The following is a 514,802-nucleotide window of genomic DNA, read 5'->3' as shown; positions in this document are numbered from 1 at the left end:
ACCTGCTGACTTGTAGATTCTTCAGGGTCACCTTCAAATCCCCTTTATGACAACAATGTCCATGCCCTTTCTGCACTGCTTGGTTTTGGGGTTTGTTTTTTCTTCCTCCAACCCCCTTGCCTCGTGCTTGGAGTTGCAGCTGTTCCCTGTGCCTGGAAATCCTCTCATTTTTGGGAAGGGAAGCAAGACACCCTTCCTGTGGCTTTCTGAGGTGAAGGACCAGGAGGATATTGGATGAAGGTGAGAAATGAACTTGTGTAGGTGTCCTCTGTTTGGCCAAATGTGCTGTCCCCCTTGCCACAAGCTACTGTGAAAACTGATGATGATTTCCAAATGTGCGGGACCTCCCACCCCCCTCTGCTCCTTGAACAGTGTTCACAGAGGAGGAAAGAAGTCGGATTAGCTGGATGTACCTGGTAAGCTGGCATTTTGCCTTGGCAGTTGTTTCCTGATGCTGTCTCTCTGATGAGATACATGACCTTCATCCTCTGTCCCGCAAGCTCCTGTGGTGTGGCCGCCTTGCTGAGTCACGGCATGAGCTGCGGTGCTGGCAGCCTTTGGTCCTTTCCTCCCGTGGAGGTGAGGAACCAGGCTGCTGTGAACAAAAAACCAAAACCTGCCCTGCTCAGAGCTCTTGGGTTTCATCCTGTTCACTGAGCAGACTCCAGTCTCCATGGCCTTTAAGTGTCTGACACCTTCCATTGCAGCATTTGTGTGCATGGAGCTACATCCTCAAGCAGCCCAGCTCTGTGCTGGAGACCAGATGTCAAAACAGAGAGGAGACATGTATTAAGAGTAATAAATGAACATGCTCCAGATGGCCAGATGTCAGGCCACTTGATCCCACCTGCCAGTCCTGTGCTGCTGAGGCAGTGCAGTGAAGTGCAGGGGAAGAGAAAATGAGGAGAAAAACAAAATGTCACCGTTGCAGCTTGGGTCATTTATTGTGACTGACCTCAGTGTCCCGGGGGGCTCAGGTGGAACGCCCGCAGGAGCAGGGTGCGGGCTGGCAGCCACCTGTCCCTCATTCCCAGGAAAACTGTTGTCCCTTCCCAGCCAGGCTGGATGGGGCTCTGAGCAACCTAGGCTGGTGAAGATGTCCCTGCTCATGGCAGGGGTGGCACTGGGTGACTTTTGAAGGTCCCTTCCAACCCAAACTGTTCTATGATAATGCACCCTGAAGTGGGTCGGGCACAGGTGGGGGAATGGTCAAATTCCCCCCTGTAGCCAGCTCAGCTTCTCCCTCCCTTCATAGGGCGATGGTGAGAGGTTTTAATGTGAACAGGAGGATCAGAAACCATCTGATCTGTGGTTTCGGCTTTGCAGGGGCTTCTGCTCTCCCCTGGCTCTTCTGCCTGGCCACAGTCTCTGTTAAATCACCACCTTTGCATCCGCTGCTCTTGATTTACTAAAACACCCACTAGCTCTCGCTTTCCTCCTGGGTGCCTCAAACCAGATCTGGAGCGCGGCGCTGAGCGGGGAGGGTTTGTTTACATTTACAGGGAAACCTGTTAATAAAGGAGACCAAAGGGACTGCTCTTTTCCTGGCTGTGGGAACAGATGGCTGGATAACGCAGTGCAGTTAATATGCAGGGACTCCTGCCGGGGTGAGGATTTGATTGCCTGTTTGGAGAGGGTAGCGCGCCCGAGCTGAGCTCTGACCCTGCTCTGCCTGGCCCTGGCACCTGCTGCCCATGGGGGGGTCCTTGGGGACATTGGGACAGAGTGGATGGTGTCATGGAGGAGATTGTGGGAGCTGGTGGTGGGGAAAGATGCAGTGGGGGACTTATAGCCAGCAGCCGGTCTCTGCTTCTCCTGCGCTGGGTGATCCTCTGTGAGGGCGGCCTTTTGGGTGTGTGAAAGCAAAAGCTGGCTCTGGTGATGAACGACTGCTTGCAGGTTCTTTTGGGCTAGAAGGGAAGCAGTGGCTTCTTTGCTCCTGTGCTTTTCTCTCCTCTGATTCAGGAGGTGCCAAAGGAGAGGGGGGCGGGTGCCAGGACAGAGGGGTCTTCCCACTGTGACGTGGCATAGGTGCAAAATGTTTCTCAGCGGTTCAAATTGTGGCCAAAAAAATCCACAGGGAAGAAAAATCCCTATCAAGGGTCAGGAGGCTTAGGGAGCCCTGGGGGAAGAGGATGAGTTCCTGCAACCACCCCCAGCACTGAGTAGGGGTTGAGCCCCAATTGATGGGAGCCTCCAGCCACTGGGCCACGACCGAATGGCCCAAGGTCACCCCGATCCCCATCACACCCCGTGCTCCTGCAGGATAACGGTGCCCCCAGCCCATTCCTCTTCGCGCCTTTGCTTTGCTCCCCGTTTGCTGGTGTTTCCTTCCTCCCTGCTCCCTCGCCAGCTCAGGCGGGGCTGCTGCACATCAGGAACGTCAGCGCTGGGCTTTGATCAGGGTTATTGCCAGTGCCCCCCTGGCAGCACGGCAGACCCGCTCCCAGCCACCCTTTCTTCTGCATCAGGAGGCGGCTGGTGGAGATGTCAAACCTCAGTACGAATCCTTGCAATTAGGCCTGTTCTGCTGCCTGCCTCGTTTGATCTCCTTTAATTATTTATCTCCTTTCTGTTTTTTATTCTTTTTTTCTCCTTCCCAAATCCTCGGTTTCTTTCATGTGATTATTTTCTTCCTCTCCCCCCAGCTGTGCCTGGCTCTGCCTGTTTGCTTGCAATTACCGTCCTTTTTCCCGGTCCTTCCATCTCTCCCCTTTTGTTCTCCACCAGATCATCCCTTCATGCAGCTCTCCCGGCAGCAGCCACAAAGCTCCCTGCCTGCCTGCCAGGTCCCACTTCCCCCCTGTGCTGGGGTCTCCCTGTGCTGCTTTGCTGCTGTCGAGGGGGCCTGACCGCATCCCCCCCACTCTCTTTGTTTCCCAGGGCCTGATGCATTATTCAGTGCTGCGGATGCTGCAGGTGTTGGAAAGATAACAGTGGTACAAAGGGCACGGACTCACCCTGGGGATGCTGGATTTTCCCTGTCATGGGCTGTTTTCCCCTCCCCAACATTAAACCAGGAGAGGCCCTGACCACCAGGAGGCTTCTCCTAGGAGGTGACATCTGCTCTTGCCCGGGGCGGGGACATGGCAGGGACAAAGGCAGGGGGAGGCAACAGCTGCCCTGGGGATGCTCCAGGGGCTGCGCAACAGCAGAGCGGGTCCAATGCACGGCCAAGCCCTTTGTTTATGTAGTCCCTACAATAACATCCTGGTGAAGCTGCAGTCTGCGCTTAGTCCCTCTCGCACCCCCTGGGGCTGGTTTAGGTGGGGCTGGGACAGGCTACCCTGGAGCTGGGGGTTGCAGAGTGTGGGGAGTACACATGTGTGTGAGTGTGTGCGTATGTGAGTGTGCGTGCGTACATGTGCACACTCAGGCAGCCCTGCCAGGGGAGGACAGGGACACCTCACACCCGTGGGTGGCTGCAAGCGGGGGGTGGATGGTGCCGGCATGGAGCAGCTCTCTGGGAAGTCTCTGTGTCCCCAGGGCACTGGCTGCTGGTGGGTGTCCCCACTTGCCTGAAGGTGTTGTGGCTGCAGAAAGACACACCAGTGGCTTTGATCCACCCATGGCTTCCATCTGCTCACTCCCCTCCATACTGGCTGCTTGAGGGGGCATCTTGGGGAGCAGGGTGTCACCCAGCTGCCACCCATTGTGAGGACATCTCTGCCCTGCCTGGACAAGTGTTTCCAGCCTGGGCTGCCCCCAAGAGCTCCCCTTAGACCCTAGCTCTGGCTCTCCATCTCCATTCTTGCTGCAGCTTGGCAAATGAGAATTAATTATGGGCTTGTTAACAGCAACTCATCACCTGTGCTACAGTGCTGGGAAACATACCTGGTGGGGGCTTGGCATGTCCCACGTCACCCTGCCCCCTCCAGCCAGCCTGAATCCCCCTGCACCCGCTGGGATGGGGGTGCCCAGGTGGTCCCAGGCAGCTCTGGTGAATCGGCTGGGAACCGGGAGGAGTGGGCAGCACTGGGCGAGGTGGGACATCATGGTGAGGAGGTAGTTGTGTGATGGGATATACAGTGGGACGTGGGATGGGGTGAGATTCAGGGTGGGATATGGAATGGGCTTGGATACAGAGTGAGGTATGGAATGGGATTAGGGTGGGATGAGATAAAGGATGCGGTACAGGATGGGTGTTTTCTCGCAATTGCATCCCCCAGGTGTGAGCAGCTTGACCGGGACTGGGGTCTCAGTGGCTGGTGTTTGGTACTGTACCCCAAGGTGAAGCTTTGTGGATTGGGGTGGTGGGTTGTTTGTGGGAGATTCGGGGACTTGGAGGTGCAGGTGGATGTTGAAATGTGGTGAGAAGGGTGGAGGGTCACTGAGCAGAGTTACGAGGTGCTGGGGGGGTGTGGGGCAGAGGTTTGTGTGATACGATATGGGGTGTGGGTGACCATCGCGGGGGGCTCTGAGCGGGGGAGGGACTCGAGGGGGTGCGGGTAGCTCCGCGGGTGCAGACGCACCCTCCGCGCGGCAGGCGGCGCTGCGCGGCGCGGGCGGCGCTCTGTCGCTGCGGGGCGGCTCTGTGTCGCGGAGCTGTCCAGCACTTCAGGAGGGGCCGCACTCGCCGCGCCGGGAGCCGCGCCGGGAGGGGCCGGGCCCGACCGGGCCGAGCGGGGCCGGGCCCAGCGGGGCCCAGCGGGGTGGCGCAGGCGGTGGCCGGTGACTCCGGACCGGGCCCGGCGGGGCGGTGGGGCCAGGTGAGGAGCGGAGCGGCCGGGCCCGGGCCTGGCTGGCGGGCCGGCACCGGGCGGGAGGACGGGTAGGGCCCGGCGTGGTGGGGAGAGGGTGTCTTGGGGGGGCAGTGGGACCCCCCAGGGCACGGGTGACGGGACCCCCAGGACACGGGTGACGGGGTGCGGGGGCTGAGAGGTGCGGGGGGCTGGGGAATCCCGAGGTACAGGGGTGGGGGGGTGGCTGGGGTGTTGCCTGGGAGCAGGGTGGGCTTGAGACCCCACAGCGATGGGGATTGGGGGTTACGGTGCCCCTCGCGGGGGGCAGGGGATTGGGGTCCCCAAAGGGACTCGGGCGGCAGGGCTCAGCAAGGGGTGCAGCGCTTGGTGGGTGCTGGGGGCTGGGGTGATGGGTGGCAGGGGGATGCCCGGGGTGTGATACTGCTGTGGGGTGAGATGCTTTTGGGAGTGTGGTGGGTCCCTCGGGGGACGTGGATGTGTCAGGCTCTCCCTGGTGCAGGGGGGCTGGCTGGGGGGACTCCCCATGTCCCTCTGCCCCATGCTGTGGGGTGGACAGGCCAGGACAAGGCAGTGAGTGGCCCCCCAGCAGTGGGTTTTCAGCTCCCGGGAAGGACGGGCCGGTGATGAACCCCCAGTAGATGCTGATGCCTTGTGGGGTGCGAATGGGGGACAAGGCTGAGGTAACAGCCCCAAAGCCCCTCTCTCTGCTGCGGCAACCCCCAGGCTGTGCCACGGAGGAGCCCTTCAGCTCTGGGTTTGGCTGGTGGGATTTTCAAACCCTACGGGTGTTGTGGGGGGAAGGAGAGCTGCAAGGCTTGGTACCCAAGCTCAATGGCTGGTCTTTCAGTAGCGTTTTGTACTTCTCCTTCCCAGGCTTGGCAGGTTTGTCCCCAGGGACACCCGGGCTGTGCCACAGGTGGGGCTGGTGACAAGAGGTCAGGTCCTGACTGGGGGGAGCAGGTGGCTCTCGGGGGACACGGGATTCGTTCATCCCCACCGGAGCAGAGATTTCAGGCTGTGAATGTTTCTTGGCTTTCCTGTGCTCCTGCTGCTGCAAGGAGGTCACCTGGGGGCAGCCAGAATTTGGGGGTGTCCCAGGTGAATGGCAAATGCCAAGAACCATCTCATAGGATGCAGATGCTCACGTCCCAGCTGGTCTCTCTGCCATGGCATCCGAGTTTCTCTCTGGCAGGAGCACAGTGACACCCCCAATAGGGGCAGTTTTGGGGACAGGAGCATGTAGTGCTTGTGTCCAAACACACAAAATGCTCACCCCGTCCCTGTCTGTTCATGTAGCCTCACACGATGCCTCCCCCCTGCATTCTCCCACACGCCCCCTTCATCCCCCTGCATCCCACCTTCACCCCTGTGCCCCAGGGACTTGTCCTGGCAACACATTCAGGGAGGAGCAGGGGCTTTTGGAGCCAGAATTTGGGCAGTTTTAGGGGACCTTTGGTCCTTGGTGGCTGCTGGGGATAGAAAGCGGGAGCTTTACTGGGCAGGTTGAGGGGCATAGGGGTCTTGGTTGGTTTTGTCCCTGGTACCAAGGAAATGGTGCTTCCCCCCTGGGCACAGGGGGCACAGGGTTTCCTGCCGTGAGTGTTGGATCTGTCTGTGGGTCAACGTGTGGCAGTGGGTCCCAGGGGCTGCTGGAGGGGAAGCAGAGTCTGCTCACCCCATATCTCCAGGCAGGGGGGGCCTGTGGGGTGTAGGTCGCCCCAGGGGTTTAGTCGGGGCTGCTGGGCAGTCCTCGATCCCCAAAACCCTTCGTCCTCCTCCTCCTCCTCTCTGTCTCTGAGATCCCGTTTTCCCTGGCCAGGTGGCCTGTGGCTTATATAATGTGCTCAAACCCCGGAATAGCTCCTCCCGTTACACAACCGCACAGCCAGCCACAGTAGGGGGGGATCCCCGGCTGGACGCTCACCCTACATTGGCCATGACCCCCCCAGACCTGCAGCACTTGGCCCTGGGGGCCATTCACTGGGTTTGTGTCCCTTTTGGGGAAGGTGACCCCATTGTGACAGTCATCTCTGCTGCTCCTCCGTGTGCTCAAAACTTGTTTTTATTATTATTATTTGCCCCCCTCAGAAGTGTTGAAGGGCTGGGGGGCTGCCTGTGCCTCCTTCTGACTCCTTGCCCGACAAAGCAAATGGCCCCAAGGATGCAAAACTGGGGGGGGCTGCCAGTCTGCCCACCCGCCCTCGCCTGTTATTAAAGCACCTGCTGGCTGGGGAAGGTCTGTCAGGGCAGCGAGCGCCTGGCCCTGGTCCTGGGGTTGCCCGTGGGTCCCTTGGCCAGCAGCAAGAGCTGCTGGTGGCCCCAAGGGCTTGGGAGGGCACAGGGCTTGGGGTCCCCGTCACCTGGACTTGCTGCCTCTCTGCCCAGCACAGGAGGGTTTACTGCAATCACTTGAGTCTGTTTCTCCTCTTTTTCCCTCATCCCTGGCTGGGGAGTGGGATCAGTGGGGGTCCTGGGGCTGGTCCCCATCATGGTGTGACCCCCTTCCCATCAGCTCTCCTCCAGCTGGAACTGGGAATGCTTGGTGTTCCCTGGCAGCCCAAGGTGTTCAAACTGAGGGGGTTTTGACCACGGCGTTTTGGGGACAGGAGCAAAGCTGGCTCCTCGCCCTCCATCCGGCCCTTTTCTCTGGAGCATCTCCCAGGGGATCCCATGGATCTCTGCTGCCCACAGCCCTGTGTGGTGCTCATCCAGCAGGGGGGACCCATTCCCACCCCTGGTTCCCCCATTCCTGCATCCCCAAGCCAGGAAGGAGCTCTGTTGCTTAGCAACTGTTTAGCTTCTCCACCAACCTCCTCATCTATTTTAAAAAAAAAGATATATATATATATATTTATATATATATATGCACAGATGTAGGTATGCACAAGCAGCAGTGAGCCCTCACCCAGCTCATGACCCACCCCAGCCAGCATCTGTATATTCTTTATTAATTACATTAAAGTCTGCGAAGCGTCAAATTTTGGTGGAGCAGCTTGAGGAAAGGATACTCTGGGAAATTGGGATGGAGGGGCTGGGATGGGTGTAACCAGCCCCTTCTCATGGGCAGGATCCCTGCCTGCTTGGGCCTGGGGGACAGAGCTAACAAGCCACAGACCGGTTACGCTTCTAAAGACAGATTTGCCTTTTTTTTCTCATTCTCGGAGGTCTGACTCATGGTTTTTGGCACCCAGAGCCTGGTGGAAAGCAGCTCCAGAGAAGGCTGGCCCAATTAATGGCAGCAACCCTGGACTCTTCCTCCTCGTAATGCTGGCCAGGTGTTGAGAGGAGGCTGGCTGTGATGTTCTGGCATTTTTTTGTGTGAAAAAAAGCCCTTTTCCCAGCTGTCCCCCCCCAGCACAGGCAGGGAGCATCCTGGATGGGGCTGTAAATGCTTCAGGGACAGGGTTATGTTTTCAGTAGGTGGTTATGTGCCCTGATGAGACCCCAGTGGGCAGGGGAACCACAAGGGCCACCTCTCTCACCCACTGTGCTGGGGATGGAGGGTCCTGGCCTGAGCTGGCTTGTCCCCAGCATGTTGGGACTGAGCTCTGACACACTCGGCGCACAAGTGGTCCAGGCAGCCACCGTCCTGGGCTCGCCGCCTGCATCCCGTGCCTGCATCCCCGGCGCACAGTCGCTCACCATCACCCTGGCTGGTGCAGCTGGATGTGGCGAGAATTAATTGAGCACCGGCCGGAGGCGGCTTTAATTAGCACCGAGGCAGTGGGGGGAGGACGCCCAAGCACCACTGTCGCTTCCCCCCACTGAGGGGGAGATACCGAGAGAGCATCCAGGCACTGCAGCCCCCGCTGCCGTCCCCACTCCCACCAGGAAAGCGGCTCCATCTGCATTACAGTGCGGCTGGGCCCTGCGGCGGCCGCGGACAGGAGCGATGGGCAGGGGTGACGGGCAGGAATGACAGGCAGCTGCCTGCAGCACAGCCCCATTGCCCAGAGTGCTGCGGACACAGCCAGGGCGTGAGCGGCACCCGCGGGGGGATTTGATAAAAACGGGGAAAAAAGCGCCTTGTAATTAAGCAGTCAGCTGCTGTCCTCCCCAGGCAGGCTCGTCAGGAGATAAATGAGTGTGTGGGGCAGCCACTGTCAATGGGAAAGCCGAGGATGTCCCTTGGGGATGCCACGGGGTGGGAGATGCCTTCCCACCGGGCTGGGACCCCCGCCAACCTGGAGAGGGCTCCGAGGCTTTTTCTAGGGTTGCCAAAATGGGGTTGTGTCTGTTTGGGTGATCCAGAAGATTTGGGAGCATCTCCTCTCCCAGGCTCGGGGAGCATCAGTGCGGCAGTGCCGCTCGGGGAAAGCTGTCCTCTGCCAAGGGGTTATTTTTGGAGCTAAGCGGGGACACATTGGCTGTGGTGGCAGGAGAAGGAGACAGGGACATGTGAAGGTGCAAGAGCAGGGAGAAGGCAGGCGGGCAGCCACTGATGGGGAACCTCATGTCGCCTTGCAGCCGGCACTGGGACATTGCCAGGGAGTACAAGACCATGGCCAAAGGATGCCAGACCATGGCCAGAGGGTGCCATGCCATTGCTGGAGGGTGCCAGGCCACAGCCACCCAGATGTCTCAGTTGCCATCCCCACCAACCTGTGTGCCCACACCTCTATTGAGACAAATTTTGCCTTCAGGTCCTGGCGGGGTCCCCTTGCTGTCACAGGGTGAGAGGGAAACCAGAATAGGAACTGACCCCTGACTCTTTCCTTCCCTGGCAGGTGCTGCTGGTGGCGAGGCCACCCACACCAGCATGGCTCTCTACAACAATGGGGCTGACGTACCTTCGTCCCAGGAAGCCTCCAATGGCCTCTCGCAGCCCGGCGCCTCGGGGACGTGGCACAAAGGCGAGGAGGAGGCGCGTCTGGTGGAGCCCAGCCTGGTGAAGAAGGCTCACCGGGAAATCCTGGACCATGAGCGCAAGCGACGGGTGGAGCTGAAGTGCATGGAGCTGCAGGAGATGATGGAGGAGCAGGGGTGAGTGGCAGGGTCTTGGGGCTGGGTTGGACATGGACCCCGTGGCTTGGGATCCTTTTGACCCACTTGCATCTTGTTGCCACGTTTTTCTGCTCTAAAAAAGCACCTTGATGTGGCAAATGTCCCCGCTGGAAGTAAATTCACTTTTGGGTGTATTGGGCAGCTTTAGGGTGTACTGGTGGGTTGGTTTATGAAGCTAAGTGCCTCCAAGAAATGCAGACCCAGGAGTGCACACACACACACACTCTGGGAACTCCTTCTGGCCCTTCTGCTTGGAAACTGGGGTCCAGCTCAATGTGCTAGGACAACCGAGGCTGAACAAAGCAGCTGTCAGTGCTGCCTGGCCCATGCCCATGTGCCTGGAATGGGAGATGGTTCTTCTCTGGCTCTCGTGTTGGGAAGATGAAGGAGAGCTGAGATTTAACCCCACCTGATGCTGTTTTTGTTCTTCAGTTTGTCCCACCCTCCTTCTCTCTCTTCAGTTTTGGGGTGCGAGGATCCACCCCATCCTACCGTGCCCCTTGTCATGCACTATGAGCAGCCCCTCAGCCTTTGCTGTGCCCTGGGGAAGCCAAGGGCTGGGGAAAAACCTGAGAACATCCCTGCCTGGGGGTCAGAGGGGCTGTGACCCCACGAGGAGACCCCCATCCCCTCCCCATAGCTCCAGCACCAGCTGAACAGCCTGATCCCCCTGACAGCTCACTAAAACCTGATGGATGGAGCACATTCTTTGGCACACGTGAGTAGACGGGGACTGGAATCGGCTGGGGAGAAGGAAAATGGATTGAGGGAAGGCTTCGCCAAGGCTTTCATTAAGAGCACAAACGTGACCCAGAATTAAATTGTCTCACACAGACTGGAATAATGATTATGCCTAATTTGTCGTTATGGAAATAAATAAGGCTGACCTGGTGCCTTGGGGAGCCCAGAGCCTCCTGTTGGGTTCCCGCACACTACTAGGGATCTTACTACTAGTAGTACCATTACTGCAATGGGTAATAGCAATATTACAACCAGTATTGTTGTTATTGCTATAATTGCCTTTGCTATTATTAAGTCTATTAATAATGATGATGACAGTGATACACCAAAATGATAATATAATTACAGTCATGATCTTGGTCAACCTGGTTAATCCTCCACCAGCTCTTCCCCTCTGCACAGGGGCTCTCTGGGGGGGGTGACACACAAACAGCTTTGCACCCCTGAGGTTTCTACTGTAGCCTCGGGGGCATCATTGCCAAGGGTGACAGCAGAGGGGGTTTTGTGGGATTTAGGGGTTCCCTTAAACACGAGTGGTTCCTCCTGCTTGTGCTGCACCCTCCTGCTGCTCACTCTGGGCTGCCCGTGTCGCTATTCCCTGCCTGCAGGCTGCGTTTCCTGGCTGGAAAAGAAGCATCAGCATATTTTTTTTTTGCTTCCCCAAACCCATTCTGTGTGTTAAATGCAAAACCAAAATCCCTCCAGCGGGGTTATGAGCAGCGCCGGGGGGTGCAGGAGGGAAGGGGCTAGCGGGTGCTCCTGTCCCCATCACAGGGTTCCTCACCTTGGCCTTGCCCCTCACAGATTTGCTAATGGCCCAGCCACAGTGACCCATCTGTCACCTCCCGTTTGGCCTCATGTCCCCTCTCCAAGAGCATCAGCCACATTCATAACACACTGCAGCAGGGCCGGCCAGGCTGTGACACCCAGATTTCTGGGCTCGTTAGCAGCAATGCTGATGGGAGGTGATGGTGAGGAGGGGCCACAAGCAGCCCCTGGAGATGGTGTGGATGAGGACAGGGTCACACACAGAGCCTGACCACTTCCCTCCCAGGGTCGGGGAGACATGGGGTCCCTCTCCCTTCGCCCTGTCCCCAAGGACAGTGCATGACTCCACCGTGGGTCCCTCAGCCACATCCTTCTGTTGGGATGTTTTTGGGCGAGAGGGATGCTCGGGTGTCCTTGTGCCACCCACTCGGGGCTGTCACCCATTCCTCTCCAGGAATGGCTGGAGCACTGTGGTTTACCGCAGCTGTTCTCAGATGCCAGGGACAAAGTGATTAGTGTCTCTCATTAATAACCCTGCAGCGGCCTGAGTCAGCGTTCGGCGTTAGCGCAGAGCTGGCTCAGCTGCCGGGCCCCAGCGCAGGGCAATGCTCACACTGGGATGGAGGAGCCGGTGTGAACCCCAGCATTGCTGGCTGCAACACTGGTGCTGCCGAGGGGATTTGGCAGAGATGTGCCCCAAAACCTGGGGCAGTGGTGGGGAATGGCAACTTCATGGTCATCCTCTTCTTTTACCCTTCCCTGATGTCCCTTCCTCTGCTGGGAGGGGCAGGCAGGAGAGAGGAGGGATGGAGGGTAGTGGCAGGGGACCAAGCAGATGGACCTGCTCTCCTCTGGTCCCTGACAACCATCACCATGCCACCTCTCCTTCTGACCGACCTCTCAGGCCACCTGTCACTCCTGAAGGTACGGAGGTCCTCAGGAGGTCCCTGGGGAGCCCACGCTCCAGCCATGGCAGCCCTGACCATGTCTTTACCCATCCAGGTACTCTGAAGAGGAGATCCGGCAGAAAGTCGGGACCTTTCGGCAAATGCTGATGGAGAAGGAGGGTGTGCTCACCAGGGAGGACCAGCATGGGCGCCAAATGTAAGTGAGGCAGCTCTGCGTCGGCCCATCTGTGCGTCTGTCTCTCATCCCTGAGAAACGCATCCCAGATTGCTTTTGAGTATCAATAGATGGATGGATTGATATGGAGAGGGCATGTAGGGGTGGTTGGATAGATGGATGGATATAGAGAGGGCATATGGAGATGGATGGATAGATGGATGGTTAGTTGGATGATTGATTGTTTGGTTGGTTGAATGGTAGTATGGGTCTAGAGAACAAGTTCTGTGTGACCTCATCATCTGGGGTTGTTCAGCCTGGGGAAAAGGAGGCTGCAGGTAAGCCTTCTCACTCTCTACAACTATCTGAAAGGAGGTTGTAGCATGGAGGATGTTGATCTCTTTTCCCAAGTACCAAGTGATAGAATGAGAGGCAACGCCCTCAAGTTGTGCCAGGGGAGGTTCAGATTGGATATTAGGAAAAATCAGACTGGATATTAGGAAGATTTTCTTCCTGGAAAGGGCTGTCGGGCATTGGAACAGGCTGCCCAGGGCAGTGGTGGAGTCACCAAGCCTGGAGGGGTTGAACAGACACAAAGATGAGGCTCTCAGGGACTTGGTTTAGAGGTGGACTTGGCAGTGCTTGGTTAACAGTTGGACTCAGTGATCTTAAAAGTCTTTTCCAACCAAAATGATTTTATGATTCTATGGTTGGATGATTGGTTGGTTGTCTGGTTATTTGGGTCATTAGTTAGCTGGTTGGTTGACTGGAGGTAAGGTTTGCCTCTCTGAGGCAGGATCCTACCTCTGGAGAGGTTAGATATTATCCTGCACTGGTCTTTTGGAGATCTCAGAGTGCTGTATAGAGAGGCCAGCATTGCAACGCTGCTCTCACAGGTGATGAAACCGAAGCACAGAATGTCTCCATGTCTGGCTCACCCCACCAGCCAGTGGCTGAGACCGAGCTGCAGGTTTACTGTGCCTCACCTCCACCTGCCCCTGCTGCTCTGGGTCACCTCTCCTGCTCTCTCCGGGGCTGAAATCACAACTTCTGCCTCCGGACAGGCAAGGACAACAAGTTACAGCCCTTGCTCTTCATTTTGTAATGCAGAAATGTCCTCCTGTCTCCGGTGTGAAGCTGGGGCAACTCAGCTTGGCTGACGATGGTTTGGCAGGTTGGCTGCTGTTCTGGAACTCTAGTAATATTAATGTCAGCAAGAATAATCATTAATAATAGTAATAAGAAGTTCTGTTGCAAGGGGTCCAGGTTGGATAGGCAGGGTATGAGCTGCTTTTCACCTGGGTAGACCCAGGGCTTGTGTCTCTGTCAGTCTGGTGTAACCCTGAGGAGCTCCATGGAAGGAGCTTCTCCAAGGAGCTCCAGCCCCATGCATCTCCTGTCTGGTCCCTGGGGGCTGCTTCTGCCCCAAAACTGGGGTCGTGGCTTAGGTTGGGTGTCCAAAGCAGCCCAGCTCCTGCTGGGGATGTGCCACTCGCTCCTCGTGCCCTGCACAGGACTGTCCCCAGCCTGGCGAGGGTTCGCCCTGGCTCGGTGATGATTTATCTGCGCAATGCTTAATGGCGCGGGTGGCGTGGCTGGCCCGGCGTGCACCATCCATCAGCCTGGAAACCAGGTCACTTGGGACAGGAATAGATGCCGCAGGTTCACTGAATATTAATGCTTCATTAGGGGCAGGAAATCAGGGCGACGGGGGAGGCAGGGAAGCCGCAGCAGCAGGGACAGCCTTCCTGCTGGCACCCCAGGCAGGGGGACACGGCTCGGCTGTCCCCAGCCCGGGTGGGGTATGTGGCCCTGGGACAGCCTGGAGCATCCAAGGTGCAGGAAAAAGCAAGGCATGAGGGAAAAAAATCCCAACCTACACAGGTCACCGAGCATGAGGGCGAGGTGTTAACAAGTGGCCTTTGCACATGGGGACATGAGGCATCTCCAGGGCATCTTCCCAGGCAGGCTCGTTAGGGCTGGCGCTGTAACAAGCACCGAGGAAAGGCAATGGTGTGTTCAGGTTACCCAAGTAGCCCTAGCTGTCACCTCTGCAGGCTTGCTTTTGCAATCCAAAGGGTAGTCATTAAAGATTAGCCCTGGGGGCTATAAATAATAATGCTGAGCTGGAAGGAGCAGGCTCAAAGCGAAGGATTGTGTGGAGAACAAAGCCAGAGGCACCTGGAGGAGGCTGGTAGGAGCCAGGGCCAGGTTGTTCTTCATGCAGCAGGGACCTGAGCTACTGAACTCCCTGCCAAAGGATGTCCTGGGTGCACTAGGTCCGTGCTGGTTGAAGAGGCTGGACAAGGGAGTTAAATAAACTTTAAATCAAGGTCCCCAGCACTTGCAGTGGCTGGGAGAGTGCTCAGTGAAACATCACCTGGGCTGGTCCTGCTCCAGCATCTCTCTGGACTTTTCCACCTCTGTTTTTGGCTGCCCAGACCGTGAGTCTGAACCGGCTGCTCTTGTTTCAAAGCAGATGCAAAAGCTCAGCATTGTCTGCAAAACTCCCCAGGGGACACTGAGGCACCGAGCAGAGCCGTGACCACCTGAGTCCCTGCTTTGCTCTCTGTGCGTGCACAGCCTGGCAATGCAGCCGGGTCTCCAAGGAGTAACTGCTTGATGGACAGGCTGGTGGGATGGAAAACAAGCGTGAGCATGAGGGATAATTGGGGCAGCACAAGCCTGTCCTGGGCTGCTGAGCGCGGCTAAAGGGAGAGACACTGGTAGCGGCAGATTCCAGCAGGGAATTATCCCTCCTTGCTCCTCTCCCTCCCTCTTTTCTCCCCCTTCCCATGATTTGGTGGTGGTGGAATGGCCATTCCTGCCCTTGGCATGGCCAGGACCCAGAAAGCCGTGGCTGCAGTGCAGAAGGTAGCCTGAGACCCTCTTGAGCGATCGTCCGTGCTCAGGAGGATGCCTCACTTGTCATTTTGTTCCAAACCATTTTTAATTGGGTTAAACAGCCCAGGGCCTGCCTGCGGCCAGAGATGCCAACACGTGTGGCTCTTGGATCTGCTGTCTGAGGCTGGAGCATCTCTGTGCGTGGCCAGAGATGCTGGCAGGGCTGCTGAGGGACCGGTCCTATGGGTGCTGCACTTCACTGGCATCCCTGCCATGCATCTCTTAGCTGGGGAGCCCACACTAGGTATCTGAGGGTGAATCTCCCTTGGGAAGGAAACGCCAGGGCTGGTGTGACACCAGGCACCCTCCTGACATGGCCACATCCACCACGGTCCCCTCCAGGTCATCTGGGTGACCACGTCGATCCCAGGGTGAGATGTCATACATCCCTCAAGAACAAATGAGAGGCTTCTGGGGTGGGGTTAATGCCGCTCCTGGGGCTGATGGCAGAGGAGGATTGGGGAGGTGGGGGCTCCGGGGTCCCTCCTGCCCCCTCAGTCCAGCTGCCCGGCCTCTGCCCAGCCCTGCCCACAGCCTCTGTAGTCAATGGCAACCTCCTGCTGGTTTCCATGGCAGCGGGAAAAATTAATGCTGACAAAGTCACTCAGGAGGGAGAGGAAACCCTGGTGGCCTCAGGCTTGATGTTCCCCCTACCCCATCTGACCTGACCTGAGGGGAATTTCACCCATCACCTGCTCAGAGCTCCGGTGCCAAACCGGCAGCACACTGGTGTGCCAGCTGTTCTGGTGGGAGATGGGGAGCCCCAAATTAATCCTGAGCTTCTTCCTTTGGCAGTGTGATAGAAAACCACCACAATGAGGACGGGGAGGAGTATGCGGTGGAGTACCCTGAGTACGGCGAGGGCTGCCTGTTGCAGTGTGACTGCTCGGCCGAGTGCTACCGTGAGGACAGGTCTGGTCGGCAGCGCTGCGGGGATTTTGGGAAGAGGGTGTGCACAGGGAGGGACACTGAGGCCAGGAGAGCCCTGGGTGGCTGTCCTCTCTACCCCTGACCCTGTCTGCCTTCTCCTTGCAGGCTGAAGAGGCGCTCGAGCAGCTCTACTTCTCCTCCGCCCAAGAAGAAAAAGAAAAAGAAATCAGGTCACCGCCGGAGCCGGTGAGTCCCCTGTTGTCCCCGTGCTGTCCTGAGAGGGCAGCTCTCCTCACCGCTCACCCCTTCCCCAGGCGCTGGTGAGGCAAGTCCCCCCATTTTGAGGGGCAGTGGACCCCCAAATGTGCATCCTCATGCTGCACCAATGGTGCAGCACGCACATGCGTGTGCACATGCAGACACACGCATGGCACTGGGGGACATGCCAACAGCCCACCCAACCAGTGGGACCTTGTCCCTTCTGTGCTGGGAAGGACCAGGCAGGATTTGGATCCCTGTAGGGTCTGGCTGCATCTACCCACTGGTCCCCTCCCTGGTTAGCGCTGGCTGGGCAGGATGGTGTCCCTAATGTCCCTTTCTTCTCTACCTTCCCCACGGCAGCAAAAAGAGGAAACCCGGCTCGGAGCGCAGGTGAGTGCCTCTCGGGTTTGGGGGCTGCAGGGTCCTCACCAGACATGGGCAAAGCTCTGCCACCCACTGTCCCCCTCCCAAATCCCAGCAGGAGCTGGCAGCTTGTGCTGGAGGCTGCAGAGCCCACGAGGTGGCAATGGGACACAGCAGGATCCAGGTGTCCCAGCATCAAAGGCAGCCAGAGCCCTTCTGCTAAAAGCCCCTTTCTATCCCACTCCCTGCCCTCCCGCCACGCCAAATCCTCCCAGGAAACAACCTCTGTGCGATGTTCATGGAGGGAAATTGGGGTGCCAGGGGCGGTGGAACGGTGTTATCCCGGGCCACAGGAATGGGGCTAGGAGGTCCCTTGCCCCCTGCTCAAGGGCACCCATGTCCCCTGCTCCCTGCAGCTGTGACAGCTCTTCACCCATCCGCAAGGAGAAGAAAAAGAAGACTGGAAAGAAACACAGACGCGACAGGTAAGATGGACAGCAGGGCTTGTTGGGGACAGCAGGGCTGATTTGGGACAGCAGGACTGATTTGGGACAGCGAGGTTGGTTGGGGACAGTGGGGCTGGTTGACGGCTGCTCAGGCCCTTGTGCCAGGATGGGATGGAGGTGAGGACAGGGATGGATGCTGATGGCTCTTCCTGAGGCCGTCACCTCCTCACAGCAGCTGTCACCTGCCCCATCCAGCAGTCCATCTCAGGGCCACCTCACTGTCCTTGTCCCCATGCCCTGGGGCTGTCCAGCCTTCACTCCCTACTGGCAGCTCAGCTTGTTGCCTTCATCTCTGCCTCCTCTTCCTCCCTCAGGTCTGAGTCGGGGTCACGGAAGAAGAGAAGACACAGGTGAGAGTGACAGCTTCTGGGAGCCACCCCACTTCCACCAGTGCTGGCTTGCCCTGCCAGGGCTCCTCTGTCCCCTGTGCTCCCACTGTCCCCATCCCCTCTGCCCATGGGGACAGACCCTGTGACACCATGTGGGGAAAGACCTGTTTGGCACAGTGGGTGAGTGTGGGTTCCATTTGTCCCTTGCCTGGTGAGTGTCCCCCTCACCCCACATCCAGGCACTCCTGGGTGTCCCCCACCGTTGGAAGTGGCACAGGACCACTCTGGGTATGGGACCCCCACAGTCCCCCCAAAGCCAACCAGGACCCCCAGCATGGTTTGCAGCTCGGCAGAGCCCAGCTCCAGGCAGGCCCTCCCCATTGCTCCTCCCGCAGCATCAGTGTCTCTGGGGTGGCCAGAAAACCCCCTCTGGGTGCTCCCACCACTCCTGTCCCTGCAGCTTTCTGCTCTTCCTGCAGGTCCCGTAGCCCCAAGAACAAACGGAAAGAGAAAAACAAAGAGCGCAAGAGGTGAGGGGCCAGGATGGTGGGGGGAGCAGGGCACTGTGCCCCCCTGTGTGCCCCCCACAGCAGCTCACCCTTCCCCTTGGCCCCCTGGCTGCCCTCTCCGCAGGTCCCGCAGTGAATCCCCGGCCTGGCGCTCGCACCGGCGCAGCTCCTGCAGCTCCCACAGCGCTTCACTCTCCTCTGACAACAGCGGCTCCAAATCCCCGGGCAGGTAGGAGCAGCCCAGGACCCACAACCCCACCACCAGTGTTCCCCCCCTCCATCCTCCATGATGGGGACTCTTGAGGACAGAGAGGCAGGTGGCACAGATGTCCCTGTGGTGGGTACCCTTATGGAATGGAGGGTGGGATGGCAGAGATGTCCCTGTGATGGGGACTTTTATGGGATGGAGGACAAGAAGGCAAGTGGCAGAGGTGTCCCCAGGGTTGGGACCCTTGGAGGATGCAGGATGTGGAGGCAGGTGGCAGAGATGTCACTGCGATGGGGACCTTTATGGGATGGAGGGCAGGAAAGTGGGTGGCAGAGGTGTCCCCAGGATGGGAACCCTTTGCGTGGCAGGAAAGGAGTGGGATGGTGCTGAAGCACCTCTGGGGAGTTTGAGAACACAATGGTCAGATGAGGTTTCAATTTTGAACTAGAGAGAGCACAAAATGCCACTTTTCACCGCATTTCTTGCACTGGCAAAGCCTGCCTGGTTATCTCCTCCCAGGCCCGTGGCCACCAACCCTGCTGGAGCCAAGCAAAGGGCAATGTCGTGCTGGGCTCGGGGCTGGGGGATGCTGGTTTCTGACAGTGCGATATCCCCCAGGTTAAGCCCCAAGCGCCGGCAGGACGGTCCCAAGGGCAGCAGCGCCCGCTCCAGCCGCAGCCCGTCCTCCCCCTCGCCCTCCCGCTCAGCCTCGCCGCACCAGAACGGGCACAAGGGCAGCACCCAGAATGGCCGGCACAGCCACGGCACCCCGCTGCCGGAGCCTGTGGATGTACGTAGGCTTTTCTTGGATCACCCTTCGCTTCCCTCCCCTCCTCCCTCCGCAGGACCCCCCCACCCCAGTTCTCCCCTCCCCTCCTTCCCCGCTCGCTCGGCTGCCCCCTCGCCCAGCCAGGGCATGGGGGGAATATGGGGTACAGGCTGCACCCCCGGCAACCACCAACCTTCCGCTGGGTGCCAGCCCATCACCTCAGGGCAGCCAACAGGTCACCCCTCCCTCCAAAAGCCACACATCGCTCTGCAAATGTCAGCCCCCAGGGATGATGGCTCGGCAGGGCAGTGTCACCTGCCAGGGTCACCACCAGGCTCAGCACCTCCCTGGGAGTGGATTTGAGCTCAAACAGCCAAGAAATGGGTAAAACTGGAAAATTCTTGTTTCCCTGCGAGCCCCAACCCTCCCCAGCACCAAGGTACCAGCGCTCAGGACCCCAGAACCCAGTTTGGGGACTGGGGTGAGGCCAGGCTGGGGTTTGGAGGGGGTTTGGTGCAGGTGCTCAGATTTTAGGAACTCAGGGTCCCCATGTCGGGTGACATCGGAGACAAGTGTCCCCAGCTCTGCCTCAGTGCCCCAGGGAGCTGGTGCTGCACTGAGTGGGGCAAAGCCCCAACCCTGTGGGACCAGGGGCCAGCCCCAATTTAACCAGTGCCGGGGTGGTGAGGAGCATCCTTCGGCTACTGGAGGCAGGGCTGAATGAGGGTAGCGCACTGGGGGACCCTACTTTTGGGGACTTTATTACTGCAGGTGAGGTGCTATGGGGATGCTCCCAGGCTGGCAGCACCCAGCGCTGCCCCCCCAACGCATGTGGGGCTGAGGACACCCCAGAAAATGCTGCCAGGGGCACCTCAGAAAATGAGGACCCCCCACCCCAAACACATCCCCAGCCCAGCACCCTGCCCATCTCTCAGGGCACCTCTCTTGCTTTCTTCTTTCCTGTGGTTTTGGGCGCGGGAGGGGTTTGGGTGCCGAGCACCCACCCAGGTGCCCGGCTCACCCCACTCCCCCTGCCCAGCACCCCCAGCATCGCCCAGGCCACCGAGCTCCTTGGTACCAGCGGGACTTTGCTCCGACAACTTTCTCTCTCTTTCTCTCTCTCTCTCTTCTTTCTCTCTCTGGTTTCTATTTTGTTTTTTTCTTTTTAATCCCATCTGTGTTTTTCTTTAGCCTCCCATTTGAAAAAAACCCAAACGGTAATATACACTTCCATTTCTTGCTCAGCAGAAGCAGGGACGAGGGGGAGGGAAGGGCAATGAAACGTGCTTTTTTTTTCCCCACCCCTCTTGTTTTAGTTTCCTTTCTCATGGTTTCTTTTCTTTTCCCTCGTGATGTACAGAAATGCAAACGATATATATATCTCTCGCATTTTTTTCCACCCCCCCGTCGTCGTCGTGTTGTTCTAGAATTTTTTTGCTTTTGTGTGTGTTAATGTGGAGAAGAAAAAAAAAAGGCAAGCAGATGTGTTTTCTGAATATTTATGATCACTGAACATTATATTTCGGTTTTCTATATTTTGAAGAAGGAATTTAAAAGGGAAGATAACCCAGCAGCTCTCCACCGCAGAGGTAGCGGGCTCGCTTTGATATGGCCCTTTTCTTCCTCAAATTGACTACTGGCCCATTGCCTGGGCCAGTGGCCACATCCTGCTTCTGGGGGGGTGATTTTCCCCTCCCAGTTTCAGGATGAGGCCGCTGGGTGCTGGGTTACTCACCCCCCCAAGCCAAGTACCATGCAGCCGTCCCGTACCTGGGTATCTGCATCCTGCATCCCGGCACAGCGGGCACTGAGCATCCTTGGTACCCGGCCTCCCCCCATCTCCTCCAGCTCCCCAAAAGTGCCAAATTCAGTCCCTGTCCCCCGCCCAGCACCCCCAGAGCCACTGGGAGGACAGGGCGCTGCACGGCGTTGCCTTCCCTTTTAAATACCCGGTCCCGTCTCCATCCATCCCTGCTGCCTTTCCCAACCTTCCTCCCCGGTCTCTCCTCCTCCTCCTCGCCCACACACACCCCCCGGCCCCTCTTTCTCTCCGGTTTTCTTTGGGCCAACACAACCCACCCACCCTCGCCGGGTCCCACCTCCATCCATCGCCTTCCCTGCATGTTATCCGGGACTTTGCCATGGGATATAGTGATTTTTTCTAAGACGCCAGCCAACCAAACCCCGCCACAGCCGCCCTGCTCTGTGGCCGCAGCCTTTCCGTTAAAAAAAAGAGAAGAATTTTGAATAAAAAAGCGCTAATGAGACCAGTTTTTAAAATAATTTTTAAAAAAAATCTAAGCAAAGCAAACGGGATTAGCCGAGGGGTCTGGATCGCCGTACTAAAGAGTCCTTGTCTTTTTCCCATTCTGCCCTCCAAATGTGGAGATTATTGTTTTCTTTTTTTATTATCGCATTCCTGTCACTGCCAATTTGAAGGTAGGTATTTTGTCCACCTCTGCACGTTCACTTCTGCAGATGAGCCTGTTGAAAAGCACCGTAGCTTGATTTAATGTTATTTTCTCTTTCTTTCTGACTTTCTTTCTCTTTCTTTCTCGCTCTCCTTCTCTGTCTCTTTTTCATTTTGTCTCTTTTTGGTGGCTATATATATATATATATTTATTATTTGTATGGTTTTCCCCAGTTAGCTGCAAAGCCATGCTCTTCTCTTACATTCTTTATTTTATTTTATTTATTTTTTGCCCTGTCCACGTAAGATTTATTTTCTTTCTTCCCTTTTTTCTCCCCCATCTCCTCGTGCCGTCGGTAGAATGCATTTCTGTGTCTTTCAGCCCTTCGACTTTGTGTTCGTTTCCATCCAGGCGCCGAGTACGGCTGCTCCTTTTGAGTCCCTCATTAGGGGACGGGTAATGAAGGCGATCGTAATTAGTGAGATTAGGAGCCTGCGGGTGGGAGTGTCAGCAGATTCTGGGCACAGGGGACTTTTGGGGTGGAAATGAGAGATTTGGGGAGATGTGTGGGTTTAGCCCCTCCTTGGGCTGAGGCGGATGAAAATGCCCAAGCCAGGGAAAATATTGGGGGGCTGCAGCGGGGAAAGGTTGGAACCTTCCTCCGTGGAGAGAGGCAGGTCTGGGACATCTCTGTCCCCAAGGGGCAGGAGACAATGCCACAACCCCGGCCGTCCCATCCCCACAACCCCCGGAGTGTGTTTTCCCTTCTGGATCGGGCTAATTTGGATTTATTTGGGATGTTTTTCCTTTTGTTACCTTCCTGCATGCATGGGCAGGAGACCCCTGCACCCTGGCTTTGGGTGGGAACCCCAAATCTCAAGCCCATGGTGTGGTGAGCCCCCTGAAATGCCACCCTGGGAGAGAGGAAACCCCTCTCTTTCTCTCTTCTTCCTCCTCTTCTTCTTCATCTCTACTTTTATTTTTCCCTCCCTGGGCATTGCTCAGCTGAACCCAAGGCTGTTGTCACTGTGTCCCCCATGGGCACATTGCCGCCAGCTCCCCCCTCCCTGCAGCGATTGCAACAGCAGCAGATTGTTAAAAAAAACACCCTGAAATCCCCCTATTTTGCCTCCAGCGGGCTGGTGCCTGGCTGGAGGGGTTGGCGTATCCACAGGGACAAGGAGGTGACAGGGGACGTGCCACCAGTGGGGTGTGGAGTGGTTTGTGCAACCCCCCGTCCGCGTCGGGATGCTCGGGGACACGGTGGCCTCGCGTCTTTTTCGCAGCGTGTTCCGGGTGGTCCCCAGGCTCTCACCCCATATCTCACCTGCTTCTCTTTTGGGGTAGAAATGCGGCGTTTAGGAGGTGGCAGGGTGGGCAGAGAGAACCTTGTCCGCGGGGATTAACTGAGTATATTTCGGGTGAAGGGTCAGTGGAGAATTGGGGTCACTGACCACCAGTTTAACCCTGGGTGCGGTGACACAATCCCGGCATCACCCCAATTCCCCTGCACCCCCTTAGATCCCTCAGCGCAGATTTACCCCAGGGATACTCAGGGACCCGCGCAGAGGGAAGGAGCCCCCAAAAACCCTCTGAGATGGGGTTTTTCCAGCTCACTTGTGGCCGGCAGCGCAAGAGCCATTTCCACCCATCCTTTTGGTCCAGTGATATTTGCAAAAATAAGGGAAAATAACCCAGACAGTGACTGCAGCTCAGAGATTTGGGGACCGCTGCGTGCTGGACCCCAGGGCCAGAAAACACCCCCAATGGTGGCCCAGGGTTTGTGTCCCCCCATAGGAGAAGTGAGTTGGTTTGGTTTATTTCTCCTCTCTCTGGCTCTGTCTCTGTCTCTCTCTCTCCTCCTTCTCTCGCTCTTTCTTTTTCTCTCTTGCATTTTTGTGAATCTAATGATGCACTTATATTGCCCCGCTTTTCCCTTCTCTTCATACCTTACCTACTAAAGGAGGAAATGCCACTTTTTTGGTAAGTGGATGTTAACCAAGAGGGACTTAAAAAAAAAACATAAAAAGCATATAATGGAAAAAAAGAATAAAAAAAAGGAAGCAGAAAGCAAAGTCTGTGTTGAGTGCTGAGGAGGACTCAGCAGTTCCCTGCAGAGTCACAGCTCCATGCGTGTCCCAGGACGAGCTCAGAGACATTCGTTTAATCTCAGTAACGAGGACATTTGTGAAGTTTCGCTTTGTTCTTTTGTTTTTTGTTTTCTGTTTTTGGTTTCTTTTTTCTTTCTTTATTTTATTTTATTTTATTTTATTTTATTTGGATGGTTTTTATTTTTTTCTTTATTTTAAATTTCTTTCGGCCATCTCGCCCCTGGCCCCCCTGCCCCCTGCCTTGCCCTCCATTGTCGCTCTGTGCCGTCCTCCTCGTTTCTTGATTTAAGTCGAAAGCCAAACTATCTATAAAAAACCGACACATAGCTGAACATATATCTCTATATATGTGCATGCCTCTGTGTGAGCAGACCCCCCATCACCTCCAACCCTCTTTAGTTCGACCCCTTCCCCTCGGCTCAGTCTGATTTACTCCCTCCCCCCTGCTTCCCTCCTCTCATATTTTCTTTTTTCCCCCATTTTCTTCCCTTCGTTTGGGTTTTACCCCCTTTTCCCTTCCCCTTTCTTGGTTGGGATGGGTGGGTGCTGGGATTTGCTTTCTCTCCGCTCCAGGTTTTTCTTTTGGGGGTGGGTTATTTCTTTCCCTTTGAGCTCTCCCTTCCTGACAACTTGGGGATTTCTTGGATTTGTTTTTATCTTTATTTTTTTTCTCCCATCCCACCCCCTTCCTTGGGTTTAAAAAAAAACAACAAACAATGTTATTTTCATTCCTTTTTTTTGGCGTTTTGCATGCAGAGGTTTGCATGACCCACGTTGTTGAGGGTGAGAGGAAGGTGCAGGGTAGCGTCTGTGTAGCCTGCCTTATGCGATGTGCGTTGACGTTGTGAACCGTGCCCCCCCCCCGGCGCCCCCTGTTAAAATCCCCTTTCTCCTTCTTTCTTCTCTTCTTCCCCCCCCTCCTCTGCCCTTTCCCCCCATTCTCTCTCTCTCTCCCCCCTTGCCAGAGGCCGGCCTCGGTGTCCCCCTCTCCACGGGCTCACAGGACAGACCCACCGTCCCCCCGTGCCCGGGGGGGCCGACACGCTGCCCGCAGCCCCCGCTCGCCCACGCCGGAGCGAGCCAAGCACGGCCACCGGCATCGCTCCCGCAGCGCCTCACCGCCGCCCCGACACCGCAGCCAGGGCAAGGGGGGCGCCCCGGCACCCCGGGAACCCCCGCCGGCACCGCTCAGCCCCCCTGGCTACAGCAGCGACTCAGAGGGCTCGGGGGGGTCCCACCCACCGCTCGGCACCGACAGGAACCACAGTGCCCACGCCAAGAAGTGAGTCCCGGGGATGGGGTCACGCTGCGCTGGCTGGTCGGTGGTATTTGGGGTGCAGAGCCATGTGGGCACCCTGGTTCTGTGTGTGCAAAGCTCTGGGGGCCGAGCTGGGGAGTGGGGTGGGGTTGGGATGGAGATGGGGTTGGAGATGGGGATGGGGGTGGATGGGGATGGTTTTGGGAACAGGGAGAGGGATAGGGATGGAGATGGATGGGAAGGGGTTTGAGGACAAGATGGGGAATGGGGTTGGAGATGGAGATGGCAATAGGTTTTCGACAGGGATGGGGACAAGGATGGGAATGGTTTTGAGGACGGGGATGGGGATGGCTCTGAGGACAAGGACAGGGATGGAGATGGGAATGGAGCTGGGGATGGGTTTTGGGACAGGAATGGGGATAGGAATGGGAACAGGGATGGAGATGGTGAGAGGGATAGGGATGGGGATGATTTTGGGGACAGGGATGGGGATGATTCTCAGAACAGGGGTAGGGATGGGGATGGAGACGGGGCTGGGGAATGGCCACAGTGGGTCGATGCCAGCACACTGTGGGAAGGATCATCCCTACAAGGGATTATCCCAGGACGAAGCGCAGGGCCTGGGTGGCTGCATGGGGTCACAGCATCCCACGGGGTGCAGGGTCCCAAGTGGGGCAGCACCCCATACTTTATAATCGAGAATGCAGCCCAGCCAATAATCAGGGTCATGTTGATGCGCCTGCTGCTCCCCCATGGGAACCTGGGGTCCTCTGCTCCCACGGGGACACCCCGCCAGCCCTGGTAGGCGAGATGCGAGGGGGTGCCGGGCTCTGTCTTCGCAGAGTGAAGGAGAAGCACCAGCGGGGCCGGCCCAACAGCAGCTCGGAGTCGTCGACCAAGCACTCCCGGCACACCTCGGAGCGGAGGAAGAGCCCGTCGCCCAGCCCCGGCCAGCGCAGCAGCTCCTGGAGCTCCAGCGCGTCCCTCTCCAAATCCCGCTCCCGCTCCCGGGAGAAGAGAGCGGGACGCAGCTGCTCCCGCTCACCCTCACCCAAAAAACCAGCCAGCAGGTCAGTCCCTGGGGAGCTTCATCACGGTGGGGCAGGCACCGGAGACCATCTGCTGCTCAGGGTGGTCCTGGCTCCCCTGGGGCTTGGGGACGCAGCCAGGACCCCGACCTGCAGCCCTGACCCTCCTCCTCCTCCTCATGGTGCAGAGAGAAGGACAACGAGCCCCGAACACGCCATGGTGACCCTGATCCCGCTCGTGCCCGGCGCCGCTCCCGGAGCTACTCCCCCATCAGGAAGAGGAGACGCGACTCCCCCAGCTTCATGGAGCCCAGGAGGATCACCAGGTGGGTCCTGGCATGTGGTGACACCTCTGCCATGGACAATGGCACAGCCCTGATGGATGGACAGACGGATGGACGGATGGACAGATGGATGGATGGGGAGATGGATGGGTGAGTGGATGGATGGACAAATGGATGGATGTGTGGATGGATGGATGGATGGATGGATGGATGGATGGATGGATGAATGGATGGATGGATGAATGGATGATTGGATGGATGGACAGACAAACAGATGAGCAGCTCTGTGGACAGATAGATAACCCTGAAGATGACAAACTGGACAAATCAGCTGACTCAGACAGATAACCAGACTGCACTTTATTCAAACCAATATTACAATGTTCTCGTCTCTTTGCGTTTCGAGTCATGAAAACAGGAATTCGTTTTCATCCCAGGGCATATCCTGGCAACACATATGGCCACCAGCCTGTATCTCCCCTGCCCTCCAAAAGCTGGTTTCTCCTCCTTGAGATCCTCTTGCCTCAGGATCCCGGGCTGTACGACAGGCGATATTAGTACCAGCCGGAACATCAGGTGCATGCACAGCACCTCGTTAGCACACAGGGCTGGCGGCGGCACCGCTGCCAAACTCAGATCACCCTGACCTGTCCATCTCTCCTGCTGTCGGCTGGGAGATTGGGGCTGGGGGTGTGGAGGGGCTGGATTTTCAGAAATCAGTTCTGGATCACTGTTGGAAGGGTTTTTATTGTGCCTGGGCTGGGCTGAAGCTGTAAGGAGGGAGGACAGGAGACATCCTGCCCAGCCGGGGTTCCATGAAAAACAGGGGCTGGGAAAGCTGCTCCCAGCCCAGAGGGAGGTTTCCCAGCCCAGGTACCACCAGCTGGTTTGCATCCCTCCTGCTCCATCCCCGAGCTGGGTTTTTCTGGAGTGTCCTCAGGAAGGTGGCAGGAGGGCTCGGCTGGAGGGCACAGCCCTGTGGGGACAGTCCCCCGTCCCTGTCACCCATCCCTGGGGTGGATGAGGATGCAGACCCCGCTCTGCTTGAGGTTCAGGACAGGCAAAGCTGTTTCTGTGAGGCTTGGAGGATGCTGTGGGGAGGGAAACACCTCCAGCTCCCCCTCACCTGCCTCATAACCCAGCCAGAAACCCCAGGGCTTTTCCTTGTCCCCCTGCCCTGTCCCTGTCAACCCCACCTGGTCACCATGCTGTGTGGTCCTGCCTCAGTGATACCAACTTTTCCTTTTCCATTTCATCCCAAGGTCCCTCTCGGAGAGCATCGCCGCCAGCCTGGCTCCCAGGGTAACCTCCCCCCTTCCTCCTCCTCCTCCTCTTCCTCCCAGACCCCTCTGTGTCCCCTCACCCCCCAGGATGCCCTTGGCACCCCCCCTGCCTCTGGGCCAGGCCTGGGTCTCTCTCCAGTCCCACTAACACCAACTGGGAGAAGGGGACAACAGCACCAAATGTCGTTGTCCCCTGTGTCCCCCCATCCCCACGTCCCTCCTCATCCTCAGGCGCCGGTGGGCCGCAGCTCGCCTCCCACTAATCCCTAACGTCTCTTTTTTTTCAGCAGCTTTCAATCTTTGGTGTCTGGGCAACACAAAAGCCACATTAACCTGCTCACTTTCTGCCCTTCGTTGCTGCCTAATCCAGGACTAACACCCTGGGGGGGGCTGGGGAGGAGGAACAGGATGGGGGGGGGTGATGCCAGGTGGCTGCACCCTGACACTCAGCAGCGGCTCTGAGCCCTGCGGGGATGCTCGGCCAGACCCCCCCCATCCCTGAGCTGCCACCGGGGTCCTGACTCAGTTTCCCTTTTCCATTTACAGCGCTCGCAAGCGTCCCATCCCCTACTACCGCCCCAGCCCCTCGTCCTCCAGCTCGCTGAGCACCTACTCCTACAGCCGCAGCCGCAGCCGCAGCTACGACAGCTACAGCACCAGCCGCAGCCGCAGCCGGACTCGCAGCCCCCCCAGCCGCTCCCGCAGCCCCCCCAGCCGCAGCCCCAGCTACAACAGCCGCAGCAGCTCGGAGAGTGCCGGCTTCTGAGCCTCCCCCACCGCCCAGCACCCGGCCGCAGCCCCCCACCATCCTGGCGGTGTGTCCCCAACACCCGGTGCCACCTGCACCCCCAGGAGGGAGAGGTGGAGAAGAGTCGGGGGCTGCTGAGGATGGACGTGGTGGTGGAGGAAAGCAGGAGCCGAAAATTCAAATGGATCCTTGCATCACCTGGGAGGGGGGAGATCCACCCCCGGGGTGTTTTGGGGGTCGGGATGGGGTAGGGGGAGGATTTCTTCTTATTTCTGCGAGTGCCGGGTGGGTGGGATGGGGTGGGTGACCACAGAGCGAGGGAACAAATTACTCAGCAGAGACCTTGGGGAGAGCAGCTGGGGGCAGCTGGGGACCCCCCAGGAGCGCCCCATGTTTTTTTGGGTTGGTTTGACTACTTTAGCACAAGTGTATCTGTGGGGGTGGGGAGGGGGCTTCTCCAGCCTGTGCTTAGCCAGAGAACACAATGGCTCCAGCAGAGGAGTCACCACATCCCCACGGTGTCCTGAGGGACAGGGTCAACACAAACCATTTTGGGCCACCCCCAGACCCAAGCACACACCGAGCCATGGATGAACAAAACCCGGCACCCAGCAGCCCACCCCAAATCTCTTCCTGAGCAGGGAGATCTCAGGGGGCCACCCCTGTGGGTTAACGCTGCTCATCCCAGCTCAAGAGCCAGCGCTGGCTCCCAGAAACCTCACCCAGTTTGGGGGGGACCAAGCCGTCACCCCCAGGACAAGAGAGCTGCAAGGAGGAGGGGTGGGTTGGGGATTTTCCACCCCTGTGGCTGCATCCAGCCATCCTCTGGCTTTGCCATGTCATACCCCACCTTTGGGAGGTCATACCCCATATTTGGGATGTCCTACCCCACCTTTGGGCTCACAGCCCTCAGCCACCTCCCGCTTTGGGGCCAAGCGGTGACTTTAAAACTTAGTTACAAAAAGCAAGAGGCAGGAGGGTCCCCGGTTTTTCCAGCAGCCCCGCTTTTGCAGGACTTCGCTGATTTAAAAAAGAAAACCTCCTCCCTGGACACGGATGACAGTCCTGACCCCCGGGGCAGTTGGTGTTTAATCCTCTTGGGCCCCATGTTTTCCGTTCGGCTGGAGCAGGACGATGGGGATGAGCCTCCGGTGGTGGGACAGCAGCTGCCTGGATTAACCCACTGCCCCTGGATGAAAAGCCAGGCTTTGGCAGTCCCGCTTGACACTGATTTCCAGACAGCTGGGACTGGGGAGGGTCCTTTGGACCCCAGCTTGGCTGGTAACGCGACAGCCTCATCAGTTATTGGCCTGATGAGGTCCTGGGAGGGCAGAGATGTGGGGCACTGTGGGGTCGTCACCCAAACCCAGCACGTCAAGAAACCGGGCTGAGGAGTCACCAGCCCTTGGAGAAACATCTCCAGGAGCTGGGTCATGCTGGGTGCCAGCCCCTGCGTATCCTGCTGGCAAAAAAAACCCTGCTCTGCTGGCAAAGCCACCAGGACAAGCTGAGCTGTTAGAAACAGGGTGACCAGGTAAGCAGGGGACATGCTGGTGGCTCTTCCTGGCTCAATTTGTCCCTGCGTGCCAGCCCTGGGCAGGGTGGCATCTCTGGATGTGACCATGGCAGGAGGAGGAGATGAAGATGCTCCCCCGAGCATGGGGAGATGAAGGGCATAAGTGTCCCCAGTGTCCCTACAAACTCCGGAGCCACGCGTTCCAAAAACCATCCCCCCAACTCCAGCAGCATCCCCATGGCCCATGGCGCCCCATCGCCCCCTGGAGAAGCTCAGATTGGCCGTGGGAGCCCCAAAACCCTGCTGGGAGAGGGGCTGGTTCCCTGAAAACATCCCCATTCAAGCCACCGGCCAGTGGGGGATATTTTGCCAGTGGCCCCAGCCCTGCAGCCCCCGGGGCTGCGGCTCCTGAAATCTCGAGACCCGACTGCAGCGCGGACCAGCCAGCACATCAGGGAAAATGTCCAGTCTTCCTCTTTTACAGTCTCTGTCTCCTGCCGCGGAGGGAGCCAACTGGAACAAATACTCTGTAGAAATACTTCAGTATTTTCCTGTCGCGCGTGCGCCCTCTCTCTTTTTTTCTTTTTTTCTTTTTTTTTCTTTTTTTTTTTTTCTCTGGGTTGTGAGTACAGCTGTAGATTCAGTGAGCTGGTTCAATTATAATAAATTATACAGTATATATTGTAAATGACTCTGCCGGGCACAGAGCGGTTTCTTCACGGGGATGTTAACCTGCTCCCTCAATGCAGGTTGGGTGTCTCGCCAGCTCCCCATGGACCCATCCTGCTCCCCCCGCCACCCCCACCTCGCTCCTCAGCGCATCAGCCTCTGGCTCGGTGCAGAGCAGTGCTGGGCACCGGTTGTGTGCCTGACCCCCAGGATCCTGCTACGGGGTGCGGGAAACCCTCTGGGGACGCCCCACTGCTGGGGCAGAGAACTCCCCTTGCATCCTTCCCATCTCCCTGCAACCCTCCCTGCATTCTTCCTGTTTGCCTGCATCCCTGCATCCCTCCCTGCATCCTTGTATCCCTCCCATCCCTCCCTGCATCCCTTCCATCCCTCCCTGCATACCTGCATCCCTCCCTGCATCCCTTCATGGACATGAGGTCAAAGGATTGCGGGAGGGAGCCGTCTCCCCTGCCCCAGGGGAGTCCATGACCCCTCCAGCCCCATCAGCTGTATCAGCCCCCCCCGTCCCCATCAGCCCCCACAGGGTCCCATCAGCCTCATCTGCCTCCCAGGGGCTGGAGCAGCTTCTCCCCAACTTCGTGCTGGGGGGTCCCCACCGTGATGTGGAGCCCACAGGGTGCCAGGCGGTTCTAGAAGCTTCTGGCTGGTGGGTGAGGCAGCAGCAGAGGCTCCTCCACTGAGTCACCCCCCAGGCGCTGGCCCGGCCCCAGCCCCCTCCCCACGGCTGCGCATCCCTGGGATGGTTTTACGGGTGAGGATTGCAGGCGGGGGGGTGAGGCCGGGAGCTGCTCCAGGGAACATCCATCACTCCCAACCAGCCAAACCTCCCACGGCGAGAGGCAGGCGGACATTTCCCTGGCAGGGGGTTCGGGGGGGCTGTCAGCCCCCTCCCCGCACCACCCACCCAATGCGGCTGCGTGCGGCCGCCCCAGTGCTGGGAAAGTTTCTCGGCCCTTCTCGGCCCTGCTGCAATTTCCATTAATAGCCAGCTGAGCCACCCGGCTAAAAATAACCACCGGCCCTCTTCATAAGTCCCCGGCGGCCGCCCCCCCGGCAGCACCACGGACCATGGCCGAGCGCCGCGTCCCCTTCACCTTCCTGCGCAGCCCCAGCTGGGATCCCTTTCGCGACTGGTACCATGGCAGCCGCCTCTTCGACCAGTCCTTCGGGATGCCCCACATCCCCGAGGACTGGTACAAATGGCCGAGCGGCAGCTCCTGGCCAGGATATTTCCGACTTTTGCCTCGGGAAAGCGCATTGATGCCCTATGGGCAGGCCCTGAGCCGCCAGCTCAGCAGCGGCATCTCCGAGATCCGCCAGACCCCCGACAGCTGGAAGGTCACCTTGGACGTCAACCACTTCGCACCCGAGGAGCTGGTGGTCAAGACCAAGGATAATATCGTGGAGATCACCGGTGGGTGATGGGGATGGGGGTTTGTTGGGGGTTCCTGGGTTGGGGTAGCTGCCCCTGGTGTTTACTGGGGGAAAAAAGGATGGAAAGGGAAAGCTGAGTGGGTAAATGATGGGGAGCAAGAAGAGGAAAAGTAAAAGGAGGAGATGGTGGGGGAGGGAGGAGAGGAGTGGAAAAGGGAAGATCGAGGTAAAAAGGGAAGGGAAAATCAAGGCAAAGAGGAGTGTCCAGCATTACAGGTTCAGTCTGGGGGTCCATTCACACTGCAGGGGTTGCACAGGGTGCAGAGTCCCCCAGCCCCATATATTGACCCCTTGCTGCTGTCCCAGCTGGGACGTGGGGAGGGACCCCTGGCTGTGAGCCACAGGGGTCTTGGGGGGTGACAGTGCCTTAGGGAGGGACGCCCTGGCCCATGAGGGGACAGTGGGTGTCACGAGCCCCATAGCCCCCCCGCAGCGCCCTGGGAGGCGCCGGCTGGGCCGCGGTGACAAAGGCCAGGGACATGGTGACGAAGGCCAGGGGTGCGGCACAGGGCCAGCAGCACCCAGTGCTGGCGAGGGGCTGCCAGCAGCGTCCTGGGGGGGGTCTGAATGGGGTGGGGCAATTCTCCGGTCAGCAGGATTTTTGGGTGCAGCCCCAGGGAGTTGCAGGTGCTCCATCTCCAGCCCTGCCGGGTTGGGGATGCAAAATGGTATTAAGGGAACAGAAACCAGGACAGGGGGGATCAGCCTCCCTGGTGTGGGGTGATCTCGGGGTATGGGGGGCAGGGTAGGGTGGATCCCAGGCACAGAGACCCCCCCCAAGCTCCCTGCACACCCAGAACTCCCCATCCAACCACCCCATGGATGTTTTTCCTTCCAGGCAAACACGAGGAGAAGCAGGATGAACACGGCTTCATCTCCAGGTGCTTCACCCGAAAATATACGTAAGTACCAGGGAATAGGGGAGACCAGATCCTGGCAGCACCCCCCGATGTCTTTGGGGACCTCTGCCCACCCACCCATTCCCTCCAGTGCCCACTGGGTAAACTGGGGATGCCACTTGTCCAAACTGGGAGCGGGGGGAGGCGGCAGTTTGGGGCTGAGCATCTGTCACCGCTCACAGCATTGTGCCCACTGGGCTGCAGGTTGGGACAGGGGGTGTCACAGCCCTGACCCCTCTCTTCCCCTGCAGCCTCCCTCCCGGTGTTGAAGCCACAGCCGTGCGGTCCTCGCTGTCCCCTGACGGCATGCTGACGGTGGAGGCCCCCCTGCCCAAACCGGCCATCCAGTCTGCCGAAATCACCATCCCCGTCACCGTCGAGAGCCAAGCCAAGGAGCCAGCCAAGAAGTAGGCGGCAGCGAGGAGGAGGAGGAGGAGGAGAAAGAGGAGAAGCTGTTGCCAAAGCCACCCCCCCCTAAAGTGCATCCTCACCCCCAGCCCCATCTCGCATCCCCCTTTTTATTGTTCATTTTCTACTCGCCCCATCACTGAGTGCCTTGAATAAATGTGAAGGAACCGATAGGATCAGCCGGAATAAAAAGCGGTGAAAGAAGCGTGTCCCCGCGCCCTGTGTCTGTGCCCAGGGCCCCGGCAGCGCCGGTGCACCCTGGTCATGCCATGCCGGGGGAACCGCGTCACGGGCATCGTTTCCTGACTGGACCACCCTGACAGGGCTGACTGGGGCCAGTGTGGCCACCAGGAGGGCCACCAAGCCCTGCTCAACATCCTGGGCTCAGCATCCCAGGTCTTAACATCCCCAGTCTCCCTATCCTGGATATCCCACACCCCAGGTCTCCTACATCCCGGCCTCCAGCATCCTGTGTCTTGACATCCCAGGTCTCCAAAAACTCTGGTCTCCATATACTAGGTCTACAACATCTCAGGCTCAATATCCCAGTTTTCCACATCCCAGGTCTCAAAAATTATGGATCTCAACAGCCCAGGTCTCCTACATCTCAGGTCTCAACATCCCAGGCCTCCAAAGTCCTCTGTGTCTGATACCCCGAGTCTCTGACATGCCTGGCCTCCAAAATGCTGGGCTTTCCACATCTTGGGTCTCAGTATCCTGGGTTTCTACATCCCAGGTCTCTAAAATCCCAGGTCTCAGCACCCCAGGTCCCACCATCCCTGGGTCTCAACATTCTGGATCTGAACAGTTAGGGTCTCAACACCCTGGTGTCACCCCCCTGGGTCCCTACATTCCTGAAAAACAAGCACAATCCACAGGTCACAGGGCAAACAGGGGCTTCAAGGGCAGAAGCTCTGGCCAGGAACCACCCCAGTCCCCAGCATGTGGCCCCTCCAGTCCCAACCCAGCCCCCTCAGCATGCCCCTTTCCTTTTACCCCATTGCCGTGGGCCAGGCAGGTTTTGGGGGTCAGCTGGGCACCTGCAGCCATGCTGGGGGGCTGGATGCAGTGCAGGGGGTTGTGGTCCCGATGCCTTTCAGCCTCAGCCAGCCCCGTGCCCCCCCACACCTCCATTCCTCCAGGCAGGACTGGCCCTACATGGCCGGGTCCCGGCTGCCGTGTTCCCGCTCTGACAAATCCCACTAATCCCCCCTGAGTCATCCCGGAGGCAGACAGTGACCTGGGAGGAATCCTGCAGCTGCGAGGCCCCTTTTCCGAGCCTGGGGGGGCTCCGTGTGCCCCCCAAACCCTCCTCCATGAGCCCCAAACCACCCACCCCAGCAGCCTCAGGTGAGATGAGTTTGGTGGGCCCCAGGCATGACGCCTGGGGTGGGGTTGGGGTTGGCTCATGCTGCTTGGGGTCACACTTGTGCGTGGGGAACCCCCCCTCCACGTGTGCAATTTTGGGGATGGGTGCCCATGGCAACCAGAGTGATGGAACGGTTGCCATGGCGAGCAGCAGCTGCTGGCAGCCCAGCCTGGCGGTGGGGAGGGATGAACACCAACCCCCCCGCTCCAGGCCCTGTAGAGCTGGAGTGGAGCTCAGTGTAATGAGTTTGCAAGGTCTCGTGTGCCCTGGGGACATCCATCTGTCCGGCTGCAGCGTCGGGGAGGGGGCGAGCAAGATGTCCCACCCCCCCAGCCCCTCTGCCTGCGGCTGTGCTGCCCCAGGCACACCCAACACCCCATTCTAGGGCTAAATCCTGCACGGCAAGCAGTGAGGAGGCCCCTGCCCGCCAGGCCATGCTGTTTTGTTCTCGCTCTGCTCCTCCAGTGCATCCCTGGGGGGCACAGACACTGCTACTGCCCAAGAGATCCATTCCCCCTCCAGGTGGGGAAACTGACACCCGAGCAGCAAGGGATGGGGGCTCAGGATGGGGGTGATGTGGGCATAAGCCAGGCTCAGGAAGGTGTTAGGCCAGGATTAGCTGGGCAGGATTGGGTCCTGCTCCCGCCTGGGCAGCCCAGGACTATTGGCCAGATTTATCAGCCCCATTGTGTCCCCAGGCCCCCGCTCCCCTGGGGCCGTGCTGGAGGGGGACACAGGTGCCTCCCAAATGCCCCCCCAGCCTCAGCAAGGGGGGTTGTCAGTGAGTGATGGTGGGGGGTGTCCCTCCCTGTGCGGGGCGGCTCGGTGACCCCCCGGCCCCTCTTTGCCATCAGCCGGGGGTGTCCCCAGCCCCTTCCCGGGGGTGTCTGTGCCACCCCCCAGGTCCCTCGCAGGGTGCATGAGTCAAGACACATTTTGAGCTTAGGGTTTCCGAGGGAGGGGAGTATTTTTACAGCGTGAGTCACCATGAGCGGCTTCGAGTGGAAAAACCATGTGGGATGGAGGTGGGGGAGCACCCACCTCACACCCCTTTTCTCCCTGGGAGCACCCAGTGACCATCGCCACAGCCCCCCAACCCCATGGGGGGGTTCGCCTCTGCCCCAGGTACCTGGTGAACCATCACCCCACAGGATCTCTGCTTCCCCCCTCGGTGGGACAGAGATGCCCCCCAGGAGCAAAACTAAGACTGTTCACCCCCATCCCCTGCTCCCAAACCCAATGGAGAGGGGGACCCCCCAAATCCCACAGAGCCCCCCAGAAACTCGACAGAGGCGACAACAATTAAGCAGCGCTGACGTCAGATCTGTAAGTTTATTTGCTCAAATGTACAACGGCTACATAATGACTCACATTCATGATATTCCATCACTGAGGAAAAACTGCTAAGAATGGTCCGTGTGTGAAATAATTCCTTACAGAAACACGGAGTTGGAAAAATAATCACTGATTAGACCTTAAAAATAGTTCACTGCATAACATGACAAAAAGCACAAACAAAGGCTCATTCAAAGAACACAGTCATTGTTCTCCTACACTGTAATAGTTATAATTTCACCATGACGAACACCAGACATTAAGATTAAGCTAACACTGGTGTTTTCTTTTGCTTTTTTTTTTTTTCCTTTTTAAAAACAAAATCATATATAATTGCATGTCACTATAGCAACATCCATAACAGATCAGTTTGTTACGATCACTATTTGGTAGAGCAAACTTTACCCCCGAAAGAAAACGAAAAATAAATTAAAAAACCTTAAAAAATTTTTGAAGACTATTTTGTCATAGGAATACATAACATCTACAGTATAAGTTAATAAATTTCAAGCTACTGTATAGAAATACGACACTAGCATGCACAATATTGTATCAATAGAGTAATGGAGCAGTAATCATTTCACTGGAGAGACAGTATCATAGGCAAGTGCATCTCTTAGAAAACAAAAGAAACCATTCAAGCTGCTTAAAAATCACATCCCTGACCCCCACTCCGTTTTTAGCCCTCTCGTGCCATCTCTCCCACTTAAGTTTCCTAAAGCAGCCAGAGCAAAAGCCGAAAAGGAAGGGAGGAAAAGGAAGGGAAAGGAAGGGAGGAAAAGGAAGGGAAAGGAAGGGAGGAAAAGGAAGGGAAAGGAAGGGAGGAAAAGGAAGGAAAAGGAAGGGAGGAAAAGACAGGTTTTGTAATTCCAGTAAATCGCTTCCAAATTCTACAGCTGGGCCAGCACTGCTCACGGGACACGAGGGTCGGTCGGAGGAAGGTGAGAAGCCTAAAGCGATTTCACGGCACGTACCGGCACCGGCGGATGCGCCGGCGAGTGAGGCTGGGCAGGACTCTGCGTGCGAAGGCATCCCGGTCAAAAAATAAAACCAATGAAAGCTTTGCCGGCGTCGCCGGGGCAATATCCGGAGGCCGAGCGCCGGCCTGGGCTCCACTCGCTCCCCGAGGAGTCGGGGTAGCGGATTTTTGGACTGCGGGGAGGGAGCTGGAGCAACGTCCCCCCGTGTGACCCGGCCGTACCGTGTGTGCAACACCACGACGCGCTGCTTGCGGACTGACTCTCGAAAGGGACAATGAAAGCCTGTTTCCAAAACAAACCAAAAACAACAACAAAAATAATGCAAGAGAGCGATTTTTCCTTACTGCGCAGCTTGAGGTGGAAAGCTACGTGGCACGGCACTCCGTGAGCCAGAGAACAGCAGTGAACTTCCAACAACGATGGAAAAACAAAAATTAAAGAGAAATTTACTCAAAATGGGGTAAATATTACCTGCTAAAGCAACTCAGATGCCCCGTCTCCCACCCCCAGCCGGATCAGACAGAAAAGATTTTGCTAAGAAGAGAACTAAGTTCCTGGGCTCCCGATGGTCGATAGAAATGTTCTATGATTGTAGCTCTTCCCTTGAGGATTTCTCTACCAAATGAAGTTTCTAAGCTCCTGAAGTTCACTCATTACACCACAAGCTTCCCCAGGAGAAAGGAAAAAGACGCACCCGGCGTCCCTGGTGACAAACAAGGGAGCCTGGGTGGCAGAGATCTGCTGACAAACCTCATGGTACAGTGGGAGAAAGTCAGGCAGAGTGAAATGGCAGTGCAATCCCTGAGGAAGCAGCTGTGGCACCTTAAATCAGGATGGTCTTTTGAAATACCAAACACAGTACATGACATACAGACCTGAATACTCTTTTTTTTATTTTTTTTTTTTATTTTTAATTTTTATTTTTTATTTAAGTGGCATTTTAAGTTTAAACACTTCCCCCTTGTCTAATTAAGTTCTTAAACCTTTTGCTGTGGACTTAAAATAGTTGAAACAGCCGCTAGCCAAGCACCTGTTAAGCTGTTGACCAAAAAACTAGAGCAGCTTTGATGTTCCTCGGGCGGGCAGTCTTCTTGCCTTGGGCGACACAGAATAGCTAAAGCCAGTCCACAGGCGAGGACTGATCAGGAAGGCAAGCCAAAAGAACTAGCAAGAGAAAACAAAACAAAAACCGACAATCAAAGGCTTGATGTCATCATATGGCTGTAATGTAGAAAGACTGTAAACTGCAATTTAGTGTTAATACTGTAAGCTACCCTAATAAATATCTTAACAACAACAACAACAACAGAAGATTGGATGGCCTAAATCCCAGGGCTGTATAAGCCCTGAATTATATATTTTTTTAAATTCCTTCTCAATTTGGGGATTGTAAGCTACGCGCTGCCAGGCAGAGCGCTGCAGAGAGACGCCCCGCGACGTGGTACGGACACACGGCACTTGGACCGAAGAAACAAACGCACGAAGCCTTACTGGAACCACAGAACTCCCTTTTTTTTTTTGCCTTGCTTTCCTTAAAAACGAGGGCCATTCCATCCACGCAAATTCATCTTAAAACCCTTTTATTTCTAGCGATAAAGTTAAATTAAAGACAGCTCCACTTGTATTAATGATCTACAGAACAGTCCATATGCCAGTGAGGCTGCTATTCCATACCAGCACAGCCAGCCTGACTTCCACTAGTGGTATTTTGGCAAAAATGTCAACGAGGCAATCAAAGACAGGTTGTGGGGGGCCTCCCTGGGAAGGTGTCCCCTCCCTTTCCCTCCCCCACCCCTGACCCCCCCCCACTCGTGGGAAAAAAATAAAGACTGCAGTAGTTAGCATCAGCGTGCGGCTGCCAGTCCATCGAGGGGGGTCTAGTTGTTGCCTTCTCCGCCGTCGTCGTCTTGCTGATCGCTCGTCCAGAGCGTTAGGTTGTCGCGGAGGAGCTGCATGATGAGCGTTGAGTCCTTGTAGGAGTCCTCGTTGAGGGTGTCGAGCTCGGCGATGGCGTCATCGAAGGCCGTCTTGGCCAGGTGGCAGGCCTGCTCCGGCGCGTTCTGGATCTCGTAGTAGAAAACCGAGTAGTTAAGCGCCAGCCCGAGCCGGATGGGGTGGGTGGGCTGCATGTGCTCCTTGCTGATCTCATGGGCTTCGCTATAGGCTTTCTCCGAGGATTCCACCACGGTCGCCCTCTTCTCGCCGGTGGCCACTTCGGCCAGGTAGCGGTAATAGTCCCCTTTCATCTTCAGGTAGAAGACTTTGCTCTCGTACTGCGTCTCGCTGCAGTTCTTGATCAGGTAGTTGTCCAGCAGGCTCAGCACATCCTGGCACACGGCTTCCAGCTCCTTCTCGATCTTCTCGCGGTAAGCCCGGACCATTTCTATCTTCTTTTCATTTCCATCAGCAGAGGTCTTCTGCTCAATGCTGCTAATGACCCGCCAAGAGGAGCGCCGCGCCCCCACCACGTTTTTGTAGGCGACAGACAACAGGTTCCTCTCTTCGTTGGAAAGAGGCTCATTCAGCTCTGTCACCTGCATTGAGAGAGGGAGAGAGAGAAGAGAGACACTTGGGTTAAGCCCCAGTCACTTGGCGTTCCCATCACACGTTCGGGTGTTCACACACATCTCTAGCGAGGTAAGACAAGGCAGCCGGCTCGCAAAGCCCTTGTCCATCATCCAGCATCTGCTCCCATCCCTGAAGGAGCTAGCTGGGAAATCACACCGTAGTCCAGTCCCTCAGCAAAACGGGCAGGTTGTTTTTTATTCAAGGTATTATCCAGCTCTCAAAAGCTCAGTGGTTTCCAGAATGAGAAAAATCTTCTAGGAGAGAGATGCCTTTAACCTGTGGGACGAGAGTGGGACTTTGTGCTGCAGGTGACAGGGACAGTTGAAGCAAGAGGGTGGGGATGTCTGGGGTTACGAGCCAGCCACACAGATCAACAACGCCACAGCTACGGCGTGCTCCTCTTTTCCGTTTCCCATAAGCACAACTCACGCTTCGGAGATGCCTGAAGTACACATTAGACATTAAAATTACAGCTGCCTAAGGCATCTGCACAGATAAGGACTTAAAAGCTCACATGGTAAGAGTATGTTCTTCCCACACAGGATTTTCTTCATTGAGGATAAGTGTATTAACGCACAGCACCGCTTCCACCTGCCTCACGCGCCGCCACAACAGAGGGATTAAGGAGACAATGGAGCAGAGACCCATCTCGCAAGCGAACTGCCCAACACTGCCTCAGCCGGTTCAGTGACTGGGAAGCATCACACTGGATATTGCAATAATCCTAATTCCAGCTCCCAGGCAGCCTGGGAAGGGCTAGCACCCCCTTGACCCCATGCTGTGCCCCATAGGTGGGTCTCTGCACCCTTGGGGTGGGCCCAGCAGCCCAGGACGCTGCCGCAGGGGCTGCTCCATACAGCAGGGGTAGTCACAGCTGCCAAGCAGCACATGGAGCCTGGCTGTCCCCTTCCCCAGGGTCACATCGCCACATACACACCCTGGGTTTGGCTCAGCAGAGCAGGAACTCATAAGCCTCTTCTCGGCAGTCACAAACCATTACTTTTAAATAATGGTTCAGATGTGAAAAGCTTCTGCAAATACTGAGTCATTTTCACAAGCGTTTGCAAGGACAAGGTTTGTTCTGGGCCTAAATAACCACGTTTATAGTGGGGATGAGGAGGACAGGGTCTCATGATGGAAGGTGTAGGATGGTCCAGTGCAGGACCTCATTTGTGTGGCCTGGAATGACTCACCCTCACTAATACCACATTGATCTGCTTGTTCCAGCACCATCACCCCTGCCTGCAGCTCTCCTTGCTGTCCTGGCTGCACTCTGGCTAATGTCCTCTCCCAAAACCCAGCTACAGCTAAGCCTTAGTTACCCACACAGCAAGAAAAGCACTGTGGTCTCTGGTCCAGACTCCTCTACCCCTTCCCTCAAGGCACAGGCATCCTTGGAGATATTCAAAACCTGATAAGGTAACTCAGGGTCTTGTCCATCTAAGTCACCCTGCTTTAAGTAAAGGAATGGGGACTAGAAACGTCCAGAAATCGCAGCCTGACCTATTCTCTTAACCTTCCAGCTGCAAATGGAATGTCCAACACGGACAGCCATCCCACCAACTCTCACAGTTTCTGTCCAGGTCCTCGTTATGAAGGTTGAAAACCGCATGAGGTCTTGCTTTAGCAAGGCACTCCCTGAGCAGAGATACCAGTTCCAAGTGTGGACCAGGCAGGTGACTTTAAAGCTGCCCCACAGTCGAGTCTGCAGATATTTATCACTGCAGAAAGCAGATTTACCTCCTCTCACCAGAAGAGTCTTGCTGGAGGACAGATTTATTAAAACTACAGGGAGTTTCATTGGATTAGCTTTGCCATAAACATTTTAAATTCAAAGCTACTAAGGATTACGGAAGAAAGTTGCCTGTCAAAAATCCTTTCAACAAACTCGCTGACAGATGGAAGGTACCACCTGTGGAGAAAGCAGATTCCTCCAGGGAGCTGGCAGGGAACCTAACAAGGCTCTATTTCTGCTTTGATAACCACGTAACTCCTTTCTAGCAGCAGCTGGGCTCCAATAAGAGAACACTGGAGAGAAACACAAAGGTGCAACATGGCCTGAGACAGAGACCATGTCCCCCAGCACTGGGAGCAGGGTGGGAAGAGGCTGCAGCCCCATACGTATTTCAGTTTGCAACTGAACTGAGAGAGGAAGAAAGGGAAAACCACCTGACACTTGCATTCCCAGCAGGAAGAAAACACAAGATGCTCATGACACCAGATATTGGACAGTAAGGGTGCATTTAGCTGTGCCTTCACTGATTTTTCCTTACACTGGAAGATATCAACACAAAGTTGATATCAGTCAAGCCAGAGGCTAAACAGCAAGCTCTGATATACTTAATGTATAGCATTTCACTGAATGCCTCTGATGCAACATCAATAAGGCAATATCCTGCATCAGGCCTGGATTAGATTGCAGCAGACATCTTACAAGCCCTTTTGGAGAATTTTTGCTAATGTTTGTTTTAGAGACTTCAAATACCCAAAGAAAATTTGGTATTAAGAGGGCTTGGCAGGAACACAAAGGCATCAGCCTCTGGCTGGCAGACAACCTGCTCCCTGGGAACCTCAGTCATTTTGGAGCTTTACTTCCCTGGTTGACAAAAAAAAAGGCAGAACTTGTACCACAAATCCCAGTATCTGTCAAGCCTCTTTTCACCCTTGTGCCCCTGCAGATCAGAGCTGTGGGGGGTGGGCAGGAGATGCTGAAATGGAGTCAAACCTTGCATGTGGTATAAGAACCCAAGTGCAGGGAGCTAGTCCACACGCTCACATAGCTGGAAACTTGAGAGATGTAAGTCTTCGAGCTAGGCTAGAAAAAAAAAGGCCTTTTTCACCACCCTTTTTGCTTCTTCCCCTTAAACAAGCCCAGCCTGCACGCCCAGCTCTTTATTGATGCAGAGCAGCAGCAGATCTCAGTTGTGGCACCTCTCATTTCCCCACCCGTCTGCAGGCAATGCTCTTGCTTGCAAGAGCTTCCCCTGCGCCCTGTCACAGCAGGCGACACATGTGCCAGGAGCCAGACCCTTGGTGTGCTGCAGGCAGCCCTGTGCTGGGCAGAAGCCCTGCCCGAGAGCAGGAGCACAGGAGAAGACACCTGGCCAGAGAATGCAGGTGTACATGGGCTCGGCATGGAGCAGGCTTTGCCTTGGAGGCATGATCCATCACCAGGCTTGAGGATGCTGTCAAATTCCAGTCTCACCAGTTCCTGCAGCCTTTGAGGGCGCAGCGTCTGGGCCACGGAGACTCGAGTGCCCTAAAGCCACAGGGAGAGTCCAACAGTTCCCGTTGGACAAAAACTACTGGAAGTTTAGGGTTTCTACTGCTTGAGAGACCAGAGGTTTGTACAAATCAAAGCCCTCTGATTTGCAACAAAGCTCCTCAGAGGCAGCACTATATTGGAGAAGGTCCCCCCGATTTCTCTGCTACAGCTGCGAGCTCTGGCTCAGCACCCCGTCCAAAACCTGGCAGGCTCACAGTGTGCCCGAGTATCACGTTGCAGGGGAAGGTTCAGCCACACACAAGCCAGGCAGCATGAAAAACTTTACCTTGCCCCTCTCCATAAGCTCAAGGGTTGGTCCTACTTCACCTTCTTTACAGAAGCCTCCTAATTAGCAAGGGTTTTTTTGAGACTCACAGGGGACTTTGCTCCCAGCCAGCAGCGGGTTAGTTTGTTTACAGGGCTTATTCCAGGACTCTTATTTTCCACCTCTCACCTTTCACTAGTAGGTTTGAAGTCATCGCTCCCGAGTACATAACGAAATAATAATTTTGAGTACTCTCCAGTAGCTGCAATGGAGATCCATCACAGGATTTAGTTTTACCTGTTTATCCATATACACATGATTTTCACTTAGTTTTATAACCAAGTGCCCACCCATTTATGGCTGCTATCTAGCTGTGATATCTTTTCTTAAAGCATACAGCAGAAGAAGCTGAGCAGACCCAGAGATTCTCCCCTGGGGAACAGCATCAGCATTTGACAGCTTAATCCACATTATAAGCCTCAACACTTTTTCTTTTCTGATTGCCCAGAAGAGATCCCGAGCCCCTGAAGATGTATCCACAAAGGAGCCAAGCTCTCCTGGAGAGAGACAACCATGAGAACATCAAACTGTCCGCTGAGAACAGGTTCTAAACATCCCCAGAGCTCTTCCACCAGGACACACAACAGCCATCTCCTCCTCAGCACTTGTGTTTCCTCTGTTCTATCTACAGCTCCTCCACCACGTAATTATGTTATCTCGCAACAGAAACCCTAGCAATTGCCTTGTTTTCCTTCACACACAGCTTGTTAGTCACACTGAGGTCTGGCCTTTTCTGTTCCATTTTTTAAAAGGCAAATGTGCTTTTGAAACAACGTTCTGGCCAGAAGTCCCACTGCTGAAATTCTTACTTGGTCTGAAGCCACTGGTGAGGGGAGCAACCAGCACAAAAACACTTTGGGCTCAAGGAGCTGATAAATGCTCAGGACCACCTGCAGCCGGGCCACCTTCTCTCCTCCATCTCCAACAGCTGTCTTGTGGTGGGACCCCATCACCCCTGGGCAAGCACCAGATCATCTTCAGCAGCCCAAGAACTGTCATTCTGAAGGTGACATGCCAGAGGGACCATCTGTTTTTTCTGTCCCCAGCTCACTCTATATCTAGCTTCTGAAGAACTGGGTGCCCTCAAGCACCTTAAATTGTCACCAGTGGCTTGACTACAGGTCTGACTAGATGTCATACAACCCAGTCAAGAACAGCTTCTCCTTGCGTGCTCCAGAGCGAGCTGTCCTATGACACCATCATAGCAGTCGGGAAGATGCTCTTCTTAAGCACTGTCCTACTTCAACACAGAGTAGGCGTGTGTTAAACTAGACCTAGATCTAAAAATCTTACCAGATTTCGCTGGTTCATGTGTTTTTCCTCTGTACTCTAGCCTTCTCCCCCATGTCATACTTCCAAAATGGAAACCACACCACAGCTACTTCCCTCCTTGCCAACCCCCTTCCCTGTCCTCTCTGCTCATTTCTTATCTCAGCATGGTCAGGGGATTTTCAGCTGCAGGTCGAGCCCTTCCTCTCATCTCAGACAAGACCAGAAAAGCTCCTGCAGGCTGTGGGCAGAAGTTGGTTCCCCACTGCTACGTCCTTTGACTGTTTCAGTATGAATAACCATATGTGAGTTCCCATTTTTAAGCTGCCGGGGCCGGCTCTCATCGCAGGACAGCGGCTGAAGGCACATGGGATGGTTCTGCCATTACATTTCAAATTGCTCTGACTGTATCAACGACCAGTGTCTAAAAAGTAAGATCATTTATTGCTTGCAGAACAACTGGATCTCAGAGGCTGCTTAGGTACTCCAGATACTGATTAGGATTTCAGCATGCTCCTAGAGTTAACAGCGGCTTTCATCCCACTCCGCAGCCTTTATTATTTGAGGTAACTTTGAACCACCCAAGACAGTCTACAAATTGGGAGATGAGAAAACCAAGAGTTCATTTATTTGACTGGCCTCTGTTGCTTAACAACTCCTTAAGTTGAAGTGAATTTCATCGCAGCACATGCAGGTTTGATCAGTCCTCAGAGCCTGCAGACAGACTCCAGTTTCAGTCTGGCTCTGATGGGTTTCAGCTAAAGAAAAAGCAAGTTTCAACTGCTTGGGTCATTCTTGCATGTAAAAGGTCATAAGGGAGCCAAGGTGAGAAAGCCGGTGACAACAGCACAGCTCTGAGCTGCTCCTATTCTGCATTTGGTAGCAACGTTTCATGTACCGCCTCTTATCTGCAGCGCTGCAGTCCCAGTGTTTGGTCTAACGGCTCAAGTGTTTCCTGCTGCAGAGCACCCGGGTGCCATTGATTTGCTCTACCAGCTCCTTCTGTGGCATTTGAGATAAGGCAAGTATAGGAGAGCATCCGTCTGCCTCCGGTACAGGGCTTCCAGGCACGTTATTAGCCCTTGCAACCTGCCACAGACATGGAGTTGAGAGAGGGCAGCCCAGACACATCACAATAACCAGCTGGAAGGAACAATCCAGCTTCCCAGCATGGGCATCATGTTTGCTCTTTCAGTGCATCAGTGTAGAGCTATAAACCACTTTTGAATCAGCACTGCACAGTCTTGTAGCAGGGAGCTGCTCATACAGCTCATATGTGCTTTTTGAGTCATTAGGGATTTATGCCCAAGTTCTTCTTGTCTTCCTTATTAACACACTGATTCTTGTTAGCCTTACCAAAGGACAGGCTATTAAACAAGATAAAAACTGGTCATAGGACAACTTGTTTCACTGTCTTGCTGCCACTAACAGTTTCATACCTATTAAAAAAAACTCTTGAGGGGAGAAATAATCAGTTTCTGCTGGTCTAGTGCCTTCCCGCCACCAGATGGAGAAAGCAGCAAGTCGAACCACATCAGCCCCACCATTTAAGAGGACTGTCACTCAGGGCTCATCACACTGACTCCAGCAGATGGGATACCAGCACCTTTGCCTGCTAACGGCAAAGCAACAGAAGGGATGCCAAACTATTCCCTTCTCGAGACATGGCAGGCTGGCGAGCATCATCTGCCCACTTTTTGCATTTCTGCAGCTCAAGATCAGCACCCTGCTCCATCAACCACCAGCTTGGGGAGCTCTCCTTGCATTAGCCGGTCTGTTCCCTGCTGATACAGAATCACAGAATAACTTAGGTTGGACATGCCTCTTCTCCAGGCTTTCTGGAAAGTGTGTGGAAGACCAGTGCCACAGCACGGCACTGCTGTGGGAGCTCAGATGTGCTCCTGAAGCACACCAAAAGGTTTAGGAGCTCTAAGTAGATGCTTTTGAAAGGAGAACACAAATTCGGTGGTTTCTGTAGGCTCTTCTAGGGCGCATTCAACTTCTTCAGGTGTGAATTTAAAAGGTCTTGAAGAGAAACTGCAGCTCTTTCCTCAGCAGCATTTCTGTATGAGTTTAAAGACTTGATTTTCTTTTTTTTCCTATTTGAGCATTACTCTTCTTCAGAAAAGTCTGTCCACTCACAGACCTTTTAGCTGAAGCAGCCACCCATGGGATGACCACTGGTCATTTCTCTAGACAGTCCTAAGACTTGGTCACCATAAGGGAAGAAAGACCTTTTTTCCTCCCTACCTCCAATTTATGTCAAAATAAAACCAAGAGAGATAGCCTTCAGGGACTCCAGCACATAAGCAGGGACACACTAGCTAAACTAACCAAGTTTCACGTTGGGATGGTGTTCAGCACTGCCAGGAGCATTAGCTACTTAAAGACTTACCTCACAGCTTCTAAGACTACTAATCTGGTTCAGATATTAGTGCTTCCCTGCTCACCTCCAGCAGATCATCAAATCCTCCTGGAGCTTCAAGTGCCAGGCCAACACGAGACGCTCGTCCTTAATCAGGGGCTCAAAAAACAACGTTACGCTGTACCCATGACCTTTACTCAGTTAAACCAAGTAGAGAGAGGAGGGACGATGTGACACAGGCAGGACAACCCAGGAAAGGCTGAGAGCAAGTTCTGGCTGCTGCACGAGCCCGCTCCTGGGTCTGGAGAGGGATGAACCAGGCAATTCTTGGCTTCCTGCACGGCAGAACCATGGCTGCCCCGGCAGCTGGCGGGCTGCTGCTCCAGTGGGGTGAAACAGGAGAAGCTGCAACCATGCAAACAACTCCCCGCAGCCGGCATGTAAGTTTTTAACCACTTCTTGTCATTATCCCAAACGCTTTGGGAAAGCCTGCTCGTTACACATCAAGGCAAGGTTCTGGAAATATTAAAAAAAAACCCAACAAAACAAAAAAAAGAACCAACCCAAGATTTTTGCTCTAGGTCTTTTGGTCTGCAGAACCAGCAGGTCCTTGCAATGTCTGAAACGTGTTTTACTAGATTAAGCAAGAGACTTTCCAGAACACCCAGGTGGACTCCAGCATGCCAGCTCCGTGATAGGTTTAATTTCCACATCAGCGAGTAAGGTGATTATCCCTCCAGATGTACTTTACCCTCCCACTGCTTCAGGGATTTCAGGCTTGATCTTACACACCTCTAGCAAAGCCAATTTTATTTAATTTCTTAAATGAACTTGCAGAACAGAAAGTCAAGTTTTTGCTCTGGCAGCTTTCTAGAGCACTGCAGCCAATTTCACATTACCAGGAGGGTCACTTTACTGTTCTAGCTCTGACTGGATTTAACCACCCTCACCCGGCTCCAGCTATCTCCTCCCAGTCCTCTTTTGAAGCCCAAGGGACTTCTACCAGATTTGATTTTGGCCCATCACAAGTGACAGGGCCCCTCAGGCACCGACGTCTTGACACCACCAAACACAAGAAGCCAAGTGCCCAACTCCGAGGTAATGAAATATTCATCTCACGTTAACAAAGCCCAGCAGCATAAACAGGCAAAGCTTCAGTGCCTTCCTCAGCCGGGTGTTAATCAAAGGCTGTTAATCTTCCCCAAGTTCTTGTTCGCCGCTGAATACTCAGCATTAGTGGTTTACAGGCGCAGATCTCCTACAGCCGTTCTCGAGCATATCTGTTAGTGTACAGCACGGCAACAGCTTCTCCAACTACTATTAATAAACCTTATGCTGCAGAGCACCACAACTGTCCAAACAACGTGTCCATCAGCAGCCTTGTTAAGGCTGAAGCTGGGACTTCTTGCTGGTGTTTTTCTACAGCCTCGCTGAAACCATCTTAGAGAGGAATCAGAAGCCAAGTAGTTTGGCCTGGTATGTAAGCAAAGATCCATCCCAAGCAAGGCAACACATCCAGTAAGATGAGAGGGAATTTGCAAACAATTAAGGAACGTTTTGTACTTAAGAGTCCCTTGTGTACATCCAAGTGCAGCTGCCTCAAACACCCATAGCCTGACTCAATTCTAACATCTCCTTTATGGAAGAAAAACATTAAGTACTTTAATCCCTAATCTGGGGATCGCTTTAAGGGAATCTCATGCCATCATCAGTGACTTGTTCTCTAGTTACTCTCCTACTGCTATTAACTAATGCAATGCCCTTGGTCACTAAATCACTAGTTTTGGGCCAAAAATCAGGTTTGTTTAATACCTAACTGATCATGTGCTGGGTCATTCCTGAGATGTGACTAAATCTGGTTTAGCACAGAAAAACCTGAGACTGGGGAACATTCATACTTAAGCAGGCAAAGGCTTCTGTTTCACCAGCTACACAAAGGTGTTGCTTTTGAGAAACAGCCTTGTCAGTGTTTCCTGCAGCCCAAGGATTGCTGCCTCATCACTTCAGCTCCATTTTCCAGAATTTACCGTTTCTGAGCATTTCCAGACCACACCAATGAAAGCAGCACTGCAACCAGGGTGAGACTCCAGGGTAAACGTAAAGCTCTGTGCTCTACCAGCTCCAAGAGCTCTGGTCCACCAAAGGGGCTGCAGAAATGCAGCAGCTCGGGCTCACCATCGTTGTGCACTTGGAGAAGCCAGACAAAGCCACTGCTGATCTCCACCAAGGCAGGCTTCTCACCCAGAGCCACAGGTAGGAATCCAATGCGTGGACATCTGGACTTTGGAGAGACAAGTCGGGCCTCTTGCTTCAAAAATTTTTTTTAAAAAAAAAAAAAGCGGAATGGAAGTCCTTTTGTTACCACAAAGCCATTTTGTTTCCACGGGGAAAGAACAGTTCCCCCATCTGCAAAGACACAGAGCCTGGCAGCCATGGTAGAGCATTTTATCTAACTACCAGCAACATAAAACCAGTTGGTGGCTATTTATCTGAACAGCATCCTGATGTCAAGCTGAAGGTTTCAGAGATCGAAAAACAAAACCACCATATCTTCACCAGTACAGTGACAAATTCACAGCTACCTTCCCTTCATTTTGGCAGGCGCTAAAATGGTTTTCCAAGCTATTGCTTTCCAGAGGTAACCATCGCTTGCAGAAACTAATCGAGTAAATACTTGCTATCATTTTAATGAAATTTTTGCTTTGCAGACCCCCGGTTGCTATTTCTCTGCAGTCACAAAAATACTCATAAACAGCATTAGCTTTGGAAAAAGTTATCTTGAGCTGCAGAGCAACAAGGCACAGAAGAGTGCCTGAAAGCATCAAGGGTGCACCTGCTATCCGGAGACAACCAAAGCCCTGCATCACAGATTTGCCATGGTGAAGTGGAAGATGATGCCTGTATCCTATCAAGATCGTCAATAGAGAAATGCTTGGGAAGCCAGTCAAATCCTGTTTCACTGTGCTTTGTACCACAGTTATTCCAACATGCGTTCATGTTTTGCTGTCAGACACAGGTCAGGAGGTAGAACTGGGCAGAAAAGCAGAAGACAGTTTCAGATCTGCAGAGTCCTAAATGTCCCAGACACCGATCCTACTGAGGAAAGGCTCCCTCGGGTCAGACTGTGAGCATTTTCCAGCCTCCTCTTCCCGTGTACCTGCCTGGGAGCTGTCGGTGTGTCTGGCTGGGACACACTGAGCAGGTAGCTCCAGTCTGAACTGGTCTGACAGCCCTTTTCACTCTTCCCTGGCAGACTGGTATTGAGCTCCCAACATACCACTCACCTCCACCAAGGGAGAAAAGCAGCACCAGCGAGTCCAGCAGTGCTCCATGTCCAAGGACATGTCTGAGCTCAAAGCCACTTCCCAAGAAGCAGCTGGTTACCCAAGCATTGGCAGTTGGACACACAAAAGCTTGGATTGCTTATTTTTCCTAAATATGCATGCTTGCACATGACTTTCTAGGTATTTGTTTGCTTACTTGGCATGAAGCTGCTCAAAATGGAAGCCGAAGAGTTCAGCTGTAGAATTTGGGCGTTATACATTGCCAGATGCGTCACTGTCCATGGAGGTTTCTCCAGATGTAGAGTCAGGGCTACCACCCTTGTCTCCCAGCCCCTGCTCCACCAGCTGCACCCCGAGACATGTTTCTTCTTGTATCCTTAAGAGTCACTGCTAGTAGGGGACTGATCCCTAACTACAGGTATGCATCCATCAAAATGATAGACCTGACAAGCACGTTTCATCTTCCCTGATGAAGATCTGCACACTCAATGGCTCACCCTGCCCAAATCTGCAGTTCCACAATGCCCAGACAGGCCAACTGGCACATGCTTGCTCCCGTTGTCCCAGAGCAGTCACTGAACCCAAGGGAACACATTTTTGTTAGAGGTTTAATGCATTTTGCCCCTGCCAAATCCTTTCACCAGCATGGCTTAAACCCAGCCAAATGGCATGAACCATCCCATCCCTGCACTTCAGCAGGAGGCAGAAGAACAGCTTGCTGGTACAGCTGGAGTCCTCCACCTATGTACCATCATGTGCACACTGATGTCTTTCTCCTTCTCAGCCTTATCTTTGCTTCTTCCAGGCATGTCATGGCCCAATATAGAGTGGTGCAGTCAAATATGAGGCTCTGAAAATCCTTGACCCTATAACTGTGAAGGGCCTTTGGGGTCACCCACCAGCCTGGAAACAAAATCCTGGTCCAGCCCAGGCCTCCCTATGGGCTACTGGGGACCATCAAGCTGCTTGATCTGATGCTCAGACCTTTAATTCCTTCCCAGAAGGACAAGCTGACCATGCTCCTAACCAGCTCTAATGCTGTCGGCCCAGGCACAAGAATGAAAACAGCTTAAAATGAAGTGGTCCAGCAATACACAGTGCAGAAGAGATGGGATGGAGGAACAAGAAAAGATGATGGGGATCCTCAAATTAAGGAAAATCTTCCTGCTACCAGCCGTAGAAAGCCAGGAAGCAGCATGTTCCCCCCTCTCCCTTGATCACATATCCCAAGGAATGCCCATGGGTAGGAAGCAGAAGAGGCAGAAGGATACAACACAATTATCTCGATAGCTCTCACTTCTCTTGCAAGTGCCACCCAGCACACTCACAAGAACTAGTAAGAGGATGCCAAGTGAGAACATCCAGTTCAAATAAGACAAGCCAAGACCAGAGTGCACACGCTCCAGAGGTGCAGGAGTTTTCAATCTGGAAAACACTTCTGGAGCTGAACTGCTGTGGTTGCCCTGAAATGGCTGTTCCTATGGCTTCTATTATAGCAACCCTGAATTCACATCATCAGTGGCCAAAAAGCTTCTCCCAGAGAGCAGCTTTGGGATCAGCTGGTGAGTAAAGGCTGGGTAGATAGGGCTCATACGTACGTATTATGAAGCTTATTTGGTGTTCCAAAAAAAAAAAAAAGAGTCTCCTGCGAGCCAGCTATCTTTAACCACAAAAAGCAGCGCAAGAAAGAAGAAAAAGCAAGACAACTCCCACCAGCCTTTCTGCACTTCCATGGCTAGCCACCATCCAAAAGATCTACTTGGCTAAGCTCCAGTAATCTAAGGGCTCTTGGAGAGCCCTTGCCCAAGAGCCTTGCTGTTTCCATGTACCCTAGACATCTGCAGAGGATTCGACAGCTATATTATCCACCACAGCCTCAATATCACTTTTGTTTAATTCAAAAAGAGCTATGTCTAAACAAATCCACACCTGGCTGTTACACTTGGCCAACTGAGAGAAACCCAGCATGGTCTCATAAGTCAGTGGCTTTTCCTCAAGCTCATAAAGACTTATCAGTAGCTTAAAGGGACATTCTTAAGAGCTTGAGCTGCTGAAGCCTCACCAGTTAACATAGCTAATGTGTGCAGTGGGTACAGTGCTACCTGCCTTTGGCTTAAGTGCAAATGTGCGATGCAGGCTACAAGGTCCTGAGGCTGATTTGGGCTGAGATAACCCACAACATGATCCATTACAAGGTCGCAAGTGCGGCAGGACCTTGCAGAACTCCAGGAAGGAAGTCCTGCTCCCTGCTCTAGAGTCACCCAGTCTCAGACTCCCATCCCCATCACCATCCATAAGGTGTGATCAAGCCCCTGCTACTGAAGGGTGAGAGGACCCCTCTACATGTAAGAGTGGTCAGGACACACGGTGACAGCCGTGCAGTCCCACACTGCAGTGGTCCAGGAGGCACCACGAGGCTGAGCAGCATTCAAGACATCTGGACAAGGGTGGCAGCAAGAGCATCAACGCAGTCATTAAATGCCAATGTACCCTCTCTCCACCTTGGCACGGAGAATGGTTTCTCCAAAGCCTTCCCCAGCCCCCTGGGAAGTGCTACTACAGCAGCTCACACTCCTTGCTCCCTTCCCACCATCACAGATGGCCTGCCCAGCACTCCTCCAGGAGAAGCCTTTCCACCTCACCCTTTTGTCTCATCTACACCGCAAAACAGAAAGCAGATAATCACCCCTGTTCTGCTCCCCTGGGACTCCTCAAATAGCAGCGATTTATATTTGTGTTACTCCCTTTCCAAGGGTGGGTCTGCTGTCTGTGTGAAGCCCCACTATTGGCACTAACCTGGTCACAGGATGTGGAGGACAATAACTTGCCAGGCTGGTCACCAACATGGCAAAACCCACATATCCCGTATCAGGGAAGGCCTGCCAGTTCCCCACACTCGCTCTCCTCCCCCACCCACAATCACAGTATCACAGTATGTTTGGGATTGGAAGGGACCTCAAAAGATCATCTAGTCCAATCCCCCTGCTGGAGCAGGAACGCCTAGGTGAGGTCACACAGGAATGTGTCCAGGTGGGCTTTGAATGTCTCCAGGGAAGGAGACTCCACAACCTCCCTGGGTAGCCTGTTCCAGTGCTCTGTTACCCTCACTGAGAAGTTCTTTCTCAAATTTAAGTGGAATCTCTTGTGTTCCAGCTTGATCCCATTGCCCCTTGTCCTATCATTGTTTGCCACTGAGAAGAGCCTGACTCCATCCTCGTGGCACTCACCCTTTATATATTTATAAACATTAATAAGGTCACCCCTCAGTCTCCTCTTCTCCAAACTAAAGAGCCCCAGCTCCTTCAGCCTTTCTTCATAAGGGAGGTGCTCCACTCCCTTAATCATCTTTGTTGTCCTACGCTGGACCCTCTCCAGCAGTTCCCTGTCCTTCTTGAACTGAGGGGTCCAGAACTGGACACAATATTCCAGATGGGGTCTCACCAGGGCGGAGTAGAGGGGAAGGAGGACCTCTCTCGATCTACTGACCACCCCCCTTGTAATACACCCAAGGATGCCATTAGCCTTCCTGGCCACAAGGGCCCAGTGCTGGCTCATGGTCATCCTGTTGTCCACCAGGACCCCCAGGTCCCTTTCCCCTACACTGCTCTCTAATAGGTCATTCCCCAACCACGGCAACAATGGCCATTTACTGCACCAAGAGCCAGTTGTGTCTCAAGCTTGGGCAGCAGCCATTGGCTTTCCAGCATCTCCAACATTCACCCCTCTGCACCCACCACCATCACAGCTGATGGTTCTCATATTGCACAGCCACCAAAGGTGTGCACACCCAAAGGTGTTCCCCTCACAGGGAACCTTTAGGTAGGCTCAAGGACTCTGCCATATGGTCCCACAGATACATGGTACATAGGTGCAATGTAATAATCCATGCCTCACCCTTTTTAGATAACTTATTTCCTATAAATGTTATTGCAATCATCTCACTTCTTCACCTGTGCATCCCCCCGACACAAAAGGTCTATGGGGAAGCATGTGCTCTGCTCCCCAGGCAGCACCCACCACGGCCTCAGCAGGGATTCACCTCCAAAAACCCTCCAGCGGCACTGCCGCTCCTCAGCTAATGGATATTGATCACAGCCCTGGTGCTGAGTTGGGCAGTAAACTCTTTGTGGAGCTGCACCAGACAAAAAGGCGACTCACTTCAACCACGAGCAGCAAAACCCGGTGAGGGCAGCGAGCCAGTAAGGAAAATGGTGATGCTGCGTGGGTGCAGCATCGGGTAGGATAGCAAGGCCAATGCCACCACCCTGGGGACCTGCAAGGAGCTTTCTTGCTCTTCAACACATTGTAGGGCTGTCTGCACCCCCAGACAGTGCTGGGGTGTCCAGGGACACGACCAAGGTCACACAGCCATACACTGGACTGACTGGCCTGGTCCCATCACCCTTCCTGGGTGCTGCATCACCTTCTGCTCCCTCCAGCAGAGGAGGGGACCATCTGCTGTGTTCTACCAGGACATACAAGTAAATGTCACATTCAGGGCTGAAGGAGCATTCCTGCTCCTGCAGCAACAATGCGACTGCACATACCAATTAGGGGCACCGGCGGCTGGCACTTGCAGCATGGAAAGAGCTAGAACTCACATTATTTGGAAGAAATTATTGTGATCCAGTACATCCCTGTGGCAAACAGCACTGGATGAATCAGCATTCAGAGCCCTAGTACACAGTTTCTGTTTTAGACTATTAAAATGGCCATTCAGCACAGGCTCCCAAGCAGGCAGGGTCTGGCTGCCATGTCATCACCTATGGGGTGACCACCAAAAAACATACAAAGGTGAGATCGAGCTGCAAGAAAACAAATCTCTTTTATGCACATCATTGCCACACCAGGTTTTAAAGACATTTTTCAGCACGGTGTTAAGGAAGCCAGCGGACAGCCAGCTTTAGAGGGCAGGAGACAAAACAGCGATGAGCACGGGAACGCTTCTGCATCACCTTAGCTAGACACAGCCTGCATGCTCTCTGCTACCACCTGGGTGCATTGCAGCTTGGACCATCGCATATGACATCACTAGGCGTTGCTACAGAAATGAGTGCGAGGTCATCAGCCTCCCGCACAACCCGGGCTGGGGGATGGGCAGTACACAGGATGGTGACAGGGATAACCGAGTGTGACATGCCCATCACCGCCAGACCGGCCGCGCTGGAGTTCGGGCAGTATCGCCCAGAATAAAGAACAAAGCTCTGCCTTTTGTTTGCTGTCGCGGGAGGCGTCAGCACTCCCACTGTGAATCATTTTCGTATGGCCAAACTACACGGCAACTGATAAGCGGCATTAGCCCGGGTTACTGTTTCACCAGGACTAAAAGGAAAAAAAAAAAAAAGAACGTATATATAATCTCTAACAACACCTTTGGTTTAAACACCGAGCCTGGGTAAGCAGGTTAGGGAAATTCACTGCAACACAGCTGAGCATCCCAGGCATATCCCTGTCGGCTTTGTCATAGTGGCTGTATTATCCGTAGGAAATGAGCTGTAGGATCTGCTCACGCAGCAGACTTTGCTTTAAAATGAATAGATGCCGTTAACAGAAAATGGTATAAAAGCCACAGTGCAGCAGAGGAATAGCCCAGTTGGTTTAATATGATAATATCTTGTTCTGATCATCCGTATTTCATTTCTTGATAAGACATCTCCTCCCTCCCTCTGTTCTTGGGCTGTGACAGTTTTGTCTGTTTGATAAATGCAAGGTTATTGACAAAATGGTGCAATATGGGCAAACAGAGCTGCACCCACGGCAGACTGCGACATTCCTAGATCAGCATTCACTTTTCATCAGCCAGGGAGGACACCCCAGCTGCTCGCAAAGGTTCAGACCTGACTAAGAAGACAAACATAAAGAACAGTTTTCCCCTTTAAAGCACCCCCTCCCTCCCTCCACCCAGTCTAGCCTCTCTGCAATATGACAAATGCAGAATCTTCTGGAATGACTTGATCCTGCCTCCCACGATTGCTTTGTTTGCAAGATCAGATCAGAGATATGTTTTTTTTTCCCTTCTTATATTGTCAAAATGTCAGTATTGAAGGGGAGCGTTCAGTGTCACAAATCAGATCAGCCTGCTATATGCAGAGTCTTTATTTTAAGAGCGTGAAATGAATACAACATGACTCAATTCATAAATCTCCAACCAAGTGCAGTAAAAATAAGAGCTTTGGCAGTGAAAGGGCTCCTGATCTTTGGGGTCACAAGCACACACCAGCCTCACCGATCGCACGCGGGAAGGGATGCACAGGAGCGATGGATGGGGGGGTATTTCAGCAGCAGGGAGAGGGGTGCACGCAAACACCCCCCAACCCGCAGGGTTCCCCACGGGGCTGGGCAGCCCCCCAAGCCAGCATGACCCCCAGGGAGTGCCGCACCCCAGGGCTTGCTCCTGTGTCCCCCAGGCTGGGAAGCAGCAGTGGGGACATGGCAGGGAATGTGTGGGGCAGGCAAGGGGGCCTGGTGTGGGGGGAGAGAAGGGATGGGGAGGGGAGGCGATGCAGGGAGAGAGGGTGTGAGGGGCAGCAAGGTATGGGAAGAGGGTTGGGGGGCAGCAGAGGCGACGTGTGGGGGCTCCAAGGGAGGGGAGAAGGTGCGTGGGGTTCGCTGGGGGCTCCAGAACGGGGGAGAGGATGCGTGGGGAGCTCCGAGACAGGGGATGGGGGTTGGGAGAGAGCAGGGTGTCCCCAGGCGAAGGGAACAGGACCCGGCGGGGGGTGTCGCGAGCAGAATAAGGATCGGAGCCGGACGGAGGAACGGCGACAGGTTGATAAGGGAGAGGGGCCGGGGCCCGCACACCCCCCGGCGCGGCTCCCCCAGCCCAGTCCGGCCGAGCCCACCACCCACCGATAGCACATCACGGGGAGGGCGAGGGGAGCGCGGACCCGAACCCCCGGGTGTGTGTGGGGCAGGGGGGGGAGGACGGCGGACACGGGCCGGCACTCACGTTCTTCATGGCGGCCGCCATGTCGTCGTATCGCTCGGCTTGTTCGGCCAGCCGGGCCTTCTGCACCAGCTGCTCGCGGTCCACCATCTTCGCGGGGCCGGGGGAAAGGGCGAGGAGGCTCCGGGAGGAGGAGAAGGAGGAGGATGAGGAGGAAGGGCGGCGACGGGAGGAGGAGAAGGAGGAAGGCGAGCGGGCGGGCGGCGGCTCCTGGCGCTGCTGAGGCGACGGCGGCGGCTGCACCCGGTGCTGTGCGCGCGCCGCGGGCCACCACAACCCCCCTGCGCCCGCCCCGCCCCGCCCCGCCCCGCCGCCCGACACCCCCGCGCGGGGCACGACGGGAGATGGAGTCCTCGGGGGGGGTGCGGCGGGAACCTTTGGTTCCCGCCGCACCCCCCCCGAGGACTCCATCTCCCGTCGTGCCCCGCGCGTCGGCGCCGCAACGCCATCCCCCGGCCCCGCCCCCGGCCTCTGCCCCGCCGGGGTCCCGCCCCGCCCCGCCCGCGGGGTCCCGCCGGCTTCCCGTGCTGATTCACCTGGGGACACGAAGCGCGGGTGTGGGCACGCTCAGCCTCACAGAATTAATGTCAGGGACCTCGAAAACTCATCCAGTCCAGTCCCCCTGCCGGAGCAGGAACACCCAGCTGAGGTTCCACAGGAAGGTGTCCAGGCGGGTTTGAATGTCTGCAGAGAAGGAGACTCCACAACCTCCCTGGGCAGCCTGGGCCAGGCTCTGTCACCCTCACAGGGAAGAACTTTCTTCTCAAATTTAAATGGAACTTCCTGTGTTCCAGTTTGCACCCTTTGCCCCTGGTCCTGTCATTGGTTGTCACTGAGAAGCACCTGGCTCCATCCTCCTGACACCCTTTACATATTGATCACCATCAATGAGGTCACCCCTCAGTCTCCTCCAAGCTCCAGAGCCCCAGCTCCCTCAGCCTTTCCTCACACGGGAGATGCTCCACTCCCTTCAGCATCTTTGTTGCCCTGCGCTGGACTCTCTCCAGCAGTTCCCTGTCCTTTTGGAGCTGAGGGCCCAGAACTGGACACAATATTCCAGGTGTGGTCTCCCCAGGGCAGAGTAGAGGGGCAGGAGAACCTCTCTGACCTACTGACCACCCCCTCCTAACCCACCCCAGGCACCATTGGCCTTCCTGGCCACAAGGGCCCAGTGCTGGTTCATGGTCACCCACTCATGTTCCAGAATCACTCTCAGACCAGGCAGGGATATGAGGAAACATTTATTCCCAGAAAGGGCTATTGGGCATTGGAACAGGCTGCCCAGGGCGGTGGTGGAGTTGCCGTCGCTGGAAAGGTTTAAAAGATGCATAAATGAGGCTCTTATGGTCTTGTGCCAGATTTAGGTTCTGGTTAGACTTGATCTTAAGGGTCTCTTCCAACCAAAATTATTCTATGAGTTAGGCCCCACAGCCCAGCTGGGTGGCTTCCCTGGGTCTGTGACACTGTGATGGTTCCAAGCCAGATTGTGGTGACACATCTTGGAGCAAACACCCCCATTTTGCCCCCATCCCCTTTCCCACCCCATGGGATGTGGTTCCCCCAGTCAACCCACAGAGGGGAACAGCCCCAGACGAGAGCAACACTGGATAATTTATGAGTGGGCAGCTTGGGAGTGCGGTGTCCTCGCTCATCAATAACACATGAAATAATGTCCGCTCGGTCTTCTGCTACACATTAGGAACTCCATTAGGAGCTGTCGGAGATCCCATCTTCCTAAAAAGCCCGTGGATAAAATGGAGCTGGGAGGACTCCCCAGCACTGGGAGAAAGGAAAGGTCTGATGAATGGACAGAAGCACTTGATCCTGGTTGGTGCTGACACACAGCTCTGCATGGGCAAACACCATTGTCCCCCTTGGGCTGTGCTCCGGTGCACAGGCCACATGTCCCCAGACCTTCCCAGTGCCACCGACCCCATGCAGGCGCTTTGGGAGGTATGAGGATGATCTTGGAGGACATGGCTGCCCTGCTTGCCAATCCACATGCCCTGCGGTTTTCTTCTGAAACACCCCAGGAAACCTTGGTGGCACCGGGACGTGCCAGTTTCCGCAGGGCAATACCATGGCCACAGCCCGCTGCAGCTCTTCAAAGCCCGTGGCTGTGGTGTCACCTACGTGGGTGGGGACAAATTGGTTTGGAAATGCTGACAGTGCTTTCCGACAGCAAGCAACACCATTTTGGGCTGAGATCTCCATCTTTATTGTGGTTTTCGCACTGCTTTAGATGTAACAAAGAACTGGATTGAATGGATTTGTTTTACACAAAACACTTCTTTGTTTCCAGCTTCCGAAAGCAGCAGAAAACATGCCCTCTGAGGAATGAAACTAGGAGTATGCCCAGATCCTCTCCTTTTCCTCCATAAAACAAACCGCTGTCCCCTTGCTCGCATCCCCGGGCTCACACACGTGGTAGCGACGTGAGAACGGCCTTTGTGCCCGGCCCGTGTTTACCGCCCGAGGAGAGCGCCCGCAGACAAGGGCAGTTTATTCCTCTTTTTGGATAACGGCTCATTCATTCTGCTGAGGAGGCTCATCCTCAGCTCTGGAGAGCTCAGCGTCGGGTTTTTGCGTTGTTTTCTGTACGACGCCAGCTTGGGGGAGAGAATTTGAGCTTAAAAAGTGCAAAATGCAGAATGTCCGAGTACATTGTGGGTCCCAAAGTGGGTTTTTTTGGCTATTGCTACCATTTATTATCAATACTCTGGAAAATCACCCAAGCCAAGCAGGACCATCAGATCTCGAGGCACAGATCGGAGCGGAGCTGCCTGCTCTTCCCACGCGCCTTTTGAGTGATGCTCCTACATTTGGGTTGGATGTGCATTTTCTCTAACTTGGAAAAAAATATTAGCCCTTGGGTACGACTCTGGAATCCTCACGGGCAATATTGAACACAAGCCTGGACCTGAGGAATTGCTCATCTGCCTGGGAACTCATTTGGTTTCTCCAAATATATCAGCTGGCCTAATAAAAAATATCACCTCTCCATACAAACTTTATGACACTTATTGAGTAATTTACATAAATAAGGCAGGTTTTCGGCTCGTCCAAATCGCTGCAGCTCTGCCGATTTATGGTGACCGCACATTTGCCCCAAACTGAGCAAATACTGATTTATTTCTGTCAAAGCACCATAGCAATAAATACATTTCACACGGCAAATGATTTCCTTTCCCATCACAGGTCAGAACATGACATTCATAAAGCTGTAAATTCTTCAGAGTAGCGATCTGGCTGTAATATTTATCTGCAGTGTAACCAGCCCCCTCTTTGGGTTCCTATGTTCCTTCTGTTCTACAGACCAGGGAGTGGTGGGATGGAGTTAGAAGCCGAGCGTGGTTCTGATGGGCACCCCAGGCAGCCAGAGGTGTCACCTGGCCGCCTGTCACTGAATGTTCTCCTGCCACCTCTGCCTGGGACCTACAGACACCCCTGAGCGAGAGCTGGATGGCTGCCGGGTTGGGAAATCACAAAGACCCAAAGGATGCGGGTCTGTTCTGCAGATGTCCCAGAAAAACCTAATAACCCCAATTCCACCTACAGTATTAAAAATACTCCAGTGTGTTCAAATGTGCCACTTTGTTAATTCCTGTGGCCTGGAAGATGAGTCCTTCTCTTCGCATTTTCTTGCATTCCCCAGTACCTCTTGTCAATGCCTTGTGACACCGCAAGGGACGGCAGTAAATTCTCTTTGACTGGGAGGCTGGCTTGGCTTTGCTGCTGACTGCTCCAAAAACACAGCCAGAAATCCTCCCCCGTCGCTTGCTGCGGATGGTCAGGCACTCCTTCCCTCCGTGTTTGTGGAGTTTGGGGGAGAGGCAGGGTGAGGGGTTGCACGGTGAAGGTGTCCCAGCCTGTCCCCACGCCAAGGACGAGGCAGGTAGCCATTGGTACAGAGGGATGCCTGTGACACCTCGGTGTCCCCAGCACCCTGGTGCTTGGGGTCCTGTGTGTCCCCAGCCGGTGGGTGGTGGAGATGCGGCTGGCAAAGCTGGACAGAGCAGGGGACACGGTGGCTCCCCAGCGTGGGTGCGTGGAGCTGGGTGGGGTGACATCCCTGGGACACTGCCCTGGGTGACATCCTTGGGACACTGCCCTGGCTCCAGCCCCACTGCCCAGGCACCTGCTGCTCCAGTTGCCCTGAGGAAGGTGCTGCCTGCCCAGGGGAGCAATTTTCAGCTTTTGCAGTTGGGCTGGTGAAAAACAAGCTGAGGTTCCCTCTGTTTTCAGCGACCCCTTCCCCTCAGGCTGCAGGACAACAGCGTCCCCATGTCCTCCCCTTGCTGGGCCAGACTGTCTAGCCCCAGAACCCCAAAACTCTGGCACCCTGGACCCTTTTGCACCCAACTCCCCCAAGCCTGACTGCAACACAGCAAGAGAAGTACCCCAGGAGCAGGCCAAGGGTGTCCCTCCCCGCATCCACCAGCAGTGCTCCCCAGCCCGCCATGGTGCAGACTGGAAGTTGCAGCACCCACCACCTGAAGCTGGAGGATCCCACCAGCCCCAAGGAAGGACCCTGCACCCAACACCTGAGCGAGCTTGGGGGTTCACCAACCCTTCCCCAAACACCCCAGAGCCAGGACACTGCCTCACCTGTGGCAGGAGGTGATGGAGGGTCCGCGACCAATGGGGCGGCCGGCGATGAGCCCAGCAGATGAACGGTGCTTTGGGGGAGAATTTCCTTCCACCCGCCTGCGGATTCACAGCGCTTTGTGCTCAGCCCTTGCCTTTCATCTCAGACTCCCCAGGCACTTCCCAAGCTCAAATTAATTCTGCTGCAGCAGCTGTTTAGGATCAGCCCTGCGTTGTGGCCCATACCCCTTGGGGTACGCAACCCCCAGGGATGGTTTTCCCTGAGACCACCTCAAGCCACCAAAATGGAATGGGGGCTCAGCTGGTGGAGCCTCCTACCCTCCCTGTACCCCTAATTCCCGCACAAGTTGCAAAGTGCAGTGATGCCCATGCACCTTCCACTCAGAAAATGCCCCCCAGCATTTCTCCCAGCCCCAGGGAGATGCTCCCACGCAGGACAGATGCCCATGGCAAGCCGGGGTGTCGTAGGGTGGCCAGAGTGGCTGTCGGGAAGCTGGGGGGACCAGGGTGTGGGTCTCCACAAGGGACCCAGCGGGAGGGTGGGCCATGGCCAGCCAGGCAGGCCACCTCCCTGCGGGGCGTTAATAATTAAGCAGGCGTGTCGGGCTCAGATGGCAGCTCTTATTTAAGGAGCCGATATAAATACCGCCCAGATGGCACTTATGGAGCACCTAAAAAAAGCCCTGGCTGTCTCAGTCCCTCCACAAGCAGCTCTGAGCTCTGTGGGGCTGGTGGGCAGCACTGGGCAGGGTGGTCACCAGTGTTTTGTGGGGCCGAGGCTGCCCTGGGCTCTGAACCTGAGAGGTGGCAGCATCTGGGACAATCCTCCGAGCACCCGCTTGTGCCTCAGTTTCCCTCTGCAGTGGGGACCTGCCTCGGCCCTTTGTCTCACACAGTGGCAGGGGTGTCAGGGACCTGGCGCAGGGCTGGGTGCTCAGCCCCATACTCTGCGTTGCTGGCATTGGGGGAGAGCTCTGGGGGTCTCTGCCAACCTGCCCCTTAAGTGCCAGGGGAAAGCTTCCCTGTGTTCCAGCGGCTGCCAAGGGCCTTTTTGTGTTTGTGCTGGTGGCCCCACTGTTCCCCTGTTCACAGCTACCCGAGGACACCCCTCCCACACTGGTCTTGGGGACACTCATCCTCCAAACACAGCTCAGCCCTCCCCACTCCCTGCCTGGGGTCCTGGCACCCCCATCCCATCCCCATTGAAGAGGAGGGGGCCAGGGAGGCACAAGAAGGACCAGGAGCACCAAGAAAGCCACAAGCTGGGGTGCAGTATGAACCCCCCCCAACCCGGGCATCACCCCCCATCAGCACCCCAGATCCCCAGGAGCAGGCGAGGAGCTGGAGCAGGCAGTGGGCAGGGGGAACGGGGCTGTCACATCGTCCCCATTGCAGGCGGGCGGCAGTGAGCCGCTTGCTGCAGTCCTGCTCGCCAGCGCTGCAGCGTGACTCAGCACAGCTTCACCCAGCTCCCAGCCCCCCCTGCCCTGGCTCCGGGCGGGGACACACGCTCCCCACTTTGCCACTGCCCTCCCATGGCCCCCGTCACCCCCAGAGGTCCCCCCTGCACCCGTGTTCCCACCCAGCCCCGGCCATCCCCACTCCAGGACCACCGGCTGCTCCTCCAGCCCTGGTACAGGCGAGGACCCCTATGCAAGGCAAAATTGGGGCTCCAAGCGATAGGAGAGGGGGTGCCAGCCTGTTGGCACCCAAACAACTCTGCCCAGCCCTGGGCAGGGGATGAGCAGCATGTCGGATCAGGCCCCAGGGGTCACCGTGCCCAAAGCTCAGGGTTTGGGGAGCTGAACACCAACTCCTGCTATGGCACCTCCACAGGCGTCAGTAGAAAAGATTTGGGGTTTTGTTCCTGGGGGATGGGACTGAACGTACTGCCAGGGTCACACAGGAAAGTCTTGGGATTTTAAAGGGATTTTTTGAGCCTTATTTTTGGGGTGTTTGTAGCCTGCCAGGATCAGCTTCTTACAGCGTTTCTGTGCACACCCCCTCTGGCCGTGAACTGAAGGTTACTGGGAGGCAAGGAGGGAGGCCAGAGAAAGCCACCAGCACTTCGGGATGAGAGCTGAGCACCCCAACTGTCCCTTCAAACTGGCCTCTTATCCCCAGCCATGAAGCCACTTGCAGGGCAGGACCCCGCTGTCTGCTTGTGCTGTGCCCCATGGGGGACAGTCATCCCTCCACCATGACAGCACCATGTGGCATGTCCCCATCCCCAGGATGGGTGACAACAGGGCAGTCAGGGTCATACAGCCGGGAGTACCCATCCTGCACCCTGATGGCTGCATCTGAAAAGATATGAACTGGGTTAAACCAAAGGCAGATCCAGAGGCAGAACGCATAGAAATGGCCAGATCCCAAGTCCCCCCCAGGCACCCCATCACTCGTGGGGCTATCGGTGGCATTGCCATGGGGAGCACGTTGCTGGTTTTGCTGCCAGCTAATTGCTTTCCTACCTCTCTGGAAATGCAGGCGCAGGCAGCGAGGTGGCTTTTGCCAGCGCTCGGCAGCCCATGTGGGGCGGCGCCTGCCAAGGGAATGAAATAAAATTAACAAAAAAAAAAAAAAGCAGCCAGAGAGGAGAAGATGATGGATGGGAGGATTTGCAACCGTGGCCGTTTACCCAGGCTCAGGGAGCCCCTGACCTGCGGGCGTAAGCGGAGGCACAGACCTGCCGATGCCTGTGGGCCACAGCCACCAGCCCCCGGCATGGTGGGGTCACAGCAGGGAGAGCGGCGTCCCCACAGCCCCCCTTGCCGCCCCGCTCCTGTTGCCAGCAGACTAATTGCGCCAGTGACTTTGCAGTTCCCAAAATAGCTGCTGGCTCCGGCGGGGTGACGTCAGCCGCAGCCGCGGTGGCAGGAGCGGGGAAGGACAATGCTGCCCGGCGTGGGGTGCGACGAACGGCTCCTGCACCCCACCATGGGTGACCTTGGCACGTTGGGCCACACTCCCAAGGGAGCAAGACCTGCTGTGGATGCTGCAGGGAGACCTCGTCCTCATCTAGCCCATCGGAGGAGGAGCTGGTCCAAGGCTGTCTGTGTCCTGTATCTGCAGGACCCCCCACCACAGGCTGCTCTGGTGGGGGTAAATCTGCCCCACAGGGAAAGTTGTGCCCCCTACTCCCAGCTGGGTCCCTGCAGTCCTCTGAGAGTGCCAAAGGGTGAGGCAGGGCCACTATCCTGGGTGGCCCTGGGGAAACTGAGGCACGCAGGGGGGGATGCAGAGGCAGCATGGGGGGCATGGCAAGGCGGGGAGTGGAACACAACTCAAGGTCACCCAGGTGGTGCTGGGCACAGCAGAGCCAGGGATGCTCTCCGGGCCAGGGCTGCCTCCGGCAGTGACTCACCCTGCGCCCATGCCCAGCTCCTCCAGTTACAGCAGGGACAGGATCGCCTTAGCGGGGCACAATGGGGATGGCCAGCCCAGGAAGGGGACCCCTGGGATCAGGGACCAACCCGTGCAACCCTCCAGCGCTCTGCAGCCTGTGCCCACAAGCTGTGCATCCTCTACACCATGTCCCAGCCAGCAGTGCTGCTTGCACTGGTCTTACACCGGCCCCAGAATGGGACCCCCATCCTTCCCAGCACAGCTGGGGGAATATTTAACTGCAAGTGGCCCCTCGCCCGCCTCAGTCCCAGGGATCAAAGCTTCCCAGCCCCACACCGGCGCTAGGCCAGAGGGCTGGCTTATTATTCTGGAACACAGTGAAATAATTAAAGCCTCCTCCATTTCCCCTTGCTCATTTGTGCTCCTTCAGCCTGGATTAATGGGTCTCCTCTCCCCAGCACAGACTCATTCCTTTTTCCTAATAGCCCATAAATCCCAGCCCCAAAATAACCCCAGCTTTTGCCTGGACCTGCTGAAATATTTATCCTCTCCCCCTGCTGCCCACCACGCCATCCCCTCTCTAGGGATGGGGAGAGGAACTAATCGATGGCATCGACTGGTGAGGAGCTGCAGCTGCTCCGGATGCAGGGAAACAGCTGACGTCGGCAAGAGAAGAGCCGGGTGGGCATTGTGGCTTCTCCCAGCTCCCACACAGCTGCCACAGCCTGGCTGTTGTCCCACAGTGGGATGCTGTTGTGTCACCAGCGTCCCCTGTGCTGGTACCCTGCTCCAGATCATCCCTTGTGCTGGTATGCTGCTCCAGAGCATCCCCCGTGCTGGTACCCTGCTCCCACCCTGTCACTCTCTTCTCCCATGGAGATGATTCCCAGATTGGGCATGGGGTGTCTGTGGGGATCCCTGTGGATCTCAGAGCATCCCAAGCTGGCTGAGGAAGAAAAGGCTGGAAGCCAGCGGAGGAGGCTGCTGGCTCTCCTGGCTGGAAACCCTTTGCTTGCTGGATTGCAGGTTGTGGAAGGGAGAAGCCCAGGGGGAGCAGGAGAGGAGCAGGGTGAGGGGTAACACTGAAAACCGGCCTGGCTTTGCCATCTTGAGGCACAGTCCCCAAGGAAAACAGGGAAAACCCAGCAAGCTTTTCTCATCACCCCCACCGGGACACCCCAAGAGGCAGCAGCCTCCAGAGCAACTCCTGGTCACCAGCCCCCTCCTCACCTTCCATAGACATGGGGACAGCATGGGGGACAAAGCTGGGGGAGCCCACAGCACCTTCTGACTCATCCCCAGCTGGTGTGGGCTGTGGGGGAGCCACGAGGCTGCTGGGGACAGCCCTGTCCCCGTCCCACTCCCAGCAAGACACAGGCATCACCCAGATGTCACAGCGGCCAGGCGGGAGGTGGTGGTGGCAGCAGGGGGCAAGGGGTCAGTGGGGGGAAAGCTGAGTGTGCAGGACTTGGGAATCTAGGAGAAGGAGAGGTTTTATTCACACACCACCTCCCTGCCCTCTCCCAGGGTCCCAGCAAGCTCACAGCCTGTCTGGAAGATGCTTCTGTGACTCAGTTTCCCCACTGGTGGAAGCTGAACTGGAGCAAAGTGCTAATGAAGCCCTGCCCATGGGAAGGGGTGACAAGTGGCCAATGGCAACCTGGTGCTGGCTGCCAAAGCATGAGGCCAAGGCCACCCCAGGGGACGCGCAGCAGCCTGGGACCTGCTTGGGGACATGTCCCTGATGTCCGCAGAGGTCCGGCAGCTGGGACATATCATCTGACAGCAGATCGCTGCCCAGGCCACTGGCAATGGGGAGTGGAAAAGCCTCATCAAGTCAGGGAGCCCTCTCTTGTGGTCCCCACGGTGACAGCCCCTGCCTGCAGGCAGCAGCAGGGGCTGCAGCTCCCCGGGTGGTCTCTCTTCCCATCTGCTCCATCCATCGTTAGCCAGCAGCACCAAATTCACTGCTGTCAGCACTGCAGAGCCCGTGCAGCCACACAGTGGCATTGCACCCACTCCAGCAGCATCTGGGGCTGCCAAATCCTTTTGGGAACGAACCCAGAACTGGAGACAGCCGAGCCGAGTGGAGGCCATGGGTGTACCCTCAGAGCTGGACTGGGGAAGGGGCCAGGCTCCTAGCAGGACGCAAATCGAGGGCTGCTCAGGTGCCACTGAGGGATTTGCTCCAAATTTTGGCATTAAGAGCTGAGCCCTCACCCTTGAGCCTGTTACTCAGCTCCTGCCTGGGCTTCGAGGGGGTGGCAGGGAAGCAAGTCAGGTCTCAGCACACTTTCAAAGGCTTTTCTTTATTCACAAAACAACCCCAAACACATCTAAGAAAAAATGAGGGGAAGAAAAAAAAACACCCAGGAATGTGCACAATCTATTATTAACAAATAATTGCACAAATACAGGAGTGGGTGCGGTGGAGGGAGCAGCCGGGACCTGCTCTGCATCTCTCCACGGTCACTGTCACCAGCTGTCCCCCTGTACCTGCACGAGGGTCCCGGCAGGTGGGCGGTCATAGGATGCCACAGGCAGCACCAGCATCTTCGGAGTGGTCACAGTTGTGGACATCCCAGCGGATGTGGGAGCAGCGCAGCAGTGAGGGCTCGTGGCCCTTGCACTTGAGGTTGTCGAGGAAGATGTAGCCGGTGCCCCGGCCGTACCGCGCCTCCCCCCAGGCTGCCACAGCGTGTCCACAGCCCAGTTGCCTGCACACCACCTTGGCGTCCCGCAGGTCCCAGGCGTCGTCACACACGGTCCCCCATTGTGACAGGTAGAACATCTCCACGCGCCCCTCGCAGCGGTGGCTGCCGTTCACCAGGCGCAGGGACCCTGTGGAGGGGACGGAGTGAGGCAGAACCTGCCTGTGCCCACCCCAGCGCTGCATCCCCCCTCCCTACCTGCATCATCAAATCACAGGATAGTTTGAGTTGGAAGGGACCTTCCAAGCTCACCCAGTGCCACCCCTGCCATGAGCAGGGACATCTTCACCAGCTCAGGTTGCCCCCATCCAGCTTGGCCTGGGATGTCTCCAGGGATGGTTCATCCACCACCTCTCTGGGCAATCTGGGCCAGGCTCTCACCACTCTCAGTATAAAAATTTCTTCCTCATATGCAACCTGAATCTCCCCTCTTCCAGTTCAAAACCGTTACCCCTTGTCCCTGCTCAAAAGTCTGTCCCCATCTTTCCTATCGGCTCCTTTTCAGTACAGAGAGGTTGCAATAAGGTCTCCCCGGAACCTTCTCGTCTCCAGGCTGAACAACCTCAACTCTCAGCCTGTCCTCCCAGCAGAGCTGTTCCAGTCCCTGAGCATTTCTGTGGCTCTCTGTTTCCACCCTGTGCTGGTACAGAGTGTCCCCAGGGCTGGCACCACATCCCCGGTGACACCTCAATACTTACCGTCCTTGGGACGGGTCAGGGTTAACGTGGTGGTTGTAGCGGTGGCTTCCTGGAAATGGTCTCCTGATTCGTCAGCACCTAGTGGGACAAGTGACTCTCAGGGGACACCTCTGCCCCCCAGGGCCAGGACAGAGCCCCCCAGCAGTGGCATGGGGGTAGATACAGGGATGTATGGGCTGAGATGTGCAGCTACATACACAAGTGAAGACCAGAGCTGGTACCCCAAGTTCTGGTCATCACCAGACACCATGGCACCCAACCATCGCTGCTGTCCCCCCGTAGGCAGAGGAAGCCCCTGGTTTTGGGGCTCACATTCACCCAACCCCCATTTCAGGGACCCCCTTTTCTACAGTCAGCCTGCACATGGTCAAAATCCTCCCCATGCCTGTTATGTGGTGGGATCTCCATGCCCCTGAGCCAGGCTTCAGCAGGGATGTGGGCACCACTGAAAACAGTCTGGTCCATCCTCTTGACACCCACCCTTGAGATATTTATCAGCATAAATAAGATCCCTCTCAGCCTTCTCCAGGCATCCATCCTCTCAATCCTGCCCAGACAGTGACTGCAGACCCTCAGGTGGGACCTGGTGGCCACTGGGCTCGCTCTTGCTCTCACCTCGACAAATGACCCCGGCGTCCTCATGGTGGCCGCAGTTATGCTGTCCCCAGCCCAGGTGAAAGCAGTCGGCCAGGCGAGCCTCGCCGCCACCACAGCCCACGTTATCCAGCAGGACGGGCCCGCGGCCGTAGCCAAAGGAGCCCAGGACGGTGGCGGCAAGGGCAGCACCACAGCCCAGCTGCCGACACACCACCTGGGCATCGGGGAAGTCCCAGTCGTCGTCGCAGACGGTGCCCCAGGTGCCACGGTGCTGCACCTCCACCCGCCCGCGGCAGCTCCCGTTCCCGTTCGCCAGCCTCACGCCGCCACCTGCGTGGGGAGGACCCTGGCACAGGCACGATGCTGGGGATACCAGGGCTCTGCAGGGGTCTGATGTCCCCTGCTGACATCTTGGGGCAGGGGGTGAGTCCCCAGGGAGCATAGGGTGAGCCCCTGGGGATGTGGGGTGAGACCTTGAGACATGGGGTGAGACCTGGGGACACAGGGTAACTCTTGGGGACATAGGTGAACCTTGGGGATGGGGGGTAACTCCTTGGGTATGGGGTGAGTACTGGGAATATGGGGTAACCTGTGGGGATATGAAACGAGCCCTGAGGGTATGGGGTGAGTCCTGGGGGTATGGGATGACCCCCCGGGATAGAGGGTGACCCCCAGGGATGTGGATCCCAGAGGGCACTGTGCCGGACCCCGTGTGGGACAAGAAGCAGCTGTACACTTACTTTCCTGCTCGACAGTGGGGAGAGCGGTGGTGACCACCTCGGTGGCCTGGGAGGGCTGGTCCCTGATGTCTGTCACTGCTGGGACAAGCATGGGGACACATGGGCATTGGGGTGGTCCAGGTCCACCACCCACTGCCCCTGATCCAGTCTATGCCAGGGGACTCTAGCACCACAGTGGCCCCATGGCAAGATTTTGCCATGGGCCATGTCCCCCCCAAGCCTCACCTACACGTGGTAGGACCCCAGGGTGACCATGCTGGGGTCACAGGAGGACACAGAGGACACGGTCTCCCCCATTGAGCCCCCAGCCCTGGCTATGGCACAAAGTGAACCCTCCTACCTGTGACAGTGGCAGTGAGTGTCTCTTCATAGTCCAGGGACACTGAGGTGGTGAAAGATGTGATGGTGGATGTGTCCAGCCCTGCAAGGTGACATGACAGAGGTGACATGTGAGAAGAAGCCCTAGAGCCGTGAACTTACTAACACTGGGCAGCAGGCTGTGATCATCTGGGTGTTGCAGCGTGATGAAGATGGAGGTCAATGTCCACCTGCACATCCCTGCTGCCCACATGCTGGAGATGGTGCTGCTCCACCTCAACCTCCACCAAGGTCCCAACTGCAGCGCTGAGGGGTCCCTGGCTTCTGTGTGTACCTGGGAGGTTTATCAGGCAGGGCTCATTAGCTCTAAAACTTCATTTTTACCCCTGTTCCACCAAGCCAGGGCTGTGTGTAGCGGTGCCATCAGCTCGGAGACTGGCCAAGGTACCAGAGGGGACAGGGATGTTTAGGGAGCAAAGGACCAGCCTGAGAAAATTGTCCCTTTTCTCCTACATGAACTTCTTTGTTCATTCATAGTGGGAAAGAGAAAGCACCAGCATTTAATGCTCCCATCATTAGCCATGATAACGAGGGAATTCAGGGGGATTATTAACATTATAAATGGTAATCAGTGGAGAACGGCAGAAATCCATCATTTAGGGAGCCGAAGGAGAGGCAGGATGGACCTGGGATCCTGCCCAGCCACTGGCAGCCACTCGCTCCTTTGGGACACGGGCAGCTCGATTTCCAGCCAGCAGAGCAGGGACATGGCCGAGCGGCAGCTGCATTTCCCTTGCCAATTGCTGCTCTGGCCGTGTCCCTGCTCTGGAGCACCAGGATCAGGGTGGATGAGGAGAAATGCTGTTCCTGCAGCACATTGCCCGGGTCTCTGCCTGACGTTGAGCACATCAGCATCTCTCTGAGGTCATTTAATAGAACCACAGGATCACAGAATAGTTTGGGTTGGAAGGGACCTTCCAGGTTCATCCAGTGCCACCCCTGCCATGAGCAGGGACATCTTCACCAGCTCAGGTTGCTCAGAGCCCCGTCCAGCCTGGCCTGGGATGTCTCCAGGGATGGTTCATCCACCCCCTCTCTGGCCAACCTGGGCCAGGGTTTCACCACCCTCAGCATTAAAAATTTCTTCCCCATGTCCAGCCTGAATCTCCCTCCCATCACCCCTTGACCTATTTGCAACAGGCCCTGCTCAAAAGTCTGTCCCTATCTTTCTTATCAGCCCCTTTTAAGTACAGAAAGGCCACAATAAGGTCTCCCTGGAGCTTCTCTTCTCCAGCTGAACACCCCAACTCTCTCAGCCTGTCCTCCCAGCAGAGCTGTTCCAGCTTCAGATCTGTGGCTCCTCTGCCCTCTCTCCAGCAGGTCCATGTGTGTCCTGTGCTGGGAACCCCAGAGCTGGACCAGCACTGCAGGGGAGGTCTCACCAGAGCGGAGCAGAGGGGCAGAATCCCCTCCCTCCACCTGCTGCCCATACTCCTTTTGACACAGCACAAGATAGAGTTTTTGTTCCCCAGGGGACAGCCCTGCAGGTGATACTCTCCCCTGGTACCTGTGCAGATGACCCCAGCGTCCTCATGGTGGCCGCAGTTGTGGATACCCCAGCCGAGACTGTAGCAGGCAGCGAGGAAGGGCTCGCTGCCCTCGCAGTTGACGTTGTCCAGGAGGATGCGCCCCGTGCCATAGCCAAAATAGGCATTGCTCTTGTAATCCAGGGCCTGGCCGCAGCCCACCTGCTTGCAGACCACGCTGGCGTCACTCAGCCCCCAGTCGTCATCACAGACGGTGCCCCAGCTCCCGCGGTAGAAGATCTCCACGCGGCCTTGGCAGGTGTCACTCCCGCTCACAAGACGGATGCTGCCGTCACCTGGCGGGTGACAACACATGGTGAGAAGGACATTGCTTCCCTCCAGGATGTCAACACGTGCACCGTGTCTCAGCGATGCCATGGAGACCGGATGCGGCAGTGCCCATGATGACAAAGGAACTGCGGGGAAGGGGCGATGCTGTAGGGCAGCACAGCTGATGGGAGCTCTGGTGGACCTCTGGGTTGGGGTTTGGCCATGTCTAGGACAACAACAGGGTTCCTGGGGCTCTGCCCCTTGGAACTGGAGAGTTGGGGTGATTCATAAAGGGGCAGTGGGTGATGGGGGGGCAACTGGGAGGGTAGGGGATGCTGGTCTCTACCAGCCCCCAGTCAGGACAGGCTGCCTGCAAGTGACAGCTGAGCATCTTACTTTCCCCATCCTGTACCGAGGCTGTGAGGGTCCTGCTGGTCGGTCCTTCACTGGCTTGAGTGGGCGAAAACTCTGCAAAGGGAAGCAGAGGCATGGCACCCATGCTGCCCACAGCAAGAGAGGGGTGACACCCCCAACAAGCTGTCCAGCAGATGACTGTGAGAGATATCCCTGCACTAAATCATAGAACCATAGAATCATTTTGGCTGGAAGAGACCTTCAAGATAGTTGAGTCCAATCATAACCCAACTCTGACACTAACATATGTCCCTAAGAGCCTCATCTATATGCCTTTTAAAACCCTCCAGGGATGGTGACTCCACCACTGCCCTCAGCAGCCTGTTGCAATTCCCAACAACCCTTTTAGGAAAGAAATTTTCTCCTTCTTCAGTCCTTCCCCATCTCCTCTCCAGCAGCTCCTTGAATTGGGGTTCGTGCTCAATCCACAACCTCCTTCCTCTGGCTACTGCTGGTCCAACCCACCAGCCAGCCCAGCATCCTGCCCTTTCCAAGCCCCACTTCTGCAGAACACAGGGATTCACTGTGGCCAAGCTCTGGGTTTGCACAGCCTCACGTTTATTGGTTGTCAATGCACAGCTGGTGAGCAAACCCTACATAGTGATGCAGGAGGAACGTGTAGGGTACATAGGGGTAAGCACGGAGCTGTTCCACTTTCACATGCCAAGTTCAAACGCTTTCCGCTGCTTTTCTTGCCCTTAGGAACATTGACTGCTGAAAAGCTCAGCGATTTAAAGAAAGGGAAGTCAAAAGGGGAAAGAACAGTTGGGCAGTGGCTGACTCAGAGGCAGGAACGTGGGTGGGATCATGCTCTTTCCCCAAGGAGCAAGCTGGAGAGGTTGCAAAGTCCCTGAGTTGGGAGTGATGGGGAACACAAACCAGGCTGGTCACCCTATGGAACACCAGCATGTTGAGCTGGGAGGTGACCTGGATTGAGGAAAAGGGTGGAGGAAGGAGGCAGAGTAGGTGTGGTTGAGCCAGGCTCGGAGGAATAGGCTCTGGTATATGGCTCTTGGGCTCCACCAGGGTGTCTGCAAACACCAGGGCTTCCAGCTCTTCAGTAACCTCCCTTCTCTCCTTGTCCCCGAGGAGCCCAGCCTTATTACCATTGCACACGACAGCCACGTCCTCATAGTGATAGCAGTTGTGGATGCCCCAGCCATGGCTCCAGCACTCGCTCAAGGCCGCCTCCCAGCCTTTGCAGTCCACATTGTCCAAGAAGATGGGTCCACTCCCTTGGCCAAAGGTCATGGCGGCTGGGAGAGTGATGGCATGGCCACAGCCCAGCTGGCGACACACCACGTTGGCATCCACGATGTCCCAGTCGTCATCGCAGACTGTCCCCCAGGAGCCATTGTAGAGGATCTCCACACGCCCCTGGCACCGGCTGGGCCCATTGGTGAGTCGAATCTCTGGAAGGATGGACACAGATAAGTCCCTCAGCAGACAATGAGTCCACTCTGGGGCCAAGGAGGTGACAAACACTTGGTGGGTGTCACAGAGAGGGTGGGAGCCCTCTCTGCACCAAATCTCTGCTCTTTAAAGAAAATGATAACCCTTTGCTGTGGGACAAAGCAGCTGTTGACTTGCTGCTGCCCATCTCATGGTGGGACATGGGCTTCTCTTCATCTACTGGGAGCAGTGGACATGAAGACTCAACACATCTCAGTACATAACTAAGGTGGGCAATCACCCTGTCATCTTGCCTACTGATGGCCTGGGCCAAAAATGCAACGTGAGAAGAGGAAAGCGGACACGTGGCATCACATGGTGACATACGATGGGTGACAAGTGACAAAATGCAATTAGCAAATTCTTATTAGCCTCAACGAACGTGTCCAGAGCTGGTCCCACGTGGGAGCTGGTGGGATGCAGATGATCTCAAGCTGCTGGTGATGGGGATGGGCATGCAGGAGCCCCCCGCCTGTCACGTCAAGGGAATTACTCGCTGGGATGTGATGAGTGGCACAGGGACAGGGACTCAGCCATAGGTGGCAAAATTCCCCTCCCAGGATAATAAGCAAAATAGGGATAATAAAGAATCTCTATTTCCTTTCTGTAAAAGAAGTTTAACTTTTTGTTGCTGCTTTTGGTTCCAAACCAAAATGCTTCATTTTTTAAATTCCCCAAGCCCTGTTTTTAACCAAAGCAATGGATTTTTCAACTACAAAGCTTCCTAGAGAAAAGCAACTTTAAGAGAAGGATCTCACCTGGGAATGGCAACAGCGCGGACTCAGAAATGGCACCTACAAGGGAGAAGAAAAGAGATCAGATCTCCCCAGCGTCCTCGCAGCGAGCAGAGGAGGGATGCAGCTCAAAGGACAACGGCAGCAGGGATGCGGGTGGACATGGTTGGGACCAGCAGGACCCAGCAAACCCCCGGGCCCTTCCCTTTCCTGCAAAGACCTGAGGTTTGTAGGGAAAAAGAAAAAACACCCTAACCCAGGGCATCATTTCATCTGCTTCACAGGTGAGGAAACTGAGGCAGCAGCATGTGGGGTGAGTGATTTGGCTCTGTGGTGGGACTGCGCTTTAAGGACCAGGTCTCAGGGATTAAATAAGCAACACCAAAGGAAGAGAGAGGCTGGTTTGCCGATGGAGAGGACAGGGAAGGACATGGCAGTGCCGTGGGCTGGGCCAACAGGAGAGAAGTGATTCAGATCACCCCTGTACCAAAAACGTGGAGACGCGAGGTTTTTGAGGAAGAGCTTTTGATCCTGGTTTGTGTTGATTTTTAGCACCTAGTCCACTCCAGTGCTGAAAAAGCGGCAGATAAAAAGGACATTGTTAAATATTCAATATTCATCTCACTTTAAGTCAAAATCAAAACTCTGAAATATTCATTTGAAAGCATCCTCTGGCAAAGTCAAGAGAGACCTAAAAAAATATGCCTGGTGTGTCTACATTAATGAGGAATGAGTAAACCAGCAGTTTTGGAGAAGAGAGTGAGCCCTCCACCTTTCTCTGATCCAGCTTCACAAAGCCAAGAGAAAAGCAGGAACTAGTTCAGAGTAAACACCATCCCTTTCAGGGCACAGTGCTAAATTAAACCCCGAAATGGGAGGACGAATTACCCTTTATTTGTGACTTAGCTTTGCCCATTAATGAAGAGAACTGGGAGAGCCCAGTGGTGCAGGGAACAGTGGCAGAGCCATCAGGGTCCTCCCGGGGTCCCCATGCCCTGGAGGTCACCAGCAGGTCGGAGAGGACAGGAAGCACCAGTTGAGGGGGTAGGAACTGTAAAAATTGATTAAATCCAATTACGGTGTCTGACTACACCTTAATTGCCTGGTTTTGGGCTGACTTTGTCTTGACAGGGCTTTGCTGAGGCAGGGAGGTTTTACCAACCGACTGGCTATAATTACACTGATAAAGTCACACCAGGATAATTACGCTGTTCTTGTGTGGACCCTCATTTGAGAGCAAATGGCTTTTTCCAGTTTGGATTTACATGTTTCCCAGCCGGGCCAGACAGTTCCTGCCAGGAGTGACTTCGGACCAGTGTGAAAGAATCAGAGAATCACAGAATGGTTTGGGTTGAAGGGACCTTCCCAGCTCCCCCAGTGCCACCCCTTTCATGAGCAGGGACATCTTCACCAGCTCAGGTTGCTCAGAGCCCTGTCCAACCTGGCCTGGGATGTCTCCAGGGATGGTTCATCCACCACCTCTCTGGCCAACCTGGGCCAGGCTCTCACCACGCTCAGTGTCAACAATTTCTTCCTTGTGTCTGGCCTGAATCTCCCTCCTTTAGTTTAAAACCATCAACCCTTGTTCTACCAGACAAGATAAGAGCTGAATTTGCTCCCTCCATCCCTGTGCATGCTCAGTGCTGTTGGAGATGTCAAGACACTCTTCGTTTTCCCCTGCCCACCACACCATACAAGAGCTCACCAGTGGGGCCAAGGAGGAGGAAGAAGAGGAGCGCGGCTGGCATCAAGGAGAGCGGCAGCACCCCGATGTCTGGTGTCCCTGCACTGTGCCGGCTGACCAGGTGGGGACCAAATCCCATTGCTGCTCCTACAGACGGGTGTCCAGAGGAGGTTGTCCCTGAAACACGCAGACAGCAGCATTGTGATGGCCAGGAGAGCCTTTGCCCCACCATGGGCCATGCAGGACCTGCAGACAAGTCCCTCCTTGGCACTTGCTGGAGCGGTGGCCAGGAACAACATGAAAAATAGCCCAGGTTGTATTTATTGAGAACAAGAGATTTTTTTTTGAGTGGTAAGAGAAAGCTGCAGGGCCACATCCTACCCATGAGACAAAACTGGAAGCAGCAAGAGCCTCGGGGCTGGGCTACTGTATAGGCAGAAGTTTGGACGTCAGACCCACCAGGACACCTGGATGCTGTGCCTTGGTGGTCTCACCCAGGATCTTCAGCTCTCAGGATGTTCAGGGAACCATCCTGTTTGCATCTAAATGGAGGTTGTCCTCCTGTTACTTCTGCATGAGGTTACAAGCCAACCCCATAGCACAAATATGCCATATACCCCCTACTACACGTGAGCAAAGTGGGACACGCATTAAATCCAGGCAGAATTGGGAAGGAGCAGAAACCTGAAAGGCACTTCCTAAACCATCCTGGGGGCTTTACCCACAGACGCCCCTGGTCTCCACTCTGTCATCCTGTGGGAAAAAGCGGGGAAAGGCATTTCTGCAGGAAGACAGAAATTTCTGGGGTCTGCTGGGACAACCTCATTCGCCTGGGGGATGGAGATGCAAACGCCACGGGGACAAGATGGAAAGCAAACGGGAATGTCAGGCAGAAAGTGATGAGGAGATTAAATATCACAAGATGCCATTTCCCCTTAGTTTACTGTTCCCTTCAGGAATTACTGCCAAAGCAGTGGATTTCCAGCTCTGTTTTCCTCCCACCCTGTTGGGGAGTGGGATGGGGGCTGATCCTGCTCCCCGTTACACCTCTGAGAACCCAGAGCAGCACCCCAGTGCTCCCAGCAGCCGACCTGCCAGCAGCACTGGGACAGCAGTGTGCGCTGGGGAGGAGTGCCATCGTGAGGATGCTTTCACACGCTGGCTCTAAAACCAGGCTGTAAATCTCAGCTAAGCAGAGCCCTAAAATTAATCCCTCCAGCCTACACCAGGCACATGTCTTGGAGGGATGGGCACCATCTGCTGCTGCTTGAGGCACCTACTGATGGTCAGAAACTGGGGAAAGGGCGGTGAACTATGGGGTACTGGTGACCAAACACCCCACCGAGGAAACGCCTCATCCAGCTTTTCATTGCTCCTGGTTTTCTGATGCAGAGGCACAGGGTGGGAACAGCACCCAGGTGGGGCCATGTGCCAGTGCTGTGTCCACCCAGTCCCTCAAGACCATTGACTGGGTGGGCTTCCAAGTGCCCAGACAAAGCCTTTGATTTTTATAGAATCATTGAATGGTTTGGGTTGGAAGGGACCTTCCAAGCTCAACCAGTGCCACCCCTGCCATGAGCAGGGACATCTTCACCAGCTCAGGTTGCTCAGAGCCCTGTCCAGCCTGGCCTGGGATGTCTCCAGGGATGGTTCATCCACCACCTCTCTGGCCAGCCTGGGTCAGGATTTTACCACCTTCAGTGTCAAAAATTTCTTCCTCGTTTCTGGCCTTTATTGCCTGCACCAGGAAGAGATGATGGTAGACCGATGCTTTTTGTGTGCACCAGCAAGACAGTGGTAGCACAGCACTGCAGGTGCAGGATAGAACCACCTGGATGGGGGACAGCCCTGTCACACCTCCTGCTCTCCCGCTCAGCTCCTGCTGCCAGACAGCTCAGTGACAGGGCATGAAAACCAATCTACTCTCTGAGGTGGTGGTTTTCAATACTCCATTCATCCCTCCTGCAGCACCGAATAAAGTCGCCTTTTGTCCCCCTGTCCCTCCCTGCTCTCCGGTGGGGCAGGGCTGACAGACGGCCCCTCCGCCGCCCTGCCCCGGCCAGGCCCCCGCACCGTGTCCTGCTCTTGGGGACATTGTCATCGCAGGCCACTTTTGTGCCGGAGCCAGCGCGTTCCTGCAGCCTGGCAGAGTGGCAGCGAGCGTTAACCACTGCAGTGCTGTCCACAAAAAGGTAAAACACGATTTTCCTTCTCGTTCACTGCCTTTCCCCCTGGTCCTCCATCCTCATCTAAATGCTTGGGGTTTGGCAGCAAACTGACCCCCCTTTCCTTGCACCCAGGGGGGTTGGGGCCGTTTGAGAATGCCTGTAGATTAAAAACTGGTTTTAAGCCATTGTGGCATGATAGCAAAGCACAGCACCCTGTCTAGGGGGTTGTAGAATGTGAGTTTCTGCAAGTGCCTTCAAACGAAAGTCTTTCAAGCTGTGCAACACACACAGGGCAGGAGCAGGGCGCTTACAGGGGCACAGAAAGCCCCTGCTTTCACCCCAAAAAACACACACCACAGCAGACACACTGTGCCCAACCAGTACCCCTGGTGATAACTCCCTCCTTCCACCTGGACACGAGACCCCACAGGTCCTTTGGTCCTCCTCGGTCCTCTTTTGGTCCCCTTTGGTCCCCCTTGCCCACAGCTGGATCGCTTTTCAACCATTCAAGCAACTTCATGATAAAATACAGTCTTTCAGCCGCCACCATCCCATCAGATTGCTATTTGTAATTGCCACACTGACCTAAAAAAAAAGCACCATAAATCCACATACCTGCTTGGTATTTTCTTTCCTGTATAAAGATGGGTATATTGAATTCCAGAAATAAATATTCTCTTTTGAAGTAAAGAGCTGGCTAGTTAGTTACAAAAATGTAAAAATCATTGTTGAAATGAATATTCCCAGGAGAGAGGCGATGGGGATAAGGCAGGAATTTTTAATTTAGGTGAGGTTTTGTTTAGTAAAGTAGGAAAAAAAATAAAAAGGAAGGAAGAGAAAAAGGATCTCATCCATCAACTGAACAGCTCCAGCCCATCATCTCTTTGCACCTTTGGGGCTGTCAGCTGGGTCACAGCTCTAGCGCAGGATCGCAGCCCTGCATCCCATCCTGGGGCAGATCATCCTGAACGCAAAGGAGAAAGAAAGAGAGAAGGAGGAGGAAGAGGGGGGAAGAAGAAGAAGGAGGGATGGAGGAAGAGAGGGAAGACCTCTAAGGGGACATGGCGTGGAGGGAATGGCTCGGGTTTCAGGAAGGCAGGCAGGGACACATCCTTAAATTGGTGCCTGCAGAGCCTGGGTTACGCCTCGGGTGAAGGCAGAGAAGCTGTTTCAGAGGATTTGGGCTTTTCAGCTCCTTCCCACCTCTCTCCCCGGCTCTCCCAGTGCCCACCTGGTGAGGAAGGCAGCCATCCAAGGCAGCTCTGCTAAAGACATTGGAGAGACCCGTGGTGAGGGACACCCGTACACCAGCGCTGGAAACCTTCCCCATCCACCTCCATCACCTCGTGTGCCCTTCAGCACCCAACCGGGGCATCACTTTTCATTTTAAAAGGAAGTGCGTATTTAACCATTTTTAACTGTTGGAGCCTTTTAACCATTTTAACCATCACTGCAAGCTAAAGCCCGACAATACGAGACTCTTGGTTTTCAACAGCCTTGACAGCTACAGAACAAGGACCCCCAAACACACCTGGTTTCCTAGTTATGTGAATTCTTAAGCTTCCCAGCAATTTTAGGAGTCAGGCATACTTTCGGCTTTGAAGAAGTCAGTCCCATGATGAACAGGATTCCTGTCCTCATGTTCATGGGAGGCAGCAGTTCCCTAGTCGCTCTTGCTGCTGCATTGTTCATTTGCTCCTACACAAATCCCAGACCCTCAGATGCCCTTAAATGCCTGAGCTTCATGTTTTAACTCAGTGCAAAGCAGGCTCCGGCTACAATTGTCACTAACTGCATGGTTACCCATCTGCCATTACTTTATGTAGGGATTCAGCAACTAGCAATTAGACATTGACTTTTTATTTCCCAGTAGCAGCAAAGCTCTAATTAGCCAGTTTGCAAATGCAAGTTTCAAAGGTGCCTTTTAAGTCTGTTTTGCCTAAACTTTGACAAACTCTCCATCATCCTGGCTAGTTGCCAGGTTGGAAATCGTCAGCTTGAGCATCGATCCATATCCAGACTTTGAACACTAGGGATGCAAAACTCCTTAAATGCAAACACACAGGGGTAAGGTCAGCAGCCTGAAGATGCTCTCCCCCCATCCACCATTTCTTGGGCCATTTGAGCAGCATTGCAGATGTTTTCTGTGTCTACATCATTACTGCATGTTCTTTGAGTGGCTTAGCAGTATCAGGCTACGGGCTTATGCTGCTCTGAGGAAGAGAAAACACAGCCAGCCTTATTCAGGGAAGAGCCACAACATAAGAAAGGCTAATTATAAAATTCCACAGGGCAGCAAAGCTGTTCTCTTGTTTGCCAGGAAGAAAAGCTCTTTTTGTCCTTCATGATGGTCCTGCTGCCTCGTCACTTGGGGACATCAGTGATGTTCTGGGGAGAGCGGATTTTGGCGGGTCAGGGCTGAGCAGGGCCATGCCCATGTCCACGCAGCATCTGCCACGTGCCACCAGCCGCATCTGCTACAGCTTCTTATGGTGGCGGGTGGATGGCAGCTACAGCGGCTGTCACTGGATCTTTATGGCAACAGCTCGGTCATGGGAGGGAGCTGGGGAAAACTAGCAGCTCACAAATCTGCAGGGAAAAAAGAATAAAAAAATAAGGCTTCCCTTTTCAATTAGCTGGGAAAATACAGCGAGGAGACATAAACTCATTTGTATGTACTACACCATTGCTAGGAAATACATCAGTGATTTAGAGGAAGAGCCTGGTGAGATATAAAAAAGCCACAAGCTAAAACAAAAGGCACCTTTTTGCTGGCAGGAGGAAAGGACAGGGCTGAGCTGTTCCTCAGGACATTGGTTGCTGTTGTGAGCTTGTAATGAATGACAGGTTTCCCTTGCTGATTGCTTATCTGAATCACTGAGTATTTAGGGGTTTCCTTCCTACTACCACCTGTGCTTTGGGGATCACTGGCATGAAGGATGCTGTGCCTACTGGAGATGGAGCATCCATCCATCCGTGCCTTGCTCTGCTCCTTCTGCTGCTCCAGGGCACAGGCAGTGGGGAACCCTGTGATGTGGGGTCCCAGGAAAGGAGCTCTCACAGCCCAAACCAGCCAGTGTCCAGCAGCCTGGGGAAAGCGAAAGAGATACGTGCAGTACAAGAGCATTTGGATTCCCCTGTCCTGGCATCAAGCCCCGTCTTAGTGCAGCTGGAGCTGTGGTCCCAGCACACCTCTGGGCTATTTGGTAACCCAAGTGCTAATTTTAATGTATTTTCTGGCAGCTGGTAAGTGCTGAAGTAAGGGCAGGGCTGCGGAAAGGGCAGCTGCACCCCCAGAAAGGCTCAGCATTGCCCTCAGCTGCAGCACGCTGGAGCTGGGAGAGAGGAACCCATCCCCTCCCCAAACAAAATCACCTTTGTTCCTTCCAATAATCCGCTTCCTGACCAACGTGCAGCAGAAACCACCCCAGCCAGGTGAGAAGGAGCAGCCCAAGGACACGGTGCTGACAGGCAGCTCTGCAGAGGGCAACCGGCCCATGCTACAGGCTCTGACCTGCACCCAGAGCTGCGGCAGAGCAGCTGTGGTCTGTAGGGTGAGAGAGGGGATGGGGAAAGGGGAGCTGGGTACTCTCGGTTGCAGCAAAGGCACTTGCAGTGGACCCTTAGCTATGGGGTGCACCCTCCTTTTTCTGTGTTCCCTCTCATGACACGGGGTAAAACCTCACCCTGAACTGGGTTCCTATGGGACGACAACCCATAAACGATGTGCCCGTTGGGACTAGCGCTCGCTGGCTTCTCAGCCCATATCTGCTCGAGCAGAAATCACCGGCGTTAGACGTGACTGCTGCAGGTACAGCTTAAGTGCTTTTAAATAAATTCCAGAGAGCTTGAACCATGCCGAAGCGTGTGATTGAGAAATGGTGACGGGCATGTGGACAGACAAACGAGGGGGACATCACTGCCTGCCGGTGCAGGAACCTGCGTGGGATGGAGATGCCGCATCCAAGCCTGACACTTAAAATCCGCAGCAGAGTTCAGGTTGGAAGGGACCTCTAGGCGTCTGGCTAGTCCAGGATGACACACAAAACCCCCGGAGGACCGGATGACACTCTCGGCTGCCACACGGCCGGGTGGGCACTAGGTGGCACGCATTTTCAGGAAGAATCGCTGGAAGCAGCTTGGAGCCGGGCTGGGTTCAGGCAGGGAGCTCCACCAGTGTCACCCCCGGGGAACCATCCGCTCTGGGGGGCACGGCGATGAGCACAGTGGGGAGAGCACGGAGAGGCTGGATGGGGAAAGTGCTGTCTGTAATTAGCACTGATGGGAAGGTGAGGATGGCCAGAGCGGGCAAGACAAGCACACGGCCCAGAGGAGCCATCACTGGTGGTTTCTTGGCTGGATTTTGCAAAGGTAGTGATCATAGAATCATAGAACAGTGTGGGTTGGAAGAGGCGTTCAAAGCTCATCCAGTGCCACCCCTGCCATGAGCAGGGACATCTTCACCAGCTCAGGTTGCTCAGAGCCCCATCCACCCTGGCCTGGGATGTCCCCAGGGATGGGGCATCCACCACCTCTCTGGGCAACCTGGGCCAGGGTCTCATCACCCACATTTACTGGGGTTTTAAACTGAAACAGGGTAAATATAAGTTGGACATAAGTAAGAAATGCTTTACACTGAGGGTGATGAGACTCTGGCTCTGGTTGCCCAGAGAATCTGTGAATGCACCATCATTGGAGGTGTTCAGGGTCAGGTTGGACAGGGCTCTGAGCAACCTGATCCTTGCAGTCCTAACCACAGCAGGGTAGGACTAGACGGTCTTCAAAAGTCTCTTCCAACCTAAACCATGCATGATTCCATGATATCCCTGGAGAAGGCAAGCAGGGAGGTTAGCAGAGGTCACGGAGCATCTCCCACCATCAGCAGGGACTGGGGACACATCCCTTTCAGCAACCAAATCCCAGGTGTCAGAGACTAAGGTCACCCAATAAGAGCTGGGTGGCCTTAACAGATCCCATCTCTGCTTTGTCTCATCAGTCCCTGGCAGGGACCAGCAGCAGCTGCTGCAGAGGAAAATGAAACAAAATTTCACCTATTATCCTCTGACTGCAGAGGAATTTCTTCCTAATTCCTGTCACTTCAGGTTTGTCTGCGAGGGGAAATTAATCTGAAATCAAGCGGGCTGTGAATTCAGAGCGCCGCAGCGATCCCAGCAGAGCTTGGACAGGGAGTCTGATGAGTGGCCAAGGTATCCCCCAGAGCATCAGGCTAATGCTGGCAATTTAACAGCGCCTGGAGCTCCAGGTTTGCTGTACACTTGTGCAGGACCTTGAATCAGAAACACACGAGATGGAGCAGCCATGGAGAAATTAATTCAGCTGCCTTCCAGCCTCACTGCAAGAAAAGAAGCTGGGAGAAGACAAATATTTGGCTGGGTACACCGGTGTGGGGATGGCCCAGACAGAAGGTGACCCTGTGTTGGAGGACTTGCTGCTTTGCATGTGGATTCGGGGACCATGCAGAGAAGGTTGTTTCAGTGTGTGAGTGCAGGAAACAGGGATTCTGCTGGAAAAAAACAAACAACAACAACAACAACAAACAAACATAAGGGACTGTGTTAAACTCTGTGGATTGTTAGGGTAAAAACAGTGTCACACTCACAGTGTCACACACACACAGTGTCACACTCAGTGTCACACACTCAGTGTCACAGACACAGTGTCACACACACAGTGTCACGCACTCACAGTATCACGCACTCACACAGTGTCACGCACTCACAGTGTCACACTCACAGTGTCACACTCACAGTGTCACTCACACACACACAGTGTCACACTCACAGTGTCACACACACAGTGTCACTCACACACACACAGTCACGCACTCACAGTGTCACACACATAGTGTCACACACACAGTGTCACACACTCAGTGCCACACACAGAGTGTCACACACACAGAGTGTCACTCACAGTGTCACACACACACGCAGTGTCACACACACACTGTCACACCCGGTATCACGCGAACCCCCCGTGTCACACTCGCGCTGTCACGCCCACTTGCACGCACTCGCCTCGTCCCCGCCCACTCCGCGCGCCCCGGCCCCGCCCCCGCACTACATCCCCCAGGCGGCCGCGCGCGCGCATGCGCGGTGTCGGTCGCGGTGTCTCATGGCGGCGCCGGGACGCGCCCGCCCCGCAGCAACCGCCGCCGGGACTCGGGTAGGGACCGGGGGGGACGGGACTGAATGGGACGGGACGGGACGGGCTGGGCAGGGCAGCGCAGCGCAGCGCAGCGCAGCGCAGCGCAGCAACCCCTTCCCTGTGGTTCGGAGGGTCCGGGCCGTCCGTGAGTGTTCCCTCTCCGGGGCCATCACGGCTACGAGCGACCGGTACCGACGCGCGGCCGCCGCGGGCCCGACCTGCCGCTGCCCGGGACGCTCCAGCCCGCTTGGAGCCGGGCGGCCGTTCCCCCGTCGGCCTGCGCACGGTTGCCCCGCACCAGGCCGCAGCACCCCGGCGGAGTCGGTGCCGCCCGGACACCCCACAGCCCCTGCAGAGCCCGGGGCGGGTTTCCTCCGGGGTGCCCGGGTGTCGGGAGCGGGGGTGCCGTGCTGAAGCCGGGGGGCGGCTGCCTGTGCTGCGGTGGGGCTGTGGGTGCTGCCGGGGGTCCCGGGGCCGGGCTGAGCTCTCCGGTGGCCCCGGTTCCACGGCTGCCCTGGGCAGGACGTGGCTTTGCCTTTCCCGACGCTGCCGTCCTAGTGGGAGCCGAAGCTTTCAGGAAGCTGGAGGAGCCCTCCAGACTTTGCCAGGTTTGCAGCCTCACGCGTGAACAGTCTCCCCACAAATAAATAACCTGTTCCAGTGCACAGAAGGGCCCTGGAGCGAGGGATTGGGATGGGGGGTTCGGTGTGACCCTGTGTTCAGGTGTATGTACCTGCCCTCCTCTCACTGCCTCTGCTTTCCTATTCACTTGTGCCTGAAATAAGCTCTCTGCCTAGCTGTGAGGCAAACGCTTCGTTCTCTTTCAGTTGCAATCTTTATTTTCTCCTCCCAAGGGAACCCTCTTGAAGCTTGTTTTGAATGGAAGAAGTCCAGGTTCGGAGCATTCGGGGGGTTTATTTCTTCTGTTCTTTTGGCTGTCAACCCAGCCATCTTGTGGCGTGAGGGTCAGCAAAGGCAGGACTGTGTTGAGGACAAATCGATCTGTGCCACGGGAGTTATTGATTCGACCTCCACTCTTCCATCTTGCTCCGTTCCTGCTCCTGGGTTGCTGCTGGCTGTGTGCTGGTCAGCATTGGGTGCTTTTGTACGCAAAGGTGTGTTTGGATACCAGTTACCTGGCGAGAGTTTCAAGCCCTGTTGCATGGCTGTGTTCACAGCTCAGGTTGCGCAGAAGTGCAAGTCGGATGATTGGGGGGGCCCTGGCTGGGTGGTTTGGGGTCAAGGTCGCCTAGGGCCACTGTAATGCTGCTCTGGTCTTGCACCCTGTGTAGGGTCATGGGCTTATTACAGCCCGCCCTGCCTCCCTGAGCTTCATGTACTCTCCTAATCCTTGTGTTAATCTTCTACACGGGCTCTTTGTAGCACTTGAGTCCCATCTCTCATGTGGTGCTTAACAAATCCTTCTTGGATACCCTCTTTTCTCAGCAACCTGCTGAATAGTCTCTGTTTTGCCAACCTGGTGATTTTTATTTTTCGAATGCAGCCCAGTTCAAGGGCCCCTGAGGCCTTTTCTTTGCCAGGTACAAACTGGCATATCGTTGAAACTTTATCAGCACTGGCCATTTCAGTTCAGAAACTTAAAAACGGACTTGGCATTTTGAGAAATCATCTCAGACCCATGAATTTTAAGATCGTACATTTAAAATGAAAGAAAATTCTCCTTCCTGGAAGTAGAACAGGATTGACAATTAAACATGTCTTTCAAATGCTTTAATTCCCACCTGCCCCTCTGCAGCTTTCTCACCACTGTTTGCTGGAGCTTGAGGAGCAGGGAGTGAATCTGCTGGGAAACACAACTGACATGCACCAAATTATCTTCCTGTCCAAGTCTTCGATTAAAGCCACATGGGCAAATGTTGCTGAAGTCATGCTGAGGCATAAAGGGCCAGCCAAACAAATCCAAATTCAAGATTTGAGCCCAAGTTACAAATTACCTTTGGAATAGAGAGCAGTTGGATGGAATGTTGAAGTTTGTACTTCAAGTAGTCAGAAGCTTTGTTTTCATCTGGGGCAAGGTGGTCCACAGGATTACTGATTGAAGCCAGGACTGGATAAACATAGCTTTTAGGGATTGGTACAACTTTGAGCTTTTCAGGGCACTTTTAAAGCTCAAGGTGAAGTGTTAGTCTGTGGGATTTTAGCAAAGACGTGTTGTTACTCCCTCGGCACTGCTGATCTTCCCAGGATGGAATCAGCATGAGGGAGCTGCTGCAGCAGGACTGCTCTGGCGTCTATGACACAGTGGGATGTATAACACATCCCGAGCCACAGCCAGACATCTCAGCTCTGCTGCCCCAGACCCTCTCTGCATTGCTGTGACACACGGCAGCCCCTGGGAGTAGGCTGAAAACTGCACCAGCAGTTCTGGTATTTAATTTCACAGCTTTTAATATTTGTGTGCCCCTGAATTCATGGAGCAGGGAAAGAACTGCAACTTCAGGACTTTTTTTTTCCCCCCTCTTGTTTGCCTTAGCTCAGGGACTCATGTAATTTTGGCTTACTGAAGCGTTCCTGCATTCCTCGCTTCCCAATCCCTGCAAACAGCTGCTGGCTCGAGCAGCGTTTAGCAGCGAGAACTGCCAGGAGGCTGAAATCCGCCCCTTGCCGCTCCTTTGGACTGGCAGTCCCAGCGCAGGAAATGTTTTTCCGTTCTGATGGAGAAGCGAATGTCAGAGCACGCGACACTCGCGTGTGGCTGGTCCAGGGACCTTTAATGCATGTGGTCCAGGATTCAGCTGCCACTGCCGTCCAAGGGGCTTTTGTCACCTGGCCAGTGTCACAGCAAATGCAAAGTTGTACGTGAAGGAGGCAGCTTTTCTGCTGGGATATATCCTCTTTTTTCCATTTCCTGCTACTGTATTTTGAGAAGGAAGGAACACGAATCACTGACTCTCCAAACAGCCTCCCTCTGCTCTCCTGCTCTGCTCGTGGCTGTAGGATGTGCCGATGAATATTTGGTAACAGCTTTGGAGGGTAAAAGGTGTTGGCTGTCAATATGGGGTTCAGAGCACCTGATGCAGGTGGGTAGGACAGAAAACCCTGCGTCAGCTCACACTGGTCCAAGCTGAGCATGGACGTGCTGGTGGTCCCTGAGGAGCAGACGTGTTGGTGTGAAACCTGCCATAAAAAGAGCTGGCAGAGGCAGGTGTCAGGTTTGATACCTCAAGTTTTAAGTTGCTGTGTTGAGCAGTAAAGGAGCCATCCTTGGTGCATTAGGGGAGAAGGAATTGGATCAAAAGATCGTTTGCTGAGACCAGGGTCGTCTTTTGGTGATCTAGAGTGGTTTGTCACTGACAGCAGTTGAGATGGGGGTGTTCTGTAAAAATCTCAGAGCAGCCCATAAGCTAATTTACAGTGAAGCCATGGAGAAAGTGTTGCTTTCCTCTTATAAATGCAGACGTGTGGGTGTGTCTGTTCTTTGCTCTCTCTTTTTCTATTTCTTTTTTTAAGCTAGCAAGGCACACGAGCATGATGGATGGGACACTCTATGGAGCGTGGGATCTTCCCCCCTCCATCAGGGATGTCATTCTCTGCGCAGATGGCATCCTCTGGTGGAAGCCACCCACTGCTGCTCTGCCTCTTGGGAGAGATGAACTTTTCCGTTTGACGGGAAGGAAGCTCACAGCTCCCTGCTGATGGCTAGGAGTTAAGCGAGCAATCAATGACGTGAGACCTTAGGAGGGAGAAAGCGACTTTATTTTACAACAAAACCAATTTAACTCGTTTGTAGTCATACCCACCTGCTCATGAGCACCAACACGGGATCTCCAAGTGGTGTGTCTGGCATTTGGGCATCAAGAGACATGTGTCCAGATGGTCTGGACAGGATTCGTTGTGATGACACAGCAGATAAGGAATGCCAGATTTCAGACCTCTGGTGTCTCTTGAATGGCTTGGTGACCATACGATGGTTGAGTCTGCTTTTTTACATCCCTTGTGGGCTAAGAGTGGTGGTGATCTTATGTCTCTGCTTTCTGCAAGGATTTACTCACTGCCCTTTGTGTCTTTATCTGGATGTCTTAAGGCTCCTACCCCATTCTCTTCTCTTCCCCAAGTCATCTTTTAATGGCTTGAGTCTTTGGTGATGCAGATTGTCCTTTGTTTCAAGATGTTCCTTGTTTTCCAACGCGAGAAGCTGCAGTCAGGTGTGCCACAAACCACAGGAAGTAGAGTCTCTATTCTACTTCTTGCTCTAAATTAGCAAGAAAAGGTCCTAGCATTGGCAAGGTCTGAGTGCTGGTACCTCATTTGCCCTTGATCAGAGGTTTTGAGGCCAATTCACTTCTCTGTAGTCTCCTAAGTGTATAGTGAGCATCTCATGTGAAACACCAAGCTTGTTTCCCTCTCTTAAATGGCTTATGTGGGATGGATGCGGAGTGGGCTGAATTTGGGGTATCATTCTCAGCTCCGTGTGCTCTCTTTGTTTCTTGCTGCAGGTCCCCCAGAAGAAAATGGTGTAAGGCCAGCCAGCGCAGCTGCCACTTGGAACTGCGGCGTGCCCAGACCTCAGGAAGGAACATGGCAGCAGCTCAGGGAGCGGGAAGCAGTTTGGCTGGGCCATCCGGACTCCCCAGTTCTTCCCCGGGGCACAGCAGCAACTCCACGGCAGTGGCGGTGTGGGAATGGCAGGATGAATTTGGCAGGTGGAGGCCTTACCGAGGGAACGTCTGCAGCTACATCGAACAGGTTTTTCAGGCCTCGCAGCAGAAGGGCCGGCGTTCAGGGTCAGCGCTTGTCAGCAGCATCGCTTTGGGACATGCGGATCCTGTCTTGGCGCCCTACGTCATTGACATCCCAAGCTTGACGCAGTTTCGACAGGACACAGGTAAGGGAGCTTCCCCGCCCGTGCTGGGTTTTTGATGAGATAAGCAGGACCTTGTTCTGCACAGGAGAGCCTTGCAAAGCTCTGCTGGGCAGTTCTCTGGTGGGTGGCATGTCTGTGTCTCTGCTAATGCTGTCTGCTGTCCAGCGTATTAGCATGTGAGCAAATTGGTGTTGGCTGGTGTGAATCTGTGGTGATCTCTTGAGATGCCTCATCACAGGACCTCTGGAGCTCAGAGCTTGTGAGCCAGAGCCCTCAGAGCTGGAAACCCACATCCATTCAAGACCACTTGCATAAAAAGGCATTTTTTTGATTCAGACCCTCCCGTTTGAATCCCTTGTTCCCTCCGCGACTGGAGTGCCAGCTGCTTTACCTTGGCATGCAGCCCTGCGCAATCTGCTTTGTGAGAGCCTGCAGCCCCCGCAGAACGCCGTAACACTGCAGCAGAATATTCCCCGCGCTTGTGCTGCACGGGGCTGGCTTGTTTCCCCCCAGGGAGGAAGAGCGGGCTGGTCTTAATAGCAGGATTGAGACCTAATTTTCGTTCTCATCTCGTTTCTGTTTGGGGTCACTGAGGCTAGCAGCTCAGAATTTGCCGAGGTGACTCCTACCCTCTTTTGTTCCAGATGTGCTGAGCAGCTGTAGCTTAGAAAAGGGGCAGGGCTGGAATGCATGCTCTTGATCTCTGGAAAATCCAGGAACATCCCAAATTACCCCAAATGAATGGCTGCTTTGGAAAATTCTCTGTGCATCAGTTTCCCCTTTGCCAGCATCTCTCCCATCACCCTGGGATGCAGTCAAGCATCACCCCAAGCTTTAGAGATGGGCAGCGTGCTGGTTTCTTGCCAATTGAAGCAATAACTGAGCAATATCTTGTATCAACTGCACGATTGGGTAATTCCTGCAGGAAATGGAAGTGGTTAGAGCAAATGCGAGTGGTTATCACAGCTGCATCCGTGTTTTTGTTCTGACTTGATGACTTTAGGATTAGTTTTTCTAGCAGTGTACTGAGTGAGGAGCTTTCTTAGCTGGATGCCTTGGCAGGGCTGCTTATGCTCAGCGTGGCCTGTTTGAGCTCTGGGAAGCGCTGCTGAGGCTGAGCCTTCAAGAAATACCGCACGGACCATCATAGATGGCACCAGCAGCTGTTTCTTTCTTGTTTACTTCACACCAAACTTGTGAAGGAGCCTTCCAGCCTCTTGTCCTTTCAGGCTGTGCTCCAACACGTGGACAAGAGCTCTTGTCAGGGAATGGCCTGGTTTGGTGAGGGTGGGGAGGGTGAAAGAGGCATCCTTCTCCATGAGTGGAGCTGTCACTCCGCAAAGGTCTGTGTCTCTTTAGACCCTTGGGATAGATCTCAAAGCACCTAGTGAATGTTGTCGTTTGGAGTTGTTCATCTCTGGGGAACAGCCTGACACAATTTTGGAAATGACGCTGGCTGACGTGATCTCAGCTTTCCTCGGATGAGATCTGTGGTTGAGTCGTTACTAGCCAAAAAGCTGATTCCGCTTCACAGCTCTCCTGCTGCGTTTCCCATCGATTTGGAGGGATGCTGAGCAGAACGGCCAGGTCTGTGAGCCTCCCTCCGCAAGTACCTGTGTGCTCTACAACGTGACGATTGGAAACACTCTCATATCCCCTTTTCAACAGCCCAGTTCTAAGCAAAGCTTTTTCTCTCTGCAGGGCTCTGCCTTAAAACGTGAACCTTTCTGAGCGAGCAGCCAGCTGACCTTTGTCATGTGCTGGAGAAAAGAATCTCCGCAGGAAACATCCCCATGAAAAATCTTTAAACAGAGCAAAAAATAGGCTGTTGTATTCTGCTCATTAGCTATTAGACAGACAAATAGGCTCTTCAAAGGAAGCCAGGGAGAATAACAGGAAGCCAGTGTTAATGGGACCAGTATCCCCACCAACGGGGAATGACAGCTGTGCTGGGGGATCTTGTGGGCAGGATTAGCTGTGGGTTTCAGCTGCTGGTTGAGGCAGATTAGCTGGGAGCGAATGCAAGGGAGCAGCAGGAGTTGTCCTCTTGCCACAGCTGTTTGCCCACCCGGGGAGGAATGGATGTTTCCCTGCCAGCCTGGGGGCAGGGGAATGTTTTCCAAGTGCGTGGCGTTGGTCTTGTTATTGACTCCTAAAAGCTCTTCTCCCTGCTGCTGTTTTGGGATGTTAAAAATACAGGTTGCTTACAGACTCCTCAAATCCTTTCTCTGCTGCTTTTAGCTTCTGACCTGCCAATGGGTATCCTGGGACAGTTCTCCACAGGCTTTAGGTGCAAATACTTGTAAACGTGCCTGTTTTCACCTGGGGTCCTAGAGCACAGTGTCATAACTCTCATGACCTCTTAGGAGGCTTTATCTTGATTTTTTTTTTTTCTCTTCTTGGTGCTGTTCTCTGAACTCCTCCTGCATCCCCAGACTTGCTTGCCCTGTGGCGTTTCCTGCTCCTCATTCTCAGTGCGGAGCGTTGCTGAGGATTTTCCCAACACCAGCAGTTTTGACCCTGCTTCAAGAACCTGTTTTTGCAGAGGTTGCAGAGCTTCTGTCCTGTAGGGTGGCTTACCTCCCTCTCATTAGGCTTTTTCTTTTATAAAGAAAAGAATAAATTCACCAGGAGTGAAGTCATCCTGGAGAGCCAGGCTGCCAGGGGGTTTTGAGCTCCCGCTGTTGCTGTCGAGCAGCCTTGCAAGAGCAGCATCTCTGCTTTCATTTATCTTTCTTTGTCTGAACAGCTGCTCTCTCCGGTTTCCAAATTACTTCATTTTCTTCTCCTCTCTAGTTTCGCGGTGTCTCCCAGCAGCCAGGAGCCGCTGGCCCTGTCTGTCCCCTCTCCAAAGTCATCCTCCTCCTTGTGGGACTTCACCCGCTTCCCGAAGAGCAAAGTTGCCCAGACCCCTTGTAGCAAAGTGGGTGTTAAGCCCCTTAAGCACTTCTGCAAAGCACTTCCCGATGGTGTCATGTCTCTATAGTTACTCTGTTGTCAAGGCTGTGGGAGTTGTTTCTTTTCTTTAACCAGATCTGTGCCTCAGCCTGATTTATTTTAACTTATTTTAGCGTCAGGGAGGCATATGTGATCGCTGTGCCTTTGTGCTCGGGTGTGTCTGTCCTCCGCATCCTCTCTCCTTCCCTTCTTTCCCACCCTTCCTCCCAGCAGCTTTTGAACCTGCTGCCAGCTCGCTATCAGATTTGGCAAAGGGACGGGGATCTTGGGGGTATTACGTTTCTCTGAGCTTCATGACCAATCCCAGCCCTGTCCGGAAGAGAAAGTCTGTTAGTGCCCCTGCCAAGGAAGAGGTGAGGAAGACCACTGTGATGTAGAGACTGCGGATCTGTGCGGAAGCAAGTTCCCGAAATCAGATCCCACTTATTTCGCTGCTCACAAGATGATTTCACGTTTTTTCCCCTCTCCCCACGCAGGGACGATGCGGGCTGTCCGCAGGCACCTCTTCCCCGGGGACTCGGCCGCTGGCCAGGGCATCGTCTGGGAGTGGCAGAACGACGAAGGCGGGTGGTCCCCCTATGAGATGAACGTCTGCGTGTTCCTGGAGCAAGCCCATGCCATGAACCAGCACCAAGTAGATCTCGGACCCTTGGGCTACAACTACGAAGTGGACCTTGTGGCTCAAGTCCAGACCAATAAGACCACGAGGTTCCGCCGCAGCATTCAGAGACGTTTGGATGCCCCGTACCCGGTGATGGCATCCCCAGCACCTCTTCACACAGGGGTGGCTTGTTCTTGCCAGCAGTGCTGGCTGAACAGTGGGACTGGTCCCATCACCACACGCTACCGCCACTCTATGACAAACTTTCCCAACTCTTCCACTTCTCATCAGGTTCCTGGTAGGACAGCGTCAGTCAGTTCTTCCAGCGTCGGCTTCGTGCCCTATAACAAACCGACTTTGTCTGGAGCAAGGTCAACACCAAGACTCAATGCACAGAGCACCTGGGCTTTGCCTCAAGCTGGGGGCCCCAGCACAGGACTGTCTGCATCTAACGGAGTCAGGTACAGACCCAAATTCACCTTTAATACTGTACGTGTGTCCAAGAGACCTGCTGTGCTCAGGTCTTTGTTATCTAGGAGCCTCTCTGTCCCAGAGGACTTTACAAGGGTCTTCTCCCTAGAAGGAGAGAGAGGTTTGTGCCTTTGTGTCCAGTACAGTGGATGAAAAGGCTTCTGCTCTGCTTTCCTCTTCTTTTCTCCCACTTGAAATACAGTGCTGGTCTACTGATCTTCCTGAACCGTTGGAGAAAGCAGTCAGGTTGAAATTCTGCAGGCCTTAGAAAATTAATAGGGATTGGTGATATTTTGGGTTACACTTAAAAATAACTTTGAGAGGGACCAAGTGAATGAAAAGGGGACTTCTGAATACCTTTAGTTAATTCAAAATATACGGGAAACATAGAGTGGAAAATTCAAAGCTCTTCCCCTGCAAGGAGGGACCACAGGACTCGCTGCATGTGGCTGAGACCTCATGAATTCTCTGATGAAATCAGGAAGTTCATGTTGGACGTTTTTAAGGTGAACAAGCAGAGGAAAAAAACAACAACAACAACAACAAAAAAAACCCCACAAAGACACAGATTTAATCAAGGATTTTTTAAAATCCACTGTGAAGATGTTAAGAAAACCAAATCAGTAATTTACTCCCCCTTCCTTTGACACCTGGAACCATATTGGTCCCTCTGTATCCAAGATCAATGGGGTGACACTAACACTCTGAATGGTGTCCAGGCTATTCATCAGGGTAGATGCTGATGCAGAGCAGAGGTGCCACTGGATAATCGCTGAAGAGGTTCATTTCACACATGTTGAGGTGCCGTGGTGCTTCACTGTTACGATGTTGGGGGACTGGAAGCACAAGCAGGACTCTAAGTGATTTAAAATCCAGCTAAGTCCTGCCTTGCAAGGTTTGTTTGCCGTGTCCTTGCCTTCATCTTTCCTCAGTGACCCTCTGCTGGCTGGGTGACAATACTTGCACTGTCTGTCACCCTAAATCGAGGACCGAGGAAGGGCTGTCTGACTGCTCCCTCTGTAAAGGGCTGGAGGTGTACAGAGCAGTATATGCATTTCACCATAAATAATCCAGGTGCTGAACCACTGTGTGAGCACCCAGAAAACGAAAGGAGAACTTACCAGGGCTGATTTACCTGTCCAAGCTCCCCTGAGTAAATAGAGAGATAAGAGATCTAGAAGAGTGTTGAAAGCACACTCTGCTAATTACACAAGGCACAGGGGTTTGAGGTTTATTTTGAATCTCATTTGTATTTTAAGCAAGACGGTGAATCTTGAGATATTTTCTGTATTGTCGTATCAGGACTTTCCCTCTTCGAGGTCACCTGAGTGAAGTAACTTCCTGCATCCTGTTCTTCTTTCTCACGGTCTTTTTCTGGTGCTTTCTTTGCACCTGCTGATTTTTTTTGTGACATCTTAAGCATCCGCAATGCTTCTCTGTTCCAGTCACCTTCAAATAGGGCTGAAACACCCAGATGGACCCCAGGAAAGGGCACAACAAAGATGTGCGTTGGTGGCTTTTCATGGGTGATGCACAATGGCTGGATCTCCAGCCCTTTGGGATTGGTTTTGCTAGGGGTGCTCCCCTTCCTCCCTGCCAGACAGACAAAATCAGGCAGCGGGACAATCTCCACCTTCCAGTATTAGTGCTGTATGTGAAAGGGAGTTTTTCAGCACCAGCTGACAGCTCGATGTCTTTTCCTCTGTCGCCTTGTGCTGGGTTTGAGTTGGAAATGCTGCTGGGCGGGTGTAATTGTATTTTATCCCGTAGGTTCCCCATCTTTCCCACTTGGTGTTTGTTCCCCTTCCCTTGCAGTCGCTGCCCTCTCTCCTCCTGCATCACTGAATAGCTTGGCCTTTGTGAAGGTGAAGTGCTAATTATCGCGCACTAATTATCCCACCAAGTTTTTCTGTCTGCATGCAGCATTGCTCATTTCTCTAAGCTGTGCTGTGCAGTTCCTGTGCTGTCCTGTGCTTGGAGGCTGAAGGGAGCAGCGGGCCACGGTGGATCCTCTGGTGTCTAATAAAAGTTGTGCTGTGTTCACCCCACAGCCTTTAGCTCCAAAGCAAATTACCTGCATGTACAAAACTGCTTATCTTCACAAAGCTTACAGAGATGACCCAGCTCTTTCCTCTCAGAGCTGAGCTGCAACTGGCAGAAGGGCTCAGAAGCTATTAGGGAGAGGCTGAAAGACAGTGCAGTTGTGTACACCCCGTTTCACTAGGAAACGCAGCTAAAAATGGGAGCACTGAAGCAAACAGCTCTCCTGCAGGGCTGAGAAAGAGGTGCCGCTCATCCTGGAAAGCTGCCTAAGTCCCTCTGTGGCTGTGACAATTATTTCTTCCTTCACATCTAATACCCAGGCAGGAATACCCCCCAGTGTGGGCTGTTAGCACAGGCATGCCTGAGTGTTTGTGGCATTGGCGGTGATTAAATATATTTCCTGCTTGCTGGGTGAGAGAGGGTGGAGCTTGGGCACTTCAAAACACAGGTTTAATTTCCTTGTGCTATCAAGAGGGTCAAAGTCACTGGAAAACCCAGAGAGGAGTGCCAAGGCTTAAACAGACGCTAATATCCTTGGCTCTGCTGCTAATGTATTAAATATATGTGGGCAAGTTATTTTGCTTCTTGGTGCATTAGTTTCCTCCTGTGCATTAAACACAGTTAACAAATCCGGCACTGAAATCTGCAGATGGAATGTGCCACAGCAAGGGCCATGTCCTTCTCTCAGCGCCGTTACCCAGATCTGTGAAGCAGGGACCAACTTGCCCCAGCTCCCAGCCACCTCCTGGCATCGTCCTTCCCCCCGGTGGAAAAGCATCCATCCCTGCGGCAAGAGCTGCCCCACTCCCTGCGCTGTGCGGGATAATTACAGAGACGGGCACTCCTGAAGCACAGTAAGGAGTGCCCGGTTGTAATATGAGCAATTAAAGCTGCAGGAAGCAATCTGCCAGGGGATGTATTAATTAGTGCCCCAGGCAGGTAGATCCCCGCTGTGGCTCCACTGGCCTCTCTGGGCTTGTGTGGCTCTGGGTGCTGGTCTAGGTGGTGCCTACAAATAAAGCAAGCAGCTTGGGAGGTGAAATTTTGTTTAAAAGCATGGGGAATAGGGGCCTTGGGGACTGAAGAAGGATGTTTATAGTATCATGGTATTCCTTGGAAGGGTCTGGTGCTGTGTTCCCCAGATCTCCCATGGGGAGTGCCCGTGCTTTGTAGAACCAGGAGGTATAACCAAGGGACCAGAACCTGAGCAGGGCCTTTCACTTCTCCCTCCTCTTTGGCATCTTCCAGCTGCTTTGTCTGTAGGTGCAGCCATGAATTCCTTGGGTGGCAAGGAGGGGTTTGGCTCAGTTCTGGTTCCGCTTGAACCCATTGTGACTGGTTCCACGCTCATAGCCAGTGTGGTTCTGCTGCCAGGTACTCTTCCCAAGGAGCACCAGGGGAATCTCCTCTGGCTGATGCCAGGAGCAAAACCACAGGTCCACGTGGCTGTGTGCAGCACACCAAAAAGCCTTCCTTTAGAGAGATTCGGTCTGGGTTTTGGCATCATCTTGAGAAGAAAGGTAGGGGAGCAACTGCTGGATGGTCAGTAGTGTTGTGTATTCAGTTGGCCCTGGGAACGGGGTTAGATCTTTGTGTATATGCAGCTTAGGTGATGTTCAGCTCAAACTCATCCACCCAGTGTTTGAAGCGGCAGCATCATGGGCAGCACACTTCCTCTCCAGTCTTGTGCTTTGCTCTCTCACCCATGTTGCAGTATCTTGAAATTCTGGAGAAGCGACTGATTTTGTCATGCTGAAATACCAGTCCGCCCTGTCTGCCTCTTCTAGTGGATTTCTGTGCTCTCCTTAGGGAACCAAGGATGGCAGATCTGATCAGGATCTTCTTCCTGACTCTTAGAGGACAGGGTCTTACTTTGTGTCCCTTTCTTCACAACCCGGTGACCCCTGCTGCACTTGGTCACCTCTGTGTACAGAGCAGCAGGAGAGCAGGAGCTGCAGAGAACAGCAGGACAGAATTGCAGGACCCTGCTCCAGCCTGGCTCCAGCTCTGTCCCAGAAGCCAGCACCAGTACAGTGATCCTGGAGTAGCTCAAATCTGATCTGATGGACTAAATACGTCTGTTCTGCTGCTGGCAAACCTGCTTTCAAGACACAGCTCATCTTATACTGCAATAGCAATACTCTTCCTTGTTACCTCTTCATCTTCCTTCTCCAAATAAACCCACCTCAGACCCAGGGTAGGCTCCAAGTAGTGTTTCTGCACCCTTTTTGGCGTGGCAATACATCCTCCCACGTTCTACGGCTAAAAATCTACCCAGGCAGAGTTGTGGTAGAGCTGCCTCAAAGCAGCATGAGTTGCCCTTGATTTCACGAGTTCCAGCTCTGGGCTTTCTGTAGATGTAAAAGAAATCACTGTACAAGCACATCCTACAACGTTGTTAGCTGAGATGCTGCTAACAGAATGTGCCTGTGTTTAGCCTGTGTGAAATAAGAAGTGTTTGATTCCTCCATCATCACATCAGTTGGTATAAAGCCTCCCAGCAGTCAAAGCCAACACACTTTGCCTTTACACCAGGGGTGCAGCTGATCAGCAGCTGTTTCCTGGCTGATGGGCAGTGATCTATCTGCGGTGCACGCAGAGCTTCCAAAACTTGATTGCTTGCAAAATGCATCAATTGCTCATCCTTTTCCCTCTGCAAATCTCAAGGGCTCTTCTCACTGCATAGAAGCTCTAGTTCCTGGGTGACTTGGGCTTGAGCCTTGCAATGCAGAGTGAGGAATTTCTCTGCCGGTTGTCTCAAAGAGTTGTTACCAGTGGTCCCTCCCCAGAGCAACTCTGGGTTTGCTTTCTTCAGCCTCAGGTGTAATGACTCTGGGATCTCCTGGCTGCTTTTCTGGCAGAGCAGAAGGTTCCACTTTGTGATCTGTTGTATTTTTACCTTCCACGGGGAAGCGAAAGTACCCAAGGTGGCTGCTGTGCTTCATGATATGACGATGAAACCCAAGCTCTTCAGTATCACTCACCAGCAGGGTCACAGACCAGGCTGGAGGGGGTGCCAGGAGGAGACCTCACTGATTTTTGGGAGCAGGTCTCTCAAGTTCCTTGTCGTTATCTGGTCCTCAGATACCCTCCCTGTCTGTAGCTGAAGGGGAAGCAGCCCTGCTACTGCCCATCATCTGAAGAGCATCATATGCTGGAGCAGAATTGAAGCAAAGACATGAGACAGAGGAGGGAAATACCTGAGAAAGAGTTGTGACAAAGAGGCTGAATCAGGAAAGAAAAAAAAGTCATAAAATGACGTCACAGCATCTGATTCAAAGCCCTTTGAAATTGAGGGGAGGATTTCCACTGTGTTCAATGGGTTTGAATTGAGCTGTAGCAAGAACAGTCTGTTGCATCATTTGAAGACATTGCAAAATCAGGGGCAGCAGAGGGGAAAACACAGTCTTTGAAAGAGGCAGAAGGGAAACCTCTGCGGTCTGGAGAGATTTTTAAGGGTCTGGAAGAGCCAGTCTCGCTTGTCCAGGCTGTCAGCGCAGCGCCAAGCACTAGGTCCTGCCTGGGGGATTCTCCAGGGAGCTCAGCACACGTGTGGGAACCTATTTCAAACCGTGACAGGTAGGAGAAGAGGGAGGTGGGTGTGCGTCCCTGTCATCAGGGTGAAAGACATGTCACTCACACATCTGTTTGGCTCTGGTCTTTGTCGTGAAGAGGTGGACAAAGATTTTAGCAAGGCTGAAGAGGGTGACCTCTGTCCGTGATGCTGTTTTGGGCACAGTGACAGCTTTTGCATCCCAGCTGGAGGGAATTAGGTTTCCTCCCTAGAATAGCGGGTCGCATTTGGGCACTTGGCCGCCTTAGTCTGCTCTGTGAATGCCCAAGGAGCTGGCCAGGTTTGATGGAATTTGGGGTGTTTTGGGCAGTCCTTTGAGACAAAGTCCATGGGTGATATCTGTGCCAGCACGTTGGATTTCAAATGTTCCTGCTCTGCTTGTGTGCATCCAGCTTGCTTTCTCCTCTCGTGACCCCATCGTATTGCTGCTCACCAATTCCTTCCTAACCGCTGCCATCAGCTCATTGCATGACCCTGGCTGCCCCTGTGTCCCAAACGAGCTTGAGGTGCAGCTACCAGTGCTGGGTAACAATGCCAGAACAAGTAGGTTACAAATCCGAAAGGGATGCTTGGTGTCCAGATCCTCTTGTTTTCCAAAGGTGGGTGGGTGCCAAACTCAGTTCTAAGTCTCCTTCAGCCTTTCCTCCCTTGTTCCCACATCTTGCAGTAACCCTTGGGATGAACAGGTAGAGTCAAGGCTTGATTCTGTTCAACCCAGGGCTGCAGCTGTGTGTGCTCAAGTACTTGTCTTGCCCTTTCCCTGCCTCAGTTTCCCCATTGGGAAAGCAGCAGGGGCTGGTAATGCTTCCTTTGATCTGTACAGCTGCAACTTCTCCTAAGCATGGGGGTTCATGCTCTGGTGAGTTTGTTTCTCTGGCTAGAGACCAAGTCACCCGGAAAGTTTAAGATGAACTTTGCCGCATCTCGGTGGTTCCTGGCTGCGTGTTGGTGCCATGGACCTGCTGGTGCAACAGTCTGTTGTAACACAGCTCAGCTGCTCGTGGGAAGCTCTGTGGTGGAGCAGCAAGAGCAGGGATGCATCCCAGGATCAGAGGAGGCAGGATAACAACATGGTCCACCAGCAGGTCCCAGCAAGAGGGAAGGATGAGTCAGGCCCAGCAGCCAGCCAGGAAAAGATGGAACTAGAGACAGCTACCTACAACATAGATCTAAGGTCCACCTTGGAGATAAATAAACCTACTAGATAACTCTGGCAAGGACTGGGCTTCTTAAATGCAGCTGCTGGACCATTGGGCAGAGGGTGCTTGGGTGGGCATCCCAGGTGGGACTTGTTAGGGCAATTAATCCCTGTTAATATATCCAGGCCTTTGGCACTTAGGAGAAAATAGTGTGCTGCTGAATTGTCTGTTCTGTTAGTGATTGTCTGTGCTGTTGAACTGGTCCCTTTTTTCTTTTCTCTCTTTAGTGCCCCAAACCTGCCGGTCAAGATGCCCAAACCCAGCAAGGTGAACCAGGCACTGGCAGGTAAGGATCTTACTCTGTCCCCATGGTTACAGGAGCACGCACTTTACCTTTTACACTTACTTTCCTTTGTTAGTTTTTAGTAAGAGTCTAAAATGTTGCTGGCATTTAGATTTTAGGCCCAAAAATTTTTCAGAAAGGGCCAATTTGGGAGAGAATGGGATGGTCAAACCTTAGTAACTGTTTTTTTCTCATCAGTGCTGGTCCTGAGGCTCTCAAAATGAGTGGGTTTATTTGGGATTTGGGTATTCATCTTCTCCTGTATGTGTGGATGAGCAAGTAGCAGTGGGGAAGCACACAGATCAAGCTCAGTGTTTGCTGTTACTTGCTATTTCAAGTCAAGGGGAAAAAGTGGTGTAAGATGATTTTTTTAATCTGTTTTTTAAAGTGATTTTTTTAATGTGGTTTTATTATAAAAGCTCAGGTGGTCTTTAGCTTAAAAAATGATTGTGGTGCTTTGTCATGGGGAAAGGAGGAGACAGAAGTTGAATCAGACATTGTCTCCTGTGGCAGCAGGATACAGGCTTGCTTGTTATCATCTAGACCTGTGAATACAAAACCAAATATACCCAAGGAGTGTGTCTGGGAGGGATGAAAGTGCCAATTTTCAATGCTCCTTTTCAGAGTAAATTTGCCTGTGAAACATGAAATGCTGTTGCCTTGAAAATGACAACGCGTGCGTGCAGCTTTCAGTGGCAGCGTTTCCATGCCAAAAACCATCAGCACATTTGCTCTGGTTTGTCTCAGCCAGCACCAAACCACAGGCCCTGGTGTGGTGGTACCTGGGGAGATGGGAGTTCTGCCGAGGGCAGGTGTCCTCTCCATACCAACACCGACTCCAAACTGTGTCATAACGTGGTAACCTAGGGGCAGAGAAGTGGAAAAGACCTGGTGTATGATATTTTCTGAGGTTTTCTGTACCTATTTCAGGCATTACAGAATATCTGTTAACCCTCTCCTTCCTCTGGCTCTTGTCCATGCATGGTCTGTTGAGGTTAGTAGCTTCTTGGACACCAAACTTTGCTCCTGAGCATCTACAGACAGTTGTGTTCTTGCTTTTAAAGACAATGGTTACCACCTCATCCCAGGAAAGGTGATGCTGTTTGGTCTCCTCTTGTGTATCAGACCTTACCCTTCCCAAAATTGATCCCCAGGATTTATGTTTCTGGTTGTGTACTGTTAGGACCTTTGTGTAAACCGTGCCTTGCATGTCTCTATAGCCAAACTTTTTTTAAAAAAAACCTAATACTGGCTGTCCTCTGCCAGTGAGCAGCCCATCTATCTGCACATTAGCAAATCGATCTTTGTGGAAATGGGGTATAAAGTCAAGCTCAGACCTCACCTAGGTGGGTGACCTCAGTAGAACAACTCCCTTTACTTATAAAATCTCTGAATTTCGTCCCCTGGCTATTAGCACTGTCTGTGTAATTAGGTACTTAATCACATGAAGGTAAATACAGCAAAGAACTGAAGAGCCCTGGTGAATCCAGGCTGTGTTAATGCTGATCTCATCCTACATGTGTAAGTCATCCCTGGTTAGTCTGGAAGAGGTGAATTCACATGCTCTATTTATACCTTGTAGTGCAACGCTTAGATATAAAAGGCTGCAGGAGAGCTCAGTAGAATTAAGCTGTTTACCACCATTTAATAAACTAAAATGGTTACATTTTTAATTGGTATCTCTGTTGTTGGAGATTGAGGGTTCAAAAGAGGGAATAATTATTCATTTCTAAAAGCTTTAGCTCTGCACAAGGCAGCTAGCGAGAAGCATACAGAGTTGTATGGGCTGGGCTGAGCATGGTCTGTGCAGAAGCAATTCCCCGGGCAAGTGTCTTCATCTGATCCGGGTCTTGGTAGGACACGGCTCTGATGGGCGCTGTGCTGCCTTGTGACAAGTGTGACGAGCCTCAGAGGTGCAAGGGGGCAGAAGAATCTGAATTCGAGTCCTTAAAAGTTGTATTGAAAGGTTAATAGGCTGCGTCTTTCGGGAGATCTTCCCCTCTGTGCTCTGCTCTTCTGTTTTTAGGACCTCTTCTGGGAAGTGGTATTTTGTTCATATTTAAGGTGCATGTGGAAACTTGTCTTTTAAGGTTTTTCTTTCCCCCTGAGTATTTGGTTAGTGCAGTGAAATACCACAACAGAGGCCTGAGCAAAATGTTGAACCGCGGCGTTGGTGTTTAAGGTTCAACTGGACTAACATCTCTTGGGAATAAAGGAGTTTAGGTGCTGTGCCTCAGGGCTGGGGAGGAATAGGTGGTTATGTGAAGGCCATTTTAGTGCTTTTTTTAAGAAGAAGGCTGGAAATGAGCTTTTTGTTAGATGAAACCAAGTGTTTTTCATTTGCACGATTCCTAGAGCTGGGGTGGTTGGGAACACACTAACCATGATAATTTTGCTGGCGGCTATAATTATACAGATGAGCAGTGTTTTTTCTGAGGTCTCATGTTATTTGAAGGCAATTTCTGCCCTTTCCCCTCTACCTGCCGAAGTCCAGGACTGGAACCAATCCCAGTCTAAACTCTGTGCAAATCCAGAGCAGTACCGGAGCGGAATGTTGGGCTGGGTTTGTGAAGGAAGCGTGTGGTTGGCACTCATTACATTATGTAGGGTGTTTTTCCCGTGCTCAGCTTTTGCACAGGATGTTATGAAAGTCCTTTATTTGCATGGCAGGCTGAGAAAAGCTGGTGGATGTTGTCATAGCTCTAGTGAAAATTACTTTACCCCAAGGAGTCAGTAATATTATACTTTTAGCTAAATAGATGCTTTGAGCAAGAGAGAAGAGGCAATTCTCATGGAAAGCTGTGAACATATTAATATTATTCCAGCTCGTGGGTTGACTGGGGAGCAGCAGGAACACAGGAGCATCCAAAAGCAGTTTTGGTCTGGGCAAGCTTATCTTGTTGCAGCTTGGCCCTTCCATCTTCAGGTGAGAATTTGCCCAGGGTCACATTTGCTCCTGACGTAACTCCACAGATATCTGACGAGTTCTGGATGGAAACAGCTGTGTCCGTGGGTCAGAATTGCTCTGCAGATGTGCTGTGTGTCTCTGTGGTTTTTGACACTTTTTGTGAACGCATACTCCCACACAAGGCTTGGATCAGAGGAGATCCCTCACTGGGGACTTGTCACTAAACTTGTGGGAGGATTGTTAGATGCTGAGATTTCTAGTATTGTATTAGAGCTGTAGAGGAGGTATCGCTGCTGGGGTTCGAGATGAGCCAGAAGAGCAGCGCAACACCAGAACAGCTCCTTTTTGAATGCTCTCTTGATTTGAATCTGCAGAAGGTGATTCTTTGTGTGTCTCTCCAAAGGCAGCAGAAGGTAAAAGTGGAAAATTACGTTTTTTTTGGATGGTTTAAGATTGTCCGTGGGAGAACATTTGGTTGGGGGTAGTTGTCCTGGTTCCATGGTTGCCCTGTGCTGTATGTCTGTGTGGAGTTGTAGATGCATTTGCAGCTCATAAAACCAAAGAGAGAAGGTTCCTGGAATAAACGTTTATTTTCTTTGCGATGATTCATGATGCTGGCAGGCAGTTTTGGACGTGTTGTTCCAGGTATGGGGGGGAGCTGTGTTAGAGGGTAACTGAACTCAGCTGAGGTTTTGTGGTCTTTGCTGCGTCTGAATTTTTGAAGCAACGTTTTGTCCTCTGACTTTAAGAGTCTGAAGCTGGTTGCTCAGACTCTGTTATGTTCTTTTTATTTTAAATGGGCTCTGCATTTTAATGTTAGCAAGACAGTATTGATCTCTTAAGAAGAAAGCATTAATTTTGCATTTGCCTATCAGTCAGCTGTGCGTAGGTGGTGATAATCCCCGTTAGTCTTTGGACTTGCTTTTCAAATGTCAGTTTGCAATCAGTGTGATCGCGTCGCTTAGAAGCAGGTTTTTTTGGAGATGACTTTACAGTTTCCTTTTCTGCACCATTTCTGGGGAACTGCTTTTTGCAACCTCGGTGGGTCTGGGCTGTCTGAGACATCAGATCTACATTGACCGTGGTGCTACCTGGTGAGAGTGATGCAGGGCAGCCTGGTTTGCTGTTACCCGCTTCCATCTGGAAGCGTGCGGTTTCACCACAAATCAGGCAGCATGGTCTTCTGGCCAGACCAGCTCTACCAAAGGTAACCCTGGGGAAAATACTTCATCCATCTGTACCCATTTACCCGTCTTGTGAAACCCCTTCTGTCTGCCTTTGGTCCTTAGGTGAGAAAGTCTTAGTAAGAGCATCCAACTTTCTGTATCCAGAAAGGACTTGAACAGGTTCTGGAATATTTATTGTTCTTGCACCTTAAGGAGGTGTAAAACACAATCAGTGCTGCATAGGGTTAATTCTGCTTGTCGGGCACTGACACAGGGTTTGTGCAGGGGATTTCTAGTCACAAGGTGCAGGTACTTGACTTGTTGCATGTTTGAGGCAGAAAATAGTCATCGCTTGCACGCAAAGCTGGTTGATGCTTCCCATCATAACTTGATTTTTCAGTCACATGTGGGCAAGTTACCTCCTTTCTGTCCCGAACAAACGTGCTCTTCTATCTTCTTTTCCCAACCTGACTGAATAGAGGCCTGAAAAAAGAAAATCCTTGGAAATCTCTGCTTTGGCCATGAACCACTGTGCAGGATACGGCAAGAATTTCCATAGTGTTAGGATGTGGGTTTGCATGGTCTACTGTAAGAGGTAAATTTTGGGGCAATGTTGGCTTTTAGGTTGTCTGCTGTCGGTCTGCACCCATGAGCTTTTTTTTCCCCAGTTTTGGCGATGGCCGTGGCAGGTGGGGAAGTCACTTCTTGGGAAAGCAAAGGCAGGTGTTGTCTCAAATAGAAGTTTAACAGCAATACGCTGCCTTAGGAATGTTATGACTTGTAACCGGCCTGTATTTCATGGGCAAACATCGTATTAGATCAGCATGATCAGTCCTGTAGCTCTGTGTGTGCCAATTTTACCTTCAGGGAACGGTTGTCCTTTTGAATGATTCATGAGCTTGAGCAAACTGCATCCCATGAATACAGCTGGCTGGGGGGGCAGGGTGAGAACGGTATTTTAGCTGGGGGTGGTAAGAAAAGCTGGGGTGCCAAGGAGGGGATGGTGGGGGTGAGTGGGGCGCTACCGCCATGGGGCTCCTCTGGTGGGGGATTGAGTAGAGCAGCTCCAGTTTGTGGTCAGTTCTGCACTTGGACACAGTCTGTGGGCAGTTAAGCTGCTCTCTGGGGATCAATTTGGTGCGATGCCTTTGAAATACATAATTTTAGGGGGGGCAGTAGCTGAGTGGGATGTTTAGGAATTGCTTTCAGGGCTCCAAGAGCTGGAGGACTTTGAACCACAGCGGGTGCAAAGTGCCCTAAAGGCAAGACGAAGAGGAAGGTCCTGTTCCCACACTGGCTCAGGGGGTCACAGCCGAGATTTGTACCTGTATTTCCCTGCTTTAATTTGTTTCTTGGACTCCCTTCTTGGAAAGCCTCTGGATCCTGGCCTTGTGCTGACTGCAACCCCATTGCCTCTTGGATGTTTTATTTCTTCTGAATCAAGGGTTTGGGTTTTGTTTTATTTTATCTTTTTAAAAATTTTTCTTTGAAAGGTTTTTTTTTTTAATGAATATGTTTCCCCATTGTTTCCTTCCTGCATGTCGATCTCGTACCCGCTGTAGGCATGACGGCTATTCTGATGTCAGCCGCTGGACTCCCCGTGCACCTCACCTGTGTGCCGCAAGCTGCCAGCACCCATAAAGCCACTAAAAAACACAGCTCAGTTAAGGAGGGGAGGAAAGTGTCCAAGAAAGGTAGTTCCTGCTCAAACTCTGATATTTGCTTCCATCTCCTTCTCTTTATCTCTTTGCGATTGTTCTGCCTCTTTCTCTCTTGTCTCTCCCCACCACCCTCTTGGCTCTTCTGGTTTGACTGATGATGTTTGTCCCACCAAGGGGAGAAGCCGGGCACATCTCCTGGCCTGCATGGTCCCTGACAGGCTGTAGAATATGATGGTAAAATAGAACCTGTCCTGTGGTAGCTCTGCTCGTTTCCATCGAGCTGGAACAGCCCAGTTGTTCTCTGTGCATGTCAGAGACTTATTCAGCCTCCCACATGGTCCCTCTACACTCTCTTGGGCACCCACCTACCAGGGCCTGCTCTGATGCATTGGTGGGACAAGTCTGGGTGCTGAGGGACCATCAAGGAGAGCATTTAATCCATACACTCTCTCAAGAGAAGGTTTTCTTGTGAGCCGTGCTTGTCATCGTTGAGTCATGGAGTGAGAAGGATCTTCCAGACAAGCAGGCCCCTGAATCATAATAGAGCTTTCAGGGTCAAAGTGTAGAGGATTTGTTCTCTCTGTCTGGAGTGTAAGGAGCTGAGCCACCTCCAAGGCAGGGCCTTCATTTCTCCTCTTTGTGTCTCACTGGATATCCCTCACCCTTGCAGAGCTGGTGGGCTCCCAGTTTAGAGCCTGGGTCCCACCTGTGTGGGGATAGGTGGGAATCCAGGCTGGTGTAGCTGTGGAGGTTGTTCATCAACCCCAGCACAGATGTCCTGGTGTGTTCAACCACCACCAAACCTAAGATACGTGAGCTGGGACTGGAAGTGAGTGGTTGTTTGACATGAGGATGCTAGTGTTTAAGAAGGAGGGAAGAGCCCTGAGGTCGAGGGGAAGAGGTATCTGGCGGTCTTGAAGTTTGTTGGTACCAGTGTCTCTATTCTCAAAGTCTGTGCATGCAGTGAAGAGGCTTGATGGGGAAGTGAGGTCCAAACCTGGCTGAAGGAGACAGGAAGGGTGGTAGAAGGAAAGTATAAATTAAACGTGGAGGAGGCATCTTGTGGAAATGCATTATGAGAGGAGGAGATGTGAACGAGAGAGAGCAAATGTGGAGTAGGATGTGTGATGGAGGGGGAGGAGAAAACAGGGGGTGGTGGAAAAAGCAGTGATGAACAGGAGGAGCAATGGAAAATGGGAGGTGAAGGACAGGAGCAGAGTGGAGGTGGGTGGCAGAGGGCCTGGATGAGGATATTGATCCGGAGCCAGCTGATGAGGTGCTGGGGTGACACTGGCACCTGGTGCAGCATCCGTGCGACCCTCTGTGGCTAAGGGTGCAGGCTGAGTGCTGGGGACACCCTGGAAATGGGACTGCAGAGCAACTGGGAGCAGCTCTTGTCACTGGAGGAGCCTGAAAAACAGAGCCAGGCCTGCCACTGGTGTTGGTCACCTGCTGCTGGTTAGTGACACAAAACTGGGTGTATTTAGGGCAAAGTGTGGCCTCCCGTGCGTAGCTCTGCTCCTCTGCAGTCCCCCACGCTGCAGCACCACTGGCTGCTCCTCAGTGGGGTCTCTTGGTAGCAGCACATTTGCAGCATCCAGATCCCCCCCAGCATGGAGGAGATTCAGGTGCAGGTGTCCAGGATGCTTGCAAGAGTGTGATGCTAATAGGAGAATATGTCTTGTAACTTCTGAGCAGGGTGGGGAGAGCAACAATGCAGAGTGTGAAGTGGGGCAGGTGGGGAGGATGGGACGTGGACTAGGGGTGCTGGGGGTGTCTGAGCAGCCAGCTCAGCCCAGGGCTGTGCGCACTGCCAGGCCTGGGGACCTACCTGATGCCACCTCCCTGCCAGCCCACCATTGCCACCTGCTGGGCCTGGACACCTCCAACCCAGGGAGGGGACACCAGCCTGAGGGGTGGGACAGGGGCACTGAGCAGCTCCTTCTCCCTTCTGCTACAAGATTTGTCCTGGATGTCCTTGTGCTGCTCGGGATGTGCTGCAGAGGAGATGCTTTGCCGGTTCTGTTGTTCCCAACGCTGAGCTGTGGGAAAGGGTGCCTTTCTCTGGTTTAGAAAATGAGATTCCCCTTTGCTGGGGCAGGACAGCTAGTCCTGCAGAGTGCATGACTCCGGGATTAAGAGAGGGCTCAGTCCCTTTTAGGAATAAGCTGCATGTATACAACACCCTCCCAGCTTAGAATGCTGTTCTGCAGTGGCAGTCGTGATCCTGACTTTCAGCCAGACTGTTCTTTATGCCTTTATAGACCCTGCAGCTGCCAACAGGCAGAGATGGGCCTGTTTTGTGCCCTGAATTTCTGCATCGTGTGCCCTTTCCCTTCCCACACCCCTCCAGGTTTTTCCATCACAGTTCTAGGAAGAACTGTGAGCCCAGGAGGCCACCAGTGAGCTGCCTACACCAAACTGGTGCCGAAATAGCTGGTGGTGGGTGCAGTGTACCCCTGCTTGCTCCTTCCTGCCCCTGCAAACACTGGCCGCGGGCAGGCTGAGGCAGTGTTGGTGGAATTGCAGCCAGCATGGTGACTAGCTGGGTTATATTAAACAAAGGCACTAATTAGTCGGGACTCATTAACGTTGTTGCTGTTCTGGTAGTGATGTCTGTGGTGCAGATCAGTATCCAGTTTTCCCCTGGCTTGGAGGTTTCCCTGCGTGTGTTCTCTGGGGTGGGCAGTCATGTGCAGAATGCTGTGGTCATGGAGATGAGGATGCTTTTCCTGCCCTGCTGAGCAGGATGGGGTCTGGCTGGATGGGAGGTGTAATCCCAGCCAACTTTGACTGCTCCCGTATGTCCTGTCCATCTGCAGACCCATGGGATGGGTGGGACTGGGGAGCCCAGTGGAAGTGGGGGTGCTCTCTGTTCCCATGAGAAACCGCTGCTGAAGGAGACAGGCTGTAATAACTGGAATGCTCTTTAATGCTAAATGTGAAGAAACCTGTTTTTAACACCAAATCTCCTCTCACCTTCCCAATCTCTGGACAGCCCTCTTGGGGACTGAGGACAGGAGGTCCAACCTTTGCAGGTCCAGAGGTGACGAGACATGGGTGTCCATAGCAATAACTAGAAACAACCTGTGTCTGGTATGCATAGGGTATCAAAAAAAGAGTCTGCTGCGAACCATATGGCTCATTTTGGGGTACAGAAGGAGGCATGTTACTGCTGCAAGGATTTGAAACACATCTGTCAGATGTTGCCCGTGGAAAGCCCTTGCTTCAGCAGGCAACTTATTATGTACAGGGAGGAAGGGGAAGCATTAAAAAAAATCGTTATTCCTCTCTTTGTAAATGAAAGAATGGTAAACATTCCTTCACATCCCAGCTAAATCAATAGCACAGCATTAGGCCAGACGGTGATAAAAAGCATCAGTCGATTCTGTTGTTGCATTTTCAATTCACTATTGAATCCTGAAAACTGTTGGATCATCAAACCAGGCTTTGATCCCAAGGGATGGCTAGAACAAAGATTTGGAGGCAAACACTTTTATGGAGCAAATGGTCCAGTAAGGAAGCGATTAATGTGCTGGAGCATATGTGGCTGGTGGCGGGTGCTGTGTCTCCCAGCTGCCTTCCAGCTGTGGTCTGGCCTGCCAGATGTGCTGCTCTGCCCGCAGAAGAGCCTCCCTTCAGAGACAAGGAAGGCTGTGTGGGCTTCGCTACCATTGCTGAAACCAAGTTCTGCGCATCAGAAGGCTTCCTTGGGACTGGACAATGAAGCACTTGCAGCTGGGGACAGATTTGCTAAAGTGTCTGGGCTCCCCAGACAGCCTTGGTGGATCTAAATGCATCAGAGCGTTATCACAGCAAAGTGACAGGAACAGACCAGAGATGCCACAATGCAAACCTGTCAGGTCTGGGTTTCCCAAGGATGGCTGAGAACTGCATCGCCCTTTCCTGCCTGATTGTCCCCAGCTCCAGCCCAATGCCAACTGCTGAGGTGGTGTAATGCCGTTTGCTTTGCCTGAAATCCATGCTGTACCCCACAGACCCTGTGAGAGCTTTCTCATTCTCACTCTTATCCAGCTCTGCACTGGGATTTTTGTCTCCCTTCATTGATTTGATTCAAATGAGCCTGGCCAGTTCTTGGGCAAGTCGTCTCTTTGTTCCTCTGAGCTGCTACAAAGGAAAGTCAACAGCAAGGGAAATGAAAGAGCGTCCTCTGCTGTCATAAACAAGGCAAATAGTTCTAAAGCTGCTCAGATCTGCAGTGCAGGTGGGAGCAGGTGAGCTGGGATGTTCTGCCAAGTCCTGGGCAGGTGGTGCTGCTGGTGTAACACACCTTCTCGCTTCCCTCTTTTGTCTTCACCACCTTGTCTGCGCATCTTTTTGGCATTGCTTTCTCCAGCCCGTAGCCAGAGGAGACAAGAAGGAGGGTCACTTCAGAAAGAGCCACCTGGAAAACACGGTCTAGAAGGATTTGGTGCTCAGCCTGGCAGGCAGCACGGGATCCTCAGGAATGAGAACGTGGTGGCCATCACAATCGGATACTCGTGGAAGTAGATGGAGTCACGGCGGGTAACGGCAAGTCCTGCTCACACGGGGTTCTCCAAAACCTGCAGAGCAGAAGAAGCTGAAGCCTCTCTCTCCTGTGTGACCGCAAAGGTCTTTGGTGGTTGCAAACCAGAGCCTGCTTCCAACTGTCCTGCATGGGAAGTGCCAGGCTGGAGCAGGGACATCGTGGAGCACACAGCCAGCAGACCTTCGGGCACAGTGAGCACTGAGCTGAGACAGTTCAGACCCATCGCATGCCCTCGCAGCTCTGTGCTGGCGGCAGATCGTGATCCGCTGCGTACGAGCAAGGTCCCAGCTGAGGATTCCCGGAGCTGTTTTTCACCTCTGGAAAAGGCAAGGAGCTGCATCCCCTGCGGGGTCTGCTGATGAGCCCCTGGAACAGCTCCTGAGCTCTTGGCCTGGGAGCTGGAAGGCTGGGGCTTGCCCAGGCTCCTGTTTCTCCTGCTCCTCTTGTGGCAGTTCTTGGAAATGCTTTTCCAGGGGATTTTGACACGCCCCTGATGTGGGAAGTGCCTGCCTTCATGTTGCTCTTTGGCCTAATGCTTATTTTATCCTGTTACCTTCCTGGTTAATGGTCTACAGAGGGTGATCCTCACAGCCCTGCTCTGCCTGAGATGTTGGGCATCTCTCCTCCTGCCCACACTGGCACTCGGAGGGAGCATCACTGGTCTGTGTGCTCAGTTTACCCCTTCTTCCTGCTACCAGAAATCATGTGTTTCAGGATGGCCAGGAGTCCCCTTCTGAAAATAACTCATCTTAATGACTGTGTCTTCAGTCAGAGTCCAGCTCCCAGTTCAGGGATCTCCTCCCTGTCCAGGTGCCCCCATAGCCCAAGCAGCCCGCGGAGCTGGTGTTTGCAGGAACAAGTGGCTCCTGTGTGGTACATGGCCTGTGCCATCCAGGCCTTTGCCTGTTCAACAACACCTTTGGTGTGTGAGCAGTCCTTCCCTTCCACTTCACCACGTTTGCCTCTCCTGTGACAAGTGGTTCTCCACAAAATAGCACCAGCCACTTCATCCTGATGACAGAAACTGTGTTTTGGGGCAGCAGAACAGTTCGGTGCTACCTCCAGTGTGACTGTCTCTTGATGCGCAGCTTTCTCAACCACAGAGCTAACACTTGTGAACCCTTCATCTTCCTGGAAGGCACCGAAGTGGATGGGGAGAGCCGAAGATGCGCTGTGCAGGTGCCCCCATTGCTCTGATGCACAGGTGTTGCACGTGGCGATGCCCTGTGTCCACCCGGGTGTGTGGAGTTTGGAGCAGCAATACTTTGTGCTGAAATACAGCTGATGTCCTACAATGGCTCAGAAATGAGCTCAGGAGTGGAGCTCTTTGGAGTACAACTCCCTTGCGAGGCCCTGGGGTGTTTGGCATGGATGCTTGTGGCCTCTCCAGCCGTTGGTGGTGTTTTCCTTGCTCCCTGAACCACTGGCAGCTTGGCTGGCCAGGATGGAGGAGGACAGAGAAGGAAGAGCTACAGCTTCACTGGCCTGTTCACCACAGCACTGCTTTACCCCAAAAAGTAGATTCAGGAAGGAAAGGTGTGGTTTCCTCTAAGCCAAGTGACAGGTCGGTCTTTTGCCTCCTGACAGGTGGGGTCATAATGTCACTTGTGCAAATGTTTCCTTTCCTAGGCTGGTGGAAGAGCCTGGCAGCCTCGGTGACGGGCCTGATGACTGGTAAGGAGCTCATCTCCTCTACCCCGGGGCTGGGCGCCCTGCAGACACATACGATGCTCGTGGGCTTAAGCCAAGCCTTGCTGGGCTGGGAGTTATGGTTACTGCTGATGCTGCGGGCAGTAACTTGCTTCAGATGTTGTGTGATGTTTGTTGCTTTGTGCCGTGACACCTCTGAGGGGACCAGGCTGCCGGTGGGCTGCTGGGGTGCCCGTGCCTGGGTGGATGGGGAGCAGGGACTATATTTAGAAAAATGCAAAAATATCACTGTCGTGTGCTGCAAATAACGTGTACCTGTTAGAGAGCTGGTTTGTTTTGTGTACCCTGTGACTTGTGTTGTGTCTTGCTGGATTTGAGTATGCGGAAGCTCAGGAGAAAGGCTGCTGTTTCATACTAGGGATGTGAGGCTCGTGCTGCCGTACTTGAAATGGGGCCTGAGGCTTCATGCATTGCTGGGACTCCTGGTCAGGTGCCAGCTGGGGCAAAGGGGGAATGCCTCTTCTCCTTTGGCAACACAGAAGATGTAATCCTCTATCCCACTGAGGCCATAGCATCCTTGGGTTGGTTTGATCCTGGTTGGCCTCTGGTCTGCACAAAGTCCAGCTGGGACCTGGCTGGTGTCAATGGGGTATGTGGGGAGGACAGGAGCACAGCAGGTACAGGCAGAGCCCTGGGTGCACAGCACAGGGCACCCACATCTACCAGGGGGTTTTCCCATCTGCAGTGTTCACGGTGCTCCTGGCAGCCATTTCTGACAGCAAAGCCTCTGAAGGGCTTGTAGGGACAAGTTGGAGCAGCCTCTTCTCCCCCTCTAACCCTGCCCTGTCTCCTTGGCGTCCTGGCCAGCGACTTGCTTGTCTCCCTTCTCTCCGGCTCACCTGCACGTGTCCATCGTGTCTCGCAGCATGTCTGATTCCTTCTCCTCTCTTTGTCTCGCCTCTCTCCTTGTGCAGCGACGCCAACCGAGCCCGAAGCCGTGGTGAGGAAGTACCTGGAAGAGGTGAAGGGCTCTCTTGCCGATGAGGTGAGAGGACAGTGACGTGACTCCAGATTGCCCGGTGGCGTCTTCACTGGGTGCTGTGACAACCATGGCGATGCCTGAGGACCACCCCTCCTTGGGCATCCCATCTGGTCGATAGTCCTGCTTGCAGTGGCACTGCTGACGCTAGATGGAGAGGCCTCAGTGCTGCCTGAAGCCCACACGCGGTAACTGGTGACTTGTCCTCGTCAGCAGACTGATGGAGAAGGCATGGTGTGGGTTGTGTAGCTAATCCTGGCAGTGCCTCCTCATTTCCCTTGGAGCTGGCTGCAGGGCCTGGGCTGGGGCAGGGAGTTTGGCTTCAGCCTTTTCTCTGTGCCCAGAGATGTCAAAACTACAGAGATGAAAACTCTGCACTGTAGAGGAACAGGACATAACCCCACTCGATTGCCACTCATCCCTTCTGACGGATGGCAGGTCTCCTCCTGTGTTGTGGAGGTGATACCAGCCAGATAATGAAACCTGACTGTGCCCTTAAACCACAAAGGGAAAGATCAAAGTTGAAGGCAAATCTTGCAGAAGCATCTCTTTGCTTCCTTGGTGGGTCAGTCATTACGATCAGCTTGTGCTTGCAGTACATGGTGGTTTTCTCCTTTCTGTCTTGGCCTCTAGGACTGCATCATCTGCATGGAGAAGCTGTCCTACCCCTCAGGTTATGGTGACGTGTGCGAGTGCAGCACTATCAAACCGGAGGCGGTGGGTCGGCTGAGGAGCTGCCAGCACCCCTTCCACATGCTCTGCGTGCTGGCCATGTACTCCAATGGGAACAAGGTACCGAGCTGGCCCGTCCCCACCAGGTCCCCTGTGCCCGGTGACTCATCTGTGGAGCTCTGACGTCTGCTCCTCTCTCCCTGCAGGACGGGAGTTTGCAGTGCCCCTCCTGTAAAACTATCTACGGAGAGAAAACCGGTACTCAGCCCAAAGGGAAGATGGAGGTCTCCACGTTCCCCCAGTCCCTCCCTGGCCACAAAGACTGCGGGACAATCGAGATTGTCTATCACATCAGCAGAGGCATCCAGGTGAGCACACAGCACGCTCGCAGGAGCGGCTGCTGCCAGGTAGCACAAGCCGGGAGAGCCTCGCAGAGAAGTCCTGGTATCTGGTACAACACCTGCTGGCAAGCCCACTGCTGAGCAGAGCCATGCTCCCAGCTCATCTGTCTTCCTTAATGATTTTCCACCCATGTTTACTCTCTGCCTTGCTCTCTTCTGTTGCCCTGAGCAGCTCGTCTGTGGTGAAGAGGCGTCTTTCCCCTGGCTGCATCTGCTCTGTGCCACAGGGCAACCTTCTGCTCTCAGTCGAGCTGCCTCCATAGTACAAACAGCCTGCAGAGCTGGTGTTCATGGGAACAAGGGGCTCCTGTGTGATACAGGATCTGTGTTAAATTCTGCTACTGGTGCTAAATCCTGTTGCTGAGGGATTGTCCGACTCATGTGAAGATGGACATTTCCATGCCAAATGTGTATTCTCTATTGCAGGGCCCTGAGCACCCCAACCCTGGGATGCCATACACAGCAAGAGGCTTTCCTCGCCGTTGTTACCTGCCCGACAACGAGAAGGGGAGGAAGGTAAGGTGTCACACACTGATAATGTGACCCTTCTCAGGTTGTCTCTTGGCCCTGTGTTGCTGAGAGTTCTGGGAATATTTTTCAAGTCCTGGAAGACCAGCAAGTGGTTCTTCCCATCAGGGTCACCACATGGGTAACTAGGACATGAGGGAGATCCCTTCTGATGGTGTGATCTTTGCTTTCCTTCTGCTACAGCAGAGATTTAGGCTGTTAAGCTTCTGGCAAGCTGCTTTCATGGTTCAAATCTCCAGTTCTTTTTTTCTTTCCTTCTATCTCTAGGTCCTGGAGCTCCTGAGGGTGGCCTGGAAGAGACGCCTGATTTTCACCGTGGGCACCTCCAGCACCACCGGCGAGAGCAACACAGTGGTGTGGAATGAGATCCACCACAAGACAGAGATGGACACAAACCTGAGTGGCCATGGTTACCCTGACCCTAACTACCTGGACAATGTGCTGGCGGAGCTGGCCGCGCAGGGCGTCACCGAGGACTGCCTGGGACAATGAGCTGTGCACACCTCGGGCACCTACCTAGTGCACTTACTCCTGTTGCCTTAAGTTCCTGCGTCCGACCGCCTGTCACACTGAGCAATAACACAGTCCCGTGGGAGCCCTGCCCACTCTCTACAGTTTTGTTTGTTTGTTTGTTTTTCCAGAGGGAGGGCTATTTTTGTAGAAACTGCACTTGCATCTCTGGGTAGGGTTGATGGCCACACGGGCAACTAGCTGGGACAGTGGTCCCATGGTGACAGACCCACTTGTGAAGGCAGAAGCTTTCCTTGTTAGTGCTTGGGAACAGGATGGGGGGAGGGTGTCTCACTACAACTGGACCAGGTGGAAAGCAAATGAGGGTCTCCCTGCCCCTGGGGCACCTCTTGCAGCAAAGCCTCCTCCTCCTGCCCCTCTCTCTGCTTGGTCATAATAAACTCTTCATTTCCACTGCAAGTTGTAGTGCTGCCTCATGGCTTGGGGTGCCTCCCTGTTTGGTGGCCCCCTCTGGGGACCAGCCTGCTCTGCAGAGCTGGGGACACTTGATCCAGCTGGGGGAAAGGAGGAGAAAGCTCAGCTTTGCTGGAGGATGTGACTCTGCAGGTGCAGTCCCAGGCACTGGGGATTGCAGGCTGTCCGTGCTTCACCTGGCAGAGGGGACCCAGCAGTGTCCCTCCTGGGGAAAGTCACAGCCCCCTGCTCTTTCTGTGGGCCACCATCCCTGCTCCTCTTGTCCTGAAGCCCTTCTGGCTGGACCTGCCCTCCTTTATCCCCCTCTCTGGGGCGAAACGGCAGCAGTTTGGGGCTGTTCGTGCCCCAGGGAAGCCTCTGCAGGGCGGAGGCTGTTTGGCAGCTTTGTGCTGCTGCTGCAGGGAGTGCTGGTGCCACCAGCTGGTGACAGGCCACCAAGGCGAGCAGCCTGGCAGCCACACAAGGCTCCCAGCAGAGATGCTCTCCAGAGCACCCTCCTGCACCATGAGCTCTGCCTCTTGGCCTTGCCCCAATCCTGGTGGCCTTGCTTTGCATTGTCCCTCTTCTTGTCACCTGGCAGCTGAAACCTTTCTGTTTCTGGCTGTTCCCTGTGGCCACTCAGCCGCAGCTGCATGTCCTGAGAGCTCTGCCCAAGCTAAATCCCTTTGACACATCAGCAGTCCTGGTGCCATCTGCCATGTCACCTCGTTCCCAGGAGATCTGGGACATGGCCGTGCTCTGCTGGCTCTGCATCCTGCTGTGACCAGCATGTCCTGGACCAGCAGAGAGGGGCAAATTTCTGTCATGCCAATATAAAAGTGAAAGGGTTTTCAGAGCTGTGGAGGGCTGGAACTTTCCCCAGCGCCCATCCTGTGCTTGCAGCCTCCTGGTTCCCCTTGGCTGCAGGTTCTGGGGATGCTGCAAAACCAGGAGCTCCTTGGGAGCAGCAGGTACGTGTATTTGGGTTGCTGAGCTCTACAGAAGCGGGCTGTGTCTGCCTCTCGTCTGGTTGTGAAAGATAGAGGTTTTGTGTTTAAACCTCAGCTGTCCATCCCCAGATGATGTCCTCCCAGCAATCAAAATGGTGAATTGAAGTGACAATTAAGCAGAGTTCACCCAGCCCTGTACAAAGCAAGAATTTCCTGCTGAGCGTGGCCCAAGGCATCTTCAGGAGATGCTCCCCAGGGTGAATCAGATGGAGCCTCCCTGTTTCGGGGCTGGTCCATGGCCGGGGCACTGTGGCATGAGCTGGTGAGGCACAGCGACTTGTCCATGTCACATCTTCCACCACAAGGACATGAGGCGTCTCCTAAAACCCTTTTGCTACCTGGGTTCTGAGCCCTGAGATGGCTTAGCTGCTGTGGCAGGGGATGTGGGTGGCGAAAGGGTGAAAGCAGCAGATGCAGGTGCTCAGTCCCAAAGTGGGTCCCCTCTGTGCCCAGGGGCAGCAACCGGCAGAGGGGAAAGGCACGCCTGGGATGCTGTGGTGCTGGGAGGGGACAGAGCACCAAATAATTGCTGATAATGCCACCAGACAGGTCTGACCGAAACCTTGGGCCCCCTGGCCCTGGCTAGAGACCCATGTGGGGGTTTCTCCCTTCCCCCCAGAAGGTTCCCAGCTCTCTTGCAGCAGAGTGGTTATTATTAGCCCAGCCGTGGCCCCCCAGGTATGCAGGGCCTGCGTCTCAGTAGCAGGTACCGGCAGCTGAAACTGTGACTCAGTGTCCCCCTGCGTCACCCTACCGCCCTCGCCCCGCCGCTGGCACCCCCTGGGAGCACAGAGGAGGGCTCTGAGGTGGCAGAGGGGGGGCTGGCGTGTCCCCATGTGTATCTGGGTATGCTGGGGCAGGTATTGCTGGGCAGGAGGAGGGATGGAGGCTGCAGCTGTGCCTGGTTTTCCCCTCGGCAGCTGGACTGTGTAATCTCCCAATGCCCCATTTGCACTTAATCTGAGGGCACGGTCCCAGCCCCCTGGGGGAGGGGAGGAATCCTCTCCCACGCAGGAGTGGGCAGGCACAGCCCTGGGCAAACACTAGAGAAGGGGCACTTGAACCTTCTGCCTGGAGAGCAGCAAGGGGGGCCCCTTCCAGGGTCACTGTCCCTGTCCCAAGGGCTTGGAGACCATTTCCCCAGGGAGAGGGGCCATGATTGTCCCTGCTGCCAATGAGGGGAAAGGATTGACAGGGAAATACCAGTATGGGGTGGCCCTGGAGCTTGGGTGCCTCTGCACCCCCGGCACTGGGTGGGACCGTTTGCCTTGAACACTTGGGGTTGTGGGTGAGTTTTGGGTGTGATAATTCTGGAGTGCTTACCCCTCCTCCGGGCAAGGCTGGCTGTGCCAAAAACAGCTGGGGACAGGCCCACCCCTCACCCTGGCTCTGGGACACCCGTGGGGAATCAGGTCCTGGTGGGGCACATGGGGGTGCAGGACCACTCACCTGGCTGCCCCCATAGTCCTGACCAAACCTCCAGCTCCTGCTAACTCATCCTTGAATGTGGCTCCTCTGTGCCTCAGTTTCCCCTTTCACATCGCAGACTTGTGCTTTGCATCCTCACACCCTGTGCCTGCCCCTCAGGGTGGGGGTTTGGGACCAGCGGGTGACCCGGGTGGTGCAACTGTTCCCTTTGCCCACAGGGTCCTGCGGGGCCGGCAGAGCCAGTGCAGGAATGTGGGTCTGGGAGGGTCCAGGACCCAGGACAGGCGGTCCCCGCCGCGGGGGCTCGCGAGCTGGTTCGTCCCCTCGGCAGTGGGACGGGATGAGCAGAGCGGGGTGACGCTGCCATGGAGCTGCCGTGGGTGCTGCTGGCGCTGGCCGGGACGGGCGCAGTCACAGGCCTGGGTGACTCCCCCAATGGGTTCGGGCAGGGGGGCTGTGGGCTCAGAGGGGCTGTGAGGCGGTTTCCCCAAGGTGTTGGTGCTGGGGAGGGGGTTATAGGGCTGGGTATGGCTGGGGGGTCCTCACATTGGTACTATCCTCCTGCTGCTGGCACTGCCAGCACCCGCTGAGCTCCCCCTGTGCCGGCACCGGTGCTCGCAGACCCTGGCATGGGCTGAGGTCCAGCAATTACCAGTGGGTGAGTAAGGGTGGGATGGGTGAGGTGGGCACAGGATCCCCCCTCTCACCCCCTGTCCCCCAGCCCTGCTGCCTTACGTGCCCCGCGTGCCCCCCACACCGCTGCTGGGGAAGCTCACGGCCACCACCTTCACGCTGGAGAGACCCCGCGGCATCTTCACCCCGCTCGCCAACGCCTCCGACACTGTCTGGCTGGTGGTGGCTCTGGCCAACGGTGGGTGCTCGCTGCTCCGGCACACGTCCCTGCCGTGGCAGGACCCTCACCCCAGCCACTCACCGCTGCTCTGTGCTGCACAGCCTCGGACGCCTTCAGGAACCCCCCGTCGCGGGATACTGTGCCCCCGTACGAACAGCTGCCCACCGCCCATGCCTACATGACGCTGGAGGCGTCAGTGGCCGCGTACGCCTGCTCAGCACCCAGCTCGGCCGTCCTGCGGGTCGGGGGGGACACGGCATGTGGGAGACAGGGTGACCGGGACCCCTGCAATGGGCCCCTGCCCTCCCCAGGGCCCTACAGGTGAGGTTGGGGTGATGGACCCCCCCCAGGTCCCCCACGCGGCAATTCCCCAGGGAGCGCGGGCTCATCCCCCTCGCTGTCACCATCCCACAGGGTGAAGTTCCTGGTGATGGGCTGTCATGGCCCCAAAGCAGAGACGAGGTGGTCGGACCCCATCCTCCTGCGGAGAGGTACTGGCGGCACTGTTGTCCCCCCCGGGTCCCCTGCACCTGCCCTGTTGGGGTGCTGGCATGTGGTGTTGCATCAGCCCTGTGCCATCACCCCAAAACCCGAAGGGGAGGAACAGTCCCCGCTGTCCCCCAGCCACCCTGTCCCACCCCTCTCCATCGCACCATCCCTGAGCCCCCCGTGTCATCCCATGTCCCTCATCCTGTCTCCTTCCAGCCGGCAGCCCCAGCACCATTGACCCCAGGCCTGGGCACCGCGGCAGTGACATGGTGGTCATGGCCGCCCTCCTCACCAGCCTGGGGGCCGCACTGGTCATGGCAGCAATTGGCATCATAGGGTACGGGGGATATGGGGGTGCGGGGAGCCATGCTCAGGGGACATGTCCATAGGGGCACCAGGAGAACACCGTCCCCTCGGCCCCATCAGCAAAGAGATGGAGTGACTGAGACGTGTTTAAGATTTAAAAAGCCTTTTTTTTTTTTTCTTAAATTGGGGGTTTCCTGTAGTTGGGTAGTGAGAAAGGGCCCCTTGGCAGCAGTTGACACGGGGGGGTGACAGAGCTCTGGGGACCCCGCTTGACATCTCTGCTTGTCTCTCCCCGTAGTGCCCAGGTGTGGAGTTCCCTGTGCTGCCGGGATTCGGGGAGCAGCACCTTCACCCGCAGCTCCTACAGGACCCATCACATCCCCCCGGCCCTGCCCCGAACCCTGCCCCCCGGCTGCAGGTGCAGCCCCCCAGGGCTGGGCTGCTTTGTCCCCCAGCCTCCCGCTCCATGTCCTGCCAAGTAAATTCTCACTTTACACCTTCTACTGCCTCCTCCGTGCTTGGCCGTGGGACATCCCCCTCTCCACCCACCACCCCTTGGGGCTCTGTTCACCAGCTGGGGCTGGGGAGAATGGGGGTACTGGGACGCCCCAAAACCACTCGGGGCCTCGGCTTGGTGGTGCTTGGTGTCAGGGTGGGCACATGCTGACACCGATGGGGTCTGGTGGCCTCAAGGGTGACATCACCCTGGGGTGGCATTGCCCTGCTGCCCCATTGCCAGGGCGAGGGCTGTTGCCGTGGCAGTTCTCAGCACAATTCACCGGTGGGCGCTCAGCCATAGCAAATGATGCCCGGGGAAACGAGCCCGACCTGTTTGCCGTGGGGCTGCGGCCAGCGCAGGAATGTGGGCGCTGGCGGCCGCGGGCGGGTTCCGTGGGGACGCAGAGCCCGGCCGGCCCCACTCCTGCCCTCGGCATCCGGGCGCCCGCACGATGCTCCCGCTGCTGCTCCTGCTCCTGGCGACGGCCCACGGGCTGAGTGAGTCTGCGATGCCATCGGGCTGGGGTCCCCGCTGTCCCCTGCTTGAGAGGCTCCACTGTGCACAGGGACACCCCAGAGCCTGGGGGTGCAGGGGAGCTGATGCCACCGCTATTCTGGGTGCCACTCCTGGTGTCACCTTCCTGGGTCTGCTGGCACCGCGCGGGGTCCTCTGGGGGTCTTGCAGGGGTGTCCGTCCCCGAGTGGGGGCACAGGGTGTCTATGCTTCCACTTTTCATGAAACATGTTGTGTCTGAGCCTAAAATGGGGGGCGGGAGGCAAGCAGGACCCCTGCAGCTGGGATCGTTGGGGTCAGCTCCCTCTTGTCCCCCCTCCAAGCCCCCGGAGCTGCCGGTCACGGGCTGCAGCGGGGGAACCGCGCCCCCTGCCGCACCCCCCTTGGTTTCTCACCACAGAGACGATCGGGTACACCCCGACACTGGCCAGCTCCTCCCTGGGGGGCCTGATCACCGCCTCCACCTTCACGCTGGAGCAGCCCCGCTGCGTGTTCTCTGAAGATCCAGGCAACCCCGTCATCTGGCTGGTGGTGGCCGTTCCCGAGGGTAGGTGGGGTGCGGTGGGGAGCAGCCCTGGGCAGGGGTGTGCGCAGGGCTCCCCGTGTTCCCCCCGGGGTTCCATCCTCACCCCTGTCTCCATTCCTGCAGCCGTAGGCACCTTCAATGACAGCGTGGAACCGGGGTCCCCTGAGCGGGCGTTCCAGAGCTTCCCCAGGAACGCCTCCGCCTACATGACCCTCAACACCACCCTCCTCAACTACCCCTGCCCCAAGCGCCCCGGGGACATCACGGTGCTGCGCGTCGGCAGCGAGACGAACTGCGCCAAGGATGATACCAGACCCACCTGCAACGGGCCCCTGCCCAACCCGGGGCCGTACCGGTGAGCCTGCACATGGGGACGTGTCCCCCATCCTGCCGGCAGCCCCAGCTCGGGGGAGCACGGCCAACCTGCCCTCCCATCCCAGGGTGAAGTTCCTCTCCCTGAACGGCTCCGTGCCCGTGGCGCAGACAAAGTGGTCAGAGCCCATCACCCTGAGGACAGGTACCGCTGCTGGGGTGCTTGTCCTGCTCCTCACACCCATCCCACAGCCACAGGGTGCGGGGGGGACATGGGGTGGTCCTGGGGGGCTGCATGCTGAGCTTCAGTGACATGGGGTGCAGTGCTGCTGTGAGCAGCTGGGTAAACAGAGGCAGGGTGCTGCTTTGGGTCCTGCTGGGATACGATGGCCTCATGTGATGGTACATGGTGTTTGCACAGTGTGATTGTCCACGGTGTTTGCACAGTGCAGTTGTACATAGTGTTTCGATGCTGCATTTGCACAGTACCATTGCACATTGCATTTGCACACTGCAATTGCACAGCGTGTTTGCACGCTGCATTTTCACGGTGCAGTTGCACATTGTGATTGCCCACGTACACACGGTGCCCTGGCCGGGCCACCCACACTGTCCCGGGGTGCTTGTCCCTCTCTCTCCCCTCTTGCTCTCTCCCCAGCTCAGCCACCCGGTGACATCCCTGCAATGGGCAGCGGGCACAGCGCCAGCATGATCGCCCTCACCTCCATCCTCTCCATCCTCTTCGCCATCCTGCTGGCCGGCCTGGTGGCCATGTTGGTCTTCTGGGGGTGAGTTTCACCCCCGCATCCCACCGCACTGTCCAGGAACCGTGATGGGTGCTGGGCACATGGGACTAGTGCCACAGGGTGACACCAGCACCCCGTGGCCCCCACCCTTGTCTCTCACTCCCCCTTCCCTCCCCAGCTCGGACACCTACAGTGGCAGCAGCACCTTCAGCAAGCCGGAGGCGGTGACGGTCCGGCGGTACAACACCCACCACGTGTACGACCAGCCGGCTGCCCGGCTCTGAGCCCCCACCACAGCCCCCCGCTGCCTCCCCATCACCCCCCGGCACCGCATCGGCTCCCCGCCTGCTCCCGCACCAGCCACCACTGACCTGCGCACCCTTGGGTGCCCTCACGACTGCACCACCAGTGTCGGTGGCACCGTGTCCACTGCTGCGGGGGCACAGCCGGAGCTGCCACAGGGAGCCGTGATGGAGTGGGGGATTAAAGACCCTTCCATGTGCTTTGCACCCACCTTTGCCTCCTGTTTGTGCCCCCCAGGGAATGGCACCCACTGGAACCTCGCCAGATCCCACAGCCCCCGAGAAAAGCCCCCGTCCCTGTGTCCCCATGCAGGGCTCTGACCCCTATCGCTGGGTTGGTGACGGCTGCTGGACTGGGGCAGGATGTGGCCAGAGATGCTCGGGAGTGGAAGAATTATTTTCACACCCAGCTCAGGACACACGGTGCCAATTGCACCTGCTTTGAATGGGGAAAAGTCTCCTGGGTAAGAGGGAGCGAGAGGCACCTGACCCCCCAGACAGCCCCGGCACTGGGGTGAGGGGCACAGAAATGCCCCCAGGAGTGGGTGGGGGGTAGAGGGGGGCTATTTGTCCCCATTTCCCTTCATCCCACAGCAATTTCTCCCTGCCCCAAACTCGGAGGAGGGTCACCCACCCAGAGCTGGCCCAATCCTGTCTGGGTGCTGCTGGTGTTCCCCTGGTAGCCATGAGATGGCAAGAGGGGACCAGCAGCTGGGGCCTGATCCTGCACTGGGGTGTGGGTTCCTGATCCTGCACTGGGATGTGGGTCCTCAATCCTGCACTGGACTGTGGGTCCCTGATCCTGCACTGGGGCGTGGGTCCCTGATCCTGCATCAGGATGTGGGTCCCCGATCCTGCACTGGGATGTGGGTCCCTGATCCTGCAGCCTGGGCAGGATGAGACCCCTGATGCTGAGGACAAGAGGCCAGAGAGCACTGGGGGGGAGTTGTGCCCCCCCTTTGAGCAGAGTCAGGGCAGGCATGCATGTATGTCACATATACATATATTACAAAAACCTGGTTTTTTTTCATAAGTGCCATGCAAAGGGCAGCATCACATTTATACCTGATCCATAGTCACAGCACCCTTACCAGGGTGTCCTTATGCTGCCGGGGAAAGGCACGCCTGGGATGCTGTGGTGCTGGGGGGGGTATTAGCAACTTGCCCCCCCGCGCTGCCGCTGCCAGGAGTGGCCTCCATGGAGCCCAGCCAAAGAAAATCGAGCAAATCTGGTGATTAAGCCCCGGGAAGATCAGCCCAGCTGCAGCGAAGGGACGGTGTTTTCCAGCAAACGTGGGTTCCCTCCATCCTATCCCATCCTGGGTGTGAAACACCTGTTTCACCTGCAAAGCGGCTCCAAGCAGCTGGGGGTTTATCCCCTGTCACACAGGTGGCCCTGACTGTGTGTGGGGCTGGAACTGACACATGGAGAGCCAGGGGTGATGGCGGCAGGGACTGCACCTCGTTGCCTCTGTGGGGGAGGCAGAGGGGCAGAGCTGCAGGACGGGGCAGTGTGTCCCCAGCATGTCCCTGCCATGTTCCTATCATGTCCCCGCCATGTCCCCACGGCAGTCAGGCACAAATGCCAAGGACCGCTGGTGTCTGCCAGCACAGCCCTGAGCCCCAGCTTTGGGTGCTGGGAAAGTCCTTGAGCCCGGGTCCCGCAGGAGGGGTCCGTTGCCTCCCCTCCCCTGTATTTATGGTACCAAGTCCCCCAGAAATGCCACCACTCCCTTCGGGGGGGCTGCAGTGCTTAAAAAAATGAAAAAAGGTACAAACGCCAAACAAAAGGTGGGGTTTGAGGCACAGGGCAGTGAGGAACAGACAGTGCTGGGCCGGGGGCTGCAACCCCCAGGTTCGGGGGGGACGGAGGGCAGGAGGTGGGTCCGGTTCTTAATTACCTTAATTACCAACCCAGGCGGGGGGCCGGGCTGAGAACCCCGGGCTGCACCGCCCTGGGGCCGCGGCCGGTCCCCGGGGCTGAGCCGGACCGAGAGGGCGACCCCCACCGCCGCGGGGGGAGTCCCCGTCCCCCGGCGGGACCCGCTCCGGAGCGACTCCGCCTCGGCCCCGCCCAATTCCGCCTCGGCCCCGCCCCATTCCGCTCCGGCCCCGCCCACTCTCGCTCAGGCTCCACCCCTTAGAAAACGGCATATATAATCACCCAATCGCCGTCGGGGAAGGAATTCAGGCCCCGCCCCTTTCCCCGCCCAGCGCGCTGATTGACGTCCGGCGGCGCCGGTCCGCACATGGGCGAGGGGTCGGCAGGACGCCGGTTCGAGGCTCAGCGGCTGCGCTCCGTTACCTCCCCGGTATTTCCCCCCACCATGGCTCGGCGGAGTGCGCTCTCCATCCGCATCGTGGAGGGCAGGAACCTGCCCGCTAAGGACATGTGAGTGTCCCCGGGGGACCGGGAGGGGTCGAGGGGGGGACACTCTGGAGGGAGTCCCCTGGCCTCAGGAGTGCTGTGGGCTGCGTCCACAACAGGTCACTGTGCTTTGAGGACACCACCCCCAGTGTGACTTTGGGGTGTCCCACCTGCTTTGGAGGCTCCTTCAGAATGGCCTGAGGTCCCCCCAGCAGTACTTGTGCTTTGGGGGTTCCCTCCAGGCTGGCTTTGGGGTCCCCTTGCATTGGGGGTTCTTCCCAGGGTGGGTTTGGGCGTCCCCCCAGCAGTGCCTATACTTTGGGGGTTCTCCCCAGGGTGCCTTTGGGATGCCCTTTACTTTGGAGGTTGCCTCCGGGGTGACTTCAGGTGCCCCCAGCAGTTCTCAGTGCTTTGGGGACTCTCTCAGGAGTGCTGTGGTGTCCCTCCTGATTTGGGGACACCCCCCATGATGGCTTTGAGGTTCCCTCCCAGGTGCACCCAGTGCTGTGTGATGTCCCCAGCAGTTCTTTGGGGTACCCCAAGAAGTGCTCCCACTTTGGGGAGCTCCTTCTATGCTGCCATGGGGCAGGGCTGGCCCCACCATGCACCCCCTCACTCCTGCAGCTGGGTCCTTTGCAGGGACCAGACATGAAGCAGCACCCCCTGGCACAGCCATCCTGTCCCCGCTCCACTCCCAGCCCTGGCTCAAGCCCACCTGGCTGCGGTCCAGGGAGCTCGGCTGGCAGCCCCTCTGGTTGGGCTTTCCCTCCCTGGCAGCCCCCCAAGGGCTGCCCGCGTGTCTCGGCATTTTCCTCATGGCTCTGATCCTTATGGGGTGGGATGTGGGGACAGTGTTGGGGTGGGACAAGGGGACGGCAGCTGGGGGCTGTTGAGGAGCGCTCCGCAGCCAGGCAGAGCCAGGGCTGCCGGAAAACCAGCAAAAATCCCCACAGCCGTCATGGAAAAAGAGGATAAGCAAGGAAAGAAACATGACTTTTTTTTTTTTCTTTTTAAATCCCATGCTTCGGGGCCTGATTTTTAAATCCCTCGGCATAACTCCCTGCGGGAGCTCGAACCAGCGTGGGGAGGCTCTGTTTTTTTTAGGAAGCTCTGCTTTTTGGGAGTCTCTATTTTTTTCAGGAGAACGTGTTGCTGCACAGCAGGTCCCTGCAACACCTTCCAGATCGGAGGCTTTGGGACGTGGCTGTGGGCGGGGGGGCGGCTGCCCCGGCGGGGAGGGAAACCCGAGCGCTGGATCCTGCCCCTGACCTTGACCGCGTCTGACCGCCGCCCCCCTCCCCTGCGGCCGGGGGCTTGTGAGGTTCGATTCCTCCGCCTTGCCCTGGCACCGCCTTGGGATCGTCACCGTCTTCCCCCGCGGAGAAACCCATCTGCGGGGTGTCAGTGGTGACCCCGGCTGTGTTCGCAGGTTCGACTCTGCTTGCAGCCACCCATGGCTGATGGGGCTCCCCAAACCCCCGTGGAGCCCCCGGGTTTGGCCGATGTTGCTGTGGTTTGTGACTCCCCTGGTACCAGCAGCAGCCCCCACCGCTGTGCCCGGGGTTCTCCCACCTCTTCCCAGTGCAGAAAAGCCGTTGTTTTGTTTTGCCTTCCCCGCCAGCGCCCGCCCCGCGCGGGGTTTGGCACCGAGCAGCCACCAAACCATGAAACTGCCCATAAAGAGGCAGGAAACCTGCTCCTGCTTTCGCCCTCCGGCACGTCACTGCCTGACACCGGGGACAAAACCCGTGCAGAAGGGAAGAGCTACAGCAGCTCCAGCTCTGCCCTGGGTGGGCTTTGCCCCTGTGTTCCCCCTCCAGGACACGGTGGGAGTGTGAGCTGCCCCCCAGCTGAGCGCTGCAAAATCCTCCTGTGCATCTTCATTACAGGAAAACAAGGAAAATGAGCTGCTTTATTTTCTTGTATTGCCCCCACCCCGGCTCCCTAGGGCTGGGCAAAGGGGCGCCACCATCTCCACCAGTGAATTTTTAATTGCTAAACTCAGTGCCTCAGCCCCCAGTGCTGCCTGCTGGGATGGGTAGCAGCAGGGAACACACATTTTTATTTCCTCCTAACCTAAACATTTATACTGTTCTATCAATCTTTAAAGCTTCAGTCTTCATTTCCTCTTTCGAAAGCCCAGCCTTCCCCTTTCCTAGCTCCTTCCCCTGCACCAAACCCCCAGCCACGCTCAGCGTAGGCGGCAGCAGGATGCCCAGTGCCCGCTGGAAGCCGTGGAGCTTTATAAAACTCTTCCCCTGATGCCTCCCAGGCTGTGCGCAGGGACGGCAATGCCGTGCAGACAATGTCACCCCCTGCAGTGCTGCGTTCCCTTCAGCCTTTGCTGTGGGGATTTGTCCCCACTGACACAGATCACAGGGTCCCCAGCAGCTAAGGCACCGCTGCAGCTGCTCCTGCAGCCTGTGGGGGATGGATTTTGCCCATCCTGTATTTTAATCCCCAGAGCACGCGATGCTCCAGTGCTGCGAGGGTGGCTTTGTGGTACTCTGCATCCCAGGGGACATGGAGCAGCCCGTGCGCTCAAAACGTCCCCGTATTGGGGATGGGGATTTTTATGCTGCTGGTGTCAAGTCAGCTCCCATCTCAGACTTGAGTTCAGCTTGCCCAGGGTTGCTGGGCACGGCTCAGGTGGGCAGATGTTCTCTTTCTGCCTGTGTGCTCCCTGCCTGCTTGATGGTTTGCGTAAGGCAGGAAATGTCAGCAGCAAGCTCTGGTTAATGATGCTTCATCCACTGCTTGCATTAAAAACCTCTCTGGAGACTGGGAGCAGGCAGAGAGCTGCTCTTAGCAACCCGCCTGCGCTGCCCGCACTGCGTGTGGCTGGGGTGCCAGTGCAGTGCCTGGGATGCACAGCCTGGAGAACACCCCCCTGAGCTTTGTTTTGCAGAGCAGAGGGCCCCCAATCCTGTATAACCCCTCCAAACCCTTTTAATCCCCCCAAGAATTGGCTCTCAGCCTCCCCAGTTTTGAGAAGGGCAATTGTTCTGTGCTTGGGGACCCCAAACCCCCATCCATGTGCTCCCACATTTTTCTGGGGGACTCGCATCTGGTTGATGAATGCTGCCGGGACCGGTGTTAAGGACAAACTGCTCAGAGCAGGACAGGAACCATAACCTCCCACCCTCTTGGCACCTGGGTCCTGCCTCTGGCCAGAGCCCCCACTCCTGCCTGCAGCTGAGTCACCTCTGTTCTAATGACCTGGGGCAATAAACTGTAAAATGGTGATTTGTGTTTTTTTGGCAGCAGCGCACCAGAGCAATAACTCGAGTTGTCCCCGGGGAGGAAGCAGAGTCAGAGCATTGTGGCAGCTGCCAACAGCCCATGGCTGCTGTGACACGTGCTTCACACCCTCTGCATCACCAGGGGTGTCCCCAGGGATGTCCCTGTCCCTATGGAGGTGTCAGGTGTAGAGGCTCTGGGTGCACCCCAGGAGCTGCTGTGGCCCTGCTCCTGGTGTGTGCAATGGGGCTGTGGGTGGCTGGAGCCGTTTTGGGGAATGGGTGGCTTTTGTTTGTTCTTTGTCTTCCTATTTGGAAGAGAAAAGCCACTTTAAGCTGCCAGCAGGATCCGGTGGCCGGACACACTCAGGGATGTGTTTCCCCAGGCTGGGAGCAAAGCTGGGGTCACCAGGCGCCTGCAGCCGTGGCCAAATCCACCCACCACAGCTGCTGGCATCTGGGGGTGTCCCTGTACCCCCATAGCCCTGGGGTGTCCCTACAAGCGGCACCTGCAAGGTCCCCCTTCTGTGTGGGGGTTTTCCAGGGCTGAAGGCTTTGGTCACCATGACAGCCCTGTGGGGTTGGGACAGGGGCCCGGGGGGGCAGCTGGCAGTGCTGACAGAACCATGCCGTGTCCTTCCAGCACAGGGAGCAGCGACCCGTACTGCATTGTGAAGATCGACGATGAGGCCATCATCAGGTCAGTGACACCGTGTCCCTGGCTGGTCCCCAAACCTGCCGGCACACCTGGTTCCTGACGTATTCCTCCATCCACACTGCTGCACACTTATTATTCTTATTATTCTTATTATTCTTATTATTCTTATTATTCTTATTATTCTTATTATTCTTATTCGTTCTTATTATTCTTATTCGTTCTTATTATTCTTATTATTCTTATTCGTTCTTATTATTCTTATTATTCTTATTCGTTCTTATTCGTTCTTATTCTTTATTCTTTCTTTATTCGTATTCTTTTATTACTATTGCTCTTGTTGTTGTTATTACTGTTATTCCCTGCTTTGGGCTGAGCTGCTCCTCCAGACACAGACCATGATGTCTAACAGCTCATGACTGCCCCAACCCTGTAAGCCACCCCCAGGTCCTGCCAGCCCAGAGCCACAAGATGGCACAGAGACCCATTCACTGCCCCAGCTGAAGGTTCAAAACCACGGGTGCTGCCCCCAGCCATGTGTCACCGAACGCTGGGGAGCTCCCAGGGCTGGGGAGTGCCTGTGTCCCTTGTCACCAGTACCACTGGCCCCACAGGACTACCACTGTGTGGAAGACGCTGTCCCCATTCTGGGGGGAGGAGTATGAGGTGCATCTCCAGCCCACCTTCCACAGCGTCTCCATCTACGTCATGGATGAGGACGCGCTCAGGTATTGGCAGCTCGGCCGTGGGGTGGTGGGGATGGGCGTGGGGGTCGCAGGTTGGTGGCGTTGGCTGCCCGCATATCCGACCCCATGGTAGACACCAGTGAATCCACACCTGGCTATGCTGGCTTGAGCTTTGGGACATAAATGGGTGAAGTGCTTTCCCAAGGTTATTTTCCAACTTCTCCTTGGGGACAGACATACTGTGGTGGCCCCACCCCAGGACACTTGGGTGCTGTGTCTACTCCCGCAACACATAGCAGGGGGGTGTCCTCCCTGGGGTGCGGCAGAACCGGGAGTCTCCAACCCCACCCCGTGTCCCACTCCCAGCTTTTGTTTTCCAGCCGCGATGACGTTATCGGGAAGGTCTGCATCACCCGGGACATGCTGGTGGAGCATCCCGAGGGTAAGGGATGGGTGGCTGGGAGCCGGTCTCAAGGGCCCCTCAGTGACCCCCCCATGAGGGTTCCCCCTTTTCCCACAGGCTACAGTGGCTGGGTGAGCCTCAGCGAGGTGGACCCCGATGAGGAGGTGCAGGGGGAGATCCATCTGCGGGTGGAGGTCCAGGGGAGCCAGGGCGGCCGGCGGCTGCTGCGCTGCACTGTGCTGGAAGCCAGGTGAGGGGGGGACACGGGGGTGGCAGGGGGCTGTGTGTGCAACTGGGACACATACGGCGAGTCCTGGCTGCTCTGTGACTCAGTTTCCCCATTGCATCAGAGTCTTCTCCATTATCTGCCTGTGGGTTCAGAGCATCTTCCCCACCACCCAACTGGTGGGGGTCCTGGGGCAGGGTCCACCTCCTCTGCTGGGCTTTAGGGCTTGCACCTTGAGATGTTGGGGAACCGAGGGGTGCCATGGGTGCCTGTAGGTATTTTGGGAGGTTCCTGGCAAATTCCCCCTCTTCTCCACAGGGATTTGGCCAGGAAGGATCGCAATGGTGCCTCCGACCCCTTTGTTCGCCTGCGCTACAATGGGAAGGCACAGGAGAGTGCTGTGAGTATCACCTGGTGTCCCCAGGGAGGGTGGGATCCACTCAGCGAGGTGGGGGATGAAGCTGTTGCCGTCACAGGTGGTCAAGAAATCCTGCTACCCCCGCTGGAACGAGACCTTCGAGTTCGAGCTGGCCGAGCCCACTGAGGAGAAGCTGTGCGTGGAGGTCTGGGACTGGGACCTTGTTGGCAGGAACGATTTCCTGGGCAAGGTGAGTCCCAGATCCCATCACCGCTGCCGGGGGTCTGCCCGGCTGCCTACCCGACCCCTCCTGCCCTCCCATCACAGGTGGTGTTCAGCGTCCAGGGGCTGGAGGCGGCTGGGCAGGAGGAGGGCTGGTTCAGGCTGTGGCCGGACAAGTCCAAGCCAAGGGAGGACGAGTGAGTGTTGGCACCAGAGTGTGCTGGGGGTGGATGTCCAGGGTCTCTCCAGTGCCCTTGGGGAGGGGGATTTGGGAAGCATCAGCCCTTTGGAGGGGCAGCTCCTGGAAATGCCCTTGTCTGGGGCGGGGGGCAAGTGCAGGGCAGCCCCTCCTGCCCACTCAGGCTCTCCCTGGCTGTTGAGCCACCTTTTGCTTGGTGGAGCACTTCACCCATCCATTCATTCATGCACCCACACCCACCCTCCCCTCCCCATGCTCCTGCAGGCACCGAGGCAGCCTGGGCTCGCTGCAGCTGCAGGTGAGGCTGCGGGATGAGACGGTGCTGCCCTCCCCCTGCTACCAGCCCCTGGTCCAGCTCCTGTGCCAGGAGGTGAAGTTGGGGCGCCAGGTGAGGGGTCCACATGAAACCCTGATGGGGCACCCACCTTCCTCTGGCTCTCTGCCAGGGTCACATCGTGGTGCTTCTCCCCACCAGGATGGCCAAGTTCACCTGGTCACCCTCCTGGATGAAACCATCACAGCCGAGTGCCGGCAGGAGGTCGCCGTCAACTTGGTCAAACTCTTCCTGGGCCAAGGGCTGGTCAAGGAGTACCTGGACTTGCTCTTTGAGCTGGAGCTGGCCAAGCCCTGTAAGGCTGGAGTGGAGCTGGAGGCTTCCAACCATCTCCTGGGGCTGCAAAACCTCCAGGACCTTGTGTGGTGATTTTTTGGGGTGATAGCTGAGGTTCGGCTGTCACACTGTGCTCTGGCTGAGAACCTGTTGGGTTCATCCCAAGCAACTCGCGGGCGGAGTTTGGGGGAGGGGCGGGTGGTTTGAGGTTTGGAAATCCCCACAGCTCTCATGGATGTGGATGGGGGTGGAGGGCAGAGCCCCTGTAGACCCCCCCATGGTGGCAGCTGCCTGGTGGGTGAGCTGGGGCCATCCTGCAGCCACAGACCTTTTCCCGTTTTGCAGGCGAGCCCAACACTTTGTTCCGGAGCAACTCCCTGGCCTCGAAATCGATGGAGTCGTTCCTCAAGGTGCTGTGCTGACCAAAACCTGCTCTTACAAGGTCACCCTGGCTCTGGGCTGTCCCCAGTGGGGCTGGTTCCCCAGGGGGAGCGCTGGTGGGGCCGCATCTTCCCCTGGGGCTGGGGGGTTGGAGAAAATCCTTCATCAAGGAGTCTGGGGGTGTTTGGTGCCAAACCTGTGGCTGTGCCCCCTGTCATGGTCCCTCGGCAGGTGACAGGAATGCCATACCTGCACGCCGTCCTGGGACCCACCATCACCCGTGTGTTTGAGGAGAAGAAGTACGTGGAGCTGGACCCCAGCAAGGTGGAGATCAAAGATGTCGGGTAAGGGGCGTGTGGGGCGGTGGGGCAGGGGGGCTCTGGCTGTAGGGCTGATGGAGCCGGTGCCCGCAGGTGCTCAGGGCTGCACCGGGTGCAGACGGAGGGTGAGGTGATCGAGCAGGGCCGGCAGTACCTCCAGTCCTACTTGGATGAGCTGCTGGACGCCATTAGCAGATCAGCCCCCGCATGTCCGCCCGTCATCCGCGCCGTGTTCCGGCAGCTCTTCCACCGCGTCGGGGAGCGCTTCCCACAGCACCAGGTCGGGCTGCGGTGGGGGATGGACTGTGGGTCAAATGGGGACATCCCCAGGAGACAGGGGTGTAATCCCCAGCTTTGGGTTCCCCTCTTGGGTATGGGGGAAGCCCCCCAGGGATGGGTGCAGGGGGACAGCAGGGCCATGCTGCACCCAAACAGCATCCCTGGTGCTGAAACCAGCCCCCCATCCCATCAATGTATGAGGGATGTCCTGCGTTGGGACAGACGCTCACACATCTCCCCCCACCTCTGTTGGCTGCAGCACACCAAGTTCGTGGCCATCACCAGCTTCCTCTGCCTCCGGTTCTTCTCGCCAGCCATCATGACCCCCAAGCTCTTCCACCTGCGGGAGACACACGCCGACGCACGTACCAGCCGCACGCTGCTGCTGCTGGCCAAGGTGGGATGGGGAGGACGTGGGGAGAGAGGTGGTGTCACCCACGTGGGGTTTTTGGGGTGCTTCCCATTGGGGAAGGCTGGTGACACTGTTGTCTCCGGGGGTCTCCAGGCCGTCCAGCTGGTGGGCAACATGGAGCCGGCGGCCGGACGGGCCAAGGAGACCTGGCTGGCCCCGCTGCTGCCTGCCCTGCAGCAGGGCATCGCCCTCATGAAGGACTTCATCACCCGGCTGGTGGGCATGGAACAAGAGGAGAAGGAGGAAGGTGAGGGGCAGCCACCAGTCCCCCCCACCACGGTGGTGAAGGAGGGGCTGCTCTTCGTCCACAAGACGCGGGGCAAGGGGCCAGTGCTGGCCACCGCCGCCAAGAAGCTGCACTTCTGCCTCAGTGGGGACACCCTCAGCTTCGGCAAGAGCCCCGGTGCAGAGGTAAGGGGGTGCTGGGGGGCGGTGGGGGTGGCAGCGAGGTGGCACTGACCCCCTGTGTGTGTGTCCCCACCAGCGTAGTGGTGCCATTGCCCTGGGTGACATCCTGGCCGCTGAGAAGGTGGAGGAGAAGAGCTTTGGGAGCGCCCATGTCATGCAGGTGGTCTATGTTGACGCGGGCGGGCAGCAGGAGACGGCGTACCTCCAGTGCAAGGTGGGACGGGGACCGGGGACAGACACCCCCCGCAGGGGTGTCACAGGCTGTGACACCCCTCACCGCTGTCCCCAGTGCGTCAATGAGCTGAACCAGTGGCTGTCGGCGCTGCGCAAGGTGTGCGTCAACAACCCCCGTGTGCTCCGCGCCTACCACCCCGGTGTGTTCCGTGGGGACAAGTGGAGCTGCTGCCACCAAAGGGAAAGGACAGGTACCGGGAGGGGCACCCGGGACTCCCGTGGGGGTGCCCCTGTGGTCCCCCCTGCCACTGTGAGCCCCGTTGTCCTGCAGGGCCGGGCTGTGACCGGACCCACCATGGTGTCACGCTGCAGGAATGGAGTGACCCCCTGGACCCTGCCACGGAGGCTCAGCGCCTCTTCCACCACCTCCTCGGCCTCCGGGGGACCCTCAGGTGAGACCCCACCCTGTGGTAACCCCACTGCACCCCCCTCCACCCCCCTTCCACCTGCTGAGGACCTCCCTATTGCCTCCCCCAGGGAAAAGTACTGGGAGCTGCTGGAACCCGAAGATGCCCAAAATGGCCCCATGGGTGAAGGTAGGAGTGGGGTGGGGGGGATTCGGGGGACCCCATTGGGAATGCTCTGGTTAGGACACATCCCCAGGGTGTTGGGGGCCACTGTGGTGGTTGGGTGCCCCCTCCTTGGGGGATATTGCGGTCTCACTGTTCCCCCTCGACAGGTGTCCCCCTGCCCGAGGGGCTGAGCCGGCTCTTGGGCGTGCTGGGGGACCTGGAGCAATGTCACCGCCTGGCACAGCCCCCGGCCCCCCCGGCCCCTGCCCTGCTGCAGCTGCAGACATGAGGGGCCCAGTGTCCTTCTGGGGGGTCAGGGTTCCCATGTCTTGAGGACCACAGTGGTGGCAATAAAAGCACTTTGTATCCTGCAGCCCTGTCCTGTCCATCTCTGGTGGGGACACTGCTGGACATGGGGATGGGCACTGGTGGCTTGGGGGGCAGTGCTGGGTTGGGGACTGGCCAAAGCTCTGCTGGTGGCACTGGTGGTTCTGCTGGTGGTGGCACTGGTGGCAGCATTGGTGATGGTGCATGGTGGCAAATGGTCATGGTAGCATTAGTGACACTGATGGCTCTCCTGGTGCCATTTCTGATGGTGGTGTTGCTGGTGGCAGCACTGGTGGTGGCACCGATGGTGACACTGGTGACATCACTGATGGTTCTGCTGGGGGTCTTGCTGATGGTGTCACTAGTGTTGGTGCTCCTCACATCACTGGTGGCAGCAACAGGGTGGTAGAAACATTGACGGTTTTGGTGCTGATCCCACTGGTGCTGCCACATGGTGTCACTGGTGACACCACTGGTGGCCCTGCTGGCGGCGTCACTGGCGGTTGGGCTGGCGCCCGCCTCTGGTGGCTCTAGTCCTCATGGTGTCACCGGTCCTCATGGCGTCACCGGTGACATCACCGATGACATCACCGGTAGCCCCGCTGGTGACGTTCCTGGGGAGCGACCCTGCGCCGAGCCCTCCCGCTCGCCAGGGGGCGCTGTCGCCGCAGGAAGCGAGCGGAAGTGACGCGACGGGCGCCATAGCAACGGCGGGGCGAGCGGCGGCGGCGGGATGAACGCGCCTCCGGCCTTCGAGTCGTTCCTGCTCTTCGAGGGCGAGAAGAAGTGAGCGGCGGCGGGGGGCGGGACACAGACCCTGCTGGGGCCGGGAGGGGGACACCGGGAACCCCGTATGGTGCCCCCGCGGCTCCCCCGCGGCCTCCGGGCTGTGTGGGTCGGGGCAGCCGCTCCCTGAGGCGCTGCGGTAACGACCTGTCTGTATCCGCCCAGGATCACCATCAACAAGGACACGAAGGTGCCCAACGCCTGCCTGTTCACCATCAACAAGGAGGACCACACGCTGGGGAACATCATCAAGTCGTGAGTACATTTAGTACATTTTGAGGGGGCTTGGGGCTTTTTAAAAATTCTTTTTTGCCTGAAAAACTTGTGGTAGCTGTCAGAGCAAAGCAACTCCGCCCCTGAAAATGAGGAAACAGGCTCCACACATTCATAGAGCCCAGTTTGAAATTATGATGACAAAGCCTATGGGAAACATGGCTTTTAAATTATTTTATAACATAATCCCCATTTTCATTTGCGCTATGTGGTCATTCTTCACTGCTCTTCTATTCCAGGCAGTTACTGAAAGACCCCCAGGTGTTATTTGCAGGGTACAAGGTCCCGCACCCGCTGGAACACAAAATCATCATCCGCGTCCAGACCACCCCTGATTACAGCCCCCAGGAAGCTTTCACCAACGCCATCACCGACCTCATCAGCGAGCTCTCCCTCCTCGAGGAGAGGTTCAGGGTATGCTGGCTTCTTTTTTTCTTTAAAATATTTGAGATCCTTGCAATTAAAAGTTAAAAAGTAAAAGTTAAGTGAAGGGAGATGTAGTATTATCTTAAAGCTGCTATTTCAGGTCAATAAATTAATCAAAGCCAAGCAGCACCAGGTCACTCAGCTCCTGTCCAGGCACAGGGCAGTCTGGCTGTGCTGAAGGATTATTTGTGTGCCCAGGGTGCTCTGTAATTCCCTAGATGGTCAGCATTGGTTTCTTTACAGCCTTAATAGTGTAGAAAACAATTTGCTATTCTTACAACCTCTTCTCCCACCAAAACTCTGGGACCATATTTTTCTTTTTTTTTGGACCACTTCTCATCGCTTTTGCTCAACTGTGCAATTGTAGTTATTTAGCCTCCGATTTTTGAAACTTAAATGTGGCCTGAAAGGTTATTCAGACAAAACTGGGGGGTCTATGAGTATGATACTGCCTGTGTGCTGGTAAAAGGTAATAGGGCACCACTTTTACAAATACTTTTTGACTTTAATGTTAGTGTTACTTCTTTTGGACGGTGTAGATATTTCCACTGATGATTTGTGGTGGTTCTTGCGTTTAAACTGACCTCCTCCAGCTCAGCAACAGTTCTTAGCACATGTATTTTTGTTTGTGTTTTCCAGGTTGCCATCAAAGACAAGCAAGAAGGAATTGAGTAAAATCACCCCATTTGGAGCAGACTGTACTTCTGATGCAGAATGATATGTCTGTTAGTTAAATGCTGTATTTAAACCTCCATTCATGGCAAATATTTTCCTCCTCCTTGTCCCACTTATGTCAAATTTTTGATAGCAGCAGTAATCTTTTGATTTTTTAATTTTTCTTGTCTCAGAGAGGCACTTTGCCAGGAGGATTTATGTCTTGTTTACTTTGATGGATCAGTCATTAAAATGATTTCTGCTTTTCTAATTGGAGCCTTCAGGCAAATATTTGTACTGGGCTGTTGGCAAGTTTATTGTGAGCGCAATTCCAGAATGTGATGCTGCTGCGTGCGAGTGGTAGATGAACCCTCTGCTCTTCCTTTTCAAGAAGTCTAAGCACTGCCAACTGAACTGGTAGTTTGTTTTATTAAGTGTCATTTCTATAAAACAAATGCACAAATTGTGAAAACTTACAGTAAAAGAAACCGGATGTTTACAATGACTTGGTAAGTTTAACAAACTCTCACCTTTTTTTTTTCTCTTGCATGTAATAGTGGGTTTAGAAAACGTCATGGTTACATGGGTAACAGTCACTAATACTGCACTATTGCAAAGCACGGGAATGAAACTCTTACAAAGAACTATGACTTCTTCCAAATTGCTGTTATGTTTACACCAGTTAGAACAACAAGGTAAGTGAATGTGGGGTCTGATACCACATTGTTTATTAGGATTTCAGTCAGCTGCTCCCCGTTCACTCGAAGCTCTGGCCACTTGAGAATCTGTGAGGAGAACAGAGTTTGGGTAGGAAACAAAAGGTGGTTTTGTCTCCGAAAGTGGGAGGTTATTGATTATTGCAAGGCCTGGTTTGACAGTTGGGTTTGTGTGGAATCCACTTCCCAAACAACCCGGAGAAGCTGAACCAAAGGGTCTTTGCCTGCCTGAGGGAGATGGTGCAACTGTATGATGCTGCTAAAGGAGCAGGGTTTAATGTAGAGGGTCTTGATCAGAAAGGGAAAAGTGAAAGCAGCTGCCCCTCAGTCCTGGAGGAACCGACTGTTGACTTGGGCAATATGTTTCCGAAAAGTTTATGGGACACGAGGTCACCTCATACCTCTGTATAAGGGCAGCTCAAAACCAGGCTCTGGAGTGGGAGCCTTTGAGTGTGTCACCGTCCTTTCAGAGCTCTCATCATCAGGGGAACAGTACTTGCCCAAAGGGGAACTATCTCTGGAAGCCAGGCAAATACTAAGCCAAGAAAAAGGTGGTGTGAGTATAGGGAAGTGGTGAAACCCATCAGAGAAGTGGTGTCTGCATGCTTGTAGTGGTGGGCTCTCCAGTTTAACCCACAGTTTTTCAGAGGGCCCTTCTGCTGGGAAAAGCTGCCGAGCTGCAGAACACAGGAACAAATAGACTTGCTTTACAGCTCCTAATTCCTGTCACAGTTGTGTTTGTGGGAGATTTGAAATATGGGCTTGGTCACGCACTGGAGATTGCTTTTAATTGCTTGTGTGCGTCAGGTAGAGGAACCATGAGGTGTGTTCTGGTGTAAACGTGCTCAGGAGCCTGGGGTCAGCTCCACACAAACAGTAAAAGAGACCAACCTGTGCAGGCGGGATCCTCTTGTCTGAGCGTTTGCCCTTTGCAGAGTTCCACGCTGTGGTGTAGTTTGAGAGGCTGTACATCCACACACTTCCATTCTCATCACCACAAAACACGTATTCTTTTGCTGGAAGACCAGAAGAAGCAGCTGGAAAACGAGTGTGGAACCGAGAGTCCATTCTGCTGTAAAGCAGAGCTCAAGAAAGTGCTATAGGGTTCCAGGGGAGGATGTTACATTTCAGCAAAATTCTGTTTCCAGCAAAAACATATTAATCTACCTCACCCTGAAAAGGTAAATTAATTTAGAGATAAATTGGCTATCTTACTCCAGCACAGAAAAGCTAGTGGTAAATGTTTTAGGATTTCTTCCGACTTCTTGGTTTTGCAAAGTGGTGATTAAATCCAATTTATTTATTTATTGTTAGTTTTAAAAGCCAGCTGGCCTGTGCATGGAATTCCTGCTTTACTTCAGATGCACTAAGGGTTCAAACGGCTCTAGAAAAACTACATGGCCAAAGCCATCAGCTCTTTGTGCTCTGAAAACCTGTACAGGACTATGGTTGGTGTAACATTGTAAGCCTGAGTTGTTCCCCCATTATAAGGCAGAATATATCTGCATTTATGTGTTACTTATATTATTTATATACCACTAGGCTGTTGCTGCACTGTATTGGAGTGCAGGGGGTTGAGGGCTCTTGTTGCTCGCAGAGTGCAGACTAGTCTGAAATCCTGCTCCTCCAAGGGATGCTCAAAGTAAACCCCCACCCATGTGGCCATCTTTGCTGCAGTGACTGCTGTGGCCTTGCCGTGTACCCCAAAAGGCCTCTGCCTACCTGGGCAGGTGCTGAGTGTCAGGTAGGACATGTCTGTCGTGGACCACTCCAGCTCAGCTAGAATAACCGCAGACACCGTTCGCTGACATCCTTTCCCCTTCGCATCAAAAGAGCGACTCCAGCTCCACACGTAGATGCAGCCCGGTTTAGAGCTCTTGGAAACTGGGGAGGGAAGAGGGGAGAGGCTGTGTCAGCTGCTGAGCAGTGAAAGGTCACAAGCCCAAGGTTGGCCTCTGGTCAAGGTGGTCCAGCCACAAAGTGGCTTTTACGATGTGGGACCTGATACCAGCAGCAGCTGTTTCTACCTCCTTTACCTTATTTCAGAATAACTGGAGGCTGCAGAGGGATTTTCAGTCCTGTGCTTATGTTCCTCAACAGTAGAACAAGCATCAGCTATTCAAAAAGACCCAGACTGTGCTTTAAACACTCTCAGATGTGGGAATCCCCAATTCCCCTGCAAAAAAACCCTACTGCTGCCACCAGCCCACATTTTAGGGAACGGTAAGTGACCCTGGGAGATAACTCTGCCCTGTGTAGCCCTCAGAAGTCTCCAGAAGAGGTAGTCACACCCCACTGAGTCCCTCTGCTCCGCATGCTGCCTTCAGCCTGGTGGATGCTGAGGTCCCTGACTGTTTTTCTGGATTGGGCTATTGTGTTTATACTCACCAATGACATCATCATTCAGAAAAGCCAAACCGTCAACCCTGTGGGATGTTGTCATGGCTCCATCCTCATCAGGAAACTGGAATACAGCTTCAAAAGGCCTGGAGTAGGGGAAGAATGGGAAGAGTAAAGTCCTGAATGGGCAGTAGTGGAAGGGCACTCGGGTACAGAAATTCATGTTAGTAAGTCTCTCGCCAAACTCAGATGCATTCCAGTTTGACCTTAAGCTTTTGGCCACCTGGGTTTATTAATACAGCAGAAGCTTGTTTGCTTAAGAGACTACTGGTTTACTTCATCTGTTTTTGTAGGCATCAGGATTAGTACGTGTCAGCAGGGCATGGCTTCCCTCGCTTCTTATGTAATTTTTTCTGTGCTCCCACGGAGTGCCAGTTTCCTGGGTAACCTCACGTCCCAGAAGCAGGGCAGGCCTTGTTGTGAGACTGGAATTCAATGGAAGAATTTACACTCCTTTACACTAATTCAACATAAAATGCCCTTAAGTTTTAGGGTATTGTATTGCACTCAGGCCAGCCCTCCTTCACAGCAGCCTGCAACAGCTGTAGACTGGAGCATCGATACAAACCCAGGGCTGCTAGCTTTGAACACTCCTTTAGCATTATGCTATTAATAATAGTATTTTTTCTTGAGTATGTTAAATTTGGTAGGACACGCTGCTTTTCTTGCTTGGACATCCTCGGTTAGCAGTAAAGCCTTTGCTAGAACTACTTTTTGTTATGGAAAGCAAATGCATGCCACCAACTTTGGGTTCTCACCTGCTTTTTTGCTCCTTATCCAGTTTTATATTCCAGGCAAAGCAGCCGCTTTCACAGCCAGCCAGCAAGTACTGATCTGGGCAGGTGGGGACCAGGGCAATCCGTAAGGGGATGGAGAGCACCTCCAGCACCAGCAGCTGGCTAGAAAAGAAGGCAAAAAGAGAAAACAAGCAGTTAGGTGGTGCTGCAACATGATAGTTACAGGCTCCTGGACTGGCCACATCTGGTTTTTGAACCTTTACCTTGCTTTGAAATTGTAGTCACAGTCTGGAATCCCAATATCCCAGAGTGCAATTCGCTTGTCATAGGATGCAGCTGTGGGACACAGAAGAGAAGCAGGTAGTGACACCGCTGCTCATCTGGCTCTTCTTGTGCTAGCTGGCAATTCTACCTGTGTCACAGGCTGTAACACGCTAAGCCTGCGGCAGCAGAGAGCTCATTAAAGCACAGCAGCAGTCACCGAGGCTCCTGGCTCAACACCACGTCACAGACACTGTCAAACATGCACAGCTGGAAATTTGCATTCTTATCCTGTGCTCTAAGAGGAGCAGATAAAAGAAAGTTTGTTTCCTGGTGTCCGTTATTAAGTTGTGGCTTCACAAGGTCATTAATTAGTGCCCCTTTGAGCTCATGTCAAATCTAAAATCTGAGCTCCAAGTGCTACTCTCAGACAGACATGGCTTACTGTGTTCACATCCACAGCAGCTCCCATTGGAAAAATTATGTACTGATGTAAAATGTGAAAGAATTTTAACGTCTTTGTCACCAAGCTGGTAAGACTGACAGCAGAAAGAACCCCAATAGATTACTCAGGGTAATCTGGATCCTAATCTGGTGGCATCCCTCAGACTAAACAGGTTAGTGTCCAGTCCCCAAACAGCTATGCAAAGACTGTCCCTTTATTGCTATAAATTTTTTTATGCAATAAAATGAGCCTTGCTGTCCACACCATTCATTAATTGGATGTGCTATCAACCTCCTTACCCCTCCAGGCTTCTGCCTTTTGCACTCTCAAGCTGCTTCTTGAAAAGTATACACTACAGATACCTGTGTTTTAAAAAAAATTTCCACTTTTAATGGTTCATAACACTCTAACCACTCCAGGATATGGGTAATTTTAGGCAAGAGAAAGAAACAATGTGCTGTGGGGTGCAGGTGTGGCCTGAATAGCTCTGAACAGCTCACTTCACAGGCCTGACAATGCAGCTGCAATTTGTAATATGATGGTTCACTTCCCACTGGTCTGTAAGGCTCAGCCTTTGTGGACCCTAGTGTGGCAAAGCTCTGTTCTACCTCAGGACATGAATAAAAATGCCTGATGAGGCACAGAACTCAAAGATTTTCATTTATTCAAAAGCAATTAAGCGCATAGTTTTGATCGTTAGAAAAAATGAAATCCAACAGCCCATTTTACGCTGCATTGCCCTGTTGCCATGCTTGTGAGAACCCTGTCAGCCAACGGCTCGCTGCCTGGCCCCCAGCAGACTGCCCTGGCTGCCATTCTTCTTACTCATCCCTGCAGAACGGATCTGCTGCTGAGCTTGTTTGTGGCTAATGAGTGCGTGACAGCCACCCTGAAAGCTACCGAGAGAGGAACTGCTGCACCTCAGCTGAAGAGTCAGGCTCTGTGGCTGCAAGAATTTGTACCTTCTGTAGATTAATGCCACATCAGACTCACAACAATATCTATAACGTCTGCCCGTGCTTTGTGTATATGTGTGGGGTCCCTGTAAATATTCTAAGTATTCACCCACCCACAGCTGCTTGCTCTGGTGACAATTCCCCTGGTTAAGGAAGCCCAGCATTTTCTAGATTAGGTCTTAAAGCTAAAGAGATTCTGAACCAAGACTTACTGAAGAGGTGAGTTTCTCGAGTTGGGCCGAAGCAGACAGTAGCAATAGGCTTTTTATGAGCCTTTATCTCTCCATAGCAGAAGTCAGCCGCCACGTGAATCAGTTTGACGATCCCTCTCCTCCCAGCAGCAGCCAAGATATTATGAGATTTTTTCCGGCCGTCGCCAATTACCATTGTGAGGGTTGTCCATGCAACGCTGAAAAACTCCTAGGATAGAAAGAAACAAAAAGCATGAAGGAGAAGAGCCAGCAGGATGGCTGTTAGCTCAGAGATAAGACAACTGCCACGAGAGCTATTCAGGTGAGATGACACAACTATTCAAGACAGAGCACTGAATCTCAAAACAACCCTCTGAAGAACACAAACTATCACACCAGAATGTTTATTCCTCTGTGCTGTCATGCAGTCTTAGCAGTCTGTGTGCCTGTGTGAGGAGAATGGAGGCAGACATGTTTTAAACTAATAAAAGATTAAAACCAGACTAAAAGGATAAGCAAGAAATGTTTACTATCTATTTTCATCCTTTTACAATCTATCCATGCTAATGTCTGAAACCCTTTCAGAACTGTTTGTAATATATATTATGTATACAACTGTGTAACTGTAGTGGATGATGGTATTTCCATTCAGTGCTTACTCTTCCCACTTGCAACCTACCTCTGTCACCACCTTATACTTTTTCAGCACTGTCCCCGTCTCACAATCAATCAGACAGACGGATTCCCCTCCACATGTTGCCACAGTTCTGGAGGAGCTCACAATGGGATCTGAAAGATGAAAAGAATAGATGAGAAGTTCCCATGTTCACAGATAACACATCAAGACTGCAGCTTATCACTGCCTGGTGCTCTCCCAGTCTCCTGTTTTCAACGTCGAAGAAGAAGTAGGTAAGCAAGTCTCTTCCTGACAATGGAGACTACAGCTTGAAGGAGCAGGGGTCTAACGCATGGAGTCCGCTGGGATTCCAGAGCCGGGTGGTTCTGGGAATCCTGCAAACCTCTTTAGAGCTCACCTTTCCTGGCTCCACAGTCTAGCAATGGCTCGAAGACACAGGACCAGAGCTGCGTTTTAAAATCCTCGCGGCTGTTGCCTTTACTGTGACACTGAAGAAAATGCAATGGCTCTGCACTGACATCCTCCTACAATAAACCATCCACATTTAGAAAATTCATTCCCCTGACAGCAGTTTGCCTGTGACTGCCTTGACAGAACCCTCTACTGAGCACAGGAATCTGAGTTAAAGTGCAGTATTTTTCAGCCCTTCTGTGCTACAGAGAACAAGAGAGATCGAAATGCCACCAGTGCTCAAGACTCCTAAACCAGCAGGCAACTGTTGAGAAAAGATGTGCCCAGCAGACCCCAGCAGTCACCCCCATTTCCTGCAGCAGAGAAATGTGAAAAACCCTTTAGATCCCCACTGGTCTGAGCTGAGGGGGAAACACGTTTCCCCATGCAGCCATTGGTTTGACCGGAGAGCAAGTCATGCCAGTCCCATTTCTAAGAACAGTCTTGCAGTGCACCACCTCAGAGCGCTGGTCCATCCATCCCCTGGCAGGGGATTCACTGTCTCCAGGGAGGCCCTTCCCTGACGCCTCTGAGAGATTTAAAACAACAACAAAAAACAAAACAAAAACCGTAACTCACAATATATCTGGTCAATTATGAGCTCCAGGCTGTGTAGAGCTCTAATGAAAACTGAATGCGGCTCCTCCCATCAAACCAAGAGTCCCAAGGGGGCTGATGAACATACCTTGCCCTTGGAGATCTTCACTGGGGTCAAGCTAACAACCCCGTTGTTCTCCTCCTGGCTTTTCTGTTCCCCTGTCAGCTGGCTGGATCTTCTGTTGCTTTGCCCCTTGGGAAACTGCTCTCCATTCTTATGTGTCCCTTCAGGTCCCTGCTCTGGTGTTGCCTCTTTGGCTGGCTGGTTTGATTTTTTCGGTGTATCAGGAGCTGGGTCATCCTGCACGTGACTGGACTTCTGGGGATTAACTACAGCCTCCTCCTCGGTGTTTGCCTGTGACTTGGACCTCTTGTTTCCAGAGCCTGCTTTTGAATTGTTTCTTTTCCTCTTGTTGGGTGTTACTGTGACCTATAAAGCATGCTGTCAGTTCTGCAGAAGGTTTCTAGCTTCCCTGAGATGTGCAGATGATTTATAAGTCAGAGATTAATTATTCAAACACAACCACCCTCCCATGGTTGCAGACTGGGATCCAACAGAGTCCAGAGCTGCAGAGTTCCTAGAGGCAGAAACTAATGAAAAAATCACACAGCCAGCCTCATTTTCATCTCCCTTCCCTTGTCCCTGTTACTTCCAATTTATATACAATGTGGAAAACCAAATCTGGCCCACAGACTGAGGGGGTTCAGTCTGCAGCCATTTCAAACAGGGCAAGCACCATCCTAGTCTGGCCATGCATCGGCCCAGTTCTCTCACTAAATATATCCCTTCCTCAAAGGAGAGGTGGAGTCAGCAGGACTATACTCATGAAATCTTTTGGGTGTTCTACAAGAATGGAAGTTCTCTCCTCTTGGATAGCAACTCAACACTCACACTGCTGGGAAAGCTTCAATCTGGTCATAAAAAATAAGCCTTGGCTGTTGAACATAGGCTGGAGCCTAAGCCTGCCCCTACAATTACCAAAAAGTCATAATGTGAACTCACATGTGCTACTGAATTCATAAGAAACAGAAAGGACGTTGTTAACGTAACTGGAAAAATCACCTACCTGACCCACATCCTCTGTAGCTTCCCCAGGGCTTTCTGTCATTTCTTCCTCATCCTCATCCGTCTTCTCCTCTGGTTCAGTATCTGTGCTTAACTCCAGACCCAGTGACTGTGCCAGAAACTCTTCTGCAATCATTTTCACCTTAGAAGCAAGTATGTGGATATGTGAGGCTTCAGGCTGCAGAGTCCTCGCCTGAAGGACAGGAGGGTGAGTGAAGTGTAACCTACCCGCCAGCGGGTGAATTCGCTGAGTGAGCTGGGTCCATATACTACATTGGTTTGTACTGACTTCAGGAACTTTTTCTTGACAGACTTCACTTGCTCAGCCGTGTATTTCTCAGGAAGTTGGTCACGGAAGAATTTTTCCCAGTGCGCGGTAACCTAGGCAGAAAGGCTAAGTTTGTTCAATAGAACACTACAGAAAACCAGAGCAGAAAAACACAAGGGTACTTGTGAAAGCAATTAAGAAGTTGCCAACCCTGAGGCTCTGCTATGCATGTGATGGCACTGCTTCCATTTATTTTATCAGTGTTCAAACCACGACTTCAGCTAACAAGAAACCCAGTGCCTCTGAGCCAAGCTTAAGCGAGTGTGGCTAAGCAGATACTGTCAACACGGACCCAAAGCAATGCCCATTTTTGTGTCTCTGGATCCATAGCAAATGTTCTTACGGAGTCTTACACTGTGCTCTGCTAACAGAGAGTACCTGACAGGCAACTAATTTATCATATCAGGCACAGGATAACTGGGATGTTTTGAATTTTCTTATAGTTCAAGCGCATGCATGAGCTGGACTGATGAACATGTCATCCCCATTTATAAAGACATCTGGACCCCAAAAGGCTTCTAACTATGGGTACAATCATGCAGATGGCTCATCTATCAGCAGAATTTCCCGTTTGATGGTTTCTGGTGGGCAGTAACACACTTGTAAGCATTCGGACCCAACAAACATTCTACATTTAGATATGGCAGTAAGAACTGGTCAGCCAGGCACAAGGCAGCAACATCGCGGAAAGGTATCTGGGGCACAGATACCAGCACAGAATGAACACCACGGGGGAGCACTTGGTGTCTCATTAAACAGCCGACCATGCCCAGCTGCCTGGAAGATAAGAGGGTGAGGAACCCTCACCAAGACTCTTTGAGGTATGAGGAATTACACAGACAACACTTAGCACAATAAGCCATATAAGTCTTCAGTATTTGATCTCTCCACCACTGCTACACACAGGGAATTAACAAGATCAACTAACGCGAACATAAATGGTAACAGCACTACTGCACAAAAAAACGCTTTTTCATAATAAAAAAATAATATTGCTCAAGAACACAAAGCAAAGAGAATCAGTCAGGAGCTAAACTGTGTACACAAATGAGTGAAAATACAGTTCCAAACACACAGCTGAAGATCATACCAGAATTATTGTTAACCATTTGATGCTTGTTTGCAACTCTGTCATTATTTAGTTGCTTCTCAGGCATTTAGAGATGAAGAAAATATCACACATCTTACCTTGCTGGTGAGCTTACGACTGTTGACACGCCTCACGTGATTAGCCAGTTTGGTTATGTCCTTGCCATTGAGTAGCCGAAGGTTTTGCAAGAGAAACATTACTTTATAGTCATCGTTGAGCTAGAAAGAAAAGACATCAGAGTTACAAAAGTCATACACATAGTACTTGCTCCAGCTTTAGTCCTTTATTAAAATACAGCCAAGGATAAGAAGAATGTATTTAGACAGGAAAAGCCATTTTGTAAAATCTTCCCCGCATTTCCGACTTGAATATCACCTTTTAGTTGTACATTAACGTTCTCCCATGAGTTGGGATCCTCAACTGCAGACAAAGAAGTCCCGCCTCACACTTATGCAGTACTAACATCCAACAGAAGGTGGTGGCGGTGTAACCAGGCTCATCTGCTCCGGTTTGAAGTGCAAGGAAGGTTCTCTGTTCACATCCTTTAACTCTGAGAGCATCTAGGACAGGAGGCCTGTCCCACCTGTTCCCCAGTCCAGTTCACCACACAGCCACGCACACACTTCTGCCACCACACAACAGCGAATAAGCACCTGAGGACAGTGATGGTGGCTCATGCCAGTTTAAAGCACAAGTAAAATTAGTTTTGGATGCTTAAACTGTACAGTCAGCAGAGTTGCTTGGGAGAAGTCAGAAAAACTAAACTAGACTAATCCCTAAGTTTAATCCCTCATCAGAGGAGCAAGTCTGCCCTTCCAGAGCACAAGGGGCACTAAAACTAACATATAATAAGGACATTTCTGTATGTCATTGCTGTATTTTGCACAAGCATGAGCCTAAGATATCCTGCCTCATAAGCGACCTAAAATGGGACTCTGGCCTGAAGAATCGGGGCTTCAAGACACTCAGATTTTCATATCTGAGTGGTTTTCGGTGAGTCACTTCTGCAGACTGGGAAATAGTGGCACAAACGGGTGAAGCAGCGCAAAAAGACTGGCTGCTTTCTCAAGTGCCCTAACACATGCTGCCTAAGAACATTATATTAGAACAAGGTACAACTGCTGTTGGTTTCTCCCTCTGTTTAGTGCTTAGCTCATAAGGATGGGAGGTAACTCACTGTCAAGTACACGTTGTTCTCGTAGGTTAGCTCCTCGAGCAGTGGGAACTGTTTCAGAGCAGTTACATCTTCCAGTTTGTTGTTATTGCAGTTTAGGACACGCAGATCAGGCAAGGTTAGACTGTTGGGAAATTTGTCGAGTAAATTATCAGAGAGGTCCAGTTTCTGCAGATGCCTCAGACGGGAAAACAAACGCGGGTCTAAGTCTCCAGTCTTCAACTGTAGCTTGGACAGGCTGAAAACAGAAAAGAACGTGAACTTTCTGCAGCTCCTTGGAGAAACAAGTGCTGACTTTCACAGGGTACAAGGTCCCACTTGGTGGCACCTCTCAGTCTGGCACAACTCACTGAGTAAATCCGACCAAACCTGCTTTCTCCTGTCTGCAGTGTTCCTGACTGCAAGAACACATGCATGGAAAATACTCTGTGTATGAGCTAATAGACACCATCAGAGACTCAAATCTACCAAACTGTTTGCAGCACAATTCATCTGCGATCTGGATAAACCTCCTGTGGGTAATAGAGCTGGCTGTGAGCAGTGAATCACCGGAAAAGTTCTTATTTGTAGAAAAAAAAAATCTCCAAGAATGCTGGTACCTTATTGCTTTGTAATGTAAATTCAAGAAAACAAGCCGTGGCGATACAAGACACTTATTCACTACACCATCAGTCCACCCTGTCCACAGAGAAGGCACTATTATTATTTCACTCATTTTTCTGAATTCATAATCTCAAAAGGCTAGTCCTGCCCTCACTTCACGCTGGCACTTGGACTCACACAACAATGTGGCAAATCAGATCAGTTTGCTGATCTGGCTCAAAACTTTCCTTCTCTGCATTAAAAGTTCGGGCCAAGTGCAGAATAGGTCCCCAAATCATTTGGCTGTTTTCAAAGAACTAACTTCACCAAAAAAAAAGTGGCTCTCCCAGTTCTTTTACAGTGAGTTTTGCTGCAAAAACTTCCAATGGCAACTATGGAAATCTACCTCACAAAATTTCAAGGTTGCCACCAAAACAGGCATTCTGTCCTGAAAGATGAAGCGGTAAAATATTTGTGAGGGGAACAAAACATTCTTTCTCTGTGAAAAAGTGAAAACTGCGTATTATAAGAAGGGTCATTTAGATTTGATTAGACCATTTAGCTGAGCTCCATCGGGAACTTCTAGGCCTGACAGCAAATGTCTCTTGAGGACACAAGCGTGAGTTCCTTTAACAAACACAATCTCCATCTCCAACGGTTGGTAAAAAAAGGCCTTCTAAATATAAATGAAGCATGAATAAGAGAGGTAAATAAAATTAGGAAGCAAGACCAATTCTCCTTCACTTACCATCTCAGAAGCCCTAACCAGTCAGTCAAAGAATATAAGAAAAGCTGAGCAGAATTCAGGTGGCAGCAAAGCCGAGTGTGAATATTGTGTCATTTTGTGAAGAAACTCAAAACAGTGTTCCCCAAGTGGGTGTCCTGTAATCCCACCTTTCAAAATCACAGTACAAAGCTGGGTGGAAAAAGCCCCACTCTAGACATTTGTTACTTCAAACATCTCAACATCACTTTGTTACCCAGATTACCGCAGCCTATAGTCTTCACATAAACATATATGAAATGCAAAACTCTTACATCAGCAACAAAACCAGCAAAGGTGCCAGCTATCAGCTACCTGAGTCACTTGGATTGAGCAGTTCTAGAATAGCAAAATTCCACTGTATTAAATATATGGAAAGACATATTCTCCATTATCTCTGCTAAGGATCTGAACAACAAAACTGATTTTAGAGGTTTCTAAGTGTGTCAGAGGTTATTATCCCTCTCTGCAATGTTTGAGGTACTAACATAATTGGATTTAGAAGAGATGAAAAGTGATGGAGAGTGAGGAAAAGGGAGGAGAAATAATGCCCAAAATCTTTTTAAAAAGAGGCCAGAGAGATCTTCTTATTCACATTAAGCAATTGCTAGCAAAGACAGAAGTGTTTTGAAGGTAGGGAGCATATTTTAGGGTTAAGAAATCAGGATCCAGACTTAAGCACTTTTTACAAAAGAAGGTGGCAGCATATATACAATATAAATTATATAAATGTTGAACTGGGGTGGCAACTGCTGCTAACCTCTCTGGTGAATGCAGTTCCACTAGTGCTCACTGATCCTGCACTGAGAATGCCATCTCCTGTCCTGGGCTTTGTAACCGCCGCTCCATTTCAGTAAAATTGCTCATGGGAAGAAAGACAAAAAAACCCCTGATTGCCCAGGCTGAATTCCGCTGGAATTTTCCACGGGCCCGCCTGCACTTACTTCAGCGTCTCGATCTTTCGGAGCCTCGTAGATCTTGGAACCGCTCTTTCCAAAAGAAGTTCTGTAGTAATTTTTGACATTTTTGATCTCCACCCCTCTGTTGGAATCGCTGATCGAGCAGCTGTAGGATCTCTTCTTGCAACCTTCCTGGTCAAACAAACAGGAGTAAGAGGAAGCCCTTTCAACTGACTCCAAAAGGGGAAAAAAAGAAGCGTTATGAGGTTAGCTACTGAATTTGCTGCTGTGTTTGAAGTCGCCTTTTTCACATTGTTGAAATGAAAATAGCAGAGATTGCTATTACACTGGGCACCCACTCGTAGCACACTGACCCAACCCATCTCCAAAATATCAGCGATATCTCTCTTGGCTATTAAAGCGACACACTTGCCATAGATGAGAACTGTCCGTGGGCTGATGGCACCTGGGACTAGGACGGTCTCACAGTCACCTGTTTGTACCTCTCCTGCACAACAGGGCTCTGTTCCAAAAACTGCGATATGCTTTCCAATAAACAGCAAAAATAAATACACATGCTGCGAATGTCTTCCTCCCAAGGAAATGACACACACTCCTGGCTGACAATTTCTAAATTCCCTAAGCTTTTGGAAAACTGAATTAAATCCCGGAAATGCAAATACCCACCAATCATTAATGTAATTTCCTCACCAAGGAAAAAGAAATTTAAAATCAACATTCTGTATGTTATTGGTAATTAACAGATGTTTTCATGCATTGTTGTGGATAGGACAGTACACACACAGATAACACTGATATTTAGAATAACAACACTGAAAGGGCCAAAGTAGCTTCATGAAATTACTATTCGTGGCTTACCACTCTGACACAGCTTCCAAGAGAGAGAAATAAAGACAAAAGAGCTCCAAGGCCAGGCTCACAACTGTCCTTTTGAGTTAGTCTCAGCGCTGCCTAAACGCCACTCCAGTAAATCGTGAGAAACACATGAGGCACTAAGCTGTCCTTAGGCTCGACTTCAGCACCATAACACACCTACAGTACACAGACCCATCGCTTTGTTAACACCTGTGAGCAAGGAGAGTCCGTCCTGCATGAAATATTTTACACCAGCATAAAGAGCATTGAGCCTGAAAAACAGTCTGAACAGCAGCTGTTCAGGGTTTGATCCTCCGAGTGACAGAGCTGTCACTGAAAGCCAACCTACCCGCCAGGCTCTTACCTGCTGAACACAACAAACCTCTCTAAGTTCCTGTAAGAAAAATTTGACACCAATGACTGTCGATGCTCCCGTCACCTTCTTTTTGACCACCCCGACACCTCAGACACAGCTGTGTCACCTGTGACACCACGGGAGCTGCAGGGACAACCAGGACATAACACGTTGTCCCCAATCACCACGGGTGACACTGCAGAGGCACATTCAGTTACTCTGGGGCCTGACGAACCCCACAACCCAGCCTAACCAGGAACTGCCATAATCTGGCCAAATCACATAACCCAGCCTAACTGGAAACCCCCATAACCTGGCCTAACCTGGAACCCCCATAACCCAGCCTAACAAGGAACTGCCACCCAAGTCAGCCACCGACCTCCTCCTGCCCCACAGCAGCACCTCTCAGGGTCGCAGTCGTTCTGTCGATTTGGCCAGACTACCGCAGCAGAGAATAAAATGAGTTTAGTTCTAATCACCCCACAGCAGCTGGGCCTCGCCTAAACCCAGGAGAGCCCGGTGCCACAGGCGCTGCCCGCTGCACGACGCCGCCACCGCCATGTGGGGGATGACAACGACAACCACGCCGGCCTGTCACCCCATCCAAGGATGCGAGGCGGCCTCGGCGGCCCCTCAGCCCGCGGCAGCCCCAGGGCCGTGCCCGGGCCGCGGAGCACCGGCTGTGGGGCGCAGGCCGCGGCACCGCCCGCGGGCAGGGATGTCGGTGCTGGCTTCGTGCCGAGGCGCCCAGGTGCGGCTCCGGGCCGCCGCCTCACGGTGCCCCCGCGCGGTGCCGGCTGCCCCGAGCCCAGAGGCGGCAACGACGGCCGGCGGCGGCCGCGGCCTGAGGCGCCCCCGCGGGGTGTGCGAGCTGCGGCCGGGACTACAACTCCCAGCAGCCCCCGCGGCGCGGCCGAGCCCCACACCACTACTCGGCGCCGCGGGGGCTGCTGGGAGAGCGAGTCCGCGTTCCCCGCCACCCCCGCTCATCCGCCCGACCGATCGCGCGGCTTGGGCCGAGCCCGTGTGCCCTGTCGCCGGCTCGGCCCCGGCCGCCCCCCGCACCTCCTCCGGCTCCCCTCACCTGGTAGCGGGGCCGGGTGGCGGCGGAGGAAGAGGAGACAGGGAGAAAGGGAGGGAGGAGTGGAAGGGGGGGCCGTATCCTGAGCGCAGCCGGGCAGGGATGGAGGCGGCGGGCTGCAGCGAAGGGCCGGGCTGCGGCTGCAAGGGGATCCGCTCCTGCCTGCTCTGCGAGGGGCCCGCGCAGGCCGCTCCGCCCCCGCAGGTACCGGGGAGGGGGCGTTGGGGCGGGGCCGGCGTTGGGGCGGGGCGGCGGAGGAGGGGGCGCTGCCGTGCTCCCCAGAGCGGGGTTCGGCCGGGGTGGGGGACCCCCCTGGCTCCCCATCGAGACACTGGGACCCCCGGCTGGGGACAAACCCAGACCCCCGAGCTGGGCTCAGGGACCTCCCCGGGGTATCTGTGAGCAGAGCCCCTGTGGCTTCACCTAAATAACGTCCCAGATGCACACAGTAGCCTTGCAAACCCAGACAGGCCTTACTCGAGCTTCATACATCAAGAAAAGACAGCTTAGCCTTTTGGCCTTGGCGATTTTTATCAACTTTCCTCATTCAACATGTATTGATATGACAAACCGTATCTCCGCGGCCAGCTCGAGGAATACCAGCCATTAATCTCCTTATACATTTGGCACCGAGGATGATCTGTTCTTGTCTTTGCAGGATAAAAACATTAGAAAGTGGATTCACGCAGGCAGCTGTAAAATAAGCAGGGAAGAGTTGTTCCCCAAAAGCAGCTGTAAAATTTCTCATGTCTACAAGCATCCTGTACAGACGGTTTTCATGCTGCAACGTCAAGGTCACAGGGGTAAATAATGGAAAAATCTAATTGTGATAAGTTTATCCCCACTGCTTTTTCTTCTCCATCGTTATTTCCACAGGGAGAAGATAATTTCACTTACTGTCCAGCAACAGGCCTGGCTAAAGGAAATGAGCGCTCGGAATTTGCTGGCTGGGCATTTCCATTTCCAGGGGTGTTTCTGACAGAGGAGTTCATTAGCAAAGATGAAGAGTCGGAGATAGTTGAACTGATGGATCGGGATGACTGGAAACCATCACAGTCTGGCCGAAAAAAGCAGGTTTGACTTTAGAAGTGCATTTGTCCTTAGTTCCCTCTGGAAAAGGAAAGCTGGTTTGGGTTAAAACGCAGAACGTGTACAGGTTTCACTACATGTTTTCCTTTGGAGGGTTATCCTGAAATCAGTTGCAAGAGTTGTAATTAAAGTCGACTTCTTGCAAAAATATATGATAGTTAAAACAAACAGTATTTGATATAGCACAGTGTTCAGGCAATTAAGTTCACACACTCTCCAGGTGAAAGAAGGGGGTGGTTTGGTTTGTTCCTACTTTACAGGTGAGAAATCTAATTCTAGAGAGATTAATGTAGCTTCAGCAGGTCCTTTTGCAACCTGGTGACTATAACACAACTCAAAAGTCTTGGCCAAGAGCCCTGTAGGGATCACAGCCTCTTCAAAAAGACTTTTCACAGATTTTTCCCTAACACTAGCTTTTCCTTTTTTTTTTTCCAACAGGACTATGGACCTAAAGTGAACTTCAAGAAACAAAGGCTGAAAGCTGGCAGCTTTACTGGTTTGCCAAGTTTTAGTAAAAAGATTGTAGCACAAATGAAGGCCTGCTCTGTACTAGGCGGTTTCTTACCTGTTGAACAATGTAATCTGGACTACATGCCAGAAAGAGGTTCTGCCATCGACCCACATTTTGATGACTGGTGGCTTTGGGGAGAGCGTCTGGTTAGCTTAAACTTGCTCTCAAAAACCGTGCTATCCATGTCTTGTGAGTCAGAGGACAGTATCCAATTATTTCCCACTTTCAGCAAAGAAAATGGGGAATTAAGTCCCCCTGGATCTCTTACACAGACGTCAGCTTGCAAAAATTCAGGCGAAGAGGGAATCAACTGCGTTTTATCCCCAAGGCTTGTTCCAAGTAGAGAGGTGACTGTTGCCATTCACCTACCCCGACGGTCTCTGGTGGTGCTGTACGGTGACGCACGGTACAAGTGGAAACACGCGATTTACCGCAAGCATATAGAGCATCGCCGAATCTGTGTCACGTTCAGGGAGCTGTCTGCAGAGTTCAGCGCTGGAGGAACGCAGGAGGAACTGGGTAAAGAACTGCTAGAAATAGCTCTTTCGTTTCAAGGAAGACCAGTGTGATCAGCAAGAGGAAGCTAGAATTGTATTTTTATTAGGAAATTTTAAAAATAAAGTACAGAATTTGTACAACTCGGTTTATTTCTGAAGTGTGTGTATGGAACCAGGTGTTTGCAGTAAAGGATAAGTTTCTAACCACAACCTGGGGACCTTCAGGATGTAACCCTCCTCGACATGATTCCATAGGGGGAATGGTAGGGTTCAGTAATTGTAAACATTTAATACTCACAGTTTTACAACCAGAAGATCAAGGATGGCTAATGGGAGGAACCTGGGGAGTTCGATATTGGGAATCCGGAACAGACAGAGGGGGATTAATACGAATGAGTAAACAAGTAATTACCACACCACCACAAGCTGTAGGGCCAAATATAATCACAAGAAAAGATAGAGTAAAAGCAAGGAGAATAGTACAGTTGTACCTCTCCTTAAGGAAACCTTAGCCCCGAATAAGAATCCTAATATAGATGAGGAGAAGACTCCTCTGTTCAAACTAATGCAGGCAGCCTACAATACCTTGAATAATACTGACTTCAACATGACCAAGTCCTGCTGGTTGTGTTACGATGTTAAACCTCCGTTTTATGAAGGAATAGCCCTAAGTGGTACATATAAACTATCTAATTCAAGAAACTACTGTAGGTGGGAACAAAGGAACGTGGGAATCACTCTTCAACACGTAAGGGGGCAGGGGACATGCCTAGGAAAAGTGCCACCTACAAGAGAAAAGGTTTGTAGTTATAAAATAGACACAACGATGATAGCTTCACATAAATGGGTAATACCAGAAACAGGTGGATGGTGGATATGTTCCAGAACAGGATTAACCCCATGTGTATTACTGAGAGTGGTTAATAGCAATACTGAATTTTGTATTCAAGTTTTAGTGGTCCCACGAATACTTTATCATTCTGAGGAAAGCATGTATATGCATTGGAGTATTGAAAATCATAAGATCCAGAAGAGAGAACCTATAACAGCTATTACTATAGCCACATTAATAGGCTTGGGAGTAACTGGGGCTGCAACGGGAATATCATCTTTAGTTCACCAACAAGGTTTTACCTCTCTCTGAGCAGCTGTAGATGAAGACTTAGAAAGGATTGAAAAATCTATTTCTTATCTTGAGAAACCCTTAACTTCCCTCTCTGAGGTAGTCTTACAAAATTGAAGAGGGTTGGATTTATTATTTCTGCAACAAGGAGGGGTATGTGCAGCTCTAGGAGAAGAATGTTGTTTTTATGCTGACCACACGGGAGTCGTACGAGACTCCTTAGCCAAAGTAAGAGAAGGATTGGCACAAAGGAAGCGAGAGAGAGCAGCTCAACAAGGATGGTTCAAATCCTGGTTTAATCAATCACCCTCACTAACAACCTTGATTTCCACTCTATCAGGGCCTTTGATAATGTTAGTTTTAACATTTGGACCATGTATTCTCAATAAGCTCTTAACCTTTGTTAAAAATAGAATCGATACAGTACAACTCATGGTAATAAAACAACAGTATTTGGAAAAAGATGAAAACGATCCTATCTTAAATGCAGCACGAGAAGCTGTAACCCGGTTTGATCAGCAAATTAAAGGGTAAAAAGAAAAAGGGGGGATTGTTATAGATTGCATAACTAAAGTAAATTTGCCAATAAAACCAAGAATATGTTAGTAGTTGACGATTCACTGAGTTGTGTAAATGTTAAACCGCCACGTTCTGTCACTACAATTTGCCACATTCTGTTTTTGCAAGTTTTGGCGGGAAAGATGTTGTGTGCTTATGGGGAGGGGGATGTGCTTCGCTGTGAGGGGAAGACTGATTGACAGCATAGCAACCCATCTGACCAATCAGAAAGAAGATCGGGGGCGTGTACTTACAGACGGTATAGAAACACGTTTTTCTGTAAGCGCTTTGCGTGCCTTTGGGTGGAGCAGTGACTGCCTCGCTGCCCGGTGCTGTTTTGCTCATTTATCTTTAATAAAAGTTATTGTAAATTTCTTTGAATCATATTTGACTATAACAGGGAGAAGCTCAATCAAATGGAAATTGAACAAACAGAAATGGGGGAGTGCAAGGAAGGGGTGGGCTGTTTGTTTCTTCAAAGACTCACCTGGGCAATGGGAGCTTTTAGGCAGAAGTCAGAAATGACCTGCTGTATTCATTGTAACAAAATGCCAAAAAGCAAATAGCCAGTTTTTAAATACTCAAATGAAACTAAGAAAGAAATGTAGAATAATCAGACTGCCCTTGGCACAGGTTCAGCCCAGGCCCTGCAGCCTTTCCCTTCAGACAGGTCCTTCAGAGATCCGCTCTCCAGGGGAGCAGGGTACACAAGCGCCTCTCCACAGATAGTACAACACACTCAAAACTAATTAAAGTAATTACCTTTGCTGAAGATTCATGCTCTAACAGTGAGGACTGATCATAAATACCGTGTGTGACCCGTATCTCCTGTGACCACAGAGCAGCGTTTGCAGAGGGCCAATGCCGACTCATCCACAGAGGCCGCCTGGACAGAGCTCAGAGCAAAAGGTTGCACAGACTGTATTATTTTCTGACCATTTGTCATCCCCGAACCCTGCTGTCAACTGTCAGTAGCAAGAGCCTGATTTTGGGAATCGGCTGGGCAACAGACTGCAGCACGGGCGGCTATCATTCTTTTTCTTGGCACCTCCAGCAGTCAGGTTTGAATCACGCCTTGTACCTAAGACTCAAGGAGTCATTTGTAGCAGAAGCCGCTCTGGGGCCATCTGTCTGCTCCGAACAAACTTCTGTGCTCTTGAAAATGAAGCTGTGCTGCCAAAGTGTGATCCTTTAATAAAGACAGTCGTGTTATTGAAACCATTCAGCACGCTCGTGTTATCTTCCTGATCAGTTAGATGGGTTGCTATGCTGTCCCCTCACAGCAAAGCACATCCTCCCCCCCGCCCCCCATAAGCACACAACATCTTTCCCGCCAAAACTTGCAAAAACAGAATGTGGCAAACTATAGTGACAGAACATGGCGGTTTAACATTTACACAACTTCGTGAATTGCCAACTACTAACATATCTTGGTTTGATTAGTAAATTTACTTTAGTTATACAGCCTATAACACTCGCACCTACAGCAGTAAAATGACACTTTGCAATGCTGTCTGGTTTTGGTCGGTAAGCAAAGGGGACATATTTACACATCTCAGTGTTCCTGCACAGCTGTATTTTGTTCTGGAAGTACTTCCTTGGCACAACACGTGGGTTTTTTGTGCCGAAAATGCTGCGCTTCACTTCAGGCGCTGTGGAATGGGAGCTCTTCACCCAACAAAAGTTACTAGAAATCAGTTGGGTGAATCAGGATGTTTTTTATCAGTTTAAGCTAACATACAGCTACAGTCCTTTGTGGCTGCAATGAATGAGTCTCAGTTTGGCCCAGTATTTAAACATGTGCGGACATCTATGTTGCAATTCCAACAGGGACCTGCAAGCAGGGCACCCATGGGCCGTCCTAAACCTCAAACCTGCTCATGGCAGGGGTTGGACTGGGTGAGCTTTGAAGGCCCCTCCACCCCAAGCTATTCTATGATTCCATGTCCCTATCACCCTCTCAGCACTGAGCCTCTCCAGCAATCTGCTCTTTGCTCAGCAAACCGCAGCAATCGAGTATCTCCATTAATGTTTGGCCCTTATTTCCAATGCCCCCTTTGAGATTTATATTGTGCTCTCAGCCTGTTAAGATACTTTCTGTGCGTGTACCTGCTGTTTAACTCTCTCCGCAGTGAAAGCAGATTATGGCTTCTGATGAATCAGAGTGCTACAATAACAAGATACACAGTATTAGTTCATTTTGTGCTCCGCATTTGTTGGCTCAATTTTTCTGCCTTGATCAAACTATATGGGAAGCTGCGGTTCTTGACAGAAAATTCCAGCTCTTCCTAGTTGATATCTTCAATTTGAAAAAAATGCTAATAATTAAATGCTGAGCCAAAACCTGAGAGCTTTGTCTGGATGTTTTTAAGTCCAAAGCTTAATCTAGTCACTACACAGTCATTGCTATGTCTATCTTTTGCCATTTTTCACCCGTTAAACAGCTTCTTGGGTATCATGTTAGATCAAAATGCAATTACACACCCACCAGTTCTGTATTACTTTCTAAAATTTTATGTATTATCTCCCAAAAAGCCAAGATTGCAGCACTGCAGAACATTAGCAATTGGTTTGGACTGTCAAATATCACAGAAATCTGAGAAAAGTATAAAGAGGATTTAATCACAATTAATTAGCTCTTAAAAGTAATTTTGGCCACTATGCTAGTATTATTAAGACAAACTTTATTGGTCTTCATGTTATAGGAATTCGTAGCACAGCTGTTTGTCTTATTCAAGATTAGCTCTTGTAAAACAGATACCAAGAACCAGGCCCTCATTAAAAGAAGTACAACTGTTATCTAGTTGTGTATTTTAAAAGGAAAAGGATAATATCTGACCAAACTTAAAAGAAAAAAAAAAAGGCAAAACCCAAGTTAACCCGTAGAGGATGCTGGAGGACTTGAGCTGCCTTTCAAAAGATCAGTCTGAAATCAGCAAGAAGTGTAAAATATAGCAAGTTTATCCAGTTTCTGTCACACAGCTGGACAATAACTGAGATACATACGTTGTTCTACAGTAGATATTGTTCATGCAGAGATAAGAACAGGCAAAGCTAACACACAGAGTTGGTTTTTTCTCCTAGCACTTTGCGCTCACGGCTGTCACAACCCTGTGCAGAAGGCAAGCGCCCAGTTGTACACACTCCTCAGGAACCCCTCCCAAATTCAGGCAGTAATTACTGAAACCATTTTGTTTGAAATGGGTACAGAGGACAACAGCCTGTGAGACATTGATCAGAAAATAACCGTGCTGGCTCAGTTGCACTGGGATCTGAATCTGAGGTCGCAGTTTGGGGGTGGGTATTGAGGAAACTGTCTTAAAAGTAGACACGACAAGATTTAGAAGATATCGAAGCTACAGCAGCAGGGAAACTCGACGGCCTTTTGGTTGGCCTGTTTTAAGGCAGGGGGGAAAAAAGAGAAAGAACATTATGAAATCCCACAGAAAGGCAAGAGGAGAATGTGAAGTTCAAACAACCAGTCCCGCGCCTGGCATCTCCATCCCCGGTTGTTCCCACGGCCAGCTGGGACTGCCTGTCTCCAAGTCCCGTGCTGGGGAACCAGAGGATGTTCGCTCTGCGGCTGCACCCACCCCACCAGCTCTCTAAAAACATTTCCACATATTTGAGAGCTTACCGCAGAGCGTGCTCCACCCCGGGCTCTTGCACCGTATCGCTTTCACCCGTCACGTGGGGCAGGACCAGGCAGCTCAGTCCAACATCTCCTCCATTTCCCCTGGTCATAAAGCCTCCCAAAGAGTCACATATCCACCGAAACAACCGGCAGCAGCTACCAGAGCCAAGCCTGCCCCAGGGCGATGCTAAAAATAGGGAGTAAAAGCTGCCACTAACCACAGTGAAGGGAGAACCCAATACTGCTGCGGCATCTCCCTCCAGCTCGTATTCGTGCCCGGTCTTGATTCCTGCTAACAAGGGAAGGAGAGAGAGAATTCACCTCCTAAACCACAGCAGGTGCCCAGGAACAATACAAGGCAGGGCTGTGCCCGTCCTCAAGATCCTTCCCTGCATTAGGGCAGGGTCCCTCCGGCACTGGAGCCTGCACAGGCATGTTTCTGCTGGGCAAAAGCTGGCCAAAAAAATCTGCAGGACTCCGGAGCAAGATTGTGGCTGTTCCCTGCAGCAAGCCCAGGAGAGGCCCACTGCAGAAACTGGAGATATGGCCCAAACAAGGCAGTAACTGGTCCAGAGTCATAGCCCAAGGGAGCTGAGAATTGGGGAAATGGCCACCCCAAACTACAGCGCCTCAGGGCCCAAGGCTGAGACAGAAAGCTCACACCCATCAGGGGAGATCCTCGACACATATGACACAGTGCACTGCAGCCCCGCTGGGACACCAGTGACTGTGTGGCAAGGTGGCATCTCCACGCTCTCCTGGCAGCCATGGGGACAGCAGGAGAACCCAGGAGGATTTTCTGGTGCTGTAGCACAGAAACACCCGTTTTGGCATGTGTAACACCCCTGCTCCTTAACGAATGAACTACCACGGCTGATACCACCGGCAATCTTTCCACAACACAAGTGTGGTCCCGAGAGCGGTAGGAATGCAAATAAGTTGGAGGAAGTGAGTGAGGAGCAAGAAAAGCAAATGGTGTTGTTGGGAAAGGAGTTACAGCACAAAGGTGATGGGTAACCTAGAGAGATCCCAGACGCCAGAGCAAAAGTACTCCTGTGGGTTCCTCATGGAAGGGAGAACTCAGTATCCAGAGAGACAGGAGAGACAAAGCTGTGAGCAAAGACGGGAAAGCACGCTATTATTGTTTTAAGCCCTTGGGACATGATCTCAAACTGTACCTCAGACTCCCCGCTGCAGTAAGGTGATCCCACTCCAGTCACAGATGTGCTGCCTTGAGACTTACCTTGAATCCAATCCCACCAAAGCCTCATCAAGTTATTTTACAAAATCAAAGCACAGTTTCCACTGTATTTCTCCATTTGCTGAAGTTTCTTATATTTGCAAAGAATTAAATGAATGATTTGGTTGTTTCCAAATGAAATGCATTGCTTTAACAGCACTTTTATGCACTGTGACACTTTTAAATTGCAAAAATGGCTCAATATTTTCCTCAATAACCTCCTGAGCTCCACAGCACACAGAGCTCTGTTATTACTGATGTTAAAGAAGAATGAAAAGTACAGAGATTCATCTGTCTGGTGTGGCTCTGGCCTCCCAATAGAAATGTTGTTGGTAGAAGAGCCTATGTGTGCAATGCTTGGCAGAAAACTCAACTCTGATTTTGTCGAATAACCTTTGATTTTTATTATGGTAAAAAGAGGAGGGAGAGAGGGCAGACTCCTGGGGAGATGGTGTGAAATTCACGACCACCCACTTCCTGAAGGACACTCCTTATTTTTTTGCGTATGTGCCTACGTACAGACTCATCATTTAGCACACAGAGTATTTTCTTTGCTGCACATCAGCCAATATGGTACATGCCAACCGTGGCAAGAACAACAGATGAAAGCCACAGACATAGTGCTAAGCAACTTGTTTGGCAACGCTCAAACTCGCATGTAAACAAGAGAGATTCGAGTTGGGTTCCCAAGGCCCTCGCCAGAGAGGAGTACAGGGACAGTCTCACCTTGCTGCACTGGATTTGCACGCGCTCTCCATTCTGGGAAGCTGACGTGTAATCCACTGCTGTTAGATTTCTGAAACCCCAGTGGAATAAGGGACCGGGGTTAAACAGAACGTTACAAACATCCTTAATGATTTTGGAAACCTCTAAGGCCTGGGAGACTCCAAAACCGCAGTGTTTGAGTGCAGAGCAGGAATTCAGCACAGGATCAGGGCCAAGAAAACGTGCTTGTGCTTCTTTCTGCCCTGTGTGGCAGAAAGCCTTGCTTCCCTTGGAAAAGCTGATGGCTGCAAAACACACTTTTTTCCTCCACAAAGTTACCATAAAATCATTTTTACAGAAGTTTTCAGCTGCAAGGACGCTATAGCATTTACACACTTCCCTTGCTGAGCAATACAAGACATGCAAGCGTCGTTTTCTCTGCTGCTGAGAAAAAAAAGAGTCAGCTCAGGTGAAATGTGATAACTCTTTAATAGCACCCGGCTCTCCCAGTGGATGCAGCTCCGTCACACTCACCAACACAGCTCCGGATTCCACCAGAGGAGTTGCCTACTCTGGTGGAGGGAGAAGGAACCGTGCATTTTTGACAGACAAATGCTACGGCTGACAAAAAAAAGAGAGAAAAACAACCCACAACAACAAAAAACTGATGAAATATGCAGGACTGGGGCTTGTTCTCTCCAGCAAACCAGGCAAAGACATCGCAACAATACATAAATGAAGACAACGAAGCAACAGATTTCTACAATATGTTATTACTCCTTACCTCCTTGAGACTTGCTTTTCTAGTCTGTCAGAATTTTGTCTCATTAAATTTCCCATCACTGTTCTGTTTTAAGAATGTCCTTGTTAAAACTAAACAACCTGTAAGGCTTCCCTGGGCACTCCTGCCTCTTATGGGGAAAAAACACATGATCTTGGCAGTCATTCAACCTGAAGTGACACATGGTGCTGAAGAAAGTACAACAGAACCTCCCAGCCTTCTGCAATTCGAAATTCCACCTCCCCAGCTGCAAAAAACACACCAAGCAATAGCAAAGGAAAAAAAAAAAAAAGAGCTAAAGCTGATTTCTTTCTTGTTATGTATTTATGGAACACTTGCTTTGGAACAAAGATGATCAACACTCACAGCTTCTGTTGTACCCTCCTGGATGTCCTCAAGTCAGCTGCAAATACCTTCATTAACCAACTCGGCTCTAGAAATGTTAATTGCTGCTGCTGCACTGACAGCCAGGGAGTTTCGACATACAAGACAGGTCCTGCACACACACTGGCTTCTTGGGACAACTGATGCAGTTCTACATTTGGAAATGGAATACTGCATTTGTGAAGGATACAGGTTTTTGCCTATGTGGACCAATGTTAAGGTAAAGTTTTGACCTTGAACTCCATGGCAGTGTCAACTTAAGTACATAAGTGTGTAGGACCAGAAACAGGACAGAGACCCCAGCATCTGAAACAGCACTAGAACCCACAGCTATAAATGGCAGGCAATTAGCATTTACATATTTAAGCCTCAAGGCAATCCATCATTGGTGCATCTCACCGACTAAAGAAACAGGTATTTTGCTCTTAGCTGAGCGGATCTGCTGGAAGCAGCCTCTGCCTCTGTGTTCACACTACCTGCATGCCTCTGTCATGCCCGTCTAACTGCACTTTCAGTTTGTGAAGCTCTTCAATCTCTCGATTGTGGCGCTCCGTTTTGTGCCGCACCAACGAGCGGTAGAAGTGAATGGTGAAGACGACAAAGATCAGCCCCACGGGGACCATGATGATGGTGGAGATCAGCGCCGACTGCCAACCCACATGGCCGCTGGTCTTCTCAACGTTGGTGGTCTCATTTTTCGGGATGGAGCCCACGGGCAGGAATTTTATCCAGCAAAGCAGCACGACTTCTGCAAGGAAAAGGAGGATCCCCAAGACGGTGGAGAAGCCCCACGCCAGCTCAATGTAGGGATGCATGCGCTCGTGTGGGGACTCGCTGATGGAGTTCAGGTTGTGGATGTTGCTTACGGCTTCCACGTTGGGCAGGATGCAGGTGCTGATGAGGAGTGCGAAGAGGTGAACTGCCACGAGCACCGTTGTGCAGGCACTGAAAGCGATGAGCAGCATCTGGGGGTACTTGTACTGCACCTCCAGCTGCACCTCCACCATGGCAACCTGGGGGAAAGAACAAATAGCTCGTCAACAGCTGCTGGTTTTCTTCTTTTCAAGGCTTTCATCACAGGAAGCATCTTTATTCAGGAAGAGCAGCTAGGGTCAAGTACACACTCAAGTGCTTTTTAGAACAGCAGCCTAGATGGATCATCCCTGTTTCCCACAAAGACGTACACGTGGGCTGCAGCCTGGCCTTTCTGAAGGCTTACGCACGCGTTTCTGCACCCGAGTTTTCTGAACAAACAGATCTCTCCTTGCAACCACCGCGGGGGCTGCTAGGAGAGCGAGTCCGCGTTCCTCGCCAGCCCCACTCATGCGCCCGACCGATCGCGCGGCTTGGGCCGAGCCCGTGTGCCCTGTCGCCGGCTCGGCCCCGGCCGCCCCCCGCACCTCCTCCGGCTCCCCTCACCTGGTAGCGGGGCCGGGTGGCGGCGGAGGAAGAGGAGACAGGGAGAAAGGGAGGGAGGAGTGGAAGGGGGGGCCGTATCCTGAGCGCAGCCGGGCAGGGATGGAGGCGGCGGGCGGCAGCGAAGGGCCGGGCTGCGGCTGCAAGGGGATCCGCTCCTGCCTGCTCTGCGAGGGGCCCGCGCAGGCCACTCCGCCCCCGCAGGTACCGGGGAGGGGGCGTTGGGGCAGGGCGGCGGAGAAGGGGGCGCTGCCGTGCTCCCCAGAGCGGGGTTCGGCCGGGGCTCCCCATCGAGACACTGGGACCCCCGGCTGGGGACAAATCCAGATCCCCGAGCTGGGCTCAGGGACCTCCCCGGGGAATCTGTGAGCAGAGCCCCTGTGGCTTCACCTAAATAACGTCCCAGATGCACACAGTAGCCTTGCAAACCCAGACAGGCCTTACTCGAGCTTCATACATCAAGAAAAGACAGCTTAGCCTTTTGGCCTTGGCGATTTTTATCAACTTTCCTCATTCAACATGTATTGATATGACAAACCGTATCTCCGCGGCCAGCTCGAGGAATACCAGCCATACGAATCGCATCAAACCTGGCACACAACAGAAGGAACTCATTAGCCAGCAAGCGGAGCTCCGGGGCAGCTGACAGCCTGCTCGCCCACCCCTCACACCTTCTCCTTCTGCTCCCCACGCGCGGCTGCGGCGCAGGAAGCTTCGACTTCAGGCAGCTTGTGCAGCGGGTGAGTCCCACCCGTACTGTGCTGCAGCAGCAGGTGTGGTAGCTTGTGCAGCAGGGTACAGAGAGCACTTGTTGCTTGTCAGCCCCTCTAACTTATTACCAGTGTCCCCGACTGCTGACAACCATGGTCGCCTCCAGGAGAGCTTGTCTCAAAAAGACTGTGGCAACGCAGACTGAGGTTCTGTCCCAAACGGTGGCTGTTCAGGTCTCTGGCTGCAGGGAGTGCCAGAGCCTGCTGCTGCTGGGGGAAGGAGGCCAGCACTCCACCTGTGTGAGGCGTGAGCAGGTGCAAGATCTGCTCAACATGGTTGTGAAACTTAAGGAGGAGGTTGAGACGCTGAGGTCCATCAGGGAGTGCGAAAGGGAGATCGACTGGTGGAGTAACACCCTGACGTGCCAGTCGGAAAGGCCCCAGGGAGGTACCCCCCAAAAGGAGATGGACCTCCTGCCCTCCTGGACAGAGGCGGAAGTCCTGAGACAGCCCCACCCTTGTCGCTGTCGGGCAGAGGTAGGGGACCTAAAAGACGACAAGGGTTGGAAGCGTATTCCAGTTCGGCATCATGGGCAAACCCCCTCCCTGCCTGCTTTGCCTCCCCAGGTGCCCCTCTGTAATAGGTTTGAGGCCCTGGATCTTGAGGAGGAGGTAGGTGAGGAGGTGGTGCCAAGCCTGTCTACAAGATCACATAAGAAGAGGCGGTTGACTTCACAACTTAAGACTGCCTCTGATAAGAAAGAAAGAAGGGTGATTGTAATAGGAAATTCCCTTCTGAAAGGAACAGAGGGCCCAATATGCAGAGTTGACCCTCATCTTAGGGAAGTTTGTAGTCTACCTGGAGCCCAGATCAAGGATATCGCTAGAGAGCTCCCCAAACTGGTGCACCCGACAGACAACTACCTGCTGCTGGTCTTCCAGACAGATGGGGAGGAAGCTGCTTCCCGTAGTCTGAGGGGAATGAAGAGCGATTTCAAGGTCTTGGGAAGGATGGTGAAAGACTCAGGGGCTCAAGTAATATTCTCTTCACTCCTTCCATCTTCAAGTGACGATGTGGAATGGAATAGGAAAATTCAGTCTCTAAATGGTTGGCTCCAAGACTGGTGCTACAGGCAGGGCTTTGGATTTTTTGATAATGGCTGGTTTTATAAGACTCTAGTCTAGACAGTGTTATGCGGGAAAGGTTTATCTCGCAGGGGCAAAAGGATGCTGGGGCAGGAATTAGCTGGGCTCATTTGGAGAGCTTTAAACTAGGCTCGAAGGGGGATGGGGTTGTAGCTGGGCTTGTCCCAGTGGGGCAGCATTCTAAAACTGATGAGGACCGGGTGGCCTCCTATGCCCCTAGGGAGAAATTGGTGTGCTCTGCTCGCTCCCTGAAATGCCTGTACACCAATGCGCGCAGCATGGGGAATAAGCAGGAAGAGTTAGAATCCTATGTTCGGTAGGGAGATTATGATCTGGTGGCAATTACAGAAACATTGTGAGACAGTTCACATGACTGGAATGTGGTCATGGATAGCTATGCCCTTTTCGGGAAAGACAGGCCAGCCAGGCATGGTGGTGGAGTTGCTCTCTATGTGAGAGAGCAGCTACAATGTACTAAATTCTGCCCAGGAGCGGATGAGGAGCGGGTTGAGAGTGTATGGGTCAGGATCAAGGGACAGGCTGGCAGGGGTGATACTGTTGTAGGTGTCTATTACAGACCACCAGATCAGGCTGAGGAAGTTGATGAGGCCTTCTATGGGCAGCTGAGAGTGGCCTCACAGTCACAGACCCTGGTTGTTGTGGGTGATTTTAACTTCCCTGATGTTTGCTGGAAGGACCATTCGGCCAGCCAGCCACAGTCCAGGAGGTTCCTCCAGTGCATTGATGATAACTTCCTCACGCAGATGGTGGAGGAGCCGACCAGGAGAGGTACACTGCTGGATCTCATCCTCACTAACAAGGAGGGTCTGGTCGAAGCAGTAAAGGTTGAGGGCTGCCTGGGTTGCAGTGACCACGAGATGGTGGAGTTCAGCATCTCGTGTGGTAGGAACAGAATAGCAAGTAGAATTGCAACCCTGGACTTTAGCAGGGCTAACTTCGGCCTTTTCAAGCAATTGCTGGGGGAAATCCCATGGGCAAGACTGCTTGAAGGTAAAGGGGCCCAAGAGAGCTGGATTGGATTCAGAGATTGCTTCTTCCACGCTCAGGATCAGAGCATCCCCACACGTAGGAAGTCAAGGAAGGGAGCCAGGAGACCTGTGTGGCTGAATAGGGAATTGCTGGGTATGCTCAAGCAGAAGAGGAGAGTTTACAGGTCATGGAAGCAGGGGCTGGCCACTTGGGAGGAATATAAGGCTGCTGTTAGAGGATGTAGGAAGGCAGCTAGGATAGCCAAGGCCTCCTTAGAATTACAGCTGGCAAGAGGGGTCAAGGACAGATAAAACTAATACCAGAGGCAATGTAGGCCCACTGATGAATGGGGTGGGTGCCCTAGTGGCAGAAGATACAGAGAAAGCAGAATTACCGAATGCCTTCTTTGTCTCTGTCCACTCTGCTGGAGGCTGTCCTGGGGAGCCCTGTACCCCTGAGACCCCGGATGAAGCCAGGTCAATGGAGGAGTTCGCTTTAGTCGATGAGGACTGGGTTAGGGAGCAATTAAATAGTCTGGACATCCATAAATCCATGGGTCCGGATGGGATGCATCCGCGGGTGCTGAGGGAGCTGGCTGAGGTCATTGCTGGACCACTCTCCATCATCTTTGCCAAGTCTTGGGAAATGGGAGAGGTGCCCAAGGATTGGAGGAAAGCAAATGTCACTCCAGTCTTCAAAAAGGGCAAGAAGGAGGACCCGGGTAATTATAGACTGGTCAGCCTCACCTCTGTCCCTGGGAAAGTAATGGAACAGCTTATTCTTGGTGCCATCTCAAGGCATATCAAGGATAAGAGGGTTGTTAGGGGCAGTCAGCATGGCTTTACCAAGGGTAAGTCATGCTTGACCAACCTCATAGCCTTTTATGAGAATGTAACAAGGTGGATGGATGATGGCAGAGCGGTGGATGTGGTCTACCTTGACTTCAGTAAAGCCTTTGACACAGTCTCCCACAGCATCCTCACAGCTAAGTTGAGGAGGTGTGGTCTAGACAATAGAGTAGTGAGGTGGGTTGCAAACTGGCTTAAGGAGAGAAGCCAGAGAATGGTAGTCAATGGTGCAGAGTCCAGTTGGAGGCCTATATCTAGTGCAGTGCCTCAGGGGTCAGTACTGGGGCCAATATTATTCAATATATTCATCAATGATTTGGACAAGGGAATAGAGTGCACTGTCAGCAAGTTTGCTGATGACACCAAGCTGGGAGGAGTGGCTGACACTGGAAGCTGTGCTGCCATCCAGAGACCTGGACAGGCTGGAGAGCTGGGTGGGGAATAACCTGATGAAATTTAACAAGGGAAAGTGTAGAGTCCTGCATCTGGGCAGGAACAACCCCAGGTTCCAGTATAGGTTGGGAAATTACATATTAGAGAGTAGTGTAGGGGAAAGGGACCTGGGGGTCCTGGTGGACAGCAGGATGACCATGAGCCAGCACTGGGCCCTTGTGGCCAAGAAGGCCAATGGCATCCTCGGGTGTATTACAAGGGGGGTGGTCAGTCGGTCAGAGGGGTTCTCCTTCCCCTCTACTCTGCCCTGGTGAGACCACACCTGGAATATTGTGTCCAGTTCTGGGCCCCTCAGTTCCAGAAGAACAGGGAACTGCTGGAGAGAGTCCAGCGCAGGGCAACAAAGATGCTGAAGGGAGTGGAGCATCTCCCGTGTGAGGAAAGGCTGAGGGAGCTGGGGCTCTGGAGCTGGAGAAGAGGAGACTGAGGGGTGACCTCATTAATGTTTACAGATATCTAAAGGGTGAGTGTCAGGAGGATGGAGCCAGGCTCTTCTCGGTGGCAAACAATGATAGGACAAGGGGTAATGGGTTCAAACTGGAACACAGGAGGTTCCACTTAAATTTGACAAGAAACTGCTTCCCAGTAGGGGTGGCAGAGCCTGGCCCAGGCTGCCAAGGGAGGTTGTGGAGTCTCCTTCTCTGCAAACATTCAAAACCCGCCTGGACATGTTCCTGTGCGACCTCACCTAGGTGTTCCTGCTCCAGCAGGGGGATTGGACTGGATGAGCTTTTGAGGTCCCTTCCAATCCCAAACATACTGTGATACTGTGATTATGAAGAAGAACACAACGCAAGCAGCTCCTCCTGGCCAGCAGCCAGCAGAGTTTCACTACCCACCATGGGAAGCACGCAAGCTACCGTACAGTTAAAATAGCTGCCTTCTATTCTCAGAACACTGGACGTTCGTTTTTATTACAAATACGCTCAGATACAAGTTATTTATATTCTGAAATTTCTCCCTTGAGAGCTCATAACTTACTGATAGACTCAACAGAAGTGGACAACTACCGGCTTAGGGGCGTGTTCAACAATTCAGATCGGAGTTTGTTTCTCAAAACAAGAGCTATTGTATAGCAAGTCTAAAGGTGTCTATTTTCTCTTTAATGCAATAAAGCTTAGCAAGCAAAATAAGCAAGCCACTAGCACGACTGCTGCCTTACCTGCATCAACTCCGAAACCATCAGTAGCCTGATGGGATCACAGTCAAGTCTGAAAGTATTTAGTAGCAACCAAGACAGAACGCGTGTGTTTGGGGCAGCAAATGGTCGATCTCTACAAGTCCTGATTTTATACCTACATCAACTATTTAGGATATTAGAGACACCAAAAATATTGTGGCAGTTCTTGGACATTCCCAGACTTTTGTTCTGATTATGAACACGTGCAGTTTTTACTTTTTTTGCTGTTGTTTTTGAAAGGTTCCTGTTTGCAGTTTGCAATAGCTTGTGTCATACAGCAGAGAAAATAATAATGCAAGGTTGGCTTTATGTTCTATTACAAGGTCAGTTTAATTAAAACACATGCCACATTGCCCTGCATATGTTCTCTTTGCAGATGCCCCTATGTTGATTCGAGGAGATCAAACTTACTCTCTTGCTGCACTGCTCTGTACACTGAATTTGTACAGTCACACCCCATCAGCCAGGAGATGCTGCAGGTACATTGTTTGTTACTGGGTGCTATAACACCTAGAGATGTAGTATTCAGCAAGCTGAATTGCACCTGCATGTTCAATCTATAGCTTTCTATTAAAGCTGAAAGCCTGGCTGATGTCAACATATCAATTTCTGCTTGTTATCCTTCGCAGGAGCAGCACTTCCCAGCTAATTGGATGTTTCCTCCCACACTAACCTATTCCCTAGGGCTAGCGTCAGCTGTGCGATGTGATGAATTTTTAATGCTGACTGATGACTCAGTAAGAGGCATTTCAGGGAAAAACATCAACAATCCAGATAGGGCAGCAAGGCAGAAAAACAGTTCATTTAACCTGAACAAGTACCAGAAAGGTGAGCGAGCTCTTATCGCTTTACTCTGTACAGACTGTCACGTCATTCCCTGACCGGGATAAGAAAATGAGGACAAGCTGACATAACCCATTTTTAAAAATCATTAAATACGCTGCTTAGTCTGTAAAACTATTACTATGTCATGTTTGACATAATTATACTCTTCCGTGATAACAGCCCCTCTTCCCCGAAGCTGAGGTGTCAAGGGCTCAACTATGCAAGGCACAGACTATCTCAGCATAGGTTTAATTATAAGCTTGAACACAGGCTCACATGTTTGCTAAATGACCAAATTCTCAGAACATTTTAGAATTAAACTGGAATTAAATTACGTGCAATTATGTTTGTTTGTTTAGACCAGTATAGCCCAGATTGTCCACAACAAAGAAGATGCTCATCTTGAGAAATTCGGACCGGGCTAGATAGGCAAAAGGATGACAAATGGCTTAACATAAACCATGTTACATTCACACAGATGGTTTGGCAGCCGCTAAAAACAATCATTCCAGCAGATCTGTTGGATTTTTTTGTTTTGTTTTAAATGAAACACATATCCTGTAGCAACCGGACAAGCATTGAGAAGACTGACTAGCAGTAATAACTCTAATTTCCATCAGGAAAATTATTAAGGAGGCTTTCTAAGCTCTCTCTACATCCCCTTCGACTGCAGCCTCTCTGAGGCAAGTGCAATAGCCCTACAGCCCATTTTCCAAGCAGATCTGGCACTGGAAAGGACCTGCGTCCTCCCGATCTGCCCAGCACTGCCAGAAACCCCAGAGATAGCATCGAGGAAGGTTCGCATTATTCTGCAGCCTGTCCAGAAGGAGCTGGATCAAAGCCACCGCCTGCTGATTAAATATCCATCAGCCCGTAATAATTTTCAGGCAATATGGAACTGGCTTGAATCAAACACACTGACGAGGAAGTAAATAAAGCAATAGCCAAGCCCTGCATGACATTTGTTTACATAGTTAAATGCAGACGGGGCTTCAGGGAAACTATTTAACTCTAAATAACTTCTCTACTTTCATCAATAGCCAAATAGATAGCCAAATAGAGCAAACATCCATGTACCAAATGTCTGCGTGCTAAATTACCAGTGGATAAATACAGCGGTAGGAATAGGTACCTCAGCTTTCACTGGAAGGTCCAGTACAATCAGCTGGGGGAAAGCTTGCTAATAAAGAGCATTCCTTATTGCAAACATTTGTATTTCCGACAACTACTGATTCCAGGTGTACTTGTTTTGTTATACTGGTGATTATAATTAACACTACTTACACCTCTGTGTTTATTTGACTTGAATTCTAGACAGTTTGAAGAGACTAGAAGTCAAATGGCTAATTCTGAGCGTTTGCCAGGGACTTTGAGCAGCTCTCCAGTTGTGTGAGTTGAGAAGGCATGCTTTGTTTCCTGATACGTGGCTCAGCACCATGGCGTGGGTGGGCTGTGGGCCCCGTGTCCCATGGACAGCACAGGCACCTGCTTGTGTAACCACGACAGAGCAGTTCGCAACGCTACAAAACATAATTTCATAATCATGTTAAGGAGCACAGTCACACAGAAGTAAGCCAAAGGCATGAAGGGCAAGCACATTAGGTGCTTTTTAAAGTGAGAAAGCTTCCGAGTGAAAGAAATCTAAAGGAGAGCACTCAGCTTTCTCAAAATGAGGAGGTACCTTCTGCCACTTCAGCACAAGCTCGGTTACAAATCAAGATACACTGCGTGAAGAGTTTCTACGAGCATCGCTTGCACGCAGTGAGCAGAGAGGAATTGCAAAGCGACCAAGCACCCGCTCTCCCCTGCAGATGCTTCCACTTAACTCCCTGTCTGCATTTTTCCAACTTCACTTTGGGCAAACAACTTCATCAACCCAAACAGAATGTTGTAACGTTACACATTTTGGGGGGCTCGGGGAGGAAAAGGCAGTGAAAGAAGCTACAATAAAACAAGGAAAGCTACACGTAAAGTTCCTCAGATGTGTACCCCCAGCTTCTGAGCTGCTGGATGCATCCTCACATCACGTCCTGCTCACCCAGGCACTGCCTCCAGCCGACAGACCTCAGGAACAACCAGACCTGCCCATTTCCCAAGCAGAAAACCTTTCCCAGGCAGGTTTCAGTAAGCAAGAACCACAGGGGAGATGAAGATGCTCACACCGACACACCACAGCTCGGACAGGTCTGAGCACTGCACTGCTGACTGTCTCCATCTTCTTTATTTGCTCGCTCCCTGCCATGGTTTTGACCTATGCAGATGGCTTCCAGATAACACCCAAGTGCTGCACAGAGGAAAGCAAGTACCAGGGATTATTCCCAACAGGCAGCACTGACCAAAACATCCCAGGTTTGGCTCCCTTCAGGCTACAGAGTCCTCTGACACCAGGTCTGAGGCTGCAGGGCCTCTTCTCACACTTCTCACCCCATCTCTACCTTATTTTAGACACTGTGACCTGAAAAAACACATGCAAAAAATTAATGCTCATGACCACAGCAACCGCAGGGGTCCGGAGAAGCCCCACGGCCAAGCACAACCCCATGCGAAGGCAGCCAGCGACCACTGGCCGCAGGGCCAAAGGAGACCCCAGGTCCTGTATTGTTTAGCGACGCTGGTGAAACACTTAGGATCATTTTCAGGTAAAGGATTAGTATTTTTAAAGAGCTGACTTGGGAGTACATGGTTTGACTGTCAGGCAGCTCATGTGTCCGCGCTGCCTCGAGAGAGCCAGCCCCAAACTTCCCAGCAGGAGCCCCTAAGCAGACGCCTCCTGCCTCTTCAGAAAACAGCAGCATGTCCTGCTGCTTCACAGGCGGAAAACACTGATTAATAGTTGATTTCACAGAACCAAAACCTTCACCATGCAGAAAGCATCGCTACAAAGCACACATACCATCGCAAATCCAGAGAGCAGAGCAGAGGTTCTGCTGGAAGCCTTCAGTTTGGCTCGGCTCAGGTACAATTTTCTCCAAGAAAGGGCTTGAACAGAGTGGTGGTTTGACGTGACCAGCTCCAGATAGCTGCGCCGGACCCAGTCCCGGTAATCCATGCCTTTCGTGCCGGGTTCGGAGCAGCAACCAGCAGGAGTGGAAGGATCCACCGGCACGTTTAATTCAGAACTCATCATGGGAGAGATGCTGAGGGAACAAAATAGTTGCAGTCAAAAGCAGGTAGCAAAAGGACAAGCATCAGCTACTGGAAAAGCTATGTTTAAATGAAGTCAGTAGAAAAATGGTGGACCAAATACCACAATGCTTGTGAGGCACAGAACGGAGGAAGGACCAGCTGTAATGGCCATAAGAACCAGGCAAGTAAACCCAACAACTACTGCAGCAGGAATTCAGGAAGGTTGCACAGCACCTGGCTTTTCAAGGCTGGCACCTCAGCTTTCCCCTTTGATTCCTCCTGGCTAATAAACAAATTGTTTTACATAAAGACACTTCAGAAATGGGGTGCCCATCGTGTAATTTTGTTTTAAGCGGACAGTTGATTTCACACTGTACCACGGGCTCCAAATCTATCTCCTTCAGAGCACAAAAGTAACTCCAGCTAGCGTGTTCGGGAGTCATTTTTTGCTCTTTCTTTGGAAACCAGGTTTTTCAGTTAAACCATTGCTCATCATAGCTCAGTTTTGATGGGCACGGTTCTTCCCCAAGACTTCCCCAATAGTCATGGTGCTGAATGCCATGTAGGGTTAACAAAGGAGCTTCCCAGGCTTCTGCAGTGGGAAGTTAAATTTCCTGAACTGCTCACGCTCCACTTTATCAGAGACACCTGACCAAAAATCCTGTTCCCTTACTGCCACTGGTGGCTCTTACCATGGGAAAAGGAAAAGACCATTCTGGGGGAAAAGCAAGCTGCTTTTCAGGTCATTTCAATACTTTCTGATTCAAGAGAATATGCTGAAAGATTTAAGAAAGCAGCAAAACCAGAACTTTGCAGCTCCTAGCGGGAGATGCACGCCCAGAATCACACATAATGAGGTATTAATTAGTCCCAGCATCACACCTCAAGGTCATAAGCATCTTGCTGTTCGCCCCAGCCCTGCCTGCGTCCCTCTCCCCACCTCCCCATGTGCTCGGCCCACACAGTGACAACTAATAAACCAACATTTCCTGCGAGACTTGGGGAAGTGGCAAAGATAAAAAGGACACCCACTGCCCACAACTCTGTCACTAAAGTGGAATAAAAAGCTGTTCCAGGCACAATAAGGAAGATGAGACTTTAGCAATGAATAAAGCATCACAGGTTGTAAAATTTTCTGTCCCTCCTGAGCACGGTGGCTTCCAGATTCCAGCCCCCTCACACATAATGAAGACGGCAGCAAAAAGACTTGTTTTTCTGGGGAGTTTTTGAGAAAGCCACTATTACAGGTGCTGGAGGACTCCAGGGTGGCTCCTGAACTGCTGTGTTCATATTATTAAAAAACAAATAAAAAACCCCACAGAAAGCCCAACCAACAACAACAAAAAAATCAAACCCAACAACAAAACAAAAAATAACTTTCACACAACAATAAAAACCAGAACAGAATATCAGGGACAAACCTCTCCTTGCTCTGTTTCCAGACAATGGCAAGAATCACCTATTTTACAGAAGACAACCAAAAAAAAAAATGTCTGTCCAAGCTTCCTGGGAGGATCAGAGCAGAGAGATTCTGTGAGCAGAGCACTGATGAAGCTGTTTCCTGCGACAACATCCTGTGTAGGTTCTGCAATGTATAGTGTAGATTTATTAGCTCTGCCCAGTTGGGACACTGGTGGCCTCTACCCTGCCCTTTATTTTCACAAAATGCGTAAGAACTTCGTATGTAGGAAACTTCAATCCCTGGGAGAAATTCCATTGAAAAGACAAATTAATTCAGAGGTTACAGAGGGAGAGCAAGAGTGCCCAATCACGTCTGCTTCTTTCCTTAGAAAAATAAGCTAAAAATACCACAAGGATGAATTTTCACTCTGGAGCAGCTCAAGAGATGTTCCAACATCTTCAGAATAAAACAACAACTTCAAAATAAAATCTGTAAACATGAATGTAGCCCAAACAAGTAGTAACAGGACAACAAACTCACCTCGCTGACTACAGACATGGAGAGGCTGAGTGGAGGCTCCGAGGACTGAAACAGAAGAGCAAAGAAGCATTTTACGTGCACAGTCTCCTAAGCGGTTTTACTCTGGAAATACTTTTCAGCCAGTTATCTGCATCAGGGGCGAGTCATTTTGGAGAATTCATCTTCCTGCCTTGCAACATTAAAGGTTTAGGACACTTGCTCTTACAGAAATGACTGTCCTGCAGGGTTGTACTGCACAGGGCTGGAGTTTTGGATAGACATTCAGGATTTCCCCAGGAGACCTCAGCCAAACAACCAGCTCTGGCCAAGTCCGTCCCAGCTGCGTCTTTACTCAATCCCTTTGCACCACTGATGCATTTGACCCTGCTTTATTTCACACCGCTGAAGACAGAAAGCTCTCTGCGATCGCCACCTCATATCGATTTGGTTAATCTATCCGGTGCCGTCCTGCGGAGCAGCGAGGTCGCGGGGAAAGCCTTTGCTGTGCACAACATTGCTGTGCAGCTGCAAGCGCACGTGCGGGGATTTCTTCCCAGCAGGGAATGAAGGAGACGCCACCAGGGCTGAGATAACGCGGGGATCCCCCTCCTGCCCTGAACATTGTCCCCAGAATCACAGAATCATTTTGGTTGGAAGAGACCCTCAAGATCATTGAGTCCGGCTGTTAACGCTGTCACTAAACCACGTCCCTGTCTCAGCAGCACTGTCAGCTCCTCTACCTGGCTTCGGGACACTGGCCCCCCATCAGACACAAGTTTTTGCCCTGTACCCCAAGAGCAATCAGTGTGTTTGTACCAGTGCCTTTCTACTCTGTACAGCATCATTCAAGACCCCCCCATACCGTGGTTAAGCCTGACCCCAGGCCCTGCTCCTCCCCTGTCTTCTCCTACTCTGGGCCTCCCAAGCTCAGGTCCTCTTTACTATGAGGAACCCCTTTGCAAGTTCTTGAGACTCCAGCGGTGTCACCCCACAGCTGTGACCCCCCCTTATGGCAGCACACCTCAATCAGGGCATCCCCCCACCCCAAGCAGGATGTGACCCCCTTGCCCCACCACCACTGCTGGGATCTGACTCACAGGGCATTGCCTGAGCTGGGGATTTCTCCTCCTCCTTCCCAGCCGCCCCCAGCACAACCTGGCCAGGATGTGACCCCACACAGCGAGGATCTCCCCTCCAACAGCACCCACAGCCAGGGGATCCCCCATGCCAGGATGAGACCCCCCACAGAGCTCACACCCTCAGCCAGGGGATCTCCCAGGCCAGGATGTGGCCTCCGACCGCTGGATCCCTGCCCAGCCTCCCATCTCCAGCATCTTCTCCATCAGGATGGGCACTGCTCCCTCCCCACCGCTGGAATCTCTCCTTCCCACAGCACCCCGGGTCAGGGGCACCCCCGTGCCGAAGGCGGGAAGGATCACCCCAACAGCACCCCCTTAGTGAGGATGCAACTCCCAGGAGCTGATCTGCCCTCTGCATCCCAAGGGAGCTCCAAAGTACCGCCTAGCAGGACGGGACCCCCTTCTCTGCCCGCAGTGGACCCTTCCCACGCACCCCAACACTCAGGCAGGAGAAGGCACACAGCCCCCCAGGCAGGGGAAGCCCCATCCTGGCAGGATAACACCTCGAACTCCGGGCAGGGGATGCTTCCACCCGGGCAGGATGAACCGACACCTCGGCCAGGAGATGCTCCCATGTCTGCAGGATGAACCCCCTCCAACCAAACACCCCGGTGGGGACCAACCCCACTCACCCACAGCACAGAACCCGCCACCCCGGACAGGATGAGACCCCCCGGGACAGGACGCAGTGTCGGGCCCTGGCTCACCGCTCTGGCCGGGGCCGGGTCGGGCGCGGCGCCCCGGGAGCTCCCGCCGCCGGGAGCCGGAGCCGCCTCCGCCGCTGCCAAGGCAACCGGGCACCGCCACGTGATCCGCAGGAAATGGGTGGGCGGGCACTCGCCCCGCCCATCTTCACGTGACCGCCGCCTCATTGGTCCATGGACAGTCCAGGCAACGCCCCTTTGGCGGCGGGGGCGGGGGCAGCAGTTGCCCCGCCCCGTCGCACCGCGGGAACCGCGGCCGCCGCGCCCCTCGGAGAGAAAGGGCGGGGGTCTGGGGGCTCTACCCACCGGGGGAAGGCGCTTCGCTGTTACAAAGCATCCCGAGCTTCTCCAGCGCCTCCCCGCAGCCGTTCCAGCAGCGGGCTGGGGGTCCTGGGGGCCGCAGCACCCGGAGCTGCCTCTGCGAACACACATCTGTAGGAAAAAAACACCAGCTCTGCGGCTCCCTAAATTACCCCCCCACTGATAAAAACGTTACTCGGTCTGGCCCTCGCATCTCTAAATCTTTCTACAGAGAAGGTACTGGTGCAATGGGATGCAAATGTGATTTTATTACAATTATTAATCATACAGCAAAAAGTCGCCACTTACATAAGCCAAGAGGCAGCGCTGGCTTCTGCCTCTGCCGGGCTGCAGCGTCCTGGGGCTGGAGCAGAGAAACGAGGGCAGGTTATAGAAACCAGCCGGCCATCGCCCTGCACTCCTCCTCGCTTGACTCAGCAGGAAATCCTCCATAAACCCATCAGAAGAGTAAAGAGAGGGACAGATTTATGGGAAAGAGGAGGGAGTTCCTTCCCTGAAAATGAGATAAGCAAACAGGCTGAAAGGCAGCACAATGGATCAGCTTTATCCCCCGGGTAATCCCATCTTCCTGAATTCCCTTCTGCCGCGGGGCGGAAAAAGACAAAGGAAAACAATTCCTAAAAAGTATTAAAAAGACAAATGCATCGTTTATCCTCAGCGTGTTTTCACTGCTGAGATGATGAATACCTCTGCTGATTACAGCACTAACGCCGCCCTCTCAGGGTCCCGCGCCTGCACAAACGCATGTAGAAATGGAACAGCAGCACACGTTTAGCTCCTGAGGATCAGTCTCCATCAGAGAAAGGAGAGGGACTCCTCTAGAACAGAATCCAGAGCAAGAATTTAATGTAAGCAGGTCAAATGTCTTGGCAGTTTCAAGCCTTTAAGTTATTACTGCTTTTTCGGTGCCATATTTAGACCAGGAAGCAATTGCAGAATTGTTCCTCATTTTACTACACATGGGAGAACTTGCCTTTTTCTACTCCACAGACGGTGTTTTCCCCATTTCGAGGTCACCCAATACTTGTACTCTGTCTTAACAAAGTAACATCCCTTCACACGCTCACTCTGAAGTGCCTTTGTATTGCAGAAGACATAGTACTGACACGAAAAACCACAACACGGCATCGTATTTTTCAGAATTCATAGCAACACCTACCAAATACAGCTCCTACTGCTACATTCAGCCACCCCAGCAAGAAAGACCGTAAGGCAGATACCACCTTTAGCAACACATTCTCTTTGCTTTTTATGGATTTCACCTACAAACTTCGCATTCCCAGAAAATGTAGAGTATGAATAATTCAGCGTGGGTAACGATGACATCCTAGGGAGGCAGGATGAGGCCACACAACCTGAATTTGTTTAGTTCACCAAGACAAACTCAAGTCCATCTTCTTCACAACTGAGAAGCATGTCCTCATGCAGCAACATCTGCTCTGCTTAATGGAAACCAGCACTTATTTGTTCAGCTCAAAAGCCTGACATGCTCAGGGGCAAACAGCTTTTGCTTATTTGTGAGCCTCTCACTTCTCTGTCCACAAAAGCTAAGGAACATCACAACATTTTTATGGCTCATCCTATGACACAGACACGTCGACGGGGTTTACCTGCCCTAGGGGGGATTCAAGTGAAGCAATTCTCATAACTCATCCCTCTCCACAGGGAAAATACCAACAACCGCAGTATGTCCATTCTGCATCTGAAGCCTAGAGAATGAAACACTGTCAAAAATTAACTCTGAAGCACCTGCCTCTATGGAGATTAAGCAGAAAACAATTCCATGCCCATCTCCAACCCAGGGGGGCGGTGGAGATATGGACCTTGCAGCTCAGAAGTTATCCAGCTCTGAAGTCTTTGGGCATGTACAGGGGAACCAAACACAAACGTCACTTGCACTTCATCACATCTCCTTCCCCGCCACCATGGTAATGCCACTGAGAAGCCATTACACAAAGCCAGCTCAGACAAAGCACAGGATTTCTGGCAGCATTGTTCAACAAAGGCTAAATCAAAAAAGGGATTCTCCCTTTTTATTGTTTTTGCTTTAAATAATTTGGCATTAACAAAGGCTTGAGAAAAAGTAGCACCACATTCTGGATGCCAAGGTCCTGGGATGAGCGTGTCTGAAGATAGCAGGCACTTCTAATCAATGATACACTGAAAAGACGTCAATCTAAATTACAAATAAACCTACCACTGCATATGCTTTTCATTTAAGCACCAAGAAGTAAATACACATATACAGATGTTATGATTCCTACCAGGGAACCCAAAGTTCAAAGCAGAGAGCTTAAGCAGAGAGAAAGGCAGGGTGTCATTGAATTAAGCTGAACACAAGCAAAACCATCCCATTCCAAGCCTTTCTGCCACGGAATCTGGAGGCTTTACAGAGACAATCCTTTGGAAAAGCTATTGTTCCAATCTGAAAGCAAAAAGTAAATGAAATGCAGCTAACACCTTTTTCCATATTTTCTTGTGCGCCACATCACTTGGTGTTTTTGTCCCTTCCTGCAGCCCTGCAAGCATCTCTTTATTTTGCTGAAATCCTCTTAAAAAAAAGGAAGACAGAACAATCCAATACATCCCCTTTATTCATTTAAAAAACATGGAAGAAAAGTAATAGGGAATGTTGTAGCAATAAAAAAGGGATCCTGCTTAAAAATCTATAGAACTTGTCTAGCAACATAAACTGATTTCTTTGGGTTAGAGATGACCCCATACAAAACCCCAAATTCAGAACACTCACAGTGCAGGAGAGTCTGGCTACAGACCACTTTTCTACTTTAGGTTAAACTCTTCCCTTAGATTCATGTATCCCACTACTACCACCTTTGACGTAAGTAGAATATGTAGCCCTCACAGTAATATTTTCCTTAAAGAGTAATGGATATGTTTTAGCTTTCAGGCAGAACACTCTGGGCCATGTTAGAAAGAACTCTAGGGTCAGAGAGACTTATGGCTGACTCTTTAGAGCAAACTTAGAGCAGACTGCACAGCAGTTATACAAGCAATTAAGAAAAAAACCCTCTTATTTGGCATTTCTCTATCAATATCTCTTGGGCCTGTGCCGTGAAGGTCATTCACCATTAAGCAGATATAACATACGCCAATGGGTTCTGCTTGGCTGAGATGAAAGACTTTCATGCTCCTGGATATAAAGCAATGAACAGTGTTTGCAGTTGTCCCTGAAAGGCTTCATCCTCTTCCCATCACAAAACTTGGCTCTTCAGCATCATCTTCCTTCTCTTCCTCTTCCTTGCTATCCTCTTCATCATCCTCGCTGCTGACTCGCTCTTGAGATTGATCAGGTTCTACAAACACAAACAGGATAAATTGACAATATATCCCCACATGTCTCCCTTGTTAAGTATTTCAAAACAAAATAGTCTCAAGTGCTAAGCAAACGTGGATCAGGTCACACTAATTAGTACCAATGGGTAACATATTCCCATGCGTTGTCCTTGTTAAATATATCACAGCAAAGTAGACCCAGACACTAAGGAAACATGTATCATGTACCGAGTGATATCGAGCTCAGAATATCAAATTCTCCCTTGGAGAAATATTCCCTTACATCCAACATTACCTCCGTGCCAAGTCGATCATTACAACAGCATCACCTCCAACTGAACATTATTTCAATCAGAGGTAATCAAATGCAGAAGTGATGAATTATAGAGTGAAATTATAGAATTATCTCATTCTCAACCTGCATGGCCTTTTGAGTATCACAGCGTACTGTTAAAGAATGCAGGCACTGGGAAGCCACAGGCAAGGCTCAGTATATTTCGACACCTTTGTTTTTTTTTGACAGAGTTTACAGAAACTCCACAAGGTGTCATGAACTTCTACAGACTGTTCGGTATCCTGTGAGTCCAGGAACTCATTACGATATGTGTAAGAATAATGAAGGTCACTGAAAACTTGTGAAGCCTGCTAAAAGACCAGAAAGCACCTACTAGAAATTAAATAACGGATAATGAAAATTAGGTATGGCATAAAGTGGGACCTGCAGCTAACAGCAATTTTGCTGCTCCCAGCAGCTCTTGTACCTTTACTGCTCCTCAAATCAAGTCACACTCAGCTCATGCTCTGACCACTCACACGCAGGATTTAGGATTAATGGTCTGATGCCACCGCATGGTGAAGTTCTGTATTTTCATTTTTCATTCGGGGTCTGTATAATAACACAACTTTAACGCTGAGCTTATTTAGCACCAGCCTTTATTCTTAATGTTTTTACTACAACTAAGGTGAAAGATGGCAAGTCAGAAGTTTTATTTATTCATTCAAAAAGAAAGATGAATGCTTGCTTGCCACATCCAACAAATACACTTCAATTAATTTGGAAAAACCCTCAGATCTCAACCCAGGGCACACAAAACTAGAAAAAGACATACCTAGTAGACTAAAGGTGGCTATCAGGGGCTTCTATGTCCACTGTTGCTTTTTTTTTTTTTAATAGAGAACGACAAACTGCAAAGAGCTAAGAACTATTCAAAAGACAGGGGAGTTTGGATTCTGGCTTCCAGAAGGTGACTTCCTTATGCTGAACAAAACCATTACAGCCCAAGAACAGGTACATGGCAGTCCTGTACCACAGTGCCAGTCCCCGACCCAGCTCCCCTCTCTCCCAGCCACTCCCAAAAGGGATGGGTGTTCTGTTTTGTTCCCTTGAAGTGAACAAAAGTATGTTGACTCATACTTAAATTCTCCTCCCAGTCACACTTCATAAACAAGTAGCTTTAAAAAAAAAAACAGAACCAAAACAAAGCACAAAAAAAAATCCACTCTGCTACATTCACTTGCTGTCACAAGTAAAATTAACCTGGCGATTAATTTGTCCTCCCATATTTATATGTGAGGCTGGCACTGGCTCAGCTGAAACAGATCCAATTCTGAGCAGCAAACCAGAAATAAGGTGGAATTATCCGACAATTCACTGTTGTAGCACAACTATCAGAAACGGTTGTAACTTTTAAGAATTACTGCAGAGTTAGTGCGCTAATCCACAAAGGACTATTTGAAAGAATAAGCTAAAATATCTCGTTGAAAGGAAGCAACAAGTATTCAAAAGTTTGAGCAAACAGTTACACTGACATTGCTGCACATTAATTTTCAAGACTGCAGCAGAACAGAGGCAGTCGGATCTTTTTTCATGTTTATTTCTATGTCAAATAAAATAATCATGTGGAACAGATGGCACCAAGGTGGCTCAGTTTCTTACACACAAAATCATAACTCAGTTTCTTGCTGTGTATTTTTTCCACCTGTTTTCCCATACGCAGTCAGAAAAAGAAGAGCCTTTAACAATACTGCCTTTTATAGCAGATGTTCCAAATCTGCAGTTTGTCAGAATAGCTGGGACAAAACATCCACAATCAACAAAGCTGGATTCCAATGTTTTCTGTCCAGAATTTCCCCTAATAAAGAGAAAATATTCACAAACAGCCAAGCTATTTGTAAGATTAAATCTCAACATAGATGGCTTTCAAAGAGGACTTTAGAAACATTAGCTAAAATAACAAGCTTAAGGCTGAATTCTTTCTATCCATGTATTGAGAATGCTTGGGGCTGAGGGTGGAACAGACCCTTTTGGGCTTCAATTAGGGAACAGAACTAAGTCCTGAGAAAAGAAAATTAAATTCCACCGACCTTTTTCCTGCTTCTTTTGTTCAAGTTTATTTTTCTTAGCTTGCAGTTTCTTCTCTTTTAACTTCTGGCTAAAAAGCAAAGACAAGAAGACTCTTTTGCAAATCCAACACTGTAAAGCTTCTGCACATTCGTACACTGATAAAGGACATATTGCAGACATTTTGGAAAAGCAGACTTCAGAAGAGAAGTTCATTTTAAATTGGGCCTCAATTGAAAATTCAGCAAGAGCAAATTTAAGACACATGATCAACAGAAACTTTTCTATGTTGTTTTTGTCTAATGGAATTGGGGTTTTTTTCAAGTCTTTCATGACACTACTGCAGCCAGAACTATATCCTATGCAAAAATCTCCAAGGACACAGACGGAATAAAAATTAAACTGCCCCTACACTTTAGCTAGCGAGCCTAATAAACAAAAAGGGACAATGGTGTCAAAACCCAGACTGCTGGAGCTGAACATTGGGAAAATAAATTAAGTCATCCCAGTAATTGAAAAAAATAACACAGTATGCTTTGACCTTTATCTTTGGCTGTACATCCTCAATATGTAGGGCCCTAAGAGTAATGTTCCAAGTGAGAGGGAATTTCAGTTCACACGACCCAGCTCTGTTTGCCCAGCAAAAGTAACCCAGCAGTCTAACTGCAGACACAGAGCAGAGCAACCTGAGATTCATGTTCCTCCCTTAACACCATAAACAAATTCTCCTGAAACAGAGAGCCAAGTACTGTGCCTGTTAGGTCAGGACAGAAGAGAAAGGGTGGAGAGGGAATTCAGAGGGGCTGCTACAGGGCAAAGCCACTTAGTACCTTCTCCATTAGACTACAGAAGGGGGACGAGGAAGTGTTAGGAGTGTTGAGGCAGCATTTGCTGTTTGAACAGTTGCTCTCCGCCTCAGCCAGGCAAAAGGCAGCAGGCCAGATCTGACTTGCTGGCCATCTGTTGGACCACACTAAATTAAAGCAAGATGGCAACAGTATTTGTGTTGTCCACTTTTGTGCTAATGTGCCAGTGAGTCACTCCGCACAGGCCTTTTGGCAGCAGCTCTCAGCTACAAGATGTGAAGCCCTATTTCTCCAAGCAGCAAGAGAGAGGCTGCTCAGGGTCAGACCCTCTGAGGGAGCTGAGCCACGACACCCTGCTATTTCTGAAAGGTATGGTGGGCACAGACTGTGGAATTTAAATTCTTGTATCATTGCATTATAACGGCTGAGAGCATCAATCTTGTAACTATTTCACTTTATCTAAGTCTTAAGAGAAGGATATATTTAATATTTTTTATTTTTTCCATCTAATTTACTGGACTTGACCTGCCAGACATTTCAATGAGGTAGGCAGAAGCGACTACTGATTTTAACAATACTGCACTCATCAGTGGCCTGTTCCGTATTCCCAGGCTAACCTGGACTAGTCACACTGACGGTGTACAGGGGACAGCATCAGGCCATGCTCTGCTAGTCCAAACCCATACATGCACCCATTACGCAGCACCCATTTTTGCACTTAAGCAGCTTGGTGTCAGCTGTTTCAGACATTTATTTAGGCCAGATGCACAAATAAAGCTCTCCTGACATTGTTATAACAAATATGCAGTGAGGCGTGTTGCCGTCAACGCCACAGCATCACCACAAGCTGCTCAACCAGTCAAAAGTTATCCTGCTGACGATGGCACAGAAAATAAACCGTGCTGGCAAATCCTGCCAAATTTACAGCTATCTTCAGAAACCAAACAATGACATTAACAAAACTAATTTCCACAGCCAGACTTCTCAGTTGCTAGATGCAGACACAGAATGACAGCATTTAGCCAAAGCATGCAGATACAGATGAGGCACGGGGCATGAGGGTTTCCATGTCAAGCCTCCTGGGAACAATCTGCCCTTACCGCTTCCTTCTGCGTTTTGCTGTTTGTTCTTCTGCAATCATCTTATTCCTCTCCAGTTTCTTCTGGAATTCTTCATCTAGTCTTTGCTGTAATTGATCACATCATACTTTAGTCACAATCTAAATTAAAATACTTCTTTTCAAAGTCATGTCCTTTAAGGGAGAAGCCTTTTAGCAAAATACAAAAGGGAGCTTTGCCAGATTTTGTCTGGCTACTTTTTTTATACAAAAGCCATACTGGTAGGGATGACTTCTGTACAGACAACATTTTTAACCTGCAGTCTGAGCCAAACATTGACGCCTTTAGAGGGAGAAAACCTCACCAAAACAGATAAGGGAGGTTTGGCTTCTGCCGTTACTAATGTTTCAGTAAAAAACAAGAGAATAATTTGAGACACAAACATTAACATGCAGATCAAAGGACACATTCTGGCCAAGAGAGTAAAACAATAACGCCCTCTGAAAGAGGTGGTATTCTACTCAACCAAAACATAAAAAAGGTCCAGACTCTGTGCACAGGCACTTGCTTTGATCCTGTCTGTGCAAGACAGTGATACTAGGAACTTCTAGTTTTTAAAGCATTTTCAAACCAACCTGAGAACACACACATTCATGTGCATTCTTACTGTGTGCCAGGACCCCAGTGAACAGAGACGACATGGCACATTTGACACAAAGCACCAAATGTTTCAATACTGACAGACATCACACACCATATATTCCTACATTTATCCTCTGATAAGGGGTGGTTCAGAACTGAATTATTCGTACATGACTTTAAAAGAAGAAAAGATTTGCAATGAACATCAAATGGTCAGGGGGCGGGGATTACAAAGAGTCCTGCTGACCTTCTCAGCCATGGCATCCATGAAATCTTGTCTCTGGTACTCTCGCCGACGCAGATGCCGGTATACGTGAAACTCCCCACTCCCAGCTCCAGCACTGGAACCTACAAGGAAGAAGAGTTAATCTGCTAGAAAATAATATACACATATACTAGATGCTCACAAATTACTACAGCTAGATGCTGAGGGATAGGACACATGAAAGAGCACTGCAAGATGAAAATCTATTAGCAATGCACAGAGTGTGTCACCACTTTATATAAGCTCAAATCGCTTGCCAAATCGAGCTACCAAACCATATGCTTATGGTCCACTGCAGTTGCTCTCCTAGAGAGAATGAAGTCTTAGCCGGACATTGAGGCAGTAAAAAAACTAGAGATGAAATGCACACCCCATGCTCTTCTAGGCAGAGGTGAGCTAAAACATCCTACCAAGCCTGCTTCTCACTAATTTTCAGCATCTCATCCCAAAAATAAACATCAACAATAAGGTGATAAAGCCCATCATATTATACTTCCCTATGCACAACAGATACCACTGACAGTTTTTGACTCTTTCTTCATAAAGAAATCCCTATAGCTCTCTCTTCCTGGCATCAGTCTGCATGTTGAAGTCTCACAGGAGCTTTCAATATTGCACTCCATTCTCTTCCTCTGTCTCCTGAGCCATTTCTCAAGGCAAAGCACACAAATACGTGCCTCAAAGAAGACACCCGGTAATTAAAACACGGCAGCTGGGACTGCAATATGGGTGCTCTTGATACTAACAGAATCCCAACACGTCAAGCGCTTCCACAAAAACAAGACAGTGCAACTCAAGCACGCAGCAAAGTTACTTGAAAAAGACACGAGGGAATTAGAATAAGCAGAACAGTTTATTTAGAAGCATACAAAACCTTTAGTCGAAGATCAATTATTCTGAAATAAGAACCAGTCAGCCTCTACAAAGGATCGTTAATAAGGATGAAAGTCACAAAGAAAGACATAACTTCTACATGTAGATACAATTTACACAACTATTGCATTTAATCCCTGTAGGTAAAAGTGTAAGCAGAATACTTGGGCTGGGTTCCTCACACAGCTGCCAGCTCCCTGCCTGACCTTGTACAATCATGTCCACTGCACATGCCTGCTTCTCACTGCCTGAGATTCAGACTCAAAGCACTCAAAAGAGGGACCTCTTAAGTTCCCAGAGCACTCTCAGATCCTTGGAAAGGACAGATTTACTTATCATCATCTACTTGTCATCACCAGAGCAGCAGCTTATTTCATTGCAGGCAGTCCACGTGCCACAGACATTGTTCACTTTGCATCCTGACAACAAGCAGGAACACGGAACCCAAGTACCAAAGAAAACTCAAAAAAGCAACTTTCAAAGCACATTTCATACCTCTTTTATCCAGTAAAATAAGCAACAACAGAAAACTACCTCTGGCCTTTTCTATTAAATGCTTTTCTAAGTTTAATGTAGCTGACCCCACAGTTATCTGAAGAATAGTATTGTTACCCATCACATCTCTAACGAACTCCGGGGGAGGTCGTGGTGCCCATTCATTCAGTTTTTCAGGAATTGGTACAGTCTTTTCCTGCAAGAACAAACCAACCAGTCATCAGTACCTTCTAGGAGCAAAGTCTGCAATTTTAACACGTTGTTGAAACATGGTGTGTCTGACAACAGCCTCTTTGACCAGTTGGCAGTAACTCCTTCACACATAGGGATCAGGAGCAGGCAGAAAATGAGAATAACATTCAGACCTGCAGGTCAACACACTCCAGGAGCATCAGGAGTGTTTGCGCTTCTTTTCAGTATGGAAACTAGAAAGAAGTCAGCACCTCCACGCACTCGCAGAAACCGAGTATGCCTCCACTACCCTTAGTCTAGGAAATAATTAAAGGGAGTTGTGCACCTCCCATTCCAGATCTCGGAGGACACATGGTGCAAGGTCAGAGGAAGAACACGGCGTGGCCATGTCTCAGCCTCCTCCAGCACACACAGAAGGCGGGTAAGAGTCCGCAAACACCTGGCAAACACCTCCTCCTCAGGACAAGGATCAGAACACCCGGTTACAGGAACCAGGGCCAAGCTCCCCGCATTAAAAGCAGTGGGCAGAGCACTGAGGAGCAGCCCAGGAAAGACGGGTCCGTCTCCCCTCACAGACCCGGGGACAGGGCGGTGATGGGGTCGGTCCCTCTCCCCTCACAGACCCGGGCAAGAAGGAGCTGAGGGTCGTCCCTCCCTCCTTACAGAACCCCGGACTATCGGCCTCCCTCCCCTCATAGCCCCCAGTGTGTGTGGGAGGGGGAGATCGGTCCGTTTCCCCTCACAGACCCGGGGATGAGGAAGGCGGGGCGTCGCTCCCTCTCCCCTCACAGACCCCGCCGGGGTGGGGGTCTCACTCTCCCTCTCCCCTCACGACCCCGCGGGCAGGAGCAGAGGCCCGGCGGGTGCCCTCACCGGGTTCCTCATGAGCCGCTCGAGGCGCAGTCGCTGCTCCTCGGCGGCGCTACGGGGGATAACGAGCGGCTGCGGCTCCTTGCGGGGCCGGGGCGGCCGCGGGGCCGAGGGCGCCGCCATGTTCCAGCCGCCGCCGCGCCCCGCCCCGCTCTGACGTCACGGCGCGCGACGTAACCGGGCCCTGTCATGGCGGCGGCTGCGGCCTGAGGGAGTGAGGGGATAAGAGAGACCCCCGCGGGCCCCGGGTGCTGCGGAATGAAGGTGGTTCCTGTGTCACGTCTCCCAGGGCCCAGTTGCACTGTGGGACCGCGTCCCTCCGAAGCTGGAATATTGTGTCTAGTTCTGGCCCTTCAATTCCAGAAGGACAGGGAACTGCTGGAGAGAGTCCAGCGCAGGGCAACAAAGATGCTGAAGGGAGTGGAGCATCTCCCGTGTGAGGAAAGGCTGAGGGAGCTGGGGCTCTGGAGCTGGAGAAGAGGAGACTGAGGGGTGACCTCATTAATGGTTACAGATATCTAAAGGGTGAGTGTCAGGAGGATGGAGCCAGGCTCTGCTCGGTGACAACCAATAAGGGGCAGTGGGTGCAAACTGGAACATAGGAGTTTCCACTTAAATTTGAAAAGAAACTTCTTCTCAGTAAGGGTGGCAGAGCCTGGCCCAGGCTGCCCAGGGAGGTTGTGGAGTCTCCTTCTCTGCAGACATTCAAACCCGCCTGGACACCTTCCTGTGGAACCTCAGCTGGGTGTTCCTGCTCCATGGGGGGATTGCACTGGATGTGCTTTCCAGGGCCCTTCCAACCCCTGACATTCTGTGATTCTGTGAAGCTGCATTTACCGGAGCTCTGAGTTCCCCTGTGTCCCCCTGGATGTTCTCCAGGCTGCAGCGAGCACGGCCTGTCCCCTGCAGGGCCCATTAGCAAAGCAGCTCCAGCACATTGCAGAATCACAGACTGGTTGGGGTTGAAGTGAACTCTGGAGATCATCCAGTCCAACCCACCCACTCATGCAGGATCACGAGAGCAGATCACACAGGATCACATCCAGGTGGGTTTTTCCAGCTGAACAGACCCAGCTCTCTCAGTCTCCTCATAAGAAAGATGCTCCAGACCCCTCAGTGTTTTTGTTTCTGCTGACCTCCCTCTAGTAATTCCTTGTCCTTAAACTGGGGAGCCCAGAGCTGGATACAGAACTCTAGATGGGGCCTCACCAGGGCAGAGTAGCCGCCCTCTGCCCAGGCTCTGGGCTCAGCACCTGACCACAGAGCACCGAGGAGGGTGAAAATTCAGTGCATTTCACACCAGCACCCTTGGTCCTGACAAATCCCTTCCTCGTGACGGCGTAAGCGATACGGGACTTCCTAGTGCCTTCCCGGCAGGCTGCCTGCGCCATCTGTTCGTGTCACTTTGGTAATTAACCAGCGCTGCCCACAGGCTTTGTGCGCTGACGGTGATGAACGGCGGTGCGATTCCCCACGGCTCGGCCTTGCTGGGCGCTGGGGAAGGCAGGCAGGTAGCTGGGGTGGGGGGGACATGCTGCACCATCTGCGTTTGTATTCACATCTGGGCTTTGCAGAACAGTGCCTGGACCAGCTGGGGGCTTGTACACTTGGACCCACACTTGTCTGATAAGGACAGAGGAATCATAGAATAGAAATGTTGAATGAAGGCTTGTTGTTTTTACGGAACTGAGGAACTGGTGCCTGACCCCAGCATGGGGGAAGGACTAAGAGACATCAGACTATGAATGCTTAATGTAAACCAAAGTCTCTAAACTGATCCCAGAATGCATACTGATATCAGTATTTAAAAAAAATCTATCTAGGGGAAGATTAGCCAAAGAGCCAGGAATCCATAATCTAAATAGATTGATAAGGGGAAAGGGCTTGTTAGAATTAGATGGATGAAATATGTAAACATTGGGTAATCTATAAACCCTGCAGTACCAACCAATGGGGAACAGGGGAGGGAAATTGCAGCCAGGACTTGGGGGGAAATAAGCAGGGGCTTTTTGCTCTATTCTGGGTGCCTACCTTTAGGTAGAACACCTGATCGTGCAAAATTGTTATTAAAATACGCTTTGCTAAGAGATCCTGCCTGGGCCCATTTTATTTGCAAGGTAGTTGTTTCCTAGATCCATTTTGGTTGGAAGAGACCCTCAGGATCATTGAGTCCAACCATAACCTAATTCTAGCACTAAACCATGTCCTTAAGAACCTTGTCTGAATGCCTTTTAAACACCTCCAAGGAAGGTGTGAGTGGGGCAGAGGAGCTGGAGCTGGCTGCGCTACAGGCGTCCTCTGCACGCCAAATTTCTCGTCAAGCTGCCGTGGCCCTACAGAAATGGCATGGCATGTGCTCAGGCCGCGTGTGCGTCAGAGAATTAGTCGGTAAAGGTCAGCTGCAATGGAAGAGGGGCATAAGCCTTTGTGTAGTTTATGGAGATAAGCCGGAGCGGTGAAGTCAGGCTCCGGGTTTCAGACAGCTTCGTGCTGTGCATGCGGAGAGGGTGACAGAAAAAGGAGTGGAGAGGTTGAGAATGGCTCCTTCTGAGATTCGTGGGTCATTTGTATGACCTGAATTTATTAAGCCCTCATGCTCTTCCCCCTCCTGCAAAGAAAATCAGAGCTGATCCTCAGGTTCAGCCTTATGTTTACAAAAGACTTTTCAACCTCTGCTGAGGTTGCTATGGAAATTGCACTAGTTTGTGCCTCATGTTTGTCTTACCAACCTGATTTGTAAAAGAATGGTGTGAATTTAGTGTTGGCAGAGTTCCCAGCTGGCCGTTTTGCCCTGGAAGGCATCCTCGCAGTCACAGCCTGGCCGGAGTGATGCAAACAGCTTCCCCCCCATGCTGTCTGCCAGCTCATGAGCTCCTGTGCCTGTGGCTCTCCCAGCCCTGGGTCCTCTTCAGCCTGCCCGAGACCTGCGGGGAGCAGCTGAGCAGCTCGATTCTCTTGCCCAAAGTGTGGTTTGTGCCAGTGACAACTCCCAGCCCCGAAAAACAGCAGGGATGTGCCTGTCATCCCACAGAGCCATGCAAACAGCGTGGAGAGAGTGACCTGGGAGCACCTCACTCTCAAACTACATGCCTAGGGAATCAGTGCATGTTCTTGATGTATTAAGCACATGTTACTTTTAAAATGTATCTGGGAAGAGGGGACAAGACTATTACCTGGCTCATGCAAAAATAGCAAGTATTTCATCATGCTATTAGAAAAATACATAGCCCACAAAATCAGAGTGCTGGGCTGGGATCTGGGCAGGACTGGGCTTACTGGGGATGGAGGTGTTGCATTGGAACACCGAAACGTTTTCACAGTTCACATGTAATTGAGCCCCCTGAGGTGTATCAAAGCAGCGTAGGCATTCTGAGGAGTTCTCCTACCCAAAGGATCCTTCTGGAAGCACTGTGAGCCTTCGCTGAGACAGAACCTGCGTGTCAGGCAGGCAGGAGCAGCCGTGTATGGCTCAAACGCCCATGTGAAACGTGGGAGGCTGTGCTGCGGAAATCCCTTCCCATCTTTGCCCTCTTCACAGTAAGTGCTCAGCACCGGCATCCCCACAGACCTGTCCTGCCCTGTCCTTGGGCAGAGGGCGTCTCTGGCACAAAATCCAGCCCAGATGGGACTGTTTTCCCTTCATTTCACAACTGGATCTCAGCATCTGATGCAAAGGGCTGTTGTGCCTTGCTCCTGCCCTCCCAGAAACCCTGTGAAAGGAAAACACATTTTTTTCTGACATGACTAATGCCATAATTAGTCAATTTGCTAATATGCCGAGGTGTGAAGGGCTTACAGTGAGGCAGGAGGAGCAGCTGTCCTGCAGGCACAGCCCGCACTGCCTGCCTTGCGGGTGACAAAGGAGGAGGCTGTCACCTCCCCAGCTGCCCAGCTCCTGATGGATGAGCTCTCCAGGACTGGTTAAGGGGCTCTGGAGACTTTTGGGGAGGGAAGGTTTTTTTGTGAGCGGATCACAACACAACCGTGGCCTGATTAGAGCTGAGCCATGTGTTGGCTATGTCTGGAAGCCGTGTCTGCCACACTGCTTAGCTGTGACAGCACAGTCTGGGACAATGTACGCTCACGGGGGATCCTCGGCAGAAAAGAGCACACAAGGAAGACACACAAGGGCGGAGTGTGAGGCGCTGCATCCCGGGAGAGATGCAGGCATAGGAGGGGGAACGGCACACATGGGGAATGTGGCTGCGAGGAGATGCTCACACAGGCCTTTGCAAGGGAGATGCATCTTCACTCCCATCTGCGCTGCTTCGGGGATGGAGGCGTTCAGACTTGCACGTGACAAACCAGACAAAGAAAATAACAGACTGGGAGACGAAACCTTGCCCCATCCAGCCTGGACCTGTCCTCCACCTCCCTCTGTTCAATAGTGAGAAAACAACACCTCTCCTCCATCCTCAACACAGAGCCCAGCCCCAACTGCCTTGAGATAGCAACAAGCTCTACACACATACAAATGACAGCATCCTCTTTTTCCGTCTTTAAGTAGCAGATCCAGCAAAGCCCAAAGTTCACGCTCACATGCTGTCCTTTTTGCAAGTGATTTTATTTTAAAACTGGAACTCGAGTTCTCCATTTGTTTAACAAGTCCCTTTTTTTCTTTTTTTAAATAAAATTAATTTATTCTACGGAACAGTAAACTCTTCCAGATTCTTCCCTATTTACAAATTAACATTTTTGCTTGCAGATCATTGCTTCCCCCTCCTCCTTTTCCTATCTTGTGACGCAGAAGGCGACAAACCAGCCAACATTTTACGGTCTGTAAGGCAGTGCTCCCTGTCCCGTTGGGACATAAGTGACAATGTCTGTGCCGCATCTAGATGTCCTCCCTCATTCGTGGTGAGGGTGAAGGAAGCAGGTCCATGTTAAATCCATCAACCAAGAACATCTGGCCTCTCCAGGCTGCTCCAAGCTGGGTTTTAGCTATGCTGAGGAAGGAGAAATACCATCCCCAAGCAAACTGCTCCCACTGACCTCTGAAGGGCCACACGTGTGGGGAGAAGGTGGCATCTGCTGCAGGAATGAGATCTACCAGCCTTCATCTCATGGGCCAGAAAGGCAGCTCTCACACGGCAGAAGGAGGCAAGGAGTCTTGGGGACACCTGCTCTCTTGAATGGGGAGAGACAAGTGACTCCAGCACTGGGGACATGCTTTGCTAGCTCAGGAAAGAAGGCACCTAAAAAAAAATAAATTACACAACCCAAAAATCCAGGCAAATTCATGGGGTTTTGAGCTACGCCGTGGCTTGGCTCCTACCTTTCTCTGCACTAAGCAGTAACTTATAACTGGGTATGGTGAGGTCTACTCTACCTGGAGACCCACCCAGCCACTTGAAAGCCACCTCACTCAGGTCCTGCCGACGCTGTCACCCAGGCCTGGTGACACACAAGGAGTCCTGGTAATGGCAAAGACAAGCTGTGTGAGGCAAACCAAGAGGAACTTGTGAGCAAAGCTGCTCTTTGGGAGGGTCTCCCACCTCACACGAGGCACACAGTCCCAGTGAGCAGCCTGGCCTGTAAAACCACCCTGAGGGCTTCAGTAACTGTAGGAAAAGCATCAACAGCATTGTGCACAGCAGGTCTCTGCTCTGTGCTCCCTTCCAGCACTCACTGCTGTCAGAGTGAGCTCTTTCTGCTACAGGTGGATGTGGCTGCGCTGATCTATCAGAAAGCCACCACCAAGTGGTGACCGTGGCAGTGCCTGGTCCCTCCTGGCAGCAGTGCCACTACAGCCACTGCTGCAGGGTTTTACATCTGCCAGGAGGGACTTGGGCCAACAGCGAGGCCAACCCTTCAGCTTGACCTCCCTGTTTCGGCTGCCTGTTCACCCACCTGACAGCAGCCACATTCCTTTTACTCTTCCTGGGCATTTCTATTTCTCTAAAATAAGAAAAAAATAATCTTCAACAGCATCTACTGAAGACATGTAGTGTTTTCGCTCCTGGGAGCCCTGGCCACTGCCTGACCCCGCTGAGAACATCCCAAAGGACTAGCGAGGGATGCAAAGTGGCGGTGTTGTCATATTTTTCAAGGTTTGCCTTGAGCAACAGAAAATATTGCCTAGCTGAGCTGATGACCTTGTGGATAGCTTAGGTTTTGAAAAAACAAGGAAAAGAGGGAGGAAGAAAGCAGTTATTCAAGGACTTGACATCGGTAAAGCAAGGAGAGAAAGGACAAAGGAACAGAAATGTCAGAAGAGCAGGAAAAACCTTCCTCGAATGCAATTCATTAAGCTTTGGAATAAAACCTTCTCCTGGCAGAGGGTGGGAAACGTGTGCCCCACAGGGAGCCTGAAAGTCGGCCTGGATAAACCCTCACGCCTCTGCAGCAACGTCCTCTTGGGCACACGGATCTGTGTGTGCAAGAAAAGCCTCTGTGTAGGGATCTGCCATTTCCTTCGTCATCCCAAAACGCCAGAACCCCTGGGCAGCTGTTTTGCAGGGCGGTGGTGCCAGAAGGGATGTTGGCCACACTGGGTCTCACTGCAGAGGGGATGTGCCAAGGTGCTTTGGCTGGAGAAAGGAGCCCACCACAGCTTCATGCTGCCGTGCCGGGAGGGGCATCCCCGGGGGGCACCCAGCTCAGCCCCCAGAGAGCTCTTGGTCCAGAGGGAAAGGGAAGAGGCTGCAAGTTCCAAAATGGCACTGATGCTTTCAGCCTCCCAAAGCCCCAGCGCTGCCCCAAGCTCAGGGCTGGTGCCGGGTCCAGCCAGGACATCCTCCGCTGCTCACATGGCTCCCAAAAGTGGCAGGGAGCGGGAGGAACATCCCAGCTGGGTTGCTGGTGGTGGCAGGGGGGGCAGGTAGGCTGGTGCAGCGGTGAAGGGCACGGGTGCCCCGCATCCCCTCGCCATCCAGCCCCCAGGCACAGGGGGCTCAGTAGAAGGAATATTGGTTTTCCACTGCCCGGGTCCGGCTCCGGGCACCGTCAGCCTCGTGGTAGTCCTCCGCACTGGTGGCAGGGGGCTCCGGCCGGCGCTCGGTGCTGCCACTGCGGCTCCGTGGGCCCAGGGCACCCTCCAGGCGGTGGTAGGGTGCAGGGACAGCGACAGTGGGGGCCACAGCCACCCCTTCGGTGGGCGGGGGGGCCGGCGGACCAGCAGGTGCTGTGCTGCAGAAGTAGTGCGGAGGCGGCAGGTCGACCCGGCAGCCTGGTGGCTGTGGCACGAGGGCTGGTGGGGGGCTGGCATCTGGAAAGGAGACAGGAGTGTGACTCCTCCAATGTTGCCTGGGGGGTTCAGACACCCCTTTCCCTCACCAGCACCTTCCCACGCCCACCCTCTCCATCCTTGACCATGTCCCTCCCCAACCCTCATTGTCCACACTCTCCTGGCACAGCAGGACACTCCAAGCACCACAGACCCTGCTTTAGCGGTTGGGTTGGACTAGATGATCTCCAGAGGTCCCTTCCAACCTCAACCATTCTGTGATTCTGTGACCCTCTGCTCCAATCCTGCCTGAGCCAGGGGACTGACACCCCCAGCCAGGGACACGCAGGTCACCCTGGCACAGCCCTGCTGCTGCGTGGTCCTCCCTGCCCACCTTCAACAGGACATGACCCACCTTGGTGCACCTCCAGAGCCAGGCGCACCAGCACAGCTTTAGAGAGGGGGTCAGTGTGGGAATCCTGGGGATTAGACCCTTCTAGATCTGTGCCAGGTCCCAGCCCAGCCACCAACCCAACGCTCCATACACAGCTGTGTCCCTACCGGGCAATGGGCTCTGGGCCACCACGTAGCTGCGGAGGGTGATGTCGGCTGCGCCGCCCGACTCGAGAGGGATGGGGTGCGTGTGGAAGTGGCGCAGCATGTCGAAGATGGTCTGGAACCAGAGGTGCTGGACGTGGCATTGCCCGCTCTCGTTCAGTGACAGGCGGAGGTGCTGCAAGGGCAGGAGAGCAGGTTAGCTGGGGATGGCATGGGTGAGATTCACGCTTGCGATCAGCAGAAAGAGCCACTTCTATCAGCCAAGGGAGGTTTGATCATAGCATAGGACTCTCAATTTTTTCCCTGCTTGGCTGGGAAGGTCTCCTGTTGCAGGAGGTTTCCTGCAAAACTCCACTTGCTGCAGCCCAAGGAAAAGTTTGTCCCCTCTCCCGGTGACAAGCGCCATTCAGAAGCAGCCAGAGAAGGGTGGCTGGGGACAGCAGGTCTGATCTTGGTGACAGACAGCCTAGAGAAGCCCACAGCCTGCCTGCACTGCTTCTTGCAGGACTGGCGATAAGATTGGGCAGTTACACCTCAACCCCTCCACTGTGGGTGCCCTCTGGTAGAAAAGCGACCCACCGGAAAACTGTGTGGATTTTTTTTTCACAGTGCATCTGTGTATGCCAGGACACGGAGTGGACAACAAGAGCCCAGGGGATGATGTGCCAGGCTGCACTGGGATCCTGTAAGGTATTTCACCTGATGCCTGTGTCACAGGCACTGACCCCACTGGGAAAGGGCTTTTGGGGCTGGGCAGGGTGCAGAGGAGGGACAAGGGTCCTGAGGAATGCCCTGCCAGGGTGCAGCACCCCACAGAGCTGCCATGTTTGGGGTCACCCACTTGCCTGGTGGGAAGGACCCCGGGGTGCTGGGCAGGGCTGGCACTAATATCCATGGAGAAGCAAGGGACACCCACCTTCGCTTTCCCTTGGAAGTTGAAGGTCAGCACGTACTCCCCAGGCCGCGTTTCGCTCTGCCGGATGACGAACAAGCCGTGGCTGCGGGCACCCCCAAAAAGCACCAGCTGTGCCGCCTTGATCCGTGAAAGAGTCCCGTGGAACCAGGGAAAGTCGGAGAGGTTAATCTCTGCCTCTGCCTCGCTGTCCTCCCCTGGCCGCAGGAACAACAGGTTTTTAGGGAGCACCCAGACATCGCCCTCTCCCTCCTCTTCCTCCTCTCCCTCTGTGCACCCCTGGGGCTGCATCCTGCATCCCGGTACCTGCGAGATGCCCACCGGTGGCGGGGGAGGACTCCAGTGTCTGCAGAAAACTCTCCAACGGGACGTGGGTGAGGAGCTCCCCCAGGGAGTCCCTGCCCCGGCTGTGTGGCACAGGGACAGTGGTGGCTGTGGTGGCATGAGCGCTGGGCAGGGCACATCTGTCCGGTGGCCTGGGCACATCTGCAAGGGAATTTGCAGAAGGATGACCTCTTGGCTCAGCATTGCAAACTGTCACCAAGGGCTGTGCTAGAGCACCCTGGGCTCTTGGAAACATCTCAGGGCTCAGTTACAGCTCTGGCACTTGCAGCCTGCACTGAGCTTTCTTCCCCTGCTGCAACCGGGATGGGGTACACGGCTGTGTCTTGGTTGGACGTGAAAACAAGGTGGGGCTGTGCAGGTGGAGGCTGCTCGCTGGGACCCGGAGACCCCAGTGCCTGCAGACAGGGACTAGATTTTCAACACGTACCAGGATGTACAGGGGCCATGCTGATGTCTTAAATGGCATGGGCCACCTCCCCAGGGTGGGGGTTAGCAAGAAGAAGAGAAAGGCAATCAACAGAAGATCCATCCCCACAGCACCTGCTTCAGGCTCCTTCACTTGATGCCTGGCAGGATCTGGCCCCCTCCAAACCAGAACCAGCACCCAGAGACACCCACTCTCCCCGGGGGTGGTTCCCCCAGATGTAGGTCCTCACCATCGGCCAGGAACTCGCAGCTGCAGGAGGACGCCCTGCCCGGCAGACAGGCTCCCTGCGCACAGGACGCCAGCTCGATGTCGTCCCCGCTGTCCCTGGGGGCAGAGCACAGAGCAGACGGTCACGCACCGGCTGCCAGGCCACACACACGGCACCACCGCTCACAGGCATGCAACGGGACACTTGACCAAGTGAAATTCCAGCTGTGATCTGGGAGCACATCCTGACCCTCCTCGTTCTCCTGGCCGGGTTGCCAGCGACAGAAGCACCCACAGCATTGAGAGGCAGAGCGGCCAGCAAAACAATGTGGCTTCTTGGAGGTGAGAAACTCTTGTGGGAGGAATTAAACCCCTGGAAGTCGTGGGAGGAGTTAAACCCCTGAAAGCCCTCACTACATGTGTTGCACCAGCTGGTCCTAGCTGCTGTACTTTGCTGCAACCTTGTTGATTTGGCTGGAGATCTGGTACCTTGACTTCCAGCACTTCGCTTTGCAAGACATATGTAGATGCATGCACGTTCCCACCCACAACGTACACCCAAGAGCACTTTCGTTTTCACCCTCCGCAAAGGGAATTACCAACCCACAGGAATTACATCCCCAAAAGACACCAAAAAACAAAGCTGGGCTGCCCAGAGCAAGCGGGAGCAGAGCAAGGAGGAGCTGCAGCAATGCAGCCTCCGTAGAGAGCATCCCCCCTGCCCCAGCCCTGCACCTCAGCACCCTCTTGCACAAGCCCCTGCCATGGTCCACAGCCTATTTTTATCCGGTGCTGCCGGAGCTGCCCGCGGCACTCAGCTCCTCTTGCTCAACAGCAGCCACGTGGGCGCAGGCAGCGAGGAAGCGGCTGCGTTAGTGGTAACGGCTCACGAGGGAGCTGCTGAATTATTTAGTGGCCAGTAAGTGAATCAGCCACTGGGAGTCATTCAGCTGCAGCCGGTTACAAACAATAAGGGAGGAAGGAAACCAAAACCAACGGCGCTTCGCAGAAAAGCCGTCGACGGGCGCTCGCACGGCAGCTCCGGCGTGCAGCCCTTGGCAAAAGCATCAGGAGCTGATTGAAAATTCGTTCTTGGCACCGAGCTTGTGTGTCGGTGTATTAAACAGCTCATTATTATTTGCTCTGGAGTTCATTATTATTTGCTTTACAGTCACGTCTGGAGGCCAAAGCTGGGTGCTAAGCAAACATGAAGGCGGGGAGGCTGCCGGTGGCAGAGCGAGGGGCTGGCGGCAGCTTCTGCAGCGTCTCGAGGCGAGAACGGCTGCGGTGCTGGGCCCCGGCTGGAAAACTGGCACCAAAATACGCTCCGAGAGAAAAAGAGCCGCGTTTCCCAGCCTTGTCTCAATCAGCAGCCCAGCCTCAGCATCGCGCCTTGAACTATATATTCCAAAAAGCAGCAAAAGGAGCTGAAGGGGCACAGATCTGGAGTCCATTAATGCATCCGTCCTGTGAGACGCAGCCTCCTCCATGACCAACCCTGCAGCACCTGAACTGCATCTTTTGGCAAAAGGGGCAAAGGCAGCCCAGAAGCAGCTGGGGCCTCTCTGAGCCCCTGTTCCAGGTTTGCTCGAGGTTTTCACCTCTGGAAGCTTGGGCACCTCATTTTTCCAAAATTTGTGCCAAGACAGGCAGCGCCAGGGTTTCCCTAGAGCCCAGGCAGCACCTGGGCTGATCCTGCTCCCCAGACCGGGGCTGAGCCAGCACCAAGCACACAAACCTCCCTACAGCATAACCCAATGCATGGGATGATGAAAATGCAGGTGAGAAGTGGCAGCAGAGTTGTTGTGACTCCAATGACACCATTAACACCACAGCGATAAAAACATAAATAAATCCATTTCGGTAGCAAATCTTAAATACACCAGGAATACTGTACTGCAAAAAAGCACAGAAAATAGCTCAAATATAGCATAAAAGCTTCAGAGGGTGGGTGTTAGGAGCTTTCTGTGTTTAGAGCCGCATTCCCAGGTCACCTGCCTCTGCTTGGCCGAGGTGACACACAGCAGGACAGGGTGAGCAAGCGGCCGGCGCCATGCGAGGCTGCACCTCGGACACACACAGGCTGGTAAGTTTGCGTCTAGACTTCTGCTGACGTGAGTCGGGGACTTTTTGTAATACCCCAAACAGCAAAAATTGCATCAGGGTAATAATAACCCGTGCTTGGTGGCGAGGACGCCACAGCGGTGACAAGCCCGGCCCCCGCACAGCACCCTCCTCTCCAGTGAGCCTTACCCAGGGTCGATGCAGTCCTGGATATCGGCCACCCAGGAGTGCTTCTGCAGGGAGTCGATGGTCTCCAGGATGTACTCGGCCCCGTTCTCCACCTGTGGGCAATGTGGGACAGTGTCAGGCTGTGGCGGAGGTCCCACCTCCCCCCTGTGGGAAAGCACCCCTGTAACTCAGCCAGACCCCTGCATTCACCTGCTGCTATTAAATAGCACCTCGGTTGAACAGGGGGAAGTAAATTCCCTCTCTCATCCCAGCAAAGCAATGCCAAGAGGTGACCCGGAGAGATCACAGAATCATTTTGGTTGGAAGAGACCCTCAAGATCATCAAGTCCAACCATTAACCCAACCCTGGCACTAAGCCATGCCCCCAAGAACCTCATCTCTGCATCTTTTAAACCCCTCCAGGGATGGTGACTCCAGCACTGCCCTGGGCAGCCTGTTCCAATGCCCCACAGCCCTTTCCGGGAGGAAATTTTTCCTAATATCCAACCTGAACCTTCCCTGGTGCCATTTCCTTTCATCCTGTCACTTGCTACTTTGCTTTGATGTGCTTGAGGGTGAACCCTGACCAATGCTGGGGCTTGGAGGAAAACCCCCACCCCACTGTTATCAGCAAATGCATCACAAGGGTTTTTTACAGCCCCTGTGGAAAAACCACACCTGGCCAGCAGCATCAGGGGTGCGTGGCACCACGCACCAGCACAGCCAGCATCCCACACCTCTGGGGTGCCTCAGTGTCCCCAAAAAAGCAGCTCTGCACAGGCAAAGCAGAAGCCATGCTGCCCTCTCACTGCCCCAAAATCCTGCCAGACCCCCAAGCCCAGGAGGCTAAAACCTCTCCTCTGTTATCTTTTCTGCCTGTTGGTCCATGAGGCTTCTGATTTCTGATTGCAATGGGGTGGGAGAGAAACCTACTTTAACATGGAAAAAATAATTAAAATGAAAATCACGGTGCGAAAGAGCCTCCGAAACTGCAAGCCCAAAGGAGCTGCGGTTTTCTGGGGCCAGGGAGGACCCAGACGCCCCACATCAGTGGGTCTGGGGAGCCACACAATGCTGCGTGCCTCTGCAGGTTTCCCCACATCCCTCCCAGACCCCTTATACATCATGTTCCTGAGCTGGTGAGGCAGCCCTGACACCGGGAGGGTATCACATTGCCAGCTCAGACAACCTTCTGGCAAATTAAATTAATCACAAACAACTGAATCACTGTCCTGAAAATAAGCAGGGTGTGCAGGGAGCGGTGCCCAGCGCCTGGGCTGGGGCCGAGCAGCGATTTTCTCCCCGGCCGCAGCCCAGGGCTGTGCACAGACCAACCTGCCCCAAGCAGAGGTGGACATGAGCAGCAAACACTCCCCCCCTGTTTTGTTTAACCAGAGCAAAAGAGCCTCTCTGGCTTTCCGAGGGCAATGCATGAAGCTGCCGTGGGAGACGGGCCTGCTCTCTCATGCAGAGCATGACAGCAAGCGAAGCACGTGCAGGGCTTGGGTATTTTGCAAGTGTCTGCTTGTGCAATGGAAAAAAGAAAAAACAAAAGCATTTGCCTGGTGTCTGATTGTGGTGGGCACATGCTGCCTGCTAATTTTTAGCCACTTTGGCAGAAACTATTCCACTGTGGCCCTCCTGAACACAGCAGGGGCTTTTCCACTCATCGTAACCTGCCAGAGAGCGTGTGAAGGTTGAGATTGGGATCAACATCAATGCTGTATGTGGGAAGGCAGTGGGGAAACCACAGCACCCAGCTGCCTTTCTTACCCCTCTAGTCTGTACCCTGCCATCGAGGGGTGCTTTGCCCCCTCCGCAAGTCCAGCCAGCAAAGGGGGAACACAAATGAGCAGCAAGGAGGTGTCCCAGCAAGAAGGGCCGGGGCAGAAAATGAGCTACAAATAATAAAGGATGTTGGGAAGACGGGAAAAGCATCCTGTGCCAGTGGAGCAGCAGGAGAGGGACAGCAGGGGACACGGAGCAAGCCGATGCTCTGCAGTCACTGCCTCGGTCACTCCGAGGATCGATTGCACTTGATTAACCCCGCGGCAGGGCACGCACCCTGGGCAAGAACGGGGCAGGAGCAGGAGGGAACCTGGTCAAACAGGCTTTTTCAGATCAGCAGGGTCTGGAGTATTCCCTAGGGTAATTAGGGAAAGGGCTGAAGCAGTTGCAGAGCCATTAGTGGTGGGAGCAGAGAGAGCACATCTGGCTCCAGAAGATGGGAAGATGACAAGCCCTGAGCCCTCCTCCAGCAGCCAGGGAAACCAACCCTCCACAGGCACCAAGGAAACACCCTGGAGCTGAAACACCCCAGCAGGGATCTGCCACGACCAAACCCTGTCAAACCCATCTGCTTGTGCTCCTGACAGCCCCAGGGACAGGGAGAAGCAGTGTCACATCCTTGGCGTTGGCCACGCTTCAGACACTGATGTGACACCCCTGCAAGCAGGGTAGCAAGACATGGTTGAGGTGAGACTTGTAAGGGAATCTGGGAAACACAATCAGAAGTGGCTGATGAACCATATTCCAAGAGCAGTTATTGATGGTTAATGGGTTATCGATGGCTAACGATCAAAGCTGAGGGATGTGCTCAGAAGCTCCTTCACATCAAGGACTCTCTCTGTGCAAGATGTTCTTCGGTAACGATCAGGACAAAAGTAAAAAGATGCCTAATCAATTCACGGATGACACCACGTTGCAAGCGTGTTGGAGGATGAGGCGAGAATTCAAATGAACTTGTCGAAGCTGAGAAATGCTCTGTGGAAGAACAAGCCCACGCCAGCTCAAGGACATGGGCGAGCTCTGGGCTCACACCGATCGCTGTGGGTGTCTGGGCTGGGGAACTGCGACTCTGGAGCGGTTCTGCAAAAAGCATCGAGGGGTTACACCAGCCCACAAGCTGCGTAGGAGTCAACATCATCATCAGGTACAAAGAAAGCAACTGGGTCAACTTGGGCTGGGTAAAGAGGAAGAAGAAAGGAGAAGCAATCAAAGGAGGAGCAATCCTTCCCAGGCCTCCTGGCCATGGCGCAATGTTCACTTCAGGACACATTCTCTGCAGTGCCTGCAAGGAAAGTGAGGAGGACCTTGTGCTGGTCAGTCTGGAGAGAAGACGACTCACGAGGCTGGTCTTAGAGGCACAAAAGACAACAGCCAAATTATCCTCCATGTCCAAGGTGGACACTGGCTGCAGCAGAGGCTGAACAGCAAGAAGCCCTTGGGGCAGGAGCGATGCCCTGGGGGAGGCTGCCAGAAGAAGGTGTGGGACCTTTACAAGGAGCTGTGTTTGGTGGAGAATACAGCTGTTTCCACCGCCTTGTATCAATTAAATGGCCACCCATGCCACAAACCCGAGGCAGTGACAGTCACAAAACCACAGGCAGCTGCACCAAAGAACATTTTCCCCTTACAGGCTGTCTCTGGACAATAATTTAACCCATCTCCTGGTGACAGAGAGAAGCAAAACCCCATGGCAAATGCCAGGTAAACAGCTTGATCCTAAAATACTCAGGCACCAGGTGGAGATTGCATCATTTTAGCGGGGTAGCACAACCCAGGGAGGAGAAGCGGGGATCCCATGGGAAGCGTTAGCGCTGTCGGCATCTCAGCTCCAAAAACCAAGGCAACAATCCCCTTGGGGACCAAGTATCTCAGCAGTGGGGGCTGGATGCAGGTGCGGATGGGTGCCCATTGGGAAACACGCCGCTGCCACCCTGCCCTCACCTTTAGGACGAAGGTGTTGTCTTTGTCCGGCATCTCCAAGGGCATGGTGGTGCGGACCTCGATGATGGCCGACAGCGGGATGCTCACCTTGGGCTTGGAAGCCTGGCAAAAGAAAAAAAAAATATTAAAAGAAATCAATAAATTAAAAAAAGCCACTCAACCAGACGAAACTCTCCCCGGGGACAACGCAGCGTGGCTCTCAGAGAGGCGAGATCACAGTTATTACAGAGGGGAGAGAAAAAAAAGCGCATTGATTTCCCTCACGTGCCTGATAACTCCAAGCTCTTTTAATTAAACCAAGAGGAGGCCCAGTGGAAGACAGGGAGGTTAGTGCATTTAACTGCCAAACCTCCTCCTCGCTCCAGCACAGGCTGATACGCCAGCTCTGCCAACACCACTTGTTTCTCTCCTTCATAAACCCGCTCCCAATGGAGATGTGCTCTCTGACGGGGGACGGCTCCTCTGCAGACAGCAGCCCAGGATGACGCCCCATTTACCCAGTGCAGAAATGGCATTTCAACTGAGAAGCTACGACACAGCAACCTTTGCCATGTAGGGAATCGTAATTACGTTAAAATAAAGAAAAATGAATTTCCCCTGGGGCACCATGGCACCTGCCAGAGCCTCGGTGGGGGGGCAGGACCCAGTGCCTCCCACTCGAAGTCTCTGCTGAGCAACAAATTCCCCAGATATTTGTTTTAATTATAACAAATCCTTCCAAAGGAGCCCACAGAGCTGTTCCCAAGAGCCGGTCCCCTCCGGGGCTCCACGATTCAGAGCATCACGGCTGTGGGAAGATGTGATTTTGTCGCTGAAACCTGCACAGGGTGCCTTGGGTGAAGAGGGCGGGACAAGGTCAGCGATGAGCACTGAGCTGCAGGTTACCAACAATGGGTTCAGTTCTCATTTTTTTTTTGGGGGGGGGAGGAAAACCAAATACACCCAAGACAGAACAGGAACGGCTTTTTCCCCTCCAGGATGTTTCATTTCCAGCAGCCCCGCGCCCCAGCGCTGCCTCCGGGCGCATCTCAACCCTGCCCCGGGGAATTCTTCCATCTTGGTGTTTGCACGGGAAAAGGTCAGGAAGGAGGAAGCAGCTGCCTCGAAAGGAAAGAAAAAAGGGTGTTAATTCACCAGTGAGGCAGAGAAAGGTCTTCTCCAGGAGGGTTCTTCCCTTTCAATATTTAAAGACATGGCCACAGTTTTTGTAGGGCCTATGCAAAAAACAAACCCGTGGGCTGCTGAAGCAAAAGGAAAACCAAACATTTTCCTCCAGCTGTGCCAGGCTGGTGCCACTTTTACAGCTGAATCATTTACCAGATGGAAAGCAAGATGGGATGAGGGGAGAAAGACGTAAACCTAAGCAGGGTGTGATTGTAACAGGAGACAGACAACGTTCATAAAAGTTGCCATAAAATCACTTCAAAATTGATTTTTAGAGGCAAATCAAGATACACTAAAAAAAACTCTTCTATGAGCACTCTCTAAGGTTTTAAGAGCAGCGGCTGTTCTGTTTTGAGCTGAATTTATTGCCCCTTTGGTGCAGCTGACTCGGGAGTGTTGCTCTGTGTAGCCCACACCCACCAGGTTCCCCAGATCCTCCTCCCTGCATTGTCCCACGGACACGGTGGCTCCTTCCAGACAGGTCTTGTGCAGTCCCTGGGCTGAGGAAACCACCTCCCAGCGGTGCATACCATCCATACCGGTGCTGAGCTGCTCTGTAGAGGTGCACTTGGGTTTAAACTTGTATTTATATTATACTGGGAGGGACGTGACAAGCTAGGGGAGAGGCACAGACTAACGTCCACAGTGCCAAGGTTCATTTTGGCCTCAAAAAAAATTAGAAAATGCTGTTCAAAAATAAGAGCTATCGTGCTCTCCCTATGTATAATGTATGAATCCACCTCTCTACCAAACTGAGGGTTAGTGGGGGTAACTGGAGCACACTGAGACCCACAGAGCAGCAACTACCAGGGACTGAAACACCAGTGGGAAAGTCCTGGAGAAGATAAAGAAAATGAGATTTTTCTTCCCTAGGTATTTAAATAACCTGAGGTTTCATTACCAACACATACAGCCAGTAGAGCCCCAGGGAACAGATTATTATTTGCCCTCTGCTCTTTGAAGAGGTGAACACACAACACGGATGAGGCACAATCACGGCGTTAGCACTGGGGAGGGTTTGGCAGCGCAATGCACCCTTCGCACAGCCCAGGAGCAAAGGTGGTTCTGTGGCAAGGAGAACACTGAAGGCCTCATAATCCACATTTCTTGAGCAAATCACTCCATCACTCAGCTTTTCCCCCAAGAAAAACAGGGACAATGTTTCCCTGCATCCCGTGCAGGGGGATGCGTGTGAGAAGGGAAGGGAAGATGCACCGAGGACATGCCACGGTGAAAACCTGCTCCTGCTTTTGAAGCTTTCATAGAAATTACAGAAAAAGAAAAGATGCAGGCAAGGAAAAGTGGTATCGGGGGTAGTAATAATGGTAAGCAGTAAAAATAATAATAATAATAAGCAGCTACTGCCTAGGAAGGGAAGTAGCTGGGGCTGTCTGGGAGCAGAGCTGCAAAACCTGCCCACAGTAGTGATGCTCCAGCCTCGGTGGGCAACACTGGTGTCTTCTAAAAAGCTGCACTGGTGGAGGCCTTGCAGGCGCAAAGCTATTCCAAATGAATTACTATTTTTAAAAGGAAAAAATAAAGCTTTCAGATAGTGGACTAGCAACCCTGAAACCTAAAGAACAAAGCCCAGGCAGCAACCCCAGCCATAGTGCTACTGCGTGAGCCACCAGCATGACATGTCTCTGCAACATGTTGGGAAGAGAAATCACCCCTCTGGATAGCCTGGACACCCCACATCTTGATGGGGGAATGAGCTTTTCCACCAAGACTGATGACATTTGGGGCAAAAGGACCAGGCAGAAGCTTCAGCTTCTCTCCCAAGGGGAAGGAGGGGGCCATGCCCTGGCGAACAGCAACAATTGGGGCTTGGAGGTTGGATGGGTTTCAGCCACGTTGTCCCATTCATTAGCATCTCAGCCACATGGTACCAATTCTCCCTCTGGACCAGAGCTGGATTTCATCCCAGCTCAGCAGTGGAAATAAGAAAAATCTCAAGCCAAGCCCAACTGCTGCTGGAATTGCTCAGAAAAAAAAGCCAGGACTTACCTTCGGAGGAACGTAAAACTCGAGGAGGAACCGCTCTCCTTCCACCTTCACCGCTTTCCGGAGCAGGAGGCGGCACTTCTGCCACTGCGAGCTCCCCACACAGTTCGTGTCATCGGCCACCATGTATCGCAGCGTCCCCTCCCTCTGGATGTCCACCAGCTCCACCTTGGAGGAGGGCACCTTGGACAGGCGCAGCTTGTGGGTCCATTTCTCCCGTGGGTCACCGGGCTCCTTGCCCCCAGCTGGCCATGGCTCCCTCTCGGCTCTCCGGCCGCCCAGGGCAGCCTCGGCACCCGGCTCCGGAGAGGACCTGCGATGCCACATCTCCTTCATACCGTCCACCACGCACAAGCTCATATTCCTCAAGGAGAAGCCTTTCTTGAACTTGGGCTTGGTGGCAGCGTGGATGGAGACGTCCTCCGAGCTGCGGGACTGGCCGTAGGAGGACACTTTGCGTGCCTGCACCTGCTGTGCCGGGCTCAGGTACCGTCCGGCACCCAACGGGGTGTCCATGCTGTCCAAGGACTCTGTGGACGTCTCCTCCTTCCTCGGGGTGACCTCACGCCCGTAGGGGACGTGGCAGTTCTGCAGCCCCACGAAGGGCACGATGTTGTACTTGGTGGGGGAGTCGGACACAAACACCCGGCTGACCTCCAGGCTGAAGATGTCCAGGAAGTTGGCGGCGAAATGGTGGGAAAAGGAGGTTTCTGCCCCGGGGGTGTCGTAGTGGGGGTTCTCCTTCAGGAACTGGCAGAACTTCTGGGCGAAGTCCACGGCGGCCGCCTGGGCGTGCAGCTCGCAGAACTCCCTCCAGTCGGGGAGCGGGGAGGAGGGCTCCTGGCACAGGGCATCGCCGTTCATGGCTGCCCCATTCCACCTGCCGGCGGGCTGCGGGGGACAGGGGACAGCGTGAGAGCACGGACACGGGCAACCCACCCTGTGTGTCTGTGACCCCCAACCCCAGCAACGGGGGTCTCCCCCCACCATGATGCACGAGCAGCTTTGCAGCCCCATCGCAAAGGGAACCGCGGTGGGAAAGTGTTTCTGTGCCGTCCCCTCTCCACCTTGTATGCCAGAAGAAAAAAATCTTGGCCCCGGCAGCAGTCATAAATTGTACTTATTTTACGATTATGACCAAGCAAAAGCATTATTGATTTCTCATAAAACTGCTAAGGAGTCCCTGACCAGAGAAGCCCAGGGGGATTTGCCTTTGGGATTTCTCTCACAGCGCAGCTCTCCCGCGGGGTGAGGCAGCGCCAGGCATCCCAGCAGCACCCGCACGGGCTGCTCTTCTCCATCCGTATTTCTGCCATGATCCTTTACCACAATCAATTTTGTTATTGTTTTTTTAAGAGTCTCATTAGAAGAGATACAGATCTTTCTTTAGTTGGCTCTGGCAGAGTCGCTCATTCCAGGCTTTATAGCCCAGCCCCTCCTTGGCCAGGTGACATCCCACCTGCGGCAGGTGCTGCTCTTGTGTCCCCCTGCCACGGCCGAGCCCTCCCTGTCTGGTCACACCTCCAGCAGATTGAGCTGAGCTGCCCCTCACCCTCCTTGCCGAGCATCAGGCACCGTGGTGTAATAGATGACCCAGGGAGCCAACGAGTAGAATAGATGACCCAACGAATAGAAAGGGTGCAGGGGAACACAAAACAAAAAAGTCCCAGAAGCCAGACCCAGGAGCCCACCAGCAGTTGGAGGAGCTGAAGCCCAGCCCCACACACCTGTGGGAGAAGCACCACTTTGCCCAACTTCCACACTGGTCCCTCTCACAGCTGCCGTAGGACTCGCAGGGGCACACGTGCATCCCTGGCTTCATGCTTACGCTGCATTTCCCAGACCTTTACTTGGCTTTTGGGCAGCTTGGACCACCTCCCTGGGGAGACCCCAGCAGTGATCACAGCTCAAAAATCATCTCCAGGTGCCAAGACTGCTTGTGCCTGCTGGTGACAGCGAGCAATGGGGACACTGCTCAGCCTGTGTCCCCAAACACGCGGTCTGGGTGTCCAGACACCCCTCCTGCTCCCCGAGGACAGAGGTTTGGTTAATCCACCTCAGCTGGCTCAAATACAGAGCCCAAGGGTGCCCGCGGCTGCCCCAGACAGGGCCATCCCTGTGCAGCCAGACTTCTGGAAAGACAAGACAATTTTCCCGGATTTTGCTGTTCTTCACAGTGCAGCTCTTCTGCTGGCAAGGGATTATTCCTGCTAATAAATCACACACAGTAACCTGCCAGCAGCTTACACGGCCAATAATTAATTACCACTCGGATGAACGGCACAAGCCACAGGACTGGAGCAAGCATGGGGACCGGGCTAACACGCTCCTCGTCCTCAGACCCCACCACGTCTGTCACCAGAGCCCAGGAGGGACTGAGCCCGAAGGCTGCGATCCAGAGCAGCAGCCAGGAGACAGCTGCTATTTCCCCAACATATCCATAAGCAGATGAGATGCTGTTTGACCCACCAGCACATAACATCAGAGCTGTCTGGGAGCCGCTCTGTCCCTGGAGGCAGCTCTCGAACCCCCTCAAACAGGGAGAAACTCACGCAGGCAACAAAACTGCTCGATGGGAAGAGAAACCCCAAGTTGTTTGAGAGCCAGAACCAGGGGAGCTTGGCTTCACCACTGTCTCGTAAGGACCGCGCAGCTTTCCCCTTGGCAGCATTTCTGTCCCACATGTGGCATCTTCCCGTTGGTGAGACAGGGATGTCACTCGGTGTCCCAGGGGGGCAGTGAGGACAGAGCACTCGTGTGGCCCTTGGGGACCTGCGCTGGCCCCTCACATCCCGCAGTGCCGTCACCAGTCCCCAGCAGAGCTCTGGCCTCTACAGAAATCCCCGGCAAGGTTCTTCTCAGCATCGCAGGGCTTTCTCGAGAACCAAGCGGGTCCTGCTCGCAAGGATCCACGACATCTGGGAAAACCCCATCCCCATGGCTTAGGAGCAGCGTCTGAATTTCCCCAAGAGACAGTGGGAATGCAGCAGAAAATGCAAAGCTGTTTGTTACCCGCCCAGCAAATGCAATTCCTACTTATGCATCCATCACCAGGGAGAGAATTTGAAATCTCAGCTCACAGCAGTGGCTTTTCAGCTTTAAAATTCATAGCCCCGGCCCCCTGCCACCCCCAGGAGCTGCCCCAGCACCAAGCACTGGGCCAGGAGTATTTGGGCTCAGGGAGGTGCAAAGGGAAAAGAGAAAGGGGCTTTGGGGGAGGAGAAAGCCCCACAGCAATGGGTTTAATTGCATGTGCCAGAAGGGAGCAGCTCAGCTTTGCCCCAGGCGTTGAGCCCTGGGGCTTTGGTGGTGTCCCCCCCCATACAGACTGGGGGAGAAAGCTTCTCCCCATCCCTCTCCAGGAGAGGCTAGTGCTATGGAGCAGGGCCTGCCTGCCCAAAACCGAAGGACGGCAAGCCAAGATGCAACAGACTCTGAGAGATTAAGGGAAAAAAAGAAAAAAAAAACAAAATAAAAGGCACTTCAAAAAAAGATAAAGCCCCAAACAAAAAGCCTCACCACCCAGGCACTGCAGCCAGGCTCAGAGACACACACGCATCTTCCTTTCATCTGCACAGGGATGACAGACTTTAAAAGGCCAATTTATAAAAATGAAGCCTCGAGGAGAGACATCTGGCAGGTCTGAGGAGGCAGCGGGGGGATTACCAGCCCTGTGTCGCGTCTGCAGCCACCCCTGCTCGGAACAGCTCTGGGAGCTGGGACCCCATGGGGGAGAATGGGGCAGCCCCCAGGGCCACAGAGCTATTGCCGTCCCAGCACCCTCCCCAGCACGTACAAATTCACCTGATTTCTGCAGGAAGCAGGCTCCCAATTATCTGTGTAGATTTACCTTTAATCTCCGTGCCTCCGCTCCCCTCCAACCTAACAGCGCTGCCCCACTTCTGGAAATAACTTATCATGCCACAGACAGCATCCCCGGGCAGAGCGGTGGAAGCGAAGACGAAAATAAGCACAAGATGAAAATAAGCAGTGAATCTGCAATGGTTTTTTTGGAAAGCAAGGGCTGTCTGCTTCCAGCCCAGCTTACGGAGGGTTGCAGCATGCCCCCGGGCACCTTGCGAAGGAGACAGATCCCTTTGGAGGTGCTACCTGCCAACTCCAGAACTGGCTTAGGGGCCACAGCCTCAAGTCCCCAGTCTAGGTTACACAAGAGGACAAACATATGTAAAATGAAGAGGTTTGTTGTCAAAAGGAAGCCACAAAGTGGAAACCAAGGCATCAGGTTGGTGATGGGCTCTGAATCCACCTGCATGAGTCCCCCAGCATCTCCTGGGGCAGAGCTGTGCGCTACTGCTGCCAGCACTTGGGAAAGCAACTCAGAAGAAGGGAGGGGGGAAAAAAAGGGATTTCTGGGGATCAGCCAAGTGGAAACCCAGGTTGCAATCGCAGGCGAGAGCCAGCCGCTGGCAGCGATGCTACAACAGCCTCTCCCGATAAGCTGTGCCGATGAACCCTGCACACCCGGGGAGTGTGTTGGTACACATGAGTAGAAAGATCTGAAAGTTGAAGAAAACTACTGACCTCAAGAAGAAAGGAAATTTCAACTGTCAGCAGAAGTGCAAGAGACCACCATTAAAAAAAAAGTCTCCAGTGAAGCAGGAGTCAGGGAACAACGACAAAGCCACTGGGATTTGCTGAAACAGAGACATGGGGAGGAACCAACATCTAATGAGGTGTTAATAACCCGAACACGCAACACCGGTCATGAGATAGCCAGGACAGCCAGCCCAGCACTTGCTTGAGGGCTTTATTTAAGGAAACAACCCTAATAAAGAGATGTTTCCTTTCCGCCCGGCACAGCGCAGCCAGGCAGGGCCAAAGAAATCCCAAATTTAATGGGAAAAACCGCTGTCCAATGGAGGTGTGAGAAGCAAAGCTGTATCTGTATCCAGCTCTGCCTGCAGGGGGGAGCTCCCAGGGCCAAGTGTGCACCCGGCTGGGAGCAGGGAAAGGCAGGAGAGGAAGGAAAAGTCCACACAAAGGTGTGCAGTGAAGCCCTGGTTCATGGGGACAAGGTCCCCAGCTCGGTCCCAGCTGCCCCAGTCCAGCAAGCAGCTCCGTTTCCAGCAAGGTCGATGCCACTCAAAGCCTTGGCTGGCAATCCCATGGGAAGGGCGCGAGGAAACCCAGGCACCTGCTCCCCCCCCAAAAAAGCACCTGATCTCAGTGAGCTGGGCTGGGGGAGATCCCAGAGTCACGAGCAGGTCCCAGAGCAAGGCGACACCTCTCCGGCAGCGGGCTGCGAGGTGATGCTCCTGGCAGGCAGGCAGCTCCTGGCAGGCAGGCAGCCCCCGGCAGCTCTCGAGGGAGCCTGGTGCCTGCCTGCATGGGCCCGGGCGCTGCCTGCCCTGGGCACATGGGGAAAACAGCTAAAATAGCCAAATCCAGGATGGGGACTGGCCCTGGGGATGGCAGGGCAGAGCGAGCAGCATGCAGGGCTCAGAGCTGACAGCAGAAGGGAAGCAGTGTCTTTGCTTTAACTGTGCAAGCCCAAAGGGATGTGGGATGCGTTGGCCATGGAGCGGACAGCTGAAGGATGCAAAGACCAAGTGTCCTTGTCCCAAGAGCTTCCTTTGCCACCTTGAGGGGCTGGGGAAGATCCCAGCCCTCAAGAACCACCGGAGTTTTAACCACACACAGAAGCTGAGCTGAGGAAGAGAAAGCCACAGGACAAAAAGCAAGAGTTATGTACTCATGTGTGCTACATGTCCCCCCAGATTCACCATCCCCACCGCAGCCCCACCGTGGGAGAAGCTGATTGCTCTCTGCACTTTTCATTGCTCCATGTACTATTTATACCCTGCAGATCTTAAAATCAGACTGGCTGTCTGAATCAGATAGAAATGGAAACAATCTTTGTTCCTCTCATTTACTGTCCATCCCACTAAAATATTAATTGAACAGCATTTTGGCCTCAAATTTAATGGTCAAACTACCTTCCTCGAACAAATCCCCCATTAAATGCACGCTTTGACTCCTTGCCCAGACACACTACAGGGTCCTCCTGTCATCTGGAGCCTAGAAAACATTTGTCCGGAACGAGAAGGCTTCTCAGGTCTTTTTCTGCTGCCGAGGAGGGATTCCTGCAGCTGCAGCGTTAGCCAGAGCAACTGAAAACAGATGTCCCCAAAGCACCCCGCAGTGTTGGATGGCTGTTTGCAAGGGCAGGGTCTTGGGGTGCAGGTGCTGAAGGGAGACATCTTCAAAAGAGAAAATGGGCAAGAAATGACCCCTTTTTCCCCTCTTGCACATTACGGTCTCCCCACAGCTCAGTGTGCAATCTCCTGTTCTGCATCCAGATGCCAACCCCGCAGGAACCAATGCACCCGCAAATAAATCAGGTTTTGGGGACCACATCCCTCTCGCAGCCCAAATGCAGCTCGAGCTCTGCCGCTGACTTACTGAGCAGGTCTCCTCTGACGTACTGAGTTCAGGACCCTGAGAGCCCCCAGCACAAAATGAGATTTTCTCCATTTCCCACTATTGTGACCAACTTCATATCACAGCGTTGTTACCCTCTCTCCCCTCCAAAATCCCCCCGCAGTGTACATTTTACCTCCCGTGTTGACAGCTACCGGAAAATAAAGACAAGTTAATAGACAAGATCCACTGGATCTTAAATAATCTCTTCCCCAAGTAATTCCATCCAGCTTGTGGGGAGCCGCTCTGCAAACCCACACATGGGGCTGGAGCATCACCCGAGGCGCATGGCATGCTGCTGGTCTGGGGTGGGACCTGGTGGGTACCAACCTCACCCAAGGGGAGGGGGTCCCTGGGGTGATGCTGGGCAAAGCATCGCTACAGTTGGGCATCGTAAATGCAGCCTGGGGCTTGCAGGCAGCGTGCTGTGTCTGGAAATAAAGCAAAGATACCCCGCTCAGTGTCCCGAAAGAAAAGCTGGCTATTTCCTGAAAAACAAGCAAACAAACAAATTTAATAAAATCAAAAACATTAAAATGTTAATAAAAAATAAAATGAAAATAAAATAAAATGAAAATAAAATAAAATGAAAATAAAATAAAATGAAAATAAAATAAAATGAAAATAAAATAAAATGAAAATAAAATAAAAATAAAATAAAAATAAAATAAAAATAAAATAAAAATAAAATAAAAATAAAATAAAAATAAAATAAAAATAAAATAAAAATAAAATAAAAATAAAATAAAAATAAAATAAAAATAAAATAAAAATAAAATAAAAATAAAAATAAAAATAAAAATAGCTTTTGGTAAAGGAGGTCAGAGGCTGTTGCCCCTTCCTTCTCGCTCGAGTGCCGCCTCACCTGCCTGTCTCCAGCCGGGGAGCTTCCCGCAGAAAAGTAACCAGTCCAAAGTCTATTTTTAACCCCCACAATAGCAGAGCCTCCCAAGAGGAGTGGCCGAAGCCCTGTCCCCAAACAAGCAATCTCACATTTCCCTCGCTAAGCCTAGATTTCCTTCCGCCCCTCAGCCCACAACAAAATCTTCCTCCTCCTGTCCGCTTCCCATCCTTGTAAAACTATTTGCACGTCCACCTCCAGGCTGGACCGCTGCTGGTGCCGCATGGCAGCGGGGTGCACGGTGTCATCCACATGAGTTATTTATTAACTAGTGACCTGGCACCTCGGGGCAGACCCTTTCTGGACTCAGACATCCCAAATAAATAGGAGATTTAGCTGCTCGCTCACCATCCCTGGATGTACCTGAAACTCAGAGGATGTAAAGAAAAAGCCCCACAACATAAACCCAACTGCAGTTGCCACAACAAGTGCAAACTCTTTTAAAGAGATTACTTTTGCCCTGTAGATCATTATGCCATTAAGGGGCTCCTGGGGTGTTTTTGGGGAGTGAGCTGCACAGGTTGGTGGTGTAGGATGCAGGGCACAGCCAGCACCGTGTGCCTCCGTCATGGCTCACTGCCGGGGATCCCCCTCTGTCAGGGCAGAGAACCCCCCAATTACGGCACATAATAAACATGAGATAAAGTTACATAGGTTTGTATGATATTTTCTTATTATGTTTTTTCTTTTTACTTTGCAGATCTAATTCCCCATATGCATCACTGTCTCATACCCGCCTGCAAACAGCATTAAACTGCTGCCTAATGGTATCTGAGCTTGGGAAATTCAATTCTACCCAGCGCCTTATCCAGGACTGCTACAATCACTGCTAATTGCTTAAGTGGTGTATTAAGCAAAACACCTCATAAAAATTCCAGCGGGCTTTGAAACCCCCCCCTCAACGGGATAATGCCAAAACACCCTGTTATGGCTGCAATCCCTGGTCAGAGATTCAACCTCAAATGTCTCTTTTTCCCTTTGCTGTGCAGGGGAGCTCCCAGGCAGGCAGCGCTTCGTACTCAGCGTGGTGACCATGGCCGCGCAGGAGGGGTTTACGGGCTGCGTCCTCCCGGCCAGGGCACTGCCCTCTCCTGCCATGGGGCCTCAGGGGCCAAATGCTGCCAGGACCTGGTGTAACAGAGCACAAACCTGCTCCTGTATTCCTGATGGGAGCCTGGAGTGGACACACACTGGGTTCTTCTCCCAGTCCCCCCACTCTGATGCATGGTGAGCATCTGCAGGCATTAATGGATGCAGGGCTCTGGTTGAGTCTCACCCCAAGCCCAGACCCTGCACCCAGCAGCATGGGTGTTTCCCCAATGAGTAAATTCTCCAAGTCCTTCTGGTTTTCCCTTTAACAAAAAAAAATATCAGATATGGGATGTATCTTTTTTCTCCTTTAAGGATTACTCCTCCTCTCCGCTGTGATGGAGCCAGCTGGGCTCCAAACCTGTAATTCCTGGGAGCCAGCGAGCAGGCGCAGCGCTCCCTGCAGTGGCAGGGTCCCCAGTGTCCCTCTGCCCTCACGTGAGGAAGCAGAGCACTGAGCCAGGCACAAGCCTCCAACCCTTACCCCACCACCTTGCCAGCATCTACAGACAGGGAAAGCGGCCGAGGGCAAGCGAGGTCACCAAGGCAGGGGTGTGCTGGGGAAAACGCTGCCAGGAGCGGCTCTGCTGGGCTTTGGGCTGGGGAAGAGCAGGGAATGCCCCAGGGCATCCCAGAGAGCCTGAATCAGCAAGAGCAGCAGATGTGCGACCATCATCAGATTTCTCTGCTTGCCCAGGGAAGAGGAAGAGGAGGAGGAAGGGCACTAGCCAGTAACATCCTCATCTCGAAGAGATGTGTGATTTACCTCAAGAAGGAAAGACAAGAGGAAGTTGGACAAGATGGGTGTGCACAAGATGTGGTCCTATCAGCCCAGAAGAAGAGGGGGCAGACCCGATGGTCAAGAGGAACAGCCAGAAGAGGTAAACCTGCCATCAAGCAACCACAGCATCCCTGAGCCAGCCAAGGGGTTTGCGCTTGAGGAAGGCAGAAATTTTAACCCCAAAGTTTTGCCCAGAGCAGGGCAGGGAAGGCTGCATCCTGCAGTGCCCGGGACTGACTCGTCCCACTTGATGACACAGGAACAACGGTCACCTTGCATTAGGAGAGACACCAACAAACAAACCTGCTCCCTTCTCAAACGCATGTCAACAGGCTGGAGCACCTCCACAAGATAAGCTATTCAACGGCTACCCTGGGCTGGACTGCAGCGGTACAGCAGAGGCACTCTGAAGCAATATCGGGGAACACAAGAGGGAGGTCCAAGAGCACTCACGATCCCATCTCAGCACATCTCCCAGGAGTGTGCAACCACCTGCCTGTGCAAAGATGATGACTGAGGGCCCCAGGAGAGCATGGATGAGTGTTTTAGAGGAGCCTGGGAGGTTTAGGAGCACAAACCATGTTTAGAAGCACAGCCTCAAATGCCCAGTATTGCAATCATGGTCCTTCTCCAGCCCTCTCCCAACTAACTAAACAACAACAACAACAAAAGATGAAGCAGTGGCAGGTCCTCCCAGGGATTTTGGGCAGGGTGCTGGGTGTACAAAGAGATTTTACCTTCTCTCCCTTTCCAGTTCACAGGGTTCTTGAGGTGCCAGCAGCACAGTTCTTCCAGGTCAAGTGCATAACTTCAAAAGATGAATTTCATCACTGGAATGAGGGTCCAGACTGATTGAGAGGGGCCTGGAAGGCAAAGTTTTACACAGTCAAGCCCTGGAGTGAGCACAATTGCTCCCAGAGCATTTCACCCCTATAGCTGCAGCTCTGTTGTACTTTAGCCTGACTGGACACTTCAGCAGAAACAAGAAATAAGCAGAAGGGCCACGGATAAAGTCCCTCTGCTTTCCGAAGGCCTTCACGTGATGCAGCCCAGCCTCAGCAGAGCTGAAGGAAGCTCAGGAGCTGCAGCCACCCCACGAGTGTCCCCGGAGCCCAGGGGACCTGGAGGCACTGGCTGCCCGGGCGGGACCGCTGCTGCTCTGCCCTTGGCAGGACGCGGGAAGGGGAAGCCCTTGCAACCCCCCCGCTCCCAGAAGCCTGCAACCCTCATGCAAAGCCTAAATAAACAATCATGATTTAAAAAAAAAAGAGCGTCCACGGGGGTCAGGCGCGTTGTCCGTACCGCCCCCGGAGCATCAGCCCCCCGGGCGCTCCGGACCGAGCCGGGACCCCGGCGCGGTATCTGCCCCCAAAGCCGTGCCTGCCCCGGGGCGGCCCAAGCGCCACCTTCCCCGCCTCCCCCCGCCGGGGCTCCGGGCCGGCCGGCCGAGCGGCGATGCTCACCGGGAGGGGAAGGAGCCAGCCGGGAAGGGGAGGCGGAGGAAGGCGGCGGCAGCCCCCGGCCCGCCCGTGCGCGGCGGCGAGCGGAGGGGGCGGCTACGGGCAGCACCCCCTCCCGCCTCCACCCCGCCGCAGGGGCGATTGCCGCCTTGGAGCGGGCGGGGGGACGGCTCCGCGATCCCGCTGCAAGCGGGGAGCCTCCCCCGGGCCGGAGGGATCCGCTCCCAAATGGAGGAGGGAGGAGACTGGAGGGGGAATAACCGGGTAAACAAGGGACCTCCCCCCACCCCCGCCGCCAAATGCGGCCGCCATCGGGTACCGGCGGGATGCGCTCACCCGGCCCCGCCGCTCGCTGCTCCCGGCGCGGCTCCCGGCGCGGCTCCCCCGGGCCAGCGCTGCCCCGCCGCCCCCCGCACCGCCCGGCGACACCGCCTCTCGCCCCTCCCACCGCCCGCCGCTTTAAAGGGCCCCGCCCGACCCCGCCGGGGGGTCCCGCTCCCCCGGCCCCGCCCCCCCGGGGCACGATCCAGCCCAAACGGGGCACACCGCACCGCACCGGGGTTCCCCGGGAGGGCTGTACCGTGCGGGTGGGATCATCCATCCCACTGACCCCCCGGGGAGCCGTGTCTGCAAGGGCTCCCCAAATCCCCAAAGAGCTCCCCGCATCCGCGGAGAGGCACCCAAAATCATCAGAGGGCACCCCAAATCCTCAGAGGGTAGCCCCAAGCCCCCCCCAACTCCCCACGTCCTGGGAGGGCACCCCGTGCCCTAAGAAGAGAGAGCAGCATTTTCTTGCCCCATCGATCAGTTCCAAAGCTCATTTTTGCGCTGCATATGGGGGGATTTGGGGTTATCCCCTGGCATCCCCACGTCGCCAGAGTTCAGAAAGCAGCGCTGAGTGGGCTCCGGGTGGAGGTTTGCAGGCCAGCCCCAGCATTCGCCTTCACTGTCCTGCTGACATATTTATAGGGCCCATTTCCAAGCACCTTCCTCTGCCAAGGGGGTCAGGACAGATTTATAATCCACATCTTAACGCAGTGGAACTGAAGTCCAGAGAGGTTTAAGTGATTTAGTCAGGGGTCACATTACCGTGGGCTGCCTCCCAGACCCTGCACGGCCACCCCCGGGGCCTCCCCGTGGCGTGTCCATGGGGCGGATAATGATGACTCACCAAAAAGAGAAAAAAAGAAGAAGAAAAAAAAAAAGACAAAGGATTTCCAGGAGGAACAAATCCTTTTCACTTCTGCAAAGCACCTGTAGGATTAAGACAATGCTGGTTATGTAAGGGGCGGAGAGGGGGGTGGGTTTGTATTATTGTTATTATTTATTTATTATGCTTCCTTGCCATCTTCTTATTCCACAGAGGAATAATCTGTCGAGATTTTGGGAGAAGCTGGTTTGGGGGCACTGAGAAGATGCAGAAACAAGGAGGGCAGGAAGTCGTAGGGCTGTTGCACAGTGATTCACCATCTGCTTTTTCTTCCCCCAAGCCCCCCAGAGCAGAAGAGCTCAACCTCTTCCTTCTTATTTTGTATTTTAGGCAGCGGTGTGAAACACGGGGCAAGGGCAGTTTGCAAAAGCACTGTCTAGGAGGCACGACTGGGGCATGGACCCCTGACTTCTCCCCTTGGTTTCATCATCTCTGATTTGGTGATGATTTTGGGTGAACACCCACCCTCCCACTCCTGGCTGGTGACATTTTCCCTTCCTGGGGTGTTTTGAGGATGAATTAACACCCACTGAGAGGCTGCAGCCCACCAGTGCAGGTTACCGCATACAGAGCATACAGACCATGTTCGCTCGTCTCCCACAGCGACTGATGGTGTTTCCACTCACCCCCCCTTCCCTGGCCTCTCCTCCAAAAAGCCTCTCTCCCATTCATATACATTGTTAAAGAAAACACACAATCAATAGTCTCTTAGGCTGGAATTTCATTAAGGGTTTCATTGCACTCGCTATTGATCGCTGGCAGGGCTGGGAGCTGCACACCGTGGGTCCAGCAGACGTGGCCGATGCTCTGCCTGTGCCATGGGACCATCCAAACCATCCTCCTGAACATCACCCAAAACACCCCGGGAGCGCAGGGAAGGACTGGGGTGCTGAGATTTCTTCCATGAATCAGGATAAACACTTTGTGACTGCAAAGGCTTTGATACATAAGATGCTCTTCCGCCTTCCCTCTGTGGGTTGCTGCTTGTTTCAGGATGTGTAAGACAAGGCTGTAAAGCCTGGCCCTTGCTTGCGATGAAATGCCAGGTAACCTTGTGGGGCTGCGATTAAAAACCAGCGCTCTAAGCGTGGAATTGCACAGTTCGCATGGCTGCTGGTCAGTCTCTCGAAAAATCAAGTGAAAAATCCCAACCTTCAAAGGGATTTGAGAGCTTATTTTGGGTCTGTGCCTTGACCAAAGAGATTTACAATAATTGCTGGGGTGAAAGTTTAACTTCTCCCTCGACTTTTCTCAACAATCCCTGAGGAACTGTGTTCTGCTGTGCAAAGAGCATCCCCGGTCCAGCTCCCCAGATTGTCTTTTTAAGGGTTTATTTTTAAACCAAAGCCACAGGCTGCCTTTAGAAAGCCATAAATTCATTGTGGGTCCCACTCCACAGCTGGTGGGAGCTCCCATGGGCAGGGATGGGTTGGAGGACCCCAGTTTCTGGCTTTGCTCATCCCTCTCCCATCACCATGGACATGGCATCCGCACACCACCATCCCCATTCATCACTAAACCACTTCAATAGGAACCGCGATGCGAGCAAAGCAGAATGTATTGCTTGTAGAAACACGGCCTTGCTGCTATGCTAAATGATTTAAAACTGGTGGTGAATAAACCTAATATCTGCTCACTTCTGCCAATGCTCATTACGCCGGGACTCCCTCGGAGCTATTAGCTGCCTTTAAAAAAAAAAAGATCGCTGGAAGGAATCAAGCGAGCGGGGCAGCCAGCGCTGGGGAGGCTGCTGGCAACTGCCTGGCTGGAGCGTGACGTGCCCTTGAAATGCTGTGCCTGGAGGCATCCGGCAGCAGAGCGTGCCAGCTCCGGCAGCGTGCCCTCCGCCACCCGCGCCTCCCGGCACAGCCGGTTAGTTTAATTTCACCGCCTCCATCCTCGCCGCGTCCCGGGGCAGGTGGGGGTTTTATCCAGGGAGTGGGGACTGTAATGCTCCCGTAGATTTTTCTTGCGAAACACTAATGCTGTGGGTTTGCAATGCCACAAAGTGACAGTGGGGAGAGAGAAGTGTGTTAGGGGGAGGAAAGCAAGGGTGGGAGGTGAAGCGTTTTGTCCAGCATCACAGAAAAACCTTGGGAAGGGAGGTAGGAAACCTTCATGGACATCACACCCCAGCCATGAACCTGCTTTCGAAACCATTTCATGGCATGGGGATGGCAAAAAGCCGGGTGTGTATGTGAGCTGTCAGGCGGGCAGATGGGCCTCGGGCTTTTCCTGGGTTGTCACAGCTGCAAATTGTCCAGGAACAGTCTCTAATGAGATGCTAAGGGAAGGATTTATTTGAAAAAGATGTCACAGGGATGAAAGGGGAAAAAAAAGAGAATAAAACAGGAGAAATAGCAGCTTGGTTTTGTATTTATTTGTGCAGGAGAAATTGCTTTAAAATGTCCTTTGGCGTGTTAGAGGAGGCAAACAGCCTGTGACAGCCTGGCCGCAGGGCTGGAGGAGCCTTCTCCCAGAGATCGCACTGATGTGGAGATCCTTGACGTGCAAATTCCCTTCTCCTCCTCACCCGCCGACTCAGACCTACCTGTGAGAGGGAGAAAAGCCCTTTCCTTTTGTCACAAAGACTGTGGCTAAAATTTCCTCTGTAACCTGAGCTTTTCCTTCCCCTCTGCAGCCCTGGTTGAGTGATGCTCTCTCAAGATGATCCTCAAAGGTGGACAAGTCCAACCACAGAGCATCTCCGAGCCAGACCAGCTGAAACCCCTTGGGGAGGATCTACAGACAGGAGCAAACCCCACCCTGATCTCCCCTCGGGATGACCGATGGAGTTTGGATGGAGACAGAGTGTTTGGGGTTGATGAGTGGAGAAGACATGCAATCTCCTGAAAACACTGTCAGGGAGAGAGGAGGTTTGGGGTTCGACACTTCGGCATCCCTGCTGGTACTGGGAGCAGTATTAGGAGCAAAAAGAGGGTGCCCAGCTCAGCATCAGCAGACACAATTCAAGATTTCCCATCCTAAAGTGTTTTATTTTGCCTGATCTTGGTGCCTCAAAGAAGTCTCTTCTGCTGCATCCTGCTGGGACGGAGCTCACTGGGCCACTCTGAGCTCCCCGGCCCCGCACAGCAGGATGAGATTTGTGCTCACTCAGCGGCTCCAGGGAGCACGTTTTGAAGAGAACTGGTTACATTCAGAAATGCAATATCTCCCGTAAGGACATGTTGCTTATGAGGGAGCAGGGCCACCACGGGGGAAGCCACCAGAGCCGAACGCCAGCGCTGCCACCGTTCTTCTTCCTCCTGCCCATGCAAATGAAAAGTGATGCTTTTTCTGTGCTAAAACTTCCCCTCCGTGCGCGCCGGTGGGGTGGCAGGTGGAGAATTCGCCAAGCGTGCAAGCGTTAGCAGGCAGGTGCTGAGCCCTGTGTCGGGATGAGCACCCAGACACCAGTCTGTGTCAGGGCAACACGAGCATGTCCACATCTGGGGCTGCAGAGCTGAAAATCTATCAGAAAACCCAAAAACCCCAGTGTGATTGCTCCTGCCCGCTCTCACCCCAGGGCTCTGCTCCTTTGCTGCTCCCCAGGGCCATTCCTGCCCCACTGGCTGTGTCACTCCCGGGGAAACAGGCACCTTCTGCATCTTCTCTTCCAATTCGCCTCCCATTTCTGCTGCAGCAAGGTGAGAGGCTGTTAGCTACTCTTAGGCTGTCTCTTAAATATCCCTTTTCTTTGTGCTGTTATGCTCTGCTGGGGCTGCGCTTGAAAGATGGTGTCAGAGGCTTTGTTTGGGTGGGCAGAGCACCGTAAAGGAACCAGCAACGGGAGGAAATGGCTTCAAAAAGCCTTCCCACACATCCTCTGTGGCTGTGCTGTCCTGGCCAGGGGTTTTTCCAAAAGTGAAGCCCTCCTTGCTCTCTCCAGGCATCACACAGCCATGGGCTTCCCCGACGCTGCTGCTCCACACTCCCATTTATCCCGATGGTCCCTCTGCTCTGCACCTGCAGCCTCCAACCATTGGGCTCCCCTGGAGATCTCAGAGAAGCAGAAAGGGCTTTGCCTTTCTCACTTGCAAATGCTCCTGCAATCACAGCTCTTTGTGCCTGGCGGTGGAGGGGAAATCACGCTGCTGCTGCCAGCAAAGGGCTGATCTTTGCTGTGCGGGTTCCTCTCCCCGGCATTTCCCGCTGTGCTGGTCCAAGCGGCTCTCTTGTTGTGGTTTCCCAGGGTTTTGCCTTTCCTACAGGCTGAAGAACGTCCTTCTGGCAACCTTGGCTTTGAAGCAGTCCCACGCTGCCGTGTCAGGCTGGCCCCGGTGTTTCCACAGTGCAAAGCTCTCCCTGCAGCAGCTCTGAATGCACGCTTGCACGTGTGGCTACAAAAAAAAGCAGCACATTAAATATTAAAGGCAAACCTGCCCTTGCCTGGACTCAGAGTAGCTCTTAAAAATGTTAGAAGCTCCAAAACCCCAATCTTCCCTTAGCTCTGAAAGCTTTTTCCATCTTTTCACCAGCCCGTGGGGAGTGGTGCGAGGTGTACGGGCGGCCAGGCTGGTGTGAAAGAGCCTCCAATGAGTTCCCGGAGCGAAACCACACGGCTCACAGCAGCGTCCGGGAAATTCCGAAACTCTGAGAGCCTACATGGACCCATATGTGGAGGGGAACTGGGAAAAAGCCCTGAAAATCCCAGTTTTGGGCCATGGCACTGGAAGGTGCGAGGGCAGCCCCCTCCCCACCGTAGGCGGGCTGTGTCATCCCAGAGGACAGTGACACCAGGTTGAGACAGGATGGGTCCCATCCTGCTCCCATGCATCCAGGAGATGCACCGATTGCTGTGCAGCCTCACCAGCATCTGCTCCTGGGGATGATGTTGGGGTCCTCTCCATCAGTGGGGACCCCGGGGGGTGGCGATGCCTTGTCCACTCCCACAGCAACCGCCACCCCCAGCCCCTGCTGCACAGAGGACAGCGTTTGCAGAGCAAAGCAAGATTTTTTTAACGCAAGGAGACCTTTCCTGGCTGCTGAGGGGCACAGCGCTGGCTCCCTGCACCTGGGGAGGGCAAAGCCTCTTGGGGACATCAGGAGGATCGTTCATGTGAGTCCATGCCAGAGTTAAATATCTTCTCTAAGTCTCTAAAACCAACCAGAGACTATTAAAAAATCGTGTTCCCTACAGGGCCCTTTATTTCCCCAAGAGGGTCTGATGGGGTGCCTCTGCTGATCCCGCTGCAGCTGGGACCTGCAGGACCCCCTCCCTGAGCATCACTTTGTGCCATCACCGCCCGTGGAGTGGGGAGGCAGCGGCACAGACAGGCTCAGCCTGGACCAGCACTGTGAGAAGGGGTTTCCATAGCGACAGACACCAGAAAGGCCTCAGATACGGGGTGTTCAGGGCAAGGATTTGGGGTGGGGTTGATGTGTGCAGGGGTAACCCCAGAGCCCTGTGCTGCAGCTGGTTCAGTGCTGGGGTGCATCCATCCCCCTGCTGGCTCGGGGCCCCCATCATCCCTGGGATGGCTCCATATCTCATCAAAATCACACCTTGCATCCCCTCCCTCCACGACCTACCGTGCATTTTGTAGGATGCCTGGGACCTGTCCTCCTGGGGGGTCACAGTGGGGTGCTCAGCCCCGCAGGGACCCTGGTGCTGCTGGCCTGCCCATGCTGGGGAGCTGGGGAGCACAAGGAAGTCCCAGCAGGGTGTGTGGACTCCCCTCCACCCCTGCTCCCTCCCAAAATACTTCTGGCTGTGTACCTGGCAGGCCACGTGCCGCCCCCCCTCCTGCTGCCAGTGGGGACAGTTATTCTGGGCAAGAGGAGACGTCAGAGGAGGTCGTGTCAGGGCTGTGGTGCTGCCTTCGGCCCCAGCACCGCTCCTCTGTGGGTGGGAAAGCCGGGCTTTGCGCTGGGACTTTTTCACCCATTTTGTGTTACAGTGCTGAGTTTGCAGGGGCTGAGCATGGCTAGCTGGAACTCGGGCTTCTTGTCTTCCAGGGGACAGGGTAAAGGAATCAGCTGCTCTGAGATACCTTGGAGCCAGAGCCAGGTTTTTCCAATTAAAAGCCTCACACAGCTAACGACTGAGCTTTCCCACCCGGCTGGGCTGGGCTGGGCTGGCAGGAGAATGCTGGTGGAGCGGGAGCTGTTCCTGGCACGACCCGGTGATCGATGGCTGGGGCATCAGCCAGGGAAACACGGCCAATATCCTTTTTTTTTTCCACTTTTTTATTTTTAATTGCAAGCTGACGCAGGGGGAGACCCTCACACCAGCATGTTGTTGCAGTGTTGGCAGCTTGAGGGTGCCCATCCTGCACTTGTCAGCATTAAAAAACATAATTAAGGAAGCAAAGAATAACCAGGGCAATTTGGAGGTGCACCCGAGCAGGGAAGGGCTTTGCAAGCCCCCGTGGGGCTGTGGCCATAATGGGGCAGTGGGACATGGAAGCATCCTCATGCCACCCCAGGGTCCCTCCTGGGGGAGGCAGGGCTGCGATATGGAGGACTTGAGTTTGACTGACCAAGGGTTAATGTCCTCACAGGGAGCAGGGACAATCTGGGGACAGTCCCTGCCCACGACCCCTTCAGCATCCCTGGCCCTGGCTCCCATCCAGTGCACCCCATGGCAACACTGCATTTCCACCTTATGCACCCTCGTTTGCTTCTCCTGCCTTAATGAGAACAGACTTTTCAGGGAGGGAGCGAGATAAATATTTTTTCCGCTTCCTCTCGGAGCTGGAAAAGCCTGCGAGGCCCATCTCCAGGGAGACTCTGTAAATAAGGCGGAGGGGGAGGACGGGGGGGACCACTCCATATGCTGCACCAGCTTTCGGCCCCGGCCTGCCGTCAGATGTCTAACACAACAGGAAGCAATAAAACAGTTATTACCAGCCAGTACCTTCCAGCACGGCCGCGCGGAGGAGCCTGACTTTGCTTTTGCCCTCCTTGCCCAAAACCCGGCTTAATAAAAGGGCTCCTCTATTAACAGGAATATTGGGGTTCCCGTATTATTAGGGCTTGCAGCAGAGATGCTGGACCCTGCACCCAGCAGTACACAGTGCCAACACATCGCTGCAGTTTTGGCATTCAGATAACCCCACCGTGATTCCCATGTGCCCTCACGTCTTTCTGCTGGCTGCTGTCACCTCTTACACGGGACCGGGTGTCCCCGCTGGGGACAGCCAAGTGCGAAGAGCACCACGGCAAATGCACCCTGACCTAGGGAGTTCACAGCATCCAAACCCTGCTGTCATTTTTGAAACAACCCATCTAAAAACAGCAGCCCTGGCTGCTTCATCTATCAGGAAAGTAATGAGAGGGATGATGGTTCATAGATCATAAAGCTGTGATGCTCACCATGCTCCCTCGGCCGATAATTCCTGCCGTGTGGCAGTAGCTCCCGGCCGAGCCAGAGCGTGTCTTCGAGACAGACATCCAGCCTTGATTTAAAAGGCATCAGGCGGTGGAGATCCACCACCATTTTCCTGCCTGCTCTCAGCAGATAATTAGAGCTGCTCTTCCAAAAATAAATACAAATCGATTCCTATGGCTGGGGTGCTCAGGCTCCTGCCTCCAGATATCCAAACCCTTCATATCTCACCCCCTTTATTTTTTCCGTACGGGCTGTGTCTGTGCGCTGACCCGTCGCCACGGTCCCTGTGAACCCCGAGCCCTGCGATCTGTTTATCTGTCGCATTTCCTGGGTACACCCTGAACTTAAAATAACCCGCAGTGCCGGGCGCGTTTCTCCCGGCGCTGGCTCTGCCTGTGTTTGTGTTTGCGAAGCTCCGTTCCTGCCGGCGTGGGAGGCTCGCTGGCATCCTGCACGCCAGGCGCTGCCTCCGCTCCATTCAGCTCCGCTCCAACCCCATCGATCTCGCTTTTCCATTTGCAGAGCGGGGGCAAACACGTTTGCTGCCTGCGCATTAGTGGTTCTGGGGACCCGTTGCCAGCAGACACCGGGCTAGAGGGTTGAGATGTATGACTGGAGACCTTTAGAAAAATCATATATATATATATTTTTTTCATAGCCCTGCAGATGTTGCCACATCACTCTGCTCCTCCTGCACATGGGCACGCACCCACTGGGCTGCCATGGAATCCAGCATCTCCTGCATGGGGGGGACAGTGTGGGGCTGGAACAGGATTGGACCCCTCGCCCCTGCCTGGGGGCAGGTGGGGTTTGCGCTGCAGCCGAAAATCAAGACAGATCGGCCGCATCCTGGCAGTGATTTCTCTCCCGCCTCTTCTGCCCGTGGCAAAAACTGAACTTGTGACCCAGATATGAGCAGCCTGTTATCTCATTAACCATCCGGGCTTCCCCAGGAGCCTTTTATTACCATATCAACCTCCGCCACTCCCCGAAATTCAGCGTGGGTCTCTGAGATGGGACAGAAGATTAGCAGGTTAAATGGATATAAAAAGCACAGGTTTTCCTGTAATTATTTTCCCGAGTATCTGTCGATACTAATTAAAATTGTTTCCCATAATCAAATTTAAAACAGCGAGGGAGAGCAAGGGGTCGCTGAAATCCTTTTCTTTTGAGTCACTCAGGGATAAAAGGGGCTTTCAAACCGAATTAGCAAAAAAATCCCCTCCCGTGTTTTAAAGGCAGGGAGCCAGCAAGGGCCAGGCTGTGAGGTGCTTCGGGGCTGCCCTCTGAACTGGGCCAAAATTGGGGTGCTGGGGCTCAGGGTGGGTCTATATAGACCCATAGGGTCTATAGGGCATGCATATATGGGGGTGTGGGTCTGTAGGGGTGTCCAGGGGGTTGCAGTGGATCTGCCCACCCACAGCAGCGGTGCAATACGGTACCTGCCCTCACGCCGCAGATGAAGGAGCATCAGGATCCGTGCAGAGATGCTGCTCCATCCACCGTTTGCCACGGCGGGTGCCGCAGTCACACCAGTGCCACGGGCAGACACCGTGTCCCTTCTCGCGGCTGACTCAGCCCCAGTCTGTGCACGTGCTGCCATGGCCGCCTCCGGGGACTTCTGCATTTGGAGAACAGCATTTCGGAGCTGCCGTCGCTCCACGGTGCAGAGGGTGCCTGCCTTGCTGCTGTTTCTCTCCTCATCCAACTGCAAGCAGAACTGAACCAGGCTCTGAGCAAACACATCCCCAAAAGGTCACTCGGTGATACCCGAGAAACAGGTGATGGGGCAGGTAGGGTGAGACAAGTTGGATGTACCCCAAATCCCATGAGACAGCAAGGGCAGCCCTGTTACCTGCTAGGCAGGGCGGCATTTATCCTGCATACAGCAAACCCCGCACGGGGTGAGCTGAATCACAGCTCTTGCCCGAATTTGTGGCTCCTGCTTTCTATAAATGACCTGCTGCCTTGTTTTTTTCAGAGGGGAAGCAGGTCTGGGCTCAGCGCTACCAGCGATGCTGTGCTGTGTGCTGCCCGAGCCCTTTGCCTCCAGCATGTCTCCAGAAAGCAGCTCTGAAAACTTGGCCGAGGTGCTGGGCAGCCGTGGGACCCAGAGCCCTCCCCAGCTCGGGCTTCCCCTGCCTCTGGTCAGAGGGTTTTGGCAGCCAAAGCTGAACTCTTGGGAGCAGCGGTTGTTTGCTCTCTGGGACACCCGGGTGACATCAGGGGATGGCAGGAGATGCTGGTCCATGCAACAGCAGTAGGAGTTGCTGGAATCTGCAAAACAGTGAGATTAGAAGAGAAAACAACACCCCACATCTAACACCCACTCTCCCCAGGAGGGATTTTAAGGCAAATTGGTGAATTTGTTAGTTTTTATTTTGCATGGAAGGAGGTGACGGCTCTGCCTGAGGGACAAAACCCAGCAGCTCCAGGGACTGGGGTCCAGTAAGACCTGGGCATCCTGGGTGGCTGCAAAACCTCCGGCACAGCCTCTGCTCTTTGGCTCCTCGCAGTGGGGACACGGCTCCCCCCAAGCCCCCCTGGCAGAAGGAATCTGTGGCTAAAACACAAAGTCAGAGCCTACAAAGCAGCTGGGGCTTTCGGGGTCCCCTGGTGCTGGAAAAGCAAGAAAAAAAAGGAGGATGAGGAAGGGAGGGATCATGCAAATGCCAGGCAAATTTACACCAGTCAACCCTAGTGCCTGTGTCGACAGCCTCGTGGGGATATATAGAATATCTCTGGTTTTGGAGGCTGCCTGTGCTCAGGTCCCTCTCTGGTCCCTCCTTGGAGCCTGGCCCGTGGGACACCGGTGTTCACCAGCAGCTGGGACAACAGCTCCGGCACATGGGGACAGAGGTCTTGCCCTTCCCGGCGCTGCGAGACACCACTGCCTTTAGCTGCTGTAACGGGTTTCTAAAATTAGCTGCACACTCTGCCCTTGGATTCAAGCAGGACATTTCTCAGTTGTTTAATATCAAAAGTCAAAAAAAAAAAAAAAAAGGAAGCAAAGCACAAAAGCAACCGGTCAATGCACGTCTAAGTTTATTTTATCACTTGTCCCGCAGAGCCCAACATCTATTTTAAGTCATTTATGAAGAGTACAAGTGTGAATAGCTGCAGAAGTTTTGCAATTCCAAGACACCACACACAGCTTCTAAAAAAAGCAAATTTAACCTTCCCAACAAAGCCTCAACAAGCATCCCAGCCTTCCCCGGATCACGTTTCTGAGCTACTCATTTCAGACAGCAAAAGCTCATCTCCTCCACATCCGAAGTCGATCAGTGTACGGAGAAGTCCCCGGCACACGGCAGCATCACCCCAAACCCCCACGGGCATCTCGCCCCGCGGTGCCTCCCTTCCGGACGGGCTCGTGTTACCCCGCGCCAAGCGGGACAGGTGCAGCTCGGGCCCTTGGGGTTTATCCCTCCCTTCACTTTATGAGTATTTTACATTTTGCCATGGGCCACAGCTCCTATAAATAAACCCGGGCTGCCCGTGGCAGATGTGAAGCCTATCGCTGCCTGCACGCTCCGTCAGAGGCTCTGGCTTCCCAGCAGCGTGAATGTGAACAGATCTGAATCTGCAATGAAATATTAATTGGAAGCAACACTATTCTCCTGTCTTTGGAGGGGAATTTTAATTGAGGACCGTGCTAACAAGCTAATATCTTCCTGCACCAATCGGTCACAGTGAGCCAAGGCAGGGACGAGGGGTGCTGGGACTTGCTCTTTTTAATCAGAGTTTCTGCTGTCACCTCTGTCTCCCCAAATCAACCCAAATCATCACCCAGCACACCTGCCACCAGCAATTCATCCATTTGACTTGTGATTTCCTGCAAGGATCAGAGGTTGGGCAGATCAACTATGGGGCATGTAAAGCCCCATCCGAAGCAGGTGCTGCCTGGGATCCGGTGAAGCCATCGCACCCAGAAGAGCAACCAATGCTCAGCAGAACCATATCAGCGAGGAGAGCGTCCCTGTGAGATCAGTCCTGACCAACACCTCCCTTCACGCCCATTAAGTCTGATCTAACTGGGCTGTTTTGAAGCCCAGGGCTCCGGCCCAAGCAGAGCATCTGCTGGTGCTCAGCAGTCGGGGAACAGGAGCAGCAGAAGGTCCCCAGAAGCCCCTCAGATGGAGCCCAGAGCTGAGGAACAGCTGCTCCAGAAGCAGCGAGAAGGGGATGTGCTGACAAACCCCAATGTCAGGGATGGCTGGTGTTTATCTGCCGCTGTCTCACTTGCTCTGGCAGAGCCCGGCAGGACTGCTTGCCTTCTCACAATTCAATAAACTGGAGCAAAATAGGAATTCTCAAATATCACGACATTTGAAAATGCAAATTCAGGAGGTTGGTTCCCCCCTGCCATTTCTGGTGAAATTTAGTCCATTCAGTGTTGCACTGCATTTGAAAAAGGATGGAAAGTGAGATCACATCTAAGAGGTGTGCCTCTTGTGTTGCATTTTCCCTGTATTTTGGTAAAAACTGAGCTCCCTGGGACATCAGGAGGACATGGGCATCACTGCAGCCTCCTCCAGGGAGGGAGGGAGGGCTGGAAATGCTGCAAAACAACTCTCCATTAGCTGAGGCTTTTGATTTCCAAGGGTGGGAGCAGGGGATGATCATTGCCTCCATCCTATGAAGCAGCAAGCGAAGCGATAGTGAAAGCGGTTGGCAGGGAGCGATGGGACAAATCCTGATGCGGGACGAAAGGGGAGCCGGCACCAGCGGGGTCGTGTCCAGCCGTCACTGCCACATGTCACCCGCGTCCCCGTTCTCGTGGAACTTGTGGACGTGGTCGGCGTACCTGGAGAAAAGGCAAAGCCATGTTAACTCACAGCAAGGTCTGAAGCACAGCGGTGGCCAAGATGGAAGGGATTTGGAAAACACCCAACTGAAGAGAGGTGGTTGTCTTGCTCTCTGCACCTTTCCCACCCCCCATCCTCATTGGATCAAGGATTTAAAACCCAATTAACCACCCTCATTTCCAGGATAGAGGTGCATCAAGCAGCGTCCAAAAAAACTGCTGCAAAGCACAGTGCTCCATCCACCGAACCGAGGCGGATGATGCTCCCGAGCCCGGGCTGACCCAGCCTGTCCTCACACCCACTTCTTGGCGCAGTACGCAGCGCAGTCCCGTCCCACGCTCTCGCTCCAGGCCGTTTTGTAGAGCACCTGCAAAACAAGAAATGCAATGAGCTCTGCTTTCCTCTGCCTGCTCCCACAGCAGCTCATGTCACCGCTGTGCCATCCCATCCCTGTGCCAACAGCAAAATCCCTGCCTGCGTTCTGCAGGCACCTGTGGCTTTTGCGCATCAAGCGGAGACCTAAAGCGATGCTCTGGGTGAAATCTGTTTCACAGTCCTGTGTTACCAGTGTATGTTTCAGGGGTTGCCCTCAGGAAGGTCAGGATGACCTCTCCCTCGGGTTATTTTTGCCAGTCCGGTGCTATCGCAGCTGCGGTGGTTTGGGGCAAGGTGGGCACGCTCGAGGCTGCACATGGATGGAGATGTGGTTTTGGTACAGGCTTCAGGAGGGTCTTTGTTCAGCTCCTTTTTCCCTTTGTGCCACTGGGTTTCCATGTCATAGCTGTGGCACAAGGAGTTGGGGACATTTTAGGCAGAGGGAGAAACCCCCCATCCCAGGCTGGTGCATCAAAGCCTTGGGGATTTGTGAGCTGTTGTTAGCTTGGCACCCGGGAAATACTCTAATTCCACAAACAGCCTTCAGCCGGCCTCCAAATTAGGGTTAACTGCAATCCCAATAGGCAGAGGGCAGTGGGCGGGAAGGGGTGAAGGCTGCCCTGTTTCTCAGGATTAATGGGAAAGACTTTGATCCCAGCCGGGGATGGAGGAGCCGGGTTTGGCCGGTCCCCAGTCCAACACACGGTGTGTGCCCAGCCCAGGCAGCGCTGGGTGCTGCATTTCAGGCCCTTTTGTGTCTAGATGAAGCAAGATCATTCCAGCCATGTAATATTTATGAATTTCAGGATTTTTTGTTGTTGTTGTTACAGCTTTAAAATTTAATGATGTTTAACTTTTTATTTTCTTTGCTCCTTTCCTCACCAAAATAACACAAAGTCGGCTTTACTTTGAGGAGAGGATGGAAATATTGTTCTGATTTGTCTTTCATCTTATTTCATCATTTAATTATTGATGATTTTTTTTTCCTCTCCCCTGAAATGATAAATAAACTCCTAGAAACTGTGCAAGCATATAGGAGGAGTTTGCACCATGACACGTATGTGTCCCTGCTGAGCCGTGCTGCTCGCGCTCCCTGTGCCTCCGGAGCTGGTGATGAGCCAGTGTGGCTGCAACACACTCACTTGGCATAATATCTTAGAGATGCAAAGACCCCCTCTGGATGGGATGCTTGCTGACATTTATTGAGGCACCCGTCCCCCTGTGGCCCCCGTGCTTACCAGAAAGACGAGGCAGTGCAGGAACAGGGTGTAGAAGAAGGCAACGGTACGAGCTGTCTTGTTGGACAGGATGAGCCGCCCCTGCAGCAAGAGCAGAATAGAAAATCTCATTTTAAGTGCAAACCAGCCCTCCCCACACACAGGCTCAGAGAAACCCTGGCTGAGGGGTCCTGTTTGTGGTGGACCCTACATAAACACGTGAGACGGGATGCTTTGTCACCCATCTGTGCCCATCTCCGAGCAGCCACTCTTCAAGGTGACTACCACACATGCCTAAGCTCTCAGCCCAAAACCGCCCAAATCAAGGCAAATTCAGGGCTGTGAACCGCGGGGCTCCCCCCACTGAAAACTCTCTCAGGGGGTTGTTCTGAGCCTGTTTTACCCCAGTTTTCTCCCCCGGCTCTGCCCGCTCCCCCAGCGCCAGCCCTGACTCAGTGCCTGCCTGCAGCTCAGCGCCGCTGCGGAGAGAAACACCGGCAGTAATTAAGTCTCACGGATTTTTTAATTTGTGAACTCAAAGAACTTGCGACTTGCAGCGTTCCCTCGGCGGGGCGGCTGAGTAGACGCTGTGCCGTGCCCCCGAAAGCTGGCTCTGCCGCACAGCCCTGCCTGCACCCCAGCTCCGCTGCGGGACCCCGGGAATGATGCCGAGGACAATTTCATAGCCAGACGGTGCAGCCTCTTGAGCCCCCTGGCACGTTTTGGGCTATTGATTTGAGGGGAGCTGCGTGCTGGACCTCCAGCTGCTCTCCCCAGTAAAAGCCTCTCCTGGTGCATGGGGGAGGCTTGTGGCTGGAGCTGGTGGCCCAGGCAGGTCCCTGGGGTCCCACAGCTTGCCCTGCTGCCCTGCCTGCTTGTCACAGATAATTGCATTTAGGGGAAGGTCGAGGTGGAGGAGCATTGATGGCCCTTGGGAAGGCACACAGCACCGCCTGGGCTAAAGCAAAGCCCCCCCCGGGGGCAGAGGCTGCCAGATGGACGTTGCCCTGGGGGATTTTGGAGAGCGGCTGCAAAGAAGATTCTTTGAGCATCTCCAAAACCTCACCAGTGCCCTGGTCTGCAGGTTTACCCGCTTCTCTGGCTCTGCAAGGTCTATCCTGAAAGATTTACCCTTCACCTTTGCCAGCTCTGTGCCAGCCCACAGCGACTGAGGTTCTTAGGGACATGGTTTAGTGCTACAGTTAGTTATGGTTGGACTCTATGATCCTGAGGGTCTTTTCCAACCTAAATTCTATGATTCTATGAGGTCTGAGCTCAGTGGGTCCCAGAAACCCTGTAGGGCTGGGCTGTGTCCCGCTCCAACCCCTCATTTTTGAGAGGACACTGAACAGCAGCAAGACCCTGATAACGTCTGAGCCCATCTGGCCCAGGACACTGGGGTCCTGATGGGAAAATCTTCATGTCCATCCCTTCAAAAGACCCAAAGTCAGGAGTAACCACAGCCTAGAAAAGCAGCTTAGAAGCATGGATCCCACCTTCCTACAGAGCAACTTTTTATTCCTGCTGTACAAGCTAGGGATTCATTATGGACATAAGCACATTCCCCAAACCACCACGCAGGCTTTCCAAAGCTGGCATTAAAACCCACAGATCTCCCACCAAACCAATTCTGGGCTGAAATCTTCTTTGCTATTCATGGCCACGGCGGAGGCTGCTGTAACAAACAAGATTATGTTCTTAAATATTCCCAAGGAATAACTCCCCTAAGTCAGTTTTTTTGTAAATGCCTTTCATTAATTCTCCGTGGTGCTGGCACGCCACCCAATCCATATTCATGTTGGCATTTGCTTGGTTTTTATGCAAATGACAACTTTGCCTTTATTACAAGATACTTCTGTATTCTGTGGCTGTTGCAGACCAGTGGTCCCACATTAACCTCTGTTCTGCTGGCTACTCAGGGGTTAACTCAGCCAAAACCTGAGCCTGCTGCTAATGTCACAGATTAAAATATGAGTCTGATCTTCTGAATAACGACATTTTTAGCTCAGAAAGCAGCATTCATCGGTAAGAGATGGCAGCCAAAGCCCGTGGTGGCAGCGGTAGCTCTGCTGCCCGCCACGGCTCAGGAGAGGACCCTCTGCTGCTGCACCGATGGCAGCTCCCCGATACTGTCCCCGATGCTTTTTTGGAAGGAAGGCAGCGGTTCATGGTGATCCTCTGAGACACACGCTGTCCCCAAGCTCCTGGGCCATGCCCTGACACTGCCCTGTGGCATTGCTCACAGGGTTGGGGCTGGGTCACCCGCTCTGGCCAGGAGCCCCTGGGATGCTGTGGGATTGAGGGGAAAAGGGGAAGGGACGGGCAAGGGAGGAAAGTGATTTCTCCTAAAGCCATCCCCAGTGTGGCCCCGGCACGGCACCGTGGGAGACAGCCCACTCACCATGCTCAGCGTGGCTTTATCCCAGGGACTGAGGCTCAGGTACTTGCGCTGGCGCTCCTGCAAGTAAACGGTACCAGAAGGTGATTTCAAGGCTCAAAAGGCTCATTTAGGGTTTGCAAATCCGGGAAGGAGCTCTGTGCCCTGGGATGCACCCGCTCCCCACATACACACAGCCATAGCGAACGTCACATGGGCACAATGACTTATTTTTTATTTTCCATTTTTAAATTTTAAGTGAATGGCATTTGAGTGTGTTTTATGCTTTCAGAGTGCTGCTCCTGGATTTCACCTGGGTGACAAAAAACCGAGGGGTTTCACTTTCTGGCTGCTCCTTCCCTTTCACAAACCCAGACCACCTTGCCACAAGCAAAACCAGAACCGAGCAAATGCAGCCTCTCATGGACTGCAGCTGCGAAACCTTTTCCTACCTTCCTGCTGAAGGAGGAGAAGGGGTCCAGGCGCTCCTCGTACTGGGAGGAGTAGCGCTGCTCCGTGTCGTCCCTGCTGCCGCCCTGTGGAGCAAAGAGAAGGTGAGAAATGGGGGACAGTGGTGCTGCTGGTATCTGTCCCCTTATGGACACCCAGCACAGGGCCAGAACCACCCCCCCGAGCTGCTCATTTGGAAGAAATTATCCCCAAAGGATGGAGCGGCACAGCCCAGGGCTGACCCACAGGGCTGACATGATCCGTCACCTTCAAAAAGGAGCAGCGCTACAGGGGCTATTTAACAAAGTCCTTTCTTCCACAGGGACTCCATTCATGTCCCCCTATTTTTTGCCCTTTCTATGAAATAATGGTCATCTGTGTCACTCCAGAGACCTCATCTGGAAATGCCTGGGATACTGCAAATCCCACCCTGAATTCCTTTGCTGCTGGGTCAGGCAGGAGGGAGAGAGCAGTTTAGGAGGAGGAAATACAAAGTGTTTCAAAGAGATGGACTCAATTTGAAATCACTGTATCTCTGCAACCACAAACTGCCCATGAATGAAACTCTTACCACTTGAAGTGGCAGGGCACAGGGTTTCAAATGATTACCGCTAAATGCCTCATTAATCCATTTGTAAATTTTCATGTGATTGTAACATGCTGCTGTTGTGAAATATACTGCTTTGAAATCGCGTCCGTGTTTTTGAAACACCCTGTAATTGTTTAAACCTACAGCTGTTATTAGCTGGGCACGGGGCAAGGAAAATGAAGGAAACTCCTTGACAGGAGTGAAAGATTTCAGTTGGTTCAGATGGGCTGGGTTTTAAACTCCTCCTGGGACAGAGGTTCCCCTCGTGCAGCATCACCTCGGTGGCAAGCCCTGAGGATGCTCCTGCATCCTACACGTCCCTGCTCTTCCTTTCTCCAACACTACCTCTGCAGGACATGAGAAGTGCAGATTTCACATTGTTTCTACCCAAAACCAGCCTGGAAATGGCATTTGCCAGCAGCAGGTGCAGTCACGGTCTGGTGTGAGCCCCAGAGACAGACACGAGCTCCCCTGTTCCTAGCACTGTGTCTTCTCCAGCTCGGCCCCACCAGCGTGGTGATGCTGACATTTACCCGGGTCTTTCTGGACCCGTTCCTACGTGCTGATGCTTGTCCAGCCCACTGGTCCCGTTCCACGCCGGGTAAACCCCGCGGCACACAGACCTTTAGCAAATATGCCCTTACACACCGCAATCCGATCCCCGGTCACCGCGCGGCCGGGAGCCAGCGATGAGACCAGCTCCCAATTTAGGGGGGATGAATTCACTATGGCCTGGCCTTATTGAATGATCTTTGATGATTATTTTTAACGTGTCACATGCCCGATTAGGGGGTGAATTATGCAATCCCCCGTGCTGCTGCGTCGAAGGCTTTTGCTCTTTAGGTCATGTGAATGGCATTCAGACAAACATGGATATGATCTTCCGCGGGAGAAACGGGCAAAAATGTCAGAGGGGCCAACCCAGTGTCATCACCGACACATAAATAAAAGGACCAAATAAGGTCCTTCACGACTGCAGGAGTTTCCCATCCCCAAACACTATTAAAATATCCATCAATAGAACAGATTCAGTCCAGCCAGCAGCTGGAGGATGGCAGGGCAGGCAGGGCGAGGAGCCGGCGTTTCAACCCCTGTCCCTCCCCAGTTATTGTCACTTTTGCAGTGACCAGGAAAGCCCAAGGTCACGATAGCCCAGCTCTGACCGAGGAAGCGGCTGCAGTTTAAAGCTCCCCAGGCATCAGCCTGACCCACTTGCGAAAGCCCCAGGGATTTCCAGGGATGAAACCTCCCAGGGACACGGCAGGAGCGGAGCAGGTTCCAGAGTGGTCTCCAGCCTCCTCCTGGTGTTACTGGGATTACTGGGAAGGTTTTGGGCTTGTTTCTGGTCTTTTGGGGCCCTGGCCCAGGAGAGCAGGAAGCAAGGCAGCTCTCTCTGCTGGCCACAAGAAATTCAGGGTGGTGGGGAATGCGCATAGGTATGACAAGATGAATTATTTTTCAGGCTCTGACTGCAGGGATTTATTGCAGGAGGTCCCGATTTAACCGCTTGCTGCCTGGTCAGGCAGGAGCATCCGCAGTTTGCCCGTTGGAGCATCAGGCTGCCGGCAGTGAGCATCAAAAGGGTTTGCAGCAGCTTTTTCAGGGAGGAAATTTGAGCTTCTGGTATTAAAGATGCCAGACACCCCTCAGCACAGTTCAGATTGACCATTGCTCCTCTAGGCAGAGCACTGGACTCTTCTTCAACCCAATTATCTCCCGTTTTCCAACTTTCATGCAAGGTGCATGTGAGTAATGTGCAGTTTCCCCATTGCTCTTGTACACGGAGGGCAACGGTTTATGTTTGGGGTCTGTTTGTCTGTGTGAACCCAGCTGGAGGACAGACAGACAGACAAACAGCCACTCACCCGGCCGGGGTAGCTCTGGAGGAACTTGATCTTCTCATAGAGCTTGATGTTGTCGGCTCTCAGGTTGTCCAGCTCGCTCTGCAGAGCCTGCACCGTGTGCTGCATCATGCGGTTCTCCTGCACGGGGGGACAGGGGCCATTAGCAGCGAGGACGGGGACAGGATGGGATCTAACCACGGGGGAGGCAGAACGGGGGGCAGCTGGGGTTCAGTAGCCTCTCAGTAACTAAAAATCCCCCAGCTTTAAATTAAAATTGCTCCCAAATTAAAACTGTCACAGCTGCCGCTGAACAGGACCCCCAGAATTGAACCATCAACGAACCCCATCTCTCCATGGCTGGATATGGGCCGGGGCAGCCGTGGTGGCTGCGGGTGGCTTTGCGCTGAGACCCGGCCCCCATGGGAGATGCAAAACCAACCTCCTGGCTTTGACGAGGTCGTTTTGAGCTGTGCTTCAACTTGCAGAGCTATGGGGTTTTTACTCTAAACCACATTCCCTGTGTGCACCCAAATGCTGTGCCATACGGCCAAGCGCACCCACAAGGCGACGGGGATTTAGATCTGTCCTTGAACTGGAGCAGCACTGATGGGCTGGGGGAGGCTTTGGTCCTGCTAACTGCAGAATATATGATATTTTTCTCTTGTGTGCAGTGGTGCTGATAATAAACTCCCTGCAGGACATTAAAGCAGCCAGCTCCAGGCTGCAGTCCTGCAGCCGCCCTCCCCACCCAGCGTACCCCCTCCAGCTCCTGGTTCCTGGCCCGGAAACGTTCCCTCTGGCTGGAGATGATGGAGAGGAGCGAGTCCACCTGCCCCTCGGGGAACGAGGTTCCGGGGGATGGTGAGTGACCTGCAGACATGAGACACAGAATCATAGAATCAGTTGAATAGTCTTCAGTTGCAAGGACCCACAAGACTCATCGAGTCCAAATCCTGCCCTTGCACAGGACAACCCCACAGGTCACACCGTGTGTCTGAGGGTGTTGTCCAGTCTCTTCTTGAACACTGTCAGGTTGGGGCTGTGACACCTCCCTGGGGAGCCTGTTCCAGTGTCCAGCACCCCCTGGGTGACGAACCTTTTCCTCATGTCCAACCTGACCCTTCCCAGCACATCTTCTGCCATTACGACCCAGCAGATGCCCACCATCCACCGCAAAGCCAGCAGGGCTGCTGGAAGTCCCCCTGCCAACACAGTGGGACTGTGGGGCACCCAGGCAGAGAAACTCCTGTGCACAGCTATTACAACATGGACCTGTTTTTAATGCATTTTTTTTTTTTTATTTTATGGAACTTATCCTGGCAATGGACAGGTTCGCTCCTCAGAGACAACCAATTGCATTATTTGGGGCAACTCGTGGCTGCCTTCCCATGACCCCAGTCCTCCCCAGTCCCTGCCAGACCCTTCCCTGTAGCTTCTGCAGCAGCCATAGCCCTAAGAACAGACCTGGTGCCACAACCATCCCCATATCCGTGTATGCTTCTCTCTCCTTTCCCTCCTCACAAAACAGTAACCCCCATTCTGTATTTTCTCCTCTTGCAGGCACCCCAGCAAGGCAGAAGCTGATCGCCCACAGCCATCACCAGCTTGCTGTGGCCAGGAACCCCACTTTTGGGTGCCTCACACGGCTGCTCCCCACAATTGGGGTGTGCAGGTGCTGGGGGGGCTGCAGCCATCCCTCTCAGTATTGGTGGCCGAGGAGCAAAAGGTCCCCAGGGCTATGACTCAACCGGCTGCACAGAGGAGCTATTCATAGCACAGGATGCGTGGCTGCAGGTTGTTTGGCTTCGTGGGACTGTTGCTGTGATATTGTTTATCGTGTGTTTTCAAAACCTTTCAAAACAGAAAACAACAACAAAAAAATTAAAAAAGGAAAGGAAGTGGGTTTTCTTCCAGAGGAGCCAAGTGTTGTTATTTGTTTGATTCATTTTCTCTTCCAGACCTCGGCGCAGGAGCCAGCGTAAAGGAAATATTTAGCTCGTTGGCCGCGGAGGGGGTTTGGTGCGGGAAAGGGCAGGAGTTAAGCGCAGGGTGTTTGGTTCGGTCTGGGCTCAGCAGCTCAGCACAGAGCTGGGTCTGGCACGTGCCTGCTGTGAGCAGCTGCAGGGCCAGCAAACCCAGCACCGAAAACCCACTCCTGACCCCAGGGAAGGACACGCTGAGCAGGCGATGTCTGCGCCTGCTTAGGAGCATCCTCACGTCACCATCCTCAGAGAGGTGACCCCCTGCCCACGCCACCGGGACGTCCCTGCCAGCAGCTCAGGGCACAGCCCCTGCATCTCACCATAAAACAGCGCCGTGGCCTCCTTGATGGGCTCAGGTATCTTCTCCAGGCTGGGGACGGCCGCACCCTGAACAGCAAAAGCAAAAGTAATTGTTTCCCCCCCTGTCTGAAGGTGCCTGGTCAAGCAAACCCCACCTGGGTCCTGCTACTGCCCTGGCACCCACAGCCTTGTCGGAAGCATCACTGCCAAACCGACACTCCGCAAGGATTTGCCTGACACAACATGGAGAAGATGGTGTTCAGCAACCAAATCCCACCCTTTAACTGGGAAGGAGAAGGGCTGGATGGTCACTAGATGCCACTACCATCACCCACCCTGTGCCACCACCATCCCACTGCAGAGGCACGATGCCACTCTCTGCTGGGTGCGTTGTGAGAAAGAATGAAAAATGAGAGAAAAAAATAATTAAAAAAAAAAAGAGGAGGTAATAAGACAACCTCCAGCTGCCACTGGCCCTTCCATCAGTGATGGTCAACCCCTGGGGCCACTTCGAGCGCTCCCTGCCCAACGCTGGGCGCTACCTCCGCGTCCGGGCGATGCACGGCGGACAGGGCTTGGATGGTGCTGAGGTCGTGCTCCAGCTTGGCCACGAGCTCCTTCTGGCCGGCCAGCGTGGACACGGCCTCCGTCAGCTGGATCTGCAGCTCCGCACAGCGCACTGGAAAACAGAGACGGGGCTGTCACCCGCGGTGGCCCAAACCCTGAATTTTGGCCAAGGGGACACCAAAATGCAAGAAACCTCCACCTGGAGCACTAAAACCAACCCACATGCAGCAACACTGTTTTTTCTTTATTTCTGGGACCCTGCCAGCAATCCCTGCTCTGCTCCAGGGAGAAGTGACCAGGGGTCCAGCCCACCTGGGTGATGTCCCAGGGTAGGCAGCTGTCCCCAGGCAGGACCAGTGTCACATCCCAGTGCTGGCAGCAATGTGAGTGGCAGCTGCTCGCACCAGCACGGCTGCTTCAAATGTTTTTTGGTGACCCCGGAGTACCTGGCAGCATCTTGTCTGGGCAGAGTGGGGGGACCTGCAGAGAGATGAGCCCCCAAACTGATCCCCAGGTCTGGTTTGCACAGAAAAGGTGCGATGGAGGTGGGCTCTGGGCCACGGGTCTGGGACAGACACGTACTGGGCGGACGGCTGCTGTGGGGGGTTGGATTGGGGTGGGGGACATCTCCCAGGAGGGGCTCAGGTGGGACCGATCCTGCCCCCCGGTGCTGGGAGAGGCTGCACAGCCCCCGGCTTCCCCACTTGAACAATTTTCAACAAACGAGCCTTCTTTCCAGTTGCCCCCCCCAGAGTAAAACCCACGCCCTAAACCACAACAGGCGCTTGTTGGAATGCTGCAGGAGCAAAACAAAAGCCTCTCGTTCCCCTCGTATAACCCCGTCCCAGATGTGAAGCAATGGAGAGACACACCAGGGCCAAAATGCAGCTACAGCGAGCGGCACAGGACCAGCACCGCGGGGCGAGCTCCCTGCTCCGTTTGCAAATCCATCCTGAAACACAGAGCGTCAGCAAGCAGGAGCCATGCCCTGCAGCAGAAATCTGCTTGTTTCACCTTTTCTCCCTCATTGCCAGCAACGTCTGGGCCTCTGCCGGGCTGAAAAATCCTGCTCAGCTCAAGGCTCAGCCCCTGCGTTTTGCAGCTCCCTGCTGCGGGGATGCAGGATACATCCCTCTCTGCCTGGATTTCCAGGTGGGTGAAAGCTCAGGTCCCAGCTGCTCCAGTCCCTCCCTCATAATTCCCGTTGTAATTATTCCCTTGAATTCCAGACGGCTGGAAGGCAAAAAAATCCTCATTTATCAACTGCCAGGGAGCAAGAAATGCAAAGCTCTGCCTGGGAAGCAGCCGTGCGGGGGGAAGCGAGGGCAGATTGTTGTGCCCGTGGGGCCTCCTGCCCTCTCTGAAGACTTCAGACGAGAGGTGCAGAGCGAGTGCAGCTCCAGTCCAGCTCGCCCCGTCCTGCTGGGCTGGGAGCTGCCCCACACACCCCAACACCGTTGGACTGGGGTCATGCACAGGGTTCGATGCCCTGCAGAGCCTGGCTGGGAGGGCTGGACTCCGTGCAGTAGCAATGGGGGCTCAAACCAAGTCATGCCTAAAATCAATGCTGCTTTCTCATGAAGCAGGGACTTTGCTGGTGCAAATTTCGCCCTTTTTGTTAGAAATGCAATTCCTATGTTATTCATAAGGGAGGAAGCCTGCCTGCAGGGAAAGGGAGGTGACACACGCTTCAGACACAACGCATGGATTTATTTTCTTTCCTCTCCCCATTTGCATTTTAGAGGCCCCAAATAAAAGGCTCAGGAGAGCCAGGAGCAGTTGCGATAAAGGCGCAGTCCCACTGGAGGTCAGTGTTTCTCAAGAAATGGGGAATCACTGCAAGCTCCTGAAACACGGGTGGCCTGATGCAAAAATATTTGCATTAAGAAGATTTGGAAAGAAGAAAACCTCTTCCCTACGGTTAATTATTTAATTGGCTGTCTCTTTAAATTGCATTAAAATGTAATTGGGAAGCTATTACTGGCCAAACATGGGCTGTGGGGCCCAGCTCTGCACAAAGCAGCCCTGATCGCTGATGCTGCTGCCGGCGTGCCCGGGCTGCGCCCTGGCCAGGACACGGCCCCTGCCTCCCGTCCTGCCCCAAAACCTCTGCAGACTGAGCACGGGCATCGTGCTGCAGGAGATCTGAGCCCTGCATCCCAGCTCTTGAGCTTCTCCCTTAAATGACTTTTTCAATTTTTGCTTTTGAGTTACCTGGGCTGAGTTTTTCACATGAAAAAGGGTCAGCGAAGGAACACGTCTCCCAGTTCTAAAGAAACCCACATCCTTTCTCCCTTGGGTTTCACTGCCTCAGCGCTGGCCATTCTACAAACCATCCATGAAAACCATGCCTAACACTGGAATCGACCCAAGCGCACGGAGCTTCTCTCTCATCTCCCCTTCAGTATCTCTATTCACGGTGGTTTTCTGGTGGTTTTTTTTAATCATAACTTTCTTTTCTCAAAGCGGCAGCGGCCACCCGTGCCCTCGTCACTTCTCTGCCAGCGACCCCTCGCCCCCAGCAGCAGGTGGATGCTCTCCCAGGCACGCAGGTCAGTTCAAGCCTTGAGATCCAGCAAAAGAAAAGGCGCTTTTGTCTCCTCCGAGCTGCTGTGCTGGAGGGCCCTTGCCCTGACCCTTCAGATGTGCAAATACCTCCAGAGCCGCGGAAGGTGGAGAGGTACTGCGGAAGATAATGGGGGAAAGAAGGTGAACCCCGGGGGAAATTCGCATTTTAAACTGAGTATTTTAAACTCAAGTATCCTTAGCCTCAAACTCTGCCGTTCCTGATTTCTGAGGCAATGGAGGAATGGGCCTGATATTGCCATCACCTTATGGAGAAAAGTGATGAAATGCAGCAACTGAGCCATGGAACGCTCGGCACAGGCAGGGCTGGTTTTTCCTTGTTGGCTCCAGCTGATACACAGAAAACAAGAAACGGGGACTGGAGTATTACTGAAAAACACCTCCTGCTTTCCAGGGAGTCCTTGGGAAGATGGCTGAGCAGATGGGAGCTGGAATACAGAGTTTCGCATGGGGCACCTGTGAGGTCCCTAGAGAACTGTTGGCTGGGGGAACGCTCTTCCTTGATCAGGATTTTCTTCGCCAAAATTCATCATGACACTGATGGTAAATCCCTGAGCTTTCACCTGGCCTAGCTGGCCAATAACACAACCACCATTAGAAAAAGCTTCTGTGAATAGGTTTCCAGGAGTTTGGCAGAAATCAGTTGCAACAAACACGGGGCAACAAGTCCCTGCACAACTGTTGAACTTTGCTACCAACAGCTGAACTTGGTCTCCACCTCAACACCCCAGCCCAATCCTCCTGGGGAATCCTGGGCTTGCAGAGAAACACCTTTCAGGACAACCATCGGCCACCAGCCTCTTCCCACGCACCCCGTGTGACGACCACATCTTCAGGTCTTTTCGGTATCACTAAACACGTGGCCTGATGAAACACCCAGCGTGAGCGGGGAGGGGGATCAGGTCCTCTGCGAGGAACCGACCACTTTGCAAAAGTCATCCAGCAGGTAGAACAATGTTGGTGAGGCTCTTGAAAAAGCGTCACATTCCTGCCCCAAACTGAAGGAGTGATTAGGAAGAGGATGCTGTAAAGAAGATGAAGTCTAACTGTAGCTCCAACCTGAGGAGCACGGCCACAGGTGACATTGCCTGAAAAAACGTGAAGTGTCTGTGCGGACAGGCCATGCGGTGAGACACAGAGGTGCCCCACGCAGAGGGGAAGCAAAACAATCCTAAACGGAGAATAAAAGATTCAGCTGAATCTCACACTTCTCTCATTGTGTGTAGCACCATCCGTCTCGCACTCTTCCAAAGCTGCAAGTTAAAATCCTTATAGTGAATATGAAGCGAATAAAGTCCTGGAGCCCGAGGCTCCAGAGCACGTTTGTGGGGAGCCCTGAGCCCCACAGATATCAGAGCCCACGGGCTGCGAGACAGCGAGCCCAGCGCCGCCACGGAGCAACAGCAACTTTGACTCCGGTAACAAGCCCCAGCAATCGGACTCCCTTGGCAAATCATCCAAAATAAACAGCATCTGTTTTCACAGATGGAGAAAATTAAGACATACTAGCAACTTAGCTTGAAGTTATAAGGCCAGACATAAATAAATGCGAGGCAATCTTTCCATAAGATGGTGGCTTGATTACTGAGGATACAGACAGATGAATAAATCACCTTGGGGTAAGATAGGCTGTAACTTGCTATACATCCAGGAGACTGGAGTAACTGCTCATGTGTATCCTGAGCCCGAAGGAAACAAGAGGTAAGCGGTATTGCTGAAGGGATCTGCAGGGCAGGAGCACACACATGGGCACTTACTGCAAATTAGCTGATGCTCTGCAAGTTCACACCCTGATTTGCCTTATGGTAACTTTTTAATCTGCCTCCGTTACTGTCTGGCCTCCTTGGATTTACATAACAGTAGAAAAATAAGAAAACAAGAAGAGAAGTGGCACGCGAGGAGCTTTCTTTGAAAACTATCCTCTCAGAAGTCAACCAAAGTGCATTGAAACCCATGGCTTCAAAGGTTCTAAGACTGTTTTACTGACTGGAAGGAAGATGATGGTGAGATAACGAAATCTTGGAGTACCTTGACATGAAGGCTGAGAAGCCCAGACACAAAGCTGGAGACTCGCTCAGCACAAACAGCGGTGTCTGAGCATGCCAGACGAGGAGCAGGAGCCAAGGCAAGAAGCAGGAAACTGGGTTTTCCACGAGTTCTTTGATGTTTCCAGCTTGTTCACCGTTCCCCACGTTGGGCCACTCTGGTTAATGACCGGGTTGCTGTGGACAGTTACTGAGGAGTTGAAATGGCTGTTCTTCCCCAGGCACAAATAAGTGCTCAGGCTTTTTGACGTCTCTCTCCCGTGAGCCTTTTCAAGCCAACGAAGTCCTGCCTCCAGTTCTACCCGACTCCAGAGCTCCCAGGTTTGTACATAAATTAAGGCACAATTTCAGGTTCTTGAAATACTTGGCGTTGAGCTTTCAAGGATGTCTGAAAAAGGCAGTAATGTTATTGCCCAAAGTCCTGCTCTCTTTCCAGGCAAATCAAAGGGAGATGACTCTGTGCTGAAGGGATGAGGGACATGCTGTCCAGATGCTGCAGATCGAGCTCTGGTTGAACCAGGTGATTGTTCTCTGCCCTCTTTTTGGTTTATGAAAATGTCAAGGAACAAAGATTTGAGCCAAAATCCCTCCCACAACAGAAAGGTTGTCAAAAGCCTTTTGGTGTTGCACATCTCAATGATTCTAGTTCCGTCTTGACCTTTTCAGAATGGGACAACATTTCTGCATGGTCCAGAGTTGTGTGGGAGTCATTCAGTCTGTCTTAACTTCGTGCAAAGCCCTTTCCTTGGGGCCAGCGTTGCTGTGAGCTGTCAGTAGGCTGAGAAACAGGACATGGCAGAAGGGAATGATTTAACATTGCTTTGCTACAAGGCATCGGAGCCCTGTCTCTCAAGTCTAGCAGAGTGGTGCAAATCCGTTCAGAGGTAAAGTCTGAAGAGCATGTTGTAGCACAAAAGCCCCGCAGAGCCATCTCCCAGGTCCACCTCACCCCACACAAAGCAACGAAGGAACATCTCCACCACCCAAAGGCTGGTGTATTCTTCCAAGGATCTCACCAGAGTGAATAAAGATATTGGAGATCAAGTGCTCCAGAGATCCCACCAACACTACAGAAGTCACACAAGAACTGGGTGTTCGGGACATTTTAAAGCAACCTCTCTAGAGATCTCCAGAGAGGGAGGAAAGGTCAGTCAGCTCTAAGAGCAACTGAGTATCCACAATGTCTGGACTGTATTAGTCTCAGGCCGCCCTTGTTTATCACCTCTGTACCTGCCATGAGACTGTTCTCTGATCAGACTTCCTGCGAGCTTTATAAAAGCGCGAAAAAAAGAAAGCAGGTGGTGAAAAGAAAGGAACAACGGCATCTCTAAAAGCCATCTCCACCTCCTGGCACTGTCACCTCGTCTTTACCAGCCCTGCCAAAGCTCCAAGAATGAAGCGGTGAGGTTGCTCTGCAGATACAGAGGCTGTAAGAGAAGACATCAAGAACCGTGAGTGACATCCTTCAGGGATGTTGTGCAGAAGATGTGCAGTCCTAGACAGCAAGGGCTGGGACTGGCACCGGGGAAGGCAGCAAGAACTTTTGTGTGCCACCAAAAAGACAGGAAAAAATAGGGACAGCAGAGAGCAGATCACATTCAACACGCTGAGGACATGATTTGGGGCTTCGTCTGCCTAAGTACCAAAGGGATCTGCCCAAGTACCAAAGGGATCTGCTTAAGTACCAAAGGGATCTGCTTAAGTACCAAAGGGTTTGGGAGCACAGGGCAAAGAGCTCTTCACCTTTGCTGCCATGCTCAGTACATGAGCAACCTCCTTTGCGTCTCCTGCAGCCCTTTTCATCAGATAAATCCGTGCAAGCGGCCTTGGGGAAGAGCAAAAGGCGCTCCTGAAACACGGCGAGATGTCTCCCACCGACAGCCCTCCGTCTTTCTCCGCCAGCTGCCGGCAGAGGCGGCGCAGGCAAAACTCCTGCTCCCTCCCCTCCTTTCCCCCCTTTTCTTTTCACGTTTTGAGGGCCTGCTGGGAAGGTTTGAAGGATTTCTCCTTCCCTTTCCTCCTGGCTCAGCCACTCCAAAATAAACAGCCCCCAGCAAAGAAACACAGCACTGCTTAATAAATTCTCCCTGTAAGGACAGAGGATTCATAGAAGAATGGATTATTTCCAAGGGTACCAAGATAATTACATGGGTAAGTAGGAAGAGTTCAAGAAAACAGTTTGAATTTTCTTATCGGCTTCCCATAGCTTGGAGCAAAAAGAAAATAAAATGCTGTACTGTAATCAAATCATGTTTTCTGAAGCCCTCCGTTGGCAAGTGCACAATTCCTTCACCACTTGTATTAAAACAGCAATACTTAGAAGAAAATGATCGCATTTTGAAAGGGAAATAAGTGGGGCCCAAAAGCACCACGTGAGCTGCTCACAGGATGTTCTTGCCTGGTGGGAACAAGGATTTCACCCATTAATACAGTGAACGCCTGTTGTATCTCCTATGTAAACCTCACCCTTGCTACAGCATCTGATTCCTGATAGAGCTGTGCCCCAGTGCTGGTCAGTAAGGGTCTATGGGAACACACAGTGTACACTTCTCCTTCCGAAAAGGAGATTTTTGACATCCTTTTGAAGGGCAACCAAACGAAGCTATCACAGAATATCCATCTATCTCCATGGAAGACCATTAAGTCTCTGCTCCTGATTTCCGAGATGCATCCTTGTGGTTTTGGTTGCTTTCCTAGCATCCCCAAAATAAACTTCTGGAGATTCAGGCTTGAGAGGACAATCTGGTTTTATCCTGGCTGCTTCTGAGCTACAAGGAACCCCCTCCAGCTTCTTCAGTACAGGTCTGTGCTTTCACAAGCATAATGAAGCTTTTGCTCACGACCACGCATGTGATTTTAGTTCAGTGCCGATACCACCACACCTAAAGAAAAGTGCAGGTTATAAATATAGAAATTAACCAACATGAGTAATAGTACTTTAAAAATGTGGGTGTTTAGCATCAAACCTAAAATGATTACAGTCAAATTATACAAGATAATACCATTTATAGCAAGCAACAGTTTGACCAGCCATTAAATAACTAGGGAAAAAAGTGTGTTAAAACTAGAAGCTTTGTATCACGTGGAACAACCCGTCACCAACATTTTAAAAGCAGAAAACACACATTTGTAAAGAAATTAAGGCATGAAATAGCATTTTCAATACATCGCGAAGAGCATCCCACCCCCAAACACAAATGCAGACTTGGGTGAAGCGTCCCCAAGTGTGACACCAGTGGGACGGACCCCAGTGACTGGGAGGGAGCCCAGCCCGACTCGCACTCTCCAGGATGGACAGACGGACATTTTTGGGCAACAGATTTCCAGCCTGGCCCTTCAAAACTCCTCGTGCCCAGCTGAACATTCCCTGCTCAACAGGAATCTCGGCCTGTGGGCTGCGCACAACACACGGGCAGGAAAACAATCACAGTAAGAAATAAACTGCAGGACACAATATGAATGTTGGTCCCTCACAACCACCGCCAATTCACAATTTGAGAAAATAAGCACAGCAAACACACCCGTACACACACACACACACACACACACACTCTCTACCTGAACCTGTTCAAGATAGGGCTTTATTCTACTATTTTTTAAAGATAGAATTCTGCTGATTGATTAAAACATCTGTTCCTCACCAACACCAAACTTCTGACTTCTAGACTCTGTAAATATGGAGTATATCTATAGGAACAACATGTCGTAAAGCACTAGAAGAGGAATTTATATAAAAAGTAAGTGTAAAAATAAACAGTGAGCCAAATATCTGGGACAATTCTTTTACATTTTCATTTTTACATCTAAAGCATTTTTGACTTCAAGACAATGCGTTTATTCTGGTTTTTTTTAATAATTGACTAACATATCATTATCATGCTAAAAACAATCCCCCTTGCAGTCTCGGACCCAAAATGCATCTTTTCTGTCCATGAAGCCAGGTGTCCCCCTCTCACTGACTGCAACAGGAATTCGAATTCACACTTGAATTCCACTGAAAAAAGGACACGGCTCGGAAATCTGACACTTCAGTATTTAAGGTATTGAAAATATCCCCCCTCGCCTAGAAACTGATACACAAAAAGTGAATTTCCCCCCCCCCCAGACAAAGAGAAATCCCCAGCAAACCCAGCCAGAACCACCAATGTAAATGTTTGCTGCTTGGACTCAGGTCTCACCTCCAATAAAGACAGCCCACGCGGAATTGTGTTTGTATAAAAGATATTTACTTCAATTATCACACCTAGGGTGCTAGTGAATAATAATAATAATAATACATCGTGTGAGTTTCATACAGTGATATTGCTTCTCCATATCATATAGGGACCGTTGTACAGTGCTGAGAACAAACATTATATGGCTAACCAAACGAAGACAGAAGAAACAATGCCATTCTGCTGACGGAGGGAGCGCTGCCCTGCTACTGCCAGCCATATAAACTCTTACTTTTATGTTTAAACAAATACCAAGAAATAAAATGTTACAAAAGATGAGTCACAGCAACACAACGTGGGCTTCTCAAAGCTACTTGTACAAATAAAAAAAAAATGACACTTTTTTTTTTTTGGTCAATTGGGTCTTTGTGAGGATTTTTTTTCTTTTAAATCTGTGATTGTGAATATAACAAACAAGCTCTAAAAACATCTAAGACTTAGTGCGTTACAGAAAAAATATAAAATACTGCTAAAAATGTAAGACACCACAATACACTGGGGTAAAAACTGAGCTTATTATTAAAAAAAAAAGTTCTCAGGAAAAAGTACACCACTTTCTGTTTGAGTTCGTCTTGTGCTGTGTTAGTAGTCGGGGCATTTCAAAGCTCTGCCCATTATCATGGCAAGTAGTTATTGCACAAATGCAAAGAGTTAATTTCTTAATTAAAAAAAAAAAAAAAATGAAGAGGGACATGAGAAAAACAATTAAAAAACAAACCAAAAGAACATTCCCCCCCTCCCCAGCCAACCTCCATCTGCTTTGGAATTAACGTCCAGATCTGTACACGTGACATTCTCGCAGCGTTTCCAGCGAGTGGGGCGCGCGGTGCCCCCGCTTTTGGAACGGGAAGGGTAAAACATGCTTTCCAACACAGAAATGCATAGAGTATTGTGACAGGAACAACCTTTTTGTTCCGCGGAGGTTACCCAATCGTTACCATAGGGCTTTTTTGTCTTTTTATTTTAAATTCTGTTTTTCAGACTATGCCGGAAGGAAAGAACCTCGCATGAGGAAATTCATCTGATGGTTTTCAGTGGGACACCCTCGAAAGGCAAAGTGCAAATTCGCTTCCAAACCCGCAGCGGCGGTGCTGTGCGGCCGGCCCGGTGCCGTGTGGCCAGTGCGGTGCCGTGTGGCCAGCCCAGCGCGGTGCCATGTGGCCACCCGGTGCCGCGTGGCCGGCCCAGCCCGGTGCCGTGTGGCCAGCGCGGTGCCGTGTGGCCACCCGGTGCCGTGTGGCCGGCCCAGCCCGGTGCCGTGTGGCCAGCGCGGTGCCGTGTGGCCACCCGGTGCTGTGTGGCCGGCCCAGCGCGGTGCCGTGTGGCCACCCTGGCACCGGTGCGGTCGGACACGCGCTCCCCGCCACCAGCTGCGGCCGTTTCTAGCGCAACGCTTTTCCATTTTGCTCCAGGCAGCTCGGCGCTCCCCGGTTTCCTAGCCAGGGAAAGCCTGTCTGAACGTGTTTCGACACCGCGAGAGAACTAAACGACTCCTCTGTGACAAAGATCGATTCGCAATGCGCGACCTCCGCAGTTCACACCAGGGAAAAGTTGCTGCTGCACAAGGTGATTATTTCTTTTCGTTTCTTTTTTTTTCCTCAACCAACTTTGAATGAGAAGAAAATCAGAAATTCAAACATACGCCAACAAAGATGAACATCACAGGAAACCACTCTCTCATTTTAAATTAACACTCTTGAGTAAATCGCAATGGACTCTGACAAAGGGGCACTGCATCGTCATGAAAATCTCAGTAGAGGCTCTAGGAGGCTAAGGGTATTTTCTCTCTCTGTATATTTTAACTCTCGTCTTTCGCAACTGAGGCTTCTTATTCTCAGTCCTAAATTATTTTAAAACTACTTAAATAATATTATTTATTAGGCATTTAGATAAAATATTTTTTTTTTAAAAAATGATTGCTCTAGAAAAACACAACAGGGGCACAATGATATGGATAGGCCAGCGAGCCGACACCACCCGCTCCGTCGCTGGGATAGCCCAGGCTTTCTCCAACATCCGTTCATGGGATATGTACATACTCCTGCCGTGTGCACACCAAACAAAAATAAACCTCAAAAAAAGAAACTGTTAAAATTAATCTCATAAATAGGAAACAGTAGATTGTTTTCCTAATCACAAACCACCTTTATATATTTCACCTTACGATGCTGCAGAGAGCGAGCTTGACAGAGGGTACACAAGTGCGGGTACCGGCTGAGGACGCCGGCAGGCGAACGCTTGCTCTTTGCAAACCCAATCTGAGACCCGAATGACTTTCCAGCGCCTCGCCACGCAGCTCCGGGCACGGAAAAGACGACAGCACGTGTTAGCGATGGCACGAAAGGACGCGGTGACGAGCTGGCGATGGCCGGAGCCCACGAGTGTTTCCTGAACGGCTGCAGACCTGCGAGCGCGGCGGTGAGACGGAGCTTTACAAGCAAAACCGCTGCTGGGTGAGGGTGGATTTTCCAATCCCAGGCCCAACCGGAGCCAACCCAGAGGGATTATTATTATTTTATTTACTTTTTTTCCCTTGGGGACCTGAATTCTCCTAAACTAGAGCTCGCGCTCGCCAGCGTTTGGCGGCCGGGACATAAACCTCCCAACGCTAAATGAGGATTTCTATTGCACAAAGCCTCAGCGCACAGTGTCTCGAGTGCTCGTTGGCACAGGAACCCTCCTCGGTCGGCGTTCGCTCTCCCCTCACCCCAATGAAAAGCGGCTGTGAGTGCTGCAGTCTAGACCCCTGTGCTTTAGATTATTCTCCACAAAGAGATTAGGCAATAAGGCACATAGCTTTCCAAGTTTAGAAAGATTGTTGAGCAGGAAAGTAGTAAAACTGAGAAACTTAATGGGAAACGCGGTAACACATGGGATTTCGATGACACGCCTATTGATTGAAAATCATTTCACACTGAACTAAAATCTTTCCGCCACAGAACAAAACTGATCCGTGATCTCCATCTCTCTAGAGGAGGAGAGAAGGAAATGGAAGCCCTGATCGAGGAAAAAGAGAAGTACGATACGGATGTGATCTTGCTTATTCCCCGCGAGCCTCCTGTAGGAACTGGATGCCCAGGTGCTCCCTGTACAGCCTGTACGAGCATCCAGAGGTAACGAGGTACTTTGGGAACACTTTTAAAGCTACTAATAATGTACCCCCATTTAAATAATACATCACAATAGCACTAAGGGTCTAACGTAAGCTAACAAAAGCCAGAGAAGTCTGATCAAAAGACTGATTGTAGAAAATGCTTTTTGTATTTACTTGGAGATCAGACTGTACCTCGGAGCAAGTCAGGTGCCAAGTTTTATCTCTTCTCTTGAAAACACAGAGGTTCACCCTCTGAGAGAAATGGCAGAATAGAGCATTTCTATCTCATTCTTAAGAATACTTGAATTTTCAGTTTAGGGAGATGAAGAATGAACCACGTGCTTTAATGTGATACTTAATTTTCTGATCAGCTGTTTTTGCCGTTGTTTTAACCACATTGCACATGTCTTTGCTACCCACCTTCCCCCCATACACAGATTTAGCAGAGTATATGTGGCGTGTACAAATACCTGGCATATTAACTTGCTACAAGCCGCATCAAAGCAAAACCTACAGCCCAACCGCTACGGGATGTCGGGGACAAGGTTTGACCTTCCATTTCACATCCCTCGGCTTTTGCGCATCCCAGACCCTTGGAATTATTTCTATGTATTCTGACCGCGATCTTCCCCCTCCTCATTAGCTGAACCCGTGTATCTCAGACACTCCGATCTCTCAGGTGGTTAATCCCCTCTTCACGACAGGGAATTTATCTGACAAGTGGGACAATGGCATTCTCTGCGCATTAAAACACATGTTGGTTTTAAGCACGCGCTCACCTACACCCCAAACGATTTCGCGAATTTGGCTGTAGCGATTCTACTGCACCGTTAACACCAAGCACGTAAGTATATACAGAAGGGCTCTTCCATACAATCATGTACATACATATATTTAACAACTCCTAAAAACGCATATTAGTTACCCGCATAGACAGAAGAGGATAATGCAACTTAGCGCTGTTTTTCTTGCCATCGACAGAGAGGTTGCACTGTTATGAACATCACCACAGAATTACACAGTAACTTTGCAAAGAGCAGTCACCGTAACAGCAGAAATCTCCTGGCACGACTCTCCATTTCCAAGGATCTTTGGATGAAGGTTGTACTAGGTAGTACAAATATCTCTAAAATTCAAACAAAAGTCAAAGATGTGACACCATGGGGACCGCAGGCATCTACTTTTCTGTCCTGTTTCCTGCACCGTTTTGTTCTGGTTAAGAATTCAGTCGTCATCTGCGCTTGGCTGTTTCAAAATACAAAACTGCAATGATACCATGAAACCAAGGGTTTTAATAATAAGAAATCTACACAACTGCGGCAAAAACCTACCAACATCGCTGTGAGTAAAGCAAGCCTGAAAAAATGGCAGCAATTGTCCTTTGTGGAATAGCTGGACATGGAAAAATACCATAATCTTATCATTTTTTTTAAAAGGAGGCATTTCCTTTCAATGCACTTTAGTGCCAGAACTTGTTTGTGAATACCAATGAAAATCAAGCTCAGGAATCAGATCATTATTTTTTTCTGTTCACAAAATGGTTGTAAAAATGGAGAACTCAGACAGCCAAGGACTTTGGGGTCGACCTGGCGTGCCCAGGTCTTGGGAGAAGCTGGTCTGGTGCCTCCATCGGTCCTTGGCTGAGCAGGGTCACTAACAGAAGGTCAGGGCAAGACTCTTTTCAACGGGAAAATGACCTTACAACTAACACTTTCTATTAAATATGCCACAGTACCACTCGGCTGCGGAGAAATCATCCCTGAGGAGAGAGATGGCACCACTTGCAAACCTGTTTTTAAGGCTTTTTGAAAACTTAAGTGCACAGGCCTAACGCTAACCTTCTCCAAAAGGATACATTTCACCTTCAGAGCATAAAAACGCTTTATCCTTGCATATTAACAGGGTTAGGGCATAGTACATGACCTGGTCATGTGCGACAAATCAGTCCCTAGGCATAGCATAAACGGCTTTTCTTGTTATAAAGTTCATTATTAACTCTATTTTATACATGGCATAGCCAATATATCCCATAAAACAGATGGGGAGGAAAGAACAAATTGGTGAAATAATAGTTGTGCATTTTAGGTTTCAAATACATATGTGAATGAGACGGGGTCAACTAAGTCACTTTTCAAACTAAGAAGATTGAGCTGGAACAGAAATTCAGATCTCGTGCTTTCCACACCAGTGATTCTCCTTGCAACTTAAAACCATCCAGCAACATTTTAAACTGCTGGGAAAAAGAAGCCTTTTGTTTGTACAGAATTTTAAGATTATCTCCTTTTTAAAATTTTTAAGTAAGTTGATTGTATATGCAACACAAAGGAAGAAAATGTTGATGCTCAAAGAGCGGGGCGGCAGAAAGTGCAATGGCAAGTAGGAGCCCGGCATCTGAGTGAACCCAAGAACTGCTCTGCAGCTGTTCTACCTGCGTGAGTTGGATTTAGGAATACGAGGTTATTAAGCCACCTGCCTCGTCAGGGCCAGAACTGCCACTCACTCACGGGAAAGACTTGATGTGGTTTTAGCGAACATTAAATCTGCCCCCCACCTAAGAACCATTTTTCCCTCTTCTCCTCCTCCCATGTTTCCGATATTCTCCACGGAACCCTCGCAGCTCAGCCCCGACAGCGGCTTTGAGACAGAAAATCCCGGGATACGCACGCTGGGTGAAGAAGAAAGAGGAGAATTTAAGAAGTTCACTCCTTAGGAAGAGATACAAATGAAGCAAATCTAGTGCCGTCCATCTGCACGTTAAAATGTCACCCATTTACTTTCAGTTTGCAACAAATTGCTAAAATTACCCATCTCTTTGCAACCTCGCTCAAGGCACTGGTCCAGATTACTGTGAAATTTCCGTTTAAATAAACTATGTTGGATTTAAGTGCAAATAAGTGTCCAAAACCAATTACTTTTTCTCATGTATTCTCATACTTTATATACGGTCACTTATTTATTTAGAAATTTATTTATTCTTCTGTTTCTAACCTGCCCTGTTTGTTTTTGCCAGGAGCATTTTTATTTCATAAGTTTGAAGAATACTTGAAATTAATAATTTTAAGATGGCAAATGACAGACTCGTGACTGCAGCTGTGTGAGTGGGGACTGCAATCACTATCAGCATTTACCATTATTTCATTATGGTATTTTGTCCGATTTCCCTCAATCCTACTAGATGAGAATCTCTCCGCTTTGTAGTTTGAATTATCAGAATGATGCGCTTCTCTAACTCACTATTTCTCCCACTAAAGGATTGTAAAATAGCAACTTTTAAGTAATTGGATCAGAGGATATTGCATAGAATTCTGTCGTGTTCATGACCCCTCTTCTCTACATGGCTCCCATATGCACAAGTTACATAAAAATAATGCAAAGATCTTTCACCTAATGAGAAAGGCACATATTGTTTTTCTTTTTAACTGTAAGATAGATCTTTTCTATTACAGCAAGGAGTTCGTTATTAAAGGACTCAATAATTCATGATATGGGCAGAGTGCAATGATACAGGTTCCTTTAGAGAGTGCCCCTATCTATAGGCATTTTACAGACGAATAAATAAAATGGTCACATTTTATGGCATCTAGAGCAATTGTAATTAAATGCATTCCTGCCAATAAACATGTGCAATTCCACTGTCTGAAATCTGTATCCTCAAAAATGGAAGTGTATTGACAACCCTATTGTATGAACCCCCTGCCAGGGGATACTTTTGCTTTCAGTAAACCAAGTATTACACTATTGTCCTTCCCTCACCGTTTTATCTACAATTTTATCTGCAGTGTAAAGGCCTGGGGCCTTCACCCACAGTTTTAGTAAGAGCATGGAACTGGAAACAGAAAGAGAAAATACAAAATGCTTTTAAAGAACCTCAGGAAAAAAACAGACTCCGGCATTACAGATTTACTGAACACTACCTGTGCTTTTAGCCATGGGGCACAGAAACGCCAACAGCGAGGGCTCTGCTGCCAAGAGTGACCGTCCCGCGAGATGAGCCCCATGTCACACGTGCCTGAAAAACACCTTTTCCCTTCCCATGCCATCAGGGACCCGAGATGGTAAAAAAGCCCCCGTGCTACTCTTTGGCATTTCTTCCCTTCCGCCTTTTTATCTTTTTCATTAAGTTAAAAAGGAGTTATTCCACTAAACGCCCTCCTCAAAGCGTTGCTTCGAAATGCCTCACTCCATCAGAAATAGAGCGGAAACCTCTCCGTGCCGCTGGAGTTCAGTCTCTAAGCTGGGGACGTCTCTACCAGTTTGGAAAGCCAGTAGGTAACTCATCTCCAACGGGGGAATCTCGGCAGTAGTTCAAGCTAATCCGTTTCACTTGCCACCGAAACAGAGAAGCAGCTGTGACCTTGGCTAAAAACCGGGAACGAACAGCTGGGAACATCGACTCTCCGAGCCCCATCCGAGGGTGTTTCTCTGTCTGCCCTTAAATAACTTGGTCACTAAGGGACCCAAAGTGACGCCCGGGTCACCCCAACAGCATCTCAGCAGGCTAATCCACATTCAACGCAGATCATGAAACGGGAAACAACAAAAGGAGCTAAGCCGTTAATAAAGTGCCAAAAATATAGGAAATACTGACAGCATTTTATTTGATTAATTTTATAATAGATACCAATGACAACCTTTGGCAGGATGGAGTGACTTCTGACTTACGAATGCTGTCTTTACCCAGCAAAATTACATGACTCAAATGTAATAATGGAGCTTAGAATTAACAGTTAGTGTTATAAAAGAACGATTTCCTCTAGGGCAAGCTACAGATATGCTTTTTAAAAATCATTACAGCATTAAAAACCAGGCAGATACTAAAGAATCCTCAAGAACTAGTGGAATCCTGAAAAGCAAACCAAAAACAAACAGGAAAAAAAAAAAGAAAGATATAAGTTTCAAGGCACTTACGTATTGCTTATTAAGAAGAGAGATTGACCTTAAGCGCTGCATTTGTGTTCGACCTGTGAATACAGTTCCGCTGTCGTCTAATGCAGCACGAGCTCTCAGTAAGCATCATGGAATGCAATCGTATAGACACAGGCACAAGAACAGTTTGGGGAATATTAATTTAAAAATAAAAATTGTCAAACAGAAAGAAACCCTCGCTATGGAGAAAGCCAAGAATAACCACTTGACTGCATCAAGCACCTGGATCTCACATCAGCAGACAAGGACAGTAGGAACAGACTGGCAAGTGTCTTGCCTACAATTAATTAAAAAAACCCCACCTGAACCAAACAACAACCAAGAAAAAAACAAAGAACGTAAGAAAACATCAGTGTCTTCTAGTCAGAAGCGTCGCTTCTCGGCTGAAGACGCGTCTTGTTATGACTTGTATTAAGGTATGTGTATTTATACCGGGACGTGCACTTATCCATGGAGCTGTGCTCTGAAAGTCAAACCAGGACACTGTACAGATACCGAGAGGTGACACTTGGCTTTGCCACGTTATTTCCCTCGCTGGCCGTTCCCGCGGACTAACTGCGCTGCCGATAAGAAGCCGTAACTGCTTCCAGCACGAGCTGTCGCTTACTGGTGTCTGTCATTACAAATTCTCTATCAGCTCATCACAGAAAGGGGCAGCTGCTCTCTCTGCTCCTCAATTTTAGCTTTGCATCACAAGCCCCCAGTTACCCAAGGAGGTATCCTGAAACAGCGAGCAGTAAAAATAGGAAATAAATCCCTGCCTTTCAGCCTCCTAGAGCCTTCTTCATCATGAAAAGGATGGGTTTTAGTGTACTGATTCTTAATTTGTGAAAACTTGCGCTAAGTGCTGCTGTTGCATGTTAAGAGACTGTAAATGAAATACATAAGTTCTAAAACATCATGCAAGAAATGTGGTTTCACATCTTACAGTCAAAAATCCTACTAATGAATTAATACAAGCACACTGAGGTGTAATATTGGGAACATACCTTTAAAGTCGGAACTCCTCTCCCCATCCCTCCCTCCCCCAAAATCAGAAAAGTAATATTAATTAAACTTAAGAAGTAATGAATGCACCATTAAAGTGTCATCAAAAAGATGCTGACCTAAGACAAAAGTTCAATGATACACAATACGGTCAAAAGTCTTCAATCAATAATATACAGTATGACAACTACATCTTGTAAATTATACCCAATACTGCCGGCAGTCTATCCCTCTAAAGAATATTTGCCCCCTTTCATCCCTTCCTAACAATCAGATAATAAAATACAGCACCTATAAATAAGCAAAAAAAAATTATATATATATATATTTATATATATATATATATTCCGAAATCATCTATTGTTAGTTTTAAAGATATGGCAATAAAGGAGTCTAAATTAGCAAACTTGTAGAAGCCATAACTGATAAAACAGCTTATTGAAAAAAGGTGGCAGTAATGCACTCTATGTGTGCACAAGTACGTAAGAAAATACACAGACGTATAAAATTGCACGCACACACTCACGCACACACATCCTTCCACACACCTCTATGCTCACGCATATACATATAGACAACAGGAGGAGTTAGAGACAAGTTAGAATTGGATTTGTACTTTGATCAGCCCTAAACCTGTGCATAAAATAATGGAAAAAGGCTGTATTTCTGCAGGGCAGAATGGTCTAGACTGGGACCAGAGAGCAAAAAGGTTTTGGTTTGGGGTTTGGGCTATTTCCATCATGGGAAGAGCCCGTCCGGTCATTGCCATGTACTCTTTTTTTTTTATTCCACGCAAAAATAAGCTTCCCACAACTAAAACGTATTTAAAAATCAGTGCTTGTGGTGGGAAGAGAGTCAGTAAATGGCCACCAACAGCAGGAAAAGTTCTCGATGTGAGGCAGCTCCAGTCCCCTCTCAGTGGTGTGTGACAGCAATCGTACACGTGAGCTAACGCTTCAGCGACTCCACGCAAGCTGAATATTTCGGGTTACGACACGCGTCTCCGAAGTAGCAGGCTGAAATGTTACTGGCCAACGTTTGTTTTGAGCGATCTGCGTTTACCGAAAGGAAATCCTGTACACTACGAACCGAGTGAAATGATCAAGTACATGCTGTTTCTAAGTTGTCTCCTAAACCTCCTAGATATGAGGTCTGATCAGCGTGCTCTGTGGTTAGAGGTTAAAAAGCAGATTATAAAATACCTAAATTCAGATTTATTTTTTTTTGTCCTGATTTGGCCTAAAATGGAGTGTATTAAACAAACTCTGGTCTGCAAAAGCCCAGAATCAGTTAAAGCTATGAAACAATGTGCACTACGTGTCAATATTCTATTTCACTTACAAGAAAACACTAAGTCAGCTACCACAAATTAAGATATTTTCCTGATGTGACTTTTTTTTTTTTGTTTCGTTAAAAAATATGTGGAGTAAATGTGTTTTGTTTTTCTTTTTTTAATTCAAAGTTTCAAACAACAAGATTCTTTTCTTTTCTTGAAAATACGTAGGAATCCAAACTAGTGTGTTTAGAGTCGGTTGACTGTGCAATCTCTTAGTGGCAACTGAACAGCTACAAAAAACTTCCTTTTTCTTTTTTTTTTTCTTTTTTTTTTGAAAAATCTCCCCTTTTTTCCTGGTTTAAGAAGATAATAGTGTATTATCGCTCTGTAGCCATTAGATGGCAGATAAAAAGCCCCCTTTTAATATGTGGGTTTGATTTTTTTTTCTCTTTTTCTTTTTTCTTATTTTTGTTTTTTTTCCTGTTTTTCTGTTTTTAAAGCCCACACCAAAGAGGAGGGCACAAGGCAAAGCTGTATGAGTTATTCCAGAAACCGTGGAAATCACTTAGGGCAATAATAAAAACACTTCAGGGTACAAAAAAGCTTGACTACACATTTCAGTTTTCTTCCTCGAAAACACAAACATAAATTGGGCTTAACGCTCCTTTTTTTTTTTGTTTTCTATATGCACCTTGGCCTATGGCGTTTTTGCCCTGTGGCCCGCAGGGCGGTTAAGTGCGCAACACAATAAAACCAGTAGAGGTCCAGTTTCACTTCCCAGCTCTCCAGAGTTGGGCGAGTTTAAATCTCAAAACTCCCACTCGACGGCCTCTTCTCGACTCGCGGCCTTCTCCAAGCGGTGGATGATGTTGTTCAAGTTCGCCGCTTTCTTTTTCCTCAGGGAGCTGTCTCGCGTGTTCCTGGAGCTCGCCGCCTCCGAGAAGCCGAACAGGCTCTGGAGAGAGTTGGCTTTCTGCGAGCCTGCGGCCGGCGTCGAGCTCGTACTTGGCACACTGGAGATTTTCTCTGAACTTTCTTTTGACTTGTAGGAGCTCTCCCCTGTAAGGACTGAGGTGGAGGCAGCTGAGGTAGAGGCATCCCCTTCCGTGGCAGAGTTTGGCAGTGTCTCCAGAGCTTCTCCCGGGCGCTGCGATGCCGGCGGGGAGCCCTGGCGCGGCGCCCTGAGCCTGCCCTCGTCGTCGGTGTCCTCCGGGCTCTCCGCCTGCGACGGCTCCGCTTTCTCCGAACACCTGGCGCCTCGCAGTGCCTCTTCCCCGGCTTCGAAAGCCGACTCCGCTGACCCTCCCTGAGACTTTGTGGTTGCATTGCTGTACTCGTCCGCCTCCGGGCCGCTCGGCTTGCCTTCGGGTGGGCCGTCCGCGTCCACGCCATCGCAGCTGTCTCCCTCGGAGCTGTGGGCCGCCCGGCTGTTTCTGGCGGAGGGAGAGTCGCTCGACCCGGCCTGGCTCTGGCTCCCGGCTTGGATCTCCTCGATGAACAGCTCCCGGCGGATGCGAGACCTAGGAGACAGGGGAGAGGGATGGTGAGTCTGCCGGGGTCACTCAGGGCCGCCCTGCTCTACCACATTTAAAACACCCTTTCCTAAGGCGCCGTTTTGTCTTGGCTACGGGACAGCCGCACCACGTGGGGTCAGCGGGAGCGCTCACACCCTTCAAACCCAAAGGACTGATGAAAAGGCACTTGGAAGAACATCGAATAATTGTCAAGATGCTCTTAATCCTGGAGAAGCTGAGAGAGATCTTATCAATGCTGATCAATAGCTCCAGGGTGGGTGTCAAGAGGATGGACCAGACTCTTTCCAGTGGTGCCCAACAGCAGGGTGAGGGGCAACAGGCACAGACTGAAACACAAGAGGTTCCATCCGAATATGAGGAGAAACTTCCTTACTTTGAGGTGCCAGAGCCTGGCCCAGGCTGCCCAGAGCGGGTGTGGAGTCTCCTTCTCTGAGACATTCAAACCCGCCTGGACCCACCTGTGTGATCTGCTCTGTGACCCTGTGTGAGCAGCTGGGTTGGACTGGGAGATCTCCAGAGGTCCCTTCAACCCCACCCAGTCTGTGACTCTGTAATCTCATTTTCCCCGGCCACACGAACCCTGCTGTGCTCAAAGGGACCACCCGGGGGCTCCTCCACAGTGCAGCAGGAGCGCGGGAGGTCACAGATGGGATTTTGAACAGAAAAGCCATTTCTGGTGAATTCTGCAGCGCTCAGTGTTGAGACTGACCCCTCTGACTTCAACCAGGATTTTGCGTATTTATTGTAAATCTGATGTTGATGACCGGCCCACCTAGTGACCACTGCGGGCGTTAGGGAATAAAGCAAAAATATAAACTTTATGCAGATAATAAATTTGTACTAAAATGACTGGTGAAAGCCAATGACAGATCATCTTCTCCCCCTTTTTTTTTTTTCACGTTTAAATTAAGTAACATGTGTAATTATATGCTCAATTTTTACAGCACTGGATACGGTTTAAGGCACAGAGATTAGAAGCTCTGCAGTCTCCCATTCCCACTAAAAGTCTGACATCAGGAAGGTGAAACTTCACAACACACTGGGCCAAAAAAGGGATGATTTAGAAAACACGAATACATTTCTAGTAGATCCAGAAGAAAACAGTTTGTAAATACAAACCAATTCAGTTTTCTACTAGAAGTGAGCCACAGTTTGCCTAAACAAACAAGGAAAAAAACCTGGAGAACCCCGCTGGCGTTCTCTTGGACATCAAGGAGACGTGAAGATGAAATGAAGTCTGTTTTTGTGGAACTGCTCTGGGAAGCACAGCCCTTCGACAGCCTGTCAGCCCATGGGCCAGTCTGGCTTCTGCCTCATTTTTTATTTAAAAAAATCGATTTCAGAACATGAATACTGACAAGGCAAGGGTGCATTTCAAGGGAATGAATGCATTCCATGTGTAGTTAAAATTACCCACTGTCCCACCTTGTACCTGCTATTACTTGAAGTGTGCAATAATACCCCCCACACACTACCTTTGCCACTTAACTTGGTCCTTCCTCCCTACTCCTGCTCTTTTTAGGAGCTCCCAATGTCCTCGTGAGTACAGACACAGGGAGAGTTTAGCAAAACTTGATCTTTCAGAGTGAAGATAACACTTTTGGTTTTAGTCACGGAGAACTGCTAAAGGTCTTGCACATCACAAGTGAAATGCTGTCCCAGTGCTTATAGCTGGACGATTTTTTCATTTTTCCCTAATACGCTACAAAAGACAGCACACAATGGAAAAAAATTAGGGTAAATGCAGAGCACCATGTGAATACTGCTTTTGAAGCTAATGATCTTATTGACATGCAACAGAGTATTTCAGCAGTGCTTGCTGACTCTGCGCTTTCGAAGGATTTAGGGGATCTGTAATTTTCCCTAGGAGAATATTACTCACCTAACAGAAGACCACAGGTGCTAACATTAATTTTCTATTACCATTAATTGCATGCATCCTGCAACATCGATTATCAGGTTCTATTTATGCCTATAATCTTGCACAGACATTGATCCAGAACATGGTGCTCCCGTAACGTTCCCCAAGTCAGGAGGGGAAACAGGTAAGAGCTTTGGCACATAAAATACCGCAGGTCCAGCAAGACACAGAACGACATGGTTGCTGAGTATCTGACCACAGCCCTACAAAATAAAGGTTTGATGTCTGTTCAAACCCCTGGAATTCACACCCAATACATTGCTTCTGAAATCCAGTCTGGCTCCTGATTAACACAGTAATTAAATCCCTATGGTAAAAAAGAACTGGTGACAGCAGCTCGGAAATACCCAGAGAGCATTCCTCTCGGTAGAAGGTGTTGGCCTCAACATCAACACGCCCTGTTGGCATTTAGCAGTGTAACTCAAAATATCAGAGATCTCATCTCCTGCGGTATATGTTGAAGTTCCCTGCATAAGCTTTCACACAACATCGAAACAGGCACAATGCTGCAGTTCATTGAAAAATATGCCCAGAGTATGAGCAATGAAAATTAGGATCCAACAGCACTAGGTTACAACTCAGGAAAGTTTGGTTTAATTCCTGATGCTTGTGCAGTATCATCTCTGTGACCCTACCGAGCTTATGTGCCACTTGCCACATGTGAAATGGGTTAGAAATCCCCACCTCCTAATTTTTTGTACCATTCTTAAGACAATAGAGTCTCAGACTCTGATGTGTCCTGTATGTGCTTCACTACTGCAGAGTAAGGTATATTTATTTTTATGTTCTGAGACCTATGTGACTGGCATGGATGTAAAGCCATAGACTTGGAGCAGTTTGCAGACATGTCAAAATCCTTTATACCTATTTATAGTCTGAAGTGAATTATTTTTTTGCTTGTCGAGGATTGTTTTTTTAAATTTCTTTTGCTGCCTAAAATGAATACCAGGGCTGATCTCCCATCTGGTGGATATAAAGGTAGATTCTGCTGTAGCAGCCACCTTTGGAAAGCAAGGTTTGGGCTGAATCCCAAAAAAGCATCACTGCCACAGGATTCCCAAGGGAGAGGAAAACAAGCTTGTCCAAATCTGTACCCTGCGTTACCGGAATTTAAAGAAAAATTTATATTAAAGAACACTTAGAGATCTGAGATGTGGAACTGCTGCTGTGTGAAGACTCTTCACTTTGGCAAAGAAACTGGTTGAGGGAAAGTATAACAGAGATAAACAGGAGTGTGTCCTGGAGAAGATGAAGAGAAGCAACACTACCCATTTCTTTCAGTAGATGAGTTGCAGAACAGTCAGACCCTGATCCCCCAGCAGAGCACGTAACCAATACCTCTTCTGCAAAGTCTTGCAAATTATTTAAGAGCACTTCATGCATGAAAGCTAAGGAAATTATTGTACAGAGGAAAAGAACAGGCAGGTGTTTTGATTTTCAGTGGTGGCAACCGCTCAGAGCACCCAGGGCTCCGAACAGGCTCCAAACATCTCTTTGAAGTCCGGGAGACACAGCAGCACATCTGGGAGCAGATCCAGATCCCTCAGTGCTGGGAGGCTTGTGCTACCCACCAGCCTCCAGCACCTTGTTTATACATCTTTTATTTTGTATACAACTGTCAGCACCTAGTCTGCATTAATGTATAGCTTGGTGTGGCTAAATGCGCTGATCAATCATGACTTGTCAGGCTTCCGCGCAGCACGCCGGAACAGGAGATCTCCTGATAATGAGGAAGATGACACATGCCACCAGTGCTCCCGCACTCGTCTGCCTAAGTGAGAACAGCACATTTTGCTGTCAGGCCAAAGGGAACATATTTTCATAGGCATTCCTCCAACTTGTGTATAATTGCCTAGAAGTGGGAACTGGAAGAGAGGCCTGCATTTGAGCAGTGAAAGAGGCTGCATCTGCAGCGAATTCAAGCCAGTGAAATTCAGTGTAAATATGATTACCCGCTGGTTATAATTTTTAAATTTTATATTGTTGACTATAAACATTATTTAACTATTGTGCATAATATTTCTGAGACATCTCATTAAACAGTGCTGCTTCTGCTTCAGCTACTTCCCTGCTAAAATCTGAGAAGGGCCAAAGTGGAAAATACCCTTTAAATGTTAGCAGTTTCTAAAAACAAACAAGTTTAGCAATCTGGACTAATTAGGAGCATTACTGGCTCCAAGTGAAGGAGCAGCATAGTACTAAATCTGGTATCTTAACTCTACCTGTTCAATATTCATTAGCGCGAATTTCTTGGAGAAAAGTCTGCTGCACTAATTAAGATTCCCAAGCACCGTTGATAATGTTCATTCAAATCCTTCTAATTCTTATATCCAATTCCAGCATTGTTTCTTTTTATCGGTGTCTCCAGGCCAAAACCTACTTCAGCGGTTCAAATATGGAGAAGGTTCCTTCTAATATGAGAAAGGAACTAAAGAGAGCAACATCTTATTTCATTTCAGCGGGACTCAATGATTTAATCATAACAAGGACATAAATCTGCAGCCGCATCTGACATCAGGGTTATCAGTTCTCTGTCCTTCACAACTGTGTGGAGCTTCCCAGAGATACAGCACACACTGTGCCTATTTTCAGAGCTTAGTGACTCAAGACCTAAAAGAAAATCCCCTTTTTGCTCTTTAGTGGGAAAATTATATGACGGACGCAGTGCAATTCTGGTGCCACCCAGCAGAGGACACTTCCAGGTATCCTCCACCAAGTGACCCAGGTGTAACACACGCCTATATATGTGTATATATGTGTGGGTAAGTATCTGTGAGAGTGTGCATAAGCAAGTAAGAAAGACCAGTCTTGCTTACTGCAATGAGATTTATAAATATTCAATAGTGGACATCTCTAAATCCACGCCCACCCCAAAAGCGAGACTTTCTGTTTAAAAGCACTACTTATATCAATATGTGAATAGTGCTGTTCCTCAGGGATGACCTAAAATTAGGCTAGCGCATTAGCATTACTTTTAGTCGCAACCTCCCTGCTGTCGAAACTGTTCATTTTGTACAACCGCCCAATGCCAGCGGAAGCAGACACAGCCTGCTGAAGCAGAGCAGCACCCTGCCAAAGCAAATAAAACAAATCCTTTACAAACAGGGCTCCCCGGGAGATCTCATACCTGTAATTGTGGAACCAGTTGATCACGGTGCTGGTTTTCAAGTTGAGCTGCGTGGCGAGTTCCTCAATGGTTTTTGGTGATGGGTATGGCTTTTGCTGGTAGGCTCGTTTCAGAGCTTCCTTCTCTTCTGGCGCCAGCACCACGCGGGGTTTCTTGAGCTGGTGCTGTGGCTGCGGGCTGGCTCCCTGGCTGTAGTCGATGCCAGCGGACGAGGACTCGCAGGACTGGCTGTCACTAACAGAGCTGTGTCGCCGTTTCATGTAGGCTGAAAGAGAAGCGCATCGGATCAGTCCCAGCCGAACACAAACGTAAAAATCAATGGATGCGCGAGCTGTGGAATGAACGCGGACACGACGGGTTGTAGAAGCATGGATGAGCTATCTGGAGAGAGCGGAAAGGAAGGGGCACCGTCAGATTAGAGGAAAGCAAATGTGGGGAGGTTGCAAGAGACAGAAAAAGAAGAAAGAAGGGGAAGAAAAGTGGGTAAATTGACTGGAAACCTGTCAGAGTCTTCTGCTTTTTCAGTGAACGTGGAACATGAATAACAAGGTTTGGTTAACATTACAGATTTCAAATTCACTCTTTCAAGAGTGGTGAACTTCCACGCAAGCACCCAATTAGGACAGTTGAATTTCAACTGAAATGGTTTTGGTTGTTAAGCACTTAAGGTGTACACTGGGGTCTCTGAATTACAAATCTGCCTACGGAAGCTGAAGGCAGCGGCAGCCGCGTCTCTAACACACGATGGCGCCCGGAGCCCAGGGATCTCAGGGCTGGACAAACCATCAGGCGTTTGCCTCTTTTTCCTATAGATCTTCACTATAGTGGTGACAGGTTATGAAGGAAAAACAGCCCACAGCATCCTCCTCCCCTACGCAAGACTCTTTCAAAAATGGATATACTTTTAGGAAAGTTCTCGCTGAGCTCAGTGAGGCTGATGGTGGAAGCCTGAGAAACCACCGCTGACTCTTCCTCCCTGATGGGGACTGAATTATCCAGGCAAATTCTGCAAGGAAACGCTTGTCACTGACTTGATTCATTTACACCAGGCAAAGAGAGGTGGGATTTACTGCACCTGGCAGTATCATGCACAAGCATTGCTAATGAGGGGGCTGAAAATGGCAAATATAGATGAATCTTGTCAATAAAATATTTAATGGCCTGTTAAATACCTTCTAGATATTTAAGAGTTTAGGCATTCAGGAGTTGCAATTTGATAACCTTGGCTATTAAGTTCCAGATTACACCAGCCTGACATCAATCTAGCAGGCACTTCATCTCCAACAGCCGGGAGCTCTGACTGGAGCCAGGGACCGGCATGGAGCACGTCACACCGGTCAGCGACCAAGTTCTTCAAAAAACAACACTTATCTCTCCCACAGCTCTGCCTTTAGGCTGAGGGGGCACAAAGAATAAAAATTCAATGCAATCAAATGAACGGAAATATTGAAAGCCCTTCATACAGAAGCCAACTTCTCCTGGCACAGCTCCCGACAGACTGGCCACGTTGTCCATCTCCACTGGTACGTCCAGCGGGTCCTTTTTACACTGTGTCTTATTATCATCAAAGTGAATTTTGAACACACTCTGTAACCTTTGGGGGTATCTGCATGGCCCTCATTTTGTTTTTCCTGAATATGACAGATTACCTGTGGATTGCCTACTGTGTAAGATCACTGATACGGAACAGAATGTGCGTTGCTCGTGATCCATCACTCTGCCATGATACAGTCCTGCGTGCTTTTGAAATAACCATAAAAAGTAAAGTGTTGTCGGGTTTTGTTTGTTTGTTGTGTTTTTTTAAAATATCTTCTTTTTAAAAATCACCTGTTTGAATTTTTCCCATCAGCTGAAGAACAAGTGACCACAGGTAAGCGCATGATGTCAAGGTGACCTATTTGCCCTATTTTTGCAGCCTTCCAGGAACTGTTACAACCTTCAACCACGGAATTCATCATTCCAGCAATATAATCTCACATTTATATATAAGGTCTTTAATCTCAAAGACTCCTCGGTGTTATTTCAAACTTGCATTGACATGCAAACTCTATATACAAGGTTGCCTTGTCTTTTGATAGCAGACCCAAGAGGGCTGAGAGACGGCAGCTATCGCTTCAGCGACGTGCCGCAGCTTCGAGGAGGCCGTGAGACAAACCAGAACCTCCCGCGGAAGATGTAAAAGGTGTTCAGGTTATCTCCAACTGGAGTTTCTGGAATTTGGTCAGGCGACTGAGTTAACATGAGACACCCATGCACCGGGATGCTCCGAATCTCTGCTTTCTCTGCTCGCCAAAGGATGGCATTGCTGGCAGGTCAGAGCTCTCATCTTTAGACTCCTAAGGACAGCACAGAGCTGTGACAGCTCGGGAAATATTTCCCACCCTACGTCTACCTCTGTGTTTGTAACCCATGCTGGGGTCACAAAAGTTGCAAGAGCTTATTTGGGTCTCTTTCATGTGAATGGAACAAATTATCTAAATGCACGTTGTTTTCTTAACAGAAAAATGAAGGGGATGTCCCACTGTCCTGTCACAACCAGTTGTTTTTCTGGAGGATAACACACTATCAGAACAAATTTCCATGGGGCCAAAGGCACAGTCCTGGCACTTCGCCACGTGCTGAACTAGCACCCAAGCTTTAGGCTTTAATGGTGCTCTCTGGAAACTTTAGATGACGTTTATAAAAGCTTTTCCTTTTGAATTCTTATTTTAAACATATGTGCCGCATGTAGACAACATAAGGAGATCATTCAGCACATGTGCAGTGACAGCAAGGCTCACACTGCAAGTCGGAAACACGCTTGATTTTTGGAGAAGTTTGATTTTTTCCTGTGATCGGTCTCCACTTCTCAGGAGACCTATGGAATGAAAAAACAGTAATTTGAGCGAAGGTCTTGATGTGGGTAGAGACCAACTCGTCAAGGCCAGAGCTCTGTCTCCTGAATTCTACCACCTTTCTTCCCCATTCCGACATCACCGCATCCCTTTGGGAACACTCCCCAGCACGTGCTCAGCTCCAGCCGCAGCACACACTATTGCAGAACTAGGGGCTGCCCACCGAGGTGAAACACAGCCCCTTTTAATATAATTTTTATCTTATGCAGTATTGAACAAGATTATTACAAAGCGAAATAATGGGGAAATAAAGGGAATTAAATTTTCTCCTGACAGCAGGCTTGAGGTTCTGTTCAGCGAGCAGTGTGACGCTACCAGCAGCGCAGGCACCGCAGTTATGAGGCAGAGGAACGAACCCTCCCGAAGCAGAAAAGGTGCTGCGGTGTCTCAGCCTCGTGAGCACGAACCCCCGGCTTCCTCCACACAGGTTACTTAATGTACTCTGCGAATTCTCACAGCCTCTTAAAATGGACATTCATAGCACAGGCTTCAAATTGGTAGAACAGGGTAAAAAAGATATATTTGGCTCACCTTTATCATAATTATTAATTTACTCCCTTAATAAAATGTGGCAGAGAAATAATTGATAATAATGTTTCGCTGGTAGCAGATCCAGCTGCATTGTTCTTTAACTGACATTAAGTTGAATTCTTAATGTGGCTCTAGAGCAATTTAAAAGGTTAAATCACAGGATCCTTACCCGCATGAAAGGATTTTGCAGAAAATACAGGGTTGAATTCACTTTAGAGTGCTCTGCTATGCAGACAGCACTTACATAGTTCAGGAGCTCAGTGCAGAGTCTCCAATGATTTACAGCCTTATCTCTATTCAGGTGCCATCTATACAGCATATGTATTGCACAGTATTTGATAAGAATCCAGTTTAGAAAATACTTTTGAAAGGACATTGTCAGTACTACTTTTAAATTATTTTTATTTTATTTTCCTGCATTATGGGCGATATTCTCTTTGAGGCTATAAAAATCCAGCTAGTTGACAATTTTATTCCTGCCATATTTCTAATGCAGCGAGAAACACTGTGGCTCCCTTTGGTTTACAGTGGTAAGTGGGAAACCCAAGTGGATTTGACTCCCTGTGGAAGATCATACACCACGTGTGATAAGATACTCCGCTGCATTATATTATACTGGTTACTATGACAAGGACTTGAATTTCTTCTTAAAAGACCAGAATTTTCCCAGAAGCTCCCTCACTGCAATTTTTAATATAATCACCAAGTTCTTGATCAAATGCGTTAATGCTTTCAGGACATCAGTCAACAGCAGCGCTTTCAGTGCACACGATTAATGCTGTCGGTACTAATATCATTAAGGGATAGCTTGAAAGATGTATATATCATTAATTAGATAACTGCTGATAATGGCAGCCTAAGAGCGTCTCTTACAAAATCACAAGAACATACTAAAACCAGGGCTCTAAATAATCATTGGTTTTTAGTAATGAATTTAAAATATAGAGAGTAGGATAAATTTTCAGCATATACTCCCTACTAGAACACCCAATAACACCTTAGATCTCTCACAGGTACGTACTCATGACCGCACATATTAACACAATCACCTTTCCCCATCCCTATAAAGGCTGCAAATTTAACTATTTTCAAATACCTTTTCAAAAAGGCTGCATTTTTCTCTCCTCCTAGCGACCACCAGTGCAGGACTGGCAAGAAGCTCTCTCAGGAATCAATGCACACTTCTTCCAGCCCAACATCTGTGACCAGCTGCAGCCCTATTAACTAATAACCCACAGCCAGCTCTCAAACTCGCATTTCTCATTTGGTAAGGCAAGTTATGAGCGATACACCAGGGCCTCAGTAATTAATCTACAGGAGAATATAGCAATGATTTCATGACAGCTGGTGGATATGTTTTTGGGGTTTTTTTAGATGTATCTGCTTGAGCTAGCACCAACTAAGGCTATGAAAAAGCCGTCATGAAGTCCTTTTGCATAACCGTCATACTACTGGATCAATGCTGCCTCTATACTATTTATGGAGAATTCTAAAAGACGCGGTCATCTTCGAAATCACAGCAAACGTGAGTCAGCAGTCCCAGTTACCTTTTTTCTCCATTCGTTTCATATCCATCAGCTTCTCCACGTTGTTGGGATCGTTCAGCCACAGCTGCATGCGGACAAAGGGTTCCCGTCCCTTCAGACTCAGCTTGTGCCAGGGCTTCGGGCGAGCCAGAAGGTCTGAGACAGAGCCTTGTGTCAGCCCTAGGATTGTCTCCCCAAACAAACGCTGACCTAATACGAAATTGAAAAATGGCATGAATTCATTCAGCTGAGAGACGAGGCTAACTAAAATCACTCCTCAATTAGTCTTACTTCAGAATTGAAAACCCAAAAGAAACATTTAGAAGAATAAAACTCTCCCCACCGCCCCAAAAGTGTAAATATTGAGCTTCAGTTTAATCCTTAGCATCTGACTATGGTAAAGAGGGGAGCTCAGCACTTTTGGGGACCAGGACCTTATAGTGAAACAGTGCGCAAAAAATAAAATTAATGAGATTAAAAGTAAACTGCACTTTTTGCTGAGCAGGCAACTAGTGAGAGCAGAGAGGCCACTTAACTCTTTGGCAGGAGGGCAGTGCAACAGCTTAATTCCAGCAGGGGAATCCAGACATTTCACGCAATCAATGAACCAAGACCAATGCAACCCCCCCATGCAGCAACGGTCATGTCAGTGTCCTCAGAGACACGTGTGCGTATTTGCTGTGCTGTGCTATCTGTGCTCTTCTAACTGTTTTACCAACTGCAGATAACAACGTTTCACAATTTAACAGCTTTTTCAGTTTTTCTTACAGCCTCTACAGTACTTCTAGTTAAAAATACCTAATTTTAGTTCTCTTTCAAAACGCTATTGTCTAGCAGGGTAAAAACTACATACGCTTTTTTCAATGTACAGCGTTTGTACGTGCACCAGGAACCCTAGTTCTACATGGTTAAGATGTAAGTTATCAAGAACTGTGGAAAGGGTCTGTGCAGCTCAAGCCCAACCATACAGCTGCATTTCTAAAACCTTTCACTTCAGTGCTCTGCCTAAACTGCCTTGATATGCATGAGCTTTTGTTACAAGACAGAGCCTGAAGTCCTCTGAGTCACCACCGGTGATTTCTGATAGAAGCGCAGCTATCGTGTATTTTCAAGGTAACCCAGAGATCATAAGGACCAAGGTTTAGGCCTCGGGGTCTCGTGTCTGATCTGTAGCTTCTGAATGCCCTCCCTAACCCAACGCAGATCGCTCTTCCTCCACTGCCCAGCGGTGCCAGCAGCCTCAAGATCCCCAAGGGATGATGCAGATATGCAGGGGCTTGTGCTCCTACAGCTCCTGCAGGACATGCCCACGCTTGCAATAGCACCATCAGCTCTTGTCTTCACAGCCTTGTCTGGTCCTGTCACAAATAGACTGTGGAGAACATCTGCTCCGTAAACCCCTCCCCTGGGTGCTTCATTCCATGAATCTCCTCCCCCTCTTCAAAAACACCTCAAAACCTTTGGCCTGGCCAATTTTTTTCTCCTGTATGGGGAGAAGAGTGAATTTTGGACCACCTAGAAGCTGCAGAATGTCCCAAGGGGCAAGTGAGCCTGCAAAGCTTTTGGAGGAAGCAGCTGAGATAATGAAAGGCAGAAAAGGGAAACAACAATAGGGCTAACATGAAATACCCTGCTGATAAGCTCTGAAATTAACCCTGAAAACGGTCCTTACAGACTGAACAGAAACCTAAATTCGGAACTCACTTAAGTTCCTAAGTAATAAGTGATTTTCCACTACCCTCAATATCAGAAATAGCCAACAAAAACAGTAGTACAGGGTCAATTTTAAACTGTGTGTATTGCAGTGTTAACATACTCCTTATTCGTATTTAAAAACATCAGTAAAGCATTATCCATTTACTCTTAAACCTGCCAGCTACTTGCAAGATCAGACAACTACTTTAAAGATCCTCCAACTCAGACCAACTGGTCCGGCTTATTATGTGGCCACATGAACAGGAACACTGGCACAAATTTGCAAAAGGGTTGGGAACAAACAGCCCAGAGCAGGTACGAGCAATTCTGTTAAAGGAAATGAACTTCAAACTATAGCCTAAAAATTAAAAATGCAAACATGGAGGGAGATAACATCATGTTCTCTGGGTGCTAAGAACAAAGCTAAAGATGTTTGTGTTGTTTATTTTATCTCAGGACGGGATAAACACCTGAAAGGCTCCCAAGATAATGGGGAATGTGTTAGGACTAACTCTAGGAGGCAGCAGGTGTATCACGCTCCATCTTCATCACTGGTAATAACTGGAATATTTTTAAGTACAGGTTTCCTAAAACTCCTGCTAATTCTCCCTCCCATCTTTTACCCCAACACCCTTCACGCTTATTCCCACTGATGTAGCTCCTCATGGACAAACTTTCTGTAAGTTGTGCTGGTTTCATGGCTAGTCCTGGCCCTTTCTGCAAAACCACCACCTTTGCAGCCCTTCATTTGCTTCCTTCACTAGTCTATATGTTGCCCAACAGGGAATCACTGATGATGCTACAACATTTTGGGTTAGGAATACCTGCAACACCTCAGTGTTAATGCTACCAGCATCCCTTGTTAAAATGACGACTCTTGAACAAATGCTAAAAGGCATGGGAGGAGACACCTGCCAAACACATCTGGATGGGTTTGCACAACTGTGGTCTTTACTGGCTGATGATGTTGGAACAACTGAGTCACCACCAGTCACCTCAGACATGTTCACAGAGCCCCGTGGCCTAAGACAGAAAAACCCATGCACCAAGTCAATCTGGTGCACTCGCACACTGAGGGCGCAAAAGGAGACATTGAAACTGGTTCCACACCTAATGCAGGGTTTGGGGCACATTTCCTGGCTCTTCTGCTGCTTTTTAGGCTTGTCAGCCACACTGTAGGAAAACAAAAATCATGGGAAATAAAAAAGACTAAGTAAAAATGGCATCAAAGCAAATGTCAACAAAAATACTTTTTCAAAGCTGCCTGGAACATCAGAGCAGGTACAGCAGTCAACAGCAATTTTAGCCCAAGAACCAGGGGCTTTAACCTGCAAACCCTTACCATGACTTGTGGCTTTATCTCTAAATAATCCCCACTGAATGAGCAACTACAATCTGCCCATGTCAATGTGCATGAGCCAGCAATTCTGCTGGGTTCAGTGGAACGCAATCTCATGCCAAGTACGTAACTTTTCCCAAACTACGTCAAATGAGAACTTGCAACCTCCCCCATCCCAGTATTTTTTCCCTTTAAGAAGAAAAAAATCTAAGAGAATAACATTATTCTTTGTCTAGCCAAAAAAAGGGCTTCCTTACATAGTAAAATAAAGGAGTTTTTACTTATGAAGACACAACGTTCAGATAACACGGATGGAATTCTTCTCACTAAGTATCAGCATCAGTCTAAATCTAAACTTATCTTTTTGGTCCCATCTGTAGTGAATGGAGAGAACTTGGTACTTCTGGAGAGTGATTCATCCCAACCATCTCAGCCATCTACTCTGAATATCTGAATGCAGGTGAGATGAATCCCACGCTAAGCCCAGAAGCAGGTGACACCGGGGCTGCCCTCCTGCCAGGGACTTCAAAGGACACCTAAAGGTTTCCCATACTCCTTTGACTATTCCAAGTATATATTTGGACATTACACTTAATTCGACACCCAAAAACTCATTTGCAAGCAAAAGCAGCTTTAGCTTTGCACATCCCTAAGCAAAATAACCGGATGGCCCCAAACACTTACCTACAGGTTCATCTAAACCTCAGCTGAGTCTGAATTGACCTTCCTAGCTCGACAGGTATGCTATATGTTGCTTGCGATGCACACTCCTTTCCAGTCGTGCCTGAATCCTCTATGTCACCTAAGCCTAAAATGCTGGGGGGCCTGGAGTCTGCAAGCCCGGGGAAATCAGCACTTCCAAAGGGGAGATCTCCCTGGTTTTGGGGTTTTGGTGTCCCTGCCGCACTGTGTTTAGGGAGGTGGGAGCAGTACTGGCTGGTGAGCCCGCAGCAGGGCTTAAGAACAAGGGTATGATGACATTTTAAGCAAAGTGTGATAACTGGAAAGGTTTTTCTACTGGTTTAAAAATATATATATATCTTTTAACAGATCAAAGCTTAGGCCAGTGTCAAACCCAAATACGCTTGTAAACACCTACTGAAATACAGCTTAAAAACAAAAGCACGGACGCTTCCATTTTATTTTGGCCAAGAAATGAGCAATAAAGCGATTTACCAAGATTGTTGTCCGTTAGCACTTCTTTGACCCTCTTCGTAATGCCGTACGTGTCCAGCTCGGGGGACATGGCAACCAGCTCTTGAATGCTGAGCGCCGAGTGGCCCGAGAGCGGCAGTGGGGTTGTGGATTGCGATTCAGAAGCAGGCGGCTCGCTGGCTTCCTGGGATTTGCCATCCTTACTGGTCTCTATAGCGGGACAGGGTTGCTGTACCAGTTCAGTCAGGCTTTTCACCGATTCACTGGAACTCATGGGAGATTCAGGAGCAGGACTGCAACTGGCAGAGGTCTTTGGAGTGCTTTCTGTGATTAAAGAAAGAAGAAGAAAAGAAGTCCCCACTTTAGCATAATTGTAATGTTTTGCTTGCAGGATATTTAACTTTCCTTCTCATTTACATTCTACCTACTTAAAGAAATGCCTTAGTATGCAAAATGTTACTTGATATGACTTGGTTGCTAAAAAACCTCTTTTTAAAAACAGGATTATTTCCTAATTTTATCTTGAGTCATCTCTGCTTGCTTATAAAAACAAGATGCACAAATACAAAGAAAAATCAAGAAAAGAAGTAGTGCAATAGTCGGTAAGATTGCAAGAAATTTCCTTGGTCAGGAACTCTCATAGTTTTGCTTTCCACAACATTTTTGTATCAGAATGCTCTTAAATCTACTGTTATAAACCAGTTTAAGTCTCCTTCCGCGACTTGTAAGAAACTCACTCAGCCGCTATTTTGTAGCGTCACTGAGGGATTTTCCACAACTGCTACAACTTTATATCTTGAGAGTGTTATTGATTTCATTTTGTTTCTCATCACTCGCATCACATTTTTGCACTTCTCTTTGCCCAGAAAAACTTCACAAGATTAAAATACAGTTTGTGATTATGTTGTATTAATTAGCGTGTTTGAGAATTCAACATAGCTAGCGGATCAGGAGACACCCAAATCTGTAATTGTGACACTCGGTTTAAAAGAAAGCTTTCTCAATCTGTTCATTTGCCAACAATAGCTTCTGAACAAAGTGTTGTTTTCCCCTAATAAATTCACATTTATCTCTAACGGAATGTACCGAGATTACACAGAAAATCCAGACATCTAAGGCTATAGTCTAAACATTTCTTTAAAGCAACAACATGCAGACAATGTGCTTTAGAAGAACAAGCCCCTTCTAAAGATAAAGAACACATGCAATTGCTCTGTTCCCAGTTCTCTCCCATTTTCGTGGCTCTGCTGCCTCACATCTCATCACTCGACACGGTTCATCACGTGTATCTGGGACTCATACATCAGTGGATTGGTCTCGACTGCTCTGAGGGAAGCTCACAAGGTTCTCAGTCGCGCGAGGATGAGGCTGGGGAGCATCCAGAACTTAGTCCATCCAACAGAGCTGGGCTTTCCTGAGCGGGGCTCACCGCAGCCTCAGGTCCCATCACCACCATGGCCACGGCCAACAGCAAATCACGCTGTTTTTCAAGTGTGTTTTGTTATCCAGAATACTATCAAATCATTACTGAACATATACCTCCTGCAGCAGGGAAACGTATCCCAAATACTAAAGGGAAATACTAAGCAGGGTTCTAATCACACAATGTAATTGTGGTCTTAAGGCAACGGAAGCTCTCATGATGCTGCATTTAAGAGGGGATCCCTGACATGAAGTTGCTCTCTCAAACCAAGCAACTGAACTTCTTCCCTAGTGCTTTATGCGAGATGCAGAAGGCGCAGACATAAAAGGAAAGCAAGGTGTATATAAATCTCTAAGGCAATAGGGATCCCACAAATCTTATTCCTTTCCTCTGCTCACCCTGGGTCATCACACAACCGAATATAAAACCCAGCAAATGTTATTTTGGTATCGGGAGAAGCAAAGGAGTTGTACTGTAAATTTGCCCTGATTCACCCATGCGAGGGACCAATTTGGCAGATCATCCATCTTGTTCACTGTACACTGTCAGGGACGGCACGAATTCCCTACATGATAAACAGATTTCTTCTCAGGTCTGTGTCCTTTAACCCACAGCAAGGTCAAAATTATGGCTGCCTGGCTAATAAACCACACGGCACTCATTCAAGTTCCCTCTAATTTTGTCCCTTGTGCCAGCTTATACAAATCTTACCGAATAACTAGAGCAGCTGCAAATTTCCTATACGATTCCTCATCCATGCACTGCAAACCACATGCACACATGGAGCACGGAGAGAAAAATACCCCAAAAAACCCCAAACCTCCAGCCGCACAGGACTAAACAAAAGCATTTACTGATGCTTTTCTCTTCCTCTTCCTGCCCAGCCTAATTATGCAAACAACAAAGGTAATCTATATTATCATCTATCACTGAAATGCTTCACGTTGCTCACATATTAGCTTATTTATTCTTTATATCACATATCAAGAGCTTACTCAAATTTCATTTTTAAGACCAATCTGGTGTTTATTTACTCAAAAAGGTAGGATTATCTGAATCTAATTTTGGAAGGCAGCACAGATGACAAACTGCCTATTTCCCCCCCAACAAAAGGCAAGTGTACAGCGATTTCAGACGAGGCATTATGTGCATATACTACAAATAACTCTAAATATGTTCCCCATTCATTTTTAGCATTTTTCTCTTATGGAAAAAACATTTTAAAGATCACATAAATATTTGAGGAAAAGATCCATTATTTGGAAAATTCAATTCAAGAATCAAATAATGCAAACATTTCCAGTTAATCTACTTAAAAAATTAAATAGACATTTAGAGCACAAGTGACTGCTGACAGAACAAAGGGGAAAATGGAATGTATTCACTATTACAGATTTAACTGTCAATCCACAGCCATTTCACAGGTTTTATGAAATAATTTGTCTGTATTCATTTCGCTCAAGTTCCTCACAGGACAAAGAAACAAACTCGGGACATCTGAAAAATACACATTAAGATTTCAGAAGCAGCAATTCAACATTTCCAATGAAAGTAAGGCATTAAAAGCTTATTTCTTTAAACCATGCTCTGTTTTTTTAACCCCAGACTTCAGTGAAAAATAGCACCAATGTAAGAGCAATCCAGTTTTTTACGAGTGTGTAAGTGATGTTCAGGGAAGGTTTACATGTTGTATTTAGTGAGGAAGAGATAATTTTGTCAATATGAGTGTAAACCCGCATTCCAGCATGTCGAGGGTTAAGAGTGCGGGGTGACAATCAATCCCTGGCAGATGTGTTGTTAACCTCCTCTCCCCCCCACTTCCCCCTTTTGCCCCTCCCTCTCCCCCCTTCCCACTCAGGACAGGCGATCGGGAGGGAAAGAAGGACAGAGAGAAGAGAGTTGGAAAAGTTAAAGATGTTTTACTAATGCTACTGATAAGAATAGAGAAAATAATACAAAATATACAAAACCAATCTTGTAAGTCTCAGCAACTGCAGAGCCAGCACCCAAAGTCCTGGATTAGACTCTGCAGCCAACCGGAGCTGGATTCAGTCTCTCACTGGCCTCAGTTCGCAGGGACGACCAGCAAGGTCCTCTCCTAATGTCAGCCATGAGGAAAAAAAGGGAAAAAGGGACGGGATCCTCGTGATCTCCCACTTTTATATGAAGTATTCACGTGAATGGAATGTTATACACCGTTGGTCAGTCTCTCGGACATCAGTTTCTCGTTGCCCCTCTCGCGAGATGTCCATCCGTGCTTATCAATAAGTTTGCATTCCATTGCTAGGTTTAACCAAAACATGTGTTGGGTTCTCCAGGAAAATGCAGCTAACATGAAGGTTTTAGCTGACAGGCAAATTCACTAAAAGAGAAACTTGTTTTTAACAAAACCAGGACACAGCAGGCTGTGTGTATCCCACCATGCACACCCTACGAATCCCAGAGCTACTATTCATTGATGAAGCTACTTTAATAACTCCCAGATAAACTTTGCTATACCAAAGTAGTGTTGCGTTCTGCTCACCAACAGCCTGCATCCAGTTTAAAAACATGAAGCAAAAGCCCAAAATCTTCTCCTTTGCTTCAGTGCGTGACTTTTGCTTTGTTAAAACTGCCTTTATTTTGACCCACAGGGTTCTATTCCCACCCTATTTTCTCCCTGCGCTGTCCTGCTGAGGAGGGGGTGATGGGGCGGTTTGGTGGGTACCTGGTGTTGACCCACCACGTCCAACCGATTGTTAAAAGCACATTCAAATGTGCAGCATAGAAAATAATAATCAAATGCAAATGAAGCGCTAGGAAGCGATGCCCGCAGAAATGGGCCAGCAAGCTGAAATATTTGGCAAATGCAACTGGCCGCCGTTCACTGTGAAAACACGAAGACAACAGAGACACCAACGGTGGTTGCTTCACGTTGATGAGATGAGGTAGGAGAGAGCTACGGCCATCCAGGGAAGGTAAATCTGTCTACATAAAGACAAACACATCTGATGCAGCCTGCGAAGGCCAGGGAGCCGTACTGGGGAACGCGGCACTCCTGGCAGAGCACATGGTCCTTATTCTTGAGTCAGGAAACTCCCCAGTTTTGTTTTATCCTACTGTAATACTAGAGAGGGATGCATAATCTACACGAAGATACATAAACAAATGGAAACCAAGTCAAGATGATACAAACGCCTTATGTTTTCTTTTTAAATACTATTTTCCCAATATAACATTGCTGCTTGAATGATCATCTTACAGCAACAAAACACCAAACTGTCATCACAGCTTGGACATTCCCCTCCCCCTCCCTGAGCACTTATTACTTAAGAAACTAAACAAACTTTGCAAACAATTTAGCATATAGGACTAGGGCCTGTGTGAGCACTTCACAAAACTGGCGGAGAACCATAACAAATTGACCTGGCCTTAGTTACACGAACACAGATAATCTTCCATGGTCTTGCACTCCTTAGCGCAATGGATGAGGCCAAAACATGGTCCCATCCATCCTCTACACGTTCCCCATAGCTCCTATTGTGACAGCGTTCTGGAAAATGAGAGAAAGCCTGAAACGACAGTTCCAGTTTCAGTCCACTGGTTATAGCGGTGTTCATGAAGTTAATATTGGATTTTCTTATTCTTTTCAAACTACAAGATTTCCCGCCCCCACACTGAGGTCAGGTCCCCAGTGCTGGATCCCAGGTTCTGAATTACTTGAACAATGGCTGTAGAACGTTCTGGACTACGATTATCCCGTTGGTGGGCTGCAAACTACTTGAAAACACTTCCCCCAACACACTATCAACCTGACACATTCCTCTATGAGGTCTGATTGTGTTCTGCCAGCGTAATGTCGCAAAACCCCTACAGGGTATAACGAACCACAGGCTGCCCTGGGCTGCCCTCCCGAGGGTCACCAGCTCGGCTGCATGCACATTTAATTAAATTCTGCGAAACTGCAGGGCACTGGTCAAGAAGGACCGTTTTTGTGATGTACTGGAGCTCTTCCGGCCGCAGGAAGTAATCTAACGCGGCCCTCCAGTCAGAAGCACAGTGTAGCTGAGATGCACCAACGCTTCAGCTGGATCCTCCTCTCCAAGCTCAGGACACCTCAGATGCAAAGACTCACAGGTGACGCCTGCTACAACCTCCCCAGAGAACCACAGATGTCTACATGACCTGACACCAGTCCCGGGTGCATCCCCCTCCACAGGGGTATCTCAATGACGGAGCGGTGCTGAGACACGGGTGCATGTTCACCGGTCCCAGAGGCATCACGCTGCGATCTGCCAGCGTGGGCGGATCCCTCCTGTTTAATTTCTTGTGCACGTTTCGAGAGCTGCAGGTTTGCTGCTTTTGCTCAGACCCTGCCTGGACTCCTACAGCCACAGCATCGAACTGACCTTACGTCCACTTGCAAAGCGAAAGTTTGGGGTGAAGATTTGAACACGAGCTCAACACCCTGAGCTTTTCTCCCAGCGCCCGTCCGTAAGGAGCATTCTGTACTGGTGCAGCTCAGGAACCGCAGGGAAAATCAACCGCCCAACCTTTGTTCCTAACACGAGCTCAGCTAATAAGCTGGAAAAGGACTCACGGGGAACCAGGTACAGAACATGGAGAAGTGGGGGAAGACCATGCAAAGCACAGAAGGTATTCAGGGGCCTCTAAAAGGATTATGAAAAATATTATATTCTAAAGACAGCAGGCAGGCAACAGCTGTCTTAAGTTTCAGAGTGAAGTGGATTGAAAAAAGCAGATCCACTATAATTTTCAGAGACAAATCTCTGTATTTTATCTGATCCACTATTTAAATTTCAATACGCAGTCCTCTATCTGCAGTAATAATAACCTAAATTCCATTTAGTGTTCATTTGAGCAGTCAGGATAAAGTCATTTCTTATTATCTCCCCACTGTGTAAAAAACAGCTTGAAGGTAGGAAGTCAGCAAGCATTTTCACCAAAAAGTAATTATTGCAAGTGACATTTTTACTGCTGGCATGCCATAAGGCGAACTGCGCATTTGGAAGGACAAGTTGCTAAAACAAAATGACAGGGTACTCTGTGACATTCCGACAAGAACCCAAACATGATTTAAGCGGCGCTTGGTTTGATGCACCACTTCCCGTAATGTCCAAAGCTCGGGCTTCGGGTCTATGCCAAACCAGTCAAAGTTCCTTACGGAGGAACAGTGAGAATGATCACGTCCCGCGCCCAGCGGAGCATCCCCAGCTCTGCTGCTTCTCTTTATGGCAAACGATCCGGGAAGATGAAAGCAGACAAACGGGGACAGGAGATTTCTCCACAACCTCTTAAAAGAGCATTTGCTACTTCAGGGCCTGCGTTTACCTCCTCGTGCAGATGAGTTAATGGACAACAACAGACCTGGCAGGTTGCCTGAGATCAAAGTGTCTCATACTGGGACTGGATTAGTTGCTGCTTTCCCCTGATGATCAGGCTGCCCATTCTATCCAATTTCTAGACCAAAACCCAGGGTGTGCTGGCCTGAGAATCAGGACCTCATCATGCAGCTGATCAGCACCAACATCCTCAGGACAAAGATGTGATTTTGTTTCCCAGGGTCTGCAAATTTCAGGGATAGATTTTTTTCTTCACCGACCTTGTATCTAATTCTACCTTCAGCAACATCCATCTTTGCAGGATCTTCTGAACACCGTAACAACTTTCATCGCTAACAGTGGTGGAATGCAAGTTTAAACTGTGTAATAAATCTGATCGGTATTTGTGGGAACCGCACTGCAACACATCCCTCTTCTGACTAATTAAATGAAAATACCCGGGAAAGCTGAATGTTTTCTCGCAGGTAGTGGTTTTGGTGGATTTACTTTAAGTGAGTGAACCTTGCCTATTCACAGCTTGCAAATTAATGTGGCTTATGAAAATATGATCCTCCCTATAGTTATAAACTCCCACAGTTATATGTGGGGAGTACACAAACCTCCCTACAGTGTGCACATATAATGATGTAAAGTATGTAGGTACCTGCAGTTATAGTTGCAAACGCCTGCTATAGTTACGATTGCAGATTTCCACTATGACCGTGGAGATTTTGTTTGTTTGTTTTGCAAATGTTATAACTTTGGGGAAAATGTTATTTTGGGTCTTGGCTCAGAGGGAACTTTATGTGGATGGCAGGGAGGGGTCAAAAGAAAAGCCCTTTAGGAAAGTGTGCGGATGTATGCGTGTCTGCCCCGAACAGGGAGGAAACCAGCTTGGCTTAACTCTGCAATTACTGGGGCAATGCTAAAAATAAAGGTCCTCATTCTGCACAGACGTTAAATGACAGGAGCACATAAAACTATCTCAATGATGAAGGTGAACATTAGAAGTACTTGAAAAAAACCTGCTTCTGAGTATCGTTAAAGAATTACAGTGGACAGTCAAAGGTACTCAGAGAAATTAGGCAATGAATGTGCAACCACCAATTCCTCAGCCAGCCTTGGAAATCCCACTACTGTGCCCAAACCCACGGTAGGATCGCAACTTCATCACTGAGAACCAGCTCCAACATCAGTGTAAGTTATTCCTGGCCTGGCACCATCCTTTATCTCCATTTTCGCCTGACACTGAACCCAAATCCTGATGTCCCAAGTGCTTGGGGGACCCAAATCTGTGAACCAGATTTGAAAAACAGCCACCTGCTGCCATATACCTGTGACATAGAACGGGTGGAAGGGACTCAGAACAGGAGTCTGGATCTCTTTCCTGATCTCGCCTGCAGTGCAAGCCCATTGGCAAAAGGATTGTTTTTTAATGCCAGTCCCAGCGTTAGCATAATGAGGAAAGTGCAGCCTTGTGAGTTACATGTTGCTTGCAGAACGACAACTGAAGAACACCCTGTGCCCAGGGCCACCCAAACAACTTTATAAGCACGTGTGGCTGCTGTGTGACCCCTGCCTGCCCACCCTGGATAGCGTGTGGTGAGGAACCAAGGCCAGGGGACCACTGTGCTCAGCTCCAGAGCTTCGATCGCGTCAGATCTTCCTCCCCACACCTGTCTTTTCCAAAGCCTTTGCCATGTGCAAAATGCCAGCATCATCACTTGGGTCTCACCCCTTTTTCTCTGGCTGCTGCAGGAAGGTATCACTGAATACCCTGGCTGGTGAACACACATCCCTCGAGTGCACATCTTGTATCAGCAAGTGCCTATCGCTCTCCGAGGGGCGTGTTGCACCCCACTGATGCAAAACACCTCCACAGCCAAAAAGTTCCGTTCTGTACAATAGACGCACCATGCTGCGCCCAGACGTGGGGATGCAAATCCAGGTACTGGTGAAGGAGGAACAGCTGAGCATTTCGCAGAGAGCTGGACGACTGTAAAGTGCATAAACTCAAATCACCACGTTTCTCCTTCATTAGGACTCTGGTACTTGGCTGTTTGCTGCAGGGTGGGCTGGGATAGGGAGCACAGGTCGCTACCAAGTGTGGTCTGAACAACCAGCATGTCCAGAATCGTGGGCAGAAAGATGCGACTGGAGTTCATCAATTAAAATGAAAAGTTCTGAGATCCATCAGACTTTGGAACAGACCCACCAGCCCCTGGGACAAACACACCGCCTGATACACCTCCCATTAAGGGACACTTTTGAAACGGTCTGCGGGGAAGTACAAAGCCTATGTAGTTATGATTTTAAGTGCTATTATACAATGAATTAAAGAAAAAAGAAAAAGGAACTTGAGAACTGTTTTAGTTGGATGTAGAGACACTTGGAAACAGCAGAGCAACACTCAGGTCAGGCCAACAGCCCCAAATCCTTCCCCAGCCTCACTGGCCATCAGTGGATGTCTACAGAAGAGGTGAACACACAGCAAGAACGTGGGGAGAACCTCCTCGGATGCCGATCTGCTCCCGCACAGCTTCCCGAGCCTAAAGTAGGGTCTTTGAGTACATATCACTGTTAAACAACTAAAAAACCCTTTCTAAAAACGAATCATATTCCAAATTGGGTGATTAATGGCAAAATCATGTCTGCTTTAAAAGACATTGCTCCACTCTGCTAATCTCTATTTAATATTCAGATTTTGCCGTGTTTCTGTAACTTAGTCAGAAGTCAATATTTAGAAATAACTGCTGGAAAATATTTCCAATAACCTTATTATCAAAACAGCTTGTGTGCAGAAGCTTTATGAGGGATTTTCTGAATATTAAAACAAATATGTCATGAAAGCAATCAACCAAGATGCTGCAACCCCACAGTTATATTTTTAGTATAATCAAAATAAACGCGTGCACAATACCTTTTGGAAAACAGAGTTAGAGCTTTTAGAGGTTCTGCTGCAGTTTATGGTGACTTTGTTGACTTGCTGACCTTGTGATCAGAGACCAGTGTGTTACCATGTTTATGGCTGTTTGCCGTCCTCTATCCTAAGCCTGAGTGTGAAGGTATTTCTAGATCCTCCTTTGCGATTTTAACCTCTTGTCTGCTTCGGATGACAGTAGGAAGCAGAATGCACGTGTGTACTGCATTGAAATGTATCTAATATATCTCCCTCACTAAACAACGCGGACATTCATTTGCAACGGGCAAGGTACATATGGGATGGATCTGAGCTAACGACTGCCGTCCTGCCCCATCTAACATCGAGGAAAAGAGTTGAAGACGAGTGACCCTGCACATCGCTCTACCAAACATGTTCCTCTTCGGGAGGAGCACTGGCTAAAGTGCTGGAACAAAATGACATTTACATTGTACGCAACAATATTATAAAAGCTATTAAGGTACATTATTTTACACATCCTCATAATCTCTCCATACTGCTTTACTTAATTTGTGATAAAATTGTTGAGAAAGGGTACTTAATGTAGGACAGTCAGTAAAAGTAATTTATCATCTTCCCGCTTCGGTGCTCACGTTATCAGCGAACTCATTTTCTGCATTCATCATGCAATCAGCCTATTATTTGCATATTAATCAGGCAGTGGACCATGAAAGAGCCGCATCCCAGCCAAATGCTGCACTATCTCAGGAGGAACACTCAGTAATTATCATACATCAGTGTTATGATGTGGTAATTGATTATAACATCTTTCTGTTGCCCCTGGGGAGTCCCACTGCTAACCCAGCTTCAGGCATTCTGTGCAGATTTTCCTCTGAAAATTAGAGAAACCATTGCTGTCCTTTTATTAGATTTTATTTTACCTTTACAACAGACAGCTCTCCGAGCACTTCCAAGTTACTTTTGCCTTTCTTTTTTTAATGAAACCTTCATTAGAAGAAAAACCCACCTGCCTCAGATCAGAAGAAGTGAAAAAAAACCCAAACCAAAAACCCTAAACCAAACCAGTTGGGCGCATTCTTGTTCATCCTCTCTTTTTCAAGGTCTGTTGGCTTTCTAGGTGCTGGTGTTGCTTACATAATACCCTTCCCCATCAAACACAACAAAATGTTGCAACTTCAATAGACAGTAATTGCGAAGTTCCCATAAAGGCAGTTAAACTGCTTTATTTAGGTGCCAAATGAGAGGCTAAGTTTGGTCCTCTCGTAAAGGACAAACGAAACATCTGCCACTGCAAACTCACACTATTTTTAGGGCCCAAGTTGCAGAGGGGTAAAAGAGAGAAAGGGACATAAAACAAAAACACAAGTGTATTTGCCCTGTGTTGAACCAGGCAGAGGAGCCAGGGGCAGCTCCACCGCTGCCCCATCCCAACCTCCCGACAAATATTAACATGGGACATGTACTATCAGGCCTACGTTTCATTTCTTCCTGTCATTATATTTTCTCCTTTCATTAGCCTTATTAACTCGATATTTTTCTATTTTCATTTTTATTTGATCTCAAGTCCACTTTGCTTTGTTTTCAATGCAAATTGTGCTTCTCATCAGATTTAAAATAATCACTGGATTATTCAATTCACTGTTTCCTTGGATGGCTGCTGGCAAATTTAAAACCCTCCAATATCCATCAAATTAGGTGAGAGAAATTCATCAGTTTTTCTTGCACCTTAATGCGAAGGACAGCCTAGAAGGTAACTCTGAAGATATTAATTACCAGTAATTTTCTGTGTTTTTTTTTTTTTTTCTTCTTGGGAATGATTTGCTGTCAAGTAACACACAACACTATAATCAGAAGAGGATTTTGTTGTTAGAGTCTAACACACTGTTTATTTCCACTTGGCGGAGAAGCCACCTGCCCCATAGCTCCATCCCCATCATAAGACGGGAATAACAACCCACGCACTGGGCACTAGCGCACCTTTTCCTCGATATTTTGGGAGGAAAATAGCCCATTATCTGTTATTTGAATTGAAAGCGAGGTAATTTTCATCACTGAAGGAGCATTTTGTCATTTGCTGAGCGGTGGCTGGGGTGTTGTGTGGAGAGGCCCTGGGCCACCATGGCCATGGCCATCCCACTGCTGGAGGCCACAAGGCCGGACCTGCAGCCCTCTCCTTTTCCCACAAGCGACCAGAAGACCAAGGGGAACTTCTGCCAGCTGCCAGAGCCTCCTGTTACCAACAAACAATATCTGCTCCCTTCAGAGAAGGGCCTTTCCGACCTCTTCTGCAGCTGCCAGCCCACGGGGGACAGATCGCGGTCGTCACCCCCGAGCTGCCCGGCCTGCCGCACGACCGCGACGGCCTCGCTCGCCTTTCAGTGCTGCTCCAGTTATTTCTGTATTCGGTTTTCTAACGTATCAGCTCACGGTTCTCCACCCAGCTCCTCTGTGGTTAGCAGCTGGCCTGCACGCGGGGACGGGAGGTAACGCGGGGCTCCCCTCCCCAAAGGAGGCCGCTCATCTCCAAATCAGCAAGCAGAGGGAAAAGAAGATGCTGGTAATTAATGAAATGAAGGAATAAGTAATGAAATGATGAACGGTGGAATTTACAGAGCTGTAATATTCAACGGCCACGATTTCTTTTAAAGAAGGCCTGAACAGAGTGCAAGGACGTCACGTTGATGCTGAAGTTACAGAGGAATCACGCATTCACAAACTACATCCACCTGCTACCAACTGTTACGCTACCTGCAACTCTTCCAATCTACCTGAGAAGCACCGCAACAATAACAGCCTGGAAAGTTTCTTTTTTCTTGTAGCTTAAAAATGTTATTAATTCATTAAATTTTGTCTTTTAAAACGAAGATTTTGAGAATGAGGCAAAATGCTGCTGCAAAGCTCCCTGCTTGGAGATCCCGTCACACACACCGAAGGGGAGTCAGCGTAAAGGACCCACATTCCCAAATTACCCACAGAAATACAACACAGCTTCAACTTGACTGGCTAACTTCTTCAAAACAAACGCTACGAACTCAAAACCACACTTCAGAGTGATTAAATTTCCCTTCAGAATCCAGCATGAGCCTCCTCTTCGCTGTGTTATCATGAGAAGTGTGTTGGTGTTTTCTCATTGTAACTCAGATGCAAGGAATATCTGGCTAGAAAAGTATTCACTCTATGATTATATATTTTACTTTAGCACTTTTGTAACAGGAAAACTATGAGGATGGAGTCACCTTCTGCAAGTTTAATCACTGAGTGGTTCAATGGACAGAAAATAATCCATCTAGGACGGGAATTTCTCTGCAAATACTGTTTGCGCAGCACCGCAGGTGGACAAAGGACGGTGGCCAGGCAGGACAGCCTGGAGAGGACAGAGGAGGCGAGAAGCAGAAGCGACCAGATGATGGCCAGCAACGATAGCCAACGTTATATTAAGAACTAACTGGAAACACGGGCTTCACACTGCATTCTCAGGTCCCAGTAAGGTGCCTTGACAGCGATTCTCCCAGCTTTATTGATACCAGAAAGGCTGCCAGGAAGGGCTTCATGGTCCAAATGTCAGGGAAATGGCACAGAATATGATCACACGCGTTACAGACAGACTACAACAGCTGCCCTTACGAGGAGCCAACTGATATCCTATGGTTGGAAATCAAGACAGCCACGGCCAACTGCTTCAGAGCCGCGATCTCAAGCCGCACGGGAAGAATGTGGAAACCTCACCAACACGCGTCAGCGTGGTTCGGGGTTAGCGTGAAGATCGTTGTCTGACACACTTAGTCGTTCAGCTCCAAACTCCAAAAATGTATTTGCAACCAGCACAAAAGGAGACAACCCTCTCAATCAAATGCAAGGGCTCGAAGACTGGGTATCAAACACAATCGAAACACAAGGAATTCTTGCAGTCCAGCTATTAAAAGCCACGTCATCTCCCTTGTCTTCCGTTTTATAGACTACATTAACTACCCACGCACAGTTCTATTAATTTGGAATGCCAGCAAATGACTGTGAAAAAATCCGTATCTCCTTTTTGATTCAACAATAAAGAAACAGCTCAAATTTGGGAAGATCTCAAATGGGTGGGGGGTCAGAGCTTCTCCATCTCCACCACATACCCAGTGAGCTCTTCCCCGTATCACATCAGGATGGCGACCCAAATACGAACTGTGAGCTAAAATGCACTTTTCTCTCCCCACTTTGTTTCTCTCAGCGCAGTCGATGGGACAGCATCCTTCTGTTATCAGTGAAATGGGAAGGTCTAACCAGTACAGAGTTAAATACCTGCCCACTCAGCAGCTTCTGTACTGAAAAATACTACAGGAATATAGATTACATAAATAAAAGTGTAATGGATAACCTGGGTTTGTCAGGATTCCACAATATGTCTGCTAATATCATAACTACAGTAAACCATAGATCGCACTCTGATTCTTTCTTCCCAGATTTTCTTTCCCCAGGGATGATAAGAAGTAATCTCCCTCTTGTTACAAATGTTTTATTTTGAAAATAAAGCTTTTATGCATATTTTAGTTGATCTAAATACAGTAGATCTTGGGTTTTTAAATCACCAGATAATATGCAATTATCTCAAGCTAGATTCTGATTTTGAAACAAGCTCTAATTAGCTCCCCATTTTATGCTGCTATAATCCTTTCTTCAAGTCCCATGAGTGTTACTATTGCTAAGCAGCATGAGGTTAGGAATGATGGATGATACCCAGAAAGGAAGACAAACAAAAGGGAAATTCAAAATCCCCTGAGATCACCCGCAGCTGTATCGGCAAATGAAGATTTCCACATTAGGTCATAAGACGACCCTTACAGAAACACATACCAAAAAGGCACGTCTTTTTCCCACTGAGTATTTGCAAGTCTTTAATGCAGTATATAGAGAGTATATGTCCTTCACAGATGATAAATACGAAAGTGAATAAAAATCCAGCTTTCCTGGGAGTAGCTACAAAATCAGCACCAAAAAAGAAACTTTGTCTTGATGTCATACGGATGCTCAGTAAAGACATGAGACCCCAAAATAAAACAAACTACTAGGGGCTATATACAGTACAAGCATTCAGAAAAATATCCCAGCACATAAACCTTCTTCTGGCACATGGCTACTGTCCAAACCCAGCCCAGCTCCGATCATCAGCAATGCAACTAAAATAAGGGCCAAATTCATCATGAAAAAATGCTGATGCACTTGGGTGACACTAATTCAACTTTTTTTTCCATGTGATTTGGTCCGTGCTTTTGACACATAAATCATTAAAAAGGCAGATTTACCCAAGGGCATTAGAGCATTTAGGTGGAAAGAAATACATAGGAAAAGAATGTTAGAAAAGGCACAGTGATACTATTTTTGACCACCTGGGGTACAGACACCATTTTAGCGTCAAACACGTTCACTGAAACTTGCACAGAATCATCAAAACCTCGATGAAAGGTCATGGTAGAAAATACAGATAATACAAATATATATATATATATCTGGTTATAATCTGGCACAGACTTTTTTAAAAAAATAATATATGTAGTTTTTAACGAAGCAAAATAAACCTGGCTTCTCTTCGCTATCTCAAAAACAAAAAGCGCTTATAAATTAATTCCCACATCTAAAGACTGGTGGGTCCATCTGCTCACGTGTGGCAATGGAAAACTACCGGACAAAAGAGCAGATTTTCATGAATGAGGTGTTAATCAAAACCTTATGATCTAGAAGTGTAACTAACTGGGTCAGAAATCCAGAAAATCTTGCTAGTTTGATAGAGCCAAACAGTAATGAAAATACTCACAGCTAATAAAAGCTGGAGACGCTGCTATGCGTGTTGACACTCCGTACACTCAAGACCTTCTTGGCAAAGCACTCAGGAGCCACTGAATGTATTAGTTTAATTTCACTTCTTTCCCTTCATGCATTCAACAAGTTCCAAGCCAATTACGTTACATGGAAAAGGCTCCGGAGCTTTTCTCGTTTCAAGGTTGTGTTTAATTTCTGTTTTAAAATCACAAATATGCAATCTTTTCTGTGCTGATTTCCCTGCGAAATGGCTCGGAAGATCAGAAAATTGGAGCTTTTTCTTCTTTTTACCTCTGCCCTGGAGTGGAGGATCTTTCACAAACACATTATTACCTTTTCCAAACTGTTTGCTGCACTTTTAATTACAGAACAGCTGCCAATAAAAGCAAATTGCCAAGCTGCCCTTCCTCATTCAAATGACTTGGTTTTGCTCTTTTTGTTCTGCATGGTGTCACAGCCTTTCTCATTCCTTTATGAAGAGAAAGGCATCAAGAAAAGAACATCCTGTATGACGATTTTATTTTAACTCGTCGGAACGGAGGACGAAAAGAGCAAAAGCCCTTTTCCTCATCTGTAATTCTGCTTAAGAAGGAGGGCGATCATCAATACTCTGATTTTATGAGCTGATAGGAACGTGTCGCCTCACAAAACATGAGCTCAAGGGCAGGAACTGACAGACGAGATTGGGAATGTGGGAGGGGAACAAAATATCGTGGCAGCGAACCTGAACTTCCCGAAGGAAATTCACTCCCAGCGACCCCCCCGAGAACCCGCGAGGTGGTCGCATTTTAATACCATGGGCTTGTCTTTCAATCTTGTGTAATTACAGTTAGTCATAAATATGATGATTAGCAATAACAATGCAGCCTTTTCCCAGCTCCTCTGATTTCAAATTCCTCTTAAAATGGCTACAATTAATTACTCATATTTTCCATGCTGTCTTAGGCATTTATAACTGTAACAGTTACTCTTGCATAGTATTAATGCTATGAAAAAGTAGTCAATGGTACGCTTTCAAGGAACAGTATAAAACATTTCCATGTTTGCTAAATGCTTGGCTATAAGAAACAATAGCCCTATGATTGCAAATCGTTTATTCCCATTTCGGTTTTTGTGTTCATGGCTTGTTTTACCAGGGGCATTATAATTTTCTGCTTTTCTCTATTTATGTTCAACTGTTCTGCTCAGGAAAAACGTGGACTGAGCATCACCACGGATTTTCTCCGAGTAAAATCTTTTAGAATGCAAAATAGTTTCCCACCAGAGTGAGAAAAAGCAGCTTGGTTGGGATATTCAGAATAAACCCAGCAAGGTGCAGAAAAGGAGAGTGTTTGAGAACGGCTGAAAGGTGGGAGACCACAACCCATCCTTCCTGTGTCCTGAAATGCAGTAATTCTCCAATACGGGGCACGGGCTGTGAGTACAGAGCAGGGCATGAGCGTTTTTCTGGAGTACAGAACAGCCTGAGTGGTTTACGTCAGTTAAGCAGATCATTGGTAACAAGTCTCTGTGGGCAGAGTTTGGTATCTAACAGCAGGAACACAGCTGTTCTGTTCCAGCCTCCTCCCTGCACTGTGGCCATCTTACAAAACCTTTAGCAATTCCCTTCTTTCTCTGCTTGTCTTTGCTGCATCTGCTTATATATATATATCTTCAATGAAGCCTGAAAAAGGAAGACGTAACGTGGTCTTTTCCTCACCTTCAAATTAACAAAGCGGATTTTGTGCAAATGAAAGTGGGGAGAAGAAAAATGTGCCACTGAGCAAGGCAGCCGGAGTATGTGGATCACATTACAAACGAAAGCCTTGTTTTACAGCCATCGTTACATGTCAAGTTGATAAGCTGAACTATGGCAAAAAAACCCCTACAGAGCCAATGATCTCTTAGATCAGACAGTCTCTTTACCTAATATATGCAGCTAAATACGTGTACTCCCTACATCTGCCATAGCAACAAGGAGAGAACGAGGAATTAACTGTGTTAGTAAAAAAACCTGAAGGGTCTCCTGTATGATACAACAAAACGCAAGAAACCTCTCGGCATCAAAGCAAAAGAAACGTAACAAAAGCACAGAGAATCATTTCAGAGCAAATCATTGAAACCAGCTGATTACCTGAGCTCGCACATCCCTGCTGTAGGGAATCCTGTAATGATGTCACAGAGTGAAGGACTAGACAAGAGAGGAGAGGAAAATCAGGGAACAATAAAAGGAGATGCCAAACCACAAACTACACAGTAAGCAGGCTCAACAAACAGCAAACCTGGGCAGGGGCACGCTGCTCGTTTCGGTCAGCGGTATTATAAGGTATCAGCGAGGCCAGGCTCTAGTCTGGCCTTTCTGTATCAATAGGCTTCAGGGGAAGAGAGAGCCACAATAAAAGCGTAATTGCAACACAGCATTCCCCTTCTAAAGCTTAGTTCTAGCTCACCTGAGAAAGCAATCGATACTCTCCTAGGAACAATAAAAATCCCCTATGCGGCCCTAGTAAACGGCACACGAGATTTTTCCAGCTCTTCGGCCAAAATTTTTTGAATTGCGGATCGTATTCGCGCCTAGGTAGTATCAGCCTAATTAGGAACTTGATAACTGCTGCTTATCAATTAGGCATAAACGAGTGCTTCGGTCATTAACATTCCCAGCACGTCCCCTCTAGGGACCGGCGGGGTGGACGCGGCCACGGCCAGAGCGCCTGGATTAGCACCGGGCGCGAGTCTCGCTTACTGCAAATTAAAACAAAAACAAGAACAAAAATATAAAGAAACTCCTCCTCCTCAACTCAAACAACATAGTGGAATTTTAATTACCTTGTCCTTGTTGCTGCCCTTGTGCAGGCAGGACACACTGTCCCAGCTCACCATTCAACCAGAGCTGCATACGAATAAATGGTTCTCGGCCTTTTTGGGTCAATTTACTCCATGGCTTTGGCCTGGAGAGCATGTCACTGACACTTCCTTGGGACAGCCCCAATACCTGAAGTGAAGCAACCAAGAACGGCACGTTAACACATTTGATGTGGAAGGGGGTGAATTTAAGTCACTTTGGTCTCTTTTACTGCTACAGCGCTCAAATTGTTTTTATATGGACAATTAGTAAAACTGCAAAACGACATCTGTAGGTAATTGATGGAAATGCTTTTCTCCTGCTGTGGTTCCCTTTTAGAGCATGGTTTTTATTCCTGCAGAAACAGAACAGCAGCTCAAACGGGAGAGGGATGGTGCGAGATTTGCATACTTTTCATATTTTGTGTCAAACAGTTTCATCAGTTCTAACAGGAGAAACACCGAGTCCAGGCACACACAGGCAGATAAAACAGGCAATGATTGGCACCTATTTTGTTCTCAAACAAAAATAATTGGGACTTTTGAGAGTAGGCCTATATTGGGTTGATTTTTTTTGGTCTGAATTATAACGATGTGTGTTTTCACCTGTAGCAGCGGCTGCTCTACATAAGTAAATATTTAAGAATCCAGCCGACTGCAGCAAAGGGGGAATTTCAGACAGGAAGAACGCAATTACTCGCCTGGAATTCAGCACAGGTACAGGGGTTAAAAATTATACATAATGAAAGCTGCCACGGGATCTTTAATGACCCCAAGAGGTCAGGCTTTTCATTTCACATCTTAGTAAAAAGGTAATAGCGCAATGCCAGCTCCTATTATACAATTATATTGATCCAACTCTTTATAGGAAGAAGAAACACCACATGTCCAGCACTTCTTACAGCCTGGGAAGTGTGTTCTGGTGCTTGGGGACCCCCCAAAAATCCCACGTGTTCATCGCTTAGTGCCCACAACGTGAGAACTTCTTATCGTGCGTTGCGTATCTGTAACCAAACATTGCTTAAAACCGTCTCAAAGCACACTGAGATACCAAGCACCAGATACACGAAATGACTGCGAATTCCTGACTTAAGAGTAAGGAGAGGTGGGGGATTTTCCGTGTGTTTGTTCAAATACCCTTGTGCGCATTTCCAGATACTAAAAAAATAAGGAAAAATGCTCTTGTGTCTATAATCTTCACTTATAACAAATTTAAGACTCTCCAGTCATGACAATGGTATTACTCAAATATTCCATGAATTTATTACATTAAGCATGAAATATTGAGTCTCAATAACGTTTGCTTCAGCTTTCAGTGTTTCTAAACTCGGGGGCCCCATTTCTACTTACGAGTGGCTGAAGCCGATCTTTGTATAAAAACCTACGCAATTCACAAAGTACAGGAAAACTAATACTTTCTTTTGCGACATTATTATTTAAATACTTAAAATACGCAGGAAAAACATTGTTCCGTAAGACATACGTGGCATAACCCCCTCCGTTAAACCGAGCTCCGCACCAACGCGAGGAGCACAGCACGCGTTCGCGATGCTGGTGTAACACGAGAGAACCGGTTCTTTACCTTTTCCCCAAAGATCCTTTGGCAGATGCCATTCTTTGCTAGCTTTTCTTTGACCTGCCGCGTTAGCTCTATCGTATCCACCTCCTGGTACATATAAATCTCATACTGCTCGGGTGTCAGTGGCGGAACGGAGGGTTTGGATGGCTTTGACAAAGACACGATAGGGGATGAAGGGAGGGGGCTATTTTGTGGCGTCTCACTGCGACTCGCCCCAGTCACGCTCAATTCAGAACTCTGCGAGTACGGAGATTCAGCGTTTGGCCACTCTTTCCAATACTCTGAAGAAGATGGTCCTTGGAGCTGGCTACGATCTGGCCTAGTCTGATTGCTGACCTTTTCTTTTCCACCACTGGCTTCCTCAACTTTTACATCTTCGGGAAGAGCCGTATTTCTTCTCTCGTGCTGCACAGTATTCCACCAATGGTCCTTCCAAACGCCACCGCGTCCCAACTCATTTTTAACATGCCTCAACATACCCTGGGCAGAATCACTTATTCCATGGAGCTCTAAAACAGGTGCCTCCTGAGGCTCCTTTTTGAGCCCAGAGAGGTTCTGCAATGCAGAGATACTGGAATCAGTGACAGATGAATGTTTCTTCAGGGATACGGCCAAAGGAGAATAGCTGGAAACCGAAGACATTGCAGGTGTAGATACTAGTTTGGGGGACAGGATAGAAATGTCAGCTTGAGATAGAGGTGGTGTTTTTAAGGCAGGTTCAAGGGCAGCCTGCTGTGCCTCCATTTCACGTCGGGCTTGTTGCAGAATGGATCGAATAGCATCATCAGAATTGCCACTGCTAGATGCAGAAGGCGGCTGAGCCGGCTCAGCTATGAAAAACAACCAAAAGACTAAATGCAACAGAGGAATATGCTTTATATTCAACACGTGCTACTGTAAACATTTCCCTGTCACAGAAAGGGCTGCAATACATTTCTGGATGGGAGAGAGGAGTTTGCGCTAAGCAAGGATTCACACTTTTCAAAATCAGGTGAGACTTCCAGAGTTCTCCCTGGAAAACTTTTAGAGTTGCCAAAGTGCTGGAGGTTTGCACGCACAGACGCAACTGTACGAGTCTAGGACTACTTGCATGTTTTCCACCATTGTAAAAGTTTTCAAATAAATGTCTTTAAAAATCAAGCCTTCTCCTCTTCCTCCCCCACCCCCAAGTGGTCAATATTTTACAGTTCTGTTTACAGAGTTACTTAATCTTTCAGTTCTATCTCCACGAATGAATCGTAACACACACCTCAACCTGAAAACAGCTGCAGTCACCTGGACAGACTATTAATACCCTCTTACAATATAAATAAGGTGAGTCCTTTTAACTCCAGAAATACAACACACACATTACACCAGAGCAAGAACCTTAGTGAGAGACTTCATTATTCCATTTGACAAGCTAAATACGCTCCTGCTTCCTGTTGTCTGGTTCCACGGTCCCAACCACTGAAATAAACAGCTCCACAGAGGTCAGGATGACCCCTGCCCATCGCTCTCTGCCTTGTCTGAATGCCCAGAATGGAGCCACGGGTGCTGTAGAAGCGAGAACACCTAAATGCAGCATTTCAGTGCTGAACCAGGACCTGTGCGGCTGCGCTGCAGCAATGGGGGATGAGCAGAGACCGGAACGTGGGTGTGGAATTAGCTCTGCAGGGCCAGGGGGGTTTTGCAATGGGCTCTGTTTCTATTTATTAATAAGTTAAGTCTCCTCCGAGGTCCCCAGTGCTTGAAAAGCAATTCCTCTGGGAAGTGCCCTACACAGCATGGGGAAAGTGAAGCACTAGGCAGGAACAGGGTACCCAGACACTGCAAGAAGTGGCCTCAAAGTGAAGTAAGATTTGAAACATGCTACGTATTATTCTAGTCAAATTCTGCTTCATCTGAATACACTTCCGAATTTGTCTCCCTACATTCCTTCCTGTCACACACTATAAAATACAGGAAAAAAAAAGGGGAAAAAGACAGAGGGACCATCTCTGCTGTTTACCTCCCAGGTCCATAGGGAGTTTTGAGACTGAGTTAATATTTGAAAGCAAGTCCGAATTTCTCAGATAAACACGCTACTGAACAACGTGCTTGCTCTTTCCTGCACACAGTCCATGTTTTTCTCTATGTGATCATCACTTGTATAAGGTCATATTATTTAAATAATATATTTACTAGTCTTCTCTGTCTTGCCATGAGATTAGTTTAGTTTTCATTTAGAAGACAACCATCCAAAACGGTACATCAGTATTTAATTTTAAAAAGGAAACAGAAGTATTACATAGTACTTTCTACTTCGGCATTAGCCCTTCAGCAGCACTGGAAATTCTTTTAAATCTGGGAGGGCTACAGAGTAGACAGAAATATTAACTACATGCCAGCATACAATGAGAAATTAAACTTATCTCAGGCTAAGATGTTTTTGGGAAAGGAAATGATTTTTTGGATTTGCCAGTTCTTGCACTGAATACGTTCTGTAACCAAAAATAAAGCTGTATAAGAGTTAGAACTGAGTCTGCCTCTATTATAATTCCAGTACATGCTGCCCGCAGTACGATGGTACTATGGGACTGCTAACTGCTGGTTAGATCGTGACCTTCACCCCAACGAATCCATCCCAGAAAGCTGAGCCCCTGGGGCCTGAGTCAGAGAAGAGAAAGCAGGAGCTGTTCCCTTTCCAAGGAGCGAACCGGGAGAAGAAAGGGTTTGCAGGGAATGCCGGCAGGTCTGGGGGGTGTAAGGGAGATAGAGCTCTGCACGTGGAGAAAGGTGTTGAGAAACCTCATGGTATCGCTCCCCCGGGACTGGGGCAGAGCACTGAGACCCCCACCACGGTGGGACACGTGTCACCCTAACGTGGTGTGTCTTATAGACACATACAACCCCACCAAATTACACAAAAACAACCAACCAACCACCAAACCTCTTCAAATCTACATTGGAGGTTTTAAGAATATAATTAACTGACCAGAAAGCTCATGGTAATTGTTTTAATTGCATTCTGAAATAGAAGGAGCGAGAGATGAAATGAGCCCATACCTGTTTTCTGTACTTGCAGCTCCCTTTTGGCTTGTTCGAGAATGGATTTGATGGCTTCATCAGAGCCAGTCTCTGTGCTTCGGATTCTCGTGGTTATATTACCTGGAGAAGAAAACAAAACTAATGACACTGGGAAAACCTTGATTTGTTTGTTTGTTTTTTAACACACAGACAGACAGTACATACTGATAAACCGCCAGCACAACCTGCCGACAGGTCACATAGGACTTTTCCCAACATTTACAGCACCAAGAACATACTTAATGTAATAACAGAACAATGTCCTTGTTGTGCAAAAGCCTGCCCGCTAGCTACACTGGAATGAGGAGAACACTGACATCACCAGAACTAGGTGGTCATATATTCCATTTCCAGGATAACAGATACAGGTCTATTTGTCCTTTTCTTGTGTGTTGTGGGGGGGGAGGAAACAGAAGGGAAAAGAACCAGAGGGAAAAGGAAGCAAGCTAAAACATAAGATCAGAAATCAACTTAAAAATAGCATCAGCTGCGAGGCAAAGTACGATGAGTGCACACTCAGCCCAAACAGAAATAAAAAGTAACCAGATGAAATTAATTTTTAACTTTCTGGAGGTGAGAGAAGCAGTCATTTAAATGGAGATACCACGTGAAGTACTCTGCAGCTAAGAGCTATTACTTGGTTGTTTGGTTTGGTTTTGGTTTGGTTTTTTCAACCACTAAAGGGAAGAAAATGAGGGAAAACTATGACTGTGAATGCTGTCATGCTTAACTGCATTTTTCATGGTGAGATTATCATTTGTGAGCTACTCCATTTCTGACCAGAGTCACAGTAACTACGGAGTTCTAGGGTACCTGCTTTTGTTTCTACTCCTTTCTCTTGTCTTGCTAAAAGACAAATTCTGCAACTAATCCATAAGCAAGAAAAATGTGCGTACTTCCTGCTCAGTGATAATTTATCGATCTGATGTTCCCTTATCTTGTTGCTTTTTTCATGCACTACACTGAATAAGCATCACACTAATTTAACGACTTATTAAAGTGTATTTGTCAATGTAAGCCCCAGGAGAAGAAGTAAATCTAGAGCAGAAGCAGACTGCGACTGATGTTGTCATTGTGCAACTTTCTCCCTCCAAAATCACAAAAACAGCAAAGAAAGCATTTCAATCGATCTGATGATTTTATAAAGCCACTTTTATCACTTTTTATCTGCACACGCAGTGAGACTGGGAGCGGAAAAAGTATCCAAACAGGGTTACGTTAGTACAGCAGCAGCAGAATTAGGAAAAGCAAAGTGCTCGTCTAACCCATGGTTTGTTTTATACTTACTGTCTGTTTTTCTATCAGATTCCAGGCCAGAATCAAACTGCACAGTTTTAGGGAAAACACACATCTAAAAGCACACTCCACTTCCTAGGGATCGACCGCAAAGAAAAACACCTGCCTGTGACGTACCTTCAGACCCATTTCTTCGTTTCGGTACTTCCTGAAATAGTCTGTTCAGGTTCTGGCCTGGATTCTCTGTTGAAAAACAAGTTTGGTAAGAACAAAACAATCAGGGGGTGGTTGCTGTGTGACGTGAGGAGCCTGTCCTCGTCCCCTCGAGCTCTGCCTGAGCGCTGGAGGAGCTGGCTACTTTGGAAGAAGCGAGGCTGGCTGGTTTGTTAATAAAGATTACAGCTACGTTCGGAAAGGAGATTAGACAGATATAAATAAATGTCTAGAGATACCAAAAACGAAGAGGTTAAAGATGGGCAGATAATCCCCTCAAGTACAATCATCAAAAGGAAGAGCAGATTATAAATCTAACAGTGTGCGCTTTCGACTAACAAAATGTAGGAAAATCCTGCCTGCCCTTTCCAATACTGCTTGACTGTAAACAACTTAGTTTTCAGTTTCTCTAAATGTAAATCTCAGTCTTTGCTTAACATGAATCACTACGAAATGCATGTTATTTCTTAAAATCACTGCCTTAAGTACGCAAAGCTGCTTTAAATTAGGATTGTTTTTTAACGACTCATCTCATGCACCACCTATGATATTCTGTCCAAAAAATAAATCACGCAAGACACAACAAAAGTCTGCTCTCAATAAACAACCCCAAATTAAAATTTGCAGGCATTTCTGAGGGCCGATACCCCTAGTAGCTACCAACCCTTTTCTCTCTTGTGTTTAGCTCTGGCACGGAGCTGTTGGGCAGTGAGGGATGTGAGCGTCCCCGCCGCTTGCTCCTGCTGACAAACGCAAGGCAGCAGCTAAAAAAAGCATAAGCAAAGACCCTAACCAGCTCGAGCGCTGAGAAGTCGAGTTAGAAAGCCGCACTTGCTGTACCTGACATCTGATTCAGGTGAAAACTGCGGCAACGCACAAACGGCCCCGCGCGGGGAAGCTTCCGATTTTCAATACTTGTAACTAACAGGAAAACAGGGCAAGACCTTGGGCCGGCGAGCGCTTACCTCTTTGTCTACCCTGGATGCTGCGAAGAGCCAAGATGTTCTGCTCGTCCGAGAGGAACTGCTTCATCTTATGAAATGGCTCCTTGCCTCTCACAGTCAGTTTATTCCATGGCTTTGGCCGGGCCAGTATCTCGCTCACAGACCCTTGCGACAGTCCCAACACATAATGTCCAAATATCCGCTGTCCAATATTGTGCTTGATCAACTGCTCTTTCACCTGACGCGCGATTTCGGCCGTGTCTATCTCCTCGCCTTCGGAGATGCTCCCAGCACTTTCTGACTGGCTGGGAGACGGGGCCATGCCATTTACGTCCGGGCTTTGTTGTAACGGACTTTGGGAAGATATGGAGTTTGTGCTGTAAGGACCTGTTGAAAAAATCATGCTTGTGCTTCCTGCTTCCTGCATTGCCTTGGAGTAGAAGGACTGCATTAGCTGGCGCTGGAGGAGAGAGTTTAGTGCAAATTTTCCTGTGGAGGCCAGGGGTAAGCTGGGGCTCGCCAGGGATGAGCTGAAAAAGTCTTGACTTAAACCCGTTGGTGAGAACTGGTGTGTACCATTAGTATTGGAAGCCTGCTCCCCCGCGTTGCGGAGCAACTGAGAAGGAGGGGAGGCCGGCAAGGTTGCAGGACGCTGACTCTCAGGCTGGTCTTTCCCTTTTCTCCTGGCTGACCCTACAAGGAAGGTCAAACATAATGCATTATGGGGGATCAAAGAGGGGAAAAAAACCAAGATTAAAAAAAAAAATGCAAAGTTTGCCCCGCAAAGGGAAAAAGTGCAGATTTCCAAGGGCCAATGAAGTGGTGGTGGGATTTTTTTGTTTGGTTTTGTTTTTGGTTTTCTTTTTTTTTTTTTTAAATTTTTTTGTTTCCATAATTGAAATTTCAATAAGCCAAACAAGGCCCCCAAAACAAACAACATGCATTTCATGTTTGCACCTTTCTTGTATGTTGCAGCCTGGAGAATCCCCCTTACAAACATTAAAACTAAAACAATTACATGAAGTGCAGTTATACATTTAAAATAAACGCAGTTACAGACACAAAGTCTCTGTTGTCTCATTCAAGACATCACTCATTGGACCTGACTGAACCCAAATGCAGCAAACATTTACATTTTGGAACCAACCAATTTGAATAAAGGAACCCCCATTAGGTGGATGCACCAAGTTCACTCAGTTAAAGTCATAAAACGCTTCAGAATTCAGTAATCCCAGGGCCAGTGGCAACTTTTAACTTTCTTCCAGCTGCAAAAACCATACGCATTCAAGTATGTGGAAATTCCATAACTCGCCATTTAAAAAATGTGCACGCAAGATGTAAAAAAGCCCACATTAGGAAAACTAAACGGCAAACACGCTTTGCTGAATAGAATTTTGTTTTTCCAAGCTGACCTGCTGGTAGAACATCTAAGTGTATCAGACAGGACGGTTATTGTGTTCTACATGCAAAGATTTTGCGTCACGTTGTGTGTGGGCAAGAGACTTCTGGTGCCACGGATGAATCTGTTCCCAAAACAGAAGACAGCCTCAAACGCTACCACCTGGTACATCTTGTAATGCCTCTCCTTCCTAACCTTTAAAGACTCAGGTCTCCAAGGTTTATTCTATTATCCAGCCTATAAAACTGCAGAAATCAAGCGTTATTCTGTGCTCCTGTTGCCTCGTGATCTTTGTGCCATGCATTAGCTCAGCCGTTCAGCTCTCACTCAGCCCTCCCTCCCTTCACCAGACAGCAAACGAATCACAAGAGCCAAAAATCGCGTCAACCTACCACTCAGGTCACTATTAGTGATACGCAGCGTGGCGTTCTCGGACTGCAAGGAGCGGTTCTTCTCCAGCAGCAGCACCTCCAGCGGTTTAGACGCATCCTACAGAAAATCAAAGCGGGAGGTTTGTTTCTGAAGGCAGCAAGAGTCTCGCTCAGGCGCTAAAAAGGGGTTTCAGAAGACAAGAACAAGCGCTCGTCTCTGCTCTGAATGCAGCGGGGGATTCACTGCGCATATATATTTGCAGGAATCGCTCGGTGCTTCTATGTGAGCCATAGAAGAGATTCACCGTTTAGTTTTCACTGCAAATCATTCAGCAATTCTGCATTATTTTGAAATGTGTAATGGAACATTTCCTTAATCCTCCTTATTTTAAAATGGTTCTCAATTTAAAAGCTGTAGACTTGTTTGAATCCAATTAAAATAGGAGTTAAAATCATATTATTTCTTCTAGGTCAACTGACTTCAGCATCCCCTTGAAATGCTGCGTTTTAGCATACACAGTTTGTTCAAAAATCAGATCAGTCACAGAAACCTGCCATTTACTTTCCACTAAACATCTAACCCTTGATTATTAAAAAAAACCTGTTGAAAATTAATCCCAGTGTATCGATATTCAGTTCAGATTTCAGAAGCAGAAACTGAATTCATAACCTTCCAACTTAAGTAAGATTAATTTGCTGGAATAGCAGAGCTTTCTCCTGCTTTCTTAGTACTTAACAGTTTGTTTTCTTTTGTGAACATTATTTTCAAGGCTAACAAAGACTTCAAAATGCTAAAATCCTTGCTCAGCCCCCTGTCAGTACCAGAAACATGCAAATCCCAGCCCGGCTGTACAGTGGCTCTGCTGTCTTTAAAAGACTCAACTTCTCAACATCATGGTCATGCACCTCAGCACGGCTGGAACATCATTCCTTGTCCTTGACCACTTAAATTAATAGGCAAAAAATGTTCAGTTCAGCTTTTTACATAAGAAGACAATGATCAACGCATATGTCTCACCATCAACAGGAAATTCTCCACGCCAACACCGACAAATTGCAAGACAAAAATCTGTATTAATTAACCGAACTGCTGAAGTAATTAAGAAAACAAAAGTAGATTCAGTACCTGCGCACCAGAGCTTTCAGATGGTGCAAACTCCATGGATTTCAATATACTGTGGAAGGCAGAAAAGAAATTATTCTCTATTTCTTCTCTTCATAACAACTGCACTAATGAGCATTATCATCTCCTACTCTGCAGCAACACAAGTGATAACAACTTCCCTTGCAGTAACACAGCCTCATAATGAATATAGAATAACTATTCCAACTAGTTATTGGATAAGAAAATTTTCTCAAGCGTCATCTAAATCATTCCATATGCAATCCCACCAGGCCAGTTTAAAGCGTAAATTTAAAGGTTAATAAGGATATAACATTTTAAGCTGTCAGAAGCGATATAAATTTATCTGTGAAGCTTGAAGGGAATGAAAAAGTTGTAGCAAGGCAACAAAACAGGAGAATCACCACCACAGTTACAGTGCTTTATATAATATACACCAGCTCACATATCAAGGCAAATATGCACAAATAATCCTCCCAACCAAGACACTACAGGCTAAAAGGCAGTTTTTCATTTTAATAACCCCTCGTTCTATGGCAAAGGGAAGACACAATGGCACAGTATTTCTTAAGAAATATGAAAGATCCAAATATTTATAAGTACATTAAGAGAAGTCTCCTTGTCAATATTTTAAATAAATAGTGCGCGGTCGAAGGACGTCTCCCTTCAAAGTCTTTCAGTTAAGAGTTGTATTGTCTGGCAAACGAGAATCTTACAGGAATCCAAACATATTACTGTGCTTTGTCTTATAAATTTTTTTAAATAGGCCAGCTGCAGGCAGGACATTAAGTTCCACAGACCGAAGCAATAAATGATTTCAGCTTCCCATTGTACAAAGACGACATTCATTTGAAGAAAAATACATAAACAGATATAGATAGTGTTTATACGGCATTTTTCATGTATAAAGCAGCATGAGCTTTGTGAGGCAGGGAGAATATGTTTGACCACGTATTAAATGTGGAAATTGAGGCAAAAAAAGCAGAAGGGCGGTATGGGCCTATTTGTGGATGCCAGGAGGAGCCGGCCGGGCACCCAGCACTCACCAACTGCTGCAGAGCACGTGGCATCCAGCTCCCCTATACATCTACATGTCCATCAAGGGGCACTTTGGAAACCAGTGGCCTCAGTGACTCATTAGAGATCACACAAAGCCATAGAAATCCAGGCAAAAAGAAAAAATAAAAGTCATTCTGAGACAGAAACTTCTGTGTGTTTTGCATCTGTGTGTTCTCATCGCCTTAATTCTGCCAGGCACTCCTACAAACATAATAATTAACAAATAAATTTTGGCCATCGGTTTTGTCACACAGCATCACCGGGCAACCCCTCTTGCCAGCAGAATTCGCCATAGGGTAGAGCCATCATCCAGTACACAAGCGTATATAATAAAGCTGTTAAGACTCGGCGTTACGTGGGCACAACTGCTCACCCACATGCAGAAACGCCTCTTTTCCGCTATTAATGAACCCCTGGGCCATCCAGGTGTGCAGACCCCAGGCCAGTCAAGGAGAGAGATTGTGCATTAATGGCTCAAGTTCTTGGAGATCCTGACATGGACATCACAGGCATGTTTGCTTGAGTTGCTAATCACTGCTCAAAGTGTTTCTTACTGGGGCAGATAAATACAATCTACAGAGACTCATCTGGGGAAAGCTGCAGTTACCAGTAGGTAACGGTGTTCACCCTCCCATGGGTTCTGCAGGGTTTGGCCTCTGAAAGGACAGCAAGTAGTAAAGTATGATCTCATGATGGTCAAATACGGACATCTATCTGAATTTCAAAAAACCCAATTTGTAACAGCAAATTACCAGGTGACAAACTTCCCGTGGGAAATCACAGGTGTTTCTCCCGTTTCGGTTCAGATCAGCAGAGCATTTGGGACACAGGTCTCCCAGCAATCCCCACTTACCGCTCTCTGGTTTGCCACGCAGAGCAGTCCTGGAGCATCCCAACCGGGTTCCTTCGGGATGACACTACACCAAAAGCTCTCGGAGGAGCACACACGACGTGCTCTGATCACTAACGAGCTGCCTACAGAACCAGACTGAAACCAGTTGGAAGCGCCACGTCCGCCCGGAGGTGTTTAATACGTATTTCTGGTTCTCAGCCCCACAAACCTGGCTTTAAAGCCCCGGTCCTGTTGTGCGCGGCCACTCGCGCAGGTTGCTCTACCAACACGTTTTGTTTCTGAGCACCTGCTGCAAAGAGCAGAAAGGATCCTGAACCTTGCGGCAGCTGCTTTTCTCAGTGAGCTGGATGCAGACGTGGGTATTCAAACCTCAGCTGCAAACTTACTGACCTCTGCCTATTTAACGTGGATTCTTTGCTCCCTGAAATAGCCTTCTAGTAATTTCACAGGTGATTTCCTACACACTTAGAAGCCAAAATATAATAAAACCATGTTGATGGTACCTTGGATTGTCCTTGGAGGGATATTCACTACAGCAGGTTCATTTTATCAAAAATGCAAATGTTAAACATGTCAAAAATGACTCTCCAAATGTGGCACAAAAGAGGCGTTTTCCTTGGGAACATGAGGAATATCTTTGCCCATGAGATCTCGACTCACTCTGCTGCTCAAGATCAGTTACCTGCTTTTTAAAGGAATGATCTTGTGACTTGAATCTGCACATCTAAGACAACTTGAAAGATCTTACTCTAAAGCAAAGTGTGCACTGGGACAGTTCGACTTTCTGTTCCCAACTGCAAAGGCAGGAGGGTCAGCACTGTCGTTTTACTCGAGAGGGAACTAAAAGGACACACAGAGCTTTCAGATCTCAAAAATAGGTTTAAGCGCCATTTGGCACAAAAGCTGATGCAAAAAGCAAAGAATTTTCCCATCCCAGTCTTGACGTGGACCCAGTTAAGTTCCTCCAAGGTTAGAAGTTGGCTGGTATGGAGATCTCTCAGCCTAGAATGCCTCTAGCATCCTTCCGAGGATCGAGGAAAACACATCAGTGCCAAAACAACTCCAGAAGTATATTCTCTTTCTTCCTTACTGACATATTTTCTCTTGGTGTGTGTGTTATGAGCAGCTCATTCTCGTCAGTGTTTCAGGGCACAGAGGCAGGCACAGGACTGATTCGCTATGAGGAGTACCAGATTTACAGCAACAGACTTCATAGTTCTGCTTCAGCTCAGACTGTCACTCTCAGGTGACGCACATTCAGCTTTGGGCACATCTCCTGGACCACACAGGAGCAGAGGGTGGCAGAATGAGCCGCCGTGACGGTGGAGCATTGTGAACATCTGCAGTGCTCTTGGAGGCTCTGAACCCCTGGACTACCCAAGTGTACAGAGCCCAGGCCACCTACACGCTGGCTGTCTCTCCAAAGCCACCTGTTACCCACAAATTAGGGGATATAAAAGCTGCAGCCAGCCAGGAGAACAGAGTTAATTTATTGGCACCCAACAAGGAGATTCTCCCATCTCCTTCACTGTGGGCTCACTCCCAAATAACAGGCAGAAGTACCAGATGAACACCCCTGTGCTGTGGGTTCTCCTGGACCTCTCACCTGCCTTCCCATCCCTGCCCTCATCTAAGTTAGTGTTGTAAAGAAAGAAAACCAAAAAGGCATTACTGCCAGGAATACAGGGATCTAAATGAGTTTTGTGTCTAAAGTAAAGTCATTAAACCAGGCAGGATTTAAAACTCATCTGCTGTTTTGGCAGATGCGCAGATTTTTTAGTAACTCGTGTAGCAAATGGGAAGGGTTATGCCCTAATTCCCATTCACTGTTTTACACACGAGGGCATAAACCAGCTGAAATCAGAAGCTGCATATAACAGCACCAGGGGCTGGGCAGTCGCTGGGCTTGTAAAACCAAACCTGCTTTCCATATTCTCCAGGGACATGTAAACAAAAGCACATGACTACCAGCCCCATCTGAAATACCTCATCAAACAAGGTAACATTTTTTCAGTCTTCTTAAAATACACACAAGAATGCCAGAATGATGAAAGAAGGGATGGAGTTTCTTGCAGTTATTTAAACCTTGACACTAAACATATTTCTAGTCAAAAAACTTCTGCCCTGAACCTGACAGCTTATCTTGTTATAGCTTAAAATGAGGCTCTTTCAAGTCTCTTAAAAAAACCCTTGAAATAGGAAGAGGCTGTTTGTGGCTTTAGTTTAAAACCACAATATATTAGCAAAAATATACACTGAAACAAGCACAGCATTAAATGGTAAGTGCCGAACACTGGCTGGCAAAGGCACAGAAAAGGTATTACAGCCAAAGGCCCTGCATTCAATTTTTGGTCCTCATCACATGCAGCTGTTGGCTGAGGATTATTAAAGAGTGGTCCACCTAAAATACCACAGATTTTAAACATTTTTACCGGTGGACAATAGGTTTAGCCCCTTTTCTTCACGTTGTTCTTGCAACGCTCTGCTGCAACAAACAGGAGTATCCTCAGATACAGCAACTGCGCTGGTTCTGGATGCAATTTCTGCCAATATTCCCGATCTCCCCGTCTTTGTGGTTTTGACTGAATTCTTTATTGTTCCAAGAACACAGATTTGTGGCTTTATTTAACAAGCACTGTTAAACGAGAGTTTGTGAAAAAATTATGTAAGCATTTAACACTTACTTTAATTCTTTCTTAACCTCTTCATAATCAGCCTGTCCTTTCAGTTTTTCTTCCAGTTGCTTTAAAAGAAAGAACATGGATTTAATTATTCAGGTTTTTCTTTTTTCTGCAGGCTTTCAAAATCATCTTTAAATTATTCCATATATACAGCAGCGCACAAGTGAGGGTTAATGACTCATACCTAATTTACATATATTAGAAAACAAACTATAACCAATTCAACGTAAACACAATTATACCTCGCTCTCCCTTTGTTTACAGAGTGCCAAGCATTACAGAATTCGGTAGGTCCCAATTCGGCTGTTTGCAATGTCACTGTCCCGTGTTCAATGAAGAGACTGGGGAACAAGGCATTAAAAAATGGGGGAGCTGAGATTTTTGCAAAGCTGATAAATTGAGTAAACAGGCAGGACGCGTTGGCACAGACTGTATTTTTAATATGATGGGTCTTGATAACCTTATTTACATGAGAAAAAAGGGCTGAAGAAGCTGTTGACAAGCCTTAGGCTTGTAAGACTTCTACAACGCCTCATGCCCAAACAAAACAGCTGTACCAAGTGGTTTTACAAGCATTACTTATTGCAATAACTAATGTGATTACACACCGGAGATGAAGCATTGAGACCAACCCAGCAGGTCGTCTTGCTCAGGTCTCCCTGACCCGGGGAGGTCTCAATGGCTTCTCTCCGGCGCGAAGATGCCACAAACGCTGAAACAAACCTCCTAACACAATCCAGAACGCAATGCCACACATTTGGACCTTACCCAAGAGCCCCTGCTCCCAACAACAGTGCCCATCACTACGGGATAAATGCGTCAGGAGGCCTAAAACATAGTGATACATAATTGATGCCGTTACGTTGTTTGTAGAAGCCACATTAATTTCCCACTAATAATTTCTTTCCTTAGCACAGGCACACCTGATCTAAGCAAAGAAAGAACGCACTGGCCTGCAACTTCCAGGGGTAAGTTCAGGCTGGCTCTGCTTCACTGCATTTTTGGTGTTAAATCTGGTACAGAATCCCAAAGGAAATAGAAATAACACCAGGACGCACCACCCTCAAAGACAGAGCATCTACTTTGCAAAGGAAAGGAATATATGACATGAAAAACAGAGTTTTATATCAAGGAGAGGCTGCCTCCAGTGGAAAAGTGAATTCCACAAGATCCTACACCCACTCCTGGGCTGGTCATTCGGAGGAAGGCAGGGACGGGCGGCTGTCAACTTTGATCATGTTACCAATCCCGTTTAAAACGTAGCCCCATATGGTTCTGCACCAGCACAGGGTGTGTGAACAGCAGATGAACAATTGCAAGTGGGCACCCCTTAACCGTCCTGTCTTCCCAAGCGCCGGTGTGTAGGTATCATCCATCCCAGGGGAACAAGCAGCAAACCCAGACACTGAGCGGCTCCATCACCTGAGCCACCTTCATCAGCTTAATGAGGCTTCTGTAGATGACAATGGTAGCACGATGGGGCTTTGTTGGACTTGCAGCTATTTTGCCAATTTTTACAGGGTTTCCAGCTTACCCACCGCTGACGTTTCTGCCTTGCCATCAGTATGTATAATTTAACGCAGAAACTGCTGTTCAGTGTGGAGTTTGCACTCTATGGGACATCGATAAAACAAACGGCCTCTCAAGAGGTCTTGTGTCCTTGAGCCCTTAGCCATCAGTAACTTGTGCGGCCATTCGGATTGCGTTAAGAAGGAAAAACAGGAAAAACTGTCTCTTTGAGCTAAAGCAATTTTGTTCAACTGGAAAAATACAGGGCAAGTTTTAGTCATTTCTTCTGACACGTTCTGCTTTACCCAAGTCCAGTCGCTAACTGGAATTATAGGAAGTACCAACTTTGCTTTATACAGCAGACACTGTGTTACAGGTGTTTTGGCCCTGCTATAAACCCCGTACTGACGTAACCAGGAAAATCCTGCTCGATGTGAGCAGAAAACCCCCACAAATGAATATTAAAGATGTTTGAGGTTTTGATAATCTCTGACACGTGCTGAGACCTCATTATACCATGTACTACGGGATCCCAGGGCCCAAGGTGTCACTTTGGCTCTCTGGGCTTTAAGGAGGTTCAGCTACACTGTGCCACAAGTTGACGCAGATTTGCAAGGTTCAGCTCAACGTTGAGCAAAACACAGTTTCTTTAACAAGGAATTCAGCTGGACTTTCTAATGTACCAGGTTAGGCTTAGTTAAACAAAGATTACACTACAATTCACCTCTTAACTCTGTAACTCATCACATTTTTGGGTCCACAAGCAGATTAGCTTTTGCATTTGAATGCAATCTATATGAAATATTATTCTGTACAAGGATATGTTATACCCTGAAAGTATTTCTGGAAATTTTAGGTTAAAAAACCAAACAGAAAAAGATGTTGACAGAATGAAGCTGTTTGGACTCTCAGGTGCTTGTATGCTGTTATAGCAGTATGGCAACCAGCAATATTTTACTTTGAATTGTATAAAAACACATACATCCATCATTCCCAAGTACCTAATGCAGAGATTGTTGCCATGGAAAATCTGCACCTAAATGTATACTTTACTAAACAAAATAAACTAACAACTGAGAATGCGATGTCTGTATATAAGCAAACCATTTAGGCACTTGGCATCTTCCCAGTCAATGCCTGGTTTAAAATGTATTAGTATGGTAATTGTCTCAAAGAACCCTGTAAAATACACAGAACACAGTGTAACAAAGGTTCCAGCTGTGAGACAATGTGGAGGAACTAATATCTTGCACTAAATACCAACCTGGCTAATTCAGACAAAACATATTCTGACGTCCTCCAACACACAGGAACTCAGGGACCAGAGGACACAAGGAATGGATTGGTGGCACTTCTGCACACTACATTTGCAAATATTCCACGTTAAGGAATCATCTTGCATTTGATACCTGAATGAGCCCGTGTCAGAGCACGCAGAGCTTGTGTCCCCTCTTAGGTTATTTAAAACAAAACTCATTACTGCATTATGAAATAAAGGTAAACGGAGTGGGCTGTGTTAAGGGGCTTAAAACATCTAAAAAACCCCATTAGACTAATGTTGTAGTTTAGTTTAGAGTGACAAACTAAAAATCTCATCTTCAGTTAACCTAGGTTATATTCTTAGTGGGTAGCAGGGAAGCTCTAACTCCCACCAACAAAGGGTTAACATAATTATAGTTAGAAAAGTCTTGTTACTAGAGGACATGTTTTGATTATTAGATCAGATGAAGAAGCAATAATTTTGAAGGTACTTCTGTATTGTTTCATTAAGTCATAGAGTATTAAAGAATTCCCCCGAGATACGGTCTGAGAACATTGCTTTAATTTGTGAAACTGTGATTCATTTTTTGTGGAGGCAACCATTACAACCTCGGTTATCTTAGAAGCAATTCCTCTATAATCAAACACGAGATCAACACATCACCACTGAGATTTGGTTCTTTGTACAACAGATCTCAGACACAGCTTTGCCAGCACTTTGGGGTAGAAGTAGGTATTTTGAAGTATTTTTTATAGTGCGGCAAATAAGGTTAAAGAGGGTTGAAATGACTAAAACTTTATCAATAGAGTCGCTGCATCAGACGCTATCAACAGGAACCTAAATACAGAGCATTAGCCAGGCAAGCCTATGAGAAAATGGAAGGAGATTACTGGAATGAAAATCAAAGACTTGCTCTGTCATTTCTGTGATCCTATTCCCTTTGAAGTTAATGGCTAAACTAATACTGACCTCAACAGGAACACGCTTTATTCCAAGAAAACCCGTCAAGTGCAAGGACTCAAGATATTTTCTATCAGGCTTTATGAAGAAATAAAAAAAACCCTGTAATATGGGCGTAGCCAGCAAAATGTGTCCCTTAAAACCAGGCCTTGCTCCCTTAGAAAGAGTGGTGCCCACATGGGGACAGAGGGGCAGACACCGATACCATCAATATAGGAACATAACAGGTTTCCTGAGCTCTACTGAATTTTCATAAAAATTCTGCAAGGCTGTTTTAACACACGCAGAAAGCACATTGAACACAACACTTCCATCCCTAACAGGTATTTGTCCACATAAATTATGCTGCACCAGAGCAAAACTAGTAACCTCTAAGAAAATAGCAGAATTAGAACAATTTCCAAGAGTTTCAATTGAACATTAAATCATTCTGATAGAGGAAAGCTACAGGCAGAGCTAAGTGGGTACTATCAGCCTCCTGCTTTCAGAGAACTCTCAGACTATAAAACCTGCAAAACTATGAAGTCTTTAATGGAATAGATAAATTTATCTTGTTTACACATTGAAACAGTGCAAGAGATGGGGAGTTACAGGAAACTGATTCATAACGCATGTCAGGAAACATTTCTCATGCTCTCTGACGGATCAAACTGGGGGGGCTACTGCACAAAGCAGAAAAGCTGCAGCAGCGAAAGGTAAAGGGGTCACTCGCAAAATCGTTAGATGTTTCTTCTGGGTTTAGTGCAGTGCTACTGGTGTGCAAATGAGTACAGGACCGGACTGCTAATTATAAATGGCGATTACTGTGCAGCAAATATACAGTTAAAAAGAATAAAATTAATATGAAGGCTAAAATGCCTTCTCTCTGGGTCTTGATTTTACTTGTTTTTATGCTCTAAATGATACACTTCCCTTTGCCAGTGGAGAGAACTGGACGGCCTAGCAGGTGAATCCAAAGATATACCCCTGCCAAATCCGCAATACCAATCACTGGAATGGGAATGAAAAGTTTTAAAGCCTGAGAAGGATGTTCTGTGCGTTTTCAGTTCAGCTACTTCACTACATATCCATGGCAAATCATAAAATGTCCTGAGCTGGAAGGGACCCATAAGGCTCATCGAGTCCAACTGCTGTTCCTGTGCATGACAATATATATATGTTGGGGTTTGTTGCTGGTTTTGATTCTAAAGGTAGCCACGTTCTGTGAAAAACAAATTCCAAACCAATGAGAACTAGCTCAACGAAATTTCAACAAGATGTGATCGCTTAGGATAAAACATCACAGAAACTGGGATCCAAGAGCATCCTGAAGAAGCCAACGGCTTTTACGGTGCCTCTGAGAAGCACAGAAAGCTTACACCAGTAAACCCAGCACCGGTACGTCAGCGATACCCTCGGAAAGCTGCGGAGCACGGAAGCGGGCCTTACTTTGAGCGTGCTGTTCTTGGCCGTCAGCTGCTGCTCCAGCTGGGAGATCTGGCTGCTGGAGTTCTCCCGCAGCTTGGTGAGGCTGCCCTGGAGCCGCTGCACGTCCTCCACCAGCTGCGCGATCTCCCGCTCCTTCGCAGCCAGTTCCACTTCCAAGCTGGACCGCGTCAGCACCTCGATGGCCTGCTCCTGGGGGAAAAAGAAGCGTTAGATCACGGAAATTTAAACAAATAAAAACGCAACAAGCATTCGGGGTAGTTAGGTAAGGACCGAGCGTGGCATTGCGAGAGACAGAAACAACCTCTAAACCTGCGACTCCTGTGGTTGTGTGGATCTGGAACGTGACCTGTTCTACCCCTCTGGACGGCTCTTTGGTAAAATAGGGATAATAGGGACAGAAATGATCTCTAAACCTGCGATGTCTGTGGTAGTGTGGATCTGGAATGTGAACCTTTCTACCCCCCCGAACAGCTCTTCGGTAAAATAGGGACAATAGGGACAGACACAACCTCTAAACCTGCGACTCCTGTGGTTGCGTGGATCTGGAACGTGACCCGTTCTACCCCTCCGGACAGCTCTTTGGTAAAATAGGGATAATAGGGACAGAAATTATCTCTAAACCTGCGACTCCTGTGGTTGCGTGGATCTGGAACGTGACCCTTTCTATCCCCCCGGACAGCTCTTTGGTAAAATAGGGATAATAGGGACAGAAACAACCTCTAAACCTGCGACTCCTGTGGTTGCGTGGATCTGGAACGTGAACTTTTCTACCAGCCCCGGGCAGCTCTTTGGTAAAATAGGGATAATGGAGAGAATAAATTTTCCTGTTTCATAAGCGCACTGAAAAGATGAGGCCGTGAAAGTCAAAGGATTCTATTTAGATCTATTTATTATTAATAGTCCAAATGCTTTGACAGCTATGAAAATCTGTTCTTACAAAATACTAATCAGATGAAATATTCTGAAGTAATGGAGCAGAATTTCTTAATCAAGAACAGCGGAGTCATGTGCCTTTGGCTCTTTGTATGCACGCTGCACATTTCAGGCAAAACTGTCAAAAATTGCCCCAAATGGCTACTTCCAATGAATCTGCTCCTCACACGAGAATTGTTTGCTGCTAACGTTATTGCTGGCAACGAAAGCCTCTCCTCCATGGGGATGAAGATAGACCTGACAGCTGTGAGACGAGGTGCTTCTCCCTGTGCTCTCCACTTCGAGAAATTCCTTTTCCTAAATCAGGATCTTCCAGTTTCCCATGGCTGCCAAATTTGTGCCCAAGCCTCAACCTTCCTCACTAGACCGAATTTCCAGTATTATAAGAGAGGACAGACAAGTTAAGAAGGCAAATCTATCCAGAAAAGATAATACAGACTAATTGTACCATGTCTTTTGTCTCCCTTTGTATCATGAACTCAATAGTTACAATGCATGGAGCACCCTGAACCTCTTCCATGCAGAACATGAGGGAAATTCCTTGTGCAGATCTGGGGAGCACGAGGCAGCCCAATGAACACACATTCCATTAAAAAGCCTAAAAAGCATCTTACAAAGGTTAATGGCTGATCCTGAGAAAACACCAGTGAACTAGGGAAAAAATCCATTCACCACAAGAGAGACAACGATCGTAAGCGTTGTGCCAAAGATCCTACGGTGAAAGAGCTGAAAATTCAATGCTGTCACCCAAGCGCTTTCCTTACAATTCAAGATGATGTTGAAATCTTCTCCATATCCACTTTTCCAGAAAATACACGCACAACAAAATACCTTTTCTGTATTTTCTAAACACTTAGCTAGATACTCAGTGACTCCATAGCATTGTGTCTCACAGAGAGCTGCATGTAGGAGCAGCAGTTAACAACGCTCTCCTGTTACACTGAATTATACTTTAAGTTGAAAAAACCTCTAATTTGCTTGCATGAAACATCACAAGTTGTATAATCATCTGCTGCTTGTGCCTATTGAGACTAGAACGTAAGGTCTGAAATAAGATAGATAATGATCATTTTCATCCTGCAGTAGTTGTCATATTAAATATAAATGAAGTGCAGAAGTACTATTAAATACAAGAAAGACCTAATGTTAAAATAATGATAAGACTAGGACATGAGATAGGAAGAGGCAGGTAATTCAGAGTTACAAGTGATATTCAGGCTTTTTTTCTGGTTTGTTTTCCCATCTGCTTGTCTGTCTTTCGACTTTTCTGAGGAAATACTGGGCTGTATTAATAGATGACCAAACAGATCTGGAGGACTTATGGTTTGTTACTCATTCTGTGCAAACACATTTTAAAGCAACCATGTGTGTCTCTGATACCAATGTCAAGCACGTATGTGGCTCGCAAGAAAAAAAAAAGGATTACAAGGAGTATGATTTCTTTTGTTTGTTAACTCTGCTGCTTGTAAGTAGACTAAATTTCACTTAATTGCATATTTACATTTAAATACTCCCATTTCTCCTCTGGCAGACAAAAATCAAAATAATCTGTGTCCTCATGTGTGATACCTGCGCACCCAGGACCAGCTGGGGTCCTGTACCCGCACCCTGTGCCCGCCAGGTCCCATCGGCACCGCCAGCGTCCCCAGCAGCGGGGTTTGCTTCATTTAGAAACGCATGGAGAACCAAACCACCAGCCGAACCTTTAGGAGCACGGGATATCTTCTCCATTATCTAAGCTGCTTTTACTGACTTTCTAGTTGTGATTCTCAGTTTAGATATATTCAGTGAAAACCGGAATGATACCAGGTTTATTTCCAGTTCCTCTGGCAGCCCGTTCAGGCACTAAGAGTGGCACGAGCCAGGTGTGGGCAGGCAGCAGGTCCTCAATAATACAGCCAACCCTGGGCAAAGCTGGTCCCTTGATTTTACCTCTGCTGATGCTCCTACCGATGTGAAATAAACCCCGAGAGCTGCTGTGATCCGCCGGGGCCGACTGAGGAGATCTATGGATCACATACCAGCCGCCACGGAGAACAGGGACCTCTCTCCTTACCCTGGTCTTCTGCAGCCACCAACCCACTTCAAAGCCCAACCACCATCCCAAAGGAACACAATTCCATTGCAGCTAAAATATTACTCCAAGCAGGTATTTTCATAGCTGCGAGCATAAATTGAAAGAGCTGTACTGTCGGGAACCTGTAAGAGTCAGTAAATATTTCCTCTCACCACATCAGGTGCCTTCTGGATCTGCGTAGCGAGCTGGAGAGATTTGTTGGCTGACGAGAGCTGCTCCCTTAAGGTCTCTGCCTCTCTCTGAGCCACCTCTGCCCTCTGAAGGAAATGAAAAGGGGTGAAAAGAGAAAGTACGTTCAGTTTAACAACTGACAATTATTACAAGAACATTCATCAATTCATGCCTGACTGAATATAATTGATTTTCCTAAACACTCAACCTAATAAATGTTAGAAAAAAACATAGAATGTGATGGATTTTTATTTTAAACAGTACAAGGAAGAAATAATTGAGCGATTATGACAGTAATTTAACGCTAGGAGCAAGGAATCCCCTGCTGATACTAATGCTGCGGCCCACTGAATTTCCCAGACTGAATAAATACAAGTGGAAATGGAGTCTTTTTATTCAATTTCTCTCTATTCTCATAGACCAAGCAGATTTTATTGCAAGGTTCCTCATGGGAATAATTCTCACGGGTAAATGCTGAATTAAAAGATACTCTGACCATTCTCTCTAACACGCATACAATGTGGTGGGCTGTCTTTCTTCAGTAATTATTTCCCAAAACATGAATTGTTAGACTCTGTTCTTTCAGCGGGTCTATTTACTCAACAATATTTAACCCTAAACTGACAATTTTGCACAGATCAGTCACCAGCTGCTGAGGATTTACACAATATCTGATAAGCCTCTGACTTGGCTACCAGACAAAATTCCCATACAAATATTGAATCATAACAGAAAGGAGAAAAGCAGAGTTATGAGGAAAGACTGTACTAGAGTTTGGGGAGAGACAGATGGATCAGTAACTTCAGGCAATAAATAGCAGCAAAGCCCTTTCCATAACTGTATAAGCTTCTGTTAAGAAAGTGGAACAAAACCTGGCTGTTTCTACAATACGTATTCCTCTTGGTCAGATCTTCTACTCGCTTTTTTGTTGAAGTTTGTTTTATTTTTATGAAACCACATTGCTTACCTCCTTGGGTAACGACAGCTTTCCACCTGGGCTCTGCAAATCATGCAGCAGAAAACAGCTCAAATAATTTCCTATCTCCACTTCCAGCCCATATCACCAACTCTTCCAAATCCATGAACTGCCATCAATTGAGATCAAAACTTTTACTGACCAACATCGACGGGTCCCTCCCTGTACTACATAATAAATTCAGTTTTAAGCCAGCAAAAGTGCCATATTTCTGTGTGCCAGACTTCCTGCTTTGTCAGCGAATCCTTTGGAAAACCTCAGTCATTTAACACAGCAAATGAGCAGTGTAGGGGAAAGGGACCTGGGGGTCCTGGGGACAGCAGGGTGACCATGAGCCAGCACTGGGCCCTTGTGGCCAGGAAGGCCAATGGTACCTGGGGTGGATTAGAAGGGGGGTGGTCAGTAGGTCAGAGAGGTTCTCCTGCCCCTCTGCTCTGCCCTGGGGAGACCACACCTGGAATATTGTGTCCATTTGTGGCCCCTCAGTTCCAGAAGGACAGGGAACTGCTGGAGAGAGTCCAGCGCAGGGCAACAAAGATGCTGAAGGGAGTGGAGCATCTCCCGTGTGAGGAAAGGCTGAGGGAGCTGGGGCTCTGGAGCTGGAGAAGAGGAGACTGAGGGGTGACCTCATTCATGTTTACAGATATCTAAAGGGTGAGTGTCAGGAGGATGGAGCCAGGCTCTGCTCGGTGACAACCAATGGTAGGACAAGGGGTAATGGGTTCAAACTGGAACACAAAAGGTTCCACTTAAATTCGAGAAGAAACTTCTTCATGGTGAGGGTGGCAGAGCCTGGCCCAGGCTGCCCAGGGAGGTTGTGGAGTCTCCTTCTCTGCAGACATTCAAACCCGCCTGGACACCTTCCTGTGGAACCTCAGCTGGGTGTTCCTGCTCCATGGGGGGATTGCACTGGATGAGCTTTCCAGGTCCCTTCCAACACCTGACATTCTGTGATTCTGTGATTTGAAGGTACAACCTATACCCCTGTGTGTGCGCATGGTCTGTGACTCACTAGTCAAAGCAGAGACTCTGTCTGCATGTTTAATCAATCAGTAAACTAACGGCAATCAAATACTAAATGCATCATCTGTGCTATTTGCTCACAACATTATATTAAATGATTTTGCATAGGTTCTACAGCTGTAATTAAAATGTAATTGTAAGAAGTATGGTAACATGGCTCTGATAATCAAGAGCATGGGACATAAGTTATTGTGTGCATGAAAGAAAACTGTAGGAGCATTAAAAAGGCACAAAAAGAGAAACTTTTTATGTAGCTGGAAAATATCAGGGTTAAAAAACCGAACTAACAATAAAGATTAAGATAAATTATTTTCTTGTACATTATTAGACATGGATATACATATATTGATCTAATAACCAGTAAACAGCTCCAGCAAGCGGGCCAAGTTACTACATTGTGGCACTTGCATCTACTGCTGTATAAGTAATGGGTTTTGCAGCCTTAAGCAATTCTGCTGATGGTTTCCATCCACAGCAGCATTGTTTGGAGAACCTATTCAGCTTGCATGCAAGCAAACCACAGAGGATATTTCTAATAGATGTTACATCTGCATACGCAGTAAGCTGTCAGCTGCCCTTTCTGCAGAGCCTCCCCAGCCAATTCAGAACACCTGTTGTAACCCTGTGAATAATATCAGACAAGATTTCATACTATGCCTTGTTAAAAATACATCAACGGAAACTTTGGGCAATTCTGTTTGGGAAAGACTGGTCAACTTCGCCTTTTTTTTTCCTTCCAGAATGGAAGCTTTTTAGAGCCAGAATTATAGATGCGTTCAATGTCTGGAAAGCGCTTTTGGGTGCTATCGCAATATAAATTATAAATTACACACAAAAACATGTTATAAGAACGGTTCGGTTTCAAAATGGAGCACTTAGAAGTTTTGCAAAGCCAACCCCAAGGCCTCAGGTACGCTTGGGCACCCCCGTGCGCAGGGCTCGGGCAGGCAGGCTGGGACCACCCAGCAAGACGCTGTTACTGCCTCTTCCCAACCAGCCCACCTACTCCATTCCGTCCTCAGGATGAACGTTGCTATGCAAATGAATATTTTGCTTTGTCCTCCTTGTTCCATGCGTGACCTCTGTGGCTTATTTACTGCAAACTAATCCCCCCCTCCTCTGCAGACAGGATTATTTGCTGCCTCATGGGCTGTGCTCTAGTTTCCACCACCGAAGGATCTAAGTGCTTCAAGAAGCGTTAACGAATGCACTGGTACAAGCCCAAATTTTCAGCTATATGGGTGCCATTCGGGCGTTCTGCTTGCTGGTGTCAGCCACAGCCTCACTGTGTCACCATTCGGGTGCTCTGCTCGCTGGTGTCACCCACAATCTCACCATATCGCCATTCAGGTGCCACCCAAAATCTCACTGTATCGCCATTCGGGTGCTCTGCTCAGTGGTGTCACCCACAATCTCACTGTATGGCCATTTGGGTGCTCTGTTCGCTGGCGTCACCCACAATCTCACTGTATGGCCATTTGGGTGTTCTGCCTAGTGGTGTCACCCACAATCTCACCGTATGGCCATTCAGGTGCTCTGCTCGCTGGTGTCACCCACAATCTCACCATATCACCATCTGTGTGCTCTGCTCGCTGGTGTCACCCACAATCTCACCATATCACCATCTGTGTGCTCTGCTCGCTGGTGTCACCCACAATCTCACCGTGTGGCCATTCGGGTGCTCTCCTCACCCATGTCACCCACAGCCTCACCACCAGCACAGGCTGCGTTTGGCCGTTGTCACCCACACCCAAGACGCCATGCAGTGGCTGCTGCGCTGCTCCCCTGCAAAACCCTCTGTTTTTTCCTCTCCAACCCGTAGCACTCTCTGCTTGTCACTTCGTCCCCTTCCTAATGCATTCTGGCCGCCGGAAGCACCGTTTCTACCTTCACTGAGCTTCAGAGCCTTTAGGTTCAGAGCACAGAAGCAAGCTCGGACCTCGCACAACCCAACGAATCCACACGAACTTCCAGAATTCATCTTACCCCCACGCTTTCCTCCTTTCCTTGTCGCTTCTTCTCCGAACGTCCTTGCAGCAGCCCTGTCCTGGTCCTTCTCCTCCCTCCCCAGCACCTCTGCTCCCCGTTGGGCAGGGACAGCCCAGGGAAACATCTCCCCTCCCAGTGCTCCCAGTCACAGTGGCACTGGACCTCCCATTACAGCCAAGAGAAGAAAAACCTGGCTGGTTAATGTTCACCCGGCGACAGACTGCAGCGTGCTCGGGACATCAAAGCCGACAAATTCAAACCAGATTCTCTTGAGTTTGTGTGAACTGGGTTGGTGGTTTTTTTTTCAGACGCTTATAGGTTGGCCAAACTTGGGGCTTTCTTTTTTCTTTTGCTACTTGAAGCAACAGAAAATACAGCCCTGAGAAAAAGGCAAACCCTCCCTCATCAAGCGCCAAGCCCCTTCTCTTCAATATGGGCACAGCAGGCTCCTCACCAAAACCAAGAACAACTCCTAACGCGTGGGGAAGACCGGACTGTTTTTCCTAATCTTATTCTTAGAAATGGTTGAACAACTTTTCCTGAAATAAGAAAAGAGAATGCAGCCAGAGACAGACACTCAGTGCAGAAAATTGCTAAAACCTAGCGATCTTGCACAACTTGGAGTCACTGGAAAGTTCACGCGACCTTCTCTTTGTGTGAAACCGTCCCACTTTGGCTAAGAAACGCGTATGCCAGAGTACAGTTGCTTTCTATAAGTCACTGCTGAAATTCTTGGCTTCTTCCTTCTAAATCTACTACGTACAGCCTAGAAAATACACGATGAGCAGTGACAGTGACACTACTGCCTTGATGGAGATCATGCAAATCCGGCATTGTCTAAAAATGCTGTTTTTCTGGATGGCTCAGTCATGCGATTCCTCGTAATTTCCACACTGCTGTTTTTCTAGCATAGAGGTTCCTCCCTGGTAACAAAATATTTCAAAATACTTTCATTTGCCTTAATATAGCAGGTAAATATTGTGCTGTTCACAGTGGAGCCAGCAGGTCATGATCGTAATGCTGCCGTGTGCTTTCTAATTAAAAAAAAAAAGAAAAAGTCTTATACAATATATCCAGTTTAAATTATTCTCATTGTTTCCTGACAAGATAATGAATAGCGTGAACTGAGTGCTCTTCTCCTTACAGTAAAATGTTAATTTGATCAAAGACCAGCGGTGTGAATAGTAAAATGAGATACTTGCAAGCAAAAAAGTATAACCTTCCCCTTAAAGTTCCACCAGTCAAACTTATTACATGTTGAATTCAGTGCTACACGTGGCAAAATCTTCCTATGGGCTGGAAGTGTATATTAACGTGTATTAACATCACTGATTGGAAATTATAATATTCTAGGAATCAAACAATAAAAAATTCAAAGATGCTATATCCCAAACTATGATAAATCATTTATTTTGACAAGTAAGGGTAGTTTAGTTTTAATTATTTATTATTATACTTCGTAGCACATCAGAAAATATGCAGTGATTTATTGTGCAAAATGAAATCTTAATAAAACGAGTCCCTTCCCCAAACTACAGGATTATTAAATCTTCATGGAAATGTGAGAGTGAACTCTCAGGTTATTTTCGTTATCAGGCTGGTGGCTTAGTGAAGCGGGGAAGGAGTGGCTGACACGCCAGAGGCTGTGCTGCCATCCAGAGACCTGGACAGGCTGGAGAGTTGGGTGGGGAGAAATTTAATGAAATATAACAAGGGCAAGTGTAGAGTCTTGAATCTGGGTAGGAACAACCCCAGGTTCCAGTGTAAGTTGGGGAACGACCTATTAGAGAGAAGCGTAGGCGAAAGGGACCTGGGGGTCTTGGGAACAGCAGGGTGACCATGAGCCAGCACTGGGCCCTTGTGGCCAGGAAGGCCAATGGTACCTGGGGTGGATTAGAAGGGGGTGGTCAGTAGGTCAGAGAGGTTCTCCTGCCCCTCTACTCTGCCCTGGGGAGAGCACACCTGGAATATTGTGTCCAGTTCTGGGCCCTCAGTTCCAGAAGAACAGGGAACTGCTGGAGAGAGTCCGACACAGGGCAACAAAGATGCTGAAGGGAGTGGAGCATCTCCCGTGTGAGGAAAGGCTGAGGGAGCTGGGGCTCTGGAGCTGGAGAAGAGGAGACTGAGGGGTGACCTCATTAATGTTTGCAGATATCTAAAGGGTGAGTGTCAGGAGGATGGAGCCAGGCTCTTCTCGGTGACAACCAATGATAGGACAAGGGGTAATGCATTTAGTTAGATTTTGGCTTTAGCCAAAGACATCCAACCCATCCAAGCTCAGGATGAGGAGGGAACCAGACATGGGTTTCTCTGTCTCTCTCGTTAGGGTTACGGTTTGGGAGAAAATTAAAAATCAGTTTACACCTTGCACTAATGATACAATGGAGAGAAACAGAACTTTGCGGTCACTACCCCTTTTTCATTCTGAGCAGAAAATCGCAAAGCTCACTGGTATTTAAAGGTAATTATTTCTAGGAGCTAGTAATTTCTTCTGGGGATGATTGCACACAAAGAAGCCCAGAAAGCTCCAGCATGAAACCATTTGAGGATCCAAATGAGAAAAAATAAACACAAAAGGAAAAGAGAGGTGATTGAGTCTGAAGACTAAAAATGGTCCTCGCTTCACCCAACTGGAACCAAGGGTGGGAGTTCCAGGACTAGGTCTGTCCCCATGGATTTAATAATCCACAATATGGACACCTGGATCAACATCAGTAAGAACGTCCACCCCCTCCTACTGCACAACTGGGGCGGGAAACATCACCCTCACCTCTCCAGAGCCAGAGAAAGGGATTTTCTAGAAATATCAAATATTTAAAAACGCAATAGCAAATATTTTTCACGTTTTCAGTGGAAATGTTTTGCTGCTCCGTAAATTCCTGCTCCGAATCCCAGTGGTTTGGGTCAGTGTTAATTCCAGAGCAGCAAAACATCACATCAAAATCAGCAAGGCAGGCTATCCTCAAAGCAAGAGTCATGCTGAGCATTACTCTTTAAAGGTAGCCGTAATAATGGGGAATAAGTACTTACTGAAATGGTAAAAGGAAATGTTAATTTAACTATTAAATACATAATTACGTTAAGTACTTGTTTCTGCAATTGTAACACTTCAGCCTGATGCAAACTCACTTTCTGGCTTGCGCAATGCATTTAATTTCTTCCATTTCTTTTTTTTTTTTTTCAGCTCTAAAGAGGTAAAACACAGGAATTGCTGCTACAAAGATTACTTAGTTATAATTTACATAAGTGTTTTATAAAGGTAAAGCATCACACAAGACATGGACTACGGGTCTGTTTCACAGAATGACAGAGTGTCAGGGGTTGGAAGGGCCCTGGAAAGCTCATCCAGTGCAATCCCCCCATGGAGCAGGAACACCCAGCTGAGGTTCCACAGGAAGGCGTCCAGGCGGGTTTGAATGTCTGCAGAGAAGGAGACTCCACAACCTCCCTGGGCAGCCTGGGCCAGGCTCTGCCACCCTCACTGAGAAGAAGTTTCTTCTCAAATTTAAGTGGAACATTTGTGTTCCAGTTTGAACCCATTACCCCTTGTCCTGTCACTGGCTGTCACCAAGAAGAGCCTGGCTCCATCCTCCTGACACCCTTTAGATATCTGCAAACATTAATAAGGCCAAGGAAAATATCTTTCAAATTTCTCTATAAATGGACATATTCCATTTTAGTATGGCAACGAGGAAATCAGAAATACCCGTTCTTTAACCAGAACCACTCTTCCACTCTTCACTCCTTCTGGGTAAATTATTGCTACAACTTTGCAAAGCACACGGCCTTTGCAAAAACCACACAATAATTCTACCAAAGCACCTTTAACACCTACATCATTTCTAAAAAATCTACAGATTTTCAAATAACCACTAGCACTTTCATAAATATCTAATGCTGTCTACGAAAGTTATTTGACAGAACTAAAAACCCACTGTGCAAACCCCAGTTTTACTGACTCAATGATCAACCCAACAACTTACAAATCTGCCTTCTGCTTCATTTTTCCAATTTATAAAGAAAGATATATAAAAAAATACATATAAAGAGGAAAGGCTGGGAGAGTTGGGGTGTTCGGCCTGGAGAAGAGAAAGCTCTGGGGAGACCCTACTGAGGCCTTTCCGTACTTAAAAGGGGCTGATAAGAAAGATTGGGACAGGCTTTCTAGTAAGACGTGTTGCGATAGGACAAGGGGTGATGGTTTTAAACGAAAAGAGGGGACATTGAGGCCGGACATGAGGAAGAAATGTTTTACAACAAGGGCGGCTCATTGCAGGGGGGTTGGACGGTAACTAACGTGAAGAACAATACACTTTCTGTGAGCCCACCCAATTCACATCTGCAGGAACAAGTTATGATTTCTTTGCTCTCCTGCACGGCACAGTCTGATCCAACCCTTGCTAAAAATGTAATAAGGCTAATAAAACATACCAGAAATGGAAGGGAAAAGTCCAGAGAAGTCCACAAAAGCTGGAGCTGCAGCAGGTCAGGCCTCCCCAGGTCGGGCTCCAGGAGCCCTAGTGCCAAGACCCTTTAATTTGGGTAAACCAGCTACCTGCACGCCCAGGTAGGGGCCAACATGATGGATTTAAAAACACAGACTCAAGATTAACTATAGCAGAAGACTCAATTTTGAATTATTAGAGGGTAAATATATGGCAAGCACTACTCTGTTGTGCACAAAATCCTTATAGAGTATCCCTAAAGAGTTGTATTTTTCTCTAAATTTGCGTATTTTCTTACTCCACACAGTTACGACCGCTAAGTGCATCTAAAAGAACTGTCCTGAAATCCAAAAGAGAAGGAAAAAAAAAATCAAAGTCACACTTAGAATTTCACAAGGAACTCATTTAAAATCCTACCTGATTTGCTCTTTCAAGGTCTGTCATGATCATCTCGATTTCATCAGCCCTGGGAGAACAAGAGAGCAGAAGCACCGTTATCACACAAAGAATGCCTGCCATATGAGTTCATGCACTGCACAATTGCGACATTCATTCCAACAATACCAATTTTCAACGTTTTTTAAAAGGACACAGTCAGACTGATCAGCTAAGCTGAAATTCTCTTGGGTTTCAGCTCTGGGTTCTGCTTTGTGAGTCTCCAAATCCTTTGCTGCTCCCTTCTTGCAACACAACGGCGCATCGATAACTGAGCACATTCATTAGGTCTTTGAAGATCTTAGTCCCCAACCTTCACCAGAAGGGCAGGATCATCTTTCCTACGTGTAAAGGTGCTTCACAAGTGGTAATTATAGAGAAATCAAAGACTATAGCTCTTCAGTCAGCTACTTGTACTGATGCCCACAAAAATAGCCTGTTACTCTTCTGTTTCAGTGTGCGTATAAGTTTGGTTCTAAATTCAGCTAAAAAAAAAAATCACGATGTCAAAGAGACCAAGAAATTTAATTTTACATTATGCAGAAAAGAGTTTTTTGACACAGATTTATCAAACTCTAAATTCTGACTCATGCTCTTAATGTACTTTACAAAGCTTAATAGGAAGCTCAAAGGGTTGAAAACTACGCGAATAGTCAAGCAAGAATAGATCCTTTGCGCACGTGTGTTAGGCAGCAGGTACCAGCCCTGACCCTTTACAAACCCAGCATTTCTAAGACTTTACTCACACAAATGGCTCTAATCTGTAAGTATTTTTTTTACCATCATGCTGAATCACGGGCAAATATTTCCCACTCATACTCTCACCTGTGAAAGGTACCGGGAAAAGAGCCCACAGAGCTAGAAGTATGTTCTGTATCAATACAGAAAGACGTATTACTGCTCCCCAGACATTTTGCCTGTCTTGTATCTCTGGACCATATGGAAGCAATAAACGCTATCCTCATCTCCTCCGAACAGCAGCTTTAACCAGCAAGTCCTTTTGCAATCTGCCAACACCATAATGTCTGGTTTTTGTTTTTAATCTGCAGCAGATCATTATCAGTAAAAGCTGTGAAATACTGGAATTCCCTTCCGCTGCCGATGCAGAAAACTCTGGGTTTATTTTTTCTGCTGATCCCACAGAACATCCCTTTTTCTATGCAGGTGTTTGCAGGGAAAGATGGTTAATTGAAGTACATCAGGGTACCGGCAACACTCGACACTAGATCATTACACTGAATATTGACTTACTCTTCAACAGCATTTTAGGTTTCTGCGTGCACACTTAGGGAAATGCAGTAAAAGACCATAATAAGTAAATGTGTATGTATATAAATTAATGGAAAATTATTTTTAATTACAGCCTTTAATGTTGTCTGGGCAACACGAATTGCCTTTTGAAAAAGTCTTTTGGACAATAATGGAAAACAGATTAACATGTGTTTCTTGTGCAGGAGAAGCTAATGTACTCTTGCATTGGGAAAAAATCACGCACACGATGTTTTGAATTAATAATAAATAACAGACATTAGATACTGAATCAAACAATCACTCTTTGGGCAAATAAGGATTCAAAGTGCACAGGGAGAAACCAGAAGAGTAACCCGGGCAGGTCAACATAAGCCTATGATAACACTTTTAGCCTCCGTAGCTGCGAAAAATGTCTTTTGCTTTAGACTCCAGACCCAAAATATTTGTCCACCTTGTTAACCTGCATACAGAAAATACAGTATTTCACAGGGATGTCCCTAAACCCATGCAAAGTGACCCCATTATGTATCTATGACAGAGATGAGGGAAGAGAGCATCTTAAAGCGCCAAAAAAAGCGCCACCACCAAACCCTCACAAAAATGTTTCCCAGCATTTCATAAATATTTTTAGCTGGGATAGTTTAAGGATCCTCTTTATATAAGCTTATGCATTCACATTGAATTTATATGTGGATGCCTCAGGTTCTATGGAGCCAGTGAATGATGTCTGGCTTTTGTCACACGCCTCCCGGGTGGGAGCTGGGAACGTCCCATCCCGACGCGCCGGCTGCAGCTCCGCCGGGCCCGGCTCCCGCTCCCTTCGCTGCAGGGTCTGCAAAGCAACCAAATCACCGCCCCTGCTCCCAAAAAGGGGGTGGAAGTATCAGCCGAAGGCCTGAAAAACCGCACAACTTGAGAAGAGCAAAGGACTCCGAGGAAAAATGAGGCGCAGGGACTGAGGACAGTCCTATATTGAAATGGACAGAAGTATTAAGACTGGTATTTGTAAGCTGTTTCGGCTGGGGTCAGGATTTAAGAGCTGTATTATGGCACTGCTATATGCAGCCAATTACAAAAAAAAGGCGATTGAGGATGTAGAATGTCATAAAAATGACATTTCTGCCCTTCAGCGCGCACAGATAATTCCGACTGAAGCCGGTAGAAGTGTCAAACTGTAGCCAAGGGCAAAACTGTCCCTTTGTCCTTGTATCCAGACACTGATCCTGAGCTCCCCTTTCCCCTCATACATATTTTTCCTACCTAGCTTTTGCACACCTCATGTGTCTCTGCACACCTAATGAAAGGATGCAACACCCCCCAAAAAAACCCAAGCACAACCTCTCCAGTCGAGCAGTCTGCACACCAGCGCGGCTTAATGCTGCAACCAGAAATGTTACCTTTAAGTAAAGTAATGAATTAAATGACTCGTTATTCTTTCCTAGCGCAAGTGTCAACAGCATTCAGAAGAATCTTCCAAAGGAATTCAGTCTTTTCATTTTAAAAGCTCAGCTACCACATCAGAAGCTGGCACTCAGCAGTCGAAAGTCACTTATTTGAGAGAGTCTCTAATAGCTACGTTCACTGTTTGCTCAGCAGAAGCATTTATTATAAAATAAATTACAGTTCTCACACCTTTTATGCACTCACAGAAACAACTTGATTTATTGGATTTATTGTTTACAAAGCACCCTGTCAAATTCAAACCTGCAAGGGACAAGGAAACTCCACTTCGGCTGAGTTGGTCCCACACGGGTCATTTTTGATGTATTTGCCATCCACCGCATCTGCTCATTTTCAGCCCTATTTCAATATTTATTTTTAGTTCAACAAAATTACTTGTCAGGCAAAACACCACCCAGCCCAAGGCTGCGGCAGCTTGTCCTGCAGGTTTGCATTGAAAATCTGGGGAGAACCTCGAAGGGAATCATGGCCAAGTTTAGCAAATCCATGGCTATACTGACCCTAAATTGCTGATCAGAGCCATTCCATGTGAACTAAACTCACTTAGAAGAGACACAGATCTGATGATTTTACTTTTTCCCTCCTGAAGCAACACACAGCTCGAGCTCTTGGAAGTTCCCGGATTCCCTCATCACCCCAAAGAGAAAAACCCCAAAGTCTGTGTTTCTTTGGAAAGATACAGAGAATGAGGGTAATCAGTAACAATTAGACCTTCTGCTAAAACACAGTGATATTTATGGTGGTTTAGAGCAGATTTCTACATGGCAACCCAAAATTATTCAGGGCTTGTCAATGGTGATACTTTCTAAATATTAAAACAGATCATGTTGTTTGCAGGACCACATATTATCTGCCCTGTGTAGTAGTATAACCATTCATCTGATCGAATTCCTTATGATCTCTGTGTTACAGGAAAACCAATCATGTAAGCCAGAGAGTTCTTCTGTATTCCAGCGAGTTTGTTCTAAGTTTCAACACTGTCAGGCTAAGAAATCTAGGAAATCAGATTTTAAGCACAAGCGTTTGGAGCTACAGAATAAGCATTACCAGGTAAAAAGAATCTGAGCTGTTGAAAGAGCATGATGATGAAACATTCCATTATTTCTTCCCTTGCTACTGTATTTGAAGTGAAACCCAAAATGCATTAAAAGCTATAGATTTTACAAGGTATACGCTTTTACCAGTTATGAAAGACCTCTCAAAGCTTGCACACCATCTAAAAAACAAACCAACCAACCATTTAAGGAGTTCACAAAAAAGCACAGCACTTTTCAGTTCGATTGCTTATAGGAAATGAAAACTCCAGAAGGGCTCAGTTTTCTTTTTAAGATCAAGATAACCCATTAGATTTGAAGAGCACAAGGAACTGGGAACATGGAAGAAGCTCAGTTTCTTTTTCTAAATAAAATTAAATCAGATGAAACTGTCTCCCATAATATACTCCTGCAAAAGCTGGGAGCCCATGGCTTGGACAAGTGCAGTCTCTGCTGGGTTAAGAGCAACAAGACTCGAACACAAGAGATATGGGGAGAGGCTGAGGGAGCTGGACTTGTTCAGTCTGGAGAAGAGGAGGCTCAGAGGTGAGCTCAGCACTCTCTAGAACGACCTGAAGGGCAGTTCTAGCCAGGGGGGATTGGTCTCTTCTCCCAGGCAGTCAGCAATAGGACAAGGGGGCATGGGCTTCAACTCTGCCAGGGGAAATTGAGGCTGGAGATTAGAAAGCAATTCTGTGCAGAGAGAGTGGTCAGCATTGGAATGGCTGCCCAGGGAGGTGCTGGACTCACCGGCCCTGGGGGTTTTTAAGCTGAGATTGGACATGGCACTTAGTGCCATGATCTGGTCAATGGACTGGAGTTGGACCAAGGGTTGGACTGGATGATCTCTGAGCTCTTTTCCAACCCAGTCCATTCTGTGATTCTGTAAAAAAAAACCCTAAACAGCACGAAGTTCTTCATTTGCAAGCGAGAATAATCTGGACTTCATGATTAAAATCCAGTTGATCCAACTCCTTCATCTAGAGACTGGCTTAAAGAGGCAGAAACAATTCCGTTTTGATTAACATGACAAGCGAATGGTTTGCCAAATCTTGTGGCTACAGCCCCCTGAACATTGAAACTTACTGAACCTTGAAGGAAACTGCTGTTGGATCCTTCATACATGGAAAGACTGAAAAACACAGATGACACTTTGGAAATTGCAGTCAGTGGTGTGGCCAAGAAACTCCACCAGCAGGGCACATCAGTATTTTGGTTTGGAAAAAAAACCAAACAACATTTTTTCCCACACATTTGTTTTCTTTCAAAACATGTATAAGTTTACTGGTCAGAGTGAACGGTATATGGAGCCACTGGGGCTTGTTAAAACGTTCTAATTACTGAAACGTTTACACAGGCAATTTCAAACTAAAAGCAGGCCATTATCAACTAATGTGCATTTATTTTTCATTAAGAAAAAAGAAAATCCTACTTGTAACATGTATCTATGATTGTCACAGGGCAGATTTTGGCCAAATTAGGTAAACATCTTTGCCCCTTGAAATCAGACAGTATCATCTAGTACTTTGCTAGCACAAGATAAAATGGGAAGGATTATTTGGGACTTTTGGGAGGGGAAGAAGGAGAAGGGCCAGAGCATTTGAAAAAAGACCAAAAGTGCAGTGCATTGAGTTTTTCAAGTTTCAATACAATTTTGATCAAGGAAGGTTCATGGGTCTAGGAAATAATTTCAGATCACTAAACAATGTCAGAACTGCCTGCAGCCCAATGATCACAGCATTCACTCAGGACTTGGGAGCATTCCAGTATTTCAATATGCATTTCTATTTTTTCTTTAAGCAAAAAAGCAGGATGATGAATTTCCTACCTAAATTCAAGACTCGGACTAAGCCCTGCTGGTAGATGCCCTTGTCTAATCCCTGCAACTCTAAAACTTGCTTAGGTAGAACCAAATGCTTTCTTTGAATCTCTTACAAAGTTTCCTATAGAAGGTTTCAGGAATTTCTAGGATTCATAATGACTGTAATCCAACAAACATCCACTAGATAAATCCAACTTTAATGCTAATACAACCTCCAAAAGCAATAGACACCAGGGTTGTACAAAGGAAGAAAAAGAAGCTATTTCAGCACAGCACGTCAAAGGGCAAGGACTCACACACTTTTTACTACTAAGTTCTCAAATCTACTTTTCAAATTGCAAGAGCTATAGGTTAATATTTTCTTTCACAGCAGCTCTCTAAGGATCTCCAGATCAGATAATCCTTTTTCCAATGTCATATAAATCCAGGCCTCTTGTAAAAGAATTTCTCTGTTCAGGGATTCATAAATCCACCAACTTTAGTAATGAATTGGGTGTTTCCTCTCCTAGGAACTCAATTGAAGAAAAAATCCTCTCTGTGCTAAGCAGTGAAACACTGAAGGCTTTAAATTGAGAGATCAAAGAAATGCTGGTTTCAGGTGCTCCAGCGATTACAAAATACGTCATCTGGATTAATCTGGGGAATTGCTAAATGTCCCCTGTACACTGTGCAGACCCCTCTTTGCAGTTTGCCCACACCAAATCGAGTTCCTCCCCAGGCAAAAAGGAGCAAGAATTATAACTTATTAAGGTTTTTTGGGTCTATAAGAATTAATTTCATTGCTAGCTTTGTATCCATGCAGTGCACTGCTAACAGATTCAAGCTGAAAAAATAAACTAAATCTCATGCAAGGATTTCTCATTAAGCACATCAGGTCAGTATCGTAAGCACCGGGATCAAGCAGTTGCAGCAGCTGCAGGTATGATCTTCAAATAACCGCTGTCTTAGCCCCTTGAAAGATGTCAAGTGATCATCAAATATTGATAAAGGTTAAAGAAACTGCTTATAAAGCCCAAGATATTGAGCAATACCTGGACGTTACAAGACAAGAATCATCTGGATCGTTAGAAGGAAAACACCCTATGGAATAAAACAACTTGCAGTCAGTAAAAAACCTGCTTTCTAAGAAAATCTGCACAGCACTTTGTTTTCTCTTTCACGGCTGTGGCAGGATGCAAACCCCCCTCTCTCCCCCTCCCTCCTTCCCTCTCTCTCTGCTGTTTGAGGCCAACAGCTTCTTTTGTTTGGCCCCAGAGCCCCTGGCCAGGGCCATTAGCAGAAGGGAGTGCCGAGGGCCAGGGAGTCGCTGCACGCCTGCGGCCAGTGTGGGGGATGTTTGGAGGCTTCAGGGGCACCCACAGCCAGTGTGGGGGTGCAGAGAAGCTTCTGGAATGCCCACAGTCAGATCTGATCAGGCTATAAAAATGGGATTCTCGTCGAGACTCGGCCTCTTGCGCCGATCTCTTGGAGCACGAGCCAGATGCTGCCGCCGAGAGCCCCCCCGGGGCAGAGACTCCGCTTGCCTCGCCGCCACGGGTGTGAGCAAATCTACCCTCACAGGATTGTGAGCGTATCTACTTTCCGTGCACATTTGCACTTGTATTTATACTTTCCGTGCACATTTGCACGCGTACTTTCCGGATTTGCAGGATCAAGTCCTCGGGGTGAGGAACGCGGTCTCCAGGTTCAGGTTACGATGAGCACTGACGCTCAGAGGAGTCGATTCAGACAAACAAACATTTCCAGCTGCCTCTCTGGCCACTGCCAACCCGCGCTGCCCTGGGTACAGGAGTCACTGCCTGATCCAATATTCCGGCTCTGAGGATTTTCGAACAATGCAAGATGACACAGATGCGGAAAACTCTCTATTTCCTAGTGCCTCCTGTTACAAATTGAGTGAGCCTGCTGCAATTCTCCTCTCCTGACTTCAGCTGATTCAATAACGCACCAGAATCTGAACACAGACGCCCTTCCCTCTCCCTCCCTTGTACACAAAGCGCATCAAAAGCACGGAATTACTCCTGACTTGGCCTTGAGCAGCCAACATGATGTCAATTTTACATGTTTTATAAAGCAACAGCATGTAGAAAGCAACTCAAATGCAGGTCATATCAAGCATGTGACCCACAGAGCAATCAAAGACTGCCTGAAACTGTCATTCAAGGTTCAATCATCTTCTTGCAGGAAAAATGAAACATCTGTGGCCCAGAGAATTATGTATTGCATAATTCATCTGGTGTCTGCCACAGCAGCCATTTTAATGCTCTAGTGATAAACATGTTTGATAATTTTTGTTTTGTTTCCTGCCGCCTCCATGGTATTTCTGTTTATCTACCCATGCTACAATGGGTAACAAATACACAAAACAGTGTTATATTCGGCTGATAAGATGTGGGAAATCAGCAGCCTTATTAATCACATTAAGGCAGCATCATTATTAAACCTTATGTCCCCTGTAACTGTTCTCATTTTGGTTCATTTGGGTACGCTCTGGAGCTCTATTTGATGATGAAATCACTGTTTCCCAAGGATCCAAAGATGAGTTTTAAAGGTCTTTCTATTCCAAATTTGCTCTCCTCATACCCAAAGCAAGTTTCACACTGTTTCCCAGCTTTTGCAGCCTCTCATGACTTTCTGATGCTGATGTTAGCAGGAGGAAAGCGAACCTCACACCAGGCAGAGGACCCTCCCTCTTGCCCACTTATTCCACTACGGGCTTTGTGGTCTGTGCTACGAGAAACCCTCATCTAGAGCATCCTTTCCAAGCCATTTTGGGAAGTGACTGTTTTATTAATGGTATCTTAGTTCAGTTTAATCCCAAACTCAGAACCTTCCTGCTTCACCTCCTTTCAGCACGACCTGCAGAGGTGGGAACCGTAAAGCCCGAGGTCTGTGCTTTGGTCTCTGGGTTTTCATTCCTGCTGCCCAAGTGTCCCATTTCTGCAACTCGCTCACAGAGCTTCAGATGTCAGTTAATTTGTTGCACAATTAAACCAACTGGCTATCATTTGTACAAAATTTAACAGACTGGGTCAATACCACTTGCTCCAAAAAGGTGCTTTGCCCAATGGACACAAACAAGCAACAGCCTCTGAAGCGGAGTCAGGTGTATTCTTACCCATTGTCATGATTTAGATTCTACAGGAGTCCCATAGTGAGGAAAATCCTCACTACAAAGCAACAAGTCACCACTATTATTATCTCAAGCCCGATTTGGTAGGAGCAGAATCTGGCCCGATACCCAGGAAGCTTTGCACGCCGGTTCCTGTGATGCTCTCCATGGAGGTGAGTCAGTGGATAAAATAACACCTTCTCCTGTAAGCCCAAATACAAATTAACACCGTTCCCTCTCGATTGTTCCTATAAAGTTGTTTAGACAGTATCTATTGGTACAATATCAGCTGTTTGACCTGTGCTTTGTACCTGCCCCCATTGCCGCTTCCTCCCGCAACATTTCCAGGTCACTCCCAGCTCTCACCTCCCAGCCCACAAAAAGAATTTCAGATTATGGATGTTTTCCAGCAACACACACGCGGCTCAGCCGCTGCTCCCAACCCGCCGCCCTCCGCTCCAGTGGATTACTGCTCTGCGTTTCCCAGCCACTCCTGACTCCTACAAGACCCAGCAGAGCTCCCTGTGCCTGCGATTTCTAATGCTGTTAATTACTGCCCAAGTCAATCATCGGCTTCCGAGTTAATTCAGGAGGGGAACTGAGGAACTGCAAAGGGGTCACCGAGCAGGCTGGCACTAAACCAGACCGCACGGACACACGGACAGGCTGCCTGTGGACACACGGACAGGCGGCTCCACCCCCCCCCCACATGAGCCAAACTTACCACTTTTTATTTTAATCGAAAAAAAAAAGTATAACAAATTATAAAATAAAACCTTCCTTAAAGATCAAGTCTTAACTGATTAACTCCGCAACTCGCATAAGCTGTAATTGTCTCTCCAAAGAAATAATAATAGGCAGTTTGGCATTTTGGAAATACAGCACCTGCAACAATTTACTTATTTTTACTGATGGAGTTAAAATAGGTAATTTATCCAAAATTAGAAACCTTAATTGCAGACATCTCAGATGTCATTCTGTTTTATCGGAATGGTAATACCTTAGACTGTGAAGAATCAGCAGGAAGAATTGTCTGTGCTTTAATATCTAAAAATACACACAAACATTTTAATAATATCACTGGAGTTGCAATGTGTAAAATCAGTACATGGATCTTGGCAAGGTCCTGGAGTTTATTTGCCCCCTTTTTTTTTCCATTTTATTTAGAATCACCATGTCACACTTGAAAAATCACTTCAGGTTTTGAGTAGTTACAATCCCCAAATGGGCAATTTTCCCTCGTTCTACATCAGTGCTAAAAATCACATATTTCTGTATGTTTGTTTTCCTTAAAACAAAAATAACCTCAACAATTGAAGACTGTTCACAATTTTTACTATAGCAACACACATATTCCAGACTCATCTTTAGGAGTTTCCTTCCAAAAACACTCAACTGCAGAAAGAGCTGAGCAGCTTAGTCATTCTGAAAATCTAGGTACTCAGTAATTTCTCCGCTAACTTATCCTTTATCGTTGTGCATCACCGTAAGAACCCATAAAATACTTCTCTTTAACTTACCTCAGTCTATATTCAGCGAAACAGATTTAAGCCAGTTTGAAAATAAAACAGCGCAGTAAGCAATTTTACGTACAGGTGTCACAGCACCCCCATAGATCAAGGGAAATTACTGTTTACCAGCACCGCAATGACAGAGCATCAGCTCCTACCTTGGCGAGAACAGTAATATTCCTATGGCCTGAATGTGTATTAGGGTAAATATAACAGACTAAAGAAGAGAAAGTCACACCTATTTCAATAGTAGCTGAAAAGCTCAAGTTCTCTCTCTTCTGTCCACTCTACCCAGTCTGATTTGGTGCCCGGTGCTATGGAGTGTAAGACAACGTCCTACATGGCTTTGGGAGGATTTACTGGCATGAAACAAGATAAATATGTCCACTAGGCTGATAATCTCCAATTTGCTATTTCTTATCAAGCAGCTTACGTATCCCCCCAAGCACACACAGGCACCCAAACATGATAACATCTTGCTTCCCAACATTGTCCAATGCACCTGTAGCATCTGGTTGGAGCTTTATAACAGCCAACAAAAAGGCACTATTTAGTGATGGAATCTGGATAAAAATGCAACTTGTTTTTGCCTTTTGCCTTTATCTCTGTAAAGGACTTGCACATTGTGCAAAGGAAAAGCTAAATGTTGGCTCTGCAGTAGCACAGCATTCAAGTGGGAGATGTATGTGGGGAAAGCTTTAGGTGCTTTTGGCTTTAGAAGCGAATATAGGTAATGTGCCTATTCTCTGCTAGCTACTCAAGCAAGTATTTCCTTCTGGCTATTGAAGAAAACAGCATTAAATGGTCTCTGATAGAGGCAACTGATGTCCTTCTATCCAGTAAATGGATTGAAAATATCATAAAGCATGACGGGAGACGTGTTTACTGCATATTTCGAGTAGGTTTTCCCTTTCCCATGAGCTATGCTGAAGATTAACAACCAGGATGATTGCTATCTTCATAATAATGTATCCAATTACCAATACGGTTTTCTCTTTTCCCAACTGGTTCCAGCTTCGCTCTGAATGGAAGCACTGCTGTCAAACTGCAATCGTGCCACCATTTCGCAGTTTCAGTTTATAGCCATCGATACCATGAATCTGGGTGGCCTGAGTGACAAAGCTGAAAAAATAGAACAAAAAAGGGCCAGAAAGAAGGAAAGGAGGGAAGGGGAGTGCACAGGACAGCAAAAACAAACTGGAGGAAGGAGGAAAGGAAGATGTGCACACCAAGTACCAGTTCATTATCTCTTAATGGAGACGGATGCCGGTGACACGGAACAACGTCCAGGTCCCCAGATGTGACTCAGCGCAGCTTCACTCGAGTCGCTTGTACCAGCAGAGTATCCAGAGTATTTGATTTTTACATCTTTACTGAACACATAAAGCTGCTCAATTATTCTCTAACTTAAGTCCCCAGTTGTACCAGATCGTGCGAGATGCTCGCTAATATGATTGACAGATTGCCTGAATACAGAGAATCTAAACTAGATATGTATGAGACAGTGAAATTACTTTAAATAATCCTTCATGGCAAAACCCAACAGCACTAGGTACTACTGTACACCCTTGGAGGACAACACTGCAGTATTTTCTCATTTAACCTTTTATAATTTTATTTGCAGAACCACTTTTCAAGTTTTCTGTTTCCCTTTCAACAGTTGTTTGGCCTTTAAAATACTGCTAAAGTAAAACAGCTTCAGGCTTGACTAATATTGTAGTCTGTGGTATGGAACTGTTTGATTATTCTGGTTCCACAGTTAATATAATGGGTTTAGTATTTCTACAGAAGGGGAGTTTGAAGTGGAAATAACAGTTTTCTGTTGCTAATGACAATTTCTCAGTATTTCTGCTATATCCAAAAGACACACTAATGGCCGAGGTCTGAAGGTGGATGAAAATCATCCTTCCTAAATGCAAGAAATAGCTGTAGCACGGAAAGGAGGTAAGAGAACGCTGATCTACCTGTTGGATTTGCCTGGTTTTTAATGCATTTCTAACCACTTAACAGCCACAAGACCAGAATCTGCTTAATGAGTAATTTCACACTGTTTAGAACCTTCGATGGCCAAACACCCTTCCCTGGCTGTTCCCTGACACCACTGCAAAAATGCCCGTTCCTACTGTTTTGGACTCCGTTAGGTATTTATTTATATGGAGCACGAACCTGTACACGAGCACAGCCACACAAGAAGGGGAATTTTCCCTTCTTTTACCCCAAGTGGCCATTTTGTGCCGCCGGTTCCTGCACTGTCTGCGTAAAACTTTTCAACTTTCCAAATACAGCGTATCTGGTCTTCCTCTGTTTTCTCCGGGCTGAGCTCCTTTTATGGCATTAAGCAGTAAATCAGTGATTCAGGGAACCTTCCTCTGCCTCTGAAGTGTTTTACAAACAGCGCGGAGGGGCCAGACTCGCCGGCCCCTGCAGCCGCGCTCGCTTCTGCCCCGGAGCCGCATCTTCCTCCCAAACCACGGCCCAAAGCGTGCAGCAAACCCTCCTTTGATGTTGTATCAGGAACAAGACCACCCTGCTGTCGCACACCAAAAGCAAAGGGCTGGGAGGGAGGGTCTGTATGGGCAGGATGCACTAATACATTGTAAAGGTCACAAATTTCACCCAGGGGCTTTGTTTATTTAAACTTGTTCCCCGAAATGATCAATAATGAAGTTTTCCACAGACTGTGTGTCCTGGTTTTGTTAAAAACAAGTTTCTCTTTTAGTCAATTTGCCTGTCAGCTAAAGCTTCATATTAGCTGCATTTTCCTGGCAAGTCAGATACGTGTTTTGGTGAACGCAGCAATGAAATGAGAGGTTATTGATAACAACTGATGCACAGCTCCCGAGAGGGCAACGAGAAACAGGCGACCAAGAAACTGACCAACGGAGTATAACATCCCATTCACCTGAATACTTCATATAAAAGTGGGAGATCACGAGGATCTCGTCTTTTTTTCCTTATGGTCGACATTAGGAGAGGACCTTGCTGGTCGTCCCTGCGAACTGAGGCCTGGTGACAGACTGAATCCAGCTCCGGTTGGCTGCCGAATCCAGTCCAGGACTTCGGGTGCCGGCCCTGCAGTTGCTGAGACTTTCAAGATTGGTTTTGTATATTTTGTATTATTTTTCTCTATTTTATCAGTAGCATTAGTAAAACATTTTTAATTTTCCCAGCTCTACTCTCTCTGTCCTTCTTTCCCTCCTGATCGCCTGTCCTGAGTGGGAAGGGGGGAGAATGAGGGGCTGAAGGGGGAAGGGGGGCAGAGGGTTTTATTGTCACCCCACATTCAAAACCTCAACACCATGTAGATTCTTTCAGAGTCGCAATGTCTTCAGTACAGCCAACCTTACTGCGATACCAACACTGTGTAGGTAGAAGACACAAGAGAATGGGAATGAACTAGAACACAGCTTTCAAAGTTTTGTTACTACAGACATCAGACACTATTTATTCACCAAAAATAAAGTAACAAGAAGCGCCAGAGAGAAAGCAAAGCTTATCTACCATCCACTACACAGAGAGATTGTCAAACACCGGCCTGGGTGAGAAGCGGTGTGTGCCCGGCACGTCCCAGCGCTGCCCATGGACCGGCACCGCGGCCCCGGCGCTGCCGAAAATCAATCCCGCAGGCAGCAAGACAAATAAGTCATCTGTATCGCAGCTAAAATATGTTTTTGATCAATAACAGAAAATTAACTCCCACTCCTTTGCCAAGAAAATAGATTATTTAATCAGGGTGCAGACAGATAGAGAGGTTACACAATCAGAAATGGCTCACTCTGCTATATTTAGTGGCCGCGCTCTGCTGGTGAAGAGGGCAGAAGTACACCCGTTATCGGTTACCGGCCCTCCACTTAAATGGTTTTCTGATGAGTTAAGCTGCTCCGACATACTTAACATCAAGATATTGTATATTTAAAACGAGTACAACAACTATGATGGTATGAAGACAATGAAAAGTGAAGAGACAAAGCCGTTGCTGTCCTACGGATAGTTATCCAACAGGGTTAAAGGATCAAGTCCCAGCTAAAACTTCTACATTGGGGATCTACAACAGGGATTTCTAAGCTTTCTAAATTTCAGACCACCTGGAGCTTTTCATCAGAGGATGAACACTGGTATAGCACATTCCCAGCTTATGACTGGTTGCCTTTCACAGTTATTTCTGTGATCTCTTCGCGATAACCGGTGGAATTGCAAGAATTTGCAGAACACACAGAAAACCACTAATCTCGATCATCAACACGGAGCTCGCTTAATAACACTGCAGCCTGAGTGGGCACGGTGTCCGAGATCCACGCTGTCTTCATTAGAAGCTCAAAGAAATGTCTGTCCACAGACAGCCCCCAGATGGAAACGTCTTCAACCCAACCGTCTTTCCTCCCCTACCAAATAAACACTAGCAAATAAATGCAATTACAGCTGAAGTCAAGCACTACTAGCTTTTATGGTTTTAGATATTCCAAAATTTAAATAAGGCATCAGAAAAACCAACAGTTAAACTAAGGGCTGATTTACTGACCATCCACACTTAAAAGGGAAAGAAAACCCCCTGTTCCTAACTGGAACGTGGAAAGAAAACAATGTTTAGTAGAGTAGCCAGTGATTAACACGGGTAACTACCACTTCTCATATTGTTTTAGGTATCAAAAGCAACTATATCAACCGGTATTTGCATCAGATTCTAGAGCTGATTCACTCGGCGCACAGAAGTGACGGTGGTTCTGCCTTTAAGGTGTATTCTTGTCCCTGGGATGTCCAGCTGAGACATTCAAGAGAAGCAAAAACTTCAGGCACACAAAAAATCCTTAGTGATCGCAGTATTTTAGCGAGATAAGAAAACAAACAGTATAAACAGAAATCAAACTCTGCTGCTTCAGTGCACCAGATACCTTAAAGATCCCTCCAATGTTTAGGAAAGCTAGAGAGGAAAGAAAGCACTGTGCCCATTAAAAATAATAATAATAATAAAAGATAATTATAGCTGGCTCCAAATGTTAACAGTTTAATAGTTACAGGATCTAAGTACTGTAAATGACTAATGCATGCAGCAAATGTATTCGCAACAGCGTACAAAACAAAGCCCTTAAAAGTAGATAGCTCTGGAAAAATAAAAAGGATAAAGTGTTTTATAACGTAAGCTCTGAAGAACATGACATTGAGAAAGTCTCTGTATTATCTTCCTTTTGAGACTGGCAACAAGAACACGTCCTTGACTTGCCAAGATGAGGAAATGCCAATAACGCACAATTTGGGAGCTGCAGACACCTGCGTGAACGCAGCAACAAAGCCGCGTCTCTACAATTCTATAAAGAATGAGATATGATAGGTGAATTTCTTCTATCTGCACAAAAAGTCACACCATATTTTAAGACGGTCATCCACGCCTCCAGCCAAGGAGAGATTGCTGATAAATGTGACTAACAACTGGAATAACTAACAAATCTCTGCTTTTTATTTACCATGTGCCATTTTGTGTGTATGTTTTTTGCCAGCAATATTCAAAACCGCAACTTTAATCCCCACCGCATCGTGACTACTGTTCTACTTTTAATAAACTATCAACATTTCCCCCAAATAACTAATGAAATAGGAGCACAGAAATCAATCCATTCACCTCACGTCTTGCAAACAAATTCTAACCTGCTGTTTTATTCAACTAAAAGAAGCTTCTGGAGGCATAGCTGAGTAGCCACCAGTTACAGGTTCAAGTTGCTTATTAAAAAAGGGATGTTTTGCCTCAATCTGTGTGAAGACATTGTTTTATCATACAGGGGATGGACGGAGAAGCCATGGAGAGCAGGAGCCTTCTGGCCTTTATTTCCTTCGTGGATGATCTGCTGCTGAGCTAAACCCAGCAGCTCTGCTGGCTAAAACTTCTATATATTTCTATTATCAAAGGCAGAAATTCTGTCGAGTAATGCTTTCATTCAATTTGCTCACCATGTTCTCTGTCGGTGAATGTATCTGATTTCATGTAAATGTGATTAAATAAATCAGACAATGCTAGGCTGTATCGGTCTCAAGAGGTTCTAGTTCAAGATGTGAAATACTTGCCCCAATAAGCACAACTTGAACTAAACCTTGTGTGTTCTGGATTTTTATTGCCTTCTTAACCTCAAAAAAACCTCTGGTTGCCTCCTTATTTTTGCTAACAGGGGTGTAATATCAGAATTACAGATTTTGCATAAACCGTCACACTGCTTCGAAGGCTTTCAGAGTATGTGAGCACTGAAGAGGAAGGGATGGGATATGAAAAGGATTGCAAAGCGATCGTGGCTCATGGTTCCAGCACTCAGAAGGTAACAGGGAAACGAGCGCTGTGGTTGGCATTTCCAGATTACACAAATCAAAAGGAACAACTGAAATCCAGGCTGTTTATAACGAGTTGTCTACACATGATGTTACAGGTAAGTGTTAAATCTTCATCAGAAGTTCGGGTTATATCGTTCTCCTTGAGAGAGGAACATCAGCCAAACACATTGACCCCACGCCACATACTCCTTGTGAAATAACAAAGACTTTTCAAAATGATACCTGTTGAACATCAGCGTGACTAAGAAAAGGAACTGTGTCTGCAAGCAGCAATGCCACCTTCCTCCATCATTTCACACCAACTGTCTCGTGCTGGAACCAGTAAAATGACTCCTGAAGATGACAGGGTTGTCACCTCCAGCATGTCCATCCAGCAGAAAGCGGCTTCTCACTTCCAGCTACCAGGGAAGGACATGCAAAAGACACATTTTTTTTCCTCACAAAGTCATTTACTCTTTATGAAATTAATTTCAGACAGACGACAAAAGCCCCACTGCTCCTACCATAGACCATGAGCCGTTTCGTCTCTGCGGTAGGTGCACCAGATGACAGGAGACATGAATTTTACCCTTTATCACTAAGCTCCCAGTCCTCTCTGCTCCCTGAGGCCCTTGGCCAAAGGCTGGGGGATCTCCCAGTCTGCACATTCTGCCATGCAACACATCTGGAACTGCAGCACATCTGGAACTGCAGCACATCTGGAACCGCAGCCCATCTGGAACCCCAAGCCAGGGACGGAGCTCTGCCCAAGAACAACTGCTGCACCAAGGCGACTGAGTCAGCACTTCACACATAGATCAAAGCTCCTCCATACCCCAAAAGCGGATTTGTTGCGAACAAATTCTGGCATATGAAATGGCAGACAATGCACCAGCTGAATGCTGCAACAGGGAAGCTGTTGGTATCTTCAGCAAGTTAGGGACAACACTAAACAACTCAGCTTTAAGTAGAACATTATTTTCTCTGGTATGATACACAGAAGCTGCTGCTTAATTAAAACTGAGCTGCTTAAGCCATTAAACTGGCAAATGGCTACACCAAATGACTTGTTAGCTGTTAGCATTCAAATAGCAGGAGCTGTTTGCTGTCACACTCCAAACAGCCAGTTGCAATGCTCATGTACATGTCCCTGCTGGCTCCAAAAATCTGAACCAACCCAGGACTGTGAAGTTATTAAAAGTGATACTGTTTACTAAGGAATACTTTCCTATCATCATCTTTAAACACGCCCATATCATCCACTGTGCTGCAATTTAATTTTTCAACTTCTGCCCTACAAATAAAAGCCATTCCAGTCATTTGCTTGCATTTTCAAAAAGCAGAACTTATATTAATTCTGGCTTCGAGCTCCAAGTTTGACCAAGTCCAGATACAGCCTCTTGATTCAGATCCTGCCTGTTTCCACATCAAAACCTGTAATTAAAGCATAACTTACTACAGCAGCTACTCTGATCACAGGCAATTAAGAAACGCTGAAGTGGAGACACTCCAGAAGATCCATTTGCTCATCATCAGATCTGGGTCAGGACGGGGAGCACCAGGCGGAGGCGCCTCTGGAATCCAAGTTGGGAGATTTTGCCTCTTGCCCCTCTGGAATCTTCATTCCCAAGCGAGAAGGAACTTGAAACAGTTAAACTCACTGAATCTGTTGATCTTTTTACTTCCTATGAGTCATGCCCCTCAACTCTACCACTACGCATATAAAAATCTGCTACAACTCATTAAATAAATATTTCCACTTGGGCTCAGTAAAAGCAGAAGACTCCCACATTAAACTACCTCACAGGTAAAACAATGAAAAACGCTGTAATGATTAAAGTTGCCCATTCCAGTGAGTTATAATGCCCACGCCATGGGGCAGTCAGTGGTAATACAGCATTGTTATGACATTATGATGCCTTACGCATCTTTTTTCTTTTGGTGTGGTCTCCAGGAAAGAAGAACATTTCCATTCATCACAGAATGACCTAATGGATGGCACTGTTCAAATGAATGGTCAGCAAATGCATTTTACGTGCCTCTATTTTTCGTGCATTTATTTTTACAGGCTACGATGCAAGCGTCAGAACAGCGCTTCCATTTTTCTATCCAAGGACTGAAAGACTATCCACATTAATAAAGTCTTGCCTTACCCTATGTGCCCTTTTTACATATGGCAAAACTGAGTCATCAGCCTTGTTTTAGGTACCATGCTTGACACAACACAAATAAGATGTGGAGCTAATTACCAGTACAGCACACGAAAACAGGAGTGTCCTTTTCCATAAGACAAAGTCTTAAAATAAATTCTCTATCAAAATACAGTGGTTTTCTTAATAGAAGTAAAGTTAATAGATGCCTGGAACTACTGAACGAAATGATGGGATCTCTCTACATTTAGCAACAAGCCTTGAAAACTTTAATCTCATGAGTCAGTAATAACAGTAGAGGAGAGAAAGACAATCCTGGGCCTATAATCAATCAGACAAGCTGCTTAAAAGACCTCATCTGAAACAAATGTGCACGTTTCACCAAAGCAGAGATGCTGATTTATGATTAAAAAGTGTAAATGTAGTTCTGTGGTATCGGTTAAGAACAACTTTCATGTCTCGCTCACAAGGGCTTAAGGCAAATGTTTTAACATCACCCGAGTACAAACTCCTCGCTAAGTCCTTCTCCCGAATGCCATTAACACCTCTCATGTTCTGTGTCCTGTCTAATTCTCTCCGGCTTACACCAGTCCTACCACAATTTAAGTACATCAGACATCCCCGTTATCAAAGCTAAACCTACAAATGCTGCGTTTTTCTCTTGACAACATCCTGCCAGGATCCCCAACAAGGCCAGGCCCCACTGTGACACTGTCACCAGAAACAACCAGCTATGGAAAACACAAAGACTACACAGACTTTAAAGCATTTTGAAAGCAATACTCCTCCAGATAATACATTAGGACTGGTATTGTTTAATAAGTAAAGGGATGATTTAGAAAAGCCCATGAACAGCACAGTGCTACTAACTGTAGTAAAGCGGAATTATTTGTATCAAGACTGCAGAAGAACAAGAAGTCCAGACACTAAAACAAGCCAGGTGAACAGGCAGCTTTACCATAGACGAAATTCAACACTGACAAACATGTGCTAATGCTCTGAAGAGCAGTAATTTGGATTAGTGATCTGCACTGCTGGGCTCTACACTCCTCACTAGGTAAACAGGATGGCGGACTAATAACATCCACACCTAGTAAAGATAATCTGGCAAACAGCAAAATCCCCTCAGATGAACTCTCATGATTCACGGCATACACAACTTAAATGGTATGATCTGGAAGAACATTCCTATGGTAAATTAATCTACAATGATGCATTACAGTCCTAATTTAATTTTTTCCCCTTTTTGGATATCTAGTCTACCAGTACAGGTCGTTATCAGAGATCAGACAGTGGACAAGTCAGTGTTGTTTTATCCAACACAGAATGACTGCCAGGAAAAGTAAATAGCCTTAAAAATTCCCATTATTAGTGAGAGAACAAAAATATATAGAGATATATATATATATGGGGAGTAAAATTCCAAGTTATTCAGGTACTTTCCCAATTCAGAAGTATCTGGAATCCACCCCCCGCCATGTCTTTATTAATCTACAGGGAAATTAACTGCTGTACGCTCGGTAACACAGGGGTTAATTCCGACTGCTGTCGACTGCCCCAAGTCTGCGCTCTGTTCATCAGAGCATTAAATCTGAAAGCTCCAGAGAGTAGTGCAGCCGTGCTGCAAGGGCTGTGTTATAAAGTTCTGCATTAAAAATTCATATTGCGGGTTTGCCACAGTACTCTGCTCTGGCTGAAAGGAGAGCTGGCGGGGAAATATTAGACACCCCACTGTCTTTCTGGCAATTGGAGACATTCCTCAACAAACAGCACCTCAGGAAGGGAATGAAAGGGCAAACAAACCGTGAAACAAATCAATGAGTTCAATTATCTCCCTCTCTCTCAGAAAGGAAACTTCTCATTTTTAAGGCTGTTTCATGAAATCTTTTAATGACGGCCCTGAACAAGGATGCTGGGCACTCTGGCTGCAAAACCGGCTGCTTGGTAGTGCTTTTTATTTGTTTTACACGAGACAGAGGCTCCCGAACATAGCGGGTGAGACACAGAGCAGGGTGTAGGAATCTCTCTGCAGAACAGCTCTACTTACCCTTTACATTACCGAAACCACGTGGGATAACAGGCTGCAGAAACTGTTCCCATTTTCCCTGAAGTGTCTCCAGCAAAGAGTGAATTTAGATTTATTAAGATGGTTAGTTACTCCATTGTTAAGTTACACGCTCCTCACTACTGGTTAAGGCTGCGTGCATTTCACAGCAATTTATGGGAACCCAACTGGTGGATGACACGGTTCACAACGATGGAAATGGGTGTTACATTTTTATGAAAGCCACATGTGCCCTTCAGGTTATCTGTCTGGTGGAACCACTGTGTTCAGGCAGGTTAATAATCCACATACCACAAACGGGGAAATACACAGGAAATGAAACATCAGTAAATACAATTTCTAGAGGAAACCATGCAAAGAAATCTACCTGTTTCACAACCCTCCCTTGCAACTCTGTCTAGCACCAGCCCTAATAGAAAGAGTCACTTTTCCCAGAGCTGAATTTTGAATCAAAGGAAGGAAAAGGAACAAAATGAAAGCCATATATATATATACATATGCATATGCTTGTTGGCGCAGTTGGAAACCAGACTGACCCAGCAATCCAGGTTAGGAGCAGTTCAACCACACAAGTTCATCCAGAAGGAGATGCAGGAGAGCAGGTCGACCATAGAGCAGGTACAGTCCACCAGGAACTGAAGAGATTTATGTCTGGTAGTCAGCACAAAAGAAATCAAGCCCAGACCAGTCTAAAACCCCGCACAAATAAATAAAAAACTGTATTAGGAGAGGAAAAAACCAAACTATTCAGTTGAAAGTTTGTTAGTTTGAGGGAAGGAATGAAGATGGGTTGCATAGTTGGTGATCACAAGTAACCAAAGATCATCTAGTACAAGTCACTGAAAAAATGCTAGATAAGATTAGTATGCCCAAGGCAAAGCTTCAGGTAAATTTCTTTTTTTGTTCAAAATTTGTTAACAACCAGCCATTTAAAACTTGCAAGTGAGATTTGATCAGCTGTAGTTCATGGCGGGCATCGAGAAGGTGGACCTAAGGAAAAAATGGGACAGAGTCGTCTTTTCTTCTACCCAGTGACTTGATTTCTAAGTTTTGATCCTTGCTGCAACACCGATCGCCCTGTGACCAACCTCCCTGTGACTCAGTTTCTCTTAAGAAAAACAAAAGAGAGGACAGGCTGCACAGCCGCAAAATCATCACCTTTGCTATGAACTGCCCCTGCACAGACACACTCGACAAATGTTAAGGGTTAATGATATCAGGTTTATAACATTGTAAAAGCATTTGTTTATTTAATGCTTTACACGAATGCTAATGAAGTTATTAACAGGTCTGCATGCTGTCTGTTGGTTTTCTTGGTTTTGGTGTCTGCACCAAACTGCCTTATCCCCTCTGCTCCACAAGTTGGTCAACATCCTTCTCTTCCAAATCCCCGAATTAGTGCTCAGTCCTGCTTCCCAGCCCAGGTTGGGGATTCTCACTTTCTTACTCAAAGATCCTGTTTTAAAAAATGCATTCATTACAACAAGTATTTAAAAAATTTCATCTAGATAATGAGATTCAGTTTCATCATACCAGGTATTTTTTGTGGCATACACAACTGCAATGCCACATGGTGTTATTGTCTTTTAATTGAGATCAGAGGACATGTAAATGAGACGATATTTCTTAGGTCTCCAGGATGATTAGAAGGGGTTGAACCAGACAGGACACGCCATCCGCTTGCCACACAGCCAAGCCACGTGCTGACCTCCTCTCCAAGCTGCAACTGCTTCTCAGAGAAGTCTTTGATTTAAATAAATGACGGCCAGAATTTAGAAAGCCCTCATGAAGGCAGCAGGGATGATCAGTATGGTGATGCAGCAACAGGATTTCATTCTGCAGCCTCTACCCTGAGTAAAGTGAACACTCCAAAGTTCCTGACGTCAACAGTACTAATATAGATAATACAAAACAGAAATACTTTTTATCTTTAAAGCAGCTGTGGAGAGGAAAATGTCCCTGCTTCTGCATTAAGGCGGCTTATAGCTGTGGCGCCATAGTAACGTCTTAAGGCAGGGATGGGATCAGGCACATTTAGGTGTACGTTCAATGAGATGCTGACAAACCTGTCCAACGAGGAAACAGCAGAGGGACGCGCTCACGGAGGTTGTGCCAGGGACAGGCACTGCCCGTGACAGCGCACACCTCCCTCTTCTTGGAAGAGGAGAACAAAACAACGAACGCAAGCACTGGCTGAACGTGAAAGCCACCTGCATGAAACCACGGGGTACCCACGGCAAACGTGTGGCTTTCCAAAGGGAAACACAAAGGCGGAAGAAAAAGACTATTTCAAGATAAAAGTTTTAGTGCTTGGGATCTTATAAAGTTTCCTGAACTCCCATTCTCGCTCAGGACGGCATCTCTTTCCATTAGAATCGGAAGCACAACACGTGCTCCGTGACTCATTTTTCTGCCCGCACTGTTGTCGCGTGGGAGTGGGAAAAGCAGCTGCAATCCATCTGCAGAGCACAAGGAGGGCTCCACGCAAACGCCAGCAGAACAAGCCCGCACGGTAACGCGTGGCGAGGCAGAGACGGCTACTGCGGCAACTGCCAGCTCAACTCAGAGCCTGCGGAGAGCGCTGTGACTGGAAACAGGTAACCCTGCACACCACGCAGGGCAGGCCCTGATTGGAAACAGATGAGCCATTCGTTTCTGCTGGTTCGAGGATTTATCCCGATCGCCTCCCCCACGGACCCAGCCCAGCAGTAGCTGAGCTGAAGCAGCCGCGGCAGAACCACGTGCCCTCCCAGACAAGACCTCACAAGGAAGCCGTGCTGTACCAAAATAACTCTTGCTTCGCTGCCTCGCGTGCAAAAAAATGAGACTATTATGATTTCTAGACATACATGAAAGGGCTGAATGAAAACCAAGCTCAGCTGACTGGGACACGGATGCCCAAGGACCTTGTCTGTGCTCGGGGCAACGAGTCTGTGCGAGAAGGGTGTTCCTTCCACACAATCCCAGAACGTCAGGGGTTGGAAGGGACCTGGAAAGCTCATCCAGTGCAATCCCCCCATGGAGCAGGAACACCCAGCTGAGGTTCCACAGGAAGGTGTCCAGGCGGGTTTGAATGTCTGCAGAGAAGGAGACTCCACAACCTCCCTGGGCAGCCTGGGCCAGGCTCTGCCACCCTCACCATGAAGAAGTTTCTTCTCAAATTTAAGTGGAACTTCCTGTGTTCCGGTTTGCACCCATTACCCCTTGTTCTACCATTGGTTGTCACCCAGAAGAGCCTGGCTCCATCCTCCTGACACTCACCATTTCCATATTGATCCCCATGAATGAGTCCCCCCTCAGCCTCCTCTTCTTCAAGCTCCAGAGCCCCAGCTCCCTCAGCCTTTCCTCACACAGGAGATGCTCCACTCCCTTCAGCATCTTCATGGCTGCACTGGACTCTCTCCCTGCCACTCACTCTTCTTCTTCCTCACAAAGCCCTCGCTCACCTCACCAAGCTCAGCTCTTGCAGATAAAACGAGCTACTGTGGCAAGACACCTCAAAAAACTGGAGTCAGAGGAGCAGCCAGTTCCTGCTGGCAGGAACACGCTCGTGGTCTATTTGCTTGCAAAGAGCTGAAGAAGTTTGGCTCCAGCAAGAGCAAGTGAGAACAGACCGGCCAAGGATGGTTCTGCCCCTTGTGATCTCCAGACCCGGCACCGCGGACGCTGCAGCCGCTGCCGTGGGGCTGCAGGCCCAGGACGGTTGCCGCCATGGTCAGGGCTCCCCACAGCATGGCCGGCACAGCAGCTGGAGACGCTTTGATGCGGTGCTTTGCATTTATTTAAAGATTTCCATCTAAGGATCGCATGTCAACTCAAGGTTATAGATAACAGGGTGATGACTAGAGTACGCTGCAATACCTTAAGGCTATTTTTTTCTACTCTGGGCTGTGAAATAACACCAGCTTCTAGGCTAGACTAGAAAAAGGAGCTGAGCAGTCTCACTTGAGCTTAAAAAGCAAACAAACCAAAAAGACCCTGAAGGGTCCGAGGGCACTTCTGTGCTGTCAAAAAGTTACATTAACTAATTTTCTGTGCTGTCAAGAAGTTACATTAACTAATTGCAAGCATTACAAGTGTACCAAAAAAGACAATATAGCCCAGCTACGGCACTAACTGCTACAAACCCTAAATGCTCCACTTATTTGGAGTTCTCAGAAATGCACCCTTTGAAATCTATATATATATATACACACATGTGGTTTATGATTCTCATGTCTGCATATTTCCAGACTCCAGCCAAGACCAGACTTACGGGCTTTGAGCATTATACTCCTCAAGCCTCAGTTTCCCAACCCAAAAGTGAAGGCGACATTTCAAAGCAACACTCGGTATTTCACGAAGTGTTTTACAGTCATTCCCCACAACATACTATCTCACAACTTCTCTGGTTTGACTGTAGGCTGAACCAGAAATCCGACAAAAACCACTGGTTTCCACATGGGCTTTCAAGCCCTATTTCACACAAGAGCTTTAGATCAAAATCAGAAGCAGATCTCCAAAGTATTTTCATTCACCTTCATTTTTAGGTTTTAAAGCAAACTACTGACTTTCAGTCTGTTGAGTTTCACGTAAGGCACAATTAAAACTTGTAACAAATATAGATGAAGGGAGTGGAGCATCTCCCGTGTGAGGAAAGGCTGAGGGAGCTGGGGCTCTGGAGCTGGAGAAGAGGAGACTGAGGGGTGACCTCATTAATGTTTACAGATATCTAAAGGGTGAGTGTCAGGAGGATGGAGCCAGGCTCTTCTGGGTGACAACCAGTGATAGGACAAGGGGTAATGGGTTCAAACTGGAACACAAGAGGTTCCACTTAAATTTGAGAAGAAACTTCTTCATGGTGAGGGTGGCAGAGCCTGGCCCAGGCTGCCCAGGGAGGTTGTGGAGTCTCCTTCTCTGCAGACATTCAAACCCGCCTGGACACCTTCCTGTGGAACCTCAGCTGGGTGTTCCTGCTCCATGGGGGATTGCACTGGATGAGCTTTCCAGGTCCCTTCCAACCCCTGACATTCTGGGATTCTGTGATCTGAAATTATAAAATGCAGACACAGCGTTATGTAGGATTTAAGACATTCAGTTTTTCTCCCCCCCCCCTTTTTTTTTTCTTAAAAATAAAACTAATTCTCTGTAACATCTTCCCTGGTTTCTCATCCCCCGTTACCACTACTGCTGGGGTTTCACTGATACCAGTATGACTCGGGAATTTAAGAGAAAAAGCTGTAAGAGAAGCCTGTGAAGTTCTCCATCTCCTGTTTTTAGGGCAATCACTTTACACACAGCAATAATTCCAGAGACAAGCATTAGAAGTTAATGACTCATCAAAAGAACAGGAAATAAGAAACTTTAAGATGTTAAAGGCACAGCAAATTGAAGCTATTTCATGTCATGTACAGCACAACCACCCTAACTAAAGTATTTTATGTTCAATGGGGAGAACCCACATTTGAGACCATCGATCACGGTCATTATGTGATGCTGGAGGGAGCACGACTTTATTTTTCATTCAGTTTGACCCTGAGCACTGTTAAAATGAAAGACTACAAACGTTTGAGAAGCGACCTACTGGTACCAGCCAGCACTTACACAGCAAAGATTTGCTAAAAATATTAAAGTAAATAATTCATAGGCCAAATTCAATTCTCACTATGTATTAGGAATTATTGCCCCGAAGTCGAAGTTGACTAAGATTTGCCCCAATGTAACAGAAGATTCACATGAACACACTAAGCCCTCTCACTTTCTGTAGATTGAGGATTTCTTTTCAGTTGGGATGAAAACAGGCATGAAGAAAAGAAGTGTTAAATACTGATATTGAAAACTTGTGAGTCAAGTTTACAGATTCAGGCCTGAAAACAATGACAAACGCTCCTTTACGGCAGAGCAGGGACCGGCAGCCCGCGCACCTTCATCAACCGCACTCTGCTCATTTCCAGGTTTAGTTTCCATTAAAATGCAGTCCAGGATTGAAATGAGTCAGCTGGATCTATATGGTGGGGTGATGTGCAATATTGCACCAGTGTACAGTCTTAATGATGCTACACCAACATGCCCTCCCGTGTCACCCTTAGCTGCGCTGCCAAAAGAGATAATAATCAGTCTCATCTATACAAGGGCATCTATTCTCTGCTTCATATACTGGAAGGCAAAATATACTTCTGCGTGTCCTTGAAAGCAGTTGTTTTAGGATGATTCCTTGAATAAATATGAAAACTTTCTCCTCCACTGTGTTTTCTATGCATATGTTACTTTTGGAAGAACAAAAAGTCTGCATTTTTCAGAAAACCGTATCCATAACAAAACCGGTAGCAGAGCTGCTTTGACAACCTTAACATAAACATCTTTTGCTTTGTGTTGCTTATGAAGGATTTTATTGCAGAAGTGGGGGGGCAGCACCTAAAATCCTCACAAGACTACTTAATGTTTACCGGTGAAAACACAGCATTTCAGTGAAATTCAATATTTTCTTTCATCAAAGGCAGGGAGCCTCAACCCACATGTTAACAGTCGTGTAACAAGCCTACTGTCTGTGCTGCAACACAAGATCCTTTTCCAATTAGAATTCATTTAGGTTGGGGAGAGGAGGGGTCGGAGCAAAGAGGTGGCTCTGGAGTTGATCTGAACCTGGAATTTGACCATTTTGGGTGGGAACACGAGCAGCTCGGCTGGGAATCCCAAGCACTCGCTCGGACTCTGCAGTGACCCAGAAATGAAAGAGCAGCATTAGCAAGGAGAACAGTTTGTCCCCAGAAAATGAGGGAAATGCGTACAAGAATGTTGCCTTTTCTACAGAGCAAAAACCAAGTCTGTTGCATTAAGGAATCAAAAAAAAAAAAGCCCAACATGCTTTAATTTTCCCGAAACTCAAGTCTGAGTTTGCTTTTCAGTCCCAGCTCCAGCAGAATCTCCAGATCGAGCTCATCAGTGTTGGTTAAACCCAGGTTTGCCGCTAGAAACGTGTGGGGCAGCAAACAAAAATCGGTATCAGGCCTTGAGAGAGGATGTGCCTCTTTAATTGAAAAAGGCAGAGTAATCATTCATTTATTTAACCCAGAGATGATTATAATCTGAAAACCTTGAAATCCTCTTACACAACAACTGTTTTGGCAAGCCCCTCTGTGTTCCAACAAATATTAAACTGTGCTTGCCATTTGTCTAAGGAATCTTGTATTAATAAACATGAAGAAGAACACTTTTACCTCCCACACTCAATGACAGAAGAAAACAAAGACCAGCTGTATTCATCAATGGATCCTTGTTCTGCACATAAAGGCTAATTACATTTTACTTCAAGCCTACACATGGAAAACTTTGCTGCTGCCATCTTGTCAAATTCAGCTCCTGATATTCCAGCTGACAGACGGCAATGACTGCACATAATAAACCGCTTTTTTTTGCCATTAACACCTTCGGCGCCCTATACGGGGGTGTGTGCGGGACACACTCACCTGCTGGAACAGGGACTGTGAACAGCGGGGATGACAGAAGCTAATCCATCAAAGACTTTTATTCCAGCAACCGATCTCATCTGGAGCCGCCTCTGCAGCCTGGAGTTCAGCGGTACCTCCCCACCTCACTTTGCACGGGGACATTTTTCAAACAAACAAGCTGACACACCGATTTCCAGCTTTTAAGATCACAACGACCAGTTGCTGAGACAAAATCCAGACTTCTTAGTGCTAACACTGAAGGCTTCTTGCTGTGGATTTCTTTTATCTTTTTGCTTTTTGTTCGACAGATTTTTACCAACAGTTGAAAGACAACTTTATTCCAAGCCCAAAAATCTTAAAAGTCCCGTTAGCTTTAAAAAATTGACAATTCTATTTTTTTTTTGTTCCTGAAGGCATTCCAATTCATCTGCATCAAATAAGTGTCTGTAAAACTAACAATTCTGGCCTAAGATAAAAATCACATGTTTTTAAAACATAAAATTAAAATTGGCAATACAAGTAGCTTTTCAGACTTAGATCAAAAGAGGGTTTCTTTTTAGAAGAGAATCAAACTGTCTTTCACCATTTTTATTGGTGTTTTTTCAACATTTCTCCCGGCTTTTACAATTAAAATAGATGACTGTCTACATTCAGTTCCCTTTTCATGTTTTTCTAGGTTTCCATATTGCAAAATTCGGGCTACAAACGCCGCAGATGACTGGTGTTATGCAAGAACTATTCCTGCCATAAATATCCAAAACAATGATAAAATATTTCTGCTGTTATTAGGTCCTACAAGTTTGTTTTCACAGTACATTAGTTCGGGAGATAAAGCACATGCTTAATGTCTGCTTCAGGATTCAGCTCTACGATCACGATACTCCAGACCCAGCCTCCACATCCATTCTGCTACACAACACAATAAACTTCTTGTTACTGGAGATGCTACTAATTCTATGGAATTCTGTATGTGTTAGGTAAGAATTAAGATCATAGGAAAATATTTCTGCCTGAATCTCTCTGAAAGAACAAAACACGTTAGAAATGCAAACGAACAGTTTAGGGTTCATCTTTTGCTCAGTATAAGAGGAATCACAGTACTTAGGGAAGTAGTATTAAAAAATGAAGCAAACACTCTGCAAATAAAGACGTGAAAAGGGTGAGGGGTTATTAGGTTCAGTGCCTGTAACCGTGTCCTGGTTTTGGTAAAACCAAGACCGGTTCTCTTGTATTGATTTTATTTTCAGCTCAGTTCTTCTAGGTGCCTGTACTTTGAGTTTTAGCCTGCATATTCTTCCCAGGATGCTGCACTTGGTGCTGATAAGAGACCAACGGAATGCTGAAGAAATTCGTGTTTAGATTTATTCCTATGGTAGCTAAGAAAGACTGATAAGTTTTCCCATGTTCCATTGTGAGACGGGCGTGTTTGAGGAGGGGTGGATGGAACAGGTGACTAGAACTGACCAACAGAAGTATTCCATCCCATAATCGTCATACCCCCTATGTAAGAGGGTGATCACAAGGATCAAGCTCTTCAACCATGGCCGGCATCCAGAGAGGACCCTGTCTGTCTGTCTGTCTGCCTGTGATCCACAGGCCTCAGGTCCTGCATCCTGCACCCAGGTTCCAGTTTGCTGTGAAGCCGCCAGCTCCGCACACCCAGCTCTGCTGCTGGAGTGACGCCAACTCCACATCGAGCATTTGAGATTGGTTTTGTATATTTTGTATACATATTCTCTATTTATTAGTATCATTAGTAAAACCCTTTAAAACTCTCCAACTTGAAGTCTAAGTCTCTCTTCCTTCCCCCTTATCTTTCTTATCATCTTTCCGATCTATAGGAAGGGGTGGCGGGAGGTAAAGGGGATAACAGGGAGTGTCTGCCACGGTTTATTGCCGCCTTGCCTGAAACCTTGACAAACCGCCAAGCCCTGATCTCTGCTGTTCCCACAAAAGCGACCGCAAGACAAAATAACAGCGACAGAAAAAAGGCGGCAATCTGCAGTAATTTAAGGCTCCATCAGAAACATCATTAGTATGTGTCTCTTAGCGAAGGATGAAATCAATCAGGGAACAAAAATACTTTTGATCACCTCCTATGGAACTCAAAGGAAACTGGACTCACAGAGCGAACCCCAAATTTACCTAAAAGATTATCTCGAATGATGTAAAAGGTGTTTCAACTCCGAGCGCCGATTCTTAACCACTATGGACTGAATTCTGTAAGCTCCAAGCTCCCCGTGTGCTCAGTGGGGAATCGGATCCTCGGCGCTCGCAGACCCATGCCCTAAGAAATTAAACCTTGTTGCTAATTGGACTGGTTTTGCTAAGCCTGGACGATGCGGATTGCTGTGAGCAAAGCAGCAAGCTCGTACCTAGCGGCAAAAGCAGAGGACACCCACCTGAAATGGCTTCTTCCTTCCCAACCCCTTTCCAGACACAGAAATTGGGCTTAATTCTGCTGATCGTGACAATTCCTTCTCATTACAAACTTGCCTTTAATATGAAGGGTTCAGAGACAAACAGCAGAAGTCTGTCTCTCTTTTGTTGTTTTGTGCACTGATTGTTAATAAAACCAGGGGATAATTGAAACCAGTAGCCATTAAGAAGACAAGGGTATATATTTTTGAGACTACCTTCATGTTCTGCTTGAAAACAAGAAAAATGTTCCAAAAAAGCTACACTCTGTAATTCGGGGTGAATTTGACAGTGATGACTGCTACTGACAAAGCAGAAAGTACCAGGGTGCCTAACAGTGCAACGGAACCCTTTACTAAACTACATTTTATTTCCTCCAAGATCGGAAGATCACAGTAAACATCTTATTTGTGAAGTTGCCCTATTTCTAAATAAAACATAAAAGATCCGTAGTGTAAGGGACACACAGTAGATGTGGCGCCTGAGAATGAAACCAGGAATGCAGCAGCATGTGTGCCAGGAAAAGTGGCTTGTTGGGTGGAAGAAAATATGAAAACTAATAATCTCTCTATAGGAGGCCAAATTACGACCATGTTTTCCCACAAATTTGGGCTCCTGAACCTCTTCCATCTCGTCTGTCTCCAACAGACAGACGCAAAACAAAAAAGCAGCGATACCCTGAAGGAAGACGTAGAAAGAAAACAGTGAAATCTTACTTTGCAGTCGTTTCTTCATCGTATTTTGTTTTCAGATCAAATAGTTCTGTTCTGGTTTTTTCCAAGGCTAAAAGGCATAAACATGAAGTATTACAGCACTGTAACAGCAGCGAAAAGCAGAAAGACTACTCCATATTTTTTTTATTCAGCGATAAAGCAAGCTGTACACCTTCTGAAGAAAAATTATTTGCTTTATCTCTTTACCTACTCTGATTTAGAAAAAAACACAGCTTTTGATTTTTCACAATTTCTTATGTTATTTCTTTATATTGCAAAAATTCTCCGTTTCTACTTAACAAAGCTAGACATTATTAATTTCTTATTCAGATGGCCAAACTGCTTATTAATTTGAAATATTTATTGCAGTAATTCAGGGAATAACATTTCTTGTGTTCTCATAGTGAGCAAAACCAAATGTGTCCAGACCTGGGACCTTTAAGTGTGAAGAAATGAAGAGGAAAACTAATGGCAAGCAAGTCATAGTAACAGGCAAGACACACGGGGTAGAAACCGGGTCCGTACCAAACCCAGACCAGTATATGTACTTATCATGGTTCAGAAATGTGTGAAACCAGAGCAAAAGACAACGAGAACCATCTCTATCGTCTCCCCTCCAGCCCGATCACTGCTATAGCTCAGAACAGCAATGCCAAACCTGTTTGCAGAGCTTGAACTTTGTGTTCAGCTTCTTCCAGCTTCGAGGCTGTCGACATCTGTGTCTCCTGCAATTTTCTGTAATGGGAAGAGAAGAGGCGAGAACAGAGTTCGTAATCATGCTAAACAACTTGCTTGTATGTTGCAAATTTGGAAGATAGAGCGATTAAACGTCCCAAGCGTAATCAGACAACTGACAACACCACGCAGGCTACAAGGTGCTTCAATGGGACCCATAAATCACGTCGCGCTGCAGAACGGTTCATACTTTGCAGTCCCACTTATTAAAATTTTAACAGTGTAGCCACCTCATAACATAAGCTGTGAACATTATACAAGAGTTGACTGCTATATAAATGACAACTTTAGTGGAAGGTTTTCTTGAGCATAATTTGTTTTGGAAATGTCACACACATTAAGAAAATTGTCACCAAGCACCCTCTGTTGTACAAAGTTAGTACAAGAAGAATGATACTTTTCCGTTTTACTGTCATAACGAAGGAATTTGTTGCCATAACTGATAATACTGAATAGATGCAGCAGCTGTTTCATCATAGCTGTAATGATGCCAAATGCAGTAACATTATTAGCTACTCTTTAGAAAAACATGCATCTTTCAAAACAAATCTCACATTGATATTTTCTATACAACATGAGGAAACCTTTAATATGCTCACATCTCTTGTGTCCACAGGCAATATTTTGTTGTTTGTGGCAGTTACACACATTTGAACATCATCTGGCCGTGCAGTCACTACACTCTTTGCCGAAGGCGAGACGATAGGAGTTCTACAACCCATCTCTGAAAGGGAGCTGCTCCAACACTTCCCAGGGGTCGCTGCTTTTTAGGACATTGCTTTTAAGATATTCTGCAGATTTCAGGATTCTGAAATGGCTTAGGGAGTTACCAGCATCCTACTTGCACTCCACTGGGTGCATAAATTCCTTCCCTGACAATACTGACTAGGTTAATTAATAACTATAGTGAGGAACAAGCGTCAGTTCCCTTTATAACAAATTTCATATGTTGAGAACTCGCAATCTCTCTTATACACACTTTTTAGTTATTTGCATTCCACAACCTGGCATTTTATTTTTAAGCATATCCAAATTGCACTTGTTGGAGCCGGTGCTCACATGCTAATTATTAAAAAAAAGCTTTGCATTCACTGTTAGATTCTTCCCACTCAGTTCTGAATTTAAACAACCAACCCACCAACTAAAAAGCTGGTGTAAACTGATGGGCTTCCACACTAAGCTGAACATATTACAGCACCAGTGTTATTGCTCCATGGGACACATAAATTCTCAAGGCAGGGAAGGCAGCCTGAAAGAATTCCCTCCTGAGACCCCTGGGCTTGTCCTGCCTGATTTGTTTGCCAACTAACCTACAAGATTGAACCATTCCCTGCTCATTCGCAAGAGATTAGAAATGCATCCAAGACGCTTCCTAAAATCTACGTAAATAATTAAAGTACTCCTTAATTTTGCCATGCAGGAATACACAAACCATTTCAGGATGATTCAGGAGCGCATCCCCTCTCTTGGATATCACCATAGGAGCGGGGGTGATGCATCTTTTACCCAGGCTCTTGGGTACAGTTTCATCTCAAAGAGCTCAGGGTTGTACAGACTGTACAGCGGCACCGTGACACACAAAGCGGACATGGCAGACTGAATTACACTGTCGGCTAACGCAGGAAGATTAGTGTCACAAAGGACAATACAGCTACTGAAGAATAAAAGCAGGTTTTGCACCCTTCTGAACATGAGAACCCCCCCAACACTACCTCGGAGAAACAATCTGTCCTTGTTTTACTTCCACACTTTCACGATTGTTTTTCTGTGCAAAGTTGAGTATCAAATGATTCCATGTCAAACACATAAATCACCAGAATCGCTCAATATATGAGCTGTCTGGGCACACTGAAGAGAGAGTCCTGGCCGGGAAGATTAAACAGAAAAATACATCTCTGCTCCTCTGCGATACCTACGGACACACATGCACACTCACCTCTCCTTCTCTGCAAAATCATTTTGTAACTTTTGTTCTTTTTCAAGGGCTATATTCTCTGCTTGGTTCTTCAGGGTCTGTTCATATTCTCGGATTTTCTCTTTAAGTGCTTTTATTGTAACCTCTGCAGAAAAACAACAGGGGAAGAATGAGTTTACACAGCTCCACGTGGTTCCACAACACAAGGCTTTCTTTACCCTGTAGGCTCAGTGTGTTTTAAACTTCAGCTCTTCAACTCTGACACAAAATCAATGCATATGAGTCCCTTTGGAGACCTTTTACTCCCTAAATGTTAAATTGAACTTTAAGTGTTTAGGTTGAGAAGGATCAATAGGGTTTTTGCTGGAAAGCACGGCGAAGAAGGTGCCTCTTCACATGACTTTACCAAAAAAAAAAAAAAAAAAGATAAAAAAATCAATTGTAAAATATAATATCACCTTATTGACTAGTCTCAAATTAGCTTTCTGCTGAGTGGAGATTAATAAAGTCCCAGTGTAGGTTTAAGTATGCACTTACACACAGGACAGTTAATTCACGTAACTGTGCTCACGTAAGACGAGGCAGTTTTCCTGTGGTCCATGCACTGATGCAGTCTAACAGTAACTGAACAGATATCTGGGATACAGCTACGTTCTGCCTCCCAACTGGTGAAAAATACGGTGGTGAGGATTTAACTGCTGTATTAACAGTAGATCAGATTCAAGAGACACTCTGCAGCCCTTCATATCCAAGCTGTTCTAACCGACTCGTCATCAACGCCGGGTTTACGCACAAGCATTAACTATTATAACTTTCTGAGTGCACTTGTAGCCTTCCAGGGGATTTGCAGAAACCTTTCTCTCAGATAAAGAAGTTATCTTGCATGGTGATGGACGAGAGGAGATTTGTAAACCTGCAGAGCGATGGCGCAGCCTTTGATGGGCAGTGTGATGTGCCCTGATCTGTCCCTGCGCGAAATCCCTTCCATCCCACCCCCAGGAAAGGGCTGAATCCTTATAGGGCTCATCGGAGGAAACGCGGGACGTGCACCAGAGTGTGCTTTGTAACAATAATGGAATCTGGAAAAAGCGTCAGACTGCCAGAAGACTCACAGAACCACAGAATGTCAGGGGTTGGAAGGGACCTCAAAAGCTCATCCAGTCCAACCCCCCTGCCACAGCAGGAACACCCAGCTGAGGTTCCACAGGAAGGTGTCCAGGCGGGTTTGAATGTCTGCAGAGAAGGAGACTCCACAGCCTCCCTGGGCAGCCTGGGCCAGGCTCTGACACCCTCACCATGAACAAGTTTCTTCTCAAATTTAAGTGGAACCTTTTGTGTTCCAGTTTGAACCCATTACCCCTTGTCCTATCATTGGTTGTCATCAAGAAGAGCCTGGCTCCATCCTCCTGACACTCACCCTTTAGATATCTGCAACCATTAATGAGGTCACCCCTCAGTCTCCTCTTCTCCAGCTCCAGAGCCCCAGCTCCCTCAGCCTTTCCTCACACGGGAGATGCTCCACTCCCTTCAGCATCTTTGTTGCCCTGCGCTGGACTCTCTCCAGCAGTTCCCTGTCCTTCTGGAACTGAGGGGCCACAACTGGACACAATATTCCAGGTGTGGTCTCACCAGGGCAGAGCAGAGGGGCAGGAGAACCTCTCTGACCTACTGACCACCCCCCTTCTAACCCACCCCAGGTACCATTGGCCTTCCTGGCCACAAGGGCCCAGTGCTGGCTCGTGGTCACCCTGCTGTCCCCAGGACCCCCAGGTCCCTTTCCCCTACGCTGCTCTCTAACAGGTCATTCCCCAACTTACACTGGAACCTGGGGTTGTTCCTACCCAGATTCAAGACTCTACACTTGCCCTTGTTATATTTCATTAAATTGCTCCCTGCCCAACTCTCCAGCCTGTCCAGGTCTCTGGATGGCAGCACAGCTTCCAGTGTCAGCCACTCCTCCCAGCTTGGTGTCATCAGCAAACTTGCTGATAGTGCACTCTATTCCCTTGTCCAAATCATTGATGAATATATTGAATAATACCGGCCCCAGTACTGACCCCTGAGGCACTGCACTGGATCCAGGTCTCAACTGGACTCTGCCCCATTGACCACGACTCTCTGGCTTCTTCCCTTCAGCCAGTTCGCAGTCCACCTCACTGCCCGCTCATCCAGACCGCACTCCCTCAGTTTAGCTGTGAGGATGCTGTGGGAGACTGTGTCAAATGCCTTACTCAAGCCAAGGTAGATCATGTCCACCGCTCTGCCATCATCCATCCATCTTGTTATGTCCTCTATTATGAAAAGCAAAGCCTGTGGGCTTGGGGAAAAGAATCTCAGTATCACAGAAAACCAGGGATAAGCCTTTCGAAGTTCAGACTTTGAGAAGTCACCTAGAGAACTGCAAAGCTGGGCTGTTGGTAGGTGAGGACAAGGTCCACAGCCTGGGAACTACAGCAAAGCAGCACAAAGAAGAGGGGAAAGGGTGGTAAAAATGATTGCCAGCAAACTGGTTACTTTTGAACAAAGGGCAGGATTTTGCTAGCAGTGCAAAAATCAGATGAGGCTCATTACTGCGTAATAGGTTGTGAAAATGACATGTCGCTTCTTTTTTATTTTTTACTAAGCCAAGGGAAATTCTACTCTGAGATCCGGGAAGTAATACAAATTGTCATCTTTTCCTGAATAAGCAAAGGATGCTCCTTCGCAAAGACAACAGTTTGCTCATTCACACATAGCCAGGATGTACGCGTTGCACCTTTGCTCCAGGTATTTTCAGACATACGTCTGCAGAAATATTCAGGTATATGGAGGAGCACGGAGTTAAACAGCCTCATGGAAACGCATATAGCTGCATCTTGACGAGGTTGTAACGTTCGAGTGGAAACAAAACCACAAAAATTAATGCAAGAAATACACAAATATGGGAAAAAAATTATGACTTTTGTTGCAAAGCAAATTTTTACCTTTAGGCACCTAACTATAGATGTACTGGACAAGCACTGTTTAATTCTTTGCATTGTGTGAAGAATTAAGGGCCTTCTTTACTGTTCAGGTCAGCTGCAGCTTGCTGCCATTGTCCTTTATACCAGTTTTGGAAGTTCTTACAGGAACTGTGTATCTCCTACACACCTCCGAACACCGAGATTAACTGATCAGAGCACCCTTCACTAAAAACAGCCTTTGCCCTGGATACCTCATTAACCCCTGTTCGAAATAGAGTGTAAAACTATTGCACCGGACTGAAAAAAACATGCGGGGAATACAGGGGCAAAATGAACAATGCCAGTTTACGAGCGTTTGCAGTCAAAAACTCTAAGTTGAGATATTTTCTGCTGTCTGGATGAACCCCTGGATGTACAGGACACACAGCCTGAGGAAACCTCTGCACAGTGAACTGGAGTTTCCCAGCCAAACCGCTGTGGGGCTCAGAGCATCGCGGGTCCCACACGGCAGCTCCTGCAGTCCAGCCCGAACCCTTGAATGCTGGTACCTGTCCTCACCCCTCATTAAAACACAATATATAACTGCAAATACACTCCTTCTGCTGAAAAGGAGATGGAACAGAACCAACTGAGTTGCTATGTAGCTTTCAAATGGTACCCGCTTGGGTGCAACAGGTCCACCGTATTAAAAAGTAAAAACAAACCACCCCACATTTTCCCAAATGCCTAAAAATGTACCTTTCCACCACCCAGAGCTGAGTATTAACCATGGAAATGCAAAGTCCCAGGTGTACAACTGAGTAAATTTTGTTTGCTTGTGTAGGAAACTTTCTCCCGAATCACAGGAAAACTTGGAACAGTCTAAAACACAACAGGCTTTAAATCTCATTGAGATTTTCATGTATTTTCATGTACTCTGGTCTCATTAAAACTTACTTAAATAATTAAACAGTATTAGCTTGTATTTACATTGCCCTATGGATAGTCTCTAGAGTAAATATAAAGTATGCATGCTGAATGTACTCAGTAACACATTGCAGATTTAGACGAGGAAAAACAGGGTACAAAAAAGTTCCATTTGGGGCAGATTTGTGTGTAATAAAATACTGGATTTTTGTGCGTGTCTGTGTAAAAAGCCACGTGCTACACGTGCCCACACACACATTGAGCTCGATGGCAGCAGTAGCACCATCTCTCACTAAATGTCTACATACAATGTCAGTCAGGGGTGCAATTTTCAGGGAGCTACAAGTGAATATGCAGAATAACAGCTCCTTTCTCTGACCCGGTGCTACAGAAGACAAAACTCTACCCAAAGCCATATCTATACACATAAATACAGAAGTGGCTATAACAGACTATTATACCTCCTTTGCTGAATTTCAATGCTACTGTCAACCCTACCCGTAAGAAATAAAACTGAATTTAATCCCAGCCTTCACGTTTCAGCATGCATTAAGAGCTTATAAATGAACACATTTGCAACCTACCCTGATTTTTCACCTCGGCAAATTCTTTATTGTATTCCTCTAGAGTTTCCCTAAGTTTCTGGTTCTCTGTTTCAATATCGTGCATACGTTGAACCTTCAGCTGAAGCTGCTGCCCTAAATCCAAGGCTGGAACTGGATCTGAAAAAGAAACAGTAAAACGCAACGTAAGATAAGAGCAACACTCCTGCAATTCACACGGTTCAGAGCGCAAGTGTCCTCTTTTCTCCATTAATATCCAGTTTAAACGCCAGTAGGATCCTGCTTTGTGTTATTATTCTTGCATGTTCCTCAGCTTTAAACACCAGAGATGGTCCAGTGTATCAATTACCCTTTAAACTGGGGTGTCCCTTCCTCATCCAGGTGCTGATCCCCAGGGTACGAGGGCACCTCAGAGTCTCGAGTTTCAAGAGTTTGTTTGCAAAACAAGGGGTTTTGGGTAAAAAGCAATGGAACTGCAGGGGTCACTGACATGAACCTTGGGGTTTGCGGCTCTTGTTCCCCCTTTTTCTTCTACTACTAAGTGAACAGACATCAGACGTCATTTTGACACGTCCTCTCAGTCACAATTCTCTGATGCTCATCCCCTTCTGCTCAAGAGAGTCCTCAGCACACACCTGACGTGGACAGACGTGACTTACTCTGGGACCTCTTCCCAGTCAGAATAGGAAAGCGCTGCAGTCCGGTGGATTTACAAAAGATTATTCAATACATTTCTGTTATGGGCGCCAGCATCTCTTGTGAAATGGCTGCAGAGATTTAGTCTCCTGTTGAGGAATGCTAAACACCAAACTCAGTGGATCAACAACAGTATATATTAGGGAGTTCACTTAATTTTCAACCACCAGAGTCATTAATTTTTCAGACCACCCTCAGTCTCTGGAAACACATAATAAGTCTATTGTACCTCTGTTAACACATTAAGCATGAGCCCGTGTGTTTTTTCAATATGCCAGCGTTGTTTCATAGTTTATAAAAGAATAGTACTGGGTTATGTTGAGCTCAGAGGCATTATAAGTAGCAGCCTGCTGCATTTTGTTACTTCGCTTCTTCAACAGCTTATGGCATTACCCTGTTCATAATACAAAATCTAGGTTGCTTGTCATCTGTTCTCTGTACATACATAGTTTATGACTACACAGCTTTTTCATTTATGCTTTTTAGGCCAAATACTTTTCGTTATTATTATCTGTATTAAAATATTTATAATAAATCAAACTTAAAATGTTATTGTGGCAGAGACAAGGGGTACAGGTAAGGAATTAAACATAAAGCTTAAGTCACGGCAGCAGCACGAGTTAAAGGCCCTGCAATATTTATGTAGGGGCCAATTAAGGCGGGGGCTGTCACAACATCACCCGTCTGCCCTGTAGGTCTGTTGACCTCTATCTGAGCGGCCGCTTTGTCACCCCGTGCGCCCAGGACATTCATCTGCCGCACACCGAGAAAGGCTGGATTGCCTCAGTCTATCCACGGCTCAAACGGTTGCAGGAACCACAAAACATATCAGGCAGGGATCTTCAGCTTCTACAAAACTGCGTTAAAAAGCCTCAACGAAAGAATCGAACTTCACAAAACTGCGGGTGCGCTTCTCCCCCTTCATATTAACACACCCCCTGGAAAACGCCGGGACACTCACAAGAGGTATTTTGCTCCAAATACTCCGGGCTTTTTACATTTAAATCAGTGAAGAATTAAAGGACAAAAATAACACGGGCATTACGAAGTGAATAATGACTAAACCTTTAGTCAGATTTGCAATCCCTGAGAAGCTTTATGTACAAAATGAAAATGCTTGCAATCTCATAATTATTCATCAGGACATGTATATTTAATTTAGCTCTATTAAAGGTTAATGTTCAAGTAGCAAAACAGTGGCAGAACAAACAAAATGCAAAAACAGTCTCTGTGCACTGAACTTCAAACTCTGCCATAGCCTGTTTGAAGGACTAACGGCCTCCAGCCACTAAAAACTGCTTCAGGACATGCAAAAAACCCCCATGGTCGAAGCACCTCTTCGACTTAATTTTTTTATAAATGGCATTAACGAAAACTAACCATTGCATGATAATAAAATGACCAAGACATGTTGGGCAGAGAGACAAATACTTCATTTCTCATGGCAAGCCCCGACGTGCTCTTTAACCTCAAAAAACCTAAAACCCCAAGATTTCTGAAGTATTTATAAACACCAATTAATGTGAAACAAGTATAAACTGTACAACACTAACAACTTTTTTCTTACCTGAGTGGTGTGGATTTAAAAAGAAATGAAAATACCTTCCTTTTCCCAACACATGCATGCATGGAAAAGCATACTTTTTATATCCACCAGACTTACAAAGTGTGTTTCATGTCATTTAACAGGAGGTCACTGAATTTTTAAACAAGCAATGGACCAAAACTTTCGATTCATTACACAAACAACGGGCATACGCACTTCAAAATAATAAAACAAATAAATCAAGTGGTACTGGCTATGGAGAGGCAAAGCAAAAATGCCTTTTCTGCCATTTGTATAACAGAAGGATTATCTCACTTCACACTTAAATGAGGAAACCTCATCACAAATTTCCTCTTGGTCTGAGTCTCCTCTGCGTTGCAAAGTCTCAGAATCCCTGTTAGGCACAAGATACATAAGAAATGAGGAAACTGGTAAAAGGAATCTGCCCATTCAGAGCTTTAAAAGGTATTTAGCAAGATCGTTATTGCTCAAAAGTAAATTGAAATGTCTACTTTTATACTACATTTAGTACACATTTTTCTGTTGTTTCCCATTCTGTTCTACTTTCCTAACCCACCTGTTGCAAGCTACGCACACAAAGAAGCCCCTGGCATCCCGTGTTTGTGTCCGGATCCAACCCCAGGCAAGACTTTCTCCACACTCCCATATGAGAAATAACAACTGCCACATTTTAAAACCAGCATCTTCAAAGCCTGTTCCTGCCTCTGCTTCCCAACGAACGGTCCTTTTGGGGCCGTTTCCCCAGCAGCTCCCGGGACACGTCCCTGCGCTCCCCCCGGGACGCCCCACACGGGCCCTCAGATGAGCTTCTGTCCTCCTGGAGGTGATGGACACGTCTCAATGAACACAGACGTGACAAACACTAATGTCACAAATACAACATCACCTTTATAGCCGTTAATGCTTCACAACAAACAAGCAAGCGCAGCCGCAGCAACACCTCTCGGACTATCCTCACACCACACACATGCTCTGATGAGAAATCTTCTTTGAATAGCAGCACAAAATAACCTGTTTATTTGTTTATTTTTGCTCCTGCGTGTGCACGCGAATTACGTATTTTAGGAACAGTTTTTAAAGGACTGCAAAGATGGATCTTGCCCAAAGAGCGCGTTACATGAAGAGCTAGAAGCAGCGCCTCGGCACCCGCGACCCCGCGCTGCTCACACCAACCGCAACCCGGGAGGTCGAACGGGACTATCGATGACCAGCTGAATTTCCAAAGCGAGTTTCATTTATAAAACCCCGCTCCCCCCTCCTCATTCTGTGAGCTGGGGGAAAGGAAAAAAAAAAAGGCACAGATCTTAATAATTCAATCTAAGTGTTTACACAAAGAGCAGTGTGGGTACCGCTGCCCTCCCGTCATTCCTGGGGATGAATGTCCCCCCTTGTGCGCGGTCCTGCCATGACATCACGCTCCTGCCCGCCTTACTTTTCGCCAGGGCACTCTAGGCTAATGTAATCATACGATTACATAATTAACCCAGCTGTCTCATTAAGAAAATCAACTGGAATTCAGGGCATAATTAGTCATACGGCAATTAGCATGCTGATGAGCAACTGATGAAAAGCTGTCTCGATATAGAGTATGCTGGGACCACCCTCGTTATTTAAGAAGAGGGGGGAAGGAGCCCACCTCAGCTCAAGGAAAATGAGCTCGGTCTGCAAAGTTAATGTTTAAAGCCCCCTGGCCATGGCTGGTTTTGTTGTGAGGGGTGAGAAGTCCCGAACACCCCCAAATTCCTCCCGTTGCCGTGCGAACCCGTCAGCCCCTCCACGGGGATCGATGGAGGGACAGGCTGCGGGAGGAAAATTTGCCAAATGAAGTGGAAAAACTATGTCATCGTTTAAATGTACAATTTACAGAGCGCTGTGGCCAATCACCCCCTCTCCCCGCGTACATTTATATATAAATATATAGATTATTTCTGAAGCACACCGCTGCGAAGCGCTGCTCACCGGGAAGTCTCCCTAAGGAAAGCGCTCGGCACGCCGCACCCCGGAGGTGCCGCCGGACAGCGGGTCGGTGCCCGCTGCCCTGTTCCGGGTGTCCCCGGTGCCGCGTTCCGGGTGTTCCCGGTGCCGGGTCCCGGCGGGAGCGGCCCCGGCCCGGGCTGCGCGGCGGGGCAGAGCGAGCGGCAAAGCGCGGCCTGGATCGCGCGGGCCGGATCGGGAGCTGCCCCGCGGTGCGGCGGCTGCAGATGCTGTGAGGTGAGAAGGGGCCGCTCGAACGACCCCAAAACCATCACAACCAAACCCTTTCCAGACACTCTTCGCCGCTTATAAATGTGTCAGGTGCTGCAGAAGCGTGCGGCGCCTGGTTCTTCCCTGCCCGGGGCCAGCGGGCTTGTTTTTCTGCTTAATTGCAAAATGTGTTCATGTGGTATCTTAAAATGGAGCTCCTGAGGAGACTTTTCCGAAACAAAGGACTTTTTTCTAAATCCCCTCCTCCCTCTTCGTTACAGGCCTGTAACACTGGAAACGTTAAGAAAGCAAGTTATGAAACAGTGCCAGAACTACAGGGGCAATTAATATTTCATATCACTGGAAATGTGTTTCCTAAGGTTCGGATCTAAAAATAATCGGTTGAAGGCAACGCGTTTCTTTCAACAAGACCGTATTTCGGTTGCCTAAACTATATTGGAAGCTAAGCTTTCCTAACCACCGCTCACGAGAAATGCCCACGCAAAATGATAAGGGATGGGGGGAAAAAACCACAAACCTTAATGCAATTTTATTAACGTCACTTAACTTTTTAAAAAAGCTAGAAGTTCAGCTCTACGTCACGGTGCTTCTGCCATGAAGTAGAGGAAGTTTTTGACTCTAAAGGCATTGCTGCTCAGCCCTGCGGCTGCTCCTGGCACTGAAACGTTCGTTTTGGAGCACAGGCTCCGGTTCGCAGGCAGGAAGAAGCTCTATTAGCTTTTGATGCACTAAGTGCTTTCTTGGGAGGCTGCGTATCTGAAAATAACCTGAAAATGTGTTTTAGAAAAAATAATAATTACATTGTAGCTTTTGAATATTCAAACACCTCACAGCATACTTAATTAATTCATTAATTATCCCCCAGAAATTTCAGGGTAAATTGAAATTGCCTAGAGAGACTGAGACAAAGATTTCATGGAATAAGTGATCGCTTTCCTCCTTTTCCCCCATGACTCCGGTAGCCCAGGGACAGAAGAGTTATAGCCGTAATTCCGTTTGAAACACAGCTCATCATCTCTCCAACTCCTCACTTCATAAAAAACATGAAAAGGTTCTTCCTTCTATCAAGAATTATACGTATTTTTCTTACTCCCCCATCCCGCAGGACTGGGGTCTCTCCACTTATTTTGGTTTTTACCACTCTTTCACGGCGTTCTCCTCACCCTCCCGCCGCCAGAGCATTTTGTAAAGGCTGAACCGGGGAACCCAAAGCGCCCACCAGAGGGTGAGGGACTCTCATTTTCCTCGAAAAAGCCGAATTCCAAATTCCGCCGACTTGCGAGAGCTGTGAAGCGGCGAGGCGATCCCGACGCGACCCCTCCGCGCGGGGACGGGGGAGTCGCAGCACGGCGGCGCCTTTCCTCCCCATCAATCACAACTCAACTTCCCCGTGGCAGCCTCTGCAACGCTTGCGGGGTTAAGCGAAATGATGTGAGACGGTATATAGCCAGTCTGACCACAATCATATAGATCCCTTTGCCAGAACGCGGTTCTTAACATCTCTCGGGTTATTATTTAAAAACACCCTTTGTTTATCTACCGATTCTAGAACGGCTCCTGCCAAAAGATGCTCTGGTCCTGCCCCACATTATGAGATACACTCGTATCCAAAAAAGTCATATATGGCAGAGTAAATGACTGACTCCCTAATGAATTGCATTGGAGCTCCCTGTATTTTCAAAGGAATTACCAGAATAAATCCTCAGAAAAGTTTTTAATATTAAAAGCGGGGTATGCATAACAGGCGATCCAGTATTTTATAGCACTATACTATGCCAGCTGAAAAGGAACCTAATGAGTTAGAAGAGAAGCCAATATAACTGAAAACGTTCCGGTTTGATGGTTAATATTCTAGGAACGGCTGAAGACATTGGAATTTACTGCTCGCACACTGAGCTCAGCGCAAAGCACAGGACACTTACACAAAATCACTTGTACTCTAAACTTCCATTTCTCCTACTTCGAGATTATAAAAAGAACCATCCACTATGTTTGAAAGCATTTCTGCCACAATCATTCTTTCTCCTAAAAGCTTCTGAACAGGCTTAACACTAAACCCTCCGAAAGCCGGGCTTTATCCTAATTCCAGTCCGCATTCCTGCAGCCGAGAAGGTCCAATATTCCCCATCGCATCCCCAATCCGCCTCTTCTGCTCCAAACATGCGATGCTGCTCTAACTTTGCCCCCTGAAGCAACAGCTTTTGGATGGTGCTGTGTTCCCAGCTCCAGGTGGACGGTACCAGCGCCCGCAGGGGTATCTGCTCTTATGCACCACGTTCCTCCTGCTTTTATTCATCGCATCCTTCCCCCGATCTTCTATTCATCATCATCTTCCCCTTTTCCTCCCGCGCCTCCAGCCTACCAAGCAAAATAGGGCTTGACAACCACACAATAAATTTTTAAAGTGTATGCTTTAGGGATATTTCTTCATCCGAATATTTATTCTAGCTTTTACAGAGGAATTTAGCCAATTATTAATTCAACGAGAAAAAGAACGAAAAGAAATCATGTCATCAGACAAGCCCAATTTCAAGACGCATATTCAGGTAACAGAGCTATTTTTAGTTATTTTGACATCGGTTGCAAAACACAAGGATAAATGAATGAATAGCGAAGATGAGAACTGGCCAGGACTTCATCTGAAAATAACGATGTAATAACTCCGTGATGCTAACAGTATGCCCTACCAGCGTGCACTCATCCGGTACAGATCCAAATTTGTATTTTAGGCTGTGTCTCTGAATTCAAACCCCGGAGGAAGGAGAATAAAGTGACTGTGAGTTACTCATACATTTCCCAGCGCTGGACGACCCGAAGGCTGGAGCAGCATCCCCGGCAATTCAGACCACGCTGGAAAATAAAACAGCAGCAGCACTGACCCTACCAAAACTACCAAAATACTGCTCAAAATCCCCTCTTCAGGGCATTTTTCATATGTTTATGCAGCTCTGGTTTTTCACCTGGTCTGAAGGTGAAGGGTCTGAAGGGATTCTGTCTTCAGGTGGGATACAGTCGCAAACTAAACCGCTGCCTGCAGCCACAGGGGTTTATGGCTTTTCACTCCACTATGAACTATGCTCCATTTTCTGCTTAATTTTATCAGATTTTCAAATGTGTTTGGAAGGATCCCCTACTGCTTCATTCCAGGGGGTGCCTGTGCTACTTGTGTTGTCCATGACCAAGTTTATTTTGCTTCCTTTTCCTCCTAAGTCTACTCACCGCAATACTGTTTGATTTTCCCTCGAAGGTTAAGAAAAGGCACATGTTAAGGATATTATTTCCCTTGTTAAGTTACACGCAGCAAAAATATAAGCCTTTTCATTTTATGTGTCCATCCTCGATTTAATTCAAATACATTTTACGTGGGGTGACCATTTTGACACATATTATTAAAAAAACTAAGAACTGCTTAACATTTTTCAGACTGTAACGATATCAGAAATTCTCTCTGCCGACCAGTCTTGCCATACCACAAACTCAGGGTATAGTACAACCCAGTCTTGCTCTTTAGACAAGAGTTTAGTCCAATGAAGAGTGCTCTGAGTGTTGACTTGTTCAAACTACGCTTTTAGTATTCCAGTTTGGGATTTGCTTAACGCAGTCCCTCGGAGCGAACCTCTTCTGCTTCTCCTCCCTACACCTCCCCTAAATTTACATTAAACCGGTTTTTTACTGGCACAAAAGGCTGGGTGTGCTTGTGTTGCTATTTCAGCACATCGTGCAGCTTCGGGGTCAGCCGGCTATGTCAGACCCCACCGTGACTTTCCGCCGCCGTTAACCTTCCCGCTTTCTGCTTAACATTACGCTCTACGGAAAAATCCAAACACGTCACCTAACGTACATGAACGCAACAACTTCCAGCACGTTTATCGCCTCCAATATAAGCGGCAGATAATTATTCTGAAAAAATAAAAATAAAAATCAAGCCTGTTTTTCTCTTCTATGACCTTTAACCTCAGAACATCGATCAAATACACTTTAAATCAAAGTCTTCTCTTAGCGCGAAGAGCAATACAGGTCTGGAGAGTGTTGCGAGGCTGTAAATAATCAGACGCCGCGGAGTGAAGGAATGAAGCTCTTTTTACGTGAGAGAAACGCATTTTGATTTCTGCCTTTAGAAGTGATGCCCTAACGCTCCTTTTGTGCTTCACTGATCACTTATTTTCAAAGAAGTTTGTGTTTCCTCAGCTAAATCATCCCTTGGATAAAGGAAGCTCTGTGCGGGGTGGTTTGAATCTTGCAAGGTTGAACTGTGATTATTTCTAAACAAAACTACTACGTGTAATGATGGGTATGTGGAAAACTCAGCGAACTGGCCCGTTCCTCCTTCAGGCCACCGAGTAAGACACGGCCCCCGCGGCCACCGTGTAATTTGTGACGGCAAGGGGTAAGGGAAAGAGAAGATTTCCTCTTCAGCCAGCTTTCATTGTTATTGCTTTTAATTGTTTTGACAGGGCACATTAAAAAATATTCTTCTTTTTACCCTGTTATTTTATACTTCGCTTAGATGATGGGTGCTCTGAGCTACAAAACACATCATGCATATTATGTAGCGAACTTATGGCAAATCTGCTCGCAACAGAGACCTGCGAAGTCTCCAATAAACACACACATACCTTTTTACACCCTAAGAGTCATTTAGCTTCGTGATGAGAAAATCCCCATGAAGCAGAAAGCAACACCATTTACGGTTCAAGCCCAGAAGGCTGCGGAGTTCGCACCAAACTGAAAGCAAACCCTTGGCGCCAACCCCCCGGTTCACAAACACGTACATGCTGGAAAAGCACAAGATGTTTCCCTGTTCTGCTCGTACGGGGCATAACCCACACACAACACCAGCTCTGAGGCGGAAAAGCAGCACCCACAGCCCGGCACCCAAATTGTATCCGAATTTCACCTGGAAAAGCAGCTTTCGGGTACTTTTCGGGTCCCCCTGTGGAGCCCAGCTCAGCATCGCAGAACAAGGAGCTTTTATAGGAAAACAGCCCCTGAACTCAAACCCGGTTTAGCTGCTGCCAGATCGAGGTTGCAGATTTTCTGTTTAAAGGCAGAATTGTTGATTTTTTGCCTACAAATCCACCTGTGGCGTTGTGCGCTAACTGCAATGTAATACAGACACAGCACAAAGCGAAACCGTTCCACCCGTTTCTCTGGATACTCTCATCTGGCATTCACTCTGCATCTCCACAATTCAATTTATACTTGAAAATTACAATGAAGTGAATGTGGTTCATTTTTAAAAAGAAAAATATTTAATTTTTAGTATTTTTAAAGCTTAATACTTTTTTTCTTTTAAAGCTTTAGAAAAACAATATTATGAATATACTGCTTCTGCAAGGCGACCCTGCTCCTCCAAACACTTACACAACAGGGCTCCAATTTCTCATCAAGCGTTTGCAAGATTCAGAGCCTAAAAGCCAAGGGTGCTAACAGAATACACTGATTTTATAAAACCAGAGAGAATCTCGCACAGATGAAGCTTCTTCAATACACACCCGACCTCCCTTTACTTCCAAACAAACGTATTCACATTATTTTTTAAGGTAAGTTGTGACAACCTTGTTGATTAGTGCAATTCATGTGGCAGCGTTCACTTTTCTCTAGCTCTCTACTGCATACTGAAAATAAGGCAATTAAATAAGAAAATTAATTCCATTAATTAAAAATGTTCAGCGTGATGATCTAAGTGAGAATTACAGCTGTATAAATGTACATAAAGCAAAATGTTTTCCTTGACGTGTGCTTTCCTTTAGGAAGGATAAATTTTGCAGCACAATCCACTGATAATGCTATTTTAACAGTATCAAAAAGCTGGAGAGAGATATGGAAAGGTCTGTTTTATCTTTTAAACTGAAAATCCCTGATGTACATAGGAAAATCTACAAGTAAAACAGCACCCTTCCCACAAATTCCTTACTGGTGAGCCTGAGTGAGAACTCTGCTCAAGTCAAGAAAGAAAATCATTAGGCTTGGCTGAATCCATAGAGCACCGGAGCTGGAGTTTCAATACAGATCATTTTATAGTAAAATTAAAATAGAAGCCCTTTTTAATTATATAAAGTGTGCGCGTTATTACTGGGGAGAGGAATACACGCTTTCCTGAAGAACAATAAAATTGGCTGCCGGGAATTAGACTTCGGCTGCAATTATTTTATGGTCCTATAAAGGATATTGAAAGTCTGATAAAATTGCACCCTTGTCATGTAACAGTGATGCTTAATGCTAAATAACCACTCCGCAGCATTCCAGTCATAGCTTTCTCTAAACATCATCGCTCCCTTCTCACACCGAAAAGAAAACATAGCAGGGTTTGGGAGCTACAAGTATACCTAAATATTTGACATACCAAACGGATAGGTCAAAAGATATGTAAAGCCACACAGAGGCAAAGTAACACAAGCGATAAATGAATACTGATGGTCTTTTCGAAGGGAAAGCCCTCTGTGGATGCATACACAGCATAAAAGACTACACACGACGGGAAGGAAATTAAAAAACCAATAAACGAAGCAAGGCCCTAAGAGCACCCGCCGAACCCAGCCCTCCCGCGCCGTGACCAGCGCCGCACATTCCGAGTTGCTGTTTTCTGTCTCTCTGCAGCGTGTGCTGAGCGCGCTGAGGATCTGTGACGCCTGCACGGCCACGGGACACCGGCCACACTCCTCCTTGCAACCTGCAGTTTGCTTTTAGCAGCACCCGTGTGCTCGTGTGCCCCTCCGGCTGCGATGCAGCGCGGGACCAAACCCGGAGAGGGTGCTGATCACACGGGCTCCATCGCCCGGCTGAGATTTTTACACGTAGTAAGGAAATCAAAGAAGTATTTCTCTGACACACAACATAAGGCATGTGCAGGGGAAGGCTGATGAAGGGAGTGGAGCATCTCCCGTGTGAGGAAAGGCTGAGGGAGCTGGGGCTCTGGAGCTGGAGAAGAGGAGACTGAGGGGTGACCTTATTAATGTTTACAGATATCTAAAGGGTGAGTGTCAGGAGGATGGAGCCAGGCTCTTCTCGGTGACAACCAATGGTAGGACAAGGGGTAATGGGTTCAAACTGGAACACAGGAGGTTCCACTTAAATTTGAGAAGAAACTTCTTCTCAGTGAGGGTGGCAGAGCCTGGCCCAGGCTGCCCAGGGAGGCTGTGGAGTCTCCTTCTCTGCAGACATTCAAACCCGCCTGGACACCTTCCTGTGGAACCTCAGCTGGGTGTTCCTGCTCCATGGGGGGATTGCACTGGATGAGCTTTCCAAGTCCCTTCCAACCCCTGACATTTTGGGATTCTGTGAGGGCCGGACAAGAGAGACTGTGCAGTGTGGAGGAAGGAGTGTAAATTTTGCTTTCGGAAATGAAGGAAAGGAGAAAATTCTTTCTCCTACAAGGAATTACTGACAATGTCTCTCATGGGTGGGATATAGGTCCCGACTTCTCCATAAGGCTTCGGTCTGACTCTGCTGTTCAAATACTCATTATATGTCAAACCCTTCGTTAAGTATTTTGAATGTAGAGAGATCTATCATGTCAACATTTCGTAAAAGTATAAAATCGCACACACACACTGTCACATGCCAACAGCTCAGGCCAAGGTTTGGAAGTGGGGACTTGGACTCAGATACATTCGAGGCCTTTGAATAAAACTTATGTTCGGAATTACACTAAACAGAAAAGTGGTGTTGATTTACTTCTCAGCAAGGCTTTTTGTCTTTCGGAAGGTATGACATTTTGTTCCTCTCCTTTAGAAGTACAAATATTGCTGCTTCTTGATGAAGCTTCAAGATGAATCCTTTTTTGTCAAAAATGTCTGAACCCTCTAATAAACAAATGACTGAAAATCACACAATATTGTCGCAATATAAAATGATTCACACAAACATTAAAATGCAAATGCAATGAACGGTTTTATGAAAAGTCATGAAATGCGCCTCAGTTATAGTTCTTTCCATTAGAAACAATACTGGAGCGTATCGGTTTCAGAATAAAACCATTGCTCGTATTTACGTTATCTAAAGATAGAAAAAAATGCCCAGCAGCATTCACACAAACACAAGACATCTGTTTTACAAAATACGGAAATAATTTCCTTACCTGGAACATCAATTAATCTCTTATAAACATTCAAGAAGGCTGCCTCTGCTTCTTTGCTTCTTTTACCCAATGCGTCAATCTAGAAGGGGTGATAAGAAAAGAAGCCTTTTAGACGTGTTCCAGTACAGCTCTTGCACTTGGAGCTGTAAAAATAAATGAATAGATTTCTTATAAAACTAGTTAAGACATAAAAAAAGGAACCCGAGTCTCCTGTGTACAACTCCTATAGAAACAGCCTTGTCAGAGTATTTCTGCTACGTTTGTACTGAATATAATTTAAAGATGCGTTTCAGCACAATAGCAAGCATCAATATTTTTATGAACGCTGCTGTCTATTGTGATTTTCTACTTTAAATCTTTATAAAAAGCAGGGTATTTGCCAGACAGGTTCTCTCCTCAACAACTGTTTTCCTTCCCCACTTAGATGATCCAACCCAACAATGGGGAACCAGGCGCACTCCTGATGTCACGCTCTGCCTTTATTGTGGAAAACATATTCTTCTGTTATTTCCACTACGCCTAGAGGAGGATGAAAAGATGCATTTGTTGGGCACGCTGTGATACCTACCACTAAATAACTGTGAATCTCCTACGTGCACGTAAGTTTTCTAATGAAGCTTTGGCACAGGCCCATGGAGCCCATTCCGCCTTGCACTTGTGAGCTCAAGCCAAGCTCCTCTGATCAACTTCTCTTCCTATTTTGTAATGCACACAATATTAGTGTAATCTAAGAAACTGTCTGCCCAGGTGATGGAAAACTCTACCTCACACAATCTGTTATTTTCCCCTAAATCTGTATTTTCATCTAAAACTTCATTTTCCAAGGAAAGGCGGCTTTATGACTCTGAGAATAAAATACTTATCCACAGTGGCTTTTTTGGGGTAAACATGTATTTTCCTAATGTGTTCAGTTCTGGGCCCCTCAGGTCAGGAAAGAGATGGAAGTGCTGGAGCGGGTCCAGAGAAGAGCAACAAGACTGGGGAAGGGACTGGAACACAAGCCCTATGGGGAGAGGCTGAGGGAGCTGGGCTTGTTCAGTCTGGAGAAGAGGAGGCTTAGAGCTGAGCTCAGCACTCTCTAGAACGACCTGAAGGGCAGTTCTGGCCAGGGGGGATTGGGCTCTTCTCCCAGGCAGTCAGCAATAGGACAAGGGGGCATGGGCTTCAACTCTGCCAGGGGAAATTGAGGCTGGAGATTAGAAAGCAATTCTGTGCAGAGAGAGTGGTCAGCATTGGAATGGCTGCCCAGGGAGGTGCTGGACTCACCGGCCCTGGGGGTTTTTAAACTGAGATTGGCCATGGCACTTAGTGCCATGATCTGGTCAATGGACTGGAGTTGGACCAAGGGTTGGACTGGATGATCTCTGAGGGCTTTTCCAAACCAGTCCATTCTGTGATCTGCAGAACTACAAAGGCCTGATGTCAATTCTTAAGTGTATCTGAAAAGCGTTTAATATTATAAAACCATTTAAAGGTGCGCACGTCAACATGTACTAAAAAAAGGAAGGTCCTGTCTGAAAAACGTCCTTGAATTCTTTCATTATTGATTTGGTAGATAAGGCAGAAACAATGGCCAGAGTTCAGTGTATTTCAGGAAAGTATCTGATATTTTCTGGGCCGGGGGGGTTGCTGCGGGCAGAGGAAGCGCAGGGTGGCAGGGGAGGAAGCGGCCGGGGAGGATGGAGATAAGCAGCAGGGTCAGCGCTGGTGCCACTTGTGTTTACTTCGTACAGAAACGACTTTGCGAACGATTTTGGGAAAAAAAAAAAAGGAAAAAAAAATAAAAAGCCTACAGTGTAGCTGATTAAAATAATGGCGGGAGTCGGATGCGATGTGTATAGATTTGTCTGATGGCTGGTAAGTGACTTGTAGAGATCGTTGTGGGGAGGATTAAGGCCAGGAAAGCAAAGGACAAGGACAGTTGTAGAAATTGCACAATGCAGGACGTATAAACCGAGAAAGGGCTGGAGGGGGGCGGGTCAAGGAGGGAATAAGGACACCAAAACATGCAATTAAATCTTGAGAGAGCCGGTGAGAGATTGGAAAGAGACAAGTTATTTTAACACAATATAACGCTGTATTTAGAGAAACAAACCAAAGTTCTATTTTGCTTCCATCCCCCCTCAAAATTTGGATTAATTTATGTAGCTTGGTGGAGTTGTAGCTTAACTGAAACCTGACCTTATCGCTAATTATTCTAATTTTTAAAAAAAAAGGTGTTGGAAAGATGATAAACAAGCAGCAAAAACCCAAAATGATGGAGGATGTGGAGAGGAGATATAAATTCTCAAGAAATGCTGTTCGTATTTGTTTAGAGTTCGCCAAGAAAAGCTACGAAAGGCACTGGAATCTGGCAGGGCACATGACGGGCTGGGGAGCAAGGGATTGATGGTTGCGAATAACCCGTTTATTAATTGGAATTCGAGCAACCACAGATGGACTGATGCTCATTAGGGAACGAGAACATGAGCAATTCGGGGAGGATTCTTTTTTCACACGCCGAGTATTTGAAATCAGAATATGGAACAAACCGCCAGAGAGGCGCTGGGTGGTGCAAATCGGGGCTGGGGAGGATGCGATGGGGCTTTAAGGGGCGAGAAAGGAGGAGGCGGCCATGGGTGAGATGTTCCACGGGTACGTGGATGGACCGGGAAGGCCACGGTAACCATATGTTCGGCTGTTGGACTTCGGCGTTCCCACATATGATTTTCTCTCGCTGCTGCTCGGCAGAGTACAGCCAAATCTGAATTACTATTATTAAAGACAATTAGCATTACAGAATGGATTCTGCACTGTATTTTGAAATATTAATTTGCCTCTTTCACGAAAACCAAAGGGTTTAAAATGCTTGCAATTCTGTGCAATAACAGGAGGGATTTGTTTTCCTATTACAATTTTTTCACATTTTAATAAATGGCATTTGTACTTATATTCTCCCTAAGCATCACAAAGACTGTGGTTTATTCACTCCTTACAGTGACTGAAGCATAAAACAGAACTGAAACAACACCTTCTAAGGACATCACAGACTTTCTGACAGAAGCGGTTTGTAAATCACTGGAACTTTCACACCATTTTCCCCCTAAATTCAGAACCCGAATTCCAAAATATCTCACCAGGCAGAAAGATTGTTTTATCTTTTAGTTGGGTTTAAAAAAGTAATAATAAAAAAATCAACCTCTCTGGTTTAAAGTTCTATTTAAAAATGAGCACCACAACTATTTTATATCTTAAAATTCAGGAAAAGTAGCATGGCAACTTCCACTGGAATAAAAAAGTAATTAAGCAGGCCAGCTTCCAGCTGCATAAGGGAAGAAGGAAATATGGGATGAAAAAGACGTCAAAAATAGCAAAATGTAAATGAAGTCCAGAACCAGAGAAAACAGAGCACTAAAATGACATGGAAGTTATGTATTTGGAAGTTCACAGAAAATTTCTCAAATCACAGTAAAATTGGTTCGGAAGCCAACGAGGCTGAGCTGCAATCAGCTCACATTAAACCAGTTGTACTACGTTATAAAACTCTTGCTGAACATTTTGATTTGACTCTCAAAACTTCAGGGACCCTGAAAGAAGTCAACTTATAATTACACCAGTGTAGTCTTGACATGAGCATAGCCCCAAATCCTAATTTATCTAAACCAGGCCCCATTATGTCTTCTCTGACTAGAAAGAAACAGCAGTGACCTCTGTAGCCCCCACCACCCCCATAAACATATGTTCACTTTTAAGTTCTGGCATACTATTTGTCTTGATAATACCACTGGCGCTATACTGAGATAACAGCAATGAGACACCAGGAATCCTCCCTCCCTAGCACGCTTTTCATCTTTAAAATATCACCGGAGCTCTATGGAGGGAGCCGCAGTGAGAAGTGGTGTGAGAGCAGCCCTCCCTTCAGCCGCCTTATTCTTCTACATCAAGTGCTTCTCATGAGTTGTTGTTCGGGGTTCCAGGTTCATCCTGGAGGATGAATGGCCCCCCCCTTCCCCTCCAGGGTGATCTCTCTGCAATGTGCCCATCAAGACCTCCTTGATCTGCTCCCATTCCCCATGCCGGAATGAGAGTTGGATGCCCGATATTCTCTTTAGCGACCAGTGACAGAACCAGAGGGAATGAATGGCAGAAGATGTGCCAGGGAAGGGCCAGTGGGACATGAGGAAAAGGTTCTTCACCCAGAGGTGCTGGACACTGAACAGGCTCCCAGGGAGGTGTCACGGCCCAACCTGTCAGTGTTCAAGAAGAGACTGGACAACACCCTCAGACACACGGTGTGACCTGTGGGGTGTCCTGTGCACAGACAGGAGTTGGACTCCATGAGCCTTGCGGGTCCTTGCAACCCAGGACATTCCACCATTCTATGATATCGCTGGCATGCTACCCCAGTAGAACAGACACCCTATTTTCGAAATGCTCGGTCAGAATCTAATATCTACGACACCTGGCTAAAATTAAAACATCATCAACCAAAATCAGCAGTTTTATCCCCACATTTAGGTGAGTCTGGCCACCTGTGTGAGGGAAGATGCTGAATGCAGTTTTACCTCAACGCTGCCCCTTTCTGTTTCAGCTACATCCAGTCAGGTCCAATAAGATAAAAGCAAAGTCTGTGGCTTTATTTTGGAATCTGTCACTCTTTACGCACTAAGAAATTTCAGATCAAAGTCTCACGATTACTGCCCTACAAGTCACCAGGGCTCTGTAGGGAGGTCTGCAGAAGCGGCCCTGTCTCGTGGGCAGGAGGCTGCACAACTGTGTTCCGAACTGAAGGATCAAACAGTCAGATAAAGCTCTTCGCAAGGAAGCTGGAACTGCCAGATGCCGGCTCATTCTGCATCCACACTTCAATTCTCTGAACTTACCGATATCAGCACATTAACACATTTGCAGACCATGAGAGCGGCACATGGCTGTGCTGCTCCTGACAGACCGGCTTGCAGCATTAAGCATTGCTGTGTTTTTCTTCTGCTTTTAGACAACTCGGCATCCCAAAGACAACTCCTGAGCGAAGGGATCCCATTGCCTTCTGTGTCTGTACGGCATTACTGACGTATCGGTCATTTACTTGCAGTGCAATTAACTGAGCATCCAGTGTCTGACACACAAGTATGCCCAGAGCTACGTTACACAGGAATTCTGCAGTACTAACTCCTCTACTCATCCTCAGTGCTCTTCAGCTGTAATTCTCACTCTCATCAGCCACCTCAACACCAAAGATACATCTTTTACTGTCCCGCATCCAGATCTGGAACTAACACATCAACTTAAAACAGAAGTTATTTTCCTGTTGTGATTTTTAATAAATAGATGCCTTAACGAGACACCCATCCCTCTTCATTTGCAAAGCTCCTTCATGCATCTTTTATCGTATTGTTTTGCATCACAAAGTTTTTCCATTTGTCTTCCAAGACTTGAGCTCCTGAAATGTCATTAAGAATTGTGAGAAACATATCAAACCAAGGCAAGAGCACGATAACAACTCATTAATGCACCATTATTTTAAGGCGTGCTATATTCTTGAATAGCCACCTTGGACTGGCGGTTATAACAAGTGTTATTAATGCTATGGAATGGCATCAGTCTTTCTTTGAAGCCATTACAATAGAGCTCGGCTGTTCTTTCATACAAAAGTCCATCAATTGATAAGGTGGTGCCCACAACAGCTTTACAGCACAGACAGGGTGTGTGCGCGGTTGGCTTGATTTCCCTTTCCTAATACTAACAGATACCTATATTAATAAAGAAAAATATAACATTAATAAAAATACATAGTTCATCATCCCAGTTAATTTCCTTTGCAGCCGACAACAGAAAAAGTAAGAAACTATTTTTTTCTTCGCTCCAATTAAGAGATTTTTGAAGCAAAATGATTCCTGGGCAGGTGCTTAAAGCGTATGGTGTGTATTTCAGCTGCGCTATAAATTCTTTGACAAAAATAAGGACTTCACAGTGGGTACGATACCAATCTGTGTGCCGTGCATAGGTGTGCTAAGGGGAGAGCTTGGGAAGAGCCTCCCCGGCGGGTGGGTTTAAGCCCAAGTTAAGAAGAAAGCTTTAAGAGGGACTCATAGAATCACTGCGGTTGGAAGAGACCCTCAGGATCACTGAGTCCAACCATACGCAGGTTTGCAGGAGTAAACATGCACTGTGCAACACTGCTGAGACAATACTTGAACCTCTGAGAAAAACAGGGTAGACTTAGCTTATTATTTTCAATTCTGCTTCTCTACACCGTGAAACCGCTGCAACCTTGAACCATCAAAACCTTCTTTTCCTTTCATGCCCAGATAAATCCTGATTTTCCCAGAGAAACGCCGCTGCCACCCGCCGAGGAAAGCCCAGCTCCCTTGCTCTCACAGGACAGCTTCTTTTCCAATCTTTGATCTTCCTTCCCAGTCCAACAGCCCAGTCCAACACGTGCCTCACGACACTGACAGCAGAATGACGCCTTTGTTTAAACAGCTTTTACTCTTTGCCGCCCTGCCTTCGGACCACGGCGACAGCGGGTCCGCTCTCATTGCTGAACCTGCCCCGGATCCTTCGGTAACCCGTGTCTCCCTCCTCGCACCTCCCTGTGTTTCGGAGCTGCGTTTCTCAGCTCCTGCTCTCACGCGACTCCAGATCCACCCGTGGGGCAGGCACCGAAGGGAGCAGCTCTGCTCCTGCCTCGGGCTCCAGCTTCTCTTGCATCAGATCTGGTGATGGTGGTGTTATGGTGTAATTCAGTTCACTGACTGATGAACAACTAAGCAAGGGAGGAGAGGGAGAATCTATTTTCCACCATGCGGGCAAACTGAGCTGACTCATCCTGTGCATCAGAGTGAGGGACAAGGTGGGTAACCAGGGCTGGGACAAGGACACTTGTATAGCACGAGACCAGAGTGTCCAGACGTGCATAGCAAAAGGACGGTCAAAGTGCCAAATGGTACGAAAAATCCCTTCCATAACTATCCTATCAAACAGTCTCTATAGCACAAAACTGTATTAACTTCATTAATATATATATATATATTAATTCACATTACACTGTGTAATGTAATGGGGTAGCAGAATTTTACTGGAGGCTTTGGTATTGTTCATGCTTAAGTAAAACAAACTAAAAGGACAGCCTGGCCCTGGAAATAAGGACATTGCTGTGTGGAAGCTCGGTGCTGCCCATGAAGGGTAAAGGACACCCCCAAACAACCAAGGTAACAGCAGCATCCAAGCCCCTCTAACACAACATTTAAACCTCCCAGAGTTTTCTAGTGTCAAAGGTACGTAACTCTAGCAATGCTGACTCCAGGATCAATGGCCGAGCAGCAAAAATGCTGCAGAAATATAGTAAATTGCAAAGTTTTCCTCTGATTAGTAATCCGTTGTGTGGGTGTTCGTGATGAGTCAAATCGTGCTGTACCTGAGCATTTGAAGGGTGTAAGACCCACACGTTAAACCACATTTGGGGTGCCCCAGTTTGGCTGGGACACCTCATGGGCATGAATAATTAATTACCCTTGTAATTCTGCACTTTGCATCCCAGCCTCTCTCCTCAGTCAGCATGGGCCAGTCGTTAATTTTTGTAACACACAAAAAAGGTAAAACACATAGAGGGAAGTAAGAAAAAGATGATCTCCAAACAGGGGATGTGTAGTTCCCCCAAAATGGAAAGAACAGCTTCTCCTCCTGCCTCTATGAACAGAGACCTGGAACCCGCGATGGCTCCTTTCCCTTATGGATGAACCAAATTTCTGTGTGTTTCAAAAATTAGGGCAGAGCAATCCTTCCAGGAATGACTCATTAACTGCCTCGTGCAAAATCCACCTGCCCATAAATACCAAAATGCTAATATTTTACATTGAGCTTACCCTCTTGCTTTTCCCTTACCGCAAAACTAAACCAGACGCTGGCTTGTATAGAGCCTCACAGCAATTTTGTAATAAATACGGGAATAATTCTGTATTTGGAGCAACAGGGACTGGGTTATGATGACACTCGGCAGAATACGGCGCAGCCCTCCCGTCCCCGTTCCTTCCAGCACACTTCAAGCTCTCTTTTCTGAAAAGGATGAGAAGCTCCTCCTGACACTGTGAACTCAAACAGTGCTGCCTGGCTGAATTTTGCATAAATAGTTTCCCAGCACTGCGAGCATTTCACCCAAACGTGTGGCAGCGGCATAGCGGCCTTAATATAGACAGCCCACCAGCTGCCAACAGAAACTTCAGCACTTTGTCAGTTATATAAAAATAAAAGGATTTGGGGCTGATCCTCCTCAAAGTTACCCTGGTAGTAACTGCGATCTCAGTATAACTTGCCTGCACACGAGATGGAGATGAACCTGGAAGAGCTTCAGAAAGGGGCACGGTGCTTATTGCTTGATTTTGGTGGCGGATCTTGCCCGTTATGCCCATAGTAGACGTTTGTCCCGGAAGGTATCAATATAGAAGGAGAAAGAGGTGCCTATAGGAAAGGTTCTGACTGTATTTGAGAGTTTCTACATCCCGGCCCATCAGCCCGGAGTTCAGTGTCTCCTCTCGGAGCTGCCACACGCTCATCAGGGAGAACACGTCTGCCCCCGAGATACTGAAGTATATTTAAATCACCTTCCTCAGGAAAGATGTTGTTTAAACTGCAATCAAGCCAGCCAAAAATAAATAAATAATCGTTTACACACTTGTGTAAACAAGGAAATGAAACACTGCTGAGCTGCTGCCACCCCAAACCACGCTGCCTGCCCCCCCGAACCCGCCGGCGCGGGGAAACAGAAGGGAGGCGACGCGCAAACGCGGCCCCGCGCTCCCGTTACACAAAGGAAATGACCCACCGCCCACACCCCACGGGGTGGACGTTAAAAGAAAACAATTACCCTGGAAAAATATTAGATTTGCTCCATTTTGCTACGCGGCGTGGTTTAATGGGACTTCCATTGAAAAGCAGGAAAGCTCTGGGCCTAAATCAGCACGGCGCGGGCTCCGAATTTTGATGTATGCTGTTGACTTCCCCAACACGGAGCAATTTGTAATAGCTTTGCCACGCTGTTGTTTTCAAAGCTCCTGCTACATCACAAGCATTTATTTCTGACCACAAAATTACATTTATTCAACAGAAAGCAGCCCAGGGTCTTTAAGAGGTTAACTTCTGGAGTGCTTGGCTGCTCTCCAGCCTCTGTACTAGAATCAGCGCTAACGCAACAGCACCCAGGCCAGCCGTGATTAATAGAGTGCTGAATACGCTGCTTTCCACATACACACACTTTTCATTCCCTTGCTTCCATAGATCACGGACTTATCCTCAAAATATCTGACTGAAATTGAATTTGGCTTCTCTCTCAACCGTTCATTTCCTATGTTATGCAAGGTTATATCCTTTTCTGCATGAGCAGAACCAAACCAGCTGCAGCTTTGGAGAGGAAAATGTGTTTTCAATTATGAAGCTGGCCTGAATATCGAACCACAGTTCTGCTGCTACTCTAATTGAGCCATCATGGAGTGAACCTGCAGGAAAGAAATTGTATTAATTAGGTTTGTAAATCTAACGTAAGGAAATTAAAGGGGATTATAAAAAAAATAGTAGCGGCTCAGGAATACTCCTTCAAAATGCAGAAGGAAAAGTAGGTCTGAAGTTGTTTAGGCACACAGGTTATTGGAGTGCATCTTCAAAGGCACCATTAGTAGTTCCAGCACACCAAACTGAGCTCCAGCTTCTGTTGTCTGCATATGGAAAATTATTAAATTACTCTGCTGGCCAATTTAACAGCTTAAAGAGCAATTCAGCTAAGCTGGGAGCCAGAACGGTCTCATCGGAATGGCAATACCGCTAACAGTACTCGCCTTGCGACAAGAATACGAGAAGCAGTTTTCACAGAAATAAAGTCCAGTGTGTTGTTTTGGAGTATGTGCCTTCCAGGTTCTCCAAATGAGGGATTATTGCATTATGGTTGGACAGGACTGTTATACCACATGAAAGAACGCTAATGACCTCAGGAAATCCTTCCCCAGCCTTAAAATACCTATTTGCTGACTTCACAAATACGGATTCCAACGTTAGATTTCCATACCACAACTGTATAGTTCTGTAAATTAATATAGCCCAAGAACATAACTTTTTTTTTTTAATATTTAATGTACAAATATCCTTCCAAATGCTGTAAACATGGTAATGCGCAACAATCTACCTGGAACACAGCTTATTTAGGTGGTTGCTTGAAGGAATTCCTTGCCAACTTGCAGATGATACACAATCTCTTTATTATTGAATGATAAAGCCCTTTAGCCTTTGCTGATTCTGTCATATATGCAGCCCAGCATATGGTAAGGAAACCATTAATAAGTTGCATCGTCAGGTTAATGGTAAGCAAAACAAACAAAAAAATAGATTTAAGATTAAGAAATCCAGGAATTTCACACTTCCTAAATGAACGAGTTCTAACCGTCTTGCTCACAATAGCATCTTTACGGCATCCAGAGAGTTAGAAAAGCTACCCACGAAAAGCAAAATAACAATACCAGCGGCTTTGAATCAGACACAACGTTCTGTTCATTTATAACAAAGAACCAAACAACCAAACCAACCCTCATTGAAATCTCCATTAAAACCCTAAGAAAGGAAAAGATACTACAATAAAATTATACCACAGTGATGAATGAACAGGGTCTCCACACTGAACTGGGAATGCTTTTTAAAATTTGTAGCATGCTAAATTCCATTTCATAATGCTTCTAACTGTCATTAAAAAATCCAGTTACTTAAAGCACCGAGATCTATACAAAAAAAGTTATTTCCAACTAGTAATGGAAACCTCATATTTGATAACTGGAACAGTTTTCATCTGAATGAACAAGATAAATATCTGTGGAATATGGAATGTTCTAGTTTGGGGGGTTTATTTATAAATTCATCTTATACAACGGGAAGGGGAGGGAAAGTATCAACATCCATGCTCAAACTACAGAGAAAAATGGGCTGAAGTGACCTGTGGATACATCGCAAAAGCGAACCAGCCGCAGGTTTACAAGCAGCCGTCCCGCAAAGCGTGCTCGGGAAGACATTCAACATGTGAGCTGCAGTTCACCTCTCTCCAAGTCACGTCAGGCTCAGCGAGGCCGCAGTTCAAGGACAGTTTAAGTCAAGCTCAGCTGGCACAGCCGCACTCCTCGGCCTTGGCTTTGCTCTCCCGGCCTCTCCCCGGCAGGAGCAACGCACCCCCCTGGCACAGAACTCTGCCAGCAACGCAGGTGCGGAGCCAGTCCCGAGGCAACACCCGTGGAAAGCAGGAAAACCTCTCTTTTCACTACTTCCCTGCTTACCTCTGCTTTATTTACTTACTCCTGTTATTGTTATTTTAAAAAATATCCCAGTCTGGGTCTGTGTAGTAGAAGTGGGGAATCTCTTAGGAGTAGATCATTCCTATTCCTCCTCCCACTAACATCCCAAACACTGTGTGACCACAGGGTCCCTCTGCCACCCACCCCGGGACAGCGGGTGTCACCCAACAGACCAGTCCTGCCTGTGTAGAATAATCCTATAGAGCACAGGGGTGGGAGTCCTGCCCCCTGTTACGTTGCTTGCCGTGGATGTGAAATGCAGAAAAGCCTCTAACGCTTAACACAGTTTGTTCCTGAGCCACCTGGAACATTCATCTTGTGATCATAAAGTCAGTCTTAACAATAAACAGAGACCAAAACTATATAGCAAACAATAAAATATAACTTAACAAAACAGGCTAATAATTCTCGGTATTTTGATTTGTCTCCAAACCAAGATACAGTAATTACCCCTCTAATCAAGTATCACAATTTGCAGTTTAACGTTCTGCATCTATATAGTCAGTTATGATTTGTTCAGGGTTTTTTAGGCTTCTAAAATCCAGCCCAGATTAGGGAGACTGGAATCACTGGCTAAGGGATTCAGCACCGCAACCTTGCAACGTATTCCTGCTTCATTTACGCAAGAGGGGATTTCTGCCAACAAACAACTACTCTTGTCATTTGTGAGGTTGAACTGATACCAACATAAACTTCACTTATACATTAATGAAGCAAAACTAGAGGAGTGCGTGTGAGCCGCACCGAGGCAACAGTGACCTGTCTCAAACAGCCGAGATCTAATGGGAGAATCTTCCTCCACTGCAGCCCAGTTTGGATTTATGATTCTTACTTGATCCTCAGTCATTCCCTTCACTAAAGAACAGTGCTGAAAGCACACAGACACTTCTCAGTCAGCGCACTGCAAGCCTGAAACTGAAGTGAAGAGGTTTTAAGAGCACTGCAATGCACTTGGAGCAATCGTAAAGTGTAAATCTCCATTGGCAAACAGGCTCGCACAAGTCATTCTTTGTTCTCACAAATTACTGTTAGATATATCAAGGACAAAGTTGTCCTGTCTATTTGTTTATTTCTAGCAATACTTGGGAAATTGAGCTGTAAAATAGAGAATATCGTATTGCTTTTAACATGAGGAATTATGGCCTATTTGGGATACATATTTAGCGGGAAGTACAAGGAATCAGAAATGCAGCCCTCATAACAGATCACGGGAATTGTGCACTTAATTCCCTATGCAGACTCCTGAAAACAAATCCCCGAATTTCTCTGTGCTCTGATGTGAAATGCAACAGTATAAGATCAGCCAACAACCTATAGATTGAGAAAGCACAAAAGCGTTTTGCTGCTTTAACACAGCCGGCGTCGAGAGGAGAGCTCTACAGCACGTAACAGAGGGTGAGCTAAACCTGCACCCACCACCCCGCGCAGGCACTGATCTTTATACGGGGAAATACGATTTGCAAACTCAGAGGCAGAACAACAGCTCCCATCCGGCCCAAGCGCTCACGTGAGACGAGCTACAGCCACAGCTAAAATGTGAAATCCTGTAATTGGACCAGCTGCCTTTTGCTACAGAAATTCTTCAAAAATAACAACAGTTGGCTTTTCAACTCGTGATCGCTCTCGTCGTGTGGTTCTTAGCGGAGCGGTGTGAAGAGAAATCAAAGAGCCAGAGCTGTTAACATTTTCTGTTGGGTTTCCAAACACCTGCCAACTTAAGGTTTTCCATCAAGCCCTCTAGAATACAAAGTTTTGCGGCTGAAAAGGTTTACAGTGAAAACTATTTGTAGCATCTTCCTATTTCTGTGTGCGTGCATTATCCTGCAGTCATCAGGCGCTGGAACCGCGGAGGCAGAGCTGAGTCACTGCAAGGGGACGCTCAGGGACGCTGAGCACAGAGCGATTTGACCGGTTTAACTCGTCCGGTGTGATTCCAGTGTATTGCACACGTACCCCGGTGTCATGGGGGCACCCCGAGGTTCGTTTAAGGGACAACAGGGTCCAAAACAACTTTTATTAAACCAGTGAGAAACAGGGTTTTAGCACTCCAAAAGTGACCTGAATACAGGTTCGGATATCAGTTGAGGAAATTATGAAGGGGCAGCAACTAATACAACAGGAGGTCCACAGAGTGCATGCACGTGGCTTCACCAAAACAATGCCGGAGCCGTCCATGAGTCCGGGAAGAGTCCACACTTGGCTGAACACGGTGTGGGGTTATTTTAAAGGGTATTGAGTACAGAAAGTGTACACTCGTGATTCTGCAAGGGTAAATTTATAATACACTCGCAGTCCTGTGAGGAGAAATACACGTGCAAATGTGCACGGAATATTACACGTGCTTATCTGGAAGCACGGGAGGAAAATACACTCGCGATTCTGCGAGGATTAATTTATACACGTGCTCGTGTTGAGCACGGAAAGTACACGTGCAAATGTGCATGGAAAGTATAAATACAAGTGAAGCGATACTGAAAGCAGCACGAGAAGGACGAGCTCTTACCTCTCCCTGGAAACTCTTCAGTAACGGAGCTACCTGTTTGCGCAGGTCCTGGAAGACAGAAGCAAGACATTTCATCAGAAAAACGGGAAAGGACAAGCCATTGTCAAGTTTTTCCTAATGCTGTTCTCAGTTCTGCAATGCTACTTTAATCCTGATCGCGTTTTATGGGAGATTTGCTTAAAATAATAGTACGCCTAGAATTCATTTTGAACGAGTCTGCGTTTCCAGTTTGACATATACCTGTATCTGTTGCAAACAGTATTAATTAACAAAACTGTAGTGATGTTGGGCAAGCACTGAATGCTTTCAATCTCCTAATTCAGCTGAAACACTAATGTGATTAGAGGTAAATGCCTCTATCTGCCTAAACAGCAGCTACACCTCTGAACTTAGGCCGCAGAAGTTCCCACAAAAGGAAGGCAGAGGTTTAGAAGGATTACTTTGGCCCATCGTTTCAACTAAAAGCGTTGCCATCTTCTGAAAGGTCTGTTTCATTTACTGTTTTCTCAAGAGTGCTCTGACTCAAGGTTTCTTCGTCAGAATTACAACGCACTTAGTGCTAGAAGATTCATTAGGACACTGCCCACAGAACCACTCTCAAAGTTTATAGCACGTTTTTACTTAGCAACCAAGGTAATTTAGGACAACAAAGGTGTATCTAGCTTGCATAAAATTCTCAGTGGTTCCACTTTTAAGCTGGTCTAATTCACCTAGAAATTCTCAGAATTCTCATTCTATGTATGCCTGAAGAGTAAAATCCTGTAACGCTGAGGAGGTCACTGTATTATTCATGCACAGCCAAGAAGCTGGACTCCTATTTTTTCTTTTCCAATGTATTTACTTTCACATCTAGAGTCACGCACCATATCGGACATTAAACCACTCACCAAAACACCCTCAGCCCTGGATTTGATGTGATTTTCCTGAAGGAAAAGCAGGCTTTTGAGTAAAGTGACTTTTGTCACTGAAATGACAAGTCATGCAGAGAGCTGGAGCATCAGGAGTTCTCTGGCTCCCTGAGAAATGGCTTAGGGGGCCAAACACAAATGAAGCCATCAAAGGCAAATCAGCAGCCAAATTTCACTTCTTACACGGTTATTGCACGAGCAGAGTTAATCCCTATCAAGATGAGGATAACGTTGCAAGCTTTATAAGCTCCCTCTTTGGCGCCAAACCAAACGACGCTTCTGTTCTCAGAGCAAGTCAAGTTACCTAAACGTTTCCTGATATTTTCTGCTGTTTTAGGGCAGAAGAAGGGTAGATGCAGTCCCTGTATATCATGAATATCTACAAATTACCCTCTACCAAAGCAAACCGGCAGGTTGAGCAGGTTTTCCCCACTTCTGACAGCTCTGGGAGACCAGAGGGCTGCACGTTTTGTAACATTTTCCTTGTAACCTGATGATGATGATGATAATGAAGAAACTAAAAATAGCCATTGACAGTAAAATAAATGCCCACATTCAGGGCCAAAATCTGACATGGTACGTTTTAAAGCAGAGCGAAATTACAAACACGAGACGTCAGATTTACAGTCAGGATACTGGTGCCTTTTTAAACTTTATAAAATGGGGGAAGATTGTAACACCCAAGCAAAGCAACATTTCTTTAAACTAAAAAATCGTGCTGATCCTGACTTAGACAGCAGCTTTTGTCACTGGTAAAGCTGTTTTTAAGACATTTCATGATAGAGGAGAATGCAGCTCCAAGTGACTCAGTCCCACTGCAAGCAATGGGTTATCGCAGGGTAATCAATGCGGGCAATCCTGGGACACACTGATCAGCAGGGCACACAGTTTAACAGGGGAAACGCTTTGAGAACTTGAAATCTTAGCAATAACTTCAACTCTGTTGCTGCTGAATAATACAGACAGAGGATCCCACTTCCATTGTCTTCACAGAGCAAACAGTCTAGCAAAAGTAAATGTGTCCAGTTGTGGCCCCTCAGTTCCAGAAGGACAGGGAACTGCTGCAGAGAGTCCAGCGCAGGGCAACAAAGATGCTGAAGGGAGTGGAGCATCTCCCGTGTAAGGAAAGGCTGAGGGAGCTGGGGCTCTGGAGCTTGGAGAAGAGGAGACTGAGGGGTGACCTCATTAATGTTTACAGATATCTAAAGGGTGAGTGTCAGGAGGATGGAGCCAGGCTCTGCTCGGTGACAACCAATGATAGGACAAGGGGTAATGGGTTCAAACTGGAACACAAGAGGTTCCACTTAAATTTGAGAAAAATTTCTTCCCAGAGAGGGTGGCAGAGCCTGGCCCAGGCTGCCCAGGGGGGTTGTGGAGTCTCCTTCTCTGCAGACATTCAAACCCGCCTGGACACCTTCCTGTGGAACCTCAGCTGGGTGTTCCTGCTCCATGGGGGGATTGCACTGGATGAGCTTTCCAGGGCCCTTCCAATCCCTGACATTCTGGGATTCTGTGAAAGTGATTTGCTCAAGTTTTTCAAATGCAACCCAATATGCTGTCCAGGCAAGTGGATGAACGGCACACGCCATCACAAAAGGCATAAACACCTTCACACCATTTTTGGTTTTCTTCCCTTTCTTCCTCCCCTCCTTGGAAAGAGTTTATAGGCTACTTTTTTAATTCTTGCCTTAACTAAACAGCATCGAAACGTCAGACAGCTGACAACACAAGGGAAGTAAAAATAAACAGGCAGAAGTCAGGAATCCATATGCCTCGAGTCACCAGCTAAAACTCTGCTGCTGGGATTTATTTTTGGCAGTTTGGAAAAATTCCTTTGTCTCCAAATGTTACAGTAACATCAGACAGAATATTACCATCTTTGCACTAAACTGAACAGAAAGACAGACATTCGGTTCAGACCTGGGGGAATCTGTAACGCTGGTCAGCAAGGACAGTGTGTGATTTATTATCTGTTTAAAGTGGAGTGGCCCTTACTGCCTGGGCTGTGATCAAAACAGGAAAAGCAACCAACTCCAGCACTCCCATACAGCTGGGAAACCACGGTGATCGAGCAGAACAGCTCAAAAGGGTACATGCAACTCCACATTAAAACAAATGACAATTTATCAACACACTGAAATATTCGAGTACTCCTATACAATCGCATTATTACCCTATTTTTCCATGCCATCTAAACATGCACATTCTCTCTCTCTCTGGATGATTTATCAGGGTAGAGCAGTTTTCTGAAAAAGGCTCTATCACAGACAGACTCAATATCTGAAGCAGCGACTATGAATTAGGATGCTGTATCATTATCTGAATCAAATCTGATAGGTGAAAGCTAATACAGCATTTTCCCTTTACTAGAGTATAAAGAACAAGTTTATATATTTATCAAGTAGCTACACGATGAAATCTGAATCCAAACAATTTTTAACTCCCCTTCCATTCTCATTAGAAATAACTCCACGGAAAATAAACCAAGAACAAATCTATGGGAAAAAACTGGGCAACAAATGCATCTTTCTGACAACTAAACTACATTATTTATCAACCGCTATTTAACACGCTGTGTACAGTACAAAGGACGTACCAACGGTCAGGCTACCAACACTATATTTGTAATTTACTTGACGTCTGAAGCTACACGGCACCTCCTGATCTCCGCACAGGCTGCTCCGTCTCATTTACCTCCAAAACGCTTATCTCTAAATGTCACAACAAGAGCCCTATGACCCCGGTTTGATAAAGCGGTCCAGCAAGGCTAAGCCTGACCTACGCACCTTTACCATCTCCAGAAACACTGCGCTCTTGTAAAACAACAAAGAAAAAAATACAGGCAAATGTTCTTTTGTACACCCCCCGCGCCACATTTCCTATGATTTGTTCTCTGTATCGTCTACTGGAGACACGCACTGGCTGCCGAATGTCACCGTGTCTGGCAGAGAAACCCTAATGAGAAGCAGCCCCCTTGTATCAGCATCGGTGACATCATTAGTTCAGCTGTCACAACCTATTTTTGAGCTGCCTTATCACCCGTGAGATGCTACGGCTTCCCTGCCATCTCGTCCTCGTGCATTTCCTTCCTCGTTAGCCCACACGTAATAACGAACTAACGTGAAACCGGCCGGGCTGAATGCTGGGACTCTGGGTACCTTCTCGTGAGAACTCACAAAGCAAAGCAAAACCCCAAACAACAATAACCCACAATAAAACACATATAATGACTGTGTGGGAAGGTATTTGTCAGTTCAATCAACACAGAGAGAAGAACTAGCGTGGCCTCACGAGGAACTCGTGTCAAACACGGGCAGGCAGGTGTGATGGATCTTTGTGTCTTTTGGCTGGGAGGACATTTCTCTGTGTCCCCTCACAGCCAGGGCTCCCTGCACTCGTCCAAAAAGCTATTACCTCGGTAATGCCATAGAGCTTCTCTCTCTTAATATAAATGTAATAGAGCTGAAAGGGGGAGAGGTAAAAAGCAGGCAGGCATGAAGGGTTTGGGAAGAACGCTGGCATCAACTTCCAAGGTGTGTTTGATTATTATACACTTCAAGGACACAACTTGTCACTGCGAAACACAGAAATCAGCAAGTTAACTGTAATTAGTAGGAGGCAGTTCTGCCGGTTAATTAGAGAGCGCCAGCAAGCATAAATGTTTCACCTTTTTACGGGTAAACTGGTGAACAAGTTGGGATCGCTCAATCACAGACTCACCTACCAAACCACAAGTTTTACACATTATTTTGCTGCATCCACAATTATGATTAAAAATATAGAGTATGCAATTTTTCCACCAGAGACCCTGGGCATACTAAGGGAAACATTTAAGTCTTTATATTTAATGAATTCCAACAAGCTCTACTTTGCTTTGTTCTAAAAGATACGAAACCGAGATCCCAGACAGTTGTCCCAACAGGTACTGTACAGTAGCTTAGATGACTCAATTCCTAAAATATAACGCAAATTAAATCATATGAGCAAACAATTTATTGCTCAATTTACACTATGATTTAATGAGATACATAATCTCTTATTGCTTAAGCCTGCTACAGTATTTACTTGATATCCAATCACTAAAGAATGAATCATGATGTTATCAATTTTCTGTGATATTTTTAGTTATTTTAATACACTAACATGCCAGTATTTTCTCTGTATTAAAAAAATACCCTTCAAAGCTACATTTATAGATACATTTCAACCAAGCACAATGATAAATAAAAAATCTTGATTTACAGTAGCAAAATGTACAGCACGGTACTTTCTGAAATATTTTAGCTCACAGATCTTGTGCAAATTCCATTAGCTTTAATTATTTATTAGCAGTAGATTTAGATTACTGTTCTTGACCTATTTTTCAGTGTATGGACCCACCCTGCAAGAAGTGAAAATATATTCCGTTTGTGAACGGAGAGCAGACTTGAGCTTAAGGAATATTAAGCAAAACCACATGCATTGTAATTCAGGGGAGCCGCTTACACTTCAGAAAGGTTACGAAGCGGGGCACAACAAACCCACGGAATAAACACCCAGAGAGATTCCTTGCAAAGAGGCAGAATCTTTGCTGTTCAGCCACCTCGGACTGTTTTGCAAAACTGGAGCCATACAACAACCCCAAAAGCGGCCTCGACATGAGGAGTTTCAAGACTTTCTTTGTAGAAACACCCGTGTTTTCTACCAAACTCTGTAGCCCGCTTGGGTTTTCATAACCCATAGGGGAATGAGTGTGGAGTGAGGAGCGTTCTGGGGCTGGTCCTGTGGTCCCTCTGTCACTGGGAGGAGGCAAATGGAGCCAAATGGAGCATCTGTGGAGATGCCTCCTGGCCACGCTGCTTTGGGTCTGGGACGGTTTCAATGGAACCGCTCGCTTGCGCGAGTCTTAATGGAACCCTCTTAGGGCTTCTTCCCAGTTAAAATAAACAAAAAGCTAACAAGTTTACTCTGGGGCTGTGCAGCAATGTATAAACAGCCTGGTTACCTTCACAACTGTTTAAAAAACCAACTGTGTGAAAGAACTGTTGCACACATATATGTGTATATATACACGTGCATACCGTATATAATAGAAAAAGAAACTTTTTAACTAACTTTACAAATTCGCATAGTGAGCGATGCTTTTTAGAACCGCGTTAAAGCCTTGCCGCCATTTATAAAGCGGCAAGTTAACACTGGCTAGAAAAGACATTGAACAGGAACGATTCAGAACTTAAAAACTAGAGTTGCTAGGGAACGGAAAAAAGTTAATTCAAACAAAAATGATTCAGGTAGACCTTTGGAAGGCGTTAATACTAATGAAATGAAAGCCTGGTCACTAAAATTCCAGTAGGAAAAAAAAAAAGGATTACTTATTTAGCAGGTCATCAATACACGCAGAAAATCAAGCATCATTTTTAACAAACATACTGATTTAAAAGGCTACAAGACTGGTGAAGGGACTTGAACAGAAGCCCTATGGGGAGAGGCTGAGGGAGCTGGGCTTGTTTAGTCTGGAGAAGAGGAGGCTTAGAGGTGAGCTCAGCACTCTCTAGAACGACCTGAAGGGCAGTTCTAGCCAGGGGGGATTGGGCTCTTCTCCCAGGCAGTCAGCAATAGGACAAGGGGGCATGGGCTTCAACTCTGCCAGGGGAAATTGAGGCTGGAGATGAGAAAGCAATTCTGTGCAGAGAGAGTGGTCAGGCATTGGAATGGCTGCCCAGGGAGGTGCTGGACTCACCGGCCCTGGGGGTTTTTAAACTGAGATTGGACATGGCACTTAGTGCCATGATCTGGTCAATGGACTGGAGCTGGACCAAGGGTTGGACTGGATGAGCTCTCAGGTCTTTTCCAACCCAGTCGATTCTGTGATTCTGTGTGATTCTGGCTAATGGTCCCATATATACAGATAATTATTTAGCCCTGAGCTGTTGAGTACCTGCAGATTTTATTAGATGAGTCCATCTGTCCAATAAAACTGAAAGCAAACTGACTATTTCATTGTGCATCCCAATAAAGAGCCTCACCTACATTTGCCAGCTTCTAACCAGAACCATCCAAAAACTGCACGTCGTTCCGCAGGCGATTGCGCCTGCAATTGAGGTTTCCAGGAAAATAAAAGATCCTTAACACTCGACCCAAATCACATCCCGCAGCATCTCTTGCTCCAGTGCTCTCATTTCCACTTTGAAAGTCCATAGAGAAAGAGTTCACAATGCTTCCCTGATTATTCAGAATTACAGCCTGCAGAACAGAGGTTTCTCTTCGGTGTAAAACGGGGAACTTCTGAAAAAAAGGTAATTATTATGAGTCTTAAAAAATTAACGCGTCTAATGAGAAGCTAATGACACGGGCCATGACTCCGCAGAAAATGCATCTGAGTACTGTGGTCCAATTAACACCGCCAGTTCAAACACAGCCTAATGCTTCACGTGGTGGATTTAAAAAGAAGAATATTTAATGTGAAACCATAATTGCGCCTGTAATTTTTCTTATTCCCTCCACCCCGAGCAGAGCTGGGTCTGAATCAGTGCGCACCTACTTCAGCACGGGATGATGAGATAGAAACCTGATGATATTTGGATTTCTCCTCAGTCTCCAGGAAAAGATGGGGAGGACCACTGAGAAATCATTCATTTCAATGTACAGTTTTAGTTGGGAAAAGTGAGAGTACTAAAAAACATTCATGTTTTAAAACCTGTTATTGGCCAAGTGGAAAGATTTCCAAAAGACAAGCACTTCGCTTCAAATCCAGGTTATGTTTCCAAAAATAATAATTCTGTGTTAAATATAATACTACAGAATTAGGCTTCATCCTCATAGATCCTTACAGACTATACGTGAATTGGGGGAGGAGGGGGCAGTCTGTGCATTCCCAAGATATCAAATATTGCAAAATTGTTTTCCAAACTTATCTTTTTAATACAGGTTAAAAATACAGCTGTGAACAGCCCGTGCATTAATCATCCTCTGACATACCTGCATGTAAGAACACAGGTGTATTTACTGATTTATATCATTACCACCAGCCTTTTCCTATGATTCCAATGCAAGAAAATCCAATACTACGCAATCCCCTAATAATCTTTTTATAAGATTTGCTCGCTTAATCTTGATCCTGACCGCTCAGTTTTATTCAAACGCCGGTTGCTCCTACAGCAAACGAGTTGGTTCAGGGGGGTCGGAGCGAAAAGCTGCTCTCCTGCAAATCCATGGCCTACATTTGCTACAACTCTTGTGACCGTCATCTCGGCGCTATCTCTATAATCGTCACGACCTCTTCTATGTGGGGAGTCACCGTGTCTTCCGCAGGCATCGCGCTTTAAACGCAGCCAAGGCGATGGCTTCGGATTCCTACGAAGACGAGAAACTCAAAGACGGAAAAATGACAAGCTCAAAAACATCAGGGTATAGACCCAAAGGGTTTACTACATCTAATTTAGCATACCTGCTAAAAACACCTCAAAATTAATATACCTGCCATCCTCCTGACCTAAATAAATAAAACCTTATGGCACAGATCTTTTCATGTTGCTTCAGAAGTGAAGCAATTCAGAGAAAACAAACTGTTGCTGCCTTTACATTTCCTGGCAAATTCCTACAGAAACACACTCAGGCCTATAGGCTTTGGTAGCACACAGTAGATAAAAATGAATCATGATGACAAGCAAAATCTCACTGTGGGCTTATTCGTTTATTGTTTGTTAGCTGAACTTAAGAAAGAAAAACCCACATAAAGTGCTTTGGAGCAGCAGCATCTTCTCAGCACTGCCATATACATCCTCAGCTGGGACTAATTCCCAGACTCATCTGCTGAACTCTGAACTGTTGCAGTATTTGGGGGGGAGAAAGAGATAAAAAGAGGAGGAAAAGAAACCCAGAGGACTGGAGATTAAACAAAGGAGAGACGGGAAGACAGAGCAAGCGCAGTCTGTGATTCCTGAGCACATTAATGGCATGTGAGCCTAGCACTGAATCACAACCAACTCAATAGCAGATTAAAATGAGACATACTTGTATAATAATAAATCAACAGAACTAATACGCACTTATCTTCGACTAACTTAGAAGGAGGAGGTGACAAATTGCACTTAAGGAGAAATTGTTTTACTGTTGCTAGCACAAGCGGAGCGTCCATAGGAAACGGCTAAATTTAGACAGCCAGCTTTTGATGACAGCAACGGAAATTAATTCAAGTTTTTTGTATTTGTGTGATTTCTTGTTTTACAGAGCTCTAGAATGTTACTCATCTTCTTGAAACTCTTTCCAAAAGCAGAGACTTCATGATGGACTGTCCTCCCTGCCTGCTCCCTCCTCCTCTTCCCCCTTAAAAAGGCAGGACTGTTCCTTCGGGCTACGGCAATTTAGGAACTTAATGCAGTTTAACGAATTCCCTGCAGTTTAACGAATTCCCTATCTCTTGGCTGGAGCTGTTTGGCTCTGCCAGATGAATCAGAGAAGCCCATGACGGCCTGGAGGATTTGTGCAGCCGTTTCCTTGTATGACTATATATGGCCACTACAGATCAAATTATCTACAATCATTTTAACCTAAGCTTCAAACTTTCTACCTTATTCCTATCCTCAATCTGCAATAACGCCAAATTAGACATAGACTGTTAACTGCTTTTCTCAAAAGGGTTTTCCCCACTCTGTACAACACGCTGAAAATACCACAATTGAGACACACTGAAGTCAAAACTAACTTTGGTTAACAACTTCTGGACCAGAACGAGATGCTGCGAAGCTCGCATTTTCATTACGCTGTTGTGCTCTTACTGAAGATGTGCACCTCAGCACACAGATGTCTCCCATTCCTGCTCACCTGAAATATCAATTAATACCAAGTGACATGAGAAGTCTGGCACGAGCTGGTTAAAGAAGGTAAATCTGCACTCAAAAAGAAGATGGGAGGTCAAAGCTCAGCGAGTGATGTACGCAGGGGCTTATAAAGGAATTCCAACAATGCCTGCAACACCCTTTAATCCAGAAAAATACTCTGTTTTGACTTCTATCACCATCTTTTATATACACGGTGATTTTTAAAAGGTGCTTAAATTAATATATAAAAAACAATAGTATGTGGTACAATATTGAAGGTTTCTTTTAGCTGGATCCAAAAACTTCTCTGTGCATCCAAAGCAAAGGGCACAGCAAGCTCAGGTGTGGCCCAGGCTGCCCAGGGAGGTTGTGGAGTCTCCTTCTCTGCAGACATTCAAACCCGCCTGGACACCTTCCTGTGGAACCTCAGCTGGGTGTTCCTGCTCCATGGGGGGATTGCACTGGATGAGCTTTACAGGGCCCTTCCAACCCCTGACATTCTGCGATTCTATGATTTTCATGTAAAGGACTATTAAAATATAAATCATACTGTTTACATTAACTAATCAGGAGAATTTCAGTTGATTCAAATAGGAAGCTAAAATTATTAACAATCTTTTCTGAACTAGGTCTGCTAACTAATAGCTTTTTTGCCCCTTATCAGCTGCACAAACAACAATGGATTTTAAATCAACTAAGTGACCTGTGAACTTCTCCTAAATGGGGGACATATAATTTAAGACAGGCAAGAAAGTTCCCCAGGAGTCAAGAGGGCTCCTCGCAAGGGGCACATGTGGAGAGAGTTAATGCTTCAAACCACTATATTTTTCCCCCTCCTCAAGTGTCAGCTGTGATAAGCCAAAATTAACAACCCTCTGCTGTACCACTTCAAATGAAGGGGGAAGAAAATTCTTCTTGCTATTCTAGGTATTTTAAGTTGCATATGAGCATGGTAGCTAAATATAGACAGCAACAAGAGACAGCATTGTCCTTTGGGCACATGGAGTATTATCTCAGAATTCCCATCTTCCTGGGCTGAGCTTCGGGGTGGGGAGCTTTTTGGTTATTATTCTTACTCAGCGAAGTGTGTACTAACCCCTACCTCGTTTTAGATGGATCAGTTTAAAGACAAACAAACAAAAAACAAATGACTTTTTTAGAAAAGGAAATCCTGATTCCACAAAAGCAGCAGAAAGATTTCCAGTAACTTCCCCAGCTCTGTGTTGCTGTCCCATGTACAGAGAACAGACGCCTGTTGCTGAGCGACAGTCAAGGTGCTGGTGAAATGAGGCCATCAATAGGCAGTCTGTACAGCTTACTAAACCAGAAAGCTAATTTAATCATTTTAGACAGAAAAGTGTCTTTTTCTCCATGAATCACACTTTTCACTTTCACATTTCAATCAGAAGTGTAAGAAATAAAATCAATAATTACGATTTTCAGAATACTTCCCAGGAGCACAGCTACATCATTTGGGACCCAGCAGACCCATGTGAGCCTTTAATATTGAACACCAGCAGACTTTCAAATGACACGGTCGCTCCTGACTTCTGAAGTATTTAAGTACCATTGAGTGAAGCGTACATTTTCACTTAATGCCCCTAATGCACTCTGAACATTGACAACACTTCATTTTTAAGTCAGCTTCTATATAAAGTTTAATTTTTAAAGCCACGTATAAATTATCAATGACATCTGTTTGAAAAATGTCAATTCCTATCCTTAGGTTGGCATAATCCATCTATTTTGTGTAACATCCTCTTCATATTCAAGCCATTTTAAAGCCCTATTGACATACGGTTTTCAAGTGAGATGTTGCTCTTCGGGGATTTCATTCTTTAGACCAGTCCCATTCTAATGTAATGACGACAGTAAGTAAACACAACTATTTCTGGACCATATCCCACGGCTCTAACTACAAATGATGAAATGGTTAGATAAGCGATAGGCCCAGATAAGCCACAAATATCATTGTATATGGCACACGCAAACCGATGGGTGTCATGTCAGGAGCAGCTGGAGAAACCACCGCGCACAAGCCACTTAATCTTATGGTCAATGAAGGCCAGTGGCACTCGTCATCGCTAACCCTTGCAATTCAGAGAGTCATTTACTGTGACAATACACAAACACGGCATTGTCACCACACTCCCATTCCATCAGCCAAAAAGTTTTGGTTATTCTATTCCGTTTATCTAATTTTACCATATAGTCACAGTGTAGCGTGCCGTGCCTTAATTTCTTCATTGTTGTGCACTAACATTGTAGCTTGTTAAAATGCAATTAGGATTGCTTCTTATGCCCTATGATGTTACAGAATGAGGGATAAAAATAATTTTCAAATCTTCCAAACCCTGTACAACGCAAACTCCTTTACTTTTTAAAGACCACACGGATTAAAACATCTCATCCTTGCTTTCAGGTCTAACACACAGGGCCGTTCTGCCTCTCTCCATTCTCTAAGCAGTAAGTTCCTGAGCTCACGTCTATACAGAGGCATCCTCTAAATTCAAAGCTGGGTTTCAAGGAAGTTTAATGTCGAAGCAACAACTGCAACAAGTGCTCTGGATCTATATGAACATATCACAAACTGTCACCGAGCCTTCTCACACAATTTGTCACGCAGCAGCAGGACTGACACTGCCTACCTCAGACTCTGTAATTGCGGAGCGCTGTCTACTGAATGCTGAAATTCTGCTTTCTGGTCATGGCAAACATAAATCAAAGAAAAAAATCTGCTCTATTAAATCCATTTGCTCTGGGAGAACAGGGATTTATCATCCTCTAAAACAAGTGGTCAATAAGATTCAGAAGTGCTTAGTACAGATCTTGATGAATCGGGATGCCACAGGTGACGCTGTAATTGTATTTGAAAGGAATCCGCAAACAGAAAGGTGAACGCTCTATTTATTTCAGTGTATAGACAGGCTGTGGATTAAATGCATCACAAACACAGCAGGATTTTCCCCCTCGGGGAGGATCTTTAACAGATCGTCCCAAGAAGCAAAAGCAGCAAGACAGGAGATAGAGCTGCTTTAACAAGTAAATCTAAAATGCTTATTTCTTACACATCCGCCATAGAAGATACGGCTTCTAGTAGTTTTTTGACACCACACAAACCTTGAGCAAATGAAAACAACCAGTTGCAGAGCCCAGGAGCAGCGGCAAGACCAGGTCAATGTAGGGGTGCTGCGGGAACCCATGGAGCCTGAAGACAATTCACAAGCAAATACCAAATAACAAGGGAACGGCTTGGACAGAATCCTTGCCTCAAACTGCTCGATGATTCCCAACACAAAAGGGAGCTTGGTTTCTCACTCAGGACAAGAATTTGGTCCCAAAGGACAGAAAGCAGGCTTAAAGAGCACACCCGTGTAATTATAAGGAAATTAATATTGCTATATTACAACAATAACTTGGGGAGTTGTTAGATTAACCATGGACTAATCTCTTCTTTCCCCTGTTTTTGGACAGAGGGATCAGGCTCTGCTGCTGTACGTGGCTGAATTTTGTTCCAGTAACTCAAACACTGTGTGGAATCAACGCCTTTCCATAACGCGATGGCCAATTTTAGTGCAGCACGCAAAATAACTTCCCAAATGATAAACCCGCCTATCTTCCACGGCTTTCGGCCAAGCTAGAGTCTGGACTTGAGTGAGGAACCTGCATCTGGTTTCACTTCCCAGTAACAAAGCAAAAATCACAGGCATCATTCATTGTCTACGAGGCCCAACATGAAGGCTCCAAATACACTTTAAGAACTAATTAAATGCTTATTAAAACTGAACTGAATGTAAACACTGAACTGAAACTGATTAACTTGCAGTGTTTTGTGCCTGATTATCTTTGTGAAGAAGGAGCTTTTGGCACCCGGGGTGTTTGTGCTGGAGGATCAATTTCCTGTTCTCCTCTGGCCCGCTAAGGAAACATCCACACATTTGATCCGACTCATGTTTAAAGTCTCTGCTTCGTCTTGGACACCGGACCAGACAAAGATAATGTTTTCGACTGGGTAAGATAATGTTATGAATTTAGGGCTAAACTGTATCAGTTTTGCCATTAGACTACAGGTCGAAATTCAAGGCTGGTCGAGGCAGTCTGGCCAAGCTGTGGATAATCAGACCTCTCCCTTTCTACCAAGGCCTTAGAGATTAAAAAAATCCTCATATGAGCTCCCTAACGCCTCATTTTGGTTTGCATTTTCTTAACATGGCGAAAAAGGCTTGTGAGATATATTCACCTTCTGCATTTGATACAGCTAAGGGAGGAAATGAGATTCATAAGCTACAGCCTTGATTCGGTTCCAAAATATTATACTAGTAGCTAAAAAAAGACAATTTGCTCTTCCTATTGTTCCTTTTGATGGTTTCTTACTACAGCCAGGCTTTCTCGCATCTCAGAAGTTAGGAATTCAGGTTTTCGAGGTACATAGCAAACTGTATATATTGTTTATTTTTGTGCTTCTTTCACTCAAAGTTGTAAAGCATATCCCTAAATTTTATACACTTGTATTACAGTAACACAAACAAAAATCCAGACAAGACTCGAGCTCCCTTCATGCAAGGATGCAAGTCTTGTATTAGAAGGGAGAACAGAAAAATGTACTCTGAGGGTACTAATCGAACAGCATCCAAAGAGAAAATAGGAGAGACTGCTGCTTACGAGAGCCATTTTTCTGTAGCATAGTTCACTAGGAATATCACAGATAAAGAATAAAAATGAGTCCACTGTTTGCACTTTAATATATTTCCAATTTCAGTCTATGACAGAAGAGGCAGCACAACCGAAATTAAAAGCCCTCCTAACAGAGGCTGTTGCTCTTTTCTTGTGATTGTTACCAGCCACATTAGTACAAATTTGTGAAGTGTTTTAGCACATTTCCATTCGAGCTTAATTAATTTTCATAGGAGTTTGGGCTTAATTAATTTTCATAAAAGTTTGAGCTTAATTAATTTTCATAGGAGTTTGACAATTTTTTCATTTGTTGTTGGAATCGCAACATGAGTTTTCCATATGTAAGGCAAATATAATAATATCAGCTCACAACGTCATTTTTGGACTTGTTTTTGTATTTCACGATCAGAAATACTTCCAATGAAAACTGTTAACTGAAGCTCTGACAAGTTTTATTGTAAGTATTCCTGGCTTTAAAGAGAAATTTGAATAAATTCACTTAGTGTATGTTCAAGACACAGTTTAGGTCTGACAGCTTCAGATTATTGCCTCATTTACATGGAGCAGCGATCAAACCCGTTAATATGTGAAAGAACCAAATGAGCAGAGGATTGTGAATCAAACAGCACGAGCAAAGTTGTCTAGGTACACGAACAGCTTATGAGGATTTACGTAAGGTGATCGTTCTCGTGCTCACCTGCACCAAGGTAGATGAATAAACAGGGAGAAGCTTTGAGCAGCAGTTCTATGGGCGGCTGAGGTTGTGTTATTAGTGGTGGCAAAGCCATCGAGGCACTGGGTGCCAAAATCCTCACCCCGTTCACAACCCACTCAGCTCCGCTGCGGTAAATCAAGGAGCCAGGGTTTAATCTGCCCATAATCCATCCCGAGTGTTAACAGCGACAGGGCCTCGCCGCTCAGTCCAGGTGAGCAGTTTGACGAGACAGGTAAGTGGGTTCAAAACTTTGCTCCTTGTGGCTTTTCTACGGCCAAATGTTTGCAGTGCGAGCGCGACGCTCGGTAATTTAAGGAGCGTTCTTGCAGAGGAAAATCAAATCTCGCTGTGAAGCAGGGGCTCCTCAGGGTTCATTTAATCTCCCGATAACACAAGCTGTGTGCACACAAATTATAATCTGCTATAGGTAGCACTAAGTCTACTATTATTCCATTTATTAAGTGCTATACTAATGTTTTGTGCATACATGTACTAAAAAGACAAGTGGATTAGGAGATAGAAATTCAAGGTACTTCTTTCTTACAACGTATGGCTGCCTAATACCTCCCATATATTATGTACAAACACGTGGCTTAGCGCGTTTTGTTCAGCCTCCCCTGTACGAGAGCTCTACCAACAGCAGCTTGTCCAGCAAGAGCCAGAGGTCCCACACCTCACACTTCTGGAGAAAGGATAACTGGCAAATCAAAGACATTTTCATCTATTATTAGCTGTGCTTTTTCCTGAGCGAGTAAATAAATCATCAACGGATAGAACTATTAGGAAAAAGGGAGTGCTGATTTATTTGGCATAAGCTCTTCTGTTTCTGAAATGTAAGTAACTGGTTACTGCTGTTCAACACACGCCACAAGTGACTTAGCAAAGTGACCAAATTTTACCTTTAAGAGATATGTAGTGGTTTTGAACCGAAAGACAGGATACTAAGAAATCTCTTATCGATTTTCTCCATTCAGTCCGTTCTTAAGAACTGATACACTCACCGCGGTTCCAGTCACAAGGAAGCGCTACTAAACCGTTACTGCTCATCCAGAGACCTACACCATGACTATGTGGCCTGAAGAAAATAAACATCACTGGTAACACTACATTTCTGTTTGCAATTTTCTGTTCACACGCACAGCTCGGGGCAGCTGCCAGGAGAGAAGCCGGACCTGCTGCACATGTGCAGCACACACGGCTGGAGAGCAGCGCGCTGCAGGACCGGCCCACGCTCCAACCCGTTTTATGGTTGCTCTGCAGCACACGCACCAGACTGGGGGGGATGCAGCATTTCAAGCTTGGGGAGAATGATTTGCCTGGGGTTTCCTGTTCAGACCAGGGCAGCAGACAAACAGAAAACCTCGGCAGGGAGCCAACCTTCCCCAGTTCCGCCTGGACACAATTTCCAGGCCAGAAGGAGGAAGAAGGGAAAAAAAATAAATTAAAGATAGATAGAGATGTAGAGATGTAGAGATGAGAGGTAGAGAGGTAGAGAGGTAGAGAGGTAGAGAGGTAGAGAGGTAGAGAGGTAGAGAGGTAGAGAGGTAGAGAGGTAGAGAGGTAGAGAGGTAGACGTAGAGAGGTAGAGAGGTAGAGGTAGAGAGAGGTAGAGGTAGAGAGGGGTAGAGGTAGAGAGGGGTAGAGGTAGAGAGGGGTAGAGGTAGAGAGGGGTAGAGGTAGAGAGGGGTAGAGGTAGAGAGGGGTAGAGGTAGAGAGGGGTAGAGGTAGAGAGGGGTAGAGGTAGAGAGGGGTAGAGGTAGAGATATAGAGAGGTAGAGACAGAGGTAGAGACAGAGGTAGAGACAGAGGTAGAGACAGAGGTAGAGATGAGATATAGAGATTTTTTTTTAAGTCGGGGAACACGATTGCAGAATATCAGGCTTATTTTAGCACTTCACACTACTGAAAATACCTGTTTAATATTTCCTGTCACTTCTGTGAATGTCAAGGAACCCAAGCTGTAGTTGAAGCCAGTCCACACACAAGTGCAAATTACTCCTGTTTTGTCTGCAGGTGCAGATCTCCTGATCCTCCCTCTACCTTCCTCCTCTCCCATCCTTCCCTCATATGGAAGTTAAACCCAGCCGCATTAGCTCAGTATTCTCCAGGGCAAGAGCTAGTAAATAAAGTAACAGTAATTAAAGTGAATGTTTCTCTGTACCAATTTCAAAACGCTGTGGGCTCCTGATCACATACGGGCTGATCCCCCTTCTACAGTTCCTTATGTAAAAATCCTCACTGCTCTGTAATAGAAAATTAATGACAATCATGTCTTGTATTTCTTATTCAAGTGATACGTAGAAACTACTGACAAAATGACCACTTCTAAATTATTCTGACTGTAACTTTCTCACTCCACAAGCTTTACAAAGCTGGCCCCAGCGAGCTCCCTTTTAAATTATAACCCACGCTCCAGTTACCTGAGATAGGACTTCACCGCATTTCCCTGCTTAAGCTTTGTGTTGCAAACTGCTAGAAACTGGTTCCAGGTAACTTATTAAACAACGTAGCTGATACATGGGAAATGGCTTTCCCAACCACCTTACACTTTTCCAACCTTTGCTGTCCTTGTGGACGGCCAGGCCGAGTTCCAGCGCTGGACTCCGGGTGCTCTCACCGCTTTATCTCTGTTCGCAATAGCACAGAACCAGACAAATCGCAGTAACCTGCCCTTTCCTGACCCTGAGCCAAATCGGAAACCCAGTAAAGCGCAGGATTTCGGATGCATTTCTTCACTATTTTGAATACAAACCATCAGAACATCCAGAAAAAATATTATAAATAGCATTTATTTAACAACTCTGATCATTAACATGGTATTTCATCTCAGCAACCTCACTGCTTCATAGTTTTCTATCTGTTTACAATCTAGCTATGCAATAACCACATTCAGGCCCAAATCTTGTAGGACACTGAGATTTAGTAAGCAGCGACTGGCTCAAAAGGATTTTGAAAGCAGTTTATCACTTCTTAGGATAAGAGTTCTTTTGAAAATCAGTACTAAAAATTTAATCCTATGATCCACACAATTCAATTTTGAACAATTAAAGTCTGTTATGCAATTGCTGCCGTTTTCAAGTTGAAGCCTGTGTGTTTTAAATGCGTGTCGATAACGTGATTTATCGTATTTGTGAAAAGCGAAGTCTCCGTGTTGCCCGTAGCAGCTGTGGAGTCCCCACAATGGCACCGAACCCACAAACCGTGGAGCACAGACCGGACACAATCCCCCCATTGCTCGGACCCTTTCACCCCCACATTTTCTGCCTTTAAATTGAGTTTACAGTGCCTCTTAATCCAAATATTACATGTAAATCTTGGTAGAGACCATTTAAAAGTGATAATTACTAACCGTTTCCCTAGATAATTAGCTTATAAAAAGTCTATTTTTAATGTGGATTGCCGAACTCTCCACTAATCATCTCACACCACTTCCCCACAGTAACAATTATCGAAGAACAGTTTAAAAATGCATCAACAAGAGCATTTAGCGCTCATTTACTTCAGACCAACCGTCAATAAAACCTCGAGACACTTCAAACTGGATGCAGCCAGAAGTTCGGTCTGAAGCCACAAGGAAACCGCTGGACCTGGACTCGAGCTGCCTGTTTAACTTCCAACTTGTTCTTTCCCCACCGCTACCACTCTTGTTAATTCTCCAAAACCTGCAGCAATACAAAGGCGGCCCAGCCTGCCAGTGGACGCTCAGCGTGCGTTTGAACAGCCAAGAGCTTTAGTGTTTATACTACCGAGCCCTTGTTTCAATGGAGCCGTTTCAGCAGCGGCTCCCGGGTCCCCGCCGCACCTGGAAAAATAGGTGGTGTTTCCTCCGGCATTGACTTTGTCCCATGAAGAGCCACAACCCCCGCGCCCGCTGCCCTTCGCGGTGACGGCGCCGAAGGTGAAAGGATCTGAAAGGCAGCTCTATATACAGTACACACACCGCAATTTGTTACTGTGAAAAACCATCTGTTTCTCGGTATTACAATCCTCAGAGGGGAAATTATAGCTAGCGTTCAACATAAAACATCAATTTAAACCATCAACTATTCATAATTTCAATTCTTTATTGGAAACCAAGGACATAAATGTCAGGGAATAAAGCAATATTTCTTTTATTAACTGTTCCATTCATCTGGCTATTAAATAAAAACCAGGACCTTAATAAATAGCATTAGCCTTTGTACTGACAGCCACCCCAACCAGCTCCATAATTCTAAATAAAATGCATTATATTTCTACTATCTTTTGGTTTTAAAATAAAAATCAGGATTAGAAGCATTTAAAACCAGACGTATAGAATATTTTGCAGTGTTGCTGCTCCTGTATAGTTAAATGTTTAAAGAAACAATACTGACCAAATAACTCCCCCTCTATATACAAGTTTCCAGTCAACCAGCTACCTCCTGATAATATCCTACCGACATTTAATATTACTAAAGAACAGAAAGTACTAATGCTGCTTGCCAAATGGAATTATTCTTTTAATCCCCTGTTCCCAGATATGATGCCTGCTCCAAAAAATAATAACGATAGTAATAATATTACAAGAGCGGGTGGCTGGGGAGCACGAGAGAGCGGCAGAGCCGGGGACCGTGTGCTCCATACAATGTGTCATCACCCATTCCTAATGGCAAGAAGTCTGTGTTTGTGTTGACAGTTATAGTGTTTTCCTGCAGTTTGGTATTCAGGAATCACACATAGAAGTCCAAGTAACCCGGATGGTGAACGCAGAGATCTGTTTGTCATTATTTTGCGTGACGAACCAAGGCAGATCTGCAGTTGCAGTTAGCGAGGGTTTGCTTGAGAACCGCAAAAATTCGCTTTGTATGATTAGATAAGACTATTCGGGAGCTGCCCCACATCTTCGAGGAAGAGAAAAGCAGCATTCTGTAAGAAGTCCTAAGAAGTCCACAGATTCACTATTAATGTTCACATAATTGTCCATTATTCCTCCTTAAGAACAGCTCCCCTGCTCTTAGTGCTGCCAGCATGGGGTACTCAAGAACACCATTATAGGGGAAAGGAAGCACAACTGTAATCAAAACAATGATTACCATCACAGTCATTTAAATGCAGAGTGAGAAATGAATACAAAAATATTCACTTGAAAGTGAAAGGTAAGAAATTAACTTTTTCCCCATGGACATCAGAAACCTAAACCTCAAAACCAGGAATTACTTGTAAATTTTTTACATCCCTTCGGAGCACACATTAGTTTCTCCTTCTGCATTTAAATGAATGTGATGGTAATCATTGTTTTGATTACAACTGTGTTTCCTTCCACCCAAAATGGGGTTCTTAAGGACCCCATGCTGGCAATTCTAAGAGCAGGAGAGCTTTCTTAAGAAGTGGTAATGGACCATTATACAAGTGTTAGCAGTGAATCCACTGATTCTATAGGGCTGCTCATCTACTTAATGCAACATTTCCCTATCATTTCTTACAACTCCACATACGATAAAAACCATCGTGCAAACATTAAGAAAACAGTACATGCTAAAAACACAGTTGCCATTGCGGTTAACATAAAAACATCTTTTTCTTTTAAAGTTTATTTATGAAGATTGAACCAGGAGCGTAAAGTGAGAATTGCAGCACAACCATGAAGGTTATATACAGTTTTCAGGTCTCCTGATAAACAACCAAATTCATTCATAACTTCAGCACATATTCTATTATCTTCAGCCACTTCTACCAACACTAAATTACCATCTAATCCCATCCACTTTATGTCTCCTGGCAAAGCTGCCACCTCCTCCTTCCAGTTCCAGTTTTAACTCCTCTCTGCTGTTCCTAACTCCCCAGCCCAAAGTCTGTCCCAAGCCTGGGCTCCAGTCAGCAGGAGCTAAGCCTTCCTTACCCAGGGAAAGCTGCTTTCCAAATCCCAAGCTGCCCATAGCAGGGCTCAGCTCTTTTAGGATGGATTTCCAGCAGTACCCTGGTTCACGGCTGCTGGTCAGATTCCCTCCAACGGGCTTTTTCCACCAACCCCAACCCCATCGGCCTCTTAAAACACCAGCAGCACCAGAAGATAACCTGCTCAGCCACTTTCCCTCCTACACTCCCAAATGGTCAGAAACTTGGCTATTGAGGGAAAGCAACAATTATGCTCAGGCTCATCAAACAGTGTTAAGAATATGTATTAGCCAAAGGGTTAAAATACAGTATTATAACCCAAGAAATTGCTGTGGTGCTGTCACAGGGAGAAATGGCAGCTCTGCGCTGCTTGAGAGCTGGGATTTTCCTCCAGATAACTCCTGGCTTTCAGATACTTGATACTGTTTATGAAATTTCTACGAAGGTGCCTTCTAATGGCACCTTTACTGTAAGCACTGAGCAGCAAATGATATTTCAGGAATTGTCAGCGTGTCTAGTTAACCAAGTTCAAAAATATACTTAATTTCCTTACAGTATCTATTGCTAGCATCCCCCAGAAAGTTATCAATTCTGCTCTCCCACCCCTTGTCTTCACCAATTATGATCAACAAGCTTCTGAATAAATGCATATACATACATACTCCAACGAGGTCTCCAATACGCACAGTCAGGATGTATTTACATCAGTGAATTCGGTAAATTCAATCACAGTGTCAGCAGAGCCACCACAGACTTGACTCCGCACATTTTTAAGGAGTAAAAAAATCAGGGCAATCAACTTGTGTCACACCTTGTTACTGCTGCTTTCAGGCTTCACAGCGTGTACTTGAGCATCATGCTGAATGTGCCCTGGGACCCTGTCCAGCGAGGACACCCCGTGCAAAATGCACCATGAGATGGTGGCAGGGAGAAAAAGGAACAAAAAATGGGAAGCATCCTGAGGTGGGTTAGAAGGGGGTGGTCAGTAGGTCAGAGAGGTTCTCCTGCCCCTCTACTCTGCCCTGGTGAGACCACACCTGGAATATTGTGTCCAGTTGTGGCCCCTCAGCTCCAGAAGGACAGGGAACTGCTGGAGAGAGTCCAGCGCAGCCACCAAGATGCTGAAGGGAGTGGAGCATCTCCCGTGTGAGGAAAGGCTGAGGGAGCTGGGGCTCTGGAGCTGGAGAAGAGGAGACTGAGGGGTGACCTCATTAATGTTTACAGATATCTAAAGGGTGAGTGTCAGGAGGATGGAGCCAGGCTCTGCTCGGTGACAACCAATGATAGGACAAGGGGTAATGGGTTCAAACTGGAACACAAGAGGTTCCACTTAAATTTGAGAAGGAACTTCTTCATGGTGAGGGTGGCAGAGCCTGGCCCAGGCTGCCCAGGGAGGTTGTGGAGTCTCCTTCTGTGCAGACATTCAAACCCGCCTGGACACCTTCCTGTGGAACCTCAGCTGGGTGTTCCTGCTCCATGGGGGGATTGCACTGGATGAGCTTTCCAGGTCCCTTCCAATCCCTGACATGCTGTGGAATCTATTCTCAACTCCAAATGAGGCAGATTAGGTACAGGAGAGGGTTTTGTGAGACACAAACGGTTCAAAACAGAGCAACAAATCCACATAATTGGTAGATGAAGTGAGAAACCACACAAAGCTAGGGGAAAAGAAACTAAGAGGAGCTTGTCAGAACCTTAAATAACATCAGTTAAGGACACAGGTCCAAATCACCCTGAAAAAGAGCATGAAAAGGGCCCAATGGTCAAAGCACAAGCTCTTCAGTGGCCTCTAATGAAAGCCAAAAGCCTAAGGGATGAAAGATTTGGGTGAGACTGCCCAAGACAAGTACAAATGTACAGCATAAACTTTTAGAAATAAAATCAGGGATGTTCCAACGCAGAATAGGAGAAAACCAGCAAGAAATACAATAAACAGCAAGAAATACATGTTATAAATAAAGGAACAGTGGAGTGACAAGCAGAGGGCCTGCTGGCCCACCACAGGCTGGAAAAGGGACATAAGAGCACGAGGGATGTCTTTTTACATCGGCTTTTACTAGAAGACCTGCCAGTGGATGGCTGGCATGGAAACAGCCAAGGTTTAACAACTTTATCTGGAACGGATACAAAGATGTCAATTAAAGGGTTTAGGTATTTCCAAAGCCCTTTGCTCCATATCAAAGCTACGTGTTCTGTATACACGTAACATTCCTAAGCAGATGATCCTATGTTAACACTAAAACGAGCGGCCCAAAACTTGTAAAGAAGAGACAATTTTTAATTCACAACAGAAGTATAAATCTAACTTTCTCCTTTCCACAGACACCGTAATGCTTAAATACCTATAAGGATGGAACCATGTCTTGGTTACTACTTGCTTACTACTGCCTCACTATACTGTTTTTTCCAATTTCCACAACTAAAATGAAAGTTAATTCCTCAAGTGCAATACGAGGCTTATTTAATTTCTCCCAAATGCTCCTTTATAAAGCACATCACTCTGCATGGATGAAGGTTCTAGATCCTAAAGTTCACCACCATGACGACAGACTTGCAATTTTTCATGCCTTGCTCAAACAGGAACGACTTCTTTCTTTAACTGGGAGGAAAATGAGTTGATTTGTTTTGATAACATTCATGTTCTGGATCTGGCAGGAAGAACTCCCTGAACCTATTTGCTCTCAGCTACGTCACAGTTAGTTTGAACTCGAACCTGCAGTCCCGGCCAGGGCAGATGCAGTGCTAGAATATGCACTTTTGGCAGGGACCGAGACCATTGAGGACTGGGAAGCTTCACTCTCCTTTGATACTCTGTACCTTCTACGTGTAATAAACTTGAATTAAAGTTGAAACAATTGCTTCAGCCATCCAACAAGAAAATCAAGACTAACAGCCTAACTCACGGACAGGCCCACTTTCTAGAATATTCCATCCATGGCAAAAAGAAAGCCCATTTCCTAAAAACACAAGGTCTATTTTAATTTTTTTTTCCTTTAATAGAACAAAAAAAAAATTCAAATCTTACATACTACATAAAACATGTTTTTCTGCTCCGCTGTGAGTAATGCATTTCCTTATAGACTTTGTGGACATCCTAACAGCAAGAATCTCATTTTCCTTTCCCTCTAACCCAGACCTTTCCAGTAAGTGTTTGTATCTCCTGGGACCAGCATTAGGAACAACAACATTTGCACAAAGGTCTCCTTTCGCTTCTGTTTTCATTTGCACCATCTGACCTTAAGCTGGATTATCAGAATTTACCTTGAGCTGTGCTTTGGTAAATCTGGGTGCCAAACTTTAAACTCCTACAGCAGATAATTGCCATCACACGGATGGCAAATTGAACAGTTCCAGAGACGACTGAAGCCAAGTTTTTAAGAGAAACAACACGTTTAGTACTAAAATGCATTTCAACATTATCTTATTGCACAATTGAAAAGGCTTTGAGAAACTAAACAAGAAGCTGACTCATGCACCTGTATAATAAGCAGTAGAATCTCGTTTGATTTCTCCATTTTGAGCCAAAGCATACGAAGCCATAAAAACAATGCAGTTCCTTGCAACAGTCTCATAATGAATCTGGGACCGTGTTTCTTCCTTACTTTGAAAAGCTGCTTTCACAACGAAGCATTCAGGATTCTGGCACGCAGCTTGCTCCTAACTATAAAATTCTGAGCATGATTTAACATGAAAATCTGAGGACATCGCGCCTTTTGGAGGCTTTCTATATGAAGCTGTAATTTCCTACTAGCGCCCCGCTTGTAGGAAAAAGAAGGAGGGGCTGTGGCATTTATTACTGCTCTAGTTACGCTGCCCATCGGGTAGCATCTCTTCTTAAAAAGAGGAATGGCCACAGTGCTGCTCTGTGTATTAATTCTCTCCGCTTCCCCTTCCTCCCTCCCCTGCTGCTGGTTATTGTCATGACCGGCTGAGATAATACATGATGGCATTTTTAGGAACACAAAAATATTTATAAAATCTGCCCTAATTACGGTCTCCCAGAGCTACCTGCTTCCCGTCCTTTCTCTCAAGGCCTCTCGCTAATTGGCTTTTCTGCATTTCCAGGGCCCCGCGTTGCACCTCCAGCGGCACCGCTAATGCTGCTCTGGAAAAAGCTCATTTACTGCCTTTTTCCTTCTAAGAAAAGGACATTCAGGATGCTTTCAAATGCCAAAATATCAACAACTGCTTTGCCATTTTAAAATGAGCACGAGTGATATAGGTAGCTCATCACTATTAAGCAGGAAAGAATACACACCTACAAACCAAGCAGCAGGTTAAAATACCTGGATCTGAAGCTTTTGCTAAGGTACCGGCTTTCATCCTCAAGTATAAAATACTGCTTCACACAATTTTAATCTATGCATTCTCCATGCGTATAGAGGAACGCTTTGCTTGCCCGTGTAACACAACCACACTGAAACAAGAGCACGTTTAACTGTGCATCCCAACTCCAGTGGGTTTGGACCATGTAAAACACAATGTGCAGCTCTCCTGGGTAATTAATTAGTTGCCAGAGACAGTGAAGACACTTGGAAGATTCAAAGCCAGACTCTACACGGCAAAAACTCAATAAGTAACACTGCAACAACGTGTAACACAGTATATCCCTTCTAACAGATCTAGCTCTAGATCTTATCCAACCCTAGATCACCTGTTCAACTGCTTTTCATGGCAAGCATGGAGAACCTGCATTACCACAAGAGATCAGCACTTCTGTTGTAGGTTTTCCCCATAAAACAAACTCTAATAGATCAGTAACTACTGCTGACATAATGTGTCTATCCCCAAAACATTCAAAAACGCTTCCTTTGAATCACATATATTGTTGTGGAGCTTCTTCAAAGCAATTAAACCTACTCTAATTTAGGAAGGACAGCATTGTAAAATGATATTTCATTTGGTGCTTCGAAAGTAGAATATAGACACCATTTCTAAAAAGAGCTATGCTATTAATGAGTTTTGAGTGCTTTTTAAACTTGCATTCTCTCATTAATCAGTTACAAGAATAAGTTAAATCAGAAGCATTTACTGCTTCAGGGAAGCCCTTGTCCTGATAGAAAATTATTCCAGTATACGCGGTGCAGAGAAAAAGCCCAGGTGAGAACCCCAGGCAACTCCAGAGGCCCCTCTGGCTCAGTCAGTCATTTATGAAAATAATATTCATTTAACAGAAGAGCATACCTACTATTTCTGAACCACTCCGATTCCAAAATGAAAAGAAATATGTTAATCTTCTCATATGCATGTGGTGGCACCTGGGCGACACTTAGGAATCTCTATGAACGCAAGTGTTCTATAAATATAAAATACGTAATTGACATCTCCATGACCCTATCACGATCAGCTACTGAGCAAAAGTCTGTTCTTTGGCTGCCTGCAAGCAGTTCCCAGCATCCTTTCAGTGCAGAAAGAATAAGTTCTCATCACCACTGAAAACAATGCACTTTTTAGCGACATCAATACAGAAATCTTCTTGACGACCTTTAGATTTTGATCGTAACGGTGTTTTGTAATTATATATACATTTATAAGGGAGTATTTAAAGTGCTACTAGAGATGAACAGGAGTTAAGAAACAATCAGACTTAACCTTTTTCTTCTTCATTTTTAACTTTCGGGGTGTTTTATTTTTCTTCTTTTTAATGCTATCACTTGATAAAGTTTCTGTTCTAAGCTATATAATGTCACAAAATTTCCTGCATGGCATATTTCAATATGAGATCACAGAAAAGTACTTTACAGAACAGAAGTGAAACACATACCAGAAAAAAAAAAAAGATCTTAGAAATGAGGCCCCTCGCAAACTGAACCTGAGGAAGTGATGCCTGAACACAGGTTTCTTTCATAATAAAATAACATTTGAGTAATTAAGCTGTTGGTGTTCATTGCTGCATATCAGTGTGTTACGTATTTCACCTGTAAATCACAGAATCCCAGAATGTCAGGGATTGGAAGGGACCTGGAAAGCTCATCCAGGTCAATCCCCCCATGGAGCAGGAACACCCAGCTGAGGTTCCACAGGAAGGTGTCCAGGCGGGTTTGAATGTCTGCAGAGAAGGAGACTCCACAACCTCCCTGGGCAGCCTGGGCCAGGCTCTGACACCCTCACCAGGAAGAAGTTTCTTCTCAAATTTAAGTGGAACCTCCTGTGTTCCAGTTTGAACCCATTACCCCTTGTCCTGTCATTGGTTGTCACCAAGAAGAACCTGGCTCCATCCTCCTGACACTCACCCTTTAGATATCTGTAACCATTAATGAGGTCACCCCTCAGTCTCCTCTTCTCCAGCTCCAGAGCCCCAGCTCCCTCAGCCTTTCCTCACACGGGAGATGCTCCACTCCCTTCAGCATCTTTGTTGCCCTGCGCTGGACTCTCTCCAGCAGTTCCCTGTCCTTCTGGAGCTGAGGGGCCACAACTGGACACAATATTCCAGGTGTGGTCTCCCCAGGGCAGAGTAGAGGGGCAGGAGAACCTCTCTGACCTACTGACCACCCCCTTCTAATCCACCCCAGGTACCATTGGCCTTCCTGGCCACAAGGGCCCAGTGCTGGCTCATGGTCACCCTGCTGTCCACCAGGACCCCCAGGTCCCTTTCCCCTACACTGCTCTCTAATAGGTCATTCCCCAACTTACACTGGAACCTGGGGTTGTTCCTGCCCAGATTCAAGACTCTACACTTGCCCTTGTTATATTTCATTACATTTTTCCTTGCCCAACTCTCCAGCCGGTCCAGGTCTCTGATGGCAGCACAGCTTCCAGTGTCAGCCACTCCTCCCAGCTTGGTGTCATCAGCAAACTTGCTGACAGTGCACTCTATTCCCTCATCCAAATCATTGATGAATATATTGAATAATATCAGCCCCAGTACTGACCCCTGAGGCTCTGCACTGGATCCAGGCCTCAACTGGACTCTGCCCCATTGACCACGACTAAGTACTAAAAGGATCACCAAAAGGACACTTTCCACAAATTAAACAGATTTTCAAGTGAGCCTTCTTACCAGTGCTAGAAAAAAAAATTTAGTTGGCATAAGGACTGGGATTAAACAGAAATAGGAAAACTCCTACAAATTTTAACTGACAAAGAAACATGATTTTAATAAAAAGGGGATTTGCTTGATAAATTGCCCTTTTATCACTAGTGGAAGTGCTATAATTTTAAGATGTTGCTCAATCATTTTAAGACTTTAAAAAACTGTTTGAAAGTACTCTCCAATAAAAATATCACTGGTAATAGAAGGATGTTGTAGCAACCAAAAGGGTATTAAAATGTGCTTTCGTTAGTTCTGAGTTAAGGAACAATGGCAGGATTAGCAGGAAACTATTACGAAATTAATCTGATTAATGCCTTATAAATAATGAACCTATACTTAAAAGGGTCCACAAGCTCCACCATGTCAGAACACGGACCTAGTGCATGATGCAAGATTAAAAAGGAGGATATTTTCCCTACTAATTAAACAGCGAAAACCGAATCCTCCCAAAAATCAAGTAAGAATAAACAGGGAAGGGAAAAATATATATATACGACTTGCAAACACAGAATAAAATGAACTGCAACGAACTCCACCCTCTTGAATCGGCTTCAGAGGAAAGAGCAACACTATTCCCATCGTGTCGCACACTATCGCAATTGCTCCAGAAACAAATCTCTCTTCCATGTGATTTTTTCGATCCATTTTAGTTGTTTAAGGTTCTTTTTTCGTCCCATGGTCGAAACCGGTTAAAATCTGGTCATCTCTTCCTCGCTAAAGTCAGCCTAAAATCAGTGATTACACCAATCAAGCTCCACATTAAATGAGCTGGGATAATGTTGAGAGACAGTATCTAATCCTAATGCTGGTCCCTATATTACTCCGGCAGTTTGGCTTTGTGAGAAATCCACTTTTGATCTGAAAAAAACCTGTTTTTAATAAGAAGTAAAGCAAAGTTCGTTATGGACAGTAAAATATGTCCTTCCTGCTCACAGCCGGGAAATCTGCACCCCTGAATATCACAATTATCTTTTGCAATGCAAACCGTTTTCAGGGTACTGAAAAATAAGACTGATTTTAAGGATAGTCACAATAAATCACAGCTACCCAAACTCGCTTTCTGAACAAACCACAATCAGGGAAAACAACTCACAAGTTCCCACCATCAAACGGCTTTATGAGCAAAAGCTGTTATCAGTGAAGCGACTGAAACACCGACTGCAGCTTCTCCCCATTTCCACCCACCAGCAACAATTACCACTCCAGAAAGTGTCACACACACAGCCCCGGTCTTCCCAGAGCCCCGACCAGCACACTCTTCACTTCCAAAACAAGATAAATCATGCACACAGACACAGCACACCTACAAAGTGGCCGATTTATGCATCAGAGTCAATATTAATCCCGTATTTCTAAGTTCTGCTTGCTCGCAGCTCACCAGTGTTCCATAAACACCCCCGGGCTCCATCTCCTGCTGAACCCCTGGCTGTTTTTACCCTCGCGTTGCTTTTCTGGAACTATTTGGCCTCAGGACTGGTCCTGTTTGATGTATCAGCCCACTGACACCAGGGCAGGGGACAGAGACACATCACGTCCGACCGAAAAACGCTGCTCTATCAGTTTGAGGGGGAACTGCTTCACACCTTGCAACCATCCCACAGATCTAACCGGGGCTTTGATTTGCTGTTGGAATTAAACCCAAGTAAGGATGCTACCTAGGAATTCAAAGTAAGCTACAAACACCAACATTTTATTAATTTTTTTTTTTTGAAGAGTGGATGTGTTTCAATGAACCAACACAACCAATCTTCTTGTCAAAACCACTATCTGCTAAGGAACATGAAGCTACTGAATTAAAATGCTTCCTACCCAATGAGCTAGCCCTGAAGCTAGCGTTTAGAGAAATACAGGGGAACGTATTTATTCAGTTCTCCATATCAGATAATTAATAGGTGACAAAGCAGAACTCATTATGGGAGTGAAAGTAGTCTACGAAGAGATAATCACATTTGTTCAATACTGGAGGACAAAAGCTTGGGCAGATGGGCCCGGCAGGATCTCAGAAGCACTGATCACAAAGCAACTCCTGTGCTGGAACCATCATCCCACCAGAGGTGGCCTGGAACACAGTGGACAATTACAGGTGAGGAAAATGCCGGAGGTCACAGAAGGTTTTGCCTTTGCCACCTGCCCTACAAGCACCGAAACCTGAAAAATACCTTGAAACGCATGATTCTGTCATGTAGGTGAAGTTAGTAATTTCTTGTTCCAGCTCCCTCTAACATTTGACTCTGGTTATAGAATGTTTGAGAAAATCTGCTTGACAGAAGTCAAAAAAAAATAATTAAATCAGCAACTAGCATTCAACACAATGTAACAATCTGAAAGGCAGCATATGCAAAGAGCTGAAAAACTTGACTTTTTTTCTTTTTCAATGTATTTTCAATTGCGTTACTGATTTAACTGCCCCTACAAGAAGATTTTTTTTAAGTGCAGACACAGAATCCCAGGATGTCAGGGGTTGGAAGGGACCTGGAAAGCTCATCCAGTGCAATCCCCCCATGGAGCAGGAACACCCAGCTGAGGTTCCACAGGAAGGTGTCCAGGCGGGTTTGAATGTCTGCAGAGAAGGAGACTCCACAACCTCCCTGGGCAGCCTGGGCCAGGCTCTGACACCCTCACCAGGAAGAAGTTTCTTCTCAAATTTAAGTGGAATCTCCTGTGTTCCAGTTTGAACCCATTACCCCTTGTCCTATCATTGGTTGTCACTGAGAAGAGCCTGGCTCCATCCTCCTGACACTCCCCCTTTCCATATTGATCCCCATGAATGAGTCCCCCCTCAGTCTCCTCTTCTCCAGCTCCAGAGCCCCAGCTCCCTCAGCCTTTCCTCACACGGGAGATGCTCCACTCCCTTCAGCATCTTTGTTGCCCTGCGCTGGACTCTCTCCAGCAGTTCCCTGTCCTTCTGGAACTGAGGGCCCACAACTGGACACAATATTCCAGGTGTGGTCTCACCAGGGCAGAGCAGAGGGGCAGGAGAACCTCTCTGACCTACTGACCACCCCCTTCTAACCCACCCCAGGTACCATTGGCCTTCCTGGCCACAAGGGCCCAGTGCTGGCTCATGGTCACCCTGCTGTCCTCAGGACCCCCAGGTCCCTTTCCCCTACGCTCAATCCTAAATACCAGCTTTTGTTAAGCACAATACACCTTTTCCTCCCCTCTCCTTTTGGCCTGTGTTAAACTGTATTAAAAACAACTTGTAAAACTCTGGATCTACTGTATTTATATTGTATCACTGCAATTAACTGATGAGAATTTTCCGAGATGATTTGTAACTCTCTTCACAACAGTAACGTAATGGAGCCGAAATAACAGGATAAGAAGCAGAAAATAGAAGAACAGTGCAAAAATGGTAATTTCGCTATGGGAAGTTGGGACTTGCCGTTTCAAATTAGTAGAAACTGTGAAGTGGGCATTACTGACAATGTGAATATAGTAATTGGGGTTGATTTCTTGGCACTTTGCCGAATCCTCTGACTATTGCCTTGCAAGTTAATTACAGCTCCGAACAGAGCGGGGACACGATGAGCTCATGGGCCTCCAGCGAAGTGCCACATTAAAAAGGCAAAACAACTTTACTGCTCATCCCACTACGGGAAAAAATCCTTATGGAACTGCAGAGTTAAGGGTGCAAATGGAAGGTCAAGAATAAAGAACCTGTTGGGCTTTCACAAAGAAACAAGAAGGAATCTGTTCAACCAAAGGGTCATCGTTTCATCCATTAAAACCAGTCACCTGTATCCAAAATGAAGCAAGATTCTTATCACTAGCCTTTGATTTTAATTAGTATTTAATTAATTTGGCAGAACTACATAACTCCTCCTTGAGCGATAACTAAGCTACCCTTTTGGGTTCCTTCTGTAATCATTTCCTTTGATTAAGTTTACTGTATTTACTCAAATTAACACATGTATTTCATACATGTTACAACAAATTAGAACAGAAGAATGAAAAAGCAGCCTGCCAACTCAAAAACTGAGCAAGTGGAACTTTTGAATTAAAGCAGAGTTATTAGCTGATTATTACATGGAGAACGTTCAGAAGAAAGAACATGCCCTTTCCATTTTCATCTTGTATTACTAGTGATTACGTGATATATCTTAAATTATAATTTGAGGTAAAACTATGATTAAAAATAATTTAAATATTGCCCAACAAGTTAATTGCTCTGGAATTTCTTCATCTTTGTTCCTGTTCTTTGATTCAAAGGCTCGACGTGCAGGGTCTGTGCCCAGGGTGTGGGGTCTGGGATTTCCTCGAGCAGTCGCCTCGTGATCTTTTCCAGGGACAGACGGCGATGGGAGACCTGTTGGTACCACGGTCAATATCCCACGTGTTGTGAGGCCTTACTGCCAGCGGCCGGGCAGAGATACGTGGCGCTTGTCCCTTCCCACAAACCTTTCAGTATTGCAAAGGAAAAACAGAATAAAGGAAAGAACCAGCGCTCGCCCAGCCATCCAACTCGGGTGAACTGTGAGGAGGGAGAGGTGGAAGCCAATAGTGTCGGCTTTGTCACCGTCACAAACCAGACGTAACTGTCTTAGTACCAAATTCCTGTGTTTCCGGGCTTAGACTCTCTTTCAAAAAAATATAATTCAAGAGAATCAGTCATTCACCTTAAAGCCATAAGCACTCTTTGCACTACAGAATCATTTCGGTTGGAAAAGACCCTCAAGATCATCAAGTCCAACCACAACGCAACTCCAGCACTAACCCATGTCCCTACCAACCTCATCTAAATGCCTTTTAAACCCCTCCAGGGATGGTGACTCCACCACTGCCCTGAGCAGCCTGTTCCAATGCCCCACAGCCCTTTCTGGGAAGAATTGGTTCCTATGAGTGGAAAAGCTTTCACAATAGAAATCAGCTCAGTAGATTGGTGTTAAATTGTTCGACTCTGGTTTAATTCCACAACATCGCTTAAGCAAAGGGATCCTGGCCTGAATCCCCTTGTGACAGACCAGCTTTCAGATCATCAACGCAGACCCCATCTCCGATGGTTTCACCTTCACCGCTGGATGAGCTTTCTGGCATCAGCCATTCCCAGTTAAAGCTCTATCAACACATCTTCCCATGAAAAGTCTAGTTTGATCAACTGGCACTTTCAGACAATTATTTTATGAGAAACATTCCCAAAAAGCCCTACCTGGGGAACACTGCACTTCCAGCTTCGAGGCCAATAACAGGCTTCCACACGATGAGATGGAGCTGACCCAGAATAAGGCAGTTGGTGAAATTTAAGGGTCCTGTTTGAACCTGCTCACTTCAGTCAATGAGAAAAGCAAGGACTTCAGGCAACTTTCTCTAGTCGGGGTCAAATCAGGGGAAAGGAGAAGCTGTGAGGATGGTTGATTTTGTCAGTGCAACCCGAAGAATCAGTCACCTCAGATGACAAAAAGACTGACTAGAAGGCAGCGACTCTGCTCCTGTTGCAAGGGGAGAAATCGTCACAGCACAGAAACTCCGCTTACTTTTGTTACATTTTTATGGGGAGTTTTATCCTTCAAGATCCGAGTCTTCAGAAACGTGTTACACAAGCACATGTGAATAATCCCACATAAGGATTACTGATCGGTTTGCCAGTCTTTCTATAAATAACTACTTTTTAAGCACCAAGAAAAATAAAATTGCATCAATGTGAAAACAAGCAAGGGGATGAGAATACACAGGTAGTGCAGGATGAGACCATCTCCTTTAGCAGCACTGGATTTGCTTAAACCAGGACAAAGATTCTACCCAGAGGTTTGTTTTTCCAGTTTTTCACCTACCGTGCATTTCTACTTTGCTATTTTTCATGGATTTTAGAGAACCAGCCAGAACGAGTACAAGCTGGAGTAGATAAACTAACTTCTTGCATAAATAAGCCACCGAAATTGTTGAGATGACTAACCTGACAAAAGCAATACTGAAGATTCAGCCATCTCCATGGAAAGAAAACATCACCAATCTTGCCAATAAAAAACAATTTAAAGAAAAACAAAGCATGAGCTGTTAAATCTCTGGTAAGAACAAACAGATAAACCCATAAGAGACTCCCGAAGATACTGGTCTGATCAGTCCATCACAACACTGAAAGATACAGATTGATGCAAGAGATGGTAAAATAAGATGTGGATGCAGCGTGCGCTTCCCCAACACAACATCACCTGTGTCCCTTTGGTACTCGCAGCTCTCCTCGATCTCGCTCACGATTCCCGATGGAAAAGGTGTTATCTTGTCCTGCGAGCTACAGGAAATTACACGTCCTTGTACACGAAATCTCTGCCTTTTAAAATCTCACTGTCCTATATAGTGTTCAACACCGGGACTTGATCGATAACGTACCGAGCTCCAATCTTTTTCAGGTTAAGGGTTAATTACCACTAAGAGATATCTTGATGGTCAGCAAATAGAAATGAAACTTTTCTCCTCCAGGCATTTCCAGTAGATATTTCCAATTACAGTACTGCTTGGAGACAGGTACTCGGAAAGTTGGGTTCGATACCTTCTGCTCCTCAGCAACAACAACAAAAAGAGGAAAACAAAGGGGAGATGAACAGAAGTTGGATAAAGAGTTACTCCCTGTTCAAAGTGCCAGAACTGAACTTGTATAATTTTAGTTTGCAGTAATTCTAATACTACAGCAAACACAAAAAATACTTTTGAAATAAGGTAGAACTGTGTTGCTGCCCATTCTCGCAGCCATCCCCCTGTCACAGAAGTGTCCTGGCCGCATCCCTCCTGCACAGCCAGCTCGCTATTGATGACGCTGCCGTCTCGCTGTCCCTGCTCCATACTCACACTGCGGAGCCACAGCTCCTGGGACACGCTTCTCTGTCACAGCCCAGAGGGAACGGCTTTTCTGGGAATTCCTGCCGCCCCTGGCTTGGTTTCCCTGTATTAGCAGGTCCGGCCTAAGGGCTCGAATAAACACACAGCGTTTGCTAAGTGCTGAGTGCTCCCAGGAGAAGAATCTGCCCTTGAAGTCCAAACAAGATACAGATCCAGTGATCTCTTCCTCCAAAAGGTGCCAACGAATATAGTAGAAAGCATTTTACTACCCTCACTAAGGATGAATTTGAATAAGCCAAGGTAAGTGGCTAAGAATCTAACAGACAGTTTTAATATAAAAACAGTAAATATAAAGCAAGCAATAAACCAGAAAATTTTGTGCAACAAAATACCAGATTTATACAACTAAGAATTTTCTTCAAAGTAATTAAGATCCTATTCGGAGTCAGAAGGATTTCTACGCCTAATATTTTTGGCAAATTCCAAATCCTATAAATGATCCATCCCTGGAATTACGTTTTGAAGAAAGTAACTGATCTTCCGTGAAGGACGATCTCTGATTCTTAACGTCCTCATCAACTTACCATGAACTAACTCATAATTAGGACGTGTGAGAAATACAATAGAAAGTTGCAGCTGAAATTGTAAAAGCATGAAGATTTCCCTATGAACACAGATTTACTGAAGAAAACAGATCTGGTCTATTCAAAAAGTGTTTATCCACGAAGCATTTTACAAATATTAAAGCAATACATCCTACTACTCCTCCTTCACACAGACTGTGTCACGTTATATATAAAAATCAGTACAAAAAGGGAAATAATAGAAAAATACGCCCCTCTCCCCAAAACTCCAAGTGAAAGTTCTAGATTTGACCTTTCCTAATCTTTCCTTACAGGCCAAGAGTCACTGTCACACTGCACCTCATTTAACTTGCAGTTTCTTTCACTTCTCATCTCCCTTCCTACCCTTAGATACTAAACAAACACTTTAAAGCGTCCTACGGCACGTCTACCACCGCTGTACAAGCAAAACGTATCTATTCTGATTAAAACAACTACGATACTTAAGAATTCTGGGAACCTAAGATATTTTTAGAGTATTGATAAAGGAATAATCTTTGAATTAAAAAATTCCAATTACAGGGCAATTGTTTTCCTTTCTGGGAATTTGCTGGTACCAGCCTGGGAACTCCACCCAGCAGCTTTGGGAGTTGTCTTTTCTTACAATACTTAGTCATCCAGCCTTGGAAAGCCTCCAACCAAAGATCCCAACCTGCAAGACCCTGTTTTTAGAAAGATAAATGTCATGATTTTTATGTGCTAAGCACCTTTTAAGCCACCCACTGATATTAAGGTTAATATTTCCTTTTTATCCAATACAAGCCACTACAATTCTCCGAAATAGCTCTTTCTCATGGATTTAAACACTTTTCTCTTATTTTGGCTCAAGAACATTAAACTCAGTTCCCTGTCCTTCTGGAACTGAGGGGCCACAACTGGACACAATATTCCAGATGTGGTCTCACCAGGGCAGAGTAGAGGGGCAGGAGAACCTCTCTGACCTACTGACCACCCCCCTTCTAATCCACCCCAGGTACCATTGGCCTTCCTGGCCACAAGGGCCCAGTGCTGGCTCATGGTCATCCTGCTGTCCCCAGGACCCCCAGGTCCCTTTCCCCTACACTGCTCTCTAATAGGTCATTCCCCAACTTATACTGGAACCTGGGGTTGTTCCTACCCAGATTCAAGACTCTACACTTGCCCTTGTTATATTTCATTGAATTGTTCCCTGCCCAACTCTCCAGCCTGTCCAGGTCTCTGATGGCAGCACAGCTTCCAGTGTCAGCCACTCCTCCCAGCTTGGTGTCATCAGCAAACTTGCTGACAGTGCACTATATTCCCTCGTCCAAATCGTTGATGAATATATTGAATAATATCGGCCTCAGTACTGACCCCTGAGGCTCTGCACTGGATCCAGGCCTCAACTGGACTCTGCCCCATTGACCACAACTCTCTGGCTTCTTCCCTTCAGCCAGTTCCCAGTCCACCTCACTACCCGCTCATCCAGACCGCACTCCCTCAGTTCAGCTGTGAGGATGCTGTGCAGACTGTGTCAAATCCCTTACTCAAGTCAAGGTAGATCACGTCCACCGCTCTGCCATCATCCATCCATCTTGTTATGTCCTCATAAAAGTCAATGAGGTTGGTCAAGCATGACTTCCCCTTGGTGAAGCCATGCTGACTGCCCCTAATAACCCTCTTCTCCCTGATAGGCCCTGAGATGGCACCAAGGAGAAGTCGTTCCATCAGTTTCCCAGGGATGGAGGTGAAGTTGACCGCTCTACTGAATTAAAACCTAAGATGTTTCACGCACAACATATTTGTTACTTATCCTTTTCTTATTTTCTATAGTCAACAAAAGTAGCTGTTGAATGTTCCGGACTTTAATTAATTTTGACACTGAATTCTGATTCCTGGCACAAATTTTAAGATATGAGATTGAAGAAAATCAAGGCGTGGAACACAGCAGGTTTTATATAATATATAAATCATAACGTATCTAAAACCAGACAAATCTTTCCATGAGACTGGGTTATTGGAATACTAATTGCCAATTTTCCTACTCCAAGAGCAAGAAAAAGTCAGTACATTGGTTAAATTAAATTACTAGTTTCGATAAAAATACTTTCTTTCTTAGCAGCACTGATTTGGTAGTAAGATTTTATGTAACATCATTTACACCTGATTGTGTTTCATTTCCATTTGTTTTTAATCCTGCAAGGTAAAAAGCAAATTCTTATGGCAGGGGCCGCAACTAGTGCCAAAGTTTCAATTACAGACTTTTCTATCCCGCAGCAACAAGCCAGGACTTGGGAGCCGTTCTCTCTTCCTTCAAATCACTGTGCTTGAGGAAGAAAGAAACCTAGAGATGCTATTAACACATAAATATCTATTTATTCTTAAACGCTGCAGATGCCGTATCTCAGCATTCAGCATTTAATTGTATTGATAGGGGCAAAAAACAAACCACTTTTTTACCCTTTTTATAGAACTGAAGCTAATACAAACAACAGAACTATTATGGAGAACAGTCAACTTACAAGTGTTAAAATTGTATCTTCTTTTATTTTCCCCAAATTCCTCAGCCCTCCACTTCATACAGGGTCACACATACGGGTATAGTGGTGCATTTTAAAGGCTACGTTCCAAAACCATTGTGTAATTTAAAGCAATAAGTGCAGAAAATAAATAACGATGCCCCTGAGACCTCCAAAATACCAGTTTCCTCCCTTAACTGTATTCCAAAGCCTGCAGGTATTTAAAAACAACAAAAAACCAATGTGTCTAAGAACTTAATATGTGATAATCACTGTAATCATAGGGACTTTTGGAAAAGTTATCAAAGTTTTTCATCCCAGGTCTGCGGTCGGACAATCCTTCTTCTAAGGTCAAAAAGAATGAATGTATGATCAGATAAACAAAAGGTAACAAAACACCCGTACCCACCAAAGGCTGCTTTTGCTTTTGAACAGCAGTTCAACAACAGGCACTTTGCCAACTCATCTATCTCCCCAAAATACTTCTAACAGTTCAAAAGCTTGCATGGAAAAACATGTTGCAACTCTTTCATCTTTTAACAAAATTACAAAAAAAAAAAAAAAATTAACAAAATTACACTGATTTGGAAAACAGAACAGGAATATTTAATTTTGGACCAGAAACAGGTTTGAAGAGTCAAATACTACATAAAACCATCTACACTTACCCATTTTAACCTGTTATTGCTCATGGAAAAAATCAGGTGCCATTTTCTAAGACTTATGTTACATGTATTCACATATCTGAAAACGTGCTAACGCTACTGTTGAGACACAGAATTTACTGGAAAATCATGTTAATTGGAGAGATACTGAAGCACGCTTGCTCTAAGCACCATCTCCAGTTTCATCTATAAGTAAAACTACTACATGAGTACATGTGCATAAATATAATGACACAAGCATACACGCACATGCAGAGGAGTGGAGAACCAAACGGTTAAATAATTTCAACAGAAAATTAGGCAAACAATGTGAATTCACAGATGACTTTCTTTAAGAGGTGATGTTGAAGTCCTGGGTGCTCTTCAAGCAGATTATCACTTATCATTTGTGTTAGATCAGCAAGTAGTATCCTCCACAAAAGACAGCCGTGGGTAACTTCGGTGTAAAAGTCGATGGAGATGCAGCTGAGCACCCAACACTGAGCTTACACACTCAGACAAAGAACACAGACACTAGTGAACTGCAACTTTAAATTGAAGACACTCATTTTTTGGCAAAGGCTGTTACTGCACAGTAGAGTTTGTCTTTATGTGCCACCATCCAGTGGGGAAGCAGCCTCAAAGCATTAAGCTTGCTAATCTCCAGAGCAGAGGGAATCGCTATTAAAAATGCTATTTAGACAGACAGGCTTCTATGAAATTCTGCTACACAGGCTCATCACACTCATTAAAACCAGCTTTAAGTCCAAGGCTTGGGAGTGTAATCCCTTTAAGAAACCTGCAGACTAGACTAACAGAATAAAGATACGGTCATTACTGAATTCCAGGTTTCCTCCTGCCCACAAAGCTGTTGTGACTGAAAACACCCAACGTGCAATGTCCCAGGCATCTCATTTACAGAGATACAGACGCGAAAGCTGTGACCTGACAAGGCTGAAGGTGCGCGGGTCACAGAGAGGGACACGGGCCAGCCCCGGCCTTGGGGACCGTGTCTCTTCAAAATGCCACCAGGAGGCCAGATACAAAGATTCCCAGTGCAGTGACTAAACAAAATGTAAAAACCATGAAATTAGAGGGTTCCCTATAGGGTCAAAGCAGTAAAACTGATTCTGATTAAGTTGCATTACCAGAGAGAAGCAGGATCTCAATAATTTACAGCCAGAGACAGGCTAAGTGTCCATTAGCATTAGTGTCTATGGATTAACGCTTGCTTTTTTCCACATTTTTAAGGCCTCTGAGACCACGTCTGGGTCTCCGTCTTTCCCTCTTCCTGGCTCTCAAGAACCATTGAAGTAAAACCCTTTTTCCCTTCACACAGGAGAGGAGAATCCTCTCTTCATCCCCTGCACCCCCAAACCACAGCTAAGGAAGACGGCAACAGTATTTGATGTGAATCTGGACACAGTAAATGGTCTCTAATGGTATCTATTACACAAAACTCAGGATAATTTTTAAACGTTATGAGGTCAGACATGATCCAAATTGCAGAAGAACACATCAGAGCTGGATGTTCTGTAGATGTGCCAGTAGCTCTTAAGTTTAGGAAGAAAGAAGACCGATTTTTTTTTAATACAGTTGCCTTTCAGCATCAGCAATCTCGAAAAGGGCAAACTTGAAGCCAAACAAAAATGTAACGTGAAGTAATAACAGAAGGAAAAAAAAGAAAGTAAATCAATCATTACAGAAAACTGCTCTCACAATATTAATGGTATCTGAGCCTCTGTCAACGTGTTCTTGCCCTTTCTTCCTTCAGAAACCAGAGTGGCTCAGTTCGTTTGTGCCTCTTCCACTAATGAGCAGTGCACATCCCACTTCAATACCTCTTTTCTCCCAGAAATTATTACCTCAAAAGTCAGACCTACATTGACAAAAGTCTATTCTGCCATCATCCCCAGCTTGTGGAGGTTTACAGAAACTACTGAGATGCATTTAGGGACAGGTTAGAATTGCCTGTCCAGCCAGTATCCACCAAAACCAGATGAGGAGGAATATTTGGGTGGAGGTTTGGCGGTGTTTTTTTGTTTTTAAATAACTGCTTTAATTGCAATGTACCTGCATTTTTCACAGGTACGTTTTTGAAATGAAATGTGCGAAGTTACTCCTCTTGCTCCCCCAAACTCCACGCACCGAGGTATTTTTCAGACTTAGCACACCTGTGGCAGGATGCAAACTCCCTCTCTCCCCCATCATGGAAGGAGTAGGCACATCTCCCTCTCTCTGCTGTTTGAGGCTGACAGCTGCTTTTGTCAGGCCCCAGAGCACCCTGCCCATGGCCATTAGGAGAAGGGAGGGTGGAGGCGCCAGGGAGCCGCTGGGTGCCCGCGGTCAGTGTGGGGGATGTTTGGAGGCTTCAGGGGCACCCACAGCCAGGGTGGGGTGCAGAGAAGCTTCTGGAATGCCCACAGTCAGATCTGATCAGGCTATAAAAACAGGATTCTCGTCGAGGCCCCGCACCTTCCACGCGACCTCTCGGGAGTTACGAGCTTAGTCCTCGCAGGATTGCGAGTGTATCCACCTTCCGTGCACATTTGCACGTGTATTTATACTTTCCGTGCACGTTTGCACGTGTACTTTCCGTGCTCAATATGAGCATGTGTATAAATTAATCCTCGCAGAATCGCGAGTGTATTTTGCTCCCGTGCTTCCAGATAAGCACGTGTAATATTCCGTGCACACTTGCACGTGTATTTCTCCTCACAGGACTGCGAGGGTATTATAAATTTACCCTCGCAGAATCGCGAGTGTACACTTTCTGCACTCACTACGAGTACGTGTATCCCTTTAAAATAACCCCACACCGTGTTCAGCCAAGTGTGGACTCTTCCCGAACTCAAGGACGGCTCCGGCATTGTTTTGGTGAAGCCACGTGCATGCACTCTGTGGACCTCCTGTTGTATTAGTTGCTGCCCCTTCATAATTTTCCTCAACTGATATCCAAACCTGTATTCAAGTCACTTTTGGAGTGTTAAAATCCTGTTTCTCACTGGTTTAATAAAAGCTGTTTTGGACCCTGTTGTCCCTTAAACGAACCTCGGGGTGCCTCCGTGACAACACCAAAGAAAAAAATAATCACAAAGCAAAAAGTAACGACAAAACACCACTAATATTGGGGCTAAAAGACAGCAGTGATGGATTTTCTTTAGCGTGTCCCCAGTTCCGGGGTGCGCAGAACATCCCTGCACTGGTCCTAGTGTCCAGTTGCAGGACACGAAGGCGCTGTCCCCTTGGGATGGACCAGGATCATCTCTGTGCCTTTTACTTTATCCCAGTACTTTTGCATGACACTGATTTTTCCCCAGTGCTTTTATGTGACGGAGGAAGACAAAGGTAAGGAGCTGCCAGGCACTCCTCCGGCTGACTAGCACCAGCCACCCAAGAGGTGCTTGCACGATTTTGTATATATAAAACTTGTAAAGCGCTTTAGGAAGCCGCGGGATGAAAAGGACTACATAAACGTAAGATATTATTATTATTATTAAACCAGTGATCTGACAAGAAGAGACAGCTTTTCAAATCTGTACAACAGCTTGAGCTGAAGAGATCAGGGAGTCCACTTTGAAAAAAGCAAATAATCATTTGAAACGAATCGGAGGATTAGAAGTGGCAGCTCTTTTGTGGATTCTCCGTGGCAGGTAAATTTAGTAGGCTACTTTAATTTTGCATCGTTTTAACTCCTGGCAATGTCCTGTGCATTGAATCTGACAGAGAGACAGAGTGTTTGAAGCTGTCATGGCTACATTTTAGTCTCCCAATTTTACAATCAGTGTTTGAATCTGCTGCTACAACTCCGGGTACAGAGATCAGAGGCTTATCAAAGAGGCATCCGTGTCAAAGACAAGCAGCAGCTTTGACTTCATTCCTTCAGAATTCCTGCAAAAGCAGATGAGTGCGCCACAAAACGGGGCTGGAGGAAATCTCTGTATCGGCTGTAAACCTATTTCAGTATTAATTTTTTAAGGATCTATTTCAGTCTCATGTAAAATGAGTGTGTTTAGCGGAGATAATCCTCTCAACAAGTGAGCTTAATATGTGCCTTCTCCTGTAAATGAAAGTACGTTTTAAACTGGCTTGTTGCTATATCAAGCACTAATTGAAGTACTACTTCAACCAGTTACTTTCTTTTTTGGACAAAAAATGTATTCTTCCTAACAAAGCAGCATCTCTACTATGGAAGAGAAATGCATGGCAAGAATCTGAGTGTTCTCCTTCCTTCCCTTCTCCTAGACGCAGCGCAAGAACTGTCCCCACCGCTGCCCGTCATCGAGACCTCTGTCCATGCACAAACACCAACCTCTCAGCTCATTTTTGCTAGAGAGCAAGAGTGGATTGCTACAGAGCGCCCAAGGGATGTGCAAATCCCACTGGAGCGCTGCCCGGCGCAGGAAAGCCCTGCAGAGCTCCCATGGGGAGCAACGGATGGTGCTTCAGGACAGCCAAGGGATTTGGGTGCTCTGAAGGGCGTTGCAGTGATGTCGGGCACAATCATAGAATCATTTTGGATGGAAGAGACCTTTAAGATCATTGAGTCCAACCATAACCTGAATCTAGCACTAACCCACGTCCCCAAGAGCCTCATCTATAGATCTTCCGGTGCGGGGATTCCAACCCCAAGCCCACCTTGAGCTTCTCCTTCTCACCCCAAGCATCATGCTTCTTACTCACCCTCTCCAGTTCTTCAGTGGAGTTAAGAGGCAAAGAGGACAATCAGCAACAGGTTAATTTGTCTGATTAAGCTTTCGGAGAATTGGCATTTGAACCCATAACACAGCGCAGCCCCCAGAGCGCTGCTGGGCCCGTTGAAAGGAGCCCCACGCTCCCACAGCCACAGAGCACATTAAACCGCATCTGAAAGCCACGGTCAGACCTGCAGACTTAGCAAAGCCCGGCTGCAGGTGCAGACATGCCCTAAAGTGCACTGGAGTTCAGCTCTTCGGCGCTCAAATCACTTCTGACAAACAGGGCTGAGAAGTCTTAATGCATTCGGGCGTTTTTTAAAGAGCGCTCCCAGCACCATCTCGCACTAAATGAAAGCTGTGGGTTAAAACGAGGTTTTAAAACTCCAGAATGTTTACAAGTCGCTCATCTCAGAGAACAGCTCGTTTATCAGCGTTCAGCCCGTACGCAAGAATTTCTTCCGTAATATCCTGTGCATCAAAAGGTCCCGGACGTTCCCCCTACACTCAAACTGAAGAACGCAATGGACACTTTAAAGGGCGGTTGTTCACTCCATAAGGAACAAAACACATAGAAAACCACGACAGAAGATGCAATGATACTTTATCTAGAGTAGCCAATCAACAAACCGCAATTATTTCATTTCTGAACCGAAGCAGGTGATATTTTTCACTGTCTCCTGTATTCCAGAGAATCGCAAGGAAAGACATAAACCCATTTTTAGGTGGAATTGTGGGTGCTCATGCTGCTCCTTACCAGCTGTAATCAATGACTGATCCTCCAGGTACACAGGTCTGTAGAATTTGCTGTAGAAACCGGCAGGTCCTTCCTGCATTAGATTGAGCACCTGAGATCAGCAAAGCACCTGCACAAACGTCATTTCCAGCCCAGTGACCACTCAGCCCCATTGGCACTGCTGAGCGCGGCTCTGGGGCTGAGCCCTCCCACAATAAACCTGCTTTTTAAAGACTCTGTGTATGTTTAATAGATAAAACACCACCTCCGTACTTAAAAAAAAAGAGCAGAAATATAGCCATAAATAAGCATTAGCGCCTCAAAAATGGTGAAACCACAATTTTATGGTTCTAAACAGAGACAAGGTGGGATCAGGAATGGTAGCAATGTATTTCAGATTAAAGCTTTCAAGCGGATGAGAAATAGTTACAGGAGTTGGAAGCTCGGTAACTACAGTTGCATTAAATTATTCCATCTGCAAGTCCATTAAAAATTGTTAATGGTTTTGTATGGCTTTTATATTTATTGGGTGGGTTTATTCCTATGTGAGTCATACATATTTATTACCGGGGTCCAGATAAAGGTTATTAATAAAATCTATTGTATTTGCATACTGTCTTGACGCTGGCCTAAGTATTTACAACTTGACTATAAAAGAATCCTCAAAAATTATAAATAGCACCAGGGATTCATCACAACTTTATTTTTCGCACTTTTTAAATGACTCTTTTTGGTGCTTTGTTTTTTCAACCTGGTGAAGCCGTTTCTTCTTTCAAGTCTAAGACGCACTAATTCTTTCAAAGCACAATTTGTGTTGAGGAAGTAAGCGGAGATGCAAAGCTAAGGAAAGCTAGGCTTCATAATTGAGAAAATACATATATTTCTACACATAATTATGAACAGTAACAAAAGCTCAGTATTAAAATAGTTCCACTGAATCCCTGGAATTGTGCCTGCCAACTAAAACACCTACCATGAATTTAGTAATGGGTTATGCAAACATAAATTACCAGGCCAGACGTTTTAAAAGGAAAAAAAAGTTGATTTATTGTCACATTGGAGACATGGCAGGAGAGAAGCACAATTTCGTTTTTCCATATATTCATCAACACTGCAGATGTGTTAATGCAGAAAGAATTCTAGAATAAAAATGGCTCTCAACTGCTCTAATCCTCATATGTCATTTAATTTACTTAAAATTGGTTAGCAAGAAGCTTTATTTTTTCTTCTTCCTTTTTTTTTTTTTTTTTGCTTTGTTTTAAGAAAGCAAAACACACTAAAAATTTCTGGGAGAAAACAGGTTTTAAGAACCTTTTTCCACTGTTTCTCCTCCTAAAAATTTGCCTCAAGATTTCAAGGGTCATTTTCAAATTGACCCTAAAAAAGCAAATCCTGCAGAAGGCTGGTTTGGTTGTTGGGTTTTTTTTGTTCTGTTGGGGTTTTGTTTGTTGGTTTGGTGGGGTTTGGGTGCAGCACAGGGGAAAGGGACCTGGGGGTCCTGGGGACAGCAGGGTGACCATGAGCCAGCACTGGGCCCTTGTGGCCAGGAAGCCAATGGTACCTGGGGTGGGTTAGAAGGGGGTGGTCAGTAGGTCAGAGAGGTTCTCCTGCCCCTCTGCTCTGCGCTGGGGAGACCACACCTGGAATATTGTGTCCAGTTCTGGCCCCTCAGTTCCAGAAGGACAGGGAACTGCTGGAGAGAGTCCAGCGCAGGGCAACAAAGATGCTGAAGGGAGTGGAGCATCTCCCGTGTGAGGAAAGGCTGAGGGAGCTGGGGCTCTGGAGCTGGAGAAGAGGAGACTGAGGGGTGACCTCATTAATGTTTACAGATATATAAAGGGTGAGCGTCAGGAGGATGGAGCCAGGCTCTTCTCGGTGACAACCAATGATAGGACAAGGGGTAATGGGTACAAACTGGAACACAAGAGGTTCCACCTATATTTGAGAAGAAACTTCTCAGTGAGGTTAACAAAACACTGGACCAGGCTGCCCAGGGAGGCTGGGGGGGGACTGGACTGGATGAGCTTTCGAGGTCCCTTCCAATCCCTGACATCCTGTGACTCTGTGACCTGTGCTCCCCTGCCCCACTCGCTCTGGCCAATTTCCAAACAGGTCAACGCTGGAAAGTTCAAGCAAAGGCAAGAACAACTGGAGAAAAACGAATTATTTGCTTTGCATCCTTTCATTTGAGTGACAGGAGAAATTCACAGCAGCATCAAATGTTTAACAAGAGGGATTAATCCGTAAATATTTGCTTACAAGTAGGTCCCTTTGTAAACCAAAGTAATACCAAAAATATCCCCTATTCTCCTTTTCTGCAGTGGAAAATTCAGCACCCTCAACATGACTGAAATCTAATACCTGCAACTGATGTTGCTAGAAGAGAAATGCATTCTTCAATTGTCAAGCACATTTAACCAGAAAAATGCTGAAACCGAATCAATCTAAATTACCAGGAGCAAGTGACTTCAGAGTACTTAATTTATTCAACTACTGGAACATGTTCAGTTGAATCAGATGTGTCTCCGTTATGAATATTTTTGGAACTGTTGAATAAAGTAATCACCCATATATTTTCAGCTTTATAAAAAGACTTTTGAGGTCAATGTGTTGTAGAAAATGGATCTAAGCACATTAAAAAAACGCTGGAGACAAACTCAAAGCGTCATAGATGTGTGATTTCAGAAAAATGCTTCAGATTATTAATAAACTTCTCTGCCTAGTAACATAACGCATCATCATTACTTCTAGGAAAATAAATCCTTCGACCTGCAGACTTCAGACCTTTATAAATGCTGTTTATCTGTGAAATCCTACACACCAATAATCCCCAAAATATAGACTCATTTTGTAAAACAACCTTCAAGCCCTGTTATCTCAAAACAAATTCCCCGTGTTCTGCAGCCCCCAGCCGGCCGCCCACCCACTGCCCGGCCCCGCTGAGAAAAGCGACAGCGCCTTTGGAAAACAAACCAGAAATGGAGTTTTACCCAACAGGGGCTGCCCATTCAACCAACAAACTGACCCGGGATTTAGGGGGACAGGGGGAATATTCACAAATATATTGCAACATGTTTTCACGGGCTAAGAAAGGTTCGTAGCTGGCTTGGATTTGCTTTTCCTCAAAGCAGGTGCCACTGGCAGGGATCCTGCGTTTGCTTGTTCTGGGTGCTAAAGCCAAAGTTTGTTTGTTTGTTTAATTTAATAATGTCTGCTAATTATAGTGGTGGGAATGGTCAACATGCAGAAAAATGCAGGTCAGTTTTATAAGAATCCCAGAAATATACAACGGTGAATTATGATTCTCTTATTGCTCCCTCACTTCCAATGAAGTGAAAAGCAGCCAGAGATTATAACATAGAAAAGCATGTCAGAAACACTGATGTTTTTCCTATTAACAATTAAAATACGCTAAGGTCAAATATGTATTAAGTAATGACAACAAAATTACTGAGAACCTATGAATTACGGACCATCCAGGATCTGGTTAGAACCTGACTCCACAAGTCTACTGTTCAGACTGCATTTGAAGACATAGAGCTAATTATATATATATATTTTTTTAAAAAAGTGACATAATATGGTTCTTCATTTACCTTCTGAAATAAGAAGCCCGTGTACGAATTATCATAAACATCATTTGCTTTGCAAACAGGACCTCTTAAGAAAATGGTAATATTTGATATGAATGTTAAAAGGGAGGACATGGCACCTCAATATCGTGATCCTAAAGGGGGGGTATTCATCATTGTTCCGAACAGATAAGTCATACTCTGTTCTCATAATTTTGTTATTTACAGAGGGAAATGGCGATGTTTCAATTTAATAAAAAGAGTATCCTATGCATTTAACGTTCTGCTAATGTTTTAAATATATGAAGAATCTTAAAAGCATCATAAACCAATTTTAAAATAGAACTAAATACTGATAATTGCATTTGAGTCATACAAAGTAATAGGAAATATTGTTTTTGAACAATCAATTCATTTCTTCTTAATACAAATCTCTTAAACTCTCCTTGCCGAAGTCACAGGAAAAGAAAAAGGGAGAACTTAAACCGCATTTTTCTCTTTTCTCTCGGGCACACGGGGAAAGTAAATGAAATTTAAAAAGAAAAAATAAAAAAGACAAAAAAAGAGGGAAAAAAACAGTAGAACCCAGCTCTAGATGGCAGCAAATCGATATTCACCCCTATGTACACAGACAGAGCATCAACTGCTCTCCAGCAGACTCCATCATCTCAGTAGCTCTTCCAGCGGTGTTGTTATTTGCACTTTGTTACCCAGGCCAGCCCGAAGCCGACTGTGCAAAGTCATTAGGAATCCAGCACAATTCACCACCAGCAATTAGAAAGATACTCCTCTCTCATTCCAAGAACTAATTCGACCAGCAGAATAATTTTTTTAAGCTTAATTTTATTATCTTTTGCTGTAGAGACAGGATAATTCAATAGAATGATCCAGAAACACTGGAGAGTAGGAATTTAAGAACTTTAAATTTTTAAAAATTGAGCCCTTGCATAATAACTGTGTTCATTTCCTTTAGTTACGACTTGCAATTGTTATTTTTGTAAAAAACAACACAAATGGATCACCCTAATAAGCAATGCCATGAGTAAAACTACTACTCTTTTAACGTAAAAACCTACAGACTGATCTCTCTTTCTCTTTTGCAGCAGTGGCACTACAGAAACGCCACCGAGCACAAGTTTCAGTCAGTGCTAACATACACTATTCATATGCTCATTTATTTTGTCTTCTGGCACCTTCTAATATTCCATTTTCCAGCCATTTGTGTGAGAACACACTTCTGCTATGTCTGTGTTTAAAGGTTCTCCCACGTCCTCCAGCACCTCTGCCGATCCAATCTTGCATCTGCTTCACAAGCACCAATTTGAGCATTTACAGGTAATCTTGGCTTTCGAAATCTCACCAAAAAGTACATTTGCAACCTCAGAACAGTGAAGGGCAACAACAGTGAGGAACCAGCTGTTCAGCTCACCCTCAGGATAAAAAAACAGCGACCAGAGGAACAGGCCGGCAGGAGAAGCTCCTGTACCCAAATATCCGCTTTAAGCAGATGTGCCACATCTGTCTGTTTTTTTAGAGCTCAAACTCTCACATTAGAAAACCAGAATCTTAGTTTATCTCCCAGGCCTCTCAGTGTAGAGTCTTGCATCTGGGTAGGAACAACCCCAGGTTCCAGTATAAGTTGGGGAATGACCTGTTAGAGAGCAGCGTAGGGGAAAGGGACCTGGGGGTCCTGGTGGACAGCAGGGTGACCATGAGCCAGCACTGGGCCCTTGTGACCAGGAAGGCCAATGGTACCTGGGGTGGGTTAGAAGGGGGGTGGTCAGTAGGTCAGAGAGGTTCTCCTGCCCCTCTGCTCTGCCCTGGGGAGACCACACCTGGAATATTGTGTCCAGTTGTGGCCCCTCAGTTCCAGAAGGACAGGGAACTGCTGGAGAGAGTCCAGCGCAGGGCAACAAAGATGCTGAAGGGAGTGGAGCATCTGGGTGACAACCAATGATAGGACAAGGGGTAATGGGTTCAAACTGGAACACAAGAGGTTCCACTTCAATTTGAGAAGAAACAACTTCTCAGTGAGGGTGACAGAACCTGGCCCAGGCTGCCCAGGGAGGTTGTGGAGTCTCCTCTGCATTCAAACCCGCCTGGACACCTTCCTGTGGAACCTCATCTGGGTGTTCCTGCTCCAGTGGGGGGATTGCACTGGATGAGTTTTCAAGGTCCCTTCCCATTCCTGACATTCTGGGATTCTGTGAATTTCACAGAAGTTAAAAAGAATCACAGTTACTCAGAAAAGTTCAGGAATTATCACCGTAAGAAAATAATCAACTGATGCGGGGTGGCATTTCACTTGATATATTCTGAGATGCCTTCCAAGGAACAGTCACGTAAAATGGATGTTTCAGGTAATCTCCGAGCAGCCTCAGCCTTCCACAGAAGCTGCTCAGGATGAAACAGACTGAGACTGAAAATACTCCAAAACACCAATGAGCAGCAAGTCTGATTTGTCCTCCTAAAAGGTCTGAGGAGGTAAAAAGTGGTTTTGTAATAACAGGAATTTAAAGCCCTTTTTAAGAGTTTCTGTGTGTAACAACCACCACCAAACTTTCTGTTCTCGTAAGGTTCCCACACATGAGACTTCTCCCCAGATTTGTCTCCCCCTGTGCCAAGCCAGAAACCCTATTTTCACATTTTTAAATGCCAAAAGCCCTAGAGGCATCCCAATAAACATGAAAATACTCTATGCCTTTTGCAGCTATGTGATAATTCACAAGGAAGGCAGAACTGACCCAAATAGATCTGTCACATTTTTTAAAGTTAAAAGAAACACGAGTATAAATATCCTCAACTTCCTTAGTAATTTTTTCAAATCCCCTTCTGCTACAGAGCAGATTGCTTGCAGCAGACATTATGGAAAGTGGAGAGGACATCCCAGCCAGCAATGGATAGGAAAGCCACGGCCATCGCCACTCATCTCCTGATTAATGGTGAGATTGGCCACAGCAGAGGAAAAGAGATGCTGGAACAGGCCAGACCACCGACAGGGATGCACACAGAATGAAAAAGAAAATGGAAAGTAGAATTGTGAAAGAAATTGTCAAATTTAACAATTCCATCTCTGCAGCTGTGGTTTTTCTTATACCCAGAAAGATGTTACCTCATTGTGGAAATGCGAATTAAGCTGTACACTGGGTTATTTATCCGAAGAACGGTTCTTGCATACAAACCGGTTTTCTACTACAGAACTCTATTATTCAAAAAGAGAATTTTGATGGTTTAGTAACATAAATGTATCAATTTGGAAACGCCTGTGGCTCACTGTGTTTCCTGTCCACGTCCAGAATGGTTTCACCATATTGGGTAGGTTTTCAGTGCAGTTTTGGAAAAAATCAGGTTGAGTAGTTAATAATCCTGCCCTTCTCATTTTCAGCTGTCTGACAACACTGCCTAAGCTTGGAGGAGGTTTCACAGAGCTCCCTCCTGCTTGGGAGCCCAGAAAACAGCTGAACACACAGTGCACAAGTTTAAATTTTTGTGCAAGCAGGAACACGAGTGACGGTTGGACATTGTGTCACTCAATCTTTGTCCCCTGTCAGACCTTCTGCATCTGAGCCACCTGCTCTGTGCCCCAGGAGCAACAACCCCATCTCAAGTCTGTTACAGCTGCCTGTTACCACAGTTCGGACACTTTCTGCTAATCACAGAATCCCAGAATGTCAGGGATTGGAAGGGACCTGGAAAGCTCATCCAGTGCAATCCCCCCATGGAGCAGGAACACCCAGCTGAGGTTCCACAGGAAGGTGTCCAGGCGGGTTTGAATGTCTGCAGAGAAGGAGACTCCACAACCTCCCTGGGCAGCCTGGGCCAGGCTCTGCCACCCTCACCATGAAGAAGTTTCTTCTCAGATTTAAGTGGAACCTCCTGTGTTCCAGTTTGAACCCATTACCCCTTGTCCTATCACTGGTTGTCACCAAGAAGAGCCTGGCTCCATCCTCCTGACACTCACCCTTTATATATCTGTAAACATTAATGAGGTCACCCCTCAGTCTCCTCTTCTCCAGCTCCAGAGCCCCAGCTCCCTCAGCCTTTCCTCACACGGGAGATGCTCCACTCCCTTCAGCATCTTTGTTGCCCTGCACTGGACTCTCTCCAGCAGTTCCCTGTTCTTCTGGAACTGAGGGGCCCAGAACTGGACACAATATTCCAATTCTTTGATCCCATTTCCATTTTTTAATTCTGTCAGGGAAAGTAGAAGAGGAGTTAGATTGTGTCGCTGTTCAGAAACAAAGCTGCAGAGAGCACATCACAGCAAAGAAGGAAGAGCATAATAAATAAATAAATCAGGCAAGCTTATAAAGGAACATGGTTTCACAGGAATCCCAGGACACAAGATCAGGGTGTAGAATCCAGCACAGATTTCCCCAAACCCTGGGGATGTTCACAGCCACTGTTTTGCAGTTAGGCCCTGAAGGAATTCAATATATCTATTCTCTTCCAAAGTATTCCATGGAAGGCTACCAAACTATATCTTATGAAAGCATATTTAAAACCTTACCTTGAAACAACTTAACAGCCAGGCCATTCACTTCCATATCTTGCTTACTGGAAAGAACTAAGTGCATATCATTTCCCCACTATATCTACTGAAGGAACTACACCGAGTATATAATTTTCCTCTCCACATCAACTCCCACTGAGTTTCTCACAACGTACATAGAAGAGCAGTGTTCAGGGTGTTTTTTTCACCCCACAGTGACCTTCTGCTCCATACAAATACACTGGGCCAACCGAAATCATCCTAAAACATGTGTCAATGCGCTATCAGCTGGGAGGCGGCAGCTACAGCCACAGTCTGCAGAATCTGCCATTTTCCTTATAGGAAAAAAACAGGAAGGAAGCAGACACTCGAGTTTAGGTGTTGTGGAATGAACTCAAGCTTCTAGCGAACAATTTGAAAATGTGTCCCCAGAAATCTATTTATTGTCTGGATTTCATACAATTTTCCATACACTCCATGTTCTTTCAATTCTTCCTCTTTCCAACAGTCCGTTCTCTCCTGCAAAGAGAATCCCCCAATTCCTCGCTACCGCATTCACTCTCCACATTTTGCTCCTTTTTTAAAAAGTCCTGATCTTTCATAGCTGCAGTGCCCAAATTTTCCTCTTTTTCGCACAAACAGAACTGATTTCTGCCCCTCAAAGCCCCTCGGGGCTCCTGTTCCAACATCCCTTCTCTGGGTCAGGCTCCTCCAGCATCTCTCCCTCAGCACCAACAGGCAGCGAAGCAGCAGCTGCTATTTGAGAAGCAGCAATAAAGGTTAGAAAACCCACCGGCTGCTTCTCTCCCAGGAAGATACTTGGAAGGAACCAATACTTGTATATCAGTTATTTGGAATGGGCTTTGAAACCCTAGAACATCCCTGGATGAACAGATTGCTGGCAATCGTCAGGAGGGGAACAGAAAAACCGAGCACAAAACAAAGCAAGCAAGAAGAAAAAAACATTATGGTTCATAAAATTAATTTATATGTATTTTCTATACAATTATGGATAGACACACACACTGCACATGCAAGATGAGCAGGGAAGAGCTTTTTGGCTACCACAAACACCTTTTCCACAGCACCCGCTGCGTGCGGTGCATTCGAGGAGCTCAGCACCGACCTCGCTGCCTTTCCAGTGACATCAACAGCAAAACTTCATCTGATTTTTGATGGGAAAATGAATATCTTTGAAGTTATGCCCTTGATGTAGATTTATTGAGGCAGCAAAATGTCACTTTCTACATCCAGTGCTAAGAGAGTTTGGATTAGCGAAAAAGAATTGTTTAAAAACTCTGCAGGTTTTACATTAATACAAAATTCAGAGCGAGCCTGTTTGAGGGCTGATGTTCACCCTTCCTCCCAAAACATCGATTCATATTTCACCATTTACAGAGCGCTGCCTGATGAGAAAGCCATCAAAGAGAAGCGCTCTTAGTTAAGATGGTGGACATCACAATACATACAAGAAAATCATGGAAACAAACCGTTACAGGAATAAAAAACCCACTTACACAGGCCTAATACCATTTACTACTGCAAAACCTCAGATGGGAAGGGCTTTTCTCCTTACCTCGGGAGTGTTCTTCTTGAACTCGCGACTTTGCTCAATGAGTTTTTTCCGGGACTGCTCACTTTCATCTTGCCGGTTCGCCAATATTGTTGCTGTGGCATCGAGCTCTCTCTGTGAGAACAACAAAACAACAAAAGGAACTATAATTAGAGCTCCGTTTCCCACAGGAATTAAAACAAAAGCTCCTATGTACATCGTGTCATTTGGAATATTGAGGGGACTGAACTACAGAGCAGTACAGAGCAAAGCACCGAGCTGTCAGGAATGGGACCTCCCGAATAACAGCCAATGAATTATTGCACCCTTTTTGATTTCACCTCACCAAAAAATAAATAAATAAGTTCATTTTTCTCAAAAGTATCCATGGCTTTACCACAACCCCGGACAGGACAGTAGCAGTGGGCACGCAATACACACCTCCTACTAATTTCCCCAATCCAGTGAAGATTATAGATCTTGGAGACATTAAAAGCCAGTTTTATTTTCACCTGCCTGCTTTTTAAAGATACTGGATTTTCCTTGTTTGAATCACTCTATGAAAAAAAACATCACAACCAACCCTGATTAACTCAGATATTGGTTAACCTTATACTTCAGCCTAGACTGGTTATGCTTCACTCTTAATTTTAAATGACACACTGGATAAAATTCTACACTGCCACTGCAATGCTCTTTTTTCATTTAATTATTTCCTTACGTAAATAGAAAACTATCTTTTCATGCAACTGGAATCCATTTCTTCCCCAAACGCACATCTTTCATCATCTGGCCAGGAAGGTCAATGGTACCTGGGGTGGGTTAGAAGGGGGTAGTCAGTAGGTCAGAGAGGTTCTCCTGCCCCTCTGCTCTGCCCTGGGGAGACCACACCTGGAATATTGTGTCCAGTTGTGGCCCCTCAGTTCCAGAAGGACAGGGAACTGCTGCAGAGAGTCCAGCGCAGCCACCAAGATGCTGAAGGGAGTGGAGCATCTCCCGTGTGAGGAAAGGCTGAGGGAGCTGGGGCTCTGGAGCTGGAGAAGAGGAGACTGAGGGGTGACCTCATTCATGGGGATCAATATGGAAAGGGTGAGTGTCAGGAGGATGGAGCCAGGCTCTTCTCGGTGACAACCAATGATAGGACAAGGGGTAATGGGTTCAAACTGGAACACAGGAGGTTCCACTTAAATATGAGAAGAAACTTCTTCATGGTGAGGGTGGCAGAGCCTGGCCCAGGCTGCCCAGGGAGGTTGTGGAGTCTCCTTCTCTGCAGACATTCAAACCCGCCTGGACACCTTCCTGTGGAACCTCAGCTGGGTGTTCCTGCTCCATGGGGGGATTGCACTGGATGAGCTTTCCAGGTCCCCTCCAATCCCTCACATTCTGGGATTCTGTGATGAATGCCAGATTATGTTCCAACAGCATCTCAGCCTGGTCCAAGTGCATTATCCCCATCCCAGTTTCTTTACTCAGTGGTGTGCTTCCCAATGTCACCATAATAGATGGAACGGGTCACTTATTGGCGCATAAACCAACAACTCAATCTCCCATGTCAGTTTATTCCTTTGCTGCAGTATTTCCATGTAACACGGAGAGGAAAAAAAATGTAAAAGGCTAAAGTCTCCATTCAGCTGCGCACATCGTTCCCCAGGTCACTTGGAATTATAATCAAGGATTCATAAGAGGAATTTAGCACTGTTTTCCCTTGTTATCATTTCAAAAGGAGAAAAACCTGGCTATGAGAAAGAAGTTAATGAAAACCAAGAACAATGTGCTAGAGCAAGAGATGAAGCCGGTTTCATCACGACACCCCGAATGCACCTCGACCCGCACAAAAACCCAACGTCCTCCAACAGAAAAGCTGCTGCACCGCTGGCATTGCTCACATCTCAACAGCCTGGAACAAACCAGACCAGAAAACACAAGCCTGGGACCTCCTGCCAGGTCTAATTACACATCCCCAGTGGTCGCTCAAGTCCCTGACCAGGTCATCACCACACAGAACCCACCGTACAAGTCAAGCAGATTTGGTTGCTACTAGATGGTTTGCATCAACAGTTCACTACGCGCTGGATCACGTACTTCCAGTGGAAATGGGCACCCAGAGCCGGGAAACAAAGCGGGAAGACAAAACATTTGCCTCTTCCTATTTTTGCAAAGGTCTAAGAAATAACAACCAATGGCAGGTTCCTATGGGACGGCTGCTAAACCTCATTCTGCAAGTTTAAAACAAAGAACGTACAGAATGAGCAGGTAGATACTAGTGTCCAGATCATCTGTGAAAAGGTCTAATTCAAAACTCTTAGTTACATTCATGTATGGGCAAAATCTGTAACTTCGAATGACTGCATGGATGTACGTGTGTTTTATATGACTTCATGGTTTGATCTGTGGAGGAAAAAAAGCCTTCTGCAGTTTCCAACTCCAAAGCATCACTACTTTTCCCCAGCTTTAGCTTTATTACCACATAATAAATGTATGGACCGTAGTTATCTTAATCCTTGGAAATATGCTAAATACGACAAATGGATTTGAAGCCAGGCAGCATGCTGGAGCCACTGACCTAAATATTGTCACTGTAATGTTGAAAAAAACCCTCTATTTCTGACTTTGAGGAAAAAAACAGGGCAATATGTCCACCAGATCTTGGTTTGGAATTCTGTAACATATGTGAAATCTATTGCAGAAAAGTGGGAAATACTTAACAGTTGGATAAACCACATTTGAAATTCATCCCAGCTAAGTTTATGCAAGAAAAAAGAGCAACAGAAACCAATGTGGTTAAGCAGTACTATAATGAGCAATATAACGGCTAAGCAGAAGGCTTTTGAAAAATATAAACAATCTGGTACGGCCAGCAACTTGGAAAACTATATTTAAAAAGGAAGCACACATTTAAAGCAAAGCAAACACAAATCATGAAGAGGGAATTTCAGTAGACCAAAGAATCAAATGCTTTGTTTTACAACGCAGAGTGCTAGAGAGCGACTTTATAAATGGAAAAGTAGGCTTTTGAAGACCTGTACTTCCAAGTTTAGAGACAAGAAATGGGAACTGATTAAAAAATGAATCATGTTTTGTATGTTGTGCCGCTATGAAGAGTCAGGTAGCAAAGGAACAACCTTCTCGCCCTCACTGTTCGACTGATCCCAGCGCCGCGATGCGTTACTGCAGGGACCTTCCTATCGCTTCCAGAACTCCTGCTGGGACAGGCCCGGGAATTCCTCACCGCAAAACATTCCCTTATGTGACATCTCGGGTACGGACACCGCCGAGGAGAAATGCTGCCTGCAACACGCCGAGCTGTGCGGGGCTCAGGGCTGAACTCCTGCCCAGCATTTAGGAACAGCAGATGCAGTAGGATACAAGTCCAGCTGAGGCACAAGAGATATCTAGCCCTGTATACAAGATCTGATATAAATCAAGATACTAAATCTTCAAGCTATGTCACAGTAAGCCCCAAATCAAAACTATTTGAAAAAACACTGATTTTTTTTCATCCTGACTTGATCTCAACCGTGTACAATACAAGTTTCATTTATTTAAATCTAATATTAGATACAGCATTACGACCCACAAGCATTAATGGAAGACTTTTCATACTCTTGTGATTCAGTCTCATGAGATACCTCCATTTTTGTGAAAATTCAATGTAGTCAATGCATTACTTCTGCAAGCAAGCAGTATTAAGGAGTAAGTAGTATTAACTTTAGGATTTCAAACCTGAGTATTGTATAACAAGGGTATAGATGCTTCCCAAGCTTTGTAACCACCCTCTAAGTAGATTTTGGCTAAAAGGAGATGTAACACTGTACAAAGAGAAGCGCACTGGAGAGTCCTTTAGTGGGTGAAAAAAAGACCATGTCTCAGTATCATTCTCCACACCTTTGAAATCAAAAAGTTTCCAATGAAAAGCAAAGAGAAACCAAAGCTCAAAGGTGCTGCAGTGGTGACCTGACTACAAAAAGGATTCAAAGCCTGGAAGCTTTAGTTCCACTGATTTAATACTGGCTAATGAATTTTCTGGCCAAAACCAGCCACCATTCAATTACCCCTGAAAAAGTCAGTCATACTTGGAGCACATTTTGAGAGAGAACAAGCAAGACCATTATCTCTTTCCCCTTGTCCCAAAGTCCCATCAATTTAGGGCAGACACAGTTCATCCTGCTTAAGCCACAGATAACTAAAGAACTCTCTCCAGGGCTTCTGCTTTGACCCATTTTAACAAATTTACTGGGGGTGGGAGGGAGGCAACGGAAGAGACGAGATGTGAAAGTCTTACGCTCTTAAGCACGGGAGACATTAAAAGCAACCCTCAGAAAACACACATGAAAAGGTTTCTTTCATGTAGTATAAAGAAACAAACCAAAACTAGAACTAGGAGGGTCAATCTACTACCAACTGCAACAACAATCAACTTGAAGTGAATTTGCCTCCCTTTAATGCAAGTATTTCCAGGCTATCTCAGGCTCCCCAGGAACTGTCCCTGCTCGTCCTGCCCTGTTCAGACCCCTCTGTGACCACCAGGTCTTGTACCAGCACAAAAAACACAGCTGGAAGGAGGGGGGCTGCTGGAATCCCCCCATTCCACACCAACCTGCAACCTGTTCACCCCAAGGAAGCTTCAGATCCAGCCCTTCTGCGAGTGGCGCCTTTCAAAGTTGAGTCCCATGGGCTGTCCAAGGACTACTCACTTGGGAAAACGACTCTAGGAAGAATTTGAGCTTTTTTGGATACTTATGAAGTTTCTGTTCACAAATCCAAAAGGCAGAAGAAAATGAGACTATATAAGCAGGTGATTATTTAGCAAGCGATAGGACAAGAAGAAATGGCCTCAAGTTGCGCCAGGGGAGGTTCAGATTGGATACTAGGAAAAAATTCTTCCTGGAAAGGGCTATGGGGCATTGGAACAGGCTGCCCAGGGCAGTGGGGGAGTCACCATCCCTGGAGGGGTTTCAAAGGCATTTAGATGAGGTTCTTACAGACATGGTTTAGTGCTGGAGTTCAGTTATGGTTGGACTCGATGATCCTCATGGTCTCTTCCAACCAAAATGATTCTATGATTCTATTCTAAGCAGAGATAACCCCATGGTGCCAAGGTTGCTTCCTGTCAACGAAACTGCATTAAAAAGAAGAATTTGGGTTCCCAAGAACGCAAGATGCTTCAGCATCCCAGGCCCCCCCAAAGCTGCTCTAACATAACCTACCGTAACCAATATTCATTCTCTACTTAGAACCACTATTCTTATGTTTCACATGGATAAAGTTATAAAAAGCTGCAATAATCATCCACAAGTAATGCAATGTAACTGGATCCCAAAACTTGGTTATTCTCCCATTTTAAAATGCTTAATCCCTGTTGCGTTGACCACAAAGCTCTTACACTGGAGCAAAAGCATATATCACAAGTTTAAGATGGACTCTTTCTCTGGACCCAATGCTGTGCCTTCAAAAGCCTTCGGTGCGGCTGCGGACGTTAACAGCACATTTGCACCATAAACCTGGTTTTACATGTTACAAGGAGACACACAAATCACAACTGCACTTAGGAGTTTTCTACCAGTAAACGTGGTAGTAACCATTTCCCCCGAAATCCTGTTCCTGTGTATTTAAGGTATTTCCCTTTATCACCGTTTCAATCAGTTACCCAGTCTACACGATAATTTGCTACTGAAAGGAGTTTTCAGTATTCTCATTTTTGTTTTCATCCTCTCTCAGGATCGCATTTGTCAGCCCTATCGAAGCTCTCAACGGAGCTTTTTGCAATTTTTAATTTCCTATTAGAGGAAAACTCCTCAGTGCGGCGATGACACCAACGCAGAAGTGTTGGCACAACTCTGCATCCGCACAGCATGCTTGTCTTGGGGAAACTTTATCTAATATATCTGTTAGGGAAATGTAATCTGTTCTTCAGTCTTAAAAACCCCATAGTTCTCACTTGTTCTGAGGCTACTTACTGATTACATAAGTATTTCAACCATTATAAACTGCTTTGCGAGCTTGATCTAGATTATGCCCAGGGAAGCAGCCCCAAAGCTGACACTGGGAGTTTTTGTTAATGTCTATTTTGACACCAATTCCAAACTGAAGGTGCTCAGGAAAAGTAAACATATTGTACCAATGCAACAATGGAAGTAGTTTCTTTTGTGTAAAACGAGTTCAGGTCTGCCTCGCTGTAAAGCCCTTCCTAACACAAGCAAAAGGAAAGACCAGAGAGTTCAAATGTGAGCGCAACGCCAAGAACCACCATTCCCTGCCTTGCAAATCAGCACTGAATGATGAACACATAACAAAGACCAGAATATCTGCTCTCTACAGCCCTGGAGAGAGGAAAGAACCAAAACCACCACCATCAAAAATCAAACTGCCCAAGCATTACACAAAACACAGTTCTTAAGAAGCATTTTGCCATGTGGCAAACTGATGCAGCTACCTTTCACACATAGAATTAGCTAGGAAATTATTCAATAACCACATTTTTATTTCCACACCTCAAGTAATTTCACTCCAAGTAGGTTTTTAAACAAACCTTAACTGGAACAAATTTTGTGCTCCATGCAATGTTTTCGGACAGCGAGTATGACCATGAGCCAGCACTGGGCCCTTGTGGCCAGGAAGCCAATGGTACCTGGGGTGGATTAGAAGGGGGTGGTCAGTAGGTCAGAGAGGTTCTCCTGCCCCTCCACTCTGCCCTGGGGAGACCACACCTGGAATATTGTGTCCAGTTATGGCCCCTCAGTTCCAGAAGGACAGGGAACTGCTGGAGAGAGTCCAGCACAGGGCAACAAAGATGCTGAAGGGAGTGGAGCATCTCCCGTGTGAGGAAAGGCTGAGGGAGCTGGGGCTCTGGAGCTGGAGAAGAGGAGACTGAGGGGTGACCTCATTAATGTTTACAGATATCTAAAGGGTGAGTGTCAGGAGGATGGAGTCAGGCGCTTCTCGGTGACAACCAGTGACAGGACAAGGGGTAATGGGTTCAAATTGGAACACAGGAGGTTCCACTTAAATTTGAGAAGAAACTTTTTCCCAGTGAGGGTGCCAGAGCCTGGCCCAGGCTGCCCAGGGAGGTTGTGGAGTCTCCTTCTCTGCAGACATTCAAACCCGCCTGGACACCTTCCTGTGGAACCTCAGCTGGGTGTTCCTGCTCCATGGGGGGATTGCACTGGATGAGCTTTCCAGGTCCCTTCCAATCCCTGACTTGCTGTGATTCTGCGTTGAAGTGTGTAGTGACCACCACATAAAGCAAAGAGAGATCAAAACCTGAGGTGCTGATGTGGCTATCAATAAGATAACTAACAGACTCTTTAAAAAAACAAAAGTTAAAAAAAAACAGGTCGCTTTGTTGACCAGAACACCAGAAACCACCACAAAGGTGGGGAAAGTGTGAACACATCAGTTAATTACTTTGAAAGAAACAAAAAAAAACTCAGCTAAATGGTTGTGACTTGCGTAGCTGCTACAGGGTGGTGGGGATCAAACTACGTAGTCTTCTGCCAAATAAAATAAATTACGGGAAACCAAAGGAAACCCACTGTTGCTTGCAAAGACTCTGCCCGGGCAAGACACAAGGCGGCTTGACCGTCTGCCTGGCTGGCTGATCACAAGCTGACCAAGACAAACCAGCAGCCGCGCCCGCCATAGGCCTCACCGCACCACAGCGGCCAAATTACCCGCTTTAAGTGGCAACAGAGGAGGCAATAACCACATTCTCAAGCCCACAGCAGGCTGGGTCCCACACACACCAGCGCCGGGCTGGAATGGGGAGGAAAAACCAGTCTGAACACATTTCTGATACCAGCGATTCATCGGGTTTGAGCCTGTAGGTGCGCAGCATCCATGTCCCGTAAGACATGTTTTTGATAGATAATTTTTAAAAGAGTTCTGGCCCTTCAAAAAAATAATAATAAAGCAATTAACTGATGAGTAATTACAAACTACTTAATGCGCTATTCCTGTTGTTTGTTCAAATCCACCAGTGCGGCAGCCACTGTGTTGGGTGGAAAGGGATTACGCTGCCATTTTGTAATAAAACGCCGTCACAGACGTCAGCTCATGTCTTGGGCTTCCAAGTAAGATCAGATTCATGAGTTATATTAAATAACTCCTTTGACCACAGATCAAAGCAAAATGTAGTCTGAAAAGAGCGGTTTAAATAACAAAAAGTTGAACCCTTTAACTAAGCTCTGTTAGATCATTTAAAGTATTTAGTTACTCCCATTTTCGGCCTAAGCTTTGCTGGCAAATGAAGCATGACCATGCTTTAAGCAAGACACACACTGTAACACAGACCAGGATTTATAACTTGCTATACACATTGCCACCAATAAATCAATAATACATGTACACACACAGTCTTGTTTCGCTCTGAGTTCTGGGAACTTACTGTTTAAAAATAAAAATAAATAAAGCTTTTTTGCTTTGTTTTTATTCTAAACGAAAACAAACACATCGCTCACATTTTATTTAACTTCGCCCAAATCCTGACTGCACTGTGTCATTTAGAACAACAACAAATCACAATTATTTTTCCTTTGACGACACGCTATTCATTTTACTTTAAGGGGTTTTTAACATGGTTTTAACCAATATAGAGACATCGACCACCCGCCCTGAAGCCCATGACAACAACCACTCAATGATCTTTCAGTCTCCAAATGCGATCACCGATCTGGAAGCTACTTAAGCTGTTTCCAAACATTTGGACATAAAATATTTACCAACAAAAGCTTAAATATACACTGAAAAAGCCACCTAAAAATACTTTTATAACCACATTCCAACAAAGTAATTCCTTGAGGGATGGGAAAAAATTAAATTGGACTTGAACTAACACACCAATTCATCTTTCGCTCCTTTCTTGTGTTTTTGGACATCGCAGAAGCGTTAAGAAGCACTACAGGTCAGTGAGGGTGCCAGAGCCTGGCCCAGGCTGCCCAGGGGGGTTGTGGAGTCTCCTTCTCTGCAGACATTCAAACCCGCCTGGACACCTTCCTGTGGAACCTCAGCTGGGTGTTCCTGCTCCATGGGGGGATTGCACTGGATGAGCTTTCCAGGTCCCTTCCAACCCCTGACATTCTGGGATTCTGTAAACTGAAAACAACAGATTTGGCTGCAGTGGCACTGTCAACCTCGCTATGATACACTGTCACTAAAAAGTCCTTAATTTTGGCTATCAAAGCCAATTTCAATTTCTTGCACTTTAGAGCAGTAAAAACAATTCTGTGAAGACTCTGTGTTTACAATCCCTCAGCAGAGAATGCAGCTGTCTCAATCAGTGCTGATTGTCTGTTAATTAGTTCAGTTTTACAAGCTGATGGAACAGATTACTTCATTGCCTTCCCACACACAGAAACTCTACAAATATAGTTATCTGCAACACAGTAATTTTTGCTTCCCGGCAATTTGGGGAGGTAGATGATGTACCAGGGACACAAGTGATGTCTCTACCAAGAAATCATTTACGTTTGTATCTTTTGAAAACGCTCTGTCACACAGTGATTGTCAGTCCATATATCTCTTTCCCATTTGAAAACTGAAACAGAGCAACATTTTCTGAAACAGTGGCACTACCTCCCCTCTTTTTTGCTGGGGCTGAAACCAAGTCCAGACTCATCCACAGTCCTTTAGGAACAGAAGTCAGGTCCTTATGAATAGTTTCCTATCTATATTAAGTATTTAATCAGAACACATTTTGGAACCAAAACCAGCGCCCAAATTCGTGTCCTAGAGCAGCAAGCTAAGGGTTTTAGTGAACGGTTTGACGTTTTTATCACCGTTCGCCATCCCCACGCGCTTTTCAGACAAACCACAAATAAACAGCGGGATTACCTCGGAGCTGCTCTCAGATTCACTGCCTCCCGTATCTCCGCTCTTGATCTAGACACTCTTGAAGAAAAGCCAAATTTTACCTTTCATATACGCAGACGAGAGCGTTGGACACCCTCGTCCCAACGCCACAATGCGCTTATGTTGAGAAAACCAAGGAAATACTATAAAGCCTTAGGCCTGACAATATGAGAGTTTGATCCAAAAATGCCTCTTTTGAGACGAAATAACACGCTATACATTATATCAAATAAAAGCTTTGCTTTGAGACTGGTTTTCTTTCTCAGTCTAGATCCTACGTGACTGGAAGGGCTGGAAAACAGAATTCTAGTTAAAGAACATCTGTGTATTTAAAAGATGTATCTATCTAGGTAACTAATAAGTTTAATGCAGAAGAAGCAAGTTGACAAATATGAAGCACCATAAAACGCATGAAATTATCAGTCCGCCAGAGCTGAGTTTTAGCGGTGTAGCTGGCTCATAAGTACAAAAGATAATCTAAATAAAACAACTACTCTTCTACACAAAAATATCTATAGAGATCTGCTTCAACAAGAGCCTACAACCTCTTAATGCTTTTCAAAGGTCAGTATTTCATTATACACAAAAATGAGAATTTTTGCATTATGAAGCGAGTCATCCAAAGCATTTCACTGAAAACATCTTGCAGAAACATCTCTGGATCCACAGGAATGGCACTGGGGGAGAAGGTTTGAAATGCAGCATTCGTCTCCCATTAGAGACATCAACCTGAACAGCAAGGGACCTAAAAACAACCTCCATTCCGCTGAAACTTGATTATTTTTTCAGCTATTATTTTTCACTTAACTTTAGCTAAGTCGTATTTCTACAGTCCTATAAGCAAAGGTCAAACTGTGCTTAAACCCACCACACGTTTATTCTGCTCTCCCACCTCTCCACTTCTTTCATGTCGCCCAGGAAAATGATATTTAGAATTTTATTCTGGCTTTTCACATCCTTCAAATGGGCTGGAATAAAAATGGAGAGGAGGGGTGTTGTTTGATTTGGCTTCTTTCTTTCTTAAGCTTTATCTGATATTTCTTAGGGATGTTTTATCGTCTGTCCCATTCTGCAAGCTGCCTTACCCAGCCTTGAGGACAACCGGTTGCCTTTCAGATTTGAAGCCGCCTTCGCTAAACACACTGCAAACATTACATTTAGTAACGTGGACTACAACACTGGGGATGTGTCCCCGGGTTTCACGTGCCAGGGCACACAGTTCCAGCCCTGGGAAGTTTCACCCACGTTCCTCCTTGAACCGCTGCCATTCCTCATGTTGCGACATCCCGGCCGCATCTTTTCCCACACGGACAAGCGGAGCCGTGAATCTGCACCCACGGAACAGCAGATTCCCATTAGAGGAGAATATCTGGAAAGGGATTGCTAGATGCTGTTTTATTTACCACTGCAGATTAAACGGTATCGGTAAGCCCACGGAATTTTCCTCCCCGCAATGCCTTTGGTTATATTAGTTAGTTCACTATGAATCTTTAATTTTTGTGCTTTATGTGTCGTAATGTACAGGATTCTGCAGTTGCAGATGGAAAGAAAAAACTCTCAAAAGGCCTTGTCACCCTTTCCTCAATCTCTGTCAGTACTCGGCAAGACCCACTCGAGAGGTAACCTGCACATGTTTGCTGTGGGACGAGCACTAGAATGATGAGAAACATTTGGGAAAAGTCATGCATGATACATCATCTACTTTTTCAGGGCACCACCGTTAAAGTTACAAGGCAAAACCACCACCTACACACACTATCTTATTTTTGTGTAAAAACCTCGCTTGATTTGTTTCTGTACACTTCACGCTTCGTATTTTATATATTTCTAGACAGATTATGCTCTAGAAAATCATCAGGGAAAGAAAGGAAGAGGGACTTACACTATGAGCTTAGGATTTACTCTTTGAAAGCAGCACAGCTTCTTCTGTGTTTCTGTCCAAATAATAACAGGGATGCCAAAAATAGCCATTAATTAAACTAGCAATAAACCCAGAAGGCAGACCCGGCCTTGCCCATCTCCCCGGCGGGCTGCAGCGGCCCCGCGCCGCCTCGGTCCCTTCGCTACCATGTGTAGAAGCTATTTCAAGAAATGATGCAAATTCCTTTTCTTATTTTGATATTCCTAACCTTGTGCTTTAATCCGGCCCTTTGTGGGTAAGGAATAAGTCTACTTTTGCATTTTAATACTGACTACACACACCAGGCCAAGTTCAGCTTCAAAAACCTTTTACACAATGTGCCCTAAATATCCAGCCAAAAAAGAATGACAAAATTACACATTACTTCTGTCATTATTCGCTCTCTTTTACCATATGTCTAAGGTAAGCAGAATGCTATCTACATAATGGATTCAGCCCTGAGTAAGTCTGGCCTGCCGAGGCTGGTGAACCTGAGCTAACACTCCATCACTTATTTACTGCATCTCTAAAGCATTTCAGATTCTAAGCTGAATATATATTTCACACAGTACCAAAACTTTTAAATATCCACAGGAAGATTTCATTTTTATAGGCAATAAACATTAAATCTAAAGGACTGGAACATAAAAAGTGTTTTAATACCGTATAAATCACCTTTCCCTAGACAGAATAAATCTCTGAAGGTTTTAAGGACTGCAATATAAATTTTTATGGCAAATTATCTACATAGAAATTACTTGCATGAGATGCACTTTCACTTCTCTTTCTCATTTGCATAGCACTGACAATCTTTTCAATCACAACGTTCAAACCAATTTGGAAAGTCCAGGCCACAATGCATGGAAGCACTGGGCTGAATGCGGGTGGTTCCTCCTCCTCCTCCTCACGGTTCTCCCGACTGCTGCTCCCCGTCAAACACAGAACCTCGCTTTGTAGGGATACAAACACTAACACACAAAAATTAAGGCTCAGATGGATAGCTGCATCTCTTTAAAAAGAATTTGTTGGCTTTTCTAACACAGAAGCGCTGCTACTGGCCCTGACAACTAAGAGGAGATCACTTCATGCTGTGAGTCCTCCAAAGCAAAGATTAACAACGGGCTTAGTTGGAAGGGTTTGAATTGAGGAGCGACAGCCAAAGCTGTTCTTTGGGATGCTCTCACGTCCACAAAGCCAGGATCTTTCCTTTGGATCCCTCCATCGTAACAAGATGACACCCTCAGGTTTCTAAAAGGCTCCGACTTCCAACTAAACAGTTAACAACCGTAGAAGGTGAGAGGCCGATTATTATCCACGGGGAAGCAAGAAGCGATCGCTCCTGAAAGCTTCTGTCTCAGCCTGTCGGCATAAATACTTCCTCGTAACTACAGCAGAAACACGCACGAGATGCGTAATTCCCGAGGCTCCGAAGCGCACGTGTCCTCAAAGGACGGGCACCGGCGAGGTGTGGTGTACCACTGTTACCAAAAATACTTTGGTTTATTCACCATTTCATTACAAAGGAGGTGTGCTGACAGGGATTCCCATAGAAAAGGGCAGAATTAGTTCTTGGAAAAGCTCCTGCTGCCTCGGAGTCAGGTCTGAAATGCGCTCAGCACTTCACCGAATCCTCCCCTTGGGGGACATCAGAGTAAATACAAAGTTAAAGCACCCGAAGAACTGCAAAGTCCCAAGGAGAAAAGAAAAAAAAAAAGTAGGAAGTTTGCAAAAAGAGCAAAGAATAGCACATTATTTCCAATGTATATTTCCCTTCGTAAATATTTTCAGGACTTCTGTGCTACCAATCAAGTTAAGATAACACAGCAGAGGAAGAAACACAAGCCGGTTCCCAGGCGGTTTCCTACGCTTCAAAGGTATTTACTTAATAAGCACCATGTATGGATAAAATGAGATCATCAACCTAGTCATAAGATGGTTCTCCAAATTTTTAATGAAATCATGCACTGTATGATTTAAAGTGATCATTTGTGCACGCTGGCTACAGGAAGCACACGCTCCCCTGCCAGAACGCCCCGAGACGTTAGAGGTTGAAGATTATTACTGCTGGAGAAGGGGACGGAAAACTCCATTGAAATACATGAATCGCAGTGACTTGCAAAAGAATTACAGGGTCATTTCTAAGAGTTTTGGCCAATGCGATGAGGCATTTGCTTCCTATCTGATGAAGGACTGAAGTGACATAAAGCTTTCTTCTATAGGATTTCACAAGCTTTTATTAGTTTCCTGAATTATCTTTGAATCTAGAGGATGGGATATTATTTTCTTTTGAAACGCCAGGTTGCTGCTAGTCTTCCCACTTGTACGATCCACAAAACCTATTAACGTTTTCAGTAATTAACGCTAATACTTGAGAAAAAAAAGCCATTGTGTTAAGAAATCCTTTAACAAGATCAAGAAAGAAAACAAGTGCTTCTCAGACTGTATATAATTTATTTTGCTACGTTTGGTTTTGGTTTTTTTCCAGAGAAAACCAAGTATGGACTACGTATCACTGTGTTCCAGCACCTTCATCCTTCTCTTTTCCCTCTTTCCCCACGAGCAATACTGTGCAAATTTTACAAAACCATTTATTTCCTTCACCACAGAAAACTAAGCCTTTTCACAGACCATCTCCTCTTCACACTTTCCTTTTGGGGAGAAGGAAGAAAAGGGGGAAAAAGGCTTTTTTTACTCTTCTTTGCCTGCAGTCTTCAGCAGCTTGGTAGACGGAAGCTGTCTTGGATTTTTCCTTTCAATACTTTGAATCCAGGTTTATTTTTAATAAGTCGGGCCCCTGCAAAATATGAATTTCAAATGCTCCAGGATCACATATATTGCTGCCTGGGCAGCTTTGCTGGCTCTCCATACGGTCTGAGAGCACGCGGATGAGTTCAATGCACAGGAGCAATAACCAGGACCTCCCTTTAAATGAACTTAATACTGGAACCAAGACGTACCGAACTGGAAAGTCTGAGTCAAGTTGTGGCTGTTTTCCCAAACAGATCATGAAAGAACATTCAGCCCTAAACCCAGAGCAGCCCAACTATGCATTTTATAGGATACTTATCTGTGAATCAGCAGATCACAGACTTGAAGGCCAGACATTCTTCCCACTCCAGCCTTTAGTCATTTGATCAGGAGAGCCAAGAAAGAACTCTCTGAAGAAGCTTTCAGTGGTACTTTTCAGAAAAAAGCAAGCTTGTTTTTTTTAAAAATCAAGGGGGAAACAGCAACCCTGAAGGTACCAAACAGAGATTCCAAGAGGCAGAAGCAGGAACCTGAAATGCCAATTCAAGCCACACTTACTGCTTTGGGGAGAGGCGGAGAGCACCTTCAGAATAACTACCTTCTAAGTGGCTTGAGCTTGCAGTCACCCCCCCCCAGCCTAATGCACCCAGCCAAAGGTCAGTAAATTCCCTGGAAAATGAATCATTTTAAAGATGAAATGCAAGTTGAAGAAAGGTTTTGTACATGGGTCAAAGAGGCCCCTCAACAAACGGAGCCAGGAACAACCACTGAGCACAAGCTGCACTTGACAGTCGCTACTCCATCCACCAGCCCCTCTCCTCACCTAAACTCACAGAATCCCAGAATATTAGGGATTGGAAGGGAACTCGAGAGCTCACCCAGTGCAATCCCCCCGCCGGAGCAGGAACACCCAGATGAGGTTACACAGGAAGGTGCCCAGGTGGGTCTTGAACCCGCGAACGCCCCTAGGAAAACCATCTACTTCAGGGAAAAGAAATAAAATCCACAGACCATTGTACACCCGGCTGTAATTTGGTGACAGAAGGAGGCACAGAGCGCTCAGTACTTGGGGAAATAAATGGTTACTGTTTACTAAATTATGGTTTTGCTATTATAAGTTATAGTCATTTGAACTTAAATATTACTAAAATATAATGCAAACCCAGTTCTGCACCCAGGCACCAAGCAGTAGTTGGGAGCTGGCGCGTGAGTTTCCGTGAGGACAGGCTGCACTGTGTGTGCCAAGAGCCGGGGACAGACGGCGGGGATTGGAGGGACCTGGGCTTGGATTTGGTTTGCTCTACATGTTTTTGTGCAAAGTCTACATTTAAATGCCACAGAAAGCACCACTACTGGAGGGTGAGCCCCAAATTGGTAATATGGCCACAGAAGGATAAGACAGAACTTTAATGTTGGCACCTTCTGCAACTACTTGCCCTAAAATGATGTGGTTCTTTGTGGAAAACTGTAATGCAAAGCCTAAACCGCAAGGCCTTTCTGGATGGTACTTACCAAGACCATAGCATCTGCTGTCAAGTTTAACGAGTTCCACCAAAGCTGCACACAAACCTCAGATAAATCTGTAAAACAAAATCTTTTCCTCCTGGGTATAAGCCAGTTCTAGAGTTAATTGACTTCTTCAGACTTTGCCCCTAAGGGATGTCTCAGTTACAAAGCAGAAGAAATGGAGATACATGGCATATACATGAATGTGTTGTCAGGGGACTCTGCTGCTCAGGACTTCGAATACATTGTCCCACTAAAAAGATGACATTTTTACTTCACACCCCACCCCAAAACAAAGGTTTGCAGTGACATCAAGATCCAGACAGGATACCCAAGTTACTTCTGGGCAACTTGTCTGGCTTCAGTAGGTTTGCTCAACCATATGATTAATCTACATTTTTCCCCTTCAAATGTATGTAGCAACTTTTCCTCAAGCAGCTGTTGTCCTGCATGCATCAGCTAGAAGGTCACATCTTCTGGTTCTGAAGAACAACCCAAACGCCCCATCACCTACACACCAGGAACTTCCCACACTTCACAAAACATCACAGACCCGGCAAAAATATCCTGCAATCTTCCCAGCACGGGTGTGTATTTTCAATATAACATCAAGACGAAAAGTTCTTGGTAAAAACTACTAAACAGTGTGCCCTGAATCTTAGACACGTATTATCATCTAAAGACAACCATATTTGTGTAAGAGTAACAACATACTCAGCCCTCAGAAGCCTTCTACTGCTTGGCTGTGACTGCTTAGACAGGGCTCTTAGGATGAAAATCGTAGGCCAGGCTCAACTCAACCCTAGATGGCACTGCTTATCGCTCATTGGCATGTTCCTCGCTCAGCTACGGGAACCACGCCAACAAACGCACTCATCACACCACAGACTATACATTCAAAGGTATACAGTGAAACCGTCCTGGGCAGCAGGGTAGGAGCCCCTATTTCAGGAACAATATCTCCTTTACTGCTCCATCACCTTCTACGTGAGTAATGGTGGGACTGGGGGACAACCAGTCCTCAGCCCCTGGAGAGCGGGCTGATAACCACGTTCAGACACGAATGTCAATGGGAATGCTTTGCTCTGCAAAGCCGAGGAATAAACTCTCAAACTATTTTCCTTAAATAATTCACCGAAAAAGAATACCACCACGAAACCAAACAAACACAACCCCACACAAACCAACTCTGTTCTGTACAGCAGAAGGTGCTGGATCAGATTTTTAAATATTTTTACTCAAATACAAGCTAAATCACCGACAAAGAATTAAATAAGATTTCCAGAATACCCCATAACTGGCTGGTGCTTTTCAGGTAACAGTCACAGTCTCCATGTAAAGTCGTTCTATCAGTTTCCCAGGGATGGAGGTGAGGCTGACCGGTCTACAGTTACTCAGGTCCTCCTTCTTGCCCTTATTGAAGACTGGAGTGACATTTGCTTTCCTCCAGTCCTCAGCCACCTCTCCCGTTTCCCAACACTGGGCAAAGATGACGGAGAGCGGTCCAGCAACGACCTCAGCCAGCTCCCTCAGCACCTGCGGGTGCATCCCACCCGGGCCCATGGATTTATGGATGTCCAGATTGCCTAACTGCTCCCTATTGCTGCCTCAGACCTATCCCAGCTGGGAACGTGGTGCCCTGCACCCCAATTTAACCTGTCCCCCTGTATTTCTGGGCGTCGATCAGCAGCACAATGAGCAGCATCTCATGGCACCTTAGGAGAAGAGAGGGAATTTGTTGTTTCTCCATCACATGCAAAAATTAAGAAAAGGAACTTCTCGCTATGCTTTTTATAACCTGTGATGTTGTTGAACTGTCACAGGTTGTTATCATTTCAGATAGACTTGATAATAGTTTAGACATAAAAACACAGGTACTTTTTTTTGTTTTCGGGAGATTTGAAATGACAAACCGACCCACTGTCAGCTCCCGGTCTCACCTATCTACTCTGATTTATTTAGTTCTTTCTAATGCCAGTGAGCCAAAAACTGGGGTAGGTAGCAGTGAGGGTGCCCCAGATGACAGGAGGGACTGGATCCTGCTGGAAAGCAAGTCAGGAACCTCCACATGTTCTCCACCCATCCTGCCCTCCAGGGAACCCATTACCAAGAGGGTTTCTTATTTTGTTGCCAGCAAAAGAAACTGGTAAGGAAAATGTGTTCATTGCTACTGTTTCTATAACCCGGTTTATTGCGCCAAGATGTTCACAAGGACTCTGGTTTAGATGCCAAATTCGAGAGAGAATTCAGAGTTTCATTTTGCACAAAGTACTTTGAAAGATATCACATCTCCAGACGTGCTAAAGGTGGGCATCAAATAGTTAAAACCATAACCAAATCTGGCAGGGAAATATAATCAAGGTTGATAACTGACAGGCTGTTTGAGTATTATGGTAAAGTTTTAATAGGCTGATCTCAGTCTTCTCCATAAGAACATAAAGGAGATCGAGTTGAAGTCCTTCCAGAGTACAAGGTGCATTCACAACCAAGCCAAAGTTCCTGTTCGTCAGAAAAAAATAATTAAAAGATTAACTGGCTCTATTAAACTCTGGAGAGAGGTTTAATAATCCAACTTAAAATAACTGGTTAAAGGAGATATTTTGTTTACAGAAAGACCCCAGGGTTTCTTATCTTTTTAAAAAGAATATTTGTAAGAGTCTCAAACCTACATTAAAACATAATATTATCTTCCTTCATAATTAACATTGAAGTGAAGTCACAATTTAGCGAGCACAAACCAGGCGCTACTTTTTAAATGACGTTTACAAGAAAGGTCATCAGATTTATCTTGGTACGTGGCTGCCCAAGTGACCCACACCCTCCCAATCATACTTAGCAACCGGGGCCCAAATATAAATGGAAAGTATTAAAGAACACAGAGTCTGAATCAAGGAATAAAGGCAAACGGCAAAGGACAAGTTTTCAATGTGACCAGAAGGAGCACAGGCAAAAAAGAAGCCTTTAAAACAAAAGAACGAAAAAAAAACCCTATGGCACTAGATACACATCACCTTGCAGGAAATCCTGCCAGATAGCATCTGCTATATAAAACTGGGATTTTTCACTGCAATGACACAATTTGCATACTTGTCTTAAAAGGAAACAAAACCTTTGAAGAAAAATGCTGTTATTCTACCTGGTGCAGTGCAGCGCACATGCCAGGGCAAAGGGAAAAAGGATTGCTATGACAATTTAAAAAGGAAAAAAAAAAAGAGGGTTTTTATACCTAATGCTTCCTATTCCAGTATAAAAGTGGATTCAGTTTAAACTCCAGAAGATAAAGTTGGGAAACCTGTTTACATTTTTGTCTTTGCACAATGCCGTGCATTAGCAGGCCAGCAATAGTAACGAAAGTAACTCGTCCCAAACAGCTCGAGCCTGCCAGCAACGAGAATTAATGGGAAGGCAAGGATTTTCTTTTGATGTTGGAAAGACTCCAGTAAAAACTGGTTTGTACATGGGAACATGGTGTCAGACTAGAAGAGAATCAGCTTGTCTGACTTGTGGTTTTCTTGACAACATTCATCTTCTCTTGGCCTGATAGAGAGCAATTAGTGCTTGTCAGTTGAATCATGTGTTATTAAGATCATTCAGGCATTTTTTAATTATGATTACCTAAACAGACAGCAAAAGAAATTCTCAAGCAACTTTAACAATCCACTTCCTTTTCAGATGCTTCCAAGTCTTTTCTCCTTTTATGTTTTAAAGGTAAGGTGTAGTATTTTACCTACAAAAACCTTAATACCTTTTCCATTTTAAACACATAAAAAAAGACCAAAGCTGAAAACCTACGCACTATCAGATGTTGTCTGAGTAACGACTTTTTTTTGTAGTTAGATCAGTCTTCTATAAGCCCAGCGAGCTGCTCTAAATGCCAAGACTTGTTTTAAAACACCTAAAACAATGCCTAATAGGTTTGTAATGATACAGCATTCCTAATACATATTTCTTTCTTTCGCCATCGCAGATTTAGAATCAGGATATGAGCAGTGTCAGGACTGACATCATCCTTGGGTGGTGGTTAAAACTCCTCCCCAAATAAAATGGTTCCTTATCACTGACTTGGACAGTTTTTCCCACTGAAAAGAAAGCTAAAAGCGAGACAAGACTAGACATAAAGCTTCTAGTTGCTTAAATTCCAGATATCACAGTAATTGGGTTTTATAGACCTTGCACGGATGAGATCAGGACAGCTCGAGTTTTACGTTTGAGCTTAGAACACCACTTTTAGAGCAACTATTGTTTCTTCCCTTTGGCATTTCTCCCTTCTCTTTATCAGGGGATTTTTCAAGTTTCTATATTAATGTTTCCTTTCTGCCTCTTTCCTCTCTGTTTGCCGCAAACCTTGCCCTGCAGAACTCGCAAGCTCTCCGTGCTGTGCCCCCTGCTCCTGCAGCAGCCACAGGCCTGCGCCGCCTCCACCAGCCAGTGGGAAATTCACTTCAATCCAGTTCAAATCCCGATCCCCCAGCGCATCGGGGAGCTGTGCATTGACACTGCAGACCCAGGAGAAGTTGTTCTAAAAGGAATGCACATTTCAAAACAAACAGAGTAAATATTTAACACGCGCGCTGATTTTAATAGGCCTCAAAACCTTGCTCCTAAAATGAATGATGTTCAAGTATCTATTACCGATTCCCAGGAGTACATCTAATGAAGGATCCTTGAGGATTCTTCTTTTGGGAAAGATCCTTCACGTTTGTTTGCAGCAACAGCAGGGAAGCACAACAGTCATAAGACAATTTTGCCTGCCATCAATACTGTATTTAACACCATATTTAAGGGAGTAAAGACTCATACAGAGAATAGGGAATATTTTAGGAAGAAAGCGGATGATAACAGCCAATTTCCTGGAGCGGAACAGATGCAAGTTAGGGGTACATTGCCTAATAAACACCTCAGAGCTTATTAAAATGGCAGCTGGGTAGATGAGGGATGAAGGGGCAACTTTGCGCATGCAGATACACAGTAAAACAGGAAATATTGGGATTATTTTAATTTAAATTGGCTCTTATGGGCTCTGGTTCCAGTATATTATGTGTCTCATTCTTCCATAGGGGAGAATCTTACAGACTAGTTCCGGAGTACTGCAAAGAAAAGAGGAAATTACTCATTTTTGGCTGAGCTCTGAGCAGAATATTACTTGCAGGTTTATGAACTATTATGGAAATAGAAACGCTGACCAAAACAGTTAAATCTTCATGCACTATTGTGCTCATTTCTGAGAAAGCAAACAGAAAACTAAAGTGACATCCAGGACTCTACCATCTCCTTAGGAAAGAAGTTTGCTGTTTGCTGGCCAAGTTTATATTAAAAAAAAATCAGCATTCTGCTTCCTAAATTAAAAATCTGAGTGAATCCTTCTGCTGCGACAGCTGATCATTACCCAAAGCAACTACCATCATCAACATCAGTTGGATATATTCAAGGCATAATTAAATAGGCCCAAAACAAGTCTTAGAAATTAGAAGAAACAGGAGTTCTTGAATTCTGCATCCCTTAGTAACAGGCTATTCTGAGGAATCTGATGCTCTCATTACTCAATCTGTGCCTACCTTTAATAACTTTTCTTACTCGTGGGTGATCCAGTATTTTTATACAAGCTTTGTCTTTTTAGAGACTTGAAATATCTATATGTTCAAAAAAAACCAAAAGATCATAGGAATAGGAATTTCTTGCTAGATACTGCTTTATGGTTTCAACCCCAGGTTCCAGTATAAGTTGGGGAATGACCTGTTAGAGAGCAGTGTAGGGGAAAGGGACCTGGGGGTCCTGGTGGATAGCAGGGTGACCATGAGCCAGCACTGGGCCCTTGTGGCCAGGAAGGCCAATGGTACCTGGGGTGGATTAGAAGGGGGTGGTCAGTAGGTCAGAGAGGTTCTCCTGCCCCTCTGCTCTGCCCTGGTGAGACCACACCTGGAATATTGTGTCCAGTTCTGGGCCCTCAGTTCCAGAAGGGCAGGGAACTGCTGGAGAGAGTCCAGCGCAGCCACCAAGATGCTGAAGGGAGTGGAGCATCTCCCGTGTGAGGAAAGGCTGAGGGAGCTGGGGCTCTGGAGCTGGAGAAGAGGAGACTGAGGGGTGACCTCATTCATCTTTACAGTTTACACTGCCAATCCCTGACATTCTGTGATTCTGTGAAATATTTTAGCCCTATGATAAATACAGCTAGAAAGACTGCACACATTGAAGTTACCTTTTTTTTTTTTTTTAATTTAGAAACTACACTTGGAATCATACTTTCTACTGAAGTCGTCAAAATGTATTCAGAATACTCAAGTCATTTAGATATTTATTTCTAGACACCAGTGACAGTAGATATGAGCAGCAAACCAACAATCTAGGTAGTGTGTGCAGTTTCTGCATCAGAATAACTTTAGTTTTTGGTTCAGATTCTTCTGCTTTCTACGGGTGGGTTAAGCAACAAAACAACATGCTGCCATTGATTAAATACCGCGCTTGGCAGAGAAATACTTCAAAATACGGATGGGGCTCTTAGTGCTGAGATACGTATTTGGAGTCAAAGCCCCCAGCTTACTGCAATGCTGCCCAGTACCAACACCTGTCAGCAACCTGGTTTTTAATACAGTGCTGGATTTTGATTACAGGAATAAATCTGCGCCCCCCCCACCTTTAAATCAATCAATTAATCCACCACCCATCCCTTTGGCTACCAGTAAAATACTCAAGCAAGCCAGTTCTTGCTGAAACAAATGACATTGCTCAGAAATTCTCCATTTGCAAGATTTAAGCAGTTGCGTCAATGGCAAACTCAACTAATCTTCTGTTAACTTTAAACAGCCAGAGCAAATACTCCAACTCCCCAGTCAGGACAGTTCCTGCTGCTCAGTAAATTGTCTAATATTTGCTGCCACCCCTCCATTAGATTTTTCCAAACCTCCTTGCAGAAATTACCCAAAGGATCACAAATATAAACCGCCTGTAAATCCTACAGTCTATAATTCTGCTACTTTCCTGCTAATTACTCAGTTCTAGTTAGATGTTTAGTATATTATTCATCCTTGTTTCTAACACTCGTCCTCCCGCAGATAACCCACTGATGTTGTTACAACCCACAACCACCACCAGCCACAAAAAGTACTCAGAAGATAATCCCTAATTTTAACAAACTTTTCTGCAAAGTCTGTGAAACCGAATGCAAGTCAGAACACCTATAATAAACAGCACTCTAAGAACAGTGACGTTAACTTGATATTGCATGCTGATTTATTTGGACCTTAGAGTACAGCTAAACATTTTCATTTACAAGTGAAACAAATCACCATGAAGCCTCAAGCACTATTTCTATGATTTTCAATAGATCCGATTTGTAGCAATGTGTTCATAAGGTGGAAACCAACCCCCCAAAATGTGAGGTAAGCAGAGATAACGGAAAAAGATAAGAGACATTTCTTCTCTTCTTGGTTTGTGCACTGCGGCCATACATGAACTACTGCACATGCGGTTCTCTCACAGAATCCCAGAATGTCAGGGGTTGGAAGGGACCTGGAAAGCTCATCCAGTGCAATCCCCCCATGGAGCAGGAACACCCAGCTGAGGTTCCACAGGAAGGTGTCCAGGCGGGTTTGAATGTCTGCAGAGAAGGAGACTCCACAACCTCCCTGGGCAGCCTGGGCCAGGCTCTGCCACCCTCACTGAGAAGAAGTTTCTTCTCAAATTTAAGTGGAACCTCCTGTGTTCCAGTTTGAACCCATTACCCCTTGTCCTATCATTGGTTGTCACCGAGAAGAGCCTGGCTCCATCCTCCTGACACTCACCCTTTCCATATTGATCCCCATGAATGAGGTCACCCCTCAGTCTCCTCTTCTCCAGCTCCAGAGCCCCAGCTCCCTCAGCCTTTCCTCACACGGGAGATGCTCCACTCCCTTCAGCATCTTTGTTGCCCTGCGCTGGACTCTCTCCAGCAGTTCCCTGTCCTTCTGGAACTGAGGGGCCACAACTGGACACAATATTCCAGGTGTGGTCTCACCAGGGCAGAGCAGAGGGGCAGGAGAACCTCTCTGACCTATTGACCACCCCCTTCTAATCCACCCCAGGATGCCACTCCTCTGTACAACAATAACAGGGGCTGCATTCAAGAAAAGGTAATTACAAGACCATAAAAAACCCCCAAAAAAACGCCTAGAAGGCAAAGCTCTTAAAGCCAGCAACGTCCATGTTCATTATATGAAATAAAGGTTTGTCTCTTAGGTCAGCACAGACATTTGGGTAGAACTGTAAAGTAAAAACTTCACTGATAGAGCCGCAAGTGCCACAAGCATATATGGACCCCCACATACACATGCCAATGCGTGTGATAATTCCATGTTCATTACACAAATATATTGAAATGACTCAAAATTGTGAGCTGGCATGTTAAATATTTTATTTTAAAATTGTGTTTTGTAGAAGTGCAGACAGATTCTCCTCATTAGTCATCACATTTCATTAAAAAAAGCAAAATTATTCTAGCAGTCCTCAAGAATCTTGCTGATTTTGAATTACAGTTTCATAGGAAAGAACGTATTTATATGAGCAAACTTCTGTGAAAGTACTGAAATAGATTCGGGTTTTTTTTCCTTCCTTCCTCTTTGTCGAGGATAGAAAGCAGAATGTGTGTATTGTGTTTGCCTGAAAACTTGAAACGGACTTTGCAAGAGGTATTCCTGCTCAAGACCCTCCTGTTAGCCAGCTACAGCAAAGACGTATGAACAGGCAGAGAAGCACCATCTCAATTTGAAAACTACTGCTTTCAAAATCGTTTGCTTCCATGTATAATTTATTTGCAGCGGCGTCGAGAGCAGCTGCAGCTCGGGCGGCCGCGCAGCCCTCGCTCGGTATAATTCAGCAGTCGGGAAGGACTCCTCTAACTAATTTTGAAACGTTAAGCACGACCTCTTGAAATCTAAAGAAAACAGTGAAGGAAGGATAATCAACATTAGTATTTCTTTCCCAGGTGAGAATCATCCAAGTCTAAACCATCCCCGCAAGGAAACTCAACTCTATTTTACAGAAAAAGCTGGAAATTCAAGCAGTCTCGAACAAATGGGTGGTCTTGCTCTCCAGAGTGAATGACACTAAACATTCCCACTAGCTAAAAATACAATAAGTGTTCTGAAAATAAATGCCAGGCGTCTTCACAGCCCCCTGCCCTCCACCCCAATCCTTCGCCCCCTCCCACGCTACTGTAAAAACTGAGGCGGTTTTTAGAGGCTGAGAATATCACTGACTTCATTAGGAGCCACAGATGTTCTTAAAAATCTGTTAAAGAAGAAAATCAAGTAATTAAATATCTGAGTATGTGCTTTCGTTAATAACAAAATGCTTCTACTGAAACCTGAATTCTAAGGATGATAAAAAGCCTTAAAAATGTAGAACACGAAGCCTGTCACTTTACTGTATTTGTAGTAAAGACTGTATCACTGAAATGAAAATATTACTGAGTTTATGGGAAGAAGCCATTACCTACTGTCACCTAGAAAATATCAGCTAACGAACCCAAGCCTCCTGCTGTCAAAGAACCACCACCCATTGATCGGAAGCATCATTTTATTCACTACAAGATGTTATCACTTGAAAACATTTATTCCTGCATTACAAGACACGGAACTTAACTCACTCATCACTTGATAAACCATCTAAAATCCTTTACGAAAGGGCTCTATAACAAAACACCTAAGCACGCAGCCAGAGGAGCGGTACGAACAGGCATGGTTTGCAGGTTTATTCACTGGGGAGAGAGAACGCATGAAGAGTTGGGCACACACGCAAAAGTCAGATCAGCTCTACAATTTATTTTTATAAGGAGAAAAAAAACATAGCAAGGCAGAGAAAGGCTGGAAAACAAATATTTCAGGGGTTTGATTCAGAAACAGCAAAGAGCGAGACCACAGTAATGTAAAGTTTGGCCAGAACATACGGTGCAGGGGACACGGGGGCACTAAAGCACCTCAGCAGCAAAACCAGTTTCCTAGGGACAGCAGGAATAACAATTGTGATTTCCAGCCATGGGAATAATAGGTGAGAAACATGCTGCTGTGCTCTGAACAGGGTGAGCTGAAAATTAATGCACGGTTCCCATGAAAATGACAGATTTTGAGAAGAACGGAGTACTTCTGTGTAAACAATTGGCTAATATAAAAGTCTAAATTGACCTGCATCATCATTACTCATTTCTATTGGAGGAAACTGTATTTTCCTTACTCACGGAGAGGAAAAAAAGAGGAAAAAGGAAGAGACGCTGAAGTTATTATTTTCTTTTATTTTGTTTTTCCCTAAGAAAAAAAAGGAAAAGCCACCTCTTGCTCTAAGTATTATTAGAAAATAGACAAGCACTAGAGAAAAGTGAATTACAATTTGACTGGATATGCAAAAAAGCACCTTTAAAAGACTGCACAGCATCAGAAAACCATGAAGGAGTAAAGAGAAAGAAATAGCCGATTTCTGCAAAACAGGCAGCTGTTCTCACTAGCAGACACTTTTTAAGTTCCCAGCTATGTTTCAAATCACATGAACCCCCAGATCATTCAGTACTTTCCAAAGTGGCTGGGTGTAAGAATCATTAATCTTAACACTTAATGTTGTTCCTGCATTATGAGAAACACAACAGCAAGATGCTTCAAAATAAGGCAGCTGGAAATGGAAACGGGGTGGGAGGCCAGGCCGTAGACCCGCTGAACGGGATGCAGATCCGACCGGTGTTTTTTAGTTTAAAACCAGCTGTTTTCCCAGCAGCTGCAGCACCGCGTGGCATTTTCAGCTCCGTGCCATTTAGAAACTGCCACAGGACTGCAAAGGGCTCCAAGGAGCCTTGTTTCTACTTGATCGATCTGCGGGCGTTCGCGCAGCGATCGCGTCCCTGTCCGCGCAGCTCGAACACGTCGTTAGACACCACACATGAATCTTCTGGATCAAAGAGGCGGGCAGAGCCCTCCTCTCCTCAGCTGGCTCTGTGCACTTTATAAATGTCTTTTTGTGGTCAAGTCGAGGGTAAAAGCTCCACCATGTGGGAGAAGCTCAGCACTAGCCCAGGTGGTGGTGGATCCGCAAAGCATCATCCTCACGGGTACCACCCAGCAGCACAACCGCCAAAATATTCCAACCACCACCGCCACACCTGGAGGAGGCTCCCGAGGCTCAAATGCCACCAACACCCCCGTGCCCTTCGTAATTTAAACCGCGCTGTCGCTGCAGTGTGCACCCACCTATCATTAATACCTGTCAGCTGTGAAAATGAGGTAGCTCAGAGTGCTTCCCATGCTTTTGTTTTGCAAAAGAGTAAGTTTTTCCAGGGCCATGAATAATACGTGGTGCTGTATGACTGAAAACAGTGAATAATCACAAAAAAAAAAAGGAACTGTTCCGTGTGACAGTGAAGAGACAGCCTGCCAAAACAAACATATTATGGCTGCGAAGGAAAGTAATGTGTCTGTAATTTTAAACTCTGTCCACTTTAGTAGTTCAACAAGTTTTTATCTCACCCAAACAACCAAAGCGGTAACACACAGCAAAAAACTGCACGACCCAAGCTGTAACGTGTGCGTGTGGTGGTGGGAGCAGCAGACAATTCAAACAAAATGATACCCGTGAAATTTCCTGATAAGTCTACCTGCAAAGCCCAATACAGTTATGCTAAACAATCAGTATAATATTTCTAAGTAACTAAAAAAAAAAATATAGGAAAACTACCAAGTCTCTCATTCTCACAAGTAGTCACAGAAATCACCAGTAAGGCAACAAAACACCAACAAGGTTTCAGGATTGCATTTATACCAATAAAACGGAAGAAGCATTAAGTATTATTCAGCATCAGGTCAATTTTAAAAGTGTATTTGAGAAGAAAATAACTGTGGAAAATCTCTTCATTTCAGTATTTAAACATATTCAGTACAAGTTTTTTAAAAACAAGAGCCTAATCAGCACAGAGGGACTGGGGTTTGAGCAGCGACTACTGATTTTGCAGGTGCTTTTTAGTAGCCCTATTTGAGCAGCCACTCTATCAACTTGATTAAGCACGTGTGGGGAAAAAAAGGCAGCGCTGTCTGTCAGGATGCGTGTTTAGGAGGCGTGAATTCTGAACAGGCCGCCCAAAGCTGCCCAGATCCACAGTGTTCACGACCGACGCCAGCCCAAGGTTGAGCATCCTTCATCCTCGCTGCTCCCGCACACACACACACGGCACCGGCGGGCAGGGTCCAGCACGCTGGGTACCAAAAGTAACGAGACAGCAAAACATGGAATGGTAACTCCTGAACAGAGAGCTCTCTGCTCTGCTGGTGACACCTCACGCAATGAAGTGGTGTGTTAGATCCCTTCGGTTTTAAAAATATGGATAACAAAGATGTGGTGGACTGCCCTCTGAAGGGGTCAGTGAGAAAGAAAGGATTCATGACCCCACACCTCCCCCTGCCCCCCCCAAGCCCGGGCACAAGGGACAGTCACCTCCTGCTCTGCTGCTCAGTCCCAGCACCAGGGAAATCTTTCCAAAGTGGCTGGGCATAAGAATCATTAATCTTAACACTTAACACTGTTCCTCTATTATGAGAAACACAACAGCAAGATGCTTCAAAATAAGGCAGCTGGAAACGGAGAAACAGGGTGGGAGACCAGGCCATATACCTGTTGAACAGGATGCAAACCTGACTTGCGTTTTTTAGTTTAAAACCAGCTGTTTTTCCAGCAGCTGCAGCACCGCGTGGCATTTTCCGCTCCGTGCCATTTAGAAACTGCCACTGCGCGCCACCCCACGCCAGCTCCCTGGCCGTGCCAGCGCTTCTCCCAGGCCAGGGCTGCACAGCCAGGAGCATTCCCAGGCCAGGACAGGCAGCTGGAGACCCACCATCCAACCCCGAGACCTGTCTGGCCTGATACAGACACCGTCACCCGGACAGCACATGGTGGCCACACGTACACCTTCTCGCTCCTCCACCACAGCCTGGGCTTCCACTCTGCCAACACGTGGATGATCCGATTCAGCTGCCAACAAGCCACAAAGAATCGGTCAAATGTGGCCAAGAGGTTGGCAGCTGGGAAGTCCCGCTCTCCACGTGGAGCTTGCGAAGACACCGAGGTTACCGGGCAGATCAAGACAGGTTCAGACTGTTTGGAGAAGCGTAGGAGAGTTTTCAACACCGACATGACAAGTTGGCCGGGTGCCACCAACAGCAATGCTCACCGGGGAACTGCACAACACGGGAGAGCTCACAGTGCCGAGATGTCCCAGCCACCCACCGCACACAACCATCTCCAGAACCTCCATCGGTGTCCCCCCTGCCGGACACCCCGATACACCGAGCAGCAGCACACCGGTAGCCAGCGCCTCTGTAGCGGTCCCTGGTGAGACACTCATGTCCAAAATCACCCCAAACAAGCCCTCCCTTTTCAAACCTCATCCCTAGAGTCTGACCCGGGCTGCTGAGCAAGTTGGTTTTCAAGTATTTAAGATCCAGTTAAATGTTCAGCAGTCTGGGCGGGAAGACGGTGGGGGGGGTGAGGGATAAAAATCAGCCTCTGTCATCAGCACCGAGAGCTGACTCCGAGACCCATGCAGCCAGTTGGCACTGGCCAACCATATCTCCATTAATCTGAATTTATGCTAATTCTGTCACTCATCATCACCAGTCAGTCACTCCAAAACCAGCCCTCTGGGAAACACCCCAATAAAGCTCTATCCTTACTAAGGAAGAGTGGAGATAAATCTTAAGAATAACTTTTTCTTAAACAAGGATGAAATAGAACTTAAGTTCTTGAAGCTGGTAAATAGGGACTGTTTGAATAAACACATCATGCAAGCAACTGCGTTTTCAGAGACAAGCTACCTTTTCAAAACTTATTTAAATATTTTAAATGCCCATAAGCTAAGGTTCGTTTTACCACGCACATTTCTCACAACCCATCTGTTAAAAGACGTGTCCACTCTTCATGTCAAACCACCTCACCTGACGCCACCAGGATCAAGGTTAATTTTGAGGTGGGGGGGACTCTAGTCAGCCAATGGCACAGCATCATCCACCTAGGATTTAGATGACTGTTTTCAAACTACAAGTGATCCTTCAGCTTTTACAAAGTCACATTTGATTTTAGATTAACGCTCCCCTTGAATCTACAGATACCTCCAGGGAGTTCGTTCCCAAGGTATGAGCATCCCACCACACTCACTGTGAAACAGTTTTCCACAACACCCCACCTACCCTTAATATTTCAGTTGGACCAAGAGGGAACAGCTATTTACCACTTTACTCCCGGTGTGTTTACAAACGTGGTGGAACTACCCTACTCCAAAGCAACCATCAAACTGGCCAGGCCTCTCCTGCCCAACAGAAAAGTCTCTGCTTCCAGAGCTGGTGGTGATGGATCTGGCTGGTAGCTTCATCATAAGGGTCACTCCTTCCTGTTCAGGAAAACCTGAACTTCTCTGTACTAAAAATACGAATTAAGAATGTTAACTGATGCATCAATGAAACTTATAGGAGAAAAAAGCCTGCAAAATATAAACCATTCACACACGCAAAAATTAAGCGAATGTTTGGATAAAAAAAACGCTAATGCCTCCGTGTAAATGGAAGATAAAGCATTCAGAGATGTATAAAGCTATTTTATGTCTCATCTCTGAAATTATTGTTATGTCAGTATCTCCAGTGGAACTGAAATGAACTCACGAGATGTACAATGTATTGAAGTCACCAGCAAGACTTCCTATAGCAGCGAAATATTCATCACAGGTTTGACATCTAAATTCTGACTTGCACGGATCACACTTGGCCTGTCAGACATCTGATGATGCCAGAACAAGGCAATATATCCATAACCATTCATTTCAGTGGTCCACAGGTTTTGGATTCAAAATACCAAGTACTAGGGCATATTTTATTTATACACTCAATGGCTACAGAGCATCATCTTATCATTGTTCAAACTGCTTAATCTGTCTCAGCATTCAAAATTAAGTTGAAAAGAACCACTAGTGCTTTTAACTGTCCTTAAATTACATTAATTGCGTTGTTAAGCACTTTAACAACCTTACGAAGGAAGTAAATCACTGCTCCAAAGTCAGTCTGTATAATCCACACACAGAACAGAGCTGCCGATATCCCCAAACTGCAGAGCCAGCATCTCCCATACGTGACCAGATCAGAAACAAACCCAAGCAGAGGCCACTTGTGCCATGCGTCCAGGCAATGGGCTGTGTCAGCATCAGCCTCTGTAACATCGATAGACTATGTGCACGGAGAAATGCAGAAAGCATCCAACTTTTGCTGCCGTGATCCTATTTACACCCTGTCCTGCCAGCAGCCACCGATGTCATACACCTGTATACAACAGGCACAAATCCCCAACCTAGAAATTTCTGGTTGGCAAGATACCGTCGGGCTGGAATGAGCACTGAAAACACACCATCCAGCCTTTCGGCAGAGCTCACCGATGCCTGCTTGGACCTGTACACTGGGCTATAACTTCCCTGCTTTGACTGCGGAGATGCCAGTACCGGTGTGAGCAGCAATTCTAAGCAAAGCCACACTCAGCAACCACAATCTTCAGCGTTTTAGATCTACAAATTTCTTCCACGGGATCTGCTTTCTATACCCTATGTAACTGAAACATATAGGTGTGGTGGTCAAACAGCTTGACAGAAATATTCTTGTGCATTATAAATACGCGTGCCTGTACGGACACGCAGAACATTTGAACTTGCATGGAACAGCAGCCTTTTGCTGACAAATTCGTATCGCAATGACAGAAGCTGAACCAAATACAGTCCAGACTGTTTTAAGAATAGCAATTATATATCCAGAGATACTTGATATACCGAGAAGAAACAATGGAATGAAATAAAGAAATTCAAAGTTTTGAGCCATCTGTATATATCCGTAGCGAGTGTATCGAACCATCTGTATTATATTCTTAGATCAGTTAAAGCAAACCACTGGCACCAGTGCCAAGTTTGGCAGCAGAAACGATTTGGACTGGCACCAACAAGAATGAGCTACCATGCCTTTTAGAATAAATTTTGTAGCAAACACCAAAAGGGTTGATCAACACAGATTATCACAGCTACAACAAGCCAACTAGTTTAGAAAACAGTATCTGCCATCCCACAGTATTTGATTTTATACTTGTATGATACATCCCACGCTAAAAAAAAGGAAAATATATTAAGCTTGTCGCTATCCCTGTCCCACCGGAGATGGCTTCAAACCACCCTAACAGGTTTGTACAACAGCGTGAAGCACCTGCCCGTGGTGTCACCCAACGCGGTGCCTCCCATCAGCTAACGCACGAGCTGGGTGGCGTTCAAGCAGCCCAAAGCCCGCAGCAAACAGGTGACAGGACAATTGCACCACTGGATCCGCAGCAGGGTTTTCTAAGACACACATAACTCTGGGAAGATCTCCCAGGCTTGGCTTCCTCCAGCTGAGACCCCCGATGGGCCAGCACTACCGAGGAACCTGCATTAATTTACTTCATTTGTCTTCTCCAACTCTACCAGCCTACAGCACTCTGTTTCTCCCGGGAAATTCCATCTACCCTTTGAAACGTAGCCTGAATTTCAAAGGCAAAAAAATACCAAAATATCCTTGAGGATAAAGGTGGTGATGGAAAGAACACTGACTAACCCCGGTCATTTTATTTTCATATTTTTAAAAGGGCCCAAAAATAACTATTTGCCACCTTTTCCTCTGCTCAAGATTTTGAGAACAACCCGCCTGCCAAAAAGTCTAATTCTCTTAGCGCTAAGAATTTTGCATGGGTGGAACTCTTTAGCTAAAAGTGATGATAAATAACACCTCCTCATTCCTGCCATCTCTAGAAACAGTGTACAAGAACAAATGAAGTTGACTTGCAACGTTAGACTAGAATTTCCCAACCCTTGAATGTCCACCTCAAGTCTGCCAGGTGAGACATCAAGATCAAGGTCCTACGACACAAAGTTCAACAGTCTCTTATCATTTATCCTCTGTACCTTTGCTGTCATGAGAATACGTAACTCCTTTACGTTTCTTGCGTATGGAATTATCAAATGTAACACATTACCGCAAACGAATGCACCGAGAGCTCATCCACCAAACAGCTCCGCAGGACCCTCCGCTTTACTGGGACGTACAAGATGATCCCCAAGTTGAAGGCACAAACCTCTGATGCCAGATTTTATATTTTCATTATTCACACAGCACTGAGGTGTTAAAGAGCAACACTAAGCAGCATTTTTTCAAACTTTCATACCGTTTATATACAAACTATGCTAATTGATAAAAACTGTCTAGAAATTTGAGAACTTGCCTGCACATTCTTCTCAACTGTAAACCTGGCCATGCAAAGAAAAGGCCCCACATACTTCCCATCAATAAAAAGGGCAGAACATAATTTTGTTTTAAATTACGCATGTACTTGATGCAGCGCACCTTCTGAAGTCTCAAATTAAAAGGTACCGAGAACAGCAGAATAATCTCCTTTCCCCAATAAAACATATTTGCACTTTAAACTATACATGTTGTCTAACTCTGTTAGGAATCCTATTAGGAGAAACTTCTTATGAGTCTGCCAAAAAGGATGGTTACCAGAAGCGTAATCACAGTAAGCAATAAAGGCTGACATAGCGTATATTTCTAAGCAATTATAGCAGGTGTTTTAAAGGCATAAAGCTACAGGGTTATAAATCCATTTAGAGTCACAGACATGGAAAAAGTAAAAGGCGACCAGGAGGTTTGAACCCTCACAGCAGCCAAATATTGTTCCTGTGCCCCTGCAGACCACAGCAGCTACAGAACAACTCCACTACAACTTCAGCAAGTCCAAAGAATACAACATTAAGCACTGAGGTAGAGTTATCGGTAAAAAATGAATGAAGAGCCTTTGAAGGAAGATGCATCATATATATAATATGCTACAAAGCTCAGAAAAATATTATCACTTCAGGATTGTTAGATCTGTTGTAAGAATACAGTTCCTTCACAATTTCATCAAGCAAGGTTGCATGTAATATCTTAGACTGTATGAAGGCATTTTTTAAAAATAGGCTAATATGGGGGGTTATCTATGAAAAGTACTATATGAAAGTAAAGTACTGTGGATGTGCAAGTCCTATTCAGACCTTACAAAAACTTGTACGTGAAATGTATCTACAAGACATAATCAGTGGAGGAAACACAGGGAGAGCTGATTTGCCAACAGAACGTGTAACTCTACAGAACAATTGCCAGTTATCAAAATCGCATAAGCCAAGAGACAACACCAAACTATAAATCTGAGTACTCCACAGAACCCCCGAGCGCCCTGCCAAGCCCTCCTGCGTGTTCTCTCTCACACAGACAAAGGCCTCAAAGCCATGGGACATCTGCCAGGGAAGCAAATGAAGTTAAAAAACCAGAAGAACATGAACATGTACTAACCTAAACTTGCGTGTTCTTTCTTCCCAATTCCTCCCCCAACACCTCCCCGTACAAAGACAATGTCTCGGTTTACCGTGCTCTTTTCTTTCTCCCAACCAGTCTTAACTCTTGGACCAATGTTTTAAAGTTTCCCTACCTTTGAAAAAATAATGTTCAGTTCTTAAATGTTTTGCCAGATCTGGACCACACCCTGCCCTCTCCCAAAATCTGGGTTGTTTGTCTCTTATTGCACATAATCAATTATAGCACTTTCACGTTTGTATTTTGCATGGTGGGAGCTGATCCAGAAAGGAGATCGTGCTTGTGCGAGCTTGTGTGTTTACACAAACATACACACACATACACACATCTTTATAAAACTGTTTTGTTTCCATAGGACTTCAGGGGATTTTCCTTCAACTGAGTTCTTCACTTCTAAGGAGATAACACTTGATAGACAAAAAGTAGCTGAAAATTTTCCACTTACCAGGTCATGCTTATCACTTAAAATACGAAGGGAAAACATAAAATCTCTGTCATTCTATCGCCACAAGAACTGAGCACCAATCACAAGCAATAACAACGGAGAAACAAAGACACCCAGCAGATATCTGCAGTTCCACTGTGCATTTCTTATTCCCAGATTCAGTGTCAGACACCGACTCCGACGTTTGACAAAAAAGGGATCCGGCAGATTGCCCACCAGCCGCGGCGTGTGCTGCCAAGTGAGAAACGCAGGCTTGGAAACCGTCTGGAGATCCCAGCCAGGCCAGCGGGGCTGGGAGCATCACACAGTGACGTGACTGTGACTGCGCCCCGTGGGAGAGGCTGGGGGGGGACGGGGAAGTATTGCACCCAGTAACTCCGCAGGGCACGCAAAGGAGCTGCTTTGGGTCCCCAGCAAGACAGCTTCATCGTTTAGGATTACCAAGAAATAACTGCAGTTTTCTTCCCTCTGTGGTTTTTTCTTTTTAACTGCAAAATCCCCATAACTACTTGAATCTTAATTTTCCAACATAGCTTTACTTTTCTGCAAATGTTCTGTACTTAACTTTATCAGCTACTACAAAGCAACACGGCAATCAGCTTTCAGCAGAACGAGGATCACTGTGGGTCTAGTTCACAACTCAGGACTCCTGCAACATCTAAAAACAAAGTTTACCTCCTACAAAATGCAAAACTTCTCTTGTTAATTTGTCTGGTAGCACAATAGTGTGAACACAACATGTAGACAAATACCCCATTTGTCTTCAGACAGTTTTTAGAAGACAGACATTTTATCAGCATATCTGTTAACACTTTCCTCCAGAAAACATGTTTCGCCTGCCAGCAAACAAACAACAAAATAATGTGTCGCATCTGTAAAACGAGGGAGAGAAATAATCAGGATTAGCTTCACAGTGCCGTAATGAAATAACAATAACCAAACGCCAGAACACGTAGCTAATGTTTCAGCCCTGTGCTCGCAATCTTGCATTTACTTTATGACTCTGCAATACCTACGCGCACAGTCCCATTACACGGATATTCTCTCCGGCTCTGCTGTTTCACAGTAAGCAAAGCGATGTGATGGTTCTGAACTGCTGTGGGACAGTGGGTGGAAAACCAGGCACCTCACACAGCCCGTGCCACAGGTACGTGATCCAAAAACCAAACCAGCTCCAAGCTGAGAAAGGAAACCGGGGTGCGAAGCAGAGACGGCGTCACTTGTTCAAACCCTTCTCAAGCCAAGAAGCACCACTGCAACTGATTTACCCATTAATTTAAATTGCAAGAAAAAAACCGCAAAATTATGCTACCTTTCTGCTTAACTTTACACAGCAACTGCTAGGTGGGTTATTTCAAACTCAGGAGCGCAGAAGAAGAAATGTAACCAGCAAACACTATATGGGAGCACTTTGGAGTGAGGCTTCCAAGATCCGTAAAATATTTTTAGTAAATTCCATAAATTGTGGCTCTAATTAAGGATTAAATTTGGAGACTAAACACCTCTTTATTCGAGGGTAGGGAGGCTTAAATCTTTTTGTATTAATGCTGAGCTATATCATCTGATATTTTTGCTATGACCAACCTATAAAACCTGTCAGCTTCACTCAGTTTACACAGGGCTCTAATTATGTTTAACTAGAATCTGAATGATCTAATTACCTAACATCTTATAGCACAAACTACTGAGGACATCTGGCTGAGCAACTGGCAAAGGAGTCGGAGAAATAAAATGACTGTGTTGTACCCTGCTCGGGACCCCTGCAAACAGCTCTCCCACCAGACGGGCTCATTTTTCCATCCCACCTGAAATCTGTGCCGACTGAAAGCAGCCCCACAAGAACAAATCATCCACCGGGTCAAAGAGAACAGTCAGGTGAAGAAAAACTCCATGAATGCCACACGTAGGATGGTGGGACTTTGAAGAAGTTTTTCATTTGGCTTTGTTCTTTATGGGGTGAAAAGCCAGATTGTTCTCTTGCACTTCTGGGGGCTCCTTGTCCCACCATTCTTCAGAAATCGAGAACCAGAGGATGGCCACGAGCAGGAAAGCTGATCGGTGCCAGCTGCAAGCTCCCACACCTGCAGGCCTTGAAAGGTTTTAAAGCTTTTAGCCATGGTGATAATGTAAGTGAACAGATTTTAGCAAAACCAAGGCAAACTCCAGTGGGGCACCGTGAAGTCATTCACACTGAAAGCACTAAGGTTAAAGTGGAAATAAACAGCAGTATGAGCCGAAGGAGCTTTTTTGGCCATGAAGCACTTAAGCGGTTCCCATACCGTCAGTGTTGGTCGGAGCCTCTCCCCAGGCCTGGCCATGGGCCAGGGCGATATCGCACCACATACCTGAGCACTGGTCAAAGAAAACCCTGCCCGAAACACAGGGAACTGCTGTCCTGACCCATATTGTGCAGACACGCTCCCACTTTGATCTCTTTTCCTTGAAACTGCAGTGCACTGGACCCAACAGATTAACCTGACATGGCCAAAGAAGAAATAAGACCTAAAGGTTCTGGTTAAAAACCCAGTTAAAGCTGCCATTTTCTGTCTTTACTTTTCCTTAATGAACAGATGGAAACCAGCAATTACCATCTGTGTAAAGCAGCAATAAAGCACAATAATTCCACAAAAATACACTAACAAGGTCGGTTAAGTGTTTCTCTAATTGTATATTGCCCATGACCTTTTTCAAAGATTTCAGATTAAATACAAAACCCAAACAACTTGTGAAAAATCCTCTGGCACCTTTGACAGCAGCACAGTTCGATTCTGCATCCTGGGGACATTCCAGCTTGGGAACAACATTCCACCTTCCCAGATTTCCTGGATCTGATGCGGATTTTCTCCTCTCCTGACCCACCAGGTAGAACATCCAGCTTCCCCGCTCCGCGACATAATTGATTCTCCCTGAACAAACAGGAAAACTAAACCACTCCTGTATGTGCTATGCAGCAAATGTTTTGGAATCCTTCAAGATCAAAGCTGCTCTATTAATAAACTTATATTTTTATATTCCTTGCAGCTGAAAAATCCAATTAAAACATTACTGTGACCTTTTACTAGAGAACCAACTACTGTCAGTGTGAGGATAGAGTATCAGAAGACACCCTAAGCAGGGTTCCAGAAAAATGGGAGACACTGAAAGATACTATTACAGTAGTCACTGGGGTGGCAAAGCGTGGCCTAATTCAATAGGAAGATCTGAGAGGCTTTTATTAGGTCTCCAAACTACTGTAACTGACAGTTACACAAACAAAGTGTCAGGCCTTAAGTCAGCATTTAGTAAGTAAATTTATAATGAAAAGCTGACAATCAAGAAACCGTACAAAGAGGCTGCTGCCAACCATCAACTTAAAAAAATGGCTATAGAGTGAAAATTTCTTACCACTGAAATTAAGTTCGCAATTGGTTGGTAGAACGGTTAGAGCAAATAAATAGGGCGTAAAAATGCTATGATATATGACTGCATTTTGCCATGACATACCTAGAAGTACCGTACCGTACCTAGAAGCGAACAAGATAGAGAGTAATGAATGCCCCAAAACAATAGAAGCAGGTGTGTTTTTCCTAGCATGCCTGTTAGCTCACCCGCTTCCATTTCACCTACCTGCACAAAACCAAAGTTCGCTGAGAAAATGAAAAATGACGCATATAACCAGCATTTCCTGATCTCGGGAGCTTCCACATTTGCTGATGTGCTTTAGAAGAAAGCCCTTAATGTTGAACACCCACCTACCATCATCATCCACTAGCACGGGAAGGGCCTCAGAAGTTGCAAACTCAGTTTTCAGCCCTTGCAGTCAAGTTAATGTTCAAAAGGATGGCACCTACAGCAGCTCTGGGGCACAGTGACCACTTTCGAAGATCCTAAAAACAATCTGAACGACTAAATTCTTCTCCTAATCCTAGTTAAAGCAGGTTTTCGCAGTTCCAATTTTAGACTTCAAGCCCTATTTACAGGACAGAAAACCCCAGATAGTGACATTAATCAAGTTTTACTTAGCTTGGCACATTAAAGAACTAACTGTTCTCAGGATATGCCAGGACATCTCAGATGCTAACGGATTTTAATTTATTATCTAAAACAAGCTGATCACAGCACAGTGTGTGTGTTCTTTTAATCGTTTGTGCTGTATTTAACACACCACCTCAAGAAAACAACAAACACCACACAGTTGTAGGTTCACAAGTGGATGGCACGGAGTACAGCAAAGGGCTCAGAAAGACAGAAATGAGGATCACAGAAGTTGCACCAAAAAAGCAGCTTTACAACACAACTTTCCAGCCCTGGGACTGACCCAGGCTCTGCCTGCGTATAAAAAGCCTGAAAATAGCTCCTCCTCGCGAGCATGGAGTCGGCAAGCAGCGTCTTACACACCAAACCGACAGCATGGCTCCGTAAGGCGATTCAATTTGATTCCAGACCTGATCTAAAACAGGGAAATAATCCCCCGTCCTGCAGGGGTTAAGGACCATCAGTAACACAGATGTACCCGCAGTCTGGTAGGATCAAGACCCGCTCTAGTAAAGCCCTACACAAGATGAATCCTCCCTCCGCTCCGTACCGTCTCCTTCACCACGCACCTACCGCTTCTTGCAACCCGGGTTTACCCCCACGATCGCTTCAGAAAGGAACGGAAAAAGACATCCCGAGTTCAAGCAGTAATTATGAGCACAAAGTACGTCAGGCTGAGACAACGGGCAGGGTTTGCAAACAGCAGCGCACAGATGAGCTGAATACACGATATTAGCAAGCTGCCCTTTTCCAACATCTGAAGAATTTCGATAGCAAGGCTCCATGCCAAAGAAAACGTTCAGAAACCTATAAGCAGAAAATTAGAGCCCCTGAAAGAGACAGGACAGAGCTGGAAGGGAAAAGCAACCAGCGTATTCACAACTTTTATCCTTCAGTTTTTAAATCTATCAAGCACTTCTCGCACTCACATAAAAGAAACTAAGGTTACAATTGTGTAAGCAACTCTGTACAGAGGTCTCTCCACAGAAAATCAATTGCGAGACTACTGGCTCCTTGTTTTTAAATGATTAATATTATCCCATCTCCACAAATAACATTAGAAAAGCAACTGTGCTCACAGCACATACACCAAATCGAAGTTGAGTACTATCAATATTAACACTTAAAAGTTGCAACATAAAAATAGAGATGTAGTTTGCTGACAAAATTAACATTAACATATTTTGGATCACAGACAAGAAGGTACATTTTATTTACGCCTGAAAATGAAGCACGCATCTTTAAGTGATAACATGATACAAATTTACTTTGACATGCATATGCAATAAAGTGTGTAAATACCTAATAAAAATAAAAGGAAAAATAATTACAGACAAAACACAAGTATAAATTTTATTGAGCCATTCTGACAGCATTTGTATTCCACGTCAATGCAACAACAAGAACAACAATTAGGCTGATTAAAAACCTGAGATAAAGGACGAGCCTGAGAATTCACCAGACACAGAGGGGGCTGGCAGGGGAGATCCATCTCTACTCACAACTCCTCCAGGAGCCAGGTCAGAAAAGGCAGCTCCTTCCCGGCCCAGCTCGGCCAGACTGCAACAGCGCATGTGTTCAAAATTAAGCACACGCGATCACACTTATTGGGTCAGGGCCTTTGTGTTGTGCTACACAGGGATAAAGCTCATTCACCTTTGCCAAGTTCACGGCACGGGGCCCAGCACCTCTCCAGCCCCGTGGCCGGTCAGGAAGAAAACGCCTGCGAAATGAGCCGGCGATCGATATTCCTCATGGCACATCTACATCATAACCTCTAACCCCGCTGACAGCCTTAGCACGCTATCGACTACAAAACCTGAACAATTTGGGTAAAAGATGAAAGGTGCCGTAGGAAAAAGTTTCAAGCTACCCCATCATAGGCCTTTGGTGAATAAAGAATTTCATCCTTTAGATACGAGCATGACCCCTTACATTGAAGCTGCTCTGAACACGTCCCTCTCCTTCACCACCCAGGGGCTCGCATGCTGCATTTACAGACCCTACAGCCCCCCGCGCAGGTTGGAGATCCTCTATCAAACAGGGACCTGCTTCAAACCGACGGCTGCGGCTGGTTGAGGACTGCAATTTCCAATGATGCAACCACAAACTGTTGAGTTCTAAATTCAACATTCATGTCACTGGGCGCCTATAATGTAAATTTTAAGCAGCCTTCAATGTACAGAGAAGTCCGAAGGGAAACTTGATAAACTGCACGTCTTGCCTTCAAACAGTATACCAAAGAACATGGAGGTATGCTGTAAAGTAAGAGTGTGTGTATGTATGAATAACCTCAGATTATAACTCTATAACCATTTTCAGGAAACATTTTCTCTCAGTGATTTGGCACCGATCATCAAGAATATTTTCAGGACACCCAGTTACTCAATTCTTTTTTCACATTCATTTCTATAGACATTGCTACCAGCAACAAGCCTGAAAAGCACCTACAAATCAACAGCGGTATAACCTCTGTTCAACCCACTGAATAAAAAGCTAACAAAGGTGCAGGAAAAGTAACAACTAAGTCTTATCCATCCACAACACAGAACTAGGCAGTAGCAAAAAGGGACCCTAAGTGCTAACTCACGATCTCCTATCTCCGAGTGCTCCCAAAGAGGGGTCAGGGGCACTATCAGTGTTTCCCAGGTGGAGAAGGGAGCTGGCAGAGGCTGAGCAGACCCACGAACAGCCGAGAACACACACACACAAACTGCCAACAGCAAGACCCAAACCCCCACCTCGGTTCGGAGTCGCTACTACTGAGTAACTATCGCCCAAACAGAATCCAAACCAATTAAAGGCTTTGTATGTTAGTACCAGTCCCCATAAGCATTGCTGCCCAAAGCCTTCAGCGTACAGATCTGTGATGGGTTGATGCATCCCAGCTGGAGCTTACCATTCTGCTTAGAGAAATCTGTTGTTTTCCTGAAAATAATGGATCAGCAACACCATGCAACCTCAAATACCCAGCAGAGGTACCAGAGAGGAGGAGGAGTAAGGTTTAATCCATTAAACTTGTATGCATCTGCAGCAATACCTTTTAGCTTTGCAGTTTAGCTTTCATAGGAATAAGCCATGCAAAACATATGACCTTTTTGCATCCAAGATATATCCAGTCTGAGCCTTCATTAAAAAAAAAAGCTATTAAATTGAACTTCTTTCTTAAAAAGAAAATCACAACAAGAATGCTTCTACTATTCATAATAACTTAAAATACCATCCAAGTGGTTAGAAAGCTATGTAAGCCTAACAGAATAATAAGCGCTGTTTGTCACAGGGCAACATTAAAAATGTGTCAGTGTAAGGCGGTGTCACACCATGGCCCTGGCATCTCACCTGCAAATCTCCCCAGGATGCTTCCACAAGATCACCTGCTGGTAAACCCCAGCCTATCCTTTTATACGACCAGCAAGCGCAGGTGAGCTGGGTCTGATTGCAACCCTGCAGCCAGGGATCTGCTGGGAGACCCTCCATAGTCCCCAGCTGTACCACCGAATATTTATATAAATTCTAAAATAAACTCTCTTCCCAATTGCACCGCAATAAGAGTTCCGTTTCCAAGTCCTGGGCTTAAGTTCACTCCTTAACTCCTTCCTTTCTTCTCCACTTCCCTCTATCCCATCCAGTCCTTTAAACAGCATCATTTCCTCCCCTCCACGTGTTTTTATTTTTACTTCCCTGCTGCATTTCTGTTCTGGGCTTGTCACGTGTGAGCCACAGACCAAAGCCAGCATTGCTCAGCAAGGAGAGATCTCTGCAGCATCAGCATCGAGCTGGTCTCACCTGCACACCCCAGGGCTCTCCTGACCATCAGCTGAACACTATGGAATTAGGGGTCTGCCTCCACTCCAAAATTAGTTCAGCCATTTACCAATACTTTGGCCTAAAATGTCATATCCTCCACAGAAACCTTGCATTGGCACTTCCAGATGCTGTTATATCCAGGCTCACTTATTCTGTAAGGTACATTTCCACACAAAGATGGGAACAAGAAGATCTGCTCAGCTCTGATGTGTGAACCCCTCTGAAAAAGCCTGAGACAGCCATGGCCTACACACCCTTACATGCCTTAAGAAGCTCACAGCCAGAAACACAAAGATAGGGAGGAATTTAAAGCATATAAACACAGCAGCTAAAACAATTTTGTGCATCTGCTTTGGAGCTTTTCGAAGAATGGGCAATCCTTACCTCTGTGTTCCCAGAGAAGATCGCTGTGAGCCCCTGAACCCGGCCAGGGCCTCCCCCCGCACCCCGTGAAACACGGCACAACTCAGCCCTCGCAGAAACTTCCTTATCGCCCCAACTGCCGGCAAAGGCATTAAATTACTGCAAGGTGAGGGAGCGAGCGGATTGCCAGCCAGGCAAAGAGCTGCGAGACAACATCAGCCTGAAAGGCTCCGACTTCAAACCCCCGTCTGCTGCAACATCCGGGCAGAGTCGCTGGGCCACCTCGCAGCTTTATCCCCTTCGTACCAAGAAATAATGTTTATTCACGCCAAATTCTTTACTCTGCTAAGACACAGAAGTGACCAAGCCAGAGCACAGTAAGAGCTGTTGTACCCTGCTGTAGCCAGAGCACGGTCAGGGGACCGCGGTGGATCTAGCGTGAATTCCTCCCTGCCTACTCTTTCCCAGAAATCAAGTGCTGTTGAACAGGGCAGACCGCTGGGACATCCCACGAGTGCACACTCGGTGTTTAAACTCCTATAAAAACTTACCGCTGCTAATGCTCAGTTATCTCTCTGGATTTCCATGCTCTTCGCAACCCAAGCAACGTAATATACTCTATTTTCTTCAATATAGCTAACAATAAAAGCAGAAATTACTAACTTATTTGCCTTGTCAAATCAGAGACAACAAGAACAAGCTGAGAACGTGTTATGTCACAAAATGAGTACAACTTACCTTATCTTTATGAATTTAAGGACATTAATTATTCTGATCCTCAGCTCTAAGTTTCTCTCAACCTCCCTGGTAAATCCAACACCACACCTACAATCCCGTGTGTGGGCAATCGTGTACAAACCTCGACACCCCAGACTCCTTGTCTTCTGTTAACCACCCCGATTCAGCTCTCCCCCTCCTGGTTTCACACCTTCCTCCCTCATGCAATGCTGGAACATTATCACTGTCTTCTCAATCCAGAAGACAAAGTCTTTTCAACACCTTGCCCATAAAGTACATGGGAAACAAGATAGCACAAAGATAAGCAAAGAAGAAAATGTAAAGAACACATGCAAGAGAAACCTGAATATACAAGATGGGAACTTATTACCCAGTCTACATATAAATGGACCACAAGTCAATGAACACCGACTCCTTGGCATCTTAGAAAATACTAAGCATCCATCCATGTTATCTGTTCTCTATCCAATAAATAAACTGCCACTATTTTCAGCCACAGAGTGATCAAACTGAAACTTTGGACTGTGCATTTTTTTCTACATGTACTTTTTGCATTACAAATCAGCTTGCAAATAAAAGAATAATTGTTCATTGGAATTTCAGAGTGTATCTGATTTCTCCCATAGTAAATGTTTCACCCAGTACTTATTTGGTATTGTTATACACAGCCAAGTGGTGCAATCTTTTTTCAAAAAAAAAATCCCAACCTTTACCATATTCCAAATCCTCAGTACTGCATTTCTCAATACATTATCCAACTAACCACAAACTTGGCATAAGAGTAGAGTGATTGAAACACACGCTCATTCCGCCACGTTTCCAATGGGCATTAATTCATTTGGGGAACAGCAAAGAGGGCTAGAAAAGCTTTCAGAAATTTCTTCCCAAGGAATAGGATTCAAGGAATCCTGTCAAATCCAAATTCTCAAGCCAAAATTACACCAAGGGCCTTTCTTCTACTATGTTGTGTGTGTTAGATGTCCAGGGACACTATCCTGACCACCACAAAAAGCCAAAGCCTTCCTGCAGCAGGGAAGCACCAACAGCTATCAGAGCATCCCGGCAGCACTGCTTGGCTTTTAGAATAATCCCTCTATTCCATCTTCTTGAAAATGTACCAAAGCTGCTTTCACTACACACCTCTGATCAGGTGGAAATGGGCAGAAACATATTTACAGTAGCTAAAGACTCTTTTCTCCATCCACATTTAACTACCTTCAGAAGTAGGAAAGCACTGTCTGCTTTTAGGACAGAAACTACAAGTTCTACAGTGCCCTGCACAGATAAACAAAATTAAACACTCAGATGCGATTGCTAATTCCACTTCTGATGAAGCATGTTAACTCCTTCACTTAAAGCAAATCAGCTTGTGCTCTGGTGCAATCAGATCCAACCAAGAGATGCCAAGAACTCCACCTGTTTCTAATTAAATAATAGAAGTGCTTCAGTATTTAAGAGCTACTCATTACTACTTAGTTTTTCCAGATTTTGCTACAAATTTTATAATGTTGTAAGATCAGTGGTTTATGTTAAACAATTAGTCACAGCATGCATAGAACTAATACCCCATCCTTATTTTAATCATATATGATGCAATATCAGGATGAGATTTTAAAAACCAGAAACACACGAGCAAGACTCGGCTTTAGACTTCCATTCCCCAGCTCGCTAGTAACAAGTCATGCCATTCTGCTCAAAAGCAATAAGAAACTGTACTTTTCACCAGCGTAGGTGCCTGTCCTAAAAAGCTATGATGACATTTTGAGATTTGTGTTTATGGTCAAAATACTTCAACACATAGTTTGTCTGGTTTTCAAGTGGTATCAGCTTCTTCCATTCATCCTGTAGATCCAACTTAGATTCGAGATCCAAGCCAGACTTACTCATGCGACACGGCTGGTCACAGAGATACAGCAGGACCAACTGTCTCCTCTGATACAGATGTACACACACACATTCAGAAATATTAAGCAAAACCTTAAAGAGGACGGCATGCCGTACCCACGGGAACACAACGCTCCTTTTCCTGTTCTCCAGGACAGGGTTGTTTTTATGGTGAAGGTGATGCTGACATCAAGAACTACAAACTAGAAACAGGACCCTGCCAACAGCAGGTAACCTTCACGCTGCTGTACGTCAGCCTGATTCGGATCACAAAACTGCTTCCAAACAGGAGATGCAGTTTTAACTCGAGGGCAACAGCATTTCTCCAGTGATTTGATTTGCATTTATTGCCACAGTGGTCACCATTTGCAAGGATCTGTGTTCTCTACACACTGCAATTCCCTTGCCATCAGTTATCAAATGCGAGTCCATGTTCAACCACACGGCAAACCGATGCAGAAACGCCACGCTGATTCCACCGTTTCTTTAGGAAATAAAACTAACCTTTACTAGAGCAAAGGGTTAAGCGTTCAGCTGTGTGATGCCCTTCAGGTACAGTCTCAAGTCAAGAGCCACGTTTGATACCTGTAGGAAACTGCCATTTTTGCATCTCGTATTCCATTTGTGAACAGACCTTTCTGTTCTTTAATCCAAGCTCTGAATTATTTAATCCTGCCTCCAACCCTTGAAATCTCTCCTCCTATAAACAAGAGGTTACTTAGTGAAAGGAAATAAATAATTAAAAGAAGCAGACCCTAAAGAGTTCCTGGATCTGTTTTTAATTAATATTGACACAGTCTTGAGGAACCTGCTGCTCAGTATGACAAGGCGGGTCGAAGCCCATCAACAGTTAACATCTTCTTGTGGGAGCAGAGGAAGTAGCGAGCGGACAGGGCGCGCGTTGCTGCCGCCGCCACACGGGACCGCGCGGCCCCAGTGCCTCGCGACTTTCTTGTGCAGGAAAACAAGGGGTTCAGAGTCATCGAGATGCAGAACCGCAAGGGCTGGAGTTTACAGGGCACAGGTGGAGCTGCGCTAAGCATAAATCCTTCGGGTTTTAGTCCTGGAGTAACGGAAGCATTGTTATTTTCTGTAATACGTTAGTACAGATGAATGGCAGGGGAGGGAGGAAGCCATGGACAGATCTGTAAGACTGAACTTCATACTCAGTAACCATAGTTTTTATAGCGTATTGCTTCATCTGTAAGTGGGAGTAAATATTACACTACCTCTTCACGCAGATGGGTGGATTAAAAAAAAATACAAAGCTAATTTGAAACAAATTAACTGTTCTGCATATGGATGCAGGTAGTCTCTACCTCTCCGGTCACTCCAGGACTCTGCACAGACCGCGCACAACATTAATAAACTTTGCACCGCAGAGAGATCGCTGGGCGAAGCTGCCAAGAGGGGAACAGCCTCAGCCTGCAACGCGTACTAACGATCACAAGCCCTCAAAACCAGGTAATGAATATTGTGCAAACAACTTTAAGCTAGCGCTACCAGAGTGCCTCAAAGGAGAACCTACAAGCTGTTCAAGTCAGACTGTCACACTTAGTCTGCAAAAACGAGATTAAGGTTTGCACAGTGATACTCCACAACAGGTTTTGCAGTATGCACAGAAATTAAATTATTATAAAAGTGAGCTATTTTTTTACTAAAAACAGAATAGAACAATCTATCAAAACGCCATTTGGCTGCGTTCATTACATTTTAGAATTTAATTTACATGATAGATACTTTAGCGTAATATGTTTTAATCAATAAGCATTTCTGAAGGCTTTATTTTTATAGGAAATATTTAGACTTCTTCACTGTCAAATGTAACACCACACCAGTGGCGTTCACCAGTACTAAGCAAGTACAACCACACATACACAGAGGCAAAAGCAAAACTCCACAATTAAAGATGACAGACCTTGTTTAACTACATCTTAATTTAATCCATTTTATTTTATACAATTCTACATCTGGATCTCATTTTCCGTATTCCTGTAGGTATTCTGGGTCACTATTAAGAACCCTTTCAAGTTACCAAAGTTCAGCCAAGTCTACCTTAATCCAAAGCCTTTAAAAGAACAATAAAAAACGGGAGGGGGGGGGGGCGAAGAAAGAAAAGCCTAAACCAAAACGCTACTTTACCCCACCTTCTAATGCACCTGAAAGTCAGAAGGGACCAGCCTCCTACTACAGATCCTATGCAGCACTTCCCGTTTCGGGGGTTGCTGGGGTGTTTTTTTCGGCATCGCTCCCGCCAGCTCAGCCCCTCCAAGCCCCGCCGAGGGGAGGGCGGCGGGTCCTGCCGGCTCCGGCTCCGGGTCCCGCTCCCCCCGGCCCCCCTCACCTCCGGCGGGGCTGCGGCTCTGCCCAGCATCAACGCACCATGTTCCGGCTGCCGCGGGGCTCCGGCACCGCAGAGCCCTCCTCGGAGGGGACCAGGGTGGGCAGCCGGCGGCTTTGGAGCCAATTTATTTAAACGGGAGGCAGCGGAGGGTTCGGAGAGGCAGGGCAGCGCTTTCCTGCACCAATCAACTGGGAGAAACACGCATGTTGCAATCCCATTCAGCGGCGGGAGCAGCACCAGTTCAGCGTTTGACAACCTCTCTTCTCCCCCACCCCCCCCCCCACCTCAACCCGCCTTGGCCTTATCTATACCCCAGCAATTACATTAAACAGTGGATCTGCAATTTCCTCAGGGCACGCACCCAAAGGGTGAAGGGAAGCTGGTTTGCGAGGACTTTCCCTCGGAGGAAACAAGACTTGTAGGCTGTTATGAGCCAGCACAGTAAAGCATCAATATTCCCCTCATCTGTCAGATCCTGGACAGCAGGAGAGGCTGGAGAGCCGGTGAATTATGTAAGCGTGCCCTCCCGCCGCCGGGCGGGACTCCCCCGCGCCCCGCCGGCCCCGCACCGGCCCCCGCGGCAGCCACCCCGGCCGGCGCTGCCCCCGCACCCCCCGCACACACGTTCCCCCCGGGCCGGGCGAGGCCGGGCGCTCGCCCCCTTCCCGCCCCGCGGGACCCCGCCGCCGCTCCATCCCTCGCCGACGGCAGCTCCCTCTCCGCCCCCCGGCGCGGTGCCAGCGCGGCCGCGGCGCTCGCATGGCGACGGGAGCGCGCCGGGCCGGAGCCCCCTGCCCGGCGGCGGCGGAGAGGCGGGGGGCCGGCACCCCGCGGCGAGGCGAGGCGGCGGCGGCCGGGCAGCGGCGGGGAAGCGTCCGCCTGGCCGGCACCACAGCGCCCCCAGCCCCCGCCGCTCCGCGCCTGCACGCCGAGCCCGGCCGGCTCCCTGCGCCCCCACACAAAGTCCCAGCACTCGGTAAACTTTCCCCGGCTCCCGGGGAGAAAAAGCGGCGGGGAAGCGGCGGCAGGAAAGGGGAAGGCAACGGGGGAGGGAGGCGGGCGGGCGGCAGAGAGCTGCGGCCGCCGGGCAGCCCCGCCGCCGCCCTGGCCGCTCCGCACGGCCCCGGCCGGCGGGGGGGAACGGGAAGCGGGGAAGAGAGCAGCCCGGGACGGAGCGGGCGAAGCGGCGACGGCCCCGGCAGCGCCGGCTCCGGCGCCATCTTGGGCTGATCGATGAATTGAACAAAGAGGATCAATTTCCGATGGGGCCGGTGATCAATGGCGGGGGGGGGCGGGCGGAGGGAGCGGAGCGCCGCGGCCGGGCGGAGCGGGGGGTTCCCTTTAGGCGGCGCGGGCCGGCAGCGGGAGGAGGAGGGGGAGGCCGGGCCCGAGGGAAGGCGGAGAAGGGAAGGAGCGGGGGGGGGGTCCGGCGGCGCGGCCCGGCCGGTGCGGCGAGCGGGAGAGCCTGACCTGCAGCTGCTGTAAATCAAAGCGCTTCCAATATTGAAACATCGATCCCACATTGGCCGCCATCTTGAGACATATTGAGACAGAGTGAGCGGCTGATAGAGAGAGAGGGGCTGGAGTTCAGGAGCCGGGAGGGAGGGGGAGGGAGGGAGGGAGGGAGCCGGGAGGGGGGAGGAGGGGCGGGGGGGCAAGGGGGAGGGAGGCGGGCAGGGAGCGCCCAAATCCCGGCCTGGAGCCCGCGCCCGCCCGGAACACGGACTCAGCCCGTGCGCTCGCGGGGGGGGCGGGGAGGGGGCGCTGCGCCCGCGCGCTCACAGGGCGGGCGCGCCCCCCACAACCCCTCAATATACACACACGTACATACACAATCCCCCCCCCACATACACACACAAGCCCCCCTACATACACACACATACACCCCGGGGGCGACACGGCGGACGCGGGGACATGGAGGGGGCAGCGGGGCGGTGCGGGGTACGGCGCTGCGGGAGCGAGGGCTCTCCGGGGCAATGCGGGGTGCGGCGGGTGGGGGGGGGCTCTGCGGGGCAATGCGGGGTGCACCCCGCATTGCCCCGCAGAGCCCCCCCCCACCCGCCGCGCCCCGCATTGACCCCCCCCCCCTGCACCCCGCATTACCCCCCCCGCACAGCCAGCGGGTGCGGGGGTTAATGGCAGAGAAAGCGTCGTGCGCGGCAAATGGTTCCCCGACAAGCAGGGGAGGTTGATGCCCTGTCGGGGAGCCTGCGGTCTAAAATTAGATAAGTGGAGAGAGTTTAGGGGAAACAACAATGAAAAAAAAAGTCCATTCGAGGCAGCCTGATTCACTGTGTCCGGGGCGGTACGAATTCGGCTTTAAAAGGGATTTATTTAAATGTAGACGGGCACTTACTCATCGGGTTGGTGCCGCTGACCGCTGCCTTGGAGGGGACAACTCGGGTGAGGGCTGGAAAATCAGATCCCAGCCCCGTGCAGGATATCCATAGAAACGGAGATTAAAAGGATGAAATAACTTATTTTGTTCTAAACAATAATGTTACTATAAATATGAACATTTTCCTTGTTCTCTTCCTGAAAAGCACAGAACCTTTTACCAGGCTCATCTCTTAACAAAACAAACCAGTGTACACAAACAGTCCGCAAATGTGTTCCCCCCCAAGAAACCATTAGAAACCATTCCTCGTTTCCTTACTGGGAAATGGGCAAAAACACGATCTGTACCTGTCCCCTTCTAAACCAATAAGCTGCACAGTATTTTTCCAGATACAGCTACTTTCACTGTTTTGCACTTCATCTGTAAAAGGAAAATATATCTTCCTCTGGGTAAGTGAGCGATTGTAGATTTTTTCTCAAATTGTATTTGATCATCAAGTGAATTTAGTGCTCACTCAAGTCAGTGGGCTGACTACTTGAAAATGGCTCTATCTTTTGAGAGGTTACAGCAGAGACAGCGGCAGAGCAATTGCTACAGATTATTTCCCAATCCGCTGCCGTCCTCGTTTGGAGGAGCACCATTATTTCAGCCTCCATTTCCACTTTTTGCTGAGGCTGCTGCTTACAAAGATACTAATTGCGATGGCGGGTTTTATGTTAATGGATTCCACGTAATGATCAGCTCGACAACTATAGACCTTCAAATTGTTAGTTGGCTGTACTGGGAATACAACTAATGGCATTTGGTGATGAGAATGTCGGGCCTCCATCTGGTGAACGAGGCCGAGGTTGGAACCCGAGCGCTGTGGCACACGCGGCCGTCGTGGGGCTGCACCCAGAGGTGCCTTTTGAGGAGGAAACCCCTTTTCCTCCAGAAGTGCCACGTTTCGAGGGAGGGCGGCTCCTTGCAGGGACGGCGGCTGCGTGTCCGCGGCTGGGATGATGTTTGGGAGGTGTGGGGTGCCCGGCCGGGGTCCCCCCTGCTCCAGCGAGAGGGTGTCGGGTGCTGCTGAGCACCAACCGGCTGCAGGGATGGAGCCTCCAAATTCTGACTAACAACGTAACCGGTTTGGTAGCTCTAAAATAGGATTTTAATCCTGGGAAGCATCATTTCACATTCCAGTGATCTAATCAAAATCCTTTCCTCTAATCTCTCCATGGTCCCCCCTTTCTAGATGAAAGAGGCTGGAGTTCCTGTCTTCACCCTTTCTCCGCTGCCTCCCTGTTCTACCAGTCTGTTCTGTGTCCAGGCAACTGCAAAGAGACGTTTCAAAGACTCCTGCCGTGCCATGTAGATGTTTTCTCTTGTTAGTTTGGACTGCAGGTGTGTAAGCCCCAAGGATGAAGTACCACGGTGCTGTTTTAGGTTCCAGGCATACAGTCATAGTACAATAAATCACATAGTAATGCTCCACTTTGAACGCGCACGCAAAGAAAAAGGAAAAGAAAAAAGCATCTGACCTGAATCATTTTCTGGAAACACATCTGGTTAAAATCCAAAGTTTTAAATTGAGTAATATTTTAAAATACATTTGGTAGGTATTAAATTACAGTGTTATATCTGGTAATATTTATGATACTAATGTGTTAAGCAGAGGTTTATATCTGTCAAGAAATATGAATGATTGTCATATGGGGTAACAAATGTATCCTGATATAAATAATATTTTATGATATTTTTAACGTTCTCGCAGTCTTTTTTTGCGGGAGTTACATCTTGTCACGTTATTGCCAATTTGAAATAAAAGCTCTGTGGCTAGATACCAAAGCTTTTAGCTAGATAATTTTGAATGAGAATAAACAGTACGGCTGATTTTAGGAAGTACTGAGAAACCTTAACTCTGCCGGAAGACAAATGCTGAGCACCTTGAATTCCTGTTGTCTTCCGTGCAGGATCAAGTCCCTTATTTGCCGTTTTGTGTGGCAGCCAGCCCAAGGAAATCTTGCTTGACAGCTCTGTTTTCTCAAAGTGCTGCATTTCTCCAGGCTGGATTCTGCAAAGATCCTGCAGGGTACAGAGCTCCTTGGAGCAAGCGATAATTTGCTTTGTGTTCCTGCTGGAACGTACCTATGTAAGATGGAAGAAAGACCTTGGAAAATTTGGTGCACGCTGGCAAGAAGACGGTTAGAACAAAGTTTCCTGGAATTATTATGTTTTGAGGAATCGGGCTTGTCTGTTTGTTTGAGGAAGGTTTTCTGAAGGTTAGATTTGATCTGTGTAAATGCTAACTTCTTTCAACATGCACTGGTAGAGTACTGAAAAAGTGAGTACGGTGTATTTGAAGTTTAAATCTAAAATGATGGCAGTAACTAATAGCAGTTCAGTGATGCTTGCTGCGTCCAAAACACTTGTAAGTAGGTTGTACAGATTTATTTTACATTTTCTCCCAGGTATAGTCATACAGGCACTATTTTAGGAATCAGGCAACTATCTGATTAAAATTTGTTTCCTATTAATGTTACTAGGTCATAAAATGTTACTAATACAGATATTTAATTAATATATTTGCACATTGGCCATCAGTGGCAATTGGTCTTATTATGCTTCACATGTCATCATCCAGAATACTGAAGAAAATGGACCTTTATTCCAAGGGTAACTTTGAGTCTCTTCTTCATTGATTCCTGGTTTTCTTCTACTTTTTCAGTCAAAGTGACTCCCAAACATCCTCTAGAGCCTCCCTGAGCCCCTGTCCGCTCCTTGTCCAGCCTGTCCCCTCCTCACTTTCAAGGCTCTCATCGCTGGCTGCCTGGCTCCACGTGCCTGTACCTGCTGGAACAGAGCGTCTTATTCCCAAATCCCATCCCTCTCCACTGCCAAAGTGGCCTTGTGTTCACTCTTAAACTGGATTTGAGAGCAAAGTAAGCTGCGCTCCACCTATCCTTGTTATACCATGCCATTGCATAGGCAGACTCCATAGGGATGGCAAAGAACAGAGACTGCCAAACAGACTGATAATTTATGTTCCTGGGAGATTTATCCCAAACTAAGATCAAAACTCATATATGTCTTCCAAATCACAGATTTATTTTTTTTTTCCAATTATTGTCAGTGACTCCAGTTCTGCCTGATTTATATCTCTTGTAGTAGCCAGGGGTTTTGCAGCATATAAATTGCCAGAGGATTTGGCCAGTGATGTGGACACGATGATGTGTACAAGCTCAGGAAACCCCCTGAGCAGAAAATGGTTGGAAGCTGGGAGAATAAGAAGTATCCCATGTGCGTGGGTGTCCACCCGTGGTCACTGGCAGAGACAGGAGACTGGGCTGGGTGGACCCTTGTTTCTGAACAAGGTGGCGATTCCCGCGTTCTTTGGTAATCTGTGAAAGTCTTAGCACAAGTCATGCAGACAGTGGCATACACGATCTAAGCGTGAAATCCCGTGACTACTGCACAGCCACAGATACGCGCTGGTCGGTGGAAGAGACGCAAGCAATTCTCATAGAGGGCAGGGAAAACAGCCACAATTAAAAGCAAAGTAAATTTGGGTGGTGTGGTTTTTGCTGTTTAGCTCTGAAGACATTTAGAAGTATCCAGCGTAACCCACAACAGATCTTCTTTGAGGATTTGTGGATTAAGCCATACCAACACAAACATGTGATGACACTGTAGTGGTGTTCTCTGCCATGTACGGCGGGAGTTATTGAAGACCCCAAAAGAACGAACGTATTACTGTGCCTAATGAATCGAGTCAGTCTTCCCAGACTGAATATGTTTGCAACATTTCTGTCAAATAGCTGCCTTTCCTACGGTGTATTCTATCCAGATGCATGGTTGTGTTTTGGCCAACGTAAGTAATAACAATACCCATAGGCAATCAGGAGAATTAGAGAAGAAAAGGACGTAGCAGATTATTCCCTCCCTTTAGCTGGCAGTGAATGCCAGTTTCACACCAAATTTATTTAAGCGTATCGCTCGTACCAGTTTCAATTTGTAAGCGCCGTCCTTGCCTTATTGTCCTTTGTCCCGTGCCAGGATGGTACCAGAGGCAGCGTTTGCTGGGCACATTGAGCCCTTTCTTGGCTGGGCAGGGCTCACGCTTCCTCTTCTCTCCCACTTAGGCTGTTCTGTTGATTTGCACATTTATCTTCTCTGTCCTTTAAAGGGGTTAAGGAGACGAGTTAGTAAATTATGTTCCCAGGCAAAATTCCCACCTTTTTTCTCACTTGGAACCTTTCACTTGTTTTTTACCTCTTACTGGTTTCTGTTAGGGTTTTGGGTTTGGGTGTTGGGGTTTTTTTTGCACATCCTTTTTTTGCAGTATTTAACTCTTGCTAATCCTATCATTAATTTCCTCACCCACTTCATGCAGCCACTTCCTCACTACACGTTCCTGCTCTTGCCGGCTTGGTTGGGGACCCGTTTTGGCCATGCTTTCCCCTCCGCTATCTCCATCCCAGACAGGTTTTACTCCCAGGTCCAATATTTCACATATTAGTTTAACAAGCCGAAACTAGCATTATTAGTTTAAATCCCCTTTTGTTTTCAGAACCTCAACTGGGATATTATATTCTGCTTTCTTTGTGCCGTTCCCCCCGTGGCAGGAGAGCTGGTTTAGTGACCGTGGCTGGGGATGGGATCTGCCTTCAGCTGCTGCCACACGGCTTTTCGTGACATTAAACAATTCACCGAGTCTTCCCTCAGTTTCTCCATTCTGTACTGTACTCGTGGTCACCGGGAGATAAAACATCTCAGGGTGAGTGTCTGGCACTTGCATCTCGTGGGCTGCAGAACTGCAGGAAGGAGACGGAGGGAAATACAGAAATAAAGCAGCGGAGCGGCTGCTCCCTCACCCACCAGTTTCCCTTTCATTCACTTCCAGATAGAGCCTATAAAGCAGGTGAGTGCAAAGCTGACGCTGGCTTGGAAAAGGAGAGAGAAAAACGGTGTTTCTTTCGCTTTCCAATCGCAAACACTTAAACATCCGTCTGCTCCTTTCCTCCAGCTGGGCTTTTCGGTCCCCTTGTCCTGGCCTGTCACCCCCCGGCGCTCGCAGCCTTTGCGGGGTGTCCCTTTAGGGTGTCCCTTTAGGGTGTCCCTTCAGGGTGTCCCCCGTGGGTGCCGGCTGTCCCAGGGTGGCTCAGCCCCGCATCAGCTCCAGCACACGGGTGCCAAGGGGAGAGGCGCCCGCCCTGGGCCCTGTCGGAACACGCAGCCAGAGAGGAGCGGCAGCCGGGATGGAGAGACAGGTGTGTGCGGAGATGGGGAGATACCCAGACACAGCGACTCGCCGCCTCCTGCGAAACCAACCTCCGCACGGGGCTCTGGTGCTGGCAGGAGCGACCAGGGACCGGGTTTTATTGCCGTATGTGATATTTTGGATGTTTGAGGTGGTTTTTCTCCCAATAATGAGTGTGAGGTTTCATTTTGGGAAGCACATCTTTTCTTAGAAACACAACTGCGACTGGCTTAGCACAACTGTGATTTACTGCAAACACAACTGTGTTTGGGGTTGTTGCATTTGGATGCTGGGGTAGGAGAAACAGTAATTCTGGATTAATGCAGAAAGGGAGGAAATAGACACCCTTTGAGGAAGCTGTAAGTTCACTGCAGCTGCCGTACACTGGTGAAACTGATGCTGCGTCCCACAGGGAACACCTTGGTGTGGAGAATCTCCTTTCTAAAGAAAGCGTATTCGTGCCTGTCGTGACATACACGAGTGAACCAAAGTGCTTTGGGTAACATATCAATCCAGTATTTCTTTAGTAACATGTATGAAATAAACTGATTGTTTTTCCCCTTGGCATTGCATCATTTCCTATTTGGTGTCTGGGTGGTGATGGATTACCAAATAGAGAAAAGAAGTCCATATAACTTTTTATAACTCAAGATTGCCTTCTCCTTTGGAATAAAGAGATCCAGTCTTATTCTGGCCACGATTCTCCACATTTATATGCTGGCCCTTGATTGCATCTGCTTGGCATTATCCTGGATTGGGGCTTTAACCTGATATGAATCCAAAGAAATTATAAGGGAACTGGTGGGATCACTCTGAATTTCCAGGGGTGTAGGCTCGTGCAGACCATAGCCTGTTAATCTTGTTGTGTTCTTGCTGTAAATAGCAAGCTGGATGTGGCCCAACAAGAGTAAAACAAATTGAAAACATTCATAAAGAGAAATAAATGGGTTTAAGATGCAAGAATAATGTATTGGTGGGTTGTCTCCAAGTATCCATTTTTTAAAAGTACCAAAGCACGTACAAAACTTGATTTTAACATGTTCTTAAATGCCCTGCTGCGTGGGGCTGAACTAGGGCCATATGCATAAGACCCACTTTCATGAAAGGATTATCTATATAAAACAATTAAAACTGCGAAAAGGAGAAAAGTGTTCAAGGGCAGCCAACCTGGAGGAAACAAATATAATGCAGTTATGTGAAGTGTTTGTAAGTGCAGTTTATGAACACATAGGAAAGAGTAATTTTTCACTTTTCAGGCTGCGACTGTCACACAGAAAAGAAACAATTGCCTGTTTGTCTTTTTCAAGGACTTTTCGAGAACACATTGCAGTTTGGATATTTGTCTTGACCTGCTATTTCTTTTTTAATAGCTTATTTTTCTGTTGATTGTTTCAGATTAGCTGTTTTGTGTGCTCTCCTTCATTTGTGGTTTATAAAGAAACCCGGGTTATCTGAAAGCAGGAATTTAGTTTAAATTTTGTTTAAAATTTCAGACTTTCACACACATGGCTTACCAAATTTGAGCTATAAATCTCGCTTTTTATTTGTCTTACATCATCGGAATAAAGGTGAAATGACACAGAATGCCCGGAATTGCAATAATGCAGTGTAACAGAACTGACTATCAAGCTTCATATATAGATAAGATTAATGCATAAATCTAATTTGATATTTTATATTACTGGGCTAATATTTTACAGATGTAATGCCAAGTTGTTAAGTAAATGAAAATCACCGAGAGTCCAATTCTGAAAGGATTACTCAGGCAAAAATCCCTGAAGTCAAAGGGAGTATTGCCTGAACGAAGTCTGCAAAATTAGAACTAGAGCCATATTCCCAAAACAGACAAGCAGGTTTATCTTAGAGATCTGCCCATGAGTTGAGTTCTTGTAACAATGAAAGATATATAGGGAAAACGAACAAGTAGGTAACCTGAAATATAAGGAGAGACTGATAAGATCGCAGCAACCCTGAGCAAGCACTTGTGTGGCTGGTGATGTCAACAGGAGCCCAAGCTGGTTTAATAAACTTGTTCATAGTTGTCCTGTGCTGTGTTTCATAGACTGAAGTACACAGACCACGTGAGAGTTGAACACGGAGAGGATTCATATTAAATTTGCACATAAAACACCTCAATGAAATATGTGAAATGCTTTTCTTTTTTATATGATTCCAATAAAACATCGATCATAAAACCCTGCCCTCCTGCTCCTTTATATTCAGTTTCAGCTGTTGCTTTGTGTTTAAAGTTTGGATTCATGACACCCGGCAGAAATAATTGTGGGGCAGTTTTAATTGGTGAAGAAAGACCATTACTCTGCTCGCTCGCTCCGGGGATATAAATCAGGAGAAACCCCACCAGAACTGGTGAAATGTTTCATTTGAGTAAGAGGCCGTTGGGCCAGATTGTATGAGCAGTTGCAGCTCCAATAAAATACGTAGGATTGGGTCTGTTTAGAGCTGCCCAGGATCCGGCCCACTGACTTGGATGGGGCTAAGCCAGGGGTGATTTCTGCCCTTTATCATGAGTTTGTTCGGTGCTTTTGAATTATAAATTCCCTGACTCTTGCTGCCAAACTCAGCTCCGTTCTTCACAGTTTCATCCCCTGAGTGTGAACTGGTACTGGTGGAAATCCAAGGGTAAAAAGCGGTGAGTATAAAGCACAAATGTGTAGCCTGCATCTGAGAGGAACAGCTTGACCACAGAGGAAGTTATTTGCACAAAAAGTATTCAAACAGATACGCACGGTTTACATGTGTTTAGTAAATCTTGTCTGAAAACTAGAACCAGCTGTATAGTATATGGAGGCCCTGGTCCCCAGCTCCATCTGAGCAGCGTTTCCTACATTTGGATGATACGTTTCCAGTCACTTTTTCCATCTTTTAATCAAAAATATGAGGAGTGGCGTTTGCACTCCAGTTGGCAGGGGCCGTCAGCATCCTCAGGTGGCTGTTCCCAGCTCTCGCTTTGCTGCTCACCGAGAGTTCCCATCGCAAGCCCTCTCCTCCTCTCCACCGGCAGCCGACGAGCAGAGCGATGCCGTAAAGCCCCTGTGGTAGCTCAGGGTGGGAAAGGAGATTTCCATGCCAGGCTTGTCCTCCCGTGCCAGCGTTAGGGCAACAAGCAGAGACCAACTGAACTCTGCAAGTGCGATTATCCCGCAGCATTCGTGCTGTGTCACGACAGCGAAATTGCTTGAGCCACTCTTAGTTCTCTCCGAACCAAGAGGAGAACCAGGCCTGAAAGCTGAATTTGCATGCAAGATTAAGAAAGTTGTAGATGCAAGCTGCTTCTTTGTGTGTGTGCGTGTGTCTAACTATGCAACAAATTTTGTAGCTGAAATTTACATACTTCTTGATTCATGAAATTACGAGCAGCTGCTATTTTGCTACATTCTTAAATTGAAAAGGCAGTGAAGAAAAGAACAGACACATTAGGCAAACTCCATCTGCCCCTCATGTCTATCACTTTCCTCCACTCGCTCCTTTGCCAAACAGGATCCAATGGCATAATCAGATGTCTTGGTTTGCCTGGGAGAGTCCGCAAATGTATATAGCTGTCATCTAAGAGGAGATTTGGGGTTTTAAGACAACTTCTTAACATGATCGCTTGTTCCCCCCAGAACATGTTTTCAGAGGAAACCACACAACACAGAAGATCTGCAGGAACAGAATAACCTTCAAAATGGCTTAGGGGCTTTTGGAGGATCCTGGAAGTCTTCAGCCATCTCTTCTCAGGGGTCTTAGGATCACTTAGATTTGAAAAGCTTTCCTATTTTTATTTTCTTGCTTCTATCTTGTATTCTAACTGCAGAAGTGAAAAGAATTGGGGTAAAATATAAGATTAAGGACAGATTGGTTTTATTTCTAGCTTTTAAAGTGAATCTCTAAACAAATCCAATCTACAGGTAGTTCCATGCTTGGAGAAAAGGGTTATTCAAGCTTTTTGGAGAAGAGAACCTCTATCTCTGACATACTTGAAAACAGCCTGGCCCTTCCTTTGTGCTGAATGCCACTATACAAATAATTACACTGCGTTTCATCATGGTGTAAGTGCTTTAATTTCCCATTTTTGAATTAAAAGATGGAAGCTCAGAATTTTAGACCTATTTAACACCTGGTTAAACACTTACCAAACTGGTAACAGCTCAGTGCATCACTGTTCAGTGGAGTTTTTTTCCCTTTTGTTGCCCCACTTTAGAAACAGTCATTGTCATTCAGTCTCATTAACATAAAGAGGTTCCCTAGGAGATGTCCCATTAAAGTGGCCATCCCTATTAAGCATGTCCCAATTAAGTAGTGTTTATTGTATGGCAGGTTCCAGACCTCACAGCAGAATAATTTTCGGTTCCTAGAGGGGAAAAAAATAAGTCAAAGAAATTACATATTTTAAAAAGCCTTAAATTGATACAAACTGATAAGAGCCCAAAAATGAAAAATGAGGGCTGACACTTCATCCTTTTGTTTACCCTGTAATGCTGCTTTTCTGGTTTTGAGTTAAGAATGTAGCCTACACCCTAACTATGAATTTCTTGGCTTTGATTTGATTGTGTCATAACTTAATGTTTTATGACTTACAATCACATTAGTCATAGGAGTCACTCAAGTTTAGAGATGATGGAAAAGACGTAAGGGATAGACAAATCCATACTCAGAAAAACTAATAGTCTTGTGACTGAAACGGTGGGCTGGGAGCCCGGAGACCCAAGTTCAGTGTCCAGGCCTGCGCCAAATGTTTCTGCCTCGCTTAGAGCAAAACACCGGGACTCTATTCAGAGTGTTATTTAGATACAGACATTTAAATATATTTTTGTATGCTTCTGTGCATACATGGTCATTTTTTCTCTTTTATCAATCAAGGTGGATTTAAGTTGAGGGCTTATTCAAGATGCTGATAGACAAGCTCTGGAAAATCTTCCTACGTTGGCTGAAGATGATACAACTCTCAGTTTTCTCTTGCCAAAGGCTGCCCCTTATCCCCCAGATAATAGTGTTGGCCAGTTCAGCGTAAAATCTTGGTCTTTGGCACAAACCTGCCTTCAAAGAGGTGATTTTGTCTCAAGGCAGTGGAGATGCAGGCAGGTACCTCCTGACGGAGACGCAGCAGAGGAGCAGGAGCAACCTCATCATCATCAGCCACTGGGGGTTCAGCCCCTTTGCACGTCAGCCAGGGCACTTGCACCTCCGTGTTTACCCAGCACAACCTTGTATATTTAGTTTGTTTCACCCCAGATTAGACAATCTGTCCTTCCTGTGAAGGAGAAACTTGTACTTGGGTGGTCATTAGATATACAAATAATAATAATGTTCCAGGATAGCAAACTGCAATCTCCTTATGGCAGGACCCTCTCCATTCTGTGGGGCAGCCCACGGTACAGGGACGGGGCTGAGGCCTCCAGAAGTTTCCTCAGCACAGCTGACAATGGAAACACCACAGATTCAGACCTTCTCAGTAAACGTAATTCTGCTTCACACACAGGGACACCCTTCTCTCCACCACTCTTTTCAGTGTTTCTGGGAAACAGACAGTTTGAGTTGTCCCAACTTCTTTCCTTTATTTCCATGAAAAGCAATGTATGTGTGTTAAATACTTTTTCTTAGTCTAAATAATAAGCTTCTTTTAAAAAAAAAAAAAGTAATTGCCCCTGGAGGACAGTTTTATATGAAAAGCTGGGATTTGTACAATGCTGCACAAGCAGTTCATGCGTTTAAGATACAGCCCATGATCTGAAGAAGCTGAAGATTCCTCACTTTTACAAGAGGTATAGTACCTCAAAATGTTTCTTTCTGAGTAGGTGGTAAACTTTCTTCTAGGTCACCAAGTAACAACTGGGTGCTTTGAAAGCATCTCCCAGGTAATCTGTGGTTGAGCGATGCAGATATTCCACTGTGGTCAAATCAGAAAGAAAGACTTCTATCCTTAAGGCAGTAAAGTAATTACGCCTGGTATCCTCATATCTCCCAGTAAACAGGTGTAGAACAATGTGGCTTTGTAGTGCCCATTAATAGTATTAGTAGTTGGCAGCAAGAGCCTCTGAGAGTCTTTATGGAGTTTACTGAAATGCTACATGAGTACGTGTGAGAGAAATAGTTGATATTCAGATTATTCAAGGATTCATCTCAATGAAAAGACCTGTCTTTGGCTAAACCTTATAAGTTTGTATGGCTGGGATGAGCACCTCAGCAGAAGAAGCTTGCTCTGGTTTCTTAGTGTCTCTTGAAGGTAGAGATTATGCTTACAACCATACTGGTCCGCGTATCTGTAGAGAGCATAAACCCCAAGTCCCAGCTCCAGAGAGCTGCCATCCCTAAGAGAATTTCAAACCTGGATCCGGATTTGAGCTTGATGTTTCAGATCTCCAATTAATCTGTTCTTTGTTCAATAGCACCACTGTAACAGCACTTGCTTAAGCTCCACGGAGATGTTGTGTCAGCATTTCTGATGTGAAACCATTTGTCTCGGGTTTAGAATTTGTCCGGGACTTCCAAAGCATGTGCCCCCAGTAGCACATGAAGACTCAAACTGGTCCCAGTGCAGAAAGCAGAGCACAGCCGTGTACCTGCGTGGAGACTGAAGTTTATTCTTTCAGCTCTGACACAAATCAACTGCAGGGCACTTTGACACATCCCAACCTTTCAGACTGTATTTTTTGAGCTCTGCTCATTATCTGAGCCTCCATTCAGATGCTCTCAGCACAGATGCCTTCCTCATCAGCTCTGCACTAAAACATACAGTAAGTGAAATTCTGCCATATGTTAATACATATGTTTCAGTTTCAATAAGCATTTGATGCAGGGCTGCTTTTATTTTTTTTTCCCAGGCAATAGAAATTACAGAGTTTATACTAGTACTTTCCACCTCTATTTAAATATAGTAGTGAGCTTAAATAAACTAATTAAATAAGATTAGCTACGTGCAGCATAACCTCTCACAATGGTGGAAACACATTGATTCTGAGTGGTTCAGCATTTATCTGTTTGGTCCAAACCAGCTGGGGATGGCAGAGTCGAACTGTCTGAGACTCTCTGGATGCCGTACGATGATGGAGAGGCAGATAGCCTGGAGAAAAGGTGTAACCCGCATTTGCACTTCATCCCCACCTCACATTTTCCCATCTGGCATATCACAACTTAATGATGTGCATGATGTCATCAAACTGGGAAAGAGGATCTGAATGGGGTAGTTCTCTCCTTTACTGGACTTCGTAAGCTGGCCACAAATTGTAATTAGTAAGTGTCTGCAGTTTAGATCTGGCAGAGGCTCAGTCCATTTTCCATAGGCTGGAATCAATCTGCTCATCCACGATGGTTCCTTTTGCTTGTTTGTTTGCAAATAAACTCTTGGAAAGATGCTGGGCACACGATGAGATGCACAGATCAGTTGCTATGTGCAAGTATGCTGCTTTTACAGCAGCGCAATACCTCTGAGTAATGCTTTTGATTTAAATAGAGCTACCCTAGATTTGCACCATTATAGGAGCCAGATTAGGCTCCATAATTCTTGTACGCGGGCTTGAAAGCATCCAAGCAGTTATGAATGAGAGCAGCATTTGAAAGATAGAACAAAGGAAAAACAAGCCAACAAAAATATTCGACTTACATCAGCTTTGCCTGCTGGATTCTTTGCTTTATAACTAGAGAAATATCCAGGCAGACCCTCGGCGAGCAGAAGCTGGCACAGCTTTGTTAAAAATCAGTGGAGCTTTGCTGATTTATATCAGCTGAGAATCACTATCTGCCCCAATGACAAAATGAGGCATTGAAACATAGTGGGAAGGCAGTAGGGTTTATCTATGGTTGCAGCATTAAAGCGGCATCATAAGATAAACTAATTCTTGTCTAAAGCTTTCAAAAAAGAAAGTGTCTGTGGAAATAGAGGACTGACTCTGCTTTCTCGGTGTTGGCTTCTGATCCCTGTGCCAAGACCGGCATCTTCTCTTCCCCGAACAAATCAGCGCGGCTCCTGCAAACTCCTCATCGACTGCCAATGCTGCGCTCCCGATAATTTACTGCTATTGAGAAACGTCTCTTCTTTCACCCTGCACAACAGAGTTTGCTCCTGCATGCCTGGATTTGTTTAGTTACATACTTTGCGAACATTATTAAAAAGAATCAAAGGATTCTTTTGGGTTCATTTTTCATAAAATGTCTCCAGCGTTTGATAAATAAATAATCTACTTAAAATGGGCATGAATTCCCTCAAGACTCGGAGGTGCAAGCAGGTATGTGCCAAGCCCAGCTCTCCTCCAGGGGGATGTATATATCTATATACCTGTAATTATAGGCTGATAATTATATAATTCACTGTATGTATATCATCATTTGTGAATAACTGGGTAAGCTGGCAACACAGAAGGGTGGAACTGTATCATAAGCTAATAAAAAAAAAAAAGCAATTATATTCCTTTCTGATCCAGTTCTCACCTTCCCAGTGAGATTGAGGCATTGTGCAATAAGTGAGAAATGAGGAACCTCAGAACACTTGGAAGCAAGATAAGCATCCAAATGCCTGGCTGTGTCATTCAGAGCTCAGCCGAACTGTTTCAGTCAGGAAATTATGGGCTGCCATGGGAACAAAGGTCCCTTCCCACATTACCAAAGGAGTCTGAAGTGGGTCAGAAATGTTACAAGAATAGGCTTTCAAATGGCATTTGTATTATTTCCCAGGTTAATACAAGTTTGAATGTGAGCACTAAGGCTGATATGAGAAACCTCATTTCAGCTTTATGCAACATCTCCTCGCTGTACGTACCATTCACCCCCAAAAAGATTCCTAGAAGAAGGTGTCACCGCAGTCCTGCCTGCATCTGTCATATATTGTTTTATACTAACTTTGCCAACTGCTGAACTGCGGAGCATTTGTAGCGTGTGTTGCCGCAGCATCCTGCAGGAGGTGCTTTTGGAGCTGACACCTCGAAAATCAGAAATTTTTACATGAGCCTTAAAAATGTGATAAATTATGAACAAGTGCTTTTGTTTTCTGATTTACAGTGCTCATACAAGTCTCTAATTCCTTCCAAGATGCACAGCGGGGTGTCCCCAATTGAACCAGAATGTTCACCCACTATCTTAACTTTTAAATCCTCGGGACTGCTTGTACTCTTAGAAGCCTGGAGACAGTGCCTGGTATCAGGGTAGGATTGAGCACCTAATACGTAACCCAGAACTGAAACAAATCCAGGCACGCAGGAGATAATTTAGTTGTGCAGAATGAAAGCACAAAAGTTTCTCAATTCTGGTAAATTATTGGTAGCACAGCACTGGCAGTCAATGAAGTACTTGCCGAAATTGTGATGATTTGTTAAGGGAGAAAGAAAAGCCAATCCTGGCAAAAGAATTCCAGGCAAAGGAAAGGAGAAAAAGCCAGCATTGTACTTACACACACAGTCTGTTCTCAGAGCTCTAAATGAAACCTATTTTTTCTAAGAAGTGCAAATGCTGGGAGCACAGATCAGCCCCTTTCTCTGCACCTTTTATTACAGCTGCTGTCAGTGCATCGCTGGCTGTGGAGCAGGCAGGACTGCTAAGCTGTTTGTTCTGTGTGAGATGAAAATGACTGGAGTGGGACAAACGCAGAGCCAAGCTCTCCGGTCGGAGCTGAGCTGGTTCTCTCACTCCGAAGGTCCTACTCAGCAGAAATCAGTATCATTAGATAGTTTATTTGTACTGGAGTCTCTGTGGCTACTGCAGAGTCCTAAGAGGTCTACAGGATGCTTTTTCTACTGTTTCACTGTTAGCTCCTTCACCCTAAAACCAGGAAAATAATAAATTAAAGGGGGCTCAATTCTAATGATACTGCCTCTGATCCAGCAAAGCACAGCAGCATATCCTGAATTTCAACACCCAACTATCAGGAAAGCTCCTGATCAGCTCAAAACTAAGCATGTGCTTGATCCTTTGCTCAAGCAGAAAAGCTGGTGATTCGAAGTTTGAATGAAGCTTGACATGAAGCTTCAGGTTGGGATGATCTGTCCTCTACTTCAAGAAGGTGCTGGAAGGGAGAAGGCGTGCTAGGGAGCAACACGGTTGTCAGAGTTCTGGAAGCATTGGGACTCCCTCACCTAGACCACAAGAAGCTGATGGGCCTGACCGTGGCTCCACCTGCACACAGGTTCCATGTATTTCGCTCACTCACTTTTGGAAAGCTCCCTCCTGCTGGTAAGCTGTCCATGTTCAGTTTATATCTGCAGTTGTGTGTTCAAACTTACGCACTTATGTATGTGAAATGCAAAACTAGCCATTTCTGAGTTCTGCAAAAGTGAAATTAATACATTTTCCCTTGTTTTGATGAAAACTATTGCCATGCTTTTCTGCACAACACAGATAATGAATATATCAAAGAACTTTGAAGCTTGACCCTTGGCATATAAACCGTTCTCATTGAGGAATACATCCACAGCCCCTATAGGAGAAAACTCTTGTTTGGATGATATTTAAGTCTGAGATTGAATTCTGGCTGTTACAGGGGACAGAATATTTCAGTGGCTTAGAAAAGTCTCATCTATACATCCACGGAGAGCGGTGTCCTGGCAATTCACACACATGCTGGGATAGTTGCTAAAGTAGCTTTTATTTGAGATTTTTTTTTCCCTCTTTAGGGTCAATAAGCTCAACTTGGCCCAAAGGACTCAGGATAATTCAAAACCTTTCCAAAGAGTGTGGTAGGCATACATCTAGTGTCCTCCCAGTAGTCAATGATATTCACTGAACAGTAATGATATACTGTGCTGAAACAGGGCTCAGGTGTTCATGTTCTGTAAAACCCTGGTTCGTGTTCTTCTCTGTGTTCAGGGTGGTACAAAATGCCTTTGCTGCTCAGAGCACTCTTAGATAATACTCGCGCTCTTCACTTTTTGTTCTGTGGTCAAGGACTCTAAATGTCTTCACATGCGGTAATGAATTTAGGCAAAAAGAACTCTGTAAAACAGGTTAGGAAGTAATATGACAGCATAATGCATGGAGAAAACAGCTTCAGTTGATTAAGAAAGCTTTTCAAGAGTGCCCCAAGTTTTATTTATTTATTTGTTCTGAGTAGATTAGATTAGTACAAGTAGTTAGGTTTTTAAGAGACACTGAACAACCTAAAGCTCCTGTTGAGTTTATACCATTAATGGTTCCTTGAAAGATGCATATAGTCGCAAAAAATGTGGAGGTTTAATGTGCAATTCTACCCTTGAAAAGAGGATAATACACATCCTACCACACTGAACTTTTGGGTTTTGTCAGTATCGTTACCAAACGTGCTATGATTTGGATGAGGAAGTCGACCATGGTAGAGCCGGCGCAGCTCTGGAGAAGGGAGATGGCACCCGCACATCTCCTGTCTCAGGAGCAAAATTATTACTGTGTTCCGCTCAGATACAGCTGTTGCTTTTTAGGTTTCAGCTGCCCACCGGACAGTTAACCAAGTCTGCCTTCATTCACCCGTTTATTAAATCGTGTATTCAATGAAATCGTTCAGGGAGGCCAAATGCACTTTGTTTGTAAAGCGCTAACAATTCAGCATTTTTAGCAGAAAAAAGGGAGTAGGGAGTGAATACTTAGGAGGAATAATTATGTTTTGTACAAAGCTCTCTCTGCAATTCCCTCCTGTGATAGCAGCAGAGAATGATAGAAATCTATCTGTTCCACGGTGAATTGCTTGCGAATCTCATCTTAATAAGGTGAGGGCATTGCTAAATGGGGAAGGTAAAAATGTTCCTGTATTTCTGAGGGCTAGTCTGGGCTGATTTCTTTGTGCCTGTCGGGAGGTATCAATTCCTGAAAAGGGAGTTTCCTTTCTCTTTCCTATGACTAGTCAGGATGGTGCCTACACACTTCACATATCTACATATAGGCTGAGTTCCCCGCCCGCTTGGTGCCTACTGGCCCCACTCCCTTATCTAATCAAGGTTCAATCAGAGTTAATTAGGGATCTAGTTTTCTGTTCCTGCATTAGAGTAAAGCAAAAGAAGCTCCTGGGCATATCTGATCAAGAAGCTGATCTGTGTTATAACTATGTAATAACTGGCACAACTGTGTAATTACAATACAGCACTATCTAAGGTTACATCATTATCATTATGCTTTACACTAAAACAAAATGTGGTTATCATGATCGGTGTCAACACATTTGTGATATGCCACCCAGGAAGACGAGGCTGTATACATGTCACCCAAGCCCTATTTGAACCTCGAAAAAAGTTTGTTCCTGCAGATAGGACATAAGAAGAAAGAGAAATACACAGGACTTTGACTATTTGGGGCTCAATTTACCCCTCTTTTTCACCCTTCCTCTCATTGCTTCCTTTGCCAGACTTTGACTCATCAGTGAGTACATTGACTCTGGAGTCACTGATAAGAAATATTTAACTACCTATGTATGTCTATAGTCCATTTCCATAAGCAAGAGAACTGCAAAGCTCCAAAACCAGTGATAACTTGAAGGAATTGCACAGAACACATATTCTTTAGTTTTGATTTTCTGCTTAAATAGGTATTTCGGTGAACTGATATGTATCTATAAAAAGCAGACGTCACGAAATGTATAAGAAATGCAATTCGCTTGAAGGAAGGACAATATTGAAAATACCATTTTTACATCATCCGATTTTTGCAGTGTTTAGTTATGAAATATTAGGGAAACCATATTGCACAGCTTTTAGTGACTAATATTTATGTGTAGTCTTAAATATCAGCAGCTTCAGCCTTTTTTTTGTTGTTGTTAATGATAGGTCTGGATATGATTTCTTAGCTAAAGACAGCTTCCTTAGCTTACCTCATATCACGGCATCTGGTATCTCTAATTGGAATCATTTTCATAATAACCATGAGCAATATACATTACCGTCTAAATATGAGGGCTGACTACAATACAGACTTGTCTGCAGCTCTTTAAGCATCCAGGATCCAGTCCAAAGCCCCTTAAACTGGAGGGAAAGACTCCCACTGATGTTCGCCTTATCCAGCTTAGGCACAACGTATTAAAAAAACCCTCCTGAAACTCCGCATAAGAAAGCAGAGATGTATTCGGTATTAATAAGTTTCAAGGCAACTCTGTCAACCCCCTCCAAAGGTGGTGTCTTGTTCAGTTACTAAATAAGGCCTAATTCAGTCAGTATTTAGACACTTGCACAACTGGAAATGCCAGAGTGGTTCTGTGGATTTTTATGGAAGTTCACGACACTCAATAGGTTGGTGTGCTCAGTAGTTTGCTACTTATGAGTGCTTAATTGTTCAAAATGTTACTGTTGCATTAGTAATAATAGAAAATTAACTTATTCATAGAGAAACACATGTTCAATACTTATTTTTAATGGCGTTATGAGCTTGTCTTGAATTATTTCAGAAAAAACTTGCTCCCACACAACACCCATAAATTCGTAGATATCCGTAGCCAAAGCCTTCAGCCACTCATTTAGCAGTAGGCATTTATGTTATGTTCAAAATGTAACATTTTATATTCATCGCAATCAGCAGTTCTCAGTAAGATAAAAATGCATGAATTCAACTCAATCTGGAGAGTTCTTCCAAAAGGGACAAGAAATCCTACTGTCAAAATGAAGGGAAAAGAAGGGATTAAATAGGCTCCCCTAACAACTGCATGCACAGGGCTGGTTTAAGCTGAAATTTTACATAAAAAAGTGCAAATGCTTTTAAAGAGAACCATCCCAGATTGCATTTTCTTGCTCTCTCCCATGTAATTGTAAACAGCTTTGATTTCAAAGGGAAAAATCAGACAATTATTTTATAATGAGAGGTGTGGTCAAGTGATTCGAGCATCAGACTGGCAGCCAAAAACCACGGGAGTTTAATCCTGGCTCTGACACTGACACCATCTATCGCCTTAGGCTAATCAGGATGGGTTTGACTGCGATCTGCTCCTTGTGGGTGCCAGAGGTAGGGACAGCTGCCGAATTCCGGATTCCGAGCTCCGGAGGTGAGCGAGAACCTTCGCTCCAGCGCAGCCTGCGTGTCCCCGCACCAACGGACAGTGTCCCTGCCCGGAGGAAGGAGTTCACCTACGCAATGCTCACCTGAGGCAAGCTGAGGTTCAGGAAAGCCACAGTTGCTAAGTGCTGTCAATAAAAGCTTTAAAACCTCTTTGCATAAGCATATTTGAGTAGGTCTCTGCTTTGAAGAAAGCCTGCTGCTTAGGTCGAGGGGTGAGTAAAGCCAGTCTTGCCTTTAGATCAGTCCCGGCACCTGGGGAGATTTTTATTTCCTTTAAGCACCTTGTAGTTAAATTTTTAGTCATTGTTTTCTTTCTTCCCGTGTGCACCCATCCCCCAGTGACCCCCAGCTTTTCCCTGTCCTCTGCTTCTCAGTACAATTCCTCCTGTCGCATTGAGTTGTCTGATTTCTTGTCCTTGATTAATACAAACACAGGCAAAACTCCCCTCCTTGGGGATCTTAATTGGAAGGTTGATTGCCCTTTCTTCTTTACTTGTACACTTTCCATCACTTTAGCCTCCTTGGGGTCCATAGACAGACTTTCAATCTCCCCCTCACATTCACCATCATGTTCTTGATCTTTGTTTGCTCGGGGCTTGACTCCTTCTAATATAAATATTAGGCATCCTGCCATTTCACATGACAGATCAGCTCTTTGATGTGTCTAATCGTGATGGAGAGGGGGCAGAGAAAGCAGGACCTCCTGAAGCCAGGATAAATTGGCTGTCCACATAAACTCTAAGCAGCAATGTGTCCCTCTACTCCTCCTCTTGTGTTTAGCAGCATCCTAGACTCAAATCCCTTCCTAACCCAAAGCAGTTCCATGAATGCCTGTCCAAGGGAAGTTTCCACATTTGAACCTGTTTAATTTGAAAGAGCGACGGTGGCAGAAGCCAGGATGCCATTATGCTAGGGAGGGGTAGCGGAATGGGGAGTTGTACCACAACTTTGCATGGCAAAGGCAGAGGTGGCGGACTGGAAGCAATCTGGTGAGAGAACCTTGTTCCTTCACCTCACGTAACTCTCCCTCTCTCCTGCTACCACCGAGTGACACTCAGAATTTATGTTAGTGCTTTGCAAAAGTCATCAAATGCAACCTCACAACACCTTTCTGCACTGACTCTCCAGTTCTGTTTTATGGATGCTGGTCAGAGAGAAAGAGAACATTGCTCTGAGAGCAAGAAGCTTAGGAGCACACCAGGCTTCTCTTGCTTTTAATCATTTAGACGTTTTCAGAGAATCTCAACCCAAATTCTTTCTCTTTAGTTAAGAACCAAACTTGCGGCGAAGTGGGAACTGGACTCGCTCTGGAGTTTGTGGCAACCAGACCTGAATTCAACCCACAGCTGTTCTCCAGGACTGTAATGATTAAACAC

The 514,802-nt window shown here is 48.1% G+C and overlaps 15 protein-coding genes across 33 annotated transcripts; 8 read left to right on the top strand and 7 right to left on the bottom strand.

The window, feature by feature from the left end:
- Positions 1-4,569: 4,569 nt before the first annotated feature.
- On the top strand, positions 4,570-28,272 carry SRRM3 (serine/arginine repetitive matrix 3). The gene is made up of 15 exons (XM_065853257.2): positions 4,570-4,709; positions 9,431-9,686; positions 12,219-12,320; positions 15,978-16,094; positions 16,218-16,298; positions 16,674-16,703; positions 17,093-17,161; positions 17,497-17,532; positions 17,991-18,041; positions 18,145-18,249; positions 18,847-19,018; positions 24,485-24,801; positions 25,620-25,847; positions 25,994-26,131; positions 27,919-28,272. The coding sequence occupies exons 2-15, from the start codon at positions 9,463-9,465 to the stop codon at positions 28,136-28,138; spliced, it is 1,890 nt and encodes a 629-aa protein (XP_065709329.1). The 5' UTR covers positions 4,570-4,709; positions 9,431-9,462; the 3' UTR covers positions 28,139-28,272.
- Positions 28,273-31,313: 3,041 nt separating this feature from the next.
- HSPB1 (heat shock protein family B (small) member 1) lies at positions 31,314-33,271 on the top strand. The gene is made up of 3 exons (XM_065853175.2): positions 31,314-31,740; positions 32,599-32,662; positions 32,911-33,271. The coding sequence occupies exons 1-3, from the start codon at positions 31,395-31,397 to the stop codon at positions 33,068-33,070; spliced, it is 570 nt and encodes a 189-aa protein (XP_065709247.1). The 5' UTR covers positions 31,314-31,394; the 3' UTR covers positions 33,071-33,271.
- Positions 33,272-35,749: 2,478 nt separating this feature from the next.
- Positions 35,750-57,040, bottom strand: YWHAG (tyrosine 3-monooxygenase/tryptophan 5-monooxygenase activation protein gamma). The gene is made up of 2 exons (XM_065852982.2): positions 56,777-57,040; positions 35,750-39,285 (listed from the first exon to the last, which is right to left on the bottom strand). Exons 1-2 carry the CDS (start codon positions 56,861-56,863, stop codon positions 38,629-38,631), a joined length of 744 nt encoding a protein of 247 aa, XP_065709054.1. The 5' UTR covers positions 56,864-57,040; the 3' UTR covers positions 35,750-38,628.
- A 10,210-nt stretch (positions 57,041-67,250) lies between these two features.
- Positions 67,251-85,430, bottom strand: SSC4D (scavenger receptor cysteine rich family member with 4 domains). The gene is made up of 13 exons (XM_065853457.1): positions 85,403-85,430; positions 84,123-84,820; positions 81,785-81,866; positions 75,952-76,077; positions 74,271-74,306; positions 73,167-73,472; positions 72,043-72,114; positions 71,358-71,672; positions 69,813-69,893; positions 69,473-69,550; positions 68,751-69,062; positions 68,136-68,213; positions 67,251-67,567 (listed from the first exon to the last, which is right to left on the bottom strand). The coding sequence occupies exons 1-13, from the start codon at positions 85,428-85,430 to the stop codon at positions 67,251-67,253; spliced, it is 2,529 nt and encodes an 842-aa protein (XP_065709529.1).
- Positions 84,211-115,706, top strand: DTX2 (deltex E3 ubiquitin ligase 2). Of its 3 annotated transcripts, none has more exons than XM_071816900.1 (10): positions 84,211-84,284; positions 88,724-89,112; positions 92,526-93,111; positions 100,165-100,223; positions 112,116-112,160; positions 113,111-113,181; positions 113,809-113,967; positions 114,054-114,215; positions 114,675-114,764; positions 115,044-115,706. In XM_071816900.1, exons 2-10 carry the CDS (start codon positions 88,806-88,808, stop codon positions 115,266-115,268), a joined length of 1,704 nt encoding a protein of 567 aa, XP_071673001.1. In that variant the 5' UTR covers positions 84,211-84,284; positions 88,724-88,805; the 3' UTR covers positions 115,269-115,706. The 3 variants fall into 3 exon arrangements, with proteins under 3 accessions (XP_071673001.1, XP_065709440.1, XP_065709442.1); XM_065853368.2 differs by lacking the exon at positions 112,116-112,160 and adding an exon at positions 105,857-105,988; XM_065853370.2 differs by lacking the exon at positions 112,116-112,160.
- Positions 115,707-117,865: 2,159 nt separating this feature from the next.
- LOC136110234 (uroplakin-3b-like) lies at positions 117,866-120,268 on the top strand. The gene is made up of 7 exons (XM_071817155.1): positions 117,866-117,963; positions 118,357-118,514; positions 118,860-119,009; positions 119,093-119,312; positions 119,406-119,482; positions 119,697-119,817; positions 120,085-120,268. The coding sequence occupies exons 1-7, from the start codon at positions 117,866-117,868 to the stop codon at positions 120,266-120,268; spliced, it is 1,008 nt and encodes a 335-aa protein (XP_071673256.1).
- A 378-nt stretch (positions 120,269-120,646) lies between these two features.
- Positions 120,647-122,891, top strand: LOC136110115 (uroplakin-3b-like protein 1). Its single transcript, XM_065853310.2, has 6 exons — positions 120,647-120,782; positions 121,199-121,345; positions 121,448-121,679; positions 121,765-121,841; positions 122,295-122,424; positions 122,561-122,891. The coding sequence occupies exons 1-6, from the start codon at positions 120,647-120,649 to the stop codon at positions 122,664-122,666; spliced, it is 828 nt and encodes a 275-aa protein (XP_065709382.1). The 3' UTR covers positions 122,667-122,891.
- A 2,042-nt stretch (positions 122,892-124,933) lies between these two features.
- On the top strand, positions 124,934-134,550 carry LOC136110025 (ras GTPase-activating protein 4-like). Its single transcript, XM_065853170.2, has 20 exons — positions 124,934-125,076; positions 128,935-128,991; positions 129,561-129,674; positions 130,013-130,074; positions 130,153-130,285; positions 130,580-130,661; positions 130,738-130,869; positions 130,947-131,038; positions 131,305-131,428; positions 131,516-131,669; positions 131,996-132,060; positions 132,263-132,375; positions 132,445-132,631; positions 132,890-133,027; positions 133,136-133,453; positions 133,527-133,664; positions 133,740-133,875; positions 133,956-134,076; positions 134,162-134,220; positions 134,364-134,550. The coding sequence occupies exons 1-20, from the start codon at positions 124,934-124,936 to the stop codon at positions 134,483-134,485; spliced, it is 2,490 nt and encodes an 829-aa protein (XP_065709242.2). The 3' UTR covers positions 134,486-134,550.
- A 633-nt stretch (positions 134,551-135,183) lies between these two features.
- On the top strand, positions 135,184-136,933 carry POLR2J (RNA polymerase II subunit J). Its single transcript, XM_065852951.2, has 4 exons — positions 135,184-135,309; positions 135,475-135,564; positions 135,822-135,996; positions 136,648-136,933. Exons 1-4 carry the CDS (start codon positions 135,257-135,259, stop codon positions 136,681-136,683), a joined length of 354 nt encoding a protein of 117 aa, XP_065709023.1. The 5' UTR covers positions 135,184-135,256; the 3' UTR covers positions 136,684-136,933.
- A 139-nt stretch (positions 136,934-137,072) lies between these two features.
- On the bottom strand, positions 137,073-152,398 carry LRWD1 (leucine rich repeats and WD repeat domain containing 1). Of its 4 annotated transcripts, none has more exons than XM_065852947.2 (16): positions 152,270-152,398; positions 150,000-150,146; positions 147,714-147,948; positions 146,635-146,754; positions 145,347-145,499; positions 145,120-145,260; positions 144,141-144,482; positions 143,403-143,529; positions 143,048-143,157; positions 142,390-142,597; positions 140,779-140,851; positions 140,537-140,677; positions 139,767-139,864; positions 139,101-139,262; positions 138,270-138,415; positions 137,073-137,447 (listed from the first exon to the last, which is right to left on the bottom strand). In XM_065852947.2, the coding sequence occupies exons 2-16, from the start codon at positions 150,077-150,079 to the stop codon at positions 137,307-137,309; spliced, it is 2,277 nt and encodes a 758-aa protein (XP_065709019.1). In that variant the 5' UTR covers positions 150,080-150,146; positions 152,270-152,398; the 3' UTR covers positions 137,073-137,306. The 4 variants fall into 4 exon arrangements, with proteins under 4 accessions (XP_065709019.1, XP_065709016.1, XP_065709017.1 ...); XM_065852944.2 differs by lacking the exon at positions 152,270-152,398 and adding an exon at positions 151,565-151,829; XM_065852945.2 differs by lacking the exon at positions 152,270-152,398 and adding an exon at positions 151,565-151,829 and having other exon boundaries at positions 150,000-150,142.
- Positions 152,342-154,504, top strand: ALKBH4 (alkB homolog 4, lysine demethylase). Of its 2 annotated transcripts, none has more exons than XM_065852949.2 (3): positions 152,342-152,470; positions 153,143-153,340; positions 153,794-154,504. In XM_065852949.2, the coding sequence occupies exons 1-3, from the start codon at positions 152,369-152,371 to the stop codon at positions 154,433-154,435; spliced, it is 942 nt and encodes a 313-aa protein (XP_065709021.1). In that variant the 5' UTR covers positions 152,342-152,368; the 3' UTR covers positions 154,436-154,504. The 2 variants fall into 2 exon arrangements, with proteins under 2 accessions (XP_065709021.1, XP_071672932.1); XM_071816831.1 differs by having other exon boundaries at positions 152,353-152,470; positions 152,925-153,340.
- Positions 154,505-158,989: 4,485 nt separating this feature from the next.
- On the bottom strand, positions 158,990-180,013 carry ORAI2 (ORAI calcium release-activated calcium modulator 2). 5 transcript variants are annotated; one of them, XM_071816843.1, is made up of 4 exons: positions 177,856-180,013; positions 175,425-175,469; positions 173,250-173,493; positions 158,990-163,801 (listed from the first exon to the last, which is right to left on the bottom strand). In XM_071816843.1, the coding sequence occupies exons 3-4, from the start codon at positions 173,481-173,483 to the stop codon at positions 163,256-163,258; spliced, it is 780 nt and encodes a 259-aa protein (XP_071672944.1). In that variant the 5' UTR covers positions 173,484-173,493; positions 175,425-175,469; positions 177,856-180,013; the 3' UTR covers positions 158,990-163,255. The 5 variants fall into 5 exon arrangements, with proteins under 5 accessions (XP_071672944.1, XP_065709459.1, XP_071672945.1 ...); XM_065853387.2 differs by lacking the exon at positions 177,856-180,013 and adding an exon at positions 177,250-177,373; XM_071816844.1 differs by lacking the exon at positions 177,856-180,013 and adding an exon at positions 177,175-177,236.
- A 130-nt stretch (positions 180,014-180,143) lies between these two features.
- On the bottom strand, positions 180,144-188,546 carry PRKRIP1 (PRKR interacting protein 1). The gene is made up of 6 exons (XM_065853417.2): positions 188,407-188,546; positions 187,459-187,537; positions 185,956-186,056; positions 185,109-185,194; positions 183,226-183,293; positions 180,144-180,881 (listed from the first exon to the last, which is right to left on the bottom strand). The coding sequence occupies exons 1-6, from the start codon at positions 188,524-188,526 to the stop codon at positions 180,766-180,768; spliced, it is 570 nt and encodes a 189-aa protein (XP_065709489.1). The 5' UTR covers positions 188,527-188,546; the 3' UTR covers positions 180,144-180,765.
- Positions 188,547-192,948: 4,402 nt separating this feature from the next.
- On the bottom strand, positions 192,949-218,225 carry SH2B2 (SH2B adaptor protein 2). 3 transcript variants are annotated; one of them, XM_065853415.2, is made up of 10 exons: positions 218,156-218,225; positions 217,097-217,222; positions 207,151-208,038; positions 203,980-204,081; positions 200,272-200,363; positions 198,041-198,135; positions 197,346-197,525; positions 197,043-197,236; positions 196,130-196,301; positions 192,949-195,610 (listed from the first exon to the last, which is right to left on the bottom strand). In XM_065853415.2, the coding sequence occupies exons 3-10, from the start codon at positions 208,009-208,011 to the stop codon at positions 195,297-195,299; spliced, it is 2,010 nt and encodes a 669-aa protein (XP_065709487.1). In that variant the 5' UTR covers positions 208,012-208,038; positions 217,097-217,222; positions 218,156-218,225; the 3' UTR covers positions 192,949-195,296. The 3 variants fall into 3 exon arrangements, with proteins under 3 accessions (XP_065709487.1, XP_071673030.1, XP_071673029.1); XM_071816929.1 differs by having other exon boundaries at positions 197,361-197,525; XM_071816928.1 differs by lacking the exon at positions 218,156-218,225 and adding an exon at positions 217,823-217,980.
- An 11,165-nt stretch (positions 218,226-229,390) lies between these two features.
- On the bottom strand, positions 229,391-493,543 carry CUX1 (cut like homeobox 1). Of its 7 annotated transcripts, none has more exons than XM_065853071.2 (24): positions 493,388-493,543; positions 443,940-444,050; positions 390,368-390,415; positions 376,565-376,643; positions 364,038-364,175; positions 359,627-359,750; positions 357,614-357,690; positions 356,959-357,025; positions 325,683-325,731; positions 316,814-316,918; positions 313,652-313,840; positions 308,497-308,555; positions 303,904-303,952; positions 302,799-302,895; positions 301,029-301,700; positions 300,028-300,093; positions 298,594-298,695; positions 295,570-296,396; positions 293,973-294,138; positions 293,281-293,337; positions 275,744-276,046; positions 271,555-271,743; positions 266,583-266,847; positions 249,707-261,519 (listed from the first exon to the last, which is right to left on the bottom strand). In XM_065853071.2, exons 1-24 carry the CDS (start codon positions 493,448-493,450, stop codon positions 260,808-260,810), a joined length of 4,614 nt encoding a protein of 1,537 aa, XP_065709143.1. In that variant the 5' UTR covers positions 493,451-493,543; the 3' UTR covers positions 249,707-260,807. The 7 variants fall into 7 exon arrangements, with proteins under 7 accessions (XP_065709150.1, XP_065709143.1, XP_065709144.1 ...); XM_065853072.2 differs by having other exon boundaries at positions 301,029-301,394; positions 493,388-493,542; XM_065853078.2 differs by lacking the exons at positions 249,707-261,519; positions 266,583-266,847; positions 271,555-271,743; ... (5 more) ...; positions 300,028-300,093; positions 301,029-301,700 and adding exons at positions 229,391-231,169; positions 231,473-231,537; positions 232,784-232,864; ... (4 more) ...; positions 240,325-240,391; positions 240,847-240,983 and having other exon boundaries at positions 493,388-493,541.
- Between the last annotated feature and the right edge of the window lie 21,259 nt (positions 493,544-514,802).

Source organism: Patagioenas fasciata, chromosome 19 (genome assembly GCF_037038585.1).
Source record: "Patagioenas fasciata isolate bPatFas1 chromosome 19, bPatFas1.hap1, whole genome shotgun sequence".
In the NCBI taxonomy this organism is placed as follows: Eukaryota; Metazoa; Chordata; class Aves; order Columbiformes; family Columbidae; genus Patagioenas; species Patagioenas fasciata.
Note: the sequence above shows the minus strand (reverse complement) of the source record. Positions and strands in the feature narration are given on the sequence as shown.

Coding starts and splice junctions, on each gene's coding strand:
- SRRM3 (XM_065853257.2), top strand. CDS start 9,463: ATGGCTCTCTACAACAATGGGGCTGACGTACCTTCGTCCCAGGAAGCC. Junction 16,095..16,217: donor GAGTGCTACCGTGAGGACAG/GTCTGGTCGGCA, acceptor TTCTCCTTGCAG/GCTGAAGAGGCGCTCGAGCA. Junction 24,802..25,619: donor CACAGTGCCCACGCCAAGAA/GTGAGTCCCGGG, acceptor CTGTCTTCGCAG/AGTGAAGGAGAAGCACCAGC.
- HSPB1 (XM_065853175.2), top strand. CDS start 31,395: ATGGCCGAGCGCCGCGTCCCCTTCACCTTCCTGCGCAGCCCCAGCTGG. Junction 31,741..32,598: donor TAATATCGTGGAGATCACCG/GTGGGTGATGGG, acceptor TTTTCCTTCCAG/GCAAACACGAGGAGAAGCAG. Junction 32,663..32,910: donor TGCTTCACCCGAAAATATAC/GTAAGTACCAGG, acceptor CTTCCCCTGCAG/CCTCCCTCCCGGTGTTGAAG.
- YWHAG (XM_065852982.2), bottom strand. CDS start 56,863: ATGGTGGACCGCGAGCAGCTGGTGCAGAAGGCCCGGCTGGCCGAACAA. Junction 39,286..56,776: donor TGGCGGCCGCCATGAAGAAC/GTGAGTGCCGGC, acceptor CTCTCAATGCAG/GTGACAGAGCTGAATGAGCC.
- SSC4D (XM_065853457.1), bottom strand. CDS start 85,430: ATGCAACAGGGCTTGAAACTCTCGCCAG. Junction 76,078..81,784: donor CCATAGGAACCCAGTTCAGG/GTGAGGTTTTAC, acceptor ACCCGTCTGTAG/GAGCAGCAATGGGATTTGGT. Junction 73,473..74,270: donor CGCGCTGTTGCCATTCCCAG/GTGAGATCCTTC, acceptor CCATCCTTCCAG/AGATTCGACTCACCAATGGG.
- DTX2 (XM_065853368.2), top strand. CDS start 88,806: ATGGCAGCAGCTCAGGGAGCGGGAAGCAGTTTGGCTGGGCCATCCGGA. Junction 89,113..92,525: donor GCAGTTTCGACAGGACACAG/GTAAGGGAGCTT, acceptor CTCCCCACGCAG/GGACGATGCGGGCTGTCCGC. Junction 100,224..105,856: donor GGTGAACCAGGCACTGGCAG/GTAAGGATCTTA, acceptor TACCCGCTGTAG/GCATGACGGCTATTCTGATG.
- LOC136110234 (XM_071817155.1), top strand. CDS start 117,866: ATGATTGTCCCTGCTGCCAATGAGGGGAAAGGATTGACAGGGAAATAC. Junction 117,964..118,356: donor CTCTGCACCCCCGGCACTGG/GTGGGACCGTTT, acceptor CTTTGCCCACAG/GGTCCTGCGGGGCCGGCAGA. Junction 119,313..119,405: donor CCCTCCCCAGGGCCCTACAG/GTGAGGTTGGGG, acceptor ACCATCCCACAG/GGTGAAGTTCCTGGTGATGG.
- LOC136110115 (XM_065853310.2), top strand. CDS start 120,647: ATGTGGGCGCTGGCGGCCGCGGGCGGGTTCCGTGGGGACGCAGAGCCC. Junction 121,680..121,764: donor CCCAACCCGGGGCCGTACCG/GTGAGCCTGCAC, acceptor CTCCCATCCCAG/GGTGAAGTTCCTCTCCCTGA. Junction 122,425..122,560: donor GCCATGTTGGTCTTCTGGGG/GTGAGTTTCACC, acceptor TTCCCTCCCCAG/CTCGGACACCTACAGTGGCA.
- LOC136110025 (XM_065853170.2), top strand. CDS start 124,934: ATGGGCGAGGGGTCGGCAGGACGCCGGTTCGAGGCTCAGCGGCTGCGC. Junction 131,429..131,515: donor AGGTGAAGTTGGGGCGCCAG/GTGAGGGGTCCA, acceptor TCTCCCCACCAG/GATGGCCAAGTTCACCTGGT. Junction 132,632..132,889: donor AGCGCTTCCCACAGCACCAG/GTCGGGCTGCGG, acceptor TGTTGGCTGCAG/CACACCAAGTTCGTGGCCAT.
- POLR2J (XM_065852951.2), top strand. CDS start 135,257: ATGAACGCGCCTCCGGCCTTCGAGTCGTTCCTGCTCTTCGAGGGCGAG. Junction 135,565..135,821: donor CTGGGGAACATCATCAAGTC/GTGAGTACATTT, acceptor CTTCTATTCCAG/GCAGTTACTGAAAGACCCCC. Junction 135,997..136,647: donor TCCTCGAGGAGAGGTTCAGG/GTATGCTGGCTT, acceptor TGTGTTTTCCAG/GTTGCCATCAAAGACAAGCA.
- LRWD1 (XM_065852947.2), bottom strand. CDS start 150,079: ATGTCAAAAATTACTACAGAACTTCTTTTGGAAAGAGCGGTTCCAAGA. Junction 145,261..145,346: donor GCGAATTCACCCGCTGGCGG/GTAGGTTACACT, acceptor CTTGCTTCTAAG/GTGAAAATGATTGCAGAAGA. Junction 142,598..143,047: donor AGTATAAGGTGGTGACAGAG/GTAGGTTGCAAG, acceptor TTTCTATCCTAG/GAGTTTTTCAGCGTTGCATG.
- ALKBH4 (XM_065852949.2), top strand. CDS start 152,369: ATGGAGGCGGCGGGCTGCAGCGAAGGGCCGGGCTGCGGCTGCAAGGGG. Junction 152,471..153,142: donor AGGCCGCTCCGCCCCCGCAG/GTACCGGGGAGG, acceptor TTATTTCCACAG/GGAGAAGATAATTTCACTTA. Junction 153,341..153,793: donor AGTCTGGCCGAAAAAAGCAG/GTTTGACTTTAG, acceptor TTTTTCCAACAG/GACTATGGACCTAAAGTGAA.
- ORAI2 (XM_071816843.1), bottom strand. CDS start 173,483: ATGATGAGTTCTGAATTAAACGTGCCGGTGGATCCTTCCACTCCTGCT. Junction 163,802..173,249: donor TGCTCTCTGGATTTGCGATG/GTATGTGTGCTT, acceptor TCTTTCCCCCAG/GTTGCCATGGTGGAGGTGCA.
- PRKRIP1 (XM_065853417.2), bottom strand. CDS start 188,526: ATGGCGGCGCCCTCGGCCCCGCGGCCGCCCCGGCCCCGCAAGGAGCCG. Junction 187,538..188,406: donor AGCGGCTCATGAGGAACCCG/GTGAGGGCACCC, acceptor TTGTTCTTGCAG/GAAAAGACTGTACCAATTCC. Junction 180,882..183,225: donor ACAAAAGAAGCAGGAAAAAG/GTCGGTGGAATT, acceptor TTGTGTTTGTAG/AACCTGATCAATCTCAAGAG.
- SH2B2 (XM_065853415.2), bottom strand. CDS start 208,011: ATGAACGGCGATGCCCTGTGCCAGGAGCCCTCCTCCCCGCTCCCCGAC. Junction 197,526..198,040: donor CTGCGAGTTCCTGGCCGATG/GTGAGGACCTAC, acceptor ATTCCCTTGCAG/ATGTGCCCAGGCCACCGGAC. Junction 195,611..196,129: donor GGCCCAGAGCCCATTGCCCG/GTAGGGACACAG, acceptor TCTCCTTTCCAG/ATGCCAGCCCCCCACCAGCC.
- CUX1 (XM_065853071.2), bottom strand. CDS start 493,450: ATGGCGGCCAATGTGGGATCGATGTTTCAATATTGGAAGCGCTTTGAT. Junction 298,696..300,027: donor ACGAAGAAATGGGTCTGAAG/GTACGTCACAGG, acceptor TTTCTTCTCCAG/GTAATATAACCACGAGAATC. Junction 271,744..275,743: donor GCTAACGGACAACAATCTTG/GTAAATCGCTTT, acceptor ATTTCGTATTAG/GTCAGCGTTTGTTTGGGGAG.